General features: G+C 39.5%; 4 protein-coding genes and 1 long non-coding RNA gene across 11 annotated transcripts; 1 reads left to right on the forward strand and 4 right to left on the reverse strand.

The window, feature by feature from the left end:
• Positions 1–15,478: 15,478 nt before the first annotated feature.
• sema5a (sema domain, seven thrombospondin repeats (type 1 and type 1-like), transmembrane domain (TM) and short cytoplasmic domain, (semaphorin) 5A) lies at positions 15,479–258,125 on the reverse strand. Of its 2 annotated transcripts, XR_007035752.1 has the most exons (23): positions 257,604–258,125; positions 204,871–205,079; positions 180,180–180,279; positions 175,955–176,000; positions 164,731–164,793; positions 160,017–160,115; positions 149,395–149,608; positions 147,880–148,165; positions 143,526–143,661; positions 131,825–132,029; positions 126,453–126,660; positions 119,485–119,602; positions 114,820–115,001; positions 112,791–112,934; positions 100,539–100,686; positions 85,406–85,631; positions 38,389–38,598; positions 31,461–31,631; positions 31,095–31,250; positions 27,775–27,819; positions 24,103–24,314; positions 18,038–18,285; positions 16,756–16,891 (listed from the first exon to the last, which is right to left on the reverse strand). XR_007035752.1 is itself a non-coding variant. In XM_047349930.1 (22 exons), the coding sequence occupies exons 2-22, from the start codon at positions 205,016–205,018 to the stop codon at positions 16,772–16,774; spliced, it is 3,237 nt and encodes a 1,078-aa protein (XP_047205886.1). In that variant the 5' UTR covers positions 205,019–205,079; positions 257,604–258,124; the 3' UTR covers positions 15,479–16,771. The 2 variants fall into 2 exon arrangements, 1 of the variants encoding a protein (XP_047205886.1); XM_047349930.1 differs by lacking the exon at positions 18,038–18,285 and having other exon boundaries at positions 15,479–16,891; positions 257,604–258,124.
• Positions 258,126–308,453: 50,328 nt separating this feature from the next.
• Positions 308,454–322,481, reverse strand: si:dkey-118j18.2. Its single transcript, XM_047349750.1, has 5 exons — positions 322,058–322,481; positions 321,802–321,881; positions 319,582–319,741; positions 316,904–317,036; positions 308,454–310,831 (listed from the first exon to the last, which is right to left on the reverse strand). Exons 2-5 carry the CDS (start codon positions 321,819–321,821, stop codon positions 310,614–310,616), a joined length of 531 nt encoding a protein of 176 aa, XP_047205706.1. The 5' UTR covers positions 321,822–321,881; positions 322,058–322,481; the 3' UTR covers positions 308,454–310,613.
• A 1,489-nt stretch (positions 322,482–323,970) lies between these two features.
• On the reverse strand, positions 323,971–330,051 carry timm21 (translocase of inner mitochondrial membrane 21). The gene is made up of 6 exons (XM_047349749.1): positions 329,592–330,051; positions 329,377–329,439; positions 328,688–328,785; positions 328,510–328,583; positions 328,294–328,399; positions 323,971–324,289 (listed from the first exon to the last, which is right to left on the reverse strand). Exons 1-6 carry the CDS (start codon positions 329,884–329,886, stop codon positions 324,197–324,199), a joined length of 729 nt encoding a protein of 242 aa, XP_047205705.1. The 5' UTR covers positions 329,887–330,051; the 3' UTR covers positions 323,971–324,196.
• A 1,682-nt stretch (positions 330,052–331,733) lies between these two features.
• On the reverse strand, positions 331,734–471,135 carry neto1l (neuropilin (NRP) and tolloid (TLL)-like 1, like). 6 transcript variants are annotated; one of them, XM_047350381.1, is made up of 13 exons: positions 470,532–471,134; positions 470,316–470,401; positions 469,756–469,815; positions 469,519–469,653; positions 463,502–463,750; positions 369,455–369,496; positions 368,169–368,296; positions 360,147–360,229; positions 353,620–353,765; positions 347,112–347,225; positions 339,531–340,161; positions 338,628–338,702; positions 331,734–332,433 (listed from the first exon to the last, which is right to left on the reverse strand). In XM_047350381.1, the coding sequence occupies exons 2-12, from the start codon at positions 470,341–470,343 to the stop codon at positions 338,642–338,644; spliced, it is 1,677 nt and encodes a 558-aa protein (XP_047206337.1). In that variant the 5' UTR covers positions 470,344–470,401; positions 470,532–471,134; the 3' UTR covers positions 331,734–332,433; positions 338,628–338,641. The 6 variants fall into 6 exon arrangements, with proteins under 6 accessions (XP_047206337.1, XP_047206336.1, XP_047206339.1 ...); XM_047350380.1 differs by having other exon boundaries at positions 470,316–471,134; XM_047350382.1 differs by lacking the exon at positions 331,734–332,433 and adding an exon at positions 335,596–336,645 and having other exon boundaries at positions 470,316–471,134.
• A 103,281-nt stretch (positions 471,136–574,416) lies between these two features.
• On the forward strand, positions 574,417–575,551 carry LOC124857748. The gene is made up of 3 exons (XR_007035671.1): positions 574,417–574,602; positions 574,742–574,909; positions 575,029–575,551. It is a non-coding gene; the product is annotated as an uncharacterized LOC124857748 (long non-coding RNA).
• Positions 575,552–576,716: the final 1,165 nt, after the last annotated feature.

Here is a 576,716-nt window from a genome sequence, read left to right on the forward strand (position 1 = left end):
ATCGAGAGACTGAAATTCTTGCCCATTCTTCCTTGCAAAACAGCTGGAGCTCAGTGAGGTTGGATGGAGAGCGTTCAGGAACAGCAGTCTTCAGCTCTTTCCACAGATTCTCGATTGGATTCAAGTCTGGACTTTGACTTGGCCATTCCAACACCTGGATAAGTTTATTTGTGAACCATTCCATTGTAGCTTTGGCTTTATGATTTGGATCATTGTCTTGTTGGAAGATAAATCTCCGTCCCAGTCTCAGGTCTCTTGCAGACTCCAACAGGTTTTCTTCCAGAATGGTCCTGTATTTGGCCCAATCCATCTTCACATCAATTTTGACCATCTTCCCTGTCCCTGCTGATGAAAAGCAGGCCCAAACCATGATGCTGCCACCACCATGTTTGACAGTGGAGATGGTGTGTTCAGGGTGATGAGCTGTTCTGCTTTTACGCCAAACATATCGTTTTGCATTGTGGCCAAACAGTTTGATTTTGGTTTCATCTGACCAGAGCACCTTCTTCCACATGTTTGGTGTGTCTCCCAGGTGGCTTGTGGCAAACTTTAAAGTAGACTTTTTATGGATATCTTTGAGAAATGGCTTTCTTCTTGCCACTCTTCCATAAAGGCCAGATTGGTGCAGCGTACGACAGATTGTTGTCCTATGGACAGACTCTCCCACCTCAGCTGTAGATCTCTGCAGTTCATCCAGAGTGATCATGGGCCTCTTGGCTGCATCTCTGATCAGTCTTCTCCTTGTTCGAGATTAGACTTTAGAGGGACAGCCGGGTCTTGGTAGATTTGCAGTGGTCTGATACTCCTTCCATTTCAATATGATTGCTTGCACAGTGCTCCTTGGGATGTTTAAAGCTTGGGAAATCTTTTTGTATCCAAATCCGGCTTTAAACTTCTCCACAACAGTATCTCGGACCTGCCTGGTGTGTTCCTTGGTCTTCATGATGCTCTCTGCGCTTTGAACAGAACCCTGAGACTATCACAGAGCAGGTGCATTTATACGGAGACTTGATTACACACAGGTGGATTCTATTCATCATCATCAGTCATTTGGGACAACATTGGATCATTCAGAGATCCTCACTGAACTTCTGGAGTGAGTTTGCTGCACTGAAAGTAAAGAGGCCGAATAATATTGCACACCCCACTTTTCAGTTTTGTATTTGTTAAAAAAGTTTGACACATCCAATAAATTTCATTCTACTTCACGATTGTGTCCCACTTGTTGTTGATTCTTCACAAAAAATTTTAATTTTATATGCTTATGTTTGAAGCCTGAAATGTGGCAAGAGGTTGACCAGTTCAAGGGGACCGAGTACTTTCGCAAGGCACTGTATACTGCATGTTTGGACTTCGCAAAAACGTTATCTGAAGTGTGTCCCTATTGTCCAATCAACAGTATGTGCCAAAGCATGCAGTGAAAAGGAAGAAACTGGGAGATCAGAAGTGCTAATCAGAAAGATAATTGGAGAAAAAGTTTTAATTAATGGGTAATTCTCTTGCATGAGTAACCAATGGAAACCAAAGAGTATCACCCAGGCAATTAATGCTGCCAGCTCAGAAAACCACACGGTGGCTAAAATAAAAATAAAAAGGGTTGTTTAACTTTACAGCTAGTGCCACTCACACAGTGGTCATGGCTACAGATGTAGGAATAATAAATCAGGGTGATCTTTGAAGACATACGTTCTCTGTTCACTGCCATTCTCCAGCAGCACAGGAGCATCCATTGTTTAAAGAGAAGGGCCCTGATTGCTTATGCTTGTACTTAATTTAGAGACAACATGCTTACATCTTATCTGCTTAATTACGCACTTCTACACGATTGTAAAAGATAGCTGACACATTCTGTGTACATTCCCTCATCTTTCACTGGTTTTTCCTTTCTTCAGAAATGGATCTGCATGCCTCGCCTCCTTTGTGTCAGGGATACTTCTGTGCCTTGGCGACTTTCCAGTCTCTGACATGCTGTAATATGTCCATGTCACATGAAATGTAGCAGTCGGGTTTAAGGGTGATTGTGGTTGAAGTGAAGTGAGAAGGAATGTCAGCAGTTTTTCACTTTGCTCAGGGGAGAAGCTATAAGGTTTGTGGACAACATGGCATTTGCTTCCAATATTAGGGGAATTGTAAAGTGAAACTGATGATCAGTTTGGCCTTTAGTCTGGTAGGTCTAATCGTCATTTCCCTGATACACATAAATACATAACTCTTCTTTCTTAAGTGGAGTGGAAGTTTGGAGACTTTTGCAAAGAGACAACGCTACTTAATTTGTATCAGATGGACACCTGACATAAATTTGTCTGATAGTTCACAGATCTTTAGTTTATTTTAATAAATGTATTTTGCTGCGTCCTGAAAAGAATCTTCTCTATGGTCTTGTCTATTGAAAGGATGTTTTTCTTTAAAACCTTTATATTATTTTTGAATTAAAATTTAGCAAACTTTAGCTCAGCTATCATGCTCTATTGCTGGACTACTCCAAGCACACCACATTCAGTCTTTTTTTGATCTACGCTGTCATGTACTTTGACATTTAAAATGGTGACTCAAGTTTGTAGTGTTTCTCTTTTTTTTATTACTCTGCATTTTGTACAGTCAGTCCTGAATTGGTGGGCCCTGGAGTTGTAATATGTTCACTTTTTCTTGCTGTTTAGTCATCTAGCCTTAAGATTAGCTACATAATTTTTTGAATCATTGGATCAGCAAACAACAGTGCCACAAAACTGCTGTGGTGGGACCCTTCGGGAACATGTCAAACAGAGTCTCAGTCATTTAAGGTAATTGTCAGCATATTGTATACCAATATACCCCCTCTACCCTGAGAATTACATTTGCATGCTTACATAAATAAACACACCCTTAATATTTGTGACCAGAACAAAAGGTGTAAATGTACAAGGACTGACGGACTAAATGAACAAAGCCCGGGAATATATGACAAAAAGACTTGTAAACATCAGACAAAATCAACCCTGTTTTACCTAAAAAGCAGTTGAAAACATGTTTTGTGGACACATGAGACTAAATGTTTTTAATTCAAGTGCGCAGAATAATGCTTTCTGAAATTAAAACACAGTTTTTAGTCTACAGCGCATATAAAAAGGTGATGACATGGCAGGGGTTGTATCATGGTGTAGGTATCCAAGATGAAGCTGTTCTGCGCACAAGAATCTGTTTTTTGAAGAGATTAATGAATCAATATATTATTTGTTATGATGTTTACCTGGAAACTCTTTATCTCGAGCAATTTAAAAACCTGAAGTGCTGTGTACAAATCTAGAAGATGACCATCTTCTGATTAAAGCAAAACTCCCCGAAAACTTTACATCTAACTTTAGCACGACTTTATATTTAGTTGGCAAATGATGAAGATATTTGTTTGTGTCTAACATAGGAATGCTAGCATAGTTGTTAACATACTGAAATAGTTTTACGGTCAATCGATCCCAGACAATGATGCCTTCACATTCTTGGGTTGTTCCACTTGTTGACTATCAAATATTCCACCCTTCATCTAACTAGGATACAAAATGTGCTGATTAAATCATTTTAACTCATGGCATAAATGTGTTTCCTGGGTCCAATATTTGCTTTGGATCAGTTGCATCAGGGACATTGTAGCAGTATAGATAGTTTAGGTACAAAATTATCCAGCAGTGTTTTTTGTTCTCATTAGTGTGCACAGTGATGATCTCCTGACAGTAAAGAAAAGACAGATCTCAAGAACTGCTCCACAAATGTTGTGTGCCAATACTTTATCTTAGTTTAGGAGACTTGCTAAGTATTTTGCAGATTGGAATAAATAGAAACGCAAGTTTGCAGTTGCATAAATAACATCGAGAGTGATTTTTTTTTCCTTCACAGGCTGATAGGTGTTATTTTGTCTCCAGTTTTAGAGTTTAGTAGTCATTTAGTTGTGTAAGCACATTTTTCTGTGAAATTCCTCTATATGATAGTTTCAAGTTTTACTCGAAAAGACTTTTACATACTATTCATTTATTCATTCATCTTCTATACCACTTATTCCATAGTGGATCACGAGGGAGCTGGTGCCTATCTTCTGCAGTCTATGGGCGAGAGGCAGGGTACAAATACGGAGACTGAATTTTAACCTGATCACATAATTAGTCATTAAAAATCAAAACAGTTTTTGACTAAACATTATCCAGAGTTTTTGCTAACACCCCCCCACCCCCCTCATTTCTAGGTTTTGTTGTTCTGAAACATAATAGAACAACACTTTGATTGCATACACCCTAGACAAGTCACGAGCCTATCACCAAAGGAAGACCAAAAGAATAAAATAATTTCTTTATTACTATGTAATATGTTTTCTTTTTCTTTTTACAATGAGCAACCTTCCCCTTTTAAGCTTTTGTAAGAAACAGGAACATTTCAAAAACAATAGATGTCTTTCATTTACACTACTGCTCAAAAGTTTTAGAACGCCTTTCTCATTTATTGGTTTTCTATATATTAATGACTATTTACATTGTATGTAGATTCTCTCTGAAGGCATCAAAACTGTAAATGAACACATGTGGAATTATGTAGCGAAAGGAAAATTGTAAAAGAACCTTTAATATGTTTTTATTTTAGATTGCCGCCCTTTGCTGTGATGACTGAAATATTAACCTTTGGCCGTCCCTCTATGAAGCTCATGGAGAGAATGCTAAGAGAGCAAAGCAGTATTTAAAGCAAAGAGTGGCTATTTTGAAGAATCTAAAATATACAAATATTTAGTGTTATTTCACACTTTTTGTTAACAACTGGTTGTGTAATTTTTTTTGCAAAGAAATTCTTGGACAAAATATTTGGACTTAATTCTTTAAACTGCATTAAACCAGTAATGTGCAGGGGTTGTGTTATAATTACGGTTGTTATTGTTATGTACTGCACTAAGTAAGTGTTAGACAGTTGGTCCAATCTGGTAATATGGAAGTGATTATAAAATCATTTCAGAATGGTAATTTAGAGTAAAGCTTGTTCCCATCGACTGCACCTTAAGCCTGGAGAAAGGAAAAAAGAAAATAGGAAGAGATAAGAAAATGGCAGAGGGAAATTACACTTGCATGCAAAAAGCCAGGTCATACTTAAAAATCAGACCGAAGAAAACAAGGTTATACTGGGTCAAAAACAACCAATATCTACAGTACTTTACTAATTTGAGTTCTGTGTTGGACACCGTTTTGCATTCAGAGCTTCTTCTATTCTTAGTGACATAGATTCAACAAAATGTTGGAAATATCTGGAGTCCGTATTGACATAATATGGTTGCACCAACACGGTGTAAATCTCCTGTTCCACCACATCCAAAATGTGTTTTGTTGGTTTGAGATATGGTGACTGTGTGAGGCCATTTTATGAGTACAGTGAAGTCATTGTCATGTTCAAGAAACCAGTTTCAGATGATTTGAACTTTGTGTCTTTATTGTTCTGCTAGAAGTAGCCATCGGATAAAGGGTAGACTACTTTCAAAAAGTGATGGATATGTTTAGCAACAATATTCAGGGAGGCTGGGTCATTGAAATCCAGTGCTCAGTTGGTACCAAGGGGTTTAAACTGTTCCAACTAAAAACCCACACCATTTCACACAAAATTATTTGAGTTGGCATTTTAAACTTAACTTTCTTCTATTAAAATTATAGCTTGTAGCTTATAGCTTATCTAGCATTACAAACACAGCTGTCTTTGTGTGTATTCCAGAGAGAACATCAATCCTTACCTAAACTGTGAGATTTACAAAGGGCTACCAATATGTCCAAATCCAGAATGGTCCATGACAGACAAAGTTTGAAAGCTCAAAAGGATAAAACACCCTTCCTGTGATCTGCTGAAAGTTTTGCTCTCTCACTATCTCTCAGGTGGAATCGACCACTAAAATGTTTCAACTGTATATGAAAAAGAGTTTCCTTCTAGTTTCTGTGCTTCGTCTGACTTCGTAATGTACTCCTTATTAATAATGAAATAGTTAACTTTGAGTTTTGTGTCATTCAACAACTACTTCCACTCTGAAGAGTGGTGTTTTCTGCATCAACTGATAAGACATATGTATTATGGATTCATGGACTAGGAAAGATTTAATTTTTGAGTTTCTGACTGGCCACTCACTGATCTGCACTCAAGCTGAAAATTATTAATTGAAGCTGATTTTGTGGTGCATTTCTATATTATATATTTTGAAGCCTTGTGCCAGCGACTGATAGGCCAGTTTCTTTTTAAATGTGCTATGTGGTCCCAGCCTGCAAATCTGAAAATTATTAGTTAAATATTTAGAATATAAATCTTTTCTGATGTGTCATTCTGAGGTGAATTACCTGTAGTTAGGCTTTGATCTTAATTTGGAATGGCATCTAAATTTAAGGACATTTATTCATAATTCTAGCATGTTGTAACGGTGGGTTGAACTATATTTTGTAGCACTGTTCATGATTCACTGTACAAAGTTCTACAACAGAAATGTTAATGCAGTGCTGCCTAAGGGTCTGAAGATTGTGTCCATCATTGGTTTTCAAACTTTTTCTGAATTTTGAAGTTTCAATATCATACATTAAGGTAATAAAATCCCAAATTAGTAATACAAATGGCAAATAATTTTTTGTTAAGATTTCTGACAAATGAAAAGGTCCAATATACTCCCATAAGCAAAACCTTGCTGCTGTTCATCCTTATAGCAAACATCAGTAAATGTCTTCAGAGTACATGCTATCAATACAGACAGGATTTTAAACAGAGTTTTAGGAAATATTACCATTGTGGAAACAAGTGGGGAGGTGGCTGGCAATTCGTTGGTATTTCATTGAAAATCAACAACTCTGGACTGGGAGAGACACCTTTTCACTGCTGATAAGACCAAATTCAACGCCATGGCAGTCATCAATAGCCCCTGTGAGTGAATCTACCACTGACAGAACCTCTCTGTTCTGAAAGGTCTCCCTGTGTGCTGATACAGAGGAAGTGGAATGGAGCCAGAGCAGCTGGGCACAGAGAGGAGAATCAGGGCTTGTTGGGAAGCTGGCAGGGGAAGATGGAGGAGACGTGGCGGGTAATTGGAGCACAGCAATATCCGCCATCTTGGCCTGTTTACCTTAATAAAAGCTTTGATTGAGGTGAATAGGGCTATAAAAGGCTGTGGTGGAGCTGATAAGCTTTTGAGGGCTTGGCCAGTGATGCCAGGATTTTGGCATTCTTCAGGACTCTTGGCTTCCTGAAGCTGAGACCTGGATCTGCAAGGATGGGCACCTGGGACTCCAGATGTCCTGGGAAGGAATCTCTGGTGGCATCTCCGAGCTGGCATTAGAGCCTACAGTGACATTCATTGCTCAGTCTAGCATGAGTAAAATGGTATGCCAGCTTCCTATCAGCCCCCACATATCTGGCTGAGCGAACACTGCTGGAAGTTGTGCTTCCTTTTGTGGGGACTGAAGAAAAAAGCAAAAGTGTCGGAAACATGGAACAGACTGCTGTGCTTCTCTGACAGCTGGAAAGGTGGATCAAAACAACACAGGATTTGTAGCATCAGTTGCGAAAAAACACATTTTTCCTTGAAGTCTCTGCTGAAACACAAACTGCATTTTCTTAAGCATGGCAGCTTGTGCGCTGGGGAGATTAGAGCAGCTTTGAAAAATCTGTTTTCTTTTAGAACATAGTAATGCTTATTTGAAATGAACTGAAGCAGCATTAGGGAATGTTTGTTTCAAAACTACAAGCACAGAGAGGAAAAACACACTTAAGGGGATGCTCTAATACTTGGTGGGACAGATGAAATATTCTCTGTCTCACTCAGTCGATTTTCAACAATAAAATATGAACAAATAAAATGGCCTCAAATAATGAAAGATTCTCTGGGATTATATTGTAATATTATGACTTTTACAATGTTGTTCCGAAGAAAATACCTTTTAGTTATAATTGTAACCCCCTCCACACTAAAGGATTTTACTTCATGACTGACATTTTAAATCACTATCATTTTTTGACTGTGAATACCACTCCAAAAATCCCTACATTTCATGACAGCCTATGATTTCGTTAGTAGTCTTCCGCCACGCATGGGGCTCTTTAGTCAACATCCACTTCCATCACTCCCCCAAATTCACAGGAACGCAAAGCATTAGCGTATGTTCACTAGTAGGATTTCCCGCTAAAACCATTTTTAAGTGCTGATTGCACAACATTTTCTAATGTCTAAGTCTCTCCACGGTAACCTAATGCCACTCACAGCTATTTGCTTGTTTTCTGTGTACATAATTTTGGGGCAAATGTATAGTTAAGCCTGTTAAGAGTGCAGCAGTAACAGAGTGGTGACCCCACTGTGGAAGGTGGTGAAAGAGAGGCATAAAGCACAGTGATCCATGAGGGAAAAAAAGGAGGTGTTTAATGAGATGTTCACGCTCTGTTACCTGCCTGACAGGAAAGATCTCACTCACTCACCTTGTTAGCCACTTTGTCCTCTGTACAGGCTGCTAATTAACAAAGGCTCTTGAATGCTTAATGCTCGGAAAGGTATTTAAAGCTTTTAACATTTTCAAAATTTCTGTGACATAATTTTCAGTGTCAGTTTAGATGTTGTTTAGATGAGGGCTGCACGGTGGCGCAGTTGGTAGCACTGTTGCCTTGCAGCAAGAAGGTCCTGGGTTCCATTCCTGGCCTGGGGTCTTTCTGCATGGAGTTAGCATGTTCTCCCCGTGCATGCGTGGGTTCTCACCGGGTATTCCGGCTTCCTCCCACAGTCCAAAGACATTCCTGTTAGGTTAATTGGTCACTCTAAATTGACCTTAGGTGTATGAGTGTGTGCATGGTTGTTTGTGTGTTGCCCTGCGATGGACTGGCGATCTGTCCAGGGTGTACCCTGCCTCTCGCCCATAGACTGCTGGAGATAGGCACCAGCTCCCCCGCGACCCACTATGGAATAAGCGGTAGAAAATGACTGACTGACAGTTTAGATGTTAAGATGCCCACAGTTGTAAGGGTAATAAATTGACTTATAGTTTGTGTTAATTTTAGTGTGTGTTAGTTAGCATCAATCAAAACTGGAGGTGTCAATCGTTCTGCAAGTGTTTGATAGACTACTTTAAAGGGACCAGAGTCCGTTTCCCCCGATGGTCCGGACCTTTTGTGCAGGTGTGAATACGCTCAAGCGAACCCTGGTCCGGACCAAACAACTGGACCAAGACCCACTTTTTGAGGCGGTCTCGGCCCGCTTCCAAACGGACTCTGGTGCGGTTCACTTATGGTGTGAATACAAACTGGCCCCGATCCGAACCAACTACAAAAAGTGTACGTCTCTTTGGACATAAAAAGCCACCGTAGCCGATAGCAAAGGTGTGTGTTGTAAGGTAATCATACCTGATAAGCTGCGTGTTGCTTAGCAATGCTACTGGCTTGTTGCACGTAGAAAACGTCGGCGTTCAGCACGCATTCTCTGACGCGGTTCCAAAATTATAAATGGAACGTCTCAAAGTCTGTGTTGAATGAGCTGCTCTTGACTCTCACAATAATATTGCAGCTGTAATAACGGCACAAATATGCAGAACAGAGGTGCTGCACGCACAGTTGTTTTCCTAAATTTCCAAGTCTGTGCTCTGTCCCGTCATTTCTGTCCAATAGGAACAATAATCGTCACCCGCGTGGCTTTGTGTACAAGTAATAGTTCACTTTCAAAGAATACAATGTGAAAACAAACCGCACCAAATGAAAAAAATAAAGTTCGCTTTTGGTCCGGACCAAACAAGTGGACCAAAGGACTTTCCTGGTGAATACACCCTAAAGCTCTGGGCGGCTTAGGCTAAATTTGTTAACAGCCACGCATACAGATGCACCTATTGTCTTCATGCATTAGAAATAGAAAACCTGAAAACCTGTGGAATGACAACAAATTACAAACAGATGCACTTATGTGATGATGTAGCATGTGCAACCATCTGGAACCACACCCCTGTTTTATTATTTATTAAAGTATGTCAAATGAATGTGTGCCGTCTTGTGGGGAAAACAGAAAAGAATCGAGTTAGCGTTCCCTGAATATCTTCTATATAGTAAATGGGGGTGAGATTGTGAAAAGTAAGCAGGGGAAAAGGTCAGATTATTTCACTTATTGCAATCTCATTGTTGGAAACCTGTTTTGCCCCAGGATTTTGAAAAAATCTTGGCGTCAAGGAAAGGAACATCCCAAAGCTGAGGGATTAGAATGAAAACATTTTATCATGTTTCTGACATATAGTTCTAGAGGAGTCAAAAGCCAGACCACTTATGTAAGTTTTTACATGATAAAAAGCTTTGACAGTGGATTTTCCTTTTTATGTGTCCTCTTTTTGTACAAAACATCAGGTGTCGTCTAAAATCTCACTGCATGTTTATCCACAATATTTAGCTACAGCTGTGGCTTGCTTTTACTTCAAGTCTGAGCCAAATTAACTGAAGAGTGTTTGAATGCAGCTGATGTCTGACATTACAATACAGGTCCTTCTCAAAAAATTAGCATATTGTGATAAAGTTCATTGTTTTCCATAATGTCTTGATGAAAATTTAACATTCATATATTTTAGATTCATTGCACACTAACTGAAATATTTCAGGTCTTTTATTGTCTTAATACGGATGATTTTGGCATACAGCTCATGAAAACCCAAAATTCCTATCTCACAAAATTAGCATATCATTAAAAGGGTCTCTAAACGAGCTATGAACCTAATCATCTGAATCAACGAGTTAACTCTAAACACCTGCAAATGATTCCTGAGGCCTTTAAAACTCCCAGCCTGGTTCATCACTCAAAACCCCAATCATGGGTAAGACTGCCGACCTGACTGCTGTCCAGAAGGCCACTATTGACACCCTCAAGCAAGAGGGTAAGACACAGAAAGAAATTTCTGAACGAATAGGCTGTTCCCAGAGTGCTGTATCAAGGCACCTCAGTGGGAAGTCTGTGGGAAGGAAAAAGTGTGGCAGAAAATGCTGCACAACGAGAAGAGGTGACCGGACCCTGAGGAAGATTGTGGAGAAGGGCCGATTCCAGACCTTGGGGGACCTGCGGAAGCAGTGGACTGAGTCTGGAGTAGAAACATCCAGAGCCACCGTGCACAGGCGTGTGCAGGAAATGGGCTACAGGTGCCGCATTCCCCAGGTCAAGCCACTTTTGAACCAGAAACAGCGGTAGAAACGCCTGACCTGGGCTACAGAGAAGCAGCACTGGACTGTTGCTCAGTGGTCCAAAGTACTTTTTTCGGATGAAAGCAATTCTGCATGTCATTCGGAAATCAAGGTGCCAGAGTCTGGAGGAAGACTGGGGAGAAGGAAATGCCAAAATGCCAGAAGTCCAGTGTCAAGTACCCACAGTCAGTGATGGTCTGGGGTGCCGTGTCAGCTGCTGGTGTTGGTCCACTGTGTTTTATCAAGGGCAGGGTCAATGCAGCTAGCTATCAGGAGATTTTGGAGCACTTCATGCTTCCATCTGCTGAAAAGCTTTATGGAGATGAAGATTTCATTTTTCAGCATGACCTGGCACCTGCTCACAGTGCCAAAACCACTGGTAAATGGTTTACTGACCATGGTATCACTGTGCTCAATTGGCCTGCCCACTCTCCTGACCTGAACCCCATAGAGAATCTGTGGGATATTGTGAAGAGAACGTTGAGAGACTCAAGACCCAACACTCTGGATGAGCTAAAGGCCGCTATCGAAGCATCCTGGGCCTCCATAAGACCTCAGCAGTGCCACAGGCTGATTGCCTCCATGCCACGCCGCATTGAAGCAGTCATTTCTGCAAAAGGATTCCCAACCAAGTATTGAGTGCATAACTGTACATGATTATTTGAAGGTTGACGTTTTTTGTATTAAAAACACTTTTCTTTTATTGGTCGGATGAAATATACTAATTTTGTGAGATAGGAATTTTGGGTTTTCATGAGCTGTATGCCACAATCATCCGTATTAAGACAATAAAAACCTGAAATATTTTAGTTAATGTGCAATGAATCTAAAATATATGAATGTTACATTTTCATCATGACATTATGGAAAATAATGAACTTTATCACAATATGCTAATATTTTGAGAAGGACCTGTAGTTAAGTATTTGGATGAACTATGATAGTAAATAATGATATAAACATTAAAATCTCATTTATAATTAAATTTTATTGTATCTTATTTTCTGATCGTTGTACATTACACCCTATTTCTACTAAGTTAAGTTCCAATTCCTCTTTGGACACCCCTGCCCTCAATCCACCTCGCTAATGTTCCCTCCTTGCCTGGACTAAAGACCTCTGAGGGAGAGGTCTTTAGTCCAGGAAGGCTTTTAGTGTCAGAAGACCAGGAAAGCTCTAGGACCTGACAGTGTTTCTCCCTTGTGCTGGAGAACTTGCGCTGACCAACTGGCCCACATCTTCACTCAGATCTTCAACAGGTCTCTGGAGCTGTGAAAGTTTCCATTGTGCTTCAAGCACCCCACAATCATCCAGGTCCCTAAGAAATGCAGGGTCATCACAGGGTTAAAGCTTTTGAAGTTCACAGATGACACCACTATCACTGGTCTCATGTAGGATGAGTTTGCATACACACAGGAGGTGGATTGACTGGTTCATTAGTGTGGTCAGAACCACCGGCAGCTTAACCCGCTCAAGATGTTGTAGATGACCGGAAAACCCCCTACCCCATTATCCTTAACACCGTATCTACTGTGGATCGTTTACAGTTCCTAGAAGACACACTTCATACAGCAACTTAAGAAATGCAATCTGCCACAGGAGCTTCTGGTCATCTTCTACAATGCCTAAAAAAAACGCCTCTCTGGTGGACATCTATCACAGTTTGGTTTGGCTCATCCACCAAACAGGACAGGTCCAGACTGCAACAAATGAATTAGGTTTGCAGAGAGGAACACCAGGCCTGACCTACCCTCCATCCAGGACTTGTACAGGACTAAGGTCAGGAAGAGAGCAGCTAACATCTCTGCAGACCCCACACGTCCTGTACACAAACTGTTATGACTTTTACTTACAGGCTGGCACTACAAAATTCAGTGGTCTGTTTGAGCAAAAGGTCAACTTCCCCATTTATAAAAGTGTACAACCTACTTACAGTGCAGAATGTGATGCATGTTATGACTCTTGTTGAGGTCCATGCAAGCACTCCGACACGTTATCTGACACATACAAGAACTGCTTGAATAACCTTTATCTGTGAACTTTATCAGTCCCCTAATGCAACTTTAGAATTGTCAGTCTTCATCCTTGAGCTTGTAGAAAAGGTGGGGTGAGCTGTTTCTGACTAGCAGAGAGCTACATACCTCATGTCACTGGCTAATTCACCAAAGCTGGAAATGTGAAGGGACACTTCAGCACTACTCAGGTAAGGCATGTAGGATTGTGTTTCAGCAAGAAATCCTGACTATACAGTATGCTACTGTGCATTCTCTGTATCCTGTCTAACTTTGATAAAGTCTGTGTTAAAAATTCAAGTGTTTTAATATGCACACAGAAATTAAACCTGTAATGGAAAACTCATATTCAGACCCACCTGCCTAACCTTTAACACAATAAATGTACAGCACACACACAGTTTAACCTGCTGTCCTCCAGCCCCTGTCACATACAACATCCTGTGTGTCTGTTGGTGCAACTGTCTAATAGTGGGGATAAAGTCAAGGCAAAGAGATTAATTCTTTGAAGTCAGAGCAACCAAACAGCGGGGTGATTAATAACAGCCATCCATTACCCTCTGCACACAGATGGGAGGTTGGGTTGAAGGTTGATGGAGAACAGCACAGTGTGGGGTATTACACCCTGTCATACAGATTAGTGTTTGGAATTTAGACAGCACCCTTAACACCATCACCATGCTGCCTTGCACTACTTGTATCCTTCAGGTATCCTTCCACTGCTGTCGATGCCATTTGTCACTGTAGTGCCTCCTGAAAACTCCTTTTAGAACAGGTTGAGGGCCAGGCGTTTTTACTGGGTGCTGGGTTTGATCATGTTGTGGTTTTAAACATTAAATTGTCCACAGCATACAGTGCCTTGCAGAAGTATTTGATGCCCTGGAACTTTTTTGCATTTCATCATGTTTTTACAAATAAATCTCTAACATCCAAGGTAAGGCATTTATATTCAGATTTCTGTTACTCTGACACCACAAAAGAAACTCCAAGGCAACCAATTAATTTCAGATGTAAACTACTAAGTAAATAGGGGCAGCAAGTGTGTACTTCAATGTCAGAATAGGGCTGTTCTGTGAAGGCCTCAGTATTATGTTAGAGAACATAAGTGAACAACAGCATAATAAAGACCAAGGAACACACCGGACAAGTAAGGGATAAAGTTGTGGAGACGTTTAATGCAGGATTGGTTTATAAAAAATGCTTTAGGCCTTAAATATTTGACTGAGCACTGTTCAATCCATCATCTGGAAATGATGGAAATAAGTATGGCCCAACTGCAAACCTACCAAGACATAGTCATCCACAGACTGGGCAAATAGAGCAGAAAAGCAGCCATGATAACTCTGGAGGAGCTCCAGAGATCCACTGCTAAGGTGGGAGAATGTGTTCATAATACAACTATTAGTTGTGCACTGCACAAAAATAGCCTTTATGGAAAAAAGGGGAGAGGCAGTCTTTGCTCAAAGAGAAAGTCCAGTTTGCAGTTTGCCACAAGACACCGTAAGCATGTGGAGCAATGTGATCTGGTCAGATGAGACCAAAATGTAATTTTTTGGTCAACATGCCAAATGTTGAGTGCAGCAAAAACATCTTCACATCACTCTGAACACAACTTGCCCATGAAACATGATAGTGGCAGCATCATGCTGTGGGGATGCTTTTCTTCAGTAAAGATGGGAAAGCTGGGCAGACTTGAATGGAAAATGAATGGAACTAAACATATGGCAATCGTTGAAGAAAATCTGTTAGAAGCTTTAAAAGACTTGAGAACAAGTAGATATCTTCTCATGCCATCAACAAAGCCCTGCTAATGACCCAATTATTTGATTTGGGTGTGCTGCAGCAGAGACACATCTAAAAAGTGAGGAACAACAGCCCTTGAGAACTGGAGTTTAAGATCAGCGGTTTAGACCATTGTATATTCTTGTGTTAGAATGGCCTTCTCAAAGTCCAGACCAAATCCACTTAGGAATCTATGGCAACATTTTGAAAAAAAAAAATATGTTAAGACTTTCTACAAAGTCTTGACTCTGGGGGGGCTGAATACAAATGCAAACCATATATTTTAGATTTTTATTTGTCAAAAGGTTTGAAAATCATTTTCACATTGTCTCATTTTCTTTCCACTTTACAAATATGCCTTATTTTATGCTGGTCTGTCATATAAAAGACATTGAAGTTTGTGGTAGTACATGACACAATTAGAAACGTTTAAGTGGGATCAATACTTTTGCAAGGCACTTGTATGCGGGAACTAGCCACCGCAAAAATCCAGGTACAAGTTTTAGATTACCATTTTCAAGTAAGCTATCTTCACCTAAACAAAAATTAACATTTATTAGATCAATATCAAACAAAACTTTACAAGTAGGAGTACAGATGATTGAATCCGTCAGTCACCATAGACAAGTCTTGTAGGAAGCTATTTTAATTAATGCACCAAAACACAAACAAACAAGTAAAAATAGTTAGTTGCAACTGAACCAAAAGAAACCAAGTAGATTTAAAAAAAGAAAGGTTACTGTACACGGGTAGCACTAAAGCTGGGATTCAGGAAAACAGTACTTGCTACTCTCCACCTGTAGAATTAATGCTAATAACATTCTCTGCTTTCACAAACACATATTTAACTCAGAAGCCAAACAAATTGTGAACACTATCAAAATTCAAAAACAACTTTTTTTTTCTTTTTCTTTTACAAAATATTTATAAAAAGTATAATGGTAATGACTTAATTGATTCAACCTGCTATGAATATCCCAAATAATTGCCAAAATGGAGACACAATGCTGTTTTTCTTTTTAAAAGATGTTCTCTAAACACTTGAAACAATGAGTAAATGCATAGAAAATCTAGACATTGGCTTCAAATGTCAGTTTCTGTACAAAAACATAAAAAAGGAAAAACATATCTTACAATAATAGCTTGGTTTTTTTCTAGCTGCTGGAAAAATAATAAAGCAAAATAAAACAATAACATAAACAATGTTGACCACAGACATCAAATATCTACATCCTGATTCTATGAGTGGAGTTGGACATTTGATCCAACTGTCAGGTTGGACTTTACTGTTGAAGTAAATGGTTAAAACCACAGGTCATTCCTACAGACCATTTGTTTTAGGACTTCTGAAGCTAATCTCATAACTGAGAGCAGCATAAAAACTGCCTCTAGAACCCTGGAATGTGATCCATCATGCAAATTGCAATGGAACAGCAGAGCAAACACATCAGATGAAGTCATGCAAAGTAATTTGTAGTCATTTTCCATTGTTACTAATACAGGTCTGTCTTAGGGACATCAGGAAAAACATTAGGTGGGATGACACTCCCCAAAGTATCCACAGCATTGGATATCCAGTTCTACATTTCTCTTTGCTAGTCCAGCTTTTCCAAGTGTACCCCAAGGCACCTGAGAGAAAGTGGGCATTTCCTTCTATTGGCAACACCAGAGTGTTCGCGTCTTCGTTACATACCAGTTGCCACTGAGTCTCAAAGCAGAACTACCCTACATAAGGAGTTAAAAATCTCAATACAAAGCACAAGGAAAGTTGAATCAGTCAAAATAGACAACAGGGTAATGATCCCTCCTGTAGAAGTCTGGTGTTAATAGTCATCATAGGTGTTCAGGTCGGAGAAGTATGCATTGGTATAAGTCTTCCCGGCAAGCTGTGGGTTGAAGTACTTATTCCTTTCCTCCAGAATCAGATTATTTTTGTTGAAGCCCTGTAAATAAAGAAAAAAAACAAAAAAATAGATGGAGAGGAGAAATGTATAGGAGTCAGAATTGGCATTTTTTGGCAACATATGGATCAAGTGATTATTCAGCCCAAATGGCAAGGTAAAAGTAAATCCAAAGGAGCAACATAAATCAATGGGTGACTGCTCGGTGAATGGAACATACATTTCACTGAGCAAGGTCAGTGCATTTGCAAACAGGCTGGAAAAATGAGAAGTCACCACAGGGCAAAATTATTTTGATGCACACCCGAAAGTCCACCTCTGTCATCTCTAATACCCAGCATCAGCGTTTTTTATGGCTCTCAGATTGTCAGTCCTCCAGGACAATCAAAGCCATAAAAATCGATCAAAGGCGAATCACATTTCTGTTAAACAATAAGGAAGAACCATTGGGGGGGGGGGGCATCTTGTCTGTACCTGCATGACGCAGTAAATATGGAACAAGCTTCTGATGTGCTGCTCAGTACAACATCAGCCATTTGGCAAATAGATGTGTTCATATCCAGTCTGTTGTAGTGGGAAGTGTGATAGGAGTCCCTCGGGGCAGTGTAATTGAACACTTGATGTTGCTGCATTTACAGCTGATGGATGTTTCCGACAAGTGTGCCGGGCAAAAAAACTCATATTTTGCTGTGTTACCATTATGTGATTTGCAAACAAAGGGAAAGCAATCAGCTCTCCAGCAGCACCAAAGACGGTTATGTATCTCTGCAAGTGTCTGCTTGGCTGCCTTTAACCAGCTGTGCAGCAGTGCTTGTTAGCATCATCTATGTTATATTCTTGCTTTAAACATGTTTATAATAGCCGTAAGAATGATTAAGTTAGAGTTCTTGGTGCAGCAGACACAATTTGCCTGAACAATAAAGTGCTGTTAGTGATAGAGAAGTAACAGAGGAGGTTAATAAACCAACATTACAGTGAGATTACCCTCTCAGCCCATCAAATTAACCGATCAATTAAAACTACAGCATAACATGAAGGACAAACAGAAAAAGACATGCAAATGTAAGCATAAAAAGGAAAGGGCACACTGCCTTCTCGCAAGCTGGTAGAGAGAAGGGAGGCAGCCAGGATGGAAGGATGAAGGGGGTCGGAGCAGAAAAAGAAAAACTAGAGTGCTGTACTCCCAACCTGCCACACACAGGAAGTGCCACAGGAAGTGGAAGGGCAGGGCACGTTGGGGAACAGGAAGTAGTACTGGATGAGAGGGTCAAAGAGTAGTTGGGGTTTGGAGTGGGTAGTCAAGAAGCGGGATGTTGTTGAGGTCAGGAGGTTGGTTAGTAGAAAATCTCCAGTCCACGCATAGACACCCCCATGTTAGCAGAGAGAGGCTGGTGCGTGGCAGGGTCGTCCAGAGGCAAGAGTACCGACACGTCTGGCTGCAGGAAGGAGAGGAACGGGCAAGAATCATCCTCAAAAAAAAAAAATGCAAAGACCATATTTCATCTAAAAGGAGCCTTAGAAATATGATAAATATATACAGTGCTCTGAAAATGTATTTTCCTTGTTACAGATTTCTTCGGTTTTATTTTTTCTGGCACATTTGAATTTTTTAGCTCAAACCAATCTTGTTAACCATGAATTAACTGTAAATAACCACATTTTTGGAAAGCTGACAACACTTGCCACGCCCAGGCCTGATAACTGCCAGACTTGTAGAATCACAAAATTACTTAAGCAGAACTTATCTGACAGCATCAAGTAGGTTACAAAATCATAAAAAAAAAGCAACACACCATGCCCTAATCTTAAGAAATTCAAGAACCAGTGAGAAACAAAATCGTTGAAATTTATTAGTCTGAAAAGGTTACAAAGTCATTTTTTCTACTGAAGTTACTCCAAGAGCTCACAGATGACGCATCCGGGAGGTCAATAAAGGTTAAGGCTCATGATTCAACATTAAGAAAAAGACAATATGGGCATCCATAGTAGAGTGGATTGGCCATAACCACTACTGCCTAAACAGAAAGCAAAAGCCCTATTCACAAAACATCTTTGTGATGCTGAGGACTTTTAGGAAAATATTCTGTGGATTGATGGGTGGAAGGTGTTACTGTTTGGATGATGTAACCCATTACAACTGGTGTAAAAGTAAAAGCATTCCAGAAAAAGAACATCATACCAGTCAAACATAGTGGCGGTAGTGTAATGGTGTGACAAAAAAGCAAAAGAGAAGAAATCTGTAAGGGGGCCAATACTTTTTCAATGCACAGTAAGTGCAGTTAAATCCTCCAACAAACCTGAAAGGTGTTTACCTCTTCGTGCATATAGATGATGAGTAATGTGGCTTGAATTAAAAGTCAGAACTATAAGAAAAGGATGCCTATTATGGCTTTTCAAACTTATTAGTTGAAACTTTACTGCAACATAAGGTTGTTTAGGCTCTCTGATTGAGAGTTGGAAACAGAATGTGTTCTTGGAAAATGACTCATTACTCACTTGTCACACAGCTTCTTTTGTATTTTCACACCGACTGTCTAAATTCATATCTGCCTCTATCTGCAACTGCGCTGACTGAATTATGCTCGATGCTCTTGACTCTAATTGTATGACAGATGAATCCCATCTCTAAAGTCTTCAAGACGTTACATTCACAGAAGTTTGCTCCAAGCCAAAGGAGCTGCTTGGGTTTTAACAAAACTACAAAACATTTACATATATGCAAAATACTTTTGCAAACAGAGATTAAAGTATTTACTTAGCTGAGTTCATGAGAGTTACTCTGAGAGTATACAGCCTCAACTAATAAATGAGAAGCAAACCTGGCATATTTGTCAGAAAAAATACTAGAATCCAGTTAACTATAAGAGTAGACTGGATAAGATTGCCAGTTATAGCTAATGTATTTTTTCTTTTTATGTGGGGAAATCACCATATTTGGGCAAAAGAAAAGACCTATAAAGTTTTCCCAGGATCTTCTTCCATCCATGCTTACTGAATGAGTCCATTGTTTCCGTTTATCATTTCCTTTACCCCAGTCTGTAGATCAAACTTTGACCATGTGTGTATTGAAGACACATTAAATTCAAACTTGCACCCAATTCTTGTTTTTGAAATTCATTTGTTTGTTGTTTGATCTTTCTCACTCTTTAAAAAAAAAAAAAGTGTATAAGAGGTGTAAACTTCAATCAGACTTTATCTTTAGCCTTGTTTGACTTAACGAGTCAGCTAAAACTAAGTTACACGTAAATAAAAGGGAATGGATTTTTGAGATTTAGGGTTGGGCAAGATGACATAAACATCATAGGACATTTAGGACCTTTTCAAAAAGGTTGTTTCCGTTTCTGCAATTTTTCAAGTTTGTGTCACGTTCAACTGACATTAACTAAGTACATACTTAAGACTTGGAAGTATACTCAGTCCCACCCTGCTGTGACCAAAACATATTCTTCAATATAAAAAGTAAACACGACAACACTCAAATAAAGTGCTCTCCAAATGTTTATGAAGCTAAGGCAGAAGGAGGAAAATAAAAAGGATCTTTTCCAGAGCCTAAAACAGCAAAGGCAGAATATGCCTGATGGATGATGCATTGCCTCACAGAAATGTTCATATCCCATTTTCATATTTTGTTGCCTTTTATGTGTTAAAACAACACAAAGTGGGGCATAATTGTGAGGAGGCAAGAAAAGGATACATGTTCTTCAAGATCTTTCACAAAATAAAATCTAAAAAAGGGGGGTGTGCATTTATTTACAGCTCCCATGATTTATTACTTGGGTACTGATCTCTGTTTTACTGATCTATGCTGATTGATGCTATCTTGATTGACATTTAGGTGGATGACCACATCTCGGTGGGTTTGCAGTTATGTCACACTCTATAGTTTTAGATGATTAAAAAAAGATTGTTGCTCCATTAGATGTTCAAAGCTGGGATATTGACTTATAAACTGACCCTGCTTCAAAATCCCCCACAACTTATTCACAGACCTGTCTACCTTGTTCCTTGGTCTTCATGATGTTGTTTATTCACTAATGTTCTCTAACAACGTCTGAGGCCGTTACAGAGCAACAATATTTATAGTGAGATTATATCATACACAGATGGACTCCATTTACTAATTAGAGAAATTCTGAAAACAGTTTGTACCGGATTTTGTTTAGGGGTATTAGAGTAAAGGTGGCTGAATACAAACACTGGCCACACTTTTCATATTTTTATTGTAAAAACTGTAGAAAACCATGTATCCTTTGTCTTCCTCTTCCCAATTACGTGCCAATTTATGTTGGTCTATCACAGCTTTACCTAGTTGTCATCATGTTCTAAATGTATACAAAAATCTTGACATCACCTGCATCTATTTTGCTCTAATATAATAGTTTTTCACACTCTGTCTGTTACAAAGTTTAAAATGCTAATACTACTAAAAATTAAAACTCCTCTTTGCTGCACAACAAGATAGATTAAATGCATTTTAGTTAAGGTCCAAAATCAAGTACACATCAGTAAGTTTTTTTAAAAGGGTTTGTCTTTGGCCTTTGTGTATTAAATAAAATACTTATTTATGGACTTATTTCCGTTTTACCTGGTTAATATAACATTTGTTTAAATGGTCAACGTTTGACAAGATTTATCGCCTCTAAAACCAATTTTCTAGGTAAAAACTGCACTTACTGTTGAGACACTTCACTCCTGTTGGGACCCCAGCCATGGAGGCAACATGATAAGAACTTTTCTGGAACTTTCAAAATAAATTGCATTAACCTATTTCCAGCACAGCCAAAAACGGGGTAACAGCGGATTTCCCATGACGTCACTGTCCGAATAAAAAGCCCGCATTTGCAACAAAGTGACCTCTTCCACGCAGGTCCCCAGAGGAACTGGACGGAGGGACACAGCGTGCTAATGTCTCTTTGCTGGCAAACAGACATAACTCTCCAAACTGGATCCAAGAGTGTCATACGATCCCGCGATCATATGCACTAAGTTAAATAGGAATGAATTGCTGTTTATGTACCCGGTATTCATTCATGAACGGGGGTAATTAAAGTACAAGCGTTGCTTGACTTTTCTCTGAGGTCTACAGAAGCATACAGTGTTCCAGAGTTCCCAGCAGAGACCTTGTCTCTACGACGGTGAGTGGAGCAGTTTTCGCGGTCTGAAGGAGGGACGACGGGACCACATCACCATGGTTACAGCTGTAATGTGCAGTTTGGCCGGTCGGCAGAGCGAGCCGCCCCACCCCACAGCTACGGAGGTTAGCTGCAGTTAACCCTTTGTTCACTGTGGATGCTTCCTTCAACTTCGTCACCCGGACAACTCTTCCTCAGCACGGTTCACGTATAAGGTTGTGTTTTGGGTAGAGAGAAGTAATTTAGAATTAAATAATCTAAACATTTTTCGTTTTATGACGTTTGATTTTGTTTGTGTTGAAACTCAGCCATCTTAGTGCTAGCAGATTATCTGCTCAGCACATGTGCTCAGTTTATGTGTTCTGTGTGGTTTTTTTTTTAAGACATTTTTAAGACAAACTTTATTTAAAGGATGATTTTAAACACAGAAGATCAGCCATAAAGCGACGTCCACGCTTATGCATTTTAACCCTTTTATTAATGGTATTTTAAAGGTATGTGTTTGATTCTGATGATAAGCTATAAGCTTCTTTTGTGAGCTTTAACCGCTAACAGCTAAGAACACGTGGTTGCCTGCTAAAGATCATTCACCCAAAAAGGTTGTTAGTTTTCAATCTAGTAAAAATAATATTTCCCTAAAATTATTTTACTAAACTTGATAACTAACACAATTAAGCCCATTTCTCAAAGATTTGGTTCTTATTCAAAATAATATTTCTTTAAATATTATTTTAATAAATAAAGGCAGCTAAGGAGACGCCGTTGAGAATTGGTCATCAAGAAGTTTGGTTTTATTCAGCAGATCATTCTTCAAAACATTATTTTATTAAAATAATATTTTTTCTGATCTTGAATTGTGAATGGTTGTCTAAAGGTATGCCAATTATTGCCTAAGTTGGTTCCAAGACTAACTTAATTTCACTTCCAGATTCTTCAAGATAATCCTTGGTTCTCAAACATAAACATTGCATGGTAATGTTGCATCACTCTTTCGGTCATGGTTTTCAACCGTCTTTGATCAACTTGTTTATATTGTACATAGCCCATTAGTCTTCCTTATTCTTTCATTCTGCCTGGTAGTTTAGTTGGATTGTTTTAGCATAGTAAAGAGTTTGTTGATTGAAATATGTTTGACTTTGAGTTGACTTAATTTTGTTAATAAATTCTTGTATTTTAAGAAATTGCGTGAATTCATTCCATGTGTGTGCAGAGTTTTGCTGTTCAATAATGTCAGAGCTTGGCTCATCCCTTTCAATGTTGTCCTAATACCACCACCTTATTGGGCTGGTATTCACAGGACAACCCTTAACAGACCAAAATATTATTTAATAATATATTAAAGTATTAATGTTAAATATTAAATAATATATTCATATTTGTAATCACAACACTCCTGTATCACAGTTAAAACCCTAGAGTGTCTGTGGAGTAGCGCTAATCACCATCCCATTCTGGCCAAACAGCCTGAATGTGTCATGTGTCATGATGCTGGAATTAAAGATTTATTGCCTCTAAAACCAGTTTTGTGGGTAAAAACTGCACTTACTGTTGAGACACTTCACTCTTGTATCACAGTTAAAACCCTAGAGTGTCTGCGGAGTAGCGCTAATCACCTGCCCATTCTGGCCAAACAGCCTGAATGTGTCAGTGGATAAGAGGGTATTTGTGCCAGAAAACTACCTGGACCACTTCAAATGGCTTTGATACTTCTAACTATCTGCACTTTAGAACGCAATAATGACCCAAAAAGGTGGTCAAACCACAGGGCACCTTTGCTGAATATATATAATATCGGATAGCTAAGGAGAAAGCAGTGTAACACAACTGAAACAGAACAGATCTACACACTGAGACAGATGCAGAGAGGACGAACGCACAACTGCCTACCTTTTACGTTAACAAAGAGTGTCAGAGAGTGACAGGAAGGGGTGTGACAGTGACGGTCATGCAGTAAGAAAAGTATTTCATCACAGCTGACACTGTCAGAAGAGGCACTGATCACTGACTCAAAGGGGGTGTGTGACAACCATTGATTAGACCAAACTAATCTTTGCCTCTGCATATGTGAACATTAGTCATATTCTGACCCACGGTAAACCCAGGGCATATCTGTCTACAGACCTTGATGGCTTCCACAGTGTCGTATTTGTCCAGTTTGTTGATGTGGTTGGTGATGCTGGTATTGAGCGGGGCGGCGGAGATGGGGTGGATGACGGTGGCATCGTGGGACTGTTGCTGGTAACGCTGGCAGTAAGAGTAGACGACCAGGGTGACCAGGCAGCCAAGGATGGAGCTGCTGAGGCCCACGGCGATCATGTGGAAAACATTGAAATCTGAAAGGGGAAGGTGTAAGCATGAGGCTGATGGTAATTCTGAAATAATTCATGTAACATTTGGCCCTTCTACAATGAAAACTTAAAAAAGGGGCTATAATATTTATAACTTCCTTTTCTGCTTTCTGAATATGAATTCATGATCATAAACCTGTCGACACAAACTAAGTCAATGTCCACTCTGTATACACTAAGTCTGGGTCAAGTTTCTAACTCTTTTTAACATTATGTTAACATCTGGGTCAGTGTAAGACATGATAATGACGAAGGTTTTTGTATTTAAATGATTCATTCAAAATCCTGTAGAAATGAAAAGTATAAATTCAAAAATATGCAAAATATGCAATTTTTGATGTCTGTGTTTAGTGTTTTATAAGATCAAAACTAACTGATTGTTTATCCAGTCAGAGAAAATCTGCACTGCATGCAGCAACTCTGCAATGTGTCTTGCAAGCTAAGTCAAACATGAGACTGGATTGAACGGGTACCTCACAAACCCCACTGCCAGAGTCACTGCAAGACTGAAATATTATGAACAAGAGATCAAAAAGATAACTCAGTTCAAAGAAAAGATCCAAGCCACCCAAGAAGATGACAAATAAAGCTTAACTGAAGAGCACAGTGAAGATGGCAGACAAGAACAAAAACCCGACCACAGAACTGATTCAGACATAACAAGTTATGACTTCATTCAGTCCAGACTCACTGGCAACCATCTTTACAATCGGGTCATATTTTTGGGATGGACTGTACAGTAAGATCAGCTTCCTCGGTCCCCACAGTTCAAGGAACCCTGTCCACCAGCGTAACCATCGACCAATGTCTTTCTTCTTCTGGACTGCCTTGGGGCATGGTATCACGACCAGTCTTGATCCATGCTTTATCTTTGAACAGTAGTATACATCATCCCTTTGGAGGTGGTTTGTTAGCTGACTTTCTAGGGTCTCTTCTGATTGCTCTTGGTTGGAACTGAGGAACATTTTCTTTACTAATGAAGTCCATGTTGAATATCTGTCCCCATATAGCAGCAACTCAGTAGGGACACGGTGTAGTTCTGATCGTGTTGATTTCGGTTGTTCTGATGATGGGAGTGGTCCTTTAGCTCACTGCTCCGTCAGTTCCTGCGTTTCAATCTCTTCGTCCATCGCTACGTCTTTGTCGTCTCGAGTTGTCCGTCTCCAAAGCCTCTCAAGGTACCATCGAGTAGGGATGGATTCAGATTATTTGGCTACTAGCTTTACTGTCTGGGTCTGGTCAGCCTACCCTCAATAAAGCCCTATCCTCACCTGCACGCTAAGCAGTTATTGCGAGGGTTGTGACTGACGGCCTTATCAGTCACAGACAACCTCAGTCCCTACCAGGCTGTCGGTCTGACATGACCTCGGTCAGTAATTCATCAGGTAATGTTGGAAGATTCATGTCGTGTCGCACGGCGTCATCCGTGGTGGATGTCTGGGTGACCAGATCCTCCAGTGAGACAAGCTGGTGTTGCTCTTCGTCGTCACCAGCAGAGGTTCGACAGGTGGCGGTCTCGGTAGTTACAGAAGTTTGAATGCTGCTGTTCACAGTGGTGATTGACACCTAGCATCCTTTATCTTCAGTGCCTGGAGGACGCGAATCAGGGGAGCTATGGGTGCCCACAGCAACAATCCTTCCATCGAGTAGATGCGGTGTGGGCAACCAGAATTGATCTTTGGGATCTTCCCAGATGTAACTGATGATAGGGAGATACATTCCCCATGAATGTGTCTGTATCCTAAAGGTGTGCGCAGCAGCCCCGAAGGCCGATGTCCAGGTCACCTTGTATCGTGTCTGAAGAGTTTGGCTCATGGTCATGGGGATATAGGGAAGATCCCCAGGACCCTTTATGTAGAAAAAACTTGTCACTGTAGTATAGTCAACTGCAATAGAGAAACAGTGGTGACACCAGTGGGCTTCAGGCGTAACCCACAGGTATCTGAGCACTGAGGCTGAAATTCCACATCTGGAACAGGAGACTGTGTCCTGGAGAGATATATTGGAGGCCCGTAAGTGGATATTTCAGGAACATAATTTTGACCTGGATAATCACCTCCAGGATTGAAAACTAAATTAAGAGATTTAACTAACTATGGAAGCATGTGTTTCTAGCAAGCGAAATTGAGACTGTAGTGCTAGACTACTTCTCTGTTCCGTCTCTGGGTGGCCAGCCAAGGGGAGCGAAAAAGTGGAAGTTGGGTGTCACTCGTCGAGGCATTGGGAGAAGCAGTTGTGTCATGGAAGAGAGCAGCATAGGTCATAAGCCAAATCATAATGGCTAGATCAGAAGTGAGTTGTAGCCAGTAAAGGAGAGAGAGTACTCCCCATCCTAAGCTCCAAGCCACCAAGCTAGCTAATTTTGTGAGCCAAATCCATTTGCCTTGTCCTTTGAGAGAGAGAAAGAGTTAGTTGCCCTAAATATGTGATGACGCCAAGAGCTAAGAGTGCCTCCATTATTGCAGTTACTATCTTAGCAGGTGCGCGATGGGCGGCATGAGGTCCGCTTAGCAGTATCTCAAGCACTAAGGCAATGGTGTCGACACAAAGCCACAGTGCTACCATCAGGCTTCTGTTCCAGTTGATGTTAACCCTACCCATAAGGGGTAACCCTACCCATAAAGACACAAACAGAGACAACGCCACTTCCCATCTGCGTATCCAGAAATGGCCAAAGATTAGTTTGACATATTCTTGAAGCACAATGAGAAACCGTAATGGTTGGCTGACCGACCAGGACCCGGCGTGGCAGTAGCATAGCCATCCACAGAGAAGAGCATAAAACTCTAATATATATATATCAATCTACTTGATGTTGCAACATGGAAGTTCTAGTAAGGCTGACCTTAAGCCAACAAATATTGAGATATTCAAGTAATACCAACTATGTTGCTTGGAAAAAATCTTAATATGCAGCTATTTTCTTCATACTGCACATAGGCTAAATAAAAACAGCATCTGTAAAAAAAATAAAAAAACAAAACACAAAACTGCAATTATTTGCAGTGCAAAAGCAAACCTAAAACTTTCAACATTTTGTTACAATATAGCCACAAACGTTTCTTATATTTAGAAAACCATATATCACTTTCCTTTCACTGCACAATTATGTGCCACTCTGCGTTAGTCTACAAAGTACATTAAAGTTTGTGCCTGTCACTACTTTTGTAAGGCACTCAATGAATGATTTAAATTTTTAATGCCAATAAGTAATCTCATACAAAAAAAAAATAAGATAATTAATTTAACTAATAACTAAATATGTCTTACTAAAATACAAAAGAAAACTTTATGATAACAGCCCCCAAATAACTTAGTAAATTATTGCAAACTCATACAAAGCTCTGCAAGGCTGAAACAGATTCTTTTTACCCAGAAGATGTGTTAAGCCAGATGCTATATCCTCTCTCCTTCCTTCACACTCACACATACAGACATGAATTACCTCCACAGCGCCTCTCCTCCTGACTGGAGCGTGCAATGGAGACTTCTGAAGGAGAAGAAGAGAAAGCAAAGAAGCAGCGGAGTTAGCACCAAAAACACCTTAACACATGCATCCCTCAATGTTTTTTTCTCAGCAACAACTCATTCTCCTGAAGGTGAGCATGAAAGTAACAGCCGTGCTCAATATAAAGCAGATAATCATTAAAACTCCAAAAGCTAATCAAGGGCTGCAGCACCTTGAGTGGTTTATAAAAAGTATCAGCTCCCATTAGAAGGAAATGAAGTACAAGACATTGCTAATGAACCTTATATGGACTACCTTTCCCATAAAAAGGGATGGATGGTGTGATAAAAATGCAGATGGATAATTCTGTAGAATTTTTTAATGAGGATAATATCCTTATTAATTAATACAGAAAGGTTACAAATATGTGATTCAGTCAAATGTTTGTTCTGTCTCATAATTAATTACCTGATCCGAAGCACTTAAACTTACAGATGGTTGTGCTACTCAAATAAAAACAAAAATACCTTAAAAAATAATCCATCCTTTTTCAACATTTTAGTGTCTCAGTTGTATAATGTGAGGTACAGGTATCCTTTCTTGAAAGGAGGACCTTTAATGATCCTTGTTTAGCAGAGATGCAGGGATCAATTCTTTTCTGTGTCTCACATTACTGACGGTCAATAAGGAGATGCCTGTCTGAGCCATTGTCAATACTAACAGTGTGAGAAAGACAGGAGGGTGTGTGCAGTATATAATGGAGCTCATCATCATGATTAAATTTGATTTCCTTTCTTAACTTGTCCCAATCTTTGTCGTAGACAGCCAACATAGATTTATCAAACAAAAGAGTTGCTCGTTTTTACATTTCTCTGTGTACGACTAATATTTACTGCTATCGTGTGGCTCTAGCAACCTATAACACATCTACACATACTAATACAAAAAAGCTGAAACACGAAGCAATCTGTAAATCATTCGGTTTTTCTTGTGAGAATTAAAAGCCTGGCAGTCCTGATGAGAGCAAAAACAAGATGGTTTCATGAACAGCAGGTTTGCTCTCAGCTACCAGTTGGAATCCGGTTCTGCTGAGTGTTTCTGCATTGTTGATCATGATTGGGGCGGCGGCAGGGGGATTTCACTGATTTTGTTGACAAAAATGTGGAAAAAAAAAAAATCTTGTCAAAAGCCGTCTCTGAAATCGAAAATATCCGCAGTGAATAAACATTCAGCATGGCACTGATTCTGACAAGAAAACTGAAATGCTTTTTTTGTCAAACTAATTTGTGACCAACAATAAATAATCATTTTCATTATCCATTTTTACTAAACATGGGCCAAAAGCGGAAATTATTAGATGGACACAAATATTAAAATAAGCTTACAAGGTAGTTTGGATATCAATTTAAAATAGTGCTAAATCACAAATAAGCTCTCATGTTCCTCAGTGAATTACGTAATTCTTTTCTGTTTGATTTTGATCTTATGGTATGCCATATTATCTTATTTAAAGAGATAATCTACTCTTCTGTGTACATGATGTCATTAAAATATTATGGCTCCTTCTAAAATGCAAATAAGGTTTAATCTAAAGCCAAAGCCCTTTGTTAGTTGCTTGGTAACACATTTTTGATTTAATCCAGTGAATAATTAAATTGAAAATTTTTACACTACATTAAACTAACAAACTGAGGCTCAAAGCAAAACTCCCAACACCCTAAAATAGTTAATGTTTTACTATATGCTTGAGAGTAAAGATAACACCTCAAACACACTTCTTCTAATCATTTAGCAAGTCTTGTACGCTCAAATCCATACTTCCACCCCTATATCTGTTCATCCTTATCTTATCTCTCATTTTTTCTCTCCTCCTATCCACCTTATCCCTGTTTTACACTTTTCATTATCCTCATCCCTCTTCATTACCTCTTTTCTCCCCACACATCCCACTTTCCATTCCCTTTTTATGCCATTTTAACCTCCTTCTCCCTCTTTACGAGCCCATTTTTGTCCCACCAATCCTCCTTATCCATGACCCTATTTCATTTGACTTATCCTTCTCATCCCTTTTTTAAAACTCCCACTAATCATTCTCATGCCCCTTTATGGCCCCTTTTCATTCTTATCCTCCTTCATATCCACAACCCCTGATCCTTCTTTAATACTCAATTTTTCTCATCCTCATCGTCCCACTTTTCAACTCTTTTTCCTTCCTATCCTCCCTGTTTACAACCCTGTTATTTGTCAAATGCTCATTTCTCTTTATGACCCCTTTCATCCCACTCATCCATTTTTATGATCTTATCCCACCGATCCTTGTCACCCCACTCATCCCTCTACTGCTACCTCCTAAATTTGCCATGTTATTTACAGCTAAAAAAGAAACCCCTTCTCTGTCTCCTTCCTCCTAGCCAATAATCACGAGACCCTTCAGATGAAGCCAAACCTTTTGATCTATCCATTTCCTCATTTCTTTAATTACATCAGTGACCTCTTATTGTAGTGGGGCTGTACTTGGTAGTGGAATCATTCTTTCAAATGACAATGAAAAAGTACCTTTTGCCAATGAATAAACGCTTCACATAAGACTCCAATAAAAGTTTCCTAACCCAGTCTCTGTTATGATTGTGAACTAATACTAGAGCTAAAATACATTTGCCTTGTGTAGCAAGAAACTGTGTCTTATTTTGCAAGGTTTTGCTTTACCGGCTGCAATTGTTCATCATCCTCTGGTGTAAGTTTGTTTGGGGAGTTTTACAGTAAGTACTTCTTTTCTTTTTGAACTCTTTTCTCCATCTATTCTAACTTATTTCACTAACTTCAGAATGGCTCTAAATTTTGATAATGACAAAACAAGAAACACTCCCACACGCTAAACACCAAAGATCAGGCTGTCATGGAAACAGTAAAACTCACTCGTTTAACAGGTAAAAACATAATCAAGGAATCATTTCTTCAATTATAGAAAAATCGAGCTTTTTTCATAAACTGACAAGGCTCCAAATATCACTGCAGCAATAAAACAGTAGAGTTCACACCCACAATATAATTGCATCATAGATTCAGGAGTCCTTCTTCACAATTTTTCTAATTCAACCGAAAAGGCTGAATTATCCCTCAACCTGACCTCTAACATACTATGACCTCCCTTAGAGAAATCAATAATGCACTTAATTATCACAGGATTCTTGGAAATAAACTGAATTACTGCTGTGAGCATTAGATGGTGGTGGATATGCTCCTTAACCTGTGTGTTAAATCATGCATTAGTGACATCATAAAGTGCCAACAGAGTGCATCCGAGTGTGTGTTATCACCTGGTATAATATTAGAGTCAGGAGAGCAGGGCCTGGTCTCGCTGCTATTTCCAGAGCATTGGTTTCCAGTGGGGAAAAGGACATCGCAGTGACGTACTCGCAGCTGGGCGCCGCTGGAGTCACAGGGGGACCACTCAGACCAGCTGGACCAGCTCTCTAAAAAACAGCAATGACAGCATGTCTCACAGCCTGCTGAGTGTGGGTCTGCACTGCACTGAATGACTTTGTGTGCATTAGGGATGCATGAGCGCCCTTTGAGTGGCTGAGAAAGACTAAAAAAAAAAAACAATAAACCTGCAACAGAGCGCTGGCTGCATCTAATCTGTCACAAGCTTTTCCCTTAGATGTGAAAATCTTGGTGTGTACCTGGGCAAGCCTGTGTGTTGCATAGTGCCTCCTCTGTGTGGAGTCCCAGGCAGATGTCTCCTCCGTGAGCTGGGGGAGGGTTGCTGCAGGTTCTCGTCCTCATGTAGTGTCCTCCTCCACAAGTCACAGAGCACTTAGACCATGATGACCAGCAAGACCAACTGCCATCCACTAAACCCAGAGGATTAATAAGTATTTAACACTGTAAGATTGCATGATTAACTCAGGTTAACAGGTTATACCTTGGTAATGAATGCAGAACAGGAGGAAACAGCCAATTTTAGAAAGTAAGTTTCAGACTATTTGATTTGTCTTACCAAGATATTGGTCAGATAATTAAGTATTTTTACAATTCGGTGCCAGTCAGAAGTTTACAGACACTTGTCAAGGGCATGAATGGTGTCTGTTGGCATAGTAAAGATCCTGGCATAATTTCAGTTGGATAGTTGACCATTGTTGACCACTGCTCTTCTGTTCTGAAAAACTGTAGAATTTATTTAAATTGATTAGTTTCCTACCACGAACACCCTAAGCTAAGAATACTCCATACATTTTTAACAGGGTAGATGTTGGGGCCGTTCCAGAAGCCTAATGTTCCTTTATCCATTCCATAATCAGTTATGATATATTATTTGGATCACTGAAGACTTGGAACATCAAACTGTGTAAACGTTTCACTTACCTGACATGAAATACTTCTAACAAAAGGTAATTGGTTAGTATGTTTTGGAACAACCAAAGAAAGCTAACATTAAATGGAAAATCCTGGAACTCCAGCATCACTGTCGACAGTGAAGAAAGTTTTACATCAGCATGGACAAAACCGACTAATAAGTAGGCGTTTACTCCAAAATAAACACATATAATAACGACTGTCATTTGCAGCTTCCCACAAGCAAATTAATTCTGAAAAGAGGTTTATGATTAGTCGACACAAAGACTGAGCTATCTGGACTTTGAACGAGTTAAGGTGAGACTTTTAAAGAACACTATTCCAACAGTCAAGCATGGTGGTGGCAGCATCATTCTTAGGTTCTATTTTGCTTTCAGTGGTACAGGCAATGGTACCAGTGGTACAGCTTGCACATAGTTGATTAATTAATAAAGATAGAGGACAAAAAAAAAATAAAGATAGAGGACTACTTCCAAATGCTTCACCATACCTCAGCTAGCTTGTTGATACTGGACTTAACTGGGTATTCGAACAGAACAATGATCTCAAACACTGTAATGAATGAAGTAGGCTGACATTATGCCTTGGCAATGGCTCCAACCTTTACCCAATTGCAAATTGCAGGGTCCATAGCAAATTGAAAATTAACTCTAAAACTCCTAATAAGAAGAGTGATCAAATTGCCACAATTACAGCAGGGTCTTGATGATGGCTACAAAATAAATGTGGTTTCTCCGCAACTCTCTAGGGGACATTTTCTTAGTGGGCCGTACATATACAGGTCCTTCTCAAAAATTAGCATATTGTGATAAAGTTCATTATTTTCTATAATGTCATGATGAAAATTTAACATTCATATATTTTAGATTCATTGCACACTACCTGAAATATTTCAGGTCTTTTAGTGTCTTAATACGGATGATTTTGGCATACAGCTCATGAAAACCCAAAATTCCTATCTCACAAAATTAGCATATTATTAAAAGGGTCTCTAAACGAGCTATGAACCTAATCATCTGAATCAACGAGTTAACTCTAAACACCTGCAAAAGATTCCTGAGGCCTTTAAAACTCCCAGCCTGGTTCATCACTCAAAACCCCAATCATGGGTAAGACTGCTGACCTGACTGCTGTCCAGAAGGCCACTATTGACACCCTCAAGCAAGAGGGTAAGACACAGAAAGAAATTTCTGAACGAATAGGCTGTTCCCAGAGTGCTGTATCAAGGCACCTCAGTGGGAAGTCTGTGGGAAGGAAAAAGTGTGGCAGAAAACGCTGCAGAACGAGAAGAGGTGACCGGACCCTGAGGAAGATTGTGGAGAAGGGCCGATTCCAGACCTTGGGGGACCTGCGGAAGCAGTGGACTGAGTCTGGAGTAGAAACATCCAGAGCCACCGTGCACAGGCGTGTGCAGGAAATGGGCTACAGGTGCTGCATTCCCCAGACCTGGGCTACAGAGAAGCAGCACTGGACTGTTGCCCAGTGGTCCAAAGTACTTTTTTCGGATGAAAGCAAATTCTGCATGTCATTCGGAAATCAAGGTGCCAGAGTCTGGAGGAAGACTGGGGAGAAGGAAATGCCAAAATGCCAGAAGTCCAGTGTCAAGTACCCACAGTCAGTGATGGTCTGGGGTGCCGTGTCAGCTGCTGGTGTTGGTCCACTGTGTTTTATCAAGGGCAGGATCAATGCAGCTAGCTATCAGGAGATTTTGGAGCACTTCATGCTTCCATCTGCCGAAAAGCTTTATGGAGATGAAGATTTCGTTTTTCAGCACGACCTGGCACCTGTTCACAGTGCCAAAACCACTGGTAAATGGTTTACTGACCATGGTATCACTGTGCTCAATTGGCCTGCCAACTCTCCTGACCTGAACCCCATAGAGAATCTGTGGGATATTGTGAAGAGAACGTTGAGAGACTCAAGACCCAACACTCTGGATGAGCTAAAGGCTGCTATCGAAGCATCCTGGGCCTCCATAAGACCTCAGCAGTGCCACAGGCTGATTGCCTCCATGCCACGCCGCATTGAAGCAGTCATTTCTGCCAAAGGATTCCCGACCAAGTATTGAGTGCATAACTGTACATGATTATTTGAAGGTTGACGTTGTTTGTATTAAAAACACTCTTCTTTTATTGGTCGGATGAAATATGCTAATTTTGTGAGATAGGAATTTTGTGTTTTCAGCCCATACTTGCAAGTTTTACCCTTTTTGGAGTAAACAACTCCACAATAAATTCAACCCTGTTCACCCAACTCTTAAAAAACCATTGTATGTTTTTGCTGTATATTCATAAAAAAAAGTGGTTAAAAGGCATCATTAAAAGCCCAGAACTAATAGGACGTTCATTATGCCAATTATGAGTGTATGAAAAGTTGAATGTGATTGTGGTTTTTATATTCAGAAAATTTATTGTATTTATTCTGTTACAGGAAGTGCTTCACCTCTACAGCATTTACAGGCTATAAAGTCTACCAAGAGGTTAACAAAGACAAGTAAAGCTTCCAGATGCACATTCCTGTTCTTCCCTTTGTGCCAAAAAGTATTATTTAACGTGTGTTTATATTTAGGACACCCTGACATACAAACAAACTATTGCATTAAAGTGAACAAAGTAGGTAGAAATAAAAAGAGAAAAGGAATCATAAATATTAGGAAATCATTCCCAATAGCATCAGCTGAGTTAAATATTTCTGTCCAGTCATTGGTTTAACTCTCGTCTCGACTCCTTTTAAAGACTCAAAGATGGCTGGCAGCACTAAACAGGTAATTGAAGTTGCCGAAGCTTTTTGTCATCTCAGTGTAATTTCTCTATTGCAGAGGGACACATAAGTCGATTCTTAGTCCTCGATGATGTATCGCCTCATCGGAGAAGCAGCAGCAGTTAAAACACGGATTCATTTGTTTCCAGAGTAGAAGGATGGAAGGCATAGCACCTTTTCGTCTTCTAGTCTTGCTCAGCAAACTAACACATTGAAAAAAATCAGTGGATTAGCCATGGGAGGATTACAATTGGTTTACCAGCACAGTCTGCCAGCCTCAAAGTAATATCTCACTTTCAGAGGGTGCTAATTGAGTATGCATTAGTATTCATTGCTACTCGGGCTGGGTTAAGCTGGCTCCTTTGGGGGACGGGAGCATGGAGTTGTTCATCAACATGCTGTAACTGTGGTATTATTATAGTCAACATCCAAGAATAGGTGTACTATCTGTATTAACGCACAGATGCTGCACAGAAAAAGAAAATCAAAGCACATTTAGGTGTCCTTTTACTCCCATGGAGCTCTTCAGTCTGCCTGGATGAAGAAAAACCTGCTGCTCTTTGATCTACCCCAAAGCTTACCTCATGAACTACAACACTTGAGCTGCTGTGGAGCTGAACGTTGTGAGTTTCACAGAATTAATTAAAAAAAGTGCTGATGGACGTTCAGGATATTGTGTATTTTATTTGCCCACAGCCTCGAACCAGTTATGAAGACAGATCGATTGTGCTGGGGTTGAATTAGCAAGAGACCAAACCCTCTTTTCTCCACATTGCTTGATTGATAATCATCTGAGACAACATCACACTTGCCTCTTCAGTGGCCGTGCTGAACACCAGGTGGGCCTAATGCCAAACTAAGTACTGGATTTCCATTTAGACAGCTTACTCCCTCGTCAGACAGAGTATTCTTTTAATTAGAAAGCTTCCCCTCTACTTCTTCTGCCAGATGAGTGTTGAAAATACATTGTCTCGGGGCTTTTCACAACAGAATAAGGCCTTCCAATGGCTGGCAACATAATTACACAGCAACAGTAATTACATACTAGAGAGCCAGAGGGATTGTCTCCTTGATTCTTGGTCTAAATTGGAGTCTTCGTCACACATTTTATCTGCAACTGATTTCTTCTTTGGGTTTAAATGATTCTCTAGGTCATTTGTCACTGTTATTCTTTATCCATTAATCAAGAAGAAGAAAGAACATGTAGTTTAAATATAGTGTAGAGTAGTGTGTTTTTTATCTGTAAGAGTTAAAAGAGGATTTGGCATGTTGTTGACTACTGCTCTTTTAATTGGTCTTATCTTTGTGAATCTTCCTTTCCATGTGCCTGCTTTTATTTTTTATTCTAATCTATGTGCGCCTAAGCTGTTAAAGCTAATATAGCAACATGTGTACAAAGTGCCCTACACAATTGTTGATATCCCTCGAACTTTTCTACATTTTTTCCTGTCACAGTCACAAATTTTAATATATTTTAATGGGATTTTATGTGATAGATCAATACAAATAGTGCATGGTAGAAGGAAAATGATTGAAAGTGTAGCGTCAATTTGTATTAGGTCCCCTTTACTCTAGCATTCCTAAATGAGAGAGTCCAGTGTAACACACTCCTTTTAAAACTGGGTTTTTATGACATCAAACATGAGACATTTATCCCATACAATCCAACTAAAAAGAAAAAAAACATATAACTTGTTTCGCATAGGTGTCCTTTGATTTAAAAGCATACAGTTTTTATTAGTAAAAACTATCTGTTTTCTTCCGAAGAAAAGACTTAAATTTTTAACACCATTCCTTAGTCTAAACATGAGGAGAATACAGTAGATTGTTGTCATAAGTAGAACATAAACAGTGCTTGTTGGAACTGCTTGCAACTTGCAACTCTTTCAGTGTTACTATTGGCCCTGGCCATTTTCCATCTCTTCTCAGAGAAACATTTGGATTTTGTCACTTTTGTTGCACATTTTCTCCAATTAGAGATGACTGTCATCACTGTGCCGTGATATAGATACAATGATTTGGAATGTTTTGAACCATTATTCTGACTGATATCTAAAATTAAATCATTTGATAATTTCTATATCCCTCACAAACTGGTGTTTTAGATAAAATAAAAAATGAAAGAAATATAATGAAAATCAGCTGGAAGAGCAGACATTTATTTTAGGTTAAGCAATGATAATGAATCTCACTTTAAGTGATGTTTGGTGTATAAAAACCTGGTTATGGCAGCATTTTTGATTTTTTACATTTTACCCCTAATAGACTGATTTGTTTCTCCGATGAATATTTATGTGTCACATTAAAGTAGGAAAAGTTTTCAAACGATTTATCATTCATTTTTCACTCACAAAAACCTGTCAATTTGACAGAAGTGTGTAAACTTCGAGGCTACGGTCGCTCAGTGGGGAGAGTAGTTGTCTTGCAATTTGAAAGTTGAGGGTTCAATTCCTCTTCCTCTTACCACATGTCAATGCTAAGTAAGTAAGTAAGTAAAATTTTATTTATATAGCACCTCTCAAGACACAGATCACAAAGTGCTTCACAACCCCAAAACCAAATTACAATTGGAATAATATATTTATATATGTAAAATAAAAGAAGATAAGATAAAATCAAAAATAAACTAACCAAACGCAAGCCTAAAAAGATGAGTTTTTTGCTGTTTTTTAAAAGACACCACCGAATCCGCAGTCCTTATACACAAGGGGATAGAGTTCCAGAGTCGGGGAGCTACTGTTGCAAAAGCTCTATCACCCTTAGTTTTCAGCAGGCACTTAATGTCAAGTTGCCGACTGATCTGCGTGTTGGTGTATGAATGTGTGCGATTGGGTGAATGTGGTTTTAGTGTAAAGCACTTTAAGTGGTCAGCATAACTGGAAAGGCGCTATATAAGTTCAGTCCATTTACCATTCTGTACACCACTAATGTGTAATTTAATCTCAGTATAAATATTCTGAGAATACTGGATGTAGATTCCCAATAATATAGAACCTGGTAACCCAAAGTATTTATATGGAAAGATCCCTTAAAGGAAAGGTAAAACATCTTCAAAAAAACAAGAGAACAAATCCAGATATAATGTATTTATGGGATTAGCGGTTCTGTGAATGCCACAGAGGTTTGATACAAAACATGGTGGAGGGTGGATGCATTTCTTCTTGAGAGATAGGATAATTGGTCAAAGTTGTTTGAAGAATGGATGGAGCTGGATACAAGGCAACCTTGGAAGAAAACCTGCACAAGACTTGAGACTGAAAATGAGGTTCACCTTCAAGCAGGACAGTGACCCCAAAAAATACAACCAGAGCTACAATGGAATTATATTTATTTGTAAAACATTTAAAAACCATTTGTCATTTTTATCATTTCTCTTCCAATGCATGATTTTGTGCTACTTTGTGATTGTGGTTATGATGTGACAAAATGTGAAAAAGTTAAAGGAATATAAATACTTTTACAAATCGCCGTACTGTATATTTCATAATGTCCTACCTGGACAGGGAGTGATGTTACACTCCTGAAACTCCTGTGCCGGGCCCAGGCAAGTCTGACCTCCGTACCGCGGCTCCGGGCTGTTGCAGGTCCTCTTTCGGCTCCGAATTCCCCGGCTGCAGTCTCTGCTGCACTGAGACCAGGAACTCCAGGATGACCAGCCACCATTCACAGTGTGGCCAGAGATTCTCCCCAGACGAAGCACTTCACCTGTGAGGTACAGAGATGCATACAAGACTTACAATGAGACACTGCAAATTCTTGGACAGTGTCAATTTGCTTTCGCTGCTTCAATCACTCACAATACCATTTTTGGCTTGTGACAAATAAATGATTCTGACTTTTCCTCTAGTAAAGTAAGAGAATCCCAACCATTTTTTCCTAGAAATTATAGTAGTGTCTTTTCCTAAATTATGTATGACTCTAGAAAATCCATCTGCTTTTAATACCCATTGTAGACAGTTTACATGACAGAAAAATTGTGTTTTAATTGAAAACTCATAAGGTTAGCTGTTTGAGTTGTTATAGAGCTTTTTGAAAGAGCAATTATATGAATGTTTTCAATTTTTTACAAATCGATAAAATGCACAAATAATGTAGCAAATAGTTTTGTCAACAGTGTTTGATCCTTACAATTATTTAAAAATAACAGAGTATGGGCCCAATAATGCCAGCATTTATAAAATCGTTTGGCAAAAATGGAAAACCTCATTTCAGACAAGGATGTTACTGCAAAATTGCAAATTTGTGAGATTTGCTCATGTTTGTATATATTGAGAAAGTTAAGCCTGGAATTCTTCATATCCCTTGCAAATTTATAAGTTATTTTCATTAAAACAAACAGTTTATCTGTGATTAAATTGGTACTGGCATTAATAAATGGTATCATGTACTAATTAAAAAAGAAAATCTGTTTTTGGTGTATATCTGAAACAATACTGCGTCTTCTATTATTTATACTCTTCTCAATAATTAAAAAAAAGCTCTTTGGATGAAGCAAAACCAGTGGTAAGCCAGGAAGCACATAGCAGCTGCAGTCTCAAAAGTGTAACAAAACGTTTCTTGTACTGCTGCCAGCCGGGTGTGTATTATGAAACTGAGGTCTTTGTATGGGGCTAACATAGCCAATTCTTCTGTGATGACAACCCAATGCATCTGTGGGCCATGCAGCAAGGATAGGCTACAACTCCTGTCACCAGGCTCTAGAAATGAAAAATCTTTTTACTTTCTCAGCGAAAAAAACCTTAGGCGTCTGCCCTACCTACCTTAAGGATAGAAAACATTAACTGGAGGAAAGCATAAACTGCACCATATTTTGGTAATGTGCAAGAAATTAACTGAATATGAGCATAATGAAGCCAAAATATAAAACCTTAAAGTACTATTAGAAAGGCTGAAAAACCTTTAAACAAGACCAATCAAAATTATTGTAACTATCGTAAATTATTGTCTGGCACCTAAGACAGAACGAAATTAAGGATAAACAGAAAAATTACAAGATTTGAACTGTGGTCTGTCATTCAATGGATGGAAAGAAAAAAGAAAGAAACATAAAAGTCTGTTTGAAATCTATTTATGAATTTATCTACTTTAAAATCTGTTTCCTCTTTGCACCTAGCATATGATAAACCTTCACTGCATAATATTTATTTTATGCAAAACTACTTTTAGTTAAAGTAAAAAAAAAACAAATAAATAAATATAGCTGTTCAGTACTTATTTTGGCACACCAACTTTGTGTTTGCATATCCTCCACAACATTACTCTCTAACGTATTCCAGCTTGAGTCAACAGTCAACAGCAAAGTCCCAGAGGGTGCACACTCTCACAGAAACTACACCATGACAGTGCATCACCTCTGCTCTCATCAGCCTAATTAAACCCAATTGAGCATGCTCTCATCCCCCCACCCACCACCACCATGCTGTTCACTACACGCAGGGCTGTATATGTTCTTTCTTGATATACTTGGTGTCAAAAAAGCTAAAATGTAAGCTATCATGTATTTCTTTACATTTATTTTCTAAAGATCCTACACAGACATGCACGCTTATCAGACAACATCAGCTGACTAATTAGAGTACTCTCATATGGAAAAAGTCAAGCAGTTAGCTCTTAGATGAAATCTGAAAACATAGTTTCAATTAAACTGTAATTACTGCATGCATTAATCAGCTCTGTAAAAATGGGCCTAGTTTACAGAGGCAGATATCAGGATGATCAGAGAGGGATAGCTTTGAATGAAAAGAGAGAACACATCTGTTTCACTAAATGAGAAATCCCTCTAGTGAGCAGAGTATTACTGTCAATGTACTTCTCTGATGGTTTCCTCTGTCCACCAAACTTCCCTGGTGCAAATAGGTCTGTTTTTACAAAGCATCTTCACACTTTGCACCCGTGCTGTTTTTTTTTGGGTAAGTGGAATATAATTTCACAGCCTTTTTAATCTTTCATTTATTACATACAGTCAATGTCTCACCTAGCTTCCTTATTTCCCCTTTCTTTCTTTGCCATTATTGACCTACTCTACTCTTTCTGTCTCAACTACTTTCGTCATCCTCCAACATAGAGTTGCTGTTTCGTCAGTGTGCTCTTTTCACTGACAGTTACCACGGTGCCCCTGCTTTGTATTCTCAGGGAGAGGACGCTGTGTTTACCCTGCTGCAAATCCTCGACCTCTTTATAACTGCGGTTGACCTTGCCGGTGCACAGGCCACCACAGGCCAAGCATTACGCTGTCTTGAGCGCTGACAAGCACATTGAGGACACCAGGGGCCTCTGCTTTTTATCGATTCCGAGGAGGCAGTGGAACGGACAGTCCAAACTGCCACTTTGACCTATGCTCTTTATCAAGCCCTCTGGGACCTGAAAGACTGGACCACCACTCTACAGACAATGGAGTGATTCATGAACCGTTTTCTCATATATGCACACAATCTCTAAAATTTAATTTATCTGAATAAATACAGGTAACCAGACTCCTAGCCATATCATAGCAGTAACATGAATGCTAGTCCTGGCTCACTATACTTGCACAGACTTTACCTTAGAGGGACAGATGATCTGTTGATGTCTTCACTTAGTAAAAACCCAGATTTGTTGGCCCTATAGGATGAAACTAACAGGTAGTCTCTGGGGGCGCAGAGCAAAGTAAGCTTTTGTCATCTTAAAATAACTTAATTTAAAAAAAGCTATTTCAAGCTCTCTTTTCTGAACCTTTAAACCATCATCATGTTTGCATTCTGTGGTTATTTACACAGAAGCAGATAGTTATTTAAACAGGAAATTTAAGCTGGAGGCGGTGTGCCATCAATGATCATACATCTTCATGTTGAGAAAAGAAAGATGTGAAGCAAAGTAACACACTCTCTCCTTCCTCTGGTTCTGGCGTAATAATAATAGTTTTTTTTTATAAACACCTGTCCAATGGAAAGGTCATGACAGTTTAAAGGGCAACACACATCTTTGGCACCACACGCCCCCATTACATCTGGTCAGTGGCTGTCGCTCCAAGACATGGCGCTCAGCAATTCTATTATAAACTATTAATTTAAAAAGTGACAATGCTTCTGATAAGGAATATGTTTCTGCACACTTCTTCATGACATCTAATGAGTGTTAAAGATGTCAGCTGGTGCACATTAATTGACGAGACGCCCAGCAGCACTTTCAAAGGCGCCCTTAAGATGCATAAGATGCTTGGAGGTGAGAATGACTTAACACCTGGGTTCCATATGTTCTAGTTGTGAGTCAAAACACAATGGATTTGTAAAGGCATTTTGTAGTATTTCCAACTTGGAAAATCAAACTTCAGAATACAAAGACAATACATCAGTAATCCCTCATGGACTAACTGTTCCAATTTTAGCTGAAGCCAAGCTCATGCCCTAATCTTTCTTCTGATAAACTCTTTCGACTGTGAGTGACAGAACCTAAAACAAAAATCTAGAACATCACATTGTGTGGTTTTTAAGCAATTCATTTTCATTTTATTGCATGACATAAGTATTTCATACATCAGAAAAACAAAACTTAATATTTGGTACAGAAACCTTTGTTTGCCATTAGATATCAGATGTTTCCTGTAGTTCTTGACGAGGTTTGCACACATTGTAGCATGGATTTTGGACCACTCCTCCATACAGATCTTCTCCGTCTAAACTCCACTCGCCACGGCCAGTGGAGTTTAGATCAAAAAGCTCTATTTTTGTCTCAGCACACCACATCACCTCCTCTCATTCCTCCCCTGGATCATCCAGATGGTCAATGGCAAACTTCAGATGGGCGTGGACATGGGTTGGCTTGAGCAGGGGGACCTTGCATGCGCTGCAAGATTTACTCCATGCCGGCGTAGTGTGTTACTAATGGTCTTAAAGAAGACCCTTAGTCCCAGCTCTCTTCAGGTCATTGACTATGCCCTGCCGTGTAGTTCTGGGCTGATCCCTCACCTTCCTCATGATCAATGATGCCCCACGAGGTGAGATCTTGCATGGAGCCCCAGACCGAGGGAGATTGAGCATCATCTTCAACTTCTTCCATTTTCTTATGATTGCACCAACAGTTGTTGCCTTCTCACCAAGCTGCTTGGTGTTTTCCTGTAGTCCATCCCAGCCTTGTGCAGATCTACTATTTTATCCCTGATTTCGTAACACAGCTCTCTGGTCTTGGCCATTGTGGAGAGGTTGGAGTTTGTTTGATTGAGTGTGTGGACAGATAACAAGCTTAAACAGGTGCAGTTAATACAGGTAATGAGTGGAGAACAGGAGGACTTCTTAAAGAAGAACGAACAGGCCTGTGAGATTCTTACTTGTCAGGTGATCAAATACTTATGTCATGCAATAAAATGCAAATTAATCACTTAAAAATCACACAACGTGATTGGATTGGATTTTTGTTTTAGATTCAGTCACTTACAATTGAAGAGAACCTATGATGAAAATTAAAGACCTCTTCATGCTTTGGAAGTGGGAAAACCTGCGAAATCGGCAGTGTTTCAAATACTTGTTCTCCCCGCTGTGCAGTACTCACCCTGAATCCAATCATTTGCCTGCATACTGAAAGGAACTGAAAAACATGAAGGCTGTTTATCAAATTAATGATTAAGTTGGTGTTTTAATGTTACTCTAACGTGTGGGTTTTAGGAACTTAATTAGCATTTCAAATATCTTTCCACACTTGATATCATTGCATACTTATAACATGTTGCTGCTTAAAGTTCACACCTTAAAAGGTGTAAAACCTATTTTTGATAGGGTGGAAAAAGTTGCCTTATTAAAAGGGGGATTAAATACGTTTCTAGAGGCCAAAACAGCAGCCAGCTGTATTATGTGAGACAGTACACTGATACAGTGATAGGCAGAGGCGCTTGCTTCAACGACCACACTCAAGGTCGCAGGATTTAAAATCAGAAGCATCAACAATCTGTCTGATCCTGTATTTAACAGTCTCATAACATTTATATGTTCATGTATGAACTTGAATGCTCATAAGCTGATTTTCTTCTTTTGGGTAGTTTTTTAATTTATGCATTTGTTGATTTGAGACAAATCTGGTGTTGTTTGTTCTTTCCTCTTTTGAGTGAGATACAGTGCTATTTTGGCTTCATCCATTCGCCCCATTTCTTTCTCATCACAGACCACAACTACATCTCTGTCTCACCTCAGGCTCTGCTCAAAATTTGGCAGCTCCACTTTAAAGTTGCTCTGATGTACTTTACATATTGTTAAGGTTGCCCTCGCCCTGCCAAAACAAACAGCATAAAGCCCTTTCTTTGTAATAGGTAGCAACTGGATCTATTGATCCACTCAAGAGCCACAACACAGCCAGAGGGAATTAATCCTCACTCTGCCGATGAGCTAGCTTGAGGAAAAGCAAAAACGAAGGACATAGTGCAACATCAAAACAAGTCCCCCCCACCCACCTACTAAACATCAAACCCAGCTCAAAGGTAAAAAGGAAAAAAAAAAGACCAAACAAATTCATAAACCTTTTTGTGTAGAAAGGTGGATTGGATGAGGCCACACCGATACGAAATACTCTGCAACCTAATGTAGCCTTCTAATATAAAAAAAACAGAGACAGACACCAAGATGAAATGACATCTGTAAACCATCTCTGCTTTTTAAACAAGCAGAAGTGAGAGACAGAGAAGTACCAATAATCACTACTTTCAGTGGAAAGGAGAGATCTGCCATCAAGTTTTATCAACACAAGAGTAATAAAAGATTACACAGAGAGAAAACAAATCTTCTCTTCCAAGCTGTCTCACATTCTAAACCACATGTTGGCTTGCCATTACTTGTCCTCCTAATGTATTTTACCTTTGAGATCATCAATGTCTCCCTGTGGATGGACATTATGACAGTATTTTCTGTGTTGTCCAAAGAAGCTCTGCCAGGAGATTTTACCTAAATAAGGTTTTCCACAGTACAAAATAAAACACAGCTGTATAGTAATTCATGAGGGCTCAGTGTACATGCACAGAAATAGACATAACCTGGTCATTGACCACTTTATGTGAACATCTCTTTATTTTTATGCAGTCACAAGCTACATTGGCTATACTGAATTGTATTACTAAGTAAGGAGTCCCATATACTACAACTACCCATTCCAACCTCAGTAATAAACTTTAGGTAGAATTATTTTACACAGTATTAACAAACATTGAATGTACTGTAGCTTTGTAATGGTAGATCTCGTGGCAGTTGCATTTCAAAGGAAAACTGCCAGGCCGTACACACTCCTCTAATATGAAGACATCCAGTAGTTCTATTTTGTATAGGCTTTGCCATTTAAGGCTATCGCTAGTGGGTTTATCCCTTCGCGCGCAGCGCAGCACTGAAAACTTTAGTCCACGCCCACCAGCTGTGTGGGCCCCACCCCGGTCCGTATAAATTACGGTGAGACCGGACAAACGGCTCCCCATTTTTCTTCAGCGACAGCTTAAGAGCACTGATTCAAGAAGAACCATGGCTAGCGTCGGCACTATCCGCCTCTGCCCGGCTTGTAACACCGGCTACATCATGAGTTATGACCTGCATGCCATCTGTGAGGGCTGCCTCGGTCCTGATCATGCAAGCCTGGCCTTGACCCCGCAGTCCACCTGCCCTTCCTGCAGGCGTCTGCCTCTGGAAGAGAAGCAACGGCGGCTAGCCATTTTCTCCCCGCTAGAAGGGGAATTCCCCGTAGCGGACCAATGCTCCCTCGATGAGGCATTGGACATCTTTGGTGTTGCCCCAGAGACAGCGACTGATATCTCCACTCCCTTCCTCTGGACGGAGGACGCGGAGGCAGATACAAAATCAGTCCAGGCTCAGGGCTTCCCGATGTCGGAAACCACCCCCTTTCCAGCGATGGGCGCACTTGTTAGCGCGCTGCCGGACATCATCGCGAAGGTAGCTGAGGCTAAAGGTGTCCCTGTTCCCACGCCTTTAGCCCAGCTCCCGACTGATGACCTGGCGGGAAAATTTGCCCGAGCTCATTCAACTCGCCGAGATCCGGTTTGGCCCCGTTTTCCGGCGGTAACTGCTTACCTGTCGGGAGCAGCGGCAGAGCCGCTTCAGCTAAAGGCACCGGTCTCCACTTTCACACCCATCACGAGGGTGGAGTCCCTGACGGATCAGGGGTTTCTCCCAGTTTCTGCTCTGGAGCCCAGTCTGTCGGCAGTTTTTGGGGTTAGGTCGGCCCGGCGCGTCGGACGACGGCCTTGCCCCCCTCCCCCAGTGATCAGATCACGACCAGACTGACTGATCACTCCCACCAATGTGCCGCTCAGGTCGCTGCGGCGACCAACAACACCGCCTTCCTGGCCTACGCCACCTCCAAGAAGGCTCGGGAGATGGAGCTGCCTCCGGAGGATGTGGAGGTATTCTGCAATCTCGCAGAGACCATCCTCAACCTCTGTGCGGCGTCGGCTGTGAGCTTCTCCCGCATCGCTGTCTGGCAGACCTTGCTACAGCGACAGATGTGGCTTCGGCTCTCCTCCTCCATCCCTGAGGATTTTAAGAGGGAGTTACCTCCCCAGCTGTCAGTGGGTGAGATCACAGAGGATGCACAACAGCAGCTCCCTACGAAGCGGCGCATCAGTGATGCCCCCGCTCAACACCGTGCTGCGAGCCTGGGTGTATATCCCCCTGGTGAGGCTGGTTTACAGCCCTTTTGATCCGAGCCCCCCATGGGTTACCTCCGATCAGAATCCGAGTCGGGTAACAGCGGTAGGGGCTCTAGCCTGGCTCGTATCCATGAGCACCATGGCACCACAGATAAATGCGCGGCCGCTCTCAGAGCACTACTCAGAGTGGCGGCACGTATGTTCCCTGGACAGGTGGATGGACAGACTGATCAGCAGAAGTTACACGCTGCAGTTCCTGTCTCCGCCCCCACCGTTCAGAGGGATTTTGGAGATAGTTCTGTCCTCCCCGGAGCAGAGCTCCGTTCTCATGTCAGAACTGCAGGAACTCCTGATAAAAAACGTCATTTCCAGGGTTCCTCGCGGAGGAACCCTGGGGTTTTATTCTCGATATTTTCTGGTTCCCAAGAAAACAGGAGGTATGAGACCGATTCTCGATCTGTCCTTGTTCAACAAAGCGATCATGGAGAGACGTTTCCACATGCTGACAGTCAGACAGGTGATGGAGAACGTTCACCAGAACGACTGGTTCACCTCCATAGATCTGAAGGATGCTTATTTTCACATCCCCATCATCCCGAAACACCGCAAATATCTGCGTTTCGCTTATCAGGGGATCTCATATCAATACAACCGCCTGCCGTTCGGTTACTCTCTCACCCCACGCACGTTCTCCAAATGTGTGGAGACGGCGTTGCAGCCGCTGTGCTCGGCAGGGATGAGAATCCTTTTTTATCTGGACGACCTGCTTTTGCTGGCTCGATCCAGAGAGGAAGCAGCGATACAGACAAAGAAGCTGGCTACACATCTGACAGTTCTGGGGTTTTCAATAAACTGGCAAAAAAGTTCTATTTTCCCATCCTGGATGATCGTTTATCTGGGAGTGGAGTTAAACTCAACCACAATGAGAGCCCGGCTCTCACAGCTGAGAACAGACGCGCTGCCAGCGCTTCTCCTCCGTGTCAAACCCCACAGCTTAGTGACAGGTCTGTCACTTTTGCGATTACTGGGAATGATGTCAGCGGCTCACGTGGTTGTTCCGCTGGGTCTGCTTCATATGAGACGTCTTCAGAGATGGTTCATCCGCCTGCGCATAGATCCTGTGCGTCAGAAGAGGCGGATGATCTCAGTCCCTCCTTCAGTGGGACCCGAACTGGCCCACTGGGGAAATCCCCACATCCTGTCAGAGGGAGTTCCCCTCAGCAGACCGGCGTCACACGTCTCAGTGTTCACAGATGCATCCCTATCGGGATGGGGAGGAACGTGTCAGTCTCAGGCGGTGGGAGCACAGTGGCCAGACCACGTGTCTCTCCACATAAACGTGCTGGAGCTTCTCACAGTGTGGAAGGTGACACAGCATTTTGCTCCTCTGCTGCGGGATCAGCATGTTCTGATCCACACAGACAACAGAGTGGCAGCAGCGTACATAAATTGCCAGGGAGGTTTGCGCTCGGCTCAGCTGCTAAACATTTCCAGGCGGCTGCTGTGCTGGGCGCGCATGAACCTGCTCTCCATCAGAGCAGTGTACATCATCGGCGTCCTTAACAGAGGAGCGGACATCATCTCCAGAGGTGGTCCTCGTCTCGGGGACTGGAGTCTCCACCCCGAGCTGATTGTTCAGATCTGGAGCAGATTTGGGAAAGCAGCAGTGGATCTTTTCGCCACACGGGAGAACGCACAATGCCAGTTGTGGTTCTCACTGAGCCCACGGGAGGATCCACCGTTAGGAGTGGATGCCTTTGCTCACAGCCCGTGGCCGAAAACGCTCCTTTATGCCTTTCCACCAGTTCCGCTGATCCTGCGGCTCCTGGATCGAATCCGAGAGGAACAGCTCTCAGTGATTCTCGTAGCCCCCGAGCGCAAAAGCGCACCATGATTTCTGAGCCTGCAGCAGCTGGTGTCAGGTCGCCCATGGCAGCTGCCGTGGAGAGAGGATGCACTTCTCCAGGCGGGAGGGGCGATCAGGAGCGTCCCAGAGTTAGGTCAACGTCTCTGGGTCTGGCCGCTGAACGGGAGCGCTTAGAAAGGCTGGGTCTCCTGCACGATGTGGTGCGCACGATTAAGGGCGCACGAGCCCCCTCTACCACAGCGTCATACGCATCAAAGTGGAGAAAGGCGTGGAGCCCATTTCATGTCCATTAGGCTGCGTGCTGTCATTCCTCCAGCAGCTGATGAACAGACATTTAGCTTTCAGCACCATTAATACTTATGCTGCAGCTATTTCCTCCTGTCATGAGGGTTTTGGTGACAGAACGGTTTTTAACCACCCGCTGATGAAGCGTTTTCTGCGGGGTGTACGTAGACACAGACCCGTGTCACGCCCCCTAGTCCCTCAGTGGGATTTAGCGCTCGTCCTGCGCGCACTGGTTAAATCCTCATTTGAGCCCTTAGATCACGCTCCACTAAAACTTCTGTCTTTTAAAACGGCCCTGCTGTTAGCTCTGACATCTGCAAAGAGAGTGAGCGATTTATCTGCGCTCTCTGTCGCTCCTTCATGTCTCAGAATACGAGCCGACGGCAGCTCAGCTGTGCTGCGTCCTAACCCTGCTTTTACACCTAAAAGCATCACGAGTTCGTTCAGATTGAGAGTGATAACTCTGGATGGCTTTTATCCTCCTCCTCATAACTCCGAAGAGGAGGCCACCTCTCATCTTTCATGTTACGTAGCGCGCACGGCTGCACTGCGCCGCTCCCAGCGTCTGTTCGTGCATTACAGAGAAAACTCTGCAGGATGTCCTCTATCTGTCCAGCGCCTCTCACATTGGAGCTGTGTGAGGCTATTTCACAGGCTGATATTTCCTCTGGATTGGATCATCCAGAGAATCTCAGAGCTCATTCAATCAGGGGGATTTAATCCTCCACAGCTCTGCATGGAGTAATGACAGTGGAGGACATCTGCACAGCAGCCTCATGGTCATCTCCATGCTCATTTATTCGTTTCTACCTGTGAGATGTGTCAGGTTTCTCCATGACTCATTCTGTTCTCAGGGTTCTGACAGAATGACTGTTATTTCGTTGCATTATTATTGAGTCACCCTTCCTGCATGCAGACGCAGGGTGCCGTAATATTATTATCAGCCACTGTTCGTGACTTATGATGTTATTGTCACTGCGGCTGTATTTCATTAAGCCCCCATGTGAACAGAGGTTATTCTCCTCTGCTGTGTTGTCTGTGGCACACGAGGTTGTTCTGCTGCATCATTACGCATGATCCAGCTGCTGATCTGTCTCCACGTTCCCTCATGGAGATTTTTGACTTGCTCTGCTCATCGTTACACTGTTACAGTTCGTAACCTTCGTTTTCCAATTACAGCAGCAGGTCTGTTATCTCAGCCTTTCCCTGACCAGATATTTTCTCTGCTCATTGTGATGCGCAAGACGCTTGGAGTGCGTGATTACGCATTCAGAAGGCTGATTTTTTGTGTCATTAGGCGAGCAGATGTTCAGTTGTGGTCTGGATGGACCCAGTGAGGCATAGACTACATCCTGCTTCGCCTTTAACCCACTAGCGATAGCCTTAAAGGGCGAAGCCTATACAAAATAGAATGTTGGTTACGTACTGTAACCCCAGATTCTATGAGTATAGGCGCAGCCCTTTAAGCTCTGGGCCTCACTGGTCCCTGAATGGCTGAAGAAAAAGCTATTTGGGAGCCGTTTGTCCGGTCTCACCGTAATTTATACGGACCGTGGTGGGGCCCACACAGCAGGTGGGCGTGGACTAAAGTTTTCAGTGCTGCGCTGCGCGCGAAGCGATAAACCCACTAGCGATAGCCTTAAAGGGCTGCGTCTATACTCATAGAATCTGGGGTTACAGTACGTAACCAACGTTTGTTATGGAGAATTAAAGTTGTGAAATGCAACTTTAAAAAGTTGATGTTGTCACAACAGTAATACCTGTACTTGTAATAGTTAAGCTTACAAGAGAAAAATCCTCTAGACCTAATTATAATTAAGTCAAATTTCTTTCAATCGCTGAGTCAACATTGTTGACTTTAAATCAAATGTCATTTTAATATGGTCAACATTTGACTTAATATTTTAGATATGGGCGTCTCAGAGTGTTTATAATTACAAACAAACCCAATCATAATTAAAACATTGCTACAAACTGCAGAGGTGGCCAGGGAGAACTGATCTGATCCAATGTGTGTATCTGTGCGTTTTCGTGATATCGGTCACTTCCCAGAATCAATGTTTTGTCATTGATTTGCTGCCTATGACTCCTACGAAAATACAGTTTATTAATATGAGATAAGATGTTCCCCTTCTGAGTGAAGAAGAGGTTCCTGAGACACTATGGAATGGCAGTTATACAAATCTGATTTGTCTGCATTGATAAATCTGATTTATTCAATTATTAAATAAGCACCACAAATTTCCTTGTTTAAAATAAAAACAAGTTAGAATTATAATAACTTTTTTAAACTTGGAGCTGCATTTTAAACTTTTGTCCTGTCTAATTAATTGATTTCAATGTGTTAAACACTCCTGCTTTTCATAATGTAATCGATTTATTATCTAAACTTAAAAAACAGTTTTCAGGTAACATTTTTTCTCAGCAGTGTTGTAACTTTCTGAATTTATTTTCTATTCATGAAAACTAAATTGACTGACTTCAACCTACTTCATGTTCTCTTAACAACAAAGCGGGCCTATCTTAAATGGATCAAAAAAACCTAAAGCCTTGAACAAAGATAATGGGTATAACCTCAGGTAACCTTTCTCATTGGGCTCTTTGCATACTTCCATAGAAATTTGATTGCAAAACCATTCATGCATTAATCTGAACACCTGAATGTTTTCACAAGATTCATTGCTAATACTCTGTGTTGAAACTTGAGACGTATGAGCATTATTTTCAAGAAAAGCACTCAGGTGTGACATAATGAAGAATACATCAAAAATCACTTCTAGTTTTAGGCCAAATTAAAGTGAAATTAATCCTATTGATCAATTATTCTCTGTGAAAAATACTTTGGGACTAATCAATTTTCTAATTTGTGTCCAAGTTGGTAAACGGAATGATAAACGAACCTGGCTGCAAACCAGCATGATAAACCCATTTAGCCATTTTCTGCATCACTATTTGAGTGCATGCAGAGTCTAAGTTCCTGCGGCAAGGTGACACGTGGAGTTTGCTCTATTGTAACTTTTCAGCTTCAATGGAACAAGACTAATGTACGACTCATAAGATTTTAATCAGAAACATGCTCCCTCATCTGACAGGTTACACAGTACAAAATCAAAACAAACAGGACTAAAATTAAGGATGGTTTTCAAGATTCCTACACTGTACAACAGCAGATTAGGAGTTCATTGACTAATCTACATGATCAACATATTGTATGTGTGACTATGTGGAGAAGAGTGAGAACTCATTCTCTATGATGACGACATGATCGTTTTCTGGAATTACATAACTGACATGAATGCATGCACAGATCAAACACTGCCTACAATAACCACAAACTGAGCAGAGTCTGCTTAAAGGACGGAGGTGTGAGCCCTGACATTGAGGTGCAAGGAGAAAAACCATCTGCTCAACGTCAGCAAAACTAAGGAGCAGATTTGAGGTTGAGGTGGGGAGTGGGAGGCACCCCTCCAGCTATATCACAGGAGAAGAAAAGAGCAAGTCAGCTGCTTCAGATATTTGGAGATTAACATCTGCGGAAGATTTGGGTTGGACACAGATTGTTAAACAAGAGGTGTCGACAAGGTGGACACTCTGCATGGAGTCCAGTACAGTCATCAAAATATTTTACTGTGTCTCATCAGGGCATTCTGGCTGGCATCATTCGGTCTGCTCTGGATGTCTGCAGGGGATTATTTGCTCCCCACAGCACAATATTTGTATTGGGCTGCCACCGATCCCAGACCTTTGCAGCTTCAATATACAGCCCATACTACAACAGACACCTGGAACAGATACTCTCTGAATCCAAGTATTTGATCCACCGCACTCTTCATCATAGCACTATAACAGCAATGCTCCTACTATTTGGTAAAAAACACAGAATGAATCCTAACACTTGCGAGCAAGAGCTTAGGAAGTTGTAAAACAGATGTTATCACTTCTAATTAACCTAAGAAGTCAATAAGCTATTTCTAAGCAAGACCAACAATCAGTTTTGTGCGGTTAATTAGTTATGGTGCTTCATTAAAGTGGGGGGCGGGCTATTGTCATATTTTAACTGTTGATAAGTAAAAGTACATATACAATGCAGCAGTTCGCAACGGTCTCTCCATCAGGACTTTGCTGTACTACCAGTGCTGTACCAGTAGGTGGGGATAACATCAATATTAATTCTTCAAAAACAGAGGGAGATTGTTTTTCTTTGACATCGTTTACCAACTTTTTCAGCATACAATCAATGTTTGTCGATGACAGAGTCAGCCAAATTTTGACAAACATAAAAGAGAAAATATAGGAAGATAGTTATTTTGGTTAGAGGCAAAGCCATAGTTAGCATGTGTGCAAACCAAGTATCACAGTGTTTGTCCCACGTCCATCAGGAAACGATTTAGAAACATCACTTAAAAAACAAACAGACTCTTTCCCAAAGCAGTTAAGGCAATTGTCCCCCTGCAGGCAGACACTAAACATCCCTGCTGACAATCAAACAAACCACCATCTCAGACTCTTTCAGCACAAGCTGCACTTTATGTAAATACTAAATACTACAAGCCACATTCCATGTACATATGAACTATTTTTTATAAGTGTTTTTAAATTTTGCAAATGTCTATAACCTGGGTCTCAGCTAAATTTCATAATGGTGACATAATGACAATAAAGAATATTGAATCTTGAGGTAAACTGGTAATAGTATATTCCTCATTATTCTCAAAATCCCATTTTCAAAAATATAGACCATAAACAATTTTCTTTTAGATCCTCAATTTAAAGGCATTTTTTAAACATTGTTTTTTACTGATAAAATAATGCACATACTGCAGTGTAGTACCTTCTGGGCATTTTTTAACAGTATCTAACTTCAATATGTAATGACGTGCAAGCTGATTTGTTGTAAGAAAAAAAGACAAAGGAAAAAGTAAGCTGAAGGTCAGAGAGTTTTTTGGTTCTCTTTAAATAAGAAAGAGTTTTCTTTGTTGTTTAAGTGAATGGAATTTTTCAGGAAGGGAAAGTCAACCTCTCTTCATCTTTTACAATGCAACAACTCATGACACTGCTGGCAGTAATACTGGATGTTATTTAGGGTACATGTTATTGTGTAAAAAAAAGTACAAATAACTCGTCTTTGTCCATCAAAGTAAAATTCCTTCCTCTGAACCAACATCCAACCAACAGGTACTTTGTGATAAAATATCTTAGCTGTCTGCTGCGGGTGGTGTTTAGGTAAAAAAAAGGATATGATACAAATCAGAAAGTAAACTAAAGGCATATGAAACAGAAATAGAAAAGCCAATTCTTTCAGTCAGACTGTGCACCAGGACTACTTGTTCGGTTCTTATGTTTATTATTAAGCTAAATAAATGGTCCAGTCAAAACTTTCTGCCACACTTGTACGAACAGAGTCACCATTTCAGACAGATAGCTTTGGTCAAAACATGTTTTTGACTAGCAGCAATGATTTTAGTGTATTAAGTTGATGCGTTTGATAAAGTATTTGGTGATATCTTGCTTTGGAGTCATGATGGGCTGCGTGCTCCATTTGAAAGCAGTCTGGTGGATCAGCGCAATGGTTTACTGACTTAAGTTAGACATAACAGATAACCTTTACTTACTACAACCTTCTTTTCTACAGAAAGCCACAAGCTGAGGGGAAAAATCTCACACTGGGAATCATTTTTTGAAAACAATAAAATCTGTAGTGGCACCCTTATTGGCATTTTAAGCAATTTATATAAAATAAATGTAACAGTAACCCTGATTTTCATTGACACCCCTCCTTGAACCGCCACCTTAACGTGGTGGAGGGGTTTGAGTGCTCAAATGATCCTAGAGGCTATGTTGTATGGGGCCTAAATACCCCTGGTAGGGTGTTTCCCATGGCAAACAGGCTCTAGGTGATCGGTCAGACAAAGAGTGGTTCAAGAATCCCTCATGAAGAACAAAATATCGAGGCATGTGACGTCGCCCGGTACGGCGGAGCCGGGGTCCCACCCTGGAGCCAGGCCTGGGGTCGGGACTCGTCGGAGAGCACCTGGTGGCCAGGTTGCTCCTCGCGGGACCCGGCCGGGCCAAGCCCGAACGAGAGACGCGAGGCCATCCCCCAGTGGGCCCACCACCTGCAGGGGGAACCGTGAGGGACTGGTGCAAAGAGGATTGGGTGGCGGACGAAGGTGGAGACCTCAGCGGCCCGATCCCCGGATGCTTAGGCTGGCTCTGTCACCTCGCTGGGGGGGAAGGAGCCTGAGCTTGTGCGGGAGGTCGAGAGATATCGACAAGAAATAGTCGGGCTCGCCTCCACGCACAGCGCGGGCTCTGGAACCCATCTCCTTGAGAGGGGTTGGACTCTCTTCTACTCTGGAGTGGCCCACGGGGAGAGGCGGCAGGCTGGTGTGGGTTTGCTTGTTGCCCCCCAGCTCAGCCGTCTCGTGTTGGGGTTTACCCCAGTTCGCAGCCGAGTGTGAAGGGGCTGGGATGAGGATCAGCTCCTCCAAGTCCGAGGCCATGGTTCTTGACTGGAAAAGGGTGGCTTGTCCTCTTCAAGTTGGAGGGGAGTTCCTGCCTCAAGTGGAGGAGTTTAAGTATCTCGGGGTCTTGTTCACGAGTGAGGGAAGAATGGAGCGGGAGATCGACAGACGGATCGGTGCGGCTGCCACAGTAATGGGGGCGCTGTGCCGGTACGTTGTGGTGAAAAGAGAGCTGAGCCGAAAAGCAAAGCTCTCAATTTACCGGTCGGTCTACGTTCCTACCCTCACCTATGGCCATGAACTTTGGGTCATGACCGAAAGAACGAGATCCTGGATACAAGCGGCTGAAACGAGCTTCCTCCGTAGGGTGGCCGGGCACTCCCTTAGAGCTAGGGTGAGGAACTCGGCCATCCGGGAGGGGCTCGGAGTAGAGCCGCTGCTCCTCCACATCGAGAGGAGCCAGTTGAGGTGGCTCGGGCATCTATGCCTCCTGGACGCCTTCCTCGGGAGGTGTTCCAGGCACGTCCCACCGGGAGGAGGCCCAGGGGACGGCCCAGGACACGCTGGAGGGACTATGTCTCTCGGCTGGCCTGGGAACGCCTTGGGCTCCCCCTGGAGGAATTGGAGGAGTTGTCTGGAAAGAGGGACGTCTGGGCGTCTCTGCTGAGTCTGCTGCCCCCGCGACCCGGTCCCGGATAAGCGGAAGATGACAAACGAACGAACGAACTTTTCATTTTATTTTGATCAAAGTATCTAGAAATGGTTAATTGGAACCCATGACTTCCTTTTCCACTGAGGTTCCTACTATGACAAGATACAGAGGTCAATTTCTTTTGACAACTCTTCAAAATACAAGAAACAAGACAATAAAAAATGCAATTCAACTAAGGCAGAAAAATTCTACAAACATAGCTATTCCACATGACAGCAATTATTCAGATATGTTTAAAGTAGCTTAACATTTCAAATTCTCATCATCATTTCATTACTGCAATCACAAAGGACTGGTTTCAGCATATGATTTGGTAGCCTATAATATTTGAGATGTCATGCACTCAAACTCTGCTTGACTATAACTTATGCAGTTGATTGGACTTTCAGTGTCTTTTATGCCTGCATCATATGTGATCTAGATATTAGTGACCAAGATGCTAAAGCTGAAAGAGAGTACTGGCGATTGTTGTGATGATGGAAAATATTCAACAAGAATATATTCATGTCATGGTTTGCTAATATATTTTAACGGTAGTTTAAAATCAAACAATGCTGGACAAGGATGCAATTATTTGCCAACGTGCACGATGAGCAGGATGGTAAGGGAATAAAAAAACCTTCAAAGCTCACAGTTAAGGGCAACACACACCGACCTCAGGTGCTTGTGAAAAAAATACTACCCTATTGTTTACTACTAAACAACACCAGAACGACAGTGTCTGGTCAGTGGCCGATACTCTGCCCGGCAATCCTATTTTAACCTATTTTATTCGGGAGCATCAAAACTTTTGAAAATACTATCCATGGTCGAAGTCCAAAAATCTATTCTGTCTTGGTTCAAGGTGCCAACTGACACTCGTTAATAACTCAATTCAATTCTGTTTTTTTTTTTTACACGTCATCTCAAGGCATTTTACTAAAACAAAGTCAATTCACTCAAATCATACAGACAGACAGATTGGAAGTCATGTAAAAATATTCCAAATTGATCCAGGTTTTGAAACAATGCAGTTAAATACAGTTTCCTATTCAAATTGGTTAAAAAGTTTTCTTTTTAAAGAAAGCCAACATATTGCGGCATTCACTCCTCCTGGATGAGTATGTAGCAACAGTGGACAGTCGCTGGCATAAGTTCATCTGTGTCCTTTTTTGAGTAGGAAGAGGAAAAAAAAAGTAAAAAGAATACAGATTGTTTAAAAGCAGTTCAGGAATAATTGCTAAGCTGTGGAATATTTTTATGATTTGTTTTTTATGGATTTCCAAAGGGAAGTGTCATTGACTTTGCAGCAATCCCTTATTCTGAGTGTGCATGTAGCGAAAGGTGAGCAGAAAACTTCCTTTCAATAAGAAAGACCTCCCGCAGGACCCGGCTCAGTATGAGTGGTCATCAGCCACAACCGGTGGGTTTGAGAAGACAGAGCACAGACACAAAAACAGATAAACACTGATTCAGGAGTAAAACGTTAAGGGCTGTAATAGCACCTTTTGTGGCTTTAACTAGGAGAGAAACACAACTAAACAGATAAGCTCTGGGGCAGTATTGAAGTCTATAGGATGGAAGAGAGGACATAGTAGGAGAATGTAGCAGAGTGAGGGTGGTCATTATGTCCTCCAGCTGCCTACTATAAGCCTAAAGCAGCATAACTACAGAAATAGAAAGTTTTAAACCTAGTCCTTAAAGTAGACTGCTTTATGGACTGAGACTGGGAGCTGCAGTCTGAGAGCACGTGCTCTGTTAGGAATGTATGGAACACTCACTCGGATTTTTGATGGAGCCTAATTATTAAGGCCATATATGTAAGGAGAATTTTAAATTAAATTCTAGATTTAACAGGGAGCCAATAAAGGGAAGCTTGTTGGGGTCAGCCATTTTGGTTGGATAGACCGTCTGGGCTGCACAGTTCGACATGCACAGCTCACCATTCGTCGCAGTGATGGACATGGAAGCCGATGTCATCAGAGCTATAAAAAGCTGAGGAAACAAAGTTTTCGCAATCATTTCCAGCGTCTCACAGGACGATGCAACAGAGGCGCTTATCTGGAGAGACAAAAGCTCACAGGCGTCGTAGGTATACTTAGAGGTCTGGGCAGGATGAGGCATAGTTTAAGGTGATTTGGAATCACCAGTAGTTAGTCCAAGGTATTAACTTGTTGCATGCAATATTGATTGAAGTGTGTATGCTGAGCTGTTTGATTTACTGTCCGGCTGAATTGCGGATGTGATCAGGAAAGGTGCACATTCATGTTTTTGTCTGGCAGATCCCAAATCAGCCAGGACTTAGAAGTTGGACTTTTAAAGGTTTTCCATTCAAAGCAGCTGCGCTCTGAGCCTTGTGGCCTGACCAGTCCATTGTCCCAGCTTTATTACTGGAATTTTTCCAGCAAGTTCCCGCCTCAGAGTTTTATGACCCTGTTTTGGGCTTTCACCTTAAAATAGCTGCTGTTCCTCTGTGTCATTATTGCAGTTTGAGACATTTGTATTTGTAATAATAAGATTGTGCAGCCTGTTAGGGGATTCAGTGAAGCAGGTGACCTGTGAATTATTCAGTTAAGTGTACCTGAATTATCAAACATACTAATTTGTATCGTATGTGAAGATTATGTTTGTGTTGCAAATACATTATTTGATTAAAGGTCATTAAATACTTTAAAGGTCACATTTGTGCTTTATATATGATACTGGCAGACAGTTTATGTTAAAGACCTTTGTTTAGATATACATGCATTTGAAGTACTGAACCCACCCTGTATTTACAATTCTGTGTCTGTATTTCAGTTTCACACCGGTCACATTATAAAGACTCTCAAGTTCAACTGGGTGTCCTGGATTAATTGTGCGGAGGTGTTTAGCTTGCTGGATAGCTGAATGGATAGTTTGGTGAGGCCAGTATAGACCCTTTGTTTGAGATTTGGGGCAATCAACTGTTAGTGGCTAAAGAGGCACGGCCTCCCGTTCTACCAACTGATTGCCACCATCAGCGTACCAAGAAAGCTTCCCTACAGTGGTTCTGCTCCACTTTCCAAGTTAACCCAAATTGCACATTTTGTCCATAAAACTGTTGGTTTGATCTTCATAAACACTCAATGCGCATATATTTTCTTTTATTATTATTTTTAGATAGTCATTTTACTCCCTTCTGTAGAATGGTGCATATTTAGTTAGGTGAAGATTTTTGGACCAGAATAGTAATTGTATTGCTATATGGTCAATAAATCTTCACATATACAAAGAGAAGCGTTTGTGTTTATTTCGTGCAAGAGTGATTTATCTGTCAAAATAAGTTCAAAGTTCCCCCAAAGTTCCCTGATTAAACAGTGACATTTAGCGTGGATTTGGTTATTAATGATCAATTATTAATATTATTTAACTAATTGTAATTATTAATTGCTTTGAGCCCATAATCACAACACCAGAGTGCATCTCTGATTTCTATTCTTAAGCAATGATTGTTGATTAAGAAATTATTTTTCTGAATTATGATTTTTAATTATGATGTTTGAAAAATATTAATTAATCATAATCCTTACAAGCTAAAATATGAGAAATATGATCCCCTTTTTAATTTTCATCAGAACTCTTGCTGCAGTGTTTTGTTGAGCTGAAGGCTTTTTCTGCATTTTGGGGACTTTTGGATAGTAAAAAATTACAATAGTCCAGCCTTGAAGTAACAAATGCATGTACTAGTTTGTCTACGTCACACCTGGGCAGGACATTTATAATTTTGGCAATATTCCGGTGGTAAAAGAAGCAATCCTTGAAACCCGTTTATATGGAATTTAAATTATTTAAATGGACAAAAATAACAACAATGTACCAATGTATTGCCAATTTAATGCCATCCAGATTAAGTGATTGACTAAACACTATTTATTAAGACTTGGGTCCAAATACGACACCCTCTGTCTTGTCTGAATTTAAAAGCAGAAAATTTAAAGTCATCCAGGTTTTTATTACAGATTACAGGCATGTCTTCAAGACATGCCTGAAATCTACCTGACTGGATTTTTCAGGATTTATGGATAAATATAGCTGAATATCATTAGCATAACAGTGGAAACCTACCTCATGCTGTCTGATACTTTTACCAATTGGTAAACTAACCCTGGCATATGAAAAGGATTTAACAATTACATTAACAAACTGAACTTTGTTGCTTAAATTTGTTGGCCAAATAAGCTTTATCCGCCTAACGCTGTTCCTTTGAACCCTATTCAAGTTCAAGCTTTTCTAAGAGAATATTGTGATCGACTGTATCAAATGAAGGATTAAGATCTAACAGGACAAGTACAGACACAGTCCATTATCTGAAGCCATGGGAATATTAGTGACTTTTACCAGTGCTGTTATAGTGCTATGATGAGCTCTGAAACCTGACTGAAATTATTCATACAGGTCATTACTGTGTATATGCTCACAAACTTGATTAGCAGCTATTTTCTCAAGCTACCTTAAAAGCGTGCGGTACAAATCCATTTAGGATAAAAAAGGCAGTGGTAAACAAAAGGGACACTTCCTTAAATAATTTGGTTGGGATTGCGTCTAGTACACAATTTCAAGGTTTAGATAAAGCTAATATTTTTATTAATTCAAAAAGCTAAACTGGATCAAAACAGTCCAAACACAGATCAGGTTCTAAAGTTATCTCTAATGCTGCCTCACTTACTGAGAATGAAGTAACCATGTTCGGGAGGATGCCAATGATTTTCTTTTTAATATAATTAATTTTATTTATAAAGAATCCCAAAAAGGCATTACTGCTGAGAGCTAAGGGAATTAATGGCTCAACAGAGATATGAGTCTGTCTAAGTTTTGCAACTGCACTAGAATAAAACCTAGGATTATTTCTATTCTCCTCTATAAGTGATGAAAAATGCACTGCTCTAGCTTGGTGAAGGGCTTTTTTATACAACAGTAGACTATTTCTTCAGATTAAGTAGGACTTTCTCTGCAATTTCCTAGTGTTGTGCTTTAAAGTATACAGAGCTCTAAATTAAATACTGTTATTTATTCACACTCAATGTCATATGTCAGCACAAGAGTATGAAGACAGGAGTGAGTAGGTCTGTGGATGTTTTGAGCAAAGCCAATGAAATTTAAGAAAGCATCGAAGGCTACAGTAAGCCTATTATTTTAAGTGTCAACATGATGGTTAAAATCCCCCATTATAATGAACGTATCAGTATTAAGCACTGAATCAGATACGAAATCTGGCAACTGATCAAAAAATTGGGAGTAAGGGTCTGGTGGATGATACAAACCAACAAACAGAAGTGGTTTTAGTGCATTTTGGATGAGTAAACTAAGAGTTAAATATTCAAAAGAATTGTAGCTATTAACTGGCCTGCGATTAATGGATAAATCTGACTGAAAAATGGTTCATACTCTTTCTCCCCCAATATTCCAAGGAAATGTAAAAATGTGAATAATTAGAAAGAGTTGACCTAATTATACTAACATAATCTTGCTACTGCAGCCAGATTTCTAAAACAAAATAAATCAATCAAATTATCGCAAACCAAGTAATAAACTAACAAAATCTTTGAAGAGAGAGGTCTTATGTTCAGTAAAATACCTTTAATTGTTTTGTTTTTCTGTTCAGTCAGAGATAATTGGGGGTAATTAGTGGGTACTGGTACAGAAGCTGCAGAGAGGTATGTTTAACTACAACTCTGCTTCCTGGTCTGGACCTTTGGTTTTCAGCATTTTGGAGAACTAACAAATTCTGCCAAATTCCTAATAAGAGCTGCTCTGTCCAAAGTAGGATGGATGCCGTCTCTCTGGATCAAACCAGGTTTTCCCCAAAATGTCCCCTGATGTCACTGTGCGTTTCTCTTTAGACAACAAGAGTGGCATCTTGATGTCACCAAATCTTCATAACCACCTTTAGATGCTATTTACACGTCAACTGGTTGTTTAAGAGGCATGCTAGGAAAAAGCCTTTCCTGTCCTGCTATAATAAATGTAAACATCTGGAGTATACTGAATGCTACAGGGGCTTTGACTAGGATTGTTTGATACTTGGCAAGAAACACTCCACATTAGTCTGGACAGGGACAGGGACAAAAACAAAAATGTGGGTAGGTACTTCATGTCCACTTGTTAGCACATTTGATGGTATTGCTGTGGGCCTGTTTGTCTTCCAAAGGCCCTGGGACACTAGTTAGATTACATGGCATCATTAACCCCTATGGCAGAAATACCAGGAATTTTAAAAATCTAAAGGCCTCTGTCAAGAAATTGTACATTTGTTGTCATTGGGTCTTGCAGGATAACAATTATCCACAATATATGGCCAAATCAACACAGAAATGAAAGGATCTTAAAAACCTAAATCGCATGGACAACTTGTTGATAAACTGAAGAGGAGAGTGCTTAAGAGAGGACTCTGGATGAAGAGATTGTACAAAGCGGAATGGTGAAAGGTCCTTCTCTCTACATTAAATTTCAAAGAATCAAACTAAGATCTATTCAACTGGGAAACTGGGGCTGTACAAAATATTAACATTTAGTCTATATGTCTATAATTGTGGCACATGTTATTTTATATAATATATATATATAATATTAATTTTATATAATATCTCTTATCATTGTTTTTTTTTTTTTCCCCAAGACATAACTTTACTTATAACGTTTTTTGAAATTAAATAATGGTACTGCAATAAAAATGTAGGTATTTTAAGGCTTTTGACTCATTTTTGGACAGGGTATACAGAGGCTTCGGTCCTAGACGGGGCTGTCCCCTGGTTTAATTCAAAGCCGCGGCGACCTGTGTTGCATGTCTTCCCCCTCTCTTCACCCCATCTCCTGTCTGCCTACTTTCCCTTCAAGAAAAATTTGTTTCTTGAAAGGAAACTATTCCTTTCAAGAAAATTCCTTTTCAAGAAAATAAAAGCCATTAGTGCTGCAAAACAAATAATAAAAAAAAACAACTAAAAACTGAAAAACTGAGAGATGCCACCAGAAAAGGAGGGAGGATTGCTGCAGAATGACAGAGAGACAATAAGGGTAGTGGAACGGTAGTCATCTGTCACAGTCGGCTCTAAGCACCGTCGCATGTCTAATGCCTGCTCAAGACATCCGCACAGGAGAAACTAATCTTGCAGCCATGAGAGGACCCTGGCCTTGGTAACAGATCCGCTAAAGTAAAACACATCAGGCTGCTGACACACTACTGTTTCTCCCTGAAAAAAAATGGAGACCATTCTTCGACACACATCAGGAAAATTACAAACTCACAGCCTTCAACAAAAATGTCTTTCATCTTTTTTCTGCTTTTTTTTGCCCCCTTGTGTGTCTGCCTCTGTTGTTGTCGCATGCAAATGATGGACTGCTAGGATGAATACACGTCATTTTCAGGGTTTATATTATTACCAGTTTATCATAAATCTAGGCTGGGTGAATACGTTGAGAATTTATTCTGTAAATTCAGCAAGAGTATGTTTCAAAGACACGTGGTGTTAAAGAAATCAAAAATCTTATTCAAAAGTGGAGCAATTAACAACAGGGAGTATTAATAATCTACCTGAAGAGTATTTTTAATAGAGACCAACTAATGATATGTAAATACATGGTTTCATTAAAAAGGAGAAGGGTGTATTTCATCTGTATGCTAATTATAGGTAGATGGTTATTAACTCATCCAGCAGTAGAACTCACTGTTGATGTGAAGCTATTTAGGTAGGATGGCTATAAATTTAAAAGTGATATATGGTAATAAAAAAAAAACACAAACACAGAAGCAAAAGAAAAACAAATAAGGTGACTGATCCAACAGTATAGTACTGTACGTCTCTCTTAATATAATGTGCCGTGATTAAATCAAACATAGTGTCAAGAGAAAACGCATAAAGCCCCTTCACAAAATATACATGAAAAACAAAATGAGTGCTTGTAATAAAAACCATTGAAGTTAATTTATTGTTTTTAAATCTCAGGACTTACACTCTAGAGGTTTATGGTTTGAAACCATCATGAAAATGACATTTTTTCCTTTTCATTTTTTTTTATTTACATTACTGAGTTTTTGCTTTTGTGCAATTATTCCAACTACTTTCTCTGGTCTGTTTGGTGTATACATTTTCTTCACAGTAATTGAAGGTATTCATAACTTTACATTTTGACATGTTACAACCCCAAATTCAATATATTTTATTAGTATTTCATATGATAATCATTAGAGTGTAAAATATTTGCATCCTTTGTTCTTAATGCATACTTGATTTTTATTCCTGGTTATAAGTTGACTTGGTAATGTTTTTGTTACTAAACCTTTGTTTAACCAGATAAAAACCCATTGAGATCAAGACCGCTTTCACAAGGGTGACCTAGCCAATAAATTCAGCAGCATGTCATTGTGGACAAGACAGATAACAAAAACAAACATTAAAAATAAGTAAAGTGCAAACAATTTGACAAATTAAGTGCAGGACCTATTGTTACAGTAACAACATGAAATTTATAAACAGTGACAATTAAAGTAAATTAAGATTTAAAACAGAAGCACTGTTCAATTGATTTCGATTGTCGGTTTCTTAAGATGAAGCAGAAGGCTTTCAGTAAAAGACGTTCTGACAGTTTTATTTAGAATGGAGGGCCTTCCTAGCAGAGGGCCAGAGAAACTATGTTTTATTTCCTGTTTCAGTTCAAACAAGAGCAGAGATATTAATATTCAAGAAATACAATCTACCTCCAAGGTTGTGTAAATTGGAACATATTGCACACATGCAGAATCTATTCACTAATTAGGTGGCTTCTGACGGCAATTCTTTGTGCTGGATCTGTATTTAAAGGTTCCTAAATAAAGGGGGGCTGAATACAAATGCACTCTTTTATTTGCAATTTGTAATTGAAAAAAAAAACTACTATAATCACAGTATATCCATTTCCTTCTAATTTATAGGTCTGCACTAATAACACTGTCAGTAGCCATGCTACAGGAAAATGACAATCATAAGGTATGAATCAATCTGGATTCTGGATAGATTATACAGTTTATATTAGTGTTGTGTGCCTGTGCCTTTGTCTTTGTATCTGTCTGCTTCACTGCTAAGAGTAAAACAATAAGCCCCTAGGATGTACTTTTAAAAAAACAGTGCCAAGCATAAAAAAAAAACCAAAAAAACACTCCACTAATAATGTTTCTGTTCTATGTGAAAGCTGCATGAAAAATGTTTCATTGGAAACTGTGAGTGTGAACAAACCAAAAGAGACTAAAAAATAGTCTGGTTTGGTTTAGTGTTATAAAGGTATTTATTTGTATTGGATTACATTATCTACATGCTTGTGAAATGTGATAAAAACAAAGAATAAGCAGCTACCAGACTAATCACCATGTTCAAATGAAAAGAGAGGTCTTTTAATCACTACAGATCGTCAGTAATTAAGTCATTGCTATCATCCGGCTATGATCAGTGATATGAAACAAGGCAGTCTATTATGTAGAGGGTCATTGTACATGCTTGCTTAAATCATATTCATGATTTAGGACTCATAATAAAGACATAGAGATCTTATTGTGGGAGACAATTCTGCACACAGAAATCATGAAACAGGCTGGAAGGTCAGGAAGCTGCTAAACATAACTAAAATGATAATTTAGTCACTGTATTGACACAGGATTAATCGTCCTTATCTGCATGGCGCACATGTTCCTCCCAGGTGTGATCAATTACATCTGCCATGTTTTTGAATGCAATCCTAATCGTCCAAATGTCACATAGATCTGATTGCTGTGATCCTCAAACATAGTGACATTTTGCCCAAGCAAATGGCAAACAAAAAAAAATAAAATAAAAAAAGAACTCCAGCTCAGCAGACGGAAAGTTTCATGTAGCCGTGAAGCATCATTGAAACAGGGAGTCGATGAATGACAGCAATGCAAACAAGTGTTAGTTATAGTAAAATGTTATCAAATTCACCTTACATTGCCAGATGGTAAAACGTTAATGACCACTCATGGCAGGAAACCTAGAAAAAATATAGTATTTCAAATTCTGTTCTTAAATCAACTTATATAATGGCCTTGAGAGATTATTTGGAATCAGCTAAAATACATACAGGTCCTTCTCAAAATATTAGCATATTGTGATAAAGTTCATTATTTTCCATAATATCATGATGAAAATTTAACATTCATATATTTTAGATTCATTGCACACTAACTGAAATATTTCAGGTCTTTTATTGTCTTAATATGGATGATTTTGGCATACAGCTCATGAAAACCCAAAATTCCTATCTCACAAAATTAGCATATTATTAAAAGGGTCTCTAAACGAGCTATGAACCTAATCATCTGAATCAACGAGTTAACTCTAAACACCTGCAAAAGATTCCTTGGGCCTTTAAAACTCCCAGCCTGGTTCATCACTCAAAACCCCAATCATGGGTAAGACTGCCGACCTGACTGCTGTCCAGAAGGCCACTATTGACACCCTCAAGCAAGAGGGTAAGACAGAAAGAAATTTCTGAATGAATAGGCTGTTCCCAGTGTGCTGTATCAAGGCACCTCAGTGGGAAGTCTGTGGGAAGGAAAAAGTGTGGCAGAAAACGCTGCACAACGAGAAGAGGTGACCGGACCCTGAGGAAGATTGTGGAGAAGGGCCGATTCCAGACCTTGGGGGACCTGCGGAAGCAGTGGACTGAGTCTGGAGTAGAAACATCCAGAGCCACCGTGCACAGGCGTGTGCAGGAAATGGGCTACAGGTGCCGCATTCCCCAGGTCAAGCCACTTTTGAACCAGAAACAGCGGCAGAAGCGCCTGACCTGGGCTACATAGAAGCAGCACTGGACTGTTGCTCAGTGGTTCAAAGTACTTTTTTCGGATGAAAGCAAATTCTGCATGTCATTCGGAAATCAAGGTGCCAGAGTCTGGAGGAAGACTGGGAAGAAGGAAATGCCAAAATGCCAGAAGTCCAGTGTCAAGTACCCACAGTCAGTGATGGTCTGGAGTGCCGTGTCAGCTGCTGGTGTTGGTCCACTGTGTTTTATCAAGGGCAGGGTCAATGCAGCTAGCTATCAGGAGATTTTGGAGCACTTCATGCTTCCATCTGCTGAAAAGCTTTATGGAGATGAAGATTTCATTTTTTAGCACGACCTGGCACCTGCTCACAGTGCCAAAACCACTGGTAAATGGTTTACTGACCATGGTGTCACTGTGCTCAATTGGCCTGCCAACTCTCCTGGCCTGAACCCCATAGAGAATCTGTGGGATATTGTGAAGAGAACGTTGAGAGACTCAAGACCCAACACTCTGGATGAGCAAAAGGCCGCTATCAAAGCATCCAGGGCCTCCATAAGACCTCAGCAGTGCCACAGCCTGATTGCCTCCATGCCACGCCGCAATAAAGCAGTCATTTCTGCAAAAGGATTCCCGACCAAGTATTGAGTGCATAACTGTACATGATTATTTGAAGGTTGACGTTTTTCGTATTAAAAACACTTTTCTTTTATTGGTCGGATGAAATATGCTAATTTTGTGAGATAGGAATTTTGGGTTTTCATGAGCTGTAATCATCCGTATTAAGACAATAAAAGACCTGAAATATTTCAGTTAGTGTGCAATGAATCTAAAATATATGAATGTTAAATTTTCATCATGACATTATGGAAAATAATGAACTTTATCACAATATGCTAATATTTTGAGAAGGACCTGTATTTATAGGTTAAACCTTTTTTAAAGAATGATAGTAGTCACAAAATAGTTATTGGTACATCTATTTTCGAGGACTCATGTTAAGTTTAGCATGTTTGATATATTAATGTTTAGGTTTTAAAATTGTTTTTGGGGTTGAATAAGAAAAGCTAGGTTAGGCTTTTCACAACCAATTACCTTTGCTGTTTTGTAATTAGCAAACTTATATAAATATGTTTGTGCTGAGTAATTGATTGTGCTTTTCCCAGTTTACACCTCATGCATTAACCTGTTTTATATTGCACAGAGCTTTAATCAATTGCAAGGCAGCTGGTGAAGAAGGTAAATCTTTATGAAGTGACACCTCATTCCTTTTGATTGCTTATCTCAGAGGCATCACCGTGTCCTTTGCCCCAGCACTGGACATCAATACACACCACTGCTGTGGGGGTAATTATCTTATGATAGCTTCTTGCTTGGGGAAAGGTTAAGTGCTGTCTCTCAGAGATTGGGCACTCGATCCATCGCTGGGAGAGGGACAGTGGGAGGAGGGCTTTGTAAAATAAATGCCTATGATGCGCACACAAACAGGGGCAGACATCCACTATCGAAACAGTAGAACAGGCAAATCCACATTCCATTTTAGCCTGTCCCTACATACACTCACAAATGTACACCGACCAATGCTCTCCAGATGGATGGTGACTTTGATAATGGTTGAAATGAGGAAGCGGACCAGTGGAGTTCATCCTTTTTTTCGACAAATACGACTTAGCACCCATTAGAGACCTGAATCATATGAGGTCTATAAATGAACAATCAGCATGGAAAAGAGCAGAGCTGCACACCCAGACCTTGCATTTGCTTAACCAGGATATCACAACTAACTGAAAGATTGTCTACTAACTTGAAGTATCTTCTATAAAATGTTTTAAACAAAAGCCTTTGAAGCAAATTGGTTTTGATGTTGTAAAGTAGTTGGTTTTACTAAGCATCTGCACAAATCAAAAAAGAAAAATAATTATCTAACTCAAATCAAGTCTAACTGGAGTAAAACTAAAAATGAAATTCTAACACTAAGATCAATGTAACTTTCACACTGTACAGGGCAGGGCCCTATGTTCACTGGCTCAGTGTTCAAATTGACTCATTTAGTGTTGCAGCAACACAGCTCATTTTACCATGTTAGCATCAGAGATCAGGTTCCATAGATAAAAAAAGAGTGACAAAGATCCTTACAAGCAACTGGTAAACAAATAGCTAAAAAAGAGACTGCACTGCAAGAAGCCGGCAGCTCTCCCAGAGTTACCACAGGACTCTTTCTCCATTAGATTTTCAGAGTTTGGGATATTGTTTTATAACTTCTACATAACCTTATCTCTGACCTGTCGTATTTCTTAGACTTTATGATGCTGTTTGTTCACTAACTTTCTCTAAAAAACATCCAAGGCTTTAGGTCTGGTTAACTCTAGGCACAACAAGCTAAAATAGATTTATTTTGGTTTATCAGAGGCTGGGGACTGACACACCTTAATTTTCAGATTTTGCAAACAAAATAAAATAATGAAAGCCAAATATCCTTTTTATCTCGCATCTTAATTATCTGCTACTTTGTGTTGTTCTATCACATAAATTTCCAATAAAATACATTAAAGTTGGGCTGAACGGAGTATGCATGTTCTCGCTGTGCATGCATGTGAGAGAATTTAAGTACACCCTTTCATCAAACTTTTTGACAGGTGGGCGGGACTTCTGGTGAGGGCGGGACTTCCGGTTGGCGCCATGTGGGCGCCATGTGGGTGCCATGTGGGCAGGAGGTCACGTGGTCAGGCAGGTGGTGTGTCCAAGGGGGCGTAACCGTGGATGCTGATTGCTTGTCGTCATTAGGGGCGATACCTTAAATGAGTCAATTAAAACACAGGGGTGTGTTTAAGGGTGTTACGGGGAAGGCCTTAAATGAACCAATTAAAACACACAGGGGTGTGTTTAAGGGTGTTATTAATAATCTGTATGTTTTTTCAGGCGTTAATACATCTAAAAACAAAAAAAAAAGACATGCATCCTTTTATATTTTAAAGGTATAATCAACTTAATGTTGACCTATCACATGAAATCCTAATAAAATGAACTGTGTAACCTGACAGAAATTGTAAGTTCATTTTGCTTTTACAGCAGGACCTATTTTGTTGAATATATGAGCCAGTCTAAATCAGTTCAAAATAGAAAAGACCTAAAAAGTAAATTAAAAGATTGTGCTTCACTACATCGATGGAACGAGAAAAAACCTTCAGCTTCTGCGTCAACATACTGGAAAAGCAGCTGAAAGAGGTAAGACGAATTTGAGATTAACAGAAAAAAAAAAAAGAACTTCAGTATACTGTTTCCAAGTTATAAATTGACTAGCAATGATGTGTTTGTTATTGAATCATGAGAGACTCCATTTTAGGAAAAAGGAATGATAATTTTAGTTACCTGTAGCTTTTCTAAAACATTTACTTTTTCATCTTAGAGTAAAAGGTTATTCAGGGGTGGGGGGGTGGGGGGGGCGATGTCAGGAAGGGGCAGTTACGTCTGTTTCTTAGATAACTATATCACCTTTGAACTCAAGAAAGGGTTTTGGTCTTAAAAACATAGTCTTTGCAGTTGAGATAACACTGTCATGTTCTGGTATAAATACTGTGAGTAAATGTTGTTCGGGGGCTCTGTTTCATTGGCTAACCTCAGTGTCAGGGTCTTCAAATGCTGAATGTCTTTGAACCATAACACTTGTTACATTGAAAATACCAGTACTGACAAGAAAAAATTTTGTTAAATATTTCAGGAAACCCTTGACAATGTTTCAATTTATAGATTTGATGAGAGAGGTAAACCCGAATGATCAAGTTGGAGGGTTCAGCGGCTGGAATCAACAGTCAAAATTGAGAAGGCGAATTATTTCCAAACAAGAAAAAACCCCAACAACAACATCTGAACTTTCTTCTAACACAGAAATTAAATCTGATTCTTTGAATACTCCTCCGTCAATTATCATCATTTCCCCTGAAGACACACCGGATAAGTTACCGGCACCACCAGAAAGTATGTCCTAAGAACTAACTATTTTTCTTTGAGAGTGAATGTATTTTAAACCTCAGATAAAAACTGTTTACAAATTCGACTGAGAGCTCTGTGGAAGACACAGCTGTCGAGCAGCAGCATCAGGCAGGCCTCGACGAGCAAACAGCAGTTACTTTTAGTGATATTGGTAAATTTGAAACCATTCTGAAAAGAAATATTGTAGTGTTTCACAGAACCACGGGCTCTACTGCTGTGTAAATTTGAGACCAGTTTCCCTGATCGTTCAAACCCTCTGTTTTTGCTGTTATTTCAAGGTCATTACTATGGGATAAAAAATCTCAAAGGTTTTATGGGGTGCAGATATATTTGTAATTACTGTTACACCAGCTATGATAATGCAAATACACACCATTGTGAAGGTTATTGTCCAGTGTGTCGAACATATAAATGTATGCAAGAGATTAGCAATCCTGTAAGCTGTGCAGGCTGTCAAAGAATCTGTCGTAATTCCTCATGTTTCAGCAGACACAGGGAACCGCGCATCAGAAATAGTGCTGACAGACCTATGAGTGACTGTGAGTTGGTAAAACTGTGTAAAGTATGCAAACGGATATACGTTATTCCAATCAGTAAACCGAATAAACCACACGTGTGTAATGTAAAATGCAGTATTTGCGGTGAAAATGTACCCCCCAGCCTAGACATTACATGCGATGATCATAAGTGTTACATTCAGCCTTGCAGTGCAATTAATCAGCTTGATGATAAACTGATTTTTTATGATTTCGAATGCCTCGTCAATGAGAGCGGCGTGCATACCCCCTTTCTGGTCTGTGCTAAAACGTTGAAAGGTGATGAATGGTACGCTTATGGACTGAATTGCACCCAAAAATTTCTCCTGCATTTCAGGAGGCCGAAGTACAGAGGCTTCACCTTAATAGCGCACAATGCGCGGGGGTATGATGGTTACCTGATTCTCACAGCAATGCTGCAGTTAGGCATTAAACCTCATCTCGTCATGGTAGGAAGTAAACTTCTCTGTTTAACCGACCCTGATTACAGGTTAAAATACATTGATAGCCTGTCCTTCATGTGCATAAAGCTTAGCGCCATGCCGAATGCGTTAGGCTTTACCGATCAAAGCAAGGTTTTTTTTTCCCCACCTATTTTCCTCTGAACAACGTCTCCAGTATGTGGGGCCTTTTCCTCCTCCATCCTGCTACGCTGTAGAACGCATGAGTCTTCAAGAACAACAGGTGTTTAGCAGCTGGTACAGAGAAGCGAGCAAAGAGGTCTTTGACTTTAAGAAAGAAGCTATTCGTTATTGTAAAAATGACGTTGAAATTCTTTTTCAAGGATGCTTAAAATTCAGAGACGAGTTCTTTAAGGAGACAAGTGTGGATCCGTTTAAAAGTATCACAATAGCATCAGCCTGCATGAAGGTTTTTGTAACCAATTTCCTTCCTCCTCAAACCTTAGCCATTCCATCACCTCTGGACTACAGACGTAGCAGTAAAACGTTCTCCAGCGCGTCCATTCAATGGCTCGGCTGGATTGCAGACAGCAGAGCCATATTTATCGAGCATGCATTAAATAGGGGTGAAAAGAAAATCGGGCCATATTCAGTGGATGGGTATGCAGAGATTAACGGTGTCAAAGTTGCGTTTGAATTTTACGGCTGTTTTTTCCACGGCTGTAAAAAGTGTTACATGCCTCATGACAAGTGTCCGTTGAGAGGGGTCGCATTTGAACAGTTTTACGCAGCCACTGTTGAGAGAAGCAAGGTGTTACAAACTGTGTACGGCCTTCGTCTCGAAGTCATATGGGAGCATGAGTGGATTGAAATAAAAAAATCAGACCCAGGGGTGATCAGCTTTCTTGAGAAAGTTAATGCACCCGAACCGCTATCCCCCCGGGATGCTCTGTATGGTGGTCGCACCTGTCCTATGAGGTTGAGGTACACAGCGGAACCGGATGAAACTGTACACTATGTGGATTACACATCTCTGTACCCTTATGTAAACGCCAACTGCGTTTTTCCCCTCGGACACCCCACCATCATTTACAAAGATTTTGATGACCCCAGCAGCTACTTCGGTATAATCAAAGCTGTGGTCTACCCACCACGTAACCTGTTGTTCCCTGTTTTACCTTACAGAACATCCCAAGGTAAACTTGTGTTCACTCTCTGCCGCACATGCGCTGAAATAAATAACCAGTCAGGTCCCTGCATGCATAATGATGAGGACAGAGCTCTGACGGGTGTTTGGGTGAGTGTAGAACTATGTAAAGCTTTGGAGTGTAGTTATCGTCTTGCTAAAATCACTGAGGTGTGGCATTTTGAAAAGAGAAGTGATACAATTTTTAAAGGTTACATTGCTTTTTAAAGGGTAAGCAGGAGGCCTCAGGCTATCCGTCTGAAGCAGTGGATCAGGAGAGTAAGTCACAGTATATAAGCGACTACAAACTGCATCAGGGCATCCAATTAGACCCTGAGAAAATCGAGGTGAATCCTGCCAAAAGGCAGGTTGCAAAATTGTGTTTAAACAGTTTTTGGGGGAAATTTGCGCAAAGAAGTGATCTGTCTCAGACCACAGTCATCACTAACCCTGAAGACTTTTTCAGCTTCATGTTCTCGAGTAAATACAGGGTTAACTATTTTCATTTTTTCAACCCTGAAATGTGTGTAGTGCAGTGGAATTTCAGTAAACGTGTCATATATCCACCAAGTAAGACAAAATAATGTGTTTATTGCAGCATTCACCACCGCTTATGCACGTTTAAAACTTCTCAGCAGCATGGATAAGTTACAGGACAGATTGATTTATATTGACACGGACAGTTTGATTTATGTGACAAAAAGTGGTGAAACTCCTCTGGAATTGGGGAATTATCTGGGTGACGAGTTAGATGGTGACAGCATTTCGGAGTTTGCATCGACAGGACCCAAGAGTTATGCATACCAGACCAAAAACCGTAAAAATGTAATGATACGTGCTAAAGGCATCACTCAAACGCATGAATGCAGCGAGAGGGTCAATTTTGACAGCATCAAAGGGCTGGTCGAGGGCTACTTACAGAGGTCAAGTGAGGGTGTCATTGAAATCCCTCAACACACGATCAGGAGGAATAAAAAGAGATTCCGTTTGACAAACGCAACATTTCTTAAAAAGTTTCGACTGGTGTATGATAAGGGACGTCTTTTTTCTGACGGGACAACTCTGCCTTTCGGTTATTAGAGTGGAAGAAGAAATAAAATGTCACATGGATTTACAGGAGATTGATTTTGATCCTAGATTTAGAGCACCTTTCTCATGTATGATAGTTGGACCCAGCGGCTGCGGGAAAACTTTCTTTGTAAAAAGTATTTTACAAAACTGTAATCATGTCATGGATATTGTTCCAGAAAATATTGTATGGATTTACACATCTTTTCAACCCATGTATGCTGAATTGCAGAAGATGGATAAAAATATTACCTTTGTGGAAGGATTGTCTCATTCTTTTGAAGATGAAAACCTGTTTTCTCCTGATCAGAATCATCTGATTATTCTAGACGATGTTATCGCTCAAGCCTCAGATGATGAAAACGTGATGAAGGTCTTTACCCAGTTTCGTCACCATCGTAATATGAGTGTTATGATGTTGACTCAGAATGTTTTTCATCAGGGGAAGTTCAGTCGCACTATTAGTTTGAACTGTAATTATATGGTGTTGTTTAAGAACCCGAGAGATAAACTCCAGCTGAATATACTGGCCCGCCAAATGTTTCCATCTCAAAAGGGTCTCTTCTTGGAGAGTTTTGAAGACGCAACGAGAGAAGCTCATGGATATTTAATCATCGATTTTACGCCTACCTGCCCAGAACATTTCAGACTGAGAACGGGGATACTTCCTCAGCAGTGGCCTGCTGTGTACGTGCCCAGAACAAAGTAAGTCATCATGTCTGCGCGTATAAAAAGGAATTTACCATTATTCAGAGCTTTGTACCAGGCCTGTCCACAGAAACGTAAAGATATTCTCGCACACTGCTCTCCCGACTTTATTCAGGCTCTGTGCGAGATTGCACTGAATATCCTAAAAGGTAACATTAAACTATCACCCTCTCAACACTGACAGTTGAAGAAACAAAGAAATATCATCAGATTGTTGGGTGATAAAAGAACCGGGATAAAAACTAAACAGTTGGCTCTCAAAAAGCAACGAGGTGGTTTTATCCTCCCCATCTTAACGGCTCTTGCACCCTTGATCGGTGATCTAGTGGGTGGAATCATCAGGAGATAATGTCTCTCAGAACATCGCAGAAGATGTTTCTCATTTCACCTCATCAATTCAAGCGTCTGACCCAGTCAGACACGTCCATCAGACAGACGGCGGAGGAGAATTTGGATGCTGAAATGAGAGCGATATTAAACGAGCCGGGTTTGACTTCTTATGAAAAAATCAAGAGATACGATGCTCTTCTCCAGAGGTATCTGACTTTACTTAAGCAAGGTGTCAAAGAAGAAAAACAGCGGGTCAGTTTAACGCTGCAGCGTGACACAGAGGTTCCTGAACATGAGCGGTCCCAAGAAAAACAAGGCCCAGGGCAGGACGAGGCCCCTAAGGATCAGGTTCTTACGGAAGTACTGAAAAGCCTTCCTAAACACAACCGTAAAAATGCCGAGTACATTTTGAAGAAATTATCCGAAAGAAGTGAGAGTTGGACTTCGCGAGGCGAATTTGTATTTAAAGGAAATGTTATAAAAGGGTCCTACATGATTGATTTGTTGAAAAATCTCATGCTTCCGTTTAAAAAATCTGGAGCATCACAAACCCGAGGATGGTCTGATTTTCTACACACCTTGTCAGAAGTAAACATCCCTATATCTTCAGTCATTAACCCTTATGCTCGTGAAGAATATAGACGTTTCAAAACAGAGGGTACATCGATTGAAAATGGGGGTACACCCCCCAGCGTTAAGCAGAGAAGAAAAAGAAGAAGAAGGCAGATAACTCATTCTCCCTACTGGTCGAGATCTGAGTTGGAAGATCCAAAAAATGCTGATGGGAGATCAAAAAGGTCTCTTCGTATGATGACACTACCACCCCGATGGATTACATTTTCACCATAAACCGTTATAAGAAAATGAAACATGTAGTCTATTTCTTTTATTCAATAAAATATTTATTGATTATATTTTTCAAGTCTAACCTCGTTCTCTACTTCACACACTAACATATGATATCATTACACAAATATTAAATCATAAGAAGAAAAAAAAAAAAAAACAATGAAAAAAAAAAATTAAGACAATTTAAATTCCATAACAATCCATAAATATCTCCAAAGAGCATGTTCCGTGAGTATAAAATGTACAACTTTGATTAACGACACATTTCTGATATTTTTTCACAAAGTTAGATACCATTAAATCATTCTTAATCACATCTCCGGTGTATTTCGACAACACTTGCTGCAGTGATAATCCGCACGCTCTATGACATAGATAAAAAATGCAATGGCGACCGCACACAGTGGACAGAGTGTTTTGAAGCTGATTATTATGATACAATATTTTTGAGGATCTGTCTTCTAAAAATGTTACGATGCTTGACGGGTAGAACTCGAAATCCGGAGAGAATCCATAAGAGTCAAAAAAGCTGGATTGACCATTCTCATCCAAAGTCAGAGCTAACCAGTGTTCTCCCGGCATGTGTGAAGGATGTGTGTTCACGATAAAGTAGGCCGGCCCTGGGAATTTGTCAGCTAGCAGCAGCAGCTGGTCGCACGGCCATACACCACAAAACAAATCTCCCAGCAGATGACGCATCAGGCTCTCAATTTCATGATTATTCATGCCTGATTAAATTAATAATAATCCACCAGCACACGCCTCTTTGAATCAATCTCTAAAATAGAGTCATAACAAGCGTAGATGATCAGCGTGGTGGTATGAGGCAACGGGTTTCTGAAGCGCATTTCCAATCTTAAATTCCCACTGGAAACTGGAGATAGAGCATCTGTGTCCTCGCCTGGGTTAAGATTAAATGTGAATAGAGTATCCTTGATTAAATTCCTGACGTGTTATACTCAGTGGAAGATCTTTTAGATGTCGTCCTGTAGCCGTAAACAAGTTGTAATACTCTCTCACTGAATGACCTTGGTTAAAATTGGGCTGGAAGGCTTTAGCAGGAATTTGTCTGCCATCCTTACACAAAGCTAAATATTCCATATCAAAATGATTAAAGTCAAACGGATTGAGATTGAGTGTTCCTGTAAAAGCATCATGATCCAGTAACGCAATCACCACATACTTGGGAAAGACGCCTAAGAAAAGATTCTCTTGGTTGCATACCCTTGAATTTTCAGGGATGGAATATGTTTTTACATTCACACGTGAAAGTGGATACAGAGCATTTGCCTTCATTAAAGCTGAAGCGTGCCCCAGTCGTACAGCTGGAGAGACAGTAACTTTTTTGATAAAAAGAGATGCTCCTAATATCCTGAGTTTGTAAGTGGAGTCTCTTGCTGCCATGAGACAAAAGGCATCGTTGGCTCTTGTAAGTTTAATTTTAAGGTCAACAGAGTTTAAAAGAAGTCTCTCGCAGAAAAATATGTCTGCATGCAGGGGGCCTAAGAGATGTACCTCCCTGGAATTTGCCGTTAAGACCTTGGTTAGGGCCGTTAGTTGTAACAATAGAGTTCAGAGCACCTGCAGTGTCTTTATAAAAAAGACCAGAGCTAAACTGGGTTTTTAGAGAATCCTCAGAAAAGTTTAACAATGTCTCAATCATGGCTCTATATGGATGTGTAGCGCTGGATTGTGAAATCATTCGATCTCCGAGAGTGACGTCACACTGACTGAAGATGGTGTTTAACGGGTAGTTGATGAGCCCTACAGGTGCATCATCTGGCAGGTTTGTTCCATTCTCGTTAGTAATTTTCACTCTGAGATGCAACAGCGTATCGTTGAGATCCAGATACTTTTCTCCGTCTCCCGGAATGAAAAACTCGATCGGCCCTCCATCAGTGATTGCTGATAAAGGCTGGATCTCGGTGTAAATTTTATCTTCGATCAATAGCTGCGTCATCGGGGCAGAAAATAAGTCCAACTCTGCCAGCGTGCACTCTGATGATTTGTTATGTAAAAGAGCCATTATTTAAATATATCAAAACTTGCGGATGACTTCCTTCCTCTTCGTTTGTCAGCTGCGACTGATCTCCTTTTTCGCGTTTGTCGTTGTTTTTTAACCGTCCTTAAACGATCACCAGGGGGTCTTGTTCTGGGTCTTTTGGATAAAACCATAATTCCTGAACCTTCTTGACCGTCGGTGTGTGTAGAACCACTCATTTTACTCACGGCTCTACCGATGACATCCGAAGCGATATTTGATGCAGCCGTTTTAAGATGGGGTTTTGCAATTGCAAATCCTTTTTTAACCAGAGGGGATATGAAGCGGAATAATTTTGAAAATAATGATCCAATTCCGCGTCCGTACATGACCGGGGCCCCATAAAACCCTGGCAGATTACCGTCTGATTGACTTACATAGTAATTTACAAAGCGATTTGGATCACGTCTCAGACTTAGATGTGCCATGTTCTCTCTTGCCTGCTTGATGCAGTGTTGAATGACCAGCGTAATATGAATGATAACCAATCAATCTTAGAGGTTATATACATATCTCTAGAATAGTTTATACAAATAAAATTTATCTCAGGCTACGTTGTGATATCACCGGTCTGAAGTGTAGTCTTATGACGGTCTTTCCATAGACGAAATTTACAGGAACGTTTTGGTCCCATTTAATTTCTATATTGATATTTTCAATATGTCTTCTGGAGACTGGAAGGTAGTGGGCGGGGTTAAACGTCTGAGTAATCATATCACTGAATTTGCCTTGTACTTTGACGGTCCGCAGTAAAGGTGCAAAAGTGTCGCCTACTATTTGTGGGCTGACCACGTCGCTGTAACAGTATAGGTGATAGAAACCAGCCTTTATATCCGCCGGAAAAGGAGCCAGTTTTGGTTCAGAAACATGAATCCATTCCCCTGGTTTCACGCCCATCATATAAGCTAGAGTGTTGAAGAAGCGTATTTCATACGGACTGTTTGCTTGAAATGCAAATCTCTTTTGAACTTTGCTGAATTTAATGCGTAAACCCGATTTCAATTTTTTGAAAAACATTTCCATCTCTGTCTCGAGTTGAATAACGCTGTTATAGTAGCCACTTCTGATCCTTTGCGTATTGATCTCCACATCACCAACCTTCCTCCATTCAAAGTAGGCATCATAATCCGGTAAATTATGCCATGTATGAGGATATGAAATCTCGGCTAATGCAACCATCCATTGGTCTTCTAAATCAATATGTTGAGCTAAATTTACACGGAAACTTGAACTGGTATTATTTTTAAACACTTCCATGCTAGCATTAGATGGAAGAGTAACGTAAAAGCCATCATCCTCTACCTGACGGTTCATGATGCTGTGTCAACTGTGAGGTTTAGTGCAAACCTTTTTTATGCGTTTCGAAGTTCATCAAACTTGATCCAACTGTTGAATTTCTCAGGCCAGTTTTTCCAGCTTACAAAAACCTGTTTGACTCCCTTGACCGTACGTCGTTAAATATTTTTCCATCCAAATCTTTGAGTTTGTATACAGGAGGAGAACGGGGTATCCGCTCATACACTGTAAACACTTCATCCGTAAAACTCTGTTCGTATTTTTTGTCAAACACTCCACGGACCTTGGATATTCTGACAAGATCCCCTTGTTTAAACGTTGTCACTGAGTCCTTGCAATATCTGTTGGACTTGACATCATACAGATTCTGAAACACTTGAAAGGCATTTTCTGGGGTCACTTCCATAGGGCTCATTTTAATGCTGGAGTGGTAGGAATGGTTGTAGCTTCTAGCTAGGTTTTGCAGTACATCGACGTACCGCCGGGTATTGTTAGCTGTAAAATATCTCCACATCCTTGTTTTTAATGTGCGGTTAAATCTCTCAACCACTGAAGCTTTTGCTTCACTCGCTGTGGCAAAATGTTCAATACCTTGTTTCTCCATTAAAACCTTAAATTTCTTGTTAAAAAATTCTTTACCGGCATCAGTCTGAAGTTTTTTGGGGATCTGACTTTCTGTAAAAACTGATTCAAATGCCTTTAGCACCTCAGCGGCTGTTTTCCTCTTCAAAACTCGTACATACGTCCTTTTTGAAAAGATGTCAATGACTGTTAATAAATAATTATAACCATCATTTTCCATGGCCAGAGCTTGCATGTCACAGAGATCAGCCTGGAACTGCCTCAATGGTCTGGTGACAAAAACTCTGTTTCTCGGGAACTTTATTCTTGCAGGTTTATGTAGAGTATAGGTATCTTCTCCTGATAAAAAATCTTTATCTTTTTCAACCGCAACCTTCTTTCCCGTTTTATCTTGCATAACCCTCCTCAGCCTATCTACACCCCCAAAACTTCCCGGATTTGAAGGGCTATAATATACTTTCTTCATCAGCCGTCTTCCTGCCATCTCTGCCTTATGCTCACTCTGCCGATTACTTGTTAAATAATGAGAAAAAACACACAGGAGGGTAGATTTATCCTTTTTTTGTTTTATTTTTGTATTTAATATTAAAAAGAAAACAACCAAAAAACAAAATCAGATAAAATGCAGATTAATGCAGATGAATTCAAACACTACTAGCTTTTAAACAACACTATGTTCCTACTTTAATTGTATTTAATAGTAAAAAGAAAAAAGAAGAAAAATCATATAATGCAGATTAATTAAAGTACTGGAATACTAAAAAAAAAAAAAAAAAAAAAAAAAAATGATACAACAAGTCATCAAACATGTGAGATCAGTTTGTCAGTCCATAGCACTCTGAAACAGAGTTAAGTTGTTTGAGATGTTTCTCGTCGACCATGCGATCATAAACGTGCGCTATTGCACTGTGGATGCCTTGTACCGATTTCAGTTCATATAAAACCGTCTTGGCAATCGTCTTCACTCTAAAGTCATCCGCTTGTATGCGTCGAAGTACCAGAAGATTCTGAATAGCAGGAACGAGTTTGGGGGTTACGAGTCGTCGTACGATGCGTTGAAAGTTGACTTGGTAATAATCCTCCCCCAGTACCTCCAGGCAATGGTGTTGACGCTGGCTCGGGTGGTTCGTTATACATCCATAGCAGGTTTCTCTGAGATAGTTCAAAGAGGTTATGTTGAATAAATGAAGTATCGCTGTTTTCACCGTATTGATGAGGGTGGTTGAGAACCAACTGTCAATTTCGTCCTCCTGGTTACTCTCATCCTCTGCTGAAGGCTGAGGGTCCTCCATCGGTTCCAGGGTTTGTGTAGGGGCTTCGGTAGAGGGTGAGTAGCCGGTGGCTACCTCCTCCACGACCACCTTCATGTCTTCAGGCAGGACATTCGCGTCTACAGACTCAGCCATGAATAGCGGTGATGGTGAGCAGAGGTCTGGAGAAAGCGGTAGATATTTCATGTTGTATCCTGTAGGTGATGCAGGACTGAAGTGGTTCTCAGAGAATGAGGATGTTGAGGGGGATGGTGAGAAGAGGTCAGGGGAAGGCGGATGATATGGTCCAATGTTGAAGCTTTCATCGTGCTCAGGAGAGAAGTGGATCTCTGCTCGGTGGTTGTAGAGATCCCTGTATGGTGTCGGTCCACTCATTCTCATGATACGATTCTCAGTGTCTGTGAGCTTGCAGTTATCCCCCCCGTATATATATCATAGGAAGGGGCGTGTCCTCAGAAGAGGGTTCGTTCTAAACGTAAAACAGGAAACGTCAACGTTTTTTTCACTGACATGACATCGATCCAACTTCGTGACTTGTGGAAAAGGTCGGAAAGATGATGTCCTATTTCACTCATCTTCTCGGCCCGAGCTTCAAACGGCAGAGCCAGCATTGTCTTGAATACGCCGCAGTCCTGATTGAAAGCCTCCAACACAAACAGATCTGAGGGACTCATCCGGTTGTTCCTGCGTCTGCTTGCCCGAAAAGACCAGCGGCCATTTGCTGTGGTTTTTGACCCCCACACTGCGCTAAAGAGAGGTTCTCTCTCAGCTATTTCAACATCGGATGGTATATGAAACATTCTCGCCCGTTTTACAGGTCGAGGAGACAGTTCATTTTCTTCTTCTTCTTCCTCCCTCTCCTGCCTTGAGACTGTTTCAGGGCTATCATTAAGGTGCGGGATTGCAAGCCTTAACACAGCCCAGTCGCTGTGTGTGAGAGTACACAGAGCCAGTGATCCATTAAATACCTCATCTTGATCCAATTGATACAGGCAAAGCTCTCCTATTTCATACATGAAAATATAACCCCAGCTGCCAACCAGGCCATATGGCTCCAAAGACCATTCTTCCTGCAGAGTGTCGAACGGGGGTCTTTGTACCCTGCAGATGTAGTATGTTGATTTCTTAGGAGCATTCAATTCACGGGATGAATACTGGTAGACGGTCACTGGGGTTTCACACAGAACTGACATACCTCTTGGCCGAACCGAGGTCTGATTTTCAACCATGGTTCTTGAAGTTGATGTTGGATCCTCATCATCGGTAGAGTATGTCATGACGGGAATTCCGATAGGTATCTCCGTTGAGGAAGTATATGATGCAGTTGCTTGTTCATCATCATCATCTTGGCACGCGTTGCGTTTCTCCTCCGCTTGACGATAAACTCTCTTAACTCTAGCCATTGTTGAACGGGTGTTCTTTTTTCCAACGAATGCTGCATGTAAAGTGCAGAGTTTTATCTCTGTATTTAAAGTAAACACTAAAGCACGCCCTATTGTTTTCATTGGGTTATTCAAGGTTAAACGATGCTTACAAACACACCCCCTCTATTTTTAATTGGTGCTGATGCCAAACAGTTTCCGATAATACCATATTTGTCTTGTTCTATTTATAACAAACACACACCTGTGTTTTAATTGACTCATTTAAGGTATCGCCCCTAATGACGACAACCAATCAGCATCCACGGTTACGCCCCCTTGGACACACCACCTGCTTGACCACGTGACCTCCTGCCCACATGGCACCCACATGGCGCCCACATGGCGCCAACTGGAAGTCCCGCCCTCACCGGAAGTCCCACCCACCTGTCAAAACGTTTGATGAAAGGGTGTACTTAAATTCTCTCGTGTGTTTTCCCACAGTCAAAAAACATGACTATTAGGTCAGCTCGTCTCTCTCAATCGCCCCAAGGTGTAAATGGGTGTGTGCATGGTTTGTCCTGTGCGTTGCCCTGCGATGGACTGGGAACCTGTCCAAGGTGTACCCCTCCTCTTACCGCAGAGTAACCCCTACCCCGCTCGTAGACTGCTGGAGATAGACACCAGCTCCCCCACGACCCTGTACAGACGAAGCAGGTATAGAAAATGGATGGATGTATGGATACATTAAAGTTTGTTGTTGTTACACAAAGAACACACTGCTGTTTGCTAATGTGGGACTAAAAGCTGCTTGCTTCCAATTACACAAGTATCCAAAAGTGACAACTGAGCACACAGCTTTTTGCTTTTTCGTTGCTGTAATTAATGCTGAAGCTAATCTAATGTCAGACTGGTGGTGACAACCTCTGATGAAACACATTTTGTCTATTGCTTCCTCCCACTAATCCCAGTCAAGACAGACCTATTAAAGCTCAGCCCTTTGTTCTCTAAATAACCAATACGTGCAGCTGTCATTCCTCGTAAAACTTTATTCTGCAGTCAGGGTTCCTATGTGCTTATTAGTGCTAATTTAAAACCCTTCAGGAACATTTAAGCACTGGCTTCAAAGTATGAAGAGAACAACTTGTTCCTTTGGCAGCTCTGACGCAAAGACAGCTATTAGCAGAAAGAAATGAGGAAGATGAGAAAGACCAAAAAGATCAATCCCAGCGATAACGTGCATTAAGGATAACCTCTGTGATTACCACAGCGTGCGCATGGAGGGTGGCAGACCACCCAGAGATGAAGATGAAGTCAAAGTGAAGGGAGGCCACCACTACAGCTTACCCAGGCACTATATCTGAATCTCTAAAAAGCATTTTTTTCCCACAGAGGCTCAGAGCACTGCTATAAACAAACTTTAACTGCTGCAGATTTTTTTAACCTCTTTTATGGTGCTCTGTGGTGCTTCCTCTCTAATACAAATACCTCATGTAAGCACATAAACAACTTGTCAATTAGCAAACTGGTTGTACAAACATTTACGCCTCTGAAATCATCAGGGGTGCTGCTAAATTTGTGGGACAAAAAGAAACAGCTGCATAAGGGATGAAAAGTCAGACACTTTTTTACAGTTTAAACAAGACATTTACATATACTGCTTAAAAGGACGGACTTTTCATCACTGTCTCACATTAAACTAGACTAAACCTTTCCTGTTTTATGTCAGTTAGGTCGGTTAGTCCTAACCTAAACTGACCTAAAATCTACCAAAATATAAAAATATGACTGTTTGAGAAGGATAATGATGATTTCTTCAAATTTAGAGGTTTACATTTGCAAAAATTACTATGCCTTTGTACAATTTGGGACAGCCCACATGATTATGTCAAGGCTTCGAAAATGATAGGTTAATTTTCAACATCCTAATCAACCTCAGTCACACCCGTGGATACATTTTAAGCACCTAAAGCACACTGCTTCCTCATGTGGCCTAATGGGAAAATCTAAAGAAAGGAGCCAAAATATCAGGAAGAAGATTTTTATTCATCCTTTCGTATAATTATTTTTCGATGCCTAAAGGTGCCATGTTTAAACAAAGATATGCAACTGTAAACATCATGTAACTGTCCAGACATTATACTGTTTAGGAAGGTGACGGGTTCTGTGTGTATCAGAGATAAACACATTTTGGTGTAAAAGGTGTGTATCAGTCCCATAAGAAAAATAAGATCTCGTGAAGAGATTGGCTGAAGCTGGTAAGAATGTCATTATCCACAGTGAAACAGGTCCTGCACCGACGTGGGCTAAAAAAAAAAAAAAAAATACAATAGCTAGTTTACATTTTGCAGATGCACTCAGGGGCAATTAAGGAAATTAAGGCTTGAGCACAAATAGGTCTTCCAAATGGAAGACAACCCTAGCATGCCACCAAATTAGTTACAAATTGACTTAAGTACAACAAAGTCATTGTTTTGGAGTGGGCATCACAAAGGCCAGATCTCAATCCCAGGTGTGTGTGAGCAAGGTGATCGACAAACTTTACACGGTTACATCAATTCAGCAGGAATGGACCGAAAGTCCTGCAAATTACTATTATAGGCAGGTTATAAGAAGGTTACCCAAAATGTTTGGCCCAATTCATATAGCTAATTCTAAGAAATACTAATAAAGTGTATGTAAATTTCTGACTTTGAAGAAAGTAAAAAAAATTCTCTACAAAAAAACATCTCATTAATGTGACGTTTCACAAATAGTAATGATTTTGGTAACACTAGCTGACTTAAAACAGGAAGAATTTTGGCTGATTAAATGTCATTGAGAAAAAGGGTTCAGAGTTTGTGTGTAAATATCGAGTTTCAACTGTTTCTGTGTGTGTATGTAGGATTTTGTGTGAACAGAAAATGTGTGAGAGCTAAAGTTAGTTTCAAAGCTGAGCTTTGCAGATTGGAAGTTCATTAACATGTGTTGCCTGCTTTGATCCACTGATAATGTCACCAAGGATGGGATCAGAAACACAAGAGACAAATTATTCAAGTCTCATTTAACTTTTTCAGGACATGCATAGATGGAAAAGTTTTACACAATCAGCAAATTAATAGGACAACAACAACCAGCCTGTGGAGATGCGGGGAGCCAGTTGAAATGAGATAGTAGAGCATCCAGAGGCTTATCTGGCTGGAAAGAGCCCATCTGTTTCCATGCAGCACTCACCGTCAGTGGAGCAGCTAGTCGATCCGTCACTGGAGCAGTAGCGCATCTCAATCCTCTGTCTCCCTACTTCCAGAAGACTTGGGTCAGGGATGCGCGCTTTGCAGGTGTAGCGAAAACGCTGCTCATAGTGGCCGCCGTTGTCAGAGATATTGACAGGCGTCCATGGAGTCCAGGGTGTCGTCTTCTTGAGGTCGGGACACGGCAGGGTGTTGCAAGACTGGTACTCCTGTCAGCACAAAAAATAAAAACGAAAGAAAACGGGCGACACATTAAACCCAGAGCTTTTCTTTTTATGTGGAACACGTTCACAAGCAGGTGAACCTGACGCATCTGGAGGGGGAAGAGGTAATCACGCCAGTTAAGCAATAATTAGCATGACAGAGTTTTCTGGCATATTTCTCATGCATAATAAGGAGGACAATCACTTTTAAAATTCTCAGTAGTGACTCATCAAATTAACCTCCTTATTTTTTGTGACATTCACATTCTTTTCAAAGTTTTCATTGTCACTCACCCTTGAAAGCCTCTTAACTATACTTGAGTCATATGACTCACATATAAAATACTTATAAAACATTATTAATCAGTAAAACTGGATATCAATATCTAGACATCATCAAGGTTTTGTGAACATTCTTCTCCGTGTTTTTGAGCAAAGTACCAGAAATGCGTAAAGATGTAAAGATCTCCCAAAAATATCAACAATGATTTAAACGGTGTAATCTCAAGTCCATTTTATATGTACTAGATAAAACTGAAATGATTTCCTGACTGAAGCAGAAAAACATTTAAATCAAAATCTTTTGCTTCATTTCTTCATTTATTTCCTATAACTGAATTTAACACAAAAAGTAAGAAAATCTGTTTGATTGATAGTTTTTTTCCCTGAAACAATGCTTTCAAATAAATTTTACACTATTGCAAAGCCTGTTTATTATCCCTTAATAGGTGCCACATTTGTAAGGAAAAAGTATTTGTGGATTGAGCAGCACAGCTGAGTATGTGGTTTATGCCACTAAAAAACCTGCTAAATCAACTCTGCCAGCATAGTTTATTCTGCCATTGACTCTTGTTTGGTGCCATTTATTGAGTTGGGTGCTTAAAGCTTGAATAAAGAAGGTATTAAACCTATATGTATATTTACACCTTGCATACATGTGGTATTTTAGCTCTCATGCTGACTCCAGCTAGCTGCTTTCACCTGTGAGAGACCCACTGTTTACATGTTACAGAAATGTTGCACCCTTGGCAAGCACAGCAAGGTAAGCCATGTTAGAGATTTATATTGTTCTTAATTTTACTGTTCTGGAACTTTGCATGTTACTCTTTATAAATGTGTTTGATTTTATTACTTTGAATGCAACCGTGGCACATATTATTTGGTTTCTTTGTCTTCATTTTGCATTTTAAAGTTAGTATTCTAAAGGCAGGACTGTGATACCAGTTTGTAAGTAATGTCAAAAACATATACAAATGGTGTTTAAGTAAGCAGTGAGAATCATCAGAACCCCAGTTTGTATGAAGTTTATGTAGTATCTTTGAGAGCTTGTGTCCATAAGACTGGTGAGTTGTGTATACTGTTCCATAACGATTATTATTATTATTATTATTATTATTTAGTTGCCTTTTTCCTACTTGATCTCCACACCATAAGTTAATAAAATACAGGACTGGAGTAAGAATAAAACGATATATTTCATTTGCTGCCAAATATAGTTTAGGCTACAAATAAAGGCCTTCCAGCCAATTAGTTAGGCTTACAAGACGGCATGTGGTCTTAATATTTTATGTATGGAAAGTTGTGATTACATTACAATTTGTGTTTTATTTGTGTATTCAGTTTTTAGAACCACAAACACACATCCCTGTAGTTAGTAATTGGTTTTGGTGTGCGACCCCAAGATTTTCAATGGTCCCATGTGTCCCCCCCTGTGAAAAATGTCTTGGGGTCCTACTGGATAGGATCCCATTCCTCAACCAGCATGTATCACAGGTAAGCCAATGTGGTTGTGCTTATCACTGGGATGAACAGCATGTTCAAACTGATACCATAGGTGTTCTGGGTTGAGAACAGGGCTGCAGGCAGGCCAATGCATCGTGTCGACTTCCAAACCCCTGAAGGAACTGTCTACCCCACTCTGTTGGGGTGAGCAGTGAAATCCTGGAGGACAGAGCTTAGTTTTAGACTGTGGCGACATGAGATTGCCACTAGTCACAACATCTATATCTCTCTACATTGAGATTGTCTACAATGATGGCAAGCCTTATTTTTCCAGTAAGGGAGATGTTGAGCTAGATTTATTAGTACTGTGTTTTTTGCACTTTTATCTTGTTTTGCTTAACTCACAGATATTACCTTTCACCAACACACACAAAATGACTCCTGAATTACATATCTGTTTTTAACCAGACCCCCTGCTTCTACAGAATTATCTTTTTTCAGAAAAGTTAAAAAATGGAATAACTTCTAGATTTGCACTATATACATATTCTTTTAAGACAGAAGGTAATGTTTTATTGCTGTGAAGAATTACAAGGAATCCAATTACACCTGCATATTAAAAAAAACAAATCTAATTACCCTCTTCCTGTTGTTGGCAGTGTTCTTTAAAGCACTGATTAACAAAGTAAACACATTTAATTTATTCAGCTTAATAACTTAACAAATGTTAGAGGTTTATGACAGTCTATAGCAGGAACACAGGTTTCAGTCGGAATTGAGACTTTTGTGTTTTCACAAGTGGAGAGGATCCTGTAAGATTTTAATGAGATTTAAAATCTTATTTAAAGTTCTGAGCGACTCTTCAATGTAAAACTGTAAACATGCGCTCTACTGTGAAAATTTAAAGGAGGTTTTGCCTCAGTTTATCTGTTGTGTTGCCGCTATTGAGAAAAAAAAGCCTTGTTACTATTATTTTTTCAGTTCTGTCAAGAGTAAGTAAACCAGACCATTCTGAATACACATCGGATTAAAAGCTCTCATTTAGCATTAGCAACATGGCAGCTGGACTAGAAGCAACTGGGTTTTATCAAGCAGTGGACAGTACAATGAGATTTGGGGTGTTTAATGAATATCTTTCCTGAGTATACCAGATCTAAGCATTACCTAAACATTTTTTACAATACAAACAAGATACAAGATTAAATTCTCATTAGACAACAAACAAGCCAAGCATTGATCCAGCTTAATTTGAAATGAAGAATGATGGATGGAGTGACAGTGCAGTGGCACAATTTAAGTTTAATTTAGGAAACAAAACCAAAAAAAAAAAACAGAAAAAACTGAAAAGAAAAGTACACAACAGTAATAACAAATCCCCCTCCCACCTACGATTGGTTTTGGTAGCCAGGGCAGTAAAAATGAATAACACACCTCTGGAGCTCTAATGGTATGATGCATGAGAGTTATTCGGGAGTGCCATGGTTATATATATTTCCTCCATCTCCCACAGCCAATATTCTGCTTGATTATATGATTCAAGGAGACATTAGGCAGGTAAATGGGAGTCCAGCCCCACCATATGCTCAGCTGAAAAATACAGAGTTTGAGGAAGTGACAAATGCGAAGTAAATGACACCCTTGAAGAGAAGGTGAGACGGCTGCCATTTTCCTCCCCACTTGTTTATTTATGCTGAGTAGAACTTGAGTAACTGCCAGACCTTGACAAAATAAGATAAGAGTTCCTGTCTGCACATCCGTCAGCCCGTCACATGGGATAGCTTGACAGGTCAGCTGAGGAAAAAGAGCTCTATACTTTAAAGATTATGCAGGTCTATTTTTCACCATCTCGCTTCCATTTTTTTTTTCTCCCTATCAAACCTCACGATCTTGCTTAGAATCCATCCATCTTTACATTTTGTTCACCCCATTTTTCACGAATTGCTCATAACTCGAATTGTGTCAGATCTATCCCCCTTCACTTTTTTCCGCCCATATCTCAGTTTCATCTCTCTCTCTCTCTCTCTCCCCTTTTATGCCACTTTCTTTCTCCTCCTCTTCTCCCTGGAGCACGAAGGTTAAAAACACAGGGAGGATTTAGATTCTGTTAAGGCCCCTGTGATGAATGGGGGGTGTCACCTCCATCACACTTCCTGCCTCTCTCCATCTCATGCCAGACATAAATATTTAACATTGTCACGCATCAGGGACTAGCTCACAATTTGCGATTATCAACCAATAATGTGAGTAGAAAAATGTAGAGAAAAATCCAACTCAGTGTCTCGCCATCACCTACAGCGACAGGACAGCAACACATGGCAGGCAATGGGGAGAAAGGAAGCCAAAAGATCTGTGGGTGTTTGTTGTGCAAGTTGTAGATGGTGGTCAAACACAGTAAATATTTAATGAGGCTTGTCTGGAAAGCATTTCCCCCTTTATTCTCTATGGATTAGCATTGATGCATAGGGCTGAGGAGATAATTAACGGGTTTAAAGCTAAACCTCATTCAAGGTCTCTGCTCAACTATATACACCTTACAAAGTGATAAGTATATACTTGGTTATACAATGCAATAAATCCATCCTATTGACTAAACAGACTTCAAATGATGCCCTTATTTGCATGTTAAGACACAAGCTTTATACTATCGTTAATATAGAAGGAGAATATTCAACCAAAATGGTTTCATAAAAGCAGTACATTTCAAACAACTGGGATAAATTGGAGAGGACACAATATGTTAAAACTGAAAGCCCTTAAAAGCAAGTCAAATGGAAAAATAATGAGACTGAAATGCAAAAAATATCGAGGCTCTTAACTGTGATGCTAAGTGACAAGCATATTGTGAGGGATTTGAAAGAAATGGGATTTGTTAGGATCTATTTTTAGTTTTGCAATGTGAAGAGTAACTTAAACACTATATGTTTAACAAGAGAAACACAACTCATCTTGATAAGTGTACTAAAGAAGTACTTAGCAGTTGTAATAAGGTAATAAAAAATGTCAGCTGTCTTTCCTTAATAGTGAGAGTGACCTAATTTCCCACTTCTCTTTAGCGTTGTCATTGATGCCATAATGCAAAAGGCAATGAAAAGACAAAGAGCAGTAAACATTTGGATGGCAACCACTAGTGGGCTGGTAGCTAACATGCTTCTTTTCAAGTGATAAAGCAGTAGCTCAGATAGGAACTGTGGTGCATCACTGAGGTAAAGCCCAAATAAATTTTAAATTGGTTGGTTACCATGGAGATATACGCAGAGGGGTGAACAAACACGGCTGACCAATAAGTCACTGATTTCTTAGACAAGTCTTTCTGCTCCTTGTGCTGTTTGATCTCCTAACATTTGAAGAATATAGTTTTTATGTATGCTCAGCAGACAAGAGGAACCTAATCTTGTTTTTTTCTATATGTTAAAATATATAAAAGGACAAATCACTCATTAAATTTGATCAATCTGCTTTAGTGTGAGCCTTTTAAATTTTCATTAAAATTTGGTCTTCTTAATTATTTTTAATTTATTTGGTTTTAATGGACAACTAGTCTGAGGGAAGGTAACTGAATAAAAATTTAAGCCACTTTGTTATAAGGTGTAAGTCACTTTACAGTTAAGTCCATCCATCCATCCATCCATCCATCCATCCATCAGGGTAAATGAGACAGACCAAATAACCTAACAGTCATGTTTTTGGACTGTGGGAGGAAGCCTGAGTACCCTGAGAGAACCCACACATGCAAGTGGAGAACATGCAAACTCCATGCAGAAAGACCCCCCGGGCAGGACTCAAACTCAGGACCTTCTTGCTGCAAGGCAACAATGCTAACAACTAAGCCACCGTGCAGCCCTTACAGCAAAGTGTCGGCAACAAAAAAGCTAAAAAGAGTAACAGAAAAGGAAACTGCAGATTTGTCATGGAAAGAAATTTGTAAATGGGAACGGTCAGTTAAGTCCTATTTATGGTGTTTGGAAATGATATTTGAATAATTTGTTTTTACTGTGAATCATCTGGATGAACAAAATTAAGTTATGAGAATGTGCTGTGATACCAACATATTACACTGGTGGTCTCCTGCATAAACCCTGTGCCACTTTAGGATCTATAAAAAACAAGTTAAACACTCCTGCTGTTGAAAATATTAAATCCAGTTTCAAACCGTGAATGATAGTGGAAGTTTATTGTCTCCTACAGCAATAAATCAGCTTTGTTATTGTGGATGTGTAGAACAAAAACAACCCATACAGCCATAAGAGCGCCTTGAATAATTCATTAAAATTGTACTGGAGGTAGTAAAAATAAACCCCAAAACACACATACACCCACAAAGAAATAAAGTACATTCATTTGGATGACATTTGATGCACTCAAGCAGTGAATAGGTCATGTTTCACATGCATTACATCCTGACTGCTGTGAAAGTTCCTTCCTAAATAAAAAACACATTTAAATTAAACTTTTATGCTCTATGTAAACATTCAGCTGTGCTTTTTCAGGCTTTAAAGCCATGTTTTATGGTTTTAACTGGGAAATAATAAAAAAGGTGATAAAAGCACACAAAAAATTAAACATTTCCAGCAGAGTATTAATTTCAGAGCGGCAATTAAGCAACACTGAGTTAACAGGTGGCATGAGGAAGACAAAACTAAACTCAATTAGTCAGCTGATTTTCAGCTCAAATCCAACTCATCCCCTCAGAAGATGATGAGCAAAACAGGCCAACAGAGAGCTGCACATTTTTTGCTATGAAGAAGCTTTAACGGGCAGCTGCTCAGAGGCAGGCAGCTCCATAATGGGTTTTTGAATGGAGCTCAGGAAGGCTGGGTGGGACCACGCCGGAAAGCATCCTCACAAACAAGCTGCATGGATGGTCAGTATATGTTAGACTGTGTCTGGGCTGTTTCTGTTTATGCTGGACCTGTCAAGTTGACAACTGAGTAAAACGTCTGACTCGAGGCTGGCACTGCACTCATTTTGGTGTGTGGAGAGCTAGCGTGTTTATTTGTTCATACATGGCAGCCTTATAGATCCTGGCAGCTCCTATCGTATTCTGTTTCCTTTCCCAGACCTTTCCAGTTATTTTTGTAGGTCATTAAAACTACACAGGAAAATAGTCAGAATAAGAAAGCAAAATAAAGTCTTTTTAGCGAAGGTACAGTATTTATACCTTTTTTATTTATATGTTTTTCATGTTTTGTTCACCTAACAACCGTAAAAGTCAACGTATTGTATTAATATTTTATGTGATAAACCAACACAGTAGGGAAATCAAAACTTACAAGTCTTTGAGGATATGGCTCTACTAGCTTTGTACATCTACAGGCAGACATTTTTGGTTCTTTTTTTAAATTCTTTTTTACAAAATAGTGCAAGTTCAGTCAGATTGGATAGAGAGCAGATGAGAACAGCAATTTTAATTTTTTCCCACAGATTCTAGATAGAAATTTGGTTTAGACTTTGACTGGGCAACACTAAAGGTTTAAAGTCGCTTTAAGAAAATGCCAGAGAAAGTTCCACAGTGGCTGGGTGTGGGGGAGCGGACTCGATTCCAGAGGTTAGCTAACTAAGGTTAGTAAGGTAACTATTTAAAGTTAGCTTTCAGTGTTACTCTATGTAGAGCAGAATATTGCACAATTTTCTGTGCAATAGGTGCATAATGCTTCTACAGGTGTTTGTACCATTTTTGTCTGAAGCCTGTTAAAAACATTTAAAAATACTCTACTATATTTAGCTAACACTGACTTAAACTTAATTTGACTGCATGTGACTGAAGTAAAGTTTGCTTCTTTTGTTTTTAAATATCTTGCAGTCTTTTATTAACAAATAAATGTGATACACCACAGATTTATATCTGTAATAATCGATGTTATTTTAGCAAGTGCAAGTAATAATTGTTGCTTTTTTCTATAAAAGCAATCTAACTATGTTACACATTTTTGTTTTTAATGTTTGTGTTAATAAAGTGAAATCGTGATGTTTTTCTCAAGGTTATCATACATAGCTTTCAATAAAGTACATTGAAGTTAGGAGTTGTAATGTGACAAAATGTGAAAAAGTCTGCAAACTCACTGTAAGCTCTCAACATCCTTATTATAAGAGCAGGATGTGGAGCAGATAATACACTGTATATATTTACCTCTCTGTGTAAGATTGGAGGTAGAGGTGGTTCTCTGGGATGTCTCTGATGTGAGAGGGGGACATAAGAAGTCATGCCTCTCCTCTCTCTTACCCTTATTAAAGTGAATGCATGTCTTATTGGACTGGGTGAGCTGAGAGTGTGTGAGCAGCATGGGTTATTATAAAAACACCTTGGCTTACAGACTCATATCTCCGTGTTTGTGTGTCTGCCCCAGATGTGCGAAGTGGGAGTAAGCAATCCACTGCAGTGCCAACATCTTTATCTGTTGTGGTGGAGTCCACCAAGACAGAGGCATAATGTTCTTCAAGTTTCAGTGACACATCAGTTCAATTAGCAGCACCGACCAAAACACACTTTGTCAAACACTGACTCCTCTCTTCGCTCTGTGTGTCTCACCACAAGTCTGGCTCCATAATGAAGCCCACTGTTGCCTGGGAGCACCCCACACACCAGTGCACACACAATGACTAACGCAGAACAATGCACAAGTAAGCTCACACATCCGGCTGCGTGCACAAACATCGGGTACTTAACTTTCATTTCACAGCCTGCCTGCATGACTGAGCTCCTTACAGGTAAATAGAACAACTCTCAATTTCATTAAGCAGCTCTGTGCATCATCAGCTTTCTATGGCCTGAGTTTTACTTATCTAAGTCTACATGGCAAACTCAGCATAATGCCACAGTTCTTTTTGATCCTTGGATTATGGGCGATATTTTACTGCACACAATAGAAAATAACACTATGAGTGATATATTTTTAAAGATCACTAAACCCAGAAGTAAGCAGCCTTTCATCTAAAGAAACGAGGAATCAAAGAGAATACAGGCATAGCGCTTAGAAGGAAAACAAGATCTTGTTAACAGGTTCTCTTATGTATTTAATTTTATGAAACACGGTGCCGTTTAAGAGTTTGGAAACTCCTTTGAATTTATGTAGGTAAAGTTTTCATATTTAAACATAACAAACAAAAATAACTGCACTGATCATTTGCTGTTTGAGGTTGGCTGAAGCATGTTACCCCTTTAGTATTAAAATACTAAGAAATATATATTTCTGACACAGTACCGTCAGACAATTATAACCCCATTTCGGAATATTTATGGATTTCCCCACTTAAGCTGCTTGCCACCAGTCATTTGACTGCATTTCTCTTGAAATACAATAAAAAACTTAACTATCTTTCTCTGGAATCCTTCCATAATCCTTTTTTGGTAGAACTTGCAATGTTTTGTATCGTTGTTGGCCAATGATGAGTTTATAAGCAGGTCTTTTTGACATATTTTTAGTATTTATTTATAAGTAACTAGAGATTTACTGATACATCCAACTCACAAGACGAGACATTACACAATATGGGGAACATAAGTACGAGATGAGATTTGCACAATCTTTGAAGGATTTTAGGGGAAAAATAAATCTGAAACAGGACTGTGTGATACCATGACCACATGAATTGCGACTAACCCAAATATTCCTTACTCTTTCTTTTCAATCATCAAAAACATTGCCATAACTATTCTTCAGTGTATTTCAGATTTTGAAGCAGATATTATCAAATATAGTCCAGTTTTCTTATAATAGCCTAAAATAACCTAAAAAGCCTTTTAGGTTAGTGCCAACAGTAAGCTGGAATCAGATTAATTAATAAAGGATTAATCACTGAATGAGTTCATAAAGTTGACAAGCTATGGTTAAGCTGTATTTTAAGATAAATTTGACAAGTGCTTCTTTAGAAATGACTTCAATTATACACTGATAATCCTAGAAAAATCCCTTGCAAACAATTGCTCTCCATTCCAGCTGGACAACAACCCTAAACATACAGCGAGAGCTAGAATGGAATGATTTAGATCAAAGCATATTGAAATATTAAAATGGTAGAGTTAAAGATTGGCCCTAAATCTATTTCAGAACCTTCAGAAAGACTTGAACTTTGTTCACAGACTCTCTCCATTTAACCAGACTGAATTTGAGATATTTTGCACATTATTGCCAAAACTCTCTCCATTTAACCAGACTGAATTTGAGATATTTTGCACATTATTGCCAAAACTTGCAAAGCTGGTAGAAGCATATCCTAAAAGACTTGATGCTGTAGGTACAGTGAAAGATGGTTCTACAAAGTATTGACTCAGGGGGCATAAATGCAAATGAACACGTCGCATTTCCATTGGTTTAAAGATGTAGAAAACAGTGTATCATTTTCCTTGCATTCACAATTATGCAATAAAATACACTGATTTAGTGGCTTAATGTACGAATACATTTATGATACTTTACATAGGCCTTGCGCCAAAATAAACTTCAAGATTCACTTTAAATGTTGTTCTTAAACAACATAACGCTGACGTCTGGCTAGCAACCCAGCAATGTCATTACAGTCCATTACAACCCAAACCAGAAATGTAGCACAATTAGATCAGGTATTTATTTACACAGTAGCCCGAAAAACTCTGTGAGGTACACAATGGAGAAATTATCTGGTGTGCTCAAGAAAGCATCTAGTGTGAAAGTTTTTTGTTTTTTTTTCCATCAATGTCCCTTTACGTGCTCCACGGTAATGTGATAAAATTTAAATAAATGGGTTATGAATATTTTTACAAAGCAATATAAGCATCTTCTTTGAAATAGCTGTCACCCAACAATGAAATGTGATCATTTTCCCATCAATGATTTTCTTTAGTGCTTAATCTTCAAAGTTCTTTTTGATAATCAGTTACCTTTTGCCGTCTCTAAACCTCTGCAAAGGTTTACAATTGATTAATATATATACATATTTTAACATCATTTTGAAGGCATCATAATCAACAAAATGAACTCTTTAATTCACTGTTTAGGGGAAGATTTAGTTAATCCTTTACTTTATCCAAGGGTTCATGAGATAGTTTTTTTAGTTGCATATTTTCTTAGTAATCCACAAGCAACTATATGGTTATGTACTGCACACAAGGTATAAGTGCATCTTTCAAACTCTCAGTGCATCATTGCTAGGAAACCAGAGCCAAAATTGTCTGTCAATACCCAGATTTTTCCAGCCTCGCTGAAGATTCAGATCTGTGTAGGTACAGAGCAATGTGTCACTGCTGCAGGGACCTGGGCTGAGGCAAATTAAGGTAAATTTATGTGGTCTCTGGCGTCAACAGCTCTGGAATAAAAACTTCACATACAGTTTAATGCAGGAGAGTGTTTTAGGTGTAAAAAGCATAACATTAAATATTATGTGATATAAAACCGAACACACTCCTTTAACTTTTTAATGAAGCATGCAAACGCATTATGTATTCCAGACAGTGAAGTTGTTGCATTGCAAGTAGAGTCACCTCTGTTTCCACTGAAGTTTCACTTCAGCTAGTCTGTGTCTTACTGTGATGTGAGCTCCCTGTGGAGAATGCATGAGCTAAAAAGCTGTGGGTAAAGAGAATTTACAACATACTGGGATACATGCTTTTCCAAAAAGTTCCAAAAGTTTGTAGATCTTGTGAATTTTTTCTCTGACATCTTAGAAAACATAGAGCAGATGCTGGTTTATCTCTGCCCGTCAGTATCTGGTAGCCACCTGCAGCTAACCACATGTGGATGTGATGGTATTAATATCAGTAAACATACACAAATGTACAATTTCACAGTGTTGTTAAGCTCAAAGAGCATTTTTGTTTTGAAATCTCATTACGATGCCTGATCTAAAAACTACAAATTACGACCAAAAACAGCAGCAGATTTGAGACATAGAATCTTATGCAGCCCTGCTTACATTGACACCCCTAAATCAAATCTAATGCAGTCAGCTGCCTTGAGATGCATATAATCCGCCTGTAATCTAACCACAAAACGCTGCAGAAGACAAATGCTGCGCATCACTCTGAACAAAGCATCTCTACCATGAAACATGATGGTGGCCACACAAAGGCGTTGTTGATGCTTTTCTTCAGCTGGTACAAGGAAACTGGTCAGTGCTGATGGGAAGGTGGATGGTGCTAAATACAGGGCAGTCATGGAAGATAACCTATTAGAGGCTGCAAAGGTCTTGAGACTGGGGCAGACCAACTTCCAGCAGGACGAAACTCCAAAGATACAGCCAGGCTATAATAGAATGGTTTAGATCAAAGCATATTCATGTGTTAAAATGGCCTAGTCAAAGCTCAAACCTAAATATCTTCTTTTCACCTCACGATTATGTACTTTTTTGTCTTAGTCTGTGACTTAAAATCCCCATGAAATATATCATGCGTTTGATGTGACAGCATCATATATATATATGTGTGTATATATATATATATATATGTGTGTGTGTGTGTGTGTATTCAGCCATTCAAGATGAACATCAGACAGATGGCATGTAAAAAGTAACTTTATTACACTCTATAAGTGCCTGATGAAATTGAATTAGCATATTGCAACGACTCTCATCATTCTTAGAATGTTTAAATGCATTAATAAAAGATATTATAGTCCAATTAGATAATTTGGCAGTATTGAATAGGTAAGCTGGGTGTCTTAGACTGAGGTAATTGTTCTGCATTAACATCTGTTGCCATTTGGCTTATTGTCATAGTTTTAAATGATAGCTAGAAAATATTTATTTGATCAGAGTTAATGTGCAGCTATACTGTGAATTACCAAAGCTGTCTCAAGTTCTCCAAGACAAAAGGGTGTTTGTGAAGTCTGTTTGCAATTACATCTCCACTGGCTCAGACCGGCCTAATTAAGCACATATCACAATGGAATGGACAAGGAGCCGATGAAAAAAAACAAAGGTAAAGGGGACAAAAAGGCAAGCCTCCAAGAGCGAGAAAGAAGAAAATGCCGAGCCGCTTTTTTATCCAGTCAGAAAAGTTAGGGCAGTGTTTGACCTTCAGCATTGCGTTGTTTGACACCAACAAAAACAGTCTCTGACATAAACTGATCATTTTACACTGGGGATACATCCAACATAATAAGAAACGGCGACAGTCAAAGACAGGTTTCCCTTCTGGGAATAACAGTGGGTAGATGATGGTCTATCTTCTTGTTTGCCAACATCTGATCTTGTCGAGGAAGGACTGTGGGTCGGACCAAAGCGCAGAACAGAGCTCGGTAGCCGCATCATAGTTACTTCCTTATTTATTCATAAAAGTCCAAAAGGAAACAAAACACACTGCAGGGATGAAACAAGGACTAGATCAAAACTTGCGCAAACCTGCAGGTACTCATAGCAAGGCATAGCATAGTCCAAACAAAGCATAGGTATCCAAAGCGTAGCATAAACGAAGCATGAACAAAGCATAGACATAGAAACGTAGCATAGAAACGTTGCATAAACGAAGCATAGACATCACCGACATAGAAACAAGGAACCAGCGAGGAACTAAACAAACAGAACAACTAATATACACAGAGCACAGAGAGGGGAACAAAGGCAGGTAATCAAAGAAACAGGGAACAGGTGTGACAAGGAACAGGTGAAACAAATACAAAGGCTGAGGATGGGTGAAAGGACTAAAACAGAAAACACAAACTAAGCAAGAGAATAAATCAGAGGAGGAAATAAAGAACTAGAATAACTATGAACTAAAGTAAACAGAGAAACTAGAGGGGAACATAGAAACAATAACTTAAGAAATAAACAAAGAGCCATAAGGAGAATCAAAATTACAAAATAAACCAACAAGTCCAAAATGTCACTCCATGACAGATCTGTGTTTATGAGCTGAGTTGCTAAAGAAATGCAGAGGTATGCCAGGATGATTCAGGCTGGATATGAATGTTATGTGTAGACAGACTATTAAACAGCTGCCAACATGTAAATCAGGGAGAAAGTTGATAGCAACATGGAAAGTAGCATAATGAGTGATCAACCTTATTTGAGGAGCCATTATCCACCAATGGAGTAATCATGGGACAATGGTGAATCTTTCTATGAGCTTCCTGTTTATTAAAGTTACTCCAAGAGCAAACTGATGACTCATCCAGGAGGTCACTTTCTAGTCAAAGTCCAGACATGTGATTCAGATAAGGTGGCATTACCTTAAACAGATAAATCATGCTCTAAAACTCTCCAATGTTCCTGAATAGAAAAATAATCTGCTACAGTGGAAACATGTCATTACCAGTCACTGCAAACACTTCATTTATTAGCTTTAGGGGCCAATTACCTTTCCACAAAAGGCCAGTTTGGTTTAGATTGCTTTTTTCCTTAACAAACTGAAGACATTATTTGAAAATGTTTTTTGGTATTTACTCCATATATCATATATTTAAATTAGTTTGAATATCTGAAACATATAAGTATGACAAGTAAAACAGGCGAAACCCATAAAGGGATACTTTTTTTTCACAGAACTTTAAGTGCAATTCAAGGACATAAAAGCTTGCATTTAAACTTTCATTCCAAATAACGACTATAAAGGACACAGATTGAAACGCAAAATGTAAACCCTACATTTTACAGTTCAAATGATCAGTTCAGTTTTGCCTTAACCAATAATAATTTTGTCTTAACCAATAAACAATTCCACCTCTCTGCTACTTTTTAAAGAAAAACTACAGACAAAAATGCAGTTTAAGTATCGCGTATAGCCATAAGGCCCTGACCCATATTCATTAATTGGCTTTCAAGTATGATGTGATAAGCCATCATGTTCATTCTCTCTTATTCTTACCAGGACTGTGGATCAAGGAATGTGTGTATGAAAAACAGAAACTAGAAATAACCCAAGTGTCAACATCATTCTTTCATCAAGGCTCGTATTTCAACCGTGCCTTGCATCATGAGCTTTGGGGAAAGCTTTGTGGCAGAAATAAGCCTATTCATATGCATAGTGAATACTGTGTGTGTGTGTGTGTTTGTGTGTGTGTGTGTGTGTGAGGCATTAAATAGGTCTTGGTAATAAATCTGATGGCTTGCCACCACTGTATAAATAGAGCCAGGGGATTTGGTCATGTTCGATGTTCCAGTTTCATTACTTCTGGGTGTTCAACGGATCGAATGGGTTAGAGTCAAGTTCCTTAACAGTGAATATCCAGAGAGGAAAGTAAGTAGCAGAGCATTGCATTAATAACATCTTTTTGCGGGACATACCTGACCACACCCTGGACAGTCGTTGCCATTCTCACAGGTTCTGCGTCGTGATTGGATGCCTCCGCCACAGGGCACATTACAACGTTCCCAAGCCGACCAGGCCGACCAGTACACATGGGGTGGGCAGGGCAGGTGTTCATTACAGTACCTTGAGGGGAAAACAGTAAAAAACACCAAAGTTTAGTTCTTTATTTAAGCTGTCACACTGAGAACAAGATCAACTTTCTAAAGATTAAAGTCAGCCATGAACCTGCAGGAAACAAGCTCAGCCATGACTAAAACCAAAATCATGAAGCATTAAAGAAAAGAAATCTGTCATCTCTCAGAATACATAATGCACTATCAAGTAGCTTCTAGGACATTTTAGTTTCTCTTACCAGGAAATATCTGTGCTTGCTGGTAGTTTGGTGTGACAAAGAACTATCTCTGGTTTTTAAATGGAGACGGTTTTTTAAATTTAGATAGTGGAACATCTTAAGGACACATAGTTTTCAGTCCTTTAAATACTGGATGTTCATGGGCATGTTTTTACTTGCTCAGACATTGTCCCAAATATTCAAACAAAAATACATTCAAAAGGCTGTCCCAATCTGTAAGCATTGTGAGATAGCTCAGTCCAGCTTTGACTAGTCCCTACATCATTTTTTTGTTTGTTTATCTAATTCTAATGTCATGTTAGTGCAGGGAGGTAAAACAGCCATTTGGCACCGACAAGATGATCTGAAGAAGATGCCCACTTTATCATCTGCAATTAGCCATTTGTGAAATTCTTGTAGTGTTTAGAAAATGTTTTATCTTGTCTGCCACCTTGTTATCTTTTTCCTAATGGGTATCCAAAATGCTGTCAGAATTTCAAAGTGGTGAGGGCTTTATCAGTGATTCTGTAACCGGGCCGCATTCAGCCAGTCCGATCTGCAGCTAAGAGGTGAGAGATCATAGTAGAGACAAATAGGGAAGCTGCAACTGCATTCTCATACTTTGAACTTCTCTCTGAGACCATTGTACAGGTAAGTAACTATAAATAAAGGACCCAAACCCAACCCCATTGTCCTTTCAGTGGATCAGAATTACAGTCTAAATGGACATCCGTTAAGCCAGAATTTCCTACTCATTTTGCATTACAATTTGTGAATTTGTGAGACCAGCTGTGTTGGGAATTACACAATAAAAATGCAGTTTACATGAGCAAAGACAACTGGAGAACATGAAACAGTCGGCATAATAAATATGCGTATTGGTGAATGATGCAACAACCTATATATGCATAAATGTTTTTATTTTATTTTTTAAATAAATACAATAAATGAATGACACAAAATTCATGTTGAAGCTGCACACTTTGAGTGATACTGTTGCTGGAACACAGTGAGGTACCATTTTCTTTAAGCAAACTGTAGTCAGCCCAAGTATACTGTTTTACACAATTAATAAAATGTTAAATCTGTTCTGTAATAAAGAAGCCAATGTTGCTCTATACCAGTGCTTCATATTCTTGTTTTGTAAATCTAGTTAAAAGACAAGGACACTACTGATTCCAAATACAAGTAACTGCAGTTATCAAAGTAAAAATACATAAATAAATACAAATACAGCAAAAAAAATGCATGCTAAATCCCAGGGTGAAAGACAGGAGTTTGCCTTGGTTGAAAGTTGTAATTCAAAGAAACTGGATAACATCATGGAGTTAATGTTTAGAAAATCCATGTCAGAAATTACACCAAGGTTTTCCAATGAAAATCTATTCAAAAGAGGATGTTTAAAAAGTCATCAAGCAGAAACAACCCCCCTCAAAGTTCAGATAAAAAAAAAAATCATCAATACTTTGATGTCCTCCAATCAGTTTTAAAAAAGCTTCTATTACTCTTTCATTTTAAATTTTAAAAGTAGACAGATTTGTGTGTCAATATGAACAATGAATTTATCTGAGGTTTTTTTTGCTAGAACCTGCTGCCTACTGATTTTGGTGAAGCAAATAATATAAAATCAGTGACCTGAAAGGTGCTTAAAACATTAATTGTAGCTGTAGGTAGGAATAAAGTCAAGGAGAGCCTCTATAATGCATAAACAAACTAAACACCTGCTTATAGTGTTTAAAATGTCCAACATGAAACAGTGATTAGTTTGCTTAGAGCAGTAGGCTTATAATCCAAAACACAATATATGGATTTGGTTAATGGTCTGGTTTGCTAATGCAACTGGTTTACATAACTGGTGAGAGGTTTATGTGGGCTCTAACAAATATATATTGTATTTAATTGCATTTAGGTTTAATAGGGACATCAAGCGAGTCAGTATCTCTCTAAACCCATTTTAGTGGACATGTAATTACAGGAACCTGTTTTGTACAAAATGTTACAGTAGCTGCCCTGTCAGGTATTGTGCTAAATTATGATAATAATGAATTTCTTTTTTTTTTTAAGTACAATGTGAAAGCACTTTCAAACTCAAAGCATTCTGTTGCTGCCGAAAGAAAAACCGCCAGACTACCAGGCCAGAGAGAAGTCAAATATTAGCTGTAATAACAAAAGTAGTGAAATAATTAGTAACGCTCAATCAATATGTTTCTGAGATTAAACAGCACTTTCAGTTTTTGCATGATCTCATATTTTTATATTTTCCTCTCTCCAGATCACAAAAGAACACATTGTATTTGCTGTAAAATGTTGGCTTCATTCTTGGCTGGTTATCATGACCAATATAGTACATTCCTTCTATTTCTGCTTAAATTTACACTTGCTGTAAAAATAACTACAAACGCAGACACTCCTGGTACGCAGTGTAATGTCAGGTTTGTTGGGTTTGTGTGTGGAAGCCTCAAGAGAGTATAGGTTTTAATGGACATCTTATACATGTTTACTTTAGATAACATTAATGTCACGTAATTATTTTGTTCACCTTAGAAACTGTGTGTCAGGGTGTGACATTTTGGACTTTGTGTTTTGTTTACTGTTAACTAGAGGTTTCTTGTTTATAGTTTTGTATTCATGTTTTCTGTTTTTCCTACAGTTCTAGTTTTCTTCTGCCTCCCATTGTGTTCTCCTCTCACCCTTTGTTCCCTTGGCGTTGCTTTCCTGTTCTTAGAATGGTTTCATTATTATTATTATTATTAGTTCTCCGGTCCCCCTTAGCCTTGTTCCTCTAGTTTATCTTTGTTCTCAAGTTCCTCCTTTATAGGTTAGCTTTAGTTATTGTTTACTTTTATTCTAGTCCTCGTTTCCTCTGCTTCATCCTCAGTTTTGGTTCAGTCAGTGTTTGTTTAGGTTTGTTTACTTTTTAGTCAGGGTTCCCTTTTGGTTCCTATTTTGTTAAGTGTTTAGGCCTTAGCTTGTTGTGTTCCCTCAAGGTTCTCAGTTTCCTTTAGTTCATGTTTATTCTTAATTCTTATGTTTTTATCTTTGTTTATAGTTTTGTTTTAGGTCTGCTCGGTGTCTTGTTAATTACTTGTATTAGCTTCACCTGTTCCCTCTGCCTTCCTGCCTCCTTGCCTCACCTCATTATGTTTGGTGGGTTCCTTGCGTTTCAACTCCTTCTACTCCTCTACCCTCGGCCAAGTGTTTCCATGTTCCTGCAGAGTCGGTTTTGTTAGTGTTTGGATCTCGACCCTGGTCAGTACCTGTGTGTTTTTGTCACGTCTGTGAACTTGAATAAAGCCCTGGATCTTTCACAATGCTGCTACCAAGCTCTTGTCTGCGCTTTGGTCCAACCCAAAACCACTCCGTGACACTGTGGACACATAGTTTACATAGCACAGAGCTGTCCTCTTAAGATGAGAAAGGCGGACTACGTCTGGCTTGTTCCTGCTAATTTTGGGGAATTCTAAGATGTTTCCGGGCCAGAAGGAGTAAATTAAAGCCCCTTAAGCAAGTTCTGTGCATGGCATTAGGTCATTCCCAGTGGCATGCACAGTCTCCAAAGGAAAGCACCCTGGAGAAACCATGATAATTTGCGTCTAAAATGACTGTGTACAACAGAGAGAAGCAAGCCTCTATTATGCTCTCCCTCCTAATGATGGAGTTCCTAGCATTATCTCTAAGGCTGAGCCCAGCCACTCTATAGAGGAGGACTGTTTCCAGCTGCTTGTATCTAGGATCTTATGTTTTTTGTCATGAACCATACCTAATCACCATAGGTAAATGCTGGAATGTAGGCTGACTAGTAAATTGGGAGTTCTGCCTTTTGAGTCTGCTCTTGCTTCACTAAAACAGACCAGAGCATTGGCCACCTTTATTGCAGACAAAGCTGAAATCTTTCTATTCAATTCCTGCTTGATCCTACCATCACTCATGAACATAATCATGTGCTAGAGACTACAATTGATCAATGACATGTGAGTAGATGCCTACCTTTTTCCAACTGAAAACCATCCATCCAAAAACTGGATGCTCATGAATGTATTTTTGTTTTTGTTTTTTGCTTGGTAACTTAAGGTTGGCCAGTACTTTTCTTTATTTAATCCGGAAAAAATATGTTGAAAATTTTCAGTCGACTGGTCCTGTCCAAAGATGTTTAAAGTCAGGCTTGGTGAGCTCATTTGACCAACCCCAACCACCTTTTAATTGCATTTAAACATCAAAGATGTGGATGTTTTTTCACCTTTCACTTTTCAACCACATTTGTAAATAGTTCATACATAAGGCAAATTTGCGTTTTTTTGTCTTTGCAAGGAAATGTTCACAAGGATGGCCTCAGTCTTAGGAGAAGACTTTGATGCTGTGCACTTCATACTGGGTTGTGAACCATTCCAGTGAATCCTTGAACTCTGCAGCATAACTTTAACTTTCATGTCTGCAAAGATGAGACCCTGAGATGTCCAAACCAGAGATCCTTATCTTTATTACTCCACATTGAGATGGGATGTCCAAAACAGAAATGGCAATATGAAGCACAGATTACAACCTGCCCTGTATACAAGCTTGACTTTGTGTTGATAGTACAAACACAACTCACTTATAATTATCTCCTAACTGGAGATGTGTTGCTTGGAAGAGGAATGTCTGAGTATTCCAGCTGGACATTTAACTTCATCTACCAAATATTGGATAAGCTGGAGAAAACAGATTAACTTTACTATTTCTACTTGGAAATGTACCTTATCTGAAATTAACCACTGAATCTAGAAGTGAAAGAAAGTGAGGTTGTCACCACAATCTTCAATTGAAACAACCTTGCATCTTAGATGTAGACTGCAAGGAACACTTTGCAGTCTACAGGTCCTTCTCAAAATATTAGCATATTGTGATAAAGTTTATTATTTTCCATAATGTCATGATGAAAATGTAACATTCATATATTTTAGATTCATTGCACACTAACTGAAATATTTCAGGTATTTTATTGTCTTAATACAGATGATTTTGGCATACAGCTCATGAAAACCCAAAATTCCTATCTCACAAATTAGCATATTTCATCCGACCAATAAAAGAAAAGTGTTTTTAATACAAAAAACGTCAACCTTCAAATAATCATGTACAGTTATGCACTCAATACTTGGTCGGGAATCCTTTTGCAGAAATGACTGCTTCAGTGCGGCGTGGCATGGAGGCAATCATCCTGTGGCACTGCTGAGGTCTTATGGAGGCCCAGGATGCTTCGATAGCGGCCTTTAGCTCATCCAGAGTGTTGGGTCTTGAGTCTCTCAACGTTCTCTTCACAATATTCCACATATTCTCTATGGGGTTCAGGTCAGGAGAGTTGGCAGGCCAATTGAGCACAGTGATACCATGGTCAGTAAACCATTTACCAGTGGTTTTGGCACTGTGAGCAGGTGCCAGGTCGTGCTGAAAAATGAAATCTTCATCTCCATAAAGCTTTTCAGCAGATGGAAGCATGAAGTGCTCCAAAATCTCCTGATAGCTAGCTGCATTGACCCTGCCCTTGATAAAACACAGTGGACCAACACCAGCAGCTGACACGGCAACCCAGACCATCACTGACTGTGGGTACTTGGCACTGGACTTCTGGCATTTTGGCATTTCCTTCTCCCCAGTCTTCCTCCAGACTCTGGCACCTTGATTTCCGAATGACATGCAGAATTTGCTTTCATCCGAAAAAAGTACTTTGGACCACTGAGCAACAGTCCAGTGCTGCTTCTCTGTAGCCCAGGTCAGGCGCTTCTGCCGCTCTTTCTGGTTCAAAAGTGGCTTGACCTGGGGAATGCGGCACCTGTAGCCCATTTCCTGCACACGCCTGTGGATGTTTCTACTACAGACTCAGTCCACTGCTTCCGCAGGTCCCCCAAGGTCTGGAATCGGCCTTTCTCCACAATCTTCCTCAGGGTCCGGTCACCTCATCTCGTTGTGCAGCGTTTTCTGCCACACTTTTTCCTTCCCACAGACTTCCCACAGACGTGCCTTGATACAGCACTCTGGGAACAGCCTATTCGTTCAGAAGTTTCTTTCTGTGTCTTACCCTCTTGCTTGAGGGTGTCAATAGTGGCCTTCTGGACAGCAGTCAGGTCAGCAGTCTTACCCATGATTGGGGTTTTGAGTGATGAACCAGGCTGGGAGTTTTAAAGGCCTCAGGAATCTTTTGCAGGTGTTTAGAGTTAACTCGTTGATTCAGATGATTAGGTTCATAGCTCGTTTAGAGACCCTTTTAATGATATGCTAATTTTATGAGATAGGAATTTTGGGTTTTCATGAGCTGTATGCCAAAATCATCCGTATTAAGACAATAAAAGACCTGAAATATTTCAGTTAGTGTGCAATGAATCTAAAATATATGAATGTTACATTTTCATCATGACATTATGGAAAATAATTAACTTTATCACAAAATGCCAATATTTTGAGAAGGACCTGTATGCCTGAGCATATGAGTGAATCAAACCACCAAAACCCAGCCTGTTGCACATGCCTGTGACAATATTGTTCAAAAAGTACTGCAAAGGGAAATGCTATTTCAAATCTAATTGAATGCTTGCATAATTTATTGACATAGGCTAATAAAAGCCCAGGAGACACATGCATAATCTATAATTACAATGTTTTACAAGGCAGAATTACCTACAGAAATGTCTAAAATACTTTAATTGGTTAGTTCTCATTATAAATTAACTACAGAAAATTGCAAGGCTTATTGGAGCCATCTAGTTTATTTTGCAGCTTTTACACCAGCTATAAAACAGCTTTTATAGCATTTTCTTAATGCTTTGGTACATGATTGCCTTTTTGACAAAAACATAGACTTCTTGTGCTAAAAACAAGCTTTTAATTTATATATATATTTCCTCCTCAGACTCAATTAAGCAGAACACTTCTGTTGCTGTAATCCCAAAAACTTTACCATTATTCACAACAGCTCAAAGGCAACATTCTTTACTCTCTAGATGTAAAAATCCTCAGTTGCTTTTCAGTTTTACTAATCTATACTGTCAGTGAGTTGATGCGTTCGGGAGCTAAAGTGTGGCAAACTGAAGACAAGTTGAAGAAAGAGTGTCCAGCGCTCACTCAGATTCACATTCACACTTTTATGTGGACAAAATATTCCTGCAGAAATCCAACTCGATAATAAAATAAAAACACCAGCAATCAATGCAGCAGAGATTATCTTGAGCTTTAAAATTATCCTCATCCAGTCACTAATCACACAAGAGAGTGGCTTTGCTCCATCTTATCCTTTTTGTTCTCCACTAAAACACACAGGGCTGATCAGAGTAAAACGGGGCTAATTATCCAGTACAGGCTGAGTAAGCATTGTGGACGCTGTCAGTGTGCTGAGGGAAAAGCCAACAGAAGGTTCATAAACGCAGGCATTAACCATCGAGATTTAAGCCCGCAGCGCTGCTTTATGTGCTCGTTTTCATAGCATTTGCCTTAACTTTAAAGGTTTTGCCTGCTGCAAACAATCGGGACAGAATTTATCTGATGCTTGTCTGGCGAAAGACTTAAAAACAGAGCTGTAAAAAGGAGGCTTTGTATTTTCCTATTGCATTTGACATTATCTGTATACTCTTGCATGTATGGACATACAGCATTAAAATAACCTTTCAGAGCAAAAAAGCTGAGATGAGGTCAGTTTCTTATGGCACTCATGCTGCTTGTTAACTTCACCTACTTCATACATGGCTGACTTCAAACAGATGTGGTAGAAGATTTTGGACATGGTAACAAAGGCTAAATAAATGTTTTTCAAGTGGATGCGTAAATGTGAGCCCATAGTCATTTACATATTCCTATTAAATCCCTGGTATGCTGCCAGGGGTACAAAAACAGGAACCCAACTTTGTAATTCTCCAGTAGCTCTGTATTTGGAAAAATACCCACCATTCTGATCATACAATGTTAAAGGGATAATAACATAATAACACAATAATTTTGCTTGTATTTGAATAACTAAATGGATTTCAACAGCAAGCTATGTTTTGTATTTTAGATCTCCCATCTCTTCCTGTGATATCAGAGCAGATTGAGGCAGCAGGGCTACCTGGCACTGCAATTAGAAATTTTAAAGGGCCATGCTTTAAACACAAGTGTAGGAGTTGCACTAGCAAAGAGACTATTATACTAATAGTTTAATAAATAAACAAATACCCCTGTTAGACTATTGCAAATTTGCCTTGTGTGTCATTGGCATAGGAATTGCCTTCTTACAACTCTGATACTGAATCAACTCTGAGAGGCCATATAAACTGCACATATGCACCACTGCTATGGAATCAGAGCAAGAGTAACTCAAATGTCACAGCTTTGTTTGCACTGATGAAAATTCACTCACTCTGCATGCTGAATGCTCAAATTGGCTCCAATTGATGGCAGCCAAACTTACTTTCTGAATAATTCAGCTAATAATAATTTAACCGTTTAAGGCTAATCATAGACTGTGTTCAGGGAATTGAAATTTGGTAGAAACGTCACTGCAGATGTAATGTACCCCATCTTGACGCAATGTACCATTGTAAATTTTACTCTCTTCATCTCAATAAACAGACATACACTTTACAAAAACAACATGCTGAATATATTTTTCAAAATTTGTTTTAATTCTGTGAGTGTAGCCCTATATAAAAACAGTTTTTTTAGATATGTAAACATGCGTAAAACAATGTGACAGAGGCTTCCGTATTTTCTCTCTTAATTCTCTTAAATCAAAACACCCATTATAAAGGCTTGTTTGATTTATCATGTTTGGCATCATTAATAAACTCAGTATAAAAACATGTGTGTTAATGTATGTTGCAAGAACTTCTTTAAGGATTATCTGTTTTTATGTGAAAAATTTTCAACCGCTGATATCAGTTAAATGAATGAGGTAAAAAAAAAACAAACACAAAATGTCATAAAAAAAGAACAAACTAACAGACTATCATAGGAACAGCAGATCTTCGAACTGTCCTAAAATCGCTCTGACTTGTTTCAAATAACTGAACAGAGTGAGTACTGAGCCCGAGTATTGGAGATGACACAAACAGGATTAAAACAGAAAAAAAACGGGATGGTCAAATCTGCTTCTCTTCGGCTGCAGGTTTTACAGCCAGTCAGCTGTTTTTTTTCCGGTGTATTTTCCCAGTAACTGGGCTGTGGCGGTCACTCTGTGTATTATTTTTTTCACATCTCCAGAAGGCGGAGTGTATTACTCAAAGACTGCAACTTCTGAGGCTGTTGTGAGTAAAAAAAAAAAAAAAAAAGATTCGGGGAAGATATGAGGTTATTCAAGAACGAAAAAGGACAGAAGGTAAAAAAAAGGTAGCAGAAAGATCTTAAAGTCCAATTATCCATCTTGTGAAATGCACTTTCTGTAGCCATGGCAACAGATTGTATATATTTTTCCTTTTCCTGTAACCTCAGATCTGTAGTTATTTGCACTTTTTCTTTCTTTAGCTCTGTTTCGCAGTGGGGTGATTGAAAAATAAATCCACAATAGGATTATCTGTGTAGTTACACAAACATAAAATAAAAATATATTTAACACGCAACAAGGTTAGAGATCTATGTTAAATATAAAGAATGTTCTGTGCTCAAACACAGCAGAAGCTTTTAAAGCTTTTACTCAAATCTTTCTCAAGTTTAGCCAACAGTGGAGGAAAACGTTTTGACAACCAGGACAAACTGAGAGAAAAAAACAAGCCCTGACCTTTTCATAACTTAAACAACAGTACATGGAAACCATGCAAGCATTTAAAAAAAAAAGTCACTATCCACCACCAAAACGTCAAGATATGGAATGATTTGCATGTATAAACAAGATAATTACCAAAGCACCATCCTACCCTGCTCATTCTCTAATTGGCTGTCAAGGAGGTGAACAGAAGAAAGGGCACAAAGGATGAAGAAAGGGAAAACTAAGTTGCGACCAAAGTCTGGTTCCTTACAGCAAGTTACAAAGTGGAGGATTGCTGTTGTTTTTGTTTTTTCTTTTACATCCACAAATCTCACGTTTGTTCATATGAACTTTAATCAGGACGCAATGATGAAAATACAATGCTGCACAAAACTCTTGAGTCTTTTATCATTCCTTTTTGTTTCCTAGGACACCAGATCTTCTTGTGATCATTTTAAAGTGGGTTTGGGGGAATAGTTATAATAAAAATCTCTTTGGTTTATTATGGCAATGAGTAAAAAAACCCTTCTGAGAAAATGTGGAGCCACCTACTATTGAAGAATAGATTGCTATTGTAAATGACATTTATATAATGGAATTGATCCACTTTTCTCTCAAGGTTAAAACAGGCAAGTTTTACAGGTTTTGGTCAAAATGGTCTGAGTATGTAAAAGCTGTAAGGTCTGAGTTAATATGAACCTCAGTTTTGCACCCACCCCCCTGGAGTCTTAAGTGTCTCGTTTGTCCTTCTTTATTTCTTCACCTCAATTCAACTGTGTACGTGCTTTTGAGTTGTTTATTGTGTGGAAAAGCAATAAAAAATGACAAGTGTTTTGGAGCAGTGTTTCCTCTGACTTTTTGAAATCTTTTTGAATACTTTAATACTTTTTCAGTTATTTCAGTCTATTCTCTGATTTATGATTCATTCATTCATTCACACTCAAAAACTCATTTAAATGGATGAATTAAGGTGGTGTCTTTGTATCATAATTAGTTCCACATTTTAAGTTAGATCTTCAAAAAATGCAAAATATATTCCAGTTCTACACAAACAATTGTATAATAACAGATCTGTACCATTAATAAACTTGGTATGTTAATTTTAATTTTCATCCAGGGAGTCCACAACCCAGCAAGGCTGATGGTGGTATAAATACATAGAGATATGGTTGGATTTCAGCTTTAACTGGTCACAAAAACATGGCATTGGCAGAAAAAAATTTTTTTTTAATTTTTTTGTCAGATTCTACTTCCACTAATATTTCTGATATGGAAAAAAACACTCTTGGAAGAATCAAATGGAAATCTCAATATATTGTGCGACTTGTTATTATGTAGATGGAATCTAACGATTAAGTTTTATCTAACATGACTGAATTTTAATAACATTCACAATGAATAGCCATGTGGTTGAAAGACCTGAGCAGAGAGTGTCCTGAGACGCTGCGATATATATAGATATATACATACACTTAACACTTCATCTTTGTCACAATTCTTAGGTGTTTGGGTTTTGTTTTTCTTTTGGGTTTGTTATTCACCATCTCTTTTTAGGTCTTGCCTATAATCATTATTGTTTATGTTCTCCAGGTGGTGCTTTATTAGTTCATTCCTTTAGTTTTACTCATTCTTGTATTCTGTTCATGGTGCATTTTAGTTTATGTTCTGTTATATCTGTAGGATTTTCATGTTTTAGTTACCACTCCCTGCCACAGACAACTTGTAATCAGTTTCATTCACTCTACCTGTGCTATGCCAGTTAGTCTCCCTGTCTCAACTGTGCACCACACTATTTACGCCTTTTCTGTCTACGCCACCTTGCCGGATTATTGCATTTGCTATTGCTTTTGTCTCTGTTCATGCCTTGCCAGCTGCTTATTCAAGCCTGTTTTGTCTGAGTCCATGTCATGGTGGTTTTTGCTCATGCTCCATTTCTGGCTGCAAGTTTTTGTTTTATTTTTTCATGAAATCCTTAAGATTCAATGAGTTTCTCCTGCATTTGGGCTGACTCCTAGTACCACCCTGTGACAATCTTCTGTCCCACATGCTTACTTTTAATCATTTAATCAATGCACAATATGCCATTTTGTTCAACCCTTAAGGATGACAAAAAAAAAAGTTGGAAGTCTTTTTTTCATGGAAGCAAATGGTATCATCAGTGGTTTAAAACTTTTGCACGCTGCTGTATAATGGTAGAATTGTGCTTCTTACCTCTCCTCACGGTTCTGGCCCACACACACTCTCCCACCATGGCGAGGGGTTGGGTTGCTGCAGGAGCGTTGACGCACCTGGAAGCCGATGCCGCAGCTGGTGCTGCAGGGGGACCAGGAAGTCCATGGAGTCCAAGCTCCGTTTCTATGGTGATACACAAAGCAACATAAGTCTGTAACTTTAGCCATAGAGGCAAATGGAAAAATGGACTCTTGCAATTATTTAGCCCTGGCATGGTATTGCCTCACAGAAAAATGAACCCGATAATATACACAATGACGTTCCATATACAAAACAGAAATACAAAACACAATGCATTATTAATGGTCCAGATTTAACTAAATACTTTTGGGAATAAAAATGTCTTCAATTACTTTTAAAAGTGTCCACAGAGTCCAAACGCTGTAAAAATAAATAAATAAATAAATAAAAATAAATAAAATCAGTTTGGGTGCTAGCAATTGACTCAAGCAGTACAAGAAGGTGGCTCTCCATCTTAAGCTTCAAAGGTCAATCAGTCAGTCAGTCATTTTCTACCGCTTCTTCCATAGTGGGTTGTGGAGAATTTGGTGCCTATCTCCAGCTGTCTAAGGCGGGGTACACACTGGACAGGAGCTCCAAAGGTAAAGACCACATTTTTTTATGAATTTTAAAACTGCCTGGTAGCCAAAGCAGTGAAAAACATTGGGTATGAATTCCTCTGTCTGAGAAAGTGAGAGGTCTCTCAGCAGAGTTTTGAAGATTAATTTAGATAAGTGAACAGCCAAATACTCCTAGATGAAATAAGCTGTTTCTTGTTAACTGTTTTAAGTCATGTTCCAGAGACAGAGCTCTTTTAAAACTTACAACACATTTTTTAGACACTGGACTTCTACAAGAATCCTAAATCACCCGGTGGTGGTTTAATGTCAGAGATTGCACGGTCTGGTGCAATAACTAAAGTTCAGCTTTAGCTGATTTTAATTGTAGCCTAGACTCAACCTCTTTGTAATGTAGGTGAAGAAGTTAATTAAAGAGGGTTCAATTGAGCAAAACAGCTAAATGTCATCAGCACTGTAGGTCCCACAATGGAAACCTTTGGAACTGTAGAACATGATAGTTCTAGATTCAGACATAATCTGGTTGGAAATATTTCTGAAGCACCTACCTGATATTTATGAAAAAAAGCTTAGAACAAATCGAGACATTTCAACCACATCCTACATTCTACTTACGTAGAAGCTACACCTGGCCTGACTCTGTTTAGATGTAACACCTTCCTGGAGGGGGGCGTTGGCCAAGCTTCTGCTGACAACAACTTAATGCTCTCCTTCTAACGATGATACACTTGGCCCTGTTTTTTAGTATCATCTTTCAATGCAACCAACTGTCCACTGTCGCTACATGCTCATCCAGGGAGAGTGAATGCTGTAAATCGCTGACTCAATGCAATCTGCTGTGTTTCCTTAGATATAAAAACTTTTTAACCAATTTAAATAATAAACTGAATCTGACTGCACTGTTTGATAGTTAGGATAAATTTGAATATATGTACCTGGCTTGAAATCTGTATGATTCGATTGAATTGACTTTGTCAAGTGCCTTGAGATGACATCTGTTGTGAATTGGCGCTATATAAATAAAAGTGAATAGATTTCAATTGTATACTATGGTTTACTGTGTCAAAGGCTGCAGAGAGGTCTAACAAAACTTTGACTATTTATTCTCCAAATAAAGCTGGCATCATAATGTGTATGGAAACGTGTTGTTTTAGAAATAGTATTTTTCTCCGAGTATGATGTAAATTGGATTGCATCAGCCTTCTCTAAACTCAACATTTATCTCAGAGTGTTAAACCTTTAATGAGCAAGTGTGAAAGAAATCCAATGTCCAATCAACGCTTGTAAGCTCAAAATCACAGAATGAAAATGTAATAAAGAACAATTTAGAGTGTTAATCCATAATTATGTTTGAGCATATAAGGAATTTATCTGTTAATTTTGTACAATATTCAAAACTCATGAAGAAAAACAGCACTGGAATAATATACCTGGAGCAGTTGGCAACTTCAACACTGATCCCATAGCACTTCTGGCCACCACACTGGGGGACTGGGTTATCGCAGGCTCTTGTTCGACACAAACAAGCCCCCGCACTGCCTCCATCGTTGTGGGTGCAGGTGGACCAGACAGACCAGGCACCAAAGCCTCCATCGACTGTAACGTTACGGACCTGTTAGTAACAAAAAGGGCCAAAAATAAAACATTTTGAGTGTAATGGTTTTTCTCCGAAATGGGTCATTGCATTGGTGTGGCTTTCAGGAATATGTTGCTCTGGGAGATGTGGCTAACGGGTGCAGAAAGATGGAAACAAAAATCAATTTTTCTCAAATAGATACAAAAAAACTGCATTACATCGTCTGCTGCATGTCAACAATCGAGCAGCTGTCTGCTATAACCATGAAGTAAGACAGAATTTGCTACAAGGTATAATGAAATTTCAAGAAAGTAAAAAAAGAGAATTGGAATATGAACACAAATACGTGGAAATAAAATGGGGCCTCATCGATGAATATATAAAGCAGACTAAAATTGGAAAGATCAGATATTATAAGAGCAAAGAATTACAAGTGTGATGCCCTGGTTGTCAAGGCAAACGAGAGAGAATCAGGAATACTGATGATGTGAGCCCATGTTGGTGCAACATTTCAGGGTGATTTTAAAAAGCAAAAACACTTTCACACCAGCAGAAGACGAAGTGATCATCAAATGCTTTGGCGGAAGCCAAATAACATCTGGCCTCTGCTCTTATTGGTAATTGAATTTTGCCGTTTGCCTAAACGAGAAACACTTGGACGAGACACGAAACATCTGCAACAATGGGTAGCCAAGTAGGCAAACAGTACACAGAAGCAGCCAATAAAGCCAATATTGCAGTATCATTCAGGCTGTGGCTGCAAATGATTTGGTAGATGTGTATTTTCTACTGAATTATTTACTTAAGGTTGCACAATATAATATATAATATTCAATAAATGATCCACACTGCATGAATTTCATTAAGAAAATAATATTTTAGTTTGTTTTTGCAATGTTTATGCTTCCTTTTAAATGTCAGAATGGAAATTACATCATAGTGTTATGCTATCTCAAATGTAAAGCCTGTTTTGATCAATATAATAGTTCATTACAGATTCCAGGGGCAAAATGCATGCCTATTTTATTCTTACAAAGCTTAACATAACACATGCAGAATAGGAGATGTGGCAAGAGGTCAAAATGTGTTAGAAATTCCATTTTACGTAAGTCAAAATACAGACTGTGATTAAAAAAAATGGCTACAAGCAAGACTGAAAGTTTTGTTTTACTTTATTTTACAAAGTTTTGCATCATTCAGCACAGATAAGACTGTAATGCCAGATGGCACTAATTAATTCGTTGGTAAAGCACATCTCCTGTCTCTGCCTACACAACACTTCTCAGTGTGCAAAACCTTAGCTGGCTTTTAACTTTAGACCACCACTTTCCAGAAGTACGCAGCCAAGCACACACTCAGTCATTTATAAGCCTTTGGAAAGTGTTAATGGACTCATATGGAGTGAAACAGTAACTGTGATTAAAGACAGTTTCTGTTTTCCATCACATCATGTTGATGAGTTGTTTAAAACATGCACATTTTTTTCTTTTTCTAATCTGACTTCAATCGCTGTATGGTAGATCTATTTCTTGTTCTCAGCATTACTATTTAGAAATAATGCAGCAATTCTATATTCTTCTTAATTTTTTCCAGAACACACTGGAGGGACTTTACATCCCTTCTGTTGTGAATTTCTTTGATTCCCCTGAATTAGCTGAAAAGTTGCTGTTAAAAGAGATGTCTAAATTTCGCTCCTGGATCTCATAACCCTGCCATCTGATCTTACATACGTAAGTGGGAGACAATAGATGAATGGATATTTCTCTGAGCATCCTTTGCAAACAGACCGTATTTGTGTTTTATATAGTTTTACTATTGTAAGCTTTGTCATTTAGCCTGCTAACTGAGGACTGTGTAGTCTAAGTTGTTTTTTTCGCAGTTTTACTGCAGTGCAGTGTGACCTCAAGATGAACTGACTGAAACATCAATTTCTGGGAAGATTGGCAACTGTCTTGCATGTTTTTCAGTTGCGAATAATCTTTTTCTCTGTTGAATGACAGATTTCAAAAATCCCTTATGAACCTTCCAAGATTGTCAGGCAGTTTAAATTACTTCCCTTGGGTATCTGCTGATGTCTTTGCTCTTAAGCGACGTATTAACAATCCAGTATGTTCCATACCAGCAAAGTGCAAAACCTCTAGTTTCAGAGATGTCCAAAAAAGTGCAATTTTTATTTGTGTGATATTAGGTTCATTAGATCCTGTCTCAATACAGTACAAAAGTAACACTGTTTTTTCTGATTTATATTATCCTGAGGCTAAAAACAACTATTTTACAATAGCTAAAGAAAAAACACTGGCAGCATCTTGCTTGCTGAAGTTGCAAGTAAAAAACGACAAAAAATAGGTTGTGATTTTCTTTCCCTTTCCATGGATGGATAAAATGTTATTAAGCATAAATCTTGTAGTGAGGAGACAGAAAACTTTATTTAGGAGTTACAAAAGCTGTTTATGCTTATGTCAAGATAAGCAAATATTGTCTAGAGTCCTACTTCATATTTAATAGACTAATATGACTGTTATCAGTCCCCCTGTCCATATTCCTTCCAATAAAATTATATTACAGAAAGATATTTTAAATAACGCAATACAAGCAGCAAAGTAAGGCTCTTTTTTTTTGTTTTGACGGTCTTTGTTTAAACATAGATGTTTGTGCCCAGAAATGCAAATATTGTTTATCTCCCAACCAAGAATAAAGTATTTTTCCTAAGAGGCTTGAGTGTCAAATATTCATCTAAAGCTCAGATGTGCTTTGTTTGTAAATTAGGCCCACAGAAAAGAAAAAGGAAAGTCAATATAACTCAAATTAAAATAGGTGTAATAGGATGGAATGTTGCCCCAAAGGAAGATAGTAAAATGTTGTTGTCTCTTCTCAGATAATTCAGTCAAACTAGAAAGAAAACAAGCCAATGATAGATCCATCTACCCATCCATTTTCTGTACCCACTAATCCTTGGAGGGTCATGGGTGAGTTGGTTCCTATCTCCTGTAATCACTGAACAAGAGGCAGGGTACATCACCAGTTTATCCCAGGGCAACACAAAGACACACAGGATAAACAACCATGTAGCATACACACATTCCTACCTAAGGGTGATTTAGAGTTGAGAATTAACCTGCCATGCATATTTTTGGAGTGTGGGAAAAAGCTGGAGTACCTGGAGAGAATCCACACATGCATGGGGAGAAAGGCCCTGGCTGGGATTCAAGCCCAGGACCTTCTTGCTGCAAGGTAGCAGCGCTAACAACTAAAGCTAATGAAGAAGCTATTGCTGCCATTACCCCAAATACAGGTGCATCACAAAAAAGTTAAATATCATGAAAATGTTCAGGATTTTTTGTCAATCCTTTCAGAAAGAGAAAGTCATATATTATATATGCTTTTCTCTTTCCAATGCTTTGATTATCTGATTTGTTGACTCTGGGACCTTGATTTCCAAATTTAATTGAAACTTTGATTTCATCTAAAATGTGGACTTTGGACCAATGAGCAACAGTCCAGTTCTTTTTCTCCTTAGGCCACGTAAAACACTTCTGAAGTTTCTGTTTCTGGATGGGATTTGTCTGTGCGTAGTGGGTCTTGATGCACTGCCTCCAGCCTCAGACCACTCCTTGTAAAGCTTCTTGAATGGATTTTGCTTGACAATACTCTCAAGGCTGTGGTTATCTCTGCTGCTGGTGCACCTTTCCTACCAGACGTTTTCCATCTACTCAACTTTCTATGACTATGACTATTGCTAAAGAACCCACTCTGTTGGGTTCTTTAGCAATTGCCCTCTAAAGCAATGACCTTTTGTGATTACACTCCTTGTAGAGGGTGTCAGTGACTGTCTCCTGGACATCTGTCAAGTCAGCGGTCTTCCTCATGATTGTGTATCCTTCTGACCTAGACTAAGAGTCAATTTAGTGGCTCACAAAACATCTGAAGCTGTTTTGAGTTAGTTAGCTGATTTATGTGTGACACCAAGAGTGTCCAATATTTAACTTTTTCACATCATTGTAATTTTCTGAGAGACTGAATTTCAGGTTTTCATTATGTGTAAGCCATAACCATTAAATGGAAATAAAGGCTCTATATAATAAATGAGATTCGATTTTGAAACAAAACCTTTGAAGTTTTTTATTATATTGAAATGTTTTGAGATGTACCTATACTGCATGTTTCTTTCCCACAGGAAACACTCTTTGTTCAGTGCTTTAGTGTTTACCTGTGCTTCCTGTGGAACTAAGGGTTCCAAATCATTCTGTACACTTTATCACCTACCAATAAGAGTTATTTTAAAGGGTGAATCTGATCAGCAGATAATGGAAGCTTCTAGTTTTTGCATCAAGAACAAGCCACAGTAGACACTGACACTAATACCAAAAGTAGCTTGTCGTTGCTTTGCTCTAATGGACTAATGTGCAAATCAGCAGACATTTTAGTTAGGATTTATGAAAAAATTGTATTTATTGTTTTTATTTATGAAGTGTTTTATGCTATATTGTATGCACAAATCAGAGGGCAGATTGATACTCACCGGACATTTTGTGATGCTTTGTTCCCACTGGCTCATTCTGACACTTTCCTCCAGGGTGGTGCATTTTTTCAGCAACAAATCCCAGCCACAGTATGGGTCCCTGGCTCCTACGCAGGCTCTAAAGGGTAGGAATAAAATATCCCCATTAGAGTTTATTTGTAAGTCTCTTGCGCCATACAGAGATCTGTGCCTTACAGAATGCCATAGAATCAACCATCCGATAGAAGATTACAGAGGAAGGTAATAAGTGGTGGGTTCAATGTCCATTAAAATATAAGAGCCCGCAGACAGGATGGTAGAAAAAAGTATAAAAGAAAGCGTCATGGGAGAGAAAAACCGACATAATAAAGAAAGTAAAAAAACAACGGAGAGGAATAATAAAGCTAGGAAAAAATATATTTTAAATATGTCTGAATGTAGAACATGACAATGCATTAGCCTCAGCATCATGACATTCTACCTTAATCCAGTATGCTGACTGAATTTTCAGCATCAGCTTAGATAATATTCAATGTGAGGATATTTTAGTAAACATAATGGCATATATCTTTTCAGAAACCACCACAGATGGTTCGTTGAGTGCAATGAAACCCCTGATGTTACTTTTTTCATGTAAATACAAGGCTGCGGTGACAGTGCAGTGACATATCTTTCGGCCGCAGGCATCAACGTTGCATGACATGCGCCCAATGGAAATAATGTTTTTTTTTCCCCGAAGGTTTCATAACAAAGAGACAGAATACAGACACTAACAGGAGTACTTAAGTAAGGAAAAACGGATTTAAAGGATTTAGAAACTATCCTTGTGAAATTTGTAAAAAAGAAAAGGGGCTGGTGCTTCTCTGTAAAAATGATGTTGCTGTATCGATGTGCTGGTAAAATGGTGTTGCAGACAGTGTCTATTTGGGCCAATATCAGGGATAAGAGCAGCTTAGCGATGTGAGAAGAGGAGAAAAAACTAAAGGTCTGAGTTTGTATATCCCAGAGAGCCTGTCTCCAAACAACATAACCAAACAAAGACATCCTTCTAATACAGCAACACCTCAATAAATAACAATATCATTAAAGAGTTCATTTTGTTGCAATGACATAATTCAACCAATGAAACTAATGTATAGATTTATTAGACAGTCATATGGTTCAAGCATATATTTTTGTTAATTTTGGCAAAACTCAAAATTCTGTTTCTTAGAAAAAAAAGTACAGATAAAAATTATTTTTAATACAGAAATGTTATAAAGAAGTCACAAAATCCAATTTTTTTAAGGTCCGGTGTCAATTTTGCACACTTAATGATGATTTGGGAACCCATCTGATTAGCTGGTGTAGGTCCACTGTGTTTTCTCGTTTACCAGGAAATTTCTCTTCGATAACAAGATTTATGGAGATGCTGGTTTCATTTTCCAGCAGGACCTGGCACCTCCTCACACTGCCAAAAGTACAAAAAGTGTCTTCATTGAGATTGTTTACAGTGAGAAGCTTAAGAACAGCCTTTCTACTGGTGATTCTTCTGCTGTATGGACTGGTCTGAGAAACCTGACTGCCTACAGGAGCCCCCCCACCCATCCTGAACCTCAAACCATCTCCTCCACATCCCATTCAGGAACAAATTCCTCCCATAAAGTAACCAACCCCCTACCTTCAGATCTTCTGCCTGCACTAAAGATCTCTGGGTAAGATGTAAATAGGCTCTTTCAGTGCATGAAAACAAAGAAAGCTGGAGGACCTGATAACGTCTCCCCATCTTGCCTGAAAGCCTGTGCAAATCAACTCGCCCCGATCTTCACCCGGATCTTCAACAAGTCACTGGAGACGTGTGAGGTCCCCTCCTGCTTCAAACGATCCACCATCATCCCAGTGCTCAAGAAACCCACCATCCTAGGATTAAATGATTACAGGCCTGTAGCCCTGACGTCTGTGGTCATGAAATCCTTTGAGCGGCTGGTGTTGAAGCACCTGAAAGACATCACAGGCCCCTTGCTGGACCCCCTGCAATTTGCTTACCGAGCAAACAGGTTGGCAGATGATGCTGTTAACTTAGGTCTACACTTCATCCTGCAACACCTCGAACATCCAGGGACGTATGCCAGGATCCTGTTTATAGACTTCAGCTCGGCCTTCAACATCATCATACCAGACATCCTCCACCCAGCTCAACGTCCCAGCCTCCACCTGTCAGTGGATCAACAGCTTCCTGACGGACCGACAGCAGCAGGTGAGACTTGGGAAGATCTTCTCCCGCAGCAGATCAATAGGTACTGGTGCCCCCCAGGGGTGTGTTCTATCCCCGCTCCTCTTCTCTCTGTACACAAATGACTGCACCTCATCGGACTCGTCCGTGAAACTCCTTAAGTTTGCAGACGACACCACTGTCATTGGACTGATCCAGGACGGTGATGAGTCTGCATACAGACAGCAGGTGGATCGGCTGGTAAACTGGTCAGAACTACCTGGAACTGAACCCATTCAAGACTGTGGAAATTGTGGTGGACGTTGTTATTTGTATATTGAATATATGTATACTCTTCAATGCAAAAAACAAAAACCAGAGAGCAAAGTGTACCAGAGTCATTCCTTGTTTTTATGTATGAACTTGGCAATAAAGCTGATTCTGATTCTGATTGTTTGGCTTGAACCAAACTCCATATACTGTCAAGATATGGTGAGATCTTTCCATGTAATCCATGCAACATTCATTAACTGCTCACAGTTAGATCCATATAAATTACAATAAATATCCTTTTGTGTAATCCATGCAATAATTATTACAATACACAGTTGAAGCAGTAGAGTGAAACAAGCATATTCTCATATTCTAGAACTGAGAGACTGGAGAGGCCTGTGTACCGTCACATATTAACTGTCTTATCTTTTGCAGAAGTATAACCAAGAAGTGTGACCAAAGGAATAATGTATGATGATTTTCCATTTTCAACAAGTATTAAATGAAACAAGTAATCTTTGATTTTCAGGTTAAAACACATATGATTGAAATATGATTGAGAACTGATAATTAAAATAAAAAACATTAAGGTTTAGAAATTCTCAATTAGCTATATATGAAAGAGATAATGTTGTGTGGTGTATGAATAAAAAGGATGAAGTTTAAGTAATGGTTTTAAACTGTAAATGAAGTAAACGCTGTAACTAAAAGTTTGAGCAGCACCGATGTAAGAATTAAAGCCTCTGTTTAAGAGGAAGTGTAAGGTTGAGTGAGACAGGAATAGAGCAGATGTTCAGGAATTGGGGAAGTGAGAGCTGTAACTTACAGCACAAGGCTGATGACTGAGGCGGGGGCGCAAGGCAAAGAAGAGGCCAGCAGACAGCTCAGGACTGAGGTGATGATGGCATGTCTGATATGGACACGACTCGGGAAATTCCAGAAAATCACCTTATGTCATGGGTGACCAATGGGACAGCCATGGCAACAACCACTGGCCAATGAGCACAAAGAGTTTGGTGGAAATGCTCTATAAAATGGGCAAGAATAGAGGAACTAGTTGGTTGTTTCCTCGCAGAAGACCAGCGAACAAGATCGGAGAGACGTTACAGATGAATCAGAGGACCAGAGACACAGCCCAGCTGATCGACTGCATTAAAAAGAGGATCAACCCGTTTGCCTTAGAAGGACTGTACCTCAAGATTAAGAATCTGATTTCATCTAAAGCCTTTTTATCCAGACAACAGAAGTGAACTTGATCAGTGAACAGCTGATTGCTCTAAGATTCAGGTTTCTGGAAGTCCTGAATCAACCTCATTTATGTCTCCGGGTTTCCTTCAACTCTTCAGCCTCTGGAAACTACTGTCTTCGGAGACATATAACAACAAAGATCCTGTTTAACCATTGAAGCCTGGAGCATCAGTGCCTGCCACCTAAAGGAAGAAAACTGAAGATTAAGTCGTATTCCCTTCAAGAAATCACCCGTTGTTACCAGAAGAACTGTCTCCATCAGGTGCATGGATGAGCCTCCGTCTTCAAAGCCTCTCCAAACTCACTAGTTTCAGCATCAGGGAAATACATGTTGAGTTGATTGATTCATTCTATTATTGAAATTATTTTGTGTTGCCGAATTTAAGCTGTTACTGACTCCTGCAAAAGCATTACTAATTAAAGAAAGCATATAAAATTCTAGTTAAATCGTGGACATTCAATTATTTGAGTCACCGTATTTTTGGTTTTTCATTGGTGGTAAAAACGTCTTGTTGCCTGGTTCTAAGATATTTTAGGAGGTTTTTATAGGTTGCCTTAGCCAAGTTTGTTAAAACTGCGCCCTTGGGGCTCGTGCCGAGCCACTAAAAGTAACCTAGCCCATATACCAAGAGCCAGTTGTAAAATTAGGGAATCAGCAGCCGTGAACAAAAGTGACTGTTGAAAGTGTGGATGACTGCGATAGGCTACTCAGTCGTCCAGACCTACAGTTGAAGAAGGGCGTGACTTTTATATGAAGGCTGTCAGAGGCTATGCAAATCATTTCCCGACACCAGCTTAAACAGAACTTTCAGTAAACCTGCTTAGTAAGACCTTTCAGGTTTAGGGAAGTCTCGTTGGATGGAGAGCTGGATTGAGCAATCCCTTTAGACATAGGGAAGTAGGAGGGAGGGGTTAGTTCATCGGACAACAAAAATACGTTATTCAGTAGAGGAGGATGAAAAACATAAAACCCAACAATGCAGAAATCTATTTTCATTGATCTTATGTAATCTTTAAATTGTCTTAGAAACAAAATTTTAGATATTTATTTGCTGTGAGCCACAATCATCCAAATGAACAGAAATAAATTCTTGAATTATTTATCATTATTATCTAGATATACAGTGGTTGGACAATGAAACTGAAACACCTGGTTTTAGACCACAATAATTTATTAGTATGGTGTAGGGCCTCCTTTTGCGGCCAATACAGCATCAATTCATCTTGGGAATGACATATACAAGTCCTGCACAGTGGTCAGAGGGATTTTAAGCCATTCTTCATGCAGGATAGTGGCCAGGTCACTACGTGATACTGGTGGAGGAAAACGTTTCCTGACTCGCTCCTCCAAAACACCCTAAAGTAGCTCAATAATATTTAGATCTGGTGACTGTGCAGGTCATGGGAGATGTTCAACTTCACTTTCATGTTCATCAAACCAATCTTTCACCAGTCTTCCTGTGTGTATTGGTGCATTGTCATCCTGATACACGGCACCGCCTTCAGGATACAATGTTTGAACCATTGGATGCACATGGTCCTCAAGAATGGTTCGGTAGTCCTTGGCAGTGACGCGCCCATCTAGCACAAGTATTGGGCCAAGGGAATGCCATGATATTGCAGACCAAACCATCACTGATCGACACCCATGCTTCACTCTGGGCATGCAACAGTCTGGGTGGTACGCTTCTTTGGGGCTTCTCCACACCGTAACTTTCCCGGATGTGGGGAAAACAGTAAAGAGAACAATAAATGTTTCACATTGTCCACAGCCCAAGATTTGCACTCCTTGCACCATTGAAACCGACGTTTGGCCTTGGCATGAGTGACCAAAGGTTTGGCTATAGCAGCCCGGCCGTGTATATTGACCCTGTGAATCTCCCGACGGACAGTTCTGGTGGAAACAGGACAGTTGAGGTGCACATTTAATTCTGCCGTGATTTGGGCAGCCGTGGTCTTATGTTTTTTGGATACAATCCGGGTTAGCACCCGAACATCCCTTTCAGACAGCTTCCTCTTGCGTCCACAGTTAATCCTGTTGGATGTGGTTCGTCCTTCTTGGTGGTATGCTGACATTACCCTAGATACCGTGGCTCTTGATACATCACAAAGATTTGCTGTCTTGGTCACAGATGCGCCAGCAAGACGTGCACCAACAATTTGTCCTCTTTTAAACTCTGGTATGTCACCTATAATGTTGTGTGCATTTCAATATTTTGAGCAAAACTGTGCTCTTACCCTGCTAATTGAACCTTCACACTCTGCTCTTACTGGTGCAATGTGCAATCAATGAAGACTGGCTACCAGGCTGGTCCAATTTAGCCATGAAACCTCCCACACTAAAATGACAAGTGTTTCAGTTTCATTGTCCAACCCCTGTACCTGTAAATAAGGACCAAAAGATTCACATTGTTCACTATCTTTCCAAAGTAAAAAAAGACACAAAAGACAAGAAGATGTGCCTTTCTGTTACCACAAGGTGATGTTGATGCTGAATGATCTGAAAAGAGACTACAAAAAGAAAAATGTAAGTACCTATCTCTCAGTGGTGCTCAATGTCTGCCATATTATGTATCCATGCAACAAAACCACAAAAAGATATCACTCCAATATTCCAAAGGTATCTCTAAAAAAGTAAAAGTAATGCCAATGAAAAAGCTCAGCTAGTAGGAACCAAGGAGTGTCCTTGGTGTAGTGTCTTTAATCTGTTTTGTTTTTTTTCAGAATTTTTCAATCTTCACATAAAAAGAGAGAGTGAATGTGATAAAGTGGCTTCAGCATGTATCACAGGGCAACAGATGTAATACGAGGCATTAAGGCTTTGCTGTGCAACAGTTACGGCTCAATGGGTAAAACAAAAGAAGGATGAAGGTGCAATTTCTCAGTACAATGATAGATGGGATTCAAATGTTGATTGGTTTTTACACCTGAGTCTGGAAGTATTTACTCAGAAATGGGTCATCTTCCAAACAGATAGAAAGCTGGAATATCTGATAAATCTACAGAAAATCACAAGAGAACAGAATGAGGCAGAAAGCACATGATTTTGTCCATGGGTCAATCAGTTGGGGAGACAGCCAGAGGACAGCCACAAGCACCTCCAGTGGATCAGACAAAGCTGATTTGGAGGATTTAAAGTTTCAGCAAAGGCCTGGTTCCCTCTGATAAAGAGCATCTTATAAAATATGAGAGAAAAACAGCTTGAAAATTTTGTTTGCACATTTGCTTTAACAGCTTCCATTGAGATTAATAGTGTTCGTTTTGTGCGCGGACTCACTCTCTGCTTTTGTGGTAGCGGCATCTCTTGAGCGGGATCTTGATGACCTGGTCCCTGAAGCCCACATAAAGCTCGCTGCGGCTGTGCAGGATCAGCAAGCTCCGTATCGGCTGCCTCTTCCTGGGCGGGAACAACTCGATCTCCTCCAATAGGCAGCTCCCCGTGGACTGGTTGAGAGGAGACAGCACTTTTCTGATAGTGCCATAATCTGGAAGAGAAAGTGGGGGGAAGAGAGGATTATGTCACAAAGAGGAAAGAGGACTGATAATCCTCAAGAGAAAAGGTAAAGTAATGGGGGAAAAGCCAAAAGAAGGCAGGATAAGAATAGCAAAGGGTTTGAAGAGGAAAAACCAACAAATAATGTATGCTGAATGAGCAAAACTACACTCAACACTCTGTGAACTACAGAACAATCACTTCCTGAAAAAGAGGCTGTGAAATAAGGAGTAAAAGAGAAATGGGGCTGGATGTGCAAAGCCTGGTTAAAGCATCAATATGCAGCACTGTAGATGTAATGAGAGTTGATGAGGCACCGGAATGCATGATTTCTGGACTACTTTTCCTTAAGGGAATATTCTAGGGGATGAAACCGCTTTGTAGTTGTAAAAAGTGAGAAAAGTGTGGAAATCTGTGTCATCATGAGTACATCCTGACCATTAATTGTGTGTAAGGCAGGCCCAGTGAGATGCAGTTTGAGGCAAATTTTCTTTTGGAAGAGCTAAAACAAACATATAATCCATTATAAAAGCAGTCCCCTGGGCGAGCCAAAGGTAATTAGGTGTACAGGGGAGCCAGAAGACGAACAAAATGCTAATAGGTAACTTAAAGGCGGGAAATGTAAAAGTTAGGTTTTGCCCCAAGGAGTGTGGTCAATAATGCTGCTGCAACTTCATGTAATAAGTAAGGTAAGGGACTTGCACCTTTCAGAATGATATCTAGATTTACAGTTCTTTGTTAAAGTACTCACACACCTGGACCTTTTTCACATTTTGTGACATTAAAACTACAAACCTCTATGTATTTTATTTGGCATTAAATGTGATAGATCAACAAAAAGCAGTGGCAGTTCTGGACTTTATGGAATAACTAAGCCATAAGAAGTATTGCATACAATTCCCCACTAGCAACGTGTAAAACGTGGAAGAAGTTGCTCTGGCAAGATGAGAGTAAAACCGAACAAGTTTGACCTTGAACATGCTATCCCCACCAAGAAACATGGTGGTGGTGGCATCATGCTATGGTGATACGTCTATTCAGCAGGGGGATGAAAGCTGGTCAGAGTTTAAAAGACCCAGAAAGATCGGGACAAGGGCCAGACAAATTAAATGGAGAATTTGAGGCCAAACTTGAAAATTCTATCCAGTCTGACTGATGATAAGCTATTTTGCAAAGTAAAATTGGCATAAATGAGATTCTCTAAATGTGCAAAGCTGGTAGAGACGTATGCCAAACAGCAGTTGCAATTCCAGTAAAAGATGGTTTTACGAAGTATTGACCAAAAGGGCTTAATACAAAGGCACACACCTTTTAGATATTTGTCAAAAAACCTGCAAACCATGCATCCTTTTTCCTTCTACTTAACAATGGTCTGATGTTTGTTTATCACAGAAAACACATTGAAGTTTGTGATTGTATCAGGATAAAAAAATGTAAAATGGTGTGAATATTTCTGCAAGGCACTGTACGGGATGTGCAACTTCAACTGTAAGAACTTTATTTATAAAATGACATGCCAAATCATGGCCAGTTTTAAAATCATGGCCAAATTATGGCCAGTTTTTTTATTCAGCATGTAATATTTTGGCAAAGCTGTGTGTAGAACTGTAGTTCTTGAACTGTAGTTATTGAACTGATTTAGTTTTTTGTAATACAATAATTAATGTGCTATGCAGTCTGTTCTTTTGTAAGGCAGAGTAAGATGCCCCTTTTGGAAGCTGAAAATATCTTATAAAATCCTATTTTCTAATTTAGGATTTATTAAATGCTGCACTGTGCAGTTTTGTGTTCTCATGTGGAGGCTTTTCAGATCTATGATATGCCAAATTCTTCTGTGGAGTGATTCGCTGTTCAAATTAGGTATGTGTTACCTTAGCAATATATTTCATTCTGATAGCATGTACCTGTGTAGATGTTTCAGATTCTTTTAATCCATTAGGGTTACCATTGAGAAAGATAGTAGTCCAGATCATATAGGCAGTAATTACTAAGTAGGCCGAATAACTGTATCAGCAAACTGCAAGATTGTTTGAAAGAACCTCACCTGTCGACATGTTTGAACTCCTGACTGGCGCTATTAGGTTTTCCCACAATGGCCCCAATCAGTGGGGTGCGTTTAGGTGCTAATAACAGCATGTGATTAGGTACGAGCCAATGGCCCTGGCAGTGGTTCAGATGTTTTCATTAGCGGCTGGTTAGTGTCTGGGGAACTTGCAGTGTGGGCAGCTTTGTTACAGTGCTGCATTGATCACAGTAGCGTGCAAACAATGAGAGGGGAGTTTTTGAGGGAGATGCCAAGCATGGAGGAAGTGAACTGACACAGACTGTGTGTGTGTTTGTGTGTGTGTGTGTTTGTATTAGAGTGAGAGTGACTGTACATGTGCTTGTACTGCATACAATATATGAAATCTCCTAAAATAACACCAACTCATTAGCAGGAGGATCATGTTGTCATTTCCCAGAGGGCCTTTGTGGTACGTTAGTAGAACGAATTGGGTGAATGCATGCAAAATTCTGTTCAGCACACCTGTTTGTCTTCCACATGTTATATTACAACAACTCATCAAATAATAACATGTATCTGGAGACTTTATGATACTGTTTTCTGCACCTTGCCAAGTCTAACATCATCACAGGATCAAACCAATGTGATCAAAGAATCTACTGATAAGCAGATGGTGCCAGACATACACATTGGACAGAGTAAATGTTAATGGCTGCATTTGTGTGTTATTTATCCTGCATTTGTTTCTCTTTAGAAATATGACTGTGGCTGTTTTATGGTAAATACTGATGAGGGATTATATTGTAGTGAAATATAGTTTTCTTGTTCTGTTATCTACCAGTATGTTTTTGAGTGACTGCTTAAGAACTATGAACATATGCGTAACATGTGTAGGTAGAGAGTTGAGAAGCTAAAGCAAAAAGCTTTGATGTCTTCATGATGATGATACAGATAGACAGGCATTGTTCTCACTTCTTTCATGTCCAGAGTGCATTTCAAAACCTTTAAGCTCCTAAAGCCAAATTTATTTTTATAACCATCAATATTCCCAGCCAGAAAAGTAAGAAACAATTAAACATTGAAACAATGTGTACATTAAGGTACGTTTTTTGGTCTCGGTCTTCAGCTGTTCTATCTTATATAAGAGAATTTCTGCAAACATCAGTCTTTATGTCCTGCCCCGAATTTTCATTTTAATGTAAACTATTCTATCGCAGCTTTTGCTATATGTTATATTTATGAAGATGTACATTACAGAATTTTGCTTGCACATACAGTGGGGAAAAGAAGTATTTGATACACTGCCAATTTTGCAGGTTTTCCCACTTTCAAAACATGAAGAAGTCTTTCATTTTTATCAGAGGTACTCTTCAACTGTGAGTGACGGAATCTAAAACAAAAATCTAGAAAATCCCACTGTGTGATTTTTAAGTAATTAATTAGCATTTTATTGCATGACATAAGTATTTGATCACCTAACAACAAGTAAGTATCCCGGCTCTCACAGGTCTGTTAGTCCTTCTTTAAGAAGCCCTCCTGTTCTCCACTCATGACCTTTATTAACCACACCTGTTTGAACTCGTTATCTGTATAAAAGACACCTGTCCACACAGACAATCAAACAAACTCCAACCTCTCCACAATGACCAAGACCAGATAACTGTCTAAAGACATCAGCGATAAAATAACAGAGGGATTAGCCCAGAACTACACCTAGTCAAAGACCTGAAGAGAGCTGGGACCACAGTCTCAAAGAAGACCATTAGTAACACACTATGCTGCCATGGATTAAAATCCTGCAGCACACACAAGGTCCCTCTGCTCAAGCCAGCACCATTGACCATCTGGATGATCCAGAGGAGGAATGGGAGAAAGTAATGTGTTCTGATGAGACAAAAGTAGAGCTTTTTGGTCTGAACTCCACTCGTCGTGTTTGGAGGAAGAAGAAGGATGAGTACAACCCCAAGAACACCATCCCTACCGTGGAGGTGGAAACATCATTCTTTGGGGATGGTTTTCTGCAAAGGGACAGGACGACTTCATCGTATTTAGTGGAGGATGGATGAGGCCATTTATCGGGAGATCTTAGCCAACAACCTCCTTCTCTCAGTAAGGGCATTGATTGTGGCTGGTTCTTCAAGCATAACAATGACCCGAAGCACACAGCCAGGGTAACTGAGGATTGGCTCTGTAAGAAGCATCTCCAGGTCCTAGAGTGGCCTACCCAGTCTCCAGACCTGAACCCTATCGAAAATCTTTGGAGGGAACTGTAAGGCTGTATTGCCCAGTGACAGCCCCGAAACCGAAGGATCTGGAGAAAATCTGTATGGAGGAGTGGTCCAAAAGTCCCACTCATTTAGAACCATTTAGCATAAACCATTGGGCCAAAAATATAAGAGAGGTGACCACAAATATATAGTTTTTTTAATATAGGGATATATCAAAATTGGAGAACCACATAAGTTAAATTCTGAATCTTTAACATTAAACAGCAAAAAAGAATGTGAATCTGCTGACACAAAATAGTGTCACATTAGATCTTTTGTCATAATCTGCCTGAGTTAGGTTTTTGAGTTTGTGTTCTGTTTACTTTCTCTGCACAGCCAGGTTCTTCTCTTGTTTTATTTTCTGTTCATTAAGGTTTATTAGATTTGTTCTGTTTAGTTTTGTTACTTCCCTGGATCCCAGTGTTAGATATGTTATTTATATTCCCTTATAGATCTAGTTCCTCCCTGTTCATATTCTTTTTGCAGTCTCATCGTTTTCCTGTTTCAGTTCATTTTGAAGTTTCATGTTTCGTGTTACCTCTCTGCACTCCTGCTAATCAGTGTTAATTAATCACTCTCCCTCAGTATTCCTCAGTCTCCCTTCCACCAGCTGCATTTGATTCTTTCCCTGATATCCTCCGCAGGTCATTGGTCCAGACTCCACTTCCCTCAGTATTTAAACTCCCCTGATATCTACCTGTATGCTACCCTGTATCTTCCCTGCCATGTTTTGTGTCCAGCCAGTCTAAGCTCTTTGTTAATCATTGTTAAAAGTCCTCTACTCACCATGCGGCTCCCTCGCTCTGCTCCGCACTTTGATCCGACCCAAAACCAGCATCCCATGACATTTTTATATTATAAAAGAGTTGTTCTAGAGTACTTACCAGTGGCCAAATAAATGATGTGGATCAGCGTGTCTTTCCCCTGGACCACATCCACTGCAATATGAGTGAAGCGCACATTGTCTTCCATGAAATAAGGAACAGGAATCACAGGCTGGACCACCTCATGCATCAACAGAAACCTCTGTGCGTCCTGCAGGTTTCTTTGAGTAAGGTTCAAATAGGAGCCAGAGTTGATGGTGCCACACTGTAGAGGTGGAAAAGGTTTTGGAGAAGAAGACAGTAGACTTTATTATATTGATAAAAGCCTTTCATTTTAAGGATTGCAGGTTAATAGGTTTAAGGTTTTCAGTTCAGTAAAAACCCATAAATGGAAGTTTGAGGGATTGAATGATGAAATGAGCAAGGATTTTAGGTCAATTGTCACCTCTTCGAGTTGGCTTCGTAGTCACAGAAGTTGTTGGAAAGAGACTGAATGAATGCTTCACTGACCGTGTCATCTATTTTATTAGATTTCTTGCTCATATGCCTACATATTGTGGTTAGGTTTTATTGGTATTTGGGTAATAATGTTTCCTAATTGATTCACTTTTCAGCTGAAAAATAATAATTTCTAAAGGGTTTTGAGGCTTTGTTGTTTTCATTTTTATTATTTTTTTTAGGATTCTCTAAAAAAAGCTGTAACATGCATTGATTTAGTTGTGCAGCCATCATGAGTATAAGTGTATTTTTCTTAGTTTGTTTCAGTCTGTAGAAGAGTATCGATTTGTTACTAAAAGGAAGCATAATTCAAGGCACCAGGCTACAATAACAAAAAAGATATTTAAGACATTTTAAGGAAACTTTTATTACTTTCTTTGTATTGGACTTTAATGAAGAAATCAAAACTATGGCTTATGGATCTGTGGTTCTCTTATTATAAGCTATATTTCACAAAGAAATTAATAATTATATATAGACATTTTTAAACACTGACATTTAATTTGTAATTGCTTTATGGTAACAATAAGTACAGAGGTGCACATTACTGTCAGAGGAAGGTTTTATTGTCTTGACCCAGCGTAGGAATAATAATGTACTAAACAATAACAAGCACAGGATATATAAAACGTCTTTTAACACCACATTACCATTATATTGTGGCTCTGGAGTACGCATACAAACCATAAAGCAAAAAGTGTGAGTGTAATTCGTCTGTTTCTCAGTTTAAACTATTTAAAAATCCATACAATTCTGTAAATAATCTTAAATATAGTGCTTTGCAAAAGTATTCACATCTCTTTAAAGTTTTCACATTTGGTCACATATACATTATAACCATTAATTTTGGTGTGTTTTAATGTGATTTTGTATGAAAACATGATCCAAAATAGGGTTATGATTAGGTTTAGAGATATTCAAAATTCAATCCTTCATCCAAAAATTGATAGGATGGGAAAGGAGAAAGAAGCAACAATGAGGCCCATGGTTACTCTGGAGGAGCCACAGAGATTCGCCATCTTCGGGTGGGAGAATTCCCTGACTCGACAACAATTACTCTCAACAAAGTAAGCCTTTATAGAGAAGTGGCAAGAAGAAAGCCATTTTTGAAAAAAAGACATAAGAAGTCAAAGAAGTTAGCAGTTTGCTAGAAGCCATGTAAAAACCAGGTCACATGCTATGTGATCCAGAAAACTAACAATGCACCTAAGTATTTTTGACATATTTGCAATATCATGTTATGACGATACAGCAGGAAACAGCAGGGGAAAAAAAATTGCTGTTCACATATGTTCTGCATCTAAACTGAGTTTTGCAAAGAAGAGTTAGCAAAATTCTGTAGGTGCAAAGTTGGTGGAGTCATACACCAAGATTTCTGGCTGTAATTTAGGAAAAAGAGTTGATCCACGGGTGGTTAATACAAAGGCACGCCACACTTTCGGATACTTATTTGAAAGAAAACTAAAATTGAAAACAAATTTCCTTCTTCTTTATAATCATGAAGTAGGTCTATGACATAAAATCCCCAAAAGGCAAATATAAGTTTTTGATTGTAACATGACAGAATTGAAAGATTTTGCAAGGGTAATGAATACTTGAAGCTAATGTTGGTCTATGAAAAGCCATTCACAGGAATTGATAAATGTGGCGTGAATGCTTTCTCCTTAAAGTTGAGAGGGACAGGGTATAGGGCAAAGCCAGCATAGATAAGAGAGAACTGGCAAACTAAAGCCGGCCATGCATGCCCCTCTCAGTAAAAGACATCCCATGATGAGCTTAGGATTTCGGACTGTGGCCTCTTTCACAAAGAACAGACCACCACCGGGACACATAGAAAAAGAAAATGTGTCTTGCATGGTAATTACACCATCCTAAACAGACTACTGCTCTTTTAACTATAGTATCGTATTGTGTATGCTCAGCTCCAGGCTTGCAGTAGCACCTTTTTAATGATAAGCTGAGACTGGACTCTGGCTGATGATTTGTTCCTGAAAGACAAGCTCCAACAGGAGCATTATCGACACTTTATACAGATCAATCCTTGGCCTTTACTGGGCTGACAGCAGAGAATCATGAAGGGCTTCCCCAGGCCGGTGAATGGATCAGTGCTCCCGCTACATCAAGAGGTGGTAAATTGCAACCCTGAAGGACTAGGACATCCAACACTGTCTGAAATAATCATCCTGCCAGTGGCAAAAAAATCTGTTGAATGTGTGCGGTGTGGATGTTCAGTAACATATGTCTACTGTTTCCTTTTGTGGTTTCCATTTGCATTGTGTGCACAGATTCCAAAGCATGTGGATGACAGAATGTTCCACCAGTAGGAAAGTGTTTGTGGCTCTGGCAACTAAGGGTCTGTTACATCTGTGAATGCACTGCAAAATTGATGTTATGAGCAGAGTCAAGGTGAGGGACGCAACCATCATTTGGCTGAGGGCCCATTCAACACTCAGCTGTCTCCCCCTCTCATCATCAGGGCAAAGTGCTCTGCCAGGATGACATAAGTGGCACTTAGAAGCACGGTTGTTTTACAGCATGTTTTTGCAAAATGGGCGAATGTTTAAAATGTCTTCCTAGTATAATGGCATTTCATTTTTGACCCTGAGTTTCCTGAGTAAACGTTTAACACCTGGCAACATCTGACTATACTCTTTTGTTAGAGTTGCAGAACATTGGAATAGTACAGTGTTCATACCCCATTGAGTTTTTTACCTTTTGAGTGACTTACATTGTTAGTTTCTCAAAGTGTTCAATATAGGCTTTCCTCTTGCCACAAATGCCAGATATGCAGAGTGCATAACTAGTGATTCTCCTGGTCACAGATTCTTCCACCTGAGCTCTGGATCTCAGCAGCTCCCCCAGAGCTAGGATAGGTCTCTTGACCATGTCTCTGATCAGAGCTCTACCAACTAATTAGGTGCCCTCTGATGGTGACTGTTACATCATGGATGTGTTTGTGTGAAGTGTCCTGTCCTGTGCTGTGTTCAAGAGTCCTCCTCCTTTGTAATAAGTTGCTACTTCAATATCTACAAACTGATCAGCAGCAAGCAGCAGACGTAAAAGGACTGGAAAACTGTACTTCTAAGCCTAGTGGCTATTTCGATGCCATAAACACCGTTTCTTGTAAATGCTTGAATATAAATTGTACTTTTCGGTCAGATCGGCTTGAAGGGGTGCGCTACAATTTTGTTTAATGCAAGTTTTCCTCTGTTTATTTGTTGGTTAAATAGCTAATTTTTATGTTTGTATATTTTGTTTCCTTGTAGCAATGGAGGGTTGCTTTTTATTTTCAGTCAAGGGTATTTTCTTTGCTATGGTACCCCTAGCTCTCTAAAACTCAGTTTTTGAATGAAAGATGAAATGCAAATAAACATCTTAAATTTGTCTCCTTATTCCCCATCTAGACTTATGTCAGTTCCTTATTTCCCATAGACCAGCCAGGGGGCGGAACAGCAGCAAATGGTTCCACTTGATTACATTTAGGGGTAGCAGAGTAAAGAAGGATGAAAACAAATACACACTCAAAGGATTTAAATTTTTATTTGCAAAACATTTTGCAAACCATTGTTAAGAATTAAAATCATGTACTTTCATGATATTAGTTTAGTTTGCATGTGGGAACATTAAACTGAGATTTAACATGAGTGAGCCTTGAGGAAAGATCACAGATCACAGCAGGAGTCGAGATGGAGCAGGGGTGAAACAGAGGAAGGGAGGTTCTCGGCAGCTGCAAGCAGTAAAAGCTGGCTGTAGGGACAATAAAGCAATAAATGTCAACTTTTGGGCATGGTATAGACACCACAAGGGAGCTTGGCTAATTTACAACACCAGACTGCAAAAGGGGAAGGCACAGTCTGTAAGCTTTGAAGTCAATGGTATAAAGATGTTCTGGAACTTGTAATGGGAGAGACATCTGGGTAAAGACAGCCATGCATTGCTGAAAACCTGCGATCTCTCCGTAAGGCCTTATGTAAATTTTCTTTCCTTGTGTTATTCTGTATGTATTCATTTTGCATTAGAAATCATTGGACTTATTATCTTCCAAATTAAACTTGTGTTAATCTTAATTTCCTGCTCTTCATCTGTTCTTTCTCTCGACATCCGGACTGGGAGAGGTTGAGGCCACAAGGATATCAGTGATAGCATTATTTTACCTCAACAATTTGGTGCCGTGACCCGGATGTTGTGAGCATAACCGAAGGAGATCGCATCATCAGCGGGGACGAAGGTAAGTGGTTTTTTCTGAGAAATCTAAAAATCTCTGATCAATATTACAATGATACAGACAACATTAATAATCTGTTGGGTTTTACTGTTAAGAGCTGGTTCTAAACCAATCTTTCTAAAGAGGTAATTATATCATTAAGTCCTCTATGTAGGGGAAAGCATCTTGTGCTAAGAAGTCTCATCATTCCACTGAATTCTAACTAGTGAAGCTGAGTCACTGGTACAAAACAGCTTTTATCCACATTTTCAGGTGCTAATAATATATTGCTTTTACTGGTGCTGAAGTTGAACTAAGTAATCTAATTAAGAAAGCTGGGTCATTGGTGTAAGAGCAGCTAAAGTCCAAGTTACTAATAATGTTTGGTTTTCGCTGGTAAAATCTATGAAAAGTAATGAAAAAAGACATGTAAAGACAGTCATGCTTTGCTGAAAACCTGCGATCTTTCCGTAAGGCCTTACGTAATTATCTTTCTTTGTGTTATTCTGTATGTATTCATTTTGCATTAGAAATCATTGGATTTATTATCTTCCAAATTAAACTTGTGTTAATCTTCATTTCCTGCTCTTCATCTGTTCTTTCTCACGACATCCGGACTGGGAGAGGTTGAGGCCGCAAGGATATCAGTGATAGAATTATTTTTACCTCAACACCATGTATCACTTTCCTTCTATCGTTATATAATTTTGAAAGGATAACCAGGAAACTGCGGATCTAAATATTGAAAATGACAAAAAAAATAAATAAATAAATTACCTTTTGCCTTCTATTCAAACTTAATGGATGTTCTTACTTGTGTGGTTGAACAAAGAATGCTTTTTACAATAATCAATTACAAAATGACTTAAACCCAATACAACATATAGGCGGTATTAAGATGTAATGCACAATGAACATGACTCATTGCTTGAACAAACCCAGCAGGATCAATCGGTGAGGTTCAAATGAATGGGGGGATTTTCTCTAAAGACCAGGAATAGTGCTCTCAATCAATGACCAATGGGTGTGGGTGTGTGTGTTAAGGCATTACTCCACTCTCATAATAATCCTTATGCGGTAGGTATATCCCTTTATTTTTGGGCAATGTAGTTGTACAACATATATATCTATATAGCTGCTTGTTGTTGGTGTTGTTGGCATATCTGTGAAAGCGTATGTGTGGTGGCTTGAGGAAGAGCTATAAATCTTGTGCTTGTGAATCTATTCCTCCAACATTGACAAATGCTTGATGAAGATGTCACTGAAACCTAGATAAAGTGAGCATTGGTCCATCGGTAAGGAGCAGCCATTGTACCCAAGCCGAGATGAAGACGATGGGGGAGGAGAGGTGAAACAGATACATGTTTATCCTAACATAAAAAAGTACTGTGGAGTACAGAATCTTCCTCTGTCTTCTGACCAGATAAGGAAAATTGATTTTCATGAAGTTTATTTTTGCTAAACTAGCTGCTGACAGGCAGATTTGTGAATGCATGACGACAGAGTTGTGTTCTTTGTCACAGACGTATTGGTGTGTGTGCATGTGTGTATAAAGCATACCATCAGAGCTTGCATTTTTTTTTCCATTGGAGCATTCCATTCACTTTTTCTGCATGAGCAATGCCATTATAGATAATGCATGTGCATGGAGGGCTGCTGCATATGCTGGCCTGGTGGCGACATGATCAAGGCCTGTAATGGAAAACGTCTGTGAAAGCGAGGCAAGTGTCACTGGTGGCCACACCTCATAAGGAATTCAATTCCTCATGGAGAGCTGGGTGGATTAGCTCCCTCACTATCTGCTCAGCCAACAAAACCTGAGAGCCACTTGTTCTGCTAATAACACATTCCCTCTGCGTCATCACTATGGAATGGCACCTTAAATCAAAATAAGATGCTTGGCCATACACCTTTGGGTTTTAGGACAGAATATAAACATAAAGAGTTGCCTGTGCAAAATATGTCTAGTTTGAACAATTCCATGAGATTACTTCAAGAAATAAATGACCTATACAAAAGAGTTTATAATGAGCAGTCATAATGGGTGCGATTGTGAGAAAAGAGATGCTTAATTGAAAATTAGAAGAAATCATCATACTCTAAGAGCTTCCTCCGAGGTGAATGGGTAAGGAACACTTATTCATCACTGAGTGTGCAAAAGTGTCCCTCTTCTGATAGATTTGTTGTGTATTCATTCTAAATCCCATCAATGGTGGGCATGGAATTGTCTTTTGATCCACACTGAAGCATCCCTACTGTGGAGTTTACCCACTATCCCAATTTGACTCCCCTAAATCACAAAGGGTACTTTCTTGTTTCATTCTGAAATGCAAATTTGATATAAGAACCAAGAAAAGTAACCACTAACCACTGTTACGGTCCCTGGCCTCCAGGGGGACTCAGGAGCGACCTTCCTTTTTTCTTGTGTGTTTCAGGTTTACCTTGCTGCCACAGGTGTGATGTATTGCAGCTCGTCAGCCACTCCATATAGAGCTTCACCTCAGATGTGTCCTGTCCCCCCCTTCTTTTCCTCTGGGCCTTGATCTGGTGTGATCTTGTTTGTGTGGTGTGCTTTGAAAAGCTGTAAAGTCGTTTTGTGTGGATACCTTGTCACTGAAAAGGAAAGTTTGTTTTTTTGTTCTCACCGTGGAAGCTGTTAGGGCTTCTCTGCCATTTTTGTTCTAACACTTTTTCTCTTTTTTTGTGGTCAGGCAGGGAGCTCAGCCTTTGTACTTTTACGTTTACTCTTAGCTAGAGATATTTTGCTTTCATACTTAGTGGGGGGAGTTTTGTTAATTATTTTGGCCTTGGAGACCCTGAAGCTTAAAGCTTCCCTGTGTTTAAATCTTGTATGTTTGTAATTTTACCGTTTCAATATTGTTAAATAAATTGAATTGCAAAGAGGTTAAGGCACAGTCTCAGATAAAAGTACTTCTACATCAGAGAGACTGTTTATACTGTCACAAAGTTGGTCACAGAGTCTCTGACTGTTTGGCCCTGAAACATAAACATGCGTCTCAACCATCAAAACCAGCTAAAGGAGTTGGTTTAGTCAAGACTCAAAGTTCCTCTTCACCACTATTAAACCTGATGAATGTTTCAAGCCATTCATTTTTGATGGTTTTGTCTCCCTAACAGGACTTCCTAAGGATGAGAAGTCAATAAAAATACTGAGGGACACAAGTGGTTCCCAATCCTCCATCCTTTCTAATCTGCTGCCATTCAATACGGAAAAATACCGCAATGCAAGTACCATAATACAAGGAATTGGGATGGCCTACATACCTGCACCGTTACCTCATGTTCACATAATGTCCAAGCTGGCCTCTGGGTTTTTCAAAGTGGCGGTGAGAAACTTATTCCCTGTCCAGGGGGTTGACTTTATCATGGGAAATGATATTGCTGGGGATAAGATACTTCCTAATCCTGAAGTGGTGGACAAACCTCGTTTGATGGAGGAGGATGAAATGTTGAATTCCCACCCTGATGTGTTTGCTGTCAGTGTTCTTACCAGGTCCCAAGCTCAAAAGCTGGAGGAAGTGAACTTGACTGAATCTGTTCTTGGATCTGCTTTAAAGGAGGACCAGCTACTAGGAGCTGAACCTTCAAAACCAGCACCCAGCGAGGAAGAATTGACTCCAATGTCAGATAGTTTTCTCCCCCCATCATTGTCACGTGAGTGTTTGAGCCAAGCTCAAGAAAGGGATGAAACGCTCACTAAATGCTTTGAGTGGGTAAGTGATGCACCAGATGGAAACAAAGCCCATAAGTTCTATGTTTAAGATGGGTTAGTCATGAGACAATGGATCTCAAGGCCTGCTTTACAACAGGAGGGTATGGAGGAGGATTGGGGGTTGGTACGTCAAGCAGTTATTCCTAAAGATTACCGGGAACAAATACTGCAGCTGGCACATGAACATCCATGTTCAGGTCATTTAGGAATTACTAAAACCTTTAACCGTATTCTGCAGCATTTCTTTTGGCCAGGACTGAAGAAAGATGTTGCCAGGTTTGGTAGAACATGCAAAGTTTGCCAAATTGTGGGTAAACCTAACCAGAGGGTGCCACCTGTTCCCCTTAAGCCCTTTCCTGCAGTTGGCGAGCCTTTTGAGCGTGTTTTTGTAGATTGTGTGGGTCCTCTGCCCAAAACAAAAACTGGTAATCAGTTTCTCTTAACAGTCATGTGTGCTGCTACTCGTTTTCCTGAAGCCATACCACTTAGGAAAATCACAGCACCCACCATAACTAAGGCTCTAGTCAAGTTTTTCTCAACTTTTGGTCTGCCTAAAGTTATACAAACTGATCAAGGCAGTAACTTTCAGTCCAAACTCTTCAAGCAGACTTTCCAGTCTTTTGGTGTTAAACATATTGCTTCTAGTCCTTACCACCCTCATTCACAAGGCGCACTTGAACGATGGTACCAGACTATTAAGGTCATGATGCGAAAGTATTGTCTTGAGACAGGAAAAAACTGGGATGAAGGACTTCCTTTCTTGCTGTTTGCAGCCCGAGAAGCAAAGCAAGAACCTCTTGGGTTCAGTCCTGCTGAATTGGTTTTTGGATATGAAGTGTGAGGACCACTGAAAATGTTGAAAGAACACTTACTATCCACTGGTACACAGCCACACTCAAATGCCTTTAAGTTTGTTACACAGTGTCGGGACCGTCTATACCATGCTTGTTCAATAGCCAGAAAGTCTTTGTCCACTGCCCAAGAGAAAATGAAGCATCGGTATGACAGGAAAACGGTACAGCGTTCTTTCCATCCAGGTGACAAAGTACTTATGTTAGTGCTCACAGCTGGGCCGTCTCTTTCAGCTCAATTTACAGGACCCTATTTGGTGAAAAACAAAATCAATGATACAGACTACATTGTTCACACTCCTGATAGGAGGCGACAAACACGTTTGTGCCCTATCAACATGTTGAAACTTTTTCATTCCAGAGAAGATGACCCCAAGGACTTGTGTGGTGAGGTGTCACCACAACCTGCATCAGTCTCTCTTGTGTCTGCACCTACCAACCATGATGGTTTGAAAAAGTGTGATGGAGATCACTGTGGTAGGTTTTCAAACTCTGTAATTCTTGGTGCCTTAGATGCCAACCTCTCATATCTTCCCAGAGATGAGAAAGAAGATTTGAAAAATCTAATCCTAACCTACCCTACTCTATTTGGAGATGTCCCTTCCAGGACCACGGTACTGGAGCATGATGTTGATGTGGGGAATGCATCCCCTATTAAACAGCATGCCTACTGCTGTCCTCCAGTTAAGAGGGAAATTATGAAAAAAGAGGTTCAGTATCTACTGGAAAATGGTTTAGCTGTACCATGTCAAAGTTCCTGGAGTTCTCCCTGTCTTCTGACACCAAAGTCTGATGGTTCTTCACGTTTCTGTACAGACTTTAGAAGAGTAAATGCAGTCACAGTCCCTGATTCATATCCATTGCCTCGCATGGAAGACTGTATAGACAGCATTGGCACAGCCAGCTATATAACAAAGCTAGATTTACTGAAAGAATACTGCTAAGTTCCTTTGACTACCAAAGCTTCTGATATTTCAGCTTTTGTGACACCCGACCACTTCTTACAGTATACAGTAATGCCATTTGGCATGTGTAATGCCCCTGCTACTTTTCAGCGACTGATGACTTCTGTGTTAGGAAACATTAAGAACTGTAATGTTTACCTGGATGACATTGTGATCTATTCATCCTACTGAATTGATCATATTAACTCTCTGAAAGATGTGTTTGCTCGGTTAGCTCAAGCTTCTCTCACCTTGAACCTGACAAAATGTGAGTTTGCCAAGGCGGTTTTAACATACCTCGGAAAAGAACTGGGTCATGGCCAGGTACGTTCAGTGAATGCAAAGGTGGAAGCTGTCCTGACCTATCCAGTGCCACCACAAGACGTGAGCTCTGACAATTATTGGGTTTGGTTGGCTACTATACATGTTTTTGTAGAACTTTTTCTAGAGTGATAGCACTTTTAACTCTTCTGTGTAGTCCAAAGGAACCATTCATGTGGACCACTGAATGTCAACATGCATTCAACTGTGCAAAGTCTCTTCTCTGAAGTGCTCCTGTACAGGCAGCTAAGGTTGAAATGGAACCAACTTATAGTATTTTTGTTTTGGGTGAACTATCCATCAACTTTCTATAAATCCTACTTAAACAATTAAAAATTAATAGGGACCACAAAAGAGCCTTTACTTTTCTGGTATTTTTTGAAGTTTCATTTCATTAAGTTTGAAAAACTAATTTAATAAGTTAAAGTTGTGACATTGTGGTAGTAATGTCATTGTGTTTAAAGGACATATTTTTTTGTTTTGTTTGAAAGCTGAAAAAGGAAAAACTGAGAGAATAGTGGTAATTATGATGTATTTGTAGTGTACTGTCAAATGGAAGCAACATGCAAGTGGAAGCAAGTGTAATTTAACAGTCAAGCCTACAGGCTGTGCCCTGACAAGAAGACACAATATCACCAGAGACACTTTGTTCTATAAAAGAAAAACAGCAACTGGTCAGCATAAACCACAATTTCCAACCAGAACTACAATCATAAAGCAGCAACACCTTTCTGAACCAGTAGCTTGTAACACAGACATGATGCCAGAATATCACAGAGGCAGATGAGTCTAATATGGTTTGTATTAAAAAGTTTCATAACATTAAAACCTGTACACATGGAAAATCATAGATATCAAATCTAGGCATGTAGCTCCTCTTGTAAAGACATTGAATCAGTAATTGAGATTGTCAATCTGTGCTAAATCAGGTCTACATTTTGATAAACGCCTAAAAACAAAACTAGGATATACATCCATTTTTACTTTTAAGGATTTTTAAGAAGTTATAGCTACCAACTATAACTGTAATAAATACAGCATGTGATGTGACTTTAGCACCAGCAGTTTCAAAGTTTTTGGAGCTGTGTAAATAGTATGGTATTTTTACCAAAGGTTTGTATACCATTAGAATCTCATAGCAGCCCATCCCTTTCCCTGCTGGGAAAATATGATACACTAGTGCGGATGCTTACATATACATATACATTACCTGAAAGTTTGGGTTGGGGTTGGGGTAGGGCAGCCAAGCCGATCGTAAGTTTTCCTGGTACTTAAAGGGTCCATTAAAAACCTGGGATATGGCGCTGAGATTGAAGGCACACACTGCAGAGGCAGCGATGCTGTTTCTGATGGTTGAGAATAGAAAAAAGTGCAGAGATGACATGAATGTAAAGAAAACAAAAACAAATCAAACCTACAAATATCAACTCAGCTCAATTAGGAAACAGATCAGATTTTGTATATATTTATTAAGATTACCTCTGCATGTTTGCACCAACAATAAAAATCGTTTGTGACTGTCATTATTAGAGTATAAATCCAGCAACAGGGCACGTTTGAGCTGCTCGGCTTTTCTGATTAACTGTATAGATCCCTGAGCTGAAATACAGCTTTGACTTTTTAAGCTGTCAGTTTCAACAAGTACTGGTCGCCTCCTTCGGAAGAGAAAGTAAAGAATGAGAGTATTAACACTCGACTCAAACTGCAAGACTTTGGTGATGTGAATTATGATCCAGTGCAGCTGTTCATTAAGCTCTGTGCCTGTAGGGGAAAATGTTTCCAATACCCTTCAAAGGCTTTTTTTTCTTCAACTGTATGAAGACATTGACCATAGAGAATTGATTACTCAGCTTTAATGATGGTCTTTGCATGCAAATGACTGTGCCACAGTTTACATAATAGGGAATAAGAAGGGAAATACAGTAAAACAGAGGGTGAAACACTTAATTGGAGTTTAGATTGCAAACGTGATACATCCAATCAGTCACTAGAACCGAAAAGGCCTCACATAAAACACAAAACACTTTTAGAAGTAAAGGATGTCCAGTTGGCTTGTATTCAAACACTTAACCAGATGACACACTGTTCCTTATCTTATCAAAAAAAATGTAAAAATCTAAATGTAAAGAAATTAAGTGCATACTGTACTGTCAAATCAATGAACTATGTGTATCCTGTTACATATACAGTGTGTATATCAGGAAGGGTATCAAATTTATAGCTTGCTCTACTAAATCTATAGTTGAAACCAGATATTTACATACACTAAAAACAAATGACTATTTCTTGCTGACACAACATTAGATAAAACATAACATATTGATATTGCTGAACGAGTGAAAAGTGAGACTGATTTTTTAAAAGTTTTTTTTTACTTCCATCAAAGTCCTAAAAGTTAAATACATTTCCTTAGAATTTGGTGTATTTGCATTTTAATCTGTATGACACTCAAATGTTATAGGTATCTTTACATAAGCTTCTCACAATAGCAAATGGCCCATTTGTCCTAAGAAAGCTGGTGTATCTGAATCAGGGTTGTAAGACACATTGCTTGCACACACCTTTTTCAGTTCTCCGTACAGATTTTCTGTGGGATTGATAGCGGAGCTTTGTGATGCCCATCCCAAAACATTGACTCTGTTGTCTTTAAGCCACATTGTAACAAATTGGGCGGCATCCCTAGAGTAAGCTTCGGAGATGTTGCTTTAATATTTCCACAAGGTGTGTTTTTTCTTATGATGCCACCTTTTTTAAAACGCACCTGCAGCAAAACATCACCCACCACATGATGCTGCCATCCCAGTACTTCCCACCTGTGATGGTGTTGTCAGACTTGCAAGCTTCAATCATCCTCCACCAAATCTTTTGATGGTCTTTATGGCAAAACATTTAAGAACGTTTTTCATCAGATACAGAACATTTATTGCCCCGTCTGGCATGTTCCTCATTAATTATCTTTTCAGCTCACCTTTTAAAGAACTACTATTAAAGAACTTTTACTGTGGATAGTGATGATCTACCAGCTTTAGCAAGCAATTTAACAAGGTCTTTTGCTTTTGTTCTGGGATCATAAGCAAATTGCATTCCCAGGGACACAAAACTTGTCTCCTTCATGAAAAGTATGATGACTCGAAATTTCGTAGTATTAATACTAAAGTAAACTTATTTTAACAGGTGAACGTGGTACCTTCAGGTATCCGGAAAGAATGAACCACACTTGTGGAGGTCCACAATTCTTTTTCTGACATCTTGTTTAATTTCTTTTCCAATGATGTCACACAAGAAAGCAATGTGTTTGAGTTGCTGCCTTAAAGTAAATCAACAGGTTATCCTCAGATGTTTTGAATTAACCAGTAAGGAGTTTAGAAAACCATGACCTCATCTGAGAATAGCAGGAGGTTAAAAAATAAAAAATCATCTCTCCCAGTATGAACTTTATAAAAAAAAAAGCTTATCCTAAATAACCTAAAACTGGAAACATTAAGTTGATTAGGAACAAGAAAGTTAGGAAATACTTTCCATAAGTGGAGCAGGACCAGGTAGCCATGCAAAGTGATACTGCTTTACAGAAGCAGTTGAGGATTGTCTTTTCTTTTTTTTCTTTATAAATACACTGCTCAAAAAAATAAAGTGAACACTCAAATAACACATCCTAGATCTGAATAAATTAAATATTCTCATTGAATACTTTCTTCTATACAAAGTTGAATGTGCTGACAACAGTATCACACAAAAATCATCAATGGAAATCCAATTTATTAACCAATGGAGGCCGGTATTTGGAGTCACACACAAAATTAAAGTGGAAAAACACACTACAGGCTGATCCAACTTTGATGTAATGTCCTTAAAACAAGTCAAAATGAGGCTCTGTATTGTGTGTGGCCTCCACGTGTCTGTATGACCTCCCTACAACGCCTGGGCATGCTCCTGATGAGACGGCGGATGGCCTCCTGAGGGATCTCCTCCCAGACCTGGACCAAAGCTTTCCTCCAACTCCTGGACAGTCTGTGGTGCAACGTGATGTTGGTGGATGGAGCGAGACATGATGTCCCAGATGTGCTCAATTGGATTCAGGTCTGGGGAACGGGCGGGCCAGTCCATAGCTTCAATGTCTTCATCTTGCAGGAACTGCTGATACACTCCAGCCACATGAGGTCTAGCATTGTCCTGCATTAGGAGAAACCCAGGGCCAACCGCACCAGCATATGATCTCACAAGGGGTCTGAGGATCTCATCTCGGTACCTAATGGCAGTCAGGCTACCTCTGGCGAGCACATGGAGGGTCATGCAGCCCTCCAAAGAAATGCTACCCCACACCATTACTGACCCACTGCCAAACCGGTCATGCTGAAGGATGCTGCAGGCAGCAGATCGCTCTCCATGGTGTCTCTCACATGCTCGGTGTGAACCTGATTTCATCTGTGAGGAGCACAGGGTGCCAGTGGCGAATTTACCAATCCTGGTGTTCTCTGGCAAATGCCAAGCGTCCTGCACGGTGATGAGCTTTGAGCACAACCCCCATCTGTGGACGTCGGGCCCTCATACCATCCTCATGGAGTCGGTTTCTAATCGTTTGTGCAGACACATGTACATTTGTGGCCTGCTGGAGGTCATTTTGCAGGGCTCTGGCAGTGATCCTCCTGTTCCTCCTTCCACAAAGGCGGATGTAGCGGTCCTGCTGCTGGGTTGTTGTCCTCCTATGGCTCCTCCACGTCTCCTGGTGTACTGGCCTGTCTCCTGGTAGTGCCTCCAGGCTCTGGACACTACGCTGACAGACACAGCAAACCTTCTTGCCACAGCTCGAATTGATGTGCCATCCTGGATGAGCTGCACTACCTGAGCCACTTGTGTGGGTTGTAGAGTCCGTCTCATGCTACCACGAGTGTGAAAGCACTACCGACATTCAAAAGTGACCAAAACATCAGCCAGAAAGCATAGGTACAGAGAAGTGGTCTGTGGTCCCCACCTGCAGAACCACTCCTTTATTGAGTGTCTTGCTAATCGCCAAAGATTTCCCCCTGTTGTCTATTCCATTTGTACAACAGCTGTGAAATTGATGTCAATCATTGTTGCTTCCTAAGTGGACAGTTTGATTTCACAGAAGTTTGATTTACTTGGAGTTATATTGTGTTGTTTAAGTATTCCCTTTATTTTTTTGAGCAGTGTATATTGTTTGACAATTAGTTAGTGGTGATAATACACATGTGTGTTGATTTAACAATCACTAACGGATTCAAGAAAAAATAAGATATAGTAATTGAGATAGGAGTGGATTATACTATCAAACAGAGTAGATATTCAGAGAAAATGTCAGAAAAACAATGATAGTTATCGTGACAAATTGTTGATGTTGTGTTATGTTTAGGATTGGATGGTTTATGTGCTCACATTTGAACTATTTAATACAAAACTATTAAGAGGTCCTCATCACAGAGAGGGTTGGTATCTTGGCAATTTTGGTAGCTATGCTGTGTAGTGCCGTGAGGGAGTCCAGAGTATGACGAGGGTTTTAGATTTAACATGACCCAAAGGAGAAAATGTAATGATCCAACATTACTTACACATTAGTTGTAAAAATTCCATAGAGCAGCTCAAGCTCAGGCAGGTAGAACGTCCCCTGCAGCTCATTGTAGTTAAAGGGGATTTCTCCTGGTCTAGAGCAGTTCAGCCTGGCTTTCATGAAGGTGGTCCACGTGTCCTCCAGTAGGAAGCGGCCACCAATGTCATTCTTGCAGACGCGTCCTGCTCGGGAAAACACAGTCCTGCCACAGTCATGCTCCACTGCATTTTCTCTGAAGAAGAAGTAGGTGAAGTTGCCGATGTCATAGGAAGAGACAAAATTTGGCTCTGTTGAAAAAGAGGTGACAAAAATGAACAGAGGATTCAAAAAAAAGAAAAAAAAAACTAACTAGAAAGAAAGCTCGGTGACAGCCAGGAAAAAGATGAAGTGCAGACAGATGAAGAAAAATACAGACAGAAATATATTTAAGGCTGTGGGAATTGGAAGGAGTGGGAGAGTGATAGGCAACGCATTATGACTGATTGACTCATGGTGTGTGTGGGTGTGGGTGTGTGTGAGTGAGTGTGTGAGGCGCCCACATAACAGCAGGTGATCAGGATTAATAACTACAGGCTATGTTATTAATGGCTTTGTGTTGTAATAAGAAACCTCATTTTTCACTCTCCAAACCTAAAGGTTAGGCTGAGAAATGACCAAAACAGGTGGAGGGTAATAGCTCTCACCCTATCTAAAACATGCAACCTCCTTGACACTGCTACAACAAAGGCGTTCATCTTTATGCATGACGTTATTGGATCTAAACAGCGCTCTTTATTCTCTCTGACGGTGATTTAATTCGGCTTTAAAGGAAAATGTCCCCCTCTTTTCCTCCTTCCATCTCATTTCTGCCCTTTTCTTCTCTGCACCTTCAGAGGGCAGCGCAGGGGGAGGCGATGGAAGAAAATCAATTCCCCATAAAATTAGTTATTAAGCCGTCTCCCAGAAGGTGGCTGCCAAGCAATGTATGAGGTAGTTTTAAATTTGTTTTTTCAATTTAGCTTAAATGTGAATCAGAAAAATAGTCACTCGCAGACAAGATACTGATTGACCTGCTCGTGTGTAGGATGGACATCTTAAGCTATTTGAAGCTCTCCACTGTGCTCTGCACTGTCTTTGAGCTTTCAGGGAAAGAAACAGCATTGATTTTTGTGGACTTCAAACTTAAGTTCAAAGAAGGGGTAAGGTATTTAATTTCTTTAACCTCACAAAGATTTTCTTGCTGACAGGTAACTCCAGAAAGATTTTGTTTTACCAATAAAAGGCAAATGAACAACATCTATCTGAACAGTGCTTGCTTTGCTTAGGGCTGATAACTGGTGGTTTGTAGGGGAATATAAATCTTCAGATGCGAATGCCTGAAAGTCCAATGAAAACACGCTCCACTAGTTGCAGTACAAATATTCCAAATATTGTAGTGAAAGACGTCTTCATTGCTGTCATTGAAAAATGTGTGGATTTTGGTTTTTCAACATGCATTTACAGAAAGTATAACAATTATCAGGACTTTGCTGCTTACCGTTAAGCCACTTGGAGTTGTACTGGGCAGTGCGTAATGGCGGCAGTCCACCCAGGCTGCGGTAGATGGCAGGGTCTCGCCCAGAGAAGTCCATGGCGGTGGCGGCATAGAGCTCCCCACTGGTCGTGATTAGGGCAGTGGAGTTGTGCAGGGGGTTGTAGGGACACCGAGCCATCCCGCTGATCTGATCATGGATCTCCGTTAGGTTAGTCAGCTGCAATCCAGAGGAAAGTCAAGTTAAGATTGGGTGATCGACAAAAGGGGATCAAAAACAAAGTAAAGCAAAGATGATGGAAATAAACTGCCTCTGTGCTAATACAGAGTGCATTTCTTATTAACATAAAAACAATGTTACCCTCACTTATTGGCACAGCTGGTTAAAAGGCCTTGAGATAAAGTAATCTTCAATTGCAGTAGCATAATGTCACACTGATTTAAAAAAATCTGATCTTTAATTTGATTTCAATTAGTCATCTTAAGAAACAAACTTATTTGCAATCCGACTGTTAATACTTTGTACAACCATTTCATGTCAATAGGACAACACATACTCTTTTCCTAAGGTTTGCTTTCTAGATCATCCAGAATCCTGGATCGATTATGCTGTCTTTCTTCTGCTCATCCCACAGGCTTTCTGTAGGTTTTTGGTTTGCAGAATGTGGTGCCCTTTGAAGAAGCTATTTCCTCTGGTAAACCATTACTAAGTTGCATTAACCATATATTTTGAAACCCAGTGATAACTCATTTAATGCATTTTGGCAGATACCAACAGATTTCTATTGAAAACAAACGGGTATTTCAAAGAGCCCATGATGCCATGCACACGTTTTCCAACAGCCTTTGTAAGAGAAACATGCCCAACACATCACATATCCTCCACCATAACAATACAAATAATAATCTATTAAATTGAAAGGGGCAATGAAGGATGCTGTAAACTTCACATACTGACTCTTTCTTTAACCTCAAACCAACCAAGAGTATTTGCTGCCCAAAAGCTGATGTTAGGGTTCATTTATAGATAGAGTCTTCTGTCCATCTTCTTCACTCATTTCGTGCACGTTATAGTCTGTCTTCAAGGAGCTGGAGGATGAATACCCAAACGCAACAAATAGATCAATTCCACCGGTAATGGTAAGTGCAGTGTGGCATGGTGTTACTCACATGCGATTTGCAAGAGGAATATAGAAGACAATGACAGAAATGTTGAAACATTTTCTAAAAATGGTTCAACAGAAACAGATACCTATTAAGGTGGGATTTGTTTTAACCCTGATTAAATAAATGTTCTCCAATTATGGCTTTGATTTTCTACATTTTTCAGTGTGCAATTATGCTACTACAAAAAAGATCAATTATCTTAAAGCTTTTTACACATCTTTACCATTGCTGTCAATAATGGTTAATGGGGCTGCGTCACACAATATCAGGAACTAAAGGTTCTAAGTTTTTTTCTAAGCATCATGATGTAGGACATCAGCAAAGATATTTAGGACAAAGCATCAAAGGGCAACATTAAAATGCAAACCAAAGAAGTATGCAGCTGGGTTGTTTGTTCCTGCCAATATGCAAATGGTTGAGGCTGCAAAAATACCTCATCTCACTACATTGCTTTGTTTACATCTACTGTGAGGCACACAACGGTATGTCTGAACAGAACCTTCAGAAGCAAGAAGCGTAATTAGAGGGCACGTTTAGAATAATTGGCATCGTAAAACACACAAATGCAGCAGCTGCTTTTCAGTCTAATGTTAAGAAACCACCTGTTCAGGACCAATGGAATACGTCTTGGCTGAAGTGCTTTAATGGTCTGGTTGCTGGTGTCTCTACAAGACAACCAGCTGTTTTCAACATGGAACATTGTTACACCACATCTTTGTGTTGCCAGTCTGAGCTACAAAAAGGCTTAATGTGAGATGCATTGCTTATCGCCTTTGAATGTAAAGCCAAATGCAAGCCCCCCTTAAAAAAAAAAAACTTTACATCTTGATCTTGGGTTAGCCATGACACACAGCCCTGGTTCATGAAGAACTATAGCACATAGCTCAGTGAGTGAGCCCTTAAAAGAGAAAAAGAGAATTTCAAATTAAAATCTAATATGTAATTAGATTTTATGGTGCGAAAGCAAACAGCATGCAGGGATTATCTCATGGCATATGTACTTTCAAAGTTAATCTAAATTCTGACGGCAAATGAGTAATGCAAGACTTCACTAAACTCAGGCTTAGATGTGACAAAGTAACTGTTTATACAGTTACTTTTCTATCAGTCAGCCATGTTCAGCAAGACTTCACCATGGTTGCAGATCTTCAGTGACAGCACAGGCTCTCTATGATTCGTAGCTCAATCTCGTCTCTCTTCAATCATATTTACTAGTCTTAAAATTCCTTACACTAAGCCACATAATAGGGTCAGACTCAACTGAGACAGAGCAATGTGTTGAGGGGAACCAGGCAGCCTCTTTGGCCATTTTCTTAGAGCCTGCCCATTTGGATCGGAAAATTCTGCTAACTGTTCTCAAACTCCAACTCTAAACTGAACCGCAACAAAACAGCAGCCTTGTGTGAGCTTTGCCAGATGAGATGAAAGCCTGGTATTGAGATGGTTGATTCTGTTGGCAGGAGTCATCTTAATAGGTCAGCTGGATCATTGAGAAAAACAAGAGGATGAGAGATGAATAGATGGAAGTAAACCCATTGCATTTTGGCGGAAGTGAAGTGAAAGTCATTTCTATAGGGATCCAACAGCTGCAGGAGTTGGACACTGAAGTGACTCTTGCAGGTGGTAACATATCACAACTTCAGAACACCAGCAGGAAGAGCAACCATGGTCTGTTTAAAGAGTAACTCTAAATGCAAAAGCCAGGGCAAGACCATTTACCTACTAAATATGACAGCAGGTTTTTAGACCTGGTAATCAACAGGAAGGTAAACAATTCCACAGCAAATTAAATACATATTAGGGATGCACACAAATGGATGGTGACCAGAGCTGGATGATTTTAATTTTGACTGGATCTGGCTAGTGACTGGACAATTGGAGAAAATGCAAATCTCATATTTTTCCAATCAGTGAATGCACTGTACTAAGCTCTACCAGGTCATAGTAACAACACTGTTCAGTGGAGACACTCTTACAGAGTAACGAAAACTGAAAAGTCAGCTATTTCCTTACTAACTGTTTAAAAATTAAGTGAGGGAAAGTTCAAATATGTAAGAGGCTATTCAAAAGGAAACAGCAGGGCTGAACATATTACACATTTCTCTGTTTTGTACTTTTGTGCTTTTGAAAAACCTCTGTAATAGAACATGTTAGATTTGGAATGTTGGGAGCCTTTTGATACCCTCAGAGTTAAGGTAAAGATATAAGTCCTTCTGATAATACACAAGAAGACCACAGCTTTGTAAAGCTACCCTCAGTAAGTGGGTTTTAAAATGTAAGCTCTGTGATAATTTTATTTTTGTTTTAAAATGATAAAACCCTGTTATGCAGTGAACTGCTCTCTTATACAGCTGTTTGACATCACATCTTGCATGTAATACACACTACTGGTCAAACGTTTAAGAACGCCTTTCTCACTTAATGGGTCTCTTTATTTTCATGACTATTTAAATTTGGTGATTCTCCCCAGAGACAACAAACCTGTGAATGAACACACGTGGAATTACGTAGTAAACAAAAAGTGTGAAATAACATTAAACAATTTTAGATTTTAGATTTTTACAAAATAGCCACCCTTTGCTTCGATGACTGCTTTGATCTCTTGGCATTCTCTCCATGAACATCATGAGGCGGTCACCTGAAATGGTTTTCCAAAGAGTCTTGAAAGAACTTCCCAGATGTTCATTGAGAGACGGCCAGAGGTTAATATTTCAGTCATTACAGAAAAGGCAGCTACTTTATTTATTACTGCATTTTGGGCTGAGGCAAAGGTTGGGACACATTACTCTCTAATAGCTACTATTACCTGCTAAGGTTGAAATAACTTCTGTAAGGCACTTTTTGTAACCGTTTACCAGTCTCTGACATTGATCTGAAGAATGTTTTGCCCTTTTGATATCTATGATGTTTGAGGGGTTTCTTGCATGAGCAGCTTGTTTTAAGTCATCACACCACATCTCAAATAGAAAGAAATCTGGGCTTTAACTCAGCCCAGGACTTTAATTTCTTAATTATCTAAAATTCTGTTGTGGATTTGCTGGTACGTGTTAGGTCATTGTCATGTAGCAATTTTTTTACATTTACCTCAGATACCCTTTGTTTCACCATAGAATTCATGTTGGCCACTATAATATTGGTTATGCTCTGCGGCAGCAAATCATTCTCAAATCATGACCCCTTCAGGTCTGAGCTTCACTGCAGGAATGAGGTTATTTTCCTGCAAAGTTGCACTTGGCAAAATCAGCATGTCCTCTGTTCTGGTTCTAAATGATCTCATTTTATTTATTTATTTATTTATTATTTTTCTGTGTCCTGTCTGGCAGAGTACTACTCAGAACTGTTGTCTGAGTGCCAAGAAGAAGCCCAACAGATTTACTTTCACAAGTTGAGCATTACGGGGAATGCTATAATAATGCGCCGTTTGATATTTATAAAATAAACTTTTAATAGAAACTGCTTTTGGGATTATTTCAGTTGCAAACGAACAGGAAAAAAAGAAACAAGAAAGAGAAAAGTGGGGCAAATAGGAAAAAAAGAAGAGAAGAAGGAAAGAACAGAGGAGAGAAAGAAGGGTGAAGAGAATACAAGATAACAACCTAGAAGACTCCTTCTACACCTGCAGAAACACATGTAACAACATCCTTATTACTGAAAAGTGAATGGTACAAAATAATGCAAGATGCATTTAGTGGCAACTGCTGCTCAATATAGAACATCTGTGTATCTGTTAACACCTCAGTCTAAACACCTGTGGTGTGAGCGCACTTATGTATATAAGGTTTCTCCCAAAAAAAAAGCAATAGCGAGTGTGAGGAGCCACAGACCTGGCCCCTGGACCCGAGACAGACACAGAGGAAATCTGAGCCACAGACATCCAAAGCCCCCCCACGGGAACCCCGGGAGGACCACCGCTGGGATTACCGCAATCCCCCCAAGAGAAGAGCAGAGGAGAGCCCAAAGGGAACCACCCAGCAGCCACCGTGCAGAGGCCCCAGGGAGCTGCAGGGACGAGCCCACAGGCCCCGCCGCCAGTCTTCTATGCTGGAACAGATCCAGCCATGGACCCAGAGACCCGAGACCCCAGGACACATCACATCCCAAGCAGAGGTACACACCAAAGCACCCAGCCCCAGACACTGAGAACCACAAATATACCAGGCAGAGACACCAGCCACCGTCTGTGTGGCAGGGAGATAAAAGGCCCCACATTTGTGGCCCCACAAATATGCTATCAGATGCCATTAAACCATTTCTGACAAAAGGGACTTAATATATATTAACCCTCAAATGGTTAACTGAGTGTTCCGCAAAAGAAATGCCTGTCACTTATGTGGTACCTATACATCTTTAGGTTCTTTAACTTGTTTATGTAAAAAGTCTAATTCACCTATTCACACCAGCATTCCAACACTCTTCCTAATTCTATAACTTACACTCCATATTGGGCTCTCTTTTTTTCTGTTAAATTATTGACATTAATGCCACTCTCTTCTCATCGTCAAAGATGATAAAAAATCCGTTGAATGACGTTTCACTGATGTCGACGTTCCCGAGCCTGGGTCCGTCACATTAACGAACATTCAGCTCGTAAATATGACACCTCCCAAAGAAATACTGCTGTAATAATGTCATGGCATTTCAACTATATGTATTTTCACAGCGGTAAACAGTCGTTATGAGCTTCTGACCTTTGAATGCAGTGCTTTAGGACCAAAACAAATGTCATCTCAATAGTAAACTCCTGTCCAGTCTTCTTTTAAAAAAAAAAACAGAGTGAAATGCAGATTGGGGATGAGAACATATCACTATTGTAAGGTAAAAGCAATAGCCTGACATTTTAAAAGTTCAGCTACTCTTAACTCTAGGGCATATGTCGTCAGCAGTAGTCTCTTAGATATTTCAGTTACCTGATCAAATGTTTATAGTCACAATTACAGTAAGTGAACAAACTCCGAAAACATGGTTGACCTCAGTGTGTCAAAAGCCTGCTGAATTCAAAATAGGATGTTTGACTAAAAATCATTTTAATATACAGTGCCTTGCGAAAGTACTGGGCCCCCTTGAACTGGTCAACCTCTTGCCAAATTTTAGGCTTCAAACATAAAGATATAAAATTCTAATTTTTTCTGAAGAATCAACAACAAGTGGGACACAATTGTGAAGTATAATGAAATTTATTGGATGTGTCAAAGTTGTTTAACAAATAAAAAACTGAAAAGTGGGGCATGCAATATTATTTGGCCCCCATGCGTTAATACTTTGTAGCGCCACCCTTTGCTGCAGTTACAGCTGCAAGTCGCTTGGGGTATGTCTCTATCAGTTTTGCACATCAAGAGACTGAAATTCTTGCCCATTCTTCCTTGCAAAACAGCTGGAGCTCAGTGAGGTTGGATGGAGAGCGTTCGTGAACAGCAGTCTTCCGCTATTTCCACAGATTCTCGATTGGATTCAAGTCTGGACTTTGACTTGGCCATTCCAACACCTGGATACGTTTATTTGTGAACCATTCCATTGTAGATTTGGCTTTATGTTTTGGATCATTGTCTTGTTAGAAGATAAATCTCCGTCACAGTCTCAGGTCTCTTGCAGACTCCAACAGACATTTGGCCCCATCCATCTTCCCATCAATTTTGACCATCTTCCCTGTCCCTCCTGATGAAAAGCAGGCCCAAACCATGATTCTGCCACCACTATGTTTGACACTGGGGATGGTGTGTTCAGGGTGATGAGCTGTGTTGCTTTTACGCCAAACATATCGTTTTGCATTGTGGTCAAACAGTTCGATTTTGGTTTCATCTGACCAGAGCACCTTCTTCCACATGTTTGGTGTGTCTCCCAGGTGGCTTGTGGCAAACGTTAAACGAGACTTTTTATGGATATCTTTGAGAAATGGCTTTCTTCTTGCCACTCTTCCAGAAAGGCCAGATTTGTGCAGCGTACGACTGATTGTTGTCCTATGGACAGACTCTCCCACCTCAGCTGTAGATCTCTGCAGTTCATCCAGAGTGATCATGGGCCTCTTGGCTGCATCTCTGATCAGTCTTCTCCTTGTCCGAGATGAAAGTTTGGAGGGACGGCCGGGTCTTGGTAGATTTGCAGTGGTCTGATACTCCTTCCATTTCAATATGATTGCTTGCACAGTGCTCCTTGGGAAAATTTTTTGTATCCAAATCCGGCTTTAAACTTCTCCACAACAGTATCTCGGACCTGCCTGGTGTGTTCCTTGGTCTTCATGATGCTCTCTGCGCTTTGAACAGAACCCTGAGACGATCACAGAGCAGGTGCATTTATACGGAGACTTGATTACACACAGGTGGATTCTATTTATCATCATCAGTCATTTGGGACAACATTGAATCATTCAGAGATCCTCACTGAACTTCTGGAGTGAGTTTGCTGCACTGAAAGTAAAGGGCCCAAATAATATTACATGCCCCACTTTTCAGTTTTTTATTTGTTAAAAATGTTTGACACATCCAATAAATTTCATTCCACTTCACGATTGTGTCCCACTTATTGTTGATTCTTCACAAAAAATTTGAATTTTATATCTTTATGTTTGAAGCCTGAAATGTGGCAAAAGGTTGAAAAGTTCAAGGGGGCCGAATACTTTTGCAAGGCACTGTATAAGACCAGGAAACATGAAACCACAGAGAAATGAGTCGTCTCACTGTAATGAAAAAGGAGGAAGAGCACAAACAGAAATGTAACAGAAAAACAAAGGCTGAATATTTTCAATGACTTTTTAAAGAAGGCCAACAAGTGTTTGCTAGGTGCCCAATGAAACATTAACCGGGTTAACAAGCTTGATATTTTTATTGGGATGCTAAACAAGTTTGGGGTAACATTAATTCCAGAAATTAAAGTCCTTAATAAGATTCATTTTATAATTAGTCTGCATGCCTGGCTGCACAACGAAAGCTTGTACAGGGAATGCTGAGGTGCCAGTCTCCTGACTCACCTTGATTAAATAAGATAATTAACCTGACCTTTCCTTCAAACAATGTCAATTAATTAAAACAGCAACTGAGTCTTCATATTTGCAATGTTTACATGGCTATAATGCTGCTCATAATGCTGCTATTTTATGCTAATGGTTTCTTAAAATTCATTCATTGTAGCAAAGGATGACCAAAGTGGCTGTCAGCTTCTAGCCAAGAAGCACTGTCACTTTCATGTGAAGGTGTTGATGGACTTGACCCACCTGCAAGGTGGTTATATTAGCAATGAGGAAAATGCAGATCAAAATTTTAAAATTGGAATTTAATGCACTGTATGATATTATTTGGAGAAAATCTGGTTAACCTGTTTGGTTACAGGTTTAAGAATGGCTTTGTACACGTTTTCAGCAGCCACGTTGCAATGGTTTTGAACTGAGATTAAGATGGAATATGACAGAAGATTTTAATGGAGAAGAAGCTACAAGATGAACTGAGAGCAGCCAGCTGATCAAGCTGGCGGACTGACAACACACATAATGCTATGTGCAAGGAGACAGCAGCAATACAACAGAGCTGGTAGTTGCATGTATCTTACTGGTGACCGGCATGAAACCAGTAAATGGAAACCAGAAAAAAGAGAATGCAGTTAAGCAGAGCCTTTCCCTTGAAATCTTCTTCCTTTTGATAACAGGATGGAATATTTAAAGCTTTAATTACAGAATCAGAAAGAGGGCCAATAAGTAAGAGACTGCAATGCTTTTGTTTTTGGGTTGATAAAAAGTACCATCTAGCTATGCTAGCAGCTGATGCAGAACAACAAGGAAGGGGGTCTGTTATGAAACTTACATTCAACCGCCACTTTATTAGGTATACCTTGCTAGTACCGGGTTGGACCCTTTTGCCTTCAGAACTGCCTTAATTCTTCGTGGCATAGATTCAACAAGGTACTGGAAACATTCCTGAGAGAGTTTGGTCCATATGATATGATAGCATCACACAGATGCTGCAGGTTTGTCGGCAGCACATCCATGATGCGAGTCCCCTGTTCCACCACATCCCAAAGGTGCTCTATTGGATTGAGATCTGTTGACTGTGGAGCCCATTTGAGTACAGTGAACTCAATGTCATGTTCAAGAAACCAGTCTGAGATGATTTGTGCTTTATGACATGGCGCTTTATCCTGCTGGAAGTAACCATCAGAAGATGGGTACACTGTGGTCATAAAGGGATGGACATGGTCAGCAACGATACTCAGGTAGGCCGTGGCATTGACACGATGCTTAATTGGTATTAAGGGGCCCCGAGAGTGCCAAGAAAATACCCCCCACACCATTACACCACCACCACCAGCCTGAACCGTTGATACAAGGCAGGATGGATCCATGCTTTCATGTTGTTGACGCCAAATTCTGACTCTACCATCAGAATGTCGCAGCAGAAATCGAGACTCGTCAGACCAGGCAACGTTTTTCCAATCTTCTATTGTCCAATTTTGGTGAGCCTGTGCGAATTGTAGCCTCAGTTTCCTGTTCATAGCTGACAGGAGTGGCACCCGGTGTGGTCTTCTGCTGCTGTAGCCCATCCGCCTCAAGGTTCGATGTGTTGTGCTTTCAGAGATGCTCTTCTGCATGCCTTGGTTGTAACGAGTGATTATTTGAGTTACTGTTGCCTATCTATCAGCTCGAACCAGTCTGGCCATTCTCCTCTGACCTCTGGCATCAACAAGGCATTTGTGTCGACAGAACTGCCGCTCACTGGATATTTTTTTCTTTTTGGACCATTCTGTGTAAACCCTAGAGATGGTAGTGCCTGAAAATCCCAGTAGATCAGCAGTTTCTGAAATACTCAGACCAGCCTGTCTGGCACCAACAACCATGCCACTTTCAAAGTCAATTAAATCACCTTTCTTCTGCTTGGTTTCAACTGCAGGAGATCGTCTTGACCATGTCTACATGCCTAAATGCATTGAGTTGCTGCCATGTGATTGGCTGATTAGAAATTTGCATTAACGAGCAGTTGGACAGGTGTACCTAATAAAGTGGCCGGTGAGTGTATATCCTGATGCTCCTGTGCATATCTGAGCTGAGGCCTGAATAGGTAATGGAGTTTTACAGCAGCTGATTGCCATGGAGACTTTAGATGCCGACTGGTAGAGATACATTGCTGATCTAAGGGTCTCACAGACTGCTTTGACAGGTTTCCTGCTGTTTAGGCATGAAGAGACAGATGTTGCTACTTAACAGACAACTACAGCTGCATCTTTATATGAAACTGTTAAAAGCTGCAGTTAATCATTACAGTATTTGTTTTGCCTGTGCTTATGGTAATATTTAAATTTCACTCAGTCCAGATTTGCACAAAAGATTTTGCAAACATTCAGGCAAAGAATTAAGACACTAAAAGCACACTCTTTCAGTTTGTGTCAAATTTATGGATGGTGTCGTATGCATTGGAAAAAAGGCGTTAGATTCCAAATTGTAGGCTCTAAAAACAGCATGGTAGATGTTATGTTGCTCATACCGTTCGGTTGGTGCAGATGGGGGTGAATGCATTGGTTCCACAGGTAAACAGCCTGTTCCCATTAACCAGCAGCACCCTAATGTAGTTCTGGCACTCCTCCTGCAGAAACACACACGCAAAAACATATATTGCAGTTAGCAGTAAGTAGCAGTTCCATCATCTATCCACTGGAAAACAGAAGCATTAGGCAGAAGGGGCCAAATTGCACTTTATGCCAATAAATACAAAAAGCACCTGCATTGACAGGAGGGCTGCTCCAAAACGTGGCCAACTTACACAGAGTCAAATCAACGCTAATGCCTACATGGCTTAGCAGTGTCACATCCTAATTCAGTGGGGATCAGGATTGGAGAGGGATCTCAATATGGTGGAGACCAGATAAATGCAACAGGTGGACAGGGCCACTTAGAATTAGTTTAGAAAATTGCCTTGGCTTCGTTGACTGGTCAGAAAGTGAAATGAAAATGTTGCATCTCATCCACTTCATTCAATCAATCCTAGGCTCGCTCTCGATTTCAAGCAATTCAAACAACTTTTCTCCAAATTACGGTGAAGTACACACTCATCAGACTTTTCTGGGCTCCTTACTCATAAGGGAATTTCGACCTGGGTTTCAAGCAAAACTACTCAGCTCTCGGTTAAAAGCTCCTGAAAAGCAGAGCCGGAGTAACAGAGTGAATGACTGATTGAATGATAGATTGGCACTTGATTTCATCGACTTTCAATGTAAAGGTCAGGCATTTAAGGAGCCCTGCAGGCAGTTTCCATCAACAACAGTCAACCTGTAGAAAATGTAAAGGTGGCCAAGATTAAACTCATGAAGCAGTAATTCTTTTTGTCACAGGACAAAATAATAAACATGTAGGGTCCCCTCCATCTAAAGGAGCCTTGGATGTAGGTAAGGGCCTCTTGTAAAAGTTTAAGCCCTTGTAAATCTGCTATTGTTTCAGCCACCGGAGCGGCCCTCACCACTCTTTCTATCACTCTCAAGGGTTGAATTTCACTGAATAGCGCATGGATATACTTTTTAGTAAGTCAACATTTCTGAATTTTTTATTAGTATTAAGTAATAGTCAGATTTTCAGATGATTTTCAGATGAGGTAAGTCATCATTTCAGGAAAACAGAAACCTATGCTTGAACCATATTCATATATTCACCATATAATGAATACATATCACTTTTGAATTGAATTACTAAGAGAAATTAACTTTGATGATATTCAAATTTATTGAGATGCACTTGTAGTGCAGTTCTACTAGTGTTTGCACTGCTTGTCGTGCTCTATAAACTTGTGTAAGGAGGTGTGGGTGTATAGGAGTGGGTTGAAAAAAAAAGCATTTGCATATTTCAATTATTCTCTACAGTTTCTACCTATTAATAGTAATTGGCATATTCATATTTTGCAACCTACACTGCTTGGCTTTATTATGACAGCTTCCTGACAAATATTCCACATCTGTACTGTAATACAAAAGTGTTTGTGCTTGGTTGGCTGCAATCAAGGTGATTTAACTCTCCTTTCTTATCATAGCTGAAATAAATCAAACACCAAACAGAGGAGCAGACGCACGTATAAGAAGGAAAACATATAATCACTAGTAAATTATCTCAAAGCACAGGGATGATATCTGTATAATTGCTTAAGCTATGGTATATTTCTGTGCATTGAGGGAGGTAATAAACAACAAAAAGCCCTACAAACTGCTGGAGGGAAAAAAGGAGGTTCTAAAGCTATTCTTAGTGTACATCACAGCAACTGATACTCAGAAGGGAACACAGAGCAAAACAATACTGCTCTGCCAGACTGCAGTGACTCCCAAGGACTGAGGGAGCTTTGGTCTGTAATTCATTTCAACTATCATGTGCTGGGCAGCCTGTGCATGCCTATTATGGCTCCCTGACCACCTTTCACTGGAAGATAAATACACAGCGGCACATGCACACAGGAGTCAAGGCTGAGCAGTTCACCTACAAGTCCAGTTCAGCTCAAAAAGACATCTGTTTTATATAGAAGGCTATGCCAGCTCACCACATACAAAAATATAGACTAAGCAAAGAAAGAACTAAAACAATAGGAACTCCCTTAGTGCTGAAGTCTATAAATAAAGGTATAAGTATAGTCGGGGAACATTTTACTGAACAGTAAGTTGATATAAAACCAATTTGAGGTCACACTCAAACTCCCTGAGGGTCTACATGTTAAGCGTGCATAAAAAGAACCAAGTTGCTTTCAAGTCTTAATATGTTTCATTCTAATATTACAGTATTTAATTTTAGTCTGTAATTTAGCAAAGTGCTCAGCAATTGGAGAGTGTTGAGCTCCAGTTAGAAAGCTGGAGGTTTGCTAAGGTTTTCACAAGATTTAGAGAAATGGCAGTGAATCCTCATTTAAAAAAGATATAAAAGGAAATAATAAAGGTCAGTAGTTTTTGATGTGGGCAAGGTGGCTCATTGCCCATGGCGGCACAGCTTATGTGGCTGCAAGAGTGCTTGACAAAAAAAGAATAATAGTTGCATTATTGCATGTCCAGTCTATCTAAAATGGGAAAACCCCTGTGTTGTATACGGTGTAAGTACTGCAGAAAAACATGGCTGTACACAGTGTATGGCAAGTGTGTAAGGTTGGTGTCTGATTAAAAGCTTTAGGGTTGAGCACTAATTAAAGGAATATTTAGTTTCTTTTTGGTGAAAATATTGAGATGCAGGCGGACCCACCACTTTCAGTTCTATACCTATTTTCCTTTGACTCCCTATCCATAGCCGTAAAAAACACAGCGAAGGGCTTTAGAGTGGTGGTGAAAGACCAAACGGATTCAGCCTCAGATAGATCATCCAATCATCATGCAGAAGCTGAGCGTCCGGGCCAGCCGAGGCCAGCCCACTGCCACATAGACCCCCAGAGACGCTGAGCGTCCGATGGGTGGGACAAAGCCCAGCATTTTTGCTTCGCTATTGAACTCATTGTTTAAATCACTGTGAAGCTGCGGGAATGAGTGAGAGGAAAGCCGTGTCGTTACCAGTGATAAGAAGCTGATTCTGAACAAAAGTTGAGCGCGTTGTAGCGCATATTTAGTCAATGACATCTACACACAATAGTATATATTTGATCTCTTATTTTTTTACATTTTAGGGGAAGCTGAGCTTCCCTTGCAGTCTTAGAGCAATCACCACTGATATATATATATATATTTATTTACTTATAAACATAGCAGAAAAAGTAAGGAAATTTGTGTTTGATTATGCCTTTGTTGTATTGCTTTTTGCTTCTTGACAATACATCTTATGCTGTTTAAAAAGCCTGTTTAATTCCCATTAATTGGTGCCATATTTGCAAGGAAAACACATCTGGAGGTTGAGTAGAAGTGATGAGTATTTGGGTTCCGTCCATGAATAACTTGCCAAATGCTCTTTGCCAATGCCAAACAGCTTATTTTGTTCTTACCTCTTGTTTGGTGTAATTTATTGAATTTAAAGACTGTTTGAAGTTTGAAGAGAAAAGACACATTGACAAGTTAATTATTTATTATTATTTTAAAGAACCTCAGTAGCTAGTCATTATGGGTGAACAGTACACAACCAAACCAGCCTGGCACCTCCTCCTAATGCTGGTCACCAGCTTGGTCACACGCTGCTGTAGCATAGCATACCTATTCCTCAACTAAAATTTGTTGCAAGTCAGCCAGTGTGGTTGTGCTGGTCACTCTGGGATGAACAGCACAGCCAGCCCAATCTGATCCCACAAGTCTTGAGTGGAGTTGAGGTCAGGATTATAAACAAGCCACTCCATCCACCCCACTCCTAAATTGTGAAGGTGGACTCTGATAAAACAGATCATGTAGGTGTGAGCACAGTGATTTTTCAGGAAGGTGTTTGGTCCCATGGATGTATATATCTGTAAATGGCAATGATTGCAAATCTTAGTACCAATCTGCATTGAGACTGTCTCCAGTGTTATCAATCCTTGCTTTAACAGTAAGGGAGATGCAATCCCGCACCCACTGTGACAATTTGGTTTTTCATGGGCGCAACCTACATACTTAACTCTGCGGCTAAGCCCACAAAGGCATTTTTCTTACAAATGTGGCACCATTTCAAAGGAAATAAACAGACTTTCAAATGATATTTCACTTTTTATAAGGAAGCACTGTCACAATGTATTTATATCCTGTGTGAAGAAGAAGTGTGCTGACTTAGGGTGAAATTCATGTAACAACCTCTGATGTAAATCTGTTTCTTTTTCATTACCATACACCTACAAAAAGTCAATGATACATGAATATTGAGACCCAATAAGTAAATAGTTGAATACTATTTGTTAGTGTTACTTGGTAGACACTTGATTTTTTTGAGAATCAGTATGTACGTGTTTTTAAATGGTATTATGGGAATTAATGTGTTTTTTTGGGTAGTTCTACAAATAGGAAAGAGGGTAGAGAGGTATTAGTGTATAACATAGAGTAAATAAAATTACACTTAAGTTTGGATGGAATCCAGCAATACTTAAATGATTTAGTTGTATAAAGACTGTATAAAATTAGTATCTTCCTGTCACGCATTAGTTCCCAAAAATACAGCGGAGCCAAGGTTATCACATTGTTTAAGGTGCAAAGCTGTGCGTTTTTTCCCCCCAAAAATTACGAAAACTTTTTTTCACATCATAGTGGCATGTGTCTGGTAAAGCCATATATAACAATGTGTTCATGTAAACTCACCTCAGATTTTCCTCGGCTGAAGCAGGCTCCCTTGGTGAACTCATCACAGTGCCATTCAGCCTCCTGTAGAGACAGAGTAAAGCAGTGTAAAAGCTCCCAATAAACCACCAAGAAAAAGCAAACATTGGATGCTTTGACAACCTGAAGCAATTTAAAAACCACTCAGGGAACCTAAACAAAACGTCTGGCAATGCAAAATTTCCACCCCATTTTTAAGAATTTTGCTGTCAGGTGATATATTTTATATGCAACAAATAAATAAGGTAATAATTGAAAAAAAAACAGCCAGCACTGACTGACACTTGAGTCAGAGAGAAAGATAAAAAAGAAACAACTAAAAACAAGCACCCGGCATCATATCTATAGTGTAGACTCTCAAACCAACACATGTACACTTGCATGAGTGTCCGCATGTTATGGGCCTTGGTAAATACAAACACAGAATCCAATTAAGGTGCATACCAAACAGAGACCTCAAGAAATGAGAGGCAAGAGTGTCTAAAGCCACATGTCAGTTTGATTTATGTATGAGGTAAAAGAAGGAATACTAAGACATAACAGGCAGGCCCCTTCAGCCAGATGTCATTGTGATGTACAGTACATGCGCGTAAGAAATAGCTACACCCCATTTTAAATTTTAAACAGGCAGAAGGAAGAATAAGACGAGTTTCTTGTCTCCTCCAAGGGGAATGATGCAGGTTCTACCTTTTAATTTCAGTGTGACCTCTGAGGAGGGGGGTTCCTGTCATTGATAAAAAAAAATTCTTCGTGTAATGAGGGCTGGGCTTGGGAGAGCACTGTGACACTGAGTCCCTCACCCTTGTGACAGGTGGAATTAGCCTTTACTGCCACCAGGTCTATATGACTGGCAGAGAGAAGATTATTTAACTGAAAACTGAACTGGCTCAGAGTTAAACTTAATTCACAAAATGTCTCCAAAAGCAATATATTGAAACTGTTCTCTATCCACAGAAATGTGACTTTCATTTAAGTAGCCAGTGCAAAAGAAATCCCATGGAAATACGTTAAGGTGAAATATCAACATCTTTTAGAGCCAGAACACCTAATGATAATGAAAAATAAAGATAAGTACATTCGTTGACGTTGCCGTTGTTCTTCAAAGTGGATAAGTAATTTTAAAGTACACTCTTCTGACACAAAGAACATTTTGACTCATGCTCTGTAAAGCAGAAAGCACCATCATATATGGATGATGACATCGTCTCTAGAACTGCACTGCTCTGGAAGCCTATCACTCTCTTTGGCTGTAAACTGAAAACTAATTTGTTTTGACAAAAAAAAAAAAAAATTATATGTCTGCATAGATGAGACACTGAAAAGGAAACAGTGAGCACTCTGTTTACAAATTGAGATCTGTGGTAAACAGGTGAAAAGGATGGATATCTCTTCAAACACTCAACAGTTTCTCTATTGGAAATACCTGCTGCCCCAGGATCTTTTAGAAAAATGTAATCTTAGATTTAAGGTAAGGAATAACCCTTAGCTAAAGGAAAAAGGGTACAAATAGTTTTTAGTTTTTGTGTCCTCTGTTTGCACAAAATGTCTGCTTATGTCAACAGATGACATTAAATCCATAAACGCTCCTTCCAAACTTCTTTATGTTTTCCTATGATAATTCACTTCAGCTACAACTCATTGTTTCTGAGTGTTGGAACCAAATGAATGAGAGAGTGCTTAACTGCAGCTGCTGTTAAGTTGCAGTGGAGAAAAAGGAGACTTGCACAAACACCGATGGCTCTCTATAAAGCAGAATATTCTGGTGACAGGGTTGTTTGGGAGATATGGGAGTGCTGACACCCATTTACATCAGGGTAAAAATGTTGGTCAGAACTGTAGTAGAATTTGCAATGTCTACCCGAATTAGTGTCACAAGCGTTCATTCAGCATTATGGTGATTTACTAACAGAGTAGGCATGCCACAGACAGCTTTTAAATTCCTCTGAAGTGGGTCGGTTTGTTTAGTCTCCAAGCTTTTTCTTTTTTGTTCAACCTTCCCCTTCATTTCATTTTCCTCTGTGGATAAATCAGAATACATACATCTTCCTTTTGTGAACTAAAATTGGAGCTGTAGACTTTCCTAATACTACTATCCTCTTGGATGAACATTGTACTATGCACTGTGGCCAAGTCAGGCATTCCAAACATAACTGCATCACTCTTCTGCAACTTTCAGTTGCGTTTCTGGCTGCCTTGTGATTGGTTAATTCTTTTATGATTTTTTTTTCTCAATTTTGGATGTGAAAATGAATATAACTATTGTTGGCTATAATCCCAAACACCTTTGAATAGGAAAGGTTGATGACATATTCTGTTTAAATTTCATTAAGTCACAGGGAATACTAGATTTCACTTTGATATAACTATTTTATTTTACATTTACTTCTTCCATTTGCATGTGAGAAAACTTTTTCCTATGACAGACCTTTGCTTTCTGCCTCATTGGCCTTTGGGAGGCAAGGAAGATGCCGTATGTTCGCCGTCACCCATAAATGCACACATACGCAGCAACCGGAGCCTGTCTGGAGGGGGAAAGGAGCTCACGGTGTGTGTGTGAGTGTGTGTGGTACGATTCAGGGAGATAAAATATGGCGCATTAATGGTAGCTGGCTGCTAAACTTGTCTATTTCTCCTCTGTGTCTGTATCAGCTCGTATTCCTGGGAGAAGCTGGCTATTCTGGGGCCATGCAGACACAAAACACACAAATCTTCAGCACAAGCAGGAAGAGCATGCACACACAGCACCATAACCATAGCTGGCCCCAGCTGAATTCAGTGTGGGCGCGCAAAGTGCTTTTGCTAATCGCAGGGGGCGGAAGAAAATCTGTTAATGGCCCGAAACCCAGCTCACTCGTGTTTAGTACTAAAATCAATCATAATCCAAACTAAAGTTTCAACTTCAGATCACATTAATGCACCAACATGGTTCCTTTTGTTGTTCCAGAGTGATTATGTTGTTTATCATCATTCAGCCCACTTCAGAACATATTTTTAGAAACCAGCATTTTTTCCCTGCACCTTTAAGACATTAACTTTACAGTTACTGGAGATGACCATAAACCTGTAAGTGGGGGATGTGTGCTAGCATCATTGACCACAAAAGCCAACTAATCCGACAGTCCTGGCTCAAATGGTCCAGAGTAAGGAATATAATCAAAGTCACACAATGACTAGCAACGGGTCATTAAGAAACATTAAAAGCTCATTAGGATGCTTTTGTTGAGCTGCAGTGCTTCTAAAATGAAGTTGTCTTGTAATGAAATATATGTGGAATGTGCTTTGGGTAAATCTCAATAATTCTTAGCCTTATCTGAAAAGGTTTTTGAAAAGAGGATTCTTCTGTGCCTTTGTGACTTAAAGGAATAAAGAGCGGGAAAACAAAAGATGGGACTGAATTTAACAGAAAGATAAAGGTAGCGAATTAAACTGGTATAATAATTATCTTTTGAGAAAGCAGGCTACGTGAACACATCAAGAAAACTGCTGGCTTAAACCAAATGCTGGGTTTATGTTGTTGAGATAGAGATTTGCAGTTTTAACAAAGCAAAGAAGACATTCTTCACTGACCAATATTTTTAACAACATAACAGGCTGATCAGACTAATCCTTTTCCACAGAAAAAATTAATAAAGAATAAGATGGTAAAATTTGGCCTTATAATAATGTCATTGTCATTGGTTTGTGTTTTTCCCTTCAGTTTTCAATAGAGTATATGTTTGCTCATTTAAGATAACAGCCTCTGCTATGTAGTGAAATACAGAGCTACCTATGTTCAACAATGACGTTATCACAAAATACCTGGTCATTAAGCTAATATAGATTGTTTTTACATGGCTCAATCAAACCAGTGATTGTTCCAGTAACAGAATTTGGAACAATTAGAGCATTTAGAGTACAGTTTGTGGCAGGCTTTGTTGTGCATTAGTGCTATTTTATAAGTTGAAGTAATTTAAATTTAATTCTTTTGCATGTACATGATTTATGCTACCATGCTGATTGCTACTGGCTTAAATAACTTCCCCATATGTAATCAATGTTTGCAGAAAACTGTAAATGACTTATTCAGTTAAATCGAATGTCTTAAAGCAGAGAAATGTTAAAACAGAATAGGGAAATGTGCTCATGGTAGCAGAGATAATTCTTAATGCTCTGTACACGTCCTTCTCTCCGAACTTCTTTTAACTCAAATTAAACTACAAACCAGAGTGTCAAAAATGCTATTTACAGAGAAGTCTTTGTTTATTACCACAATTTATCTCCATTGACCTTTTTTATTAAACAAATACTATGAAGCCTGTTTGTGTCAATGGTAAATGTCAGATACAAAAACATTGTGTATAAAACAAATTAGGGCTTCATGAATGCTATTTCTATTTCTTAACCTGCCTTACTTTTCTATCAGAGTTAATGTTGCTAGATGTGTTCAACATGTCCTGTTGGCAAACTTTAAGTCACATGAATGGTCATTGGCAGGGACCAAGACCTACCACAGTCCTCAGTGCAAATGATCACAGACTTTTATCTAAATAACCATCTAATGGAAATTTATCAGAATTCTGGCTCCCTATTTGTGTAACCTTCAAGGAACAACAAATTTGTTGAACAAGCTAAGAAATATATCTAGGGAATGTTGGATATCCACTGCTCATAACCTCCCAACAGAATACCACTTCAAAAATCTGAAAGATAAGTTAGGTTTTAAGCATTTATTAAAGCTTCTTTTGTTTTGTTTTTTCACTATATGAAAGAAAAGACTTAAACCAAATTACAAATACTGAGCTTTCCCTGTGAATCTAAAATATATTTGATATAAAAAAAAAAAAAGAACTGCTTCAGCTGGTAGAATTGGATTTCATCTATTACACCCCTGATGCTGTACAAAAGCAGCACAAGAGTAGAAGTTAAAACAAGCACACTGAGGACAAGTGGATTAAATCACCCAAGTACATCCTTTTTGTCCTTTTGTTTTGGCTGGAGCACAAGTCCATCTATTAAAAGGCTTTTCTAGGAATCATCTTGAATCTCTCAGTTGGCCACTTAAAGTGGTGAAATTGTGCCCAAAATAGCAATTATCTACCAAAATTAAAATAATTTAATGATTTTTACCATTATCATATGTTCAATTTTATCTATTAAGAAGCTTTTATTAACTTTTTTTGTACTACCTGAAACAAAAGCACAAAAAATCCTGCACATAAGATATTTTAAATGTTTATGGTCAGACAGGGAGAAAAAACTCAATGCAAGCACATCAACAAGCTAAAAGATTTGTAATCCATTTTCATAACTGGGAACTTCACAGTGCTTTAAAAGACAGCATCATTTTCCTGGTTAACTTTGATATCAACACATTGGCTAATGGTTCTGCCACTGAACATGTCTCACCTGCTTGGCTGACTGAGGGGTTGATTTAAAGATGATTGTCTGTCTGATCCTGCAGTTGCCTGACTGATGTTTTTTTCTTGTGACACCACACCAATCATTTGGAGGAGTTTCATTCAAAAATAACAATCCAAAATAATTACCTTGTGGTACTGTGGAACAATCATCCCAGTGAGACAAAATGGATGGATAAAAGTGAGACAAAGAGAAGTTGGCAGTCTTTTCCTGTTTCAGAGAATATGAATAAAAATTCTTGAAATGGTTGGCTGTTCCATGGTCTGCCGCTCTTTACTGCCCCCTGCAGTGGGAGTAGTCCTCAGAGATGGACCATTGTGCTTATTCCATACAAATGTTCACAAACTGAGGGGCCTATTGTCACTCACAGGGTGGGTGCGTGAAGGAAAGAGGCAGAGTAGGCAGGGTTGAAGTTAAACAGAGACAGAGGAAAGGACAGAAAAAGAAAAAAAGGACAAACGGACAAAACAGAAAGAAAAATAAGTCCAGCCAGAAGAAGGACGAGTGTGTGGGCAGAGAGAATCGAGACAGAGCAGCAAGTGAGGAGCTGAATTCCAATCCAGCAGTTTCCAGACATGATACACTTTGCATAAAGAGAGTCCAGAGAACAGATTCTCTGCTGACAGCTGTCTAGCTCAGTGAAATGTCTGGCTGTGCTGCTTGCACGAGCAGGCAGGACGCTGAGAGGAAGAGCTGGACAAAACTTGAGGGAGGGGGGACGATCTAATAAGACTCATGAGTAGCTCATATTGGTTTTTGATGTGGTCGCACAATATTTACAATTCACACTGATGTCTGTTGACGTAAGCTGCTGAAAGATTTACACTTGAAATTGGTCTTGATGTTACTCCTCAGTAAGCCTGGAGGTCTGAGTTACTACACTGTCATCAGAACACCGTAAGTCAGTGTAGTTTTTCTCATTACTAAGCTGAATGACATCCCTCTTGCTTAAAGATGGCATTATGGTATTACTTAATGTTCTGGCATCTGTGGCTCCAATGGTAATCAAGCTATGTTATTCCTTTTCTGTGACTAAGTTAGTGTGCATGTAATTGAATTAGCGATATTTCCAGAGCAATAGAGGATGATTTCGGCTAACTAATTATTATCAGGGCTAATTTTCTGGCTGACAAGTTGTAATCGCAAGAGACCACATATTCATGCATAAAATCCATCATGTGAAAATAGAAAGAGCTTTTGTTCTTGTTTCTTTTACCAGCAAAACAACGTACAAAAAGAAGTTGTAGATGTCACGATCCTGGGGTGTTTGGGGTTCAAATTTCTGATTTGTGTGTATTTTTTCTAATCAATTGCTGTTTATTATGTTCTTTAGTTTTTGCTGTCTTCAGTTCATTTCCTTGTCCTCTAAATCGTTTTCCTTATTAGATTATTCTTTTGTGTGTTTATATTCTTTCTACATCTTGAGTTATTTTGTGTTGGATTTCTGTTAGATACTTCCCAGGGTGTCTTTGTGTGTTTCTGCTCAGCTCTGTAACTGATTAATTAGTATCCCTCTTTCAGCTGCTCTGGACCCAGAATTAGCAGGTGAAAGCTTTACAAAAACTAGAGATGGAAAACTGTGCATCTTTAGTCCTTGAAGGTGAATAATAAATGTTTTAAAATGCAGTGACTTAAGACAAAAACTATGTAAGAAGTTGGCAGTCAGATGTCGACATGAGGCTGAGTGGTGCGTCAGCTTTGCCTGACTTTTATTCAGTCTTGCCACAATAATAGGGAAAAAGCAAAGTATTGATTCGCCTGCTCAAGGTTTGCAGCAGCTGATTTCTTGGAGCTGAGCAGAGTTCAAGGAGTTGAATAAGGGAGTCAAAAGGACAATACTGAACAGATGAGGAATATAATACGATATTCAACTGAGAGGAAAAAGTAAACTGTACTTATAAATGTTTTTCTATATCTTTGGCAATGATATGTCTAAATGTTTTATTAGTTGTGCATGCTGCAGAGCTAAGTCTTTATTTTTCCATTAAGCATCACAGGTTTGAAATTCAAGCAAGCAGAAAAATACCCACATCAATGAGGATGGAACGCAGAGGTTGACAAGGAGACGAAGGCCTTTTCATTTGATTCAGACACTGCAGAAACATAAGTACCAGATATTGACTTCAATCAAGGCCATTGAGGGAGACTTATGTTTCAAGGCCTGACTCTTCCAGCTTCAACCTTGTCTGCCATTCACTGTGAATACATGCTAAATAATTTTGAATTTATTTCAAGTTAAATTCTATCCTCTGCTTAAAATTTATTCTTTCTTGTAACCAGTCCATCAGACAGCCTTTTTTCTTTCCAGCTGGACTGAACTCTTTTACTCCAAGGACTTACTGATGCCAAATTCTCTGGGGTAGATTTCAAAGGCAAACTGACAATAAAAATGTAAAAGTTCACAGACATCAACATAACATCAACTCTGTCTCTCTGTCTCTTCAATTCTGATGTGTTTAGCATTTTATACTTTTTTATATTTTATTCTTTTTTCTGTTTGTCAACAAGCAAGGAGGGCTTTTACAAAAAGGAGGTCTCTGGAGGTCTGAATTGATCAATTTCCAGTATGGTGGATGCACTAAAGCTCATAAAACTTATAGCTAACAGTAGTGCAGCTGTGTTTCCTTCATGCTGCTGAAATCCATGGTCTCTGTTTCATTTTTAACAGAGGTTTTCATGCAGGTACAATTCAGGTCAAGACTACACCCATAATGGCAGTAATGTTATTATATTTTTTGTTAATATGAACTCACAATGGGACACAATGGGACATAATGGGACAGTCCAAGGAACTCAGTGAATGTCTAAAGAGAATTATAGATTTACACAAGTAGGCTAAGTCATTTGGATCTTTTTCTAAACACCTGCAGATACTAAGATCATTGGTCAAACAATAATACTAACTTCTGATCTATCATCACTTTCCCAAGCCCTTGAAGAAGTTCCAAACTGTCATCCTCAGACAAAAGGAAATTGGATAGACTGGTCATAACCAATCTAAGACCCACCAGGGCTGGAGTCTACGAAAATTGGACACTGCTTGAACACCGTTGTTATAATCCACAGTTAATAGAGTTTTACATAGCCAAAGAGTAAGAGAGCGCCAACCACAAAAAAGGCATCGGGTCCAAAATCAGTGTACAGATTGCCCTATGATGTTAAATGTTAAGTTGTACCATATGGTTGTGTTTTGCTGCCATTATTACTGGGGGCTTTCCACTAGGTATATGGAATAATGAATAAAAAGGACAAACTCCAAATTTCCCAACTCCACCTCAGGTCATCAGCTAGATTGTTAAAACTTGGAGCACAACAAGGTGGTCCAAAACAACTGAAAGGCAAAATGCACATCAAAACTGGTTTTAGAATGAATAAAGCATGCTAACATAAAGCATCTGAAATTACTTTCATAAAGCCTTGCCAACAAACCAACTTAAATGAACTACCAATTCAGATAAAAGTTCAAATATTCAGCCAGGATGAGGCCAGTTGCTTGTTGATGACAAAATGTGTTTTTTTCAAGTTGCAGCATGCGAAGGGACATTTAACCAAATATTAGCAGGGGTGTGTGCATATATTTGAGCTTGTAGGATTTAAGGATTTAAAATAATCCCCAATAAAATCAAACTTCAGCAATACATTGTTATTTTTTAATTAACTGCAGTTGTGTGTTGATGGATGTTACTACCCTGGAAAATGAAGTGTTCAAATTAATCATTAGCAAACTTAGCACAGCATTCATGCCTGTGATGAATGTATTTTGACCACAACTGTACAAGATGAGGTCAGTCATTAGTCAAATTGTAATTGTTTTAGTTTAGTTTAGCAAACTATATTATGCTTAACTCATATTCCTATACTTTGTTAGGCCATGTCCAACCTTCTTTACAATGTTGATATGGCCTAGTGAGAACAAACCGCTGCCACTGGGCACGATCTTACAAGACTTAGTAGTGTAAAGTCACAAAGACGGGCTTAGGTGTAGCTGTAAGCAAGATTATCTTCCTGTAGGAAAGAGAAAAAAGAATCTCTTGCAACTCTTTTGAAAACAGTTGCAATTGAAAATCAACCTCACTGAACTTCTAACAACTGTTTGTGCTTGAACTTTCTATGTTGGGTCCTGCACTCCCAGCACAACAGTCCCTTGTAAATCTATTTGATCAATCTGTGATGCATGTGATGTGGGCAAAGCGACAATGCCAAAGGGGAAATTCATTTAAGCCTTTCATACCAAGCAACAATTGGAATGAGGCAAACAAGTCTCTGCAATTAATGTATTTTACATCAGAATAGCAAAACGGAAAGAAAAAAAGACTTTAAACAATGTAAATGGAAAAGAACCACTTATTCTCAGTAAAATTCAGCAGCTGAACTTACTTCTTGACTCTACAGTCCACTTCCAATCTAATGCAAAGCAGTGACTTTGTGCACAGGCCATATTTAATTTGTCCCAGGCACTGGCAGGGATTACCAAATCCTATTCTTCTAGGAAAAGACATCTTGGAGATGAAGGGCTGATTGCCTCAGTGGAATCCCTTCTCTGATTCTTCAGCACCAGCCAAGCGCAGGACCAAACAGAGGAGTGAGGATGGGACGGAGCATCTTTAGAAAGCATCTGTGTCCCAGCGAGAGACCACAAAAGACAGACTTTGAATGAATCCTCGCCTCTCTCTGTTGGGGGGCTTCACTGCTTTCTTCCCGCTCTCTCATTTCTTTTTTCCATCATTGTATGCTGCCCAGCACGCCTTCCTGCTCAACAGATTCGGTCTCGCTTCTTATTTTGTCAAGCCGTTTTTCTTATTTTTCCCTTCATGTCACATATGTCCTCCTTTTTTGCCCCTTTAAACGAGTCACGCTACTCTCCTTCCCCCTTCATATAATAAGCTATCTAAGCATCAAAGAAGTCCACCTGGAAATTAAGCGATCACCATGTCAGTGTTTGTATGGTAAGAGTGGGTCACAAAATGCTTAGTTTAGCATGTAGGACTTAAATTGTGTAAAGAGCCTAAAAGGTACAAAATTGAAATATTTAGAGAGAGTACATGAATGCTTACATGTATAAGCCACAGGTATGGGAAAATAAAGGAAATTTAACAGATCACTTATAGCTTTCACAAGATAGTCATGAATGAACAGATCATGCTTCAGATCACAGAATCATTGAGAATTTTTGACCTAATTTTCTTTAGGTTTCTCTAGGTCATACTATAGGACATTACACCCGACTTCTTTAGGTGTACTTGCTGTTCTTTAGACTGTTGTCCTGTCGCACAATACAAGTGGGCCTAAACTTAAAGTCACAAACTGGTAGGAAACAGAATTCATGGTTTCATCAATTATGGTAAGTTGTCTAAGCAAAGCAGTCCCAAATCATCACAGTACCACCACAATGTTTGACATGTTTAAAAAGGCAAAAAAACAAGACATCTGTAAGGAGGCAAACACTTTTTCACAGCACTGCTATAATATACAAGCAGCTTAAAAGATGGATTTAGACATGGAGAATATTTCTACCACTTTCCCTCCCCTTGTGTCTCAACCAGAGGCTCTGACAGCTACACACAACATTGCTCTCACAATCTGTGTGAAGTTGTTGTGACGTATGAAATTCTAACTCAATTGACTGGGACAGCCTGAAGTTGTAGAAGCTGGCAGCATAGTGCAACAACCAACACATGTTTGTCAAAAGCAGGCGGGGTTTTGTTTTGCCATGAGAGTGAAATGAGCAGATGCAGCAAGTACAAATTTACTGGAAAAACTCTGTGAATCAGGCTGTGGATTGGCAGTGCAGAAGAGAATTAGCACTTACCTGGATCAATGTCAGATCTTCAAGATTGAGCCTGAAGAGGTGATTTCTGTAGGAAGCAAAGAAACAAGTGAGTAGATAGAAAGGTTTATTTGTTACAAATGAAAATGTAATGATGTTTCTGTCTGTCTTGTCACAGCATTTATCTATCATACAATTAACCTTTTTCCACCTCATTAGCAGTGTAGTAGCACAGATCACTAGTAGTTCTAGAGATCTGATAAGTGACGGTATTCAGTCCCTGCTCAAGATTTTTTGTAGTTTAGTTGAAGCGATTTAGTGCAAAGTAATTTTGCTGAGAGTCCTGAAACGGTCTGAAATAATTGCTGATTGAAATGTACAACTGATAAAATAATAGATGGCCAGATTTTTAGTAAATTATAACTAGGACAGCCAAAAGGGCTTGACTTCACCGTACATTTTTAAAAACTAAAATTAGATAAGAAAGCCAGAGAGATAATATTTCCAAATCCTTCAAAGCTCTCAAATCACCTCTGGTCTACTCAAACAGCCCTTTGGGCATTTAGAAGTTTTCAGGAAATATTAAACCTGTTTCAGAAAGAAAACTGAACAATGTGACTTAGGTTGTTTTCTAAGACAAATATAATCAATAAAATCAAATACAATCTGGATTGTTAATAAATACTATAAAACAGAAATGGGCAGTTTCGGGCCCTGTGGACCTGCAGCTGGTCCACAATGACAAAAATGAAGTGATATTCAATGATGAAGCCCAGGAAAAGGTTTCTTTTACAACATTGAACAAATGTGAACATTGAGGTAATGTGCAGGTCTGACGTGGATACACAACTGGTAAAGAGGAAAACTGACCTGTAGCCATCACAACGTTCTAAAGGAGCCAGCAAATTACAAAGATTGCTAAGGATGCCTAATAGAATACAACTATTTCTGTGTTTAAAAAAAGTGTCTATCTTCCATGTGAGCGATCATCACTGTTTGTAAATCAAATATCTATTTTCAGAGTGAAAACCATGGGTTATAAAGTTTAAAATTTAAAATAAAGCATTATTCTATTCTATTCTATTCTATTCTATTCTATTCATACCAAATAGTTTTGCAGACACCCATCAATCTCCTGAGGAGCAGCCATCAGAGAAGGTCTGTATGTGGCAATGGCCCCCCGTTTTACTGTATTGATATTTACATCGATCCCACTTTTTTCCCATTATCTCTCATACTTTGTACCCAGCCTGCTGCCATCAATCTTATCGCATTACTCGACACAGTTAGACTCTTAGCAGCTGTTGAGGTGGCACGCTGAATCTCACCACATCTCTTCATAGATTTAATTGTCTTTCACTTTATCTTTTTCCTCTTGAAATACTGGGAGAATGTGGAGACAGAATTGGCAAATGAAACTGGCAGTAAAAGAATGTTTGCAAAAAAACCTTTAAAAGTACTTAGTTACAGCTTTGCAGATAAACACTGCATTAATCTATATTCAAATAAAACTCCTCGAGATGGGCTGGACTCTCGTCTACTCTGGAGTGGCCCACGGGGAGAGGCGGCGGGCTGTGGTGGGTTTGCTTGTTGCCCCCCAGCTCAGCCGTCTTGTGTTGGTGTTTACCCCGGTGGATGAGAGGGTCGCATCCCTGCGCCTTCGGGTTGGGGACAGGTCTCTGACTGTCATTTCGGCCTACGGGCCGAGCGGTAGTGCGGAGTACCCATCCTTCTTGGCATCCCTGTCAGGGGTGCTGGACAGTGCCCCTCCTGGGGACTCCATTATTCTGCTGGGGGACTTCAACGCCCATGAGGGAAACGACAGTGACACCCGGAGAGGCATGATTGGGAGGAATGGTCTCCCCGATCTGAATCCAAGTGGTGTTTTGTTACTGCACTTCTGTGCTAGTCACGGATTGTCCATGATGAACACCATGTTCAAACATAAGGGTGTCCATCAGTGCACTTGGCACTAGGACACCCTAGGCAGGAGGTCAATGATCAACTTTGTTGTCGTATCATCAGACCTTCGGCCGCATGTTTTGGACACTCGGGTGAAGAGAGGGGCTGAGCTGTCCACTGATCACCACCTGGTGGTGAGTGTGATCCGCTGAAGGAGGAGAAAGCCGGACAGACTTGGCAGGCCCAAGCGCATAGTGAGGGTCTGCTGGGAACGTCTGGCGGAGCCCTTGGCCAGGGATGTATTCAACTCCCACCTCCGGGAGAGCTTTGACCAGATTCCGAGGGACGTTGGAGACATAGAGTCAGAGTGGACCATGTTCTCCGCATCTATTGTCGATGCTGCTGCCCGTAGCTGCGGCCGTAAGGTCTACAGTGCCTGTCGCGGTGGCAATCCCCGAACCAGGTGGTGGACACCGGCAGTAAGCGACCCTGGCAAGCTGAAGAAGGAGTCTTATCGGCTGTGGTCGGCTTTTGGGACTCCTGAGGCGGCTGACGGGTACCGTGAGGCCAAGCGTGCCGTGGCCCGGGCAGTGGCAGAGGCAAAAACTCGGGCCTGGGAGGAGTTCGGTGAGGCCATGGAGAAGGACTACCGGTTGGCCTCGAAGCGATTCTGGCTAATCGTCCACTGCCTCAGGAGGGGGAAGCAGTGCTTCGCCAACATTGTTTACAGTGGGGGTGGTAGGCTGCTTACCTCAACTGGGGACATTATCGGGCGGTGGAAGGAGTACTTCGAGGATCTCCTCAATCCTGCCATCACGCGTTCCCTGGTGGAAACAGAGACTGGGGACTCGGGGTTGGACTCTTTCATCACCCTGGCTGAAGTCACCGAGGTGGTTAAAAATCTCCGCGGTGGCAGGGCTTCGGGGGTGGATGAGATCCACCCTGAGTACCTCAAGTCTCTGGATGTTGTGGAGCTGTCATGGTTGACACCCCTCTTCAACATTGCATGGCGGTCGGGGACAGTGCCTCTGGACTGGCAGACTGGGGTGGTGGTCTCCCTTCATAAGAAGGGTGACCGGAGGGTGCGTTCCAACTACAGGGGGATCACACTCCTCAGCCTCCCTGGTAAGGCCTACGCCAGGGTATTGGAGAGGAGAGTCCGGCCGATAGTCGAACTTCGGCTTCAGGAGGAGCAGTGTGGTTTTCGTCCCGGCCGTGGAACACTGGACCAGCTCTATACCCTCTACAGGGTACTCGAGGGTTCATGGAAGTTTGCCCAACCGGTCTACATGTGTTGTGTGGACCTGGAGAAGGCATTCGACTGTGTCCCTCGTGATGCCCTGCGGTGGGTGCTCCAGGAGTATGGAGTCAGGGGCCCTTTATTAGGGGCCATCCGGTCTCTGTACAAGCGGAGCAGGAGTTTGGTTCACATTGCCGGCACTAAGTCGGACCTGTTCCCGGTGCACGTTGGACTCCAGCAGGGCTGCCCTTTGTCATCGGTCCTGTTCATAACTTTTATGGACAGGATTTCTAGGTGCAGCCAAGGGCCAGAGGGAGTCTGGTTTGGGGACCAGAGGACAGATGGATCGGTGCGGCGGCCGCGGTAATGGGGGCGCTGTGCCGGTCACCTATGGCCATGAACTTTGGGTCATGACTGAAAGAACGACATCCCGGATACAAGCGGCTGAAATGAGGTTCCTCCATAGGGTGGCTGGGCACTCCCTTAGAGATGGGGTGAGGAGCTTGGCCCTCCGGCCGGGGCTCGGAGTAGAGCCACTGCTCCTCCACATCGAGAGGAGCCAGTTGAGGTGGCTCGGGCATCTATACCGGATGCCTCCTGGACGCCTAAGCGGAAGACGACGAGTATGAGAATAAAACAGTTTGGTCTTGTTCTTTTACTAAATGTTTGTAGATCAACTTGACTTAGATGCAGACAAATGTTGTATCTAAGTCACAGATATATTGCAAACAGCAAAAAAAGAAAACAACTACAACACCATTTTGGTTTTTCCAGAATTTTAACTAAAACTCCAAACCAAGTTTTTACCCTTAGTTTCATGGCTCACAATAAGGGAGGGTTTTTTGATCTATTAAAGTAACAGTCTCTATTATACTACAAAGGTAAACACATAATGAAAATTGTTAAGTTCCCGTAGCATAAGCAATATGTACATGCACACAAACTGACATAGACACATATGGCTGAGCTTCAAAAAGACACACAATGCAGCAGCAAACTCTGAGAGAAATAATAATAATAAAATGAGGCACAATCGAATAAAAGGCAAGAAACGAAAGAGGGAATGGGGAAACCACACAGAAGCAAAAGAAAGAATTAAGAAAAACAATAATGGACCCAGGTTACCTGGCGCCGACAATCAGTTCATTCTGGCCAGGGTCAAAGGTCAGCTGTGAATAATCCACCGTGCCTTCTGCTTTGAACCTGAAGATCCATGGCTCCATCTCTGCGAAAAACACCAGAAGACACAACAACAGTGAGTCTATCTGGGCAGCTTTGACTGCAGATGAAAGCACAGTCTGAGTTTAAAGTGTAACCATTTTTACAGTGCTCAAAGGCTTGGCCTTTAAGACCAGTGAAGCTTAAAGCTACAAATTTGTCTTTTCACTCTGTTAGTACAGCATATCTTCAAACTGAAAAACACATCGCTTTCTTTATGTCTTTGTTATTCAGTTTTAAGTGTTTTTGCCAGTCAAAAATCATTCATGACTGTTCAACCTAAATCCCTTCTTGAAAGGCACAGGGAAATCGGCTGGTGATTACCAGGCAATTATCAGCTTGACTGGCCCTGAGCAGTGACCTGGCATACCTAAACCCTACTTGGTCAAAAACACTCTTTGGTTCGTTAGTTGGGACTAAGGGAAGATGACTTAAAGTTAGCTATTTCCAGTGAGCTATTTTCAGTGAGGCAGATACTGGTCATTTCTCTCCTTCGCCATTATATACTTCTACAGAAAAGGTTAATAACTCCCTTAAGGATGGTTTTTAGAATTACAGAAAACGTAAATTGACCAAGCTTTAGCGGATAACAATAAGACTGAATGTCCCACAGTAAAGTTGCTCTTTTTCATTGTCTTAACTTTTCAACCTCTCTCCGCTTAGAAATGTGCTAGATTTGGAAATCTCTGCAACCTTTTGGAATGCACAAAGGTAATAGTCTCAGAAGTCTAGAAAAAACACATGGAGACTGTTAGTAACTGTGCTAATATTAGATCCTAAAGACCATTTGTTTAAAAGTAAAACCCTGCTTTCCAGTGACTGTTCTCCCCTCCCCCTTGCCTGCTAACAAACTTTACTATCTTACTTCCTATTTTTTTTAAACGCCCAGATCACTTCTAAACTGGTTGTAGTTATTTAAACAAAAACATCAAGCAAAATTTGTTCTACAAGTGAAAATCTACTTGGCTAGAGAGTTAATGACCTATTAAAACCTCTGGGAATCATTGTGGAAAGACGGATTCTTCATAAAATGAAGAACATTATGGAGAACCCTGAGCATCCTCTTCATGAGACTGTCCTACAACAACAGAGTGTCTTCAGTCTGAGGCTTCTTCAGATGTGCTGTAAGACGGAGCGCTACAGGAGATCCTTCCTGCCCACAGCCATCAGCATCTACAACGGCTCTTTGAAGAAACCTTCATAATGAGCTACAACAACATTTAATTTCCCTTTGGGATTAATAAAGTATTTTTGAATTTGAATTTGAATTGAATTTAGAAGCTAAATATATAAAAAAGGGAGTCTGCTGCCCCAGCGATGGTCCTGACGACGAGTACAAGTATATATATAATATATATTATATATAATATATCTACACTAACCAAAAGCAAAGAGTTTGCTCTTTCCACTTGGCAAATCACATTTGCCATCTCTCTCCGTTAAGTGCTGCTTGCAGTAGACTGAGCTAACCACTAAAGCAAATATGATGCCACTTTCACAATTTAAGATCTTGAACAACAATAAGACAACAAAAATATGATGCCTAAATAAGAATGTATTAATATATGTCCACATTAATTACTGTTGTCTTCTGATTGAGTAAAGCAATTGAAATTAATTCTATAACCAGAATATCAGGAATTTAAAACTGGACAGGAATAGTTCAGACCATGAATCTTTTTGTTCAATTATAAAGTTGCAAAAGAAGATTTAACTTTTTGCATGGTTTTGAAATTCAAACTGTGAGTCTATTTTTCTAAACATTGACACATAGGGATAATTCTGTTGAGGGTAAATGCAGAGGTTTAAATGAAGGCTGTGACTAAATGTAGAGATTGCATCTTTAGCTCAGCGGGAAGCCAACCTCATGCCACTGGCTGCTATTTTCATCTGCTCATCACAGTATTATAGTGCATCTAAATAACTTCACTACACTCACCGTATGAAATAAGGTAAAATAACAGCACAATTTACATAAACATAAAACATTTCACATTTTGTACAAGAAAAAACTATTATTTTTGTAATAAATGAGCCATAAAAATAGTTGGTAACAATATACAGTAAAAATGAAAATTCCATCTAAACATATTATTTACTTGTATCAAAGCACTTTATATTAGTGATTCCCACACTCCTCATGCTAAAATCCCATCAACAAAGTGACAGTGAAAAATGGATACCTCACTTTGTGTCAGTGGTTCCTTTAATTTTCATATCCTACTTTTTAGAGGTTTCAAGGAAATTTATACTTTATGGTAGATGGGATTCAACATTTGTATGGAGCCTGAGTATGGGCTTGTGCTGAAAGGAGATAATCCAAAATTAAAATGAGACAGAGATATCCCAGACAGGCAGTGACATCTTATCCACAACATGCCTGTTCTCCTAGTGCCTAACCCATTACCTTGACCAATCAAATAAAATGATGAGGAGGGACTATCTACCGTCTGGTTACCCGATACGTTTAGTTGAGGGTGGTCAAACAGTCATTGACGGTTGGTGTCATAATATCCAGTCTTAGTACTACTTACACAAGGAGCAATAACCTTATATAGATAACTTAATCTAGGTAAGAATTTATAACTGTATTGTCGCAGAAACTTGAGGTTATGTTTTTATTAGTCATTGCAGACAAAATCATTCAAAGAGACATTTCTTTTTATTTTCCTGGAGCTATCCTCCAGGGCCAGAACAGAGGGAGAGGACAGCTTGAACATCCTCTCCAAAAAATATTATCTGTTTCTTCAGGCACACCTGTCAGACAGGATTTTAAATACTCTCTCCCTCGACTGCATCAAAAGCCAGCACTTCCATTTTCAGTGACAAAAGTGGAATTTCTGAACCGTTCAAAACGAAGACAAGCAGCGTGAAAGAAAAAAAAAAAGAGGATCCTCCAAAGGACATCTGCCGCCTCCAACTCACGTAACAAAAACAAACCCTAGCTGTTGTAACAAACAATATTATCTGCTGAGAGACATGTATGCAAAGCCACATTCCCTTGTTATTTATCAAGTCTCCAGTGAATGGTACCAAATCATGACAGAGAAAAAACGTGCCAAGTATCAAGCTAATAAATTTTAATTAGCCATGGTGACATAAATATCCAAGAGGTCACGACCATCTTCTCCGTAAAGATTTCTACTTATTTAAGAGACATTGCTCTCATTTTATGGGTCAGACACCAAGTTTTAGATGTGCAAATCCTTTTGCTCCACTGGGCTTGTTTTTTTTTTTTTTTACACCATAGAGAAGATCCTCAGCATACAAATATAGCTGTGACAACCCCCCAGAGAGGGCGAGGATACTTGACGAACCCCAGCTTTTCCCCATAAATCTCTCAGACTCAACAGGGGGGATTTGCTAGGTGATAAAGTGTGTGTGTGTGTGTTTGCCTGTCCGTGTCTGTACAATGCATTGCAAAAGTATTTATACCTAATGAACTTTTTCTAATTATTTCACATTACAACCAGAGATGGCAAAATATCATGTGGTGAATTTATAATGTAGATCAAGACAAAGTAGTGCATAATAGACAGGTGAAATTAAAATATGCAATTTCTGATTTTTCTAAAAAAAAATATGGTGTACATTTGCATTCAGCTGTAAAGTAATGGTTTAACTCTTGCCACAGTTTCTTAATTGGACTTAGCTCTAGGCTTTGACTGGGGCATACTAACAAATTATTGGGTACTGGTCCTAACCACTTCATTATAACATTGACTCCATGAATAGGGTCATTGTCTGCTAGAAGATGAACCTGTTTTCTTCTGGTATTGTCTTGTATTTAACTTTATCTTCCCATTAACTCTCATCAGCTTCCCTGCTGAAGAAAACATCCTCTCAGCTCAATGCTGCCACCAGTCTGTTTTAACTGGTTGGTCAGGGTGATTTCAGAGCACTTTTTCCATGGCCTAATTTGTGGATTGCAGCACTGATAGTTGTCCTATCAAAAGATTCGCCCACCGTAGCAGTGGATCTCTGCAGCTACTCCAGACTTACTATTTGCATCTTGGCTGAATCTCATTTGCCACCCTGTCAGTTTCAGTGGATATTTTTTTCCAACAATCAATCAAACATTGCTTCATGAGATGTTTTATAACCTAACTCTGCTTCGAACTTCTCCACAACCTGTCTGCTGTATTCCTTGGTCTACATGATGTAGTTTGCTCACTAATGTTCTCTAACAAGCCTTTTAGGCCTTCACAGAACTGTTGGATTTTACTGAGATTAAATTGCACAGGTAGGCTGCATTTACTACTTAGGTGACTTTTAAAGACAATTGGCTGCACTGGAATTTATTAAAGGGTGTTGTGGTAAAGGGGAAGGACAGAAAATGCATTCTGCACTTTCACATATTTGAAAAAACACATCATTTTCCTTTCACTTCATAATTATGCTTGAAAGTGTTTATTACATACAATTCCTATAAAGTGCATTTAAGTCTGTGGTGGGTGTATGGTAATTTTTTATGTGTGTGAGAGACATAATGAGAGAATATTTGTTGTCTGTTTTGAAAAATGAGTACAAAGAGGTTTAAATTGACCACAACAACCTTCAAAGTATTTATGGCCATGGCCAAGGAAGCATTAATAAACATTTAGAACCAGAATGGATGGGCCCTCCCAAGGCTGCGCAGCTGGGTATACAGAGCTATAATCACATTCATTGGGGTTAATACGATTGTACTTGGTCCAGCCTCTGGACTTCTGAAGTGTGGCAGAATTAGAAACATGTCTTTGCAAAACGACTTTTAATAATTTTCAATTGGACAAAAAAATGCTAAAAATAACATTATAGCAGAAATGAAACTGTAGGACAACTCCCCCAGCCAGTATGTTCACAGTATGTCCCATCTCCCTCACCAGATTTCATTTCTGCTTTCTATGTTACGTGGATTCACATCATCTGCATGGTTAAATGAACGTGATAATGTAATCCCATCAGGCCATGACAGCGCAGCAGCTGAATCAAGGGATTGGCTGCTGACGAGACAAAGGCATGATCCCGAGCACGCACATGAACACACACAGACGGATTAGGATGAATACCAGGAAACGCAACAAGGGTTATAAGGCCAACATGAAAACAGCCCCCTCCACCCTGCCCCTCTTTTCGGTCTTGGCTCATCCCCTTAAGTCCTGTGTCTCCCACCTCCTCACAACAAAATCATCCATCACACACATACCATTTGTAATTCCCCACTTTGACACAGAACCTGAGGCAAAGACACAATGACAGGGTGTATGAATATTACAGCAAGCATCATAAGGCACGCCAGTCTCAAGTCTGGCAGCCATCAAAATGGCATCAGTGGCAAGATGTGGAACCAATTCCTAAACATGAATGGGTTTTCTGTGTATGGTGTAAATATCACGTTGCAGTACAACCCAATTCCCTTTTAATGGTTATTTGGAGTTGCAGGAATGGCAACTATTTGCTCAGATTGGTCTGTGGAAAAGAGCGGTCAAAAAACAAATATCTGTTCGGTTTAAATAAATCAAAAATAAAATGCAATGTCACTTTAACTGTCATGCACACATCTAAGCTCTACTTAATATTATATCAAGCATAGAAAAACAAACACATTTTTACAAATACAAAATCACATCTCTGGAGCAGCGTTGTGGCCTAAGGGCATAGAATGAATTATGCAAAACTAACTGCGATGAAGCCACAAATTAGTACCCAGTAAAACCTTTAAACCTTATGTGTATTTAAGGGCCAATGGATGAGAGACGCTTCTAACACATGATGTGCAACAATAGTTTTGGTGTGGCTATGAATTAACAGTAGTAAGTACCAAAGGCTTTTATTAACAAAGTTAATAATTTAGATCGAAATTACAAAGTGGGGGTACCACTTGATTATAAGGTATTAATAGCCAAACAGCTCTCTGTTAGTATTGTTTTATGAATACCGGCATGGTAAGGTGTAGTATTATAGAACAATAAATGGAGTGAATTTGTGCTACGGCGTTCTCAAACAGAAGGCACTACACACAGAACAGAACACAACAAAATAAACACAAACAACTTCTCACCAAATACAAGAATCTCTTTACAACAAAATTCAACTTTAGTTAAAATATTTTAGTCAATAAACTCTTTAACAAGGCTAATAACAACCAAATAAACTACTAATTAAAAATTAAAAGAATGACTAAAACTAATAAACTGCAAAAAATGACACGAAAGAATAAAACTAAAACAGTCAGTCATTTTCTACCGCTTATTACATAGTGGGTCACGGGGAAGCTGGTGCCTATCTCCAGCAGTCTATGGGCAAGAGGCGGGGTACACCCTGGACAGGTCGCCAGTCCATCACAGGGCAACACACAAACAACCATGCACACACTCATTCATACACCTAAGGGCAATTTAGTTGCCAATTAACCTAACAGGCATGTCTTTGGACTGTGGGAGGAAGCCGGAGTACCCGGTGAGAACCCACGCATGCACGGGGAGAACATGCAAACTCCATGCAGAAAGACCCCAGGCTGGGAATTGAACCCAGGACCTTCTTGCCGCAAGGCAAACAACCAAAAAAATAAAAAATAAAAATATTTAATGATATCACAGTTTAATGTGAATATGTATGTTTTAGACTATGTAGATATATTTTAAGCAGGTTAGTGAGACAGAGGTTGGAAAACACAGATAAAACGGAGCAAGCTCACGTTACCGCACCATCGGTGTTTAAGCCACTCATTGAAATACAATTTGTCTCAACTTGTCTTAAAAAGTTTGTCTCAAAAACACAACCCAAAACAAATGTTGTTGCATCAGGACTAATGCCCCTTTTCCAATGGCTCGATTTGGCCAGCCCGGAACAGCTCCCCACGGCTCTGCACGTTGTGTGTTGCATTTCCATAGACCCGCTTTTGCTCCGCTGAAGGTAACACCTCCTGGAGGCACGGCTTTAAAGCATCATGCGTCATGCTGCATAACCGCGAATGAAGCACTGCCGCGGTGTGCGGTAAAAACCTTGGCTGGCCATTTGATCGGCTACATCAGCAAACACATGTTCGTTCCTTGTCGCCCCATCCAGCTGCCGCTGAATATTGCAATCTCCTATGGTCGCCAGAAAAGCTTGCACCTCGTCGTTGCTCCAAGGGGTGACTTTTCCGGATAACTGTACGGACTCCATCATATGTTTCTCTCACTAGCTTGAATGCACATTTAAAAATTGTGGTTGTTTTTTACGCTGGTCGACTCTTACAGGTGGCCGCGCCCACGGCTAATCAGTGAACAGTTTAGTCATGTACAGCACCAACTCGCCTCACTTAGCCCTGCTAAGAAGGAGGTACCAAAAAAGTAGGTACTGGTACTGAAACAACAGTAATGGAAATGCTCACGAAGCGAGCCGAGTGGAGCCGGGTCAGGCCAAATTGAGCCAGTGGAAAAAGCGCATAAGATGCCTATCAGCACTCAAGCAGTTTAGCACTGCAAAATAATAGCCTTTTTAGCAACACATAATGAAAATAAACAATATTTAAATAGTTTTATCCTAAAACATTTTTTTCTGCCAAGACACAACCTCTTACGTAAACCGTTCTGATAAAAAGGAGGACATGCGATGGGGGCATGTCCTGATGTTTTGTCCTTGAGCTTCAGTTTATCAGTTGTCAACTTTGTCAGCATCTTGAGCTGCTTCAACGTTTTCATCTCCCTTATCATCCTCAGCTCTGCCATCACTAGTTTTAATAAATCCCATCATTCCTTTACTGTAGAATATTCATAGACACTTTAGTATCCTACTCATTTGACTTACAGTAGATGTTAGCTCCACTACATAAGCTATATAATTTTTTTTGTCAGATATTGTGCATCAACTTCTTAAAATAAAAATAAATAAACTGGAATAAACAATTCAACTAATCTGCAAAAATATTGTTTTGTAACAGTAAAGTACATTATTATAGTCCCTGAACAGAAAATATATTTTCCTACAAAAATAGTTACAACTGAAGTATTTTCAAGAAAACTACAGTATCTACATTGGTAAAATTGTCAGACAACAAAACTGGTTCACATCTCCAAACAGTTAGTACTGGACTAACCAGCTACTGTCTAGAGTCATCCTACGTTTTGGACAAACACACAGGATAATCTTATTTTTTATTCCTGTAAGTAAAGTAGCCCTGGCCTAGTGTTGGGTTTTTGGTTTGACAAAACAATGTTTAACTGAAGACAAGCGGATCTTTTTGAAACAATCAAATTGTTAGTTGGGTAATGTTTTTAAAAATCTATATATCAAAATCAACCGATTTGATACCAGAGTATATGTTAATTCAGCCTACGCCATGTCTAGCTTCAATCAAAATAGGAAATAAATTTTAATCTTAATTTTAGCATTAAATTATAATGCTTCCTTTAAAGCAAAACATCTTTGATTAAAGATGTGTTGTCTTGTTGTTTAAATGATGAAAATATAACACTCTTTAGTACAGAAAGTAGCATTTCAATTTAATAGGAAAGCCTGTTCGAAGTCAATTTACTTCTAACCACTGAAAATGGTATGTCAGGCAGATATTGGGTGATGCAGTTTATGATTTTAAGTATGATTCAAAGACCCAACTAAGTATTGTCAAATAATTGCTTTTGGGGGAAAGTAAAAAATATCATAATACCATTTCTATCATTTTAAAACACCCCTATGTACAAGTATGTCATCAATACATACACAGATAAAGAATTGAATAAATGTGCACTGTAACAACAACTATGCATAAAAGGTTTAATTTGTGCCTGTAGTTATCAAAGACATTTATATCCACAAGGAAAAAAAAACAGGGTTCGTTTATTCCACTTGGATCTTGTCATCAATTCAAATAAAACATGGATTGAACACAGCTGACCTTGGACAATGATAGAGGGAGTTTTTTTGGTTTTGGAAATAAAGCTCAAAGACCTTGGATGCCTTTATATTTAAATGAATCATCCCCAAATGCCTAATTAAAGCATCCCTGATTCTAACTACAGCTTGTTACATTTATGAATGCTATGAGCCCATTTGTTTATTCTCTCATCTTTCTAAGGAAGTGTTTGCCATTCAGGGAAGATAAAAAAATAAAAAAACTGAGCTTGTTGCGTGGCTGTAAACAAGTCTGCCCGTCACACTCCTGAGAGATATGGCCCTTAGCACGGCTTGTAAAGGCATTGTTTACACCACATTTTATACCCTTTAAAAGCCTTCAAGCTTACAGGTAGGAACACTTCTTAAAATAACACCTTATTAATGTTTACAATACGAGGGGGAATAACACTGTAAATGCATTCCATCAAAAAGCTTTGGCCAAGGCATACCCAGTCAAAGACCTTCATATAAATGACACACATTTTCCCAGCTGCCCAACTGAGAATATATTCAGCTTTGTTCTTATAAAAGTGAAGAAACTGTATCTTTTGGGTAAACATTTGGACTACTTCTGTTGAACCGTACAGTGAACCTTCCTTTCTGAAACCCTACATTTCTGAAACCACCACACAAAGCAGAAAGCAGTCTTTAGACTACACCATCCTCACACCACAGTTACAGTTCTCTCAGCCAAGTGTTGTGCCAAGTCAGAAAACCACTGGCCCGAGTGGGGTCAAGCCCATGTGAGGCACGCCCTTCCACTGTCAGGCCACAGTCAAGCAGATGAGAAAAATGCTGTCACTGGAAGCCACTCGGACAAACCTTGACCTTGGCTTCTGATGATGGGAAACAACCAGTCTTTGGTCTATATTTTACAGATTTTACCAGATGGCTTTTGTTTTTATCTCTTTAACATTTAAAAAGCTTTATTTTTTGAAAATTCACATTTATAATGCATGTTTTTCAGTTTTTTATGACAGCAAAAATCAATTGATGTATATATAGTTTGCAAACGGAGATGTATTGCAAACTTGTATTTGAAGCAAGCACCAAAATTCCATTCCTAGTGGAAACCTCTGGGCTAACAAGTAAAACGAACATAAGTGCAAAAAACTAAGTTCCTAAATGGTTCCCTGAACCTGACTTTAAATCCCCACGGGCCCATACTGCAGTGCTCTGACAATTGCATGAAACTGTTACTTTTTCAAAATGCTAAGCACTTCCTTTTAAAAAAATATATGACTATACAGTTTAAATGTTATCAAAATCTAAAATCATGAATCTTTTTGAGAGGTTCAGCTTTATGTAACAGGTTACCCACGGGGTGCTAATATGACTCAAGCTCAGATGCATGTTTTTAATATTAAACTATTCAGGCTGCAGTTACAAAGAGATCCATCCATTCGTTCATTGTCCACACCAACTTATTCTTAAACATTTTATCAAGATTTTACATTAAACAGACCCATTTTTTCTAGTTCTGTTCTTAATTATGCTGGGTTTTTCCACCAAACTGGTTGTGGTTCCTTTGCGTTAGTTTCCACTGCTTCAAACTCCGGCTCTAGCACCATTATTCGTTTCCTGCTCTCGGTGGAGGTGGACGCTTTTTCTCTGTCTCCCGCACCCCTCCCATATCTGCCCTGCTTCAGCTCTGTGTCTTGTCTTTTTTTTGGAGCCTCTTTTTGCACATCTTCCAAATTCTTCCAAAATATGGATCTGGTCAGCTGGTCTCTCAATGCAATTGATCAAATTTTCTCGATGAGAAGACAGGGGTCGGGAGAGCCCACTTGCCCGGACAGGACATTTTTCTCCGGATACACGAAGGACTCCTGGCAGAAGTGGAGGATTGTGTGTCTGTCGATAATGTCAGTCGAGGATGTGGAAGATGTGTATATAATTGGATGTTTGATATCAGGATTTCTGCTTTTTGGAGTCAGCGGTTACCTGGCATATCGAGAAATTCGGAGAATGTCAGCAGCTGTTCTGGCCATTGTAAGGCTGCCTGGCATGTGTGATGGGATCTTCAGAGCGATCAACACTCTGAGATGTTACGTGAGCTGAATCGCAGACTGGATGTGATCCTTACACAGGATCGCAGGCAGGTTGCGGTTCCTGGACTCAGGGGTGAAATGGGATAAATCTTGGAGAAAGTTGTTTGCTCAGATCTGGCAAAAAGACCAGGAATTTGGCTTTTTGGATTCGCCTTTGAGAAGCACCAGCGAGACTCTCAAGGCTGATGGAAAATTAAGAGTCAGCCTAACCCAAATAATTATTGTTTTTCTGAATCTGGCTTCCCTGCACGGCCTTGATGGCTGGATATCTTCAACTTCTCCTGGAGGTTATGTAAACATGACGCTCTGCTCCCTCTGCCCCCTCCCTTCCCTGAGGACATCTGTGGACCTGCTCAGAACTTTGTGGCCGGTTGATGTACATTCCAACGAACCATCAAGGACAATGGCCTCTGTGACAGTGCTTCATGGACTTACTTGCACACACTCACTTGCACACACACACATGCTCAAGATAAACATATGCACCCTCACACCACCTTCACCGTTCCCGGCATGATGTTGTTTTGTAAACTTGTTGCTTCTTTGTGCTGAGGTTTTTTGCAATCTCAAACTGTATCCTGCTAAGGATAAAGTGTGAAATATGATTTTTTTCCCCCTCTACTTACCTAATGTGGCCTCTTTTCTCATCTAGCAAGGGCAGCGCCTGTGAGTGGGCAGCAAAGCCTCGGTGACCCGTCCCCCCATTGTCTTGTGTCATGATGTATGTTTGGATGAGTTGTACTGGAATTCTAATTTCCCCTCGGGGATCAATAAAGTATCTTTGAATTGAATTGAATTGGGGGCATTTAGTTGCTGTGCTCCATAGGGGTATTTTAATGCGTTTGTAGTCCTCCCAGCTTTTCCAAAAGAGAATCATGGCAGTCTCACAGTGCTCATTTTGAACAACGATACATTACAACACATTATATGGAGCACAATGACTCACGAAGAAGAATAATAGGTTTAACGAGTGTTTTTTTTCCTCCCTCACACAGAGATTCTGCATACATGTAATTATTCTTGCCTATGTTTATCTCTGGATATTCTGCAATGACTCAACTTACTGTGCTTTAACTACAAAAAAACATGGAGCTATAACTTTTTCAAAAGTCTTTGAAAAGAGCCTATGATCTTACAGCTCAGAACAATAGTATGTTTTTGACCAGCATAGCGACTTTAAAAAAAGAAGCCTTTTTCAGTTGGGGTGGGGGAGGCTCTATTGTCAGCAAGCAATGGGATCTCACACACCCCAGCTGCAACCCCAATTTCAATGCATTTAGAGATACACATCTGCATTCACCAAACATATTACATTACCACAGCCACACACGCAAACAATGTGAGGTGGAAGGGCTGGGCTTAGGGGCATCGCATTGTCCTCTTTTGCTCTAGCCCCGATGCCTGTGCTGGTTTGGTGGGGACTGGAGGTGTGGGCATAGCCTGGGAGTCCCAGATGGCATCATGGGGGGTCCGGCAGGGGGGTGCCCCCCTTGATGGGAAGTTGTTGGTGTGGGTGCTTGGGACACGTCCTGGAGGTGCAAAACAAACTGAGGCCAGTGGTTACAGATGTATTTCTAAGCTTCTGAATGTTCCCACAAGCACTCTATGGAAAGAACATAATTGACCAGGTGCTTCTCACAAGATTTCTGACAGAAAAATCACAAAGTGATTCAGAAGAGTTGTCCAAGAGTTAAGGACCACTCACAGGGAGCTCAGGAAAGACCTTTAACCAGCAGAATATTCTTTCATAAAAACAATGACTAATGCACTAATCCAGCACAACTTTTAAGCATTTTCACTCCACAAGACTCCACTAAAAAAGAAAAAGCATGTTTAAGTAAGTTGCTACAGAAGATTTAAATAGGTCAAATACTGAGAACACAGCTGGGTCAGATGAGACCCAAAGTGAACTTTTTGAAAGTTAAATTATGTTGGAAGGTGATTTAGTATTTTTAGTTAACCAGGAAAAAGCTAAGAGATAACAAAAATCTATTTTCAACAGTCCCCTGGAGAATTGAGACTGGACAGGGCCAGCCATATAAACTATGAAGTTTGAAGGTGAGAACATAATGATGTTGGTCGGTCTTTCAGCATATGGTAATGGCAGACTTTATATAATTGAAGGAAGGATGAACAGATACATTTACTCAGACATTCTTGATAAGAATTGAAAGATGTAACAGGGATGGGTTTTTCAGCAAGATAACGATCTAAAAAACATGGCCCAATTACCCAACTTATGTCCAATTAAGAATCCATGGACACAACTGAAGATCATGGCCTGAGAAATAGTTTATATGTGTCTTGTGCCAAAACAATCTTTTCTACAATAACTGGGAAAAAAAATCTGTAACTGTATTAATTTTTTCTTCCCCTGACCACACATACCCTAATTTATTTATTTTTTTCTTTGCATGGGTGGATTACTTGGGTTGTTACCAACATCGTGTCTAAATTTCATCTAACAGCCTAATTAAAAATATATTTACTAAGAACAGTGTTGAAGTAATCAGTACTCAACATTTTCTCTGTTGTGTAATTTACTTGTAATTGCATTTTAAGGAAGATAGCAAAATGTTATTGAGCTCAGACAGTTTGAGTTTGGGAGCAGGATTTACTTGCATTTTTCAAAAGGGAACACAGACCCATAAAACTGCAACCTATTTTCACAAACATAAGTACTTGCAGCTTCTCTATATGTCTTTGTTGTATGAACTTCCAATTATATACATTATATAGAGATGATGTCATGATTCACCTGTGTTTGAGTTTTGGGTTCTTGTTGGTTCCCCTTCTTCTGATCTCTTGTTGTAGTTATTTAAGTTCATTCATGGTAGATTTGGTTTTTGGTTCATTCTTGTGTTTAGATATTTGTTACTTTCCCGGACGTCTCTGTGTTCCCACTTATCTCTGTTAACTAGACTCCCTCCTTCAGTTGTTCCATATTGTCCCTGCCACAAGCTGCTGCACATTTCACCTGATTAGCTCTTCTTGTCCATTGGTCATTTCTCCACCCTGCCTCAGTATTTATACTCTCTGGTTTTCATTGCTCACCGCCTACTGTTTACTGCCGGCTCCATGTCTGTATACCTGCCTGTGTTCTATGCCCTGTTGCTACATGAAAGTTTACCAGATCAATAATTATTAAAAGACTTCCACTCACGATGGGGTTCCCGAGCTCTAGTCTGCAAGTTGGTCCAACAAAACCCCTGCCTATTATGACAGATGTAGTTTAAATGGAAATTCTAACATCAGAGGCCACGGATTTTCATGTCTTCAGATTTAAAAAAAATTATATGCTTATTAAGCCAAAAATCTTTATTTCCAAGTTGCTTTTGCACACAAATGTCATTATGATCATACCAAATATTTTTGGTCTCATCATTCGGACCAAAGATATTTAATCTGCCATATGATAGGCACTGTGAACCATGTCCAACTAGGAAAAACCAGCCTTCTTTATTAGTGTTCCTAAAGCACTAAAGCATGAGGGCTTATTGTGCTAATCTGGTACACAAACTCACTGACCAATGTTGACCCTCTGGCTTGTGACTGCACCCAACATAATTCTGAAATGTATCACATTAGCTGGGCAGTTAGTGATCATCATTGCCACTCAGTTAGTGAAGAGAGTAGAGGGCCACTTCAGCTGTAACAATGAAGTGACAGGGACCAGCAAGACAAACAGAAATGGAAACAAAACAGAGTTTCAGTGGGGAGGGCTTATGTTAGAGATGGGTGGTTATAGTAAAAGGGAGTTTTTGCATGCACGTGAATCACACACTGTGACCTTGGTTCTCAAGCCAGTTTCACCCAAACGCTATGCTATGTAATTATCTGGCTTGGGCTTTGCAGTGCTGAAAACCACTCAATGACATTTTACTACTTTTCCGTGAGGAGACACGACTGCATTGATTGCCACTAGAACTGTTTGTCAACTGGGTCTTACAGCATTTCATTACAGTTAAGCTGTTCAATCGCAGTGTAAGATGAGGGGTAGAAGAAATAAAGCCTGATGCAGCGTCTAGAAAATGCACAGCAATGTGGAGACAATTAAGAAAGAAGACTAATTTACACTTTGTCTCTGATGAGCAAGTACAGAAAGCAAATTTGAGAAACTGTTTTACCACAACTGCAGTGCCTTGCAGAATAACTATTTCAAATTTTACATTTCATGCTACAACCAAAACCTTCAATGTATTTTATTGGGGTTTTATGTGATAGACTAATAGTAAACAGAAAGGAAAATGATTGATGACTTTCAACCATTTTTACTAACAAAACTCTGAAAGGTATGCCATATATTTTGTTCAGCCCCCTAAAATCACTCAACCATCGACACACCAAACATGTGCAAGAAGCTGCTCAGGTCATGTACGACCAAAATTTATCTTTTTGGCCTACACAAAAAATACTCTTATGGAAAACTGATATCAGACATCACCCTGAATAAACCACTCTAGTGGTAACACAAGCACTGTAATAAATGTTATGTCTCTTAACGTAGAAACAAACGTTCCAAAGCTGCATTAAAACTATGAGTAAAGTCAATTTTTAGATTTGCATGGTCTCAAATCTGACAAGCTACAACTTACAACTCTGAGAAGTGGATTTTATCGAAGGGTTCTGTCAGTTTATACAGTAGGGTGGGTGCAAGATCATGTTGTGAGAATGCTTTTCTTCAGTATGGATAGGGAAGCTGAACAGAATTAAGGATAGAGTGGTGTGAAAAAGTGTTAGTCCCCTTACAGATTTTGTCACTTTTGTTTTTTCCACACTTAAATGTATCAGATCATCAAACTATTTTAATATTGGATGAAGATAACCTGTGTAAATACAAAAAGCATTTTTCTAATGGTGATATCAATCAAAAAGGGAAACAAACTATACGCTAACATGGCTCTATGTGAAAAAGTAATTACCCCCTTTGTTAAATCATGAATAAACTGTGATTAAACTACATTTCTTGAAAGTTGAACTCAGTTTGACAAGCTAAAGCCAGGCCTGATTATTACCATATCTGCAGATATAATAAATAATTTAAATAAAACCTCTCTGACAGCTGAAAGATATCAAACAACACATCATGTAAACAAACAAAAACAGCAGAAAAACCAAGTCATTGACATCTATCAGTCTGCAAAGTGTTATAAAGCCAATTCTAAGCTTTCATCCCCCTTTCATGGAGAAAAAAATGCAACAGTGGTGAACCTTCCTAAAAGCGGCTGGTCAACCGAAATTACAGCAAGAGTGCATCGATGGCTCATTCAGGAGGTCAAAAAACAACCCAAAAATAACATTCAAAGCAATGCAGGCCTCACCCACCTCAGTTAAGGTCAGTGTTCAAGATTTAACAATCCATTGGAGTGTTCCAAGGCCAAAACCACTGCTGTCCAAAAAGAACATAAAGGCCCGTCTCACATTTGCCAATAAAAGTCCACTCTTGTCGTCTGTGGGACGACAAGAGTGGACTTTTATTGAAGGTGTGTGTCACGTTACATCCGACCGAAAACTAACAGCTTTTCAGAAACAGACCATGATACTGACAGTCAAACACTGTGGTGGTAGTTTGTTGGTTTGGGGCTGCTTTGCTCCCTCAACACCAGCTCGACTTGCCATAATTGACAGAATTGTAAATTTTGCTCTGTACCAGAAAATCCTGCAGGAGAATGTTCACCCATCAGTACATGGTCTTAAGCCAAGTCACACTTTGATTATGCAGCAGGACAATGATCCAAAGCACAGTCCAAAGCCATCTCGTCTCAAAAAACAACAAATAAAATAAGTTTAGAGAGTCCTAGCCAATGCCTGGACCTAAATCCAATGTTAATACTGTAGTACGACCTCAAACACGCCATTCAAACTTAAAAACCGTGATGTTGAAGACTCATTGTCAATTATTCCAAAGTCTTCTTTTTTACCTTAATGAATGAAGTCATCATTTGAAAACTGCTTTTTGTATTTTTTCAGGTTATCTTGAAATGAACAGCAAAATGTGTGTGATGATTTGAAACATATTATTCAGAAGAATTCTGTAAGGGGGGAAAACACTTTTTTACAACACTGTAGATGGATGGAGCTAAAAGCAAGGCAAACCTGGGAGAAGACTGGTAAGCACAACAGCTAAGACCAAGGCAAAGGTTAATCTCCAGCATGACAACTATCCTAAACACACAGCCCCAGACAAAAGTCCAGATACAAAGCAGAAAATCTGTCACAAGTCTTGAGAGCTGCTGTTCATTGACAGTTTTAATCTAATCTGAACTGAGTTTGAGCTGTTTTGCAAAGAAGGGACAAAAATGTCAGTCTTTTAAATGTGCAAAGCAGGCAGAGACACATCCCAAAAAACTCATGCTTTACTTGAAGCATGCAAATCATGTATCCTTTTCCTTTATTTTGCCTTATACACTCATCAGCCCCCCCAGTGGGCCCACCACCTGCAGGGAGAACCGTGAGGGACCGGTGCAAAGAGGATTGGGTGGCGGACGAAGGTGGAGACCTCAGCGGCCGATCCCCGGATGCTTAGGCTGGCTCTAGGGACGTGGAATGTCACCTCGCTGGGGGGGAAGGAGCCTGAGCTTGTGCGGGAGGTCGAGAGATATCGACTAGAAATAGTCGGGCTTGCCTCCACGCACAGCGTGGGCTCTGGAACCCATCTCCTTGAGAGGGGTTGGACTCTGTTCTACTCTGGAGTGGCCCACGGGGAGAGGCGGCGGGCTGGTGTGGGTTTGCTTGTTGCCCCCCAGCTCAGCCGTTTCGTGTTGGGGTTTACCCCAGTGGATTAGAGGGTCGTATCCCTGCGCCTTCGGGTTGGGGAGAGGTCTCTGACTATCATTTCAGCCTACGGGCCGAGTGGCAGTGCAGAGTACCCGGCCTTCTTGGCGTCCCTATCGGGGGTGCTGGATAGTGCCCCTCCAGGGGACTCCATTATTCTGCTGGGGGACTTCAACGCCCACGTGGGGAACGACAGTGACACCTGGAGAGGCGTGATTGGGAGGAATGGCCTCCCCGATCTGAATCCGAGTGGTGTTTTGTTATTGGACTTCTGTGCTAGTCACGGATTGTCCATAACGAACACCATGTTCAAACATAAGGGTGTCCATCTGTGGACTTGGCACCAGGACACCCTAGGAAGGAGGTCGATGATCGACTTTGTTGTCGTATCATCAGACCTTCGGCCGCATGTTTTGGACACTCGGGTGAAGAGAGGGGCTGAGCTGTCCACTGATCATCACCTGGTGGTGAGTTGGATCCGCTGGAGGAGGAGAAAGCCGGACAGACTTGGCAGGCCCAAGCGCATAATGAGGGTCTGCTGGGAACGCCTGGCCGAGCACTCGGCCAGGGATGTATTCAACTCCCACCTCCGGGAGAGCTTCGACCAGATCCCGGGGGATGTTGGAGACATAGAGTCCGAGTGGACCATGTTCTCCGCATCTATTGTCGATGCTGCTGCCCGTAGCTGTGGCCGTAAGGTCTGCGGTGCCTGTCGCGGCGGCAATCCCAGAACCCGGTGGTGGACACCGGCAGTAAGGGATGCTGTTAAGCTGAAGAAGGAGTCCTATCGGCTATGGTTGGCTTGTGGGACTCCTGAGGCGGCTGACGGGTACCGTGAGGCCGAGCATGCTGCGGCCCGGGCTGTGGCAGAGGCAAAAACGGGCCTGGGAGGAGTTCAGTGAGGCCATGGAGAAGGACTACCAGTTGGCCTCGAAGCGATTCTGGCAAACCGTCCGTCGCCTCAGGAGGGGGATGCAGTGCTTTGCCAACACTGTTTATAGTGGGGGCGGGAGACTGCTGACCTCGACTGAGGACATTATCGGGCGGTGGAAGGAGTACTTCGAGGATCTCCTCAATCCTGCCATCACGCATTCCGTGGTGGAAACAGAGGCTGGGGACTCGGGGTTGGACTCTTTCATCACCCTGGCTGAAGTCACCGAGGTGGTTAAAAAGCTCCGCGGTGGCAAGGCTTCGGGGGTGGATGAGATCCGCCCTGAGTACCTCAAGTCTCTGGATGTTGTAGGGCTGTCATGGTTGACACGTCTCTTCAACATTGCGTGGCGGTCGGGGACAGTGCCTCTGGACTGGCAGACTGGGGTGGTGGTCCCCCTTCATAAGAAAGGGGACCGGAGGGTGTGTTCCAACTACAGGGGGATCACACTCCTCAGCCTCCCTGGTAAGGCCTACGCCAGGGTATTGGAGAGGAGAGTCCGACCGATAGTCGAACCTCGGCTTCAGGAGGAGCAGTGTGGTTTTCGTCCCGGCCGTGGAACACTGGACCAGCTCTATACCCTCTACAGGGTGCTCGAGGGTTCATGGGAGTTTGCCCAACCGGTTCACATGTGTTTTGTGGACCTGGAGAAGGCATTCGACTGTGTCCCTCGTGATGCCCTGTGGGGGGTGCTCCAGGAGTATGGAATCGGGGGCCCTTTTCTAGGGGCCATCCGGTCCCTGTACGAGCGGAGCAGGAGTTTGGTCCGCATTGCCGGCACTAAGTCGGACCTGTTCCCAGTGCATGTTGGAGTCCGGCAGGGCTGCCCTTTGTCACCGGTCCTGTTCATAACTTTTATGTACAGGATTTCTAGACGCAGCCAAGGGCCGGAGGGGGTCGGGTTTGGGGACCAGTGGATTTCGTCTCTTCTTTTTGCAGATGACGTGGTCCTGCTGGCCCCCTCTAGCCAAGACCTACAGCTTGCGCTGTGGCGGTTCGCAGCCGAGTGTGAAGCGGCTGGGATGAGGATCAGCTCCTCCAGGTCCGAGGCCATGGTACTCGACCGGAAAAGGGTGGCTTGTCCTCTTCAGATTGGAGGGGAGTTCCTGACTCAAGTGGAGGAGTTTAAGTATCTCGGGGTCTTGTTCACGAGTGAGGGAAGAATGGAGCGGGAGATCGACAGACGGATCGGTGCGGCTGCCACAGTAATGGGGGCGCTGTGCCGGTCCGTTGTGGTGAAGAGAGAGCTGACCGAAAGAACGAGATCCCGGATACAAGCGGCTGAAATGAGCTTCCTCCGTAGGGTGGCCAGGCACTCCCTTAGAGATAGGGTGAGGAGCCCGGCCATCCGGAAGGGGCTCGGAGTAGAGCCGCTGCTCCTCCACATCGAGAGCAGCCAGTTGAGGTGGCTCGGGCATCTATAACGGATGCCTCCTGGATGCCTTCCTCGGGAGGTGTTCCAGGCACGTCCCACCGGGAGGAGGCCCAGAGGACGGCCCAGGACACGCTGGAGGGACTATGTCTCTCGGCTGGCCTGGGAACGCCTTGGGCTCCCCCTGGAGGAACTGGAGGAGGTGTCTGGAGAGAGGGACGTCTGGGCCTCTCTGTTGAGTCTGCTGCCCCCGCGACTCGGTCCCGGATAAGCGGAAGACGACGAGTACGAGTACGAGCACTCATCAGCTACTTTATTAGGTATACCCCTCCAACTGCTCGTTAACGCAAATTTCTAATCAGCCAATCACATGGCAGCAAATCAATGCATTTTGGGCATGTAGAGATGGTCAAAACAATCTGCTGCAGTTCAAACCGAGCATCAGAACGAGGAATGAAGGTGGTTTAAGTAATTTTAAACGTGGCATGGTTGTTGGTGCCAGACGGGCTGGTCTGAGTATTTCAGAAACTGCTGATCTACTGGGAGTTTCATGCACTACCATCTCTAGGGTTTACAGAGAATGGTCCGAAAAAGAGAAAATATCCAGTGAGCGGCAGTTATGTAGGTACAAATGCCTTGTTGATGCTAGAGGTCAGGGGAGAATGGCCAGACTAGTAGCTGATAGAAAGGCACCTGCCGGTGCCACCCCTGAAATCTGATTGGCCATCCCTGTGGCCACCCCGGATCTAATAGAATGGCTTTAATAAGTACAAGGGGCCTATCAATCACAGCAGATGGTCAACGTCACTTGCGGATCTGGGATCAGGTATGAATCAGAAGTAGTCATAGGGAAAGTATATTCAAAGCTAACTGAGCTGATTTCAGGTCAGCTATACATCTGTTTGGGCTTTGTGGGTCCGAAATCCAGCGCTCAAGACCTCCTGGTAAGTGTCCCGTGATCACACTGTACAACATCACGTAGGAGGTTGAAGGTGCCAACTTCAACTTCTGTTTTGCCTAAAGTCTTCTATGGATTGGTAAGCGGCTTAATTCAATTGTAAACTTTCCTTATGTCTGTTTGAAAATGTTATCCAGTCCAAAAAGGCATTAGCCCGGCTAGCTTACTAGTGTGCTGTGAACATACCATTTATTTAGCCTCTCCGGACAGCAATGGCTATTATAATCCTGATAATGCTTAAAACACATTCTTGTTCTACGTGAAATACCTATACTTGGGTTGTATAAAGTTTTAATTGATATTTATTAATATAGGTGTAGGTATGTTTAAAACCAGAGTGACATTAGGGCCAGCAGTGTAACACCTGAATGGGAGAGATTTGGCTGGTTTCAACTTTATTCAACAGTTCAAACTTATTCTACTCTGTGATACAAGATATGCTTAAGACATGCTTTCATGTTGTTCAAATGTTAAGATGTATGAAAAAATTGATCCAAAAATAAGTTACAATTTCTTAAAAAGAGTGTATTTGCCCTTAATTTGAGCAGGAAAATAAGATGATCTGCCCATGGAATGAGTATTTTTTCCCTTAAAAAAGATAATTACATATTATGCACTTCAAGATAATGGAGTTTTTTTTTTTTTTCTTATTTTAAACATAAATCATTTTATTCCATTGGGACATTGTATTACTTACCTGCTCAAATCAAGGGAAAACAAACTTATTTCAAGATAAATTAACTTACTTATATTTTAATTTTGCAGTGTGGTCCAACGTTTATTAGTTTATTTTTTTTTGTTGGTTCATGCCACATTTTGAGTGAGAACAGGGATGATTTGAATATTTTATTATTCATACATGAATATTAACAATTTAGCTATTTTGTAAACCTGGCCATTGTTGATAAGAGCAGCAAGGGGTGGGCTTGTGTACTGCATATCATTTATAAAGGTTCCTCCATTCTTGGCCACCGTTTAAAGAAGCCTTGTGTCCCATTTTGGCCACCCTAGTAAAAATGTTCTGGCTACGCCACTGCTAAAGTGTATACTTTCACACTTGGTTGCAAAACTATTTTGATTGCTCAGGCATCAACACAAGAAATAATGAAATGGAAGTGTGATGACACCCTGCTAAACATTAAACTAACTTTGCACATACCAGCAGATTCAAATGCATGACAAGAATGTGCCCTAATAGAACTCATACAATTTATTAACAGGAAAATTAATAATCTAAAAAGTAGATATTTTGACTAAATTTTCAATTATTTTGTTAAAAGAGATGTTACTTTCACTAAAGCTAATGTTCTACGCAGCCACTGTAAAAATATGGTTTGTTCTTGAGTTTGAAAAGCCAAAATAGAAAACTAAAAACACAATTGTACAGTATTTTTACATGAAAATGAGAAGAAACAGGAATCCAAAGTTTCATGGGTCTGCTGAGTCAAATTACAGCTACTGAGATATAGCTGAATATTCACTGTATAAGAGATCTTTAGTAAACAATCAGTTCTTATTAAGTTACTTTATTTTGAGATAAACAAACAGCACTGTCATATTGTGTGATGCAAGGTTGGAGTAGCATTATTGTGCTTTATAGTTTATCACTTACACACTACATTAAGTCCAACCTAAATATAGCTTTTGGTGCACTGTAATCTTAACTGATGGTATCTGGTTAAATAAAATAAATTAAATAGCTCCTGTCACACTGCCACAAATCTTGCTAAGCCTTTTTAATGATCAAAAATGTGTTTTACGTGTATCTAAACATGAACAAAAAATGCACATCTTTGAGATAATAGGTCCTCTCATGTCCATCAAGTATGTATGTCGATTGAGAAGCTCCTAAAGTTTGACTACATGAAGGGTGTAAAATGAGCAGTCTGCCACTGCGTCAGGACAGAAAAAGCTGCTTTTGCGATGACTTCACTAACTCGTTTTTCCTTTTGTCATACTTTATGATTTCCTGACCACCATAGGTCTATGAGAGCCACCAAGTGGTCAAATAATTATTAGCTGAATTAATCAAAAAATTGATCAGACTGCTAGGCCATTGGAGCCACTTCAAGCATACATGTAAACTGAACATCGGCATAGTGTAGCATGAGATTAAGCAATTTTATTTTTGGGTCATTGCTACAACATTTGAGCAGCACCTACATACATTTTGTAGTTTGTGGTATACATTGGGTCTCTAAGTTACAAAGCTTATCTGTGTCAAAATCTTTGGCAGACTTGCTTAGCTTATAAAGTATGTATGGTACAGTAATAAGGAAAATGCTTATCAAGAATTCAACATAAGCAATAAAACCTAAGCAGTTTATGTTAATGTTATGATCCATGGGTGCTTGGGTTTTGATTTTCATTTGTTGCTGTGTTTTTGCCATTCCTATTTTTTTAAAAATACATTCTTTTGGCACTAGAGGCCTTGTTTTTTCAACAGTAGGCAGACATTCTGCGAAGGTCGCCGGGCCTGGGACTCGAATACTGGACAGCCGCAACAAGGACTATAGTCTCCATATATGGTCCCTCGCTTAACCCCTACACTACCAGTGCCGCACCTGTGCTTTCACCATTCCCTTGTTGTTTATTTATGTTTCCGAGGTCTTCATTATTGTTATTAAGGTGTTTCCATATTATTTCATTCCTTTGTGTTTAGTTTCTAAGTTTATTATTATGTTTAGGATTTATTTCCCCTAGATCAGTGTTAGTCTTTTCAACCTTGGTTTGTAGTTTTTTGGTGTTAATTAGTCTCCCTCAGGCTCCCCCTGATTTCCTTCTCCCTCAGATGCTCTGCATGATCCTCTGATTAACTTACCTGTATTTAATGTGATTCTCCACTGTTCCCTCAGTATTTATGCTCACTGCTTTTCACTGTTATTGGCTGGATCCTCCCTTTCCTCTCAGCCTGTCCATGTCTTGTATCACTTGTGCTCTCCAGTAAAATTTGTACTTTCATTATTAATAAAGCTTCACCATTTTCATCCCACGTTTCTGTCTGCACTTAAGTCCTACCCAAATCCACACATCATGACAGTTAGAGACTGAACTTCAAACAGAATATTTTACAAATCTTGTTTTGTAGTCACAACAGTCAAACTATTTTATTAGTTAGTGGCTGTTTTGGAAAATACAGCTTTCTCAAGCGTTGTTTGACAAAATGGCATGTTACAATCTTTCCCTTAGTGTAAAAAAGGTGTGCTTGGAAGAAAATGCAATATAAACACATTGCAAACAATGCGAGAGGCAACAAAGTTTATATTTCCTTTTCTAAGAAAAGCTATTTGTTTATCTGAAGGTCATCAGTTTACTTATAACAAAGAGTGGAAATCTGAGCAATACTGTTTATGTCTCCTAGCAACTGTGAAATGTTTAGAAGTTAGGTTTAGTTAAAAGTAGACATAAGCAGAGACGCTGAAACAGATATAGATCCTCAAACAGAAAAACCCACACAATAATGGAGGAGCATTTAAAAAACAGAGCGGGTGTAGTTTTTGATTAGGGTAACATGGTGCATCTACCAGATTCATTCAAAATGGGAATAGCACAAATTATCTGTGGGCTGCACCATGTGTGTGGAAATCCTTGCCCACAGTGCCCATCATGAAAGGCCTACCACTGGCTGCATGTTTATTTCTTTGATAAATCACCTGAGTGTGGGATGAGTGGGTGCTCCGTCTTGTGGCAGGGAGATTCAGGCAGTAGAACCGGTCCTCTCCTACTGGCCACACCCCAAGGGGGCAGGACCAACATGCACTGCAGCAGCAGCACTGCATGCTGGGTAACAGAGCGTCCCATGGAGGCCTGGGCTTGGCTTATTTCTCCTTAGGCCTCAGAGGCCAAAAGCAAGAGGACACACCTGGTAAGACAGAAAGAGAAAATGGAATGGAAAGATGTGATTTGCATTCGATTTCAGTTTGTCCACAAAATATTTTGTTCATCTGCTATATTCCCTGTTTATTCCCTGCTTTAGATCAGAAGACGGGAAGCAGCAAAAATATATATACCAACTGAAGAGCACGACTGTGAAGCGGATAAAATGTGACCGGAGAAAAAACCCATTTTCTGCAGAGTTTGGCAGCAGTGTGCTAACTTATCACTGGCACAGAGAGACTTTTCACCCCTGACACAGAGTACATGAATCAGACACGGTCTGCATTACCTTGTTCACCTAAAGAGGGTATCCATGTCCTTTAGTAACTGGATTATGCCCCTTTTGCAGAAGTGTTTGTTCCTAGTGAAGTTGAACCTTTTCATATTTCTTGAAGGAGTGCAGAAAAAGCTCTCTGCATATTGTGTATTCATGTGTTTTACATTATTAATAGTCTATTACTTTTTGTGTGCCAATGAATGAAATGTGTAGCATTTTGAGCTCCACCTGTTTCCCCATGGGTCAATTGAATGCTTTGGCTGCTGTAAATGTGTTCTTTTTTTATTCATAACCTAGCCTTCCGATTGCTGAATGTGATTATTATGTTACGTATCCAGCAGATTTATGCTGGATGAAAAATTCGTTCGCAGCAAGAAAAACAAAGGAGTTTGCACAGCTCTGTTGTTCATAATTTCTTTCTTTGTGGTTGTGAATTGATGAGCTGTCTAGACCACCTACATCATTAATTTTTAATCATTAATATGATGCTATTACCAGGAATGATTCATGCTGCGAGCAGCAGGAACAAGAGCTCCAATGACTTGCATGCCTCATCACAGGCAGCTTTGTGATGAACTGAGTGAAGATACTGAGTAAGATAATAATGGAAATTATTTGTTTCATTCCGAGATGTATTTCAGCTGAAATTGAAGAACAGTCCTATTTTCTTTATTTCATGTGAACTGGTGCTTTCATTTGTTACGCTGATGAAAGGAAAAAAGAACAATACTCCCTCCCTGACAGAGTCAATTTAGTGTAAATTGTAGGATGCAAATAAGAAAAAAAACTGATTAATTTTGTTTTTGTGCATGAAGGTAGGAATACATGAGAATATCAACTTGCTGAGAAAAAACAAAAAAAAGGCTCTTGCTCTCTGCAGGCAAACCTTGTCCCCACTGTTCTGTGAAGTGTGGATCTTCCTTCAAGTTTGAACTGACTGTGCGGAACAACATGAGATGCCTTTCTGTTCTAACTCTCATCTGAAAACCTCAGTGGTGAAAGTTTATTTCCATGTCTGCTTGAATTTAAAGTTTAAATTGAGTTATTTTTGCACAATCTTAAGGTGTATTTCTGGGACACACAGTGGAGATTTTTGATACACCTGTCATTTACAGCACAGAAAGCACCAGCCAACCAGTTTTTCACTCAAGCCCATTTCCCTTTTGTCTTGGCAGTTCCCACGTCAGCTTCTGCACTCCTTTCCTTTCATTTTAGTTATTTGAAAGTCCATTTTCCTCTCCTGCTAGTTGCCTTGACAGTCTATAACAACATTTTCCTCACCAAAATCCCATCTCACCTGTTAAGAGTACACACTGAGACATTCTTCCAACCGTTTGTCATACTCTCATAATCTTTTATGTTTGCATTCACTTAAAGAAGATATTACACAATCTGCAGGGCAAAGAGTTGAGGCTGACTCAGGAAATAAGGTTAACGTGTTTTTTAGTGTCTGTTGTGAGTGTGTATGTGAGCAGACATTTGAGGTGTCTCACAGGTATTACCGTAAGCAAATATGCATGTTCCCAAGACATTCACACATGCAATGAGTTAGCAGGAAGGACCTTAAGCCCAGATCAGCATGTTGAAAAACTGTTTTAAATCTTTCTCATTCCCTGCAAAAAATAAAACAAAAAAACATACATGTGTTCAAGCATGCCTGGACACACGTACTCCTATTTAGAAGGTGCCACCACCTCTTAGCTCTTGTAAAAAAGGAGCAATTAGTAATGACATTGCAAAGCTATGAATATGGACTAAGAATGCACCATGAAACTGAATGTCAATCAGGACATGGACAGTTTTTGCAGAGATTTTCTGTTGTACATCAAAATGACTCCCCAGGTATTAGAATTTACTTCACTGTTTAGTACATCAACAAAACTTCCACGGTAAAATCAAAGTGGTTCATTATTGTGGTGGCAACATCTTTACCATGCTGACCCCATGCTAAGGCTGCAACCAAATACTGTAATGCACTTGGCATGGCTGCTATGCACATCCTATCCTACCACTGTTTGGGCACCAACTAAAAGGATTTCATCAAGCAATCTTTACATGAATAAATACGGGGCATTTATAAGTTCAATTAGAAATCAAGTTTTGTATGCGCTACACTACCTACTGGAATAGGGTTCTCAGCTGGGGAGAAGCACCCACATCTCCAATTTGCACACACCTTTGAAGGTGTGCTCTAAACTAATAAGCCATTGTCAAGCCATTGAAGAGAGGCCCTCGCCCTGAATTTCCTGCTGAAGAGGGAGAAGGAGGAGAAGGGTGAGTAAGATGAAAATGTGCAAGTTGCACATAATATGGTTTGTAATTGTTATGATTCTGGCACGTCTGCTCTACCCTGTCTCCCTGGCTGCAATCAGCAGATTAGATGTACCTGGTGGCTGCTGCAGTGTAGTGCAATCTGTGGAATGCCAAGCACCTGTGTCTTCCCTGATATATACTGACTCTGACAAGCAGACGGTGCCAGATTTTTGAAAGCCATCGTATGAGTAGATAGCCAGCGTTCCTTCCTGTCTGATCATTGTTCTTGACCTTGCCTTGCCTTTTTGGATTTGTGCCTCTGCCTGCTCCCTGTCGGATTATTTGGATTTTGGTTGTCGACCTTGTTTCCTGCATCTGGTTTATGCCTCTGCCTGCCCCTTGCCTGACGCCTCTTGTTCCAATCGTTGACCCTGTTTCTGTCCTTGGATTATTGAGCCAGCCTAGCCCTTGGATTATTCAGCCTGGAGTCACTTCTTACCTGTGCTGTGGAGATCACCGCCTGCCGCCCACTGAGGTTTCCCCTCTGGGTTTCAAGTTCCACTCAAGATATAAGCAGGTTAGTGACTTTTCTGATCCCTGCAAAATCTGGAGAGACTACAAGTCACTAATCCCTCTTTCTGCCTCAGTGATTCCTGGAAGCTGTGAGGAGTGTTACCTGTGTGACGTTTTCCTGTGGCTGAATAAACCTTTTAAACTTTCAGTACTGTGTCTGACTGAATCTTGGGTCCGCTTTTTTCTGATTCATTGCAGTAATATAATTTCAATCTGAAAAGACTCACAAAAAGAGGGTTGGCAATTAGAAAAGTTTAATGATGTGAAATTACATTATTATATCTTTGGCGCTCGGACCTGGGAGGAAGACATGAATGCTGTGAATGATATGAGCTAAAACGAACATTTGTAAGGCTTAAATTTAGAGATGTCTTCCCCCTGATCCGACACTGGTGGTGGATTGGCGGCCAGGGAGCGAGGAAGCCAGAATAGATGTGGAGGAAGATGGTGGAGGTGGGGTGGAGGAGGGATGAGCTCAGCTGACAAGCGAGGAGGAACACAGCCGAAGGTCCTTTAAAAACAAGGCGTCGGAAGGTGATTGGATGATGAATCAGGCGGACAGGTTGCTGATTGGAAGGCCGGGAGACGCACAGGGAAGTCATTGGACGGTGGAGACGACGAGGGTGAGTTTTTCATTCTGAATTTTCGTTTGAACTCCATTTGTCAAATCAGTCTAATAGTTACAGATCAGCTTTTGCATGCTTACCTTTAGTAATGAGCTCCAAGTCCGATCATCATCCCACTCTTTATATATATATACCAAAGGCAACAAGACTGTGAATGACCACACATTGAATTATATAGTAAACAAAAAGTGTGTAAGAATTTTTATATTTTAGATTCTTCAAATAGCCACACTTTGCACTGATTACTGCTTTGTATCCTTAGCATTCTCTCCTTGAGCTTCATGAGGTGGTCACCTGAAATGGTTTTCAGTTAATGGTTTTCAGTTTGGTAAATCTGCCTGGTGGGTGCTATACAAAGCATACAAAGTATTGCAATTCCCACAGCAGTCCAAATCGATGATGGATAGTCGACAGATATTCTCAACAGTCTTGTGTCTTACACTCTGAGATACACAACCACGAGTACAAAGACAGTGTTTTAACAGTTTATGTAGAAACTAATGAGACTTGAAGTGCGCTTTCTTAAATTTGTTAAATGAATTTGTTAAATTAAGATTTAAAAGATTAACTCACTTACAGGGATGAAACTGACTCTTTAGAGTCTCATTAGTCTATTCACATTGATAACTGTATCCGTGAGAGAACTAGAGTCAGGGGTCTTTCTTCTTTTAAAGATCCTGAGAATCACGCGGCAACCAAACCTGAGAATTTTGAGTCATCCCCTGAACCCATGCAAATAGGGAGAACTCGCCTCACTCCCGACAAAAGAGAGAAGATTTAGAACAGGACAGTGCCTGTATTGTGGTTCCACAGGCCATTTTCGTCTAAAATGCCTGGTTCGCTCAAAACGGTCAGCCCGCCAGTGATCAAGGGGTCGCTGGCGGGTGCAATTCAACAACCTAACTACCCCAGTTTCCTGCTTCAAACCACTCTATGCTGCAAAGACGAACAAATTCCTTTGATGGCTCTCATTGATTCAGGTTCAGAACAGAATCTAATTAGTCCCGATCTGGTCCAGAAATTTAACCTTCCTGTCTGTAATCTTGAATCTCCTATAAATGTCACTGCTCTTGATGGCAAATCTTTAAATTGTGTCTTACAGAAGACTCAGCCACTGGAATTAGTTACATCAGGTAACCACCATGAAACCATTTCTTTCTTGCTGTTGCCCACTAAAGAAACCCCAGTTGTTTTAGGTCACCCTTGGCTTATGAATCACAACCCACACATAAACTGGAAAGAATCTCGCATAGAGTCCTGAAGCATCGAGTGTTATGCTACTTGTCTTCGTTCTGCAGTCACTACTTCCTCCCCTTTGGCCAACGCCCTTACACCCCCAGATTTAACAAACGTTCCAGCAGAGTATCATGACCTAGAGAAAGTATTTAGCAAAGATCTAGCTCTTTCTCTACCGCCCCATCGCCCATATAGATCTACTTCCTGGTGCTCCACTACCAGCAGGTCGGCTTTTTCGCCTATCAGGTTCAGAGCAGGAGTCTATGGAGAATTACATAAATGACTCACTTAAAGCTGGCATAATTCAGGCATCTTCTTCACCTATGGGGGCAGGATTTTTCTTTGTGTTTAAAAAGGACGGATCTCTAAGACCTTGTATCGATTATAGAGCCTTTAATGACATCACGATCAAGAATAAGTATTCCCTTCTATTTGCTCACTTCAGCGTTTGAGGCCGTCCAGGATGCCACCATATTCACAAAACTGGACCTGCGGAACGCATACCACCTAGTTCAAATAAGGAAAGGAGATGAATGGAAAACGGCTTTCAAAACACTTATTGGTCATTTTTGGTCATCTGGTTGTGCCTTTTGGTTTGACCAATGCCCCAGCTGTTTTACAGGCCTTAGTGAACGACGTCCTCAGGGACTTCATCAAAGTTTTTGTTTTTGTCTACCTGGATGACATCCTTATTTTTTCTAAGGACTCTACTGAACATCCCAGACACGTTCCAATTGTTTTACAAAGACTCTTAGAGAATCGCTTAGTTGTCAAGGCTGAGAAATGTGAATTTCATGTTCCCTCTGTGACTTTCCTAGGCTTCATTTTTGAGGGTGGACAGGTGAAGCCACACCCAAGTAAGATCTCAGCTGTTGTGGACTGGCCCATTCCCACGGATCGTAAACAGCTCCAACGGTTCCTGGGATTTGACAATTTTTACCTTTGTTTCATTCGTGACTACAGTCTCCTTGTTTCTCACCTTACACTTCTCACCTCCAGTAAATAACCTTTCGTCTGGTCTCCTGAAACCGACAAGGCGTTCAATGACGTAAAGCAACGTTTCTCCACTGCTCCTGTGTTAAAACATCCAGATCCCAAGGAACAGTTTATTATGGAGGTGAACGCCTTGGACACTGGGGTGGGAGCAGTACTTTCCCAGCGATCACCCACGGATGGTCAGCTCATTCTGCCATAATGGGGTTTTCTTAGACTCTAAGATACACAACCACGAGGACGAAGACAGTGTTTTAACAGTTTATTTAGAAACACGGATAAAGGTTGGACTGGAACCACGACTGGAGCTGGCGGACGAACGCTGGGTCTCTTTGAAGGAGAAAGACAGAAGCTGGTAAACACTGGGTGGAAACGGAGAAAATGTGAATGTGTTCTTTAGATGCTGACTTACAGGGGTGGGGTTCTTAGCAAGACCTGGGGAAAATAAGTCCTTCTCCACCGTGGCTTGAGGCTGACAGGCTGTGAACAGTTTTCGGAGAATGAAATGCTTATTTTCTTCTCTTCCAGGAAACTCAATGATGGCTGGAGAGTTTTAACATTGGAGGGTGGATGAGCAGGTTGATGGGTGGTTCTCAAGTGGCTCCTGAGAAGCTGGGCTTGGAGTTGGAAGCAGAGAGGAGGCTTAGGGCTGAGGTGTCAAGGCTGGAGCTCCCACACTCCTCTGAACATGACACAAGTGAAAACAGAGACCAGAAAGGTTCCGCGACTTCCTTCAGCGAAGGGTGATCACACCAAGTGAGAAAACGAGCTGATGCCTCCCTCTGGGTTTCCACTCCATAAGTAACCCAGCTGATTGCTCTCAGATGAGCAACACCTGTGCAGCAGCACCTGGCAGTCACACCCAGGCGACTGTGGCTCAGTAGGAAGAGTAGTCGTCTTGCAATCAGAAGGTTGTGGGTTGGATTCCAGCTTCCTCCTGCCATATGTTAATGTGCCCCTGGGCAAGGCACTTAACCTCAAGTTGCCTACCGATCTGCGTATCGGTGTATGAATGTGTAAGCGTTAGTGAGTGCAATTGGGTGAATGTGGCTCTAGTGTAAAGCGCTTTGAGCGGTCTGTATGACTGGAAAAGCGCTATATAAGTTCAGTCCATTTACCATTTACCCTGCACAGAGAGAACACAGCCCACAAAAACACAGCCTGCAAACAGCCTGCACACAAACCACCGTGGAAATGACATCTTGTGAAAGTATGCAAGTCAAAACATTTCATTTCACTATATGCTGAAGATTTACATTTCATAAATTATTAATTGTAAAATACATTTTTAAAGTTGTGCACTGTAGCTTAAGCTGGGGATACACTGCACGACTTTCACAGACTTCACAAAACAGACTGATTTTAGCTGTTCCTTTTTTTTACTAAAAGACCAAGGATCACACACTTAACTGGACCTGCCAAGGATCACATTTCCCAGGATTTATCAAACCTACTAAATAAACATTTAGACCTTCTGTTAAATAAATATATTCTATTTGGATGGATGAGATTTAATTCAATACACAATTGCAGTTGGGTTGGTTGTTATACTACCCGACTGTGTCCACATTCAGCTTAAAAATTATAACATGTTTGCTTGACTTCGATTGGGGTCGGGTCGTTTCCTATCACACACTTGCAGATTCTAGTCTTTGCCCCCTCTCACACTGATCTTTGTGCCGACTGTCCCCAACTACTGCAGACTGATGGCAACTTTCCCAGCTGGGAATCGAGAACAGTGACACCAAACGACTATGTATAAACTTTTTTTCTTTTGCTTCACCTTCTGTATCTGGATTTAATGGAAACTCATAAATCTGTATTGGCGTAAAAAAACACCCTGAAAGAAAAAAAAAACATCACAGGGGCAAATAATTAAGACATTCATTAGTCCTATATTTCAATAAATGCCTTTAGGAGATCCACATATGGCATGATTTATGTGTTCACATTTGTTTGTGTCATATTTTCTGTGTTGTGTAAGTAACACAACACAGACTGCAACAGTTAAACACCAAATCATCTCCCTTGTTGCATCATTGCCATACAGAGATCTCTACATCCCCCTCCTGTAAACCCACCACAAGCCTCCAACCAGTCCTGTGGGAGAGCATGAATAAAACAGTTCTGTGCTGTTTGGCGATTTAACTCTAAATCATCTCCGGGGTATTAGTACAGGCCTCCACCTTCACCTACTTCTGCTCACGCTCTCAGATATGAACACATGGACAGGGCAAGTACATTCATGGTAAACACTCTAATATTACCTGGGGACATTGTGATGGATAACATTCAAGCACAGCTAAGGCAAAAAACAGCAGTGCCTCTAGCCACATGTAAAAACGCTTGCATAGTAAAAGGTGTTGTCATAAACAATCATAATCAATAATAGTAATATAATTGAAAAGTTTATTTATAATGATTTTCCGATTACAGCTAATGAAAACACGACACCTAAAATTAGAATATTACATCAGACCAATAATAAAACACTGTTGGTACAGGAATGTGGGTTTAAAAAATATATATGTTTAATACCTGTTTAAAGGTTGTCATTTTAAAATAGTACTTTTAATCTGACAAATGAGCCTCATCAGAATTCTAATTTACTGAATATGCCTGAATAACTGAATAACAGGTAAGTTTACCTTTGCAAGAATGAGGAATTTCTAAAGAAATACATATCCATATTGATTTCTTATAGCTGTACCAACACAATGCTCATGCAGCTATTTCTCCTTGACTGATGACTGTTCCTGGAACAGCAGCTGGAGAGGCTGTCATTGTTTTTGCCCTCAGGTTACAATTTACAGTAATCCTACAACTGCCTTTTCCTTTTGCTGCAGAGGTTATTAGGACTGTCTCCAACCTGAAGTGATGACAGAAGATGGACAAATGTCTAACTGCAGGCCGGAGTGGGGGTGGCACTGCCACATTCTGGAGTGACTTTGATCTAATCCCCTTTCCCTATGAAAAGTAAATTCTCAGCCAACCACTGAATGTTTGACTGTTAAGTAAAGATGAAAAAATCCTAGTGACTGCACCATAGACCCACCATGGCAAACACGTCCCTTCAACGGAAATGTGTCCTCCTAACACACCTCTGAATTTACCACATACATTTAAAAAAAAACTTTGATTCTAAATTCTAAACCAAGGCTTTTTCCTTCTTTTAACTTTTAATGATTGGCCTTCAAATATAATTGTTTCACTTAAGCTATTCATTCAAAGCCACATACAGGAGTTAAATATTTGAGTTCACATTAATGCTCACAGGTACACTGGAAAAAATAAAAACTTTTCCAGCAGGGCTGTGTGAAAAGTTGGCCCTAATATTCAGAGTAATACAGACAAGGGCTGCACAATGTTAGAAATGCTGTTTATTTGATACAGATACTATTGCTGTATTCTGCAATGACAATATCCAGTGAAAATAAATTGGAATTTGTTTTACTGTTCTCTCTCACGTCATTATTTTGCTTCCAAATCTCTCTGTGATCTTCAGCATCCCAGAAATGGTCATCTGTGACAGGTGTGAGCATCCACCTAAACTGGTTGAATGTATTATTGGTATTAAAAGTGGAACAGTCAAAAAATATTGAGCACTTTGGCAAACTGAGATTGTGATGAAAATATATTTTTAATATAATGAGCAGTCCTTGTGCTGACTCAAATAAAGTATGCTACTTCGTGCAAGTATGTCAGTGACAGAGTACTTTGCCTTTGTTTGCCATAGACTGGCAATCATACAAAGTCTGGCAGGACATGCGTGCATATTACTCATAATAATGTTATCTTTTGAAAAACGTTTTGTATTAATCTGGCATTTATCGAAATGTTTTACACATTTGAAGTAATGGCTCACTGGAGTTTTATTTTGCTTCTCTAACTTCCTGTTAGGGCTACTGGTGCTACAGTGCCAATTCTAGATTGTATGCAAACAGAAAAAGAAATCGAAAGTCAGTTTTGGCCTTGGTATTTTTATGTCCTCTGCTATACTACTGTTTTAGCTGACAAGATATGTATTATTGTTTTTGCCTTTAAAACAAAAAACATACTTTGTGCTGCTTTTGTAAAGTTAGCACTGAAATAGCTTTCTGTTTCCTTTAGCCAACAAAAGTCAGGAGGGTTTCTCTCGCTTACTCATGCATAAAGGTTTGAGCCTATTAACATCCACCACAAATAGGGGGACAAATCTTTTAGAATCTGAATGGCACATGAATATCCCAAACACAGTTTCTTCTGCACACAGATATGGAGGATGGTCACTGAAAGCCCATGAGGCATCCAGCTGCATGCTTGTCATTGCTTTGCAAGTGGCTCCAAATGTTGTTGTTACATTCCTGTCTCCCCCATGTTGTCTTTTTACAACTTTTCCTGAGTCTGGCATGATGTTTGTAGTGGAGAGGTGCGCGCTTACAGGAGGAAAGAGCTCAAAGCTTCTGTGTCCAGCATCACTCACACAAACGACTCACTCATCAAAAATCCATACACTACCATTGTTATGGCACATTTTTTGACATTTTCTAAGCTCAGATCGAAGCAAGTATCTACTGAGCACTTTCCTTACAACTGCAAGCATAGACATTGAAGGGCAGGGCAGGAAGTACAATATAGGAGTAAATTTCATTAATTCATTTTCAAGACATATCATTGAATGCTTTGGAAATCAGTAGCTCATTTGCCAGTAAGTAAGTAACCCTAAAGGCATTAATTAACATTGAGTATAAAATCACATCTTAGATGAAGAAGCTTATTAAATAAATTCATAAAATTCGTGAAAATCTGTAAATTTGAAGACCTGAATTGAAGTCTTGATGTTTTATGAATTAATCTTTTTTTGGACAGCCTTGAAAATATATTCATTTTAAGGCACTGCAGTAAAATCAGATCATGACAAATTCAGTTTTATATACAGAGTACAACACAGTAAACACTGAGGTCAAGTGGGGGTGTCAGCTAACTAATCTATTGAAGAATACCTGCAGCAATGAGTGGAGAGAGGATCATATCAACACCACTATTGATTTAGTCTTAGAGGGACTTCATGATGGTTGACTTGCATCATACATAATGAATAGGCTACCGAATAAACCCTGCCTTTGTATTTGTCACAGTAGCATGTGACAAAAACACACACACACCTACACTCACACACACTCCCATGCAACAAACACATTTGTCAAGAGTGAGTGACGCATCGATGATCCACCTGTCCAAACAGTCAGGGGACTGTGAGATGGGGGTCACACCACAGTGCTGATAGATGCTTTTTCCTCTTTCTGCACTTTCTCTGTGGCCAGACAGAACATGCACACTTATACAGAAAGTCACACACAAATATGTGTAAAATCCATCCAGACTTTGCTTTAGACCAGAGCAAACAAAGACATGACTGATCTGCTTCACAAATGTGTGTCTGGGATGCAAAGTGTCTATTTTTATATTATATTCTTTTTCTTTTTAAATCAGAATACATAAATTAATAACATAGATTTTTACTTTATAAAGGTCATGTGAATATCTTTATGAATATCTCATCTGTTTATGACCACACTTAATTATTAAATATTGGTCAAATAAACAGCCTAGCTAAGTGGATGGTCACTGGGAAACCAACAAGATAACTAACTGACTGTCAGGCTGTTAGAAAAAAATGTTCAAAGGAACAAGCAGGACAAGCAGGTGTCACACTTACAGAGAGGCGGCTGAGGTGCCTGACTGCTGCATGAAACACAACATGATTGACAGAGTGATCTGATTTTTCTGCTCCTCTCGTTTCTCCAGAGCTAATTCTGTGCCATGTGGTGAGATTCTTCAATCTGTTAATGTTATCTGTACCCTGTCACCTCTCTGTCTAAGTTTTTTTTTTACCTTTTCCCCTCAATGTTTATGCTTTAACAGCACCTTAGTCCACTAGGTGTCTCAAAGGCTCAGTGACGCTGAAAGACTGATAGAGTGATGATTTTGTCATCAAACCAGCAGGACCATTTCCACTTGGTGACCCCCAGATCAGAGGGCAGACTAATTCCACAGCAAGAAATGTTTGTGTCTCTAAAAAAGTGGGATTGAAAGTGCGTGTGGATCTGATGGCTTGTTTGTTTCAAAACCTTATCTGCAGTGCACAGTCTGGGCTTTGGGGCACAAATCAAAGGTGCACATATACTGTTGGTCGTTCTCTTTCACCATCTTTCTTTCTTTCTTTTTCCTACACATAGTCTCAGAATGTATTTAACACTGTGACTTCCTGATTCTCTGTTGAGTTTTTTTTTTATCACCACTCATTTCTGTTTCTTTATTCTACTGAATTAGACTAAATATCATCTAAAGAAATGTTGTACATTGTTCTTATTTTTATTTTTTCATTAATTTAACTTCTTAAAGCCGGCGGTCCCGCTTGGCCTCACCCGTTTTCGGCAGTCTATAAAACTAGTAAAAAAGTAATGTTTTATCTCTACGAAGGAAGGCCTGATGTCTGACACATCAGACTCCACTACCTATCTCCCTGGAAACCAATCCACCTCATCCACGGATTCCACCTGACTTCTCTACATCCAATCATTGTAATGTTGTCACATATTATCTATTAAAACATGCATGCACTGTTTAAAACATTGGCTTATCTTTGTGATGCCATGCGCACTTAGCATGTGTAGTGGGCTGATCAGTCAAGGAGTCCTTATACAACTAAATCCTGAGCTTGATTAAATCCTCATTGCAGAGAAATAGTTTGCGTCTGTCTCAAATCATTGATGACACCGAGTTTTTCAAACTCACTAGTAATGTCATGGAGTCATTCTAAGACCAGAAAAGACAGATGTTTTAAAATCATCTGTCCCAGGCATGGACGTCTTTGCCATGATTGTGTTTTCATTTTTCTGTTGAACCTTTTCACAAGCAACAATTTTTTTGCTTGTTTTGACAGCCTTTAATTAGCTTAGTTCTTGATTTTAACCTGTTTTGATTGTTTTATTCAGTTTTAATGTTGTGTGTATTTTTTATGTGGCATTTTCTTCTCAGGTGTGCTTGTTTTTGTTTAGTTTTTATGAAGCAATGTGTGGTTTTTCCCTGTGAAAAGAGCCAATTAAATTAACCTTACTCACCACTTACTATTTAAAGAACGTTTGCTTTCCTTCTCAGCAAATAGAACAAAAAAGGAAGCCTAAACCCTGAGGATCTGAAGCAGAACATTTCTGTCGGTGATCTGTTTTATCCCAAGCTCTCTACTTAATTACAGCAGAGTTTGTTTCCTGGTAAAACTTCATCAGTAGATTGTCTTGGGGTCCATTTAGGATAATATTACCCTGTTGATTCTCTGTTTTTTTTATGCTAAAAAGCACAATAATTCCTAAATGCTCCAATGCTTTGTGCTGTATTTTTGGAATGCCCTTTCAAGCAGCCTCAGTGACAAGTCTGACTGCAACCATAGCCTTGGTACAGATAAATCTGGGACATAGATGACACACATTCACACACACTCACTGTATCACATAAACACACGAAAATACATGAACACACCCAGCAATTTTGACCAAGTCCCACCCTGTCTACCAAAGCTAGTTCATTTAGCACTTAAGCAGATGCTTTTTCACACAGTCTACAAATCTATTTATACAACACCGACCCAAAATGAAACAGGCTACATTAAAATCCAATTTGGAAGTGTAGGTGACATCATTCTTGATAAGAAAAAATTATTTCAGCAAAAAACTCGAAAATATCTGACAGCAGTTGTAGCTGGAATTGGATCTGTGTTGATGTTGCTGCCTTTGTGATTACTGTAGGCAATTTAAGAGGACCTGTAGGTCAAGAACATAATGTAAAGTCTAGCAAGGTCGATTTTAGAGTTCACAAAAAACAAATCTGTTTACTTCCAGACTTGAGGTCAAAGTAAAGCAAGGTCTGGTCACAGCCAAGTTCTGGTTGTGTATAATTTCTGTGGTTTGATTACTGCTGTTGAAGAACATTATTTTTACCAGGAAAGCAGTGTGATGACTTTTCTTTTTATAAGGGTTTGTAAAGAGATAAATAATGCACCACGAGACACACATGAACAATGCATTTATGTTTAACACTTTGTCATTTGCAGAGTGTTTTGCAGCATTGTACCATAAAGGTTACAATACATGCCATTTTACAGCTAAAATCACAATAAAAGGAGCTCTTGAGAAGGGTTAACAAATTTGTTTCCTTTTACAGAATACATTCTCTCTCATTCAAAATCCTTTTAAAGAATAACAGGGTAGCAATCATGCTGCCTTTTCCTATTCTACGCAATATGACAGATACCTGTGTCCATACCCTCACCCTCATTGTCTTCCTTTGTATCACGACTCTCCCTTTCCTCCTTATGAGTCTCACTTGACATCTTAATCACTGTTTAATTTTAATTCACCTTCACTGTGCTCAATTGAAAATGTGATTTCAACTCTCTTGTTCCTTACAGGGATATACAGGGGTTGGATAATGAAACTGAAACACCTGGTTTTAGACCACAATCATTTATTAGTATGGTGTTGGGCCTCCTTTTGCGACCAATACAGCGTCAATTCGCCTTGGGAATGACATATACAAGTCCTGCACAGTGGTCAGAGGGATTTTAAGCCATTCTTCTTGCAGGATAGTGGCCAGGTCACTACATGATACTGGTGGAGGAAAACGTTTCCTGACTCGCTCCTCCAAAACACCCCAAAGTGGCTCAATAATATTTAGATCTGGTGACTGTGCAGGCCATGGGAGATGTTCAACTTCACTTTCATGTTCATCAAACCAATCTTTCACCAGTCTTGCTGTGTGTATTGGTGCATTGTCATCCTGATACACGGCACCGCCTTCAGGATACAATGTTTGAACCATTGGATGCACATGGTCCTCAAGAATGGTTCGGTAGTCCTTGGCAGTGGCCCATCTAGCACAAGTATTGGGCCAAGGGAATGCCATGATATGGCAGCCCAAATCATCACTGATCCACCCCCATGCTTCACTCTGGGCATGCAACAGTCTGGGTGGTACGCTTCTTTGGAGCTTCTCCACATCGTAACTCTCCCGGATGTGGGGAAAACAGTAAAGGTGGACTCATCAGAGAACAATACATGTTTCACATTGTCCACAGCCCAAGATTTGCGCTCCTTGCACCATTAAAACCGACGTTTGGCATTGGCATGAGTGACCAAAGGTTTGACTATAGCAGCCCGGCCATGTATATTGACCCTGTGGAGCTCCTGACGGACAGTTCTGGTGGAAACAGGAGAGTTGAGGTGCACATTTAATTCTGCTGTGATTTGGGCAGCCGTGGTTTTATGTTTTTTGGATACAATCCGGGTTAGCACCCGAACATCCCTTTCAGACAGCTTCCTCTTGCGTCCACAGTTAATCCTGTTGGATGTGGTTCGTCCTTCTTGGTGGTATGCTGACATTACCCTGGATACCATGGCTCTTGATACATCACAAAGACTTGCTGTCTTGGTCACAGATGCGCCAGCAAGACGTGTACCAACAATTTGTCCTCTTTTGAACTCTGGTATGTCACCCATAATGTTGTGTGCATTTTAATATTTTGAGCAAAACTGTGCTCTTACCCTGATAATTGAACCTTCACACTCTGCTCTTACTGGTGCACGGTGCAATCAATGAAGACTGGCTACCAGGCTGGTCCAATTTAGCCATGAAACCTCCCACACTAAAATGACAGGTGTTTCAGTTTCATTGTCCAACCCCTGTAGAACAAGACTGAATCTAGAAAGGCAACATTCATTATGATGGCAAGGCAAGGCAAGTTCATTTCTATAGCACCATTCATACTTGAGGCAATCCAAAGTGCTTTACTGTACATGAAGGGAAAGACAGAGAAAATAGCAAAAAGCAGAGCTTCCATTGTATGTTCATATGCAATTACATAACATTTATAGATTACCTGAAGGTCGCTATAAAAGCAACCTTGGCTTCCATTTCACCTCAGCAAGGCCCCTAATTTGTTATTATTGTACAAAATTAGAAATCCAACCTTTTGAAAAATTCAGCTTGGTACAGTATACTTGGCCATGTTCTGCTCAAATAAACAAAAAATAAAAAAATCATTACAACCTTTAAAAAATTCTGCAGTTTACACTGTTGTTTTGGGTTCCAGTGTCCAGTTTATAGACATCTTCATAAGTGTTTAGACATTCAGTCTAAACACCTTTCTTCATCTTACCTCATAGGAAAACAAAAGAAACATACCCAACTACAGGCAGCACATCAAGTGTAATAATATCAGATCTTAGGATCAATGCACAGTGCACACTCTCCGTTTCTGTACTAATTACCATCATTCACCAGCCTCTGAACTTGTCTAATTTACTAGGATCGGTCTGCCACTACTGCTGAGAGATGTCTGTATAACACGAGCCATCAAGAAACAAAATCTCTGTCTGACCCTGGCACTGATAGGCTGTTGAGACAGCGGCTCTGACACATCGTCCAGACCCCGAGGCGACTGTCTGAGCTGCTCAAAGTGTCAAGAAAGTGGTGTTCGCAGCGAACATGTTGTCACAACTACAGAGCAGCGTTAGTCTTTTAAACCTAAGTGACAAAATCCAGAGTTTGTCACTATGTTCTTAGGACTACATCTCACTGAAGATTAGAGGGATTTTCAGCCAACACTGAACATCAACACATATATAATCTGCAGGCTCATATATGAATGTGAGGATAAATGCAATCACCTTGATGATATTTGACAATGTCCTGTCATTTTCCCAAATTTTTAACCGTTGGAGTACTGCACTGGCATCAAAGATATCTCACACCTGAAAGCCTTTGTTCTCTCTGTATTTGATTACTGAGGCCGATCCATAAGAGAGGAGCTTTTTCATCTAATGTCGGATCAAAGAAACGCAGCAAAGATGACCGCAATTCTCGGAGACTCAGAGAAATATTTCTCCATACATGTGACAAACACAAAGCTGCAAATTAACATTCACCTGTAACTGTTCTAAAAGAAGCATGAAGTTTCTCGCTGAGGAATGGTGACATTTTTAATTCTTTACATGGTTGCTTAATGGGTAGTCTGCTGTCTCACTGTGCGCAGAATTATACTATTTGTGCCTTTGCATAAAAAAAAAAACATACAAACACGAGCATCTGAAGCAAAACAGAGTAAATGCGTTCACTCATCCTACAAAATCAAGGCCAACAACTAACCACAGTCCCAACCCATTGATCTGCACTGACAAAAGGTCAAAGAAATGGTACCTTGATGTTTGGCCGACTACAAATGAAAAGAAAATTACAGCCACCCAAGGGTAAATTCCTGTCGTTTAGCTGAAAGTATGAAATCACCGAGCACAGATGTGTTTTTTGTTTTTTTTTACAGGAGACTGCAGTTTCAAATCATCGAATTACTCATATCGCAATCAATCATAAGCTTTAGCAATGACACAGTATGAGTTGGGAATGATGAATGAAATCTTTTCCAGATTATACAGGGACGGCTGGGTCCCTTTGGTTGCACTCACTGTGAATAATCAGAAGGGGATTTTTTACAGTTTGCAGCTTCTTGGACAAAAGTGCAAATAAAATACTGAACTTGTTCCTATCAAAAAATAAATTATTCCTGTATTACATTTAAACAGTATTTAGAGCACTCTGTTGTACAATTCATAATGAGCCTAAACATTTATTTGCGTGTATAATTAGATTGTGATTTTAATTAGGCTGTTCTAATTTTTTTTAAAACACAATAAACAATTAATACAAAATACAATAAACAATTAAAATGAGGCTAATAAAAGTGGCCACTTCATATCAAAATCAAATTAATGATATTCATCATTATCCTGCATTCATCAATTGTCGTGAGAGCTCTAATTTAAACAAATGATAACAATGTCCCATTGGTGCTGATTATATAAATATAATATTTTTATTTTTGTTTGAACAGTAATGCAGAGAGAAAGAGATGGAACATTGCTGACGATTTTCAGCAGATTCTTGACAAATACCCAGTTGATGCATCATGTCTGCTTTCTAAGACTATTATTGCTACATCCAATATTAGTCCATAATGTTAACATTGTTAGTGATGTCATTGTAGTTAAAGGGATAGTTTAGGATTTTTAAAGGGAAGGCTCTTTCAAAAGGAAATAAGCAGTTCATATCATACCTACAGTAGATAAGTGTGTTGGTGTTTTCATTTAGTATAAATCCAGATTAGTTGGTTTTGGAGGCTGAAACTAACAGCTTGTCTGAAGGGGTCCAAGACCAAATCGAACATCTTACATTTAAAAATAACTCTAAACTAGAAGAATCTCATGCTAGTTAATGTGTATGGTATTTTATGAGGCTTTATGGTATTGAAGGGGTATTTACAGAGAAGCCAGTGATTATTATTATTGTAAATGGACGTACAGCAAAACCTATGATGTTCTTTTGTGAATGGATCATGTTCAGAAGATGTTCAGAGTACTTTGATAACAAAATTTGATAGCAGAGGGGAAAACCAAAAGAGGCTGCAGAAATATATGAGCTGAAATTATACTAAATGCTTTAGAATGGAAACCAAAGCAAGAAAACTGAAACTGGAAAAAACAGAAAATTACCCTTTCAATGGACTGAAGAATAGAGTGATTGACAAACACAGAAGAATCAGCTCTAGGGTGTTCATAGAAACAATCTATCTATCTATCAATCTAGAGTTACCTGTGATTACTGTAAGAAGTAAAGATACTTGTGCGACGTTAAACTACTGGCAAAAAGCTCCCGCTTGCTTTTTTCAAGCTATTTTCAGTTTAAATACTTAGTCCTTAAACTGAAAGTTTCTAAACATAAATACAGAAATGGCTATTTTCCTAAACAGCCTATTCTTACTTATGAGTAATAACAAATTTGATATTTTTTTCTCCATGTTTTGACTTGGAATAGAATGTATGGTGTTCCCAAAGCATTTACATGTATGGAAATTATAGCAATTTTAAAAACGATTAGTTTTATTCCCTTTTTTAAACAAAATTCTAATATTTTGACCAGAGTTGTGTGCTACATAAAATGTTCGTGTCTAACTTAAAACAAAAACAATGTGGAAGAGGTTTGGGCTCAGACTTACTTTTTAAAATGTCTCCTGGCTTTGTTGCCCTCCCTTTCAGTTTGTTATAGTGCAACCACATCTCCCAATGTAGGTACTGTACAATATGCTTTAAAGGCCAAAGTTCTTCTCACATTCTGGAACACCTTAACTTGCCAAACCCATTTCAAGTAAGACTGATTTTCACCAGAAGCTTTACATTGTTATTCAGACCTGGTTTATGTTATGAATGGTCTAGTTTTAAAACGTGCATCTCCACGGAAGAAAGCATGCTAATGTGTTCTCATTAGCACAGTATGCAGGGTAAAGAAAGCAGCAAAGCCAGCTGTGATTTACCATGTTTTTTCTTTCCTTTTTTAACATATGTAACCTCAGCAGAATGCAGCAATTAAATATGCTGTGAGGAACCAAAACCCGTTAGATATGTCCCCTCTGTGGGAAATAATTAGCTTCAAAGATGGTTGCAAAAACAACCATCACGTGTTTTATGTGGAGTTGCAGATCAATAAAGATAAAAGGTTGGGTAAATGTTTCTTTTTTAGGGTTCTTTCAGCAATAATAAAAAATATCTAGAGTTGTTTTAATTGATAACTTTGCAACCTTTTTTCCATCACTTTCTTGTAGCTTTTGCATGAAAACAGCTAAGCCTGTTGCATTTAAAAGCTTCTTTTTAAACTAAATTGCAGGTGAAAGAGACAAGAATAACTTTCATGCCATCAGTCTTCCAATATGGTTCTTACAATCAAACCATTCACTATAACAAGCTGAATGGGATGCCAGCTTCTACAACACAGTAACTGTAAAGCTGAATAACACCAACAGGAACTTAACTTGCTGAAAAAAACAACATATGCACATATACTTTAATTTAAATCAGGGACCTACAGATGGGACGGAAGCCATAAGGAAGCTGCCTTGAGATGAGTCATCTTTCTGCATCTGAAGAAATGTGGTCCTAGTGATAGTAAATTAGCGCTTGGCTCCTCTGGAACCAATTAATTACCCGACTGTCTGTATGTGTGTGTTTCCGTTGAGATGCTGGCCTTTGTATTTGTTCTGTTAAAAATCACAGACACGCACAAAAGCATTAAAACAATGGCAACAGTTTTTCACTCAGAAAGGATCAAGCTGAGGGAGTTGTTGTGTGCTTGTGTGAATACATGTGCCTGCACAGGCCTCTGCCTCCCTGAACTTGTCTCCCGAGGGTGAACTGGAACAACAGAGGACCAGAATCGGAGACGGAGCCTACAGGCATCCGATGCGATCATGTCTTTGCTAGACGAAGCAAGAAACCTATCTTCCTCTCACTCGGCTGTCTTACTTTCTTTCCTCCTTTCTTTTTTTTCTGTGCCACCGACAAGTATGAAGGGTTGTATTTCCCTGAGATCTGAATGGACTAGTCCACTTTGACAGTTAGCCTTCTCAAAAATAGAGACACCAGAGATTTGTAACCACTCTCAGAACCAACCAATAAACCCTAGCCCCAGGCAGCTGTGTGAAAGCTAAAACTCCAGCCTCAGCACAGAACATGCTTTTTTTTAATTTTTTGGTTTACTTTTATTGGAGTGAAGCCAGTGAGTTAAAGCTTTTATTGTGCATGGCGGTATCTTTTGATGAATTTATTAGTTATGCACTTAGTAAAGGCCTTGATAAATTATGATTTATCAATTATCCAAGTGCTAAATTTGCTCCACATATTTTCTGCACTACTACATAACGATACATAGCAATGTTGCAATGTTAGCTCTAAACTGGAGAGGTTTTAAATGTTGTGAAGCTGGCAGTGTCATATGTTTACCAGCAGTCTGTGTAACACTTTGAACTGACATTCATTCATCTCAAATAGCATATACCAAAAACTAACTTGAACCAAATTATGCCTAAACCAGTACTCAACCAGGAACATAAAAATATGATTATTTAAGGCAACACCCTCCTACCCTACTATCATTATACAGTCACGGCTTCATTAACTACATTAGATACCAATTTTGTTACTTAATTAGGCACACATTTTCAATGCCTTGATAATTCAAATAGCGAATCTGACTATCACATAGAAGCAACTGGTGCAAAGGCTCAGCAAAATTGGACAAAAACAGAATGGAAAAAAGTACCCGGTCCAATAGTTGCTAGGGTCATATAAGTGGTACAGGCAGCTTGGGTAATGTTTTGGGAAATATTTTTGTACCAAGTGAGCAATGTTTGAATGACGCAGTCTGCCTGAGTATTGTTGCTGACCATGTCCATCCCTTTATGATCAATGTTTACCAATCTTCTGATGGCTATTTCCCGCTGAATAATGCACCGTGTCACGAAGCCCAAATCAGCCCAAACCGGTTTTTAGATTATAACAATATGTTTACTGTTCTCCAGTGACTTCCACAGTCTTTGGCTCTACCTACCTCTTTCCTACATCCTACATAGCATTTGTGAGATGCAGTGGAACAGGAGATTCAAGTTATGCAGACAACCATCTCTGAATGCAAGACATCAAACTTTGAAGCAGATTGGCTACAGAAGCAGAAGACCATGCCGGGTTGCGCTCCCGTCAGATGACAGAAAACTATGGCTACAGTTTATACAGACTCATCAAAAAGGGCCAAGAACAGACTGGAAATTTGTACTTGTTCCAAAGATTTTAAGTTGCAGCTGCAACATTCACATGGTATGGTTATCAGACATACTTTGTCAAACAAGACCAGTTTTCTACTGGCCTTAAAAAAGGAATTAATATAAGTAATCTCACACAACAAATGTGATTATTTTTTCAGGTTACTATAAGGAAAAGTTGTGATTTGTATTTACTGTAATTACATGAATATCACTGGCAATTGTTTAGTGATCCTGTTTCAGTAAAATCAGTACTCCTTTTTGAGGTCGTAGGATGCCTCAAATAAATAATGGCTGCTTAATAAGCTTGTTTACATCCAAAGATGTGGGTGAAATTAATCAAATGATCTCTGCTGTTTCTTTGAAGTTCAGCAAGGATCATGCTTACTATAAGGGCCTAGTTGGAATTTCTACATTGTAGCAGCAATTGCATTTCCTTCTGTGTTATTCAGTCCCCCTCTCCCATAAAGGATAGCTAGATATTTTTAAAAAATGCACTAGATGGGCATGTGTGTCCATATTATGATGCTCTTGTTGGTCATTTCTCTCTTCAAGAAAATAACGGCTGCCTGTTTAAACATTGCTTCAATAAAAAGGTGAAAACGTCCATCGAACACCATGATACGTTCAATAACCTCTGCTTATCCTCTTATCTCTCTCCTCCACTTATGCATTTATTACTTTTTTGAAAACAGCTATTACCTTTAATACCATGCTCCTTTGTGAAGGATGAATAGATACGAATAGCTTTCTGTTCATACAGTGAAGATGACACATGCGGAAGTCAAATCCAGAATTGTTACTCCAAGGAAGAGGAGCTTAAGACCCCACACATCATTATCTCACCCACATCAATAGATGTCATTATTCACAGGCTTGCAGGACCTAGGGCCTAACGACCAGGTTGTCCTTCACTGTATGCTCATTACCACTGCTACAAAGCCTTTTGTGGAGGTAGATTTCCTTGACAAATTCCACTTGGAAAATCATGAAAAGCAGTGCAAGCTGACAAAACACCACACAGAAAATGCTGGATTGATGAGAGTTCAGCCCTCATAAATAAAGACCTGTGGTGATGCAGACAATAGTAGTACTTGTTAAAAAGATAAACTTGAGCTCCTGATTGAAACCTACCACTTTGTAGCTGCTGCACAAAGAGGGTACTTTAGTAGCTAGCCCTGCAGAAAAACACATCAAACTTTAAGAGAGAAACGGAATATCGAAAAAGTTTTGGTGTCATTAAGCTGCTGTCACACTCTTTTTCTTTGAGACGAATGTTATTGTTTGACATTTACATGGGTACAAACAAGAATGTGTGCAGTGTTTGGGGAGTGTATATCGAGACGAATGGTGTTAAATTCTACAGTTTGCTACTTTGCAACTACAGTTAGTTACTTTTTTGTATGGCATACTCAGCTTGTCTTTATTTTTTATACTTATTAATCATTAGACCATCTTGGGCTGAACGTTTACTGCTCTATGTATGCATTCCGTAATTCCCCCTTAGTACTCAAAGTCATGGTTGTTGGTATATCTAAAACCAAATCCTTACGTAGGTCTAAACATGAACAAATTTAGTATATCATGTCTTCTTTTCAAGTACTAGAATAATTGCCTGATCACCTAGGAATGAAATTCAATGCTTTATTTACACAATATATAAAGCGTAATTTATACCTCGCAATCTGCTTTACATCGAAGACTCTGTGATGAATTTTATTATCTGTACTTGTCCACTAGGGTCCGCTAGGACTCTCTGTGGATCCCTGTGTGTAACCTCGATATTTGTAACCACACTGGCTGTGTGCGCCAGGAGAAACAACAATACTCCCGGTCAGAGAGTAGCGCCAAACACAGAGCAGATAAAGGTGGGTTAGATCACAAGTAAAGGAATAATATATTTTTTTTTTTTCTAAAGAAATGACATGAGGAATGTATCGTTTAGACTGAATGGTTTCTAGCTTAGCTGGAGATCACATTACACATGCTTCAGTATCAGATGCATAGAGGCGGTGCAGGATTGTTATTTACTTATCTTGACAGCACGGTATTACTGATGTTACCTCATCTTGTGCTATTTTATTCTTAGCCATAAGGTCTTGATACTTGTATTTTGGATCTGTAAAACCCCTCATGATTTTTTTTGTTTGTAAAACATAACATTTGGCAATGGATGGACAGATGGTCAAGAAGAATGTAAAGAAGGCAAAGACTAGATCATAGCTTTCAATAGGGTCTTTTTAAGACATTTACCCAAAAAAGTCTTTGACAGAAGGGATGCACATGTCTCAATTATTAGCTCAGTGTCAGCCTCAATATTCACCATATTCAACCAGATGCAATGGATCTACATTAAACAGTGAATCATGCACCAATGAATGGGCTTTGAGTGCATTTTAATGTGAACGTATGGCCCCTTGTAGTGCATTGGGAACTGCTGACATTGCTTTTTGCAGTGGGCTCATATTACTAAGGATGGACTCCATTTATCTTATTAACAATGGACTTTTTGCTGCTAAAGAAAAAATAAAAACACTAGGGAGCTGTGCTGAATTAATTTAGCATTCCACTTTCAGTTTTTCAGGAAAAAAGTAAAAAACACAAGGATACACACAGAGGTGAGTTTGAGAAATAACTGAAGAAGTATGTAATTAGGCTAAGGAATGCATAAAGAGCACAATTTATGAAGATGTTTGTTGTAGTTTAGATACACTGGATGTCAGTTGGTAAATGTGACGCATATTGCCACTGGTATATATAATGCTTTAGAAAACACATTTTATGAACAATAACTTCCCTTATACGGCAGTATCTGAGAGTGTTGCAAAACTGTAAACAATGCTAGAAGATCTAAACCAAGAGGAAACTTCTTTCTGTATTAATTCAAAACCCTGATTGTCTGCATAGCTGATTGTAACTGTAGATGATGAGACAAACAACAATTAGCCATGGAAGCAGCACTTTTATTTGACTGGATCAGAGGTTGGGTCATGTTCCCACAATTTCCTCTACAGGAGTCTCAGCAAGTGATCCTGCAGTGAGTCTATATGTATTAAACAATTTGACATCCTATGATAGCCCTAAAAAAATCCTGTGGAACGTATTGCCTTCATAAATCACTTAATTGGTAAATAGAGTCTGCCTATGTGTAGTTGAATCTCGGTATAAATACAGTTGCTCTATGAAGGCCTCAAAGGTCTGATGGAGAACATTACTAAACGAACAGCATCATGAAGACCAAGGAACACACCAGGGAATAAGTTGTGAAGAATTTTATGGCAGAGTTAGAATTTAAAACTATAAGCCAATGTTCGGAGATCTCAGGGAGAACAAGTGAAGATACGGTCATCCAGTCAAAGGAGAGCATTATTCAGAGAAGCAGCCAAGAGGCCCACGGTTACTCTAGCTTAGTCTCCTTTGGCTTTTGATGTGTGTTTCTAATTTTGTGGAATGGCAGGGTTTATTGTGCTCCTGGAGAGGTCAGCTCTCTCTGTCATCTTTGTTTGCACTGAATTAAGCATTACATTAGTTTGGGCTTTCAGGACAAAACAAAGGCCCACTTCTAAATGCATTGCAGTAACAATTAATGGCAGCCAATTCAGACTCTTTTGTTGGCTAGTGAATATGATGCCACTTGAAAAGCTTTACCTGTGTCTATTTTCCACTTACTGAATGAGGCGACACTAAAAACAAACGTCTTAAAAAAAATAGGATCACTGAAGCCAGAAATAATGGATGGTAAGGGTTTAAGTATTAACTTGTGCAAAGTTTACTGATACAGATTACTTGTGTTGAAATATCATACTCATCCATCTTTTCATGTTAAGTTTTTACTGTATAGTGTTTTTGGAAATGGAACAATGAAATTTAGTCTTAAAACCAAGATGACTGTTTTCAGATGATTTCCTGACTGGTTCCAACTGTAGCAGCTAAAAAACATCAATTTTAAAGCTCTTCATAACAAACATTTATGAATATTTGAGGATGCCAAACTCTGACAGATAATTGCATGCCTTCTGGGCGCAGTGTCACTTTGCCCCCCAAAACACCGACAACCCATAATGAGTTTCCCCTAATTGACCCAAATGAGCCGTGTAGCAGAAAGGAATCACTTTGATAGTGTGTCATCACTTCCTTCTCAAACAAAAAAAGAATGACAAACAGGAGATTAGATGCTACAAAAGTGTGAAGATGCATATCCTGACTGCCTGCAAGCCTTAAAGGAATATGTTCGATCAAAATTACCATGTGCCAGGACAAATCACACATCAAACAGATTTGGAAAGCTATAAATTGATGCTTAACAGAAATATCTTTAACATTTTTACAGGTCCTTCTCAAAATATTAGCATATTGTGATAAAGTTCATTATTTTCCATAATGTAATGATGAAAATTTAACATTCATATATTTTAGATTCATTGCACACTAACTGAAATATTTAAGGTCTTTTATTGTCTTAATACGGATGATTGTGGCATACAGCTCATGAAAACCCAAAATTCCTATCTCACAAAATTAGCATATTTCATCCGACCAATAAAAGAAAAGTGTTTTTAATACAAAAAACGTCAACCTTCAAATAATCATGTACAGTTATGCACTCAATACTTGGTCGGGAATCCTTTTGCAGAAATGACTGCTTCAATGCGGCGTGGCATGGAGGCAATCAGCCTGTGGCACTGCTGAGGTCTTATGGAGGCCCAGGATGCTTCGATAGCGGCCTTTAGCTCATCCAGAGTGTTGGGTCTTGAGTCTCTCAACGTTCTCTTCACAATATCCCACAGACTCTCTATGGGGTTCAGGTCAGGAGAGTTGGCAGGCCAATCGAGCACAGTGATACCATGGTCAGTAAACCATTTACCAGTGGTTTTGGCACTGAGCAGGTGCCAGGTTGTGCTGAAAAATGAAATCTTCATCTCCATAAAGCTTTTCAGCAGATGGAAGCCTGAAGTGCTCCAAAATCTCCTGATAGCTAGCTGCATTGACCCTGCCCTTGATAAAACACAGTGGACCAACACCAGCAGCTGACACGGCACCCCAGACCATCACTGACTGTGGGTACTTGACACTGGACTTCTGGCATTTTGGCATTTCCTTCTCCCCAGTCTTCCTCCAGACTCTGGCACCTTGATTTCCGAATGACATGCAGAATTTGCTTTCATCCGAAAAAAGTACTTTGGACCACTGAGCAACATTTCAGTGCTGCTTCTCTGTAGCCCAGGTCAGGCGCTTCTGCTGCTGTTTCTGATTCAAAAGTGGCTTGACCTGGGGAATGCGGCACCTGTAGCCCATTTCCTGCACACACCTGTGCACGGTGGCTCTGGATGTTTCTACTCCAGACTCAGTCCACTGCTTCCGCAGGTCCTCCAAGGTCTGGAATCGGCCCTTCTCCACAATCTTCCTCAGGGTCCGGTCACCTCTTCTCGTTATGCAGCGTTTTCTTCCACACTTTTTCCTTCCCACAGACTTCCCACTGAGGTGCCTTGATACAGTACTCTGGGAACAGCCTATTTGTTCAGAAATTTCTTTCTGTGTCCCTCTTGCTTGAGGGTGTCAATAGTGGCCTTCTGGACAGCAGTCAGGTCGGCAGTCTTACCCATGATTGTGGTTTTGAGTGATGAACCAGGCTGGGAGTTTTAAAGGCCTCAGGAATCTTTTGCAGGTGTTTAGAGTTAACTCGTTGATTCAGATGATTAGGTTCATAGCTCGTTTGGAGACCCTTTTAATGATATGCTAATTTTGTGAGATAGGAATTTTGGGTTTTCATGAGTTGTATGCCAAAATCATCCGTATTAAGACAATAAAAGACCTGAAATATTTCAGTTAGTGTGCAATGAATCTAAAATATATGAATGTCAAATTTTCATCATTACATTATGGAAAATAATGAACTTTATCACAATATGCTAATATTTTGAGAAGGACCAGTATATGGATGGTGAAACTACAAAGGTGGAATGACCAAACACCTTGCCCAGTGAGGAGGCAGACAGATGGTCTGTAATTGTTACAGGAATGCATTTGTCAGCAAATATAGAGCAGACGTGTAGGTGTTTGTGGTTTAGGATTGAAAATGTAATGATTTTTTGGGGGTAAACATTAAGAGTTCTGGAATATAAGTAACCCATGTTTGGGCCTGTATTGACTCTCTGAGGCATTAAAGCTTGAGGCTTATCTGTTTACTTGATGATGGAGATATGAGCCAAGAGTTTTCTACTTTTTACTTACCAAATACATAAAGTTAAGCTGGTACACAACCGAAATGTATCAGCAGGGAAAAAAGAATTGAACCTGTCAACATTTTTCTCAATAACTATATTTCTAATGAACCTACTGACATAACTTCACACCACATGATGATAACAAAGCAAGTAATCTACATAAACAAACATTTCACAACAAATTAGTCAATAAATGAAGTTCGGTGAAATAAAAAACATGACACAGCACCTCAGTATTAAAAAAAATAATAAAAAGAGATGCAATGAGGTAGACAATGCCAACCAGCCCCTTATCAGTGCAAATTAATATCAGCTGGTTTATTTCTCATTGATGGCCTACAAAACGGGTTGTGATTACCAAGGTTTCAAACAACACGTTTCTCATGATGGGTAAAAGCAAAAAGCTCTCTCAAGACCCTGACAACTTTTTTGTTGCAAAACATACAGATGTCTTGCTCAAGTGCTGCTTAGATTTCTGACAGGAGTCAAGGACTCAATCAAAACAGCTGGTTAACAGTCAATGACAACTTATGGAACGCTTTAGAAAGACCTGAAATTAGCAGGTACAATTTTTCCATTAAAAGGTATTAGTATTGCACTAAACATCACAGGCCTATATGCACACTCACTGCATAATACTTCACTGCTGAGGAAAAAGCCAAATGGAGTTTAAACGAAAATTCAACATAGAAGACTCACCACCCCGCCATGTCCAATCACTCCTCACTGGCTGCTCCAATCAATGGCAGGTCCGCACTCCTCCTTGGCAAATCATCTCCCAGGGCATCACTTTTAAAGACCTTCTACATGGAAGACACTGTTCTTCTGCTGAGCTTCGACCCTCCTCCACCCCTTCTCCACCATAGGCTCCCAACTCCTTCCATACCAAGGCCTACGCCACCACCAGGATCGGATCCCAGGGGGGAAAGACGTACCTAATCATAATCCTAAGATGTTTATTCAAACCCACTTCATCCTCAGTGTTTACGTCTTCCTCAGGGGTCTGAGCGCCAAAGAAATCATCTTTCATTAATAAACTCTTTAACCGTCTTCTTTTTGTTTCTCCGTTATGTGAGTCTTTCCAGGTTGAATTAAAGTTTGTTTAAAGTTTGCTCCTTAATTTTGGACAATCAGTGAAATACTGGGAGAATGTAGTATGGTCCAATAAGATAAAAAATTGAACTATTTGGATGTAATTTCACGTACTGCCAAAAACCGACTGTAGGTAGGAATATCATGGGGTAGGACTGTTATAGCTCTAGATACTAGTAGAATGCAAATAATTGAAGGATAAATTAATTAATTAATGAAATACACAGAAATATTCTTGATAAGAATGTGAGGATGAACTGAATGTGACTGACAATGATACCAAATGCACAGACAAGGAAAAGTGGTTTCCATAAAAAAGCCCCCAAGAACCTCCAAGTTAAAAGGTTTGTGTGGAAGAATGGGTCAATATCATACATGAGCAATGATTGGTACTTGTTTCAGTACCTGAGTCATTTTTTTAGTAGCCCTATTAAAATTTATATTTACTGAGCAAAACAATGGTGTGTTAAATATTTTGTTTCCCCATGGTAGTTCATCATCATAGTTCCTCTCAGAATACAGAAACAATACTGTCTCAGCATAAATAAAAGCTCCATCAACCTCCCTGACAGATGAAGGGAGACACATGAAAGCAAGGCATGTGTCCATAGCTGTGACAGGTCTAATTTAGGCTCACAGCTAAATATAAATTACAGTACAACACTGTCCCTCTGAACTGTGCAGTTTCATGATAACATTGATGGCTCAACATCAAAGCCAAATCTCAACACTTTTAACTCTATTACACTAATTCATATTCTGATTAAGTATTACCATTACGTTCAGCCTCATATTTGCAGCCGAGATAAAAAAAGTAAGCTTGCCCTTACAATGCATATTCATTGGGTAGATGCACAGACATGCATTAACTATACTCAAGAGGCTAACAAAGCATTGAGATCTTAAGACCGAATGAAATTTCCCCCAAATTATGGCATACATTAATTCGGAAAGACCTTACTGTGTAATTATGATAGCAATTACAGGTTGTGGTCTTGGTTAATAACCCCTCACAGCTCCAAATCCCTAGGAATCAGTCTCAGGAGCACAGCATGTATTTAATGTGTGGTCTCTTCTGTTGTTGACACACCACCCCTTGGGGTCTATTTGGGTTTATGGTAGGCCCAAAACAGATGTCTCTAACTGTGTTTCATGTGTCTTTGTGGGTGTGTGCCTGAGTTATTTCTTCACCTCCTTAAAGTCTTTGCATGAAATATATTTGTGTCTGCATGGCTGTCTACCTGACCCAGTTGTATCCATTACTGGTGAAATGGCCCTTTGTCAGTGTCTACCTGACCCACTTCTATCATGAACATGGTCCAATTTGAGTGTTCTATTTTGCTTTTCAATAATAAAGAATTGGAAGATTGTTACCATGTTTTCTCAAATTCAACTTTTAATGTACTGGACCACCAGCTTACTCCAAAAACATGTAAGCTCAGAGGTAGGTATAGTAGCCAACAGTTGTACTCAAGTAACAGTAGCATTACTTCAATATATTTTTACTCAATTAGAAGTAAAAAGTAATCATCCAAAAATGTATTAGCTAAGTGTAAAAGATACTGTAGAAAAGGGTTTGATTTGATTATAGCCTCTGAGATAATTTGTACAAAATAATAAGACAGACAAACATATGTGAAAGTTATGTGAAAGGTCTGGTATTTTAAGGGATACAATTAAAACTAGTAAAAATAAGTAACATTATTACAAATCAAAGTCAGAAAAAAACACACACATTTGCAAATGTAATTTGTTTCACAAGATAATGCTGCTGAAACCAATTCTTGTAGTAGGTAATGTGTATATGTTAAAACAGTGCAAAATACCCCCAGTGAAAATGTATACTGTATATTCAGTTAACATCCAAAGTGCAGAGCAAGCTCAGCAGATAGAAAATAACACAAGAACAATGAAGCTTATTTACAAGCAAGAAGTCTCACAAACATGATTTTCGATTAAAACATGCTCTTTGTTTAATAAAGTTAAATAAGTGGTCGATAGAGTAGCCAGAAATTTTTCTCAAGTAAGAGTAGCGAAACTTTATAATAATCTTACCCAAGGAGTAAAAGTACTGTGCAGAGAAACTAATCCCACAATACATTTTACTAAGTTCCTTAGTAAATCTTACTAAGTAAATTTAACTAGTTACTACAAACCTCTTCATAAGTTATCATGAAAATATTCATAAAGATGTATTTTAACTTAATTTTTTAGAATAACAAAGGAAGGTAGGTAAAAATGGTATACTATAAGGAATAATATTCAACATTATTTTTTTCTTCACAAATTTCAAAGAAAAACATTTTTTTCTGAAGATGAGTTCCAAGTTTTCTGAGGAATTAAGAGAAACGTAACCTGAAATGTCTATCTTTAATGAATTGATCCAGTTTAATTAGTTTAACTTTAATACTTAAAGTTGATGGTAGGGCAAAATTCGGAAACTTGTGCCGAACCAAAAAAATTCAGATATACCAAACACGTCACTGGGCACCTTTCATTCTAACATCGCATTTTGCGTGGAATTGAGCGCAGCTGCACATGCATCTTAGACCACCCCTTCTTACATATGCAAATTAGTATACCCAGAAGGCACCCACCACGTGTCCACATAACCATGGCAACGGTGCTGTGGAAGTCACAGAGAGACTTTGTCTACACACCATGTGGGATATTTGTAGTAAATTACAGCAAGTGACATCAGCAACTCAAAACTGGCTGAAACTAAAACTTGTGTCGTCTTACACCTGTACAATGTGTGTATCAAATCCAAATGGCACTGTCTAGCTTCTGCTTTAAGCTCAATTATAGCTTAATGCTGATCATTGCAATGTATACTGAATCACTGTAATGGTGTCACCCTATTTTTGATGTAGATTTATGGTTAATCCTTTGCTCATACTTACTGATTGCCCAACCATCTTGGCCTCAAAGCTAAGTGCTCTATACATAGTGCCCCCTAGTGGTAAAATGTTTTAGCCAAAATTTCAGAAAAATGGCCAAATCCCCTGCCATGTCAGCCACTCCAAGCATGAGGCATGTTGAGGGGAGTCAATATTCATCATTGCAGATGCAGAGTCTGCATAGATCAGCATGAGATAAAGTAATGTTATTATTAGAGTATTGTTCTGACATCTGCATAGCAGTGTTTTATTTTGGGGGGTGGATTTTAACTGCATTGTATATGTATATGTGTTTCAAAAGCGCAACAATCTTGCTAAGGAATGCTGAGAATCACCTAGCATATATGAGAGTATCATACGCTGGAATGGTATTTACTTAGGGTTACATCCCCCATAACACCATTAACACTGAAATTAAACATGCAATAGGATTTGAGGTTTAGCACTAAACATTAAAATGTACTTTTTTAATAAATAAGCCTTTATTTTTGCAATTATACTGACACTTTTGAAATGTATGCGTGGTTATTTATGTAGTGAAATACAAGCACAGAGTTTTTCTGATTTCAAGCCTTTTCTAAGATAACCAACATCCCCTTCATCAACTTTCAACATCTTCAAATTGACCTGCTGGTGTTAACTGAAAAAAAAAGGAAAATAATTTAATTGCACATGCATGAAAATGACGTATTACTGCTTATAAGTCTTCACCTGAATGCTCTTATGAGGTTTCCTGGGTGCCTGCATCGATCAAACTTGCAGAACACATTTTTCTATTCAGCTTAGGGGTAGAAGCAAATGTGTAAATGTCTATAATGATAAATAAATTTCTGTGTATGTTAGTCTGCCAGTAATTTATTGGAAGCACTGAGCTGGAAGACTGAAACCCAACAAATGAATATCCTTCATCGTCACAATGAGCAGCTCTTTAAAGGAGACAAACTAAAACATGGAGCGAGAAAGTCAAGTTTAGGGTCACTTAAAGCAGATTGAAGGAGAGGAGCTGGTAATAATGAAAAGAATAGAGGAGGAAAATATGGAAGGGGTGATGATGGGTGGAGGTTGGATGAGGTGAAAGTGAGCAGTGATCTGAAGAGTGGTTGTAGTAAAGAGGAGAGAGGGTGTTAAAGAGGTCAGGCAAGAACAAAAGAGATATGAGTAAGGAGGAGGATGGAGAGGATTACCAGAACACGGATTTTAGAGGAAAAGTAAGAGAAGCCTAAGAGCACTTCAGAGAACCCTTGGAGTTAAAGAAGTTGGATTGGAGTTGAAGTGTGGTTTGGCTGTGAAGAAAAACCCCTAGGCTCCCAATAAATAAAACCCCACATTCCATAAAAGTGCACTTCTTCACATTTCTGTAGCCCAGTGTGCATATGTCATGTGTCAGTGGACCGGTCCCACAGAGGTAATTGAATCAGGACATGAAAATAACAGCAGGACAGACTCTGGGTGAGATGGCTGAGCACAGCTGGAAAAGCAACACCCCCTTGACACATTTAAAGAAAAATGAAAGGAAACACCAGGGGGAAACAGGGGTGCCGTGAGCATCTGAGACTGCAGTGTCCAGAGAGCTGACTCTGAGTAGCCTTTCACAAGAACCACAGCTCCAGGTGCAACACAAAGTGGGTCTGTTTAACATCTAATCTGATGCCTCGTCTACTTTTCTCTTAAGACCCTCTTCTCTTATGTCTCTGTTTCCAGAGAGTCTTTCAGTTTAGTTTAAACATGACTGTAATCATCCGCAACTGTAAAATGATAGCAGAACAGGTAAAAATTTATTCAGGTTCACCGTATCACAAAAAGCATGCTCAGCATGAAATAAACCAACTCGCTCAACATCCCCACATCGCTCAGCATGCTTTTACAGGTTATAGAAAAAAGCAATGCAAAGTGCTCCGTTTGTGGCATGCTTTTTTCACTGAGCTCATCCAGCAAACTATCCAAATTATAAAGGGGAAATTGCCTGTGAAAACTTCCCACTCTGCTACTACACACCCCAAACCAGAGCCAATGTGGCAGTTCTTTGGAGCAATGTGTAAATAAACCCAAATAAGGTGAAAACAAGCCAAACAAGGAAGGGAGGGGGTTTGAACAAAAAATATATGAGGTGGGTGAGTGCTCACTGCAGCTGCCCAAGACTGTTAAAGTCTGCACTTTTCTGTTAGACACAACCCCTTGGGCTAACCCCAACAATTATGTTATTCTTCTGGGGCTGCGAGGGTGGGTGTCTGCGTTGCGAGACTGCGTCTGGAGGTGATAAAACAGCAGTGAGCACATAAATAATGACTTAATGATCCCCTTCACCCTTAGCTTTAATGATGACTTTGAGTTTTTCTACCCAAGACACCAGTGGGGGGGCGGGATAATCCACATGTGTCCTCCAGGTGTGCTTTTACTCTTAACATAACTCACAAATCCTATATGTGCTTTGTTCAGTTTCTACTTTTCTTGTTTAGCCATAAAAGCTTTCCTATGAGAGCATTTGTTGTGCTGTATAGACATATACCTCAGGCTAAACCTTTGTCCTTTCAAGTGAATAACATACCCGGATAATCTGCATCAATCATTCCGTCAATGCACATCATTTTGCATGACAAGAGTGCAAAGAAATGTGCATGAATGTTTGAGTGTTAGACAGACACCTAATCAGGCTTAGAGCTAAAATGTTGTCCAGCCGCCAAAGCAGAACTTTCTGAAATTTCTGTAGGTGCTTTGTGACATTGCTGCTTAAGAACAATACTTGCAGTTGACACACAAATGTACCCTAAAATTAATAGCCTTAACCTGTCTTTGTAGTAATTAGGTGCTTTGCATACAAATAGATCTGTTGGAAACGTGATTTTTGTATGCATATATTTTTTATTATTTTGCTTACACGGAATTAGTTTTTTTGCAATTTTAGAGATACCAATCAATCTTACAATCAAGTTTTTGGACAGTGGGAGGAAATCAGTGTACCCAGAGAGAACCCACACATGCACGGGGAAAACATGCAAACTCCATACAGAAAGACCCCAGGCCGGGATTTAAACCCAGAAACTCCTTGTTGCATACAACAGTCCTACCAACTGTGCCACTCTTCAGCCCAGTTTGTTACTATTTACTACATCCAATTTCTACCCTCTGATCTTTAGAGAGATAGATAGATAGATAGATAGATAGATAGATAGATAGATAGATAGATAGATAGATAGATAGATAGATAGATAGATAGATAGATAGATAGATAGATAGATAGATAGATAGATAGATAGATAGATAGATAGATAGATAGATAGATAGATAGATAGATAGATAGATAGATAGATAGATAGATAGATAGATAGATAGATAGATAGATAGATAGATAGATAGATAGATAGATAGATAGATAGATAGATAGATATTTATGAAATCTAGCCTAAATACCTTTGAAAAGTTAAAATAATTACTGAACTTAGTGCCAAATAAGAATTTCAAATCAGGATTCAAACGTTGGCCCCTCAGATACATTGTAAAGCCATATTATTTATTTATTTTACATTGATTACACTGTGTACAACTCTGTGGGATTCTCACTCCCAAATGATTGGGCACGTATATAAGCAAAAGGAACCTTGTATTGGGGTGTATCTGATAGGTATATTTTCAAGCGCTCAAAAACTGCTGCTGAAGTTTTTTTTTTTAAATAACATCAAAATATATTTTTTTAATGACAGAAACCTATGTCTATAAAAAAAAATTTATGGTGTCACTTAAAAGAAGTAAAAATGTTCCTTGAGCTGAAAAGAAGAAAGAAAGAAAAAATTAAACTCTGCGGTTGATTTTTTTTTAACCAGCAGAGACATTAGAGAACCAAACACAGAACAGTTGCACAATTACCTCCTGAGAGTCAGCTGCTTGATGGTTCCTTGCATTGGTTTTTGCTTCATATTATGTGTTATAGCTTGTTTTTGATGGTTTTTTTAAGGTTACTAAAAAAACGGCAAAGCCGCAGGAAAGGATCCCCCCTTGTCCTTAACCATAACAGTAAGGCAAGTGCTTTTTCACCTAGAAGGCCCTAAGGGAGCAGTGTGGATACAAAATAGATCAGAATGCTACAGGGCACTGACTTCATAAGGGCAGAGGTCTATTTTTAATGACAACAAGAGCATGGCAATATCATGCTGTGTGTAGGGCAAGCCTAGAGGAGCAGGATGTTCTGCGTAGGAGTTGTTTCCTACACTTTGACTGTCTGAAAAGTTTTGAAGAGGTGTTAAGTCAAAACTGGCATGCAAGTTTCCTGCAACAAAATCCCCTATACAAAATTACTTATCTTCACTGATCCCAGGTCATCATTCAGGATGATTAAGTAGCTGTCTTCTTCTTTTAGTTCCCTGTTGTCATGATAAACAAAGTTGAAAAAATAGCATATTTAAGAGACTCTCTGCAAATGTGCTTCTCCCTAGCATACTTGAATCTCCTTAACAGGGGAGAAAGAAAGTTGGGGGTCAGTATTGAGGTGAATAGGGTGAAGCTGGGGTCAACAAGCTGGAGCAAAACTATTGTGAGACTGTGAAAGACGAGACTTTCCATTCAGTGGAAGTGCGACCTGCTGACCCTGTGAAGTCCTGACATACATCCGAGCTGCATGTGAAATAAACAGACCTACAAATATGCTTCCTATATGCACACAAAACTATTTTTGTTACTGCCTGAGCTCACTCTGGTTTGCTTGAGGATTTATTTGCTGATTTCACTACACTCACTAGCTAGCAGACTCTTTTCACTTTCTCAGATAAATCTCTGCCAACACTGGGAGACGCCGCAGGCTGTAAAGCTTCTCCAAACAACATAACACACAATACACACCTTAAGACTGACACGGCTGTGTTTTTGTTGCTATTATTTTGAAATAGCAATAAAGATTAATCAATTATTTATTTATTGACAACCTACATTGGTCCTGACATATAAAATAATACAATACCTGCTGTCAAAAATAAATAAAAACTGTAAGCAAATGTTTTTTATGCGATATAAATGTCAAAATTATATGAAAGTAAATTTAGGGATTAACTAATATAAAAACATTATCGATGCTGTTTTTTGCTAACATACTTCAGTTAAACACCTTGGTGATATTCAAATAAAATAAAAAATTATTTTAAAATGAAAATTTATGATTCTGTCTTATTCTTGCTTCAAATTTGCAATTTCTCACTATTTAGCTAATGATGTAATAAAATAGTGAATTTTAGCATTAGTGCTAGAGGAAGTTTTTAGACTGAGGTTGGGATTGTTTATGATTTATTTACTGATTTTTACCTTGTGGGTAAGAAGGTTCTTCTATAAAGGTAAAGGTATACTGCGGCACAAAAAGTTACAGAAAGTTAGAAAAGTAGTAGTTTAAAACTCCCAATAGGGTATTTCTTTAAAACTCATTGACTGTTTACTACTTGGATATTTGTTTTTTACCATGTGAAAACCATTTAAACAGATAATCATTGTAACAAGTGTGTTCAGCACTGCCCTATCATTGTACACCCTACCATTATCGTAGATGAAGAAAGGCACCAACGACACCCAACCCTAAAAAGTTTCAGCCTGTATAGAAAATGGATAATTATGTTCAGTAGATTTCAATATTGGTTTGTGTTTCGACAGCACTTTAATAAAGGTAACTATTGTCCCCATGATAAAGGTTTGTCCAGCAATAATTCATATGTTTTCAGTGTTTGTAAAAACATTTGAAACATTTGTTTGAGTGTTTTAGTGTGACCACACTTAAAAAATTCATTGTATAAATTATTTTGTGAATTTCAGTCTTACATTAAAAACAAATATCTTATATTTACACATTTACAATCAATCATTGGATTAAAGTTGATTCAGTGAGATGAACAGCCATCTGACTACCACAAATAATGGCATTTTAGCATCAGCTGATAAACACGTAAATATGATCCATGAGGTATTAGACATCAAAAAGAAAAAATTAGAAGCACATTCAATGCACTCCAGATGTTTCTAAATGTTAATTGTAACCTCGCAAACTTTAAACCACAGGCCATCTCTTCAGTGTTTCAAAGGAATAACAGGGGGAAAGGGGGATAATGCCATGCCTTTACAAAAAAATTGTTCTTACAAAGGAACAAACAGCTGGTAACAAAGAGGGCTGCAATGCTTATGTGAATGCATTGCTTTATCTGATGAATGTGACTAGCAAATTGCCATCAACTGTGAGCACCGATACAAGAGAAAAGCCTTTGCAGCTTGCTGGTTTGAGGCATTCAGGTGTGGGTCAACTTAGTGGAAGTTACCGAAGACACCAAAAGGGATTTTGCAGAGGCATCTATATAGTCCATCAAACTGGCCTGACCAGAAAAGCTGCATACTTTATGAACCTCAGTTAGCCTGTTAAATGATAAAGTTTATGGGAGAACAATCATTAAAACAAGACTAGCAGAGTTTGGTTGGAGAGATGATCAGTAAAAAAAGCATTTTCTTCCTGGGAACACAGCAGAAGACTTCTGTAACAATGCAATTCATAAAAGATGTTACCAGCAGGGGGTTATCTGGCTGTAGCAGACACCCCTACAGCTCACAGCAACTGTAAAACACAGTGGTGGGTGGCTGATAATTTGGGCTTACTTTGCAGCCAAAGCACCTTGGATATACTGAGTGAAATAAGAGCTCCTGTGTGTATAAAATGTGAGATAGGTTGGCTTGGAACAAAAAAAAAAAAGGTACAATTGCAAATGCAGCAGCAGATATGCATCAAAATGAGTGTAAGAAAACAAGAATTAATGTATCATAATGGCCCCAACTAATAGATTTATGTACAAAATGCAAAAACCTCAACGAATAAAAGCAACAAAGAAAAGAATGGGTGAAAATTCAGTTTGAATCATACAGAGGATTTTAATCCAACTTGAGGTTTTTCAAAAACTACTGAATTACTGTTATAGAAATATATACATTTTTGTTGCATATTTTACAACAATTGTGAGTTTAGGGTGCTTTCATGATCTGCATTAATATTTTTAAGGTATTTTTGTCTTTACAAATGTATTATTGAAACATTCGTTAATAACACAGCAGAACAACATCAGGTCAATATCACGCATAACATATGACCATATTTCTCTGGGGGATCTCAGTAACTCTACAGAGCTCTAGCAGCAGCACATAAACCTTCTCTTGTTTCAACCAACAACATAATCAGACCACTGAATTAACCAAATCTGTATCATGTATAGTAACAAATGGTACTCGTAGCAATTCCTAAAGATTTATTGTATTGTTTTCGGCATCAGCTTATATTCTTATCACTGCAACCTAGTACCTGGCTAGACTTAATTTCCCATAACACAATATCCCTAGAAACAAAACTCCCACTTGTGCACAACAGTATTCAGCTTTAAATGACCACTTACTGTCATGCACACATGAAAACATAAATCAAAGTCAAGCCAGGCATAAATGTAGAGAACAAGAAGCTCAATGTTGGCAGAAAGCCGCACAGTTCGTAACTGGTAGTTATTTTCCCTGTCCGTTTATTTAAAGAAGACTGAAAAGATATTCAGAGGGAATAATGAACACTTTATTATTTACTGTTGGCGGTTTAGATCAGACAGCACATCCAATATGTGGTTTCACCTTCAGAACTGAGGCAGCATTGTGTCCTACAGACGCCAGACCACACAATCATGCTGGTGCTGAACACAGTCTGGCAAAGACCATGCCTCTTGAGAGTCTCGTGTCTGGAGAGCCCTTTGATTCCAGGAAAGATTCTGGAAATCAATAGGTGAATGGAAAAGAGCATTCTACCCCGTGCTTTCTTAGTTTTTTCTCTTTTCACAAGAAAATAAAGATCCAACACAAAAAATCTTTGTATAATTCAATTCTTGCTTCACACTCCCATCTAATTCCCATATTTGCAACCTTTGCTACCTGTTAATTAATGCACAGACTTTACATTATTTAAGAAGAGAATAACCAGGGAATAAATATGGAAAACGTTTATCAGTACATATTCAGAGGATAAGCTAGAACTTATCTAAAGTCACTGCATATGAGCCGTTCATCCTCCAGCAAAAAGTTATAACATATTCTATAACCTTTCCAGTGGAAAGGCCTTTGCAAAAATGTAAAAATATGGCAGCAAATATTCAGTTTTTCTATTTTAAAGCCAACCTAGCTCAAGCTATACTGCCTCACTAAAGTATTTTTTGTATCTTCAAGGTATTTTGAGATTTTATGTGATAGACCAACCCAATATGCCACATAATTGTGAAGTGGAAAATTACAAGTTTTGAAGATTCTTTAGCAATAAATATCTGAAATGTGTATTTGTCCACTGCAATTACAGGTCCAAATCCTTTGGCATATTTCATTTTCATTTGCAAAATTGCACAAGTTGGGTCAAAGGGATCGAGAGTGTCAAGTCTTCAAGGCTTGCCACAGACTAACAGATGAAGATCTGGACTTGTGGAATTCTAACACAAATAAACACTTTGATCGAAACCACTTTATTGTAGCGCTAGCTGTATGTTTAAGGTTGTTGTACCATTTTCAAGCCTTTCACAGTCTAAAATGGGGTTTCTTCTAGGATTGCCAAGCGTTGAGCTCCATCCAACTTTCTTACCCATTGTGACGAGCTTATCTGTCCGTATTGTAGAAAAATATGATGGGCTCACAAGCACATTTCACAGTGGGCATGGTTTCTTCAGGGCAAGTGTGCAATACTCTTTAAATTTTTGATGATAGTGCTCCATGAGATGTCCAAAATCTGGCATATTATTTTATAACATTAGACTGTTTTAAACTTCTCCCCTGACTTTTCTGTTTTGTTCTTTGGTCTCCGTCATGCTATTTGTTCACTGATGTTCTCTACTGACATTAAATTACATACGTATATGTGGACACCATGGAGTACTTAGTTGACTTCTGAAGAAAACTGTTTATACCGGGGTATTTTAGGGTATCACAGTATAGAGGGCTGAATACAAATGAAGACCAAACTTTTCATGATTGTATTCATGAAAACAATTAAAGAAAACATGGATTTTTCACTTGACAATTATGTACTACTTTGGATTGGACTATCACATATATAGTACTGTGCAAACGTTTTAGGCAGGTGTGAAAAAATAATGTAAACACAGAATGGTTTCAGAAATATAAATGATAATTGTTTATTTTTATCAATTTACAAAATGCTAAGTGAACGAACCAAAACATACAGCCAAAGTCATTAAGAACTATCTTCAGCAGAAAGAAGAAAAAGACTTACAGGAAGTGACGTCTATGGCCCCCACAGAGTCCTGATCTCAACATCATGGAGTGTGTCTGGGTTTACATGAAGAGACAGAAGGATGTAAGAGAGCTACATCCACAGAAGATCTGAGGTTAGTTCTCCAAGATGTTTGGAACAACCTACCAGCCGAGTTCCTTCAAAAGCTGTGTGAAAGTGTACCTAGAAGAATTGATCCTGTTTTGAAGGCAAAGGGTGGTCACACCAAATATTGATTTGATTTAGATTTTTCTTTATTTAATTCACTGCATTTTGTTGATTGATGAAAATAAATGATTAACACTTCCATTTTTGAAAGCATTCATTGATTACAGCATTTTTTCACATCTACCTAAAACTTTTGCACAATACTGTACATGAAATTATGTAGTTGCAAAGAACAACATGATAAAATAGGGTTAAAGAGTCATGAATGTTTCGCAATGGACTATGCAGTATTAACAGCAATCATGAGTAAAAGGATTTTATTTTCTATTATTAAGGAGAAATAAAATCCATTTGTCTGTTAAAACGCATAGGTTATTTAATTATTTAATGAGTAAAATGCATTATTTTGGAGCGAACATAGCCAAGGAGCCATTCTCGTTTTAAAAATATTACAAATCATCCGGCCTCAGATTTCCAAAGGGTCAGAGCAGAAGCCTGAGGGGTCGCAAGATTATTAACGGCGTAGAAAAGATGTTCTATGGCACCAAAGTCTTATCAGTTTGAAGACTCCTTTGTAATCTTTATGTGTGCAGACATTTAGTGGGAAGATCGGAACAGTCTCTTGCAAAAGCCAAAATGAAACACTTGTTTAATCCTTAATCATACTGCAGTGTGTGAGTTTTAAGTGCAATGCTAATTTTAAAACTGGCTAAGTTTCTTTTGAATAAAAATTAAGAAATATAAAATACATCTCTTTTAAAGCATGGCTGAGAATTAGCAGGAAAGTTAAAATCTGCACTACTTTCAACTACCAAAGGGGTATAGTCCAAAGCAGAACATTTTCAGCAAGTCACCTGAGGGCCAGTTGGGAGAGTCAGGGGAGTAAATCCAAAAGAGTATATTTTTGAGAGTTGACAGTTAGCGTGTGGAAACCTGGAAATATCTTGTTGAGGGATCATACAGAAAATACCAAGTAAAAAGGGTTTAGAGAATTGCTGTTTCTCTCTCTCCTGCCCTGCTTATGCCTCCTCCCCCATCATGTCTGTCCTTTTCCCTCTCTAAGGTCCTCTCCCACTGACAGCTGAATCCAACAGACCATCCATTCCAGGTAACTACTAGGTGGCTGCCTCTTGAGAGAAGCTCCATGTACAATTATTCCCCTCAAACCTGCTCATCCTGCTGTCTACTCATCACTCCATATATTCTATCTCTATCTCCTTGGTGTTCTCACTCCCATGCTTTATTTTTCCATTCAAGAATCAGATACTTCCTCTTTTTGTGTTGAAAACTGAAGTTCTTATCTTTTTGCCTTCGTATCTCCCCTCTCATCTCCCTTGGTATCTTTTTTTTTTTTGGCCTCGCTGAAATACATGTGCGGACAGTTTTATCTTTTTGATGTTATCACAAACTTTCGCACTAGGTTGCAGAAGAGAATTCGGCATGCTCTGTGATTTTATTTTCTCATTCATCCGCTGGGGAAAGGATCATCTTGAAACTGTTCCCTTTTCTTTCCAGGATATTGCTCTGATAAGCCCTCTGTAATATTCCAAAGCATAGATAAATGTTTTCATTTGCAGAAGATTAAAGGATTTTCTGTATTTATATCCTTTCACTGATCAAATTAGAGCTTTTCTGGCTGTTTGTGTTACTACAAAAAACATGAAGCTGGGAGAGCTCTAGACGTATCACATCAAAAGGTCTTTTTATCCTATAATGATGCACTCAGTTACGACGCAATGATCCATTACGCGTGAGAAAGAAAACCCTAAAAAGTACAGATTGGACCAATCAGATCCATTATTGGTATGAAACCCTGAACTGATGTAATTCTAGGGCTGGATATTTGGAAAGAGGCCAGCAATCCATCCATTGACCCAGACTGTATGGTTTTGTTTTGGTGTAGTAGTAGCGTAGAAGCCCCTTATACAGAGGCCCTTAGTGCTCAACGCAGCTGCCTGGTGTTGCACAGTAGAGAATAGTGTTAAAAACCAAACATAATAAAAGGGAACTAACACACAAAAGAAACTAAACTTTTAAGAAAATATAATACATTGATTGGTAGGGCTAACCATATTAAGGATGTGTTTTTAGTCAATTATTGTCATTCCCAAAATGTTGTACATCATCCATCACAGCTACATCTAAACAATTATGCAAATTAGGTGACGAAGCTAATTTCCATACTGGGGAGATGTTAGCGGGCAGTATGCTACTGCAGAGTGAGAACCTTTGTAAGCACTATATTATGGTGGACAAGGAGAAAATACAACATAGATGTCCGTCATGTGTTTTGTGCAAATGTTTAGAGTCATGGAAGTGATCTCAGACTGTTGTAACAATTACTGAGAATAAATATCCAGAGCTTTATTCAATAGGAAAAATTTGTAAAATTTTATTTTTCTGTTTGTTTTAATATCTATCTACAGTGGAGCATAATGATTTGGAAACATTAGCAGCCTCTTGGAAATTTTGTTTGCAGAAAATTGACACCAAATGCTGTTTAAAAGCTATTGTTATGTTCTGTTGCACTCCTCACCGCCTCCTTACTCTCAGCAGTCTGTATACAGATTTAGCAGCTCTGTAGCACAATGTTGATATAAGCATGAAAGAAAATATAATATCAATCTTGTTAATATTAAAGAAGGAAAGTTACTGCAGTATAGCTGAGTGTTTTTATATATTTGATTACAACACCAGGACAAACACAACACTATATGTTTAAGAAAAAGCTCTCTGGATTGGAAAATGTTGGTATTTAAATTCAGCATCGGGATCTCATTTCATGTAAATGATAAATCATCTTTAAACTCCAGGGTTAATTGTGGAGTACCACAGGGTTCAGTACTTGGGCCAATTCTCTTTACTATATATATGCTTCCAATAGGTCAAATTATCAGACAGCATAGGATGAATTTTCACTGTTACGCTGATGATACTCAGCTTTACTTATCCATAAATCCTGATGAACCCAACCAGTTAGATAGACTACAAGCATGTCTTGAAGATGTAAAAAGTTGGATGACTTTAAATTTTTTGCTTCTAAATTCAGACAAGACAGAAGTTGTTGTCTGTGGACCAGAGTCTTTAAAAAAGAAACTGCTTAGTTAATCACTTAACCTGGATGGCATTAAATTGACCTCTGGTAATAAAATAAAAAACCTTGGTGTTACTTTTGACCAGGACATGTCATTTAAATCCCATATTAAACAAGTTTCTAGGATTTCCTTCTTCCACCTCCGGAACATTGCCAAAATTAGAAATATCCTATCCAGGAGTGACGCTGAAAAACTAGTCCATGCATTTGTTACTTCAAGGCTGGACTATTGTAATTCTTTACTATCAGGATGTCCACAAAATGCAGTTAAAAGCCTTCAGCTGATTCAAAATACTGCAGCAAGAGTTCTGATGAAAATTAAAAAGAGAGATCATATTTCTCCTATTTTAGCTTCCCTTCATTGGCTCCCTGTTAAATCCAGAATAGAATTTAAAATTCTCCTCCTCACATATAAAGCCCTTAATGATCTAGCTCCATCGTACAGACTGCAGGTTTACTGATGGTTCCTAGAGTCTCTAGAAGTAGAATGGGAGGCAGATCCTTTAGTTATCAGGCTCCTCTCCTGTGGAACCAGCTCCCGGTTTTGGTCCGTGAGGCAGACACCCTGTCTACTTTTAAGGCCAGGCTTAAAACTTTCCTTTTTGATAAAGCTTATAGTTAGAGTGGCTTAGGTTATCAGGGAGGGAGCCTTCCTCCCTCCCTGTTGGTTGGAGTAAGGGGGAGTCAGGTTTAGCCTAAACCGGCTCAGTTATGGTTGAGGTGCAAACACACCCTCCATTTCTGCTACCTGTATGACCCCTTCTCTTTTCTAATGGTTATAATCAGTCTGACAGAGGGAGGTATCCCAATCCTTGAGGTTTTTAGTATAACAATGACCATCAGTGGGACCCTTTGTGGGGTTCCTTGAGACGACATTGTTGTAAATAAGCGCCGTTTAACTAAATAATCTGAACTGAAACTATCTGTGTAGTTATGCTGCTATAGGCTTAGGCTGCTGGAGGACATAACGACCACTATCACCCCCTTTGCTACATTCTCACACTACTCTCCAATTTTGCATTATTTGCTGTTATTTCAGCTTTTATCTTTGTTCTCTCTTTTCTCTTCCTAGAAGCTACACCTGGCTTGGATCTGTGTCTACCTGTGACACCTTTCTGGAGAGGGGCATCGTCCGAGCTTCTGCTGGCAACAACTTAATGCTCACCCTCCACATGGCCCTGTCTTTTAGTGTTTAACCCTTTCTCTCTCCTAGACATGGCAATTGACTGAGCTTAACTGTAACTAACTCTATTTGCTCTCTTTCAGACTCTAACCTTGAAAACTGGCTCAGAGTTTATCTGTTCTTTCTTTCTAGGTGAAATGACTAAAGGAGCTACATCCATTAACATTTACTTTTCCTTCCCATAGAAAGGACTCCTGGATCAGTGCTTCTTTGTTCTCTTTGTGTCTCTGCTCTGTTCTCTCAAACCCCCAGTCGGTCGTGACAGATGGCCGCTCACACTGAGCCTGGTTCTGCTGGAGGTTTCTTCCTGTTAAAAGGGAGTTTTTCCTCTCTGCTGTCGCTACATGCATGCTCAGTATGAGGGATTGCTGCAAAGTCAACGCCAGTGACTGTCCACTGTCTCTACATGCTCGTCCAGGAGCAGGGAATGCTGCAAGTCACTGACTGGATGCAATCTGCTGGGTTTCCTTAGACAGAAAAACGTTTTATCCAATTTGAATAAATAACTAACTCTGACTGCACTGTTCAATGGTTAGGATTAATTGGAATGTATGTACCTGACTTTTGTGAAGTGCCTTGAGACAACATGTGTTGTGAATTGGCGCTATATAAATAAAACTGAATTGAATTGAATCTAAACCTATCCCTGATCAGAGCATCTTTACTAAAACTCCTCAAAGGGTTCCAGCCCAGTCACTTCCTCCTGCTGATATATTAAACCTAAAGCAAACACAAGCTGAGAACCTGCTTTAGTAATAGCTGGCTGCTAATGTAGTTGTGCCTATACATAGCAAAGAGTGTTAAAGTCTCACCGGAGGCAGTCCAGTTTTACTCTCACCTCTGAGGTGTGAGCCACAGCGTGAAACAGAGAAGCTCCTACAAATTTGCAAAAGGACAATTATACGAGCTGAGCTCTGCTATCAAATGGTCCTCTCATTCGTTCTTGAAAGTTCGTCGTTCGTCTTCTGGAGAATTACTATAGGGTGACATCCCAGAAAGAAAAAGAAGACAAAAAAAGCATGTGTCAACCCCTCTGTGTGACTGCATGTGCGCTTGGTGAAAACTCATGACTCACTTCGCCATCCGAATGGCCCCAGAGCACCCGATCAGTCAATAAACAAAGGCTGGCAAAGCATCTTCACTTTTTCATTCCAGGATTCTCTCATTTTAAATCCTATTTTCACCTCTTCTCCCCTGCCTTCGACTCATTATGCCTCATCCCCCCTCTCATTCCCCCTCTCACTGCCCCTCTTCACCTATCTCTCTTCCCAAACTCCTACCGATACAAATGCAGAAAAATTACAAGTCAAAACTTTACAGCCAAACGTTTACAACACTCGCTTCTGTTGTCACAAAGGCTTGGCTTCATCTCTGTTTTAACCTTTCAAACATCCTCGCAGCTTGATCCCCCAGTGCAAAAAGAGGCTTTGCAGATTATTTAATCGTGACCCAAATAGTCCCCCCCTTTTTGCTTCTGTGCTCATGTCATGGTTAAAAGACAGACTCCTTCTGCTATTTGAGCTAGGTTTGAGGTTGTAGTGGAGAAAGAGGACAGAGCTAATGTAGTGTAACAGTGCTGGCGAGTGACGGGCTGGCTCAGCAGAGATAATTCCCTCTGACTTGCGGACATAAAACCCGGATGTTTCACTCAAAATCGCAGATATTTGCTTTCACAAACCCAAAGCAGCAGAAAAAATAGTGGGACTAGGATTGTGCGTCACCTGCCTGCATCTTTTATTCTCTGTCTCTGAAGTCAAATAATTTGCTACACCTGCTGTTGTGCTGTTTGCGATGTTAACATGCAGTGTAAAATTACAGCGCCTTCCCCTGCCTGTTTAACAAGGTTGCGTCTCACAGAACTGCTGCGTGTGTGTTTGTCTGATACATGAGTGCTTTTGTGATGTCAGTCCCACCTCTTACTCATGTCTGCTGCAATTCTGAAAGTACTTGATCTTTTATAACTTACTAAAGATTTCTTCATTCCTTAAACATACCATATCATTCAGAACTGGCCCTGAAGGATAATGATGGAATAATACTGATGTACAGCTGTAACCAGACATTAACATACACAGGTACACATAACTTTTTTCCCTCAATGCCGGAAATAAAATCATATCACTTTTTTCATTGTCAGGAGTTTCAATACATTTCCTTAGAATTTGGTATCATTGAGAAAAAAGGTTATGTGTCTTTTCACACACGGTATTTGAACATTTGGTTTCAGCTGCTGTGTCATGTAGGGTTTGTGTAGATAAACAACCGACGTTGCATTGTTGCCACATGATACCTTCCTTGCCATCTCTTTGGAAATCACTGTGGCACTTTGGAGGCAAAGAACAGAAGTGCAGTGAATGACAAATTTTCATTTCCTTTGTGACGGACAGGCTCTCAAATTCACTGTGGGAAACCTTCGAGTTGCCATAGAAACACCACACCATCTCTCTAAATGACAGACAATAGAAGACATAAAAGGAGGGGAAAAAATGTTTGCTGACACCGTGGCGACTTTCTCCTTTATGTGGAGAAAGATCAGGGAGGCACCCAAACTCAGTGCCGCAGGCTCAAATAGCCATAAACGACCCCAGGGTGCACTAAAGATAAAACCAAAAACCACACCTGTTGATCTTTTTTATATTTTGTCAAGTTACCACCACAAACTACAATGTAATACACTGAGATTGTATGGGATAAACCCACACAAAGAAGTAGAAAAGACTTTACAGATCCAAACCGTTTCATTTTCAGCCCCCGTTATTCTGACACCCCTCACTAAAATCTCAAGTAATCAATTGCCTGCAGAAGTCAACAGGGCAACTGTTATTTGAGCACTATGCAAATCTGGCAAGAAGCCATTGTTGACAGAAAGCCATAAGAAGTCCTGATTGCAGTTTGCCACGCAGTGGTCTGATGAGACCATATCTGAACGTTTGGGTCTACATGCAAAACTCTGTGTTCCTTGATCATACAGCATATTGCCCACAGTGAAAGATGGAATACTTTTCTTCCGCAAAAACAAGGAAGCTAGTCAAATCTAATGGGAAAATTAATGGAGATAAATTTAGGGCAATCCTGGATGAAAACCATTTGGAGACTGCAAAAGACTCAACACGTAATCTAGCAAGACAACAACCCTAAACATACAGACAGAGCTACACTGGGATGGTTAGGATTCAAGCATTTTCATGTGTTGGAATGGCCTAGTCTGTCCAGACCTAAATCCAATGGGCGATCTGTGGCAAAATTTGGAAAAAGATGTTATCTATCTGATCTTTTTAAACTTGAGTTATTTTGCAAGGAGCATTAACAAGAAATGTGGTCCTATAAAGCACTGAATCAGGGAGCTAAATAAAAATTCATGCCAACCAGGTTTTATGATTTTTTTTCTCATTATTTGTTACTTTCTGTTGGTCTATCATGCAAAATTCCAATAAAATACATTGAACTGAGTTGTTTTAACATGACAAACTTTGAAAAACTTTTTCAAGGAATTGTATGGATCACACCAAGCCTTAAAGCAAAAGTGTCAGGAGACACAAGGGAGGGATTTGATGATGACAAAGTGGTTGCGATGCATAAATACCCCTGGGCAATGAGGACAAAACCCAGCAGGAAGCAACAGTAAGAAACTTCAGCTATTGTTTGAGTCTCTGAGTTTACTTGCATAAGTGCAATAAATCTTTCACTGGGAGAAATGTAGTAAAATCAGTTCTTCCGTGCATTTCTCAGCCAATAAAGTCATTCAAGCCCTTTGTAAACGCAGCCTGCACAGACATCTATGATCCTAAAACTCCACCTTGTTGGTGCCACATAAATAAGTGACCAAAAGGCTCTCAAAGAAGAGCGCTCTGGGGCCACAGGGTAATGACTGTTTAGTTTACATGTGCATGATTATGCCTTTTACGTTCACTCTCAGCTGGGCCGGACCCCCATTGAGATGCTGGATCACAAAGGTCAACAACAATTGGAATGTAATTCTGTGGGTTTCCATAGCGACCGAGGGGCTGCTGAGTTCGCCGGGGTCACTTTCATCACAGAGTTCTCGTCGGCTAGGGCTAATTGCTGTGTTTGTGCTGGTGTCAGTGCTCAGGCAAACTGCCATCACAATGCAAATATCAGGGCTGCTAGTCAAACAACGTTCTTTACTAAACCCAACCGCTAACCATGCTGTAACTTTTACTGTTGTTAAGTGTGGCAGTTTGAGATTAATCTGGTTAACCATACTGGTGTTAAATACTATGATTACAGTATATACAAATTTCAGCTTGTAAAATGTTCACTTCACAGTTCCCAAAGTTATTCAGTCAATTCCCTATTTATATGAAAAAAAAAATCTAATCAAATCTGAGGATTAAGAATTTTTTATATATATTTTTGAGTTTGTTTTTTTTCTTCATTTTGAGCAAGCCCAGTGTTGATGTTAACTGACTTTTCTTGTGAAAAGGTATCTAATCACATTTTTTTTTAAACTTCACAATTTGTGGTTTTACTCTTTGTTTTTGTTTTTTTTTGTTATTTCCAAAGAATTTTTGCATTCACAATCCACTAAAAGCTAAGACACTGAATGAAAATGATGTTACCTTCCAGACATCCATCCATCTACCCATTGTCTAAACCCACTTATGCCTGAAGGAGGGTGGGGTGGGGGTCTTCTGCCTATCTCCAGCAGTCATCTGGCAAGAAGGGGTACACTTTGGACAGGTTGCTAGTCCATCACAGGGCAACACCGAGTCCCACAGAACAAACAACCATGCACACACGCAACCATACCTAGGCGGAAATTTGCAGTAAGCAATTTACCTAACAGTCATGTTTTTGAGTTGTGGGAAGAAGATGGAATCCTTCCAGACATGGGTCACTTATTTCTATTGGTGAGCACAGTGTGACAGAAATGATCAGAGATAAACACTGTGATGGACCTAAGCCCTTAAGATCAGTTTAAACTGGTTATGGTATCATACTTAAAACTATTATCAGAACAAAGAATACAAACTGAATACCCAAAAGAAGCCTTCCAATGGCTCTATTTTCATACTCAGTAATAATTTTCATGTTACAAGGTGCATGCCTCAGGTCTGAAAAACAACTAGAGATAAATGATATTGTAAACAGTTATATCCATTTAGTTATACGCTGTTCAGCATGAACAATGCCACAGGGACAAAGCCGTGGGGCAGCTATTATCTCCTCAAATTTAACATACCCGTGCTGATCTCCCGAAAGAGTTTTTGAAGGCTGCATCACTGGGGATTTTTAACAGTAGTGTATCACATTCTTAAACTTGAATTTGCTGGCTACGAAATGCTGGAATAAACTCTTGAATAGTTTAACCAAACAACAGATTCACACTTTCAAGGACAGCTCCTTGCTGCAACATTATTTGACAACTTTGAGGTGTGGAAGAAATTTATTAGTTGCAGATAAAAGAAAAAATACATGCATTTATTTGCACTTTCATTAAGGTGATGAATTCTGTTTCACTTGCCCATATTTACTCTGAAACTTGACCAAGGCAAATAGCAGGGATTTCTTTTATCTACTGAATAATTTAATGTAAATTTCAGACAGCAAAAGCCGATTAAACTTATATTTAAAACAGTGTTAGCTTTTTTTTTTACAGCATAACATGTCTCTTAAGCCCTTTTTCTGTTTTACAACAATGGTTTAAAACACTAAAACACAATGCAAATAAACTTTTTTTTTTTTATATTAACTGACAAAATAAATGTAGGTTTTAGCAAAAACAGAGCAAAATGTGTAGCTAAAAGGAATATTTATCATTTTTTGTTTTTTCAAATTTCTTTACAATGTACTTCTAATTGTCTAGATTGTAACATATTTTTTAGCAGTTTTTTATGTTTAATTGACAGTGGTTTTAAACACTGAAACATGCCAAAAGAATGGGTATTTTTTTGTAATGTTTTGTAATATTAGACTAAATGTATGTACAGATGTCCAAAAACAGATCAAAACTTACTGTCAAAAGAAACAGCTATGGTTTTTTCTTTGAAAAATCAAATATTTCTTTCAGTTCTTACTCTAGGTGTCGGAATTTTTATAAACGTAAACATATCTTTTAAACCTTTTATTAAATACTGGTTTCTCAATTTGCTGTTGTCTTTTTTTAGTTGGGTTATTGCCAGTGAAATCATAACCATAAAGCATTACAAAAAACACCACAAGGTAAAGCTACGTTAAGATCCATGCTCGGCAGAAGGGATTGATGCAAAGGCAATGACAGATGCAATCAACTGGGCTTTCTTAGATAGAGAACTTTTTACCAACTGGCATAATATGGCCACTTTGACTGTGCTGTGCTAAAATTATGACTGTACATATATATAAATCTGAATGCAACACTATGAATGTGTTCTATCTGAATGAACTGGATGGCTTTTAACTGAATTTGGAATCTATGTAACTGAACATTATTTGAATCTGTTTGTCTTGTAAAGAGCCTGGAGATCACATTCATTATAATTTGGTGCTATATTACAAAGAATAAATTGAGTAACCTTGACCTACGTAAGCCTATGAAACCAAAACTTTAAGAATTAAGATGTTAGAAGAAAGGGGGGAAAGACAAACACAGCTGTGAGTATGTTATTGAGCAGACGTCAGCTCTCTAATAGTGATGGCTGCACTCTGCCAGCACCACCAAGTGGTCAGTAATTGAAGGGCATGGAGGAAAACTTCAAAAACTGAGTATTTTTGTTATTGGCGGTTCATGAGCTGTTGTGTGTTTGGTGCTTTAAGTCGGTATATCACCATATAGCAACAGAACGTAATACATAAATCTGAAATTGACTTGAAATCGCCCGTTACTGAAAAAACAGCATGGTGCCTTTTTAGAAGGAAACTGCATATATCTATGAGAAAATGTCCAAAAATTTAAATAATAAGAACAATAAAGCACACGAAGTATATCAGCACAACATAGTAACACGGCTTCCGTTTCTTACCAAGTAAAGTGCCCAACTCCCGTTCATCTAGTACTTAGCGAAGCTGCGTGTCTTGTCCCGGTGAGAAGATTGGTGAGGCAACTGATATTGTAGAGGAGCTGGTGATGAAATATCCTTACAGCTTGTGCGTCTCTGACAATGTCGACCACGTTATAAAATAATTATAATAAAAACTCCTTCTGTCTGTTCAGAGATTCATCTGCACTCTGCCTCGTTCCTCCAGAGCCCCGTGTGCAATTTCAGCCCGACGAAGAGGCGCTCCGTAACGGGTCCAAGCTGCCCGGCGCACGGTTCGTAATCGGACACCGCACTGTCGCGCTGCGCAACGCACCGAATGTCTCCGCTCTGTGTCGTGATGAGATAAAAAAAAGAAGCACTGGCACCCTGAAATTCCCCCAAAAAACTTTTGTATCTTAGCTATAGCTGCTGTGCAAAGAAAAATGCAGCCAGAGGAGCGTAGATGGGCGCTGTGCCCACAATGCTGCTTTCAGTTTAAGCTCCGCAGCTTAGGTGCAGGGTATTTGTTCACTGAGCACTGCGCCCCCACTTTGTGCGTCCACTTCGGCTGGGAGGAGAGACGTGGCAGCGACGCACAGCTGTCCTGCAGGTGGAGGAAAATAAGTAAAGGGCCACACAACGATGGAGCAACAAGTGGACTGACGGAGATCTGTTAAAATTGACTTTTATTGTGGTATACTGACAGCTATATCTGGTGAAAGGTCAGTACTATGGTAAAGCTGCATGCAACCTTGGAAGAACGTTGTGTGTCGATGTTATAGAGAGGTGAAAAGCCTTTATATATATATATATATATATATATATATATATATATATATGGTCAGTTGAGACCAGAACTGTTTGGCCTACAAGTGTAATGGTACAGTATGTCTGGCGGAAAACAAAACCCTGAAGACAACATCAAGACATGGGATGGTCTTCTTCAGAAAGGAGAGGGAAGCTGGTAAGAGATAATATGAAGAAGGATGGAACTTCGAGACTGGGATGAAAGTTCTCTAAACATACAGGCAGGGCTAAAACTAATAGAAAGGCCCAGTAAAAGTCCACATCAAGATCTAATTGGTGGTCTTGAAAATAGAAGTCTGAAATTTATGGCTTGCATTTATATTTAAACCATTTTACTGTTCTATCCCTTAAAAACCCAATTGCTTTTAGAAGTCAACAGAACAACTTTTTTGTGGCGCTATAGATTTCTGAAATTCAAGGATAAAAAAAAATTGACAGAGTACTGTTTACTGTTTCCCACAAACTCGACATGGCCTGCGGCGAACATGAAAGAAAGTGTTCTGAACTTTTTGTTCTACATGCAAAACGTTCTGTGTTCTGTAAAACTAGCACTACGCATCATCCTGAACACCCCCAAAGTAAAACATGGTAGTGGTAGCATCATTCCATCCCACTTTGGATGGAGCAGCTCTTCTTTCTAGGAATCTGGCCAAATTTATTAGTTCTCCAAAACTCTGACAACCCAGGGTTCAGACCAGGAAGCAGGGTCGTAGTTTAACCCTCCTCTCTGCAGCTTCTGTACTGCTACCCAGCCATTACCCTATTAAGACAGTGTCTCGCCCACAGCCAAAATTGAATAGATTAAAAAATAATCTAAAACGAGGAAATCAGGAAAATCTAATAAAAGTAAACACAACTCAGACTAAAAATAAAAATGAAACAACTAAATGTGGCTTACTGAACATAAGATCTCTCTCTTCAAAGACATTGCTAGTTAGTGACCTGATTTGTGACAATCAGATTGATTTATTTTGCCTCACAGAAACCTGACTGCAGCAAGAAGATTATGTTACTATAAACGAGTCATCTCCTACTAATTATTTAAATTTTCACATTCCTCGAAATACTGGGCGGGGAGGAGGAGTAGCAACCATCTTTCAGTCCAATTTATTGACTAGTCCCAGACAATCAATAGCTACAACTCTTTTGAATATTTAATCCTTAGTTTCCCTCATCCAAATTGCAAAGCACTAAAACCACTTCTGTTTTTTGTTTTGTACCATCAACCAGGCCCATACTCTCAATTTTTAGATCAGTTTTCAGATGTTTTATCTGATTTAGTGTTAAATACAGATAAAGTTATTAGAGTGGGGGATTTTAACATTCATGTTGACACTGAAAGTGATAGCTTAAATATAGCCTTTAATGCTGTCTTAGACTCAACTGGCTTTGCTCAAAACATTAACAAACCTACCCACCTTTGTCTTCATTCTCTGGACCTTGTGCTGACATACGGCATTGAGTGTAAAGACATAACAATATTTTCTCATAACCCTGTCCTGTCTGACCATTTTTTAACAACCTTTGAGTTTAATTTAACTGAGTACTCCACACCTGAAAGAAAATTTCATTATAGTAGATCATTATCAGACAATGCTGTAACAACCTTTAAAGAATCTGTTCCACTTTTGATTTCCTCATTATCACAGAAAAGCACAGTGGAGGGCAATAATTTTGTTTCTTCCCCTTCACAAATTGATTCTCTTGTTCATAGTGTTACTTCATCATTGCGTGGTGCATTAGACAATGCAGCCCCCTTGAAAAAGAAGGTAATTATTCATAGGAGGCTAGCTCCATGGTTTAATTCAGAGCTGGGTACTTTAAAGCACAATGTTAGAAAATTGGAGAGAAAATGGCACTCTACACACCTAGAGGATTCCTACTTAATCTGGAAAAATAGCCTACTGTTGTATAAAAAGACACTTCACCAAGCTAGATCAGCTCATTTCTCATCATTAATAGAAGAGAACAAGATTAATCCTAGGTTTCTCTTTAGTACAGTTGCTAAACTTACACAGAATCATAGCTCTGTTGAGCCATCCATTCCCTTAGCTCTTAGCAGTCATGACTTTATGGGATTCTTCCAAAATAAATTGATTAAATTAAAAAGAAAATCTTCGACATACTCCCGAAGATGATTACTTCATCCTCAGCAAGTGAGACAACATTGGAGGTAACTGTAGAACCTGATCTGTGTTTGGACTGTTTTGATCCTGTGGAGCTTCCTGAGTTATCAGAAATATCAGCTTCATCTAAACCTTCAACTTGTATGTTAGACCCAATCCCAACCAAATTATTTAAGGAAGTGTTCCCTCTGATTACCAGCCCCATTTTAGGTATGATTAACCTATCCTTAGTAAATGGATATGTACCACAGGCTTTTAAGTTAGCTGTAATTAAACTTTTACTTAAGAAACCTTCGCTTGATCGAGATTACTTGAAAAATTACAGACCTATATCCAATCTTCCATTCTTATCTAAAATTCTTGAGAAAATAGTTGCAAATCAAATGTGTGAGCATTTACACAGCAATGACCTTTTTGAAGAGTTTCAGTCAGGCTTCAGAGCTCATTATAGCACTGAAACAGCTCTGCTGAAAGTCCCTAATGATATTCTTATGGCCTCAGATAATGGACTTGTGTCTGTACTTGTCCTGTTAGATCTCAGTGCTGCATTTCATACAGTCGATCACAGTATTCTCTTAGAAAGGCTGGAATATTCTGTAGGGATCAGGGGAACAGCGCTAGGCTGGTTTAAATTTTATTTGTCTGACAGATTCCAGTTTGTTCATGTAAATGATAAATCATCTTTAAACTCCAGGGTTAATTGTGGAGTACCACAGGGTTCAGTACTTGGGCCAATTCTCTTTACTATATATGCTTCCAGTAGGTAAAATTATCAGGCACTATAGAATAAATTTTCACTGTTATGCTGATGACATAACCCCCCCCCCCCCCCCCCCCCCCCCCCCCCCCCCATAGAAAGGACTCCTGGACCAGTGCTTCTTTGTTCTCTTTGTGACTGCTCTGTTCTCTCTAACCCCCAGTCGGTTGTGACAGATGGCCGCTCACACTGAGCCTGGTTCTGCTGGAGGTTTCTTCCTGTTAAAAGGGAGTTTTTCCTCTCCACTGTCGCTACATGCATGCTCAGTATGAGGGATTGCTGCAAAGTCAACGCCAGTGACTGTCCACTGTCTCTACATGCTCATCCAGGAGCAGGGAATGCTGCAAGTCACTGACTGGATGCAATCTGCTGGGTTTCCTTAGACAGAAAAACTTTTTATCCAATTTGAATAAATAACTGAATCTGACTGCACTGTTCAATGATTAGGATTAATTGGAATGTATGTACCTGACTTTTGTGAAGTGCCTTGAGACGACATGTGTTGTGAATTGGCGCTATATAAATAAACTGAATTGAATTGAATTGAATTCTGTGGGGATGCTTTTCTTTAGCAAGGGAAGGAAAGCTGGTTAGAGTTGATGGGGAAATGGGAGGATCTTAACAGAGGGCAATCCTGGAAGGAAACCTGTTAGAAAATGCAAAACACCATAACCATACTGCCCCTTTGTGTGACTCTATGTTCACTTCCAAACAAATTACTTTTAGATCAAGGTACATTCATGTAGGAATAACTGAAAGTCCAGACTTTTTTCCAATAAAAAATTATCACAAGGCTTGGCACTCTATCCAATCTAACTGTATTTGAACTACTTTGACAACAAAATTAGCTAAAATTTCCTTCTCTACATCTACAAAGCTGGTAGAGACATGCTACAAAGTCCTTGCAGTTGTACTCCTGTGAAAGGTGGTTATACAAAACATTATAATTCTAATATGAGGCTATGAAAGAGAACGGCAGAGTAGTATTGGCCAGTTATGACATTGTATATTCTAACAAGATCCTAAATTCCCATTCATCCTCTAATTATTTTTATGCTCTGAAATTAACTCTTTGCTATCAAGCTCCAAATACCCACAGCTTCAGGGACTTTGACATACAGCTTGTTTCTGTCTCAGTTACGAACACGCAGTGGAGTCCCTAGCAGCTTGTTAATGCGACTATGTTAAACAGGAATGTGCCTTTGTGGATGCCTCTGCTCCCGTGTACCCACATCTAAATTCAAATCAGGTCATTTTCATAAAAATGTTGCTACTCACATGGGGGAAGTAAAGCTGAGATTTACATTTCAAGTGGCCTCTGTGCAACTCTGGGAAATGCGTAGGGGAACTTTTTTTAATCTATGGTTGATGCAGGGAGATGCTGAGGGAGAGCAGATCTGCTTGATATTAAAGCAGACCAGATGAAGATTTGGCAAACTGAAGGCCGCTGTGATTTAAGAAAAAAGATATCTTGCAGAAAAAAAAGGTTTTGTTGAGCACTACTAGAATTAACTTTGCACTAGAAAATCAGCTCTAATGTGGATATAGTTTGATTCATTCCAAGCGCTGTGACCTCCTGAACTTCTTTTCCTTGCATCAACTGAATTTCTCTCTCTTTTACTCCACACGGCTTGTTCTCTTTTACAATAGATGTTTTACTCCCTCATGGCCAAACTCGCAGAGCTCCAGCTAAACTTTAGAATAAGGCTTTAGTTGCCTAGCTCCACACAGCGAGCAGAATTCATCAGTAAAAACAATGGAGTGGCTTTGAACACGCCATCAGACACAGAGATGGATGACGGGACATTAGTTCATGATTGGAGCCCTGAGACATATAGAAACAATATACAACTGCTTTCAGGTCTTTGGTGTTGTATATATTATTGTTTTGCTGGGTAGAACCCTCAAACAGTTCACCGTATCATCATAAATCATGTGTCTCTTCTGTCTTTTATCATGTTGTTTCTACTATGGAGAGGGCACTGAGCAGACGTGTTATTAAATACAATTATTTAGAAGCTACTGAACTTTTCATATTCTGTCATATTACGACCAAAGACCTTATTGTATTTTATTGGGATTTGCATGGAAATCCAAAGAAAAGTATGCAAAAATTAGGACATCCTATGAAAGTCTGTGTGTTTTCCAATGTTAATGATATGGAAAAATTCAAGCAACTTGAATAAAGAAACTACTTTTAAAATTTTTCTGTAAAAAATGCTGAAAAAAATAGGACAGATGCACATGTTTAGAACATCATTACTCTGCATTTTGAAGAAGGTTTTCTGGTGTAGGCCTTTAATTGTAGCATCTTAAAAGTCTGTTTTTATGGAACATAGTGTAACATTGAAGCACATTTAAAACAACGGCCATCTTATCCATGTCTGGCTGTCCCAGGAAGTTAATCCTATATGCAGAAAAGTGTGATCTCTTCTGCCATCATCTGCAGGGGAAGCAACATCAGAGCCAGGGACTTAAAAAAGTTCAACAAGCTGATAGAAAAGGCTGGCTCTGTTCTGGGGACTCCTCCTGAACTTCTGGAGATCATTGTGGAAAGATGGATTCTTCATAAAATTAAGAACATTATGGAGAACCCTGAGCATCCTCTTCATGAGACTGTCCTACAACAACAGAGTGTCTTCAGTCAGAGGCTTCTTCAGATCTGCTGGAAGACGGAGCGCTACAGGAGACCCTTCCTGCCCACAGCCATCAGCATCTAGAACGGCTCTTTGAGGAAACCCTCATAATGAGCTACAACAACATTCAATTTCCCTTTGGGATTAATAAAGTATTTTTGAATTGAATTGAATTGAAACCACAAGGTCGTCAATAAAAGCATCCGAAAACTTAAATGAAAGCCAGACTAAAGTTTGGCAGACAGACGGTACACAATGACCTGTACTTCAGGAAGAACATTCTTTGGACAGATACGTCTAAAACTTAATTATTTGGACACCAGAACAGAAGAAATGTTTGGCTCAGAGCAAATACATCACTCCAGAAAAAAACCTTCATAACAACTGTAAAGCATGGAGGTGGAACTGTGATGGTTTGGAGACTCTTTGCTGCAGCAGGACCTGCCCAGCCCATCATCATAGAATCTACCATAAATTCTACCATGCATCAGATGGTGTGTGAGGTAAATGTAATGCCATCTGCAAACAACTTAAACAACTTCAAACAAACCAATAAAAACACCAAAGACTGCCTGAGAATTCAATGGCTACAAGACAAACCTCGCTGAATTTACTTCAGCTAAAGGGGGTAAGGCTACCTTAGAGCGCAGGATGTCCTAACGTTTTCCTCCTGTTTAGTAAACCTATTTGTTCATATATTTTGTCAACAACAATCTGTAACATACAGCCAGAGTCACAATAGGGTATTTATGTATTGGAATGGCCTAGACCTAAATTTAATTGAGACTTCCTTTTTGCAAGACTTGAAAACTGATGTTCACAGACCCTCTCTCTCCAATTTGATTAAGATTAAGCTATTTAATAAGGAAAAATGTGCAGTAGATTAAGCCTCTAGATGTACAGAGTAGGTAGAGACATATCACAAAAGACTTGCAGCTGTAATTGCAGGAAAGGATGGTTTAAAAAATATGAACTGAATGTAAATGCATGCCACACTTTTAAGATTTTTATTTGTAAGAATAGTTCAAAACCATCTATCATTTTCCTTCCACATTACACTTAGGCACTACTTTCTGTTGGTTTATTACATAAAATTCCAATAAAATGTGTGGAATGTTTTAACATTATACTACAGACGTAAAGAGATGTTAAACTAATAATTCCAACATATTTCTTTGCATTCCTTTTTATTTGTTGTTTTGTGTACTGGATGTAAGCTCAAACACTTGCAATGAATCATGTGCATGTTATTAATGATTGTAACCAGCAATTGAAGAAGGAGATACTAAGAGCCGGCCAAGCTCAGTGTTTTGGTGCCAAACCTTAGTTGACCGTAGCCAAGACCCCATATTCCCACTGTCAAACAGCCCATCTGTCATGCTGTTTTCTGCCATATCAGGTCCCAGGTCAGCTCACACCTTGCAAACACATCCAGCCAATCAACCAGTCATGGGGGAATTAGAAAGTATGCCCTCTCACTGACAGACAGACAGACAGACAGACAGAGAGAGAATATTTTCACATGTTGAGGCCGAAATATAATGGCTGTAAATGACATATTACATTTGACTGACTCAGGTTGCAAGGAAGGTGAGGGTGCGGGTGAGGTGAGCAAGAGATGGTGTTTAAAGACAGGGCACGGGTGCATGACTATGAAAAGATAGTAAGGGGTGAGGGAGAAGAGCTGGCCAGCTGTGAAAGACTGCAGTCATTTCTCACCCTCAGCTCCATACCTGCCGACTCAATGAGCCGTTTCCATGCTGCAGCAGGGCCAAAGCCGTGCGATTTTTCAGGCTCATTCAGCTTTACCGTGCCTTGCAGAATCAGCTGCATCCAGGGCCTTGTAGTGCCAAGAGTGCAAAGTCTACTTCCCCTGCTACGATTCAGTGAATGAAAAATTGAACACAGCGACTTTTAAGGGTGTCAGATCCAGTGTCATGTGTCAGTTGAAAGTGAGCTCATTGGCATCACCTAAAACAACAATGTGTTAGATTTGAATTTATTTCCTAAATAACTGTCAGAATGCTTAAAAATGTATGTATTTATTTGTAATGCTGGTTTTTATGGCATCCATACATTTTCAACACCCTATCTGGAACCGGATCATGAAGGAAAGAGTCTGTGCAATGGTCTGCAGATGTTCATTATTTCCAGCCATATTTTCAGGCAGACACAGGGTTCCTACGCAAATCAAGACATATACACTTTCCTGTGCACTTTGGCTTTGGCCAGTGGGGGAAGAGACATGTCCAAAATCCTTTATTTTAAAATATGCAGAAGCACATTATCAAAAGCTAAATAAATGATCTACAGTACATAATACATTAATTGGCACCACTGGGAAAATGTGTAAAAATAATTGTGTTAAACTAAATCCCCAGTGGCCCAACAATTGATACACCTGCTTAACTTTTTAATCTGGTGAACCCTTTTGATGATTTAGACATTTGTTTTCAATATTTATGCAGTTGAAAGTCCCAATTTAGCTTCTCCACAGAAAATAACAGATTCTTTGAAAAAATCTCCAGATATTTCAAAGAGTTCATGATGCCATGCACTCCAAGGCTTCCAGGCCCACAACATCACAGTCACACCCCTGTACTTAACAGTGGGCATTAGGTGCTTTTTCAGATATTCTTTTTTGTGACCCAAAATCAGTGTGGAACATTTGTTTTTGAATAGAAAGATCCATTTATTTTAAGGCAATTCATACATCCTTAACAGTGGTGCCAATAAATGTGAAACTGTATCCTTTAAGTGCAGTGGAACATTGATTCTACTCTTCCATGAGCTCCTTCTATGAGTGATATTGTTCAGGATTGTTTTCAGTAATGATGAGCCCTCCAAAACCTCTCAAAACGCTTGTCAGTGAAGTTTCATGTTTGAAGAAGTTCAATCCTTTGGCCAGAGATGGGCTTTCAAACTGTTCTGAAGCACCATTATTTCTTTTTTACACACTAAACTCCAAAAACACCTTGCATACAACCACAGTAACCACAAGTTCTTTTACAGAAATAAAAATGAGAAAAAGGATGCAAACCTCAATCAAAAAACACAAACAATTTTTAAATCTAACTAAATAACATAATAAAAGTTAGAAATTTAGTGACCATGAAACTTTGGAAATTTGAATTTTCACATACATTTATTTAATTCTTCTGACCAAAGCTTGAAAATGCCTTAGATTGAGCTAAGCTAACATGTTTACTTGCAGATGAATTTTATGTCAGAACATGTAATGTTTATGATTCAGAAGTGTTGCGACCCACAAACAGTTTGTTCAAATTAATATCATTACATGGCAGCGTCCCTTACAGTCAAGGTAAGTAATCTTCTTCTGCTAGTCGCAAACTCAGTAAGGTTTTGAAATGAACCATAATTAATGGATGAGTAGTGCTAAACCCTGAATGCATAATTATGTTTTTATTCCTCTTGATTGCACATTTCAGACCTTTAATAATAGAGAGGCTGCTCTCCCAGCAATGGATGGTCTCACCTCAGATTTTGATTCAGAAAACTCTCTAAGAATTAAAATTCTGGAATTATAAAACACAAGCTGTGACCACATAACAAACAAAAAAGGTAAAACATCGCATTTAATTTAAATACATATTTAAAATAGTGCTAATGCCAGATAAAATAAAGAAAAACCCAAATAACATTAAAAACATTAAGATACAATATAAATCTAATAGAACCAAGCTACTTACTTATAGGGCAGTGAAAGTTAGTGATACACCACTGAGCCTGCAGCAGAGGTAGATATGGAGCTAAAAGCGTCGGTGTATAAGATATGGAACATGTATAGGTGGTTCTGACTCTGAGCTGTTATGAATCAGATTATTTCAACAACAGGTGTATAAGCCCTCACTTATGTGCCTCTGAGCTGTGCCTGTTTGGTCTACATGAAATAATAAAAAAGAAGAGCACTGATTCCAAAATAGGTCTTTCATTCATAGAAAGAAAAAATGGGACAAGATTTCACTGCTTCTCAAACACCTCTGTATTAACTGCAAAAGACAAATTTAGCCATAATTGGTCGAGACATTAATCCCATCATTAAGCCCAAGGTAGAATTCTCCTAAAATGACCCAATAAGATACAGAAATATTCCTTCAGGCAAATAAATTGGACCTTTATTTATATTTAATTGTACAAAATCATTCTAGTTCAGTCCAGATTTGCACGATGCATGATTGCTAACAATGTTTGTGCGTCTATGAAGACGGACTGGATGTGTTATAAGTGTTAGAGTTTGATTTTCTTTATCTTCAAACCTGTATTCTTGTTTAAACAAGTGAAACATGTCTGTAGCAGAGAAAAGAACACTTAAACAGATGAACTCTATCGCCATTGCTCTCACAACATCAAGGAAGTTTACTTCATCTTTATCCTACCCTTGGTGTGTCCAGCCCTCATCAGTCTACTATAATGGTCTCTGGATGTGTTATATAGCAGTTTTAGGGCAGAATCCATCCAAAGGTAGTGAGTGAATGGATAGAGTGAGATAATAAAATGCAGCACCACAGTACAGTGGGTCATCTTTCTCGCTTTCTGCTTAGATTCTGGCTGTAGGTATTTGTCTTTGTCCTCCCCTCTATGGTCCATGATGGATAGCAGAAAGAATATGGGTGATGTTGAGATATTTTCTCTTATTTTATTGTCTTCTTCTTCTCCTTTTTTTCCCCAAGATCACCATTAGCAAAGCGGCAAAGTTAAGGGTTGGAGAGATGAACCCTGTGAAATTCAATCATGGGAATTGAAGGTTTGGAGGCGTGAGGTCTTGGCCCCATGGGCAGTTTGGAGATTGCTTCAGATTAATTAATGTCAAAAAGCGGGTTCAGGCCGTAGAGCACAATTATATATGGGACTGCTGGGCATGATGTTAGCCATTCACAGTAAAAAAAAATACGAAGGAACAAGCGCTTTCTGCTGATTTTCTTCATGTGTGTATGAGGAGGATATTTCAAATTCCCTGTCAGTAATTTTGACCACTGGAAAGTAATTTAAACAGTTGGGTAAATTGGTCCCAATTTACCCATGGTTAAATGGATAAAAAAATATAGCCACTAATGGCTGTATCCAAGCTGCACATAAACCAAACAATGAACCGTGAAAAAAACTATCTTTATCTTGTGTAAAATATAATCTGCTGAGGGTCAGCTGGTGGTTAAATGGAGATATTGTTCAATTAAAATGTAGAGATGTTTATTTAAAGCTTAAATTTCACAATCAGTTTGTGTTTCTGTGTAAATAAAATCAGTCTTTGCACAAATTAGTCTTGATCTTGTCAGTTGACAATTTAACCTAACCTGAGGTACAGTAACTTCCCATGGAACACCAGCAATTTCCTAGACTTTTCTGCTACATTCACAACATAAACTATATCAACATCTCAGATTATGCAGTTAAATAAACTGTCTCATACTCCTTTTAGTCCATGGGGAACTTTTCACATGGAACTAATTTGCAGCTCAGCAAAAGCTATTTGTTTGTTTCAGCCCCATCCTGTGTTTGTGGATGACTGCACCGACCTCTCACCACACGGTGCTCCCTGTCCTCTTGAGTGCACACATCCACAATTCTTTGTGCTGAAAAGCAGAGGGCACAGGAATCACGATGACATTTCACACATAAACACTACATCTTTAAAGCTGGGTGCATCGTCTTGGCACAGCCTGATCTGCTTTGTTCTCATGTTTCTTGGACCCAGATCAAACCCCTTAACAACTAGAGCAGTGAGAGCTGTAATTTGTGAGAACCACAAGGACTATCAGGAGGTGATTCTGAGAAAACCGAGATGGGTCCTTCTTGAAATAGAGAATTTTATGTCTATTATTTTAAATACTGATGCACACCTGCAAGACATTGTTTCAGTTTTCCATTCTATCAAGAGCAAAGAGAATTAAAATTTTCATATGTAACAGAGTCATCAGAAACAATGCCTTGCAAAGTATCCATAACTCTTGAACCTTTTCACATTTTCAAAATCCAGCCCTTCAGTGCATTTTATTGGGATTTTGTGTTACAGGGCAACACAAAGTAGCACAATTGTGAAGTGTAAGGGAAAATATATGAGGATTTCAAAATTGTTTACAAATAAAAATCTTGACCGTGTGGTGTACATTTATATTTATCCCCCTTTGCTTTGATACCTATAAATAAGACCCAGTGCAACGGTTACAAAACAGTATTCCAAGCTCTCATTGAGTGCTGTCTGAAAATAAAAAAACGCTATATCACAACTGTAATCCTACCAAGACATGAGAATCCACCTAAGCTGAAAGACGAGCCAATCAGACAATAGGTCTCTGGAGGAGCTGCAGAAGTGGTAGAACCTGTCAACAGCACAGCTTTTTTGTGATGCACACCACAAATCTGATCTTTGTGGAAGAGTCCACTGTTGAAAGAAATCCATAACAAATCATATATATAATTTGACATAGGCCATGCTAACACTGCAGATCATCCTGAAAAAAAAGCATCACCACTGTAAACCATGGCAGTGGCAGCATTGTGCTGTGTGGATACATCCACGGAGCCAAAGAAAAGGGTCAGAGTTTATAGAAAGACAGATTGAGTAAAGTACAGAGCATTCTTTGAAGGAAAATAAATCTAGGGTAAGCAAAAGACTTAACACTAGGATGGTGGTTCACCTTCCAGCAGGACAACAACCCTAAACATACAATAGAGTTACAATTGAATGATTTAGATCCAAGCTTATCCATGTGTTAGAGTGCCCCAGTCAAAGTTCACACCTTAACCCGATAGAAAAACTGCAGCAAGACTTGAAAACAGATGTTCACAGATACTCGCCACTGAATCTGACTGAGCTGGTGCTAAATTGCAAATAAGAATGGTCAAATAGATATGCAAAGCTGGTAGAGAGATACCCTATAAGACATGCAACTGTAACTGCAGCAATAAGTGATTCTACAAAGTATTAATTTAAAGAGGCTGTAAATATAAGTACAACTGGCACACTATTGAAATTTTCATTCTGAAAAAAAATTCACTCCCACTTCCAATTGTGCACTAGCTTTAGTTGGTCTATCACATAAAAAACGTTTAGAATGCGTTAAAGTTTGTAGTTGTAATATGGCAAATCTTTTGCAAAACCGTATAAACTACAGAGTAACTTTTTTAACAATGATTTTCATAAGAGAGATCAATAACCACCAAGCATGACAACAGCAAGTAAAACTGTGTATAAAATGACATTAATCAAACTCATTAGTGGGATATTATCATTTCTTATTATTCTCTGTAATCCACATCCTGTTTTTATAATGAGCCTGCAATATGGAAGAGTGCTTATTAGAGAACGTGCTCTATTAGAAATATAGACATCCATCATGTCTGGCCCTCTGCTATAGCGGCCAGCTGCGAAGGACTGCAAATCGCTTCCCATGCTTCTCATGAGAAACGAACCTTGTTGACAGGCAAAGAGACGCCTCTGTGATTGTTTTCATCCCATGTTGGACAAGTTAATTAATTTAAATTACTGCCTTTCCAGTTGAAGGTTAGAAGTCAAAGCTGGGAAGAGTATTGTAAAGAAGGTTATCTAAGGTTTATTATTCCATTTATCAAAGACGATGTAGCACCTGAGAGAGAAAGAGGTGGCTTTGACATTCTTCTCTCAAGCAGTTTTAAGAGCTGATTTGCCTATTAAAATAGAGGGTTCTGGAGCAAGAACAATCAAAACAGCATTAGTTAATGGGAGTATCTAATTTTTTGTCCAGAGTTTTAGAACATTCTGAAAACAAATTAATCTTTTTTTGCTTCTGCTTAGAAAATTCCCTCACCCCTGGAGTCACTTTCACCTTTTCCCATCTTTGAGACATGCCTTTGGAAGAGATGAAAGAAAACGCCGAAGCACTTCAGTCAGGGTTAAAACAAACTGGAGACTGTTCAAATGCCTCTAAAAGCAAGAATTCAAAGAAGAACAAGAGACTTCCAACAGGTTGTAATGGTTGAATAGCAGCTGCAGCCGTGGGGTATTAATTCTGACTAAAGTGATTGAAGATACTGTATCTGGCTTCTTTTTAAGAATGAACTCTTTTTCCATTATGTTTTCCATAAATGTTACCACCATCTGAGCTGAACAAATTAATTATCAAGCATTAAGCACAAGATTAAGTGATATGAAGTAGCAAAAATTGAAAGACACAAAAACTGTTTAGCAAAAGGGGATTTGTAAAAAGGTAAGAGAGTACAGACTTGTCAGATCAATTCAATTCAATTCAAAGATACTTTATTGATCCCCGAGGGGAAATTAGAATTCCAGTACAACCCATCCAAACATACATCATGACACAAGACAAGGGAGACGGGTCACTGAGGCTTTGCTGCCCACTCACAGGCGCTGCCCTTGTTAGATGAGAAAAGAGGCCACATTAGGTAAGTAGAGGGGAAAAGAATCATATTTCACACTTTATCCTTAGCAGGATACAGTTTGAGATTGCAAAAAAACCTCAGCACAAAGAAGCAACTGTTGACAAAACAACATCATGCCGGGAACGGTGAAGGTGGTGTGAGGGGGTGCATATGTTTATCTTGAGCATGTGTGTGTGTGCGAGTGAGTGTGTACATTTCTATCTTTTATATCCATCAAAATGTAAAACCCTTTTTTTAATTTATCAAATCATCTTGTGAATTTGTCGTTTGGTAATCTCTAGTAGTTTTTCCTTATTTTTTGTTTCTTTCTTTGCAATTTCTTTTACTGGTTAGACACTATTTGGCTCTAATCAGGGCTTTGACAATTTTAGTTAGGCTAAGATAAAACATATGTATAGATTTAAAGTTTATTTAAAACACATGCAACCCTTGTAAAAATACTTCTAAGCCCATCTATATTTTAGTAATAGCAAAAAGCATAGTAATAATGGCAGAAATGCTTTTTCCTATAAGAAATCAGGGAATATATGAACAGTACATGAAGATTTTAAAATTAGAGTTAAGATCATATTCCCTGTAAGGGGATTAATTCACAGTGATTGAAGGGAAACGGTATTTATTACTAAAGGTTAAAAGTTCACTGATATTTGTTTGATATTTGATATTTGTTTGGAGATTTTAAACACTGATTTCGACTGCTTATTTCAGATACAACAGCCAACTTTGCAGCTGTCTATAATTTACCATTACACCCTACCTTTGCAATATTTTACCAAAATATCAGCATCCACAAAATGCTGTTGTTATGGTGACTGGAGGAAAGATAAATTGCCTTTTGTCCCTGTTAATGATATCTTACTGTAGGGATCAATGTAGCACTGTAAAAGAAAAATTATACTATTGAATTATTAACTGAACAATCAATTATATCACATTATATTATTTATTTACCTTGCTATGAAAAGGTTACTTTTACGTATTTTTCTCACTGCTATGATTTCTATTCAAATCAGAGATAATGTACATGTCATCTAAAGACTATGAGAAAATCCCAATGAGGTACTAAAAAGTGTATGTGTATTATCATGTATCCTAATATATATTTAAATGCATTTATTGATTAGCATTATCGGTAATAAACCAACCGGCCACAACTATGAGAATGAAAAGAATAAGAGCACAAAACCTACTTTTACTGATAAGAATAAAAGGGTAAGGATCTGACATACTTAACTGATCAATATGTATGATTACCATGACGTCTGTGAAACCTTATTTAAGAACTCTACTTTATCTAAAAACTATCTGGACAAAAGGGTTTGAAGCTCTCTCTTCCACATTTTTTTATATTCACTACCAGAACAGGGGAGTGACAGAATTTTCGGACCAAATGTCAGAATGGAAACATTTGTCTCTTGCTCTCTGGGTCTTAGACAAGATAACAATCTAGCTCCTTATCTCTCTGTCAGCTGAGTCTCAGCTCTTTGCTGGCTGGCTCGTGTTACTCTGAGGAATTAGAAGAGGTAATAGGTGTCTTTCAGACAAACTTGGATGTTTGAAATATGAGCAAAACAGCAGATAAAAAAAAGTTTACTTTCCGGGTTTAGGTTCATGGGGTTCCCTAGTGGATGATGAGGGAACACAGTCTCTCAGGATTTTGACAGAAAAATCTCTTCTCAGGTGAAAGAAAGGTCACAGGCTGGTTGCAGGCACACAAGCAGGTAATGTTGGCAAAAACAAAACAAGGGAGATAAATAGGCTGTGTCCAAATTCAGGGGCTGCATTCTAGACCGATCTATGTGGGCCGGGTCCTTCGATGGCTGCGAAAACCGTGAAGGCTGGAAGTGAGCGGCTGTGAATTTGGATGGTCTAGCCTTCACCAGCTGTTCACGCCCTTACCTTAGCATAATAACTGTCACCTAGCAACTGTGACATCATGAAACACAGAGCTGTGAAGCGTAAAAATGGAGCACGAAGGTCATTCGCTGTATCCACTGTACATAACTGCACATGGTTTTTATTTACCCCTTTACATGTTCCTGATGGCTTATAATCCTATTTTGTTTTCTTGTTTAATTTTCTTTTAATTTTATTCTCATTCATTAATCAGACATTTAAAATGTTCAAAATAAATTTTGTGTTTATTGATATAAAAATATAACACTGTAAATGATACACATCGATTGTTTAATTTATGTGTAAAACCTTTAAAGACCTAAACACTTTCTGAACATTTTAACTGATTTATTTGTAGAGCATAATATGAAATAAACCACACATTAACAGATAATTGTCAGGAATCTGGTTGGTGTGTTTGCTTCTGTCTCCCTGCGACAGCAGGTTCAGTTGGTGGGTGGAGCGGAGCTGCTGCAGCCTTTTATACCTAGTGGTACCTCTAGCTCTGCGGGTCATTTCTCTGATCTGTTGTTGTGTTTTTTGAGAAATCTAACCCTGGCCACTCTTTCACCTTTTAAAGGATACCTCCTGGAAAGCTACCCGGTTAACTTCTTTGATGAAGCTTAAGTGCTCTGGCTCCAGTTTGTAGGATCTCAGCTCCTCTCCTCCTGGTTGGTTCTGGCAGCTCGTTATCAGCAGCTGCAGCTCATCTCCTGATGAGCTCACTGGGCTTCTTAAGGCAGCTGCTGGAACAGGTCTTCGTTGGAGGTGGGTCTGGGTTCGTGAGCGAAGAAGAAGCACCCACAGGAGATCCCGGGTCGACTGGAGAGGCTGTAGTCAGTCTGAAAACGCCGGACTCCTTAGAACCCCACAGTGTCAGAGATTATTTACTTTCGGAAGTGGCAGTAAAAGGCATAAACTGGTATGTGAATGGTTCAGAATGGACACACAGGAGGACAATATGGACTTTGATGAATGGACGCCATTAAGTAGAGGGAGAAGACGCGGAAGAGGTAAAGCAGAAGAAGGGAAATTGTTAGACAGCCAAAGGAGTAAAAGAGAGCTGGAAGAAAACAGTTCTGAAGAAGAGAGAGTAGTTGGGAGGAAAATTGGAATTGAAGAATGTAAAATAATATTAAAGATAAAAAATGAAGAAGAAAAAGAGAATCTGAGTCCTATTTCACTATCTAGAGAAATAAAAAAAAAGATAGGAGATGTTGAAATGGTGAAGGTATTGAGAGATGGAAATATACTGGTGTTGTGTAAAATCGAAGAACAAAGAAGAAAGGCTTTACAAGTTGAAAACATTTGCAAGAAAACGGTGACAGAGAGGAAGATTGTAGGAGAAAATAAAATCATTTGGGGGGTAATTTATGGCATTCCTCTGGAGGAAGATATAGACAAGTTAAAAAAAAGCATTGTTGGTGCAAAGATAAAAAATCTCAAAAGACTGACTAAAAATGTAAATGGAGAAAGAGTAGGAAACCTGTCAATTTTAATAGACTTTGAAGAAAAGGTGTTGCCACAAAGAAATAAAGCATTTAAAATGTTAAAAAGTAACCCAGTTTATCAGAACCTAATTGAGTACAAAAGAAAGCGAGCAAAGGTGATACAGATCATTAAGAATGCAAAAAGAGAATATTGGAGAAACTTTTGTAATACCGTAGGGAGAGAAACAAAAATGTATCAAATTTGGAAAACAATTAAAAGAATGAAGGGTATTAGAAAAGAATATGGATATCCTATATTAAAAATAGATAATACAACTATAACGGAAGATAAAGAAAAAGCAGAAATATTAGCTAAAACATTTAGTAAAATTCATAGTTCAAATAATATTAGTGAAGAAGGAAAGAAAGGTATGGAAATCACAAAGATGAAATATAAAGATTTAATGCAAAATAATGTAGATACGAATAAATTAATAAATGAACCATTTACAAAAGAAGAATTGAACTTTGTTACCAGGAAAACAAAAAATACATCACCTGGAAAAGATCAAATGTACTATACGATGATTGAACATCTTAATGACAAAGCAAAAGAAAAAATATTAGAATTATACAATAAAGTCTGGGAGGAGGGAGAGCTGCCACAGAGCTGGAAGGAAGCAATAATTATTCCAATAGCTAAACCAGGAAAAGATAACACAAAACCAGAAAATTATAGACCGATCGCATTAACATCAAATATTTGTAAAATAATGGAAAAAATGATTAATAATTGATTAACATATTATTTAAATATTAATGGGTATATATCTAGAAATTAAAATGGGTTTCGAAAAGGGAGAAGCACCAATGACTCTGCATTATGTTTAGAATATGAAATTAGGAGAGCACAAATAAACAAAGAAAATGTAGTAGCTGTATTTTTCGACATAGAAAAAGCATATGACATGATGTGGGTTGAAGGATTATTAATTAAATTAAATAAAATGGTTATTACTGGAAAAATGTTTAACTGGATTAAAGATTTTTTATCAAATAGAACAATATAAGTAAGAATTGGTCAAGAATTGTCAGGTAAATATATAATAGATAATGGTACTCCTCAAGGAAGTATTATAAGTCCGTTATTGTTTTCTATAATGATAAATGATGTATTTAAAAATATTGGTAAAGAAGTTGGTTGCTCACTATTTGCAGATGATGGAGCTATATGGAAAAGGGGTCGTAATATCAAACTTATTGAAAAGAAAATACAGGATGAGATTATTAGAATAGAACAATGGGGATTTAAGTTCTCAGTGGAAAAAACAAAAGTAATGGTGTTTACACAGAAAAGGAAAAGAGAAAATATCAAACTAAAATTATACAATCAAGTTTTAGAACAAGTAAAAAATATAAATTTTTAGGTATATGGTTTGATGAAAAAATTATATGGAAAGTACATATAGAAAGAATCATAGATAAATGAAAAAAAATATTAAACACTATGAGATGTATGGCTGGTATTGATTGGGGAGCAGATCGAACATCATTAAAAAGAATTTATACAGGATTAATTAGATCGAATATTGAATATGGAAGTATAGTTTATGGATCAGCAGCAAACACTCATCTTATAAAATTAGACAATATACAACATCAAGCTTTAAGAATTTGTACAGGAGCAATCAGAACCACTCCAATAGCAGTACTTCAGGTAGAGATGGGAGAGATGCCATTAGATCTAAGAAGGAAACAGTTAGCAATAAATTACTGGATAAACTTACAAAGCAATAATCCGGATCATCCCACACGTGATATTTTAAAACCATGCTGGGAAAAAGAAAAAAAACAAGTTAAGAGTTTTGGTTGGATTATCAATAATATAGCAGAAGAATTTCAAATATATGAAAAAGAAATAAGTTCAATGTTGCCTTTGCCAGTAGTGCCACCGTGGCTGTTACCAGAAGCAGTGGTGGATATGGCATTGATGGAAAAGAAAAAGGATCCAAAATGTAGATTAGATTCAAGTATAATACAAGAATATATAAACAATTACTATCATTATGTCCAGATTTACACAGACGCATCAAAAACAGATGGAAAAATAGGAGTAGCATTTGTAATACCAGAATTTAAAATAAAAGTAGGAAGGAGAATTACAGATGGATTATCAGTATATTCAGGAGAATTATTAGCCATATTGTTGGCAGTGCAGTGGGTGGAGGATATAAAACCATTAAAAACAATCATTTGTTCAGACTCAAGTTCAGCATTATTAAGTTTAAAACATAATAATTCAGAGGGTAGACCAGACATTTTGTTGGAAATAAAACATACTTTGTTTAGACTACAAAGGATGGGATTGGTATTGGTGTTTTTGTGGGTGCCAGCACATGTAGGAGTTGGAGGGAATGAGATGGCGGACAGGATAGCAAAGAAGCCAACACAAAACATTAGCTTTATAATTAATATTAGTAGGTCTGAGGCAAGAAATATAATTAAACAGAGAATCAGGAAAGAGTGGCAAAAAAGGTGGGATGAAGAAAGGAAAGGAAAATGGTTTTACAGAATCAACAAGATAGGAGAAGTAAGAACAGGATGAAGGAGCAGAAAAGAGGAAAGGTTAATTACAAGATTAAGACTTGGACATGCAGGACTTAATTCTACATTGTTTAAAATAAAGAAACATAATACAGAAAAATGTGATCATTGTGGAGAAGAGGAAACAATAGAACATGTAACATTGAAGTGTCAGAAATATGAACAAGAAAAAACAATTTTAAGGAGAGAATTTGTAGGTATTAAAGAAAATTTTATTTTGATAGATACTTTGCAAAGAAGTTTAGGTAGCAAACATATTCAAATTATATTTAGATTTTTCAAGAAAACTAAATTAATAAATAGAATTTGATTGTTGTAATAGTAAATAAGATTTAAAACCATGAAGAACCACACTCCATATCAGTCGGTGGCGGTAATGCACACCTCAAAGTCATTTGCCAACCGCCAATAAATAATACAAGAAGAAGAAGAAGAAGGTCTTCGCTGGAACTAACCTCAGTTATGTGGACTGCCTGCCTACCTGCCCGGCTACCTACCTACCTGCCTGTCTACCTGTCGACCTGGCTATCTGCCTGCCTGCACCTGGTAAATACTCACCTAAGGACTGCACTGTAAATATACTCACCATCAGCACTCTCACCTTGCATTCCTGGATTCCGTCCTCCTACCTTGGTTCCTGAACAACACCAACTTATTATCCTAGGCAAGCCTACACTAGGAATAAACTTCACTTACTGTCTACATCCTGTGTTTTGAGTCTGTTTTCATCCTCTGGTTTGTTCTACTTCGACTACCTTAGTGATTCATGATACAGTTCATCAGATCTATAACATCCTGGATCTCTATCTCATGGTTGGCACCCCAAGGCTCCTTGTCCACTCCCACCTCCTGGAAAACCTGTCCGCCCTCCAATGAACCGCTTGACACACTCTTGCTGCTCAGACAGCCACCCCAGAGCCCTCTTACCTCTACTGAGCCTGGATCACCGCCTTCACCAGTAAGAACTGACAATCGATCTCCATTTTTTATTACTAACAATTATTCAATCACTCACCTCTCTTTCCTCCAGTGGCTTGCCATTTCCCGAACAGCAGAAGCCTCCCGGATTAAGCCCAAGACAAATTCTTTATTGTAATCAACTATTCAAGCTTGCAAAAATCATGACTATTATTTGACTGAAATATATCTATCTTTCACTCAGTGGTTAAAGCCAGTGGCTGTTAGGGAGCAAACATCTCCAAAAACTTTGGAGCACTTTTGCAATTAAGCGAAATCTTGATAAACCGAACATGTACTGTATATCAGATTTGCACAGCTACATTTGCTGCCTAAAAACATTGTAAAAGTTCATTTTGTTTCACAGAGAAGGTAATGTATCCAACATCATTCACAGCTTTTCACTCTCCTTTGCCATTGCTACTTCCATATGAACCATCTGCTTCAACTTGCAATGAATCATGGGATAGGGTGGGCCACGAAGGATACACCAGACCCCTCCTTCAACTCTAGGGAAAAGGACACATGTGTCAGCTGCATTTGGAGAAGCCTTCAAATTTGGACAGCCTTACGTCACCTCGCTATGACGTAATTGGCCGACAAATGCAGCCTTCGAAGGATGCAGCCCCTGAATTTGGACACAAAAATAGTTTTTCTGTGCCCAGCAGTACTTCTGGACTCACAGGATTGTGAAGACAGCAGTAGCTACAGTGTTACCAGTGATATCAGAACACAATTTGAGAGGGATTCCTAACCCTTGAGTAAGAATCCTCAATCAAACTTTAACCAAAGAGAACATGCCCAAAAAAACTTCCAAAGTCCTATACCCACCAAAACACCTTAAAATACCTTAAAATTAAAATGATTGTTGTAACAATCCTAACATTCTAAACACAAAATTCATAATCATTTGTAGAAAATGGTATACTCATTTCAAAGTGTAACACTTTCCCTATTATTAGTTAAAGCTACAAAATAATGTCAACTTATTAGGAAACTAAATTAGAGCTCAGCACACCTATAAACTGCCCTCTTGTTAAAATGTCCATAGGAAACTATAGTAGGGAAAGAGGGAGCATGTGGATAGAGAAACCTGTAGGTTTTGAGGATTTTTTTTTTCTGGAAACAGAAACAGATGTGCAACTAAGCAACTAATAATGCATCAGCTTTCTCAACCACCATCAGCGTTCAATATCTGCTTCTGCATGTGATACATTTTGAGAACTGACAGAGATGAATACCCTGCTGGTTTATTTTTGCAGAAGAAAGTTTGCTTCTGAGCTGTGTTTTTCAAATTTTATTTTCCTTTTAATCACTTAAGACTTGGACTAATGAAAATTACAAGCTGTTTGCAACAGAATTTTAATATTTATTTCCCCCACTTCATTAATAATTGAAGCTTTCATCAGATTCGTTGATGTTTAGAGAGTAATAAAGCAGTACTTCTGGACTCATTTACCCTCAAACCAATCATGTTCAGAGGTTTTTCCCCCTGTCTCTTTTTGCCCCATTTCCTGTTGGCCAATTTACAAAATAAAGGCCACTAGTTGCACAAAATAAATAAAACAAAATAAAAAAAGAAAACATGTCAAAGTATTTCTCAGTAAATATATTTCTAATGGGGTTTACTGACATGAAATGCACACATACAAGGAAATCAAGACAAATTAATCAATGGGAAAATGGCACAGGGAAGTATTGAATCTTTCTGAAATGTTTCTAATACTTTGTTAAGTCCTTCTTGGTAATGTCTTTAAAGAATTTCCTGGATGGAGAAACCACTCATGCACATTGCTCAGGTCTGATTGTTGACCAACTCAAAGTCCTGGCAGCCCTTTTGTACATACTCTTTCCTCAGTTGTTTCCATTAATTTTCAAATGAATTCAAGTCATGCTTTAGGGCCAATATCTGACATCAATTGAATGTTTCCTGGGCTGATGGTTTGACATGTCTAAAACTTACCGTAGATGTGTAGTCCACATTTCAAGCAGTAAGATGCTAATCATATCAGAACTATTTACTCAGAAAGCTCCCTCATGTGCCTGGAACAGCAAAATAAAAAGCAAGCAACCTAATTTTAATGCCTACACTTCTCACTTCAACAATACATGCATTACCATAATAGCTACATGGACCACCATCAACTCCTAAATTGATTGGTTAATTGTTTGGAATCCTTAAACTGTAACCTAATGACCACGAAACGTTGCCTCTGGGATTGTAGGATTTATGTCAACATTTCTCCATGTCATTTCATTCATTGCCGTTTTCCTCCTTTGCTTCTGCAAAGCGTGAAGCATGAGATTGGATTTACAGTGTAATGGAATAAAGCACTTTGTTTCTCATCTGTGAGAGACAAGGATAGTTCTGATAAAAAGCTCTAGCTTGGCCAGCTGGAAAAAGCTAATCAAAGACATTGCAAACAGGAAGGTAGATTGGTGTGTTTTTCCCCTGACTTGTTAAGTTTACTTTCCCAAAAACAATTTTGGTTTTTGAGGCAGCTTTGTGGCAGATATGCTCTGTTGTCTGCAGCTAGATTTTGGAGGGAGAGGGGGAGCACATAAAAGTGGTTATCATGAGGTGATGAAAGGCTGTGATATGACAGGTGTTGTGTTTTCCCTAAAAAGACTGCAGTGAGATTCACATTGAAATGGACATGATGAAATCCATGCTCCTTGCTTTAGCTCATTGTTGTTGGAAGCTGTGATGAGGATTACTCAGCATTCATGCCATAGTGTGAAACAGCTAAATAAAATTAGTTTCTCTTTTTTGCAATCCAGAGTAACCATTTTTCAATTCTCCTGGCCTTTTACTGATGTGCTCTGGCTTTCATCTGAGTGAATAGTGTGCCATTATCAATTAATTAATTCTTATCTGCATTTCTGTTGCAATGATAACATTTTCTAGTGTCACACCAAAAGTCTCATCTGCTTAATGCTGCAGCTAGCTTCCATTACCACAACTTCATTCTGATTTCTATTTGCACAAACAAAAGGAAAGGGAGAAATAAGCAACTATTTGTTCTGGTTGAAGCAGAATAACAGGAAGGTCACCTTTGAAGCAATTACCATCCAGAGGACATCTTCCAGAAATTGGTTCTACCTGATGCTGAATGTATGCTCACGATTCTCCCACACGTGAAAGAAAATGAATCTGTTGCGAACTAATAGAATTGATTTACAGTATTGAAATGAAGTCTGTCAGTTCTTTGTTAAGAAAATTGTTTTACTGAAGCAAGTTTGATTAGCATTTTAATCACCTTACGATAGCTTATGCTACTTGCATTATTGCAGTATTGCAGTCCTGTGGTTTATTTGACCTCACCTTTAATTTTACTTTACAGAAAGTCAGCCTGATTTGCTCATTTTGTGCAAACTCACCATGTATGTCGAATGTGTGCACACATTCAACAGGATTTCAAAGTTCAAAATAAAAAAAAAATCATTGAGGAATCCCCTAAAGCTGTACTTCCAACAAAGGTCAGAGTCCCCATACAACACTGAGTTCAATATTCAATATGACTGCCTTACACATAAAATATAGTGGAACTTGCAGGAATAAACTGTCCATACACTTCTGATTGTCATTATCTTAATAAATTTGCAGAACACATGGTACTGTTAAATCCCTGATCTTGTTCTTTTCGTGTTTAAATGCGTAACATTGAGGAACAAATGTTGCATCTGCCTGTACTGTCTCTAGGAGCAGGATTACCAGCTCTCAGAAACCAGTTTGTTTTAATCATTCTAAAAGTGGAGGCAATTTTATTGGCTCTCTCTTTTGACAGACAGCTCTGCACATCAATGTAGTCTTCAGGATCACTGAGCTGGATCAGAGTTAGTAGTGACAGTTGCAGACTGCAGCAGAAAGAAACCTCTGTAAGTAAATTGGAAGCAGAAGATGAATTGAGAGTTTTAATGAGAGAACAACATAATCGTACCAGTCAGTGGATTACTAATGTAAGGGACTATGATTATTGATTATTATATTTATCAACAATTATAACTATAAATCATAATTCAGAAGAAATCAATTCTAACCAAAAATAATTTCTCACGAATGAAGATCAGAGATACACTCTGCTGGTGTGATTATTCGGCTCACAGCACTTAACAATTACAATTAGTTAATTATCAATAATAATTGATAATTATTAATAAAAATCATGCCAAATGTCACTGTGTCATTAATCTTTTTACCGAATGGTGTGGAACACTAACCTTATTTTGATAGATAACCACTCTTACACATTATAAACACAAACACTGTCTATTTATCTATGTGCAAATTTATTAAACCAATTGTCTCTGTTACAACCGACTATTCTGGTCACCAACACCCACCTAATTAAGCATGCACTATTCTACAAAAGGGGTACATTACTAACAAAAAATAATAATAAAAAAATTATACAGGTCCTTCTCAAAATATTAGCATATTGTGATAAAGTTCAATATTTTCCATAATGTCATGATGAAAATGTAACATTCATATATTTTAGATTCATTGCACACTAACTGAAATATTTCAGGTCTATTATTGTCTTAATACGGATGATTTTGGCATATAGCTCATGAAAACCCAAAATTCCTATCTCACAAAATTAGCATATCATTAAAAGGGTCTCTAAACGAGCTATGAACCTAATCATCTGAATCAACGAGTTAACTCTAAACACCTGCAAAAGATTCCTGAGGCCTTTAAAACTCCCAGCCCGGTTCATCACTCAAAACCCCAATCATGGGTAAGACTGCCGACCTGACTGCTATCCAGAAGGCCACTATTGACACCCTCAAGCAAGAGGGTAAGACACAAAAATAAATTTCTGAACTAATAGGCTGTTCCCAGAGTGCTGTATCAAGGCACCTCAGTGGGAAGTCTGTGGGAAGGAAAAAGTGTGGCAGAAAACGCTGCACAACGAGAAGAGGTGACCGGACCCTGAAGAAGATTGTGGAGAAGGGCCGATTCCAGACCTTGGGGGACCTGCGGAAGCAGTGGACTGAGTCTGGAGTAGAAACATCCAGAGCCACTGTGCACAGGCGTGTGCAGGAAATGGGCTACAGGTGCCGCATTCCCCAGACCTGGGCTACAGAGAAGAAGCACTGGACTGTTGCTCAGTGGTCCAAAGTACTTTTTTCAGATGAAAGCAAATTCTGCATGTCATTCGGAAATCAAGGTGCCAGAGTCTGGAGGAAGACTGGGGAGAAGGAAATGCCAAAATGCCAGAAGTCCAGTGTCAAGTACCCACAGTCAGTGATGGTCTGGGGTGCCGTGTCAGCTGCTGGTGTTGGTCCACTGTGTTTTATCAAGGGCAGGGTCAATGCAGCTAGCTATCAGGAGATTTTGGAGCACTTCATGCTTCCATCTGCTGAAAAGCTTTATGGAGATGAAGATTTCATTTTTCAGCACGACCTGGCACCTGCTCACAGTGCCAAAACCACTGGTAAATGGTTTACTGACCATGGTATCACTGTGCTCAATTGGCCTGCCAACTCTCCTGACCTGAACCCCATAGAGAATCTGTGGGATATTGTGAAGAGAACGTTGAGAGACTCAAGACCCAACACTCTGGATGAGCTAAAGGCCACTATCGAAGCATCCTGGGCCTCCATAAGACCTCAGCAGTGCCACAGGCTGATTGCCTCCATGCCACGCCGCATTGAAGCAGTCATTTCTGCCAAAGGATTCCCGACCAAGTATTGAGTGCATAACTGTACATGATTATTTGAAGGTTGACGTTTTTTGTATTAAAAAAAATTTTCTTTTATTGGTCGGATGAAATATGCTAATTTTGTGAGATAGGAATTTTGGGTTTTCATGAGCTGTATGCCAAAATCATCCGTATTAAGACAATAAAAGACCTGAAATATTTCAGTTAGTGTGCAATGAATCTAAAATATATGAATGTTAAATTTTCATCATTACATTATGGAAAATAATGAACTTTATCACAATATGCTAATATTTTGAGAAGGACAGACCAAAAGTTTGGACACACCTTCTCATTCAAAGAGTTTTCTTTATTTTCATGACTATGAATATTGTAGCTTCACACTGAAGGCATCAAAACTATAAATTAACACATGTGGAATTATATACTGAACAAAAAGGTGTGAAACAACTGAAAATGTCTTATATTCTAGGTTCTTCAAAGTAGCCACCTTTTGCTTTGATTACTGCTCCGCACACTCTTGGCATTCTGTTGACGAGCTTCAAGAGGTAGTCACCTGAAATGGTTTTCACTTCACAGGTGTGCCCTGTCAGGTTTAATAAGCGGGATTTCAAGCCTTATAAATGGGGTTGGTACCATCAGTTGTGTTGTGCAGGAGGTGGATACAGTACACAGCTGATAGTCCTACTGAATAGACTGTTAGAATTTTTATTATGGCAAGAAAAAAGCAGCTAAGTAAAGAAAAACGAGTGTCCATCATTACTTTAAGAAATGAAGGTCAGTCCATCCGAACAATTGGGAAAACTTTGAAAGTGTCCCAAAGTGCAGTCGCAAAAACCATCAAGCGCTACAAAGAAACTGGCTCACATGAGGACCGCCCCAGGACAGGAAGACCTAGAGTCACCTCTGCTGCGGACGATAAGTTCATCCAAGTCACCAGCCTCAGAAATCGCAGGTTAACAGCAGCTCAGATTAGAGAACAGGTCAATGCCACACAGAGTTCTAGCAGCAGACACATCTCTAGAACAACTGGTAAGAGGACACTGTGTGAATCAGGCCTTCGTGGTAAAATAGCTGCTAGGAAACCACTGCCGAGGACAGGCAACAAGCAGAAGAGACTTGTTTGGGCTAAAGAACACAAGGAATGGACATTAGACCAGTGGAAATCTGTGCTTTGGTCTGATGAGTCCAAGTTTGAGATCTCTGGTTCCAACTACCGTGTCTTTGTGTGGCGCAGAAGAGGTGAACGGATGGACTCTACATGCCTGGTTCCCACCATGAAGCATGGAGGAGGAGGTGTGATGGTGTGGGGGTGCTTTGCTGGTGACACTGTTGGGGATTTATTCAAAATTGAAGGCATACTGAACCAGCATGGCTACCACAGCATCTTGCACCGGCATGCTATTCCATTCGGTTTGCGGTTAGTTGGACCGTCATTTATTTTTCAACAGGACAATGACCCCAAACACACCTCCAGGCTGTGTAAGGGCTATTTGACCAAGAAGGAGAGTGATGGGGTGCTGCGCCAGATGACCTGGCCTCCACAGTCACCGGACCTGAACCCAATCGAGATGGTTTGGGGTGAGCTGGACCGCGGAGTGAAGGTAAAAGGGCCAACAAGTACTAAGCATCTCTGGGAACTCCTTCAAGACTGTTGGAAAACCATTTCAGGTGACTACCTCTTGAAGCTCATCAACAGAATGCCAAGCGTGTGTGGAGCAGTAATCAAAGCAAAAGGTGGCTACTCTGAAGAACCTAGAATATAAGACATATTTTCAGTAGTTTCTCACTTTTTTGTTCAGTATATAATTCCACATGTGTTAATTTATAGTTTTGATGCCTTCAGTGTGAAGCTACAATATTCATAGTCATGAAAATAAAGAAAACTCTTTGAATGAGAAGGTGTGTCCAAACTTTTGGTCTGTACTGTATATATATATATATATATATATATATATATATATACAGTACATATATGTACGTGGCAAACTCAGGAGCGGTCAACTGCTCCTCCGTTCAAAATGGGAAAAATATGAGGAGCCATTGCAGTTGACTGGAAAAACAAGGAGGAAACTCGTCTCCTTGGAAACAAAACCTCTATGGGTTTTCACCTGCCCCTGGGTCGCATTTGACGGTCTTCGATTGGTATTTGAATCTTCTGATCTTCCTTTTTTTGGACACTCTTTTAGACGCTCTTCCAGGAATGGCTAGTTTGGAGGAAAAGTAAACCCGCTTCTATATAAAATAGAAAGGTGTGAGACGAGCTCTGACATTGAACAGCACAACTCTGCACACACATGGAATGAATTCACACAATTTCTTAAAATACAAGAATTTGTTAACAAAAATAAATCAACTCAAAGTCAAACATATTTCAATCAACAAACTCTTTACTTTGCTAAAACAATCCAACTAAACTACCAAGCAAAATTAAAGAATAACAAAGACTAATAGCCTATGTACAATATAAACAAGTTGATGAGAGATGATTGACAATCATGATCAAAAAGAGTGATGCAACATTACCATGCAATGTTTATGTTTGAGAACCAAGGATTATCTTGAAGAATCTGGAAGTGACGTGAAGTTAGTCTTGGAACTAACTTAGACAACCATTCACAATGCGAGATCAGATAAAATATTATTTTAATAAAATAATGTTTTAAATAATGATATGCTGAATAAAACCAACCTTCTGGATGACTCTAAACGGGGTCTCATTAGCTGTCTTTATTTATTAAAATAATATTTAAAGAAATATTATTAAGGGAAATGGTAAAATATTTAAGGAAATATTTTGGAAAAGAGCCAAATCTTTCTGGAGAAATGGGGCTTAGTTGTGTTTACTTAGTTATCAAATTTAGTAAAATTATGTTAGGAACACATTATTTACTGGTTTGAAAACTAAACCTTTCTTGGTAAATATTATTTGGCAGCAAGCACTGTCCTTACCTGTTAGTCATTGAAGCTAACAAAAGAGGCTAATAGCTTAGCATCAGAATCAAACACGCACCTTTAAAAATACCGTCAATAAAAAGGTTAAAATGCATGAGCGCAGGCGGCGCATTATGGACAATCTTCTGTGTTTAAAATCACCCTTTAAATAAAGTTTGTCTTAACTTTAAAACACAGACAAAGAACACAAAACTGAACATGTGGGGTGCAGATATTCTGCTAGCACCAAGATAGCTGAGTTCAACACAAACAAAACCAAACTTCATAAATGAAAAACGTTTAGATAATTTCAATCTAAATCCTTCACTATTATTCTGCCCAAACCTAACCTCTTATGAACATGTTGAGGAGTTGTCTGGGTAACGATGAAGTTTGAAGAAACGCCCACAGTCAACAAACGGTTAGCTTTTAGCTAACCTCCATAGCTGTGGATGAAAGACGGCTCGTTGTGTCCGCCAACCACACTGCACGTTAACTGCCGTAATGCGGTCTCCGTTGTCCTTCCTTGGGAAACTGCTTCCCTCGGCGTCGTGCTGGGAACTCTCTGGAAACAGTTCGCTTCTGCAGATCTCAGAGAGAACAGTCAAGCGATGCTTGTACCTTGATTACCCCGTTCATGAATGAAAATCACTGGATACGCAGAGACAGTGATTTATTTCTACTTATCTTGTGCATATGATCACATGATCTTATGACACCCTTGGATCCAGTTGAATAGTTTATGTCTGTTTTCCAGCAAAGAGACATCCCCTATCCTGGTCCCGCAGAGGAGCAGTGGAAAGAGGGAGACTTGCGGGAGAGGGGGTGCTCTTATACACACAGTGGCATCATGGGAACTCCGCTGTTACAGTTTGCTTGGCTGTGCCGGAAATAGGTTAAATTCACTTTATTTTGAAAGCTCCAGAAGAGTCTGTACCGGAGTTTAATGTTGAAATCCATGGATGGGTCCCAACACCTTTAGAGATAGGGTGAGGAGCTCGGCCATCCGGGAAGGGCTCGGAGTAGAGTCGCTGCTCCTCTACATCGAGAGGAGCCAGTTGAGGTGGCTTGGGGATCTATACCGGATGCCTCCTGGACGCCTCCCTCGGGAGGTTTTCCAGGCACGTCCCACCGGAGGAGGCCCAAGGGACGGCCCAGGACACGCTGGAGGGACTATGTCTCTCGGCTGGTCTGGGAACGCCTTGAGCTCCCCCTGGAGGAGCTGGAGGAGGTGTCTGGGGAGAGGGACGTCTGGGTGTCTCTACTGAGTCTGCTGCTGAACATTCTCAACTTTGGCGCCATTATTGGATCTTTGTTAAGGCGAATTGAACAGATCCTGCCTACTATTAGCCACACACGATGACACCAATTTATGATCTTAGCTTTTGTTCATAAATAAATTGTAGTAATACATATACTTGCAAAGGCTGATCTATCTGTCTGTCTGTAGTTTCTGTTTCATTCAAATAAAAACTGTGTGCAGTGATAAACTCCAGCTACTGCAATAATTTAGTTTTATTGTATCATTTAGAGGTTCATTAGATTGGTCTGTTTTGCGAAATTATCTGCAAGCTTCATATCTCACACCCCTATTTGTCTAAAGCAATATTGTAGAAGCTGACTGCTGACCAAACGCACACATGCTGACGAATCATATTGTGTTATCTCACATCTTATCAGACTGACTCTCAGCTGGGCAACATACCACATCAAAGAGAATGTAGGAGTGGATATGTTTGTCCTAATTAGTGTGTTTGACTGCTCATCAGTGTGTGATCTGAGAGCACAGACAAGGCAGCCACACACACATTTCTGAAGCTTCTGGTTAAAGTAACACAAACAGAGTGTATGCCTGCCTTGTAATGAAAGTATAGAAAGAGCTTGGAAAGTTTAAAGTCATTAAACCACATACATGCCTTTCTGTATTGATAAACCTAAAAAAACGGTGGTTTTGTGACTTTCACACTCACAATCCAAAGATATTTAGGTGGATTACAAATGTAGTGATCTTCGCACACTAAATTGAGTTCAACAAATTTAGTGTGAACAGCTCTGACTGCCTATCATCTTCTGCAGACTCCCCCTTCAGGTCCATGAGTTTGTTTATGAGGGAGGAACCCAGCACACTTTGGCTAAAGCATCAGAATCCAATTAAAATGCAAATGTACTGTAAGCTGATAAATGGAAACAACAGTTGGCACCAAGCAGGAGGCATCCTTCTTGAAAAGGAGGCTTGTATCTTGCCTAGTACAGCGTGTGTGTACTCGGGTCCAGGCAGCACCTGGCAAACTGAACATCACGGTAAAGACCGGCAGCTCAAAGGCCGATCATTAAAGATATTGTTTTTTGCTGTTATTTTCAGTGTCTTTTTCAAGACAGATCTTCTTCCTGTACTGTAAGTCCTTATTTTGTTGTCAACTTCCTGTAAATAGAGGTCCAGTACCCCATTAACTAGAACATTTAGCAAAACTAACATCATGATATGTGCTACATATCTGTAACAGGGAGAATGCTTAAAAGCTTTCAAGATCTAGAATTAATTTGGAATTTGATAGTGCTACTGGAAACACACAGGACCACAATGACTTCCTACTCAATCGAGAATAGGAGGAGCGTAGGAAGCCTCAAATCCCCATGGTGATACCCTGCAAAATTAATCAAATGGATCACACACTTTCCTTTTTTCTTTTATTGAAAACAGATAATGCTTGTAGACATTGGTAAAACGAGAAAAAACTAGAACAATTCCTGAAGAATATTTGGGGGCACTGCCTGTCAAAAGGTGTGTGCCATCCAGCACCAAGGTAAAGGGTTTATTGAGTTTGGACCAACTAAGCTTTAGTAACAAAGGCCCTTTAAAAATCTGTAACATATGCTTAAGTTAAGCATTAAAGTCAAGACTTTTATAAGAAAATCTAGCAATAGCAAAAAATGCCATTAGTGTGAGGCTGATCATAGTATGCATTATTTATTATGCTAAATTTAGAAAATCTACTCATAGTAATTAATGTGTTATTATTTGCTTGCAAACTACTAATAGCATGTTAGCTAAAAGTAGGTAAAGCTGAAAGTATCTCGTATGGTAGCAGCTAAATGCTAATATTGACTAAAATGCTGACATTTGAGTGTTAGCTATCAATAGCAAAAATTATGTATTATAGATGCCATTTTCACGGTCAAAACAATCATGCACAGAGGTGAAGGCATTATGCTTTGCAGACATTTATTCTGAAGGTTACAGGACTACTTTGCTGCACTGAGCGGTCATTGGACCATGAGGCTATGTATTTCCTAAAATCTTGGACCAGAAACTTTTTCTCTTAACCAGAACACTAGCTTTGTCAAAAGGCAACAAATGAGAGGCTAAAATGAAGCACAATAAAAGCAAAAAAATATAATAAAGTCTCCAGACCTCAACTATTTCGAAAATATGAAAAGAAACCTGATCCTTTACAAGATCAATCTGCTGCTTGGTACCGAGGCAAGGACCAAAATCTATTCTGAGATGTGAACAAACCTGGCAGCCAATTACAAAAACTGCCTTACCTCTGTTCTTGCCAATAAGTTTTTTTTGTCCCTCAAAGTTTAAAGTAATGTTTTGTTAGGGCATCAAACACTTACTTCACATAAAGACTTTATATATATTTTTCTTTTACTTTAAACATAACATGTTTTGATTTTTGGTTGAAATTCTGTAAATTCACATTAAAATTAAGCCACTATAAAAATTACAAACTGAAAGTGAACAAGCCCTAAATAATCCGATGGGGATCTAATACTTGTTTCTCCGACCATACAGGGGTAAGCAAGAATAGAGTCAGACAAAATTATCCAACTGATATACCTAACATTTTATATTAAAACTGGGTGCTATCTTGTCCACCACGTCATTATGTCCTGACACATGCAAGCCTGTAGCAATTGCTCGTCTTTCCTTCCTGACATTCAGATATGCTTGCTTATCTTGTCATCATACTGACACAGGAGCAAGCATGCCCCTGTCTTCAAGATTATATCTAGAGTGGTCCAGGGAGAAATGATCAACATTGTCATGCTTTCGACATTGGAGGAAGATGAAAAGGTGTTGATGGCTCTGTTATAGTTAGGACCAATGAAACAGCTCATTCAATGAAAACAAAATACTCAAACTGTTATTTTTTTTCTATGTGTTGGGCCATTGAAGGAAAACTAGGACTAAACTGCACACAGAAAGCAAAAGAGAATGGTAAAAACTCGGAATTCCAGAATGCACAGTATTAACCTATTTTTATGAAAGCTCCCAAGGAGTTTCACACCTGGAATGATTATTGATAGATTTAAGTCTGATCAGTTTCCTTTTATAAGACTGTTAAGATTTTTAAAACCGAAACATAATTAACCAGCCTTGTTAGATGCTGAACAAGTGTGTATATAAGTGTAGTTCATCTGATAAAATATCACTGTTGAATGAAAATTTTTTACCAGTGTCTAAATCTCACTTTTTAAAATTATACAATTCAACAAGTGCTCCTTAATAATCACCACTGCTATATTTCCTTCTCAGAGAGAAATCACAATGTTCCTGATGTGCAAACCTTCAACATTTATACTTTACAGCGGCACTCATTAGCTCACACTTGCTAATAATTAGCAACTTAATTAGCACTTTGTTATCATTATGTAACTGGTTTTTTTTTACCATCTCCAAAAAAGCTGCAATGGTAATCCTGCATTAATGACTGCCTTTGTTGCCTTTGCTGAAAATGACATCGTATTAGGACATGTCTCACTACCCATATTAACATCTACAGTATATACTGTATTTTAAGGAATAGTAAGTACAGGTAATGTCACAGAGTTTCAGAATATTTCTTGTTCTGTCCTGTGTAGTTTTGCATTTTGTCAGTTTTGATTTAATCAGTGTGATTTGTTTTGCTGTGTGCACACATTTTTGGTCATTTTGCCTCCTCACACTATGGTGATCATCTCATCTGCTTTGAATATAGACTGCTCCCTCAGTATATAATTTGCCCTTTTTAAACTCAAATTTCCTCATCTTCTTGCTGTGTGTGGTTTTCTTGCAGCTGTTTTTGCCCTTTTGTTAATTTTTGCCTCCGCATTAGTTTTGTTCTTTATTTGTTTATTTGTTTTGCACCAGCAGAGTTTTGAATACTTTAAAATTAATCTCCAAGTTATTCATCAGCAGCTGCCTCTGTTTTCAGAGTGATTGCAGTACATTGGTCTGGTTGTTACCAAGAACTGGGTCTGGAGTATATCCTCAGAAAAAGTCTATATACATAGATTTTTTCTTTACAGAGATAATGTGTATACAAATTGTTTTAAATTCTTTAGTATAAACCTGCCTGTAATTTCAACAAATGAGTACTTTCTTAGTTTATGAATATATATATTTTTTTGCTTTCATAAATTTGCAATTTTAGGTCAGCTGCAAAATTATTAGACATTTTTAGGTTTAAAATTCCAATGAGACACATTTAAAACATGGTATATTTAAGCAGAGTTTACATAACCTCTTGAATATCTCCTTTTGCAAAGTTTTGTCTAAAAAATGAAGTCGTTCTAGTAGATTTCCATACGTAAGAAGCAATAATTAGTTCTGTTAGTATAATTACCAAAAAAGAAGACATTATTACAACAACTAATGACTGTGTTCAGACTTAAAATGAAAGCCATCTTTTATTAGTGAAATGACCGGAAAAAATAATGAACAAGAATCCTGTAGGAGTAGGTTGTGATGTTACACAGTTGTTTCACAGGGGGTGTATAAGGAATTTTAAGCAAGAACTGCATGGATTTCATTTTACATGGCAATTTCACACTTGGAACCTTCGAAATACCTGTCATTTATTAGGCGCTGCACATATTTGCACATCCTGATAGCACAATTCACCGTTACCAGACATCTGAGGGTGATGGAGTTATCTATTCAGTTTAACAGATGGCCCTCAAGATCTCAGTAGTCTTGCAAGAGGTTCGGTGAAGGTATTTAGGTATAATAGTTTAGGCTGTTTAGATTATAAAGCTGTTTGTTTTGAAAAGTACTGAAATATTAAAGTTATAACAATGAGGATTGTTGCCCATCTTTGAAAAATTTTAAGATTTCTGTTAGTCATAGCATAGTTGACATAGCAGCAAATTTTATTTTGTTTCTTTATGCAAAACTGTACGTATAAAACCTGCTCGCGTGCAATACTTTTCATATAACTAAATGTTTAAAGCTTAAACACATTTTGAAAGATTAGAGCTCAGCTAATCTGCTAGCAACAAAGAAATAAAAGAAAATGTCCTTCCTGTAAGGAAAAAGTGGGTATAGAAAATGGATGGATAGTATTTAGTTAAGGAAGGCCTAACTTATTCATACGTCATGTGCTTGTCTCTGTTGTACTACATGTGTGTGTGAAAAATAACATAATGCCAACTGCAACTTCATAATGAACCTATTTTGTCATAAGTTAAAGAGCAAAGCTGAAAGTTTAAACAAGTATACTGCCTATCAGCTACCAACAAATTGTTTAACATGATGAGACAAGAACAGTTTTGATTTTAAGGTACTAAGGATTTAAATAGTTTATACTTCTTACTACCCCAGTTAGATCATTACTTTAAGCTGTTATGCTGTGAATAGTACGACATTTCCGGTTATAATACATGTTATTAGATTTTTCTGTTTCTTCAACTCTTCTAATTTCCAACCATGTTCAAGATGAACTGATAAACTAAACCAAAACTAATCAAGGCTATATAAATCTTTATATATTTATCTCATGTCACTTAATGTGTCATAAAGTATTCATGGGTACTGAGGTATTTTCAACCAGCATCACTGCTGCTTTGGTGCCCAGCAACAAGTGCACCCTGCTCAGTTACATTAGGCCAAATCACAAATTGGGCAACACTGCTCTCTGGTGGATCATTAAAGGATAATATGATTATTCCCCCCCTGAAAGCCATGCACAAAGCCATATTAAATGTAAAAATATGCACAGATCCTTTCAGTTCAGTGTTACATTTTAGGAAATATAAGCAAATTTAAGAACCGTGCCATTAGTTATAAATACAAACATTGTTGAGATGATTTCCCTGATTTGGACATCTGTCCTAAATTTAAATTATTTTTTACTAAATTATATCTAAGTCAATCCATTACATTCTAGGTGTTGTTGTTCTCTTTGAGCGCATTTAATTCATATTTTAAACAAACAAACAAAAAAACACCATGGAGATAAGAAAAATGATGAAAGCTCCGTTCATCTTCCCATTCCTGTCCCTGCATCTCGTTTAAAACTAGCACAGCATCTCAGAAAAAGAACATCAAATTACCAGTCAAACATTTTGGTGGAGGTGTGATAATCTGCGGCTGCTTTGCTCGATGGCACTATGAATTCTGCTATTTCCAGCAGAAAATAGCAGAAGGAGAATGTCCCACCATGAGTTTGTGATCTCAAGGACACCTACTTATGCAGTTGGACAATGATTTGAAGCACACATGCAAGTCAACCTTTAAATGGCTTACAAAAACAAACAGGTGAAGGTTTTGGAGTGGTCTAGAGAAAGTCTGGATTTAAACCCAATAGAGATGAAAACAGTGTAAGGAATTATGATTAATGATTATAAATATTTATCAAATATCATGTTTAGAGGTCATAATTCAGAAGAAATAGATTCTAACCAAAACTAATTTCTTACAAACAGATATCAGAGATACACTCTGGTGTTGTGATTATAGGGTTCACAGTTATTAATAATAACAATTAGTTAATTGTCATTAATAATTGATAAATATTAACCAAAACCACACTAAATGTCACTTGTTATCAACCGTTTTACCGAATGGTGTGGAACACTAACCTTATTTTGACAGATAATCACTCTTAAACAAAATTTAAACATTTATCTATGTGAAAATGAATTAAACCAGTAGTCTCTCTTACAATCAACTTTTTATTTTCATCAACTTTTTGCCTAATTAAGTATGCACTATTCTACAAAAGGGGGTACATTAATAACCAAAAATAATGATGCGTGCTGAGTGTAGGTGGAGATCAACCCAGCAGTTTATCGACTGGTTGGGAATAAAATAACAATTTGATTTGACTCGGAAAGTGGAGCAGAATAAATAAACGGTGAAGCCTTCTTTGGTCTGTTGATGCGTCTCGATAGCAGCTGTCAGCTGTTATACAGTAGAGTCAGGCCAGCTCAGACACGGTAAAGCACCTAGCAGCCGGCCCCTTAGCCACTAACAGCTGATAGGGGGCTAGTCTTGAAACAAGGGGTCATAAAACTCTGAGGCAGAAACCCAGTGAAAAAACATAAAAGGTCATAAACGGTTAAACAATGGAGATGAACACGAGGCTCAGTTCGCCTCAGTCTGCTTTAAAGTCAACTTTAACTCCAACTGAATCAGCGCTCAGTTGATCAAAACACAGCATTCAACTTTCCTATGCAGCCACGCTTCAGAGTCCAGCAGTATTCAAACAGCAGCCAAATCAGTTCTGCATAAACTTCAATCAAAGTTGCATGCAACAAGTTAATGCCTTGGATTAACTAATGGTGATCCTAGATCACCTTAATGATGTGTCAAAATGAGGTGAGATCCTTCCATTTATCCATGCAGAAATTAATTAAACCCTCATAATTAGATCAATGAAATATACAGCAGTAAATGTTCACATTTTAAAGCTATAAAGTCTGGGGGGCCCATTTGGTGTATGTTTTAATTCTTCTTTCTTTTGCAGAAGTGTACTATACGGTGGCCGGGGGGTGCAAAACACTTTTACAAGTACCGAAACAAATTTACATTTCAGAAAACAAATGTACATTTCAGAAAACAAATTTACATTTCAGAAAACACTTTTACATTTCAGAAAACACTTTTACATTTCAGAAAATCAACTGGAAAGGGAATGTACCAACGCCGAGGCTGACCCGGAAGTCAGCCTCAGCGGCTGCATCCTTCGAAGGCCGTATTTGTAGGCCGATTACGTTACAGCGCGGCGACGAAGGCTGTCCCAATTCATGAATCATTCCGAGCAAATGCTGCCGACAAATGTGTCCTTATTTTGCCCGATTTGAAGGATGGGTCGTGAGTATCCTTCGCGGCCCATCATTTCCCATCATTCATTGCGGGTCGAAGCGGATTGGTCAAGCAGGGGAAGCCATGGCGGACCATAGCAACAAAAGCTGTGAGTAAATTGTGGAAAATTACACTTTCTGTGACACAAATTAACTTCTACAATGTTTTTAGTGCGGGAATATAACTATGTAGACATGAAATATCTGCTTGATTTATCTAGACATCGCTTAATTTCAAACGTGCTCCGACATGTTCGGAGTTTTCCGTTCCCAGCGTAGTAACCGGCTCGCCTCGCCAGCCCTACCGGCGGTTCATCATTCCAAAAACACGCTCTATAATAGAGCGTGTTTTTGGAATGACGAAAACCAGATTCAGGGCCATCTTCCTGCAAGCGCTGGAGGTGCACGACACCTTTGTACCTCACGTAAGTTTTGACCTAGATCCATTTTATATATACATTATACATAATATATACACATACACATATATGCACCCTCTTTTAAATTGTTTTCAGGTCATAACAGCATGAGCCATCCTCCACAACATCTGCCTTGATGCTGGGGATGTCAAGGCCCCAGAAGATGACCCAGAGGAGGCTGTAGAAGAGGATGAGGGTGAGGTCGGGATTGAGACAGTCAGCGTTGCACTCTGGCGGGACCAGCTTTCAGCTGAGGTGTCTGCCCTGGAGGAGGTACCACCAGAACATGACTACTGTGTCAGCCAAGTATAATATTATAGATGTGATTAATTATTGAGGGGTATAACTAATTGTAATATTTTGTGAGCACCATCTTCTAATTCTGCATTTTTCCGATTACCTCTTAGTGATGCGGCAGCCGTCAATTCAGCCAGCCCTTTAAACCCACTTGATGGACGATGACGTGGACAGCGGAGAGAGGCATCACAAACATCTGCAGAACACCTGTGTGATAGTTTGCTCACCATCCAGAAAGACAAACCACAGGTCTCAGTTGCAGCGTCCCATCCAAGTCTCTGACCTTGTGAGAGATTTAGCCACACCGCCAGAGACTTTCTGTTCAGAAAAACATCTGCCTTTTTGTTCTGTTGAAGAGGTTTTTCCAGGAACCGGTCACTCAAGTTGATCCTGCTGTCGCCATTGTAAATACTTTTACATAGTTTTATTTTATGCTTTTTGTCTTGTAATCTTGATCTGTTTGAATGTTTTCTTCCCACATTCTGTTTAAAGTGCTGTTTGTATTTTTCATAAAAAAGTCTGTTTATAACTTTAAATGAAGTTGATGTATTGTTAGATCAAATGTAAATAACATTGGTGACAAAAACAATTTTGAAATTTATTAGAACACCTTAAAACTTTAAGAAACAATCTGAACAAAACTTAATATTTCTTATGTAGCACCTTATTTTGGTGCCATTCTTTGGAAAACAGTCTGTCCATTCTCTGTACCCTCATGTCCTCCCTGATCAACTCCATCATCTCCTCATCTCTGTCCCTCTTTCTTTTCTGACCCCTTCCTGCTGGCTCACTGTCTTCCTTCTCCATCTGGTTACCCACCGCTCCGCTTGGCCCTGGAGTGTCCTCAGGGATGGAGGCAATTAGGACAGGAGGTGTTGTGGAAGACCTCTGTCCCAACACCTCATCTACAGGTCCTTCTCAAAATATTAGCATATTGTGATAAAGTTCATTATTTTCCATAATGTCATGATGAAAATTTAACATTCATATATTTTAGATTCATTGCACACTAACTGAAATATTTCAGGTCTTTTATTGTCTTAATACGGATGACTTTGGCATACAGCTCATGAAAACCCAAAATTCCTATCTCACAAAATTAGCATATCATTAAAAGGGTCTCTAAACGAGCTATGAACCTAATCATCTGAATCAACGCGTTAACTCTAAACACCTGCAAAAGATTCCTGAGGCCTTTAAAACTCCCAGCCTTGTTCATCGCTCAAAACCCCAATCATGGGTAAGACTGCCGACCTGACTGCTGTCCAGAAGGCCACTATTGACACCCTCAAGCAAGAGGGTAAGACACAGAAAGACATTTCTGAACGAATAGGCTGTTCCCAGAGTGCTGTATCAAGGCACCTCAGTGGGAAGTCTGTGGGAAGGAAAAAGTGTGGCAGAAAACGCTGCACAACGAGAAGAGGTGACCGGACCCTGAGGAAGATTGTGGAGAAGGGCCGATTCCAGACCTTGGGGGACCTGCGCAAGCAGTGGACTGAGTCTGGAGTAGAAACATCCAGAGCCACCGTGCACAGGCGTGTGCAGGAAATGGGCTACAGGTGCCGCATTCCCCAGGTCAAGCCACTTTTGAACCAGAAACAGCGGCAGAAGCGCCTGACCTGGGCTACAGAGAAGCAGCACTGGACTGTTGCTCAGTGGTCCAAAGTACTTTTTTCGGATGAAAGCAAATTCTGCATGTCATTCGGAAATCAAGGTGCCAGAGTCTGGAGGAAGACTGGGGAGAAGGAAATGCCAAGATGCCAGAAGTCCAGTGTCAAGTACCCACAGTCAGTGATGGTCTGGGGTGCCGTGTCAGCTGCTGGTGTTGGTCCACTGTGTTTTATCAAGGGCAGGGTCAATGCAGCTAGGTATCAGGAGATTTTGGAGCATTTCATGCTTCCATCTGCTGAAAAGCTTTATGGAGATGAAGATTTCATTTTTCAGCACGACCTGGCACCTGCTCACAGTTCCAAAACCCTCCAGCCAGAGGGGATCAAATACTTTATAATTCCCATCTATCTTAGAATTGAAAGTTGTGTATATATATATATATATATATATATATATATATATATATATATATATATATATATATATATATATATATATATAATATGTCGACATACATTAGCCATAAACTTGCTATCTCTTTGTTTATTGGCTAGTTAAATCAAACATCTTTTTTACCTGAACATGATTGTCTCTGGATTGTACCTGGAATCAGAAATTATAATGCTAACTGAATTATAAATAAACTTTTAAAACATGTAGCACATTTCTTCATTAAAATTTAATATTGAAAAGCTTATTTATTCTCAATCACACTCTCCAGCGATACAGTTGGATTACATAAAACTGTCCATTTATTCTGGTTAACCTTAATATCACATGAAATGTTAAATCGATTTTCAGTAACAATTAAAATAATAACATAAACTGTTAGAAATCATTTGTGTTAAACGTTCACTGTGATGACTGCCAGCGGGAGCTTAGTGCCGATAGTCCGGTCAGATCTCTACCGGGCTAGCTCGCCTCACCGCCAGTAGGGCTGGCGAGGCGAGCCGGTTACTACGCCGGGAACGGAAAACTCCGAACACGTCAGAGCACGTTTGAAATTAAGCGATGTCTAGATAAATCAAGTAGATATTTCACGTCTAAATAGTTATATTCCCGCACTAAAAACATTGTAGAAGTTAATTTGTGTCACAGAAAGTGTAATTTTCCACAATTTACTCACAGCTTTTGCTGCTATGGTCCGCCATGGCGTACCCTGCTTGACCAATCCGCTTCGGCCCGCAATGAATGATGGGAAATGATGGGCCGCGAAGGATATTCACAACGCATCCTTCAAATCGGTCAAAATAAGGACACATTTGTCGGCCGCATTTGCTCGGAATGATTCATGAATTGGGACAGCCTTCTCGCCACGCTGTAACGTAATCGGCCCACAAATATGGCCTTCGAAGGATGCAGCCCTGAGGCTGACTTCCGAGGCTACTTCTGGGTCAGCCTTGGCGTTGGTACATCCCCTTTCCTGTTGATTTTCTGAAATTTAAAAGTGTTTTCTGAAATGTAAAAGTGTTTTCTGAAATGTAAATTTGTTTTCTGAAATGTAATTTTTTTTCGCATCTTGTTAAATTGTTTTCTGAAATGTAAATTTGTTTTCTGAAATGTAAATTTGTTTTCTGAAATGTAAATTTGTTTCACATCTTGTTAAATTGTTTTCTGAAATGTAAATTTGTTTTCTGAAACGTAAATTTGTTTTCCGAAATGTAAATTTGTTTTCTGAAATGTAAATTTGTTTTCTGAAATGTAAATTTGTTTTCTGAAATGTAAATTTGTTTTCTGAAATGTAAATTTGTTTTCCGAAATGTAAATTTGTTTTCCGAAATGTAAATTTGTTTTCTGAAATGTAAGTGTTTTGCACCCCCAGGCCACCGTAGTACTATGATTGAGTTTAACAACAATCAGATATGATGAAATGAGAGCCAAATCTTTAGAGTATCAAATAAATAATGATCATATTACATGGATAAGATGTTATGAAACAGTAAACAGTAAAATTAGTATAACTTCGCACTCAGGAACTGAGGACTGAAGAGGCCTGTATGGAGTCACACTTTAAATGTGACTGTCGTATCTTTTTAAGAAGTCTTAACCATCTTATCTTTTTCAGAAGTAGAAAACTATAAGTAAAATCAAAGAAAAATGTATGAAGATTTTCTATTTTTCTACAATTATTAAATGTAATGAAGAGGGGTAATGTTAATCAATTGTGATGAATAAAAAGAATGAAGTGAAGGTTTTTTTTTTGCTGTAACTGGTGTGAGAGCAAGAAACAGAGAAATACTGTGTTAGAAAACTTGAGGCTGAGCAGATAAGGAGGGCACCTTGGCCTGGGAGCCAGAGGCGGCAGAGTCATAACATAAGGATGGGAGGGGCAGAGGAGAGCCAGCTTCTCAGAAACTGGGCATGGATGGAAGGTCAACGAGCAAGCTCAAGTCATAACAAGCATGGGAGCGAGAAACGTGAAGCCAGGTGCACGCCGTTTTTCATCAGTCTGAAGTTCGAAAAACAGGCAAAAGTCATAGCACCAGGATGGTAGCGGGAGTCGTGAAGGCCGAAAAACAGAGGGAAGTCATAATACACGGAGCTAGCTGCGGGTTGTTTACAACTCTGTCTACGGAGGCTAGGAGACGTGTAACTCAATGATGGGAAAGCTTGCCCGGCAACAGGGGATGAGCAGTGAAGCTATCTGCACTATAAAAACTGTGCCAAAGAAAGAAACGGTGTATCCTCGCAGAAGACCAGCGAACACAATCGAACGGAGAAAGAAGCTACAGATGAATCAGAAGACCGGATACACAGCCCAGCTGACAATTCTGCATTATAAAGAGGATCAACCCGTGTGCCCTGAGGAGAGCTGCAACTCAAAATTGAGAATCTGAATTTCATCTGTTGCATTTTTACCAAGACAACTGAAGTGAACTTGGTCAGTGAACAACTGATTGCTCTAAGCTTCTGGAAGTCCTGAACCAACCTCAATTACATCTCAAAGGTTTCCTTCAACTATTCAGCCTCTGGAAACTACCGACTTTTGAAACATATGCCAACAAAATTTCTGTTTTTTAAATTTTTTAAAATTTAAAGTTTTTTTTTCAACTCGACCATCGAAACCCCGAGCCTCAGCGCCTGTCCACTTAGAGGAAGAAAACTGAAGATTTGCCTTTCATCCAAGAAGAAAATCACTCGTTGCCTACTGAAGAAATCATTCCATTCAAATCCATGGTGAGCCTCCGTCTCCAAAGCCTCTTCAGCCTTACCAGTTTCAGCATTAGGGAAAGATAGGTTAAGTTGATTGATTTATTACTATTATTCGAATTATTATGTTTTGCTGATTTTTAAGCTGTTACTGACCCCTGCAAAAGCATTACTAATTAAAGAAAGCATATAAAATTCTAGATTTATTGTGGACAGTCAATTATTTGAGTCACCTTATTTTTGGGTTTTTCGTTGGTGGTAAAAAGTCTTGCTGCATGGTTCCAAATGATTTTAGGAGGTTTTTATAAGTTGCCTTAAGCCAAACTTGTTAAAGCAATGCCCTTGGGTTTCATGCCGAACCACTAAAATCAACCTAACCCATATACCAACTGCAAGTTGTAAAATAGGGAATGAGCAGCCGTTAACAGAAGTGACTGTCTAGGAGTGGATAACTGCTGTAGGCTACTCAGTTGTCCAAGCCACCAGTTGAAGAAGAGCGAGACTTCTGGAAAAGATAGGCTATTAAAGGTTAGGCGAGTCATTTCCAGACACCAGCTTAAACAGATTTTCCAGTTAACCTGCTTAGTAAGACCTTCCAGGTTTAGGGATGTCCGGACCCGATGGATGGAGAGCTGGATTGAGAAATCCCCGCAGAAATAGGGAAGTAGGAGAGAGGGGTTAGCTCATCGGACAACAAAAGATGCTTTACCCTGCCCAGACTAGAGACCAAAAATAGAAAACAACAAGAGGTGCAGGCGAGTGGGTCTCCTTCAAGGAAGGGATGAAGTTGTGTGGGGCAAGTGATGCACTCTAAACGGTCAAATTCTCCTCTTTCGTCCAAAACTGAGAAAATATGACACATTGTTGCAGTCAACTGAAACAAGGAGGAAACTCGTCTCCTTGGGAACCCTCTGTAGGTTTTCACCTTCGCCTGGATAGCGACTTTGATCAGGATATGAATCTTCTGATCTTCTTATATCAGACCGATATCCATCTTTGTCAAGCTCTTCCAGGAATGGTGTTTCAGCTGGTATTTATCATTTCTGTTGGTGATGTTAGAGCTGCAATGCATGCTGGAAGTTGTAGTAGTTTGTTTGGTTTCCTCTCCAATGGGACGTCGGCCCAACAACAGAATAAATCTGTGAGAGGACAGATACTGTTTCACTGCAGTGTTCCATGGAAGCCCTCATAGACACATTTTTCTCTTCATGTCAGCTTTAATCTTTAAAGTGTCCGTCATTCCTTGCTGAGCCAGCTGACTGTTACATAGTTGATCAGCATCTATAAGCACACTCATATACTAATGGACACATAATGTGATTTCTGTTTTTGCACCACGCTGTTTATGAATAATCTATGAAGAAATAAAAAGCAGAAAGCTGTTCTTTCCTTTTCCTGGTAATAGAGTCATTCAAATGCTGCTCAGCTAGTCCATGTTTGTTGAATACAGTCGAGTAGAATCATACACTTTGATTCACAAACAGAAAATGATAGATATCTGAACATCAGTGATAATATTTTATCTTCTTGTATATTACACATATTTCACCTGCTTGTGTGGAAAACCACGTTAGACAGATTGGCTAAACTATTTAGGTATATGCTGCTTCACATCTAGGTCATGCAGAGTCTACAACTCATCCGGATTCAGGTACCCCCTGGCTTTCAGCTGCATTCACCTGCTGACAGAATTTATCTGGCATCCTTCTACGTTTACCATTTTATCCAAAGTAAATGCAGGTTTCTCTCTGACTACAGAGCCTTGAAAAAGTATTTTTTACCCCTTGACCTTTTTCACATGTCAGCTTGTAACTACCAACTTCAATTTATTTTTTAATATCTTAAGAATGTGACAGACCAACACAGAGATATGCCTTACTGCAAAATAAAAGGAGAAACACACGTGAATTCAATTTTCATTTTAAATACAAATTTGAAAAGTGTGGTGTGCATTTGTATTCTGAGGCTCTTTGCGCTGAAACCCATGAATAAAATCCTATGTAACTAACTGCCAACAGAAGTCACCTAATTATTGTTGGAATTATGATTATTGATTGATTAATCTTTATCAATATTTATTCCAGAAACCTCAGTTATGAATTCTTCGTTGGCCAACGAGAGAGAGAGAAATAAATGAGATCCACTCGGGACTCTTCTCCAGGTGCTGCTTCAGATGTTGGTGACCGTATCACGGTCTCCAGCTGAGAACGTATGTTCAAAATGGGCGCCTTCATATATAGCGTCCTGTGACGTCAGACTTGGGGCGCCCCGTCATATCAGTCGCAATGTCCGACGGGATATGTAGGAATGGACTGTCCTGGATACAAAATGGCCGATGCCGTTGGAAGGAAATAGTGACGTCCAACAACATGCAAATGGTCCAACACTCAGCAAACAAGTGGTCCAACATTATCAAATGGAGAGAAAAAAAAAACAAAAAAACACTTTACATTATGCCCACATGGTGGTGGCAGCATCATGCTGTGGTAATGGTTGTATTCAGCAGGGGCAGAAAAGATGGTCAGAGTTTACTGGAACATGAATGGAGCTGGAGACAAGACAAATTTTTAAGATAGATAGTTCTTTGCTGCTAAAGACTTAAGACTAAGGCAGAGTTTCAACTTACAGCAGAACCATGACCCTAAACATATAGCAGGAGCTACAATGGAAAGATTTAAATCAATGTATATTAGTGTGCTAGAATGGACCAGTCAAAATCCAGAATCTAATCAGGAGTCTGTGGTTTTGAAGCTTAAAAAATTGCATTCGCAGACACACCCATCCAATCCGACTGAGTTTGAGCTATTTAGCAGAGAATAATATTTTTACAAGGCTCCATGTGCATGATGTTTGTAAAGTGCATGTTTTCACATTTCATTAACCTTATGATCATAAACCCTCTTGCTCTGTGATATCAGGGTGCATCTGGATTGAGAAGGAGGAAATCAAGGTCTTCAATGGTTTTTAAACATGTGTCTCCTCTTCTGGAAACTCATTTGAAGCCACAGTTCATCTGCTGACCTGAATCTGTTACTCATGATTTATATTTGGATGAAAGTTCAGGAGTCTGATATATCCCTGATTCACTTCTCAGAACTGGAAGAAACTTAGGTTGACCTCCCTCCAGAGCGAATCTAATTTTCTGTCCCACATATCCTACAGTTATAAGAGACATCACAGGTCTGCTGCTTCTCCAATCACTTCCTTGAACCCAGCATCTCGGATGATAAAATGTTTAGTGAAATAAACCTGCAGCAAATGTTATAGAATGTGCGATCAAATATGGAAGAAAAAACAGCATAAAATACATAAAGAAAACATAGAATGCAATAATAAAAGGCAATGTAGGAAACAATACTTGTTTTCCTACATTGCCTTACACAGGAGGGAGTGAAGTGAACCAATGATCGGACTGACATCCAGTATATATACTGGACTGACATATATATATACATATATATATATACATACATATATATATATATATACATATATATACATACATATATATATATATATATATATATATATGTACATACATATATATATATATATATATATATATATATATATATATATACATATATATACATACATATATATATATATATATATATATAGACACTGCACCAAAAAATAAAGGGAACACTCAAATAACGTATCCTAGACCTGAATGAATGAAATATTCTCATTGAATACTTTGTTCTGTACAAAGCTGAATGTGCTGACAACAAAATCAGACAAAAATCATCAATGGAAATCACATTTATTAACCAATGGAGGCCTGGATTTGGAGTCACACACAAAATTAAAGTGGAAAAACACTCTACAGGCTGATCCAACTTTGATGTAATGTCCTTAAAACAAGTCAAAATGAGGCTCAGTATTGTGTGTGGCCTCCACGTGCCTGTATGACCTCCCTACAACGCCTGGGCATGCTCCTGATGAGATGGTGGATGGTCTCCTGAAGGATCTCCTCCCAGATCTGGACTAAAGCATCCTCCAACTCCTGGACAGTCTGTGGTGCAACGTGACGTATGTGGATGGAGGGAGACATGATGTCCCAGATGTGCTCAATCGGATTCAGCTCGGTGGAACAAGCTTCAATGTCTTCATCTTGTAGGAACTGCTGACACACTCCAGCCACATGAGGTCTAGCATTGTCCTGCATTAGGAGGAACCCAGGGCCAACCGCACCAGCATATGGTCTCACAAGGGGTCTGAGGATCTCATCTCGGTACCTAATGGCAGTCAAGCTACCTCTGGTGAGCACATGGAGGGCTGTGTGGCCCTTCAAAGAAATGCCACCCCACACCATCACTGACCCACTGGCAAACGGTCATCCTGAAGGATGTTGCAGACAGCAGATGGCTCTCCACGGTGTCTCCAGACTCTGTCACGTCTGTCACATGTGCTCAGTGTGAACCTGATGTCATCTGTGAGGAGCACAGGGCACCAGTGGCGAATTTACCAATCCTGGTGTTCTGTGGCAAATGCCAAGCGTCCTGCACGGTGACGAGTTGTGAGCACAACCCCCATTTGTGGACATCGGGCCCTCGTACCATCCTCATGGAGTCGGTTTCTAACCGTTTGTGCAGACACATGCACATTTGTGGCCTGCTGGAGGTCATTTTGCAGGGCTCTGGCAGTGCTCCTCCTGTTCCTCCTTGCAGAAAGGCGGAGGTAGCGGTCCTGCTGCTGGGTTGTTGCCCTCCTACGGCCTCCTCCACGTCTCCTGGTGTACTGGTCTGTCTCCTGGTAGCGCCTCCAGGCTCTGGACACTACGCTGACAGACACAGCAAACCTTCTTGCCACAGCTCGTGTTGATGTGCCATCCTGGATTAGCTGCACTACCCGAGCCACTTGTGTGGGTTGTAGAGTCCGTCTCATGCTACCACGAGTGTGAAAGCACCACCAACATTCAAAAGTGAACAAAACATCAGCTAGAAAGCATAGGTACTGAGAAGTGGTCTGTGGTCCCCAACCGGCAGAACCACTCCTTTATTGAGTGTCTTGCTAATCACCAAAGATTCCCCCTGTTGTCTATTTCATTTACACAACATGTGAAATTGATTGTCAATCAGTGTTGCTTCCTAAGTGGACAGTTTGATTTCACAGAAGTTTGATTTACTTGGAGTTATATTGTGTTGTTTAAGTGTTCCCTTTATTTTTTTCAGCAGTGTATATATATATATATCTGCCTGATAGGAATTCAGTTGTAAACTGCTCTGTTAATAAAAATTTAATAAAATCTAATTTGACTGAAGTGAAATGAGTAATGACGTAACAGGATTGACCAAAAACAAATAACCAGCTACAAAAGTTGAGTATTTATATTTATTTAAAACTGTACTGAAGTACAAATAAAGATTTAAAGCTTACTTTCAGTGCTGAGTAATATGTCTGCATGCAAATCTTGCATGCTGCCAAAATCTCTTACATTCCTCCTCCATCCCTTTATCCCAGGTCAGCCATCTCTTAATCCGTCAAAAAAAAAAAACATGGCTATGGTTAGGAAATCAGGTCTACTTGAACTACTATCAGTTCAGAAACAATTACCTCCTGCCCTTGTATCTTATGTGACGTCAACATAAATAATTTTTTAGGCAAATACAAATACAAAGGACCGTGTAAACAAAATAATACCCAGTCCTACAGAATGTTATTTACAAAGATGTTAAAAAATCCCACCAGTTAATGTGAAAATAATAAAATAAGACTTTTTTATGTTAAGGTTGAAACACCCAAGGTTTTTCCCTCACCACCCCAGAAAACAATAAAATGTTGTGTTGCAATCTGGTTAAAAAAATTCCGTTCCTCTTTTTAGTTGCCTTAGAAGAGTTATTAATAAATTTCTGATTTTCTCAATTTATTTTAACTTGTTTTCATCGAATTGAGGAAATAGAGACTTAAATGGCTGCAGTCTGTCCCTTCTCCAAGTTACCAGCTCATATTTCTCCCCACATTTGCTGACAAATGAATGTTTTTCTATTTTGGTTTAAGGAGCAGATTAAAAAAAAAAAAGAAAAAAGGGTGAATGATGCCATTTTAAACGTCAAAAATCAGAAATATGCAACATTATACAGGATAGCTCTTTATACGGAAGGTTTATTTCTCGTTTCAAGACATAAAAATATTTTTCCCCTTAATTCTCACTTAGACATAATGGAAATTGATTTTTCAACCACCATACGGAATGAACATGAAGTGAACAAACATGAAATACAGAATGTTACAGGAGAGGATTGATTGAGCATGCTGCTGCTGACAGGTTAGTGATATCGAGCAGGTCCAAACATACATTCATTTGTACCTTTGCTGTTGCATCCATCTGACTGACAAAACCAAACAAAAGAATCTGGTAAAGCATTAGGTACAAGCTAATTTATCATTACAATGTAAAGACTCACCATTACAACATAGCACACATCTAAAACCCACCATATTCCATACTTCCCCAAAATTAAAAAGGGTAAGCATAGATAAGATGGCCAAGCAGTGCAGGAAGGAAGTGTATTCAGCTCGATAGTCCAAACAGTGTTTGGTGTCAATACAAGAAACCACTAAGATATGAGGCTCTTCTCATCTCTGCTAGATTTTACACACAAACAAAATGGCAGAAGTTGGTCCCAGAGAGAGAATGTGAATAAAACTTGGTTTTATCCACAAGTTTTCTTTCTTTAATGGCTGCCGTCGGAGATAATCTGCCTCCCCTTTTCACCCCTTCTCCAGGGTCCTCCACTGACACAAAGCTTTCTTCAATGCATCAGTGAACGCCTCCGGTGGTCCTCCTTGTCCAGGTAACCCAGATTATTTATTTTTTCAAAGGAAATTCAGCAAGTTGCAGTTTCACAGGTTTTGTGAACCTCCAATTCTCACTTTTCTGCGTTGCTAGGGTGCAACATATTCAACTTAAAGAGAAAAATTCAGAGTTTCAGGGCTAATGCCAATCTCAGAAGATGAAAACCTTCACAGTGTTGTGTCTTTCACCAACTCCATCACAATTAGGAGCGAGTTTGGGTGTAATTTCTTGCTTTGTGCTACTAGAGAATCACAGCTTGGCCACATAAACATGATTTTCTGAGCAAACACTGGAACAGGATTAACTGGAAGTATAATAAAATTGTAGCTTCATGAAATTCAGCCTCCAAAAAAAAAAAAAAAACAGTAAAACTTTTCCCAAAGTAATAATATTCAAGAAAATACAACACTTGGATAATGTCCACCTGCCTGTGGTAAATTAACAAAGATTACATAAAACAAATGTTTTTTTCCTGTAGTTATTTCTCACTTTTTTAAGCAACTTATGTAAAAAAAATAATTCAGTGGATGATTGCAGAAACAGCAATTTACACGAGCTTCAATTTAAACAACTTTGAGGTTTTTCCAGATGGTTTTCTTATTTCTTAATCAGCTTAATTGATTTTACATTATTTAAATTAATTTCTTAAGCACCTTTATGTCCCACTGCTTACTTTTTGTAAAAAAAAGTTCAGTAGTGATAGTTATAATTGAAAGAATCTCTTGTCTACTCATAGTGTTTCCTCACCTTGTTCCCCTTCTCTGTTCAGTCCCACTCAGTTAATTAAACTAATGTCTCAGTCTAACACACAACTTACTTATGTAAATGATTTAGTGCATTTATAGATGAAGCTTTATAAAAGAAGTAATGTTGCAATGAGTAGACAGCTGATTATTTCCGATGCATATGTACACCTGGTGGCTCAAGATGTTTTAGATTGTCTAAACAAGAATGTTTGTATCAAACTGGTGCTGAATTAACGTGTCCTGGACAACTGTAGGAAAAAGACAAAGTAAAAAAAAATTTAAAATTAGGAACAAACTGTTTGATATCAACTACAAATATGCTGTAAGAATAAAGAGGTTCTGCAGGAGATTGTAGACATACAAGAGCAAAACACTTAAAAGACAACAGTTTAAAAGTCTCTCTTTCTGATGTTAATTCTTGCTGGGAAGCAGGTTCTGCGGTCCTGACAGAGGCACAAAGGCTTGCTGCAATCATCTGTTATATCAAACTCATCATATGACCACTTTTTAATACAAGTAGAAAAGCAAATTGGTTTTAAAACCAATGAATGCACACACTCGTACACAGGCACACAACCACCCCAATAAACATTTGCCCTCTTGTGGTGAGAGTAAGGCTGGCAACGATCACTGAGGTTGAATGTAGGAAGGCAGTGCATAGGGGGGCGGGGGGTGCAGGCAAACGTAAATCAGCGGCTGTTTAAGTGGCCCTTCTCTCTGGCAGAGACTCGATCTGGCTAACAGGACTGTGTGGGCAGACTACAGTAGGCGGAGTCAGTGTGTACGGGGGAGGAGCTTCGCTGATGTTAATGGAGTTTCCTCCATCGGAAATGAGAGGCGTGTTGTGGGAGAGATGAGGGACGTCAGTTTCATCGCCCTGGGCGCATTCGCTGTAGGGAGGCGGCTTCAGGTCATCCTCTGCAAGAAAAGAAAATGAAAAGCGAAGCAGTTATAAGCTTTCAATAGAAATCTATTCCAGTTTTAACATTACTTCATTTTAAAACGTTTTTTTTGGTTTCTAAAACTGTTAATAATCATAGTCAAACCTGATTTAACTGATTTGCCTTTAGCTGACAAACCTTCTGGGAACCTCAGTTGCAACAGCCATCATAAAGACCAAAGATAGAGGAAGAGATGTTTTTGTTTCCTATTTTTAAGCAAACAAATATTGTTTTTAGCTTAACTTTTACATGAACTTTAGTATGTATGCATTTTTTTCAGTATTTTATCACTGAATTAGCTTTTTCAATTTCAAATTTTATTTCTGCTTGGTTCAATTGCCCTTATATTAGAAATGTGATCCCATTAATCTAATTTATGTAGTTTTTAATAGTACTTTTAGATTTTAGTCAACCAAGTCTGACTTTAAGTTTTCATTTATTAGGCTTTAATCATGTCAAGACATTTTTCAGTGTTTTACAATTTTGTTAACACTTACATCGCTCAATGGTGGTTCCTCATTATACATACAATTGTACTCAGTTCTAAAGCTTATGTGAAAATTTTGATGTGGTTGTCTTATAACTACTATTTTATTTACCAAGTTAAGCATTTTCTAGTATGGTTGTTAATGCTACTCTCTTTGTTTTTAAACTCTTTAAAAACCCATTTTGTTACACACTGCTTAAATACACTGCTTTCAGTAAATAACGCTCCAGCATCTTATTTCCACATATCCAGTGCTTTAGCATAGGTAATCTAATCTCCAGCCTAGCTGTGATGTTTTGTTGTTTTATTTTTTAACATGTTGAAAACGTCTGCAGCATTAGCACCATAAACCAGGTCCCGGCTACACTACAGAACGTTTTTGGGATATGTTTTTCCTCTGCTTTTGGAAAATAAAACAGCTGTCCGTGGGATTCCAGTCAATAACACTATAATACATATTCCACTCTGGCAGATGGCCTTAATACTGATATTACCCACATTAAAAGAAAAAGATCCTGATTATGGCTAAATCAGTGCTAGGCTAAACATGTTTCTAAGACAGCTGTAGTTTCTATTTTCTCTGACACTGTTTGGCCTTTCCTCTTAGTCATCAACTTCTTCAGCTCACATATGAAGTATAGCAGAAATAGTCGGGACAAAAGAGGAAAAAAACAAAACAAAACAAAACATCATTTTTCATTATCCCTGGATATCCAATCTACCTGCAAAACCGCAGAGTTTTTAAAAACTGTTTTTCTCACCAAAAACCCAGTTTATGCAAAATCTGCTTCCAAATGATCCATGTTCATGTGAATTGGACCTCAGAGACATCACCTAAACAGCACATATCCAACACCTCTATTGAATTTCTGTAAACTATGTCCAACACAATGGCCAAATACCTAGTATCATGCTTTCCAGATGCTCTGTCTGGCATTGATGAAGACTCACTGACCTCAGTATGCTGAATGCTTGGAGTGGCTTCCACAGTGGAAGAGTCAAATACATTTTCTTGTTAAATTAGTGACTAATTATTGGACAATTTTGGGGAACTCAGAATGTGTTTAGAGCATAGAATATTCATGCACACATGGCCAGGCAGTTAATAAGAAAAGTGAGACTACCATTACTGCAAAAACTAATTTCATATCATTTATTCTAATATACATGCATTTTATTTAACTCTAGGACATCATAACCAATACACACACCTCACTTTACTCAGTAATATGCAGCATTTACCTTAATGCCAGCTGCTGAATAAACAGATGACTAATTTAAGTGCAGCTGTCTTCTTTATGAGACCTACGATCTAAAAGCAAGGGACGAATGTAAATGTTGATTTAACAGTATAATAGGAACTATTATTAAGCTGTAGTTAGCCATATGTCCTGTTGCAATAGATTGCCTCCAGCTCAGATTCACCCTCACATTCTGACTCTGTTCAGGGTTTGCTCTCAGCTGAGCACTTACTGTGTTGTCCTAAAGCTTAAAAATACAATTTAATAAAACACGAGGAATGATGACTCAAAAACCTTCTTAGTAGTCGGGATAAAGTTGTGCAGAATCTCAAAGTTTAGAGGCAGCTGTACGTGCTTGATTTTACTGAAGGGTATCATGGTCAAGGGGTCGAATAAAGACACTTTTTAGATTTTTATTTGTAAAATGCTTTAACAACTGTACCTTTTTCTTTCCACTTCACAGTTATGCACCACTTTGTGCTGGCCTATTACATAAAATTCCACTGAAATACACTAGGTTTGTGGTTATGAGACAAAATGTGGAACGATTTGAGGGATCTGAATATTTTTTCAGTTTGTATTAGGTAAAGAATGTAGCCAGTTTTTAATCGCCTATAATCTGGTTTATAAATGAAACATACTTTAAAATTATTTTTCAGTTAAAAAAGTACTTATAAGAGAAAAAAAAATTATTTGAAATTAAACAAGAAAGTAGAATTTTAAAAGGAAAAATCTGAATCAGCAGGTTAGAAATGCACAATAATTGAAAATTGGAATTGGCAAAGAAAACTACAACTGATGCATTGGAACAGTGTGAAGGAACACATGAAAAACTAGGATAGTGCTCGGCCCCTTACAAGCAGCAAAAACCAACACCGGGTGAGCGGTTTTGACCCGGCTTGGCTGTACAAGACTGATTTTGTAAGTACAGTGCCTTGCGAAAGCACTCGGCCCCCTTGAACTGGTCAACCTCTTGCCACATTTCAGGCTTCAAACATAAAGATATAAAATTCTAAGTTTTTGTGAAGAATCAACAACAAGTGGGACACAATCATGAAGTGGAATGAAATTTATTGGATGTGTCAAACTTGTTTAACAAATAAAAAACTGAAAAGTGGGGCGTGCAGTATTATTTGGCCCCCTTGCGTTAATACTTTGTAGCGCCACCCTTTGCTGCAATTACAGCTGCAAGTTGCTTGGGGTATGTCTCTATCAGTTTTGCACATCAAGAAACTGAAATTCTTGCCCATTCTTCCTTGCAAAACAGCTGGAGCTCAGTGAGGTTGGATGGAGAGCGTTCGTGAACAGCAGTCTTCAGCTCTTTCCACAGATTCTGGATTGGATTCAGGTCTGGACTTTGACTTGGCCATTCCAACACCTGGATAAGTTTATTTGTGAACCATTCCATTGTAGATTTGGTTTTATGATTTGGATCATTGTCTTGTTGGAAGATAAATCTCCGTCCCAGTCTCAGGTCTCTTGCAGACTCCAACAGGTTTTCTTCCAGAATGGTCCTGTATTTGGCCCCATCCATCTTCCCATCTATTTTGACCATCTTCCCTGTCCCTGCTGACGAAAAGCAGGCCCAAACCATGATGCTGCCACCACCATGTTTGACACTGGGGATGGTGTATTCAGGGTGATGAGCTGTGTTGCTTTTACGCCAAACATATCGTTTTGCATTGTGGCCAAACAGTTGGATTTTGGTTTCATCTGACCAGAGCACCTTCTTCCACATGTTTGGTGTGTCTCCCATGTGGCTTGAGGCAAACTTTAAATGAGACTTTTTATGGATATCTTTGAGAAATGGCTTTCTTCTTGCCACTCTTCCATAAAGGCCAGATTTGTGTACGACTGATTGTTGTCCTATGGACAGACTCTCCCACCTCAGCTGTAGATCTCTGCAGTTCATCCAGAGTGATCATGGGCCTCTTGGCTGCATCTCTGATCAGTCTTCTCCTTGTTTGAGATGAGAGTTTAGAGGGACGGCCGGGTCTTGGTAGATTTGCAGTGGTCTGATACTCCTTCCATTTCAATATGATTGCTTGCACAGTGCTCCTTGGGATGTTTAAAGCTTGGGAAATCTTTTCAAATCCGACTTTAAACTTCTCCACAACAGTATCTCGGACCTGCCTGGTGTGTTCCTTGGTCTTCATGATGCTCTCTGCGCTTTGAACAGAACCCTGAGACTATCACAGAGCAGGTGCATTTATACGGAGACTTGATTACACACAGGTGGATTCTATTTATCATCATCAGTCATTTGGGACAACATTGAATCATTCAGAGATCCTCACTGAACTTCTGGAGTGAGTTTGCTGCACTTAAAGTAAAGGGCCCGAATAATATTGCACGCCCCACTTTTCAGTTTTTTATTTGTTAAAAGAGTTTGACACATTCAATAAATTTCATTCCACTTCACGATTGTGTCCCACTTGTTGTTGATTCTTCACAAAAAATTTGAATTTTATATCTTTATGTTTGAAGCCTGAAATGTGGCAAGAGGTTGACCCGTTCAAGGGGGCCGAGTACTTTCGCAAGGCACTGTATGTATGTAAATACATACATATTACCAGTGAAAAGTTTGACACACTTTCTCATTCAACTGAAAATAAACTTTTCACTGGTAGTGTATAACAGATGGAGATAGAGAGACTAGACTAGTCAACTGCCCATTCACAAGGTACATTTGAGCGAGATTTTGTTGCAAGACGGAGAGAAACATTGATAAAGAAATATGAGGAAAACAAAGCTGAACACTTTGTAGATAAATGTATGAATATTTGTGGGTTTTGTTTTTTTACTTGTTAAATTATCTGCATTATTCTGATTGCTATGCTTAAATTATTAAAACAATCAATAATTATATGCCCGTATTAAAAGAAACACATACCCTCCCTCCCCAAGACAACATTCCTAGGGGAAACACTGGAAATGGAGGAAATAAACCATGAGAAGTGAGAATGAGGGTCCCATCACATAATGACATTACTGCTGAGATGTTACCATTTCCATCCACTGTAACCACATCCTGCTATCAGACTAAACAACCACTTCAGAAACGGCAAGCAGATAACGAAAGAAGATGCTCTGAACAACTGCTGTCAACTTCAATAAAAAATTTTCTTTTTTAAAAATCACAAATTCAAATTACCAGGAATCATTTTGAGTTACATATGCTGTTCAATAAGGGAATACAAGGTTTACACAACATTAGTAAAGAGAAGACAGCAAAGTTAGTGAGGTCAAATAAACCATTAAAAACTGAAACAAGTTAAATAGAAACTGTGAAGAAAAAGAAATACCTTTAACACCTAGATTACCCTATTTTACGTTTTGAGAGCTAAGATAACAGAAATATTAAGCCAACTTTTATTTTTAATCATAAACTCATAACCAGCTGAAACTGTCGCATACACAAGTAGCTACTTTCATTTGTGGCTCTGACAAGAAGCTTTTATTCACCCTTGCTACCATATCAGCATAAACGTCTTCCTCTATGAGGCTTCCTCTGCCTCTGCACAGAAAACCACACCAAGTCAGTGTTGAAGCAAAGCGGGCTTTCCCACCATTGCTAGTGATAAGTGCGAATAAATTTGTGCAAAAGCAGTGACCAATTCAAATGATGCAGGGTAACATCTTACAGTAAACTATAAAAAACGCTCAATTGTGCACAGACAGTGCCTAACCCTATTTATATCCTTTAAACTTTAACATATTTTGTCACATTATAACCACAAACGTCAGTGTATTATATTATGACAGAGCAGCACAAAGTCCTAAGAGCATAACTAAGTAGAAGGAAAATGATAAGTGGTTTACAAAATTTTATACCAGCAAAAATCTGAAAACTGTGATGTGCTTTCATATTCTGCCACCCTTTAAAGTCGTAACCCTAAATAAAATCCAATGAAGCCTTCTGCCTTTAGAGGTCGCCTAATTAGCAAATAGAAAACACATGTTTCTGACTTAAATCTCTTTACAAATACAGCTGTTCAGTCAAGGCTTTAGAGAGCGTTTCTGAGCAAAAACCACCAAGACGACCTGGAAACACATTAGACTTGGCAAAGTTTCAAGCGGGGTTATGGTTAAAACAATATCCCAAGTTTTTAACATCTCATGCAGCAAAGCAATCCATCATTCCACAATGAAAAGAGTATGGTACAGTTGCACCCCTAGCAAGACATGGCTGTCCACCTTAACTGAGAGGTTGGGCAAATAAAGTCTGACAACCATCCAAGTTGCCTGGCTGATTAAATTGATCTATGTACAAGGAAATAATTCCATATTACTGGCCAAACTGCGAATATGCGTTTCCTACCTCCAGAGACCGCCTCGTATGGTGGGGGCATTTCCAGGTGGGAGAAGGATGCAGTCGGGGGCAGAGCCGAGGAGGGCTCCTCGACTGAAAGGTCATCCTGGATGCCGTACCAGCTGGGCCAGACAGACGTTTGCTACAGAGAGGAAGGAAATACAAAGAGTTAATATGGCTCTACGTGCATACAGCCGAAGCACCGAAAATACAGAAGTGCATAAATGTAAACACAAAGACATGTATTATTATGCTAACAACCGGGCAGGTTTTACATCGGCACCGCTTTGGAGATGACAGTTATGATCACATTAACTCCTAAGACCAGTTTACTCCAGACCAAAAATCGAAGAGCACAAGATTAAAAGCCAACTGAGGAGACTTTGGACCAAGTTCAAATCATCTTTTATCATAACAGATCTGTGAGCTTTCTATTCATCTCCAGCTCAGAAAGGAAGTTAAGCTTAATAACAGACTGTAACAACGCAGGCTGATGATTAATGTGTTTAAAATGATCATCCTGTTGTGGTTGTCACAGAAAAAGGAGGGAAAAAAGCAAGCAGCACAGACGGGCATGTTTAAAACATTTACTCCTCAACTAATATAAACTAGATTTAAAATCATCACAATTTCAATTCTTCAGCAGTTATTTGACAACTTCAATTTAAGTTAAACCCAGCATGGATGTCTTTATCAAGTCTTTAGAGCTTTTTAATAATTTCTTTTCATATTATGACCATACTAGTTACAAGAGAATGATGGTTAGGGAAGGTTTAGCAAATCATACTCCTTCATGTAGGCTGAACATTTGAGTTATTTTGTTATTTCCTCGCCTTAAGACCTCCCTTCTCTATATTATCCACCAGAGACAGCAAAGGCTGCAAGGAGGGCAGGTAAAAAAGAAAGAATAGCATGTATTTAAGTGGGAGCAGACAGCGCTGTTAATAATCAAATGTGATAAGGCGTGAGAGGACGCTGGAGAAACATGAGAAATAAATTAAAGAAAATAAATGTAACAGGTTTAGGTTCAAGGTGAGGCGGATTAACAGCCCCCAAACTGGCAAGTAATTAGGCAGCGCATACTTGTCTGATAAGACACCAACAACCACAACTAGACTGCATGTTCTTTCATGTCTGACAGTCAGATAACACACAGGATATAAATGGCCAGGGAAAACCCAATGCTAAAAGCAGGGGGATTGCACAGCTTCAACTACATCATTTATTTTCTTTTACAAATGGGGCATTTCCTGGAGAGCAAATATTCTAAACAAGGTTAAAAATATCGGTGGCTGTCCTTCTCAGATGTTACTAGACAGCAAATAAAGATATGGTGTGGTTGAAATGACTGATTTGTCATTGATTATCCCAATTTCTATTTTCATTTCTTGACATTTCTAGAAGATGGGTTCAAAACGAAAAGCAAACTGACGTTCCTCATTTGTTTAAGCAAAATGAAGATCATCTCTACTTATTTTAGAAAGGCTAGGAAATGCATAGTTTGTGGGGTCAAGCAGGAAGATGTCATCTAAGGTAATCTCAGGCTGTTTTGTATGACCTACGACAGCATCAACACAAATAAAACAACCTTTAATGAACGAAGAGTAAATCATAAGCTGGGTATCTGAGGCATATTTCAGATTTACAGCTAGGCATCAGCCAGTATGAGATTCCCATGGAATGATAACCTTGAGTACCAACCCCAGAGTTACACTGTATTAATAACAGCATTTTTTTAAATCTTGGCAAACCTTATGAAGATAAACGACCCCTTCCTGTTTAGAACGCAAAACCTACATTTTACTAAAACCTGAGATTTCTGAACAGATAGATATTAAGTCCACCCTCATGATTGGAAAAAAGAGGACATATTATTTAAAAATGTCAAAAAACTAAATACATAATCTTGTATTTAACAAATATAAAACAGACTTACATACAACATTTTAGTGACGTTGTTAAAATATATATATTTTTAAAAACGAGACTGAAATTAAATATTTAATAATTTACATATTAAAAGTGAACCAGTTTCTCTGTGGACAACTTTTTCTTACCACAAAAAGCGCTTCTGTTTTAAATTTGCTCAGCTGAGCAACCTATACAAGTTACTAAGTTTTATACGTTTACAAACTACGAGCTCAAACAGATAAAATTCAGTTTGCTTTGAGAATTTCTATGCTTCAGATGACACAAAAATGGACGTTTGAAAGATTTTAAGAATAAAGTAAGAACAAAAACAGTAACTAATCATTTTTCCATTTCATTAAAGAGTGGGACTCGAACCCTGGAGGGCTGCGTCGAGGATTGAGGCCTCTGTATATGGGTCACGCGCTCTATCGCTACACACGCACCGTTATTCATTTTCAAAATAAACCTGAAGGCAAATGTAAAAGCACATAAATGGAAGCACGTGTAACGTAACTTATTAAAGAAAGCAGAAACACATGCATTCTTAAGCGAGACCACAAACAACTCATCTGTTAAAACATCACGCAGCCAGCAGTGACCTTATCTGACTGGCTTACACACTCTTCTTACTCACATAACCATATGTCTCTTAAGAGATTATTGTCATCCCAGAAATCCTTGAAACTGTCCAGAACCATGTCCCCACAATAATGACGACAAGCACGTTGACAGCTAAATGACGCATCTAAGAAACAAGAGGTAGGTTCTGCACTTACATTCTGTCTCTCACACATCTGATGAAGGTAAGCCCTTCCTCCGACGATGACTATCTGTGCATTGCGAGTGTTGCTCAAGTATGCTGCCAGCTGCCTTTGTCTTGACCGGTACCAGCACACATAGAAGAAGATCTTTATTATGATGAATATTATAACAACTCTGTGGGAAAAAGACAGACCAGGGGGGAGGGTTAGGGCATTGGTTCTGAAACTTTTTAGAACCACCTTTTTAGTACTACCTCAGTGAATACAATGTTTTCCACGTTCTGCCATACTGTCGGCACATTATTATGTTACAAAATAAATAGAGAACAATCTTATCCAACTGCACTTTATGTCTGAAATAATAATCTCCAAGACCCAAGTGGGGAAAATAAAAAGTTGCTGAAGTCAGAATTACAAGAAGGAAAGATGGAGGTTTCTCCCCAAACCCAACCTCAAAATCAAATATGGCTGCCTTACGTTAAAACATAGTGACAGCAGCTGAAATAAAGAGTTCATTGCACTTTTGGCAGTTTGTATCTTTTTGAATCTTTCCACACATACATCTATCTGTAGCCTTTGTGAATATGTTCTATTAGTGACTGAATACATTAAAAGCAGAAATACATACTGTTATAGGTTTGTTTAGTAGTTAGCTTTGTCTTTGAGTACAAATCTTATTTGGCCTCCAACTTGGAACTAAAACATTAAATTATGCTTGATGTTATTCCAAGTTCTGACTAGAGAGAAGTGGAATGCAGCAGAAGTAGCCACCAGCAGCTTTTTTCACTTCAATGTTGTCTGCTTCAGTTTCTACTGAAGCAGTTCTTGAAATGTTTTCCATTGCACTTCCCTTTCGAGTAGTGTCTGAGGCTTTGTGCTTGAACTATTCCTCTTTTAGCTGTTTGGGTAATTAGGTCTAAATCTTTTAGCTACTTTAGCTTCTTATGTACCTTGTAAATAGCTAATACCAAAGTTTCCTTTGTGTAAGTGTGTTACAGTCAGCAACTGCTTGATAGGTGATTAAATGACTGGCCAGAGGCGGTGCATCACGAATGATCTTCCTGTGTGAAACGAGTACTGAGAAAGGATGCCTGGTCAAAGTAACTACTCAACAGAAAAGTAAGGCAACATAATATTAAACTCATTTAAAAACTGCTACAGCTGTTTTTACTTTTTACATTGATTTACTTTTATAATCAGACAATTACTCTGATCGGTAATGCTTAGCATATTTTGTTCTCAGTATGCGCCTCACAGGAATATAATTATTTGTGCACCGCCTATGCCATTTCGCATGTTAATAATCAACAAATTTTTTTTGTGTGTAAATTAAAGCCAACACACTAATAATTTAAAGGCTCATAAAATAGTGCTTTCATAAATCACAATACTTTTGGCAGCTTCTGGAGCAGTTGTTACCTGAAACTTCTGAGACCAAATAATCTGTATTTATACTAAATAAATATGAAAGCTATTCCAGGTAAGATATTCTTTGCTAATAACCTTCTAACAGAACCTCAGTAAAAACATATTTACCTATCCCTTTTATGTTTTCAAGTACCTATACCTACATACATATATATATAAATAATCATACATTAACTGAATTGAAATACGTTATATCTTCATTCGTTTGAAAATAATGCAAGCTGAATGTCTTTGTGTTTCAAGCCAAAAATATTGTCCGTCACTGTTTTTACTGGTAACCTTATCATGTGATGCTGTAACAAACATTGCTACTGTGCTGAATAAAGTGATTATTACAAGTTAATTAACAAACATCAATGCTCACCATTTAAATGAGTAGATTATTCATCATCTGGTTTAGATCTTTTCAGGACTATACCTATAAGATTTTTTTTTTTTTTTTTTTGTAATTTGGGTTCTCAACTTTTCAAAGGTTTCACTGATTTTGTTAACATATCTATCCTACTTTACTGGGCAGGGTTCTTGAACTATTTCCCTCTGCAGATCCCCTTTGAGTACCACCTATTTGAAGCAAGTATCCTAAAAGTACTCTTCTGTCAGCTGTTTTTGTTTGTTATCCTTAAATTATAGCTATTTTGCCTCATATCACCCGTATAAATAGCTGGTACCAATAATTTCGTTGAATACCACTAAAGACAACCAAATAAACACCAGTGGTCATTGGGTAAAAAGGCATCACTAGACAGTCAACAAGAAACCACAAAGACAAAAATGTGTTGACAAAAATAAAGTAAAAGATGCACTTACATATACCAGTAAAGCTCCATTTCTTAAACTGTTTATAACTGAGAGGAGAGTCTCATAGCTGGAGAATTAAACAGCTTTCACTGCAGACAGGAACAGGTTTTGTTACAAGGAAGCAAAGTTTATCACGTCATATTTTACTTAACTGCTAGCAAAAACGTGTATGTTGTAGCATTTCTGTAACTTTAAACATGTGACAACTTAAGAACCAAAAGTCCTTCGTAAAATGTGCAACAAATAAATGTAAAGGCGAACTTACGTGAAAGAGACAGATACGTCCACCTGAGTTAGCTGGCAAGGTGTGCCATTTCTCTTTCTGTTTCAGGTTAAGAGATGTCAGGGAAGCTCCAGGAGCCAGGAGAGGCTACGGCTAGTTCTAGCTAGGATATCCGTGTAGCAGGCCAAAACAGCAGCAGCGTTAGTCACTTACTCCGGGACCAAAACAACGGCCGAAACTGAGCTGTTTTAAAAACATCGCTTTCTGTTGTTCATACCATATCGCTGGCTACCCATTGGACGAGCTATTCGTTGAATTCAAACTGGAGAAAGAAGTTGAGTGACCCAGCGGAGTTGAAGCTAACGCAGACTGACCACATCCTCTCGTGTTGTGAGCTGCCTTCAGTTGCCTGGGTGGGCGGTGTTCATGCGGGTGCTGCTTTCCTGCTTCCCGTAAGACGCCCCCCCACTTCAAACCGTGCTCGATATTAACAGATCGGTAGGTTTTGCATCTAAATGTCGCTTTAGAAGGCCAGACAATGTCCTCCATTGCACAGTGGAAGTGAGAAACCCTATGAAATAGTTTTATTTAGATTCCCTTCTAACCTATGACGATACAAACAAAACCACACGTGAACCAGACGTTTTTAACTTGATAAAATCAATTATTTTTTAATTGTGGTTAAGTATTATCTGTGTTGAATCATTTTTTTGTTGTTTTTGTTTTATGTGTGTACCAATATAATAGAATATACTTGATCCCTAGGGGAAATTGCTTATTTGTTGACAAGCTACTCCATTCAAGGTGTTAAATATTAATAATACAAATATAACCATAAGTGATAGAAATTTATAATTAAATAATTTAAATGTGACTGAAAATAAATAAATAACATAATAAGCATGTACTTGGAAATATGTTAATCTGTAAATAAATCTAGAAATGAGTCCAGAGAAAAATTAGATTAAGTCACTCAGAGTTGGGCATTGTAAAGTCTGATGGCTACAAGCAGAAATGATTTCCTGTGGCTCTCTGTGGGGCATTTTGGTGTGATGGTTCTCTGGCTGAAGGTGTTCCTGTAGCCGACCAGCACGTCATGAAGTGGATGAGACTCGTCCAAGATGACCTTCACCTTGACGTCGCTTGTCCTTTATGGTTTCAGAGTTTTAGAGGCTTCTAAACTTTTTAGATTGACTTCTAATTGATTGTTTCCTCAGTTCTGCATTATATATAATGGGTTCAACGTACTTCTGCTTTTTTAGGGGTTTTTATTATATCGGTTCAACAGTTTTTAACCTCTGTACAGCCCCTTTGTGTTACACCGGTCTGTAAACAGCCATGAGAAAACAGTAACAATAACAACAACTGAACCCCTTGTTGACTGATTCAGTAGTGGTTCCTTGAAGACAGTTTGACTGAAAAGCTGTAAATGGAGTGGAAAATATGGGTAACTTCAACATTGCTGAAGAATTGCTGGTGATTCCTGCAAGTTGGTTAAAGTCGTTTAACAACACAATGGCTTTTTTAAATAGGCCCATTAGGAATCTATAACCTACCACTGTAATCCATGAGTTATAAAAAAAAGACATATTTAGATAAGGATACATTATTTTGAAAGGCCAAAATAATGTCTTTAACATAACTGCTTCAGTTAAACAACACTTCAGCGATGATATGTTCAGTTACAATAAAATTAAAAAATGCCTCAAATATTGTTACAATAGTTTTAAACCCACAAGGAAACATAGCAAAGTTTTAATCCATTTTTTCTCGCCATCTGGTGGCCAATAACTTAGAATGCACCCTATTATACTGCTGAGCTACCAATTTTAAAAGTTTGAAAATATAAAATATTTTTTAAAAGTAATTCTTTGCTAGAATACGTCAATTCTAAGCTTTAAAAATATGTAAAGACAAATCTGAGCAAAGTCAGCAAAAAGCACGGAAACACGAGATAAAACATCAGGTCTTATTAAAATTAAAATTCACAATTTTATCCCAATACAAATCCTATTTATAAAGACATTTGACTTTGACTGTTTTGACAAAAATGACTTTTAATCAACCACAACTGTTGCAAAAATTAATGAGCAAGGTTTTAATCTATTGACACAAACATCTCCATTTTAGATAGACACCCTTTCCCTGATTTTAAATGCTGTGAAGTTGTAGAAATCTTTTTCATCTGTTGTCTTCCACAATAATGGTCCTTCTAGGGTAGGAGTCTATGTCCACAAATATATAACGAAATTCATATTTTCCAGTTTCAGGGTTCTGTAAAATGATAAAACAGATAAGAAAGCAGATAATTACAAAACTAATATTAATCTAAATAGAACCAAAGTACTTTGCAAAAATATTCATACCTCCTGATCGTTTTCACATTTTGTCATTTTATTACCACAAGCTTCACTGTTATTTATGAGGATCTTATGTGATAGGCCAAGACAAAGTAGTCTTGGCCTATCACAAAGTGAAAGTTAAATCATACAGATAATATTCTGAAAAGTGTGGCATGCATTTGTATTCAGCACCTTTTATCCTGATATCTCTAAATAAAATCCACTGCAACAAAGTACCTGTCAAAGTCACCTGATTCATAAATATAGTCCACCCTTGTGTAATAGCTGTTCTCAGAGGTTTGTTAGAGAACATGAGTGAACAAACAGCATTAAGAACAAGGAGAAGACCAGAAAGGTCAATGATAAAGTTTGGGGTAGTTTAAAGTGCCTGTGACACGCTTTTCCCACAAATGCAGTAACTGAAAGAAAACATCTATATATTGAAGGAATTGGGCAGTAATTGACACGATATGAGGATTAAAGGCATGAAAAAACAATTGTGACACAAAATAAGCATATTTCAATTATACAGTCTCCGGTCATTCACTGTGTGAACGTTGTATCTCCAGTCAGAAATTAAGGTGAAGCGTACTGATGTTTTGTAAAGTTCTTTTAATGTGATCTGTGTCTTCACAAAACAACGTAAAAGCTAAAAAGAAAATAAGACAAGGCTCGTAACCACAGGCGTCTGAATGACTAGTTAACATCACAAATCAACATGTCCTACAAATTTGTTTGAATCGCAAATAAAATAAAACCAACAACTCAGCTGACCTGGAAGCTAAATGGAAGGACAATCATTTATATTGGAGTTGACAACAGCAATAAAACTCCAGTAAGGAAGATATTTTGACCAAGTAATGGCGGACCAGTGAGCCAGAGAAAAGATGTGAGCGAATAAAGCATAATAAACAACCCTAACAAATGTAACCCAAAAAACAAGAGAATTAACTATTTGCTATTAATTTGTCAACCTTATTCCTGTACTGGCCATTTTAGTTCACTTATCCTTTTAAAAGATTTTAATAGCAGTTTGTTACAAGCGTCAATGATAAACTGTTCATATAGAAGCCAAGTTGCTTTAAAAACAGCGTTAATATAATGAAATGGTGCATTGCATTAACATTTTACTTTTCCTTCAGATAGAAAGTACTCCTGGATCAGTGCTTCTTTGTTCTCTTTGTGTCTCTGCTCTGTTCTCTCAAACCCCCAGTCGGTCGTGGCAGATGGCCGCTCACACTGAGCCTGGTTCTGCTGGAGGTTTCTTCCTGTTAAAAGGGAGTTTTTCCTCTCCGCTGTCGCTACATGCATGCTCAGTATGAGGGATTGCTGCAAAGTCAACGCCAGTGACTGTCCACTGTCGCTACATGCTCATCCGGGAGGAGGGAATGCTGCAAGTCACTGACTGGATGCAATCTGCTGGGTTTCCTTAGATAGAAAAACGTTTTATCCAATTTGAATAAATAACTAACTTTCACTGCCCTGTTCAATTGTTAGGATTAATTGGAATATATGAACCTGACTTGAAATCTTTATGATTCCATTGAATTGACTTTGTGTAGTGCCTTGAGATGACATGTGTTGTGAATTGGCGCTATATAAATAAAATCGAATTGAATTAAATTGAAATTGCTGATGGTGGCAGCAACACTACAACAGCAGTCGTTAGTCTGCACTATTTTCCTGAAGCAAAGAGGAACAGAGCTGCCTGGATCAGAGCTGGAAAACTGAGGAGGGACAGATGGGCTGGTTCCACCAAGCACAGCCAGTTGTGATTGGAGGACTTCTCTGTAAACTGCTTCGAACAAGAAACCTCTGAATCGACAAGAGAAATCATGTCAGAGGTCAGGATATTTTACAGACGAAGGAGAATGTTGAAGCAGAGTCTATAGCCACGCTGTTCAGAGTATCTGATGGGAAAAGATCACCAAAACAAAAGGTTGTTGCTGCTGTTGCTAAACAGATCTGGGCTCAGCAGGTAAGAACACTTCCTTGTTGCAAAATACATTTTGATATAGGCAGCTATTGTTAATAATAAAAAAATAAAAAATTGTAATTTTTATTATTAATATTCCAAAATTATTATTATTAAAATAAGACAAATTACAGGCGCATACGATATATTTAAATAAATGTTTCTCTAAAGACTCTAATATAAAGTAAAAACAAATGTCACACCAGGTAGTGTCTTCAGATCTTGAATCATCTCTTGTGTTTGCTGCTGTTGCTCCACGCTGCTCACTTTGCCTCCGGTTGTTTCACTCAGTGCCTTATTTACTGTAACCCTGGATTTACACTGTATCTGCTCTGGTCCAGTCCCTCTGTAGCCCAGAGGAGCTCCAAGAACCATACGCAGCTCTCGCACTAAAAGCCGGTGACAAAGTGGTAGCAAGTCCGAAACAACTCATTCTGTGGAAGTTAAACTGTTAATTTTTCATTTTATGCATCCAGGTATTTACTTATGTTTTGTTCCCTGAATTAATTTGTTGCCTAATTTGGTGCATTTAATGTTTAATTGCTCGGTTTATAATACCTTAGTTAACCCAGTAACTGATCTATTGTTAACAACTGCTAATACATACACGTGTATGTATAAATATATATGTGTATTTATTAATACAGCGGGTTCTAGTCTGTCTTTAGTGAATTATTTTGAAAATCTGGATATTGTGCTGGATTTGTTTCCTGGTGGTGCGGTACCATTCATGCTTTTTGACTCTGGCTGTGCTCCGGCATCCGGCAAAAATAGACTCTGGTCGACGTCCGCAGGCCGCAGCACTGGTGCTCTGCCATCTGATGAAAGCTGACTTTGTTCTTCTGACTCTGCTGCATCTCTATGTGATAGCGACTGAAATATATCTAAAGAAATATCAAATTCTTTGCTGTCTGTGTTGCTGGCCATTGTAGCAGCAGTGAGTTTACTTGCAGGGGTTCCCCTCTGATGCCACACAAGAGCCCAACAAAGGAGCCTGGAAATGCCTTTTTAGTGAAATTTATGACCTTGTATCTCAACAACCGTTCATTTCAGTGGCATGAATTTACTTTTTAAAATATTCTATCAATGTTTCCTTCCCATAAATGTAATTTTTCATGAAAATTTGATGTCACAGGCACTTTAAAGCAGGGACATGGTACCAATAATAATAACTAAAACTTTCAACATCTCACAGAGCACCAGTTAATCCATCTTATTAAATTTAAGTATGGCACAACTGCAAACCTACAAGGATATGGCCATCTACCTGACAGGCCAGGAAAAGAAAAGCATTAATTAAAGAAGCAGCAAATATACACTCTGGAGGAGCAGCAAAGATCCACAACTTAGGCAGAAGAATCTGTAGACACCACAACTAGTGGATGTTTATGGACGAGTGGTAAGGAATATGCCATTGTTGAAATAAAACTATAAGAAGTACTGTTTATAGTTTCCCAAAAGCCATATAGATGACACAGTGACCATGTGCAAGATGGAAATCTGGTCAGATGAGACCAAAATTGAACTTTTTAGCCTAGATGCAAAAGGCAGCCCCCTGCTATAGGAATGCTTTTTTCAATAGAATAAGAAAGTTGGTAAGAGTTGATGAAAAAACAAAACAAATGAAGTTAAATACAGGGCAATCCTGGAAGAAAGTCTGTTAGAGGCTGCCAAAAACTTGAGACTATGACAGAGTTTCTCATTCTACCAGGACCAGTCTAAACATAGTCAGAGCTACCATGCAATAATTTAGATCAAAACATATTGATCCATAAAATGGCCCCGTCAAAGTCTACAATTCTACTGAGAAACTGGGAAGATGTATAAACTGCTGTTCGCAGATGCTAGCCATCCAATATGGCTGCTGAATACAACTGCATAATGTACTTATTTCATTTGAAATTGACAAAATGTGAAAAAGTACAATTAGTACGAATACTTTTGCCAGGTAAAGTACATACCTCCTTTGACTCTGAATGCACAGTTCCTTTCAGGCCTGGCTCTGAGCCTTCAATGTAAAATTTTAGTCGCATATGTTTCAGTCCATCCTTCAGGTACTCCACATGACTGAAAGAGGAAATGGAGGCAAGCAGAAAGTCACTGTAAAACCACCAAAAAGACACTGATCACTAGTCATTTTAAGGTATTTGTAGAACTTGTTTGGTGTTAAAGCCCACCTGACCTGCTGCCTTCTTCCTCGACGCGTAGTCTCACCATAGCACTTGATTGGCTCGCCAAACGCACCGATTACCTGCATTTCAGATGGATTAAAATGTTTGTGTGTACGTTACTTTGGTCTGAACTGAACCAAAAGAGATGCTGTTGGTCCTCAGCAGTCTACAGTCTTATTCTCACCTCTGTGTGGGATCTAACTTGGTCAAAGGCTCTGCTGTAGACTTTATTTGGGCTTGAGGAGGAAAACAGCTCCTGAAACACCACATAGAGCAGCCCACCTAAAACCGAAATACACATTCTAGTAATGCTCACTGTTATAATGCAAATTGAAATGACTTAGATAAATGTATTTGTGGTGATATTGGTAAAATATATTCACAGGGTTCGTGCATATTTCAATATCATAACTCCATACGTTCTCATTCATTTTCAGCTAGTTTTAATGGACATTATTTAGCAAAAAGTTCCACAAATATAGAAATTGCAAAAACACAGAACTAAAAGGAGCAGGGGGGGAAACAAGTGGGTTGTGGACAGATGGATAGGTTGTGGTAAAACTGGAAGGCAAAAAAGATGGATGGACAAAGAGACAGATGGAAAGACCCACTGATGGAGACTGACAGATAGACTAATTAATGGATGGATGGATGGATATACAGAGACTGATTGTTGAGTGGACGCAAATAATAATGGATAAAAAGAGATATGATCACATAGATGGATGCAAACATGGAAGAATGGACCGAGACTAATGGGTTGATTTATGGATTTCTGCAACATTCAGACAAAAAGACACCAATAAAGCCTGGGAATCAAAACCCTCCGTATTTGTTTTCATATTTTCCCAGACAGCATACGCATTTATTCACCTGTCACTCCCAGCCCGATGAGAACTACTATCAAGTAGCTGAAATCTCTACCAGCCTCTTTAACTGCAAGAAACAGAGCAGGTCAGATGCAGTCTACAGAACATCATACCAGTGTGATTGTGCGCAGTAAGGTGCGTTTGGTCTACTAAGCTCAGAGAAACCAGTCCACAGACAAATGGTGACGCTAGTCACTGTCTTGTCTTCGCCCTGCATACCTTTCTGAGTAGCTGAAGGTTTAGGGGTCCCACTCTGATACCTGGACACCGACTTGCCCCTTTCCTCGGGGCTGCTTCTGTTTTCGGCTGTACAATGGACAGACAGAGCCTGGTGTCTCCGAGTTTCAGTGAGACAGCTCAGTGAAGAAACCTTTGTCCCGAGAAGGGCCAATCCTGGTGTTGTGGACACTGTCCTGGGCATGTGGACTACGTAGCATTGGTGAACACGGAGTTGGGTCGCGGTTTGTCTCAGATTCCTGTGCAGGACTTTCAAAATGTGAGTGTAAGCCATCATTATTCTTGCCGGGAAGCCAGTAAAAAGCAGTGATTATTAGACTACCGCACTGAATAAATATATAAGCGTGTTCCTATAACAGAACATTGATACAAAACAATTAATACTAAACTACTCCAACCTCAGCAGGGCGCATGACTTTGTCCTGCCCTTCTTCTACTTTAGAGTTTATTTGTAGTAAGCTTATCGCCATCTACTGGATTGGAGTATGGAAAGAAGAAGCAAAAATAAATTCATAATGTCATATTGATACACTGATTACAGTGAACAAATATCTTTGTACAAATGTATTTGCTTCTGGAATAAAACATATTTATTGTGTTTACAAATACTTTGAAGTATATGTTAATATAATGAAATGCTGTTGCAAAAAGACATGTACAAATATTTGTTATGCCACAAGTTAGGCTATATGACATGAAGGGTAGAATTTCTACTTATATGATTTTTTTTGTGGATACCTCATGACTTGTTGTTTATTTGGCATTTTTGACTACCACCATGTTTCTACTTTTTTCCATCCATCCATCCATCCATCCATCCATCCATCCATCCATCTTCTTGCAGTGCTGCAGGGTAGATAGGCGCATATCTGCAGCAGTCACTGGACAAAGAAAAAAAAAACCAAAAACAAAGTTAGCACACACTCATACCAAACGGCAGTCTAGAGGGACACAACAACCTAACATGCATTTTTTGGACTGCACAAGAAAGATCTTCTATTTTCTCAGTGTATTTTCCATTTTATTTAACAACTGTTATTAGACCAGAAATATTTGGGTGAATTTTTTAATTAAGCTACAAAGTTTCTCTTCACACCCTCTAGATTCATTAGAAGTCCCTAGTGTTCAAGCTGATGCCAATTAATTCATTAAAGAAGCACATTCAAAACTCGATAATAATAAAGATTTCATCTTTAGGTGTTTAGGTGAATTTTGACCATTCTATCGGAAAAATATTTGTGAGGTCAGGCAGTGATATGGAACAAGATGGTTCAATCTCTGGTCTAATTCATCCCTGAGATGTTCTATCCGGTTGAGTGCAGGACTCTGTGCTGGTCAGTTAAGTTTTTCCACAATAAACTATCTTATCCATATCTGTATGGACTTCTCTTTGTCCACTGGTGCACTGTCAAGTTGGAAAGAAATGAACTGAAATGGACCAATCCCCAAACTGCTTCCACATAGGAGGATAAAACGGTGCAAATGTCTTTGTATGTTGGAGACCTAATTTTACTGGAACTATAGTGCCTCTTATCACTGTAACATGAATGCCAATATGGTGTGTGTGAGATTGGTGCACAACATGAACAGGAACAGAGAAACAGTGGCAAGATGTGTGGTAGAATTGTTAGATGGGTTCAAGGTAGGGAGTGGGATCACATCAGCTTTGAGCCCCTTCTTGATTGCAATGGTGATGGACAGGTTCACTGACATATGGAACATGTCCCCACGGAGTATATTGCTTTCAGATCTTTACATGCTTAAAAACACTGCTTTTTACTTTGAAGATAAGCTTTTCGACTCATTAAAAAATCCAAAAACAAATAAGCAACTAAGCTGTTTCATAAAAAAATATTATACACCCTAACTACTAAGCTTATTAAAATGAAATATTTTGAGCTTTTGTACAATTTGTATCACTCTGATTTTCTAAAAATCTGTAGCCTACAGATAAAGACACATAACTGTCAGTGTTTTCCTTTAACTCTCCTATATTCATCTAACGTGGGCTGCTGAATAGAATGTAATAGCAATATAGAACTTGTGTGAAAAAAATGTGTCACCACAATGAAATCAGAAAGCATTAGTTTATTTAAAACAATTCGGTCCATCATTTTCTTTTCTTATCAAATACAAGCTAAATTAGATAAAGAAACAAAAACAAAATTACCAACAAAAACAAGTCTCAAACTGATTTAAGTGTGACAGAAAAAAGACAAAGTGCTACTGAAGTGTTATTAAATAAATGTTAAAGGATTAGCTGATTCATTCTTCTACCATGATTTTATTTCACATATCCTGTTCCATCATTTGTTTTGATATAAAAACAGTCCGATTCTCTACTGCAAAAACATGACATCAAAACTGAAAATATGTGCAATGTTTAGTATGTTTTGATGGATACATGAAAAAGTTTTTAGAAACCTGATTCTGTCCTTTTGTCATCCAAGAACAATTTTACATTAAAGGTACTTCACTTAAAAAAAAAAAAAAGTCAGTCTTCTATCTAAAATCAATTGCTCCATTGCTCATCAACCCCAACCTGGTGTGGAGCAGCATAGGGGAGCACTGAAGGGGGTCGGGGTTGGTTGGGTATTTGGGGAAGGGGGAGGGGGGTGCACCTTTATCATCCAAGGCCAAGAAGGAGGAAGAAAAAAAACTTAGAAAACTTAAAAAATATATTCTAATCACAACACATTCTACAGCAGTAAAGTTATTCAGGGCAACAGTTCATCTCTCAGAATGCACACAGGAGAGAAACCTTAGCTCCAAATGATGTCAAACCTGGCAAGATGCAGCAGAATGATGCATCTGTCTGATGTATCTGCAGAGAAATAAAGACATTATTACTGAAAATCCGTTCCATTTCTACCTGCTGCCTGGCCTGCATGGTATTGATCTGATTCGGACTTCTCAATTAGAGATTATTCCACCCCCATCTCTGATTTGGCAGATGAGTTTGCAACTATGTGAGTGCATGTGTATGTATAATGGAGAGATTTATAAGAGCATGTGCAAGCTGTGCTAGATACTTTTACCATTTTCTGGATTGTGAACTAAGAAACAACACAGAAAAAGTCTGCAGTGTATCAACAGAAACAAAATATTTTATTGGTATTGTCAGAAATATGTATGACCTTGTGTATATGTTATTAAGTGAGAAGAACACAAATCTAAATAATGCATGAAGTACATCACACTAATAACGGAAAAAGTACATAGTGTAGATGGTAAATTCAAATTATTATGTTTACAGTAAGAAAAAAAGCACATATTTAGACAAAACGGTATAAGAAAAAAAAGACTCACAGGGGGATGTGAACTGGCCAAGTCATCATAACAGATAATCACAATCAGAATTAATTTAATCAATTGACAGTAGTGCTTTTATGTTCCTAATAAAAGCATTGCATAATCACTCACAGTACAGCCTAGAAAAAAGTAAGTAAATTATTTTTTAGTAACTCGGGATTTAAGTAAGTTATGAATCTGGAAATGGGAATAAATAGTTTCTGTGAAATTCACCCTCTGAAAAAGAGCCTTTAGTGAAATATGCCTTATATTAACAAAGACAGTGGAGGTTTTTGATATGGGTGATTTGGCTCACCATGGAGGGCAGCACAAAGGAGTAACCAAAGGAGTCAGTTGTACCCTATTCTTTATTTTTTGGAATACATTGCAGTCAACAGGAAGTAGCTAATCATGCTGAAACTGTAACCTTATTTGCAGGTTGCCATTTGGTGTTAAGCTAAATGGCTTTTTCACTTAATCTGGACTGGGATATGATCATCTCCATCAAAATTTTTTTTTTTTATTAATTGATTAATAACTTATGTAATAAAAATAGACTGTTTTTAGCAAAATGGGCTTTGTTGGGGAAATGCGTGCGTGTGTGTGTTTGGGTGTGAGTCGGGAATATTTGGACTGCACAACAAATGGTTCATCTAGGGCATCATTCATTCTAGAGTGGATACTTTTCATAGGCCTAAAAAAGAAGACTTACAGGCTAGTTCAAAAAAATGATAGTAGGTTGAAAAAACGTTCTGCATTCAAATACCAAAATATTACATCTGTGATGTTGGACAGACATAAAAGTCAAGACCTTAATCTCTTGAACCTTTTGACATTGAATTTTATGCACCAAAAATATCACGGTGAATGTCAGGGCAACAATCTATAGCACCAAGTTCAAGGGAGATTAGGTCATGCCAAAAGGCTATAATAAAAGTACACAAATCCAATTAAATTAATGACAGAACAGATGCAAAAAAACAAAAAAAGAGAAGAATATTCATGTTTTGGAAAGACCACAGTCAAATTTATCACTAATATTTGCACCGACCCAAGAGCAAAAGAATTTGGTAAAAAGTGCAAACGTCTTTTCTTTTTGTGTTTAATTAGCACAAAATGAAACCATCTAATAACTGCTGTTGCTAAACAGGCTGCTATAAAACACCACCAATGAGACTTTTTCCCCATCCTGCACTGTGACTGATAATCCAGTATGCTCAATAAATCATCTAAAATGACTGACAGCTCAGCTTATTTGGTGTAACTTTGATTTTGACCAGGCCTTAGCTTATGAATAATGAATGTATAATCATTATGATAATCCTCATGATTGTAAACACAAACCAATTTCATCTTTTTGTCAGTTTCTCTTACAAAACGTTTCTGCCTCTTTGGAGAACTTGACTGTTCTTTTCCTTTGTTGTGTCATAACGAAAGTACACCCTTTTTCATTAATAAGGGTTGACATACCAGGTTACCAAAAATGTTCTGGTGTTTATATCATCTTCAAATTATACACCAAAAAAAAAAAAAAAAAAAACAGCAAATAATACATCAATCGTTACTTGCTTAAAAAACTAAGCCAAAAAGGAGAAACACTGTCATTATACCCCATTATACTTTATCTTTGTGTTTTTTTTTTATGTATACAAATACACTTGTATTTGTATGATACTTGCGTATCTGCTTTGTGTTAATGACTTACGAAGATAAGCTTTAAGTAAGTAATGCTCAGTCATCACTTTTCTATGCATGTGAAGACGTAGGAAACATAATTTTATCTCCAGCTGAGCCAGGTGGCATTTTAAAATATTTAGTGGCATGAGCATCACAATTTCAGATCTCATATGTACTGTGCTACTGCCATGGAGTTAATGCAAGTGCCAATCAAAAATATCACATCTTTGACATAATACTTACATTAATTAATGCTATGCTAATACTCATGTTATGCTATGCAAACACTGTCTGCACTGATGACTCTCCTTGGTCTGTCAAATGCTTGGAGAGACTGACAGCAGGTGAGTTAGGGACCTATTTTCTAATTATTTAAGCTAAGATTATTTGACCACTTAAGGTTACACACAGACTGTCTAGAACTTTCAGCCTGAAATAGTCAGGCTAATTAGTAGGTATGGAAAAAGAATAAAAGGACAGCCATATCAGCACAACATAAGCTGTCCTTTGCAGAGCAGTAGCAGACTTTAACTTTTAGACCCTTCATCCCAATACACAATGCACGATAAAAAACAAGGGGTTCATTATTTGCAACACACATACCTAATGTATCACAAAATGTTCCTTGTTTCCTTATATTTTGGCCATTTTTAGATACACCAACATAGATACACCAACATCATACAAGGTATAAACCAGTATGAAGTTTCCACTGGTGTTTTGATGCTTTATCTTGGGTGATGAGATCCAATTCTTTAATATTGCAATATCTAGTTGCCATCACTCTTTAGTTGCCTCAATAAATGATCAGATTCTCTATCACACTCTGGCTGGGCCACTCCAAACTGTTAATCCTACTTCCAGTCAGAATAAAACATATAATGCCAAATCTAAATGTGCTAAAGGTATTAATAATTTTGGGCTAAAGACACAAAGTCACATTAAATGACATTATAAAAGTCTAGGATTTTGAGACGTCAGTGGTTTGCGCAACAATCTGAGGACACACTAAATGACACTAACGAATCAAAGAGAAGTTTAGTTGTTGTATTTATTTTAAAAAAGCTCAATAAAATCAGCCCTGAAAGATAAGTTGAGCAATGTATAAACTGTTGCTTTAAATTTTTTTCCTGGTATAAAAGTCTCTTTTCATACAAAGATATTAAGCTTCGATAGAAGAGAAGGCATTTAGACTTAAATGTTTGTCAAAAAAAGGTCCTTTTCAAAGTAAAACTGCCAGTCAAAAGGTTATTCAACATATTAAAAAACAACCTCAAACTTAAATAGTTGAGTAGTAAGATATGATTAAAGAATGCTGTGTAATGATGTAGCCACACAACATGCGATATGTTTCACTCATCTGTGCATGCTTTTTAAATAGCATCTAAAGCACATATGACATGAATAAGTATTTTTTTTTCCAGTTTTAATGTATGTTAATGCTTTAATGGAAAATAAAGGAGCATTCACAAGCCATACATCATTTGTTTTTTATCCAACGGAAAAATGCTTCTGCTTTATCCCCACAGTAATAATTTCAACTAGGTTAATACTAGGTAGAGTTTAATTTTGAAGAGGTTAGACTAATTGCAAGCCTGTATAATATGTTGTGAAAAATCCCAACATTTATGCCACTAACGGAAAACAGACATGCTGAAAAAATAAAACTTAAAAATGTTCAAACTGGCTTTGTTGTCAGAAGGGATTCATGACAATGACACATACTTTACAGCCCAAACTGCGCTCCTTGAACCGTGTTTCTTATATAAAAGTTACAGTAAGCCAAAGCATTTCAACAATCTGCATCTGCACCGGAGGTCACGGTTTTTCAAAACTCCATTCTTCACAGCATTGTGGCTAGAGTGTTTCCATCTAGTCCTTTGTAATCTTTGTGCATGAATACACTTCCAGTATCCATTTCATTAAAGTGTCCCTTCATCATCATCATCAGCATCATCAGCAGCAGCAGCAGCAGCAGCATCATGCTGGTTTAAGTCTCCGCTCCGCTTTGTCATGTGTTACTGACGCCCGTTCGTACTGTTCCAGGATAGCACTATTCTCAAGAAGTCTACATGATGGAGACAATGCAACATAAAGTACAACATAAGCAGACACACATACATTGAGACTGCACATTTGTAACACTAAGAGACAAAACAATGAGTAGTAATTGTTGGAACAACTTCATTATATGCACACATGAAGCTGCAGCCCCTTATAGTTCTGTCATGTATTTACCAAATCAAACTATCAATGATCAATTGGATTAAAATGAACTGACAACAGTCTTATATGTTACTACTGAGTACTTACAATTTATTGTGTCACAATGGGGTTTTCACATCTTCATGTAAGCATTTTTATGGAGCATTTGCACATAGAATGTTACATAACAAGAACTGATAGGCCATGCAGTTCTACAAGAAGATTCCCCCCGTAAGAGTAATTAATGGCATCTTTAGGGAATATCAGTGTGCTTTATTAATAAAGTGCAAAATTATTCTGAGTTAATAAAAAACAAAAAATCCAGAACCTTGTTTGCATTCATTTCTGTGCTTTGATCTTAAAAAAATAAGTTTGTTTGCTCTTACTGTATAAATGGTTTTCTTGTTCATTTCTTACCAACTTAAACCCTCCCAGCTCGTACCAGGGGTTGCTCTGAAGGAAACAGCTCTATAATAGCTCCATAGGCCCTGTAACACTCCAAAATACTACTTTGTAATTTTTGTTTTATGTTTAAATTTGTTTTACTTATCCATAAAGACATCCTGTGATTAATTTTGAACACACGTTTTAAGACTTCCTGTATTTCATCATTTTTCAACCCAAACATTGTATTCAGCTGATCTTTCATGTGTTGACACAACGTTTATTGGCAATAATAATGAGGCTGTTTATTTCCCCTAAATGATGCCACATTTTGAGGAAAAAATTATTTGTTGGTTGAGCAGCAGAGTTGCGAAATCCTCTTTGCTGATGCCAAAACAACTTTTGGCGGAGTTAGTTACACTGAAAATTAAAATAAAGTAAAAAAGACAAAGGTTAAATTAATTTTTGTCTTTCTGGTGGAATTTGTTTTACTACCATTTTATTACTTTTAAAAAATCAAGTTACAGACTTTAATTCGAGATAGTAATAAAGGTTTCATGGATATTGGACAGTATTCTATTGTGAATCTGACTATATGGGTTGATTGCATTGGAATTAATTGAAATGATTCCAGACTTTCTTTTACAGTGCCTTGAGATAAAAAATTTTGTGCATTGGCCTGCTTTACGGCGGCCCAGACAGTTCAAAAAATAATCAATGGTCAATTGGAAGTTGTGCTAAAGCACAAATTATGCTTAATAACACAAAAAAATTAGAGACAACTTTGTTTGGGATCTTGTCTTTAGATTCACACCACCACTGCAGGTTTTATTACTTCTGTTGTAGCTTTGTATTTTGTTGACTTGTCTGGGCCACTTTACTGTTTAGCGAAGTTACCTTGAATTGAATATGGAGTGCAAATTAAGTGTGGAGTGCTCGATGTAAAAAAAAAGAAAAGCAAAAGTTATTTCGCCACATAGTTTTAGGATTTACTTAATTTAAGTTTCTAAATATTATAATAAACTTCTTCAAATAAAGTCTTCAATCCAATACCAATGAAGGAAGTGTATTATGTAAACTGGGAAGGTCATGTAAGTTGGCGAAAATGATCTGTAGTTCTACTAGGAGAAATTATAACCAGTGTAACATATTAACTGGTATCAGCTTTAACAAAAATGTCTCTAAGACCATGCTAACACATGTACAAGTGGTTCGTATAGAAAAAGCATCACAATGACAAACAAACTCACTTTAAAAGCAAGATGGCTACAAGCAAAAAGACCATCTTGATACACAGTAAAAGAAAAAGAAATCAAAACAGAACTTGTAAAACAAATATAAAACCCATGCAAAAGTCACAGAAAATGAAAAATAAAACAGACAAAAGTATATACTGACAGGGGCAGATGACAACTACACAACAACAAGAAAAAGTGTTGAGTGTTAGATAAGCGTGCTTACCTTGGGATTGTCTCCTAGACCCTAGTTGTGTTGTACTCTGATTCATGTTTGCTCAAAGAGCCAATGAGGCAGAACCTGAAATGTTATGGCTCTTTCATTTAATATCAAACTCATTTTGCATTAAGAGGTCAGAATGCATTATGTGCTACATACTGTAAATGTAATAAACCTCAGTTGCCAATTGATGGGCTTTAGGAGCCTTGTATGCAATACTGTAGTTAACCCTTACGGTAAAATCAGGAATATTCTGGAACAAGTACATAGAAGGTGCATGCAAAGTTCAGATAAAGTTCTAAATTCTCTGATACTTTTACACAGTATTTTTGTAAATACACAGTTGTTTTCAAGCTGTCAAGGTGCAATAACAACATATTTTTAGTTATTAAAATAGATGTTTATGTCAAAAGAATGTATTTTCTGTTTTCTCTGTTTGGAATTAAATGCATATTTTGTAATTTGCATTAATTTCAAAAATGTATGGAAATTGAACAAGGCACCAAATTAAGCCCTTCTAACTACTGACAGATTAGATACTAAACAATTAGAATGAATAACAATAATATGACAAACTTTAAAGAACAGATTAATTTCAATATATTCAAATACATATGAAGAATTATAGAAAGCTTACTGGGATGCTCTACAAATCTGAGGACGAGCATGCAAGATGAGACACTGTATTTAGCCCTTTGTTAGAATTTGGGATGGCGAAAAAAGAAGTAAGTAAATAGGGTAAACAGAAAAGTGAATGGTAAAATGGTAAACAACAAAAGGAAGACTAATAACAAAGCTCGAATAAAAAGAAAGCAAATAAAGGTGAATATTCGTTGCACATTTCAAACATTGTCATTGTTAACTATGGTCCTGCTGTTCCCCCCTCATCAGAAATCTATGGATACTGACCGCTGTACTGCCTTTTCGTGGCGCGACAGTCGGTGGCTGGTGGTGGGAACGTCTTCCAGGTCATCATCCAGGTCGCATCCATTGTCTGCCGCCTCTTGCGAGTAGCTGTGCTTCATGACCAAGATGCTTCTGCGGTTCCCCGTGGCTGGCAGCAGGGGCCGCACTGACATGGGTGGTTGAGGAAGGTCTGCAAGCAGAGCTGCAGCGGCCCCTGAGTCGCGGGCACTTAAGTTACTCCGGCTCCCTCGCCCGCTGAGCGACAGCTGCGATATGTGCGCGGAGCCGGGGCAAGAGGGGGAGCCACAGTGGTGGTCGTGGATGCAGCGAGAGGAGGCCTGGCGAAGGGCGTGGTAGTTCTCAAAGTCCTCCGCCAAGTCAACCAAATCTGCAGAGGCCGCTGTAGGTGTGGCGGCACTCCGTAAAGTACATAGCTCATAGTGGGGGGGCTCGAAGACCTCTTGAAACATGGTGGGGTCGAAATCTTCTCGTCGCAAAATGTACTTTTTACGTGGCTGCTTTATCTGAACAATTACGGAGACGATAAGGAGGATGAAGACGATGCAGCAAGTCACACCTATTATGGCCCCGTTTGTGGAGTTCAGGTTGTCCAGGAATTTGGTATTAGTTTTCTCTGTGCAGTGGTAGAGACACATGAGAACAGAGAAACAAAAAAAACAACAGCATGCGTATCAATAACTATATAGGAAGATTTTCTCAGTACTACAGTCACAACTTACAAACATTCACTTCATGTAGGCATTTATTGGGGTTTCTCTAATTCTCACAGATTCAAAATATTATAAACAGGCTCAATTATATACTAATTAATATTTGGTCAAATGGTCCAAAAACAAGTTGCACCTTGACAACATGTTTTTTTCGCAGCTATCAACAAGCGTCAAGCATTATTCTGGCTCCTCTCTGTAGAAGAGTGTTCATGGGCTAATGGTCCTGACTTTTAAGCATAACTCAAATTTTGCAATGGAGTTTCATTTGGGGGATTTGGAAGCAAAGCGGTGTAAAAATCTAATAAATTACTAAGTGTCGGTTTTTACTCTTCCAAACCCAAAGCCCCCCAGTACCTGTGTTTTCACCAGACCTGCCCCAAATTATGTAATACCACCATCATGCTTGAGAGTTGGCACAGTATTCTGAGGTTTAATAGCCTTGCGTTGTCTCCTTAAAACACAATTCTTGTCATTGTGGCCAAACAGCGTCAGTTTTGACTCTGACCATACAGCTCCTCTGCAGAAGCAATTTGGCTTGTCCGTGTGGGCAGCTGCATATTTAAGTCATGTCTGAAGATAATTTTTTACCCGGCTGGACCCATCTCAGGCCATGCTATTGCTTCATAGTGGACAATAACCCGGGTGTTCCAGCAGTTTCCAGTGAATGGCTGCCTTGAGGCTTAGTGATTTCTGGGTTGAACATCCAATCAATTTTCTTTATTTTGGGGATTACCGTTTGGGTGTTCTTCTGTACCTAGGCTAAGTGGTGATACATTCAAGTTCCTATTTACATACAGTTGTTGAGCTGAGGACTCATCTACATTTGTTTCAAAATGGCTTCAAAGAAGTATTTCCCAACTTATGTAGGTAGACAATTGTTAGATCTTCACTGAGTTTCTTGGACTGTCCTATCATTCAGCACTTTCATACTGGCAGCTGCAGTCAGTAATGGTCATGGAGGAGAATTTATTCGACCTTGGCCTTGTCAGGTAAAAAAAACCTTTAGCACTGTCAATTAAAAGGTTCAGGTGAATTATCTGAGTCTTTAAGTATTATGTTGACTCTGTGAGGAGTATAATATCTATAATAAATTAAAACTTTAAAATTAAATCTTTCTTTTAAAAACTCAATATAGCTGTATGTTCTAGCACAATTCCACCCAGGATAAAAAATGGCCCAAATTCATCTTAACAGGTGTGAAATTAAAATAACATTAATAGCCATGATAAAATTAGGCAAAGGTTTTATTGCAACTGTAACAGTAAAAATGCAGATGAATATCTCAGCACTGCACTTAAAAACATTTTTTTCCAAATGCTTAATGTTATCCTGTGCATAGAATATGCCTCTGCTTCAGTAGGCTGTACAGCACAGAGAGTAGTTACAAAAGCTATGGGGTTTATTAAAGGTTTTTATGATTTTGTTTGTTATTGAGGTTATATCTTTTTAAACAGTTGAAAAATAACATGTAAGGACACAAAGTCTCATAGTTTTCTTGTTAAAGAACTCACTTTCTGCCTGCTTACATTATATGACTTTTTTATGTGTAGAAAAGAATTTAAATAAAAAGAAGAGAACTGCATTATTTTGTATAAAGCATAATGTACCCAGAAAAGTCAGGGAACTACAGTTAAAAACGAATATTTACATCCAAAGTATAAAAAGACACATATCTGTGTTTCCTCATTGTCTGAATTCAAATGCTCCTAAACATTTCCTGTTTTTGGTAAGTTAGAATTTATCAAAATTATTTATATTTGCTAAATGCCACAATGATGAGATTTCTTAAGAGAATTTTGAATGACTTTAAAGTCTGAAGATTTTTTACACACACGGAAACTGTGCATTTAAACAAAGTGGGGAAGTCCAGAGGATGATGGCATGGATTTGAATATTTTTAGAATGTTACCTTACAACATTTGATTTAATTGGAGGCACATCTATTGATGTTTTTCACACAGACCTGTACCAACATGGGCTGAAAAGCCACTCCGAAAGAAAGAAACAAACTATTACTCTTAGCGCAGCATAAAAAATCCATATTACAAAATGCATAGAAGGCCAAAGACGTTGATTTTACAGGCATGTCCTATGGTCATATATGGACATAATGACCATTTTAAAATGCAGAGAAAAATGGTTAAAGGTTGCAAGCCTGCGGACACAATCCGAACTGTGAAATATGGCTGTGGTAGCATCATATTTTGAGAGCTCTGCTGCAGGAGGAGACTGATACACTTCAAAAAGTAGATGGAATTATGTAGAAAAAACATTATTCGGAAATATTAAAGCAACATTTGGAAGCATCAGCCAGGATGTTAAAGCTTGAGAACTACGCCTTCCAAATGGTTCCAAAGGTTAGTTACAAAGTATCTTAAGGACAACAAATGATTTGGGGTTAACAAAGCCATTCAATAAAAAATATGGGCATAGCTGAAAAATCTGACTCAGTTAAACCGGTTCTGTCATGAGGAATGGGTCATAATTCTGGCAAACTATTGTGAGAAGCTTGTCGAAGGATGCTAAAAATGTTTCAACCAAGTCATACAATTTAAAGGCGAACTCAGTAGAAATAACAAGCAAATGTTGATAAACTTCTGATTTTGAGGAATTTATTGTCCTTTAGCAAATAAAAATAACTTTGGTAATCCAAACTCACCTAAAACGTGAAACATTTTACATGTGATGTAATGTCAGCTAGTGAGAAAAAAGGTTAGTGTTATTTTGTACAGTGCGCAGTATGCAAATATCTGGTTTCAACACTATGTAAAATTCACAGAAGAGAGTGTTTTCTTCTGCACTGGTGGGAATCAGGGGAGTCACAATTTGTTTTTTAGGTGTGTAATGAGTTGTGTTTCCACACTTATTTTTTTTTTATTCCTTGGTCAAATTATCCTGGGTCCTTTTCTTCTGGGTTCAATCCCAAGGCACCAGGTATTCAAGTTTCAAAATTCTTAATATTTGAATTTTAGTGCTTTATCTGCCCACAATAACTCCAGAATTAGTTATTGAAGTTCTTGATGTCTATGTTTTAAAGTTTATAAAGTAACAGGGTGGTATTGCGAGACGGCAGCCTCTAAAGCTTTAGGGTGCCATATTACAGTCCAGTTTTATTGTACTTTTAGTTTGGCTTGATATTAATTTTCAATAATTACCTTTCCTATATTTATTTTATTGTTATGAGTCATGAGTTGATATAACTGTTGTTCAAATTAAATGTAGACTGTGGTTTATTTCTATTTATTTAAATCCTTATTTGTGATCTTGATCTTGGTTTATCACCCTAACCTAAAATGTTCTTGCCTACCATTAGTGTCTCCTCATCATCACTAACACAATTGCATTTCCTCAGTGCTTCTTATCAACATCACCTCTGTTAACTACACATGTCTGTACATCTCTTTCCATTCTTAGCCTTGGCTACCTCATTATTTAATTTTTGTATGTTTTGCCAACTGTATGTTACCTCCCATTTTAGTCATATGTAAAGCACATTGCGTTGCAAGCACTGTGTACCAACCGTTGATTGAAAACATTCTCCAACAGAAAAAACAGAAAGATCAAGTAAATAAAGAATACAAGTAAGGGAAAATCAGAACAAACAGATGTAATCAGAAACCAGAGAAGGACACTTTCTTTCAGGTGCCTCATACAACTAAATGAAGACGTCACTTCAAAAAACAACCATTGGTTTTAGGAGTATCAGCAACGGCAAGCTCAGTTAAACAGTGCAGACAATACCAACCTTTAGACTGATCAGTGGCATTTAAAAGCTGGATGAACGCAGAACTGTGCACTGAGCTTCAGGGACAGTAACCAGTTGCACACTGAGATGTGTCAGGGGGGAAGGGAATAAAACTTGACATTTTCACAGTGATGAAAACATTTGTGAGCAGGAAAATAGCAGGAACACAAACTGGAAATCCTAGAGAGCTTTTTTCTTGCTCAGTTTTGCACAAATTCAGACCCAGTTTGTTTATCTAGTACAAAAATAATGCTTTCTGTTTGTCTTCTTTGTGTGTGAAGAGAAATATTTGCATAAATAGTACATATAACTACAGGCACTTGTTTTAAGCATGAATCTCTTCAAATACAAGCTAACATTGAGAATTTCCTTGTAGGATCATATGGAGAAGCTGCAAAATTAATCTCATATGACTGGAAATCATTAAGAGAGACTAATGGGTAACCCAAAATGGTTCCCTTCTTTAAATAGAACGGACAAAGCTTTGCAAAAGCTTTGATACCCCTTGAACATCTTTTACTTTCTGTCATTTTACAACAACAAATAACACTATTTTAACAGGATTTCATGTGATACATCCAAAAAACATTGCACATAAATGTGAATTGGAAGAAAAAGTGTGTGGTTTTTAAAATGTCTAGTAGTGTATTGAGAATATTACTTTACCGTCTTACCTTGCTACTTGTAAATAAAAATCCAGAGTAACCAACTGTCCCAAAAGAGAATCAAACCTCCCGTGTTCTGAAATCCTTGGTTAAATCTCTGAGATCACTCAATGTTCTTTACTTCTGCACTACTCCTGTTTTTGACCTCAGGAACCCAGGCAATAAAAGCAGCAATTCTAAGTGTAAAATTGAAGCTGTAGCAGCAATGTGTGCAAAAGGAACTGGAGGCTGAAAGATTAAAACAGTTAAAGTGATTTAGTTGCAGTATTTTTTAAAGTTTCATCTGTCTGTCTGTCTTTTCTTTTCTGTCAAGTGTTCCTTATAATGTTTTATTATAGAATTTATATAATAAGATAGTTCAATTCAGCTTGGTTCTTTTACGTGTAAAATGTGGCTCATTGTCCAGGGTGACACAACTCTGGGTCACCCCAAGAGCTTGTCTTTTTTTAAATTTATTTATCCTATAGTTCATCCCGAAACAGGGTTTCTTTTGTGTATTTCTAGCTTCTGATTTAGCATGTCACTAAAGGTATATTTCACTGTTTTATAATGAACTTGCGATTCTCATTATTCTCTCTAGCTTAAAATCTAAAATACTTAGAATGTTCAGACAAAACTGGAATATTCTACAAAATGGGATTCATAAACCTTCATTCAACTTTTAAAAACTTTGGACATTTGGATCCCCCTAGATTGTTGTTGGACCGCTTGCCCAGGGCTCTATTCAATCCAGAACTGCCAATGATTCAATTAATATCATAAAAGCTGTTTATTTTTGTAAATGTTTCAAAGAGATCAAAAAGATCTTAACAGATTAAAAATAATACCACCAAAATAAGATTCCATAAAAGCCATTTATTCCACAGCTGCTTCTTTATGCAAGTGTCTTATCAATTTGCAAGCCTTTCCTAGAGGTAAATGCTTTAGCAATCAAATGCTGCCAACCTCAACAGCTACAGGGGTTGGACAATGAAACTGAAACACCTGTCATTTTAGTGTGGGAGGTTTCATGGCTAAGTTGGACCAGCCTGGTAGCCAGTCTTCATTGATTGCACATTGCACCAGTAAGAGCAGAGTGTGAAGGTTCAATTAGCAGGGTAAGAGCACAGATTTGCTCAAAATATTGAAATGCACACAACATTATGGGTGACATACCAGAGTTCAAAAGAGGACAAATTGTTGGTGCACGTCTTGCTGGCGCATCTGTGACCAAGACAGCAAGTCTTTGTGATGTATCAAGAGCCACAGTATCCAGGGTAATGTCAGCATACCAGCAAGAAGGACGAACCACATCCAACTTAACTAACTGTGGATGCAAGAGGAAGCTGTCTGAAAGGGATGTTCGGGTGCTAACCCGGATTGTATCCAAAAAACATAAAACCACGGCTGCCCAAATCACGGCAGAATTAAATGTGCACCTCAACTCTCCTGTTTCCACCAGAACTGTCCGTCAAGAGCTCCACAGGGTCAATATACACGGCCGGGCTGCTATAGCCAAACCTTTGGTCACTCATGCCAATGCCAAACGTCAGTTTCATTGGTGCAAGGAGTGCAAATCTTGGGCTGTGAACAATGTGAAACATGTATTGTTCTCTGATGAGTCCACCTTTACCGTTTTCCCCACATCCGGGAGAGTTACGGTGTGGAGAAGCCCCAAAGAAGCGTACCACCCAGACTGTTGCATGCCCAGAGTGAAGCATGGGGGTGGATCAGTGATGGTTTGGGCTGCCATATCATGGCATTCCCTTGGCCCAATACTTGTGCTAGATGGGCGCATCACTGCCAAGGACTACCGAACCATTCTTGAGGACCATGTGCATCCAATGGTTCAAACATTGTATCCTGAAGGCGGTGCCGTGTATCAGGATGACAATGCACCAATACACACAGCAAGACTGGTGAAAGATTGGTTTGATGAACATGAAAGTGAAGTTGAACATCTCCCATGGCCTGCACAGTCACCAGATCTAAATATTATTGAGCCACTTTGGGGTGTTTTGGAGGAGCGAGTCAGGAAACGTTTTCCTCCACCAGTATCACGTAGTGACCTGGCCACTATCCTGCAAGAAGAATGGCTTAAAATCCCTCTGACCACTGTGCAGGACTTGTATATGTCATTCCCAAGACGAATTGACGCTGTATTGGCCGCAAAAGGAGGCCCTACACCATACTAATAAATTATTGTGGTCTAAAACCAGGTGTTTCAGTTTCATTGTCCAACCCCTGTATATTGGCATAGATAATGTGACAAAATGTAAAAATTTTCAAGGGTTATGAATAATTTAGCAAGTTTACTGTACGTTTATCTGTAATACCTACATGGGGGCCCTGTCTCTCTCTGCTGCTGTCCATGGTTCTGAAGCTTAATACCAAGTTGTTTCAAGTATGCTACTAAATTAACATTTAAAAACACAATTATCCTACCTTAGATTTTGCATCTCACCTTTGCATTGATTCTCATCCCAGGGGTAGACACAGTTCTGCATGCCATTACACACCAGAGTGTAGTTTATGCACATATTACTGTGACAAAAGAAGGCATCGGCATCACATGGAGCTGCAAGAAAAAAAAATGCTGAGTTAACATACACTAAAATCTAATAATTCGCTAATAGAAACATTAACATCTGAGCTGTCCCTCAAAATCATCTGATAATACACATATTTTACAAGAGTAAGTATGAGAAACATTTTTCCTACTGCACAAAATTGTATTTGAAGTTAAAGCCAAGGAGAAGCTGCAGTGTGCCAAGTTTTTGATATATTTTGATCGGCATTTCTCAGATCACATCTTTTCCCCTGAACACATCTGTTCTTCATGAATTTTCATCATTGCCCTCTTCAAAACATCTTCTGTGACAACTTGAAGATACAAATGAATTTCTCAGGATAAATCCATGTTATGCTTGTATGAATTATGTGACTCAGCATTATGTGACTCACACGTAAAACCTGAATGAAACCATTGCTGTCGACTCCAGATGTTTATTTTTTACCCCTTTCCACATCTTTCATTGAAAATCTATACTGGGCCAAGAGCATGTGATCTACTACGGCACCGGCCCTTCTGAAGAGGCACTTTTGAGATACAGCATTGATATCTTCACCTTCCTGTGACAACTGTTTGCAGCAGATCCATCTGTCAGCAGGAAAATATGTGAAATCAATGTGGAACTGTTACCTGCTCCATTGTGATATGACTGTGTAAGTGGAGTGACAGAATTTAAAGCCAAGGTGCCCTTGGTCTCCACGACCAATCATACTAATGCATAAGCCAAAGGAATGGTTAGTTCATAGCTCTTACCTGCCAATGCTGGTGAAGAAATGGCCACTGCTAAATGTGTCAGGCATACAAATTGTCTATAATTGCACAGCATGTTTTGATATACAGCAGTTTATTTAGTTCTACATTATTCATTTGGTCTATAAATAACAAAACATGGACGTCAATGTAACATCCTGAAAATGTTGTGATAATTTATCACATTTTGTTTGACAAACTTGACATTCATTAACTGGTGAGTTTTTACCAGTATCTTTATTACATAAATTAAATTATGTGCCATGCTGCTTATTCAGCAGGGACTTTATTCACCGGAGTAGCCAAATCTCATCAGTTGCTTGTTTTATGAGTGTTTGCATTTATGTTGGAATACATTGCCGTCGACATTCATTGGCAACCCTAGTAAAGATGTGTAGAAAGCCTTAAGGTAAACTCATTTTTATTGTAGTAGCATAATGTCACACTGTAGGCCTTCTATTTGAGTACATTTATTTAGTAGGGGAAAAAAATCATGCTAAGAGGTCATTATGTTTTATAAAATCACACATGGCACAATTGATGGTATAATTAACAATCATAATAAAATAAATGGAACTGAAACATTTTATTATTTATACTTAACCTTTTAATTTGATCCGATTTTCTAGGAACTTCTTACTAATAGTTCATAACTTGATGTTTCCATAGGGATTAAATATGAGATGACACAAATGTCCATTTCCATTTCAACTAGGACTTTAAACATCTACAGAGATTGGGAACAACATTGTGAAATTTTATAGAAGACAAAATGTTTTCCTTTTGCCAAAAGGGGATGTTCAAACAGCAATGAGACTGCTATCTGCAATTTTGTTAAAAATGTAGGATTTTTTTTCCATTACATCTGGCATATTGACCTAAACAATATTATCGTTTTATTTTTGCAGTGAAATCTAATAGTGGCCAAAATAACTTTAAACAATGTAATAATGAAGTAAAGCAGCACAGCTTTCAAGAACGAATGGATTTTGATAACCCAAAATTAATCTCCACTGTACTATCAACTATGCATGCCTAGTCTTATTGGCAGTTATTTGTAGGAGAGAGAGGTTTTAAGATGTCTTTCAATAGTGAACATCCCACAACAAACTCCTGACAAACGAGCATATTGGATGGCTCTCTTTGGTCATTAGCTGTTTGTTACAGTAGAGGTGTCCTTCCCCTTCTCCTGCACACCTCGTATTGTCTCTTTATCTCTTCCTTTCTCCTTCCTCTCACATAACACTGTCACTGGTACTGAAGAAGCTTGGCAGTGGTATGGCAGAGCTGGGGACTGTCCAACAGTGTTACCACTGTGATCTATGGCAGTTTTTTTACTTTCAACTCTCATCCCGGTATAATAACACCAAAATAGAGTGACTAATCTCTTTCTCACTCTCCAACCTATACTGTCTGGACCTTCGGCATCATTTCCTGAATTAAACTATGGTCCCCGTGGGTGTTCTAATAATCTAATTTTCATTCCAAAACCCTCCTTATGTTTGCCAATTTATTTGTCATAAAGTACATACAACATCCTATATGCCAAACCTCTGACATGGTGTTCCAGTTACCAACCCCTAGAGGGAGCCCATATCATCTCGTTTTGGCACCTTCTGTTCTCTTCCAATTTTTTTTACAAGGGTGAGACCAGACACAAAGAGCGTAGTCTTTTCTAATCTCAACCAAAATAATTTCAGGACATTCTGTAATAATGTGCCCTTTTGCCCACAAATAAATGTCCACCGTCACTGGTGGAAGCTTAAATTAACTCCTAAATGAGTGTCTGTGTCATGTAATGTGTGTCTGAAGCAGGGCCAAAATTGAGACAGGAACTTCGGGTGAGCATAGAGAAGAATTAATAATAGAAATAGAAAACTTACAGATCTTTCACAATTAGAACAGGACATAGCACAGGCAGAGTAACACGAGGAACCAGTAAAGAACAATGAAAATCAGTAAGCTTTTACACTGAGGAAAGGGTGGCTAATGACGTTGGATGCAAGTGAGCTAATCAGGGTGATTAGGAACAGCTGTGGAGGAGAGCACACTTACTGAGGGAAGTTGAATGATTAACATAAGAGAAGCTAAACCAGAGACAAAGAGACTATAAACCAAGTAAAAAAAGACTATTGGTCTAAGATAAATAAATCCAAATGCACAATGAACATACACAAGAATAAACTAAGAAATTTCAAGAAAAAACTAATATACCAACACCTTCTAACCATAATGAAACAAGTGAAATGAACTGAATATGGCAAGATGTTTTAAACAATAAGGAGGAACACAGAAGTAATCAAAACACAAACACAAATCAAAATCTAAGCCAAAAAACCCAAGCATTGTAACAGTCTGGGAATTGTCTTTTGCAGCAAAGTAAAAAAAAAAAAAAACCAGCTCATTAAGAATATTTTAACTAAAAATAAAACTCTAATCTGTATTTAACTGTTTGTTCTTTGCATTACAAGAGCCTGGTATTGGTGCTTCTATGAGATGTGTATCCAGCACTCTCCACAATTACTGGCACCCATGGCAATGCCATTTAAAGCACTGCTTAAAATACATTTAGCAGTTGCATGATCTTAAACTGGCAAATTCAGAAAATTCAACCTTTAATTTGAGTGAATTTATTTAGTGAGCGGAAAAATTTTATTAAGAAATAATTGTTTTTAACAAAATCATAGGTGCCACAATTACTTGCACACCTGACATTTCCTATAGCATTATCAGAACTGAAGCAAAAGAACAACCATTCAACTAAGGTAGACATGTCAGGAAATGGCAATAAAAAATACCTGCCCACCTTACATTGCCCACATCTACAGTTAGATCAATAAATGATAAGTGTAAAAACAACTGAAACTGTGATAAACAAGGATAGAACACAAGTTGGATGGCTAGAGAAGTAAGCAAATCTCCAAACCTCAGCGTTGAAGAACTGCAGCAAGACATTTGGCTCTGGCATCTGGATATAACTGTTATTTTGATAAATGCTACTGGGACTTTAACTGGAACTGTGCGCTTGAACCTGAAGATACTTAGGTCCTTCAATACGACAATCCCTTGAAAACGGGTTATTTTTTCCATTTCTGTTCCTACTTTTATTGACAATGTTTTGATTACAATCTCCGTTCACACGGCAACAGTGGAGACGTGAACATGATGTAATTGCCCCGCCATGCAACTACTTGGTGGTATGTACTTTGAAACTCAAACATTTCCTGCTTACAAAATGGGGGAGAAAAGTAGCACTTTGTTGGAGAACCGTTATTGGATTAAAAATAGTCAGCAGAACATGTAACTACTCTGCAATCCACCATTGTTATTGTTGATAACCTTATCTTCTGTGGGTTTACAACTGGTTGGCAGACATTTTGTTCTACATGTGCACATTAATTTCTACTGATTCAGTCATACTGTGCATGAGCCAGGGCTTACCCATAAAAAGTAATTTTTCCCATCCACACAACAACAGAGATATTTTCAAACCATTATTTTGTAAACAGTTCTGTAATTGTACCATTTTCACATAAAATGTGCGCCACTGTTGTGTAAACAGAAAATAGAAACACAAAAAAACTTTTCTGTTTTCACCAGAAAATGTTGTTGTGTAATTGTTGGAAAACGTCCTGGTCTTCGTTGTCATGTGTCATCAGTTTAAAACCCTTAGAAGATGAAGATATCAACAAAAGCAATGGTGGTTTGCAGAGTACTTACTTGTGCTGTTCATCTTATACAGCTGAATATATTTCACTAAGACCATGTACAGCTTGTTGAGCAGAGCCAGAGCCTAACAACTGGCAATATCCATTATGTGGCTTTGGATCAAAATAATGTTATTTAGTCACTTATTAAAACTGAAAAAAGTCAATGTGAAAAATGTTACTCAACGTTTATTGTAGTTTTTGCTTTATTAGTAAACATACCACTAAGTTTGAGGCATGTTCTAAATGAATTCATGTGCTGAATGTTACTTTCTGTGTAGTGTAGATGGAGCAGCATGCTGGTGCAGTGGTTATCACTGTTCCCTCACAGCAAGAAATTTTGCTCTCCCCTTACAATAAAAATGTAATGGATGGGAAATGATGTTTTTGTGAAAAATACGATCTCAGACTGATTTTTACCAATCACTGGAGCTTACATACTGAATTTGACTTGTACAAATCGTCCATCTATTTGTCATTAATCCTGATGCAGTAAAATACTTTCGTCTCCCTGCAGTGCCTTCTTGATCGCAACAGAGGCTGAGATTACAAGTGTACACATGATATATCTGATCAAAACCAATAGGAAGATCCCATCACTAAGAGATTTAAGTGATTTTATTTAGACATTAGCATACCTTGTTGGTTTCAAATGTATCTATGCATACAATAAAAAAGCTTTCCATGAAAAAAGAAGTGACGTGTGTAGTGAAGCCAGAGCGAATTTCCATCTGCAACCCCAGACGTGTTGCAGATGAGGTGAAACTATGCTGACGGCTGAGATGTCAGAGACACATTTATCACCTAAGACATAATTGCTTCTTGGATGAACATAGGGTTCACTGTCTTTTGGCTCACATTTGTGATCATGGACTGTGCTTCTGCAAAGCAGCACTATATGTGAGTGTAGATAGGAGAGAGAGATCTGTTTGAATGAAGGAAGATGTTTGCATTCACAAACATCGCTGTGCACACGGGAACATCTTAATGGAATACGGCAGTTGTAAACAGTTCTTTAAAAGCTGTTGGTTCCGCTGGGAAGAAACAAACAAAATGTTTAACATCAGGATAGGATCCGCTGTAAGCTGCAAATAAAGCCCCTTGTATTTTTCAGTTTTTAATACCTGGACTTGTTTGTAGATTGCCTAATTATTATTTTTTCATTGACCACAGTTAACACGATGCATCAAAAGGGGTTGCCCTAAATGCTAATACCATCATTAGAGAGCCAGAGACCGTAATTTCTTGAAAGTGTGAAATATTATTATGCACGGGGAGAACATGCAAACTCCATGCAGAAAGACCCCCGGTCGGGAATTGAACCCAGGACCTTCTTGCTGCAAGGCAACAGTGCTACCAACTGCGCCACCGTGCAGCCAGAATGCTGAACATATTAAAAAAAATTATGATATATGCCCTTTACTGGCTTGATACTTATTTAGTGTTTAAAATGTTTGAGAAAACTTCAGTTTCACAGAAAAAGCTAAGTGTGTAGTAAAGTTGACTAAATTATTTGCTCTACTGCTTTGCTGTCCAGAGATCGAACACATCTGTGCATTCATTGTTGACAAAATTGTTGTAGAACTGCTCAGCTGTAATCGATGCTGCTCTAAAGGCAAGGTCTGGCTGAGGACTGCTTGAATGACTTAGGCTGAAGCGTTGCCCCAGCAACAGCCCATCACGGCTCTGCATGGTGAAACAGGTCTTACATAGGTACACAGACTGTACACCATAAGTATTTCTACTGTGTTGCCCTCTTCTAAAAAGCATTTGTGCTCCTGCAACAACTTGTGTTTTTCTTTCTAATTTAACCATAAATATAGCCACTTCTTCCTTTTTCCTTTTATGTCTGCTTCCAAACACTTCACTATTTTACATTGACATAAACAAACCCACACAAAATTGCATGCATGCAGGTGTGCTTAAAGTGATTCTTGTCTTACGTTCTTGGTATGTTGTGAAAAGGATGCGGAAGCGGCTCTTGCGGCTGAGCTCATCTGCCCACATCCGGATAACTCCCAGCGTGGACATCAGCATGATGTCATTGGCCACAGTGGAGCAGAACTTGCTCTTCAGGTCTTCCACCGAGCTTAAACAAAAGGAAGTCAGACAATGCATTTTATTACACAAGAGAGATATTCACTGCACCTGTAAATAAACCTCACTGCTCATTAGGAAAATATTTACTCCTTATCTACAAGATTGTGTTAGGTTAAGTTTAGATCATTTAATTATAAGTTATCTCAAAGCATCAAACATTGGTTTATTTAATAAACAGAAATGCTTATGAGAAATGCATAAAACAAAAATGTTCCATGGTCACTAATGGAGAGCCGCTAGGTTTTTCATTAAACTTTAAAACTGTGTGGGAAAATTATTCTGAAAAAAGCTCCAAAGCTACATTATTCCCATTAAAAAAATAACGTGCACCCTTGTTGGAAACATAACACACATTGAATGATTCTATTAATGCGAGTTATTCAGCATTATATATTAGTAAAGAAGTAATTGATTCCCAATTACTATCAATCATTAAGCTATTAGTAAAATATATCTTGTTCTATGAATTTGGGAAAAATCTGTTTCAGTTCAGTCAATTTTTCTACAGAGAACTGGACAGACGTTTATTGTTCGCATATTTCCTTACATGCTTACATTTAGCTTATTGCAAAATATGTCTGATTTTTTTTAGCTAAATTATGTCACCTTCCTTACAAATTTCCTGACATACTAATTGAAAGTTTGTTTGTAATTTATTAATTCATCTCAGAAGTCAAACTGTTGTGCTCAGATGAAGGAAAATAGTCTAAATATATATTACTTTCATAACACAGATAGTATACTTGTCATACACTGGAATGAAATGTAAAATATAAAAACAATGCTTCCTAGTACAGTACAGACCAAAAGTTAGGACACACCTTCTCATTCAAAGAGTTTTCTTTATTTTCATAACTATGAATATTATAGCTTCACACTGAAGGCATCAAAACTATGAATTAACACATGTGAAATTATATACTGAACAAAAAAGTATGAAACAACTGAAAATGTGTCTTATATTCTAGGTTCTTCAAAGTAGCCACCTTTTGCTTTTATTACTGCTCTGCACACTCTTGGCATTCTGTTGATGAGCTTCAAGAGGTAGTCACCTGAAATGGTTTTCACTTCACAGGTGTGCCCTGTCAGGTTTAATAAATGGGATTTCAAGCCTTATAAATGGGGTTGGGACCATCAGTTGTGTTGTGCAGGAGGTGGATACAGTACACAGCTGATAGTCCTACTGAATAGACTGTTAGAATTTGTATTATGGTAAGAAAAAAGCAGCTAAGTAAAGAAAAATGAGTGGCCATCATTACTTTAAGAAATGAAGGTCAGTCAGTCCGAACAATTGGGAAAACTTTGAAAGTGTCCCCAAGTGCAGTCGCAAAAACCATCAAGCTCTACAAAGAAACTGGCTCACATGAGGACCGCCCCAGGAAAGGAAGACCAAGAGTCACCTCTGCTGCGGACAATAAGTTCATCCAAGTCACCAGCCTCAGAAATCGCAGGTTAACAGCAGCTCAGATTAGAGAACAGGTCAATGCCACACAGAGTTCTAGCAGCAGACACATCTCTAGAACAACTGGTAAGAGGACACTGTGTGAATCAGGCCTTCATGGTAAAATAGCTGCTAGGAAACCACTGCTGAGGACAGGCAACAAGCAGAAGAGACTTGTTTGGGCTAAAGAACACAAGGAATGGACATTAGACCAGTGGAAATCTGTGCTTTGGTCTGATGAGTCCAAGTTTGAGATCTCTGGTTCCAACTACCGTGTCTTTGTGTGGCGCAGAAGAGGTGAACGGATGGACTCTACATGCCTGGTTCCCACCATGAAGCATGGAGGAGGAGGTGTGATGTTGTGGGGGTGCTTTGCTGGTGACACTGTTGGGGATTTATTCAAAATTGAAGGCATACTGAACCAGCATGGATACCAGAGCATCTTGCAGCGGCATGCTATTCAATCTGGTTTGCGTTTAGTTGGACCATCATTTATTTTTCAACAGGACAATGACCCCAAACACCCCTCCAGGCTGTGTAAGAAGGAGAGTGATGGGGTGCTGTGCCAGATGACCTGGCCTCCACAGTCACCAGACCTGAACCCAATCGAGATGGTTTGGGGTGAGCTGGACCGCAGAGTGAAGGCAAAAGGGCCACCAAGTGCTAAGCATCTCTGGGAACTCCTTCAAGACTGTTGGAAAACCATTTCAGGTGACTACCTCTTGAACATTAACAGAATGCCAAGAGTGTGCAGAGCAGTAATCAAAGCAAAAGGTGGCTACTTTGAAGAACCTAGAATATAGGACATATTTTCAGTTGTTTCACACTTTTTTGTTCAGTATATAATTCCACATGTGTTAATTCATAGTTTTGATGCCTTCAGTGTGAAGCTACAATATTCATAGTCATGAAAATAAAGAAAACTCTTTGAATGAGAAGGTGTGTCCAAACCTTTGGTCTGTACTGTATATTAAAATAATTAAATTTAGATGTAATCAAAACATTTCAATTTATTTTAAACTTAGCAGAAAACCACATATTTTTCACACTAATGCTAATAGCAGCAGTTTCCTTTTTGAACGGCACTTCTGTCTTAGACATAGGCTTACATATTTGCTATTAACTGTAATCCTGATTGTGATCTCATGAACATCTTTTCTGCCTGAGGCTGTCAGGCTTTTTAACCTACATGTAGCCTCCAGAACTGTGTGTCCTAGATGACTGCAATTTTATTTATTTTATCAAGTTATGTGTGTGTGTGTGTGTCTTTAAGACTTTTATTGATTTATATTGTTTGTTTTTATTGTTGTGTTTACTGGGATAAATGAATTTCGTTTTTGGTCAATCAATCAGTCAACATTAATAATACAAAAAACACCTTCAGTGGCTTAGGGGTTTCCACGTATTTCCCTTGGACTACGTGGTAGCTACTCCTCCATCCATACCTTACCTGTCTAAGTCTATTTTGATGCAATAAAGTAATTTTTTTCAAACTGAGGAGCATAGCCAATTAGAATTCAATAAAAAAAATCCATATAATTTAGACCTGCCATGCAGCATCAAATATGCTGTTAAGATGAGATTTTCGTTTGGATAAATGAATAAGTGAAAAGTATATTGTACTGTTGCCATTTGTTTCAGTCAGTTCACTTTATCTCTATACCTGGGGCTTGTTGAAAACTAAATAATGTTCCAGGTAATATCATTGCAGGACAACTGAAAACATACAGAATTACTTACAGGCTCTGTACCATGTTTTCAGCCTTAAAGCTGAGCTAACTTAACAGTAAATAAATTGTCATTACGTGCGGTTGAGGAATAGGACCAAGGTGCAGACGGGAGGATGAAATGAACATAATGTATTAAATAAGAACTGAAAACTCATAAGAGCAGAAGGAAACAGAACAAGAAAACCGGCTGAACCACAGGCATGAAGTCAGTGGGTGAAACGGGAGGATCCAGCGAAGGACAAGGTGACTAAAATAGTTTATATACTGTGGGAGGTAAATTTACTAAAGTAGCAACAACTAGAGAACGTAATGAACAGCATGGAAATAATGAAAAAAAAAAAAAAAAAAAAACCTGAAACCTAAGGCTCGTGACATCTACAGGTCCTTCTCAAAATATTAGCATATTGTGATAAAGTTCATTATTTTCCATAATGTAATGATGAAAATTTAACATTCATATATTTTAGATTCATTGCACACTAACTAAAATATTTCAGGTCTTTTATTGTCTTAATACAGATGATTTTGGCATACAGCTCATGAAAACCCAAAATTCCTATCTCACAAAATTAGCATATTTCATCCGACCAATAAAAGAAAAGTGTTTTTAATACAAAAAACGTCAACCTTCAAATAATCATGTACAGTTATGCACTCAATACTTGGTCGGGAATCCTTTTGCAGAAATGACTGCTTCAATGCGGCGTGGCATGGAGGCAATCAGCCTGTGGCACTGCTGAGGTCTTATGGAGGCCCAGGATGCTTCGATAGCGGCCTTTAGCTCAACCAGAGTGTTGGGTCTTGAGTCTCTCAACATTCTCTTCACAATATCCCACAGATTCTCTATGGGGTTCAGGTCAGGAGAGTTGGCAGGCCAATTGAGCACAGTGATACCATGGTCAGTAAACCATTTACCAGTGGTTTTGACACTGTGAGCAGGTGCCAGGTCGTGCTGAAAAATTAAATCTTCATCTCCATAAAGCTTTTCAGCAGATGGAAGCATAAAGTGCTCCAAAATCTCCTGATAGCTAGCTGCATTGACCCTGCCCTTGATAAAACACAGTGGACCAACACCAGCAGCTGACACGGCACCCCAGACCATCACTGACTGTGGGTATTTGGCACTGGACTTCTGGCATTTTGGCATTTCCTTCTCCCCAGTCTTCCTCCAGACTCTGGCACCTTGATTTCCGAATGACATGCAGAATTTGCTTTCATCCGAAAAAGTACTTTGGACCACTGAGCAACAGTCCAGTGCTGCTTCTCTGTAGCCCAGGTCTGGGGAATGCGGCACCTGTAGCCCATTTCCTGCACACGCCTGTGCACGGTGGCTCTGGATGTTTCTACTCCAGACTCAGTCCACTGCTTCCGCAGGTCCCCCAAGGTCTGGAATCGGCCCTTCTCCACAATCTTCCTCAGGGTCCGGTCACCTCTTATCGTTGTGCAGCGTTTTCTGCCACACTTTTTCCTTCCCACAGACTTCCCACTGAGGTGCCTTGATACAGCACTCTGGGAACAGCCTATTTATTCAGAAATTTCTTTCTGTGTCTTACCCTCTTGCTTGATGGTGTCAATAGTGGCCTTCTGGACAGCAGTCAGGTCGGCAGTCTTACCCATGATTGGGGTTTTGAGTGATGAACCAGGCTGGGAGTTTTAAAGGCCTCAGGAATCTTTTGCAGGTGTTTAGAGTTAACTCGTTGATTCAGATGATTAGGTTCATAGCTCGTTTAGAGACCCTTTTAATGATATGCTAATTTTGTGAGATAGGAATTTTGGGTTTTCATGAGCTGTATGCCAAAATCATCCGTATTAAGACAATAAAAGACCTGAAATATTTCAGTTAGTGTGCAATGAATCTAAAATATATGAATGTTAAATTTTCATCATGACATTATGGAAAATAATGAACTTTATCACAATATGCTAATATTTTGAGAAGGACCTGTATATGTACACGACTGATACCTATCTTGCTGTCCAAATAAACCTATTTTCAATGGCTTCTTTTTAAGTCACCTAAACAAACTACTTGAATGGTAAACATTATGTAACACACAACTTCACTGTGCAAACGTGCGACTTAAATCAGAACAGGGCCTTCTGAATATCCCAGACTGGCTTGTTGTGGTCGAAAGAAACTCAGAAATTAAACATATGTTCTGCACACAAATCTGAATATGATGTTTTTATTTAAAAAAAGAAAAGGCCTTTACTTTCAAAGCCACTGTGTTGAGTACCTGCATTAGAACTCATGTTTCTGCAACTCATTCCAAAAAGAGAGATTTATACAGAAATTTAGCATTTTTAACACCACACAGACTTCTGAGTATGAGGTCCACAATATGTTATCTTAGCAACATCAGTGTCTGCAGTAATCATATTTCATGTGACTTGGAAGGCAATGTTTGGAATGAAATATGTGTTTTTTTTGGTATTTCCAGTGGAAATAAATACCAGTACACACATTGCATGTTAATAACATTTCAGCATGTTGGATGGAGTCTCACTGCAGCAGATTCCCAAAACCAACATAGATGACCAAGATGCTACAGGTAATCAGAAGTGTTGGAAGCAATACTGTCACAATCTGAAATTTCTAAAATAGGGCAGTATTCATTTATGGAAAAGTGGCTCTGTTTGTGGAGAAAGGACTGCTGTTCTTAGGGATTATAGTTGCATTATACAGCATTATTAGATAAAACAAGAACTTGCAAATTTTATATTTTTTTTGACAATTGTTTTTATAAAGGAAAATTATTTACAGTAAGACAATTTAAAGTTTTAGTTAGATATTTGGCATATCACATTTTATTGTTGGGCTGCACAGTGGCGCAGTTAACATTCTACTCCACCCCGTTTGACCATTTTTGTAGTTTGATAACAGAAATACAATTATCTAGCGGCGCAGAAACAAGACAAAAACAGCAAAAACAATGCAAAACTGTTTATTTAATAATACTATTCAAAACATGCAGTACGGTTATGTCCTCAAGGAAATTTTCCCACTGATATGGGAACATTTCCATAAAAAATAAAATTTAAACAGACACTTCGAAGAGGTTCTGATCCTGGGGGACGGTGTAATGAATTGTGTGGGTTAATACACCCAACAACCCAACATTTAGACTTATCCTCTTGCAGCTTCAGCATACCTGAGCTTATATATATATGTATGTGTGTTTGTGTGTAAAAATCATACCTCCCTCCATCGTATACTGCTACAAAGTTGCGCTTGCATTCATTGGAGTTTGCCATCTCATAGTCCAGAAAACGCAGATAGATCTGGTCCAACAAAAAAGCAAAGGGTGGACAAAAAAACACAGAGATAGAGAGATTAAGTGAGAACATTTAAACTATGCTGTGGGATCTGGACATGACAGGAAAAAAAATGGAGCACATTGAGCAGCAAAGAGTTGTATTCCTTTCTAAAACATGTGTATTTTAGAGTGTACTACAGTACCTGATGATATAGCATCCCCTAAATAAGGTATGGCAGAGAGACTGTTGCTAGTAGAAAGTATTTACATATTCATAATAAAAGAGGGCTTATAGACAGTGCATTGGCTTTTATTCATTATCCATTTCTATTGTGATAGTTACACAAAACACAATAGTAATACAATTTCCTCTGTGTTTTGCCAAAAGGCTAAACAGTAAAAAGCAAAAAAAGGTCACCATCTTTTGGCAAGATGCAAACTATTTTTGGACCAAAAGGAGCTACACCTAGTCAGATACTTACCTTTTGTGTAATCATCAAACAAGTTTTGGTTTTGATATTCTAAAATCTTAAAACTAAAGCCCGCACTTAACATACCATAATATTTTACAGTAGTTCTTCCTGAATGCCTCTGCATGAATGCCTGTTATTCATTCACCAGGCTGAGATCTGAAACATCAGAGCCAGGGTTGTGGTCTGCTGTTCACAGCCCTCGCCATCATTCTGGGTTAACGAGTGGACAGCTTATTAACTGTGACAGAAAAATGTGAGACTTTTAAATGCCCAAAGAAACAAGCTGCAGATCGGGTAGGATAATGGACTTCGCAGTGACAACCTAGGTTTGACAACGTGACAAGTGAAATGTATCGGAGCGCAAAAACAAGCTAAATACTTCCCCCAGGGTCTCATCTCAGGGTCAATAAGCTTTCATTGAGCCAAAAATGGTCAATGTCAGCTTCTTGCTTCTCACATCTACCCACTTGTATGTTAAGCATACTTACAAACTAACACAAATATGTATAGTGCCTTGCAAATGTAACCACAGCTATTATGTGAAGGCTTTAGAGGTTTGCTGGAGAACATTGGTGTATTCCTTGGTCTTCATAGTGCTGTTTCTTCACTAAAGACATCAGGGATAAAGTTGTGGAGAAGGGTTAGGTTATAAAATAATAACTTATTTTTTTTAACATTGCATATCTGAAAATGGAAAAAAGTACAGCATAGTTGCAAACCAACAGTACCAAGACATGAATGTCTATCTAAACTTACAAGCCAGCAAGCAGAACATTAATCAGAGAACAAGACAAGAGGTTCTTGGTAACTCTGGAGAAGCAGAAGATACCCACAGCTCAAGTGGGGGAATGTGTCATTAAGACAACTGTTAATCATTTCCTTTACACATCTAGCCTTTATGGAAGGCTGGCAAGAAAAAGGTTACTGCCTTAAAGAAAGCCACAACAAGTAAGCTACCTTTCGATCTTTTGGGCTGCATGCAAAGCACTACGTGTTGCAGAAAACTAACACAACATAACTCTAAACACACCACCCCCCTGGTAAAACAGAGGTTGCACCATCATGGTGTGGGGATGCATTTTTTTCAGCGAGGACGCTGGACAGACGCAGGATAGCCAAGTTAATCCGAGAAAAACACCTCAGATTGCAATGGGGATTCACCTTCCTGCAGGATAACAACCCTAAACATATACTGCACTCTCTAGAAGTGCAAAGCAGGCAGAGACCCCCAAAGACGTACACCTTTAATTGTAGTGGAAGGCAGTAATTTAAAATATCTACTTAAGGGGCTGAATACAAAAACATTTTGGTTCCTAAAAAATTTTGAAAACCACTCTTTGTGTCAATCCTGTACATAAAATGTATTGATATTTGTGACTGTAATGTGTGTAAAAGTAAACATGTTCAAGGGTTAGGTATATGTGTGTGAACAACATTTTAGGATACAGAAAAGAAAGATAATTGGATAGCCAGGTTCACAAAGAACTGAGTTGTTTTAATGGCTCATTCCATGTGACAGATGCAGAACATTTAATAAAATGGAACTATTGAGGTGAATGTCAAGGCTAAGGCCATGGTCAGTTCATCTCAACAGAACTGAACAACATCTAACTTACTGTAGAATCCAATAAATTAATAAATAAAATAATTAACCAGCTATATTATTTCAGTCATTCCATTGATGTGTAGTAGCAAATGAGACAGTTTTTCAGCCACAGCACCGCACCGTGTAACCGGTTATAGTTATTAGAGTCAGGAGAGATTAAATGAAAAAACAGACAACTGCTTATAAAATAAATGTCAAGCTCTTTGGTTCAACTCATAACTAATTAAAACTATCCATATACATTAACTAAAGAGTATCATCTTGACCATCATTGCAGTATGTACACAGAGGTTTGACACTAGTAGTGTTGCAGATGGCATTGGGTGTTATTAAGACAAATTTAAAAAAGCCTATTAAAAGACTTATTTCTGAGGCTTTGATTAATGATTAGACTGCAAATAAAAATTACTCTCTGCCAAGCTCCACTGTAGTTTGTGTGTGAGCGCTACCAGCAAAAACAAACACAAAAACTAATTCAGTTGTTGATAACTTCAACTCTATATTGTGCTTATCTTGATTCAGCTTCTTTTATTCAGCATACTCAACCTTGGGGCTTTTAACCTTTTTGTATTTTCCAGCAAACATGATTTGACAACACAGCGGACTATAGTTTTGATTTTGACGTAAGGTCATCAAAATATGATTAGCCTTAATCTGATTGTGGCTAATTCCAGGATCATAGGCTTTTGAGAAAAACAATGAACAGTATTGTTGAAGACATTTGTAAACAGCTAAAACCAGATATTTACATGTGCAAAGAGACACATAATTTTTTTCACACAGTGTCTCACATTAAATCAAACATTTAATCATCGTTTTGTCTGATTTAATGGCCGACCATGATAAAAAAAAAAAAAGGGTAACGTCTTTTATTACAGTATATGTAATGTAATTTGTAAAAAAATATTTATTTCCCCTCCAACATAAAGTACTACTTTTTGATGGTCCATTACATAAAATTCTAGTTAAGTATATGGAGTTTTTCATTGCAACATGACAAAAGTGTTATAAATACTGGGCAAAGTATGTACTGTGTATGTTATGCTGAATTTCGTTATGTATTATTAGACATTTATTTTAATGTTTATACCTGCATCTTAGGCAGTTTAATGATGTCAAATCTTTAAACATCTGCTGAATGGTCAAAGTCATTAATTATCTGATATAAGATGGTGCACCACTGATTGAAACGTGGACAAAAAAAACATAATTATCTGACAAATAAATAGAGAAACTAAAAGAAAAAACAAATGAAAGGTTTTGATGCTGCCTTTTAGCTGCTCCTTTGATAAACTCTAAACGGATGAAAAAAATACCAAGGCCAAATGGCACAAAACGAAAAGAAAGATATAATCATAATTTCCTTGATAGCCATACCTGATAATAGTGAAGACTCAATCACTGACTGAAGAAAATTATATTCTTTCTGTGGCTAAAATGTGTTTGGAAAATACCATGCTGCTCATTACAATTAGAATGATCATCCATATTTTGATCTTTATAAAAGGTACACACTAGGTGTCGGAAAGTCCGGAAAGTTATAATATAATAATCTTTGATACTCCCAAGAGCTGCTAAGTGTAATAGAGATAATGATAACAATAATTATTCGTTTTATTTGTGGGTGCCTTTCTGGACACTCAAGGTCACTGCGCAAAAGCTAAAACATTAATCAAAGAACTAAAAGTCAGAAAATAAAAAAGTGAAAATGTACATAAAATAGACCAGACTGGAGGTAGTTGCAGTAATCCAGATGAAAATGACCAGGGATTAAATCAGGATGGCTGTGCAGTCAGGAGTGAGGGAGGGAGGCAGTCAGTTGATGTTGGAGAGATGGAAGTAGGCAGACCGAGTAATATTTTTGATGTGGGAAGGGAGGGGAGATAGAGAAGTTGTCAATGGGGCTGGGGAAACCTTTGACTTGTGTAAGGGTGGATTAGGAGCCAATGAGAAGAATGTCTGTTCTATCCCTATTGAGTCAAAGAAAGTTAGAAGAAAGCTGAAGTCTGATTTCCTGTAGGCATTCATGGAGGGAGGTGGAAGGAAGAGTGGAGGGAGGTTAGGAGGAGATGTAGAGCTAGGTGTCATCCGCATAGCAATGAAACTGAATTTGAACTTTCAAAAGATATCACCAAAAGAAAGGAGATAGAAAATTAAAGGGTATAGGACCAAAAACATAATCTCGGAGGACACTGGGAAAAAAAAAAATAGATCCCTTGGAAGCAATTGTTTTTAACTGCATGAACTGTGCAGCTAGAAAGATATGACAAGAACCAGCTTAGCGGAGTATCTGAGTAGATGCCAGCCTGTGGAGGATAATGGAATGGGATATGGTAACAAAAGCTGCACTCCGGTTAAGGAGGATGATGATGGATAGGAGGCCAGAATCTGCAGCCACCAGGAGGTATTTTGTTATTTTGATTAGGGCTGTTTCAGTGCTGTGTTTAGTGTGGAAACCAGACTGCAACTGTTCATAGAGGTGGTTAATGGAGAGGTGAGAATAAACTGGGCACCCCAACTGTCTTTTTGCAGAATCTTTGAGAAGGGAAGGTTGGAGATGGGATACAGGTTACATACGTTGTTGGGGTCTGAACCAGGTTTCTTGAAAATAGGATTATCTGCAGCAGATTGAAACAGTGAGGGAACAGAATCAGAGGCGAGGGAGGAGTGGATGATGGTAGTCGTTACTTTAACAAAGAGGTAGGAAGAGGTCTGTCTTTCTGCTGGTGTTTCTCTGAGGGTGACAAGTCGTAGACCAGAAGGTGTTTACACCTGAGGAGCTGTTGATACAAAAGGTCAGTGGATGTATTTTTGACGAAGGTACCAAGCAATGCCTGGGCAGATGTACAACAGAGATGGTGAATGAGATAGGAGCTGGAACCATAGTAATAATAATAATAATAATAATAACCATCTTTATTGTACATTACAACAAAATTTGTCCTCTGCATTTAACCCATCCCTTATAGGGAGCAGTGGGCTGCCATTGTGCGGCGCCCGGGGAGCATTCTGGGGCTAAGAGTCTTGCTCAGGGACCCAGAGTGGCAATCTGTGGGATACCTGGCCCCTTGTGTCCCCTTCGGAACGCAAACCTCCTGTTTTAACCACTAGGCCACCACTCCCCTGAAAGAGTTTGATAGCAGAGTACTGAAGTGAATTGGATGAAAAACAGAAGATAGCGTAGTCCAAACAAGAATAAATCACGTAGCCAGATCGTTCATCCACATGGTCAATGACTGGATAGATTAGACAGCAGTTAGCAGCATCAAGGAGAGCAGAAGAAGTCAGCTGATACACCACAGCTGACAAAACACACAGTCCGAATGCTCTGTATTTTTTCAGAAAGAAGGAGAACCACAGGTGAGGCAAGAACCAAGTTAAAAAAATAGTAGAATATCAGTTAAGATAACAAAGATAAGAAAAAAATCATAAAAAAAGAAGAAAAAGCCAGAGAGAAGTGACAGCAACACACGCCAACATTCACTCCTCGGGTTCCAGTGTCAAATTTGTAACCATCAACCTGGTGTACTTTGACATCTGTCTAAACAGAAATATCAAGAGGGAGACATGTCGTTACCAGAAAACCCATCATCCCACAGACTCATAGGTATTTGAAATCTGACATTTAATTTTGGAGGCTTGGGTCTGATTAAATGTTCCTTCACGATACTTTGGAAAGCAGTAAAAGCTCATTAATTATGTTTTTTCCCTTTGGTTGCTATAAATTCTTCTTATATAAAAAAGCTGATGCTCAGAAGACACATGCTGGTGTAAAGTTCTAACATCATTATTAAAAGTGGTGCATTGCTGTCACTTCTGGCAACAACACATGGCCATTACCACTTCCTGCAGGTGTGCCTACCCTTACCATCACTGTCTCTCTCATTCTCTCTGCCATCTGCCATCCACCCTTAATCTCCATCCCTTATACATTTAGACCTTAGATAAAATGCATTATTAAGCACCCCACCCCTCCTTCCTTTTCTGCACCCCGTTTTTCCTGCCTTCTCTCTGGAGTCCTCTGGTGCAGTCTAATTAGAGCCTCCGGCATAGGATGTCATTATCTCTCTACAGTTTTTGGCACGCTGGCAACAGTGCAATACTGTTAGAACATAGGGAGAATGAATGATTTGCCGAGATTACAGCATAGCAAGACGTATGCAACATATAAAGTAAGGGAGGCAGCATTCACTGTGTTTCCTTCACTGTGATAACATAAGCATGTGTCTGCAATCTTTGACAGAGACATGAACAGAGGTTTTATACATTTCATGAGTTTTGCAGATAGAACCTGTAAAGATCTGCACCTGTAAAGATTGAAACCTTTGGCTGTTGACTTGCCCTGTCATGCAGTTTTACAGGGTGAAATTTTTAAATAATTTAAACTGAGTAGAATACATCATTTTCTGATGGTCCCATTGTTTTTGTTCACGTTTGAAAATTTTAAAATTGAGTTGTACTATTTGGCATGCATGCAAATGCTGCAGTATACAGGAGTAGGTAAGGAATCCATGCTAAATTACAAAAAAAAACCAAATCATTGTTGCATTGATCAAGGGCCAGCATCCCTCCATTTCCTCTTACAACCACTTATTGTAAGTCTCCAAATGGGTTCTGATGATTCAGAAAAAGTCTGAAGGTGAATGGTACAATCTTATTACTTCTGTGGCCTTGACTTTTAAAGCAGCTGAATCAGAAGGCTATTTCTAAATGAAGCACAGACATTAGTGGGATATTTGCAACCCTGCAGAGGATGCCAGATAAGAACAGTTGCTGCAGCCATGAATCATAGTCATGCCATTGTTATCAGCCAGACATTTCATAAACCAGTGTGTGCATGCACCAGAAGAGGCCAGAACATAAAAGCAGGAGGCTAATCCCTTTTCTGAGAAGCAAAGAAGAAAATCAGAATCAACCATTATTTAAGCTAAGAATCATTCTTGTTTGTCCTTTAAATTACTTTTTCTTCAGAGGAAACACGTAGCAGGAGAAAAGTAAGTCTGAAATAGGTCTGAGAGAAGCAGAAGTCATTTACTGAAAACAGAGATCACTTATTGCAATATCTTTTAAGCCCTCTATCACCTTATTAAGACTAAACTACTAAGAACACATTTAAATAAAATATTAATATTTAAGAATGCAGCAAAATTCAAATATCATCTAAATAACAGAAACAATATTTTGAAAGTGTAAAAACTCGAATTTACACTTTTCAGTGATCAGTGTTCTAGACATGTTAATGAGCAATTTTGGGCTTGGCAGTCATAATGTTGTGGCTAATCAGTGTAACCAGGGTATAGCCTTTGTAAAATGTGTTCACTTCCTGCTCAATGCTCCAGGCTCAGGAGACTATTAATCCTTTAGCATTAATGCAGCAGAGGTACCTCCACAAGATAAGGAAGTGAGTCTTCAGTGTATTAGCAGCTGGAGTGAGGTTGTGCATGTTTACGAGTGTCGGTGCATATCTGTATTTCTTATGCATGCAGGGTTGCTTCCCAAAAACTGGCATCAAAAACATATATAGGAACTCGGCTATAGGGTCAAACTGCATAGTAACACTATTTCATCCGTGCTAAATTGCCCTGTCTCTCTCTGTCAGGCCCAGCCAAGTCTTCTTCTCCCTCACTCTCCTTTTACTCTCCACATCCTTTCATCGCTTTGTTCCTTGGCAACACTACGTCGATTAAAAAAATGAGTGCCTGGTCCTAAGTAAACACTCCTGCCTGTCTGTCTTTCTGACTCTAGCGGTGGAACAGGTCCTCCCCCACAGCAACAAAAAATTGTCAGAAGCAACACAAGATGTTTCAGCATTGTCTGAAGAGATACTGAATAAAATCAAATAACTTACATTCCAAGCTGGATAAAGAGTAGTGTATGTCACTGACCTTGGAACGGGGAGGAGCACGGATGTACCATTTACAGTCGACAGCCTCAGTGGCACCAGCTTTCCCGTCTCTGGTGATCTGATGAGACTCAACGATTCCTTCTGGGCCAACCATGTCATACTGACAGGCTGAAACACAGGTATATGCATAAACACATACAAAAATAAAAAACAAAAAAAAGTCATTGGAAAGGCTAAGCACAGCACATGAAACACTAATAACCTAAATTAGTTATTTTCTGTTTGATTATAAGTTTCTTAGATTACTCGTACTCGTCGTCTTCCGCTTCATCCGGGACCGGGTCGTGGGGGCAGCGGACTCAGTAGAGACACCCAGATGTCCCTCTCCCCAGAAACCTCTTTCAGCTCCTCCGGGGGGAGCCCAAGGCGTTCTCAGGCCAGCCGAGAGACATAGCCCTCCAGCATGTCCTGGGCCATCCCCTGGGCCTCCTCCTGGTGGGACGTGCCTGGAACACCTCCCGAGGAAGGCATCCAGGAGGCATCCGGTATAGATGCCGGAGCCACCTCAACTGGCTCCTCTCGATGTGGAGGAGCAGCAGCTCTACTCTGAGCCCTTCCCGCATGGCCGAGCTCCTCACCCTATCTCTAAGGGAGTGCCGGGCCACCCTACGGATGAAGATCTTTCAGCTGCTTGTTTCAGGGATCTCGTTCTTTCGGTCATGACACAACGTTGATGGCCATAGGTGAGGGTAGGAATGTAGACCGACCGGTAAACCGGGAGGTTCGCTTTCTGGCTCAAAGTGCCGGCAATGCGGACCAAACTCCTGCTCCGCTTGTACAGAGACCGGATGGTCCCTAATAAAGGGCCCCCGACTCCGTACTCCTGGAGCACCCCCCACAGGGCATCACGAGGGACACAGTCAAATGCATTGTCCAGGTCCACAAAACAGATGTGGACCAGTTGGGCAAACTCCCATGAACCCTCGAGTACCCTGTAGAGGGTATAGAGCTGGTTCAGGGTTCCACGGCTGGGATGAAAACCACATTGCTCCTCCTAAAGCCGAGGTTCGACTATCGGCCGGACTCTCCTCTCCAATACCCTGGCATAGGCCTTACCAGGGAGGCTGAGGAGTGTGATCCCCTTTAGTTGGAACACACTCTCCGGTCAACCTTCTTATTAAGGGGGACCACCACCCTGGTCTGTCAGTCCAGAGGCACTGTCCCTGACCGCCACGCAATGTAGCAGAAATGGAAAAGTAAGCATTACATGCCTTAGCAAAAAGAAACGAACAGGAGTAAATACAAATATTGAGGGAGTATACCTACAGGGCAGAGGTGGGGGTATTCCCAAGTCAGCAAAGTCTGGATCTAAAGAAAAAGTAATAGAAGAGAAACAGAGAGGTAGGGGCATTAAATTTTAATACGTGAAATGAGAAACTTTACAGATAATACAACAGCAAAGTGCATAATGGATAAGGAAACCCATCTGTAGAGAACAGACATGTGCTCACTCCTAAATAAATTGTGGCATCCCTAAATGGTATGAAAAAAAATTGCTTTTGATGTGTCTTAAGGAATAGGAGAAGTATTTGGATAATTTACCCAAGTGAAATAAGTACAGCTTTGGTTGCATACTGCTGTCTTTTACCATAAAAGCAAATATATGATTAAGAATAGATATTTCCTTTTTTTTTCATATACATGCCCTCTCCACTCGTGCAATCATGGTCTGTATAAAAAAAAAACAAAAAACAACTGTTTACTTAATCAGCCTTTTATGTTGTAAGGTTTGATTTTTTTTTTTTTTTTACATGGGTCTCTGCTTACTTGTTTGCAATCATGAAAGCAAGTACATGTATTATCAATACATGAATGCCTAACAGTCACCTAATGACTGAGCAAAATAGATTTTTAATCAATTTAATAATTATAAATAAGTTATACCTAGAAACAATGCTTTAGTCAGTACCAAAGTTTTATAATTAAACCTGCACAAATACCAGTTTTACAAATTCATAGTAATGATTAGCAACTCAATATATATTTATTAGTAGTGTAGCTCTTGAAAAGACCCAGCCCAGGATGTGAACCCTGTCCTGTCTTGATGCAAGGCCACAGTGCTAACCACTGCACCAACGTGCAGCCCTGACATCATAAAACCAGTTTCATGTCTAAACTATTGTTAATTTTTGAAAAGGCTTAAAGTAAAAGCTTCAAAAATGTATAGCTAGAATAAAATTTTGAAAGTCTCAGCATTTAAAGTAATTTACCCTAAAATTACTTTTAATTTTGTGCTAACACATCTAATCATTTTTTAAATTTTTATTGGGGATAAATGAGCCTTCTGAATATGCAAATGCTAATCCTGTAGTTAAAATAACTGATCACTCATGTTAGATTTTCACCGAGTTAGCTGCACTTTAATTTGAACGAGTGCAATTTTGAACACATGGCATACACTGGAAGCATGGAGTGCTGCTGTTCTAATAAATATAATAAACAGTTTTTCCAAAAATGCAAGGTCAACAGCAGGCTACAGCAGTCTGTGATTGCTCTTATGGTGTAACACTTATATAGAAATGTACTCTAACAGTGCAGTCAGGATACCCACACAGCTTCCATTAACAGGAAAACAGAACAAAGTAGGTGCTTGTTTACAGAGTGTTGGAGTAGAAAGAGAACACTATAAAGGAACTATGAGAAGCAATCATCTATGCATTGGAATCTCTGATATTACTAACCTATTGCAGGTATGCTAAATATCAGCTTGGTTCATCATTCACCCATGTCAGTATTCAAACATTTGCTAATCATCACTACAAACACCAGAATACTGTTTTTGTTAAGTTCATCTTTATACGGCAAAGGCAATAAAAGTTTTGACTTGGACATTTTAAATAATTATTACAAAAAAAAAACTGATGAAGTTTCAGTCTGGACCAGAGTGGTTGTTGGCAAAATGACTTAATCAGAGCTGTTTTGGTCAAAATATAGAAATAGAAATAAACTTAGAATACCGTTGAAAATGAAATCTTATGCATTGAATGCCCTCTAGGGTTTCTTTTAATATTTTAATCAAAGTTGCATCTCTCTTTTCATAATGTTTAATGCAGTAAAACACAAACCATGGTGTAGACAAAAAAGGATGGATAAGACCTGTAATCAAGCAATATCAGTGGTCTCTCATGGTTCACAGAAATAAAGGACATTGCTGAAATCACAGACATAAGTAGCTCACTGTTAGCTCAGCATTAATACTTACAATTCAGGGTACATAGAAGGTAAAAAGGCCCAAAACAGAGTCAGTAGTCACCTATCATACAAGAGGATGCATGCAATACCTTAGCCGCAGTTTTTCGAAACAATTCTGACACATACTTCAACACGGATCTAAAAGCACAGTAGATGGCATCGCAGTAGCATAACACTACCACCATGATGAGATTATAGCCTTGGCATAATCCCAGAATCACCAGCCCTGCTTAAAATCCTTGATGAGCAAAACACGCTGTACATGCTCATCCAACGTAATGAATTTTCTTCTACATACTGCCCCCAGTATGAAAATATAGTACAACCAAAATTATAAACCACTACCATCTAGGTACAAAAGGTTTTGGCATGCTTAAAACACATAGGGCCTGATCTTCAAAATATTTGCGTATTAACAAAAACGCACGCAAACCTGTGTACATCAGCAAAGCAAGGTGGTAATCGGATTGTCTTTGCAAAATCAGCAGAACTACGGGTGGAGCAGCGTGTCCGTCTTCATGAATATGCAAAAATATGATAATGACCCAAACACGCAAATTCATGGGAGGAGGATATGCAAATGTCATCCCTTACCACACGCAATGTGATTTTCAAAGCCTGAAACACTTTGCTGGCGCAATTTTTGCGTGTGGATTTAGCACGACTGAAATGCAGCTGCTACATGTACATGTACCAACAGACATGGGTTGTCAAAAATAAAAATATTAAAAATAGATGAGAATAGAGGATTTTATGTAGGAATATCTAAGCTCTGATTTGGAGCCAATCACAAACAATGGTAAAACTCCTTGCAACACTTCATTCAACATCATTTCAGCATAACATCGTTGTCAGTGATCATCTGCTGAACGCCAAACCTGATCATAGCAAAATGCGCACATAACTGATCAAGCGTGCACAGCCTGTAATCGCACATTGCGCAAAAGGCCCACTGTGCTTTGATGTTGATAATATGATTAATAGGAAAGAACTGAAGACATCATAAGGCAGATTAAATACTTCATTTGCAAACGGGATGCTAAAATCACTTCTTAGCAGGTGAAAAACAACCATTTTAAGGCAGCTTTTCCATGTGATGACAAAGACAGTGTATGCTTTAACCTTGTCACCAAACAAGCATTATTGACAGTAACGTGATGTCATTGCAGGGCAATCGGAGCTGGATCAGATTACGTTCAGGCTTAAATATTATGGCTGTTTATGATAAACTCCGAAGTCTTCAAACATACACTCAAAAAAACAACAGAACCCGATGGGTCTCCGAAAAGAATTAAAAGATCAAGGGAGACAAATTAATTAACAGACATATTTGTCTTTTATATTGTTAATATTGATTGGCCAATTTGTTGAGAGTTAAATCAAGCAAGATAAGAGAAATAATTTCATCAGGGCAGATGACAAACCTTCTGTGAGTAGCACAACAAAAGTTAACTAACAGTAACAGTCCAAAAAAGCAAGGGCTGAATGGAACAGAAGGGACAAAAAAATCAGAAACTTGATCATTAAGAATGATGATGCGTAACAATCCCTGCATATTTCTATCAACACTGCAGAGGATCTGTTTGCTTTTCCTCGTGTTCCAGCCAGTAGCACAGGCAATTTCATCATTGTTTGTTTTTGTTCTTGGCACCTGAACAAATTTCTCTGTTAATTAGTGTGAAGCCTGTCTTGTATAGTTGTATTCAGTGTCTGTCAGGATGTGAATTTGTCTGGTGAAGCAAGTTCTCTTATTATTATGATCCCGAAATATGAAGGCAAATGCTTTTACCTTTACACCATGTTTCTTTGTTTGAGATTCTTACTTTGAATTAAGAAAGGAAGTACTTCTTGAGTATCCCTGTTGTGGTGACCAATGACTAATGAAAATTTGTCATTGGACTGACCATTTACAAATGCTTTGAAGAGGCTTCCATGACTTTCAAATCGTTTCTGTGGTACTACTCTACGGACAGCAGAAACAAGAAATGATAAACGTCAAAATATGACTGAAATTTACCCACTGAGAGTACAGCAACTGACCATTAGCTGCTAATGACTCTAAAGTTAGCTTCTGCTTCAGGGCTTTAAAATGCATGTCCCAAGTTTCTGTGATACTTTTTTTTTTACTGTTAGCAAATAAACTTTTGTATCACTGTTTGTGTGCCTTCTTTGTAGTTTAAGTATCTCTAAAAAGATATTTAAATATTTTGTTTAATTAATGAATTACTGTTTATCAATACAATACCATTATTTATCCTCCATATCTTGATGGTGCCCCACAATGGGGGGAATCATCCATTTATTTCTTTGCATTGACATACCAGCTATACATATTAAGAGGAAAGTAAAGTTCTGAAAATTCATGTTGCCAATTTTAAGTAGTTTTTGAGTATTGTTGCAATATGTTGCATCAACATGGCTGCCACCATTGAGACATGTCAAATCTTTCCGCCTGCTTAACATCTGTTAACCCCAAAGATCTAATGGCACTCTACAGATGACTTCTTGACAGACAGAAACTCACTGTTAAACAATTTCTTTTACGTCATTATCAATTCAGTAGGAAAGTTTTTATTTTTCTAATAAATGTTTTAACTTGTACATTTATAACATTTTTAAAAACTCAAAAACCAAACTGTTCTGATAATTATGAGTACATTACTATTTGATATAAACATTAAAGAGACTAAAAAAGTGTTAAACCAATAACTTTGAGTCCAGCATACTAAAAAACCCTTTGTGCCTTCAAAGATCAGCTGTCAGCTATGATATTCTGACTGCCTTAATTTGAGGATGGAGCCTGCAGAAACAGCTTGCACAAAAACCACTTGAGGATAAATGTGTTCTTCACCAAATGGTGACATGGCTGCCACTGCCTGAGCTCAGTGTGGAAAATGAGCTTTGATTGCACAGCATGAACATGCCTAAATGCCACTGACTTATTTTCTCTGTGTATACGCTCAAATGTTTCAGTCTAGACATGCTTCAGTGAATTTTTACGTAAGCTTAGTAGACATGACTAAACACATTTCAAATAGCTTTTAATGAACACCTGGTGACAGAACATATCTTGCATGAAAAATGCAAATGAAATCTCAAATAAGATGGGCATTGACATGAAGAGTGAGTTCTTTGGCCTGGTTGCAGCTATGTTCAAAGTCAAAATTTAGTGTCAGTAAAGATTCTATAGGAGGGCCTTTTGAAAACCTGTGAAACATCTAGCAGGACTACATAAAAATATTTATTGTTAATGTATCAACACCTGTTACAAATTTCAAAACATTTAAGTGAGCAAATAGTTAGTTATAAGAGATATGCTCAGAGTGCTTTGTGTCTCTTCGGAATATTTTATTAGACTTCCTGAGTACCAGTTGCTAAATATTCAAACTCTTGAATTGAAGAAGTTGAGCACCAAACTAAGCTGACCTTGGATTGTTCAGTAATAGTGTACAACCCCTTTTCTTGTTTGTTTCTGTCTTTTAAGAAAAGAAACAACTCAAACTGCCTTTGTTTTCCTAAAAAATGTATCTCTGCAGAACAGTATAAGAAAATAGTTCATCTTGAAAGCGTTAATGGCTTTTTTCTGAACATCCATCTATCCATCCATCCATCCATGGATAGAAGTACATTTCACAGAAATTATGAACTGAAATAGAAAAAAAACTGTCAAAATGATGTTGGTACTACAGCCAATTAACCTAACTGGTTCTACAAAATATGCATTCTGCTTTTAAATGGACAGAGCTAGTTTGGCTCCATGCCAGTATGCCACTAAAAATGTTCGATCTTCCTTCAGTTTTACAAATTCCATTATTTACATCAGTGCTTCTGCAGACAGATGACTTGGTTAGCCTACCGTAATTTATTAATAGTATCTTAAAGCACATGTTGTGTTTGTAAAGACTTGAACGCACACCATTTCAACCAGGATATGTTAACACAAACTTTTGATGCTGTGCATTGACCTCCTTACACTAAGTAATGGATGATATCAAGATAAACTACTGGAAGACGAGAGACATTAAGCCCATGCGCCAACCTCCAGCTCCATACAGAAGCAGCTATTTCCTCTGGTCCAGAGAGTTGGTGGTGAGATATTACATTTTTTTATAGCAGAGTGCTAGCACCCATTTAGCACTAGAGCTGGTATGTTGGGGGAAAAAATCCCAAATCTTCTCCATTTAACATTCATCCCAGTGAAAATGTTTACAACAATTGGCAATATACAATTGTGTGAAAAATGATTTCCCTCCTTGTAAATTTCTTATCTTTCTGATTTTTTTCTAACATGTAAATGTTTCAGATGATCAAACACATGTTATTATTGGACATAGATAACCAAAATAAATACAAAAAACTATTTTCAAATTATATTTTCCCCCACCTTCTCCTTTATAGTGTCATTTTACAAAAATGTTTAATCTCAATACACTTTAAAGATAAACATATTCCATTTATATGCAGACATCAAATAAAGTTAATCTAAACTTGGTCGTGGTAGTGTTATTATCTGTCAATATAGGTTACTTTGGACTACCAGCTAAGCTGCAGCCTAATATAAAGCAGACTGAAGAGCAATATTGACCTACCTTTCTAAATCTAATTAAAAAAGCTAATCAGTATTAAAAAAAAGCTAATCAGCATGTTTCCACAAATATTTGACGGTTACTAAAATCATGTCTTTTACAACTTTCAAAAGCCTCTATCCTCTTTACCGCTGTCTGTGTTTGCAAATCTTATCGTGTATGTCTGTGTGAAATGAGAATATCAAAGTAGACAGTTAATGAAACATTGACCTCATTATTTATGCTGCCTTTCCCAGAGATTTATCATTTGGCTAAGGCATCATATTCCCCACAATGATCACAAGGCCAAGCATCTTAAGAGCAGCCTGAGAACACACCAAATGATGACATTTGGCTGCTTTTAACATGGCAACAAAGGTCTCACAACTAGACCCTTGACCTTTTTGCTGTTGAATGTTAATCAGATATCGTCCATGCATTTAGCCATTGATCAGCTCCCTTCCTTTCCTCTTTCTCTTTCCCAATAAATAGATCCAATCAATTAGGTGGATTGATAAAATGATTGATGAATGATTGTAAATATGTACTCTCTATATGAATGATGATATAATTCTCATTTATTATCTCAGCAGAATTCATCAGCTCAGTCACATCTGAGATACAAATCACAGTGTGAACATGATATTTTAGCACCACTGAGTTTTTATCACAGCATGCTGACATTAATTTTTTTGTTTTATGCTATTATTGCCATTAACTTCCCCCTGCGAGGTGCCCAATTTCTACCTTGTGTAAAAAGCTTTGTATTAAAAAAATTTATTTATTGTGAAAAGGTCAAACATTTTTCTCTCTACTTAAAGTCCTATCTTGTACCTAGCTTTGACAAGACAATGCTCCCTTCAAATCCCAGGACTTTTCTCTTGCTCTCGGTGGAAGACACACGTGTTTTCTCTCCCTCCCTCCCTGCTGATCCCTGCTTCTGTTTTTGTCTGTATTTTTCTCAGAGTCTTGCTTTGCATATCCAAACTTGTAAATTATGGATTTGGTCAGCTGGATTCTCAACGTAATTGATCAAATTTTTTCAACACAAAGACAGGGTAAAGGAGAACCCTCTTGTCCAGACAGGACGTTCTTCTCTGGATACACAATGGATTCTTGGCAGCAGTGGAAGATTGTGTACCTGACTACGATGTCAGTCGAGGAGGTAGAAGATGTGTACATATTTGGACTTTTAATAACAGGATTTCTGCTTTTTGGAGTTGGTGGTTATTTGGCTTATCGAGTGGTTCGCAAAACACGGGCGGCTGTTCAAAGCATTCCAAAGCTACCTGCGATGTTGGATGGAGTCTGTAGAGTGATCAACACTCAGACTGAAATGTTAAGAGAGCAGAATCGCAAGCTGGACACGATTCTTGAACAAAATCGCAACCTGGCAACGGCTGGACTCAAAGGTTAAAGGATATAATCTTGGAGGAGTTGTATGCTCAAGATCTGCGGAAAGTACCAGAAATTTGGCTATTTGGATTTGCAGTTGAGACATACCAGTAAAACTCTTAAGGTAGTTGGAAATTCATAACTGCCTGAACCATAACATTTATTGTTCTTCTAAATCTGGCGCCCCAATGTGGCCTTGGCAACTTCTGCTAACTGGCTATTGACAAAATATCTCCTGGATGTTATATAAACACGACGCTCTTCCCCAGCACTCCTCTACCAGCTGTGTGCTGATAGGACTATGGGACCGATTGATAAAACTTCCACCTCTCTTCTCAAGGACAATGGCGCTTCTATCAGTGTTGACAGTCTAATTCTTGCAAACACACACAGACTTATATATATTCGCACCCTCAAGATTCCACCGTATCCTTGCAAAATCTTTACTTATGTGTGTGTTGCTTATCCCCTGCTGAGGTTTTTTGTACTATTTCAGACTCTATTCTGCTCAGAATAGAGTCTGAAATATGATTTTTTTTTCCTCCTATCTTACTTTACCAAAAAGTGTGATATCATTACTTTTCAAAGATTTTCAGATTCCTCAGAAGGATTACCAGCAAAAACCAAATATTATTAGTATTTGAAAATTTGGACTAAAGCTGTTTTTACACCAATGACCAGAGATTTTTAGATTTCTTAGAAGGATTGTATTACAACAATTTCATACCAGTGAAAGCCAAACATTATTAGTATTTAAAAGGTTTGGACTAAAACTGTTTTATACCAGTGACCCAGCTTCTCTACTTAGACTTCAGTGAATGCCCATGACCCATGACTACTGTTACTATTTGAATGATGGGACCACACTGCCTCATACCAGCAACCTCAAGGATTAATATTATCATCTTTCTTCTAGCACAGGATGAATTCCTTACCACAAAGGACTTAATGATCTAATTACTTCTATTAGAAAGATTGGATTAGAACCAGCTCTTACCAGTAAACCTCCAAGGATTATTAATGTCATTTGATTTGTTTTTCTGTGTTTGATTTTCTGTATCATTGTAAATGTTTTTCCTCATGTACAGCGCTTTGAGTGCCTTGTTCCTGAAAAGCGCTATATAAATAAACTTGACTTGACTTGAATTGGCTTTTAGTTGTTTTATATGGACTGTTTGCTGAGCTTTCTTTCAAAGCAAAAATGTCCCTTTGAGACAGTGTTCGCGAAAATGTATACATGAGAAGACAATCCTTTTGACATAAGCACCTTGAATACCCCTCAGTTCAGCAGAAGCAGGTCTTTTATTAGTTCCAATATATACAAATGACAGCGAGAATTGGAAGAAACCATTTTTGTGGTCGCTGGTTTTTCCAAACAGCGCTAAAGTTTGAACAAATACAGATGTTTACACAGATTGTGTCCAGGGGTATGCAAAGATGTTAGCTGTCTATTTCCTGACTTGAGACCTGTACAAGTCCTGAATGGAGGGAAGGTCAGCAACAATATTTGTCTCTGTTATTTGTTGCAGTCTTGTCCTGTTTTGTTTTGTGGTTGAGCCAAAACAGATGGTGATAGATGTGCATATGACTGAATGATGGTAGTGTAGAAGATGACCAACAGCTCCTGGGGCAGGTTGCTACTTCTTAAGCAGGAATACATTCTCTAAAACACAGATTCTGATTTGTAAAACGTTTATTTAAAAAAAAAAAAAAAAAAAGCTATTAAATTTCTGGTTTTCCAGAAGAAAAATTAAATCAAAAATCTTGTCTCATTGCATCCCCAATCTTGAGTATCGTCTTGTTTCGTGAGCTGGATGTATACAACAGCTCGAATGTTTACATTGGGTAAAAAAAACCTAAAATTATTTACCTATTTTGAAACAAATACTTAACTAATTAAAGTCATTTGTAGGCTGGAGTTTAAAACCAAGTGGCTTTTTTTTTTTACCATTAATATGTTTGTCATGAGATGGGGTGATAACAGGAGGTTGGTCAATTTTTTGAGATTATCTGAAAGGAGATGTTTAATGTAGTAACAAAGCATAAGATTAAAATAACAGGGATGAAAGAGAAAAATAATCCAAAACCAAGATGAGAAAAAAAAAACATGAGATGGGAGGGACCTGGAGTAACGGGTTAAATGGGTAAACATAAAAAGAATCCAGCGAGGACTCAATGTAAACAGAGTATATATCCTTTGAGAAGTGAATAATGGCTATAAAACATGTGTAGTATGCATGACAGCTGAGAGTGAGACTAAAGGGCTGATGAAACTGAAGAAGGATGACTGGTAAAAAAACAGAAAAGTAAAAAACAGGTATCAAGAACAAACAAGCAGGTAAAAGCTAAACAGAAAAAAGGAAATACAGAAAACAAATGCTAAATATCTAAACACAGGAGTGACACAAAGTACCAAAACACATCTTTTAAGTCACAGAGACTGATTTTGGTAAATTTTTGCATAGTATTTACACAGCACTTATATGAACACCAATTTTTCAGAAATTTTGGGTAATCAAATATTCCGTTGCATGTATGCCTGCACATGCACTGTCTGGAAACTGGAAATTCCTGACGTAGACAGAGAATTGTTGTAGTAAATATCTTCCACCTCGATTAATCCAGTTTATCTGTGTAGTATGTTCCCCATACATCCTTTAGGCATGCACAAATGAAATAGCATGCTAGAAAGCTGATAAAATCAATTTCTAATAACTCTATAATGTCATAAGTATTGCATTAATTTTCATAATGCAGACACGAACAAAATGTTTTTTTTATAAGGTACAATAAGTCCCATTTAAAGTTATGCCGCATACTTCGTTGCTACATATCTCTTGAATATTAACTGTTGCCCGTAGTATATGCATAACTAATGAATAAGCTTATGATTATGAGTGTGGGACAATGTTCCAAGAATTAAACATGTGTAGAGAGAACCAGAAAGCAACACAGTGACAAGCAGCCCATACAAAAAAAGCTCAATTTACCAGTGACCTCATTTCCACTACTTGGTGGTGACATTTAAATAAGCATCTGATTAAGAATCTCTGTTTAAGTGGTTGATCGAGTTAATGATTTCCCACCATTAATCACACCAGGCACAGCTGTGGATAAAGTTCCACCAAAACATCAACAGAGCTGCAGAGAGACAGAGAAATTGAAGGAAAACCAGGAGTGACCATCTCTCATGCTCTAATAGTTCAAATAACATCCAAATCCCACATCAAAACAGTACAATACACGCTGGACTGTTTGCTTGAGAAAACATATGTCGTTGGAAACACCGCTTTAGAGATTAGCCGCATATCTGATACAAACTAAGCAGGGCTTTGTCATCACTTCAGATGGCCAGCCGACGGTACATGGAAAAAAAAAACTTGCTGTGAAATTGGGGCGCCATAGGATCTGCAGGAGACTGAGAGGATTCACCACGACCTGGGTATCATGGTCAGTGAGCTGGGTCTGTGCCTTGAACAGCGATTAGTGTTGATGTATACCGCAATGCCATGTCACAAGCATCAACGGCTACATATCAGCAGTTCTACGAGAAACTGCATCATGCAGCACAGAAGGAAAAAAAAAGCACGTCTTGCTTTTTTCCCTGTGAAGCTTAACTCGCTTTGTTTTACATTCAAACAGACAGCTGCCCTTGACCTCGTAATACATGGTCTATAACCCTGCAGGAAGAGCCTGTCATTGGCAAAACTGTCATGAGTAATTTCCAATCCTACCACAACTATCTATGGCTCAAGTGCCCTTGATTAAAAGCACTTAACCCCCAGGATGTTCTGATGGAGGATTCCAATACCCAGAAATATCTGTTCAAAGAGAAAGATCCTCTGTCAGCACATGGAGGACAAACTGTTACAACGTTTTCAGGCATATAGATTACAAAAAGGGTGTGACCTCTGTCCTTGTGTTTGAACTAACGATTCATATGATACATTATTGATCTCCATAAGGAAAGCAGCGAATAGGAAAGGTCTGGAAGCGGAAAGGGATAAAGTGTCTTTCTCAAGGACACCACAGCAGGACAAGAATACTAGCATATATGCTTTGTCATCATGGTGCTCTTACAAGACTTAAAGGCACGCAAAGCACAATTTTCTGCAAAGGCTTGTAAAGACAACACAAAAATGTTGCTCTTGCTCCATCAGCAAAATGTGCTCAAGCACTTAAAGGGTCAGGGAACAAGCTGTTGCACTGAACTGTTAAAGAGAAAAATTCAAATCTTTATTGAAAATGGAACCTCTCAAAAGAACAAAGAACCCATTTACACCTTTACATACCTAAGATTAATCACTTTATCTGCTCCTAAAAGACAGCTGATCCACAGAGTGAGATAAATAAGACAGTTGGGAAAATAAAACATGATTTCAAATGACAAATACATTAAGTTGCCCTGCGATGGATGGCGACCTGTCCAGGGTGTACCCTGCCTCTCACCCGTAGACTGCTGGAGATAGGTACCAGCTCCCCCATCACCCACTATCGAATAAGCGGTATAGAAGATGAATGAATGAATGAATGAATGAATGAATGAAAAGATGCATCCTAAGCCATTTTAACAAAATGTTTAGGCTGCCTCCCCATAGATGTGAGTTAGCATATACAAAACTTCATGGAAGCTCAGAAAATGTGAACTCTAACTCAACTGGGTCAGTATCAGAGTTGGGAATTATTTTCTTTTCCACCAGCTATAATGGATTTTCACAAATTGCTTTCAAAATTGAATAATAGTCTTTTCCCTGAAAAGTTTCTATAATCATGTGTTTGATGAATCGAAGTTTGACATTTCAATAGAAACATAAACTACATTTATTGAGAATAATTTAATAATTAAGTGTTATTGTCATGCTCCTAGTCAGTTATTAATAATTATTTTGGTAATTTAAACAAAAGTAGCACACATTATTGTGAAAGTAAGGAAACATATCAAGCATAGTGCAGTTCGAGGATGTCAACATAAAATCCATGCTACATTTTATCAGTATGTATGACAGTTTTGTAATTGTGTTCCACCTATGTCACTCACCAATAATAATGTTAAAGACTCACAAGTGTAATATACCAGGGATCGCCCCTAACCACCTTCAGAAATCACACAGAATGTCTTTCATGAGATGTTTTCTGAAAGAAGCTTGAAATTATTATATTTGTTCACAACAATTGTGAACAAAAATAAAAGACTTCAATGTGGTTTTCTTATCTGCACCATAAATGGCAACTACAAAACAAGCATATCAAAGCATAGAGAATGCTTAAAATGTTCTTGGATGTGGTACGCGATTTAAATCATTTGAGAAATACTACTCTACAAGATAGTACTCTAATTGACCTGGGTCAGCAAACATATGATCATAAATAAAAAATGCAAGGTAACAAATGCATTGTTTCACATGGCAGAAAACCTTCATTTAATAGTAGCCCCATTTTGTATATAGGTAGTTCAGACATGTAACTTAACTTCACCTTTTCAGGTTTCACAGATGAACAGTGAAGTAAATAGAAAAAGCATCAGAATTGTTTAGAACATATTGGACATTAGAAATAAAGAAAATTAGTTAGCCGGATATACATGAAAACCGTAAAATGCTTAGAAGTTAGATGTAGTGATATTGACTTACTTTAATTTGTATCAATTTTCATATATAGACAAGTCTTATAGTCTATCTTACATGGATCTCAAATATTAATTCTTGAGCTTTTCAGTCAGCAATCTTTTGTACATAAAAAAGAAAAATCTGATGATTTCTTTATATTCCTCAGGCTCAGAATTTGTTCAGAATAAAAGATAACTACACTTCAGAAAGAAAATCAATGATAGCTAATCATTAGGATTCAAACATTTTATCTATAATTAGTCCCGCTAACATTTTTACACTAATAATTAATGTGAACATTGAAACACAAACAAGTTCTACTCTACAGCTAAGATTAAAGTGAAGTTTTATTAATGAGATTTAACATAAGAAAATACATTAAATTGATAAAAAAACCTACCGGGACCTTTTGAGGTTCTCTCAGAAGTCTTAAAAATAGAGTAAGATTTACAAACAGTCTTCAATCATTAACTTTCAGCACCAGAGCAGCCACTATAAAATGGAAATAGTGCCTTATCTGGCAATATCTAATGTATGAACGTATCTGGTTCCAACACCCTGTCTTTTTCAGTGGAAGGAAAATCTTGTAAAAAACCATCTGTTCAAATCAGCCAGGAGGGCACAATGAAGTAGTCAGTTGTTGCTCAGGCTGTAGATTGCTGGAGGTTCTTACCCTTCGCTTATAGATTGAATTACTAACACAAGGTTAAAAAATCCCGAGATAAGTTTATAGAGTTAAGCAGAAGGGGTCTTACAGTCTTATAGTGTGGAGAAAAAACTGTAACCTTCACTAACAACAGGCGGACGTAACATAGCAGATGATGGAGACAAAAAAAAAACTTCTCTAATGTAACTGAATTTTTGGAAATGGTGACCACTTCTCACTCAAACTCAGTTGGGCATTACCTTTTTGATGGATTCTAAGAATCAGTGAAAATCCAAATTCAGTTGTCCAGGAGCCTGCACTTCCAAGAGAGGAGATGTCAGCCATCAGTCGAGCCTCATTAATGCTAGAGCTACGACACATTGGACGTTATGGCTGCAACTAACGATTATTTTACTAATCGATTAATCGGTCGATTATCTTTTCGATTAATCGTTGAATCGGATGAAAAAAACATTTTTAATTTTCACCTCTTTATTCCAAAATAGAATATTTGGACCAACAGAGCAAATAAGCACACAAAACCAGCAGGTTGCTGCTTGAGTTTTCTTTTACAATAATAATAATAAATAATGAAAAATAACTGTTTATTAAAAAGCTTCAGTAAAGCAAAAATGGTGTGTGCATGATGTCCTTTCCTATTATGATGCCTGTCATTGTTGCTGCCTTTTTTTTCTGGAATGAGAAAGACAGTATTGTATGAATATGTATTCTAGCATAATTTACAACAACTGAATTAATGCCTTGTTTTATTTGCATAAATAAATAAATAATGGGGTCAAATACTGTTCATATTTTGAGATTTCGGGACAGTTTTTTGAGTAGTCCTATGGTTCTATTGGGGCAATTTTAATTTGGTTTTGAACCCTGTTTTGTGGTCTATTGTCAGCTATAACTCAAGTAGCTTTGGTGTTTGTACTCGCAGCAACATGATTTGCATGTTTCAAAATATGCTGATTTCAAATGCTAACGAGGTGAAACGAGGTAAAGTGCTGCAGTGGAAATATGACTTTTTGTTGCACAGTTGTAACACAACCATGCTCTTATTCAAATCGTCATTACCATCCAGGACCTTGGTTTCTTCAATATTTACCAAACTTTCTTGTCACTCCTGAGCATCTTCTTCTCGGCTGGCAAACAGACTTTAAGTGTAGTACCACCAACTAATGCGCTGAAGGGTGTTCAGCAGTGTTACCTGTGTGCCTGAAATTTGAGAATGATAACATGCAATATTTTTTAATGAGTTGCTTTTTTGTAATTAATAATTTAAATGAATGTGTTAAAGTCCTACTCAAAACAAATATTAAAAAAGTTATTTCTGATAAAATCATTTTTTGCCTTGTCAAAAGTTTGCAGTTTCAGTTCACTTTCTGCTAAGTATTTGATCTATTACTTCCTTACTGTATAATGAGATCTGTTTTCATCATTCCTTTCAGCTGGCAGGTCCATAATGTAGTTTTAAATATTCCATCATTACAGCGTGTCCAACATATCTATGCTTTTGACATTTTTGAGCCAATTCAATGCACTTTTAAAGCAGTATCAAAGGTTCGAGCACCCTTTGTACCATTCTAATGAGTACCTTTTATTACCACAAAACAATTATGTACTGTGAGATTTTAAGGACATGTTTCTCATTTACATTTAATTGCTTTTTTCTCAAGGCTGTTGAGAAAATTCTACAATTCTTTAATTAAAGAGATATTTTGTGTCAGTTAAGTCTGATGGTGGTTTTACCAAATTTGCTGGACCTGACGCAACATGACTGCTAAGCATCATGTCTACAATACATAAATACATGAAGTGGATCATTTTGTCATTTTTCACACCAGGTAATTAAGGATTTAACATACAGAATTCTCAATTGTCAGTTGTATGACCTTTCAAAATATGTTTGCTTTAGTTTTTTTAACTGGCAACTACTCACTGTCCAGTGGTGCCTGTTCTGATGTGCTGCATAAAACGAACTGTACACTCAGGGGACTTCACATAAACCTACTTCAAATAACTTGTAATAATACTTTAACCTACTTGTTTTACCATGCATCTATCTTTTTGTCAGCAGACCTCTACGGATTTTGCTTTGGGTTTAGCACAAACTGAAGTCACCTACAGTTTCTCTTACAATGGTTGAGTAAATATGTCCATCAGGACTTTCATTTTGAGAAGCAAGCGCAGCATTTCAATCACTGGGGTAGACTTCTATTATGTTTTCCAATCCACACTTACTCTCAGTTATGCGAATGCTGTCCTTCTGTCCTCATTTCGGTGCCCCAGGGAAACAGTGACAAGCACACAAAACTGAAAAAACATCACTATACTATCACCTTTTGAAGAGTGTCTTCTGTCCTGTGTGAATACAATATTGTGTCTCTCTGTTGAGCAGTGGCATGCTGCATTGTCTCAGGGATGAAGTATAGTCTCACTGCTTTGCAGTCTTTTTTTTTTTTTCCAGTTTTAGCATACAGTTGGGCAGTCACAATCACAATAAAAAAGCTTAACTTATTAATTTCTAGGACATTCTTGGAAATGGGTCTGGTCTTTACCAAGTCTGGTCTTTAGTGTAAGGTGAACATATTTCACCGTAGTAGGATTTATTAAACAAAAATGAAGCTAAATTGGAAAAGCTCTCTACGGAACGTTGCTGCATCCAAAGGATTTAAGAGGGAAAGTTGCTGCTAATCAATGCGCTCCATGACTCGTGGCTTGTTTAGATTGGCAGGAGAAAGCCTAGTACTTCCGCACAACGTATGTTTGCAACCTTGCATTTAATTGACTAAAGGCTTCAAGGCCAGTATAATTTTATGGACAATTCAGTCGAAAGTACAGCTGTTTGGCAATAATGCAAACACAATATCAACACAAAAACCTCAGTTAAGCATGATGAAGGGTTGAGGATTTCATCTTGTAGGGAAACCTTGTAGTTATGAACTTCTCTGTATAACAAAGTATTATAGAGCTAAATGTGGGGTCATATGTTCAACAGTTGATCTTACATTTGAAAACATTCGGAACCTAGATAAGACCAAATAATTCATAAAGAATGTGTATTTTTCCTATACCATCTTGGTAGTTAACCTGTATACCACGACTTAGTTAAAACAGAAAATAGGAAATATAAACTAACTGTGTAATTTCAAGCAGAACACTATATTATACAATCGAAGTGAGTCTTAAGAAGGTATGCTTTGACCCGATTTTTGGCTATTAGTTTAGTAAAAAAAAAAAGATATATATTAAAACTGGAAGACCCATAAAATGTTGAGATTTTTTTAAAGAGAGACTGAAACGTCTGAGCCCCATCTCACCAGCAACCCTCATCCCCAATTCTAAAATTGCAATACTGCAGAAAAATGTATTCTCACATCATCACTAAATGAGCAGCACCCAGACATACACAGTCTGACAGTGCAATGATCCATTTTGACTTAAATAAATTCAATAAAAGATGTACAAAACAAAAAGCTGAAGCACATGGAAACTAAAAATATTACCAGCGCATTGGACAATGTTACCAACACTGGCAACATACACATTGAACACTACCATAACGGGCACGTCCTGCTGTCAATTTCAACAACTTGAGTATGCTTGTGGGGGAGGGTGAGAGTGAATCTGCTGATAAGATGCTGCAGCAGTTTATCCATTAATCCCAGCTTTCTCCACTGAAGGTTTGCAAATCTACATGATCAAAAAGAAGGTGGATTTGGGGGTGTGCCCTGACTTTCTGTCACTGTGGCGCTGAACAAAATAAACACACCAAACTTCTGAGTGTGTAACTTTCTTTTTCTGTGGTGTGGTGTGTTCCTGCAGCTACCATAGTAGTCAAAATAAATACAGCAAAATCTAAAAAAGATCAAGTTCAGTGCTGTAGGGAGAATAGTAAGCTAGTTTGTTTTTAGATTATATGTTTGGCTTGTCCAATGCTAATGCAATAATAAAATAAAAACAACCTCAGTGTTTTAAGGGTGGTTACAGCAAAAAAACTAATTTCAGTCAAATTTCAGACTTATTTTGCTTTTTGGCAACTAGAACAGGAAAATAAACAAACACGACAATCAGTATTGGTAATTCTTCAAAATCCTAATACAGCACATGAGCAAAATGAACCAGAGAGAATAAAACATACATTCCTACATACATGAATAAATGCAAAATAGGCTTTTTGTCTTTGAACATGGCAGGATTGTTGAACTTTACAAGCAAATCCTCTCACAACGCATCATTGCTTCTGAGATTGGAGGCAGTAAAACATCCATTTATTCTTCCATTCATCCATTTTCTGTACCCACTTGTCCTTGCAGGGTCATGCAGACTGGTGCTTGTGGGTGACATGGAAGCCAGTCCATCAAATGGCAACACAGAACTAACTAACTAATGCTGAATGCAGCCCAATAATCATAAGATGGCAACTTTGAGAGAACAGCTTAAAGAACAAAGAAATCTTTTCAAAAAGACTACATTTCCCCCATGCTATAAACCAGTATGAGGTTTGCAATGGAGAACCAAACAAGAAAAAAAATAATCTGGATTTTAACGCAAATAGTATGAGAAGACCCAACTTGAGATTTTTCCTGCCACAGTGGAGGAGGATCACCATGATCTTGAGTTTTTTTCCCTCAATGGAGCTTGTGGAGGGGTGACAAACCATGACGGGTTTTGTGGAGATGTGTATGTGTATCTCTCTAACAGAGGGTCATTGTCAGTGCAGTGATCTTTCAAAAGTAAAATGCTGCAGATTGCAATATCAGCCTGACAAAACACCCTTACAGGAAAATATCATTTCTCTTGCATGTACCTGCAAGTGGCTCTTTGGAACTTTCACATGGTTAATAACTTTGATTGAAAATGATAAAGAGCAAACTAAAGTTTTTAAATATATATATATATATATATATATATAGTTTTGATGCCTTCAGTGTGAAGCTACAATATTCATAGTCATGAAAATAAAGAAAACTCTTTGAATGAGAAGGTGTGTCCAAACTTTTGGTCTGTACGGTATATTTATGTATGTATGGGTGCGTGTGTATATATATATATATACAGTGGCATGCACAGACATTTTGGGGGGCAGGTGTTCAAGGGGGAAAAGAGGGCACCTTGTGTGGCACATGGAGTTGTCGGTTGCCTTTGTAGTGAGATTCATTACAGGCACATATATATATATATATAATTGAAATGCAGGTTTTAGCAGTTTTTGAATTTCCACAACAACAGAAATGTTTTGATCAAATTCTCTTGTCGTTAGGTTGGAAACTATGTCCTTCTTTTATCACAAACATATCCATCCTGTTTTGCAAGAGTTTTTATTAGTTTATTTATTTCAAAACCTACTAACAGACAAAAAATGGATGTCCTGTAAAAAAATAACAGATTTCCGATAGTAGAAAATTATATGCCTTTTTCCAAAAGGTCATGTGACATTTGTAGCTCAAAATAAATTTTATTTAACTAGACTGAAGGCAAAAATGTCTCTGTGGATGTAAAGTTTGTTGATCCCGGATCTCAACTTATGTCTCTTGAATAGAACCTTTGCATCTGGAACTACTACTAACTGAGGTGTATTGTGGAAAAAGATCAAAAAGTACCCACAAATTATACTGATACCGCCAATGTGTCTTTGACAGTAATGTAAAAGTGCAAATCTTAGGTGTTTGCTTTCTACTTTAAAAACAACACATTTAGCATCTAGTTGAGAGACGATAACCCTTGCTTTACAAAATCAATAGTAATACATTATATAACATAAACTCGCAGGTTTATTATTGCAGGGTGGACACTTTATTTCATCATATGCATGTGTGCTTTTGTTTAGTGTGTGTTCAGTGTTGGTTTAGGGTTGGGAGCCATTACTTGCAGAACATTTAGTTGTCCCTAGGTATCACAGGTGTTTCTATCTGAGAGGCGCCACAATGACAGACACTTTCCATCTAGGTTCCATTTGGCCAACCATGCAATAAATCAACACATCCCTACTCTGCCACTCATTACTGCAAACAGTGACTGAAAGGCACGGAGCAAGGCTATTTGTGAGAGAGAGAGAAGGGATAGATCTGCAAACAACGCTCCACTAAGAAAGGTAATTGAAGATTCTGATTGCTTTTTTTCAGAGCTGGAGTTTTATTTTCTTGTCATGGAATTATAAGAAGTGGGAAATCTATGTTTTGATTGTCACTACTGTTCTGCAGTTGTTTTAGAAGACCCAGGGGAGGATAAACTGCTCAAAGACTTCTACTCTGCCAACAACAGCCTAAAATTTGGCCCAGTGGGGTAATGAACTGCAGGCGAACATACTGATGCTTACAACCAACACAAACACTAGTGGATAAAAGTGAGGAATGGTAAACACACTCTTTATTGTGTTTGCAAAGAGACAGATATGTTAACATGGGTAAAAATTTGCATTGATGTCATTTAAAAGTATAACATTTTATTTCAAATAGAAGCTTAAAATAAGGAGACAGTGAGGACAGCAACACAACTAGTGAGGGTGGCAGAAGACATTTAAAACTCTAATTGTGGAGAGAGATTGAGACAAACACAAAGAGAACATGAGAGTGGGAGATTAAGAAAAAAAAATGCAGATATGAATTTGCGCCACTGGTTTCTGCTCTGTATTCTCAATAAAGTTGCTGAAGAAATGGTTGAGGAAGAAATAACACCATGTATTGCTGCACTGCCACCATAATATAAGCAGTAGAGCTGTGAACCTAAGAAAAAACGGTCATTAGACCAAAGGCATGCTATGCTGTGTACAGCTTGTAGAAGTGTACATTCTTTTTCTCTCAAACTGTAATCCCTGCAACATTTACACTGCACCCAACAACTTCTAACATGTTGCGTAAACCTTAGTTTAGTGTAACGCAAGATAAATACAACCTGTCTGTGAAGAAGGAGAATTGAGGAAAACTGCACCAGCAATAAGATTTACAAAATGTTTGACATATTTTCTTTTTATCTCCTTAAACACTTTTGCAGAACAGCAACTTGATTTAACTTATGATTCAAAACTGCATACCTGAAAGCATTTGTGCTTCAGTGGTGGTGAATATCTAAAATAACTACTAAAATAAGCGGAAAAGTTATTTTAAATATACAGTACAGACCAAAGGTTTGGACACACCTTCTCATTCAAAGAGTTTTCTTTATTTTCATCACTATGAATATTGTAGCTTCACACTGAAGGTATCAAAACTATGAATTAACACATGTGGAATTATGTACTGAGCAAAAAAGTTTGAAACAACTGAAAATATGTCTTATATTCTAGGTTCTTTAAAGTAGCCACCTTTTGCTTTGATTACTGCTTCGTACACTTTTGGCATTCTGTTGATGAGCTTCAAGAGGTAGTCACCTGAAATGGTTTTCATTTCACAGGTGTGCCCTGTCAGGTTTAATAAGCGGGATTTCAAGCCTTATAAATGGGGTTGGGACCATCAGTTGTGTTGTGCAGGAGGTGGATACAGTACACAGCTGATAGTCCTACTGAATAGACTGTTAGAATTTGTAGTATGGCAAGAAAAAAGCAGCTAAGTAAAGAAAAATGAGTGGCCATCATTACTTTAAGAAATGAAGGTCAGTCAGTCTGAACAATTGGGAAAACGTTGAAAGTGTCCCCAAGTGCAGTCGCAAAAACCATCAAGCGTTACAAAGAAACTGGCTCACAAAGGACCGCCCCAGGAAAGGAAGACCAAGAGTCACCTCTGCTGCAAATGATGAATTCATCTGAGTCACCAGCCTCAGAAATCGCAGGTTAACAGCAGCTCAGATTAGAGAACAGGTCAATGCCACACAGAGTTCTAGCAGCAGACACATCTCTAGAACAACTGTTAAGAGGAGACTGTGTGAATCAGGCCTTCGTGGTAAAATAGCTGCTAGGAAACCACTGCTGAGGACAGGCAACAAGCAGAAGAGACTTGTTTGGGCTAAAGAACACAAGGAATGGACATTAGACCAGTGGAAATCTGTGCTTTGGTCTGATGAGTCCAAGTTTGAGATCTTTGGTTCCAACCACCGTGTCTTTGTGCAGCGCAGAAGAGGTGAACGGATGGACTCTACATGCCTGGTTCCTACCGTGAAGCAAGGAGGAGGAGGTGTGATGGTGTGGGGGTGCTTTGCTGGTGACACTGTTGGGGATTTATTCAAAATTGAATGCATACTGAACCAGCATGGCTACCACAGCATCTTGCAGCGGCATGCTATTCCATCCGGTTTGCGTTTAGTTGGACCATCATTTATTTTTCAACAGGACAATGACCCCAAACACACCTCCAGGCTGTGTAAGGGCTATTTGACCAAGAAGAAGAGTGATGGGGTGCTGCGCCAGAAGACCTGGCCTCCACAGTCACCGGACCTGAACCCAGTCGAGATGGTTTGGGGTGAGCTGGACCGCAGAGTGAAGGCAAAAGGGCCAACAAGTGCTAAGCATCTCTGGGAACTCCTTCAAGGTTGTTGCAAAACCATTTCAGGTGACTACCTCTTGAACATTAACAGAATGCCAAGAGTGTGCAGAGCAGTAATCAAAGCAAAAGGTGGCTACTTTGAAGAACCTAGAATATAAGACATATTTTCAGTTGTTTCACACTTTTTTGTTCAGTATATAATTCCACATGTGTTAATTCATAGTTTTGATGCCTTCAGTGTGAAGCTACAATATTCATAGTCATGAAAATAAAGAAAACTCTTTGAATGAGAAGGTGTGTCCAAACTTTTGGTCTGTACTGTATGTGCATCAGTGTTTTACAGATTTAACACATTTAAAAGGCTTTTTTTCCCTGACGGCAAAAATGGACAGTACATTTTTCCCAAGAGCCACATAGGTACAGTAACTATGATTCTTGTTAAAGGCTTGATACCTGGGGTCAACTCAGTTGTTATTATTTTTGATAATAAACTGTAAATAGGATTTTTCTCAGCTTGAAACTGTAAGCGTTGCCATACTGACAACTGAAACTTTATCTTGCTGTCAATGACTATCTTTCTGAAACATTTCGTAAAGAATAAAAAATTTGCAAACGTTTGTATTTCTCTGTATGTTCAGTCCATTTTTTTAGATATTTTTATTTGTCGTTTAAAAAAAAGTTGTGAGTCAAGAGTGATTCCTAAGTATTTAAACTCTTGTACGACATCAACTGTTTGACCTTGAACAAAACGTTAGGATCGCTGTCAGTATTTGCTCTTTTGGAGAAGTACATACACACAGTCTTGGATATGTACAAGCATAGTTGGGATTTCTCAAGCCACGTATGTACACATTTATCATAGTGTCTGTCAGCTCTGTTTTTTATTATTTGCATGGACATACAGAACAGCATCATCAGCATACATTTGGCAGATGACATTCAAAGGTCAACAACTTGGCAGATCATTTATAAACAAACTGAAAAGCAGTGGACCTAGCACTGACCCCTGCAGTACCCCAAGATTGTTGTTGCGTGATGTTGACTTCATGTTTATATATGACATGAAGTTTCTGTTTTAGTTACTGTATGACCACAGTTGCTTATCATTTCAGGACCTCCTCTGTCAAGCTTACAGTTCTGTGAAATTATTGCTTAACATCACATGAACTGTTTGCTTTGATCCTTGGGTGTTAAGTCTTGTTTGTTTTCATAATTTCCCTGTTTTTCATTATGTTCTATTCTTGTCATATTATTTATTATTAATTATTTGTGCTTAATGTCTTAGTTTGTTTTTGTATTTATTCCGTATACATCTGTTTATCTTTTCCCTTGATCTATAATCTCATTGTGTCCCAACTGAGCTCTATTCATGTCAATTAGTCTCCCTTCCCAGTCTACACATGAAATTAGCTTGTTCTGCACTTTTTCCTTTGATCCAGCCAGTATTTTAATGCAGCTAAAAGCAATACCATAGTAATGTTTCCACATAAATACATTTGAAATTGTGAAGCTACTCACATAGCATTTTGCTACTTCATTTATCTATCTTTTTTCCACCAAAAGCAGTGGTTATAAAAAATGCATTGTCTAAAATCCCAGCATTTAGAATTTGTCAACATACTCAAACAAATTCAAGAAGGTGGATAAAAAAACAAAAAGAGTGTGACCCACCTGCTGGAATGGCAAGTATTCCCATAGCAACTGAAATATTGTGGCATGCATATGAATACATAGGTTGGTTACAAAATAATCTAAATTACCTGATAATAAAAAAAAGTGATGCCAAAGTGACAGACAAAACACAATCTACTTGAAAGTACAGTAAAAATACTTTAACTCAGGGGTTCCCAAACATTTTAGCCCGTGACCCCCAAAATAACAGACTGGCAATCCCCTAAAAATATACATCATTATTTCACTTTATATTAATTAATTAAATAATTATAGAATTTAATAATTGAATCATATATTTAATTATTTAATAATGTATTAAATAAAGAAAAGGTAAAGTTAAATTATTTAATATGGCATTTAATGGTAAATATTTTTATTTCATGGTACATTTGTTTAATTTCATGATATATTTATTTATTTAATTTGTCCCTTTTTGCCCTCCATACACTTTGGGGTCACATCACAATGTTTCTGGAAATCATCTCACAACCCACCACATGGTTTCTCTTGACCCCCCCGTGGGGCCCGACCCCCACTTTGTGAACCTCTGCTTTAACTAACTGTAAACCACTCATAGTACTGAAGTTAGCATCTGCTATGGAGCTTGCAATCAGTGAAACTTAGGAGCTATTTAACAACTTTTTATCAGTAGGAACTGAATTTGATAGTCTGGTAAGTGGAGTGATCAAACCTGGATGACAATATTTTAGACAAAGAATAAAGATTCTTTAAAACGCAAATTAATATTGATGAAATCTTTTTTTCATGTGTAAAAACTCAAGAAGGGTGCAATTTCCATGCTTTTTGGAATTAAAACCCTTAATTACGCAATGAAAACCACTATATATATAAAAATATATATCAAATATGGACTACCACATTCTAAACTGATTGATTTTTTTAAAACATATTTGTAAAACCTTTCTTTCATTTTGAAGATAAGTAAAAAAAAAAAAAAAAAGCAAAATGGGGATTCTTAATTTTCCCTTAAATATTGTTAAAATTCTCACAAACTCAGTATAATGTACCATCTTATTTATTGAGCTGGATGTATGATTTCACCTTAAGTAGCTTTATTGCATGTCTGTATTATCAATGCAATGTCCATAAAGATGAGATTATCTAATCACAGTTTTAGGGTTTCAGTTTGTGCACTGCTAGCATGAAGCACAGTCCCTCTGTTTACAGCCAACAGGACACTGCATCCAATATTTAGATTTTATTCAGACTTTAATTATTCAGACCACAGAGTCATGCTCCATATACAGGTCCTTCTCAAAATATTAGCATATTGTGATAAAGTTCATTATTTTCCATAATGTCATGATGAAAATTTAACATTCATATATTTTAGATTCATTGCACACTAACTGAAATATTTCAGGTCTTTTATTGTCTTAATACGAATGATTGTGGCATACAGCTCATGAAAACCCAAAATTCCTATCTCACAAAATTAGCATATTTCATCCGACCAATAAAATAAAAGTGTTTTTAATACAAAAAACGTCAACCTTCAAATAATCATGTACAGTAATGCACTCAATACTTGGTCGGGAATCATTTGGCAGAAATGACTGCTTCAATGCGGCGTGGCATGGAGGCAATCAGCCTGTGGCACTGCTGAGGTCTTATGGAGGCCCAGGATGCTTCGATAGCGGCCTTTAGCTCATCCAGAGTGTTGGGTCTTGAGTCTCTCAACATTCTCTTCACAATATCCCACAGATTCTCTATGGGGTTCAGGTCAGGAGAGTTGGCAGGCCAATTGAGCACAGTGATACCATGGTCAGTAAACCATTTACCAGTGGTTTTGGCACTGTGAGCAGGTGCCAGGTCGTGCTGAAAAATGAAATCTTCATCTCCATAAAGCTTTTCAGCAGATGGAAGCATGAAGTGCTCCAAAATCTCCTGATAGCTAGCTGCATTGACCCTGCCCTTGATAAAACACAGTGGACCAACACCAGCAGCTGACACGGCACCCCAGACCATCACTGACTGTGGGTACTTGACACTGGACTTCTGGCATTTTGGCATTTCCTTCTCCCCAGTCTTCCTCCAGACTCTGGCACCTTGATTTCCGAATGACATGCAGAATTTGCTTTCATCTGAAAAAAGTACTTTGGACCACTGAGCAACAGTCCAGTGCTGCTTCTCTGTAGACCAGGTCAGGCGCTTCTGCCGCTGTTTCTGGTTCAAAAGTGGCTTGACCTGGGGAATGTGGCACCTGTAGCCCATTTCCTGCACACGCCTGTGCACGGTGGCTCTGGATGTTTCTACTCCAGACTCAGTCCACTGCTTCCGCAGGTCCCCCAAGGTCTGGAATCGGCCCTTCTCCAGAATCTTCCTCAAGGTCCGGTCACCTCTTCTCGTTGTGCAGCGTTTTCTGCCACAATTTTCCTTCCCACAGACTTCCCACTGAGGTGCCTTGATACAGCACTCTGGGAACAGCCTATTTGTTCAGAAATTTCTTTCTGTGTCTTACCCTCTTGCTTGAGGGTGTCAATAGTGGCCTTCTGGACAGCAGTCAGGTCGGCAGTCTTACCCATGATTGGGGTTTTGAGTGATGAACCAGGCTGGGAGTTTTAAAGGCCTCAGGAATCTTTTGCAGGTGTTTAGAGTTAACTCGTTGATTCAGATGATTAGGTTCATAGCTCGTTTAGAGACCCTTTTAATGATATGCTAATTTTGTGAGATAGGAATTTTGGGTTTTCCTGAGCTGTATGCCAAAATCATCCGTATTAAGACAATAAAAGACCTGAAATATTTCAGTTAGTGTGCAATGAATCTAAAATATATGAATGTTAAATTTTCATCATGACATTATGGAAAATAATTAACTTTATCACAATATGCTAATATTTTGAGAAGGACCTGTATATGTGGAAACAGTGATGGGCTATGTTCTGTTATAGTTCTTTAAGCTATTGCCATTTTTTGATACAATTAATTAGTATTTTGATGCCATGCACCTTCATGATATAAAACTTCATTCTACAGTACTGGATTATAGCAATTTTCTTTGCCAATAAAAGTGTGTCTATTTAAGAACTCAGTTCAAAAGTATTATTACTGAGAAATAAATCTAACAAGTTTGTTCTGTGTTTTTTGGAGTCTAGTTGAATGTAGTTTTCTTAGCTGTTTTCTTAGTAGTTGCAAATAAAATCTACAAAGGGAGATAAAGAATTTTCTTCCTTCACCAATAACTAATAACCAATGTCCTCTTCACACATTATTTCAAGATTTTACTGCTCTCTGTTGTCACCAGACACAGGCTGCCCCTAATTAACAACCCAATGGCTTCTCAAACAAGGTAGTCAGGAGAACATTATGAAAAGAGATGAGGAAGAAATGCAGAAGAGCACAAGCACAGATGTTTCCTTCTACTTTATTTGAACCCCTGTCTGATGGGATAACAGTGTGTGTTAAAAAGGTTTATTCACAATGCAGACAATACTGCTGGGTATCTGCATCAACCTCTCTCACTGAGCTTGAGAGATAATGCATGCAGAGCTGCTGTCTTCAGCTAGTATTGAAAAACAGCAGATATGCAAGGACATATAAAGCCATTTCTACCCTTTCATTCTTTCCTTTTGTCATCTGATCAAACTAAACAGGATTACCTTCTTCCCTTGGCACAGTGCAGTTACATTGCATTTTCATTAATATTAAAGGCAGGTAAAATCAGTATGAATATCATTCAGTTGGATTCATTTCCTATGTACAAAGCTTTAAGCTTATAAGAAAAGTAATAATCCATATGTGATGATCGGGGGATAAACTATGTAACGGTGTCTGTTTGTTGCCTTGTCTGGATGCACAGTGTCTCTATTCATGCAGTCTATTTTGTAAGGCCTCAAGTGTGATTGATGTAGCAATGAGCTCTGTATTTAAAAGTATTTAAACTAGGGCCATGCAAAATATCTGTGAGCAGCATTATAGCACAAGACTGCTGACATGCAATTTATGTTGAATAATATATTCTTAATCGAGATGCACCAATCAAAATTTAAACCCTTGCCTGCACTCTGAGATTTCCAAAAGGTCAACAAAGTCAGAGCAACTTTGATATAACTTATTCAGCCTTCCGTTTATCTGCGGAAAGCCTTGCTCTCTCCCTGACCCTGAATGAACTGCAGACATGTTTCATCATCCATTCATCCATTCTCTATTCCTGCTTATACTTGCAGGGTCGCGGGGATCTGGTGCCTATCTCCAGCGATCACAGCCTTTCACAGGGCAACATGAACACACAGGACCAACAACCATGCTTACATACGCTCATACCTAAGGGCAATTTAGAGAGACCAGTTAACCTAACAGTCATGTTTTTAGACTGTTTTAGGAAGCCAGAGTACCTCGAAAGAAATGCAGAAAGACTCCAGCCAGGAACTTCTTGTTGCAAGGCAACAGTGCCATTAACTGTGCAACCGTGTAGTTGGTAGCATGTCTTGACATGTCATAGAAAATTCCTTTTTAGATAGCTAACATCTTCGTATTACTGAAAATAGCTAACTTTAAGTCTTTCCCTCAGTAACAATGTCCACGCGCATTGTGGTTGGCATGGCATATTAGTTCCTGTTTGGCATTCACCAATTGGAACAAAATATTGCATTGGCATGACAGATAAAAAGAGTGAGGAAAAGGCTCATTTATTGTGTTTGATATTATGAGGATATTTACCAATATTATCACCATTGCATGGTTTTCTATATTGTACAGCCCTAATGTAGAGCAGACAGCAAGTAAAAGGGCAGCAAACCATCAAATCTTGTTTCACTCTCACCTGAAAACTCATGTGGGCAGTTGTTGGTTGAACAAAATAAAATCTCAATGTTGTGCAATAATAATTGAATATTAAAAATTATTAATAATTATAATTAATAATTATAATTATTAACAAAATTACCAATAGAGTTAAACTGTAATTATTTTTTTTCAGACCCTCAAGCGTGTTGCCTCTCCTTATGGTGCTGTAGTGGTGGGAGGCAGGAGAGAGAAATAGATGCGGCTGGGAGCAGTGTTTTGTTCATGGATCCCCATGACATCACGAGGATTCCTGGGACTGGCCTAAAAGAATTGGTTAACATTGTGCATAATGGGATTCAGAGTTTTCTTTACCAGTCTGTAATTCTTTGTGTACAGTTCAAGTCCATGTTTCATCCATGGCTAGGGCACAGCACACACAGAACATATTGCACCTCAAAATTAGGTATAAAATTGAGTGAAATAACCAGATAAGCCATTACCAAGAAATTATTACAAACTGGCACTATCCACTTTAAGTGCTTTCTTTGATTGAAAGATTATTTTCAAACCACGGCCACTATGCCTCAATGAGTACAAGCATTCAGCAGTGGGAGAAACAAATGAGAGATGCCAGCTCTGTAGACACTGTAAGTACACACTAATAGAAATCAAATTATTTGGTGCAGACCTCAGCTTTTACTGTTTCAGCTGTTACCAACATCTCCCAACAGAGTGGAATACAAGGTAATGGGGGGTGACCGTCGAGTTGGACTTCATTTTGTGGGCAAATTAGAAACAGTGAAAGAGCTGAAGGGCCTGGAATGTGAACTCAAACCAGTCTCGCCTTACAATTTCATTACGTATTTTAAACCACTCATTACTTATATTGCAGCATTTGTTTTAAATAAATATTTAAGTATTATTACATTAACAGACTAAAAATGTGACTGGATTACATTAGTGTTTTAGTGTGTCATGGTTGTAATTTGAGAATATTCTTATTTTGTTGTAGAGTATGAAGGTTTCATTGCATCCCTCGGGCTTCATTTGTTATTTCAGTTTTGTTGACTATTTTCTTTATTGGTTTGTTTTTTGCCATGTGTCTCTTCCATTTAAAAATTGTCTATGGATTTAATATCAGTTTCTGTGAGCATCTGTTTAAGTTACACTGTGTATGATTTATCGTGCATGTATGGTTTAAATGTTGTATAAATCCTCCTTTCCTTTCTCAACCTGTTCTTTCTGTACCTACAGCACCTGTCATACCTACAGGCACCGCTAGTTAAAAAGTGCAAAGAAACAATAATTACATATTTTTTGATATCATGTTAACACACTTTAGGGAAATCCAACTTTTATTTAGGTAAATGCATGCAGTTGAAAAAAAAAAGGCTGAGAAAAAACTGTTTAAATTACCAATGGCACACCCATTGAAAAGACCAATAAATACCTATCTTCAGTTTTCCAGCAGAGGCTACAGGATTGTTGATTAAAATAGCCTTACATTTCAAAACAGTCATGATTCCAGGAACTTTAGAAAGGTTCTGTGGGCCTTTGGGAGAGATGTAGGCCCACATCATTACACCTCTATACTTAACAGTAGGGTGAGGTGCTTTTCCATGCATTTATCATTTGTTTTACAAACCCACATGGACTATGGAGCTCATTGTTTCATGTTTTTTGTGCTCCTTATCACATAAATGTTTTTTTTATTACACCTGCTGCCTGTGTACCTCTGTTTTCAATGTGGAACTTTTCCTGAGCAAGAACACATTATTATCAGGGTGTGTTGTGTCTGTGTGGTGTCTCTTTCCTCCTCTGGAGCAACAGGTCCACCTGGGGGGATGAGAAGGGCTGCTAAGCTGTTTGCCCCGGCTGCTAATCAAGCTTAAAAGGAGCTGGCTGCATTTCATTTATCAGCTGAGTTTCAACCTTAGCGGTACCTCTAGCCACAGAGAAAATCCTCTGAATGTTTTCTCTAGAACTCTAGAATTTTTGCAACTTGTTAATTTTGCTCTTTGCTCCTTTGTCCAAGAGTACCTGCCGGAGGATCACCTGGCGACTGCCTATGAAGGCTTCCATTGCACCTGCTTTAAACTCACCACTAAAGAAACCTCCACAGATCTATGTTTCCATGACCGGCTGCCACAAGGCTTCTCCCTCTGGCTTCATCCTTAAGGAAACCTGTCTGCTCTTTAACCAATATCCTCTTAGAACCAAGCACACCACTCTGACCAGCACTTGGATCTCTCCCAATTCCCCTCCAGGCTCGCTCCATCCTGGAAGTTCAGTAAAAGCCTCCTGCTACCCACTACTTTCCTTTCAACAATCATTTCCTTCACCCACCAACTTTCTTCTCACTCCTAGTAGCTTAAACCTCCCCCAGAACCCGTACTGGATCATGAGCCTACTGCAAACCCATTCACTAATCAACCATTTAATGATCTGTGTTGCCTTCTGGAATTTTCTGCAGGTGGGTCAAAAGACTTCCTAACCCTATGACAGTTATGGCCAATAACATTTAAATATTTCTACTTTTATCATCCTAAAAATTTCAACAAATAATTAAACCCTATAAAAATTTTGGACATGTAAAAAATCTCCACCACACGATTGCAACAGCTTTCACATGTCATGTATACCATACATGTGCACCACTGCTTTACAATCACTGCAACTGCAACTCAAATATTATGGAAGCAAATCGTTACCATATTTCAAATGAAAAAGCATTTTCAGAAATGCTTTTTCATCTTAAGAATGTGGCTGCATTGTTTGACTCAGAAATAAAATTAGTTATCAATCATCCTATTTGCATTTTAATTTTCTTCTTCAAGACTGCTCATTCTTTCACTTAATTAAAATGAAAAAGAAAAAAGACATTTGAGATTTATTTTTCAAAATGTACCCCAGCAAATAGATACCAAAATTCAATTTGAAATGTAAAATTTGAAAATGAAAAAGCATTTCCAGAAATGCTTTTTCATTTTAAGAATGTGGCTGCATTGTTTGATTCATAAATGAAATTAGTAATCAATAATCCTATTTGCATTTGCATTTTCTTCTTCAAGACAATACTTTGTCGTTCTCTAATTACTCAACCCCGACTCATAAATCTTTATTTTAACCTTATTTCTTATCTTCATCTGCATTTCTTTAATGGCATTTTCAGCACTCCATAGTTTCCGTAATTGCTTCATCTAATTTTTCTTCAGCCTTCATCTTTTTATTCCTTCAGTGGCAGTTCCACCACAGCCTGCCACCGAAGCTGCCACCGGAACTGCCACCGGAACTGCCGCAGGGTGGCAGGGGATTCCGCGAGGATGCCAGAAGGTGCCAGACTGGCCGTAAAAGCTTGCCAATGCGGTTGCCGCTGTTTTTGTGGAAGCTGATGCTGATTGTCGGCAAACGGGATGTCATTGTTGTTATAGCCTATTACCTTTAAATAATGATTTCATTATTGATTATTATTTAATAAACAGCTTTAGACCCATAACATAAGGTGATTGTATTTACTTGACATGGAAAATAAATAGCACTATGTGTATGTGTGACGTGTTGAAAGGATGACAGCCGGTTTATTATAGAGCACGAGCGGCTATTCTGAATTGTCACTCAAAGAAAAATATAAATAAATGCTTAAAAACACGCTGGATGTCCCAGGTCATAAGGCTGCCACCGGAACAACCAGTTCTGCCTGTCACTGCCACAAATTGAGCTCGGCCCTGCTGCAATTCAATCGATTTCTCGGCACGTTTGCAATGTAATGCAATGCAGACGTGCACAGCGCCCCCTACCGAACAAGATGGGTAGCTCGGTCAGCAGGGAGATGAGGAAGAGCGGCTGCTGACGTCACTCTGCTGCGCCCGCCGCTCGGAATGCTTTTTTGTTTTCGAGTTCTGAGCAGTACTTTGCGGGCAGACCACGAAAACGAAAAAGCAATGTCTGCTTTGTTTTCTTTTTGATTATGGCATAAAATGTGCAGTCTTGAAGAAGAAAATGCAAATGCAAATAGGATGATTGATTACTAATTTTATTTATGGGTCAGATAATGCAGCCACATTCTTAAAATGAAAAAGCATTCCTGTAAATGCTTTTTCATTTTCAAATTTTACATTTCAAATTGAATTTTGGTATCTATTTGCTGGGGCATATTTTGAAAAATAAATCTCAAATGTCTTTTTCTTTTTCATTTTAATTTAGTTAAGGAATGAGCAGTCTTGAAGAAGAAAATGCAAATGCAAATAGGATTATTGATTACTAATTTCATTTATGAATCAAACAATGCAGCCACATCCTTAAAATGAAAAAGCATTTCTGAAAATGCTTTTTCATTTGAAATATGGTAACTATTTGCTTCCATAAAATATTACCGCAATGACCCAATCCTTAAACTCGTTCTCTGCCATGCTATGCTTTACTCACCATGGAATGTGGGATGGTGGAACCTGAAAGTAAAATTGGTGCAATCACTTACTGTCTGATTAATTTGGCTCATAACCGTCAATCTGAAAACACTCACAAAGAGAGGGATGGCAATTATAAAAGTTTTAATGATGAGAAATTACATGGTTATTTCTTTGGCGCTCGGACCTGGGAGGAAGACATGAATGCTGAGAATGACATGAGCTAAGATGATCATTTGTAAGGCTTAGATTTAAATATGTCTTCCCCCCAAAAATAAGGGCCGAGGCCAGGACGAGGCCTAATAGAGTACTAGAGGGGCATCTATCAAGAATGTGGAATGAAATAAGAAAGAAAAAGAGAAGCGAAAGCCGCAGGGAAGATTAAAAGTAGAGAAAAGAAGTTTGTAAATAGGCTATGAAGCAAGGAAAATAATAAAGAAGCAAAGCAGATGGAAGATATGCCGTGAGGGGCAATGCAAGGTGATAAATATGCCGTGAAGGGCAATGCGAGTTGATAGATACGCCAAGAGGGGCAATGCGAGGTGATAGATATGCCGAGTGGGGCAATGCGAGGTGATAGATATGCCGAGAGGGGCAATGCGAGGTGATAGATACGCCGTTTTGGCAATGCGAGGTGATAGATATGCCGTTTTGGCAATGCAAGGTGATAGATATGCCGTTTTGGCAATGCAATGTGATAGATATGCCGTTTTGGCAATGGTTGATTATGCTTAGAGAGTAGAGCAAGGTGATACATATGCCGTGTTGGCAATGCAAGCGCTGCAACGCTTGATGAAAGCTTAGAGAGCAGAGTAAAGTGATAGATATGCCGATGTAGGCAATGCGTGATTATTTCAAACTTTAGAGAGCAGAGCGAGATGATAGATATGCCGTGTAGCAATGCGTGATTAGATGTATATCCGCTGAGGATGAATAAAGATATGAAGTTATGAACGGATCAGCTAGTAAAGAACAGATAGAACGGGTAATGAAGGAATAAAAAGATGAAGGCTGAAGAAAAATGAGATGAAGCAATTACGGAAACTATGGAGTGCTGAAAATGCCATTAAAGAAATGCCGATGAAGATAAGAAATAAGGTTAAAATAAAGATTTGCAAGGCAGTGAAGGAGGCCAAACGACTGTACTCTGAGAAGCTCCAAAACCAGTTCTCAGCCAACGACTCTGCGTCTGTCTGGAAAGGGCTCAAGCAAATCACCAACTACAAGCCGAAAGCCCCCCACTCCATCAACGACCTAAGCCTCGCCAACGACCTGAACGAGTTCTACTGCCGCTTTGAAAGACAAAGGGACAGTCCTGCAACCATCCCCCACGACGCACCCCAACAGCTGCAGCCACAATCCACCACCCCCACCTCCCCAACCTCAAGAGGGGCCTTGGCACCTCCAACCCCCACCCTGAAGTTCCCCCCCACCAGCCCCCTACCCACGCCGAGGACAGCTCTTTCCATCCAGGAGAGGGACGTCAACAAACTCTTTAGAAGACAGAACCCCCGGAAAGCTGCTGGTCCGGATTCTGTCTCACCAGCCAGCCTGAAGCACTGCGCTGATCAGCTGTCTCCAGTCTTCACAGACATTTTTAACACCTCATTGGAGACATGTCATGTGCCAGCCTGCTTCAAGTCCTCCACCATCGTCCCTGTTCCCAAGAAGCCAAGGACCACAGGGCTTAATGACTTCAGACCCGTCGCCCTGACCTCTGTGGTGATGAAGTCCTTTGAGCGCCTTGTGCTCTCACACCTAAAAGACATCACCGACCCCCTCCTGGACCCCCTGCAGTTTGCCTACAGAGCCAACAGGTCTGTAGATGATGCAGTCAACCTAGCCCTTCACTTCATCCTCCGGCACCTGGACACCACAGGAACCTACGCCAGGATCCTGTTTGTGGATTTCAGCTCTGCCTTCAACACCATCGTCCCAGCTCTGCTCCAGGAGAAGCTCTCCCAGCTGAGTGTGCCCGACTCCACCTGCAGGTGGATCACTGACTTCCTGTCTGACAGGAAGCAGCGCGTGAGGCTGGGGAAGCACGTCTCTGACTCCCTGACCATCAGCACCGGTTCCCCCCAAGGCTGTGTTCTCTCTCCTCTGCTCTTCTCCCTGTACACCAACAGCTGCACCTCCAGTCACCAGTCTGTCAAGCTTCTGAAGTTTGCGGACGACACCACCCTGATCGGACTCATCTCTGATGGTGACGAGTCCGCGTACAGATGGGAGGTGGACCATCTGTTGGACTGGTGCAGCCAGAACAACCTTGAGCTCAACGCTCTAAAGACAGTGGAGATGGTTGTGGACTTCAGGCAGAACCCAGCCCCACCTGCCCCCATCACCCTCTGTGACTCCACAATTGACACTGTGGAATCTTTCCGCTTCCTGGGAACCATCATCTCCCAGGATCTCAAGTGGGAGCCAAACATCAGCTCCCTCATCAAGAAAGCCCAGCATAGGATGTTCTTCCTGCGGCAGCTGAAGAAATTCAACCTGCCAAAGACTATGATGGTGCACTTCTACACAGTCATCATTGAGTCCATCCTCACCTCCTCCATCACCATCTGGTACGCCGCTGCTACAGCCAAGGATAAGGGCAGGCTGCAGCGTGTCATTCGGTCTGCTGAGAAGGTGATTGGCTGCAGTCTACTGTCGCTTCAGGAACTGTACACCTCCAGGACCCTGAAGCAGGCAGGGAAGATTCTGGCTGATCCCTCCCACCCCGGTCACACACTCTTTGAGACTCTCCCCTCTGGCAGGAGGCTGCGGTCCATCCGGACCAAAACCTCACGCCACAAGAACAGTTTTTTCCCATCTGCCACCAGCCTGGTTAACAAAGCCCGGAAACCACCCTGACACTCTCCCTTTCCCCCACACCCCCCCTGTTTTTGCTGACAGGACACTTGTAACCTGTAACTCTATGCGTTACATTAACGCTCAGCTTGGACTCCTGCTTTACTTGCACAATGATCACCTGCACTGTTGTATTGCTCTTGCATCTTATACCGCTCTACTTTTACTCTCACTCACTTAAAACTGTGCACATATATTTATATTATATTGTAGATATGTTTATACTGTTTAATTTGTACTGTATTGCACCAACTACGCCAAAACAAATTCCTTGTATGTCCAAAAACGTACTTGGCAATAAAGCTTTTCTGATTCTGATTCGGATTCTGAATTATGAGTCGGGGTTGAGTAATTAGAGAACGACAAAGTAAATGCAGGAAGATGAGTAAAGTAATGCACAAAGCATGAGAAGACAAGGAATAATCAGCCTCCAATTAAGGAAGGGCGAAACAAATAGTACTTTTCGAAGAACATAGGTGAGCTAGAGTGAGGTAGAAAATTAGACAAGACTGGCAGGTGCTGAGGGGAAGAGACTTGCAAAACAGTAACATGACGATTGAACAAAGCTAATGATGGATAAAGGCCAACCACCACCAGGAATTGTTGGGAGCTCTTACCTGAGAGCTGATAAAATATTGAGCTGATAGAACGGAGTGGAAATCCGGGCGAACATAGGAAGAGAAGGTGAAGAAGACCAACGACCCTATTGCTGGAGAGCGGCTGAGGGAGAGACATTGGGTCACTGTAGTAGTGGCTGCTACTTTTCTGAAGGAATGGCGTGAAAACTGGATGGGGCGTAATGCATTGAACTGGGACATGTCTATAATATTTGAGGAACCAGGATGCGGACATGGGGCTCCTTCTAGCGTGAGAAATGGGGCATGCGAAGGAAAAGGATTTGAAAGTAGACAAAGGTTAAACCTGATAAATAATAGAATGCAGGTTGATATTAGCAAGGATGAAGAGATGGATTCAATCGACCTTAGACTTTAAAAGAGAAATTGAAGTAGACTGATGGGGAGAAACAACAGAAGACCTAGGAACTAAATAGAATAACCTGGAACATGATGGGCAGGAATGATGAAGTTATGAGTTATGGCTTGCCAGGATGCACAGGAGGTAAGGCATAATGCCTTAGAGGACGAGCGGCTTTGACTAACGGGATTGTCCACTGCTGCATTATCAGAAAGGCGGCAATGCGCTTCTTCCAGAAATGCCCCAAATGCAGCAGGCTATAGTGATGGGATGATCTCATAGAAAGCTAGGGATTCAGATCAGGGAAGAAAGAAGCCCTTACAGCAGAAACAAATTGCCCTGAGAAACCCCCCAAAACCTACGGACGGAGCTACGTCTGTGTAAATAACCCTACTAAAAATTGACTGTACATAAATTGTTTCATAAGAGTTTGTTAAGCTGCTGTGGCAGCAGCACGATTAGTTGTTTATGTTGAAACGCATAGTCCGGGGAGATGCTGTAAACCACTGAACAGAGCAGCGCCAACCCTGTGTGCAGAGAGAAAGTGTGCTTTACAATCATTACGGGAAAAGATAGTTATGATGAATATTGTAACAGGAAATAGTTTTAGCGCCTTGTTGATAAGGGAACAAGGTTGAAATATATAATAATAATCCCTGACTGGCTGCTTGGGGTTCCACCATCAGGAGATAAGGGTCGGTAGCCAATGAGAGGCACATTGCTTAACTCCACCCCTGGCGGGTCATATCCACCTGTTCGCAGGTTACGGTGGAGCATGGTGCCAGTTGCCACCGACAGGAAGAAAGAAGAAATGTTCAATGATCTCTTAGCTATGCACTAAGGATAAACACCTAAATTAATTTATAGCTGAACTCTGCTATTAAAATGACTCTCAAATCCTTTTGGGAATAAGACCATTAAGACGAGCCTTTCTCAAAAACAAAAAATCTGGCTGCTTCCGGCAAAAAAAAATAAGTGCTTACATATTAACAGCTGCATCGAGGACAAAGATTTGTCACTCAAGTACAATTTCCTTTTTGTTGAGTCACAGCGAAGCACACACAGGCTCTTCCTTTACAACTCTGTTTTTAAATGGAAGACAAACAGAAGAGACGGAGTGCAGCAAGGTCATGTGCTGAGCTTATTTGACATGCGAATACCAAGTTACATTATTTATTAATACATTTTTTTTTATTTTTTTTTTTTAGTAGAGTGTGCCAATATTCTTAGTACGTTATGCATGCTTAATTGCAATACAGAAAGTTATTATGTACGATATCATAAACTAAGTCAAGTCACAGTTGAAATATATATTTTATATCATTTTATGGCACTGGGAAATATAAGGAGGTGAGATGTTTAATAAATATATGGTGAAACGGGGTAAAAGCACTCAAGGGAAAGATTGTAAAGGGCGAAATGGTTGTATTTATTAAAGATAAATAAGTGTTTTATGGTAAGATAATGAGGCAAAGAGGTTAAAAGCAGCATAAAGATTGAGTTATTAAAAGGCAATACATTCTGCATATCCTTAGATCTTACAATGTGATCACATGCAAGGCTCTTTCAACCAAAGGATTGTGAACCATCCACTGAGAGACCTTCTTTTAGACCGGGACGCTACAGACTGTAAAACTTAAGACAAGTCAGCCGATCGAACGGCGACGCTGGAAGAGAAGGAGATACCGTTCCAGTTAGAAAGGAGACTGGAACGGAAAGCCCGGCAATTTGTGACCGTGCAGAAGTTCTGGAAAAAGGAAGAGAAAAGCAAAGCACTCTGATTGCCGACTAAGCCGCTGGAATCAGAAGGTGGCTTGCAATATAAATTGACAGTGGAAAGAACAGCGCAGTCTAAGCGGGCTCTTGATTGAGCGAGGGTGGATGCAGCTAAGGCTGAGAAGGACTAGAGATACTGATGAAAACGAGCAGCCAAATAAGAAATAGGACAACGATGAGGGACGGAAAGTATTGAATTATCTGTGCTCGGGTGAAACTATGCAGCTGGCGACTCTGAATGCCTAGAGACGGCTGAGCGCCAAAAGAGGATCCTAGGAAATGTTAAGGAGAATCTTTAATAATATTAAGCATAGCTGATTTCGTCCATACATCCCATAAAGATAAGAATACACATCGACACCATATGGGGATAAATTGCCTAAGGTTTTGACATGAATGACCTGTGGCTGGGGCACTGTTTTTTTTTTTTTGTTTTTTTTTAAAGGGAGTAGCCGATAACTGTTTAATTAAAATGCAACAGTAATTAAAATGCAACAGCACACTTAGTTTAAAAATGGACACCAGCTACTACACAACCTATCAGACAAGACACGGCAATGGTGGCACGTAATCTACTGATAAACACTAGGGAAGTGCACATCTATTGCTATGGAGTGCCAGATAAAACCACGTGTGACCTTCTTTCGGGGCTCTTTGTCTACCTTTCACATACGGCGATGATCCGAGATAGGACCCTCAGCGCTGATCTCTGTAATCATTCCTCTGCTTAATTTAGAATAAAAGAGCAGAAAGTTAGAAGCTGTTTGAGAATCGTCCTTTAAGCCAGTGTTAGATAGAGAGTGTGATCACTTCTGAGGAGGCAGGGCTACCTTGTCGACGCTTAGCAGGAGAAGTGTGTTCTTGATGCACTTTCCACTTGCCCAGAGCTGAGACAAGGAAGAAATGAGCCATGAAGCGAGGCAAGCGCTCCTACGAGCGGTAGGGGAGGAAGGAGAGTCTGTTACGTACAGTGCGAGGAGGCGTCGGAGTCGTAGATGAGTTCAGCTGACAAGCGAAGATGAACACGGTAGAAGCTCCTTTAAAAGCAAGGCGTCGGAAGGTGATTGGATGGAGAATCAGATGGACAGGATGCTGATTGGAAGGGCAGGAGACCCACCGAAGAGTCATTGGAAGGTGAAGGTGGTGAAGGTGAGTGAGTCTTTCATTCTGAATTTTCGTCAAAACTCCATTTCCCAGATAGTCAATTTATTCTTTTATTTTTGAAAAAAAGGAAAGCTGCAGACTTGACTTTATAGAAAAGTGCCACATACCACAGCACCCATGACACACCAGAACACTGCAAATTCCACCTTACTGATCTCAGTACACACACATATTTCAGAACATAACCACTTGCAAAGCAACAAACATACTTCACAGACATGACAGAACCTAATGTTTCATAAAATCTCCTTTAGACACGCGTAACTCATGTTTTTCAAAGCACTAGCTTGCCAACATAGGGAAAAGTGTGACAGTAGCCATTAACCACCTGCAGTTGTTTGTTAAGGATAACGTGAAAGATATAAATCTTTGCCCACAAGATGACAAAGTGCTTTCTATATGTTGTTACATTACTGAAAATGAAGTGAATATTAATACTTCTCAAAATTAAAACTTTTCTTTTGAATCAAAACCCAAGCTTTAAAAAAAACATTACATACATTTACAGACAAAGCCAACACACTGTTGAGAATAATTCAATATATATGCAATAGATTTTAATTTGAACACATTACACACTGGAGTAAGACACTGTTGGTACAGCAACACATGTCTGAATGCACAGAGGACTACAGTTTAACCACAGACTTACAGCCTCCCCCACTTTGCTGTGCTCATTCTATGTCCTTTCATCCCACTCATGCCCTCAGCATGCAACAGGGGAAAAATAGTGTACTGTCACACACTTGACTTCATTACACCCTCATTTCAAGACATCACTGATCACTGTCAGTGGTGATGGATTTCACCCAGAGGGTGAGCTATGAGGTTGTCATGGTGCTGTGGTCAAAGTGATCCTGCATGACCTTGTGTCACACATAAATGTGATTCATATGGTAACAAGACCACATGTGCAGGGTGATGATTTGCATGTGTATTCTCTATTCCAGAGTATCGAAACGGTCCATTTTGTTTTAGTGCATGCTGCCTTTGGTTTAATGAGTGCTCTGACATGAGTCAGTGAAGGACACTGATGGGGACACGAATATGAATGGAGAGCTGGCAGAGTTTGCACCAATGATACAATCACATCCAGAGGCGACTGTGGCTCAGTAGGAAGAGTAGTCGTCTTGCAATCAGAAGGTTGTGGGTCCGATTCCAGCTTCCTCCTGCCATATGTCGTTGTGTCCCTAGGCAAGGCACTTAACCTCAAGTTGCCTACTGATCTGCGTATTGGGTGAATGTGGCTCTAGTGTAAAGTGCTTTGAGTGGTCTGTATGACTGGAAAAGCGCTATATAAGTTCAGTCCATTTACCATTTATCCATCTATGTTCAGTGTCAATATCCTCACTGTCTGATATGAAAAGATATTAAGAAAGATAAAAAGAAACTTCTCTGCCTTGCAGTTCTATTTGGCACTTTAGCCTTAAATTGTTCTGCTGATCACCAAGACTGTTCTAATAAATATGTATGAGCTAAAGTGCAGTTTGTTGGTATGAATATTGGTCAAGATCTAAGCTTTTTAGGAAGGTCTGGCCTGTTTTTGACCCTATAATCTGATATTTTCTTTGCTCCAGAATTAAATATCGTAACTTAAATTTAACCCCTGTGGTGCCCAGGTAAGGAATCCAAATGAATTTGGTGATATGATATTTGCCCTAAAGTGAAACATTATGAGCTAATCTTGAAATATTGGTTTTGTTACAAACACTAGATTTCTGTGTTAAGGACAGAAGACAGTGGATGATAAAAACAGTACAAAAATGGTATAAACCCCCCCACCCCCCCAAAAAAAAACAAATAAAAAAAAGTGAATAAAAGAGTGCACAAGACATTTGGAAATATGTCCTTTGATGACCTACCGCACACTTTTCAATGGAAATGACCTAGTATCCTGAGTAAAACACAATCAGTCAGTACCAGTAACCTAAAGGGAGTCTTCTGATTTACAGAGCCTTGCAAAAATATTTTCTCATTGTCATGTTATGAGCTAGAAATTCAGTGTGCTTGATTGGAATGTAATGTGACAGAATAATGCAACGTAGTTCATAACTTTCAGATGAAACAAACCTGATACCTAGTTTGAAAGGAATTTCACAAATAAATCTCTGAAATGGTTTATGATTTGCATCTAGCAAAGTTTTACTTTTATAGTCCTATATAAATTCCATTACTAAAAATGTTAGTGAGGTTGCCATACAATCGGCACCACCGAGCCCTCTGACCACCATTAGCAGGCAATGAGGGTGAAGTGTCTTGCCCATGGACACAACAACTGAGAGAGACAGAGTGGGTGTTTAAACCAGCAACCCACCGGTTGCAGGACGAATCCATCATCCAAAATGAAAAGAGCATGGTACCTGCAACCCTACCAAGAAATGGTAGCTATGGTAACTATGGTAACTCTGCAGGAACAGCAGAGACTCATAGGTGGACGTATCTGTAGACAACTGTTAGTTGTGAACCCTACAAATCTGGCTTTTATAGAAAAGTGGCAAGAAGAAAGCTTTTGTAACAAGAAAGTGAAGTCCAATTTCCTGCTATTCACAAACAAACCATCTAGGGGACACAGCAACCCCATGTGAAAAAAAGTGCTCTGACCAACATGATTTTTTCGGACCACATGCAAAATGCTATGTTTGGCTAAAAAAACTAACACTGCACATCACCCTGATTCATTATCCCCAAAGTGAAACATGGTGCTGGCACAGTCATAGTGTGGGGACACAGCTAAATATAGGGAAATTATAGAAGAACACCTCTCAGAGGCTACAAAATAAACACAACACTGGGTTGGAGGTTCCCTTTTCAGCAGGATGACCTCCCTAAATACACATCCTAAGCTAAAATGGAATGGTTTAGATTGAAGCATATCAATGTCTAAGAATGGCTGAGTTAAAGTCTAGATCTAGATCAAACTGGTGGGTCTGGGGCAAATCTTTCCAATCTTGTGGATTGGAAACTGATTTGCAGTTGTAGCTGCAACAAAACGTAGTCTGACAGGGTGTTAGTAAGGGCTCTGAATATAAATGCACAATCACACATTTCTGATTTGCATTTGTAATAAATTCTGAAAACCATGCATAGTTTTCTTTCTCATTCAAAATGATGCACTTCCTTGTGTTGGTCTATCGCATAAAATCCCAATGGAATGCACTGTATTTTTTTGTGGTATGGATTATTGGGTAGGGGTATAAACATTTTTACAAGGCACAGGTGTTACTAGTACTAACACAGTGCATACAGATTAGAATTATCAAGGAAATACAGAGATGGAAATCCTGGACACTCAAAACAGTTCCTCATATCATGTTCCATTTTTTTTTTACTTTTTATATACATCTTTTATCTCTGTTGTAAGCCATCACACTCAGCCCAATGGCCCCTTGCAGAAATGTATGATTCTTGGAGAGATAAAAGGAGACAAACTGTTTCAGAAGGCACTGACACAATAATTTCCTTTGCTTTTGATAAGATTGAATATTTTTTTACCACAATTAGTTCTGTATGTTTTTTTAATTTAGAAATGCTTTGTTTGTTAGCTTCTGCAATACTTGTTTTGTAATTTTTGTAATTTAAATATTTTAGCAGCGCTCTTTAGCGAGAACAGTTAACTTCTAGTTTCTTTGCCTACTTGTATGAAAAGTGGTGTAGGTGGGTGATAATTGCTGTTGCTTGATGAACTGACACAGGCAGAATCTTTTCAATTAAAATCCAGTCAGTTTAGTTTTTATATTCCTATGGATCCTGTTTATGTTTGTGTGTATGTGAGAGAGTACCTGTCAACATGTCAACCTTTCCTTTTCCTGCCTCATCTCTCCAGTAGTGTTTGCTCTCCCTTGGTGCAGAACAGAGAAAGGTTAGGAATGTTTCACTTCCCTTCCCATCTCACTTTCATCTCCCTGCCTTTGCCCGTCATTTTTGAGTTAAAAAATGTCATAAAACAGAACTTGCACACTAATGTGATATAGAGTCAACACATTCGGCATCCAACACAGGCTTTGTTTTGGTCACTGTTTGACATCCAAGTTCCATAACATAGGTATTTTGTTTAACGGTAAGGGCTCAGACTTGTGTGTTTGCCGTCTCTGTAACTTACCTCCTATGTTTGTTTTGGTCTGTCAGTAGTTAGATATTTGCAACCCTAACTTTTGACTGAAATCACACACATAATGGTGCTTGATATATGAATGTGACAATAACCTTTAAAGCTCAATCAAAGCTACACAACAGATTATGTTGACAGCAAGGTTCCTAAATGAACTCTAAACCACTAAGACTTGTACATTGCATTCATGACTGTATATCTGTGTCAAATATAGTCCCACTGTGGCAAACTAATTTATGCACAGTATTTATACTGTGTATTCTATGTGACAAGTAAAGTCCAACAGCAAACATGTTTTTTTTTCACTTCATAAAAATGTCATCACACATTTTAAATCAATCTTCTACTACACTTTGTTCATGAGTTTGTATGAAAAACTTTTAAGGGCAAATTCTGAATTGTCAAACTGGTATTTGTCTCTACCTAATAGACAACTTTGTTAACAACCAATATTAAATTGCATCTTCAGGTACTTTGTTCCTAGCAGTCTGTCACAAAGAGACTATTTTATCAGTTGAATCTATCAGCTGAATAGTTGACAGACAATCAATGGATTAACTGAAGGATGATGCACCTCACAGGTTCTGTGTCAGCAGAATTGCTGGATTTTTCAAATGCCTTCAAGACATCATCTGCTATAGATAATTTCTGAAGCTTGACATTTCATCTGTTGTCCTTCACCTCACCACTGTCTTCATGTTTTGAACAAACACTGCACAATATGTAGTCATGGTCAGGTGCAAGGACTGGACAGAGAATGACCGAAAAGGAAAAATAAATCTCAAATATACTTTAAGAAAGTCTGGGTAAATGAGATGATGCCTTCAAGTTAGTTCAGGCAGTCAACTTCAGCAATGCTTCAAATGTGATCATTCGTACACTTTGCAGAATATATCAAGTATACCCTAATGATTTGGGTGGTCTGTTTAAGGTCCAAACCTCCAGCTGCAATCTGCATATCCTGCCTGCTGATGCTCCTGCCAGCTTCTGCATGGTTCTCTTCAGCCTCTCACTAACCCATCATGCCCCTGGGGCAAGGTCAGTGTCCCTCTCCCCACTTCCTGACATTTTCAGAGGGTAGAGATCATTACACCTTGACATGTTGAGCCACGTGCGATAAAGTAATGAGATCAGAGCCTAGACACCAAACATAAAATGGAGTTTAGACAAAAATTCAACTTGGAAGACTCACCTCTACTTCCGGGTCCATCTAACTACTCTACTATGTTCTCTGCTCTAAACATTCAGCTTCTGGTCCACATTCCTCTTCAGCCAATTATCCCTCAAGGTTTCGCTTTAAAAGACCTTCATACGCAGAATCTCCTGCTCTTCAGCTGAGCTTCAAACCTCCTCCACCCCATCTCAACCATCAGGCTTCAAGCTCCTTCCGACCCCCTTATCTGCTCAGGCCTCCACTCCACCACCAGTATCAGGATCCCGGGGAGAAGACTTTTCTAATTCTAACTATAAGATGTTCATTCAAGCTCATGTCATTTTCAGCATCCATGTCTTCCACCGGGGTCCAAGCACCAAAAGAAAACAAATGCCAGCCATCTCTGTGTTTCTCTCATTTGTGAGTCTTTTCAGATTGAACTAACACTATGTTGGCTGATAAAGATGCATTTAAACATTCACAAGGGAGTTGTCTAACTAAACTTATATGGGAGGCCAGATTGAAAGATTACAAGAAAGTATGGCTATTTGCGAGTAAAATGTAAAAAATAAGGCAATTTAAAACTTTTGATCAATATTAGAGACGTTTTGGAGCAAGTGGGAATGATTAACAGACACAAAGTTTCTATTTTCTTCCTAGCAAGACCGCTGACAGGAGCACACATTTGCATCACTACTAGGAACACATATTTCCTTAAAAGATAAATAGGTACTACAGATTTCATATAACTAATGAAAGGATGACTGGAGAAAGTTACTGAGACATTCTTGATAAGAATTTGAGGATAAAACCATTGTGATTTTTTTTAAAAGGATGGAAAAAGCACACCTAAGGAAAATCTTAGTTGGTTTCAGAGAATGAAAAGAGTTTTCAGAAGTGTCCAGAGAATCAGCTGATTTAACTGGAAATTTATGAAAAGAACTAAAAGATCACTCTGCATAATAGAGGCCCCCAGAACCTTCAGAATATGAAGCTAGTTTGTGTAGAAGAATGGGTCAAAGTCACACTTGAACAATATATGTGACTATTTTCTCCATATGGGAGAACACAGTGTTGGACCATGTTTTGCTGAATATTGGAAAATTTGCACGTTGCTGGACGCCAACAGGCCTTCTGGCATTATCGGCAATTTTGTACCCCTGGATATTCCGCTACTACAAATCCCAGCGGGCACCGCGGCTGGGGACAGGGCGACCCAGTTCTGACGTCACAGTGGACTATATAGTAAGGTGAGTCCTTTAATGAGGCGCTTTTTCAGTTGAGACCGGCATCTGAAGCGCATCATTCTGGAGAAGAAAATCCCACATGGACTTTTATTCATTCTCCCCGTTGGCCAACGAGAACAAACTCATAAAAGAGGCTCCGATCGAAGGCGTGGATTTAACAGGTAACCAAAAAAAAAAAACACAGAGTTTTCAGGGAGACATAATTTTCCTCCTTGTTTTTTTTTTGTTCCAGTCGACTAGTGACCGTCCGTCATATTTTTCACCTTTCTGCCAAGGAGGCCGAGAGGACGAAGACAGACCGATCCCCACCTGAGTTACCCATGGACGCGTGGAAACTCTTCCCCCCTCCTTTCTCTGCCTCTCTGCCCCAAGGAAGACTTCAACAAGTAAAGTCAGTTCATTCCTTTTATTTCTTTATTAGGAAGAGCTTGGGCAGGATAGAGTAGGATTTTAGTGCGATTTAGAATCGCCACTTATAGGTTAATGTGTTCTGAATTGTATGTGCATGCCACTGTTTTTTTTTAAACTTGATTGCTTTTGAATTTTGGAGGCAGCCGAGTCTCGCAAGTTGTGTTTTACTCTGGACACCTTAACGCAGGTGCGCTGTGAAACTGGACTGCTATAATAACCTTATGGTGAAAATTAACCATTTTCTTTGTCTTCAACTTTGTGCTTTACTAGCTTGCCGCCAAGTTTTATTATTCTTTGTCCCCTGGGTTTACAACTTTGCTTGGGGGAAGTTTTATGACTGCCTGTGTCCCACTGAGCTACACTTTGGGGAGTGGCCTCCCCGAGCTTCGTTCAGCCATAGTCCTTTTGTATTTTGCCATAACTGCCATAACTGCTGGTTTGATTTCATACACACTCAATGCTGTTTTGTTTTGTTTAGCTAGATATTTTACCCCGTTTGTGTAGAACTTTGCATGTTTGATTAGGTTAAGATTATTGAATCGGAAGAGCGAGTTGTATCAGGGCTGTTGATATAATGAATGTCACGTAGATAAAGAGAAGGCGTTTGTGTTTATTTTGTGCAAGAGTGATTTGTCTGTCAAAATAAGGTTAAAGTTCCCCATGTTTCGGCAGAAAAGGTTGATTAAACACTGACATCTAATAATAGTTATCAACTATTACTGAGAATTTACTAATTGTAATTATCAAAGGCTTTGAGCCACAATTACAACACCAGAGGACATCTCTGGTTTCAATTCATAAATGAGGATTTTTGGTTAAGAAATTAATTTTCTCAAATTATGATTTTTAATTATAATTCTTGATAAATATTAATTAATCAATAATCATAATCCCAACAACAGTCATATACATGTACTAGTCGAGAGGCTAGGAAATGTGTTATACATATTTCATGTCATTCCACTGTTTACACCACATATACTTATAAGCTTATTTATTTTGTTTTCTTTATTTGCATACTGCTTGGATTGTTACAAACATCTGGTTTGAATTTCTTGTCAACAGCCCCATTAGACTTACAGCTTAGGCATTAGACTTATACTACTTTGAAAAGGGCAGACATGTTTAAAAAGTATTATTCCCATTGCATTTATTCAACACCTGGGTAATTAAAATGTAAGGATCTAAATGTAAAACAAAATGGTTACCGTGTGTTGTTAAAGTGATAAAAAACTAATGGGAGTACAACTGAAGTCTTCTAACATCCAACGAGTAGTTAGCAGGATCTTCCAGCTCGGCATGGCCGAGTTGGACCTAAAGTTTTGTTACAAAACGTTATGTGCCATTCACAAGCAAAGAAGATTTAAAAATTATTCTAAATATGACAAAATTAAAGAATTGTTTTGGCAATATACAATATATATACTTTCCTCAATGTTTGGGGTCCTAAATGCTTTAGAGTTGCATGTTTCAGTGGTTAAACACACATGAATCAAATTAATTCTTAATTGCTAGGCCTTTGCAAAAAACAAAAATAAATGCTAATGAGGTAATTGAGTCATTTTGATTTTGTTTTTATTCAGTGTTGGAACAGAGACAAATCTAAAAAGATGCAAGACGCCATCTCTTGAAAAAAAGAGTTGAACAACACAGGCACAAAGCATCTTACAATACAACTATCAGATTTATGTTAACATTATGACGACTGACAGGTGAAGTGAACAACAGTGATATATCTTCATCATTGCACCAGCAAGAGATCAGTTTGTCCTTAAAGCTGATATGTTTGACGCAGGAAAAATGGGCAAATGTAAGAATTTCAGGGAATTTAACATATTCCAAATTGTGATGGCTGAAGAAATGGGTCAGGGCAACTCCAAAACTGAAGCTCTTTTGGGATTTCCCCCGGTCTGCAATGGTCAGTATCAATGAAAAGTGGTCCAAGAAAGGAACAGTGGTGAACTGGGAACAGGGTCATGGGCTGCCAAGGTTGAATGATGCACCGGAGGAGTAAAGCTTGGTTCAAATTACTGAAGAACTTAATAGATCTGATAGAAAGGTGTCAGCATACGCAGTGCATCACAGTCTGTTGCATATGGGGTTGCCCAGCCACAGGCCAGTCAGGGTGTCTATGCTGGTTCTAATATTATGCCCAATTGGTGGAAATCTCTCTTTGAAACATTATATCTATAAACAAATAAGCAACTTTACTACACGAATTACATCAATTATCAAGATTATGTTCAATCATATTTTGAAACATGAATAAATAGTTTACTTAATGTTTTACTGGAACTAATAGTTAAATAAAACATTCAAGAAGCAAAAGTTACAATCTAATTATGATGTCTTTTTTTAAGGTTTGCAAGCATCAACAGTTTAAAGTAATAGGTGTGGTCTCTGAAAGCTGGTCTCATTTTTTTCACCGATAAAGGGTAAATGATGCAGTATTACCCATCCCTATTGTCAGCAGGCATAGAGTACATTTTAAGTTTGCTAGCTGGTTATGGATTGAAAAACACAAAAATATTTGCACTTATTATAGGAATAAGTGTATTGCTACTTCTTCAATTCACCCATCTACTCTTCCTGACCAAATAAAGATAAGGTAGGGAAAATGTCCTTCAGCCTCATGTAACATTATAGTGCCTAAAACATACCCCACATAAATGTTGCTTTAAGGAAGGCTAAGGCCTAGTTGGCAATAATATTGCTTTGCCTGTCACCAGCACAATAAGAAGGCATCAGGAACCTAGCCAAGCACTAGCTCCCAGCACAAGCTATAAGTATCTACAGTAAGCAGCGGGGCTACAGGGAAGCAACACTGCAACATAGCTTTTACTATATATTTGCCAGATTTAAGGATAAAAAAAACAAACAAAAAAAACACCTAGATCTGTCAAATGTGTCCTTAGCCCCAAGATGTTGCTATGATCATTCATTTCCTTCTCAAGCATGCATTATTTTACACAGGCCAAATCTGGAATGGTATACTTGTGATAGATTCAAACGGGTGAGGGAAATATACCCAGCTTGACACAGAAACTTGTGCCAGATGAGGAGATTATTTTGAGTTAAGCTGTTCCAACTGCAGTTCCTACAAACCAAATTACAAAACATGTTAAAGTTCACTTCGTTGAAAACTAGACAGTCTTCTGAGGGCAACCAGGATCGACCAAAAAACAATTTATTATTGGATTTTGATGAACTGAGAGCTTTAGGAATAAAGGATTGACATTTCACATATGAGTTCAGTGCTATAAACTTTGAGAATAACTTAAACACTGTCAATGATATTTTTTCTTTTCCTGTGCTTTTGAGCAATTTGCATTTACATGAATAATTGTTTATGGTAATGGTATTATTTTATCAAAAGGGGTTAAAAGATAACCCTTACATATGTGTGCTTGTTGGCTGTTTGTAAGAGCATAAATAAACGTTTGCCATAAAACATAGGCCTAGCTGAGTTGGAAATAACACAAGCATCAAAGACATAGCAGTATTTGTCTGTACCTTGTTCCTGTCAACATGGCAAGTAATCAGCTCTTCACTTCCAGGTGCCAAAACCTTCAGGAGTAAGTTTCATTACTACAGTACATCAGTTTTGTAGAGACTTCATGCAAGAAAATACAATGAAATTACAAAATAATATGGTAGTTTCTCCATACCAAACCTTTCAAGTTTGCAGATTCCCAAAATGGGAATATTCAATGATATCCATTGTTGTTCACACTAAAAACACTATATTGACACTATATTGCCAAAAGTATGGAATCATTGGATTCCAATCACTGGTGTCCCAATCACTTCCAATCCTACAAGTGTATAAAATCAAACACCTAGGCATGATCACTTTTTTTTTTTACAAACATTTATAAAAGAATGGGTCGCTCTCAGGACCTCAGTGAATTCAGGCTTAGTACTGTTTCTTCTCCACTAAATATCCAACCATACACTTTCTACACCTACTTGCAAGGTGTCTGTCTCCAGACAATGGGCAGGAGGCAGGATACAAAGAGTGCAAAGCATTGATGCAACCTGGACAGCCTGCCAGTCTATAATAGGACAACACAGAGTCACAAAGGAGAAACACCCTTGTATGTACACACCCACACCTAAGGAAAATTTAGAGTTGTCAGTTAGACTACCTGCCTGTTTTGGACCGACTACCCATGCCTGCACAGGGAAAACATGCAAACTCCATTCAGATCCCAGCTGAGATTCGAACACGGCGCCTTTCTTGCTACAAGGAAACAGTGCTAAGAACTGTGCCACCATGCAACACCACTACTAAAAATCCCACATTTAGGGGTATCATAACAAAGTGGAAGCAATTGGAAACAACACCAACCTAGCCATTGAGCCACAGGGCATGTAAAATCATGGTGGAGGGAAAGTACATTTTGAGGTATATGTAGAACTCACTAAGTTTCTACAAAGTCAGTAGTTTTCAGATTAGCTCATAAATAGTGTCAATAGCTTAAAGGACTGGGTTTCCAAGGCTAAGCAGCTGCTTCCAAACTGTGAATCACCAAGTGCAATGCAGTGCAGGATACAGTGGTTTAAAGAATTCCACTACTGGAGTGTAGAGCGTCTCTGTCTGGCAATCCAATGGATAAGTTTAGGTCTGGTGGTTTGCAAAGGAACTGTTACTTGTCTGGCTGCCACATGTAATGTGTGGGGGAGGGGGGATTATAGCATGTTTTTTGCAGGGTTGGGCTTAGTCACTTAGATCCAGTGAAAGGAACTCAACAAGACATTTTGGACAATTTTATGTCCCAACAATTGAGAACAGTTAGATGAAGGCCCCTTCCAGTTCAACAAAACTGCACCCAGTGCACAAAGTAAGGTCACGAATGAGAAAAGGACATGGGAGGATACAGAGCTCTAAATTTAACCAGATAGAACACCTGCGGAATGAATAAAGGTTGAGACTGTGAACCAGGCCTTCTCAACCCACACCAATGCCTGACCTCACAAATTCTCAAAAAATTGGTCAAATATTCCTATTAACAAATTTTAAACCTATGTATTAAAATGGAATTCCACTACATTCATGTGTGTGTGTGTCAATGCAATAATGTTTGGCAGTATAGTGTAGAAAAAAAAAAAAAAAAAAAAAACAGACATACCTTCTTAAACCATAATTTATGTTTTTTAAATATTTGTTCTGCTTTTTAGCCAAAACGATTAGACTACTGTTGTTTTTGCAGTAAAAATACATTCAAAGCATGACAATTCATCATAAAAGCGAGGTAGTGCCTATCTTTTCCGGTTCCACTCCGTGCAACCATTCGCACAAAAAGTAAAACCCTTTGTAATACATGTTTGAAAATGTCTGATTTTTGATGGTTTCTAAATAAAAAAATATGAGCCCACAATTAAATAATGAACCCCAGCAGAATGGTTAAACATAAAGACAAATATTTAATCTTGCTAGTGAACAACCAAGCTTGCGAAAGTCTGCCAGTTAACCAGCATGGTACTAACAGCCTAGGTAGGAACCTGTCCACTGCAAATTGACACAAATAACAGGCTGACACACATAAAGAATAACACAGGGGAGTAAAATATGTCCTAACTGCCAAGAAAGAATAGAGGCAAGGTTGTAAAAGGAGTCTGAAGCAGAAAGAGGTGCAGGAAACAGAGGATTGAGGGCAAAATAACAGGGATCGGAGAGTAAGAGGGAAGTGAAAGAATACAGACCAATAAATAGGATCAAGGAATTGAAAAGGTTGGTAATGGTGAATATCTACAACTGTACCTGATGGGAGCACAATGACAGAGAAATGAATATTTAAAACACAAAACTTGGACACATTCAGCAAAAAGAGAAGGGTGTCTGGTAGTGAAGTGATGACTTCAGGTAAAGTTGGGTGTGTGTGTGTTTGGATGGATGGATGTGTGCCTGCTGAGGTAGGGTAGATTTCTAGCAAGAAACCAGTAACCTGCCAAGTGATCTAGAGCCAACTTAAGAGAAAAAGCATCTATCTCAGCAAAACAGAGAGGAGCAATCAATAACTATACAGTTAAGGTGTTGGTGCACATGTGCGGATTTTATCAGCGTTTCTACTGTATGGACTCCAGCAGCTGTTCTTACACTGCATCCACAGTACATTTTACTTACGTACGTAGTGAATATATGTGAATGAGATGTGAGTTTAAAATGAGCATATTAAGCGGTAATGGTATGAACTGATGACATTCTCATATCTTGAGTACTGCAATGTTGGGCTGAGTGCTTTTGTTCTTAAGCTCGTGCTTTGATTTGGTATGAAGGTGTCAAATTAACAATGTCTTTACCCCCGAAGAGTAGTTGTCCAGTCCACATGTAGATTTGGAGAAACATTTTAGCCAAGGAACTTTTTGGAGGTGCTGCAGGAGGATGGGCTGCCAGAAATGCTTTTAAGGGCTATTTAGTCCTTGTAAACCCAAGGTAAGAGCTGTGTCCATATTCTTAGCTCAAAGTCGAACTGTTTTCCTAGTGCAAGCTGGACCTTCTTGTCTAACTTGCCACCTGTCACCAAACCTGTTCTTGGTGATTATAGACAGGATCTCAGGCAGAGTTAGGAGATGTAGATGTATGGTTTGGAAACCTCCGGGTCCTGTTTTTGCATTTGACAGATGATCTGGTTTTGTTGGCATCTTTTTAACATTAGCTTCAGCATGCAGTGCAGTGGATCGTTGCAGAGTTTGAAGTGGGTGGGATAGGGAAAATGACCAGGAGCAGTCAGCTCCTCTGAGTCCGAGGCCATAGATCTTAACCAGAAAAAGATGGACTGCTCCATGCATGTCCAGGGTTAGACTCTGCCTCAAGCAGAGGAGTTCAAGTATCTTGTTCAGAAATAATGGTAGTAAGAAGCTTGATTGATTAGGGCCTTGTCTGCAGTAGTGTGTGAGCTACTCTAGTTTTTCATTGTAAAGAAAGAGCTGAGAAAAATGCAAGATTTTCATTTACTTATATTACATTCCAAACTATGATCATGAGATGCTAATCATGACAGAAAGAGCAAGATACTAGTGACTAAAATGAGCTTCATTGTCCAGTAGAGCTGCTGCTTCTGCTCATTATAAGAAATAGTAAAGCATTGGGATCTGCCAGAATAAACTGGAGAGTGTTGCTGGGGAAGGGAGGGATGCCTGTGATCCAATGTCAGATATTCAGACAACATGCATGGATATATGGAAAAGGCATTTGAAAGGAAAAATGAGACAATGATATAATGGATGATTTTTGATGAATTATACATTTTATATAAAAAGATTTGAATGAACCAGTGGATGAAAAATTATTTGCTTTGCAATCTTGTATACACTTCACTGATACGATTTGTGGCAGATATTTGTGTTGCATACCATAATACCACTGGAAGGGTGTATGGGCATGAATGACCACATGCAAAGGATTGGTGTGACAGAGATAGTTGCTACGGGTAGGGTGAGATCAAGGCGGGCATTTTTGATGAACCATACAACAAAGTCAATATAATGGAATGTAATATAGTTTGTGTGATCACAGGCAGAAGATTCAGTCCACAGATTTGCACCAGGTGTTTGCAACAAAAAGCTCCCTTTTAAGATACATGCAAATAGTTAAAAATCTCTAAGTACCTCATTTAGCTTAATATCATAAGGACTTTGGGGAAATACCTTGAAAAAACTGATTAAAACAGCATTACTTGTTCCTGCTCCCATTGATTCCAAACCCCAGTGCACAGTCAATCTCATCCCTTTGTTTTAGTTTTACCCCCCACCCCCACTGCTCTGGACATCATTAAAGCCATAAATACATCCAAGAAATGAGACTATAATCTCACTGAGCAGCAGCATAATAACAAAATCCATTTCAATTTGCTGCCCAGTCTTAACAAGAAATATCCATTTGTAAGATGCAAAATAGGACTGCTGCAATGATAATGTTACTATGCAAGAGATGCTTCAGCAGTTTTATGCAAATATCTGTGTTTGTTCTGTGACCCATGCTAAACACAAAGTGCAATGGATTTCTATGACTGTGCAAACCGTCAGTACTGTTTTGTCATTAAAGTTGAGTTTTTCTTTACATTTTTGCAAAGAGAGTATGCAAACATTACACTGGAAGAACTATGAAGTAGGGAAAGTAGGGAACATCTCATACATAAACACACAGATCCATGATGGATTAAAGAATTATACATACTGTACATGCACTCAATTTATCCTTCTATGTAACCTTTGAAGTCAAATAAAAAATGGGAAAGAAACACTCTGATCTCCTAGGGAGAATACCCCTGTTGGTCAGATTCACAGCAATCAGAAGGGCTGTCCATTTCTCAATGTGTGTCAGAGGGAATTAGGAGCCCTGAATGAGAAATTATATCACACAGCATTTCCTTTCATCTTCTCTTGAATCAATAACATATCATAAAATATGTCAAAGCAGACCTTGCATGCACCCTAGCATTTTCTGCAAATTGTATTATTACTTTTTTTCTTTTTTACAGAGTTTCAAACAGAGATTAACTTCTTGCAACACCTGCGAGATAATCCTTTTAAATGTCAAGTTTATTCACAGTCACTGTGACAGGTTGGAATTAGACCCTCATCAGAGTGGCTGTCCTCAGAATACACATATTTCCACCATCCACTTTCGTCAATTTGGGCTTCTCCCTGCTTCGGTGTTTGATGGACACCCAGAGTAGCTGGGCAGCACAGTGGAGAGAAGGCTTTGATGCTTAGGCCCAGACCGTTCGGATATTCAGGTTGACTTTGACAAACCATATTAGTGTGTCATCATCTCCCCTTCAGCTCTCCTACTCTCTTTCTTGCAAACACTGTCAGGCTATGAGCCCAAGAGGAACAGCTTTGAGTACAAGAATACAAGGTTGCTCCAACACTGCATTAAAACCAAGTAAGCGAGAGAAAAAGAGGATAATGGAGAGGATACATCTGCTAACAGAAGAGTGAGAATTAATGCTCGTCGTCGTCTTCCGCTTATCTGGGACCGGGTCGCGGGGGCAGCAGATTCAGCAGAGACCAAGGCGTTCCCAGGCCCACCGAGACATAGTCCCTCCAGCGTGTCCGGGGCCATGTCCTGGGCCTCCTCCCTGTGGGACGTGCCTGGAACACCTCCCGAGGAAGGCGTCCAGGAGGCATCCTGGGCATCCATATAGATGCCCGAGCCACCTCAACTGGCTCCTCTCGATATGGAGGAGCAGCGGCTCTACTCCGAGCCCCTCCCGGATGGCCGAGCTCCTCACCCTATCTCTAAGGGAGAGCCCGGCCACCCTACGGAGGAAGCTCATTTCAGCCATTTGTATCCTTGGCTGCGTCTAGAAATCCTGTCCATAAAAGTTATGAACAGGACCGGTGACAAAGGGCAGCCCTGCCGGAGAATTAATGTTTAAAACACCAAATAATAATTAATTTCAAAATAATTGCTTTGGAACCCACCGTTGCACAATCATGGGGAATACTAACTTGACAGATTTCCAGAAGACAGTCACTGACCCCCAAAACAAGGGGAGGTAAGCTACAAAATGTCATTTCTAAATAAGGTTGTTGTTCATAGAGTGCTTTATCCAAGCATTTTCATAGAAAATTGAGTGGAAGGAAAAGGTGTGGCAGGAAACAGTGCCCCAGCAACAGGGATAACTGCGGCCTTGAGAGGATTGTTAAGTAAAATCCATTCAACAATTTGGGGAAGCTTCACAGGGGATGCTATCAAAGCAACCTGGGCTACCATTATACCTCAGCAGTGCCACAGGCTGATCATCTCCATGCCACACATTGATGCAGTGATTTGTGCCAAAAAACAAGTTTTGAGCTCCTATAAATTGTACATACTTATCAGAAGCCTGACAGTGCTGTTTAAATTATTATTTTTTATTAATCTTATGTAATATTCTAAGTATCTTAGACACTGAATTTTGGATTTTAATTTTCTGTAAGCCATGATCATCAGAATTACTAAAAATATTTAAAATATTTCACTCTATTTGTAATAATTCTATATAATATATAAGTTTTACTTTCTCGTAGCAATGTTGAAAAACTTTTTTAACATAGTCTAATTTTTCGAGATTGATCTGCATGCTTAGAGACATTGTTAATTTGGAGGAGCAATATATGTTTAAGCTTTAAATACTTTTTCCACATAACTTTCTTTCCTTATACCTTATATCTATTTACTGAAGCACAGCAGTCCTTCATGCAGCAAAACACCCACAGAACATGATGCTGGCACCCCTTTAGTTCACAGTTGGTTTGGGTTCTTAGGCTTGCAAGCTTTCAGCTTTTTCCTCCAAATCTAAAAATTACTTAAATTATCAGAATCAGAATCAGAATCAGAATCAGAATCAGAAAAGCTTTATTGCCAAGTACGTTTTTGGACATACACGGAATTTGTTTTGGCGTAGTCGGTGCAATACAATACAAATTAAACAGTATAAACATATCTACAATATAATATAAATATATGTGCACAGTTTTAAGTGAGTGAGAGTAAGTATAGAGCAGTATAAGATGTGAGAGCAATACAACAGTGCAGGTGATCATTGTGCAAGTATGGCAGTGCAAGTAAAGCAAGAGTCCATGCTGAACGTTAATGTAACGCATAGAGTTACAGGTTACAGGTGTCCTGTCAGCAAAAACAGGGGGGGTGTGGGGGAAAGGGAGAATGTCAGGGTGGTTTCCGGGCTTTGTTAACCAGGCTGGTGGCAGATGGGAAAAAACTGTTCTTGTGGCGTGAGGTTTTGGTCCGGATGGACCGCAGCCTCCTGCCAGAGGGGAGAGTCTCAAAGAGTGTGTGACCAGGGTGGGAGGGATCAGCCAGAATCTTCCCTGCCCGCTTCAGGGTCCTGGAGGTGTACAGTTCCTGGAGCGACAGTAGACTGCAGCCAATCACCTTCTCAGCAGACCGAATGACACGCTGCAGCCTGCCCTTATTCTTGGCTGTAGCAGCGGCGTACCAGATGTTGATGGAGGAGGTGAGGATGGACTCAATGATGGCTGTGTAGAAGTGCACCATCATAGTCTTTGGCAGGTTGAATTTCTTCAGCTGCTGCAGGAAGAACATCCTCTGCTGGGCTTTCTTGATGAGGGAGCTGATGTTTGACTCCCAATTGAGATCCTGAGAGATGATGGTTCCCAGGAAGCGGAAAGATTCCACAGTGTCAATTGTGGAGTCACAGAGGGTGATGGGGGCAGGTGGGGCTGGGTTCTGCCTGACGTCCACAACCATCTCCACTGTCTTTAGAGCGTTGAGCTCAAGGTTGTTCTGGCTGCACAAGTCCAACAGATGGCCCACCTCCCATCTATACGCGGACTTGTCACCATCAGAGATGAGTCCGATCAGGGTGGTGTCGTCCGCAAACTTCAGAAGCTTGACAGACTGGTGACTGGAGGTGCAGCTGTTGGTGTACAGGGAGAAGAGCAGAGGAGAGAGAACACAGCCTTGGGGGGAACCGGTGCTGATGGTCAGGGAGTCAGAGACGTGCTTCCCCAGCCTCACGCGCTGCTTCCTGTCAGACAGGAAGTCAGTGATCCACCTGCAGGTGGAGTTGGGCACACTCAGCTGGGAGAGCTTCTCCTGTAGCAGAACTAGGACGATGGTGTTGAAGGCAGAGCTGAAATCCACAAACAGGATCCTGGCATAGGTTCCTGTGGAGTCCAGGTGCCGGAGGATGAAGTGAAGGGCTAGGTTGACTGCATCATCTACAGACCTGTTGGCTCTGTAGGCAAACTGCAGGGGGTCCAGGAGGGGGTCGGTGATGTCTTTTCGGTGTGAGAGCACAAGGCGCTCAAAGGACTTCATCACCACAGAGGTCAGGGCGACAGGTCTGAAGTCATTAAGCCCTGTGGTCCTTGGCTTCTTGGGAACAGGGACGATGGTGGAGGACTTGAAGCAGGCTGGCACATGACATGTCTCCAGTGAGGTGTTAAAAATGTCTGTGAAGACTGGAGACAGCTGATCAGCGCAGTGCTTCAGGCTGGCTGGTGAGACAGAATCCGGACCAGCAGCTTTCCGGGGGTTCTGTCTCCTGAAGAGTTTGTTGACGTCCCTCTCCTGGATGGAAAGAGCCGTCTTCGGCGTGGGTAGGAGGCGTGGCGAGGCGTCGGTCGTTAGTGGAGTGGGGGGCTTTCGGCTTGTAGTTGGTGATTTGCTTGAGCCCTTTCCAGACAGACGCAGAGTCGTTGGCTGAGAACTGGTTTTGGAGCTTCTCAGAGTACAGTTGTTTGGCCTCTTTCACTGCCTTGCAAAACTTGTACTTTGCCTCTCTGTATATGTCTTTGTCCCCACTCCTGAAGGCCTCTTCTTTATCCAGTCTTAACCTTCTGAGTTTAGCTGTGAACCAGGGTTTGTTGTTGTTGTAACTCACCCTGGTGCATGATGGTACACAGCTGTCCTCACAGCCTCTGTGTACTCGTCCAGACTGTAGGTAGTAGTCCTGAACACATCCCAGTCTGTACAGCCTAAACACGCCTGGAGATTCTCCACAGCCTCACTGCTCCACTACCTTGTCGTCCTCACAACAGGTTTGCAGAGCTTTAGTTTCTGCCTGTATGCAGGAATCAGGTGGACCGTGATATGGTCGGATTGGCCCAGTGCAGCACGTGGGACGGCATGATAAGTGTCTCTGATGGTGGTGTAACAGTGATCCAGAATGTTGTCCTCTCTGGTCGGACATTTAATAAACTGTCTATATTTGGGGAGTTCGTGGGTGAGATTACCTTTGTTAAAGTCACCAACGACGATTACTAAGGAGTCCGGGTTGGTCCGCTCCACACTCAGTATCTGGTCGGCGAGCATGCGCTGTGCGACCTGCACGTTAGCTTGCGGCGGGATGTAAACACCGACCAGGATGAACGAAGCGAACTCACGGGGGGAATAGAAAGGCTTACAGTTTATGATGAAGGATTCCAGGTCTGGAGAACAGTGCTGCTGAATCACTGTCACGTTGTTGCACCAACCACTGTTGAGGTGAAAACAGATTCCTCCACCTTTCGCTTTGCCGGAGAGTTCCGTGTCTCTGTCCGCTCTGTAGAGCTGGAATCCTGCCAGCTGCAGCGCAGAGTCTGGTATTAATCCACACAGCCACTTCTCCGTGAAGCACAAAACTGCCGATGAATAAAAGTCCCTGTTTTTCCCCAACAACTGTTGTAGTTCCTCCATTTCTCCAGTATTATGACCAAATACTTCCATTTATGTTTTATCAGACCACAGGACATGCCTCCAAATATGTAGTCATTTATCCCTGAGTGCATTTACAAACTTAATCTGTTTTTAATATTGCTTTTGGATTTCTCATACAAATAAGCAATATGTTTGTGGTGTTGCCTTATAACACATCCACAGGAGCGTTTCCATTTAGCTCCAATATTTTATTTAACCTGTCAGAAGCTACAAACCCATGAAATCATCATGTGGGCTTTATTCAAACTGTTTAACAGTCTAGTCATTTTAGTGTAAGTGCACTTCTGAATTTGAGCAAAGTAATAAAAAATCTCAAAAATAATTATCTCTCAGATTTTTTTGGCATTCAGTAAAATAAACAAATTTTGGTAATTCTACCTTAACTAAAACAGGGAAAGTTTAATCTGGAATTACTTCATGTGAGAAAAAAAGCCTGTATGGCTTTTTATACAATGTAAATATCTGGTTTCAACTGAATTTGAAGGTGAAGATTATAAAACAATAGTACTAATCAGAAAAAAAGCTTGGATAATTTTTCAACAACTGTGATCAATGCCTTTATGTTACATGAAAGCTCAAACAAACACATCACAAAAACCAATTCATAAATGCAAAGATATTTACCTCAAACCCAAGGACCAGAAATTAATGGAAGCAGTCGTGCATCAGCTGAATTACTAAAATCTTTGTAGGAAAAGGTTAAAATATCGACGTACTTAAAAAAAGTAATCTTCACAAATTAGTTTTTTTGTCTACTGAGTGTGTTTTCATGTATGTGTGCAGGGGTGTGTGCATGTGCATCTGGGTAGGGGTTATAGACAAATTACTGTGGGCGTTTTAATCAGATATCATAACGGCTGTTAATGAGGAAAAGTGCTAAAAGAGATGGATAAACTAAAGATCTTCCTCCAATGTGATAGAACGCTACCCAGTCAGCTTGGTGCACAAGCTAATTATGCTGGCAATGTTACAGCACAGCCTGGGAAAATAGACCAGGGTAGGACAGTGACAAAGCAATAAGAACTTGTCGCCCCTGGCCTTTTAACAACCTTTTGTCAAACAAGAAGGGGTTGTTGTTTTCTATGTTCTGCACCTATGTAAAATTCCTTTTTTTGCAAGTCACTAATGTTGCTCTAACTTTCCCATCTGTCAGCTTTAGTGGAAAAGCAGCAAATAATTTTGCTTCTTACCCCTAAACCCTTGCCAAACTGTTGCCTTTAGCTCATGAAATACCCATCACATTTAATAACAAAGAAACCATTCTTATTAGTGTTGCCCTGGAACATCTAATACGATTTTGAAGACCACGGAGGAAACACAAGCTGTGCCAAAAACAACTACACCATCTTTTTTAAGATGCTGTCACTTCAGAATACTCCCATCATTTTATAGCTGTACAAAAGACTCTGAATGTTATATAGGTATAGCTGGTTTGAATTCAGTGTTGAGCACTAATGTTCATGCTGCGATATTCTGTTTAGTGTTATTTTGTCCCTTACGGGATACCGTAGTTAGAGTAGTGATGACATCACGCGGCTGTACCTAACGTTACTGATATTTTGGTGGATAAATTCGGCACGAACTGTTGCGCTAATCCAGAGGGAGGGATTTTCCCGGTGTTTTTCGTGTGTTCTCCTCATGTGTGCGTTATTGACAAGTAAGTTGTGGGATTTTTGGGTGTTTATGGGGACTATATGAGCAGTTAGAGGTTTATCTATTTTATGTTGTTCGCCTGTTGCTAAGTCCGAGCTAGCTGTATTGTATCCACTCCGTTCATTATGTAATGTGTAATGATGTGGTGTAATGTGTAGTGGTAGGACTACTCGAATTTATTTTGTGTATTCTGTTTGTTTTAGGAGACCACACACACACCCACCTGCACGCTATGTAAATGGACATGAACTCAGCTGAACCTATAGAGCGAACACTCGCTGCTGTAAGAGACCTGTAAGCTGTTTCACCCTAAGTTCGGAATACAGAGCAGTTGAAAGAGTTTGCCTCCTGTCTTCATTATTCTGACTGCTGCACCTCAGTCTAACATCCCGTCCTGAGCTGACTCCTGGCCTAAGTGGTGTTGTGGCCGACACTCCAGGTTGAGAGCAGTGCTAAATGCGTACAGTGCCTTACAGCCCTCTAACATAAGCTACCTCAGATATAATAATGGTCCTTTGAGCCGGATGCACTGCCTAACTCCAGTAAAGATGGATGAAGATCAGGACTACAGAACTAATGGTGCACGTCCTAAGCGCCAGCTTCGTCTCCCACAACGTTATGAGGATTATGAGCTTGATGTCAAAGGTCTCAGTTCTCACCAATACAGAAGGGAAAGGGGGTGGATGACTCAGCAAGAGGGATTGGCCAAGAAGACCCCCCTAATAACCACATTATACGTTTCCCCAACAGATTCTGAGGCATTGGGTTTTTGCAACCCTGTCAGACGCCATACGGGAGGGAGTCTGCTCCACCAAGAGGAGCAGTTATCCCAATCGGTGGTCCTCGGGGAAAAGCAGGCACCATTATGGAGTCATCCCAAACCCCATAAAATCTTACCTCCTACCAAGAGAGAAGCTATGGCTTTAAGGTCAGAAGTGGAAGAGCTCCAGCATGGAAGGTTTCTCCTTCAGCAGTCACAACAGCGCATATCAGCAGATCTGGCAGATTTAAGAGCTATACAGACTGGCATGTTACAGATAATGAATGCTGCTCAGGAGGCTAAGCATGAACAACTGGAGGGAACAGCATGCGCCAAGCCTCTTGACCCACCCGTTGATGGGGAAGATGAAGAGTGGCCATTACCACCACCCCCACCTTGGATGACGGAAGAGGAGGAAGAAACACCCACTAACCCGCCTGTTGTGGAGCGCCTGGACAAGATGATGAGTGAACTTCAGATTTTGAGAAGTGAGGCTCTCCTAGCCAATCACAGTCCGTCGTCAGCTCAATTAGTAAGACACATGGCGACTAGTTATCAGCAGGTAAAGAGTGATCATCAAGTCAGCAGTCATGCCCCCTTTGTGACCCCACAGCGGAATATTCCACCCTATTCTTCAGCTCCATCGACCATGAGATTTAGCTCCACCACAAATTATAGACCTATAGCCATTCAGACTGGTCTCCCTCAACAACTGATGCACCAACCAGCTCTTCCACACCTTCCTAGTGTACCCCGAACACTCGCTCTGGACCCTGAGCCACCCTCACAGAGCTTCAGCCTAGATACAGCCTATCACAGGTCCACGTCCAACCATCCCTAACCTATTTCACAGAGATCCTGGTGAGTTTGCACACCTGAAGATGGCGCTGGAGAACTTACTGCCACCTGACAGTCCAGAGCTCTTTAAATATCAAGTTTTGGTGGATCATCTGAAATTGGAGGATGCCAGACTGGTAGCAGAAGCATATCTTCACTCCCCCACACAATTCACAGATACCATGATGGCTTTAAATGAGAAGTTTGGACAACCTCACCAACTAGCCCTGAAGAGAACTGCCACTGTGATGGACGCACCTGACATTCAAAGGGGGGATGCGTTCGCCTTTGAGAAATTTTCTCTCCAGATCCAGTCACTAGTTGGCATGTTGAAGGCCCTTGGTCCTGAGGGTGAAGTGGAGCTATATTGTGGCTCACACGTTGCTCGTCTGCTTAGTAAGTTACCCCTGGAGCAGCGAGCAGAGTTCTGCAGAATTATGTTCAAACACTCTGGGCATAACCACACCCTTATTGATTTGGCTGACTGGCTAAAATATGAGTCTTGGTGTCAGGATTATGACGGTCAACTACCTCTTAGGGGACTAAGGGAGAAACCAAGCAGCCAGAAAGGGGAAGGAACATTTGGCAAACGCTCAGTGGCTGTGTTACATGGCGCAGACAACCTAAATCAAAGACCGAAACCACCAAGTAGTTTACCAAATCAAACCAGATCACCCCCCTACTGTGCTTTTTGTGATGTTAAAGAGTACCACCTGAGTCGATGCAGAGCCATAGGTAAATTGACAAGGTAGCAAGTCTCGGATTGGATAAGGAACAACAAAAGATGTTGGCGCTGTGCACGCTCACATTATGCTGCACAGTGCAACCTGAAGAGGCCTTGTAACCTGTGTCAGGGTCGACACTTACAAGTTCTTCATGACGTTAACACAGAGATAGCAAAGGGGCCATTACTAGCCTCGGTAAGCCAGGAGAGAGGGAAGAACTCAACAGGGGTGTTGTACCTCAATCGACCGACAGAGGGCAGTCGAGTCCTGTTGAAAGTTGTTCCTGTTCTTCTCCATCATGGAGACAGAACTCTGGAAACATATGCGGTCTTAGATGATGGTTCTGAAAGAAATATGCTCTTGCCTTCAGCAGCCCAGAAATTGGGACTGCAGGGCACACCAGAGTCCTTGCCCCTACGTACAATCAGTCAGGATGTTCAAACACTGAATGGTTCCTGTGTTTCCTTCACCATTTCCCCCAGAGCTTGGCAGAGGATCCAGTACCGTATCCGTAATGCTTTCACCACGGAACATATCGACCTAGCAGATCACACTTACCCCATTGACTCACTCCAGAAGAAGTACAGGCATTTGACTGGCTTACCCATTCAGCCCTTTAAGAAGGTGAAACCTCTGCTTCTCATAGGTAGTGATCACCCACACCTCATAACTCCTACAGAGGCTGTACAACTGGGTCCTCCAGGAGGCCCAGCTGCTATTCATACCCGGTTGGGGTGGACGCTACAAGGTCCTTCTAGGATCATACACCAGCTGGAGAGGTCGCAGCAGTGTTTAGTAACCTCTGTTCCCCCTCAAGTGAGTGAGTTGATGAGACATGTGGAGAAGGTCTGGAGAACAGATATCATCCCTCTTAAGAATGATAAAATGGTGACACGCTCCAAGCAAGATAATCAGGCTTTGAGCCTTCTGGAGACCAAAACCATACGAGTGGAGGTCGATGGCATTTCACGCTATGCCACACCATTGCTGCGAAGCAGAGACATGCCTCTCCTGCAGGCCACACCTGCGGCTGTCATGCCAAATCTGAGAGGTGTTGAGAAAAGGCTTCGCAAAGACCCAGAGAAAGCAGAGATATACCAATCAGAAATAAAGAAACTGATAAAGGCGGGATATGTGCTGCAAGTGGAACCTAGAGAGGTGAAGGGAGAAAATGAAGCGTGGTATATCCCTCATCACCTTGTCAGTCACAATGGCAAGCATAGATTAGTATTTAACTGCTCCTTCCAGCACCAAGGGCAAACTCTGAATGACCACCTCCTACCTGTCCCAATCCTTGGGGCCTCTCTGCTCGGGGTCCTTTTAAGGTTCGGTGAGCATGCCGTGGCAGTAAGTGGTGATATAAAGGCTATGTTCCATCAGGTTCGCTTACTGCCTGAAGATCGCCCTCTTCTGCGCTTCCCGTGGCGCAACCTGCAACATGATGAATCGCCTGCAGTGTATGAATGCCAGGTGTTACCCTTCGGCACTACCTGCAGCCCATGTTGTGCCACCTTTGCCCTGCAACGGCATGCCAAAGAACACAGTCAGCCAGGGCAAGAGGTAAGAACTTCCATAGAGAGATGTTTTTAAGTGGATAACTGTCTCCACAGTGTGCCAACAGCCACAGAGGCCAGGGAATTAGTGGATCAACTGAGAGCCCTCCTGTCATCAGCTGGGTTTGTTCTGCGGCAATGGGCCAGCAATGAATCATGTGCCATTAGTCACCTACCTGAAGAAGATCGATCGGACAGTGCTGAGCTCTGGCTTGCAGAGAGTAAGACGGAGAGCCCAGAATCAACCTTGGGTCTTAGTTGGCACTTTGCTACAGACATGCTTGGCTATAAGCACCGTCAAGTCCAGTATGCAACTCCTACCATGCGCATCATCTACAGAGTACTGGCCAGTCAGTACGATCCTTTAGGGTTCATACTACCCTACACAACCAGGGCTAAGATGTTAGTCAGACGTTTATGGGAGAACAATCGGGGCTGGGACGACCCCCAGCTCCCACCTGACCTCCTGCAACAGTGGGATACTTGGGAACAGGAGTTGTCTCCCTGAAATCTGTCTCCCTAGACCATATTTACCCACTGAGGCACCAATGGAGCTGAAACAGAGAGAGCTGCATGTGTTTTGTGATGCATCGGAGCAGGCTTATGGTGCTGTGGCGTAACTCAGAATGATAGGAGAAAATGATCAAATACTTGTGTCCTTTGTGATGGCCCGCTCCAGGGTAGCCCCCAAACGACTGCACTCCATTCCGAGGCTGGAGCTATGTGCAGCACTTATGGGAGCCCAACTTTGCAAGCTGCTGGAGAATGAGTTGTCTCTGCCAATTGAGAGGACAGTGATGTGGACAGATTCTACAACGGTGCTCGCATGGCTGCGATCTTAATCGTGCCGATTCAAGGTTTTTGTAGGCATGTGTATCGCTGAGATTCAGGAGTTGACCCCTCTGTCCAGCTGGCATTATGTGGAATCTGCCCAAAATCCTGCAGATGACATAACACGGGGTAAGACACTGAAGGAGCTGGCAAGACCAAACCGATGGAGTCAAGGTCCTCCCATCCTACTTCTACCACAAACACAATGGCCAAAGAATCCAACTAGTAGCCTTGAAGCCTTCCCAGATGCATCTGAACTTTGCAAATCAACCTTCTGTGCTGTAACCTCCGCAACCACACCTCATGAGATTCGACATGAAACATGGAAGGAGATGCTCAATGCAACTGTCCAGGAGCTTCATGGGGCGGCCAAAGGTAGTTGTCCCACTGCTGAGGATTACCGTCAAGCAGAGATGTTTCTAATTAAGAGAGCCCAACGGGAAAGTTTCCCTGATGAATTGCACCTTCTGAAGGCAGGGAAACCAGTCCAACGAAGTAGTCGTCTTTTAACCTTGTCTCCAGAGCTGGCGGAATGCGGGGAACTTATAAGAGTGGGTGGCCGTTTACGTAGAGCTGAACCCCTCACCTTTGGCAACCTTCACCCGCTGGTTCTTGATCCATCACATCCAGTAACCAGGCTGCTCATCCAGGACTTTGACAGCCGACTACGGCATCCTGGACCAGAACGAGTTTTTGCAGAGATGCGGCGCAAATACTGGATCCTAAGAGGCAGAGAAGCGGTTTGGCGCTTCCAGAAAACCTGCACAGATTGTCAAAGATGGAGGGCGAGGCCTGTTGTACCTAAGATGGCTGATCCGCTTATACTCGACCTGTGGCTCGACTGTTGATCCTCCCTGCTATACCTGACGAGGCCGGTGACCCTCGGACATAAAGTCGTCCTTTGTAGAGTCTTTGTGTAGAGCAAATGTATTGTATACATTTGGAGGCGGCTGTACAAAAGACTCTGAATGTTATATAGGTATAGCTGGTTTGAATTCAGTGTTGAGCACTAATGTTCATACTGCGATATTCTGTTTAATGTTATTTTGTCCCTTACGGGATACCGTAGTTAGAGTAGTGATGACATCACGCGGCTGTACCTAACGTTACTGATATTTCGGTGGATAAATTCGGCACGAACTGTTGCGCTAATCCAGAGGGAGAAATTTTCCCGGTATTGTTGGTGTGTTCTCCTCATGTGTGCATTATTGACAAGTAAGTTGTGGGATTTTGGGGTGTTTATGGGGACTATATGAGCAGTTAGAGGTTTATCTATTTTATGTTGTTCGCCTGTTGCTAAGTCCGAGCTAGCTGTATTGTATCCACTCCGTTCATTATGTAATGTGTAATGATGTGGTGTAATGTGTAGTGGTAGGACTACTCGAACTTATTTTGTGTATTCTGTTTGTTTTAGGAGACCACACACACACCCACCTGCACGCTATGTAAATGGACATGAACTCAGCTGAACCTATACAGCGAACACTCGCTGCTGTAAGAGACCTGTAAGCTGTTTCACCCTAAGTTCGGAATACAGAGCAGTTGAAAGAGTTTGCCTCCTGTCTTCATTATTCTGACTGCTGCACCTCAGTCTAACATCCCGTCCTGAGCTGACTCCTGGCCTAAGTGGTGTTGTGGCCGACACTCCAGGTTGAGAGCAGTGCTAAATGCGTACAGTGCCTTACAGCCCTCTAACATAAGCTACCTCAGATATAATAATAGCTGACATGCATTTATAGCATAAAACAACTTAAATACACATCTGCTTTCACTGGCAATCTTAACAGTCAATTTATTACAGCAAAACATTTGATATAAATAAAAGAAATATGTATGCAATATTGTATTAGCCCAATCAAAAGTGGGCAGTCACCTTCTCATTACAGATATACATTACCACATGGCTGTAAATCAGAGGTGGTATACACTCTGGACAGCTTGCCAGTTCATCACAGTTTATTCATAAAATGCAACATGATCATACTGTCACATACAGATCTAAAATCAAGCAGTGCAATACTATATACTATATAATACAATATTCTTTAATCTTTTAAAGCCCATCTGCATAGATTTTGCAGCAATCCCTCCTCCAAAAATAAGCATGTGGTGACAGTGGAGAGACAACCAGCGAATCAAAATATCCTAGTAGCGTTTTTTTACTACGGAAAGCCAGTCTGTCATTTTTTATTATTCCAAAATACTGAGCAAGAAAAACATTCAGTGTGAAACCCCAGGAAGAAATGGTTTCCGTATTTGTCAAACATCGGTTTCCCTATTTGTCATACATACTTACTAATACCATAATTACTGCTGTTATTATTCTGGCACGTCTGCTCTACCCTGTTTCCCTGGCTGCAATCAGCAGATGAGATGCTACATCTCATACATCTGATATATACTGACTCTGACAAGCAGACGGTGCCAGATTTTTGAAAGCCATCGTGTGAGCAGATATCCAGCGTTCCTTCCTGTCTGATCATTGTTTTTTGACCTTGCCTTGCCTCTTGGATTTTGCCTCTCTGCCTGCTCCCTGTCAGACTGTTTGGATTTTGGTTTTCGACCCTGTTTCCCGCATCTGGTTTATGCCTCAGCCTGCTCCTTGCCTGACGTCTCTTGTTCAGATCATTGACCCTGTTTCTGACCCCGGATTATTGAGCCAGCCTAGCCCTTGGATTATTCAGCCTAAAGTCACTCTAAAGTCTCTCTTACCTGAGCTGTGGAGATCACTGCCTGCCACCCACCGAGGTTTCCCCTCTGGGTTTCAAGTTCTATCCAAGACAGAAGCAGGTTAGTGACTTTTCTGATCCTTGCAATATCTGGAGAAACTACAAGTCACTAATCCCTCTTTCTGCCTCAGTGATTCCTGGAAGCTGTGTGGAGTTTAACCTGAGTGACGTTTTTCTGTGGCTGAATAAACCTTTTAAATTTTCAGTACTGTGTCTGGCTGAATCTTGGGTCTGCTTGTTTCTGATCCGTAATAAGTGCCAGTTATTGTAAGTTGAAACATCTAAAGGGTTATTTATGGCCAGGTGGTAACAAATGTCACACATAATTATGCTCCAAAAGATGTGAAAACCATTAATATGATTTATTATTTGAGTGATTTCTCAGGTTAATAAATTGAAAACAGCTGAAATGACTTTAGTACACATTACTTTGGTATCTTACTGTCGGACCTGTTGAAAAACAGAACTCATACAGGTAAGGTAGTGTTACCACAGTATTGGTAATAAAAGCAGTGTTTTACCAAAATAATGCAGGGTTGCTGCTAACTTTAATTTCAAGGAACAAAAAAAGGAATAAAGGATCTTCAGTTCAGCGAGCTTCAGATTCATTAGTTCCTTTTACAAATGATGAGAGCCTCTTGGCCTAAAAGAACAAGGGCTTCTAGCAAGCACAAAAGCTGTTTACACCAGAGCATTAAGCAACCAGGATAAAAGTGTATATCTTCAAATATAAGTCCATGGTCTGCAGCTGATAAGAGGCAGATTGTCACTTCCAGCTATTACCCCAAACTGAGGGTATTTAGAGGTCTTTTTCAAGAGGTTAAAAGATAGCGTCTGATTTAAAGGCACACTGGTGCAATGTACACAGTACCATAAATGCTGTACCAGTTTGTCATAGTAAAGAAAGAGCTTAGTTGAAAGATGAATCCCTGATTTTACCTTCCAGTTTTTGTTTAGACCATCATTTACTGTGTGTTGATCAGCTGCGGTTGAGGACTAAAAGAATTTTCAAGGAATGTGGCCTAAATGGTAAGGTAAAGATCTTTACTGTTTTGGACCTACTCAGAGTAAAGTGGCTGGCTATTCAAATCAAAGGGAAGCAATGTGAGGTAATTTGGGCAACTAGTATGGATGTCCTTCTTGGGATACATTTTAGACATGTCTCACAAAAGCACTAGCTGGTGAGATTACATCTTCTGGCTTGCATGAGAACAGTGGAATTGACTTGGGAACTCAGGTCCTTATTGACTTCATAAACTCAACTGATGGGGAAAATAAAAGCTCTCGGATTCTTCCTGTACTCCAATAACTATAGATGGATGAGTAATAAAGCTTCCAAGAGTTTGAAAGATGATGTAATTGGCATAAAAAGCTGATTAAATTTGTAATACTGTCATACTGGTGGTTGATCACAGCCTCTTCATTAAACAATTCTGTCATGCTGCTGCAGACATGAGCACTTAGTTTTTAGCTGCCTCCACTTATTTACAAGTCAGCAGTGGAGCCCTCATATCCCATGGAGATGTGAGGTTTCATAAATAAAACTGGTACTGTGTATCCATAAAAAGGTGGGGAGTGAAACTCAACAGAATCAGTGTAGAGTTATAATTATAACATGTGTGTCTTAAATCTCCCAGTCAAACTTTGTTTTATGAATGAATGTTTTTTTGAAAATGTAAGCCACATCTAACCCTTATTTCCAGCCTCACAATTGGAGCATTTTCACTGAGCTCTCTCTAACTACAATTTAGGCTTCCACAAAGCCTTTCACTTCAGAGCATTATGAAATCAATGCCTCAAAATACCCTCCTGATCAGTCAATCTCTTCCATGAGCAAGAAACACACCGTCTTGTTTTTAGGGGAGTTTAAATCTAATCTCCCCTCTCATCTACCAGCTTCTCTTTACTTCTCTGACTGATTGTTAACCCCGCAGTTATGTTTCAGGACTTTTCTACCTTGCTTTCTTATGTGGTGACTTGAATTCACCAATGTTACTGTAATGTGCATTTCACTGATGTGTTACAAGAGGGAAAGGAAATTATGCCGTCTGCCCTTACAGAAAAATCCCATGAATTTCACATGTGATCACATGTAGTTCCAATTTCCCACATGTGGATCGCAATTTTCACATGTGATCAAGTATTTCGTTCATCTGCTCCACATGTGATAGACTTGTAATTAAGTGCACAAAATGTAATTACAAATCTTTCACATGTACACAACATGTGGTCAGATTTTTTCCCTATGTGAAATTCATGTTATTGTGCTCATTGTGTCATATCCTTATTACACGTGTCCAAGTATAAAAGTATACGGAGCATCGTTACCAGGTAAACAATAAGACAGATTAGTGATTCAACTTACTATAATCAAAGTCAAAATAAAGAAAAAAGACATCAGAAAAAGTAAGCGCTCGTCCATCTTCAGCGCCACTTTCATGTGAATAATATCAATGATGCAGACAGCTCTAAAACCTAAAGATGTTGTTAGATGTGCCCTTAAACCCCACCCTGACTTACAAAGAAAACACATAGAATGCAAATAAATAAATATTGCAATGCAAACCCACAGTGACTCAATCTGTCCTAGTGTCATTGTCTATGTAGTCATTGAAGAACTGCTAATAATGTAGAGGGGTAAAAACAATATATAAGTAAATGAAAGCACTAAATAAGTAAAATAAGGAAAACAGGTACCTCAACATTATTTGCTTTGTTGTTTCTATGTTTAACCTTTTTGAAAGTCCTGGAGTGTTACCTTGGTTGTTCTTGTAGTGCTATTCTACCTCCAGCAACTGGAGTGCACATGTGTTAGTGGCATAGAGTAGGCTGATGGGCATCCAGGAGAATAAACCATGCTGAAATGCTAACAGAAGCTCAACGTGTGTGTCTCATCTTATCTGTGTCGCAGGTCAGTTAAGGTATTTAATGCACATACTCTGTTCAATTTTCAAGAGTTGAACAGATTATGTGTTTGGGAGTCAACTAGGGGGTTAAATGATATGTAGCATTCATAACTATAAATTTGTACAAGTTTATTTTCTCATTTAGTGTGGAATCATGTCCTACAATATAAAGAAATTAGATTATTGTGCCCACATATGCATCCCATGTTTTAAAATGTGAATGATGGGACAAGCATGCATAACACATGGCTACATGTGATAACAAGGGAAAATGGGAAACATGTATCTCCTAAGTGAAGCCGGTATGATCACACATGTGTTACACATGTGAAGCCCTAATTTTCGCATGTGATAACATGGCATTAACATGTGAAACACATGGAATACACTTTTTTCACCATGAACTGTTCTAAATTCACATGTGATCTTTTTCAAGTGACTCACATTTTCACATGTGAAAAGTCTTGTGTGCCACATGTGAATTTTACATGTGGTCCTTGTGAAATTCATTGGATTTTTCTGTAAGTTTAGTAAAAATAACACTTCACAATTTATTGATGTAAACCCTACAAGAACATATTCACCTTTGTAGACCATTTCCAAATAATACAAGAGCAAAAGACATGTGGCTCACTTTTTTAGATATTCAGAAAACATGCTTTTCCTCAACTTTATTAACTTAAAAGAAAGAAAATGATGTCCTTGTAGCACCAAGTTATCAAAGAGAAGACCGTTATTTTAATTTCACTAGATTTCTACATCTTACCACAACAGGCTTCATATAGATTATGTATGAATATTTAAAATAGTACAATATATGGGTAGAGGTTGGCTCTAAGTATTTTTTATAGATCTTTGACAAAATGAAGTAGCATTTTGTAAGTGTATTTCTGAAAAAGAAAAAAAGCTCTGCTACTCAGCAAGTTCACTTTATCCTGTTCCTCTTCTCTGCAGAAATCAATTTTACATTTTTACAGTCAACACACAAATGTAGAATCCACATCAGTCCATGAAACAAACTGAAGGTACAAAATGAAAAGGATTTTTTGATCTGAGGGCTGAGATGTATCTGCTGTATGGAGGTTTGTGGCGTGTCACTGTGTTTGTGCGAGGGGATTAGGAGCAGCATACAGATTTATGTTGTCTCTCTCCAGCTAAAATCCAGTTGTACTCCACTCTTTGGTAGGAAATGTCCTTGCTGTAGACTGGACACAAAAATACAATATTTGAAATGGATTACTATTGAAAAGGAACTCCATACATTTATTGATCACACATAGAGTGCTATCAGAGTGATCATGGGAGAGTGCTGAATCATTTTTCCAGATAGAACAGTTTGGCTCAGCAGTAAAGTTATATGCTTTTCATCTCAGTTGTATTTGCTGTAAACCTGAAAACCCAAGATCGGACGTTATTATTTAAAATCCACACAAAAAAATCAGACCAACTGGATTTAAAATCCAGTCTTATTTTTCCAATCAGTGAACCTACCTTACATACAGAAAGTACAAGATGAGGGACAACCACACTCTTTGGAGTGGGCGTTGTTTGGATTGAGTTGACTATGTATTTATGTAAATAAATTGCAACTGCATATATAATAAATAAGCTGAATTGAATTGAATGTCAGCTGTTCATTTAAGTTGTCACTTCACTGGAAATGGCAGGAAGCTATATGCACAACAGCAGAATTCTGTTACGGCACATGCTGAATTTGGGAATGTTGGCAGTGTTTGGAAATCCCACAGCTATGGGAAGGGTTTACTTACTATAGGAGGGAAGACACAGTAAGACTGTTAGTGGGCTAACTGTGCTAATCAGCCACTAGGTAAAAGCCACTTGGCATCTTTTCATAGACGGTGGCGAGAAAAGCTTGTGTCAGCTCAATGAATATGCAGATAGAAGCAGAGCCTTGAGGGGACGTGGAGCAGTCCCAGTCTTTTATCAGGCTTCCTCACAGCTTAGCCATAACCCACTCGCTGCAATGCACATCTTTCTGGGTATCACTGAATCCTTTTTCCACCTTCTGTCTCTTGTCCTGTTTGGCCTGTTACTTTTATCTCATTTGTTCAGAATCTGTGGTGCCAAAATGTTCTCCTTGCTCTTTCTCTGCCTCAGTTGCCGCTAGCTGTACATTTTCCCGTGTGGGGGAATAATGAGAGCCAGTAACGGTGGGTGGCCATGTGCGTTGCATTATATAGGAGTGCTGTGATTAATCGAGCTTGCCAAATGGAAAATGAAATCCCAGCGAGGTCATGCTGTTCAGTAGGCCATTGGTGTTTGTTTGAGGGGAAACGGAGACAAACGCAAATGATCGACTTCCTGACTCTTCCATGTCTTTGCTCTCACCAGTCTGCCAAAAATACTATAATCTGTCATGGGGAGAAGATGGTGCTAACTGACTTAATAGACTCAATTGATGTACAGTGAGTGGTCTAAGCAGCTCTTGGACCCCTGCATCATAAACCTGAAACCAGAAACCTGCATTATATGGGCTAAAACAACTTTTTATTTCTCTTTGGGTTAGGAAACTTTTGAATTAAATTAAATTGAATAATAACTACAGACAATAGGCTACAGGCTGCCACAAATTGGTTATTGAAGCACATGTGCACCACTGCTACAGAATTGACTCAACAGTGACTCAAGTATTGCAGGAATGAACCAAAGCTAACATTACTTTGTCTAGTGCTACACTATGCAGACACTTCACACAAATCGGCATTCAAGATGCTTAAAACTGAAAGTCAACGTGACAGGATAAGATACTTTAAGAATAAAGCAGTTAATACTTGTCTGAAAAACTAAAGGTAAACAAAATCAATTCCCAGATGGTCAGATAATCCTTTATTATGATGAAAGAAGCTAAATAAAACAGGATGGTTATGTTATAGCAAACAAATTGTACCCAATCTTAAAGGGGTCATATCATGCTTTTAAATTCTTCCTTTTTACATTTAAATCATTCAGTTATGGTCTACTGTATATAAATTGGAACTGCAATTCTTTGGTCTGAATTACTTGATATTGTCACTCCACAGGCTAGTCTTTTACCCCTTTTACCCCTGTGTGTTTGAGAGGGACTCGTTTAGGTGCCCTTTTTAATCGCTATTAAGGCACTTCACACTCCCCTGCAGGTCGCAGAGCATTCCACTCTACCTCGTTCAGCCATTTTTATAGTTTGATAGCAGAGATACACTATCTAGCAGCGCAGTCATTTAAGCATTATTTTCAGCTTACCGCTTTGCAGTGTCCCTCATTTCTATAGACTGAAAGAACTAACCCCTTAACCGGATGAAGTCTTTTTGCGAATCCTTCGTGATACGAAGGTTCGTGCTTCACACAAACATAGAGGAATTTCCCCACTGATGTCGGTACATTTCCATTAAAAATAAAATGTAACCAGGCACTTCAAAGAGGTTCTGATGCTGAATTGTGTGGGTTAATACACCCAACAACCAAATATTTAGACTTATCCACTTGCAGCCTCAGCATAATTGAACTTGGACTACATTCTTCTTCTTGGATTCTTTGGCGGATGCCGTCCAACGTTAAAGCATGTACTACAAAACTGCAGTGAGAAATAAAAATGGCGGATTCGTCAAATTGGTTAGCTGGAAGTCTGTGACCTTGTTTAGCTGTTTCCCAGCAAATACTGTCACGTAGTAGTTCAAAAAACCTAATACGGAATAGAGAAAACTGAATGGATTGAAAAATAGGATCTAAACAGAGTATGAAGATATCTACACAGTATCTGCAGAGACTAAATTCAACTTTTCTGCACTCCTACAGACTCCAAGTACACAATGACATGTATTTAGGGGCTACAAAAGTGGATTTTGCATGATATGTCCCCTGTAAAGCAGTGGAACACTGAAATTCAGACCTTTGATCCCAATACACACTCGCCCTGCTCAGAATGGTAGTGCATCAAAAGTGACAGACATACTGTACTTCAAAGCGTACTTGATGTTCCCAAACTTTCAAAGTACTTAATACTAGTCTGAGTGATGCAAAGGGTGGTCCCAGCCTCCTTCATAAAACAGTTCCATTATAAAACTGCAAAGACAAATCCTTCTTTAAATAAAATAGAAGCCATGCACAGACATGAGCTTTAATGAATAAAGATGGCATCGGTAAGCCCAGAGGGGTTTAAATAGAAGAGGTTTAAAAGGATTCTCCCACACAGAATTCCAATTAATAGAAGAGTTGTTTCCACCTACCACTGGAGCTCCTCTAGACACAACATCTGCAGCTAGACCCCTCTGTCTCTGTTATAAGAATATTTTTTGTAACCTTAAAACAGCAGGCTTCTAGATACAGTCCACCATTCATGAAGGTGGGCTCTTTTTGCCTTTGTTCTGTTTTTTTTAAAGATCACCAATGCTAAAGAAAACTATAGACGGCTAAAATCTACAAATCTGTTGTTTCCGATTACACCTTAGTGTGACACATCCAATGTGTAATAATGGCAAGAACTCACAAGCAGCAAATGATGCACCTCACCAAGGCATTCCTGGGTTGTTTTCACCTTAAATCAGGCAAGGTAATTCCCATAATTCGGAAGAGAGGAGATTGCTGCAAATTCTTTGACTTGATCGCCTTGGCTGAGCTGTATTATTATGTATCCAATTGAGTTTGAATCTACCAAGTGTTTAGATTGTCATTATTTGATTTGATTATATATTTCTGGAGTTGAACCCATTTTTCTTGTAAAGTGCTTTGAGATTATATGTTCTGTGAATCGGCACTCTTGAGTGAACTGAATTAAACTGAAACCACTTTCAACATTTAAACTCAGACAACCAAATGTCCCTCATATACAATGAACATTGAAACCTAAATCATTTTTCTTGTTTTAAATGTTTCTCAAACCAAATATAATAATAGGTTCCCAGGATAGTTAACAACCTACACGCTAATGAGCATTTGTAGGCAAAATTAGCATGTGTATGCCTGTAAATTCTACAAATGTATAAAAAAAGCTTCAAATCAAAAAACAGTTCAGTTACACCTGTTACTTTATGATTTTATATACAATTGTTCTGTTATTATTTCTTAAAATGACAACTACCTGCTTGGTCAAGTAAACTGTAAAACGAATACAACCAAGTGGAAGAAGTTACAAATTCTCAAGCAACTTCAAACCAGCTGTAAACCTTTATATAATAGCACTGGAACCTTTAACCTTAAACCTTTAGCACAGTTCTTTTTGAGCATTGAACCTAATAGATTATATACCCCAAACTGAACTGATATGTCATAAAAATATATGTTCTGCTCTTTACATTGTATGTAAAGGACTATAATACACTTGTTTGGCTGGCTGCTTAAATCCATGACTACTTTGTAATTCTAAAGTGTTGTGAGGATTACTAACATCCCATATTTCATGATCCCATCATGGCATTTCCCTCTTTCATTGCTGGATGTTGACTTGATTCTCTTGGCAGCAAAACAAGTGCTTTCCATTACCTATTAAATTACCCTGATGCCAGATGTAATTTAGCTCCCTTTAGAATCAGACATTTGCTCTTAGATGATAAGCTGGGAATGTAGAACCTGGGTCAGTGCCAACCAGCATAAAAGAAAATCATGGAGCAAAGTCTTGAATCCAAATAAATTTTCATTCATACTCTGAGATTGTTGTTTTTGTTCTTTTGTTCCTGTAGGCCAGAACATCAACTCTAAAAAAAAAAGTACCAAAAAACAGTTGGTTTTGTTCTCAAGTAAAAATATCTGTTAGATATTGATGACGAGTTGATGCTCTAATGAACAGATAGATAAATCACAAAACTAAGTCTGCCTGCTAATGGTAAAAGTCTGACTCTCAGTATGACAGCCAAGGATCTGCCACATAGATAGTGCTAATGAAAGAATAGCCCTTGGCCAAAAAGTGGGAAAAGGAAGAAGGCTGAAAGAGGGACAATTTTAGCTCATTTCAATACAATTTGTGCAGCAACGGCCATATGCATCAACTATACAAAAAATGTGAGCTAACAACCTTAATAGATAATGAAGTACTCTGTTGAGGATATACCATAGGACAAAGTTAGAAAATGAAAGCAACCAAAAAAGTTACAGATTGAAGGGATACATGGCATACAGAAACACGCTCATAATAAGCTTCTATAAGCAATAAAGGTGATACATATCAGTGCTCATAAAAAATATACAACTGGAATGCTTTACAAACACAGTCTTCCACTCCAATTGACCAATCCACCAACATTACAACTGACTTCCAGCTAATGGGACTCTGCCCTGACTCCCACAGCATCTGAAGCTAAACAGCAGGCCTGGCTAACAAACTGCCACAAAGGACCAAAGCAGGAGGCAGGCTGAGCTACTGACTGATCTTTAGGGTAGCTGAGAGCTACTAAAACAGCCAGAGAAGCAAATATTAGCCACCTTGCCAGAAAGTGAGTTGAGTTCCACAAAAGAAAACAGACTTGGGTTGAGTGAAGATTCTCTGAAACAGTAACAAACACAGTGTCAGGACTGTTTTGTTGAGCTGCGAGAACAACAGTTGATATCAAAGCAAAGGATGCAAAAGTCATTTGAGCCTAGGATGAGAATGAAATAAAGTCATCATCATATGATGCAAAACTGTGCAGTTCTTTGTAATGTACTCCCCAGGGTCCCGGGTCCAAATTTCCTTGACAGCTTTAAATTTCAAAATTCACCACTTGAAATTAAACGTGAGAATTTATATGCTAAAAGGAAACAAGGAAATTAATTGAAAGGATTTTACTACACACCTTTAAGAAACACTGAAATAATTCTAAATCTAGTTCTGTTGAGAGGCAGCCAGTGGGATTAGACTCATGATTCTTTTCTTGATTTGAATGTGATGGAAGAAGTATTCATAGCCTTTCCAGAGTTCAGAAGCACTAAAATTGATCTCATTACTTTAAAAATACTCTCCTGTTTCCTGTTTTTCTTCAGTCTGTCATAATTCATAGTTAAAGGTGGAATTAATATTCTGAAAATGTGTAGCAACAGACCTTGCCCAATACAGGAGGCAGAAGCGTCTATTCTGCTCTATAGAGAACTGAACACGTCTAATCACTGTGTCTCTGCTGTCCGGAGCTAAACACAAGTTTAAGCAAATGTGTCGGACCACATCAGACCAGTGTATTTCAACAACAATCAAACCCTTTTAATCCCTGGAAATCACAGAACTCTCTAAGTCTTCCTCAAGAATGTAAAAATTTTTTCAGGGTGAATTGGGATTTTGTCAGTTCAGATTTCCTCATTTTTATGGACTTGAATAATCACTTGTCACAGTTTCCATCAGAACATGAGGATACTGCCTTACACAAAACCTTAAGTTTTGAAATAAGAGGTTTTTTAACAATTGTTCCCATTACTCTGTTCTGCAGAAGCTGCTTAGTTCTGCATTTAAATCATTTTGTCTAAAGCATTACACTGATTACTATTTCAACTGGTAACTGGGCCTGCGATTTAAAGACCCTTTGCACTGGGCAAATTTAAACCTACTAAGAGCTGATTTTTTTTCTTTTACACTATAAATCAATTTGCCTACTAACCAAGGAATCAAGCAACCAACCAAATAAACCGTTCTACTAACCAGCAAACCTGTCAACCAAACCATTCAACTAACCAACAAAACCAATCAGCCATCCAATCAAACCCATCTTCCACCAATAAAACCAACCATGAAGCCAGTAAAACAAACCAAACAATCAACCAAACAATCAATTAGTCAAACTGACCAATAAAACCATTCTACCTTTAGCCAACCAAACTAACCATTCAGCCAATCAAATTAACCAACCAACAAACAAAACACACCATTTACCCAACCAAACCAAAGTTTGTCTCTCGTAATAAATAACATTTCAGAAATTAAAAAAAGGTCCTCTAGAGCGAAGCAACAAATTAATCAAGTTAATATGCTGATTATAGTTGAAATTCTTTTGTAGCACAATAGCAAATGCAAGCTGAATGGGTATGTTATACAAACTAAAGAGTTGGATAATGGTCACCTATTTTTGCTGCCAGTAAGTCTCACTTATACAGATGGTTGTTGGAATTTCACAGCAGCAATACTATGAACCAACAAGACACACCAAAGGAAGCACATTTATGGGGTTAGTTAAAGGCATTTCATTTGGTAGCATGGCTGTGCTGTGACATAGAAGAAAAGGAGTAGTGTTATCTGAATAAGAAAGCAGACGGATGAGTGAGGAGAGAGTGGGTAAAGCTGACCTCTTCCACAGCTGCAAGACGTGTGATTGCAATGCTAACTCACTCCTAACCGTCTCAATAACACTGGGATGAGAAAGGAGAGCAGGCAGAAAAACACAATGCTAGAAGAGGGACAGTGCAGAAAAGCCAAATGAGAGACTACTCTCCAAACACAGCTCTGGTGTTTTCTGGTAACATAGAAAAGCAAAAACAATTCCTTAACAATTTGGAAAACAGCATAACACTAAACAATCATGGACAAAAACTACCATCCAATGATATTGATAGCAATAATGGTTGCAACTGTTGGAAAGTGATCTTTTTCATTTTTCTCAAATTTAACAAGGTTGATTGTACTGATCCAGCTCATTCAGAGAAACACTTTCTCTTTCAATTTTTACTGGTAGATTTGACTTTACTCTAAGGAGCTATAATGAACTATAACCAGGCTGGTTCAGGAATGAGGAAAATTAAATTGGGCCCTTTATGAGTCTGGGAGAACATTGTCACAGTATTTTCCGTAGAATGTATCTTTGTAGATATCACAATAGAAAAGCTAAGTTAAATTAGTTTGTACTCTCAGTATCAGCAGCTGGATGACATGTTACAAATACAAACAGCAGTAGCAAAAAGTAATTTTTGTTTAAAACCAAACAGACCTTCAGCATCATGTACATGCATGTGTTTTCCTTAAAACGAGAACCAATGGGAGTCTACTAAGCCTTACTTGTGTAAGAGCCAAAACTGAAGGACTATTAAAGTACATGAGATTCATTTTGCTGACTGTGAACTTGTGGCCCACTTTATTTTCCATTTCCTCCTCTGATTCGAGCAAGTTAAACCATTATATGTCTTAAGAATGGATTGCTACAGTATCCAAAATTCACAATTTAAACCAAAATTCATCTCATAATTACACTACATAACACTTTTTCTCACATTTTATTTCCGAAACAAATAAATTCAGTAAATGCCTAAATCTCTTTCTCTCTTACAGTCTGGCAAATGCCCTTATCCATTTGGAATCTCAGATCATTTGTTCTGTACAGGTAAGACAAAAATTAAACACAAACATTAAAATGTCACATGCTGCCACTGGCAAATGCCTTTGGAGGAAGATGTGAAAATGAGAAGTTGCCAGTCACAGCGATGCTGCTGCAGAAGTGAGGTTCCTTCCAAAAGGGACGAGTCAATCTCCACAGTTCAATTTCCAATTTCCCAGTTCGAGCCTATCTAGGCTCAATCTGATGATGCTGGCTTCTTGATGATAGGCCCATATAGCCTATTCAGGCCATAATCCTAAATGTCACTTGACTCATTTTGTTTTGAAATGTTTCTCAGTGCAGCTACAGCTTGAATTGACTTTTTCCCCTTGCATAAATCAGCCACCTTAATTACAAGTCATGAACAGGTTTTTAAATAGTAGGAATCATTTCATAACATCTTAAGCTTGTTCATTAGTTTCAGTAATACTTGTTCTGACATGTTTTCCATATTAATGGATAGATTTGGAATGTTTTTATCTTTTAATCAAGAATGTAAATAAAGGTGTAAAAAGTAAATTTAGACTTTTGAAATATAGAAACGAAAAAACTCAAGTTTGAAAAAGTACGATGGACAAAATATATGATATCACCACAAACCCTTCCTGAAGCCCTTTTTGGCAGTATTTTTCTTAGTGGCAGGGTCTGACACTGCAAATATTGCTTAAGGTGCCAAAACGCACCACTTAATCTAACAGTCCACAGGGGTCTCAGGTCAAAGCACCCTAGGACGACCTAAATAACATTATGCTTTTTCAAATCCTCCAATAGCCTCGGGTTCACACATATACACTTCTATACCCCCACTACAGCTCCTCTGTTCTGCAATTTTTCTATTAAACATGCTGTATACAAGTCTTCTATTTTCAATTTTATACTGTATTATATTGGTGCCACGGTGCCTGAGACAATGTAACACATTTGCCCTGCTATAAAGATGAAGCCTGTCATGGAAACATAATCTTACATGTGCTAGTAATGGTGACAAGCTCATTAGAGTACTGATGGCATCTTTTATGGCATGAAGCGTCGGTCATTTTACTGTGGACCTACTCAGTTTTACTAGTTTTAAGCATTACAGAAATTGGCACAAACATATAGATTGGGGAGAACAAGTATTTGATACACTGCCAATTTCACAGGTTTTCCCACTTGCAAAGCATGTAGACATCTTAAATTTTTATCATGAGATTATCTTTAACTGTGAGTGATGGAATCTGAAACAAAAATCCAGGAAATCACATTGTGTGATTTTTAAGTAATTAATTTGCATTTTATTGCATGAGATAAGTATTTTATCACCTAACAACCAGAAGAATTCCAGCTCTCACAGGTCTGTTAGCATCTTTAAGAATCCCTTCTGTTCTCCACTCATTACCTGTAGTAACTGCACCTGTTTGAACTCGTTATCTGTATAAAAGACACCTGTCCACACACTCAAACAAACTCCAACCTTTCCACAAGGACATCTGGGATAAAATAGTAGACCTGCACAAGGCTGGGATGGGCTACAGGAAAATAGCCAAGCAGCTTGGTGAGAAGGCAGCAAATATTGGCGCAATCATAAGAAATTGGAAGAAGTTTAAGATGACGGTCAATCTCCCTCAGTCTGGGGCTCCATGCAAGATCTCACCTTGTGGAGCATCAATGATCAAGAGGAAGGTGAGGGATCAGCCAAGAACAGCAGTACCTAGTCAATGACCTGAAGAGAGCTGGGACAGCATTCTCAAAGAAGACCATTAATAACACTACGCCACCATGGATTATAATCTTGCAACACATGCAAAGTCCCCCTGCTCAAGCCAGCACATGTCCAGGCCCGTCTGAAGTTTGCCATTGAGCATCTGGATTATCCAGAGGAGGAATGAGAGAAGGTCATGTTGTCTGATGAGAGAAACATAGAGCTTTTTGATCTAAACTCCACTTGCCATGTTTGAAGGAGGAAGAAGGATGACTACAACGCCAAGAACACCATCCCTACCATGAAGCATGGAGGTGGAAACATCATTCTTTGGGGATGCCTTTCTGCAAAGGGGATAGGACAACTGCACCTTATTGAGAGGAGGATGGATGGGGCCATGTATCAGGAGATCTTAGCCAACAACCTCCTTCCCTCAGTAAGGGTATTGAAGATGGGTCGCGGCTGGGTCTTCCAGCATGACAACGACCTGCAGCACACAGCCAGGGTAACTGAGGAGTGGCTCTGTAAGAAGCATCTCAAGGTCCTGGAGTGGCCTACCCAGTCTCCAGACCTGAACCCAATCGAAAATCTTTGGAGGGAGCTGAAAAGTCTGTATTGCCCAGCGACGGCCCTGAAACCTCAAGGATCTGGAGGGGTGGTCCAAAATCCCTGCTGCAGTGTGTGCAAACCTCGTAAAGAACTACAGGAAATGTCTGATATCTGTAATTGCGAACAAAGGTCTCTGTACCAAATATTAAATTTTGTTTTTCTGATGTATGAAATACTTATGTCATGCAACAAAATATAAATTAATAACTAAAAAAAAAAAACAAACACACACAAGGCGATTTTCTTTTTTTTAAGATTCCGTCACACAATTAAAGAGTCCCTTGTAACAGGTAGTTCTGAGGACCCCGTATTTCAGCCGGACGCAACAGATAAGATTCAACAGATTTATTAAAAGCTCTGGGTGGCATTCGGCTGGGAACCACCAGCGGCAGGCTCAGGAACCTCTGCGGGCAGACAGACAGGTTAGTGGCTAAGCAGATGACTGAGATTAACAATAAGCTCAGAAATAAAGCCACTAACCTTTTCAGAACCCGTGGGAGAATACGGAAGGTGAATTTCGGCTCCTCAGCGTAGTTGTTAGGTGACAGCAGGATAACATCACATGGGCTCTCAGGTTTGCAACCCCAGTGGACAGGCAGAGTGCGGTGGTCAAGGGACGGGAACTGGGTCTGAGCTGGGAAGACCGATTCAGGCGACAGGATCCAAGGGAGAGGCTTGAATCGGTGGTCAAGGCACAGAAACAATGTCATGCACGGGGAGGCAGATTCAGGCAGGCGGATCCGAGGGTTAGGCAGAGGGCGGTAGTCAGGAGGCAGAAACAAGTTCGATGTCCAGAAGGCAGAAGCCAGTGAAATATCCGACGAGGGCAAGGCACAGCAGAGAAATCTTAGGTGCAAAATCAGGATCAGGCAGACAAGGAAGGATCGCAGGACATTTACTCACACGATGGCTTTCAATAATTTGGTGCTGTTTGTCTGTCAGCATGTTGCTTATAAAGCCAGGTGCACAGGTGGAGCAGGTACAAGGTTTATTTCAATTTAAATAAATATAGTTTGAGATTTGACAATATTAATGTCAGCTTGAGTGCACTGCCTTTACTTTGGATTTACATGTGACTGTGTTGTGTCTCATTTTACATACTATGAATGGTCTGTGTTTATGGCGCCATTATAACCTACACGAGTTCCTGTCCTTTTTCTGCAGCCAGAGGTCACCATGACCTGAAGCACCTTTCATTCCAGATACAATTTCCCAGGAATTAGAACAAATATGTCTCCAAGTTAAAAACTGATACAAAAACATCAGTAAATAAAGTGCTACTAGTTGGAATCAAAAGTCACCACTTGACACCACTGCGCACAGAGTGTTACAAAAATAGGAATGCGAATGGCCACAACCCGTAGAGAATCTATTGTTAATAGAGGAAGATGAGAGACACTAGACCTAACAATGAGGTGACCTGATGACTGCTTTCAAAGCAACCTGGGCTTCTATTACACCTCAGCAGTGCCACAGGCTGATCACCTCCATGCCACACTGTTAAAATATATTAAAGGATACAATCTCAAGTTCAATAAACATTGTATCTCTAGTTACATGTTTGTAGACAGGGAAGAATTCAGGTGAATAGCTGTTCTTGAGAACACTGTCCGAGAGTTTGTAATTGGTCTGGATGTGTACATTCGTATCCGTGGTGGATGCTAAAGAATGATTGGGGTGGGGTTCCAAAAATGTTTAGGAACCATTGTGTTTTCTAACAGAATCCACTTTGAGATTCCAGCACTTGGTATTTCAAGTCATAAAATGCATGTAGCCTTGAAAAACTGGAAAATAAAGTAGAAGGGAAAGATTGGAAATATATATATATATATATATATATATATATATATATACATATATATATGTTCCTGAGATGTCTGAGGAAAGAGACTAAGAGGTATTGATTCATGTCACCTTTAATGCTACTACGATACCATTCATCACAGTGCTGTTTGAATAGACGTTAACAGAGCCGCTGCAGATGCGAGACACTACTCATATTCACAGATTTCAAAGTATTGAGTCGAGTGAATTCACGGACTTTTATCTTCTTTAATTATGCAAATTACATGTCACAGATATTTCCTATCAAGTCGAGAGACAGTCTTACTTTTCTCTCAGCATTTTTTCAGTGAGACTCCTAAGAGAAGCAGAGGGAAGAAACAATCCTTGAAATGCACATTACAGGGAAAGATGGTTTATTTATCACTTGATGGTCACAGATTAGAAAATAAATGGCTACCTGGGTTAACGTTTCAGTGGCAGTGATGTGGTGTGTCTGTGTGGTTGCGGGGGCAGGGTGGGGGATGCCATTCTCGAGTGCTAGCCGCTGGCTCGGGACCTCTTGCCAGGTGAGTTTGTCCCGTCTTGGTGTGGGGTCGGGGCCTCCGTTGTGAGCTTGGTGCTTGACGGTGTCTGCCCTGTTGCGCCTGTGGGCGGGGGCTGGGACAGCATTGCGTGGGGGCCTTTGCCTTGCTGTTACGGCACGCTGTGTTGTGGGGGTGTGACGCGGTGGGGGTGCTTGGAGCGGGGCTTTGTGTGGAACTTGTGCTGTGTGGCTGTTGCTTCGTCTGCCTTTCAGGGATGAAGATCTCCTGTGGGAGTGTGCCCATGTGCTGTTGGGGGGGTGATTCATGGCGTTTGGGTTCGGGGGCATGTGTTCGATATCTGAGTCCAGGTTGGGGGTGACCCGGTGGGGAGATTCATGTCGGGTTCATTGGGGGTGGGGGGTCATGGGGTTGGAATCGGAACTCATTGGGGGTTGGGACTATTTTATTCCGTGGTTGCTGTGGTTGGCCGGCTTGTTTGGACCATGTGGGCCCCTCTTTTGTACATGGCCCCATCCCCGGATAAGGATGGGGGTGGTTGGGGACTGGGGTCAGGGCGAGGGGTCAGGGCCCGGCTGGCGTCGCTCAGGTTCAAGCACGAGCCCGGGCTAGCCCAAACCAGGTTGAGGTGCTGTGACAGTCTGCCTGTCTCCACCCCCGCAGGGAAGGGGACCACCTCCTGGGTCCAGGGGCTAGTTGTCGCTATGGGGTATCGGCACCTGGACCTGGGAGTATAGAGTATGTATGTGTGAGTGAGAGTACGACGTCCATTGTTGTTTGTCTTTACGTTGGGTGCGTGGGTGTGAGTGTTTTTATGTGTACGCATGAGGGTGGGAATGTGTGATTGTGTGTGCCTGTTTTTTGTGTCAGGTTGGGTCTTTGGCTGCTCCCTCTCCTGGATCAGTTTAGGCCGCCATCGAATGCGGGGCCTATTCCCTCCCCGCCACACTACCTGCCGGTGGTTGGTATCTCTGCCCACCGGTGTACTTGTGGTTCTCGGTATCTGGGCCTGGGTGCTTTGGTGTGTGCTGGCTCACTCCTGGTGGCTGCTAGCTGGGGCCTAGACCCCTGGGCTCGGTCGGGCCTCTGCTTGGGGAGTGATATGTCCCGGGGTCTTGGGTCTCTGGGTCCATGGCTGGATCTGCTCGGGCGTAGACGGCTGCCGGTGGGGCCTTTGGGCTCGTTGCTGCAGCTCCCTGAGGCTTGCACTGTGGTTGCTGGGTGGTTCCCCTGTGATTCTCCTCTGCCCATCTCTGGGGGGGTTACGGTAGTCCCGGTGGTGGTTCTCCTGGGGTTCCTGTGCTCTGGGGGGCCTTTGGATGTCTGTGGCTTGGATCTCCTCCGTATCTGTCCCGGGCCCAGGGGGCGGGTCTGTGGCTCCTCACACTCAGTATTGCTTATTTTTATGGAGAAACCTTGTATGCACATGCGCGCTCACACTCAGACCCACAGGTGTTTAGATTCAGGTGTTAACAGATACACAAATGTTCTATATTGAGCTGCATTTACCACTAAATACATCTTGCATTCATAAGTACCGTGCACCTTTCAGTAAAAAGGCTGGTAATACGAAAGTTTCTGCAGGTGTAGAAGCAAGCAGGGTGTTATCTTGTATTCTCTTCATCCTTCTTTCTTTCCTCCATTCTATTCTCCTTCTCTCCCCTTTTGACCCCCTTTCTCTCTATCGTGCTTCTTTTTTTTCCTTTCCATTTCTGTCTCCATGTCCGTAACAATTTAAATAATCTCAAAGCAGTTTCTAATAAAGTTTCGTTCTATGAATATCAAGCAGAGCTTTAAAGCTTTAATGCTCCACTTGTGAAAGTAAATCTGTTGGGCTCTTTCATGGCCCTCAGACAACAATTCTGAGTGCTTCTCTGCCAGACACGATATGGTTAAAAAAAAAGAAAATAAATGGCTTTTTCATTCATGAATCTACATTTTTATGCGTTAGAGATAATTGTGTTTCTGCAAAATATCTACATAATGTTTTTCACACACACACATTCACGGTACCACAAAATTAGGTTTTAGACTAAAGCAAAAACCAAAATGAAATCAAAGGTTTTTTGCAGTTTTAATTATTTCTAACATTTCTAAAAAAAATGAGATTGGATGAATTGTATGGTTTTTGCATTATGTTAAGCAAATAAGACTATTGCAAATTTCAACAAACATGTGGCTATTTTCCTTACAACTAACTGGTTCAAAGGATAACAGCCTGTAGGCGTATTGTTAGTAAACCTTTTGGTAGTTAGTCAATCCCTGTAAAAACACTAAGGCAAAGAAATGAAACAGTAAGCCCTGTTTCACAAATGAAGGCAATAGATTTAGTTTGGGTAATGTAAGTATGGTCTGGTCAGCACATGCACAAAATAAAAATACTGTGCCAGTAAAAGGTAAAGTGCAGCAATCAGGTCAAATGTGAATATGGCAAACAATAACGACAAAGGAGGCGGAGAGTTAGAATCAGTGCCAACAGTAGCAGCATTGTTTTAATCAAATGTGTGGAAGCATTTTGAAATTTTTTTGGAAGAATATGACTGCAACCAAATACAAGAACTGTGCAGCTAGAATTGCTTATACTAGCAGCAGCACTTTCAATATGTTGGTTCATCTAGAGAGACCCAATCTCATAGGAGATGCAAGCAACCAAGAACTTCTACTCTTAACAGTTTTGTTAGCATTTTGCCTTATGGGCTTGAAATACCTCTTCATGCCCCTTTATGCAAGCCGCTTGGTCCTTGTGGATGGAAACAGACTCCTATTCATACTGCTTTTAGCTAAGCCGAACAACTACGCTTGACCAGTGACATACAGTTGTCTCTACAGCCTTTTAAATAATAATATATAATAATGCACTCATTTACCCACTGTCTACTCAGCAGAGGGAAAAAAAACTAAAAGAAGTGATTTTTTACCAGAATATCAATTCAATCATTGTATCGTTGTTGTCCCTAAGAGATAAAACATTGTGAGCAGTATGCATGTCTGCAGAACAGTGAACCCTAGGTAGAGGCTATGCGTTTGCAATAAATGCAAGCGTTTTCAGCAACTGTCATGCTTGGGGGTGTAGTTTTTGTCTATATTTAGCACGTTTGAGTGGCAGGTGCAAAATGGCATGCAACCATGTCTGCGGTCATTCTGACAAGGAGGCATATGACATAGATTAGTGTGGGGATTTTCCCAAAGTCTATGCACATTTATTTTGTTTTATTGACATTAATATTTAAAAAGGATTCATACCAGTTTAAAAAGTCATTGACAACCAAGCCATGCTCATAGATTTCTCTGCTAAGAAGTGACACAATGACAGAATCATCAGCAAATTTAATAATATGGTGTCCACTCTGATGGCTCTGGCAGTCATTTGTGTATAAAACAACTAGGGTTCCAGACAATGTCTGGATGCTCCAGAGCAGCGCTTCTATACAGCTCAAAAAAGGTGCTGCAGATTCAAGTTGTCTGCTGCATGTTTGCAGCAGGACTGTCGACAATCTTTATGCAATTAAACCAAAACCAAAAATACCATGACTGAATCTAAATATTGCGCCATGTTTATAAATCAACAAATCTGAACATCAACATCCAACAGTGACCAGAAAAATGGACACTGAAGGAAAAACTAATAAAAAATAACTGTCCTGGGCACTCCTATCTTGTGCACAAGAGATTTTTTTTTATTTTTCTCCCTCCAGGCTCCTTCACAGACTCCACATGAAGCACATTCATGTTGAATGTTGTAGATTGCCCACAAATCGAGCAAGCAGTTTAGCACTCCTTATTTGGAATCTTTGAAGATCAGGCCCTAGCAGTGTGGTGGTGGTTGCCCTCCAATGCTTAGAACTGCATTAGTGCTTGTGTATGTGTGATTGAGATCCACTGAAAAGTTTGCAGACATGCCTCAAACGATCCACCATCATCCCGGTTCCCAAGAAACCCACCATCGTAGGATTAAATGACTACAGGCCTGTAGCCCTGACGTCTGTGATCATGAAGTCCTTTGAGCGGCTGGTGTTGAAGCACCTGAAAGACATCACAGGCCCCCTGCTGGACCCCCTGCAATTTGCTTACCGAGCAAACAGGTTGGCAGATGATGCTGTTAACTTAGGTCTACACTTCATCTTGCAACACCTCGACCGTCCAGGGACGTACGCCAGGATCCTGTTTGTAGACTTCAGCTCGGCCTTCAACACTATCATACCAGACATCCTCCACCAGAAGCTCACACAACTCAACGTCCCAGCCTCCACCTGTCAGTGGATCAACAGCTTCCTGACAGACCGACAGCAGCAGGTGAGACTGCGGAGCATCTTCTCCCGATCCAGATCAATAAGTACCGTATTTTCCGCACTATAAGGCGCACCGGATTATAAGGTGCACCTTCAATGAATGGCCTATTTTAGAACTTTTTTCATATATAGGGCGCACCGGATTATGAGGTGCATAGAATAGAAGCTACTGCAGTCAAACGTTTGACTGGGGTTGCGTTATGCATCCACTAGATGGAGCTGTGCTAAAGAGAATGTCAACAAAACAGTCCGATAAGTCAGTCAGTCAAACTTTATTAATACACTACAAACCAGCGTTCTGATAACTCCATTCACTCTCATGGTAAGGTCTCCTCTACATAGAATTCTATTGAATAGAGCCAACCGCACGTTAGGAATGCATTGGAGTCTATGAAGTTGAAGTTGAAATCAAACGTTAGTTAAAACGTGAAAGGGAACTTTTCCCTGATTCAGTAAACACGTAAAAGAAACAGTTTGATGCACTAAATCAAACGTTAGTACTGTTAACCTTTCCTGTTTCTGTCCCCTGACCGTAGTCTGATGACACAGGGGAGACGCTTTCTCCAGGGCCGAAGTTACTAGTTTCCTAGGGGTTAACTCCCTCACTCATACGTTGCTGAGTTGAGCATGAAGAAACAACATCAAAACACTGAGTTGTTGATGAGATTCGGGGTTCTTTTTAATGACTTTGCAGCACGTAAAAACACAGGGCTTACAGACTCATACACCGCTGCTCCGGTCGCCGTCTCTACCCACCCCACACACACAATAATACCGACGTCACTCCTTCACTCTTGATTCTCAGCTACGGCAGCACACAGCGCCACCTCTGTCCGGAGGAGTAATGTCAACATCTTCCATACACACACACGAAACATACACCCCACACACTGAGCTTCTAATCACATATAGTTCAGGCAATTCCTGCAACAGTACATTCAAACGTTATACACACACAAGTGATGTTGGACTAGGAGTAAGCACAGTACAGGTGTTTACCGCTATTACTTCGGCGACGCCCCTGACTACGGTAGCCGTAATGCTGCAAGCGGTGCGGCTTTGTAGTTTACCAGTCGTACTGAAACATTTGACAGAGCGCCGTGTACAACCAGTATGGATCAACCAATTAACCAATTGATCCATATATAAGGCGCTACGGATTACAAGGCGCACTGTCATTTTTTGAAAAAATTAAAGGTTTTTAAGTGCGCCTTATAGTGCGGAAAATACGGTACTGGTGCCCCACAGGGGTGTGTTCTATCCCCACTCCTCTTCTCTCTGTACACAAATGACTGCACCTCATCAGACTCGTCTGTGAAACTCCATAAGTTTGCAGATGACACCACTGTCATTGGACTGATCCAGGACGGTGATGAGTCTGCATACAGACAGCAGGTGGATCGGCTGGTACCCTGGTGCGGTCAGAACTACCTTGAACTGAACCCACTCAAGACTGTGGAAATGGTGGTGGACTTTCAGAGAACACCACCCCCATACACCCCCCTCACCATCCTCAACAACACTGTATCGGCCGTGGACAACTTCAGGTTCTTAGGAACCACCATCTCTGAGGACCTGAGATGGTCTTCACACATAGACACTGTTCAAAAGAAGGCCCAGCAGAGACTGTACTTCCTGAGGCAACTCAAGAAGTTCAACCTTCCACAGGAGCTGCTGGTCATCTTCTACACTGCTATCATTCAGTCTGTCCTGTCTTCATCCATCTCAGTGTGGTTTGGCTCATCCACAAAACAGGACAGGTCCAGACTGCAACAAATAATCAGGACTGCAGAGAGAATAATCAGAGCTGACCTTCCCTCCATCCAGGACTTATACAGGTCTAGGGTCAAGAAAAGAGCTGCTAAAATCTCTGCCGACCCCACACACCCTGCACATAAACTGTTTAGAGTTTTACCTTCAGGCCGCCGCTACAGAGCACTGTTTACTAAAACCAGCCGCCACAGAGACAGTTTCTTCCCCCAGGCTGTTTCCCTGATGAACATTCAATAGAGTACAGAACAACAGCATACAGATGTTGCAAATGCACCTTTTTTATTAGATATGTGTATATTGTGCATTGTAAATTGTAAATTTGTATATTCTGTAATGCAGAATATTGCATTGTACATTGTATATTGTTCATTGTAAATTGTAAGTTTGTATATTTTGTAATGCAAAAACAGAACAAAAGAGCAAAGTGTACCGGAGGCAAATTCCTTGTTTGTATGTACGAACTTGGCAATAAAGCTGATTCTGATTCTGATATTTCTGTAATGCCATGAAGAAAAAACAAAAGCAAAAAAGAAGGCACCAATTATCATAAAATAACACTCTAAATGTATTTCTGAAGAGAAAACCTGAGAATGATTTAAGTAAAAGGCACAGATGGAGGAAACAGGATTCAGACCATTATTCTACTTAACTGCTTAATCATATTCAAAACATAGCACAAAAAAGTGTAACACTGTGACTTTTATTGGGACTGGAGGAAACAACTGGATTTCATTCCTACTAGCTATTTCATAGTAATTTGCCAAAATGGGGCTTAGGAATTCTGATTCCTCAATAACAGTCATTACTTTAACCCCTGTTCTACTGAGCTGCATTCTTCTCAATAGCCTGTAGGTGATTTCATCTGTATGTAATAAAGGCCTTTGTACTCCATGCCTGTTGCTCACATTAAGGATTGACAAAACCTGAATGTCCAGCAGCATTATGCCAATGAATTTGCAGAAGAGACAAACGGCTATAACCTTGGGATTTCTGGCTCTGTGATAGTATTTTAAACTCAGTAGAATGCAGGTGAAGAAATATTAAATAATTAGTAAACTGTACAAATGTCCATAGATTCTATGATGTAGAGATCATTGACCCTGAAAGACATAACAGCTCCAAGATAAAAGTTTCTTTAGTTGCATTATTTATTTGGGTAGGCATGATTTGGTTACCAGTATACCAACGTTTTAACAAGTAACAGTTTCAAAATCACAAAAACTTTTAATCGCACTCTTCTGGTCTTGTATGGCTTCACATCACAATATCACAATATCTGTGACATTGGCTTCACATAGTGTAGGGGGAGGCACTGCTACCACTCTCCCACTTCATTTTACCCGGTCTGTGAGTTGGAAAAAGGCTAGAACACCTTGGCCTCATTTACAAGAAAGACAAAACACAAGTGGTTGTCGCAAAAAAAACAGAAAATCAGTGTGGAAACCAAAGGACTCCCACCCATCAATCTAATTAAGGTAACACTGTCCTCCCTGTTTTATATCCAATCACATTCTTTATCAACCGAGAAAGCTAAACAAAAGTGGAACATGCAACCAAAGTAGAAAAGAGGGTAAAGGTTTTGTTGGTGTTTTCTATAAGCTGAGGAGTGGTGACACTACTATAAACCACTGCCAAAAACCATAAAGAAGAAGAACCAGGAAAAACCTATTAAAATCCTGCCGATGAAAACTTATTCTCATTGGTTGTGCAATGAAGAACAATCAATAAGAGCCTCCTAAAAGGTCAAGAAAAACAACGAACAGATTAAAGTCTAAGGAATGTTTGTTTTCATTTGGAATCTATGAAGAAAAGGAGATGACACTAACAGCAAAACAGTTATAAATAATAATACTAAAAAACACATACCGGCTGTGAAGTTGTAAGTTGCCGAAAATCCCACTCCTTCCAGTTCTCCATCTGTCACAAATTTTATCCACAGGTATCGGCCACTACTCCTGATATCTGGCGGGCTGTGTTGACCACAATACCGCCCAAGTATTGGGGAGAAGCCGAACGGTCCATCGCGAACCTCGATGTTGTCAAATTTACATTCCCAAGAGGACTCGATTGAATAATTGTCCTCAAAGTGTAGATCAATGCACTGTCTAGGGGGAGCTGGAAAACACATCGAAAAGTAATTAACATACAGCATAATGGCATACAGTACATATAATATTTTCATTGATAAATATTCTACTTGTTTAAGTAGCATGGCTCAACATTCAATACTGGGGGGTGATATTGAATCATCATTTCTCCTTAAAGCCAAATCTGTCTCAGGAAACAGTGTTCAGTTAAGCCATTATTATTTGCTCTGAATATTAAGGTGATTAATTTGACATCAACAGCCCATATCGATGTTTGAGACTCTTATCTTGTTATCTGGCTGAAAACACTCAGTTGCAAAAGCATTTAAAAAAATCCTCAGCATTCTTGTATTGTTAATGTGGCAGCATTTTGGGCACTTGGTAGAAAAAAGAAACAGTTACAGGATACAAAAAGTTTTGTTAACAAAGTGAATATACTCAACTGGCTAACCACTGGCTGTTACAATACTAACGTTGGCGTCTGCTATTAATCATAAACTAAAGGTCTATTTCACAGGTTTTTTTTAGGAAGATGGTCTGGATTTAATCATCTTCAGTTGGAATTCTAAAGTACTGATCAAACCCGAACAGGATAATTATACATTATATAGACTGCCTGGCCAAAAAGAAATCGCCACCTGGATTTAACTAAGCAAATAGGTAAGAGCCTCCCATTGGATAATTACTGCATGGATGATTATGTTTCAACTGGCAGCAAGTTTTTTAACCCCAATTGGTGCAGTGAGTGTCTTCTCATTTCTTAAACAACCATGTCAAAAGACATCCTGTGGTCGTGGAAAAGATGTCAGTCTGTTTCAGAAGGGTCATATCATTGGCGTGCATCAAGCAGAGAAAGCATCTAAGGAGATTGCAGAAACTACCAAAATTGGGTTAAGAACTGTCCAAAGCATTATTAAAAACTGGAAGGATAGTGGGGACCCATCGTCTTCGAGGAAGAAATGTGGCTGGAAAAAAATCCTGAATGATCGTGATCAGCGATCACTTAAACGTTTGGTGAAATCAAAATGAAGAAAAACAACAGTAGGACTCCGGGATATGTTTAATAGTGAAAGTAAGAGCATTTCAACACACACAATGCGAAGGGAACTCAAGGGATTGGGACTGAACAGCTGTGTAGCCTTAAAAAAAACACTGATTACTGAGGCTAACTGGAAAAAAGATTTCAATCTGATAGGGAGCATAAAGATTGGACTCTGGAGCAATGGAAGAAGGTCATATGGTCTGATGAGTCCAGATTTACCCTGTTCCAGAGGGATGGGCACATCAGTGTAAGAAGAGAGGCAGGTGAAGTGATGCACCCATCATGCCTAGAGCCTACTGTACAAGCCTGTAGGAGAAGTGGTATGATCTGGGGTTGTTGCAGTTGGTCAGGTCTGGGTTCAGCAACAGTATGTGTTCAAAGAATGAGGTCAGCTGAATATACTGAATGACCAGGTTATTCCATCAATGGATTTTTTCTTCCCTGATGGCACAGGCACATTTCAAGATGACAATGCCAGTATTCATCGGGCTCGAATTATGAAAAAGTGATTAAGCGAGCATGAGACATCATTCTCACACATGGATGGGCCACCACAGAGTCCAGTCCTTAACCCCATTGAGAATCTTTGGGATGTGCTGGAGAAGGCTTTGCACAGCGGTCAGACTCTACCATCATCAATGCAAGATGTTGGTGAAAAATTAATGCAACAATAGGTGGAAATAAATCTTGTGACATTGAAGATGCATATCGAAACAATGTCATAGCTAATGCGTAATCAAAGCTAAAGGCGGTCCAACGAAATATTAGAGTGTGTGACCTTTTTATTTTTGTGGTGACTTTTTTTTGGCCAGACAGTCTATAACTGGTCAGTTTAAAGTTTGACTAGTTAAACGTAGAACAAAATATTTTAAGATTTGTGTGGTTTGGAATATCTTTGCTATACAAGTGAAAACAACAATTTAAAAAAAGTGTGTCGTAAATATTGCAGAAATCTTGTCTCATCTTATTCTCTTCAACCCAGTATTTTGCATCAATTGTCACAGGATGTGGTTTTCGGAGTGGACCCAAGTACAGGCAGACAGAAGCAGCTCAATAAGTGAAAAAGTTTAATAAAAAAAAAAACTTAGAGCAGGCTGGAGGTAGCACATGCAGGCAAGAACATGGAATGAGCAAAACAGTGTAGGACAAGTTTGGCTTGGTATGACACGGCATGGCAAATACTATACTCCCACAAGGAGTAAACAGAACGGAACGGTATATGTATAGCATGGCATAGGTGAGACTAAATTCTAGGGCTGCACTGCATCGATCAGCCCCAATTTCCTTAATTTTGGGTGATTGGCTGAAACCGATCTTATCCACCGATCTGATCTACCTCCACAAAGATCAGACAATCACCCACTGTCCCCTTTTGATCTGCCGTGAGAGAGGGCTGACTGACAGACCTGCCCACCAGGTCCTGTCTGTACGTGCGCAGTTCACAACTGTTGACAACATGAGATTGAAAAATTGAAGGTGTGTTTTGACCTTGACACCTGACAGCCACAGTTACAGTCAGTTATAAAGAAAATTGATATCGACCAAAATCGTAATCGGCAGGTCAGGCTTTTTGATTTGTAATCGGTGATCAGCCAGAAAACTGAAATCGGTGCGCCTTTACTAATTACATGGAGCTGATGGCCTGAATGAGGCCGATTGCCATAGCAGAGAGTGAAATCAAAACATGGAACTAAACAGAAATGCAATGACACAATCAAACCAAAGGACCGATGCCTAATGGTGTGTTCACACCGGACGAGATTGCAGTGATTTTTTTGCCTCATTCGCGTGCTGTTGCACTCCTGCCATTTCACCAGCAATCCTCATGGCCAACGGGCAACAACGCTCCACTCACTTCACCGCGTCATCAAATAGGAGGAGCTTCTATCTGCTGCTTGCCGGTTTCAACTCAACATGGAGGGAGTGATGGTGCTTTATTTATGGAAAAGCCAAACAATGCCGCAGGTGTCGACGTCCCTGGGTTCACCAGATTCTCCTGATACGGAACCAGTTTGGAGTGTACCACCACCTACTCCAGGAGCTGCATCTGGATGTCAGTCACTTTTAGTGGTACTTCCGTCTATCCAGGACCCAGTCAGAGGACCTGCTGTCCTACGAGGCACAAATTAGCCTCCGGGACACCAACTACAGGCGCTGTATCCCCTGTCCATCTGTCTTCGGTGAGTAAATAAATCTCAGCTCAATAGATAAACAGCCAAATTGTACTGTCCACATCTTCTAAATATAATAAACATTTCTGTGCCTAAACATATGGACAAGGACTGCCAAAATACACCAGGCAAGAGCTGATATGACAACAGAATGTAGCATGGTAGCCATAAGTATTGAATAATTATGTAGTTTAAATAATGGCTGATCGGCGACCTAAAAATCAGACTTGCTGACATATGCATCTGAAAATGAAATACTTATGAATAAAAGATAATTTCCTCCATGAACATAGATGTACCCTGAGCAACTGCTGTGAGTCTCATACTTGTATGACAACTGTGGTGCTGAAAAGAGTGCTATAGACATGACGCAAATTGACAGAAAAGTTCAGATTTTTCAACTCCAGCGAAATTCGCTTCGCGTCCATCGCAGGTTTTGCTTCGCTCTATTCGCCCTAATTGTGCTGCTTGCTTCGCTAGAAACGTGTCCTTTGCATCACTTTGCTCCTGAACGTGCCTCTACATAGAAATAACATATAAATCACTCGCTCCGGTCGCTTTTTTTGCGTTCGGCCTGAAGGCACCATTAGAGATAAAACACAACCCAAATGTACAAGGAACAAAATAAGAATAAGTGTGGAACTAAGCCTAAGGAAAAAACGAATAAAGCACCACCTGGAGAATATAACAATCATGAGCAATGTCCAAAACAAAACTCAAAACCTACAAATCATCACATAAAATCATCTCATGAGCTGGCTGTCTCCTTTCACTCTTATTCAATATGAATCTTCAAGCCTGACTGAAGTTAACCCTACTATTACTTTTGGGGTCAATTTGACACCATGCAATGTTTAACGTCTCTAAAGAAATATTTGACATCATGGTTTTGGCTTTATATTTTGTGACTTTCCCTTATTTAACAAGGACACATAGGTAAACATAAAATTAAAATGACAATATTCTTTCATGTTCTGTACACAAGTTGTATACATTGGTCTTCGTTGGGGTCAGTGTGACTGCAGGCTGTTTTATCTGTGTAAAACATTTAAGAAATGGCAATATTTTACACATATGTTTTGGATGATATTGAGGTCACAACATTAAATCATCTAATCTTCAAAAAACTTGAGGGCCCTATATCTATAGAAGTGCGAGAACCACTGATAGTTCACACAACATGAAAAAGGAGAAACACTGCGGTAAGTTAGATTTTTCCCATGCTGTGGGGGCGTTAAAATACAGGTCTGTGAGATATTGATACTTTACACATCTAAGGGGTCGAGCAAACATGTAAAAGCTTGCACAGCAGCCTTTTGAGCCATCTCTTTTGGTTCTCTGTGTGGTCTCCATTTTGCTCTCTTCTTAAATGAAAATGACTTATTAGAAAAGGTTTTCTATAAATGAGGTGTTGTCAAACTCTTTGACCACAAATGTTACAGAGTAGGGCAGAGTAGAACGTGTCTGAGATAGAGGATGACCTTGAGGAGGACCCTGATTATGACACATCCTCCTCTGGTGAGAATGACACGCTCAGTGTTGACCTTCCTGTACTCTCTCAACTTCCAGCAAATACTCTACTTTCCAAAAATGGAAAGCTGCTGTGGTCTGTCTCCTAACCTTCCACAACAGGGTAAACTTAGTGCTGCTAACGTCATCAAAATGGTTCTAGGCCTCACCAGATACGCTGTCAACCATGTCCAAGACAAAAAAAATCAGCAGTTGAGCTGTTCATAACACCTCAAATGTCATCTCAAGCACTATATGCTTGAGCTGACAACGTCAGGGGTTAGGTGTGTGTATGCAGATAGTTGGAAAGAAGTGGATGCAGCTCACTTACAAGCCTGCATTGGGTTACTTCTTTTGATAGGAGTGTACAAGTCAAAAGCCAAAGCAACAGCAAGTTTTTGGACTGCTGACACTGGAAGGGCAGTATTTCCATCAACCATGTCTCTAAATACATTCCATTTTTCTCCTGTGTCTTTCTCCCGTGTCATATGCTTTGATGACAGAGAAACAAGGCAAGGCTGATGAGAGCATGAGAAGCTAGCAGCAATTGTTTGTTTGTTTTTCCTGGGGTCGAATTAACCCAGAATAGAAAACATGTTACTATTCTTGATAGCACAAATTGCTTTTCATTCCAAAAGTCACATATATCCCAAAATATGTGATACAGATATCTCTTTCTTATTTTAGTTAAATCAGTGAGATTTTATAGTAATCTGCATAATGTAACTGGTATTCTAGATTTATACTGTAAGGCAGGTCAGTGGCTTTACACATAAAGTTGGGGAACAATTTTAATTTTGATCATTTTTGGAGGTTTCAATTGCTGGGATCAAATTGACCCCAAAGATAAAAGATGATTGTACATTTGAAGGTAATAAGAGGGTTAAATGGTAGTTCTGTTTGGTAAAACATATATCTGCATAGAAACAAACCTCTAATATGCAACAGATATTATAATGGATATTTTTCCTAATAGAAACCATGGAAGAGTTCTATCTGAAAAATAAAACACATTTAAAAAGACCTGGTCTTTTTTTCTGTTTTGGTGCTCCTGTGTGTAATGATCAAATTCACCTTCAAGGATATAAACACACTCTGTGTTGGGGGGGTATTTGTTCGGGTAATTGGGAGAGGTGAAGAGCCCTCCTTCTGCTTCTTTTACCCACGCTCCACATTGACCTGCAGGCTTCACTCCAGAATTGTTTTTCACTAAAACAACATTCATACAAAAACATTAATCAACAATAAATTAAGCTTTGCATAGATCAAATTTACTGGGTAAAAAAAAGACAGTTTTGATGCTGAGATTACCTGTAACTGAATCCTTTTTTGTTGTCACAGACAACCCGAGTATGAGTAGACTTGCCACAACTGTAAGATCAGAAAGAGGAATACATATTTCATTGTTTGGCACATTTTTCTTCTTTTCTGAGGTTTCATTCAGCACAATTTGGATTCTTGATACTGGCTCACATCAGCGCTATGACCATTTTCAAAATTTCCCTCATACTGCACCCTTTTGGAAATACCAAAAACATGATCTTTTCTAACATAAGCAACAGACAGGTTTACCATTATGTTTGAAATCGACAGAATTTGCCCTCTTTTACTTTTTCTTCCGAAAATAATTTTAAACATGCAAAGAGTTTGTATATATGTTGACAAATGTAATTTGTTTATTCGAAATTATTTAAAAATATTTAACAGATGATGCTTATGACCTGTGAATTTACAGGTTGCAAAATGCAGCCTTATCACATTTTACTCGCTCTTCCAATTGATATATGGGTTACGGGACTTTTTATCTGCAGTAGGCAAACAATATAAGCTATAAGCACGTGTGCTTCAGTTGAAGAGTAAGAATGTCTTACCGTGAAGGAAGCTGTGCCCATGTACCATGTCTGTTTCTTTCACAAACGGCTTCAGACTCAACTAATTCCATTTAGATTTAGAAATACTTGAAGAAAAAAAGACGAAGATGAAAGGGTTTTTTTGTGCGAATTCGCACTTTCATACAACCTTTTACCAGAAGAAAAAAAAAAAAAAAAAAACCTTATAAATCTGTTAAGTGGGGGGTAAAAACTCACAAGAATTAATCACCAGTTTCATATAAAACCAAAAACAGTTCCGATTTCCATCCAAACGTTTGTAATGCCCCTTGGTGCTTTTGATGCACTGAAAGGATTAATAGTCCCTTCATCAGCCCTTCTCTAATCGCTCCACCTTTGCGATGTTCTTTAGGAAAAAAAAAACTCGTTTAGTCCTGTTTGGTCCCTTTATCAGGAGCGGGAATCCTTCAGATGCACGCCAGACCGCGCAACACTCATCTCTGCGGCGTTTTCTTTGCTCTTCCGGGGTGCGTAAAAATCTCCAGAAGAAAGAAAAAAGATAAATGAGTTGTACAGACTGACTGAGTTGTACAGCCTACATATTAGAAGAAATTTCGTGTGTTTTTTTTCCTCAGAAGGTTGTCTGTGGTGATCTTAGTGCGCCTCTGTGCCTTGGCTTCTGTCAAATGGAGTCAGCAGGGGTAAATGTGTGATCTCCCCCTCCTTTCGTTTCTTTCCTTTCCTTCGTTTGGCATAGACTGTTTAAAGGTCCAATGCGCCACGACCATCACGCTCCTTTTCAGACGCGCGTTGAGAACTTCTAACAGGATGCAGCATCAGCTGCGCGAGAAAAAAGTAAAAAAAAAAAAGCAACAATAATGCTGGCGCTGCAGAAGCGAGTCCTGTTCTTGGTTTCACCCCAGAGGTGGTGTAGCTCCTTTGATAACAATTCCTTCATCAAATCAAAGCTGAAGCTATTTCAGGAAATCAGAATATCATAGACAATTTAATAAATTAGCTTAATTCAATTAAAAACTTCTATATTACACATAGTGTTATATTTTAACTGCTTATCTTAGTTAATGTTGAGAATTATATCACACAGGTAATGAAAACATAAAAGTCTGTTCAGAACCTGACTTTTGTGAAGTGCCTTGAGGCAACATGTGTTGTGAATTGGCGCTATATAAATAAACTGAATTGAATTAGAACGTCAGAAAATGTAAATATGTTAAAACAAAAACTGCAGATTTTGTTTAACATTTCAGCCTAGTGAAAAGTAAGCACAGTAGTACATCATTTTTCTTGGTCAGGGCAACTTTTGGACGACCTACTGGATCACTGTGGTGTGGCATGGAGGCAATGACTCTGGCAGTGTTGAGGTGTTAAGGTTGCAGTGATAGCGGACTTCAGCTAGTGTGCATTGTTGGGTCTGATGTCTCTCATCATCCTTTTGACAATAACCTCAGATTCTTTGTGTGTCTTAGTGCAGCCCGATTTGCTGGCCAATCAAGCATTCTGATACCATGGACATTAAAGCTTGGTTTGTGTTTTTAAAGGTGCCATGTCTTGCTGTAAAATAAAATTTGTAGTTAGCAGAGTGATCTTGTCAGCAGAGGGAAGCATGAAGTGCTTCTAAATTTCCTGGTTGACACCTGCTGTGACCTTGAATTTGCTAAAACACAGTGGAGCAACGACAACAGATGAAAATGCTCCCCATATCATCACTAACTGTAAAAACTCCAAGTGTGATTCATCTAAAAAAAGGCTTCAAAGCACCAAGCTATAGTCTAGTCCTTTTCCTAATTTTTGTCCAGATAATATTTATCAAACACTAACCTCTGGTTTAGGTGTGTATTAACACAAGGGATCCAACTGTTATGTTTCTGGAAACATCTTTGTGTGTCGGGTCTCTAGAGGTTCTGATTCCTGTCGCACTCCATGTCCTTTTATTCTACACCAAACCAAACAGGCTTCATAAACCTCTTAAGGCTGTGGTTATCCCTGTTGCTTATGCTAACTTTTTTTACCACACTTTTCCTTCCACTCAACTTCCCATTATTGTGCTTGGACACAATGCTTTGAAAGAGTACCTGTCTTGCAGTTAGAAAGTTGTGGGTTCAATTCCAACTTCATCTCCTGCCACAGTTACATAAGCTCATGGGGAAGGCAATTAACATTAAGATGCTAACAGAGTAATGATGTAAGAATGTGTGTGAGTTTGGTTTATTTAAAACCTCTTTTAGTGGCTGGCAGGAAAAAAAACGCTACATATGGTCAGTACATTTATCAGTGACATTGATTTAAACTCGGATAATATCCTTTACCTAAGGTTGTTACGACTTGTGAGATATAGGACCCCAGAATGCAGACCAGAAGGCAGCATGACAGTAAGTGCAACAGATTTAATAACAAAAAACTAACTCACTACAGGAGGCAGGAACAAAACAAACTGGCAGGCAAGACAGGCATGGCATGATCAAAAACAAGACTTGAGCATGAAAACAAGACATGAGCATGAGAGAAAGACATGAGAAATGTTTCCGCGATGAACAACTGAACTGGAGTGTATATATGGAGTGAAAACCAGGTGGAGCAAGGAGACAGATTAACTTGGACAGGTGAACCGAATAAACCTAATTGACCGAACATGAACAAGACGACAAAACTAAAGCATGACCAGGAAAATAACAGAAGCATGATTCAAAATCTAAGAAGAATAATAATAACTGTGAAAAACATAAGAAAAACCAGAAACCAAAAACCAAACAACCCCAAATCATAACATAACCCCCCCAGACGCCCACAAGAGTCCAAAATCAACCCAAACAGGGTGGGCGGTGTGGGGCCTCGACAGGAGGGCCAGAAACAAAAACAGAGTTCAGGCGGGCGACCAGGAGGTCGTCCCCAGCAGGCACAGAGTTCCGGCGGGCAACCAGACCTGCACTACAGAGTTCCGGGCGGTCGGCGGCGAAGCCCTGGCAGCCTGTGACGGGAACCTGCAGGTTGGTCAGGAGGCCGACAGAGGAGAATTAGAGCATGCAGCTTTTAATCAGGGGCGCTCTGTAGTCCAGAATTTACAGTATTTCTTTGGAATTTTAGCATTTAGCATATTATGGAACTCTGTAGAATATATTGTGTTCACAAGCAACTAAAGTAAAGGTTAGCCAATTTTTTGAATAAACATTTTTACACTGCTTAGACCTGCATCAATGTTTAAATGCAGCTATAAAATGGTGTGTTACCATAACTTTCACAATGAACTTTCTCTTAAAGTTTTTATATTATGTATTCAACTGATGCATTTGTCAACTTACCATGTGTGAATTCAGGTTCTCTTGTAAGGGGAATGAAGCAGTCACAAAAGGTGCTTAAAGCTTGGAGCGTCCCCACATCAGTTTGTTTTTTGAGTTGTTGACGAATCCAACAGACAAATAAACATTTAGCTGTTTTTAGCTATGCTTCTTAAACTCCTTTAACCGTATTAAATTAGGTCCAGTTTAGAAGCCCATTGAAGCATTGACACTCATATGTCAATGCTTTGTTTATATTTTGAAAGAGAGCTGGTCTAAATTGGTCACACTGCCAAAAAAGAGTGAAATAGTCCTTTAATTCATTGCTTACTCATAAACAAACTTTAGTGTTTGTGATTTCTGGAAAATGCAGATAACCAACTATAGGTAAATACTTTATCCCCATTTCACCAGCGTTATAAAAAAGTTGTGTAAAACTTAATAACAATAAGCCTGGAAAACTATAGAGTTTTGAAATGCAAATTTTATTGAAACCTTATAACAGGCTTGTTTATCATCTGCAGGGTCTAACATAGAAAAAAACAATAGCTTTTAGTAGTACAGCTTCCATAAACAAACAAGAGCCACTAGCCGATATTTAATTTGTAGTAAGAGCATTTCAAATACGTCAATTTCATTTGTCAATATAGCCTCTTTAGGATGCATCAAAAAACATTTAACTTTTCTTGAGCTTTGCTGCAAGTCAGCTCTGAGTTTGCATGAATACCTGCTTTCCATGTTTCCAATCAATATATTAAAAAGCGGGAGAATAAAGATGTTGGATAAGAAACTTCACCTTTCTTTCTTTTTTATGTCAAACTAGTGAGATACCTTTCCTGAGGCAATCATGTCAGTATGTGCCTATACGCTCCTTCACTAAAAGTGCAGCCGCTCTCGCACCTGATGACAAAGCCGATCAGAGGGTGCTCAGGGACAACTCAGGGGCTGGGGATCCCAAAAATAGTCTTGGCACTCAGGAGACAATATCCATCTTCTAATACTCCTGCTGCAGAGGCAGCATTGGCCTCAGTCTCTTTCTGCACCTACTTATTGGCTTTCCCTCACCAGTTCTGATCAGCTTTGTCAGGGGAGATTTCTGTGCAGGAGTACAACAACATTGTCCACCGAAATCCTTGTAGTATTTTTTAAAAAATCTAAACTTTGCAGGATAACTCTTTCCGAAGAGATTTTCTTTTAACATGCTATTCTTAAAGTGTTTTAGTTTGGTTACAGTAATGAACAGATGTCACACTGACCCAAAGATGCATATGTGGGTGAGAAATCTCAGAGCTTTATTCTTTTTTGTTTTCCACATGGTTTGTCACAGCATATTAGGCATGCCATATAGAGAATCTGGTTACCAACATGTGCCAGGGCAGATTTGCTCTACAAAAAGAATGTCTCAAGGCGGAATTCTAATTGCATGATTCCATCCATGCATTCTGCTTATCCGAGATTGGGTCGCAGGGGCAACTGGTCCAAGAGGGAAACCCAGCAACATATTCCTACTCATTCTGGGGGATCCTAAGACGTTCCCAGGCCAGACAAGATATAGTCTCTCTAGTGAGTTCTCGGTTTTCCAAGGGGTCACGTCCCACTGGAGTGGGATGTACTCAGAAAACCTCCAAAGGGATCAGATGCCTGAACCACCTCAACAGACTCCTTTCAATGCGCAGCAGCTATACCTTGAGCTCCCCCTTGCATGATGGAGATCCTCACCCTGTCTCTAAGGCTGCTCCTTTCCGTAGGAGGCTCATTTAGGCCACTTGTATTCAGGATCTCGTTCTTTTGATCATGATCCATAGCTCATGACCATAGATGAGGGTTGGAATGTAGACAGGTAAATCAAGGGCTTTAATTGCATGATTGACTTCATTAAATCAAGACTGAATTCAGCATCAAAGTAGGCAGACCACATTGATGTAATAGTACCCTGTGTTTGTATGACCTTCAGCAAATTCAATTATTTGTGTTTTAATGCTTGAGCATATGTGCGTGCATGTGTGTGTACGTGCCTCAGCGCTTTTTTCAACTGAGCACACAAGCACACACAAGTGCATGCACACACGCACACACACACACACACACACACACAGAAAAAAAACAGGACCCTAGATACTTAATCTTTCTCCAATTCCAATGAATTCCAGAACCTGATGAGTAGTCTAGATTGGTGGCCATCATTTGTTTGAATACAGCTGGGATGCATCTGCAGAACTTAGCCAGCACACAACAAGGCCAACTATTACACATCCTGTGTCCTATCACTTGTTTCATTTTCTGCAATTCTATTTGTTTCTTTTACACCAGAGATGTTGGTCTTGCTCCAGCCCCCATCAGGCATTATAGCCAACGAACTTCACTTAGAACACACAATTAAAACAAGTTTACTATTCTGGTATGTTTGCAAAACAGCAAATTATACATGATTGTGTCCCTTCAGTTTGACCAAGGTCTGATGAGTAAAGTATGTATTCATCTTCAGTGAGGCTCTAATGACTAGTTTCGTTTTATCACTGTAACAAGGCACAGCACTAAAGCCATAAACTCTTAGGCTAACGGCTCCTGGCCAAGGGGATTTAAATTAACCCTATTTGTGTTGCATCGAGCAACGCACTGACCTAAAATTAAAGAAAGATGAAGAAAAAAACAAATTATTTGTCATTCAAGGTGCTTTGTAAGTTTATTGAGTAAATCCCAGCAACAAGAGAGGGTTTTTGCGACCATGGGACAAACTGTGCAGCGCTTTATGCTACATTAGCTGTCTGGGTCTGTGTTGATAGACTGCATTTATCCTGGCAGTGCACCTGGAGCCAGCAGGAGAAAATGCCATCAGATTATAGCCACATAAACTACCTGTGGCATCATTTTTGCTGACCTGCTTCTGTTAGTTTGAAATTCAGACTCCAGTTTCAATCCCTCTCTATCTCTCTCTCTTTCTTATTTGTTCTCTTCTGTCTCTTACTCTCAACAAATCATTAAAGCATTTTGAATTATAAAAAACAGTAAATGTGCATAACCACATTTAATGAGACTGGCAGAAGGATGTAATTTTTGATTAAATCTAAGAGGAAACTGCTGTGCTTTTTATACCATGCAAGTGTAGTTATTTTGCGAAGAAAATAATGCAACAATGTTTACAAACGTACAGTAAAACGTAATTTCATATTTGTAATTATCTCCTTCACAGCTCAACTCAAATTTAATAATTTAGCACAAACTATAAAAACTAAACTATACAGTGCTTAGCAAAAGTACTCACACTACTTGAATGTCTTCACATTCTGTCACACTACAACCACAAACTTCAGTGTATTTTATTGGGATCTAACTGGTTAAACCAACACGAAGTAGTTGATTATTTTGAGGTAAAAGAAAAATGATACATGGTCTTCATGTTTCTTTTGAAAAAAAGTTTAAAAGTGTGGCATACATATGTATTCAACCCAAGTTACTACTTTTGGGATCACCTATGCACATCTATAGATTGAAATTGTGCCCATTCTTCTTTGCAAACTATCTCAATCTCTGTCTGATTGGATAGAGATCATCTGCAAACAGCAATTTGCGGGTCTTAGCATTCTAACACATATTCTTTGGTCTAGATCAGGGGTCTCCAACTCCAGTCTTCAGGAGCTACTATCTTGCAAATTTTATATGCATCCATGCTCCAACACATCTGAAGCACATGGCTGAATCCCCTCATCAGCAGGTATTCAGCTCTGCTGAGGGCTGCCAATGAACCATTCATTTGATTCATGTTTCTTAGCAAATGGGGTGCATCCAAAGGTTGTAGGATAGTAGCTATCCTGGGTTGGACTTGGGCAACCCGGGTCTAAACTCTGGCTGTATGCACACACACACACACATACACACACACACACGATTACTCAAAATGGTTGCAGGTCATACAAACACAGCAACATCAATGTGGCCTGCCTACTTCACTGCTGGATTGAATCTGGAAGTTCGTTCGTTCGTTCGTTCGTTCGTCGTCTTCCGCTTATCCAGGACCGGGTCGCGGGGGCAGCAGACTCAGCAGAGACGCCCAGACGTCCCTCTCTCCAGACACCTCCTCCAGCTCCTCCAGGGGGAGCCCAAGGCGTTCCCAGGCCAGCCGAGAGACATAGTCCCTCCAGCGTGTCCTGGGCCGTCCCCTGGGCCTCCTCCCGGTGGGACGTGCCTGGAACACCTCCCGAGGAAGGCGTCCAGGAGGCATCCGGTATAGATGCCCGAGCCACCTCAACTGGCTCCTCTCAATGTGGAGGAGCAGCGGCTCTACTCCGAGCTCCTCCCGGATGGCCGAGCTCCTCACCCTATCTCTAAGGGAGTGCCCGGCCACCCTACGGAGGAAGCTCATTTCAGCCGCTTGTATCCGTGATCTCATTCTTTCGGTCATGACCCAAAGTTCATGGCCATAGGTGAGGGTAGGAACGTAGACCGACCAGTAAATTGAGAGCTTTGCTTTTCGGCTCAGCTCTCTCTTCACCACAATGGACCGGCACAGCGCCCCCATTACTGTGGCAGCTGCACCGATCCGTCTGTCGATCTCCCGCTCCATTCTTCCCTCACTCGTGAACAAGACCCCGAGATACTTAAACTCCTCCACTTGAGGCAGGAACTCCCCTCCAACCTGAAGAGGACAAGCCACCCTTTTCCGGTCGAGTACCATGGCCTCGGACTTGGAGGAGCTGATCCTCATCCCAGCCGCTTCACACTCGGCTGCGAACCGCCACAGCGCATGCTGTAGGTCTTGGCTAGAGGGGGCCAGCAGGACCACGTCATCCGCAAAAAGAAGAGACGAAATCCACTGGTCCCCAAACCAGACCCCCTCCGGCCCTTGGCTGCGTCTAGAAATCCTGTCCATAAAAGTTATGAACAGGACCGGCGACAAAGGGCAGCCCTGCCGGAGTCCAACATGCACTGGGAACAGGTCCGACTTAGTGCCAGCAATGCGGACCAAACTCCTGCTCCGCTCGTACAGGGACCGGATGGCCCCTAATAAAGGGCCCCCGATTCCATACTCCTGGAGCACCCCCCACAGGGCATCACGAGGGACACAGTCGAATGCCTTCTCCAGGTCCACAAAACACATGTGAACCGGTTGGGCAAACTCCCATGAACCCTCGAGCACCCTGTAGAGGGTATAGAGCTGGTCTTTTTGCCAGCAAAGAGACATTAGCACGCTGCCTCTCCAATCCTGGTCCCGCAAAGAGGAACAGTGGAAGAGGTCGGCTTGTTGGAGAGGGGATGCCCTTATTCAGACAGTGGCATCATGAGAAGTCTGCTGCTACCCCCCTTTCCTCAGTTGCTGGAAGTCAGTTAAATGCAATTTATTTTGAAAGTTACAGAAAAGTGTGTACCGGAGTTTTAATGTTGTTTCCATGGCTGGGTCCCAACATAGGGCTGGTGGCAAACTGTAAAGAGGGGTTCTTCAACACTGACTCTCTTCTAGCCACTTTTCATAAAGGTCAGATTTATAAAGTGCAGATTAAAAAATTGTCATGTCAACATATTATTATTGTGGATCTCTGCAGCTCATCAAGAGGCATCCAAGCTCCTCTGGGATGCCTCTCTGATTAATTATTTACTTGCCCAGCCTCTCAGGTTTAGGTGTATGGCCATGTCTTGGTGGGTTTGAAGTTGAGCCATATTCCTTCTATTATCAGATGATGGATTTAACTGTGTTTTGTTTGGCATTTAAAGATTTATAAATTCCAATTAATTACTCATTAAGTTGTCTATTGTGATGTGACAAAAGGTGCAAAAGTTTAAGGAGGATAATTACTTTTGCAAGGCATTTCAAAATTTGTTATAACTGGGCTCAAATAAAAAGCAACAAACATCAAACTAAATACTACTGCGCTGTGTGAAATTGTCATGAAAGTTTTAAAATTGTGTCAAATGTAATAGACGAACATTTCACAAAACTAGGTCAAATTTTCACCTCATGAATCAGATCATCAGATTATGATTTTGCCTCTATTCACTTAAATCCTAATGTGTTAGCATTTACATTCAGATTATTTTACGTAAGATTCTCATCATTAGATGTGAAATGAATGAATCGTTGTTTTTTTTTTTAAGTTGTCTGATAATGTTAGCAAAAGTTACAAATGTGAAAGAAAATTCAATATATTGCAAGGTCATGCTGGATTTGACTCACAAACCATTTATTTAAATATATATCATTAATAGAATATGATTGCCTGTGCTTTTAGACCTCTTTGCTAGTTGAGCATTTAATGAATGAGCAGCTCAATTGTGCTCGATCAGTGCTAGTCACTCCACATTCATGCTAATTATTAAAAGAAGAAAGGTTCATTAATAAATAATAGATGTAAACAAAAAAGTCAATAATTAGACTATGAATGTTTATTAAATCACAAAAAATATTTTATTGAAATGAAAAAATTTTATTTAAATATTCTTTTTAGATGTTTTAAAACCCATGAACCTTTCAGTCAAATTTAAAATGTAATATAATATATATATATATATATATATATATATATATATATATATATATATATATATATATATATATATATATATATATATATATACAGGTCCTTCTCAAAATATTAGCATATTGTGATAAAGTTCATTATTTTCCATAATGTCATGATGAAAATTTAACATTCATATATTTTAGATTCATTGCACACTAACTGAAATATTTCAGGTCTTTTATTGTCTTAATATGGATGATTTTGGCATACAGCTCATGAAAACCCAAAATTCCTATCTCACAAAATTAGCATATTTCATCCGACCAATAAAAGAAAAGTGTTTTTAATACAAAAAACGTCAACCTTCAAATAATCATGTACAGTTATGCACTCAATACTTGGTCGGGAATCCTTTTGCAGAAATGACTGCTTCAATGCGGCGTGGCATGGAGGCAATCAGCCTGTGGCACTGCTGAGGTCTTATGGAGGCCCAGGATGCTTCGATAGCGGCCTTTAGCTCATCCAGAGTGTTGGGTCTTGAGTCTCTCAACGTTCTCTTCACAATATCCCACAGATTCTCTATGGGGTTCAGGTCAGGAGAGTTGGCAGGCCAATTGAGCACAGTGATACCATGGTCAGTAAACCATTTACCAGTGGTTTTGGCACTGTGAGCAGATGCCAGCTCGTGCTGAAAAATGAAATCTTCATCTCCATAAAGCTTTTCAGCAGATGGAAGCATGAATTGCTCCAAAATCTCCTGATAGCTAGCTGCATTGACCCTGCCCTTGATAAAACACAGTGGACCAACACCAGCAGCTGACACTGCACCCCAGACCATCACTGACTGTGGGTACTTGACACTGGACCTCTGGCATTTTGGCATTTCCTTCTCCCCAGTCTTCCTCCAGACTCTGGCACCTTGATTTCCGAATGACATGCAGAATTTGCTTTCATCCGAAAAAAGTACTTTGGACCACTGAGCAACAGTCCAGTGCTGCTTCTCTGTAGCCCAGGTCTGGGGAATGCGGCACCTGTAGCCCATTTCCTGCACACGCCTGTGCACGGTGGCTCTGGATGTTTCTACTCCAGACTCAGTCCACTGCTTCCGCAGGTCCCCCAAGGTCTGGAATCGGCCCTTCTCCACAATCTTCCTCAGGGTCCGGTCACCTCTTCTCGTTGTGCAGCGTTTTCTGCCACACTTTTTCCTTCCCACAGACTTCCCACTGAGGTGCCTTGATACAGCACTCTGGGAACAGCCTATTCATTCAGAAATTTCTTTCTGTGTCTTACCCTCTTGCTTGAGGGTGTCAATAGTGGCCTTCTGGACAGCAGTCAGGTCGGCAGTCTTACCCATGATTGGGGTTTTGAGTGATGAACCAGGCTGGGAGTTTTAAAGGCCTCAGGAATCTTTTGCAGGTGTTTAGAGTTAACTCGTTGATTCAGATGATTAGGTTCATAGCTCGTTTAGAGACCCTTTTAATGATATGCTAATTTTGTGAGATAGGAATTTTGGGTTTTCATGAGCTGTATGCCAAAATCATCCGTATTAAGACAATAAAAGACCTGCAATATTTCAGTTAGTGTGCAATGAATCTAAAATATATGAATGTTAAATTTTCATCATGATATTATGGAAAATAATGAATTTTATCACAATATGCTAATATTTTGAGAAGAACCTGTATATGTCATTCCCAAGAGGAATTGGCCGCAAAAGGAGATCCTACACTACACTAATAAATTATTGTGGTCTAAAACCAGGTGTTTCAGTTTCATTGTCCAACCCCTGTATATATATATATATTTGTTCCTGAGATGTCTGAGGAAAGAGACTAAGAGGTATTGATTCATGTCACCTTTAATGCTACTACGATACCATTCATCACAGTGCTGTTTGAATAGACGTTAACAGAGCAGATGCAGATGCGAGACACTATTCATATTCACAGATTTCAAAGTATTGAGTCGAGTGAATTCAAGGACTTTTATCTTCTTTAATTATGCAAATTATATGTCACAGATATTTCCTATCAAGTCGAGAGACAGTCTTTCTTTTCTATCAGCATTTTTTCAGTGAGACTCCTAAGAGAAGCAGAGGGAAGAAACAATCCTTGAAATGCACATTACAGGGAAAGATGGTTTATTTATCACTTGATGGTCACAGATTAGAAAATAAATGGCTACCTGGGCTAACGTTTCAGTGGCAGTGATGTGGTGTGTCTGTGTGGTTGCGGGGACTGGGTGGGGGACGCCAGCCTCGAGTGCTAGCCGCTGGCCGGGGACCTCTTGCCAGGTGAGTTTGTCCCGTCTTGGTCCCAAGGCGTGGCAAAAAACAAAGCATAATCATGGACGAGAACAAGGTGTGACGAACACAAGGAACCAGCCCTGAACAAAGACACAAACCAACTTATATACTGTGAGATAACAAAGGCAGATAATCAACCGAACAGGGAACAGGTGTGACAAGGAGGCTGGGAAGCAGAAGGAACAGGTGAAACAAATACAAAGGCTGAGGAAGGGCAAAGTAACTAATAAACAATAAACAGAAACAGAGACCAAGCAAACCTATAGACAAAGATAAATAATCAAATGGGGAATGAGAAAACTAGAATAATCATGACTAAAGAAAACAGAGAAACTAGAGGGAACATAGGAACAACAATAACAACCTAAGAACAAACAAAGAACCCATAAAGAAAACCTGAATACAAAAGTAAACAAACCTAACCACACTGACTGAATTAACTGGAAAGGAAACAGAAAATAAACTAGTAAACAAGAAGAGTGCAAAGGAACAAATAAAACACAATTAACCACAAAGATACTAAAGAGAAATAAAACTAGAGAATCCAGGGAAGACCAAGAACTATAATAATTACAATAATAATAATAATAATAATAAACCATACAAAGTAATAAGAAAACAACCATAAAATAACTTAAGTTGTAAACACTAGGAGGCGGAAGAGGGAGAAAAGAAAAACATGATACAACAACCAAAATAGAAAAATCTAAGCAAAAGGTAAACAAACACAAAGCCACAAACAAAGTCCAAAAATGTCACCCCCCCCCCCCCTCAAGGTCAGATTCCAGACGACCTCTGGGAACTGACAAAAATTTAAAACAAAACAACCCACCCAGGGTGGGCAGAAGGAGGCCGTGGAAGGAGGGCAAGAGTCCGAAACACAAAACAACCCACCCAGGGTGGGCGGAGGGAGGACTTGGGAGGAGGGCACGAGTCCAAAACAAAACCAGAGTCCATAATCTGCAAGAACAAGAACAACACATCCAGGAGGCCGATGATCTGGAGGTCTGCAGCGACGTAGCCAGCGGCGAAGAGAGTGATGATCCGGAGGTTGGCAGCGACGAAGTAGCCAGCGAAGTGGCCGATGGTCTGGAGGCCGGCAGCGTCGTAGCCAGCGGCGGAGATGTAAGCGATCAGGAGGCCTGCGACGAGGCCAGAGGAACACATGAAGCGAGGTCCTAGGTGGTCTGCTGTGTGGCGAGAACTGCAGCAGAGGCTTGGACCCAGGCTGGAGCCCTGGGGAACTGGAGTCAGGCTCAGGTGTGTCAGGCTTGGAAACAAGCAGGTGTGTGTCAGGCTTGGAGACAAGCAGCTGTGTGTCAGGCTCTGGTGTGTCATGGTCCGTGTCAGGCTCTGGTGTGTCATGGCGTGTGTCAGGCTCTGGTGTGTCAGGCTCTACAAAGTCAGTCGTAACGTCTGGTGCATAGTCAGTCAAAGTCAAAGAGTCAGTCCGTATTTCCAGTAGCACCCCCCAGAGGAAAATGAGCAGGTGCTCTGGACCAGGTCGTGGAGGCAGCCCACCCATGGGCTACTCCGGAACTAGGCGAGGAAGTGGAGGCAGCCCGACCACGGGCTCCACTGGAACAAGGCGAGGAAATGGAGGCAGCCCGACCACGGGCTCCACCGGAACAAAGCGAGGAAGTGAAGGCAGCCCAACCACGGGCTCCTCCGTAACTAGGCGAGGGTCAGATGACCCTGAAGCGGCCGGCTGTGGCTCTAAAGATCCTGAAGAGGCTGGCTGTGGCTCTCAAGAGCCTGAAGAGGCCGGCTGTGGCTCTCAAGAGCCTGAAGAGGTCGGCTGTGGCTCTGAAGAGCCTGAAGAGGCCAGCTGTGACTCTGAAGAGGCCGGCTGTGGCTCTCAAGAGCCTGAAGAGGTCGGCTGTGGCTCTGAAGAGCCTGAAGAGGCTGGCTGTGACTCTGAAGAGCCTGAAGAGGCCGGCTATGGCTCTGAAGAACCTGAAGAGGCCAGCTGTGGCTTGGCTGCATGCTGTGAATCCAGAGGCTTGGCTGCATGCTGTGAGTCCAGAGGCTTGGCTGCATGCTGTGAGTCCAGAGGCTTGGCTGCATGCTATGAGTCTGAGACATCTGGACGATCTCCAGCAACTACAGGTGCTTGGGCGTTCAGGTGACCTCCAGCGAAGACCAATGCTGCCATCAGCAGATTCCTCAGAGAGGGCAGAAACTGAGGATACCTTGTGCTTCCACCGGAAGCCACAAGGGGGCAACAAAGGATCATTGAAAAGCTGAGTCGGACCTTTGCCTTGGGATGCCGGAGCTGAGGACCGCTGCATCAGACCAGACTGTAAGCTAGAAGCCGGGAGGAACACCGGAGATGCCGGGGAAAGGCGAGAGGCGGTGGTCCAACCCACCGGGAGAGAAGAGGAGGCGTCGGCACAACCCTCAGGAAACGGGGCAGAAGCATCTTGACGACGGCGTCGTCTTCGGCGAGTCTTAGCTGGATCTGCGCAGGGAGAGTGCAACGGAGGCGGAGAGCTGTCTCGCACCGGGCAGAGGAAGCGCGCAGCGTCGAACTCAGGCTCCGAACTGCGGCGCTGGGAGGTAGTGGCGTCTGGAGGTGGTGGCCGTCTGTGAAATGGAGGAGAAGTATGGTAGCGCAGTGGACCGGTGCCAGGAAGGGGCCTAGCCAGTTTTGTGCCCCAAAATGAAGACCGCTGCTCCCTCTCCTCCTGAGCCTGACGTGCGCTCTTCTCCGCGGCACTTCGGAAGTACTCAAACAAAGTAATCATCTCATTGTCTGCTTGGTCCTTTTGTTGGCTGGTTCCTACTGTCACAATGTGGTTTTGGGTTGGACTAAAGTGCAGACAAGAGCTTGGCAGGATCATCTTTGTAATTCAACGATTTATTTACAAAGTCAAAAAACGTCACTGCAGGTTTCCCAAGGCAAGACGTGGCAAAAAACAAAGCATAATCATGGACGAGAATGAGGTGTGACAAACACAAGGAACCAGCCCTGAACAAAGACACAAAACCAACTTATATACTGTGAGATAACAAAGGCAGATAATCAACGGAACAGGGAACAGGTGTGACAAGGAGGCAGGGAAGCAGAAGGAACAGGTGAAACAAATACAAAGACTGAGGATGGGCAAAGTAACTAATAAACAATAAACAGAAACACAAACCAAGCAAACCTATAGACAAAGATAAATAATCAAATGGGGAATAAGAAAACCAGAATAATCATGACTAAAGAAAACAGAGAAACTAGAGGGAACATAGGAACAACAATAACAACCTAAGAACAAACAAAGAACCCATAAAGAAAACCTGAATACAAAAGTAAACAAACCTAACCACACTGACTGGATTAACTGGAAAGGAAACAGAAAATAAACTATTAAACAAGAGTGCAAAGGAACAAATAAAACACAATTAACCACAAAGATACTAAAGAGAAATAAATCTAGAGAATCCAGGGAAGACCAAGAACTATAATAATTACAATAATAATAATAATAATAAAAAACCATGCAAAGTAATAAGAAAACAACCAATATCTGTTCTCAATGTCAGGTTGTAATGTCCTTGTGTTGACCTGATCACCTTCTTTTGTTTCTGTCGAGAAAATCTTCTTTTGAAGCATTTAAGCCCCTTAGTCATATTTTTGTTTTCTCAAAGCTGCTTCTCATTTAGTTTTCTCATGTCGTTTTTGTGGTGCAACTCATCTGTCAACGCTGCAGTTTTATCCATCCAGCAATTATCTCTACTAAAGAAGGGCAGCTGCACAGTCTATGAACCTAAGTATCTACTAAATTGGCATGCTTGATTTCTGCTCAAGATATAGCTTTGCGAAGAATTTATTGTGCCATTGTATACCAATTTTTCAGCATCTTATCCATTAATTTCGGCAAGAAGGAAGAAATGATTTTTCGCACCATTTGGTCTAACATGCCCTCTACAGTCTGTTTGCTGTGGGAAGTCCCATTCCCTTTGGTCAAACTAACTGTGTAATTTGTCATTTGACCTCATTAGCCATTTAGGCAGGGTGCCATGGACACCATGGAGGGACACTTTGTAAGCACCAACAACAGAAGAGAAGGCATGTACATAAGAGGAATACCTTTGTTACTGTGTCAGTTGTGATGTAGGTGGAGTTTGGTAAAATAAAGCCATCTGCCAAAGATTTTTGAACACAAATTAAGTCAGTGAATAGCTTCACAAATATAAATGCTTCTTCCTCTGCTTCTATATATATATATATACGTATGTATATATATATATATATATATATATAATATAATGTCTATTCCTTGTGTTCTTTAGCCCAAACAAGTCTCTTCTGCTTGTTGCCTGTCCTCAGCAGTGGTTACCTAGCAGCTATTTTATCATGAACACTTGATTCACACGGTGCTGAAGTTTACAGTCAGGATCCTGGCGTACATCCCTGGGTGATCGAAGCGGTGCAGGATGAAGTGTATTCCTAGACTGACTGCATCATCTGCCGACTTGTTTGCCTGGTAGGGGGTCTAGCAGAGGGACTTTGTTGTCATTCAGATGCTTCAGGCATGAGGAATAGACATTGTCATGTCCAGGGGCTTTCTTGATGTTTTCATGCTACAAAAGCCTATTTACATCTTTCCCAGCGATCTTAAATCAAGGCAGGAGGTCTGATGGGGGAGGGTGGTTGGGGCATAGGAAGCTACTATATTGTAATGCCATGTAGACGCATTGGTAGGAGGTGTGAACGGCTGCTTTTCAAACCTGCAGTAGAAGCTGTTAAGGTCATCGGCCTGCCAAGAATTCTGCTCAGGGTTGGGGGACGGGCTCCAGTAGGCATGGAGGTTTCTCAAACCATTCCAAACTGCAGCAATAGGTCATTAACTGAGAAGCTGTTATTTAAGCTTCTCGCTGTAGCTTCTCTTAGCTGCCCAATCCCCTTTGTTAAGCTTGTTCCTGGTTCACTTATCCAGGGCCCTGTTCCCACTGATGTAAGCCTGTCTTGCTCCTATATAGTTTTGTCAGATTTGTAGTGGACCATGATTTATTGTTGTATGCGTGAAAGGTCTTAGTCTTGTTGAATCAGCCATGGGGGTGGAATAACATCTGAACTACATGGAGAAAAAAAGAGACTGGTAATAACTCTGAATCCCAAAATGTACAGCAATAACCCATTCTCATGCACAGCTCCCAGGAAGGAGGAGTTTCACAGCTGGAATGCCAGTGATGTCATGAAGCTACAAAACTCTTTAGCACAGCAGAGCTCTTTCACTTTACCTGCAGCATACCACTGGTTGCAACGGGGAGAACATACATGTGACGTCAGGACCTCGCTGGTCGAATAAAATACTTTATTATTTTGAAGAAACCTTGGATACAAAGTAAAAAATAATTTACGCCAATGATTCTCCAAGAAAAGATGGTATCTCTAATTACGTTGATGAAGCAGTTTTCCCTCCACTGCTCTGAAAGAAGTTGCCATTGAATCTGCAATACTGCACACTGTCCTCATGCACTAGTCAGAGCAGACACTTCGCAGCAACTAGCCCAAGAGCTATAAATCGCCACACAACTTATGTCCTCATGCCCTCCTGTTTATCAGTACGGTTCAAGTAAGAAGTTGTGTCCGGGCAGAGACAAAAAAATTCAGCATAAAACAATTTAAATATTGTTAATTTCATTGTGTTTTGCTTTGTTGCTTCCTGACTAACAGGAAGTGGACATTAGCCAGATGGAAGGAGGGCAAAGGTGTGCGGATTCCATGTTGCTGAAGCTTCACAAGCATGCCTGCCCATTTACCTCATCTCCTTCTCTAGAGAACTGCCGCGCTGGCAACAGAGATCATAGTTGGGGTCGATAAAAAAAAAAAGAAAAGAAAAAAAGGAAAGTGGCCACAGAATGGTGACAGAAAGTACAATAAGCACACAATAAACAAACAAAAACATGCAAATTACAAGAGAGGAAAGTACTAAGGCTGCCATTCGTGGCGCCATCTTGGATTATTCCATATATTGATGTCTATACACTCTGGAAAAAGTAATTTAATTGCACATTTTGCCTAAGATATAAACCAAGATTTTGTTTCTAGCTGAGCAAAAAGTTAAAACCCATTTTGATCTAATAGCTACTTTGGCTTTGAAATAACTGCAGATACATGCTTCCTGTAGCCATCATTCAGATATTGGTCTGAGGAAAGCTTACTTCACTCCTTACTTTCTGCTTTGAGATGATAGAGAGGTTTACAGCCCATTTAAAGTACGCCCACAGCTTCTAAATAGAATCAAGATTTGGGCTTGATGAACTCTGCCCATGACTTTACATTCTTAATTATCAGCCACTCCTTGGTGGATTAATTGGCATGTTTTGGATCAAGGTCATGTTGCAGTTACCAGTTATGCTTCAGCTTTTATTTGATTTGAAGATGATTTTCTCAAGCACCCTATGATTACAGTGGAATGGGAGATTCTATGATAGTGAGCTTGCCAGGTTCTGGTGCAGCGAAGCTTCCCCAAACCCTGAGACTTTCACGGCCATGCTTCACATTTGGTTTGAGGTTCTTTTCATGGAATGCTGTATTGCATTTATGTCAAACCTGTCCCTAGTTCTGGCGGCCAAATGATGCAGTTTTAGACTCCGCAAACTTCGGTCTGGCCTTCAGATTTTTTTTAGAGAACCAAGATTTCTTCCTTGCACACCTCCCATCATAGTTAAACATAATGGAAAATCAGGAAGAGTATGCCACAAGAGCCTGCTTCAAAACCTGTGATGATATTTTAGGGTTTATTGAAACTTCCTGTAGTATCTTCCAGTCCACTCTTGAATTTAAAATTTGGCATGTTGGCAGATGTTTCTCAATATCTGCCTGCCATGACCTTTGGGACTTTGGTTTTGTATGACGCTTTGTTTTGGTATTTATATTCTGCTCCCTTGTTCTATTAGCCATTTCTCTCATTTCCTCTTCTTGTTCTTCTTCTTGTGTTGTTTATTGGTGGTTGGCAAATAATGTAATGGTGCATTACCGCCACCAATTGGTTAGGGGTGTGGATCAGGATTTTAATATTTAATAAAAAAAGACAGTACATAAATTAATAAAAGAATACATAAATAAATTAAATCCTCTCACGTAAGCCAATACTCAGAAGAAACTACAGAATTAATGAATAGCATTTCTTGTTTCCTAAAACTTGTGTTAATTTGTATCTTGTTTTAATCTTTTCACTGTTTCGGATGAGAATACATCTTTCTTCTTGTAGTTTCTACAATGTTGCATAATACGCTCTACAGTCTCTTCCGGAACACAAAGTCTCTGTTTGATGATGCTTTTAAGTTCTAATCTACTAAAATTTATTTCTATAGCAATATTACTAGACCTTGTAACTTAGTTTGCTGTTTTGTTCACCCTCTCATTTCCATGTATCCCAATATGTGCTGGTATCCATTAAAACACTACTACAAGCCCCATTTTTAGTATTCTATATAATATCTGATGTATCTCTAAAAGAATATCTGGTCTACCCTCTGAATTATTGTTATGTAAACTTTGTAATGATGAACTAGAATGTGAACAAATAATTGTTCAAAGTGGTTTAATTTCCTCTTTCCATTGTATTGCTAAAATAATTTCCAGGGTTTCCCCTGTGTATACTGATAGCCCATCTCTAATCTGGTATAATAAATGCTACTCCCATCTTGTCATCTGAATCTTTTGATGCATCTGTGTAAATCTGAATATAACTATGATAACTATCTGTAATTTTGTATACTTTGAGCCTCTAAAATAAACTCCTTATCTTTCTTCCTTTCACGGATTGAAAAATCTATTTTAGCTTCAGAGAGGATCTATGTATGTTTTGCTGGTAATGGAATGGTTGGACTAATAACCAGTTGATCCACTCCTAGTTCTGCAGCTCTCAGTTCTACTAACCATCTAAAGGTTTTTCCTGTTTTCCTCTCCTTCTTCCAGCAGGGGTTTAGAGTCTTTCATTTCCTCATTTTAGCTACAGTTACTTACCTCTCCTCACAGCTGCACCAGTTTCTAATCAACCACCTGCTCCTTGTTCAGTAATCAACTCTCCAGATTAAATATCTCTCAGATAGTCTGGTCTTGGTCAGATAATCCTGCTATTCCAATCAGCCTGTTTACTTGTGTTCCTTTTGTGATGTATTTTTTATTTATTTATTCCCCCCTGGACCCTTTTGTAAGTTTAAAAATTTCTTCTATAAACTTGCAATTTCTTCTATAAACGTTTGCCTCCTCCTTGCATTTGGGTCCTGCTTGCATGAAACCTGTAAAAAGAGTTTGAAAAGGTTAGCCATATTTGTGAGTTTTTTTTTTCTGATTTGTATCAGTATTGCTATAAATGATATTGGTTATCCTTATGTTAATGACTAATTTTGAGAGACCATTTAGCAGCTTGAACATGTCAGTCAGCAAAGTGTGATTATCTTATTTGCAAAATGTTTATGGTATTTAAAAACTTAAATATGATCCTAAAGGCAGCTAACCATTCTGAAATGCAAAACCAAAAGGTCAAGATGGTGGAGTCCCTTAAACATTATCGAGGGGAGATTCCCTGTTACAGTCCATGAAAACGTCTTCACCAGTTTGTTCAGATGTTATATTTCAAACAGCCCAACGGCATGAAACTGCATTAATATCCAATAATCTATGCAGGTACCGTTCAAAATTTGCCAATGCTTTCAGTTTTTATAAAGATATAACAGAGATAAATAAGGCACCATTGACATTTACATATTTAATCTAATATTCGGTCTTTGCTTCATCAGATATGAACAATTTGTAAGAACGCTAAGGAAATATTCCATGGATTATGTCAGTAAAATATTTCCACATGAAACACAGACACTTGAAAGCACAGTTTGAGATTTATTAAACCTCTATTCTATTGGGTGAACACAACAAATTTATTTTTCATGCAAATTTGGCATCATGAAACTTTCAAATTGAGACAAACATGAAAAATACAATGAACTCTATAATATATATTACAAGCTAAATATAAAACTACAATAAATAGATCAAACCTGTACGGTCTGAAGAAGCTCTTGAAGTGGATCCCAAATTGCAGACGGGCAGGCTAGAGGCGGTGAGTAACAGGTTTAATAACTAAAATCAAAAAGTAACAGGCAGGAGGCAACAAAGACAGGCAAGATGAACATGCATGGACAAAACGGTATGTATCCCAGAGAAATAAACAGAATAGTGGTGTATATAAAGGGTATGACACAGGTGAAAACAGAGTATCTGACTGGCATGAAACAGGTGGACCAGATGAAGCTGATTGCGGGCTGACTGTGGGCAGGGAGTGGTAACAAGAACATGAACAGAGATACAGGAAAGCAATATAACCCAAGGAAACTCTTACTGAACATAAACTAGAATGCATAATGAACAGAACACAACAATAAGTAAGAAACCAAGGCACCACCTGGAAAATATAAACAGTGATCAGAAAGAAGATCCAAAACAAAGATCTTCAAATCATGACATGGACTAAATTATTTTATACCAATTACAAGTTATTTAAGGACAGTTTGTGAATCTGAGAAGTCTTCACTCTACTTTTAAAAATAAAAAAAGCATTCTTAGTTTTTCTTAAAATATTTTAAAAATCTTCTCTTTCTTGTGAACTTAATATTGTCTGTCATTTGGTGAGCTGTATAGCTACACCCTTATACAATAACTTTGTTAACATTGTGTACACTGTCAAAGTTTCTAACATATGTGAACAGCTAAACTAAACAGGATTCAAATGCAGCAAATGTGTGGCTGAGAGTAAAGTAATGTATGCAGCAAAGTGGTCTTTTAAAGACTTCCGATAACATTACAATTGTCATGATCAACATGTGTGCCTACTCATCTTGTTGACATAAGGTAAAAATCAGCTAAAAAATTACAATTTGTTTTAAAAACAAAAAAGTCTTGATGGTGAAAAAGGAATTCTGCTGCTGAGGTTCAATTAAAGTCAGTTAAGCTCTGTCAACATTTTCACTTACTATGTTCATTATTTAACTGATCCAAGGTCAGGTTACAAATCTGCATATGAAGAATTAATTTCATTATTAATAGAGTTTTGACGAAAATTCAGAATGAAAGACTTACTTTCACTGCCTGCTCCTTCCAATGACTCTTCTGTGCATCTCCCTGCCATCCAATCAGCATCCTCTCCGCATGACTCTTTATCCAATCACCTTCTGACGCCTCACTTTTAAGGACCTTCAGCCATGTACATCGTCGCTTGTCAGCTGAGCTCATATCCAGTGTTGGACCAGGGGGTGGACATCTCTAAATCTAAACCTTAGAAGAAAATGTACATCTTAGCTCATGACATTCTCAGCATTCATGTCTTCCTCCCAGGTCAGAACGGCAAAGAAATAACCATGTAATCACGTATCATTAAAACGTTTCTAATTGCCATCCTTTTCCGTGTGAACATGTTCTTTAATAGGTTTAGATCAAAAACAAGCTTAGCATCCTCCTCTGCTGCTCACAGCCAAACAGACATCCCACCATTCTTTGACCCACAGTTTTCCCGTCATATCTCAAATTTTTATCTTCCACCTCTGCCATGGACCCTTCTGCACATGGTCCTCTAGAATGGTTCGGTAGTCCTTGGCAGTGACGCGCCCATCTAGCACAAGTATTGGGTCAAGGGAATGCCATGATATGGCAGCCCAAACCATCACTCTGGGCATGCAACAGTCTGGGTGGTACGCTTCTTTGGGGCTTCTCCACACCATAACTCTCCTGGATGTGGGGAAAACAGTAAAGGTGGACTCATCAGAGAACAATACATGTTTCACATTGTCCACGGCCCAAGATTTGAGCTCCTTGCACCTATGAAACCGACGTTTGGCATTGGCATGAGTGACCAAAGGTTTAGCTATAGCAGCTCGGTCATGTATATTGACCCTGTGGAGCTCCCAACGGACAGTTCTGGTGGAAACAGGAGAGTTGAGGTACACATTTAATTCTGCTGTGATTTGGGCAGCCGTGGTTTTATGTTTTTTGCATACAATCTGGGTTAGCACCCGAACATCCCTTTCAGACAGCTTCCTCTTGCGTCCACAGTTACTGGATACCGTGGCTCTTGATACATCACAAAGACTTGCTATCTTGGTCACAGATGCGCCAGCAAGACGTGCACCAACAATTTGTCCTCTTTTGAACTCTGGTATGTCACCCATAATGTTGTGTGCATTTCAATATTTTGAGCAAAACTGTGCTCTTACCCTGCTAATTGAACCTTCACACTGCTCTTACTGGTGCAATGTGCAATCAATGAAGACTGGCTACCAGGCTGGTCCAATTTAGCCATGAAACCTCCCACACCAAAATGACAGGTGTTTCAGTTTTATTGTCCAACCCCTGTAGACTCCAACAGTAATGTAACAAGTAACAAATTCATAATTTCATACAAAAATAAATAATCAAATAAAACGCTTCTCTTGTCTGGAGGATATCAATAAAATTTCTTCAGATGAAAAGAATAAAACAACACTTGAGGAAGCTGCACCTGTCTCATCTCTGGAAGCCCAAGCTGCAGAGGGCCTTGCCTTTGTAACCTGTGTGACTCTTTGGTCAGCCTTCATCCAGGCATCCAGATTCTCCTTGGAAACCTAATGTATGGGCCAAAGGGTTTCAAGAGTTCTGGCTGATAAGAACAGATACTACATTCGGTCTTAGCCAAAATACGTAGAAGCAGGAATTCTGGATGTAGGTTTTGCAGCAGGATGCAGTTTTGTAGTTGTAATAGAAAAACGTTATCTACCATATCAGCACCACGTCTATTTTTTAACAACATCAACCACTGAAAGAAATGCCCCTTTGTCATAAATTATCGAGCTAAGGTAAATTTAGATTTCCTACAAAAGTGGCTGCTGACAACCTGCAAGCCACCAACATAGATAGGTTTAAAAAAACTAAAACATGAAAAAGTACAATATTTCTTCTCACTGCTTTCAGAAAGTTAAACTCATATTTTGTAAAAGTTGATTCCAAATAGACTGAAATATTTCAAGGCCTTTTTTACTTGTAATGATTATTGAATGCCCACGACCCACTATGGAAGAAGTGGTATAGAAAATGACTGACTGACTGATTATTGAATGCATGGAAGTGAAGATTTTAAGATTATGTATTTTTAAAAAATCACAGAACAGGGCCACAAATATAACAGGTCAAACCTGTTTTACAGATGTCTTTTTAACCCTTACACCCCTGGATTTACCTACAATTGGATTAAATATACACAACTGGCCAAATGTTTTAGAAACACTTTCTCATTTAATCGTTTTCTTTATGTTTCTGACTATTTACATTCTATGTAGATTCTCACTGAAGGCATCAAAACTGTGAATGAACACATATGGAATTATGTAGCCATTGAAAAATTGTTAAATAACTTTAAATATGTTTTATATTTTATATTCCTAAAAGTAGCCGCCCTTTGCTGTGATGACTGAAATATTCTCAATGAACCTCTGGGATGTTTGGAAAACCATTTCAGGTGACCACCTCCTGAAGCTCATGAAGAGAATGCCAAGAGAGCAAAGCAGTAATCAAAGCAAATGGTTGCTATTTGGAAGAATCTAAAATATACAAATGTTTAGAGTTGTTTCAAACTTTTTGTTTACTATATAATTCCATGTGTGTTCATTCACAGTTTTCTTGCCTTTGGTGAGAATCTACAATGTAAATAGCCATGAAAATGAAGAGACCCATTGAGTGAGAAAGTGTATCTAAAACTTTTGACCGGTAATGTATATTTGAGCTTTTGCTAAATTAAGTAGAGATTGTTTTTTTGACTATAGCGCTCACATCAGATAACAATGTTTTGTATTATGCAAATTAGCAAAATTAGGTATGCTTGAGCTTAACTTCAACCTTCAAGTGGCAACAATTTGCTTCCAATACAATCCGTAGTATATGTAGAAAATATGCATTAATTGGCATTATAGGTTAACATAGGCTGTTAACCTATAATGCCTATGAGGTGGTAAAATATATGTTTTGTGTTGATAGAATTTACAGCGCCTGCAGAAACAGACTTTACTGATCACATCTTTTCTTTGTACAAAAAATATCAACTATGATTTAAAGCTTCTGTCACGCTGTTTCCTATCTTGCCAAGTGTGCAAAAGAATTCAAAATTGAGAGTTGCACAGGTCTAAACATAAGGAAATGAAGAGGATGTTTTTGAAAAAAATCAAGTATATTGCTCTTGATGCAATCTCATTGTGAATAGTGCATATGTGTTAGGATCAAGGATGAAGAATTTAATGTTTTCTACCATGTCAGTACGCCATGGTCTTTTATGATATTTTCAGATTTTACACAATGTAACTACAGGCCCGAATTATTAGTTGAGAAGGAAAATTTAAACCTGTGACTCATCAGTACAAACAGCATAGCAGTCTGCACTGATGAGTAATATTATTGGGTCAATGTTGCAATACTTGAGTAGCAGTTGAATCAGTTCTGGAGCTGTGTCACACATTGCTCACCCGATTATCTATTTGTGTCTGCAACTATGCCTATCGTGTGCTTAACTTTCGATGTCCTCCCAGGTATTGATAAAAAAGACATATCTGCAATATTGGGACGGGGATGTGAGAGTCGAAGGGCTCAGAGTTTGCCATGTTTTGGCGGTACAGTTAAACAGTCAATACAGATTGCCTAATTGCCTATAAGAAGCAAACAGATTTACTGATATTCTTTAGTTTTTTACAAGAGGATATGAGAGCATATGGATCTAGGAGTGAATCAGAGGCCAGCCCAAATCTTCCAATGTGGCAGCTGAATAATTCATCTCCGAATGTAACTCTTGCCATATTGCCCATATCTCAAGTCATGAATGGCACATAAGACGCTTGTGTTTTTCTCATTTCATGTAATTATATATTTTTATTTTCTGTACTTTTTTCTGTTTGTTGTAATTGTTTATAAGTATGTCTTTCAGACCTATGTTACTGAGTTTATCTTACATCAGCCTGATATGTAAAACCCAGGCAGATGATGGAAAACATGCCAGTGTGTGTTTTCATTGAAATGCAAAAGAAATAAGCTGAAACCTCATTATTTAATGTGTAGCAGACATTGTTTTAAACTCCAACCTGATTAAGACTTGTATCACAGAACTAAAACAATACATTCCTTCTTTAGATAGTTTATAACACTCTCATTTTAACAGTGTGACTCAGCAATGTAGCAGTATATTCGCTTCTTAATATTATGTAGTCGATTCAAAACTCAGTTGGATTGCATTCTTGCCATTAGGCCTTTTGGTCTTATCTCATCACTGCAGCACTTATACAAATACCGGAGCACTCGGCATCAGAAGAGCAGATATAGAGTGGAGCAGGAAAATAACAGAGAAGATGTGGGGAGAGGGGTGGAGGGAGTGGAGTAAGGCAGAGGAGAAAGGAGGAAAGGTAAGGAGAAAAGAGAAATGATTAATGATGGCAGTGGAAAAGATGGCCAAGGTGGTTTGTGAAATTAACAGGGCCTTAGCCAGCAGGAGGCCGTAGGGAATAGAAGGCACTCAGGTATATACCAACATAGATCGAGCTACTGTATAGGGACCTGTTGTAAGGACACCAGGAGATGCATAGAAAGAAAAGGATATTATAATATAAATCTGAAAAATACATATTGTCGAAGTCTGGGGGTTTTCATATATTGTTTTTGCCTGCTGCTAACACCTACTCACCACTAGATGCCGCCAAGATCCCCTAGTGCTGAGGGTAGCAGGTGTTCCTCATCTTCACTCATCTGGAGGAGTATAAGAAGGTGGAGCTGTCAGCACTCCGGTGCCTGAGTGTTTGCCTTTATGGTAACGTCATCTGGCCAAGCTCTAAGTTCTGTGTTCATGCCATAGTTCATAGTTATTTACCTCTTCGTGTGCTCCTTCCTAGGTTACTTCCAAGTCCAAGTCTCAAAGCTCCTGCAACTTTCAGCCTTGGCTCAAAGTCTCAGCTTTGGATCCAGCCTCAGTCAGAGCTTCAAATCCTTCAAGAAACTTGCCTGGCTCAAGTACTAGCTGACAGCTCAAGCCTACCTCCTCCAGTAAGCGAAACCTGCTCACCCAACTATTACCTTCACATGCAGCTTCCGGAAACCTCACCAGGTAACACACATAAAAATCAAACAGTCAGGACCTCACCTGAACTTTGCCTTGAGAATTCACCACCTCCTTGGACTGACTCGCAGACTCAGCGGCTGCATTACCGTTCTCCCAGGCTCCACATCATTCTTCCTCAACCAAGCTCAACCCCAGCTCCAGTAAGCTAATTAAAATCATTCTGCTACTGTCTTCATCCGTTCCTCGGAGTAACATACTCCCTTCATCTCTCCTGAACAGTTTGGTGTGTCTAGTCCTGGTTCCTGTTCCACTATTCATCCCTGTAAAAATAAACCTTTTTAAACTTTTCTCCTGCCTCCTGAGTGTCTCTCTGCATCAGGGTCAAAACCATTAAGAAGACGATGACAGAACACTCAGGCCAATCTGACCCAGCAGAGGCACTTAGGAGGACTCTCGCCGAACATAGCTACCAGATCCAATCACATGGATCAACACTTCACAACCTCCTGGAACAGCAACGGCATTCAAGTCAACAACTGGATCAGATGGCTTCACTACTACAACACGCCCTAAATATCTGGACATCCCAGGCACCAGAGGGAGCCAACGAGCCCCCGGTCTCTCAGCAACTTCCGTACACACGTGATGTCACTTCCCCCAACCCAGAGAAATTCTCCAGTGAGAACATAAGTTGTGGAGGGTTTTTGTTACAGTGCTCCCTTGTCTTTAACCGTTCCTCAGTCATTCCTCCACGACGATGTCAAAATAGCATTTATTATAGGACTCCTCACAGGAAAAGCACTCTGTTGGGCAGAAGCTAGATTCACAGATTACAACAGTTTTGGTTGTTCCTATGATGAATTTATCCAGGAGTTTAAACAGACTTTTTCTTTTGATTTAGATCAGACAAGTCTGGCTCATCGCTTGATGGCTCTTAAGCAAAGAAATAGACCATTATCAGAGTTCTCCATAGAGTTTTGCACACTGCCTCCTGAGTGACTCTCGGCATGTGGGTCAAAACCATTAAGAAAACGATGACACATATACAATTTAAATCTATAATGTCACTATGTACATGACACATTTAAAGTGACAAAGATGATTAGCAAAGAAGAAAATGTTACTGAGACCCGTGCTACCCAAGACAAAATAACAATTTTAACTATCATAATTTGATGTAGTTCAAAGAAGAGCTTACCTCAACATGCAGTGCACTAAACAGCAATGACCAGAGAACTTCAAGTCTATAAAGGCATAGAACATGGTTTACCTGCAAACAGCAATTGCTGGGTCTATAAGTGAAAATAAAGTCACAAATTTAATATCTCTGAGAATCCTAGTTGAATGTTTAAGAATGTTTTTTTTTATTTAATCATAAGGTGTTATAAAAAACAATCATGCCTGTTTAAATGATGCTTGCCTGAATATTGCTTCCTAAATACAGATTAAGATAAGTGGTCTACAGTTTATAACACTGAAAACAGTAGACATAAGAAACATTTTAGTTTAAAGGCAAGCAAGTCATTTCCTGCATATTTTAGGTGTTTCCTGCATGTTGTATCACGAGACAGATGCAACATCAAAGCTGCTGGCACTGCTGCTTTGCACATAAAACATACCTGTTATATGCTTGTTATTTAAAGGGGCGAAATCCACTTTTTTAGCCCTTAAATACATTTTGAGGTGTAGTTGGAGTCTGTAGGAAGGCAGATAGATAAAATTTAATCTCTCCAGTTGCTGCGTAGGGGTCTTTATATTCTGTTTGGGTCATGTTTTTTAATACATTCAGTTGTCTCTAATCTCTTTTACATTTAATGAACTATTACTTCGCAGTATTTGCTGTGGAAAAGCAAAACAATGTCATAGACTTCCTGCTGATCAATTTCGCATATCTGCCATTTTTTTTTCTCCCTATGATTGAGTAGTCCTAGCTCAAGTATGCTGAAGCTGCAAGTGGATAAGTCTAAATGTTCGGTTGTTGGGTGTATTAACTCACACAATTCATTAAACCATCCCCCAGCATCAGAACCTCTTTGAAGTGCCTGGTTAAATAAAATTTTTCATGGAAACTACATGAGTAGAGAAATTCCTCTTTGTTTGTGCAAAACACTTCAAGCAACCTCTATCAGTATCAAGAAGGGTTTGCTGAAAGACTTCATCTGATTAAGGGGTGAATTCCTTCTGTCCATGGAAACGGTGGCCTCAGCAAAACGGTAAGCTAAAGATAACACTAAAATGACCAAAAACCTAATTTTAGACATTAATTATTGTGTGTTGATATGACATGCTGGCCATTGTTTTGGCAGCAGTAGCAAAGTGCCTTCTACTTAAGTTAGTGCTGTGTGTTCGCTTTTAGCTCCTTGAGGACGGAACCCTATTGCATGTTTTGAATAGTATTATTACATAAACAGTTTTGCATTTGTTTTGCCATTTTGGTCTTATTTCTGTCCTGCTAGATAACTGTATCTCTGTTATCAAACAAAAAAAATGGTGGTGGAGTGGATCACTCTGTAACCTGTGGGGGTGGGGGGGATGTCAATGCCTCAATAGCATTTAAAGAGACCGCACAAAAACGAGTTGCTTAGATGCACCTCAGAACAAAGGTAAAAGAGGGGCCTGTGGAGTTACAATAATAAGGAATTCAGATCAAAACATTGCAGTTCTACTTTATATAGATGACAATTGAATGATTTAAGGTTGAAAAGGAAGGATTTAAATGCATCATATGTCCCCCTTTAAAAGCTACTTTATATTTTACATCTATCATGCTTTTTCAGGCTTTGTTTCTGTTAAACTGCAAATTACTATTAATTAAGAAGTTATACGAATGATAGGAACCAGTAAAATGTATCAAGGGAACTTTCAAATCTCTTGCCCAACACTGCTTAAGCCTATTATAGCACTTAATGTTGATGTCATTGCCACCTAATTGCTTGGCTTAGATATCACAGCACTTTCTTACTGGATTTCCTAAGATTGTCTAGTGTAGACACAGATTTGTTTTGTAAATAATGAAAAAAACACTCATGTTTGAGAAAATATTTGGTGTAGCCCAGTGTACCTTACATTTTGCACATATCATCCAACAATTCTATTTTACTCTCTTAAATTAATTTTAATACTATCTAATGCAAAATTCACCCATTTGCTCTAAATATTCTATTACTTCACAGTTCTTACTACTTTTCCATGCTGTTAGCTAGTGATCCAACAGTAGGTTTAACTCTTATGAGAACAGAACAGTATGGAGACTTTACAAATTACATTTGATTTAGGACTTTGCTCCAATTTAATGGGAAAGGTTATATGTTAATTTTGATTAAGTCTGCCTTTTTTCCTTCATTCTGACAACTCAGAGCCCATGAGAAAACAGTAGCCTTTGTGGCCTATGAGCTGTCTGCTGATGTCAATTAGGAATTAAATTAGAAGTGAATGTGCCCAGTGCCGAAGGCTGATAGACAGGCCAGGCCACAGGTGGGATTGTATGCTTATTTGGAGGTCTGATGTCAAACGTTTCTAATTATGCATTCAGTCATAGACAACCTGTTCCTGCTCACTTGTTCAATTCAGTGGTGCAGGCAGACAGAGTGAACAAGCCCAGAGCACTGCCAGCTGCTACTCCTGGCCTTTTCTGTTCACAGTCACTGCCTCCAACACAATTAGCAGGTAGAGCGGAACATAGCAGAATCTAGGGAAATTAGCACTCAACAGCAGAATAATTCACACACATTATCTAAACTTGACCTAAATATTTATTTAAAATGCAGACCATCGAGGTGAATCAACAATTGTTACCTAAAAGCACCTAGTGTTTGATTTTAGCGAAAAAACTTTTTGTTTTCAGTTTCTGCATAGAGGTTAATTTCATTGCATTCAACTGAATGAAACTGGGAGTTTTCAGGAGTTAATTATGAGCTTGGAAGTGTAGCAATAGCTGTGTTGCCTTTTTAAGCCTATAAGTAGAACAGAAAAGATTCCAGGAAAACTACAAGAAAGACAAGACAAGATGTACTTTAAATGACCAAGCATCCAGGTGTTGGGTATAATGGGTTTGGGTCACCTTCAAACTGCTGATATGAAAATGCTTCAGGAAGAAGACTCTGTTAACATGGATGTAGTGGAACAAAAGGGGATTTTATTTCCAACCAAGCCCATGTCACAAAGTACAGATTTGTTCGCTGATCTGAAGGAACCTTAAGCCAAAGACAGAATTCCTAAGGAGCTATGAACACATGTCCCTTTTTATAAACATTTCAGACAATACATTTGCCTCCTACATCTGGTTTTTATAATCACTTAAGAGACAGCTTCTGAGGTAGGAAAGCGCCCAGTCCACCATGGTCCCCAGGATGTAAGATGTTATCACAAAGAACCATGTCTTCCAGACACAGTCAGACCTCCGCTCCTTTTCAGACAAACATGATCCTGTCAAGGCCCGATGTGGGACCTCTATGACAAAGAGCTATGTCTCCTAGAAGCAGTCTGAAATCTGTTTTTCACTCTGACAAAGACCCCGTCTCACAGTTTATGCTGAGCTCCCTTATATGATAAACGATATAAGTGATGAAAACATGTCAATCCGTCATTTATGAAAACTGCAGACACCACACAGGTTTGGCCTGAGCTATTTGTATATGTAATTTCTTCAGCTTCCTGTTAAAATAAAGATTAAATCCTATAACCAGCTGCTACAACCATCTTAACAAATTCCCAGAAAGTAGTATGCAATATTGGAGAGTCTTTTAAAAATTTCTGCCAAACTGTTTCTTTTCTTTTTTTTAGTCAATTTACAGGGGTTGGACAATGAAACTGAAACACCTGGTTTTAGACCACAATAATTTATTAGTATGGTATAGGGCCTCCTTTTGCGGCCAATACATCGTCAATTCGTCTTGGGAATGACATATACAAGTCCTGCACAGTGGTCAGAGGGATTTTAAGCCATTCTTCATGCAGGACAGTGGCCAGGTCACTACGTGATACTGGTAGAGGAAAACGTTTCCTGACTCGCTCCTCCAAAACACCCCAAAGTGGCTCAATAATATTTAGATCTGGTGACTGTGCAGGTCATGGGAGATGTTCAACTTCACTTTCATGTTCATCAAACCAATCTTTCACCAGTCTTGCTGTGTGTATTGGTGCATTGTCATCCTGATACACGGCACCACCTTCAGGATACAATGTTTGAACCATTGGATGCACATGGTCCTCAAGAATGGTTCGGTAGTCCTTGGCAGTGACCCATCTAGCACAAGTATTGAGCCAAGGGAATGCCATGATATGGCACCCCAAACCATCACTGATCCACCCCCATGCTTCACTCTGGGCATGCTACAGTCTGGGTGGTACGCTTCTTTGGAGATTCTCCACACCGTAACTCTCCTGGCTGTGGGGAAAACAGTAAAGGTGGACTCATCCGAGAACAATACATGTTTCACATTGTCCACAGCCCAAGATTTGCGCTCCTTGCACCATTGAAACCAACGTTTGGCATTGGCATGAGTGACCAAAGGTTTGGCTATAGCAGCCCGGCCGTGTATATTGACCCTGTGGAGCTCCCGACGGACAGTTCTGGTGGAAACAGGAGAGTTGAGGTGCACATTTAATTCTGCCGTGATTTGGGCAGCCGTGGTTTTATGTTTTTTGGATACAATCCGTGTTAGCACCCAAACATCCCTTTCAGACATCTTCCTCTCGCGTCCACAGTTAATCCTGTTGGATGTGGTTCGTCCTTCTTGGTGGTATGCTGACATTACCCTGGATACTGTGGCTCTTGATACATCACAAACTCTTGCTGTCTTGGTCACAGATGCGCCAGCAAGACGTGCACCAACAATTTGTCCTCTTTTGAACTCTGGTATGTCACCCATAATGTTGTGTGCATTTCAATATTTTGAGCAAAACTGTGCTCTTACCCTGCTAATTGAACATTCACACTCTGCTCTTACTGGTGCAATGTGCAATCAATGAAGACTGGTTACCAGGCTGGTCTAATTTAGCCATGAAACCTCCCACACTAAAATGACAGGTGTTTCAGTTTCATTGTCCAACCCCTGTATATGTATGTTGACCTAAGCGTAAAGTGTTGAAGCACATATATTGGAACATCAAAGCCTTTCTTGTCTATGCACCATGTGCATTGCTTTTGTTGTGCCTCTGGTATTCATAGTGCATGTGTATTGTTGTAAAGAGTGTAAAATCCACAGTTTTCTCCAGTAAAAGGCAAGTTACATTTGGTGAGACACCACTGTCCCCTTTTATTATTGTTGCATGTTTAAGGATTAGCTGATCATGGGATGAACTGGGGATGAAAGTTCAATGGTCTGTGAATGCTCCCAAGAGGTATTCTTGGGTAATTTAATCAGAAAGTAGGTGAAAGTGTGTCAGGTGAAGCTACTACAAGTAATTTCCTTGCAAAGGTGAGGGAATCTTTATCAGTGCAGAGAGAGCGTCTGCAGAAACCAGTATGAGAATAAGTAATGGTATTATTATTTGGTAATTGCTGTGACATTTGCTGTGACTTGAATTAATTTCCCCAGCAGTGGCACATACGTGCAGTGTATATGGGGTCTCAGACGTGTGATACTCATGCAGCAGAGATTTTTGACATTGGCTTACACGAATGAAACTGGTTCTATTCCTATGCTGCAGTGCTAACGTTAGCACTGCAACATAGCTGACAGATACAGGAACTTAGAAAAAAAGCAGTTTAAAACTCCCAAGGACCAGTGCGTCAAAAGTCTTGGCATTGTTTTCGTATCCATTTCTGTTTTTTTACATCATGGCCAAAATGAAAATTGAAGTGTGCGTTCAGTATTTTTCAATGTAATGGCGTTGCTGAGATGCTGTGTCAATATTTGTGATTAATAGCAAGTTGCTCCAGCATTTATAAAATGTACAGGCATTAAAGCGATGAAACAATAGCTCTCTGCTAGAGACATGCATGGGAAAAAAATCATGCTAATTTTACTTGTACAGATCAAACGTTTTGATGTTAGTGGTGTGAGCCCACTGACAAGTGTAAGTGATTAGTTTTAGTTCATCTCAAGGAAGCACATTTGAGACATATTCAGGAGCCATATTAGTTAACACAATTCACAAAGTTAAGGCCATGCTAAATAAAATAAGTCAGTAAGCAACGAACAAGTGACTAACACAAACAAAATCATAAAAAAAATTTGTTAAAGAAGGATTAACTTGAAACAATCAAAGAATAGTTCAAAATGTTTGAATGGGGTTATAAGCAGTTAATATCTTTACCGGCAGCAGATACCTCTGTTAGCATTTTTAATCTCTGTATAAATCCTGATTAAGTGGTCCCAGTTTTAAAGCTAATGGCTTATTAGAGAGGGGCCAAGGTCAAAGCGTTAAATATCTTAAAAAAAACTCATGTCTAACCACAATTATTGGATTTATGTGAACACTTTTTAATGAAACTTCCATTTACATTTGCAAGTTATTAAAAGATGCATTTATTATTTGCAAAGGAAATGGATGTAGGAGTTGGTACCTTGACCAATAAACTTTTAGTATTAAGCATGTACTGAAAACAGAACATGTAACGTATTTCTTGTCATAGTAACTTTCTGACATAAATGTGAAAGCATTCACAAAAAGCCAAAAGTATTTTAGGTGAGTGTTATTTTTTGTATTTGTTTTTACAATGCCTTACTTTTATATTAGTTTACTATGACTAGAGAAACTTTACATGTTCCATTCTCAGGATGTGTTTCACATATCATTGAAGATCATTGGCCTCCTACCTCCATTTCCCGTTTAAGTCATTATCATCTGTGTCTATGTAATTACCCACCCATTGTGGAGATGACGATGACTTACAGGTAAACTGCATTTGCATAAAACTATGGCATTTTCAGATTGGATCTGTTTTAGGACATTTTAAGTCCACTTTAGTCTTGGTCGCCGTCAGCACAGGTTAAGGATTACATGTTTATCAAAAGACAAACCATAGCAAATTAGTCTCAATTTGAAGCCACTTATCCCTCTTATCAGTTTATGTCTTTCAGATTATTTTAACAACATAAAATAAACTTTTAAACCAGGTATGTTTCTGGTTCTTAAAAGGAATTTATTCAGTCTCTACCTTTACCGAAGTACAACTAAAGGCAAAAAGAGCATCCCTTACAGACGGAGGACGGTTCCATTTCCGGCCTGAATATATTTATTCACTTCTGGGGACTCTTTGGCTGTAATCAGCTTGCATAAATCTCTTTGATGATAGCCACAAGAACATCTGCTGGAGCAAAAAAAAAATTGAGGGAGGTAATAAAATGTCTGGCTGAACATATGCTAAGGGAAATGTGAGTTCTTCTGTGAAGTTTGCTAAACTCCCAAAGTTCCTGCTAAGGTGTGCATGCGTCAGGATAAAATTCAAGTTTAGATTCATTGAATGCAACAAAGCTGATGCTGTTATTCCTGGTTCTACAGAACGATAATCATCTCCCAAATAAGGAGAGTTTTGTGGGTTGAAGGGGCGAAGGTTTCTTTTAGTGCTGAGACAGCTTTGCCCTTCACCAGTTTCTTTTTCTTTGCCCACTGTTTGCTGTAACAAGCACACAGGCATGCACAATTCTGCTGTAGGATCCACAATGGATGACTGCATGCTGTTTATCTTTGGCTACAAAAGCAGGGTTGAAAGGGACAACTATTTGTCACCGAAAGTTACTGTCTGCCGCAGAGTTTGTGTTTACAATGGCAAGTAGGCTTATCAATACTTAATAAACAAGTAATTACACGACTTTAGTCACTATTTATTAATCTGATAGAAAAGGCAAGGCAAATAAAAAAATTAAAAAAACAATTAACCAAAATACAAATTACAATAGTTTTATTTGTTTATATTCTGCACACCCACATGTAGTTTTTGTATGCCACATCCAGAAAATATGAATGAAAATATACAGTTTAACAAGTAGCCAAGTCTTTCTTTGGGAATTTCTTTCTGACAACAGCTCAAAATGCTTCTTTTCTGTTTGCAGTAGGTAAACTGTGGACTTTTAACATGCACCAATTCAAAACTCAGTGAAATGCTTATTTGTAATTAATGTAAGCCAAGCTAAAGCCAGCTTAAAAAGGAACAAACGAAGTAGTTTCAGAACCACTGCAAGTTGGCTATGCATGCCACATGTAATAATACATTTTGGACTATAGATTTAATATTTTCTGGCGCGAGGCAATACTTTATCGTCACCTATACAACAATTAAAAACAAAGCTAGATTGCTGCTTAAAAGTGTGTATCCTTGCAAAATAATCTCACAGGCAATCTTCTTAAAATACATTACATTTCAATGTGTAAATTGCTATCTTTGAGGTTTCAAGCTCTCACACAAAAATAATCAAACCACAACAACTAAAGTGGAGGTGGAGGATAAAGCTATGAAGCAACATTTCATGTTCAAATTTCTGTGAAACACAGTCATACATAAATTGTATGAATAATGGATAATTTTATAAAAAACTGATTTTCACTTGTGGAGCTGAAGGTGTAGCTGATTCAAGCTAAAAAATAAAAAAGCAGAAATGCATCTGTGACAAAGAGTTTCGGCAAGAGGGTGGAAAAGACTAGTGTTTGTAAGCAGAAAAGTGAACCTACACAAGGCATTAAAGGAACATACAGTTACGTCCAAACTATTCATACCACTGCCAAGTCTAGCTAAGCAATCTTTTAATTTGACTTCTTCTGACTATAAGTTGCATTAACATTTGGAGTGGCCAAGTCACAGACCGTGGTCTGATACAGAATATGTACAGAGTTTTTAAGATTAGGGTAATGGCAAATGGGCCCTCCAAACTGAAAGGATAATTTTTGGCATGCAATTTTGTGTTATAAAGCAATTTCTTTTTCTTTTACATGATACCCAATGTACATTGTGTAATAATATTTTGGTAGATGCCTCTGTCATTTACTATTAGAAAAAACCTCAATGAAAATGGTTCAGTGAAAATAACCTGCGTAAATATAAATCTACACAGATACAATTTAGCCAGTGAATTATTTTGGGCCTATGTGTAGATGTTATGATCATAGTGGTTTGGTGTTCTGTGTTGTCTCCTCTCTTTCTCTCTCTATTTTTTTATGTGTTTCTGGCTCAATATTTGTCACCAATTGCTTGCAGGCCATTTCCAATACCAAATCAACTCCAGGTTCCCTGGTAATGTCTGCTGGTAAGAGAAGCAGAGGCCCACTTCAAACATGTGACTGTTAATAACATAACTGATTTTTTTTCAGCTCAGAGATAAGATTTAAAAATAAATAGGTTAATAAATAAAAAATAAGTCAATAAAACCACAAAATATTTAACAATTCAAGCTCTGTGTAAGGGAAGGTGTGATAGTCAGTTATTTCTTTCTTGTGACAATGGTTCTTGGCTATGAATCCTATCATTGGAAAGCCTGTTTATTTTCACTAAATGCTGCTCCAATTATAGGGAAAATGTGTTTGCGTTTTGACCAGTAGAACTGAGTATCAGGCATTCACATAATTTGCTTAACCCACTCAGCCAATGCCAAACACCTTTCTTGGAGGCTGTGTAATTATGTGGGCCGGCATCTCCTTCACTGGAAAATCAAGACTTGTCATCATTGGAGGCAATCCTAATGCAGAGAGATATCAAGATGAGATACCCATATCTTCACTGTTAGGGGCTGAAATCTATCATCCAACAGGACAATGCTTGTTCGTTCCAGAGTAAAAAAGCCATCTATAATAGCTGTCTTGTGACAAATAATGTTTGAGGAATGGGATTCCATCCCACAACAGTGCATGACCAAGCTGTTAACCAGCACGAGGAGGAGGTGCTAGGCTGTTGTGGTTGTGTACGATTTATCCCCACACACCTGAGACACTCGTACTAGTACTCGTAGTCGACGTCTTCCGCTTTATCAGGTACCGGTTCGCGGGGGCAGCAGACTTAGCAGAGACACACAGACTTCCCTCTCCCCAGACATCTCCTCTAGCTCCTCCAAGGGGAGCCCAAGATGTTCCCAGGCCAGCCGAGAGACATAATCCCTCCAGTGTGTCCTGGGCTCTCCTCTGGCCCCCTCCCGGTGGGTTGTGCCTGGAACACCTCCTGGGGTAGGCATCCAGGAGGCATCCGGTATAGATGCCTGAGCTGCCTCAACTGGTTCCTCTCAATGTGGAGGAGAAGCGGCTCTACTCCGAGTTCCTCCCGGATGGCCGAGCTCCTCACCCTATCTCTAAGGGAGTGCCGGGCCATCCTACAGAGGCAGCTCATTTCAGCCGCTTGTATCGGGGATCTCGTTCTTTTCGTCATGACCCCAAAGTTCACGGCCTTAGGTGAGGGTGGGAACATAGACCGATCGGTAAATCGAGAACTTCGCTTTTCGGCTCAGCTCTCTCTTCATCACAACAGCATCTCCATTACTGAGGCAGCCGCACCTGTCAGTCAATCTCCTGCTCCATTCTCCCCTCACTCGTGAACAAGACCCCAAGATACTTGAAATCCTCCACCATACAGAAACCACCCTCCAACCTGAAGAGGGCAAGCCACTGTTTTCTGGTCAAGAAGTATGGCGTCAGACTTAGAGGAGCTAATTTTCATTCCAGCCGCTTCACACCCGGCTGCAAACCGCCCCAGTGCATGCTGTAGGTCTTGGCTAGAGGGAGCCAGTAGGACAACATCGTCTGCAGAAAGAAGAGGTTATAACTGGTCCCCAAACCAGACGCCCTAAGAAATCCTGTCCATAAAAGTTATGAACAGGACCGGTGACAAAGGGCAGCCCTGCTGGAGTCCAACATGCACCAGGAACAGGTCAGACTGTGGTCCGCCAGCAATGCGGACCACAATGCGGGCGACGTCATGTGCCTCGATTTTGTGGTCCTAATGAAGGCGCTTTGAACCGCTCTTTGTCTGACCCGTCACCCAGAGCCTGTTTGTCATGGGTGACTCTATAAGGGGCATTTAAGCCCCAGACAACATAGCCTCTAGGATCATTTGAGCACTCAAACCCCTCCACCACCATAAGGTGGCAGTTCAAGGAGGGGCTCTTGAGACACATGTTTGTTAAATGAATACATATTCAAATTCCTAATATGTCTTGTTTCTTTAAACTTTAATTATCCATTAGAATAAATGACAGCAAATAAGAGTCAATAGCAGAATATTCTGTTTGTCATTAGCAGACAGGATTTGACAAGTTTTTTCTTGGTGCAATCCATACAATCAACTCTGCTGCTCAACCCAAAAAAGCGTTTTCTTGACAAATGTGCCAACATTTAAAGGGAAACAGGTTTTCCAATGGTAAGCCTGTAAAACTTTGTTCTATGTTTATTTTTATTATGCATACCAACACACACAATACACAATAAACTTTAATCCCACTGAACAGTGTTATCATAATTATTTCCCTAGGAGATCCACCAGCTATCTGTTGAAACCACCTGCTGTAGTCCACATGCTATGCTGCTATTCTGCCTTACCACCTGTAAGCGGTCAGCCAGAAGAAAAAAGGATTACCTTCCTGGAATGTACATTGTGCCACCAGAGCCTCCTCTTGATCGTCTGGCCACTTCCTGGTTTACAACACAGCTACAATTTTTGGACTTTTGATAACAGGATTTCTGCTTTTTGGAGTTGGTGGTTACCTGGCTTATTGATTGATTCGCAAAACGTGGGCGGCTGTTCAAAGCATTCCAAAGCTGCCTGCGATGTTGGATGGAGTCTGGAGAGCGATCAACACTCAGACTGAAATGTTAAGAGAGCAGAATTGCAAGCTGGACACGATTCTTGAACAGAATCGCAGCCTGGCAGCGGTTGGACTCAGAGGTTAAAGACTATAATCTTGGAGAAGTTGTACGCTCAAGTTCTGCGGAAAGTACCAGAAAGGTGGCTATTTGGATTTGCAATTGAGACATACCAGTAAAACTCTTAAGGTAGTTGGAAATTCACAACTGCCTGAACCACAACATTTATTGTTTTTCTAAATCTGGCGCCCCAATGTGGCCTTGGCAACTTCTGCTAACTGGGTATCGACAAAATATCTCCTGGATGTTATATAAACATGATGCTCTTCCCCAGCACTCCCCTACCAGCTGTGTGCTGATAGGACTATGCGGCCGATTGATAAAACTTCCACCTCTCTTCTCAAGGACAATGGCGCTTCTATCAGTGTTGACAGTCTAATTCTTGCAAACACACTCAGACTTATTCATTCGCACCCTCAAAATTCCACCGTACCCTTGCTGAATCTTTAATTATGTGTGTGTTGTTTACCCCTGATGAGGTTTTTTTGTACTACTTCAGAATCTATTCTGCTCAGAATAGAGTCTGAAATATGATTTTTTTTTCTTCTTATCTTACTTTACTTAAATGTGTGATTTCATTACTTTTCATAGATTTTCAGATTTCTCAGAAGGATTACCAGCAAAACCAAATATTATTAGTATTTGAAAAATTGACTAAAGCTGTTTTTACAGCAATGACCAGAGATTTTTTGATTTCTTAGAAGGATTGTATTACACCAATTTCATACCAGTGAAAGCCAAACATTATTAGTATTTAAAAAGTTTGGACTAAAAATGTTTTATACCATTGACCCAGCTTCTCTACTTAGACTTCAGTGAGTGCCCATGACTGTTACTATTTGAATGATGGGACCACACTGCCTCATACCAGCGACCTCAAGGATTAATATTATCATTTTTCTTCTAGCACAGGATGAATTCCTTACCACAGAGGACTTAATGAGCTAATAACCTCTATTAGAAAGATTGGATTAGAACCAGCTCTTACCAGTAAACTCCCAAGGATTATTAATGTCATTTGATTTGTTATTCTGTGTTTGATTTTCTGTATCATTGTAATATTTTTCCTCATGTACAGCGCTTTGAGTGCCTTGTTCCTGAAAAGCGCTATATAAATAAACTTGACTTGATTTGACTTGACTTACAATACTTGCATAGGAAATCAATCTCCAGGAGAGCTTGTTACTTGTGCTACATGCCCGCTCACCTCACCACAACTTAGCAGACTGTCCACCCTCAAGAGCAACACCAACTAGCCATCACTCAAATGAACAGAAGAAACAGAGACTGAACACTTGCCACCACCAATAATTGGCTCAGTGACCCTGGGATCTTCAGTACTTTCAGTGTGTCAGTAACAACCCACTAGCAAGATAAATCTATCATTCCACTTATACCTCTGATCATTTTAAAAGAGCCCCGTTGATCCCAGTCTTCACTTTTATAAAGCCATTGAAAGAACTGTTGAGTGAGATCACTGACCTCTCGGAAACATAAAAACACAAACCATATATTAATCATCTTTTTCAGCATTAGATGCCAGCTTTTAGTAAGATCATGCAGTTTAGTGACAAGTTTAAACTTTCCAACAGGGTGAATAAAAATTGTTTTTGTGAATTTCAGTTTACAGACACAAAGCAGAAATCTGAGTGTTTTCAACAAAACATTTTGACTCAGTCTTTTAACCAGAAATTGATTGATGGGTCAAATCAATCAATCACAATCTAGAGGGTTTTGTTGAGTTTCTAGAAGGATTTCTCCCAGGTCTTGTCAAGTATTTAACCTAAAATGCAAATTCTGGAGGCAGGGACGTTATTTAGGAGGGGGTACTATAGCAAGATCTTCTTATTAGAGATTATCATAAAGCTAAAATTTAACAAAGGAGAATAAAAAGAATTTTATATTTGATTGGCTCAGTTCTGTAAATGTCCACAACCTTTATTGAAAGGAAAGAAGTAAAGTAAAACATTCAGAACAAAAAAAAACAAAAAAAACAATGGGTTTTAGGACTGTCACAAATATTAAAAAACGGCTATGTCCAGCATTATGCTCAAACTTGATCAAATTAGAGTGATTGTTGGTGGTGTTAACAATGCTGTTTTTTTTACATGGTGAAACTGAACTGAGGGCAGCTCTCCCTGGCAGCATTTAACAGTGCTATATTTGGGACAGAATGAAAGGAGTAATTATGTGTACTTATAAGACAAGCTTTAGCTGATTTACAGTAGATGCCTTGCCTCCCAAATAAAAGAGACGGGTGACTGCTGTGTGTGTGTGTGTGTGTGTCAGAAAGGTTAGGGTTCATGTGTCTTGATTTTAAGCAGAGAGAAAGGAGTGAGGATTTGGTGCCAGTCCCTAGATGTTGCTGATAAAAGTATAACTCACCCTTCTCTCTTATTTCTTTGTCTATGGCATGTGGGGGAATAAAGCATTTAGAGCAGACATGAGTGATAAACAATACAAAGGTTTTAAAAACCCTAACAGTCCCCCCTTTTTATCACAAATAAGTCATGAGTAAATACATGTAAAAGAAAACACTCTGTGTGAGCATAAACCCACAGGACGGAAAGCAGATTATATTGTGGGAAACACTCACACTCCGCCCCTAGGCGACCACCAATCATGGCAGAGTAAAACAATATAACAAAACAAAGAAAATAAATTGTAATAAAAGTAAAAAGAATTAAAACAAGCCTTGTTCATATCATCATTGCACTTTTTCTCATTTCATTTAAACAGCAACTTCTTTCGATTTACTGCTATAAGGTCATTTTATGAAGTACAATTATGAATACACTCAGGCATTCATTTTATATAGTAAAATTTTATATATATTCATTTACAACATGTCATCATAGTCATCTGCTTTTGGGTCCAGTGATGTGTCGACCTGAATCAATGCTGCATACGCAACTGTGACTGATTGAGTTACTATCCTTTTTACCATGCATTTGCAACATGGGATAACACATATTGACAAGGTGCACAGGATGATCAGGAATGCTGCTATGGCAAATAAGAAAATCTTAACCCAATCCATCCACCCCCCTCGGAGCATCCAGTCTAGCCAAGAGGAGCTGGGAATCGGGTGGTCGTGTGTCATGACGTTTTGCAGGTTACGCAGGTTATTCAGCGCCCCTGTTATATTTGAGAAAGGTATATTATCTGGGATATATGTGCAACAGGTGTTATTCAACAAAACGCAAACGCCCCCCGTTGATGCTGTTAGAATATCCAAAGCCATGCGATTCTGAATTATCATGGCTCGCGTAGCGCTCATTTCTGTGTTTTGGCCCTCTTCTAATATTATAGAGTTATTCAAAAACAGCCCTAATCGGTAGCTTAATGTTTCCACACGCAGCATTAGTTTGCCCACACCTAGCCAAGGAAGGAGAGATAATGTCACTTTCTCATCTTTTGGCCAAAGCTTAAATTCATCCGGGACATTAGTTCCCTAGATAGGGTCGTGTGGTTTCATTTCTATGTCTCTCTTTAGCCTTTTGGAGAGGGTGGATATCATCTTTACCTTACTGAGTATTATAGTGTGATCAAATGTGAAAACTGGGGCACATACACCATACCAGCTGGGTGGAAGTACATAATAAGCATCATTACCACATAATCATGCCACCCCTTCTATCCAGTATGTGCCGTTTCTGGGATTATTCCGGTAAGTATAGAAGTAGTTACATTTCGTAGTATTCCCTACAAAATGAGTATGATTCCCTGTAATTTTTTGTCTTATGCAGTGTCGATGGTTTCCGGGGTCTGTTACATGTGCTTTGAATGATTGCCCTGTAATGTTGAGAGGTTGCCATTGTTTTCTGCTGCAAGTGCAGTTTTCTGGGTCACAACTATAATTTAATCTCTGGTTACTGAAAGATTGGTTTGGCATAAGAAATAACTTTTTATTTGTTTATCCTATCAGGCCCACTGATATGGCGCAACTTGTCTCGGTGAGGTTCATAGCTTTGACATATATGGTGGGGCCTTGGGAATGCATGGGCATTATGGAACACACATAACAATCAGTTTTATTTTGAGTCTTAGACGACCTTATGACTTGTATAAATTCTTTGGTAATATTGTCTTATTTTCCAAATGATAAATGTCATCTTTCTTTATGGCCCCTCTATTCAGCCAAGATTTAACTTCTGCAGCTGGTGCAGATTGTTGTGAATCTTTCAGCACATCTGTATCTATAAATAGGAGATCTGACATTTTCACAGTGAGGGGAAGCCTCGAAGCTATTTTAGCAGAAATATCAGCAAAGGTGTTCCCCTTTGTTTCCATGGTTTCATTAGATTGATGCGCTTTACATTTACAAAGCGCTATCTTTGCAGGTAGCTGGATAGCTAACAGCAGTCGTTTTAACAGATTAAAATGTGTCAATTCTGTTCCAGCTGATGTTTTAAACCCTCTATTTTCCCATATTTTGGCAAAATGGTGAACAGAACTGAATACATATTGGCTGTCTGTATAGATGGTTAGGATTTTTCCTTCATATAATTCACAAGCTCTGATAACAGCATACAGCTCTGCAGTCTGTGCTGAGCATGTGTGGGGCAGGGCCTGTGATTCTATAATTTTAGTTTCAGTGGTTACTGCATAACCAACTCTGTTTTTTCCATATTCATCTTTTGATGCTGATCCATCTACAAAGATTATTTGTGAGTTTTTCAGAGGGGTTTGAGAGATATCTTGCCTAGGTTTTGTGTCTTCCTCAATGTTTGTTTTGCAAGAATGTGGTTTCCCATCTTCCGCTGTTGGAATTAACGTGCTAGGGTTCGGTGGACCACATCTTTGCAGAGTTATATTTGGTTGTGAGAGTAACAATGAGGTTAACGTAATATGTCTTGCATGAGTCAAGAAAGGAAGTGAGGTTTGTAGCAATACAAGTGACACTGAATGAGGAACTTTCAGTGTGAGCGGGTGGCACAGCACAATTTCAGCTGTCTGTTTCACAGCTTCTGCTGCTGCGGTGCAGTTCTGCAATCAATTTGGAAATCCGGATGCCACAGAGTCCAGTTTTTTTAGAATAAAATGCTAAAGGTCTGTTTTTGGAGCCAAATGGTTGGGTTAATACAGCTTTCATATAACACTTACATGCATCTACACAAAGTGTGAAAGGCTGGCTATAATCCGGCAGAGCTAAGGTGACTGTTGTTTGAAGCAGATTTTTTAGCTCTGTGAATGCTACTTCTCCTTCCTTAGTCCATGTGATTTTGTCGTTTAATGTCATGTCTTTGCCATAGATCATACATTGCAAAGGTTGTACAATGGCTGCATAGTCTGGTAGCCATTCTCTGCAAAAGTTACACAGTCCCAGAAAGGACATCATTTGTTGTTTAGTTCGTGGTTTTGGGGCTTCCTGTATGGCTGTTTTTCTGCTGTATAGTAGGGAACGGCCATGTTGTGATAACATATGTCCCAAATAAATCACTTTCTCCTTGCAAAACTGCAGTTTATCCCTAGAGGCTTTGTGCCCCGTCTGGTAGAGATGTTTCAGAACTGTTATGGTAGCTTCCTCACAGTGTTGTCGAGTGTCTGAAGTTATAAGAATATCATCTACATACAACAGGACTTGACTATATTCAGGCACCTCACAGGTGCTCATAGAGTATCTTAAGGCTTGTGTATATACATGTGGGCTTTCACTGAAGCCTTGTGGTAGTCTGGTGTAGGTGTATTTTTTCCCTTTAAACTGAAAACCAAATAAATGCTGTGACTCTTCATGCAGTGGTACTGTAAAGAAAGCTTTGCTCAGATCTACCACTAATAAATATTTTTTATCTGGAGTTAATGAATGCAGTAATGTATGTGGATTTGGGACGTCTGGAATCGCATGTCACACTATTTTATTTATCGGTCTAAGATCCTGGACCATCCTCCACTTTCCTGTGCTGGCTTTCTGCACTGGAAAGATAGGTGTGTTGCATGTAGCATCAGGTGCTTCCCTTAATATTCCTGATTTCAGCATGTCCTGTATTACTGGCTTAATACCCTCTTCAGCTTCTGGCTTCAAGGGGTACTGACGAACTACTGGCAGTTCTTCAGATATTAATTTAACTTTATATGGTGGAAACCCCTTTATAAGTCCTACATCAGTCGATGATTGGGACCACAGTTCAGGTGGGACAGCAGCTAAGGCAGGGTGCCTGTTGCTCTCTTTGCTTTGAGCTAGGCCCTGTATTTGTCACTTTGCCTCATCCAAATGTGTCTTTGGATGGACTTTGACTATCCACCCTAGAGTGAGTTTCCAGATTCCTGTGTTAGGATCTACTTTCCAGTCAGAGCTTGTCAATGCCTCATATCTCCCTCTTTCAGCACGCTGTATAAAGTTTTCTAATTTTTCCACTGGCCCCCCACAGGTTTAGTTAATGATAGATGAGGTGTACTGCCTTTAAACTGTTGGAACTGTTTTCCTGACAGTATGATTGAGGTGGAGGATTTCCTTGTTTTGGGGTCAACATACAGATGCTGTATGGTAACAGTCTGATTATTTTCTCTGTGAAAAACAGTATCATACTGGTGATCTGGCCCTGCAGTATTTTTGTATCTCATGGTTACATGGAGCTCAGTATCTGGCATGTACTGTGCCTCCTGGGAGGTTTGTTTTTCTCTGGTTATCCTCAGCAGTTCTCGAGCTGTTGGTGTGGGGCCTAGATCGAGGGACCAGTAATAATGCGGCTGTGAGAGTTCATTTAGGACTAGGGCCCCTTCTTCCACTACAGCTTTCATATCTGTTTCTGTTGATACTATATTTATATGCAACTTTTGCATAAGATCTCTTCCCAACAGGTTTACTGGGCATTTTTGACTTATCAGAATGGGAGCCTGACAAGTAAGTTTGGTGTCAGGTTCTGTTATTGTTACTGGTGCACTTAGGTAATGTACCTCTGATGTGCCAGCTGCTGATCTAACATGCACTCCGGGTGGAGGTTTAGTTAGCACAGTTCTACATGCCCCTCCGCCTGCTGTTTGTCCCTGAGCGATGCAATGCTATTAAACTGTCTTGCATTCCAAACGTATCTGTCTTCCTAATTTGCTGTGTTTTATGAGCATGCTGCGCATATTCCAAAGCTTGTGTAACAGTTCCTGTACTTTGATGAACCCAGTGTTTGTCTATATACCGTCTGAGTTCAATTTTAAGGTCTTGCAAAAAGGCTCTCTTCAACTGTTGCTGATAGGCTCCTGCCTCTACTTCATCATATGGTATAGCAGAGTTTGCTCTAAAAACACGTCTCATCCTATCCAAGAAATCTTGTGGGTCTTTTTCATCCTTCTGTTTGCATTGTGAGATTTTACCATAATCTGCTGTCTGTATATAAACTCCTCGAATTCTTTCAAAGAGTAAGCGTAAGGCATCCCTTAAATCTGGTGAATCATGTGCTAATGTGTCACCATTGTCGTCGCATCCAGTGAAACCTCCTGCTCCTCTGCACCAGCGATGACCAAACAGCTGGGTAAAACACTGGAGCATCTCTCTGCCATTAAGATGAAAGCTTCCTCTGAGTTCTGTAATAGCTGCTAGAAACTCCTCTACTCCTTCTTGTATCGATGGGATACCTTTTAAAGCAGCAGTTCTGTCTTCCTGTGTCCATGGTCTATATACGAGAATAGTTGGCGGCTGTCGATGATTAGCGTCACCTACGTTTGGATTTGCAACCTCAACCAGAGGAAATGTGTCTCCCTCTAAATTTATTCCAGATGGATGAAATTTCTGTTTGTGAGCCATTAAGGCTTCGCCTGTGTATATGCTTGGAGTAGTTTTCTTTTATTTACTCCTAGTTCGCACTCCTGTGTCCCACCAGGAATTAGGAGACCAGGACTCACTAGAAGAGCTCTGTTCTTCTGTTTTAAAAGGATTGCTTAATTTTTCTTGCTTACTTATAGGAGTTTTAGGAACAGCTACAGCTCCTTCTATCTCTCCTCCAATTTGCTGTGCTGCAGCCGCCTGTCCTGCAGCTGTCTGCACGGCAGGGGGCTGCGCTCCTCGCTGTCTGGATGCGACCACTGTTTCCTCATGTGGGCGCACCAAGACCGCAGCTGTCAGCTTCTCTTTTCGCTTCTCCTCCTTATCTTGCCTCTGCATATTTCTTAAATTACTTTGTTCCAGCCATTTGTCTGAGAGTTTATACTCGACCTTTCTCTGTTCCTTTTTAGTTGGTTTCTTGGTTTTCATTATTTCTAATTTTAAATCCCCTTGTAATTTTAAGATATCGTTAATATTTAGTTTACCCAAGAAACCATGTTTTTTATTCCATCTATGACAGATCATACCGGCTCCTTCCACATAATTCTCCATAAATTTTACATCTCCCTCCAAATTATTTTTCTGTTTACTTTGCTTCTTCCCCATTATGTTTTATGTTAGTTTAATTGTAGTATGAATATCCCAGATAAAAGGTCGCTGGCATGAGACTTATGGAGAGGACATTAACACGGCCTCCTACTGCGACTAGTCCGCAGCAGTGTTAATTTTCCGGAATGAAATCCGACCTTAATCTCCAAAGTCACCAGTACGTAGTTTTAATCTGGGCAAAAGAAAACACAGGACTAGCAGAATCCTACTAAGATTCTATTAAAATGCTCAGTCCTCCATACACACACACAACAACACTCACACAGTTAGTATTGTAACATATTTATGTCCCTTCAGCAATATGTATGGTCGACCTAGCTTAGTTTATGAGCTCTCTTATTATTCAACATTTAATTTCATTTCTTTACGGCGAAATGTTACCAACCAAATTATCCAGTTCACTTTACGGCGGAACCACCTAGTCGTTTTTAATCTCCTTACGGCGAGATAACTACCTAAATTTATCGCTATTTCTTTGCTGCGAAATAAAACCTTCCCAATGCAATGTCCTTACGGCGACACACTACCAAACGACTTTTAAGTACTTTTCTTCTTTTATTTCTATAGCGCTTACTCTTATCTCATGTACTGTATTTTAAAGCTATCTCACCTCGGAGTTGACTTCTAGATGACTCTGTCGGACCTCCCAGAGTCACCTGGCATCGAGCAAGATGATAACCCACCAGCCAGATGCGAATGTCACACACCGGGACTTTCAGCCACCAGGCCTAGGTGCGGCTGTGCGGCAGCGCTTAACTCGACGTCAGGCTGTTCCCGGAGATCCGCCAGTCACTGCAAAGAAAAATAAGATCAGTTTAGTTCTTATAATATCCGGCTCGAAGGACCAAGTTATGTTAGGTATTATTTAGTCAACTTAGAGGTAAGGAACAACACAGAGTCAGTTTTCACTTGCGGCAAGGGTAGCTGTGCAGTACAGACTACAAAGTATTAGCACCCCTGTCTCTTTATTTATATATGCTGGTTCACACATAGTTCAACAAACATTCAGGGTGTGTGTGTGTGTGTCAGAAAGGATTTGGTGCCAGTCCCTAGATGTTGCTGATAAAAGCATAACTCACCCTTCTCTCTTATCTCTTTGTCTATGGCATGTGGGGGAAGAAAGCACTTAGAGCAGACATGAGTGATAAACAATACAAAAGTTTTAAAAACCCTAACATGAGCCGAAAAGCAAAGCTCTCGATTTACTGGTCGATCTACGTTCCTACCCTCACCTATGGCCATGAACTTTGGGTCATGACCGAAAGAACGAGATCCCGGATACAAGCGGCTGAAATAAGCTTCCTCCGTAGGGTGGCCGGGCACTCCCTTAGAGATAGGGTGAGGAGCTCGACCATCTAGGAGGGGCTCGGAGTAGAGCGCTGCTCTTCCACATCGAGAAGAACCAGTTGAGGTGGCTCAGGCATCTATACCGGATGCCTCCTGGACGCCTTCCTCAGGAGGTGTTCCAGGCACGTCCCACCGGGAGGAGGCCCAGGGGACGGCCCAGGACATGCTGGAGGGACTATGTCTCACGGCTGGCCTGGGAACGCCTTGGGCTCCCCCCGGAGGAGCTGGAGGAGGTGTCTGGGGAGAGGGAGGTCTGGGCGTCTCTGCTGAGTCTGCTGCCCCCGCGACCCGGTCACGGATAAAGTGGGGGGCCTTCTACAGTCAACAACAGCCCGAGACAAAAAAAATCCAAACAAATGCGTATGTACCCCTGGCAACACTTCACTCACTGATATTGGCTTTCATTTAGTCATGCTTGGTGAAGCTGTCAAACAGCTTTCTTCCCATTCTTATAATTTTGTAATAATTATATATTCCACATCACACATTAAAGGTTAGGGAGGGGAACTGAATTAGTGAGCTGACATGTGCAACCTTATGCACATTATCTGTAGCTTATAAACGCCAACTGACAGCAGAGCGTTGTTATTAAAGATGACAGGATGCTGTTTAATATGCATGGGCTCACTAATCACAGCCCTCTTACTCCAATAATGTGGCCTTGAGAGTGCCATGCAAATTAAGCGGACTCACCAATGCATGCTTGCGCACACATTTGCTCTTCTAGTTGTCACCTAAACACACAACAGCAAAGTTTGTGTCAGTGTGAAGAACACTTGAATAAATCAGAATGGTAGCAGAAAATCTGAGATTTTGTGTTGCTTGTATGTTGTCACAAAAGATTGAACCATCTTTCTTGGCACAGTACTATAAACAGACAAATCTGCTGGATCCAACAGATGATTCTTGTTTTAGAGTACAATGCTTTGCAAAATGTTCAAACACCTGAAATTACTTCAGATTTTGTTGCGTTACAGTCATGGTGGTTTTAATGAAACCTTTGAGCAGGCATGATAACCAGTGCAGGCAATGTTTTTCAAGGATTTATTTCTTTCCAGCAATAGAATGTAAAAGTCCCCAGCAGAAACCAGGAATAATGTTTGAGCAGCCACTAGGAGAAGAGACAACTGTTAGGGTGGTTGGAAACAGAGATGAGATAGTAAATGTTTCTTTGAGAGCTGAGTTTACTGTTAAGATGAGCAAAATGAACATCAGAGGAAGACAAGTTAATCCACAGAACTGAGTTTGACAGGTGATTAGTGTAATGATGATGAAGGTTCTGTTCTTTTACTGCCTGGAGGAGTCCGGCAACCTGCAGAGCACGCGAGGGTGGACAGGCAGGTGAGCGACAGGTAGATGGGCATTCAGGTAAGCGTAGTCCCGTAAAGCAAGGGAGAGGATCCAGGAAGAAATTCTAATGCTTGGTTGTTGTAGATCAATCTCTGAGCCAGAGTTCTCCAGGGAAACAACATCAAGTTTTGTGTCCAAAAAGGGGAAGACAACAAGGAGTCAATCGAGGAACAGAGAACCAAAGGCAAGAAAGAGTGAGCCTGATTACCACTCATGTGAAGAAACAATTTGGCATCTGTGTCCTGCTCCGGATTACCTTTTGAAGGCCTTCCTGATGAGCCTAATGAGCTGAGGAGGCTGCACCTGTCAGTCGCACCCTGCAACAGAATGGGAAGGAGAAACACCCAGACAGCCTGTGCAGAGTTCTGGATATGACAGTTACAACCACAAATATCAATGTATTTTGCTGAGATTTTATGCGGCAGACCAACACAAAGTAGTTTATAATGTCACAATGTGGAAGGAAAACGTGTTTTCAAATAAAAATATGAAAATTATGATGAGTGTTTGTATTTAGTCCACTTTACACTAATACCCCTAAATAAAAACCAAAGAAACCAATTGCCTTCAGAGGAGATAAATAGTAAATAGTGTCTGTTTGTATGTAATGTAAACATAGTTTTACTACAGCTTTCCAGGTCATGGCCAGTATTCACAAAAATTCTCAGAGTCCTCTCAAAGAGCTCCTATCATCGCTTAAAAATTACTGCCAAGGAGTCTTAGCTTAAGAGTGATTCACTTCGGTGCTGAGAGTGACTCTGATGACAGAAATTCCTATCTTAGTGAGGAGGTGTGGTTGACCACGTTGTTAGGTGTGTCTTCTAGGAGCTGTGATTGGTTGTTGCAAAAGACAAAAAAATACAACAAAACACTCCTGGTAATGAATGTAGAGGATTTAAGTGACAAAAGAATTTAGACTGGATTAAGAAATGTGTAAATAATGATGATGAAACTTAAAATAAAAAAAAATTTTCGAACCTTATTTACATGCTCATCATTATTTTGATTTGCTTACTGTTATGTTTACTCACCATGCTGGTCATTCTCCTACTTCATCTATTTGATATTAATGTGGACACTCCCCTTTCAGCATTTTACTGCGATTACCTTCTTGTATAAAGAGTTTGACTGGCCAAAACGTTCACAACAAAACAGAGAACAAATGGTAGAGAAAACTGAACTGGACAGTGGAGCAGTGCTTGCTGTTGTCACAGCTGGTGGAGGACGATAGAGGAGAGTTGAAAAGTACATTCGGTCCCGGGACCACAAAGAAGGAACAAAGATTTAGGAGATAATTGCCGAGCAGATTAATGTGTTGTTCCTTCTGCTTTCACGCACCAGCCTGGAATGTGAGAAGCGCTGGTATCTACTGCAATCAGAAGCTAGAGAGGCGATTGCAGCACACCAGCAATCTTTTCTTACACACAGGTGGGTGTTCATTACCATTTAGGCTATGGCTACTGACATCATCATTTAGAAAACAACTAATAGTTCTTCACAACATTTACATCTTCCTCGGGTGTATCTAGTGTTTAGATTATTGTATTTTATCTTGTCTAGAGCGTGTATTTATGTATATACATTTTTTCAACTGTTTTCATTTTTTTAATGTTTATTTTTGAAAGTATTTACAGTCTGTAAATAATATTTAAACTCTTCTGTACTATATTTGTAATTGTATTTTTTTAAACTTTTTATTTATTGTTATTCATTATTGTTTGTTTGTTATTTATTTATCCTTCTTAATATTAACTACAGGTGCACATTTAACCTGTCCTGCAGCTGAAACAATTTAATTTCCCCCTAGGGAGATGATAAAGTGTATCTTATTTCTATATTAATGCTTGTTATAGAAGTTTTTGCAAGTCCCTGCATGATCGAGCGGATAGAATTTTATTAATTCAATGCTGTTCAATGTATGGAGAATATCTCTTTGTCTTTCCGCCATCTTCTCTGCTTATGCTCACTAAAAGTTCTCCTCAGCACTCTTAACATTTGTTCACTTTAGGAGCTCTCTTACTGAGGTGAAATTCTAAGAAAGGCAGTCTCGGGGTATGAGAAGGCATAACAATAACCGTCCAGGAATGAAGAGTCAACAGCAGGAAAGGTAACGCAAATGTTCTTTTGTTTTCCAATAAAGTAACTTCAGAACATAAAGGAGAACCTGGAAGAAAATTGAGGTGTTAATTCATAACTTAGAAACCAGGGTTTAAGGAACTCAACCTCTAGCTCATGGCAACAGAAAAGGTCACACCCGGTAATCCACACAAAAAATCACTTCCCTTTCTAGTTGCAGAGCACCTTTGCAGAGCACTACCCAGCCACAATCCATACCAGAAAGGCCAGGAATAGATTTTCTACAAAACACTTCTGTTTAGGAACCAGTCTTCACCTCACCTCACCTCACCTCACCTCACCTCACCTCACCTCACTTCACTTCACTTCACTTCACTTCACTTCACTTCACTTCACTTCACTTCACTTCACTTCACTTCACTTCACTTCACTTCACCACTGAAAGCATGTGGTAAACCAAGCCTTCTCCAAGATCATGCAGCACACATGCTGCCAGGTGGCCAACTGGCAATGAAACACGCTCCTTTCCCAGCTTTACAGGTCCTTCTCAAAATATTAGCATATTGGGATAAAGTTCATTATTTTCCATAATGTAATGATGAAAATTTAACATTTATATATTTTAGATTCATTGCACACTAACTGAAATATTTCAGGTCTTTTATTGTCTTAATACAGATGATTTTGGCATACAGCTCATGAAAACCCAAAATTCCTATCTCACAAAATTAGCATATTTCATCCGACCAATAAAAGAAAAGTGTTTTTAATACAAAAAACGTCAACCTTCAAATAATCATGTACAGTTATGCACTCAATACTTGGTCGGGAATCCTTTTGCAGAAATGACTGCTTCAATGCGGCGTGGCATGGAGGCAATCAGCCTGTGGCACTGCTGAGGTCTTATGGAGGCCCAGGATGCTTCAATAGCGGCCTTTAGCTCATCCAGAGTGTTGGGTCTTGAGTCTCTCAACGTTCTCTTCACAATATCCCACAGATTCTCTATGGGGTTCATGTCAGGAGAGTTGGCAGGCCAATTGAGCACAGTGATACCATGGTCAGTAAACCATTTACCAGTGGTTTTGGCACTGTGAGCAGGTGCCAGGTCGTGCTGAAAAATGAAATCTTCATCTCCATAAACTTTTTCAGCAGATGGAAGCATGAACTGCTCCAAAATCTCCTGATAGCTAGCTGCATTGACCCTGCCCTTGATAAAACACAGTGGACCAACACCAGCAGCTGACACGGCACCCCAGACCATCACTGACTGTGGGTACTTGGCACTGGACCTCTGGCATTTTGGCATTTCCTTCTCCCCAGTCTTCCTCCAGACTCTGGCACCTTGATTTCCGAATGACATGCAGAATTTGCTTTCATTCGAAAAAAGTACTTTGGACCACTGAGCAACAGTCCAGTGCTGCTTCTCTGTAGCCCAGGTCTGGGGAATGCGGCACCTGTAGCCCATTTCCTGCACACGCCTGTGCACGGTGGCTCTGGATGTTTCTACTCCAGACTCAGTCCACTGCTTCCACAGGTCCCCCAAGGTCTGGAATCGGCCCTTCTCCACAATCTTCCTCAGGGTCCGGTCACCTCTTCTCATTGTGCAGTGTTTTCTGCCACACTTTTTCCTTCCCACAGACTTCCCACTGAGGTGCCTTGATACAGCACTCTGGGAACAGCCTATTCGTTCAGAAATTTCTTTCTGTGTCTTACCCTCTTGCTTGAGGGTGTCAATAGTGGCCTTCTGGACAGCAGTCAGGTCGGCAGTCTTACCGATGATTGGGGTTTTGAGTGATGAACCATGCTGGGAGTTTTAAAGGCCAGGAATCTTTTGCAGGTGTTTAGAGTTAACTCGTTGATTCAGATGATTAGGTTCATAGCTCGTTTAGAGACCCTTTTAATGATATGCTAATTTTGTGAGATAGGAATTTTGTGTTTTCATGAGCTGTATGCCAAAATCATCCGTATTAAGACAATAAAAGACCTGAAATATTTCAGTTAGTGTGCAATGAATCTAAAATATATGAATGTTAAATTTTCATCATGACATTATGGAAAATAATGAACTTTATCACAATATGCTAATATTTTGAGAAGGACCTGTATACCCTCCTTGTCAAGGGCAAAGTAGAATCAGCTGTGCCCTCCTGGCTCTAGAAACACAAAAAAACCAAAGAGGTAGAAGGATTCACTCAATGACATGCAGACACTGTAACACATATGAAGCCTTCACATAGCAGCTGTATTTATACTGAGAATGAATAACACACAGACAGACTCTATTTACTAATAGGATCACTTCTTAAGGCAGTTGGTTACACTGAATTTTATCAATAGCCATCATGGCAAAGCGGGGTGAATGCAAATAAACACCACACTTTTAGCATTTTGATTACATTTATTCTTCTCCTTCCACTCAGCTTTTTGTACTATTTCATGTTGATGTATCATATAAAACTAAATACATTAAAAGTTTGAGTTTGGAACATGACAAATGGGGTATGAACACTTATACAAGACACTCTTTAGGAATTGGAACCAGAGCAGGGAAGTATCCTAGCACATTGTCACTCACTATCACTGAGTAATGTGAAGTCTTCACTCTTGCCTCCCTAAACAACCATCCATCACACTGCTGTCTGCAGCTCACTATGGCAACACAGCCCTAGCTCACATGTGCATTCTCATCTTACTCTACACACACATTACTCTGCGCTATGTGATCATTGTCTCCAAGATGTCACCCTTCACAAATATGCCTGTTTACCAATCTTCAACCCTTCAATGGTACTTTTGTTTCTGTCCATATTTCTCACCTATATTCTGAATGGGGAGAGGGACGCACACAAGTAGTTTCAGTATGGGAGTTTGCCAAATAAGAGACTTTAAACACTTGAAAGTAAAATATCCTGTGTGAGCCAAACCAGAACTGGCACATAGCCAAGAAACACTTGTTTATATGCATGCTGTTAAGATTCATTTTGGTTTAAAAAGAGAAAGAAAAATAAATATATGTCTTTCAGCAGCTATCCATTGTTACAAAAAGCTGCTCCTATTGTGTTGATGAAATCCAAATGAATGATAAAACAAAAACACAATTACCAGGTTTAATCTGACTGATCAGAAAAAAGTGTTAACAAACTGGCATGTATCGTGTTTTAAGACTTTTTCTGAAAGATGCTTTGGTATTTCCCCGGTGAAGTGGGGCTAAAATGGAAACGCTCTGTATCCAAATTGTTCCTAAGCCCCCAGCAGGACTTCTGCTACTGAAATTCAACAGCTCTATGGCTAACAGAGGGGGAGATTACAGCATTGTGTACGGTTTCTACTATCTGCACCCGACTCTATGGGTGGCTTTCACACCCACAAAATGGATCAATTATCCAGTCACAGAAAGCCATCCACATTGCTCTCACACAATTAACTCAACCAGACACATGACAACAGCACTGGATGGTTTGGGAACAGTTTCCTCTGCCACAAAATCAATCTAAAAGCATACCCTTTCATTCCTCACCAAAAATAACAAGTCACTTTTTGGGGGGGTTTACTCTCACTCTCATTCCATCAGAACAGAGTGAACCTGTAGCTGCCTGAACTCTGAGGTAACTGTAACATCTGAAAATGCAGAGTTCAGACATTTTACTCTTAATCAGACTTAATCAAAGTAAAACTACAATACCAAGAACTGTTTGTATTGTATCCACTGTTAGCCTGCTTAATATGTGGCTGGATGGATAAAAAAAATACAGCTACAGTAGGAGTACATTGTTGAGGAGTCTGGACTTATGTACACCCACAGGGCAAAAATATTTGGCACATATTTGTACTTTTTGAGGGCCTGAAAGGTACATTTATGTTCACAAGTGGATGGATGGATGGATGAATGGATGGATGGATGGATGGATGGATGGATGGATTTGTAACCTTCCTGAAATATACAAGTCAGACATGTTCAGCATATGAGAAATTTTTCAACCTTTTAAGACATTGTGGGAATGAAAAACAACCGATAAGGGAAAGTTCATGGAGCCTGGATTTCTTACATTTCATCTTTTTTAAACTCATTCTACAATTAACATATTTCTTTAGCATTTTGCCCTCACTTGCTTTTTACTTCCATGTATTTCAATAATTGACAATTAAGCTGCACACATTTATCTATTTCCAGTATTAGTTGTCGGAAAGCAAAAGTAGTCAAATTTGACTGAAAGGCCTTATTTTAATTGTTTGAATGTATTACAGGTTTGGTGTTCCTTTTTTGATTAAAATACTATATTCTATTTAACAATGTCAACTAACCACATAGTCATTTATATGGCTTTGGTCATTCTTACCTGCACCTTACCTGCAATGGCCTCAGAGAAAAGTTAGAAGTCTTAGATGCTGCAGCTTCTGTTTTCTCTATTCTTTTCTCTGCTGTGTACAAGCAAACCCACAGCTGGACTCACTCCATGCATGCTATAACAACAGAAGCAGGGTGCAGAAACAACTCAGCACAATCTATCAGTTTTGATGCCGAGGACATGAGCCATTCGGTTTATATTGGCATATTTTTGTGTCTCTGCTCTGTTCTCTCAAACCCCCAGTCGGTCGTGGCAGATGGCCGCTCACACTGAGCCTGGTTCTGCTGGAGGTTTCTTCCTGTTAAAAGGGAGGTTTTCCTCTCCACTGTCGCTACATGCATGCTCAGTATGAGGGACTGCTGCAAAGTCAACGCCAGTGACTGTCCACTGTCTCTACATGCTCATCCGGGAGGAGGGAATGCTGCAAGTCACTGACTGGATGCAATCTGCTGGGTTTCCTTAGATAGAAAAACTTTTTATCCAATTTGAATAAATAACTATCTCTGACTGCACTGTTCAATGGTTAGGATTAATTGGAATGTATGTACCTGAATGTTGTGAAGTGCCTTGAGACAATGTGTTGTGAATTGGCGCTATATAAATAAAACTGAATTGAATTAATGTTTACAGAAAGAAAAAAAATAGGGCTATCAAAAAAAAAGAACACCAAACTTACCACGAAACATTTAATTTTATTTTGAGGTAGCTTTTCTGCATATGGCACATGGAACCTTTAATCTCTGTGGAGTGTAATGAAGTCCTAATGTTACCGAGGCATCCTAGAGGGAAAAGTACAGGCCAGGGTGAGAATTCAGTAGCAGATCATACCCCCTTGACAGGATAATGACCGAAAACATACAGCAAGAACCACTTAAGAATGGTTAAAGAAAATGGCATTTTTGTATGGCTCTCCATGAGTCCAGATATCAATCCTATTGAGCATTTCTATTGAGGATCTGACTACTTTAGTGTGGAGAAGCATATTTCAAACATGGGACAGCTTGAGCAGTTTGCTCAAAAAGAGTGGGCCAAACTATCTGTTAGCAAAGATAAACATCTCACTATGACGTTACATCACCTGTTGGCAGTGATTGCCACAATAATGTTTTGAAAACACGTTCATATGTTTAGTTGTATGAAATATTCAGCTGAACAAATAATCAAAAGCAAAATCTGATCTGTATAAAATCTTAGATAACACAGATAAAAAAAACTAAGTTAATACAGAAATGTTGTGGCAGTGTTGTGACCCATACAATCACACAGAAGACTGCTACCTTGACACTGGTACAGCAGTGTCAAGGTAGTAAAGTCTTTACTAAATAAGTTGGCCATTCAGAGTACTATATCCAAAGCATTGTAATGGGACGTTAGGTGGAAGGAAAAATAAAAATAGTAAAAGGTGCTAAAGCAACAGGGATAACATTGAGAAGATCATAAAGCAGAGCCTGTTCAAACGTTTGGGAAATATTCAGAAGGCATGGACTGTGACTGGAGTCTTTGCTTCAATAGCTACCACACACAGACATATCCAGGACATTATGTACAACCATGACATTACTTATGGTAAACTGCACCTCAACCAGAGACTTCAGAAACTTCTTACCTGGGCTAATACCAGTTATAATTTGGGAAGCTAAGTCATCTGCTGGTATTGGTACACTGTGGTCCAAAATCCAAAGTCAGCACAGGTATCAACCAGGAAATTTGAGAGAACGCATTCTTCCCTCTGCTGAGAAAGCTTTATGGAGATGCTGATTTAAATTTTCCAAAAGATTTGGCACCTCCCACACTGTCAAAATTACCAATAGTTAATTTAATGACTGACAGTACGGTGACACAGATGGTAGCACTGTTGCCTTGCAGCCAAAAAGTCCTGGGTTTGAATCCCAGCCTGGTGCCTTCCTGCATGGCGTTTGCATGTCTTCACCCTGCATGCGTGGGTTCTCTCTGTGTACTTCCTACCAAGGGCGTAATTTGCGGGGGGGTTAGGAGGGTTATGATCCCCCCCCAAAAATCTGATCCAGTCAATATAACCCCCCCAATACAATAACATCATTCCAATTTACAAATATATCCTGCATGAATAAATTGTTGATTTTTTTTTTATTTTCATTTGCCAGCAAAATAGCCATCATCTCATAATGTAACCCCCTCCCAAAAACTTGGTATCACCCAACCGGCGTTCTACACAAAGTGTTTGCTGTACTTTTGATTCAGTCGCAGGTAAGAGTGGTTGTACTCTCAAAAAAGTGGACAGACAATGATTTTTCGCTGTTGGTCGACAACAACACCTTGTAAAAAAACGAAAGTCAAAATGAGGTAAATATATATGTATTGGTGGGTTAGTTTTCTCTATGCCGCTCACATACGCCTGTACACACAGACACACTGAATGGCAGTGCATGTAGACTAGCTCCGGAATACAGTGGTACCCAGGTGCTTTGTTAGACCGGTCACCTGGACCTCTGGGGCTGAAACTACAGATGTTTTCAGAACAGACTCGAATCTTTTGAAAGAAGACATTTAGGAGTTTATGTCTGTTCAAAAGATGCATTAAGCCCCAAAATGACAGACTTCACTTTATTTAAAAAAAATCTGATTTGTTTTTATTGTGTTCCATATAATTACTGCCCGCTCCACCTAACCTGACGATGAGTCTAAAGGAAAAGAAGACAAAAAGTGGTTGTTTGTGCACATGCGGTACCGTGACTACGCAACTACAAGCACAGGCTCAGGCAGACTGGCAATTTGTCCATTCTGGAGAAGTCCAAAATGGCAGTCCAGGAGTGTCGGCCTGCCTCAATAATTACTTGAAAAGTTAGGGTAAGCGCATCAAACAGGGCTACAATAGGGGAGACGCCTCATTTCAGAGCAGCCGTGGAGCCAATCAGAGAGTGGGAGCATGGTAGGTGTGTGCGCCCAGGAACAGGTGGAAGGAGAGTGGCTTAACCCAGACTGAAGTTAGCATTTAACCTGAGAGCTGGCTAAGGAATGGGCTAATTGTAAGCTAGTGCTAATCACTGATTCACCCAGCAAGACATGAGGTGGAGGTTCACTAATGAGCATCATCAGGATCATGATGAGGTAGTTACATCTGAGCTACAGGTGAAGTTAAATGGCCTGGCCATGATAGAAAACAGTATGAAACCTCTCTGTGAGCTTCTAGCTGGATCTGCATCATGATGTGAAAAATATCTGGTCCTTTACCTTAGTCAAAATCAAAGCATTTAATCTTAAAGTTAATAAACACATTAAAAGGTCCTTCATTTCACCAAATTGCATCTCATGGCTGCAACCGGTCCTATAATCCCGTTCTACAGGTGTTGCTCAAAAAACCAGGAAAATATCTTCTGGTGCCGGTAAAACACAGTAGAAAGAGCATAAGTAAGCCTCCCTACTCTCTTTTATATCTACTAATCCTAAACATACAGCTCTGGGTTTTTTTAAGGTGCAGAATTAATAGAAAATAAATCCAAGTTGGTGGACCATTAATTAGTTAACTGTTTTATTTTTCTGAATAATACATGTAATATGTAATATTCTATAAACTGAACTCAATTAAACAAGGATACAGTTTTACTCAATGTAATACATACATACTACTTTATTTATACATTTATTAATAACTGTAATATTAGTATTAATAACGGGACAAAAGGTGAGAGCTCAAGAAAGGTTCAGGATGAGGCTCCATGTTCTATTTTAAACACATTTTTCTTTAATAGTAAAGACTGAACTAATGGCTTGCATACTCAGTGAAGAACAACAGACTAAGTGGAATGAAGGGCTGGAAAGATGACAGTTAAATAACAGGTTCATGGAAGAAGGAACATGTTTTAATGAAATGCTGGGATAACTCACAACATAATTAAAATAAAAAAATGTGTTTTTAGGGTCTTACCATTCCATTAAAATCTAAGAAAATAAATTTTGGACCAGTTTTCTTTTTAGAAATGTAAGAAATTATGAAAATTGAGTCATTTTCATAGATGAGAAAAGAAGCAAATTTATTTGAGCTACAGTAAACACCGTTTCTTTGAGTTTAAGAACAACTTAGCAGACTGAGCAAGAAGTTTTTTCTAAACATCATAAAATATGTCATTATCTGCTTCAGCCAAATGGTTTTTTTCATCAGTTGTAAACTGTTTCTCTTCATCCTTCACTTAAACTACAAAAGAAAATTAAAACCAGGTCAAATTATTGTAAAGCTTTATTGTTTGATTCACAATAATTTACATTCAATGAAAACACAGCCAAGGCAGAGAGCTGCTACAACATGTTGCTTTAACTTTAAGTGACTTAAAAACGCTTTCTACAGCAATCCAAAAAATAGGACTTTTATATGAATTGGTCTCTCTAAATTGCCCTTAGGTATGAGCGTGTATGTGCATGATTAACTTAGTCTGCATTGTGAAAAACAGAGTGGAGGAGACGAAAGTGATGTGGGAGTGGCTGCCATGGGAAGAAGGGAAACAGCAACAGTGATGACAAAAGATCTCCCAACAATGAAGGTACAGAAAAGAGGAACTTAAAGACTACTGAGGTGAACATACATTGCCGGTGCAGGTGCAGTGAAATCTGAGGGCATTTAGAACGTAAGACCGAATGACTTGGTTATACATCACATAGATGTTTAACCCATGTTTGACTCACTCAGAATTTGTAAGACGGCATTCCACTTCCACGTTTTCCACTTCTGAATATGTCATGTAGTGCATGCTTGGAGAATGAACCAGGTGCATAAAGGAGTGTTGAATGAACATAATACTGTTTATTTAAACAAGGAAAGAGAACCAACAGGAGGCAAACGAAAAAGGGCGAGGAACACGGCAGTCACAGGCACAACTACAGGAAAATAAACAGGATATGCAGGCATGTAAATGGGAAATAACGGGCTGATCCGGCAGAAAAGAATGAAAACGAGGGCTTAAATCCTAAAGGAGGTGTGGAGAATTACCGTATTTTCCGCACTATAAGGCGCACCGGATTATAAGGTGCACCTTCAATGAATGGCCTATTTTAGAACTTTTTTCATATATAGGGCGCACCGGATTATAAGGCGCATAGAATAGAAGCTACTGTAGTCAAACGTTTGACTGGGGTTGCGTTATGCATCCACTAGATGGAGCTGTGCTAAAGAGAATGTCAACAAAACAGTCAGATAAGTCAGTCAGTCAAACTTTATTAATACACTACAAACCAGCGTTCTGATAACTCCATTCACTCTCATGGTAAGGTCTCCTCTACATAGAATTCTATTGAATAGAGCCAACCGCACGTTAGGAATGCATTGGAGTCTATGAAGTTGAAGTTGAAATCAAACGTTAGTTAAAACGTGAAAGGGAACTTTTCCCTGATTCAGTAAACACGTAAAAGAAACAGTTTGATGCACTAAATCAAACGTTAGTATATTCACAATATAGTAGCGTTACCTGTTGAATTCTCTCGCTGCTGTTCTATTCCCATGTTCGACTGCGTAGCTGACAACCTTGAGTTTGAACTCAGCATCGTAAGCGTGTCTCTTGAGAGGTGCAATTTTGGGGTCGTTATACACACACACAAGTGGTGTTGGACTAGGAATAAGCACAGTACAGGTGTTTACCGCTATTACTTCGGCGACACCCCTGACTACGGCAGCCGTAATGCTGCAAGCGGTGCGGCTTTGTAGTTTACCAGTCGTACTGAAACATTTTGACAGAGCGCCGTGTACAACCAGTATGGATCAACCAATTAACCAATTGATCCATATATAAGGTGCTCCGGATTACAAGGCGCACTGTAATTTTTTGAGAAAATTAATGGTTTTTAAGTGCGCCTTATAGTGCGGAAAATATGGTACATTGAATGTTGGTGTGTTGCTCAGGAGATAACATGGAGCAGCTGATGGAGAAAGTAAGAGGACACTGAGGAATGGAGACTAATTAACAAAGATAGGCTGAATGGAGAAACACATAAGCACTGTATCAAGAGAAAAAGACAAATACCAACCTAAGAGTAATGAACTATAAAACATAGAGAAGGGAACACAGGAATAAGAAACTAAACTTAAAAGTAATAACATATAATAATAATAAGGCAAAAACTAAGTAACACTAAAGAACACAGAGAAATTAATAGACTATGTATGCAACATAATGAACAACAGCCAAATAATGAAAACAAAAACATTTAAATAATGTCTTAATTAATGAACTTCAAATTGCTTTGGAATGGCTTTTATAACTCTTTCCAGTGACAAGATTTGAGGTTGTGTGGGACCAAAGCGCAAACAAACACTGGACAGCAGCATGATGAAGTAAAGGTTCTTCTTTTAATGAAAAGGTTTCCAAAAACTTACATGGGTTGACGACGCGGATAATCAGCAGGGAACATCAAGGTAGTTAACAGGAGGAACCAGCAAGTGACAATGAGAATCAGTGACTTTTTAAACAGGGAAATGTAATGTGGAACCAATGAGAAAGGGAGGCAGGTAATCAGATGAATACTAAACAGGCGTGCAGAGGAAGCTGTAGGGAACTAAGGGGGAATGTGTCTGAAGAAAAGTAATTAACAGGGAAACCAAAACTAAATAACAAAACTCAGGAAACAGATCTACGGAAACTATTAACAAACATAAAGTATAGGAATCAGGAAAATAACAACTAACAAAAGTAACCTGAGGACATGAGGAAACTGAAGTGAGAAAAGTAAACAAACATAAAACACTAAGTGACAGACTGCAACTAATGACCTAATAAAAAGGAAATAAACATGAGAGACTGAAACAAAAGAGAACTGAACTGAAATAACAAAACCTGGGAAAGGTAGATCTAAAGGGAAACACAAGAATACAAGTACCTAGGTAGTGATAACTAAACATAAGTAAACAACTAATCTAGAAGAAGTAGGAAAACACCTGACAGAGAAAATTGAAAAATAGCAACAATTGCTTCTCTAAGATCATTGCTGATGTCTTTCAATTCAATTCAATTCAATTCAAAGATACTTTATTGATCCCCGTTATGTTAAGTAACACATCTGTGGTGCAGACCTGCCAATACAAGTCTTAATGGAGATGAACTTATCTACTCATGACACGTTAATCAAGTGCTATTGCTGTTTTCCTTGTTAAATGACATAAAAACAATAAAGGGTGCACTTAGTTTATGCCAAGACTGTATATATATTTCGAATACTTCCTCCTTGACTATTGAAATGAGTTTCATATCTCTTTTATCATTTCAATTATCTATTCAGTGTCACAATAATTTGAAGTTATTAGGTGTGATAATGATGTATGGACAATTTGGTCTCAATTGGTAATTTTTTTTTCTCCAAATCTTAACTCATCCACTTCTAATGTTTAACTGAAAAGACTTATGACTAGCTGTCAAATGTTCTTCAAGAGTCAGTAATTAGAGAAGAAAAATGCCTGAACAATAGGTATGAAAGCTCTCTTACCATTTCTATTCAGTCTTTTCACCAGAATATTATGTCTCCAGTTTGTTGTTCTTTAACCCTTTTCCATGGCTTAAGGAGTTCAAGTTAACATTTGTTTCTTTTTTCTTTTACACTTCAGTCCCACTTGTCCTTTTGTTAAAGGGGCTTTTTAGTTTGGCAGGCTTTCTCTCTTCTATTTTTCTCATTCAACAACAACTGTGGGGACTCTCAATGCTGTCTCTGTTCTGCTGTTTGAGTGTGGCACCTTCGTTGAAATGTAATGATCCACTCTTCTTCTCCACAGTAAAGAAAGTAGGAAGGCGAGATGAGCTCCCTGATTCTTCTAGAAAGTCAGTCGGAACATTCTGAGACAGACAGCTTCTCTTACATGGATTTTCCAGGGTTCTTTTTCCTCCAATTATCTGTTCATTATTTTTTTAAAGAAAAAAGTATAAAAACTATTGCTTGGACATACTTATAGTAACAGACCATCTATTACTTTATTGTAATGTCACATGATTTACTATCATATAGGAAGTAGGTTAGCCTCAGTACCAATAAAAGAGCTGCTCTTGGAACTCATAAATCACTGATTGATGTTTGTAGGTTGCTGAATTTGTCTATCTTTGGCAAAAGTTTAGATATTCTTAAAATATTTTTGCTAATTCGACACAATGTACCATATTTAAATTTAACCTTTCTATGAACTTGGTGCAAAGGCAAAACAGGCTGCCTGGTGGCTTTAACTGTGGAGTTGTTTTTCTTGTATGTAAGTAATTGGTTGCCTTGCTCCTCAAATGGCAGATGAAATGTATAAGCTTATGGGCAAAAGCATTGATGTTGTGCTGGAAAACTAAGTTTCAGCATGAACAAATCTGAAGAAAAGATGAAAAAACTCTAAATTACATAAACATAGTCCTTCCCTTTCAGGGCTCCATTCTAGACAGCAAAAACAGCCACTACCAAATCAATGAATACTAATAAAATTGGCAATGAAAGACATCAGAGTTTATGGCTGTAGCAGGTTAATTAGATGCCTTGCTGAATAATTAATGTCCCACAGAAAATGTGGATAGAACTGAAACTATCACTCCTTGTGTGCTGTGCATGAGTTATGAGTCTACAATAAAATTTTAAATAGATGGTAAAAGCAAGCATGACAAAAAGTACAGGGACATGTTTAGCACTGATTTTCAGAAAATGAGATTTTCTTTAAATGCTGCTGGTATCTTTAGAAATACTCTACGGTGGTCATACCTCAGACCTAACACAAAACACAAAAAATATATACAGGTCCTTCTCAAAAAATTAGCATATTGTGATAAAGTTCATTATTTTCCATAATGTAATGATGAAAATTTAACATTCATATATTTTAGATTCATTGCACACTAACTGAAATATTTCAGGTATTTTATTGTCTTAATACGGATGATTTTGGCATACAGCTCATGAAAACCCAAAATTCCTATCTCACAAAATTAGCATATCATTAAAAGGGTCTCTAAACGAGCTATGAACCTAATCATCTGAATCAACGAGTTAACTCTAAACACCTGCAAAAGATTCCTGAGGCCTTTAAAACTCCCAGCCTGGTTCATCACTCAAAACCCCAATCATGGGTAAGACTGCCGACCTGACTGCTGTCCAGAAGGCCACTATTGACACCCTCAAGCAAGAGGGTAAGACACAGAAAGAAATTTCTGAACAAATAGGCTGTTCCCAGAGTGCTGTATCAAGGCACCTCAGTGGGAAGTCTGTGGGAAGGAAAAAGTGTGGCAGAAAACGCTGCACAACGACAAGAGGTTACCGGACCCTGAGGAAGATTGTGGAGAAGGGCCGATTCCAGACCTTGGGGGACCTGCGGAAGCAGTGGACTGAGTCTGGAGTAGAAACATCCAGAGCCACCGTGCACAGGCGTGTGCAGGAAATGGGCTACAGGTGCCGCATTCCCCAGACCTGGGCTACAGAGAAGCAGCACTGGACTGTTGCTCAGTGGTCCAAAGTACTTTTTTCGGATGAAAGCAAATTCTGCATGTCATTTGGAAATCAAAGTGCCAGAGTCTGGAGGAAGACTGGGGAGAAGGAAATGCCAAAATGCCAGAAGTCCAGTGTCAAGTACCCACAGTCAGTGATGGTCTGGGGTGCCGTGTCAGCTGCTGGTGTTGGTCCACTGTGTTTTATCAAGGGCAGGGTCAATGCAGCTAGCTATCAGGAGATTTTGGAGCAATTCATGCTTCCATCTGCTGAAAAGCTTTATGGAGATGAAGATTTCGTTTTTCAGCACGACCTGGCACCTGCTCACAGTGCCAAAACCACTGGTAAATGGTTTACTGACCATGGTATCACTGTGCTCAATTGGCCTGCCAACTCTCCTGACATGAACCCCATAGAGAATCTGTGGGATATTGTGAAGAGAACGTTGAGAGACTCAAGACCCAACACTCTGGATGAGCTAAAGGCTGCTATCGAAGCATCCTGGGCCTCCATAAGACATCAGCAGTGCCACAGGCTGATTGCCTCCATGCCACGCCGCATTGAAGCAGTCATTTCTGCAAAAGGATTCCCGACCAAGTATTGACTGCATAACTGTACATGATTATTTGAAGGTTGACGTTGTTTGTATTAAAAACACTTTTCTTTTATTGGTCGGATGAAATATGCTAATTTTGTGAGATAGGAATTTTGGGTTTTCATGAGCTGTATGCCAAAATCATCCGTATTAAGACAATGAAAGACCTGAAATATTTCAGTTAGTGTGCAATGAATCTAAAATATATGAATGTTAAATTTTCATCATTACATTATAGAAAATAATGAACTTTATCACAATATGCTAATTTTTTGAGAAGGACCTGTACATTGTATGTTGAGTTTTAATCTAAAAACTGGTTAATTTGCATGCAAGGATTTCAATGTTTTTATTACTTTTATAGGTTGGACTGTCCTACTGTTTTAACAACTTCAAAGGAGAAAGAAAGAGCATCTGCATAGAGCAGCTTGATATTAAGTCAAATTGATATCATGTCAATGAGGGTAATTTTTGAGTAGCATTTACAGAAATTCCATAGCAGTGGTGATATGTGTGGTATATGTGGTTTTTCTAAGTTGCAACATGTGATGTGTAAATGGAATATTTACACAGCTAAATAAAATCATTGGGAATAATTAGCATAAATACAATACATTTATATTGGCTTTTTTATTTTTAATTAAAATATTGGAATAAATGCTATCATGCACTGCATTTTTTTTATTATTTCATCGGTTGTAATTAACCAAGGTGCATTTGGTCATTATTATAAATGCCATATGCATTCTGCATGCAAGAATAACTTAAAGATCTACTGAACAGCAGAAATTGAACATCAGAAAGGAGATAAAGCTCAGATCAAGCAGGAAATGTCAAGACTGTGAAGGATATGGAGAAGAGGAGTCACTGACTAGCAATCAGTGTCTCACATCAGACTCTTTGAGCTGCAGGAGAGAACTACTGTAGAAACATGCCATTTCAGTGGTGAAAATACTTATTGACTGATGGCTGTGTTCAATGAAAAAAGCAAGTCAAAAGGAAAAGTGGATTCCTTCTGACCTCCTGCAGTAGAAAAACTGGCTCTTTCATACAAACATCATTTCGAGTGCATCAGTGTCAGCAGCCCCAGCAGTTCGTTCTCTCAGTATTCATCTAATTGCTAAAAGGCAGTAACCTCCCCAAACCACACTTAATTGTCCATGGCTTGTTTGCAAAATAACATTTCTTGGAGTTGTTTTGGTTGTTTTACCTTTGCCAGACATATATTATGTGTTAATAGAGAGTTAGATTCTGCTTGGTGCATTAGTGACATCAAACAACCCTGTCTTGCCTGTCTGATCTTATTCCACAATCTGTCAAGGTGTGAGGTTGGGTTGGACTGAATGGAGACAGCATTGTGTGAGGTAATTCAATTCAATTTAGTTTTTCAACTCAGTTTATTTACACTGCTCAAAAAAAGGGAACACTCAAATAACACAACCTAGATCTGAAGGAATGAAATATTTTCATTGAATACTTTGTTCTGTAAAAAGTTGAATGTGCTGACAACAAAATCACACAAAAATCAATGGAAATCAAATTTATTAACCAATGGAGGCCTGGATTTGGAGTCACACACAAAATTAAAGTGGAAAAACACACTACAGGCTGATCCAACTTTGATGTAATGTCCTTAAAACAAGTCAAAATGAGGCTCAGGATTGTGTGTGGCCTCCAAGTGCCTGTATGACCTCCCTACAACGCCTGGGCATGCTCCTGATGAGACAACGGATGGTCTCCTGAGGGATCTCCTCCCAGACCTGGACTAAAGCATCCAACTCCTGGACAGTCTGTGGTGCAACGTGACGTTGGTGGATGGAGCGAGACATGATGTCCCAGATGTGCTCAATCGGATTCAGGTCTGGGGAACAGGCGGGCCAGTCCATAGCTTCAATGTCTTCATCTTGCAGGAACTGCTGACACACTCCAGCCACATGAGGTCTAGCATTGTCCTGCATTAGGAGGAACCCAGGGCCAACCGCACCAGCATATGGTCTCACAAGGGGTCTGAGGATCTCCCCCCGGTACCTAATGGCAGTCAGGCTACCTCTGGCGAGCACATGGAGGGCTGTGTGGCCCTCCAAAGAAATGCCACCCCACACCATTACTGACACACTGCCAAACCAGTCATGCTGAAGGATGTTGCAGGCAGCAAATCGCTCTCCACGGTGTCTCCAGACTCTGTCACGTCTGTCACATGTGCTCAGTGTGAACCTGATTTCATCTGTGAAGAGCACAGGGCGCCAGTGGCGAATTTACCAATCCTGGTGTTCTCTGGCAAATGCCAAGCGTCCTGCACGGTGTTGGGCTGTGAGCACAACCCCCATTTATGGATGTCGGGCCCTCATACCATCCTCATGTAGTCGGTTTCTAACCTTTTATGCAGACACATGCACATTTGTGGCCTGCTGGAGGTCATTTTGCAGGGCTCTGGCAGTGCCACTCCTTTATTGAGTGTGTCTTGCTAATCGCCAAAGATTTCGCCCTGTTGTCTATTCCATTTGCACAACAGCATGTGAAATTGATTGTCAATCAGTGTTGCTTCTGTTGGAGTTGTTACCTAGAACTCCTGCGTGCTCGTTTGTTTTGGAAAAGCTATCCTATACTTTATAGTAAAAATAAAAACACAAAGACTGCGCAGTCAAGTTTTTCTGGCCGGCCAGAGAGAAACGCTGCAGCCCCGTTGCTGCTCACCACAAACGCTTCTGCTCTCCTCTCCAGCTTCAGCAGTTTTTATTCAAAAGCAAGGCGTGTACATGCAAAGAAAAAACATACACTTTATCAGATGTCAGTTGAACTGTCTGTTTCCATATCTTCACTGTTGCCGGGCAAATTATACCTAAGTCAAACACACACAGAGGCCTGTTAGGCAGGCCACTAAGTTACACAATACATTTTATTTCACACATTATTAAACATAACTTGAGCATAGCAATTCAGACCCTATTAAGTATTTTAAATGTTTCCAACATTACCCCCTTTTGAAGTCTTAATAAGACTTCACCCTAAAATGCCCGCAGATTATATTTTAAGCAACTTTAAATCTTCAGCATGCCTTCCTGCTTCTCATGATTATTCCTGGTAATACTTGTGAGTAATATAATCTTTGATACCTGTAAAAAAGAAATTAATAGAGATACAAAAGTTTTAGTTCAGTTTTTTTTATTTTATTTAGTATTTTACAAGTGGGAGGGAAAACTCTACCACTTTCAGTGAGAGGGAAACTCAATCACTACCGCCTCTTCTCCTGATGTTCTTTCTTCTCTTCAGCTCTCAGGTTAGACTGACCTAGAGCTTTGCGTTCTCAATAATCCCCAGGCGTTCTCACACCTGGGGATTATTCTGCCCCTTCTGTTGTGTGAGAAATTTGATCTTCCTTCCTGGTGTTTTCTCTTAGGTTTTCCTGGACCTCAGCGAGGGATCTCTGTGGAGCTTCTGCTGTCGAACACTGACTCCAGTGGTACCCTTGAGTCTCACCGCGTGTGAGGTTCTTTCTGTGACCTGGAATGGACCGGTCCACCTGGGTTCTGACCACTTCCTTTTGATCACCTTCAGCAGGACCCACTGAGCTTCCGAGGTGGTGGTGCCGTTTCTGGTCTCTGGTTTTGCTGGGACCTGTTTAGAGAACTCTGCAACAAGACTGTGGAGAGATCTGTAATAATCACGATGAGACATAGACTGTTCACATTCATTTAGAAAAGGTAGCCTGGTTTGGGGACCTGGAAATGGTCTCCCTGTCTGCAGTTCATGTGGAGTCAGACCATGCCTCTGATTCACAGAGCTTCTTACAGACATCAAGGCTAATGGCAAGGCTGTGACCCAATTCATTTTGGTCTGTGCACAGATTTTAGCCAATTTGGTTTTGAGTGTCTGATTCATTCTTTCCACCTTTCCCTGGGACTGTGGATGATACACCATCCCAAAGGAATGTTTGAGCCCCAAAAACCTTTCCACTTCTCTGAGCTTCTCGTTTTTAAAGTGGGTGCCATTGTCTGATCTTATCTTGGCGGGAAAACCATGTCTGGGAATGTAATGATTTATCAAACACTTTACCACAGACTTGCTGTCTTCTTTCTTTGTGGGCCAGGCTTCTGGCCAGCCTGTAAATGCATCCACACACACCAACAGATATCTGAACCCATTCACTCTTTCAGTCATATCTGTATAGTCAATGATGATTTCTTTAACTGCAATAGGATCCACTGGGAATTTCCCTGGCGCTGGCTTCAGGGTGGGTATGGCATTGAACTGTCTGCAAATTTCACATGAGTTTATCCAATGCACTGCCATTGGTTTTAAATAGGGATGCCACCATTGTTCGAGATTGTTTATCATTTGTGTGGTCCCTACATGCCCCATGCCATGGGCTTCTTCCAAGGCTGCTGTAGTGAGCCCTGGTGGCAGGATTGGACGTCCGTCTGGACTCCTCCAAAGTCCATTTTGGTTCTCACTGCCTCCTCTCGCCTTCCAAACTGACTTTTCTTCTGGTGAGGCCCCCTTTTGTAGTTTCCCCACTTCCTCCAGGGTGGGTTCTGGTGTCCACCCTACCTCTGAACACAACAATATGTTTCTAGGTTGGTAACCACCGCGCTGCTTTGCCGCCTGGTCGGCCGCCTGGTTGCCCTGTGCTATTCTGGTGTTACTATTGTCGTGTCCTTTGCATTTAATAACCGCCACCTCCTGTGGTAGTAACAATGCTTCAGCCAACCTTCTCATTTCCTGTTCATGCTTGATATGTTTCTGTCCTGCTGTTCTAAACCCTGTTCACAACCATTGCTTTAGTTCCACATGCACTGCTCCTGTGGCATATGCTGAGTCTGTGTAAATGTTTACTTTCTGTCCTTCTCCTAATTCTAGGGCCGCTATCACTGCCAAAACCTCTGCTCTTTGTGCTGATTGTGTGTCTGTCAGTCTTTCCGCTTTCACTGTCACAAAGTCCAACCCTGTGTCCTGCACCACTGCATAAGCTGCTTTAAGTCCTTCTGTGTCATGTTTGAAACAGCAACCGTCTGTATACAGATTTCTAGCATCTGTCAGAGATGTGCTTTGTAGGTCTGGTCTGATTTTTTCATTAAACTCAACTTTTGCTGCACAGACATGTGGTTCTCCTGACGTCATTCTGTCTGCCATGTTTATGCCTTCATGTGTGTATGTGGTGTCAGGAGCTTCCAGCACCCTGCTCAGTCTCTGTTGTCTCAGTGGTGATAGTGTGAATGTTTTTGAGTTCACAAAAGCCACCACGCCATGTGATGTGAGAATATGAAGAGAGTGTCCCATAACTACATGGGCTGTTTTCTGGATTATTTTAGCCATCCTTGCTGCATGTCTGGTGCATTCATAATGTCTTTGTTCCATGTTGTCCAGCATTAAACTTATGTACATAAGGACAGTCCTGGTACCCCCTTTTTTCTGAAACAGCACCCCATTGGCTGTGTGTGCTGTTACAGGAACATCCAAATAAAATGGCAACGTGTAGTCAGGGTGTACCAAGTGTGCCGCTTGGGATAAGCTTGTTTTGAGAGTGATAAAAGCTTCTTCAGCTACTCTGGTCCATTCCAAGGGGGCAGTGAGATTTATCATGCCCTGTTTTTTCACTAGGTCTCTAAGGGGAGCTGTGAGATCAGTGTAGCCGGGGACAAAGGATCTGCTGTAACCCGTAAGGCCCAGAAATGACAGCATGTCTTTCACGAGTAATGGTTTGGGATGAGAAAGTACTGCAGATTGATGTGCAGGGGACATACCGGTCCCTGGCTGGGAGATCATCCTGCCCAAGAAGTCCACCTGTCTTCTGCAGATTTGAAGTTTGGCCGTACTGACTTTATAGCCTGTCTTGGCCAAATGTGAAAGAACAACAGCAGTAGCCTCCAAACATTCAGTTACAGTAGGTGTGGCCAAAATAATGTCATCAACATACTGGATGAGTGTAGTATGCGGTGGGAGTGGGCAGTCCTGTAAGGAGTCTTTAAGAACTTGGTTAAAGATTCCTGGGGAGAGAGCAAAACCCTGTGGCAAACGAGTGTATCGGTACCTATGTGATCTATAGGTGAAAGCAAAAATATCCCTGCATTCTTCAGCTAAAGGCAGGCAAAAGAAAGCATTTGCCAGGTCAATGCATGTAAACCATGCATGTTCAGGATTAAGATTAGTGAGAGAAACATAAGGATTTGGAACAGGGACAGTAGGAGTGGACAGTGCTGCATTAACAGCCCTCAAATCGTGTGCCATTTTCCATTTCCCTGTTCCTTTTTTCTCAACTGGTAAAATAGGTGTATTCCACGGGGAGGAGTCAGCCGACTCTAATACACCGGCATTCCATAGACCCTCAATTGTGTCCTTGATGTCCAGTTCAACAGTGGGTTTATGAGGGTATTGGGACCTCCAGATTGGTTGATCAGAAGTAAGCTGAAAAGTAATGGGAGTACAGTGTATGAGGCCCACGTCTGTGGGACCTTCTGCCCAGAGTGTGGAGGGCATGTTTTGTACAACTGCAGCTGCCAGTGGGTGATCTGATTTTTCTCTACCATGATGTCTGTCTAACTGTACATGTTCCAGGGTGCCTACATCTGTGGAATGATTAAGAATGCGATAAGTGTTCCCTGAAGGTGAATAGGAGAGGAAGAGAGGTACCAATCCTGTAGGGAGAGGGAGCGTTTTAACACACCCCCTAACTCACGTGCTTCATGTCCTGGATGAAGGGCTAAAGAAACGTGCGGAACACCATCAGACCACATTTTAAACCACCCTTCCTGGTCTTTGGATAACTTTACAGAGGCGACAACGCCCTCTGGAGCTACATAAATGTCAGTGGTGACAATGTCCCACTTCTTACCCTCCAGCTCGTCAGCAAAGCTTTCCTGGTAGCATTCACAGTTATTTCTGTCATAAAACAGGGTGACATGTGGGGGGTCAGGAGGAGGGATGTAGGGTGCCAGGGTGGAGGTCCAGGATTTCCACCGCAGGAAAGAAGAGAGAACGCCTCTGCATGCTGTGGTTTCTGGGTGTAACAGGACCCAGTAAATGTCAGCCATAGGATCAGGCAAGGGCTGGATTAAGTACTGTCCAGATGAGAAGGAGGTGCTGCTGCCACAAGAAAGTTGGGTGCCATTAGGGAGGTTCACCTGTAGTCCATCAGAACCACACAGAATAGTTGCGCCCATTTTGATCAATATGTCTCTGCCCAGTAAATTTACTGGTGTGTCTGTGGACACTAAGTAACTGTGGTTCAAAGTTTGCCCTCCTATTTCAGTTTTTAAGGGCTTGGTGTACGGTAGGACCTGTTTAGCCCCAGAAAACCCCATGACAGTTGTAGTCCTTGTGGAGAGTGTTGGGAGGGGCTTGTTTGATGGTTGAGTATGTAGCCCCAGTGTCCACTAGAAAAGGAAGATTTTTTCCATACACCGTCACAGAGAGTAAGGGGTCCTCAGTCCCTCTGTCCGGTGGGTTCTGTGGGGACCCTCAGTGGTGGTCCGGCCAGAGACCGGGTTCCTCCCAGGCTGGCAGTTGGAGTGAAGGCTGCTGCTGCTGACCTCCACGTGGTGGACCACCTCTCCCTCTGTAAGGGCGAGCTGCTGGTTTTGCAAAAGGACCATGCTGTCCATGTCTGCCCTGAGGAGTCCTGTAAGGACATTCGCGAGCCCAATGACCTGGTTCCTCGCAGTAATAACATACATCAGCATTACTCGACCTCCATGGTGGTCCTCGCTGGAATCCACGTCTCCTGGGCCCACCCCGCCCCGGAAGCGACCAGCATGTCCCTGAGGAGGACCAGAGGCCAGTGGCCACTGTGCAAATGTGTCCTGATGTCCAGGAAATGGAGGAGCTTGGGGTGGGTGAGACACAGCACCTTCAAACATTATTTTGGTAGGTTTATTTTCTTTTTTCTTGTCTCCTGCTTTCTGCTTAGCCTCTGCTAGCTGCATTTTTAGTAATTTAGTTTGTAATATTTTGAGCTCTTCCTCATCTTTCTTATTTTCCTCTCTTATTTTAGATAAATGGTGAATTAAATGACGGTCCTGTTGGGTTTATGATTATTGATTGATTAATTTTGATCAATAATTATAATTACAAATCATAATCTGACAAAATCAACTTCCTAACCAAAATCCTCATTTATGAATCGAGACCAGAGATGTTTCTGGTGTTGTAATTGCAGCTCAACACCTTTGACAATTACAACCTTTAAATACTCCATAATAATTAACAACTATTGCCGGAGATGTCACTGTTTAATCGACCGTTTCTGCCGAAACGTGTGGAACGTTAACCTTATTTTGACTGACGAATCACTTTCGCACACAATGAACACAAAACGCTCTCTCTTTATCTATGTGAATATTTATTAATCTTCACCTACTTAACATGCTAAATTCTACAAACACAGGGGTAACACATCTAACTAAGCAAATTTCAACAAACGGCAGAGGGTATGTATTGAATCAACCAGCAGTTTATGCTCCGACTGTACTTCCCCCAACTCCTGAGCACAAAGGATTCTAACTTTTGGTGGCAAGCTAGCACAGTGAGATTGAAGACAAAGGGGAAATGGAGAATTTTACCATGAGGTCGTTTAACAGTCCAGTCTTACAACGCACTTGCGTTGACTCTCAGATAGTAAACACAAGCAGCACTAGGGCCACGGCGGATCCTGATATAAAAATAACACATCAAAGTTTCAATAAGCAAGGTTACATGCACATATCATTCAGAACACATGAGATCCTAACCAGCGATTCTGATCGCTTCTACAACCTCTGACTCTTCCCAGGCCTTCTAATAAAGAAATAAAAGATTAAATAAAAGATGGGTTTTACTTGGTGAAGTTTCCTTCTGGGTCCGCGAGTGAGAGGGAAAAGGGGGGTTGAGCGTTGTGCGCGTCCGCAGTTACACTCCAAGAGAGCGGTCAGTCCTGTCCTTTGGTCTTCTTGACGAAAAGGAAAAAATAGGAGCTGACCATCAGCAGTCAACTAGGGGTGAAACACGATGGCGGTTCGTTTCCTCAAACTCCGTGTTTTAGTTACGTGTTAAACTCACGTCGTCGATCGGCAAAGTGAAATTCCTGGCCTTCCTAGTCCAGAAACCTCAGTTATGAATTGTTCGTTGGCCAACGAGAGAGAGAAATAACTGAAGACTCCATGTAGGATCTCTTTTACTTCCAAGGACGCTCCAGTTGCGTGGCAACCCCGTCAAGATTGCCAGCTGGAAAGCGAGTTTTAAAAATGTCCGCCTTCCTATATAGCGTCTTGTGACGTCAGACTTGGGGCGTGTCATATCAGCCGCCATGTCCTGGATACAAAATGGCCGAAAGCAGCAGGAGGCCTGGTGTCTGTGCAAGTAGTCCAATATTCAGCAACAAGTGGTCCAACAGTCCCACGTTCCAGTGTCAGATCCTGACAAGTCAGGATTATCTTCCATGTTGGTTTTAACCTGAGTGGGTAAACCCCGCAACACAGCATCCCTAAACCAATCTCTCTGTGACCCTTCTCTATCTGGATTGGTTCCTGTTTGCGTTTGCCACATGGATTTACATTGGTCCAAATATTCTCTGGGGTTAGTGTTGGGATTCCATTCGAACTTAGGAATGGTGCGCCCCCTGGTTACAGGGTATAGCTCCCTCAGCGCGTCCCCTATGTCTTGGGCATGGAGAGAGAAATGATCTGTATCTGGGAAGAGAAGGGAGCGAGCACTCGCTTCAACCTCTCTACAGCTGTGTGATTTCATACAATGCGCTGCAATAGCCCGGTAATCCCCTAGAGCTAATGTGGTGCCTGCAGTAAGATAATCTAATATTTGCAACCAAATAGAAGCATCCTCAGTTACGGGTGGGAGCTTGTCGCAGAGTGTGGTAAGATCCCCCAGGGAAAAAGATTTATATTTCCGCTGTCCCCTGAACCAGGTTGATGAAGGAGGGGCAGCTGCTTTTTATAGAACCCAGGCTCCCCTCTTGATGCCACCTGGTGGCATGGTTTGAGTTTCTGGTTGGGGGGCACTGCGCTCAGGTGTGTCTTCTGGTGGTTCATGCAGGGTTGAGACGGCTTCATCATTTTCCTGGGCCTCACATTCTACACTAGGAGTGGGTGAAGCCCAAGGAGTAGATGTGCGTGGTGGAAGTAATCTATGAGGAAGTGTGGCATCAGGCCGCCAGTCACCATACACAGCAACAGTCACTGAGCCTACTTGCTTAGATGGGGCAGGTGTTGCCAAGGTCATGCTTTGGGGTGAATAATCTGTGCAGGGTGAATGGGGTGAGGGATGGTGCTGAGATGGAGTTAAAGTTGGGATGGGAATTGTTACACCATCCAAGATTTCTCGCATTTTTCTTAGCTTAAACCCATCTGGGCTTATTTGAGTATAAGAGCCAACAGAGAGTGCTTCAGAGCAAGCTGGGTCAGTTATAGGCAGAGAGTCTTGTGATTCAGATAAGAAAGAAATTAAGTCCTTTTGTTCTTCTTGTGGAGCTGTAGGGGCGGGACAGTCGGTGAGAGCAGCCTGTGGGCTGGGCAAGCCACGAACAGTTACATGCCCTTCTTTGACGTCAAGTACAGGGTACAGCCCTGTGGGAGGAGATGTAGGATGGGGAGGAGACCGGGCAGAACCAGTGGGAGGTGCATAGGGTGGTGGCTTGTCAGCTACTTCCTTATTCCTGTCAATGTGTGGTTCTGTATGTGTGGTGTCAGGTTTATCAAACATTGCATGTTTTCCTCCCTGCCATATTAACACCATCTCAGACCAGAAAGTCTCATTTTTTGCTGCTTTGTCTCTTAAATCTTTCCACTTGCCTTTAAACCATCCACTTTCCTTGCATTTCTCTTCTGCCAACTCCTTTTCTTCTTTCGTTTCTTCATGTTCAGCCAAATCCATCTTCCAACACTCTTTCTACTCTTATTATCTGTGCCATCTCTCTCCACTTCCTCCTGTATTTTCTGGTTCATTTTCTTAATTAACTTTTCAGCCTGTTTTTCCTCCTGAGTCTGCTGCACCAGCTGCCTGACAACATACACCTGCTCCTCAAACGTCTTCCACTCTGGTGCCTCAGTACCCCAACCTGAGTCATCCGTCTCCCTATCAAACTCTCCGTCCATCTTTCACACACTTGTGGCCAACCGGAACGTATGGCACGCTATGTCCCGAGCTTCCGGTCTAATTGAGATTTATTCTAATCAATTCTCAAGACACCACAAGTGTTTCAGTCATTCATACAAAACAGCAATCAATCATCTGTCCTTGTTAACACCGTGAGGTTGCCAGACAGATTAACTGCATTAACACAACAGCAATGAGTTTTGCTAACCGCAGCGCTCCTCTCCACTCACACTATTTCTCACTCACTCCTCCTGACAACGTCTGTATCACAGATTATATTTTCCGTGAACAGCTCATGTACTTTTATGTGTTTGTGTTTTGTGCAACTTCTATTTTTTCTGGAATGCACTAAATGCCATCCAGTTATGAATAGTCTTGCTGAATCATCCTATTTTCAGCTCGTAGTTCTCTCATGCTGGTCTTGTTATAAATGTCATTTATAACTCACAGTCATGCTCTCACTATTACTGGTCTCACAGATTCATATGATCTGTTCACAGTAATTCATTGCTTCACAGGACTTATAGTATGTGCTTTGTGTAGCACAGCATTCACACCCTTTTGTTTTTGCCTGGTCTCAGCGTATAATCTTGACTTATATTTCACACAGCATTCGTAGCTTCCCAGACTACGGGCCTCAAACTCAGCACAATCATGAATTTTCATCAAAAAACATGTGGAGTTGCCAAACTCAGGAAAAAATCTTCAACCTCTTTTAGAACATTATTATTGACCTCGTTCACTTTTTCTTACATTTCCTCTTATTAATAAATTTAGCAGAGTTTTCCACTTACTTGGACATAAGACACCATTTAATTTAGGCCTATCGAAAAATGCCAAAAGCAGAGTTTGATTAAACAGGTTCTGCTTACCTTATTTTGTAGTTTAGATGGGTACCCGGTCTCAGATGTCCGTTGGTGGACCTCTGTTTTATCCGAATCTCTCTGCTTTTCCCAAGATCACGTCGGGGTCATCAAATTGTTGGAGTTGTTACCTAGAACTCCTGCGTGCTCGTTTGTTTTGGAAAAGTTATCCTATACTTTATAGTAAAAGTAAAAACACAAAGACTGCGCAGTCAAGTTTTTCTGGCCGGCCAGAGAGAAACGCTGCAGCCCTGTTGCTGCTCACCACAAACGCTTCTGCTCTTCTCTCCAGCTTCAGCAGTTTTCATTCAAAAGCAAGGCGTGTACATGCAAAAAAAAAAACATACACTTTATCAGATGTCAGTTGAACTGTCTGTTTCCATATCTTCACTGTTGCCGGGCAAATTATATCTAAGTCAAACACACACAGAGACCTGTTAGGCAGGCCACTAAGTTATACAATACATTTTATTTCACACATTATTAAACATAACTTGAGCATAGCAATTCAGACCCTATTAAGTATTTTAAATGTTTCCAACACTTCCTAAGTGGACAGTTTCATTTCACAGAAGTTTGATTTACTTGGAGTTATATTTTGTTGTTTAAGTGTTCCCTTTATTTTTTTGAGCAGTGTACAGGTCCTTCTCAAAATATTAGCATATTGTGATAAAGTTCATTATTTTCCATAATGTAATGATGAAAATTTAACATTCATATATTTTAGATTCATTGCACACTAACTGAAATATTTCAGGTCTTTTATTGTCTTAATACCGATGATTTTGGCATACAGCTCATGAAAACCCAAAATACCTATCTCACAAAATTAGCATATCATTAAAAGGGTCTCTAAACGAACTATGAACCTAATCATCTGAATAAACGGGTTAACTCTAAACACCTGCAAAATATTCCTGAGGCCTTTAAAACTCCCAGCCTGGTTCATCACTCAAAACCCCAATCATGGGTAAGACTGCCGACCTGACTGCTGTCCAGAAGGCCACTATTGACACCCTCAAGCAAGAGGGTAAGACACAGAAAGACATTTCTGAACGAATAGGCTGCTCCCAGAGTGCTGTATCAAGGCACCTCAGTGGGAAGTCTGTGGGAAGGAAAAAGTGTGGCAGAAAACGCTGCACAACGAGAAGAGGTGACCGGACCCTGAGGAAGATTGTGGAGAAGGGCCGATTCCAGACCTTGGGGGACCTGCGGAAGCATTGGACTTATTCTGGAGTAGAAACATCCAGAGCCACCGTGCACAGGCGTGTGCAGGAAATGGGCTACAGGTGCCGCATTCCCCAGATCAAGCCACTTTTGAACCAGAAACAGCGGCAGAAGCGCCTGACCTGGGCTACAGAGAAGCAGCACTGGACTGTTGCTCAATGGTCCAAAGTACTTTTTTCGGATGAAAGCAAATTCTGCATGTCATTCGGAAATCAAGGTGCCAGAGTCTGGAGGAAGACTGGGGAGAAGGAAATGCCAGAAGTCCAGTGTCAAGTACCCACAGTCAGTGATGGTCTGGGGTGCCGTGTCAGCTGCTGGTGTTGGTCCACTGTGTTTTATCAAGGGCAGGGTCAATGCAGCTAGCTATCAGGAGATTTTGGAGCACTTCATGCTTCCATCTGCTGAAAAGCTTTATGGAGATGAAGATTTCATTTTTCAGCACGACCTGGCACCTGCTCACAGTGCCAAAACCACTGGTAAATGGTTTACTGACCATGGTATCACTGTGCTCAATTGGCCTGCCAACTCTCCTGACCTGAACCCCATAGAGAATCTGTGGGATATTGTGAAGAGAACGTTGAGAGACTCAAGACCCAACACTCTGGATGAGCTAAAGGCCGCTATCGAAGTATCCTGGGCCTCCATAAGACCTCAGCAGTGCCACAGGCTGATTGCCTCCATGCCACGCCGCATGGAAGCAGTCATTTCTGCAAAAGGATTCCCGACCAAGTATTGAGTGCATAACTGTACATGATTATTTGAAGGTTGACGTTTTTTGTATTAAAAACACTTCTTTTATTGGTCGGATGAAATATGCTAATTTTGTGAGATAGGAATTTTGGGTTTTCATGAGCCGTATGCCAAAATCATCCGTATTAAGACAATAAAAGACCTGAAATATTTCAGTTAGTGTGCAATGAATCTAAAATATAATGTTAAATTTTCATCATTACATTATGGAAAATAATGAACTTTATCACAATATGCTAATATTGTGAGAAGGACCTGTATATAGCGCCAATTCACAACACATGTCTCAAGACACTTCACAAAAGTCAGGTACATACATTCCAATTAATCCTAACCATTGAACAGTGCAGTCAGATTCAGTTATTTATTCAAATTGGATAAAACGTTTTTCTATCTAAGGAAACCCAGCAGATATGCATTGAGTCAGAGATTTGTAGTATTCACTCCTCCTGGATGAGCATGTAATGACAGTGGACAGTCACTGGCGTTGACTTTACAGCAATCCCTCATACTGAGCATGCATTTAGCGACAGTGGAGAGGAAAAACTCCCTTTTAACAGGAAGAAACCTCCAGCAGAACCAGGCTCAGTGTGAGCAGCCATCTGCCATGACCTACTGGGGGTTTGAGAAAACAGAGCAGAGACACACAAAGAATACAGAAGCACTGATCCAGGAGAACTTTCTATGGGAAGGAAAAGTAAATGTTAGTGGATGTAGCTCCTTTAGTCATTTCATCTAGAAAGAAAGAACAGATAAACTTTTAGCCAGTTTTCAAGGATAGAGTCTGAAAGAGAGCACATATAATTAGTTACAGTAAAAGCTCAGTCAATTGCTATATCTAGGAGAGAGAAAGGGTTAAAGAGTGAAAGAAAGGGCCATGTGGATCATCTGTAGAAGGTGAGCATTAAGTTGTTGCCAGCAGAGGTTTGGACAAAGCCCCTCTCCAGAAAGGTGTCACAGGTAGACACAGAGTCAGGCCAGGTGTAGCTTCTAGGAAGAGAAAAGAGAGAGAACATAAAGTTAAAAACTGAAATAACAGCAAATAATGCAAAATTGGAGAGTAGTGTGAGAATGTAGTGAAGAGAGTGAAAGTGGTTTATGTCCTCCAGCAGCCTAAGCCTATAGCTGTAGGATCTCAGCTCCTCTCCTCCTGGTTGGTTCTGGCAGCTCGTTATCAGCAGCTGCAGCTCATATCCTGATGAGCTCACTGGGCTTCTTAAGGCAGCTGCTGGAACAGGTCTTCGCTGGGAACAGGGTCAGGCTGGGGCCAGAGGGAAGACGAGTGAGGCTGAGTGTCGGCGGAGCGCGAAACTTCGGTCTGAAAACGCTGGTCTACTTAGAACCCCACAGTGTCAGAGATTATTTACTTTTGGAAGTGGCAGTAAAAGGCATAAACCGGTATGTGAATGGTTCAGAATGGATACACAGGAGGACAATATGGACTTTGATGAATGGACGCCAGTAAGTAGAGGGAGAGGACGCGGAAGAGGTAAAGCAGAAGAAGGGAAATTGTTAGACAGCCAAAGGAGTAAAAGAGAGCTGGAAGAAAACAGTTCTGAAGAAGAGAGAGTAGTTAGGAGGAAAATCGGAAGGGAAGAATGTAAAATATTAGATAAAAAATGAAGAAAAAAAAAAGAGAACCTGAGTCCTATTTCACTATCTAGAGAAATAAAAAAAAAGATAGGAGATGTTGAAATGGTGAAGGTCTTGAGAGATGGAAATATACTGGTGGTGTGTAAAACCGAAGAACAAAGAAGAAAGGCTTTACAAGTTGAAAACATTTGCAAGAAAACTGTGACAGAGAGGAAGATTATAGGAGAAAATAAAATCATTTGGGGGGTAATTTATGGCATTCCTCTGGAGGAAGATAGACAAGTTAAAAAAAAAAGCATTGTTGGTGCAAAGATAAAAAATCTCAAAAGACTGACAAAAAATATAAATGGAGAAAGAGCAGGAAGCCTGTCAATTTTAATAGACTTTGAAGAAAAGGTGTTGCCACAAAATGTTATAATAGGATATCTGAGTTTTTCTGTGAGGCCTTTCATTCCTCCACCACTAAGATGTTTTAAATGTCAGAGATATGGTCATATAGCAGCTGTCTGCAAAGGAAAACAAAGATGTCCAAAGTGTGGAGAAGATCACAGAATTGAAGATTGTGGGGAAGAAGTGCAGGACAAATGTTGCAATTGTGGAGGGCAACATAGAGTTACATTCGGGGGATGTGAGGTAAGGAAGAAGGCAAAAGAAATTCAACAAATTAAGATGACTAAAAACAAGCTATGCCGAAGCAGTCAAAAATGTACAGAAAGAAAGATCAAGGGATGAAGGTCAAATTAGGATTCCAGATTATCAACAAAAAAAGTAGAATCAGAGGAAAATGTTACAGTGTCTGTGGAAAAACTGATATTATTCATAGCTTATGTCATTAACTGCACTGAACAGGCTAAACACAAAACAGAAAAGATTAAAATAATAGTCAGAGGAGCAGAAAAGTTCTTAGGGTTTAAAGAAGGATCTTGGGAAAACATTAAAAGTTGGAAACAGATGGGAGGCAAGGAGGAACCCCAGCTGATAGAAATATATGATAATATTACAGTGGAATGCAAGAAGCTTAATTGCTAATGGACAGGAATTTAAATGGTATATAGATGGAATTGAAGAAAAACCAGAAATTATATGTATACAGGAGACGTGGTTAAAGCCAAACCTAGATTTTGTGTTTAAAGGGTATAATAGTATCAGAAGGGATAGAAAAGAAGGAAGTGGAGGAGGATGTGGAATATTTATAAAAGAAGGGATACAATATCAGATATTAGGAAAAGGTAAAAATGTAGAATACATAGTTGAAATTTACAATAAAAAAGAAAAATGTAAGATAATAAATGTTTATAATCCATGTAAAATATTATCATTTGAGTTGATGGATGAATTAATGGGATACTTAGAAGGAAAAGTAATCTGGTGTGGAGATTTTAATGCTAACAGCACATTATGGGGAAAATGTAATGATAAAAATGGACAAGTTATTGAAGAAATAATGGAAATAAAAAATTTGGTATGTATAAATGATGGAAGAGGAACAAGAATTAATGTAAAAACAGGTACAGAGTCTGTGATTGATTTAACAATAGTATCAAATTGTTTAGCCAATAACTGTGAGTGGGACATTGACAAAGATACAACAGTAGGCAGTGATCATTACCCCATTAAAATCATAACAGGAATATTAATAAATAAAAGGAATACAGGATTATATAAAAGATGGAACTTTAATAAGGCTGATTGGGAAACATTTTCATATTTAAGTCAAAAGAAATTGGAAGAAATAGATGAGTCAATTGATATAAATAGTTTAAATATAAATCTGTAAAAAAAATCTTACAGGCTGCAGAAAAATCAATAAAAAAAGGAGGAAGAAAGAACGACAAAAAAATTGTGCCATGGTGGACAAAAGATTGTAGGGAAGTAATAAAATTAAGAAATAAAGCATTTAAAATGTTAAAAAGTAACCCAATTTATCAGAATCTAATTGAGTACAAAAGAAAGCAGGCAAAGGTAAGAAAGATCATTAAACATGCAAAAAGAGAATATTGGAGAAACTTTTGTAATACCGTAGGGAGAGAAACAAAAATTGATCAAATTTGGAAAATGATTAAAAGAATGAAGGGTATTAGAAAGAATATGGATATCCTATATTAAAAATAGATAATATAACTATAACGGAAGATAAAGAAAAAGCAGAAATATTAGCTAAAACATTTAGTAAAATTCATAGTTCAAATAATATTAGTGAAGAGGGGACGAAAGGTAGGGAAATCACAAAGATGAAATATAAAGAATTAATGCAAAATAATGTAGATACAAATAAATTAATAAATGAACCATTTACACAAGGAGAATTGAACTTTGTTACCAGGAAAACAAAAAATACATCACCTGGAAAAGATCAAATGTACTATACGATGATAGAACATCTTAATGACAAAGCAAAAGACAAAATATTAGAATTATACAATAAAGTCTGGGAGGAGGGAGAGCTGCCACAGAGCTGGAAGGAAGCAATAATTATTCCAATAGCTAAACCAGGAAAAGATAACACAAAACCAGAAAATGATAGACCAATCGCATTAACATCAAATATTTGTAAAATAATGGAAAAAAGGATTAATAATTGATTAACATATTATTTAAATATTAATGGATATATATCTAGAAATCAAAATGGGTTTAGAAAAGGGAGACGCACAAATGACTCTGCAATATGTTTAGAATATGAAATTAGAAGAGCACAAATAAACAAAGAAAATGTAGTAGCTGTATTTTTCGACATAGAAAAAGCATATGACATGATGTGGGTTGAAGGATTATTAATTAAATTAAATAAAATGGGTATTACTGGAAAAATGTTTAACTGGATTAAAGATTTTTTATCAAATAGAACAATACAAGTAAGATTTGGTCAAGAATTGTCAGGTAAATATATAATAGATAATGGTACTCCTCAAGGAAGTATTATAAGTCCGTTATTGTTTTCTATAATGATAAGTGATGTTTTTAAAAATATTGGTAAGGAAGTCGGTTGCTCACTATTTGCAGATGATGGAGCTATATGGAAAAGGGGTCGTAATATCAAACTTATTGAAAAGAAAATACAGGATGAGATTATTAGAATAGAACAATGGGCAAATCAATGGGGATTTAAGTTCTCAGTGGAAAAAACAAAAGTAATGGTGTTTACACAGAAAAGGAAAAGAGAAAATATAAAACTAAAATTATACAATCAAGTTTTAGAACAAGTAAAAAATATAAAATTTTTAGGTATATGGTTTGATGAAAAAATTATATGGAAAGTACATATAGAAAGAATCATAGATAAATGCAAAACAATATTAAACATGAGATGTATGGCTGGTATTGATTGGGGAGCAGATCAATCATCATTAAAAAGAATTTATACAGGATTAATTAGATCGAATATGGAAGTATAATTTATGGATCAGCAGCAAACACTCACCTTATAAAATTAGACAATATACAACATCAAGCTTTAAGAATTTGTACAGGAGCAATCAGAACCAGTCCAATAGCAGCACTTTTCAGGTAGAGATGGGAGAGATGCCATTAGATCTAAGAAGGAAACAGTTAGCTATAAATTACTGGATAAACTTACAAAGCAATAATCCGGATCATCCCACACGTGATATTTTAAAACCATGCTGGGAAAAAGAAAAAAAACAAGTTAAGAGTTTTGGTTGGATTATCAATAGTATAGCAGAAGAATTTCAAATATATGAAAAAGAAATAAGTTCAATGTTGCCTTTGCCAGTAGTGCCACCGTGGCTATTACCAGAAGCAGTGGTGGATATGGCATTGATGAAAAAGAAAAAGGATACAAAATGTAGATTAGATTCAAGTATAATACAAGAATATATAAACAATTACTATCATTATGTCCAGATTTACACAGACGCATCAAAAACAGATGGAAAAATAGGAGTAGCATTTGTAATACCAGAATTTAAAATAAAAGTAGGAAAAAGAATTACAGATGGATTATCAGTATATTCAGGAGAATTATTAGCCATATTGTTGGCAGTGCAGTGGGTGGAGGATATAAAACCATTAAAAACAATCATTTGTTCAGACTCAAGTTCAGCATTATTAAGTTTAAAACATAATCATTCAGAGGGTAGACCAGACATTTTGTTGGAAATAAAACATACTTTATTTAGAATACAAAGAATGGGATTGTTGGATGGGTGCAAAAACTTGTTATCACTCATGTAAAAACCTTGGGTTGGAAGGCACCTGCACTATGCCTTCCTCCCTGTGTGTGTGAGATCATTGTTATCTCTGTGTGAACCAGCCTCCTTTCCGTCTCACACACATACACCCTGTCTGAACTGTCTGTTGAACTGTGTATATAAATAAAGAGATAGGGTGTCAAAACTTTGTAGTTTCACTGCAAAGTGGGCTACCCTTGTCACAAGTAACTATGACTGTATCGTTCTTACCTCTGAGTTGACTAAATAATACCTAACATTTATTGGTCCTTCGAAGCCGGATTAATTCAATAACCTTATTTCTCTTTGCTTTAACAGTGACTCTGGGATCCGTGGGGGAAGCCTGACGTCGAGCGAAGCACCGCTGCACAGCCTCCTTTAGCCGGAGTGGCTGAAAGTCCCGGTGTGTGTGAATTCACACCTGGCCAGTGGGTTATTGCCTTCCTCTGCACGGGGTGACTCTCACAGGGTCCAAAGAGTCACCAAGAAGTCAACTCCGAGGTGAGACAGTTTTAAAATACAGTTCATAGGAAAAGTACTTAACAGTCGTTGGTAGTGCGTCGCCGGTAAGGACGCTGCATTAGGATGGTTTTATTCCACCGTGAAAGGAATAGTGACAAATTTGGTACAATCCCGCCGTGAAGGGGATTAAAGAAAACGACTGAGGATTATTCACCTGTGAGGGAATAGAGTAAGCGCTATATAAATAAAAGAAGAAAAGTACTTAAAAGTCGTTGGTAGTGCGTCGCCGGTAAGGACGCTGCATTGGGATGGTTTTATTCCACCGTGAAAGGAATAGTGACAAATTAAGGTAGGGCCCCGCCAAGAAGGGGGCCAAATAAAACGACTAAGGGTTATTCCCCTGCGAGGGAATAGAATAAGCGCTATAAAAGTAAAAAGAACGGAGTAAATTGAGCTCATAAAATAACACCAAGTTAACTTAGAAAAATTACAAGGTACCTGAAACTAACTGTGTGACTGTGTTGTGTGTGTGTATGGAGGACTTAGCATTTTAATAGAATCATAGCAGGATTCTGCTAGTCCTGTGTTTTCTTTTGCCCAGATTAAAACTACGTACTGGTGACTTTGGAGATTCAGGTCGGATTTCATTCCAGAAAATTAACACCGCTGCGAATTAGTCGCAGTAGAAGGGCGTGTTAATGTCCTCTCCTTAAAGTCTCATGCCAGTGACCTTTTATCTGGGACATTTATACTATAATTAAACTAACATAAAACATAATGGGGAAGAAACAAAGTAAACTAATTGACTTAGAAGGGGAGGTAAAGTTTATGGAGAACTATGTAAAAGGAGCAGGTATGATCTGTCATAGATGGAATAAAAAATAAAAAACATGGGTTTTTGGGCAAATTAGATACAAAGGATGTCTTAAAATTACAAGGGGATCTAAAATTAGCAATAATGAAAACTAAAAAGAGAAAAATAACAAAGAACAATGGGGAAAGAACAGAGAAAAAGCTCTGATTTAACAGAAATATGTGCACGATGGCATAAAAATATGGATTTTCAGGTAACTTAATTATCACTGAAATCCTAAAACTACACGGGGATCTTAAACTGGAGATTATGCATTCAAAAGATTCAAGAGACAATAAAAAACCTTGCCAGATTATAATTTCAAAGGGGACTTTTCAGTCCCTGAGTGCTCACAGTTGATAAACAGATTAAAACAAAAAGATGAATTAAAAAAAACAACAATAAGAGCAGCTTTTAACTGACATAGCCATAATACTGAGGCCTTAAGAAAAGCACAGAAAAAAAACTTTCAGCTTAACTGAAAACAAATAAAGGGGGGGGCGGACTGCCACCCATCCCAGGTTAGAATACCAAGGTAGCCCCAAATTATAAAGACTAAGAGGTGGTTTTAGAGGACGTGGTAAAAGAAGTTAAAAGAGGAGGTGACAATGTGGACAACATGGAAACTGTCCAACTGGACAACCCAGTGAACAATGACTAGAGAAGAGAGAACAGAATGTTGTTAAAGAAGTAATCTGAGAGTAAAATATTTTGTAGGCAAGTATTAGTGAGAAACAGGTGCTTTAAAAATCATTCTATGGTGTTATACTACCAACAATATCATGATAAAATGCAAAAGATTCATTTTACAGGGAAATAATTCCATATTTGGCTCAGATTGTGTGCATTCTTGATTTTTCCTCTTTGAGAGAAGTTAAATTTCAGCTCTGTGAAACGACCTTGACAAAGAGATGCAGCTGCCTGAAAACAAAGATAAAACTTCTGCAAACAGCAGAAGCCTGTCTCTGCTGAAAGGTCTGAAAAAAAATTGTAACTCTACCTCTGCATGTGTCAAACTCAAGGTCCGCGGGCCAAAACTGGCCCCCAGAAGTTTAGTGATTCTCTAGAAGTAGAGCCTTTTAATATGGTGATTGTGTGCTTGAATGTTATTTTGTCAATCAATAAGCAGTTTTGTCTACATTCTGCCACAATCTGCCTTTTGAAAATGTTTTGAATCTTGCTCTTTATGTATAAAAAAAAAAAAGAAAAGAAAAATTGGCTAAAGTCTGCAGACACAAAATGAACCTGGATTGAAGCTCTAACTATGTTTATTTAATCTGAGATCCTCTCCAAATGCAACAGTATATGTCAGTCTACATGAGATACTAACAACTTCACCTACTGGTATAATATAAAGATGTGATTGAATATGTGAAACAAACAATGATGAAAGTTTTTCAACAGGTGATGTTCATCCAGGAGGAAGACAGTGTTCCTAGGAAATGCAGCTCATTCATTAACAATCATTTTTTCTCCTATAGGTGGACGTTTTGCTGATTAATCATAGGCTGGATCTATGAAACATTATGTGCACAGAACAAATGACCAAGGTTCTGACTGACTTATGAACCTCACTGACCTGACAATGATAACATGACACCCAACAGACAACACCTTTAAGGTGGACCCACTAAGACCACCTTATTGATTCTTGGTGAATAAAAAAAAAAAAAAGAATTGAAGCGTTCAAAACAGACCTAGTGGAAACAAAAGGGGTTATGAGGAAACAATGTGCATTTTAAGAATAATAGAAGTCAAATTATGTTCAAATTTTTGCAAATAAAAATTACTCTGACAGAAAAATAAGTAAGTAGTGTGTGAATGTGTGTGAATGGGAATGACTGATTTCATTGTAATGCATCTTTGAGGGACATTAAAAGCGCTAATAAAGGTCTGATGTTCTGATGATCTTTGCCAAATTTATATCTTAATAAGGTTTCCAGAATCTTTTTCAAAAAATCATTTAAAGATGGCAAAGGTTCTACCTGTATTGAAAATACTGATAACCATAAGAAAGTTCATAGACCCGTCTTGAATTTTTCCTAATTCTTTTACAAACAGGTTATTTAAACTTTCATGTGGCCAAATGTCTGTGTTTGACTTTCTGTTTTTGTGAAATAAATGTCTGTTTCATGTTATGTAAAAATTAGAGTCCTCAACATTACCATAATAATATTAGGTCAGTTCTCTATGGTAAAACAAAAAGATTTTAACAGATGTTTAGACTTTTTCCAGTCAGGTTCAAAATGATTGAATTAGACTCAAACTTAACATAAGATGAAATTAACCTTAACAGAATTACTGGACTGGACTGAAATAGATAAAACTTTAGTTAATTGAAACAAACTTTAGTTACTTGAACTAAATACAAAGCTGACTGAAACTGTATGTTGTATCTATAAAACTGGGTAAGATAAACTAAGATTATAAGATATAATATGCCCTTCATTTTTTTGTGTTCATCAGTGAGTGAGTTTTTATTTTTTATTTTTAATAAGAACTAAACCAAGCATTATTTATAATAATAGCAACTACCAAAAATATTGATCTCATTTTTAAATGTAATAAGGACTTACTTTATAAAATATAATAAAAAAGAATAATAAGAATTTGGAAAAACAGAGGCTTTAAACCTCTGCAGGAACAGCACTGACACTGTCAAAGGTAGATCCTAATACAGGAATCTGGAAGCTCATTCTGGCGTGGACAGTCAAAGTCCATCCAAGGATACATTTAGATGAGGCAGAGGGACAAATACAGGGTTTAGCTGAGAGCAAAGAGAGCAACATGCATCCTGCCCTATCTGCTGTCCCACCTGAACTGTGGTCCCAATCATCAACTGATGTAGGGCTTATAAAGGGGTTCCCACCATACAAGGTTAAACTAATATCTGAAAAAAGGCCATTAGTCCGTCAATACCCCTTAAAGCCAGAAGCTGAAGAAGGTACTAAGCCAGTAATACAAGACATGTTGAAGTCAGGAATATTAAGAGAAGCACCTGACGCTACATGCAAGACATATCACACTGACATCACTATTATTATCACAGCCAAACATAACTCTAAAAAGATGTGCCCTTTAAATCCAAGTACTCTAATACCTACTGCAGAAGATGGAAAACCACATTCTTATAAAGCAAAAGTTGAAGAAGACACCAAACCCAGACAAGACATTTCTCAAACCCTTATACCAGATTCATGTGTTGTGTTTGTAGATGGCTCAGCATCTAAAGATGAATATGGAAAGAATAGAGTTGGTTATGCAGTAACAACCATCGATAGGATAATAGAAGCTAAATCTCTACCCAATACATGCTCAGCCCAAACAGCAGAATTATATGCTGTAGTAAGAGCATGCGAATTACATGAGGGACAAATACTTACTATATACACAGACAGCCAATACGTTTTCAGATCAGTACATCACCATGCTAAGATTTGGCAAAATAGAGGTTTTAAAACATCATCAGGGACAGAACTAACTCATTTCAACCTATTAAAGAGAAAATGTCAGATCTGCTATTTATAGACACAGACGTGCTGAAAGACGCCCAACAGTCAGCACCCGAGACAGAAATAAAGGCCTGGCTAAAGAGAGGAGCACAGAAAAAAGATGACATCTATCAGATAGAAGATAAACCAATCCTCCCAAAAAAGTTATACAACACAGCGGCTACAGTGACACATTGGGAAGACCCACGTGTCAAGGGGGGAATATGTCACATCTGGTAAAGCATTAATGCTACACTATAAATATTTCTGACTATGCAAATCATTTTTGCAGATCATGCATAATTTGTTGCAGACACGGGGGAAGAAATATTGCCTAGTTGTAATAGATGAACCTAGTGACACATTTCTTCCCCACATATGGTATCCCACAGATTATAAGGTCAGATAATGGAACTCATTTTGTAAATAAATTAATAGAACTAAGTTCTAAAGCATTAGGGTTTCAGTTAAAGATTAAGGAAAACAATGGAAGAAACAGGGAGGCCATGGCCCGGATGCCTATCCCTGGTTAATTATGGATGAGAATAACTCCAAATCAAACTGGTCTTACTCCATTTGCCACCTACTGTACATCATTGTATGGCTCCACCCACTGTGTTCTGAGCCTGAGATCACGTGACACCAAGTTGCTGATGTGAATTTGTATTCTCAAAGAAATAGTACATGGCAGACCGTTTTCTCTGCCCTCTGACATGAATGAAATAGAGAAAGCACAACAGGAACCTTCATTAGCTGAGTGGATGAATAAAATGTTGCAGACAAAAGAAGAACAAATGTCCAGTGGTCTGCCGATAATCTCTGCTCCTATCCCACAGAATGAGGCCTGGAGACCTGGTCCTGATTAAGACACTCCACCGGAAGGATTGGAGCACTCCTTGGTGGAAAGGGCCGTTTCAAATACTCCTGACAACGCCCACAGCTCTGAAAATAGCAGAGAGGCCTTCCTGGATCCATAAAAGCCACTGTAAGCCAGTTTTGCCGTTACAGGAGCCAAACCAACCGACGGGGGTAGCAGAGGAAGTCCGGGTTCAAAGATGGCCCAGCGTCTCAAACCGGTGAAGAAAACAGCTGATCTGCGCCCAATTATAAAATGGCTCTCTGTAACATGTGGACAGGACTGATAAGCCTGAGCTTAATTCTGGTAGCAGGACTCTTTCTCTATCTAAAGCAGGATCCACAGGAGGTGATACCGAACCAGAAGAGATGGACATCAGACGGGACCCATCTCAGAACACTGACGGAAGAACATGACGCACATCCATTCCTACAGAATTTCTGGTATTGTTCATGGTGGCATATGCAACACTGAACTAGGTAGAAATGCACGAAAATGAAGGGGACGATTATGATGACATGTTGTAAATAAATCACATCAAAAGCCTGAGTGAACTCATACATTGTATTTCATAAAATGACCTTACAGCAGAAAATCGGAAGAAGTTGTTGCTTAAGTGAAATGAGAAAAAGCACAATGATGACATAAACAGGGCAGATTTTTTAATTCTTTTATTTTTATGATTTCAAGTATTATTCTTTTATTTTTATGATTTCAAGTATTATTCTTTTATTTTTATGATTTCAAGTATCATTCTTTTATTTTTATGATTTCAAGTATCATTATTTTATTTTTATGATTTCAAGTATCATTATTTTATTTTTATGATTTCAAGTATTAATCAACATTTAACTTTTAATGGTCGCCGAGGGCGGCGGGGCCGTATGAGTATTTCCCACAAAATATAATCTGTTTACCGTCCGTGGGTTTTCGCTCATACAAAGTATTTTTCTTACTCGTTTTTATATTAAATGTTTTTACTTGTGATAAAAGGAGGGACTGTTGGATGGGTGCAAAAACTTGTTATCACTCATGTAAAAACCTTGGGTTGGAAGGCACCTGCACTATGCCTTCCTCCCTGTGTGTGTGAGATCATTGTTATCTCTGTGTGAACCAGCCTCCTTTCCGTCTCACACACATACACCCTGTCTGAACTGTCTGTTGAACTGTGTATATAAATAAAGAGATAGGGTGTCAAAACTTTGTAGTTTCACTGCAAAGTGGGCTACCCTTGTCACAAGTAACTATGACTGTATCGTTCTTACCTCTGAGTTGACTAAATAATACCTAACAGGGATTAATATTAGTGTTTTTATGGGTACCAGCACATGTAGGAGTTGGAGGGAATGAGAAGGCGGACAGGATAGCAAAGAAGGCAATACAAAACATTAGCTTTATAATAAATATTAGTAGGTCTGAGGCAAGAAATATAATTAAACAGAGAATCAGGAAAGAATGGCAAAAAAGGTGGGATGAAGAAAGGAAAGAAAGATGGTTTTACAGAATCAAGATAGGAGAAGTAAGAACAGGAAGAAGGAGTAGAAAAGAGGAAAGATTAATTACAAGATTAAGAATAGGACATACAGGACTTAATTCTACATTGTTCAAGATAAACATAATACAGGAAAATGTGATCATTGTGGAGAGGAGGAAACAATAGAACATGTAATATTGAAGTGTCAGAAATATGAACAAGAAAGAACAATTTTAAGGAGAGAATTTGTAGGTATTAAAGAAAATTTTATTTTGAGAGATACTTTGCAAAGAAGTTTAGGTAGCAAGCATATTCAAATTATAATTAGATTTTTCAAAAGCACTAAATTAATAAATAGAATTTGATTGTTTTAACAGTAAATCAGATTTAAAACCATGAAGAACCACACTCCATACCAGTCGGTGGCGGTAATGCACATCATAACGTTATTTGCCAACTGCCAAAAAATAACACAGAAGAAGAAGAAGAAGGTCTTCACTGGAACATAACCTCAGTTATGTGGACTGCCTGTCTTCCCAGCTACCTACCTGCCTGTCTACCTGTCGACCTGCCCATCTGCCTGCACCTAAGGAATGCACTGTAAATATACTCACCATCAGCACTCTCACCTTGGATTCCTGGATTCCATCCTCCTCCCCTGGTTCCTGGACAACACCAACCTATTATCCTGTGTTTTGAGTCAGTTTTCATCCTCTGGTTTGTTCTACTTCGACTACCTTAGTGATTCATGATAATAGCAGCATAACTACACAGATAGTTTCATTTTCAGTTTATTTATTTATATAGCGCTTATTTACAACAATGTCGTCTCAAGGCACCCCACAAAGGGTCTGGAATGGTGCGGGGCTGCTGGGGAGGCCAGACCAAACCACAGAGTGCCAGAGCCCGGCCACCCCAGAACGCGCCACATGTAGGGGCACTAAGTAAAATAATAAACTGATAAAGTTTGTCCATCTAGAGCCCACTGATGGCCATTGTTATACTAAAAACCACAAAGATCGGGATACCTCTCTCTGTCAGACTGATTATAACCATTGGAAAAGAGAAGGGGTCATACAGGTAGCAGAAATGGAGGGCGTGTTTGCACCTCAACCATAACTGAGCCGGTTTAGGCTAAACATCACTCCCCCTTACTTCATCCAACAAGGAGGGAGGAAGGCAAAGGTAAAAAAAAATAAGGAAGATAGCTTAAGCCACTCTAACGATAAGCTTTATCAAAAAGGAAAGTTTTAAGCCTAGCCTTAAAAGTAGACAGGGTGTCTGCCTCACGGACCAAAACCGGGAGCTGGTTCCACAGGAGAGGAGCCTGATAACTAAAGGATCTGCCTCCCATTCTACTTCTAGAGACTCAAGGAACCACCAGTAAATCTGCAGTCTGAGAACGAAGTACTCTGTTAGGAACATATGGAACAATCAGATCTTCTTCTTTAATAACAACAAACTGAAAACTTACATTTTACTGCCACAGAAGACGTCAAGGAATTTGGCCAGGGATGAGAAATGAGGAACCAGCGAGGAATTGTGCAAACAACCAGCTTATAAACAGAGGGCGGAGGAGTGTGGACCAATGAGAGAGGAAGGCAGGCAATCAGATGGAAGTGGTAACAGGTGAGGAACTGAACAGCTGGGAAACTGAGGGAATTTGACTAATTACAGCAAGCAGAGGGACAAAAACTTGAGGGACAGAGCAAGCAAACCTGAACTAAATGACAAAACCTGGCATTAACCAATATGAAGGAAGCAGAACAAACATAAACACTATGTGACTGACTGCAACTAACGATCTGACTGAGAGGAAATAAACATGAGACTAGACAAGGAGAACTACACTAAAATAACAAACTTGGGGAAACACATACAAGATCCTAGGCATAGTAAAACATAAATGAGCATAACTACTAAACAGAAGGGACAAGAGAAGGATCTAATTAAAAAGGTAAACAAACACCAAGACCCTAGAATGGCAGATCATGACACACACATGAATTGTCTGATTACTGCACTTTATATTTAAATTTCCATATTTCTTATAAACAATGGTTTTAGATGTAAAAGTAGTATCAGTTTAACCTTTTTTAGAAATGGAGTTTAAACGAAAATTCAACATGGAAGATTCACCACCCCCACCACGTTCAATCACTCCTCACTGGCTGCTCCAATCAACGGCAGGTCCTCAGCCAATCATCTCCCAGGGCATCACTTTTAAAGACCCTCTGCATGGAAAACACCGATCTTTTGCTGTGCTTCGACGATCAGCTGCGACATGTCTGACTAGTTTCTAGCGACTTGACGGTTCCTCGTACTGTTTGTGACGAATTCCGCCCTCCTTCCTCCTCCTCCGCTTGTAGGAGCGTTTGACTGGCCTCCTGCCTAATGGCCCCTTTTCCCCTCGTCTCAGCTCTGGGCATGTGGAAAGCGCCTTAAGGACTCCTCCAATCCATCTACTAAGTATTGCTGAAGTCGCCCTGCCTTCACCGCGGCTCCCACCGCCGCATCACCCGGCCCGGCTTCTCCAGTGGTTCTCCTCCGATCTCGTCTCTCAAACCGATCTTCCCGCTCCCCAGGCTCCGACGTCTTCTTCTACGCTGGTCATCCCACAATCTTCCCTTCTTCATTCATCTCGTCCATGGATTCTCTCCAGAGTTTCATATCTTCTTTACTCAGCTCCTCCGGGAGTTCGCCTCCAATTCTGCCACTTCAGCATTTCCTCAGCTCCGACAACGTACACCTCGCTCCTGGCTCCTCCCACTGACATTCAGCATCGCCACGCTCATCCTGGCTCATCTCTAAGGGTGAGATGTATCACTCCATTCTCTTTCTGAACTGTTTCCTCATTCATATGCCCTTTAAGCACGCTGTGTTCCCCACCTCTCGTTACATTAAGGTAGATCATATACTTCCATGCATTCTAACATCTTACTCAGGCGCCACTCCAAATCCTGCAGGGGCAGCTCATTCATCTAGTTTCTCTCATTTACTATCTCCCGAGGTTGATCACTGTTTCACTTTACCTGATGGCTTAACGCTGTGTTTAAATTATCTACTCCCCACCTTTCTAAGAATCCCTTTTGGCGAGCTTTCGGCCGCCTTTAAGCATTTCAGAGACGTCTTCTGCTATGTTATCTGAGCGTAGAATAAGTGTGATACCTATTCCTCTCTTATCGTCGACCTTCTTTTCAAACATGGCTTCCAGATTTTTCTATCATATCACAAATCCTTCTCTGCCAAAGCTGCGTCCAAACTCACTCAATCAGGAGCTGCCTAGACTGGTTTATTCTCGCCACTGAATTTTGTCATGATGTAAGCTACCTCTGATTCCTGCGGCTCAGTTTGCCTCGTTTCAGTTCTTTACGGTCCATACCATCTCAGTTAAAAGTGATGGTCTCTCAAGCGGATGGTTCTCAATCCTTTTGTTGTCAGAGCCTTGCATGTGAACACATCATTATAGCTAAAAAATATACAGAACGTAAATACCTTAAGTAACTCTATCAATATGCTGCTTTAAATCTTTTGCTTCAATATTTACCATTAATTTTACCTTAAATATTTACAACCCTGTTTATCCTTGACAGTCTTTCCCTTGAGTGCTTTTACCACGTATATTTATTAATTTGTAACCATCGCCTTCTATATTTTTTCCGTACAATAAAGTAAATGCAATGCAAATTATTTTAATCATCTGCAACTTTACTTGGCTTATTATATTAAAACTAGTAAACCTTCGTATTAGCTCTCTCTAGCGGGGGGATGTACTTTAAAAAAAAACCTGTTTGCTCCATAGAACATTTAAATATTCATTTACGCATTCGAACATTTATACCAACCTTCTTCCTTTATTAATCAGGCGCTAAGAAACCATTTACTTTTTAATATACATCTTATCTATATTTTATCCCATCTAATCGTGGAGCACACTTTCTTTCTGCATATTGGGTTGGCGCTGCGTTGTTCAGTTTGAGTCAACTGATTTACAGCACCTTCCTGGTTTAAGTGTTTTCAAATTTGAGCATTAACTGCATTACTGCCGCAGCAAAATAACAAACTCTTACTAAACAATCCATGTACTGTCAATATTAGTAAGTTCATTTAATGGACGTAGCTCTTACCTCCAGCAAATCCTGGCTGGCTGTAACTCATAACTCCATCATTTCTGCCAGTCATGTTCCAAGTTTCTAATCCAGTCCTCATGCCCTGTCTCATTTAAAATTTTGAGGTCTTCGGCCGTCTCTGTCCATCAGCCTACTTTTACCCTACTCCGATTATTTCTCTCTCCTTCCTCTTTCGCAATTTGCCAATCACTGCTGTCTCTCAGGTCTATCTCTTTCCACTTTCAAACCTTATTTCTTCGCCTGGCAAACTTTGAGAAATTTTGAGCATTGGTTTACATTCAGTCCTAGCTTCATCACTCATTGCTTGAACTTCATCGTTTTAAGCCACCCTACAGCCGCAGCTCTTTTAGCAGGCATCAATTTTCATTGAAAGATCATCTTTCTGAGCCCACTCTGAGCCTTTTCTCTCATTACGCATTAACTTCTCCTCAAATACATCTCAAAACATTGTATACCGCAATGCGCATAAATCACCGTGTCGCTCCTTTATTTCTCGCCCTCTGAATCTGGTTAATTCTGTCCCCTTTCTGCTAGATTTGGTTTCTTTAGACAAGTTTTCTGCTCTGACCTGTTTTTCTGGTCCGCTGTTCTGCAGAACCGTAATGGTATATCTTTCCTTAATGATGACGTCGTCACGTCAGCAGACTCCATTCAGTTTGGCACAGACGCAGCTTCGTCCTTGGGTTTTGGGGGATTTCTTCAGGGTCCATAGTTCGCTGCCATCTGGCCACCTTTCTTTCCCCAATCCGAACCATCAGCCTTTATGAGATAATCTCCATCTCTATTGCATGCTGTGCCCGGGGCAACTAATGGAAGGAACGCATAGCCGCTTTATGCGACAATGCAGACGTAGTCGAAGTAAATAAAGGCCGCTTCTCTTCTAAGTCAATCATGCCAGATACCATCTTGAAGACCTGATACTCAACTAAATTCATCCCTCATTCCTCCATTCTAGTCATCTAATTATTATTGTAATTCAGGCTTGACTCCCTCCGCTCAAGTCTGATTTCTTTGCTTAGCAAACTTTTTCAAACTTTTGCATTGCTCATAATACTCTTCTTTACCCCGTTTGCATTCCTACCTTCTTAGCTTTTATTACTTATTGCTTCGATGTCCGGCATCTTAAACTCCCTTACTTTAAGAGTTTATTAGCCGGCATTAACTTCTCTTCTAAGGGCATCTTTTCCAACCCATTCCAAGCCTTTTCTCAAATAATTCCATTAAACTTTTACTCTAAGGTCTATAAAATCATAACATTCCTGAGCCAGATCCGAGGAGACTTATCACTCCTCCCATCTTAAAAGTTCTTCTCCTACTGCTCCGTTCAGGCCCTTCTTCATCTTACTTAACATTTCTTCTTTCCAGTGCCTGGCTTTTAGCTTTTATAGCTTCCTTAGAGTAGGGGAATTTACTACCCCATCAAGCTCATCCGATTCTGCTAGAGTCCTAACTACTCCTCATCCAAAGTTCTATCCCGATTATTTTAAATTTATGTTAAACATTCTAAAAGAAAGGTCCTTGCTGCATGAAACGCCATTGTCAGGCGTTTCATGCAGCCGTCGGGCTCTCACACGCCATTGACAGGCGTTTCTTTCAGCCGTCGGGCTCAATCGCCATTGACAGGCGTTTCTTTCAGCCGTCGGGCTCAATCGCCATTGGCAGGCGTTTCATGCAGCCGTCGGGCTCAATCGCCATTGACAGGCGTTTCATGCAGCCGTTGGGCTCAATCGCCATTGGCAGGCGTTTCATGCAGCCGTCGGGCTCTCACACGCCATTGGCAGGCATTTACAAACATGCCTTGGCAAGCATCTCAATCCTAAGCCTTGTCAGGCATTCATCTAACCACCTTGATACTGCCAGGTGCAGCCCATCTTCACCCGACCTGGCATCGGCCATCCACGCATCATCAGTCATAACTCAGGGTAAGCCCATAATCATTATAAAATTTTGGTCTGCATTTTACTCCCCGCTCATCTCAGATAATCAATAACTAATCTCCTTCAGTTTAGCCTCAGCCTGGCCTCGGCCCTTTTGGGGGAAGATGTACCTAATCATAATCCTAAAATGTTTATTCAAACCTACTTCATCCTCAGCGTTTACGTCTCCCTCAGGGGTCCGAGCGCCAAAGAAATAATCTTTCATTAATAAATACATTAACTGTCTTCTTGTTGTTTCTCCTTTATGTGAGTCTTTCCAGGATTAAATATGGTCTCTATAGCATCTCTTTCACCCCCACCCCCTTTCCCTTACATTGGCTTGCAATGTTATATTCATTGATTGTTTTTCTTTCCTCCAGCATTGTACTTTACCTTTCAGTCAAAACAGCTAAAGAGTCTTTCTTAAGTGGCACAGAATTAACCAAATGGGGTTGTGTGTTATAATTATAAATCACCATAATCTTACCTGCAGTATGTCAGCAATCAGTGCACAATTCAGCAAGGAATTCTTTTAGGAGAATCCAGTTAACCAGCTATTAAGAATATTAGTAAGATAAAAGCTTGTTTCTGTCAGGATCTGCGTTGTGTTTGTGTTTGTGTTTTGTGCTTGCTACATGTGTTCAGCGTTTTCAGTGCTGGAGTTCTCAGGTGTGCTGGGTGACAGGTGCAACTTATTCTACTGATGCTCCTTCCGAGGCTAAGGAAACCTGAACCCTGGGTTTATGTCACTGAATACTGACTACGTGTCCGGAAGTCTTTCTGGATGATCAAGGCTATCTACGTTCTGAGGATTTCATTTCCTATCTACTGTCGCCTCTTCCCCTGGCGACCTGACCATGCCTATTTAGTAAGCTGTTCTCTTGTTTGCATTAATTCCTTGTTCTTAGTTCGACATTATTCAGTTCCCTATTTTTCACCAGTGCTCTTCCCTTCTTCCTGTACAGTTGGAGAATCATCCGTTACGTTCCTGATTATCTTTGTCACAATAAACATCCTTTACATATTCTGTTCTCTGTATGTGGGTCAGATCTATTGCAAACAAAATGACAGTTTCCTTCATTTTACACTACTCAAACATTTCCCAGAAGTTTGAACAAACAGTATTTTATGTATTTTCAAACTTCCTGTCCCTTTGCGTCAGGCAGTTGTTTACTTTATGCAGATTATTATTTTTTTTTCTGCAGATGTCAATGTTGCTACAGATAATTGCACTCCAGTGCATACCATTCAATGTATCTGTTTAGCCCAGTGTCAAGACAGTCAAGTTTCACTAATTAGAAGTTCTTCCTGTGTATAAACCAGCTCGTTCTGTCATATGGAGCTGGGATTTTGTAGGACCAAAGTACACGCAGGAGTGTGGGTACCAATTTTGTAGCACAAATGTTTCATAAATAAAGCGATAAACCTGCAGTGGAATATGAGCAAAACAACTGACAGGTTAGGTGTAACAAACTGGATAATCCAGTGGTGAGCAATGAATACCAGAGAGTTTAAATATGGAGGCAGGGTGTAGAATAGACCTATGAACAGAAGAGCTAATCAGATGAAATGTGGGGCAGCTGGTGGCAGAGAAAATGCAGAACAACTGAAAGAGTGAGGCTAATTAACACAGATGAGTGGGAACATAGAGAAGTCCAAGGAAGTAACAGAAATACAAAACACAAGAATGAACCAGGAACCTAATTTACCAGGAATAAACTAAAATAACAGCAACTAGACCATGTAAAAAGGTAAGTGCGGTGAAACAAACAAGAAGAAACCCAAAAACCTAATACAGGTGATCACTCGGCTATATTGTTAAGGTTTTGTCTTTGTTTTGGTATTAACTCATTTATAGTGGCTTTTATTTGTTGTTGGACTGGCATAATTGCCCAGACCGCTGATCTGTCACACTGTTAAAATAGTTCAATAATATTTTGAGAAACATAGCTGGTTTGAGATGTTGACCTCCAAACTCCCTGGATCTTAACAGAACCGAGCACAAATCCTATCTAAGGAGGGTAGATGTCAAGTTTAGAACAATTATAGAATCTGCTACTCACAGCTGGATGCCTATGGCACACTTTAAATCTGTTTCTTAAATCTATGTGTTGATAAGCCTAAACGGCCTTTGTGCCCCTTTTCTACTGGCTCCATGTAACCCGGTTCTACTCTACTTGGCCCTCTTTGCGGGTGTTTACCATTATTGCTTTTTCCATTCCGGTACCTACTTTTTTGGTCCCTGCTGCTGAGCAGGTATGAATGAGGCTGATTAGGGACTACATGCAAGGGCGTGGCCACAGGGGTAGGTGGGGATGGCATCGGCTACCTCTGGAATCAAATTGGCCACCCCAACCAGAGCTGTCAATCAGTTTATTCTCTTCAGCCCCATCCCCCTGGAACCAGGGCAGGAATTATCCTTATTCTTTTACGTTCATTGCTCTATGTTTGCAGTGTTACCAAATTAGCACTTTTGTCACTAGATTTAACGCCTTTTCAAAGACTCTTATTAACTTATAAAAGCACCTAGCGCCAAATCTAGCATGTTTTTTGTAAACTAACAGCAAATTTCTGAGGAAGAAAGTCGCTATATGAATGAGCTGAATCTGTTACCATGCACAGCAACCAGCTGCGACAGGCTGCCGAGCATCACAACCGTGGGGGATGTGGGTGTTTTAACAACCAGACTTTTCCTTGTGAGATGGTTGAACACCCTCTCTTTTTCCACAGCATCTCCAGTCTCTTTCCTCTAAATTGCAAAGTATGGCTTTTGTTGGCACTGTTGGTCCTTTAGGATACTATTCTCCACTTTTTCTTCCTTTTATGTTATGGTTGCAGAGACACAAAGAACATTTATTCATGACAGTGAAAGGAGGTAATTTTGCAAATATGGAAATGAGGAAAATAACCTCTGGGTTGGTCTATTTTCCTGATTTGTCATAACTGGAGGCAAAATTGTTTAACTGCTTGTTGAATTGCTATGTTATAGAAAAAATAAAAAACAACTGCATAACAGACAAAATGCAAAAGACTCATATATTTAAAAAAAAACAGTTGAACAAAATCTATATAGAATATAGCTAATAGTATATAATTCAAGAAAAACAACCTGTTCTGTGGGAAATATGTCGAGAGTAGTGACAAATCAGGCTGCGTGACATTTTATGCTTTAGCAATTACTCAGACCAAATTATGAACAGCAAATAATGTCATGCTAAAATTTTGCCTAATACCAGTAAATAACTACAGTCATAACACTTAATTCAATCAAAGACTCTTCACAAAGAGAGGGATGGCAATTAGAAAAGTTTTAATGATGAGAAATTACATGGTTATTTATTTGGCGCTCGGACCTGGGAGGAAGACATGAATGCTGAGAATGACATGAGCTAAGATGATCATTTGTAAGGTCAGTCATTTTCTACCGCTTATTCCATAGTGGGTCGCAGGGGAGCTGGTGCCTATCTCCAGCAGTCTATGGGCGAGAGGCAGGGTACACCCTGGACAGGTCGCCAGTCCATCGCAGGGCAACACACAAACAACCATGCACACACTCATTCATACAACTAAGGGCAATTTAGAGTTACCAATTAACCTAACAAGCATGTCTTTGGACTGTGGGAGGAAGCCGGAGTACCCGGTGAGAACCCACGCATGCACGGGGAGAACATGCAAACTCCATGCAGAAAGACCCCCAGCTGGGAATTGAACCCAGGACCTTCTTGCTGCAAGGCAACAGTGCTACCAACTGCACCACCGTGCAGCCCCCCATTTGTAAGGTTTAGATTTAAATATGTCTTCCCCCTGATCCGACACTGGTGGTGGATCCTTTGTTATTTATTTCCAGGAGAAGATGGAGATGACGGTGGGGTGTTGGAGAGAGGATAGGCAGGTGAGTGGTGGAGTCAAGGAGAGGTCCAGGAAGGCAGCCAGAGGAGCAGTGAGGAGATTACAGCGAATCTTGAAATTGGGTCTGCAATTAACTCTAACGATGAGGAGGTTCCAGACTCAGTTTAAGGCAGGAAACATGGACTGGAGAGAGGGTTTCTGGAAAGAGAAAAACAATAAGGTAGGCTGGGAAACATAAGAAAAGCACAAGCAAGAAACCTCAGGGAGACCGCTCCTCCTGCTTATATAAGACTATAAACACTATTATAGTGATTAAGGTCCTTGTTGATACTCTGCTCTGCATAATTTCTGTTTTTCAGATGCCTTAAAGGAAGTCCAAATTTAGCCAGCGGTTAAATATTTCCTTCCTTGGCAACATGCTGTAATTACATCAAAATCCACTTCTGATTCTCTCCTGGAGGCGTCTGCTGCGCATAGACTGAACTGAACTTTGTCAATGAAAGAGGCTGGACCCAACCATTGCAGTGGTAGTTATAAATGTTCTTTTTGCACTGTATGCCATGCTAAGTTGTATATTTTTGGTTTTTTGTATCTCAAACTTGTTTATGCCTTTTGAAATATTTTTGCACACCCTCTTTATTGTCAGAACCGGGTTCCGAAGTGACCCAAAGTGCAGAAACTTCCAGAACATCTACAAATCAGTGCCACAAGAGGACAGGACAGCCTGTGCAGATGGAAAGAGAGAAAAAAGAAGAAAAGCTGACTGTCCCTCCAGTCATATAAGAAATGAAGGTGGCAGGACCCTGGAGCAAAAACACAAATCGGTAACAAGAACATAAAAAGAACAACAGCTCATCTGACCAGTATTAGCACCTATTCATTATGCTGTTGCTGGTGGTCCAATTCCAAATGCTGACTTGAATACCTGTGTACCTTACAAACGTTGGGCTTCAGTTTTTAAATTAAATTAGAAAAATTTCCGAACTGGACAATAAAATTACCTACCTCTTGACATTTGAGAGTCAAACAAATTCTTGGTAACGTTTTAGGCCTTTAATCAGCTTTAATTACTATTGTAAATAGTGTTCTACTTTTATTAACTCTCATACAATAATTAGCGTGTAGCTTGGAAGCAGACCTGTTGATCATGTAAATTAGTATTCTGTGGCATTATTTTTCTTGGGTCATTAGTATCAAGAAGATATTAAATGATCAGTATTAGATGTGATTTTCCCTCTATGATCTTTAGGTAATTTTCAGTGTTGGTTGTTTGAATTGATATTGTTCTCAAAAATGTAAGATTTTCTTTTCTTCTTTGTATGTGCAATTGTTAACAAGGTCGAAAGCTAAACCTCAGATAGAATACATTTGATCAACTCGTTAGGAGACTGATTTGATTTTTTGATAACCAATGACAGTAGTGAGTTATGAACCCTAATATTTTTAAGAGTTTATACTGGTGATGCCTTCCTAAGATGTGATACATTTTTGGTTTCTAATTTATTAAACCACCCTAGACACATGGTTTATGTATAAAGCAGGGTGTCATGGGCAGGTTCTCCAGTTTGCTGAACTCCAGTTTCCTCCACTAACAGGACTGGATTAACCTTCACTCATGGTTATCTGATGGTAAAGCCCAGTGAAGCAGCAACTCATTTGCTTAATAACCGGCCCTATCTTAGAGGGACGGATAAAGGAAGTCAATCAGAAACCGGTGCAGTGAACGTCCCTCTGTTTAATTAATACAAAGGTTGATTGCACTTGTTTTCTTTATGGCTACGAACTACATTTTTTTCAATAGATGTGTTTTATGGGATTTCTATGCAAAGTACAGAGCAAGCGGCTAAACTTTAACATCTTGGTCCTCCAGGTAACCTTTTGAAAGTGAAAAGCTGTTGTACTTTAAACAATGCATTTCTTTTTTTAAAACATCATTCATTGCTCGGTTTCAAGATCTAGACTGTCATTTCAGTAATAAGCCAGATTTACAAAGCAGAGTTGTGTTTGGCGGAGCTTAAAGCATATACCGTAGCCCTTGTTTGTCAAAGACAGACAGAGGCATTAGTCATCATCCCAATCTGCCTTTGATGCCTGATGAATTGGCAGGCCATAGTGAAGATGACAAGCATGCAGCCACAGTATAGCAATTATCAATCATGCATCTTGCAGAGCTTTCCTCGTATTTTATGCAACCATTGTCAAATGAAATAAATGTCAACAAGGTAGATTTATATTTCACAAGACGTTTATTTTTCCTATTTTGAGGATTCTTAAGAGGCTGTCACACAATGTCTTTTATTGCAATATATGTTAATGTGTCAAAAAAGCTTTTTA

This window comes from Girardinichthys multiradiatus, chromosome 21 (assembly GCF_021462225.1).
Source record: "Girardinichthys multiradiatus isolate DD_20200921_A chromosome 21, DD_fGirMul_XY1, whole genome shotgun sequence".
NCBI classification, from domain to species: Eukaryota; Metazoa; Chordata; class Actinopteri; order Cyprinodontiformes; family Goodeidae; genus Girardinichthys; species Girardinichthys multiradiatus.

Bases quoted from the DNA above. Each gene is read 5' to 3' on its own strand.
- sema5a (XM_047349930.1), bottom strand. From the start codon at position 205,018: ATGGGACGCTCTGTTACCCAGCATGCAGTGCTGCTGCTGCAGTGCATG. The intron at 180,280-204,870 runs GTGATTTATCAA...TGTTTTTCGCAG, and splicing joins CCCACTCATCCCACACTCAG to AGATGGAGCCATGGATCTTC. The intron at 112,935-114,819 runs GTATATTATTCC...GTATCACCATAG, and splicing joins GAAGTTGCCAACTGCTCCAG to AAACGGAGCTTGGACTCCAT.
- si:dkey-118j18.2 (XM_047349750.1), bottom strand. From the start codon at position 321,821: ATGGAGCTTTACTGGTATAT. The intron at 319,742-321,801 runs GTAAGTGCATCT...TTTTTCCCACAG, and splicing joins ATGGAGCTTTACTGGTATAT to AGTTGTTATAATATTCATCA. The intron at 310,832-316,903 runs GTAGGAAACGCA...CTTTTCTTGCAG, and splicing joins ATACGAGGCGGTCTCTGGAG to AGGATGACCTGAAGCCGCCT.
- timm21 (XM_047349749.1), bottom strand. From the start codon at position 329,886: ATGATGGCTTACACTCACATTTTGAAAGTCCTGCACAGGAATCTGAGA. The intron at 328,400-328,509 runs GTGGGCTTTAAC...TTCCTCTTTCAG, and splicing joins GGAAGAAGGCAGCAGGTCAG to TCATGTGGAGTACCTGAAGG. The intron at 324,290-328,293 runs GTATGTACTTTA...ATCATTTTACAG, and splicing joins TGCATTCAGAGTCAAAGGAG to AACCCTGAAACTGGAAAATA.
- neto1l (XM_047350381.1), bottom strand. From the start codon at position 470,343: ATGGTACATGGGCACAGCTTCCTTCACG. The intron at 360,230-368,168 runs GTCAGTGACATA...TTGTTGGACCAG, and splicing joins GTGCTCCTCCCCGTTCCAAG to ATCTATCTGCGTTTTCTGGA. The intron at 340,162-347,111 runs GTGAGATGCAAA...ACCACTGCACAG, and splicing joins GGATGAGAATCAATGCAAAG to AGAAAACTAATACCAAATTC.